The 576,716-nt window shown below is 38.7% G+C and overlaps 10 protein-coding genes and 1 long non-coding RNA gene across 29 annotated transcripts; 6 read left to right on the forward strand and 5 right to left on the reverse strand.

The window, feature by feature from the left end:
- Positions 1-4,290: 4,290 nt before the first annotated feature.
- On the forward strand, positions 4,291-5,029 carry LOC131545060 (uncharacterized). Its single transcript, XR_009272307.1, has 3 exons — positions 4,291-4,344; positions 4,456-4,607; positions 4,780-5,029. It is a non-coding gene; the product is annotated as an uncharacterized LOC131545060 (long non-coding RNA).
- A 65,390-nt stretch (positions 5,030-70,419) lies between these two features.
- znf536 (zinc finger protein 536) lies at positions 70,420-376,881 on the reverse strand. Of its 18 annotated transcripts, none has more exons than XM_058781897.1 (14): positions 376,758-376,881; positions 376,423-376,475; positions 375,188-375,278; positions 370,761-370,942; positions 328,716-328,814; positions 303,559-303,787; positions 302,366-302,443; positions 239,521-239,554; positions 187,752-187,866; positions 178,163-178,199; positions 160,187-162,438; positions 129,943-130,101; positions 122,673-124,376; positions 70,420-73,631 (listed from the first exon to the last, which is right to left on the reverse strand). In XM_058781897.1, the coding sequence occupies exons 11-14, from the start codon at positions 162,435-162,437 to the stop codon at positions 73,378-73,380; spliced, it is 4,368 nt and encodes a 1,455-aa protein (XP_058637880.1). In that variant the 5' UTR covers position 162,438; positions 178,163-178,199; positions 187,752-187,866; positions 239,521-239,554; positions 302,366-302,443; positions 303,559-303,787; positions 328,716-328,814; positions 370,761-370,942; positions 375,188-375,278; positions 376,423-376,475; positions 376,758-376,881; the 3' UTR covers positions 70,420-73,377. The 18 variants fall into 18 exon arrangements, with proteins under 18 accessions (XP_058637880.1, XP_058637867.1, XP_058637877.1 ...); XM_058781884.1 differs by lacking the exon at positions 178,163-178,199 and adding an exon at positions 179,939-180,039; XM_058781894.1 differs by lacking the exon at positions 178,163-178,199.
- Positions 376,882-380,198: 3,317 nt separating this feature from the next.
- ccne1 (cyclin E1) lies at positions 380,199-387,251 on the reverse strand. The gene is made up of 12 exons (XM_058782391.1): positions 386,933-387,251; positions 386,405-386,458; positions 386,173-386,260; positions 386,024-386,086; positions 385,044-385,207; positions 384,599-384,734; positions 382,844-382,990; positions 382,583-382,678; positions 382,345-382,479; positions 381,441-381,552; positions 381,180-381,337; positions 380,199-380,939 (listed from the first exon to the last, which is right to left on the reverse strand). The coding sequence occupies exons 2-12, from the start codon at positions 386,422-386,424 to the stop codon at positions 380,823-380,825; spliced, it is 1,236 nt and encodes a 411-aa protein (XP_058638374.1). The 5' UTR covers positions 386,425-386,458; positions 386,933-387,251; the 3' UTR covers positions 380,199-380,822.
- Positions 387,252-387,392: 141 nt separating this feature from the next.
- zgc:162297 (uncharacterized protein LOC555865 homolog) lies at positions 387,393-392,181 on the forward strand. Its single transcript, XM_058782393.1, has 6 exons — positions 387,393-387,904; positions 387,982-388,064; positions 389,031-389,211; positions 389,304-389,454; positions 389,589-389,716; positions 391,991-392,181. The coding sequence occupies exons 1-6, from the start codon at positions 387,832-387,834 to the stop codon at positions 392,179-392,181; spliced, it is 807 nt and encodes a 268-aa protein (XP_058638376.1). The 5' UTR covers positions 387,393-387,831.
- A 45-nt stretch (positions 392,182-392,226) lies between these two features.
- On the reverse strand, positions 392,227-396,283 carry si:ch211-260e23.9 (uncharacterized protein LOC555795 homolog). Its single transcript, XM_058782394.1, has 4 exons — positions 396,138-396,283; positions 394,749-394,907; positions 394,095-394,230; positions 392,227-393,058 (listed from the first exon to the last, which is right to left on the reverse strand). Exons 2-4 carry the CDS (start codon positions 394,876-394,878, stop codon positions 392,830-392,832), a joined length of 495 nt encoding a protein of 164 aa, XP_058638377.1. The 5' UTR covers positions 394,879-394,907; positions 396,138-396,283; the 3' UTR covers positions 392,227-392,829.
- Positions 396,284-396,433: 150 nt separating this feature from the next.
- Positions 396,434-399,605, forward strand: si:ch211-260e23.8 (protein C19orf12 homolog). The gene is made up of 3 exons (XM_058782395.1): positions 396,434-397,960; positions 398,392-398,569; positions 399,034-399,605. Exons 2-3 carry the CDS (start codon positions 398,410-398,412, stop codon positions 399,297-399,299), a joined length of 426 nt encoding a protein of 141 aa, XP_058638378.1. The 5' UTR covers positions 396,434-397,960; positions 398,392-398,409; the 3' UTR covers positions 399,300-399,605.
- Positions 399,606-399,722: 117 nt separating this feature from the next.
- zgc:101715 (Protein C19orf12 homolog-like) lies at positions 399,723-401,605 on the forward strand. Its single transcript, XM_058782499.1, has 3 exons — positions 399,723-399,937; positions 400,125-400,302; positions 400,861-401,605. Exons 2-3 carry the CDS (start codon positions 400,143-400,145, stop codon positions 401,124-401,126), a joined length of 426 nt encoding a protein of 141 aa, XP_058638482.1. The 5' UTR covers positions 399,723-399,937; positions 400,125-400,142; the 3' UTR covers positions 401,127-401,605.
- A 5,678-nt stretch (positions 401,606-407,283) lies between these two features.
- On the forward strand, positions 407,284-410,564 carry si:ch211-260e23.7 (protein C19orf12 homolog). Of its 2 annotated transcripts, none has more exons than XM_058782110.1 (3): positions 407,284-407,503; positions 407,766-407,944; positions 408,488-410,564. In XM_058782110.1, exons 2-3 carry the CDS (start codon positions 407,785-407,787, stop codon positions 408,754-408,756), a joined length of 429 nt encoding a protein of 142 aa, XP_058638093.1. In that variant the 5' UTR covers positions 407,284-407,503; positions 407,766-407,784; the 3' UTR covers positions 408,757-410,564. The 2 variants fall into 2 exon arrangements, with proteins under 2 accessions (XP_058638093.1, XP_058638092.1); XM_058782109.1 differs by having other exon boundaries at positions 407,290-407,503; positions 407,762-407,944.
- A 2,323-nt stretch (positions 410,565-412,887) lies between these two features.
- On the reverse strand, positions 412,888-414,457 carry plekhf1 (pleckstrin homology domain containing, family F (with FYVE domain) member 1). Its single transcript, XM_058783635.1, has 2 exons — positions 414,293-414,457; positions 412,888-414,089 (listed from the first exon to the last, which is right to left on the reverse strand). Exon 2 carries the CDS (start codon positions 414,076-414,078, stop codon positions 413,209-413,211), a length of 870 nt encoding a protein of 289 aa, XP_058639618.1. The 5' UTR covers positions 414,079-414,089; positions 414,293-414,457; the 3' UTR covers positions 412,888-413,208.
- Positions 414,458-415,402: 945 nt separating this feature from the next.
- pop4 (POP4 homolog, ribonuclease P/MRP subunit) lies at positions 415,403-419,068 on the reverse strand. The gene is made up of 7 exons (XM_058783637.1): positions 418,880-419,068; positions 418,508-418,560; positions 418,028-418,251; positions 417,857-417,934; positions 417,673-417,734; positions 417,426-417,527; positions 415,403-416,672 (listed from the first exon to the last, which is right to left on the reverse strand). The coding sequence occupies exons 1-7, from the start codon at positions 418,884-418,886 to the stop codon at positions 416,536-416,538; spliced, it is 663 nt and encodes a 220-aa protein (XP_058639620.1). The 5' UTR covers positions 418,887-419,068; the 3' UTR covers positions 415,403-416,535.
- A 257-nt stretch (positions 419,069-419,325) lies between these two features.
- On the forward strand, positions 419,326-441,201 carry shcbp1 (SHC SH2-domain binding protein 1). Its single transcript, XM_058780527.1, has 13 exons — positions 419,326-419,663; positions 419,924-420,109; positions 420,193-420,308; positions 420,426-420,634; positions 422,769-422,864; positions 423,299-423,529; positions 423,860-424,037; positions 426,588-426,708; positions 433,253-433,384; positions 435,893-436,011; positions 436,253-436,339; positions 437,049-437,190; positions 440,379-441,201. The coding sequence occupies exons 1-13, from the start codon at positions 419,468-419,470 to the stop codon at positions 440,720-440,722; spliced, it is 2,157 nt and encodes a 718-aa protein (XP_058636510.1). The 5' UTR covers positions 419,326-419,467; the 3' UTR covers positions 440,723-441,201.
- Positions 441,202-576,716: the final 135,515 nt, after the last annotated feature.

Below are 576,716 nucleotides of genomic sequence, written 5' to 3' on the forward strand. Positions count from 1 at the left end.
TCCTTCTTCCTTCCCCTCCCCCTTCCTTCCCCTCCCTCTCGCTTGCATCTTCACCTCTTTAATGCCGCTGTGTTGTGATAAACAGCTGCCATCAGTGTGAAATATTAATAGCGGGGGCTGATTTGGGGTGTTGAGCAGTGTCATTCATTTGCCTTTTTAATCTACCGACAAACAAAAAAAGGAAAAGAACTTCCCTCGGAGTCTTTCACAGTGTCAAAGTCCTCCCAAAGTCAGCCACTTCCACACTGACAGCTGTATTTTGAATGTCGGGTAGAGAGTGAGCATTTGCGTGCCTACCCTGTTCACAACATACAGTAGCAGTGCCACACATGAAAGTTTAAACATGACACAAGGCATCATTGGCATCCCTCCAAACACTGTTATTAAGAAGGAGAAAACTCACCGTGACACATTTTAAATATTTCACGATCTACAGAGGCCTGCTCGTCACGCCGACAGAACAAAATGGCCGCCTAGTTGCAAAAAGTTTGTTCCTTCTTGCATTTTGAACACCACACAATTGTCAAAGAGATGACTTTACATCTGAATCTATCTCTAATGCACATGATTACAGCGATCTCTGCTTCAGCTTTGTTCGGAGCATTTCTTTTGCTTTTCTTTGTCTCTAAATTCTGTCTTAACTCCTAATGTGAACGCAGTCGGCAGCACACAGAGGAAGATCTTTGATTAATGTGAATGCATTTATAATTCTGCTTAACATCGTTATCATAATAATTGCATTAATCATCTCAACCCATCGACAGCATTAATGTTTCTCCAAATGTGATCACACACCAAGCACATATTAAAACGTGACGATATTTTATTCAGGGCCACCGATAAAAATGTCTCTCCGTGACAATACCTGTCTCAGCAGAGAGAGAAAGATTTATAACTCGGTTTAAACTCAAAGAAAATACTCCGTTGTATCTCTCCCTGCCCCTTTGTCTTGATTTTAATAAGGGTATCCAATTAATATTTATGGAATAATTGCCTCTTTCCTTTTTTCGGCAGAAAAGGAATAACAAGGCCAAAATACTGTTGTTGGTAATTAAGACAAATGCATCAATTATTAAAGATGCAAACATGTCAAGCAAGCATAACTAATTATTTGAGCGTGTTAACAGTTGTTTAATGTTAGCAGCTGATGAATTATTTAGTGTGCGCATGCCATTTTTGGATTGTTTGAAATGTGGTATGATAAGTAGGGTGAAGAAAGTCACGGTCTCTTTTGAAAAGAAAGAAAACAAGTCAGCCAAGTTTTACAGATGGCGCCCACCTATAAATACATATCTCAGGTTTCTAGGGGTTTCACGGTAAGTGTTTGTGCACATGCAAATGTGTGTGTGCATATGCGTACATGTTTGCATGTGTGTACAAAGCATTTCCGGTACCTTGGGGGTACATCAGGGAGGCAGATTTGACACCACTGCTTTGTTGTGGGGCACTGGGAGGATGGCGAGACGGCGGGGGTAAGTGAAAGTGACAGCAAACAATTTATTTTGTTACATCTTAATTGTCACCTGATGCGCTTACAATCTGGAGCCCTGTCAAAAAAACAGCTCATATCCCACTCATCTGTGCAAGGGAGGGGGGCGGAGAGCTGCGGTAGATGAAATAGCAAAGTCCTACTAGGACTTACAATAAAATCAAACCAAAAAAATGCAACCTTTCACCTAAAACATTCAGTCAGTCTTGTCTATTACTCAAAATGGTTCTGTCGTGAAAAAAAAAAAAAAAAAAAAAAAAGTTGTTTTATTTTAAATAAATAATAGGCTCCAAATATAGTGACATTCATTGACTAAATATGTTTGCATATCTATTATTTCTTTGGGTATACGTATAAAGTTTCATGGATAGTTCTTCAAAATTAAGAGATCTAAAAAATGCTGCTGTAAAAAATAGCAAGAATATTGTTCTCACCCTAATATACCTTTCTCAGCTCTTCTCACATTTCATTTCCTTGCCAAACGGATTAAACATGCCAAGATCCTTTAATGTGGAACGCTTGATAAAAATCACCATACTGCTGTCCTGCGTAACAAATAAGCATTGCTATTATGGTAAAATTGACAATTATGTTTCATTTTGAGAGGCATACGCAATTCATTTATCACTGTCAGTCCTAATTTTGTCTGTGCAAATATTAAACAGAAAATCCTAAAGAGATATTTTATGAGGAAAATATCCTGACAGCGGTACAAAAATCACACACATGTTAGCATACTGACTTTTACAGTTAACTGCTGTGAAGATTTCCAAATCAGTTATAAGACATCAAGATTGCAGGGTACTATTTTCCATACATAAAAAAAAAAATAATAATAATAATAATAATATAATATAATATATAAATACGAAAAATTATACTTTTACTTTCCCTTGAAAATACACTATACATCTACTACAAGCCCTTAGACTCATCTGAAACGCTAATGCAGTAGCTTGCAATGCAAATAGACCGGACACAACAGCTAAGACTTCAAATGATAAATCTCCAACTCTGAGGGGGGTTGAACAGGAATGTGATGCAAGATGTAGCAACGCAGTCCATATACAACTTCGAGTACATCTGTTGGCTGGAATCAATCCCCTCAATAATCCATTGATTAAGCAGTACACAGTTGCATCAGATCTCACTGCGTGTGTACTGCACAGCCCTCAGTCCTGTCGCTCTCAATCAACGGGGCAGTGGATTAAAGATCCCTCTTACACACACAAGGAAACCATTCAAGCTCACACTGTAAAAAATTGCTGTAGTTTCTACAGCAAAACTTTACAGAATTTTACTGTTTAAACATTTTACAAGATGTAGCTGTAATTCGCAATGCATTATGGGTCAAATAAGGTTTTACAGTTGTTAACTGTATATTTCCATGTCAACTGTAATTAATTTACAAGAAGCAGGTGTTATCACTGTAGCTCCTGCTTTTTACACTAATTTACTGTAGGGTGGCATTATGGGATTGCGCGCGCATCGTTCAAATCTGAAATCCAGCCGACTGGAGCAGTGCCAGAACGATTGAAGATTAGAGGCTTTATTCATAATTCCTGGTAAATTCACTTAAGAAATATATCCTTTTATATTTATTTAAGTTAATGTATAAGTGATATCATGTAACAATAGCCTGCTATCACACATTTAGACAAGCGGCCTTGGTATGTGCAGTAAAATGGAAATTGCTATCATAGCATAGTTAGGCTGAATGCTGCATTTTTCTCATTTTGGCAGTTTAATTTTCTTATTGAGAGCATTTAAAGTAGCGTTTATCAAACTTTTAACATAATGCCCAGTGTGAACGATTGTCATAGTAACGTTAACTTCTATCTGTCGAAATAACTGACGAACAGCAAAATATGTGAAATTTAATTTGTTTATATGTGTTCAACTGTCCCATATTAACGTGACAAATTACTATAATTAGAAACAACATGTAAATGAGAAATTGTGTCTATTGCCCTGCACTGTAGTTGTACTCGACATCTTGTCCAGGCCAATTTTTTTGTGAAATACATCTTTACAATCTAGCAGATTGGACAAGTTAGCCTGATTAAAATTTGAGTGAAAAAAAATAACTTGGGAAGCATCGAAACGCGAGACTGATTCTGATTTTGCTAATGTTACATTCAACATCAAAACAAATAACGTTAACAGCACACATAAACTCACGGAAGAAACATGAGGTAAATGTTCAAACTGTTGAGTTTATTTATAACACATGATATTATTAAGTAGCATAACAAGTGATCTGTTGCTGATTATCACGATTGCAAATGTTACCTAGTTCAATAAACAATTAGTTAACATTAAGTTACTTACTTTTTAGACACAATATTGACTGTTGTTTTATTTCACCGAAAAATAAAATCGTTCCAAACAAAGATCAAAACAAAACTCAGGGGTGTTTTTACTGAATGATTCAGCATTCTGAACGAATCGGTTCAATGAATGACTCAATTGACTCACTCATTAAGTTATTTGCTGCCACCTAATGGCGGTTTAGTTTCACGTTTAAAAAGTATCATTGCATTTTTACAACGTTTCTTATTTGTAATTTCAAAAATTCATGTAAAACATTAATGTCATAACACAGTTGTAATTTAATTTGATTGGTGGTACAGTTCTACAATGTATTATTATAACTGAATTTATTAATCAAATGTAAAAGTTTTTTTTTTAAATATATGCCTTTTTGTGTGTTCATTTTGGTCTCATTTATGTAAATGCATTTTTTTTTTTTTTAAATCACAAGATAATTTTCATTATTTCTTGTAGGTGCAAAGAATAGCAGCTGATGTGGAGAAATGTTTGATGCTTCAAGACTCTGAAGCTGATTATATTAGGTAATGTATTAATTCTGTTGTAAATCATTTGAAAACTTGTATTTTAGATTACATTTTAAATTGAAATACTGTATTGTAAGTTACATTATTGCTTCTATTTATTCATTTCAGGTGCACCCAGTGGCTTTTGACTAGACCTATTCGAGGGTCACATGGTTGTGAATACACACCTCAACTTTGCGGCTGGAATTTCAGTCTTATTACAACTTCAGCCTGGCGTCCCGGGAGCAGGCGACTTTTGCACACTTGAATTAATTTCAAAGGTACCATGTTTTACTTGAGTAATTTCATTTGTGAAAAAGGTTACTTATTTAGTTTAAGTACTGGTAAATGCTGATTGTATTGTATAAGTGGCATTTTTACATTTATTTTATTGAGCTAGTTTCATTCAATACTGAACTTTATTCTAAAGCTTCTGCTTGTTTTTATGTGCAGATGTTTTGTTGGAATCACAACACTCACTGGATACAAGACGGATACAGAGAGGCAAAACAAGTGGAAAGGTCTCAGAGAAGAGGGACAACCCTCATTTGTGTGCTTATCTCAGAAAGTTGATGGACTTTCAGTATGTATTTATTAAATTGTCTTTTGCAGGAATATTCTAAATTTAATATAACATAAGCTCAAACAACAGAATTTGTGGTATAATGTTGATTCCAGCATTTTATTTTAATCCTTTAACCAAAATTATACAAATTATGTTGATTGACCTTAATTTTTTTATAGAAAGTAAATGTTCTACTCCGAATATGGCTTATTTTTTGTGATATAACAGTTATTTGTAGTTATTTTGTGATGCTATGCTATTTTTATGATAAGATTTTAACTGTTGAAAGACTGACATTTTTATTTTTACCAGTAAAAGCCTTGCAATGTCTTTCTGCCAGTTTTAATAAATATTTATTTGCAACATCTTTGACTTGGTTTTTATTCATTTGTAAATGTATTAAGATAGTTCTCATGATAATTCATTTAAATCAGTATTTTACAGTTTACTGTTAAAATTATTCTTTGCAGCATTTTCATTGTTAAATTATTACAACATCATCTTGGATTTAGGGGTATTTACAGGATTTTATAGGCAACTTTTGTTGCCAGGTAAATACTGTACTTTAGTGAGATTACAATATATTGCTGTAAAATATATTTACAGGATTTTATTGGCAACTTTTGTTGCCAGGTAAATACTGTACTTTCGCGAGATTACAAAATATTGCTGTAATATAAACTACAAGTTTAATTCAATGTTACTGTAAAAAATACTACAAATGACTGTATTTCACATACAGCAATTAACTGTGATTTGCTTTGCAGTATTATACTGTAATCCATTTTACAGCAATTAACATCATTTTTACAAGATTTTATTGGCAACTTTTTTGCCAGTAACATCCTGTAAATTCTACGGTACATTTTTTACAGTGCACTTTTACCCTTTTGAATACCCAAACAAACACAAAATGTCTTTTGCATCCTAACCGTTGTGCATGAGCACCCTATGAGTACTCTAACAGATCCTCAAAACCCCTTCCGGTGGTGTTTATAAGGAGAACTGTGTAGGTGTGAGATTTGCCCCCGACCCCTCCCACTCCCACCCATCTCCACCCCACTCCTCATCTTTCTAGCTATGATTTATGGGCTGATCCTGGCCAGTGGGGAGTTGACAGTTGCTTTCATTTTCTTCTATATATTTTTCCCTCTCCGCCAAGGTCATAGGGGAGTTGGGCCTCTCCAAGTTTTCCCCCTCTGCTCGTCCTCCATCACCCCTCCCCTTCCTCTCCTCCTCTGATGGTCCCATGAATCATCTCGTCTTCCCATTGAACCTTCTGACGCCTCCCTCCCGATGTGCCCGCCCCGACTTCCGCCATCCCTCTTCATTCCCACTAACAATTTGGTAATGAAATATTGATTTTTAGTTAGATTCAAATGGATGTTATTACGTTTGCATTGATAAATGGCTCCTTCGTCCAGCCATGGAAGCATCTCAGTCAAAAGTGGGGTCCGGACACACCTGGTGGCATGTTGACTGGGACGGCTAGTTAATGTCCCAATAAACTACATGTAGATTTGCCAAACCTGATATCCCACTGCATACTAAACCCATCACCTATCACACATATTAGTATACCACCAAAAGATACATGACAAAGAACACACCTTACAAATGCTAAAAAGGGATGGAAATCTTAAAGGGGTCATCAGATGACCATTTTACACAAGTTAATACGATTCTTTAGGGTCTTAATGAAAAGTACATAATATACTTTGGTTAAAATTTCTCAATGGTAGTGTAAAAAACACCTTCTTTACCCTGTCAAAATCAGCTCTGTTTTCATCAAGCCATTATAGTCCACGTTGCTTTAAATGCTAATGAGCTCTGCTCACCCCACCCCTCTCCGTGGAGTGACGAGCAGTACAGTTTACTTTAGCTGCGAAACTGGCTAACAAGCACGTTATTAGAAAAGGTGATTCGCATAGATTCATAAAAACCCTTATATTCACTTCTTCTGTAGATGAAGCTGGATCACGAATGATTCGTGCAAACATAGACGCATTTAGGCAGATCGGGGATCGGTGCATTCCCTTCAAAACGAAAGTACTGTTAATCCTCTGCATCTTCATTGGCTCAGATGTCAGGAGTAAATGACGACTGCTATATTCATTATTACATCCAACAACTAAACAGAAGTTCTTGTCTTCCCCTGCACCGGAGTCAACACAATGGTGGACAGTTCTCAGCTCACTCAGGGCAGGGATAAGGTAAGAAGGCCTTGTCAATCAACTATCGTGGGAGCGTTCTGTGCAGAACTAGGTCATTCTGACAGGAATCCCAGAACAGCCTGATTTGAGAAAGGGGATTTTAAAACAGGGATTTAAAAATGATGAAAAAATGATAATGATTGAAAAAAATGAAATAAAACACCAACACAATCCAATAATTAGCCTTAACTATATAATAAATAACTACCGGTACTTTAAAAAGTAATATTTCAGTCAGTCCTTTATTTTTATAAAATACATATAGGTTCATACGAGTACATTTTTGTGTGCTATGTGATTCTTTAAAATTCTAATAATATTATTATTATAATATATTAATTTTGAATCTGTTCATGAGAATCATTAATTCCAGAATCCGAAAACATGTTTTGCTCTGAATGTGTTTGAGACACTAAAACCAATTTGTTCATAAGAGCCATTCATTCAGGCATCAGGTTAAACTGGTCACACTGTATGTGTCTGATTAAATGAAAATATCTGGCTATTAAGTTATTTGTTCAGGAATCATTCTACACTGGTTGATGCAAGTATCTATTCTGTAGATTCAGTAGGGTTTTTCTTACTATCAGAGAGTCTTAGAGTGTTCTGTCCACATGTGCAAGAACTGTCAATGGAATGAAATGTCTTTCGGGTATGAAAAAAAAAGATTTTCAGTTAACCTAACCTATATGACCTAAATCACTGTTCTTACACTGCAAAAGACAGTTTACAGTACATATATGCTTGTAGATGTGTCAGTAATCTCAGAGTGGCCAAATGAAGGTGAAGTAGATGCAGGATGATGTTGTGTACAGGTGTTTATTTTCTCTTTCACTGTATTTCTCAGAGGTGTAAAGGAGACATTTAAAGCTTCTAGAGACAGCTTCAGGGCACTTGGAGGAAATTCCATGATAGGGGGAGTTTTCTCTTTTTAGGACAGCTGTTTATTTTAGCTTCACCTGTGCATTTAAATGCATCTGACAGAGAGGTGTGCTTTAAGAAAGTGACATTTCCTCCGCAAGGCCTGCTTTTACAGGCAGCTCCCGTTTTCATTGTTTTTACATGGTAATTGCTCTGTGTATTTACTCTCCGGGGGATTTAAACACATGCCTTCATACTCTCAGCCTTTCAGTCACAGCTCCATCTCTCTCTCTCTCAGTTTCTCTCTCTGCGATTTTTCTTTTTTTTATTTCGCTATGCCTTTCCAAACCACATCGGGCAACAGTAGATACTTTCAGCTAACCGAACAGGACGCCTGCTGGTGGAGGAGAAAAAAAAAGAAGACAATATAAGTGTGGTATTAAAAAGGCAGCTTTGACACAAGATGGACACCCTGAGGTGGGGGGCTATAGATGGGACCCCAGGGTGCATATGAGGTGTCCTTTCCGGGGAAGGGTATTTACATTTTTCTCCAGCGTCCCAGTGACAGGGACACAATTTCCTGTCCCGCCTGGCATGGTTTGACGTGAGCCTGGACTGAAATGTAATCTTGTGCTGAGACGTGGTTCTTCCCAAGAGTATTGCAGAAACCTTGGACTTCGGTTCAGTAATCCCCCTTTTTTGAACCCACTTCCATTTTGCCTGTAAAGAGCAACAAACTGAGGATGTGATGCTTAATTCTGATGGCCTATCATTCATCCATTTTTTTCCCTGTGCATTAGGAAACACCCAAATGGAAAAAGAGATTGAAGTAGTTAATAAAGAAATGTTTTTTGTTGTTGTTGTTTGGTTTTTTTTTGGGAGTCCAAGTTGAAGTACAAGTGTGTGTGTGTGTGTGTGTGTGTGTGTGTGTGTGTGTGTGTGTGTGTGTGTGTGCGTGCGTGTGTGTGTGTTCTAGAGGTCACAGACATTTCTCGGGAGACCACAGCCCGGTAGAGGACGTGGGTTGTTCTGTCACTGTGATTAATGCGTGGACACACACACACACACACACAGTCTACCGACAAGTCTCACAAACTGGCACATGCAGGTTTGACATGTTCATGACCATGTTCAGCACAAGTGAGCATGCATGACCTGTGAGTGACACTCCACATAAACATGCTAACATACATGCACCAGACCTGGCACTGAGTTGTGCTCCTACATCCCAATTGTTTGATTTACAGATAATAAATGGAACGTATCTTGGGATAAGACTCCAACAGAACTGAATTTTGATCAAAACACCTTCATTTCTGCATTTAGAAAACAATATTGTGCTAAGCATTGCCAACTGAAACTTAATTTTCACAGGGAAAAAAAAAAGCCAGATGCAGTAAATGATTGTGTTGGTTGCACACACCCAAATCCTTTCCCATCCCCCTGAGCAATGCAACCTTCTTCTTTTTGCCAAGGTGGATGGAGGACCATATCAAATCCTCATCCAGCTGCTTCAGAGAGAGCAGTGTCTCTTGCTGCATGTAGATAACCCATGTTATTAGCTACCCAATAGCCAATCAATAAAGCACTTCCATGGCCATGGAGATGAACTAAGTCTGCGAGCTGATAAACATCTCTCTCATGCTGTCGCTGTAATTGGTAGCCTCTCAATCCTGGCTTGTTTGACAAGGACTTTGCATATTGAAATACAGCCAGCAAGGTTCCGTCGCTATCAGAATTACTGCTGATCACAAAGACATCTCGGTTTAAGTGCTGATGCAAAGCGCTCTTGGATGGTGCTGTGAAAGAAGGATACATCTCAACACTTGTTTCAGTCACACCCAGAAACATAACTGTCTGACTGTAAAAAAAAGAAAGTGACTACAAGAAAAAATGTGCTGAAAAAAATTTAGCTGCCACTAAATTACACTTAGATTCATACATTGAAGGTCATGATTGTTCATACACATGAACTCAAAGCTTCAATAGTGGAAAAGTACAAGGTTAATCATCACTTAATAATTTCATTTTATTTTCTAAAAAGTTTTATGAATATCTAAGGCATGTCTCACCATGTGTGTGTGTGTGACATATAAGGACCTTTTTTTTTTTTTACAGTCTATGATAAGGACACACATTTGTATAATGACATGGGTGTGACATAGGTATTACAAGGAGAAGGTGACTTATGAGGACATTACCACATGTCCACATATTTCAAAAGGCTTATTAATCATACAGAATAAGTTTTTTTGAGAAAGTAAAAATGCACAAAGTTTTCTGTAAGGGGTGGGGTTAGGTGTAGGGGGTTGGTGTAGGGCGATAGAAAATACGTTTTGTACAGTATAAAAACCATTATGCCCATGGAATGTCCCCACAATTAAAAAAAACAAACGTGTGTGTGTGTGTGTGTGTATACACATTTTACTCATACAGCAATGTAATACATGACATATTGCCATATACAGTGGTTATGGAAAGTATTCAGACCCCCTTAAATTTTTCACTCATTGTTATATTGCAGCCATTTGCTAAAATCATTTAAGTTCATTTTTTTTCCTCAATGTACACACAGCACCCCATATTGACAGAAAAACACAGAATTGTTGACATTTTTGCAGATTTATTAAAAAAGAAAAACTGAAATATCACATGGTCCTAAGTATTCAGACCCTTTGCTGTGACACTCATATATTTAACTCAGGTGCTGTCCATTTCTTCTGATCATCCTTGACATGGTTCTACACCTTCATTTGAGTCCAGCTGTGTTTGATTATGCTGATTGGACTTGATTAGGAAAGCCACACACCTGTCTATATAAGACCTTACAGCTCACAGTGCATGTCAGAGCAAATGAGAATCATGAGGTCAAAGGAACTGCCTGAAGAGCTCAGAGACAGAATTGTGGAAAGGCACAGATCTGGCCAAGGTTACAAAAAAAATTCTGCTGCACTTAAGGTTCCTAAGAGCACAGTGGCCTCCATAATCCTTAAATGGAAGGCGTTTGGGACGACCAGAACCCTTCCTAGAGCTGGCCGTCCGGCCAAACTGAGCTATCGGGGAGAAGAGCCTTGGTGAGAGAGGTAAAGAAGAACCCAAAGATCACTGTGGCTGAGCTCCAGAGATGCAGACGGGAGATGGGAGAAAGTTGTAGAAAGTCAACCATCACTGCAGCCCTCCACCAGTCGGGGCTTTATGGCAGAGTGGCCCGACGGAAGCCTCTCCTCAGTGCAAGACACATGAAAGCCTGCATGGAGTTTGCTAAAAACACCTGAATAAGATTCTCTGGTCTGATGAGACCAAGATAGAACTTTTGGCCTTAATTCTAAGCGGTATGTGTGGAAAACCAGGCACTGCTCATCACCTGTCCAATACAGTCCCAACAGTGAAGCATGGTGGTGGCAGCATCATGCTGTGGGGTGTTTTTCAGCTGCAGGGACAGGACGACTGGTTGCAATCGAGGGAAAGATGAATGCGGCCAAGTACAGGGATATCCTGGACGAAAACCTTCTCCAGAGTGCTCAGGATCTCAGACTGGGCCGAATGTTTACCTTCCAACAAGACAATGACCCTAAGCACACAGCTAAAATAACGAAGGATTGGCTTCACAACAACTCCGTGACTGTTCTTGAATGGCCCAGCCGGAGCCCTGACTTAAACCCAATTGAGCATCTCTGGAGAGACCTAAAAATGGCTGTCCACCAACGTTTACCATCCAACCTGACAGAACTGGAGAGGATCTGCAAGGAGGAATGGCAGAGGATCCCCAAATCCAGGTGTGAAAAACTTGTTGCATCTTTCCCAAAAGACTCATGGCTGTATTAGATCAAAAGGGAGCTTCTACTAAATACTGAGCAAAGGGTCTGAATACTTAGGACCATGTGATATTTCAGTTTGTCTTTTTTAATAAATCTGCAAAAATGTCAACAATTCTGTGTTTTTCTGTCAATATGGGGTGCTGTGTGTACATTAATGAGGAAAAAAATGAACTTAAATGATTTTATCAAATGGCTGCAATATAACAATGAGTGAAAAATTTAAGGGGGTCTGAATACTTTCCATACCCACTGTATGTTACCTATAAGGTGATAAATAATTTTCACATACATGCATTCTCTGGATAGATGAAGAAGTCAAAAGTTTGGGAAACATGATGCATTAAGAGCCGGGGGGTGAAAACCTTTGAACAGGATGATGTCGTCCAAATTTTTCTTATTTTGTTGAAATATTTGTATTTATTTTTTTCATTTAGCAGTGCCCTTTGGAAACAACAGAAGATACCTGCATGATTCCCGGAAGACAAAATAAGTACAATTTACAATTTAGTTGTGTTTGAGTCCCTCAATTGTCCTCAGTGTGAAAAGATGGATCTCAAAATCACTGCTGGAAAGGGTTAAAATATGCAAAAGATGCTGGAAAACTGAGGAATCTGCAGGACCTGGAGGATTTTTCCTGAAAAACAGTGCTCAGTTCAGAACAAACAAGGGACTCATGAACAACCATCACAAAAAAACAACAACAACAAAAAACAAAACAGTCATAGATCACCCAGGTAACCACACACACAGTATTAAGAACCAAGGGTTCCCAAACTTTTGAACGGGGTTATTTTAATAATTTCTGTGTTTGTTTTGTTTTTTTGTCTTGTGGACTATATGTAAACATCTTATGTAAAATATCTTACTCAGGACAGTATTAAATAAAAAATAACGTGCATTTTGTATGATCTCTCTTATTTTGTTAAAATTATTCACATTTTCACAGATTCTGCAAGGGGTTTCCAAACTTTCGCATGCCACTGTATATATTTTGGTCTCACTTTTATTTGGAGACCTATACTTACTATTAACTAACTATTAACTATGACTTTTGCCTCAAACTTTTGGCTATTAACTTCTAATTTGCTGCTTTTTAATAGTAAGGTAGTTGTTAAGTGTTACGGAAGGAACAGAGGAAGCATGCGGATTCATCTGCAGAGCTTTTATTAACAGGCGTGGTCACAATCAGACAATGGCAAACAGGGATGTAGAAGACAAGATACAGAGCAGTCCAGTAAACACGCGAGGTTCAATCGACAGCAAACGTATTCCAACAGGGCAAAACCAAGAGAGATAATCCACGTACACAGCAATAGTCCAGGCAAGGTGAAAACACAATCCGAAACAGCAAGGCAAAGGGTTAATCCAAGATACACAGGCTAGAATCAAAACATGGGACAAAACAGGCAAGGCAAGGCTATGACTATGACCAAGACAGGCTCAATAAAGTAGCTATCAGCTATCACAGTGATAAAGGCTGAACAATACTTGGCAGTTTGAGAAGGATCTGAGTGGGTGTAATATAGTGTGTGTGTGATTGGCTACAGCTGTGTGCAATCAGTGAAATGGATGATTGCACACAGGAGGAGGTACTGACAGGGGCAACGGGACAGACATGGAGTGCATTTGTAGTTTCTGAGCTCGTAACAGGCAGGGTTAAGAGTTAAAAGACGGGTCTTTGGGCTGTAACAAGGCCTACAGGGAGTTCAGGTAAGTTTTCTGGGGTCGTGACTGGACTAGTGGGGCAAATAACAGGTTCATAGATTGTAACTGGACAGACAGATGGTTCAAAATCAGATTCGTTAACTGAAATCAGATAAGCAGACAGTTCACAGTCAGATTCAACAGCTACATTCGTACAGACAGATTGTTCATAACCAGGTGCATTGACTGAAACTGGTCTAGTAGACATTTCAGTGAGGAAAACTAAACTGGCAGACAATTCACAGTCAGACTCATTCATTGAAACAGGACAGACATATAGTTTAAAATCGAGAGTATTAATGGCAACTGAACAGGCAGACTCATCGGTTGAAACCAGATAGACAGACACCTGAGAATTGAACTCATTGACAGTAACGGGATAACCAAACTGCTCATACTCTGAATCCTTGGTGGGAACTGGACAGACAGATAGTTCATTGACAGATACTAGGCTGACAGGAAATTCAAAATCAGTCATATCGCTTGAAATAGAACAGACAGACTGTTCACTAGTAGCCACTCTGGCAAGGACAGGGTTAACAGTGCATACAGAAAGTTCATTTAAGGCTCCCATCGATGTGACTGACTGGGATGAGAGTTCCAAAACAGCCCTTATAGCCGCAATAGAACAGTCAGGGAGTTCACTGACAGAATTCTCGGATGTGACAGACAATGCTGGGAGTCCAGAGACAGCTTCTACGGACGGGTCGGGACAGGACAGGCAGAGAGATCACAAACGACCTCCTTGGCCGGGACAGGACAGGCAGAGAGATCACAGACAGCCTCCATAGCTGTGACAGGACAGGCAGAGAGATCACAGACGGCCTCCTTGGCTGGGACAGGACAGGCAGAGGGCTGATGAGTGGATACCACTGACACCTCTGGAGGTTCTGCAGCGCTTGCCGCCACCTCTGGAGGTTCTACAGCAGTAACACCAGGAAACAGGGAGAGTTCAGTAACGGTCTCTTTGACTGAGACACGACAGGCTGAGAGTGCGTTGCTGGGCGCCCCACCACAAAAGCTGAAGCGAGCACCACCGCCTCAGGAGGTTCTGCAGCAAACGCCACCACCTCTGGAGACATCATAGTGGGCACCGCCGCCTCAGGAGATTCTGTGGTAGTGTATGCAGCCCAAACACACCAAAAAATGACCCCCATCATGGGAAGCGCTTCAGACAGGGGAATCAGTTCAGGAACAGATGGACTCGAAGGGATAGGCACTGGTTTAGGGATACCAGCTGCTCGTACTTACACCAGCGGTGGATACTCCATGCTGGCTGTCAGTCTGGGATACTGGAGAACTGATCCAGATGCAACAGACAGGAAGTCACAGGACTCTGGATGAACAGATGAGTCATCACAAGACTCTGGACTATCAGCTGTGACGTGACGAGATTCTGGATGATCAGCTGTGACGCGATGAGACTCTGGAAGATCAGCTGAGACATGACGAGACACTGGGAGATCAACTGTGACTTGACTGGACTCATGAAGATCAACTGTGACTTGACTGTACTCAAGAAGATCAGCTGTGACTTGACTTGACTGATGACGATCAAATGTTGCTTTACTTGACTCAGGAAGATCAGCTGTGACATGACTTGACTCGTGGATGGCGGCTGTGACATGACAAGGCATTGTTGTCCCCGCCATTTTGTGAACGGGCTCCGCTGTCGTCGCCATTATGTGAGCGCAAGGCAAAAACAGGCAAGGCAAGACTATGACTATGACTATGACTATGATTATGATTATGACTATGACTATGACTATGACTATGATTATGACTATGACTATGACTATGAAAACTAAGACAGGCTCCGTAAAGTAGCTATCAGCTATCACAGTGATAAAGGCTGAACAATACTCGGCAGTTTGAGAAGGATCTCAGTGGGTGTAATATAGTGTGTGTGTTTGGCTACAGCTGTGTGTAATCAGTGAAATGGATGATGGGAAATGCAGTCCAAGGTAACGTGAAACAGTCTGTGTGGTGTGAGAGTCAATATAATGAAAGGGCAACCTCTGATGGCAATTGGACGGAAGTCCACAGACCGGATTCGTGACATTAAGTTTAGGTATGGGGTAGGGTAAAGGGATCTAAAACATGCAGAATAAGGCATTAATATGCGTTTTATAAATACTAACAAATAGCCAATATGCTGCTAATATGCATACTAATAAGAAACTAGCAAGAGTAAGAAACTAAAATGTTAGCTATATTTTATTTAAGCCAATATGTTTTCGTAATACATTTTTCACATAAAATGTCCAAGTCAATCCTCGCGCTTATTGGCTGGCGTCTAGTAGTGCAGAGTTATTTGGTGATGCAAAGAGGAATAATTAGGCAATTAACTATTTAGATACTTCATATTGTGCTTTACAAGTGGTGACAATGGGAGAATCAGGACCTGTACTGCCAAAGAAACAAAAAGATTTGAAGACAGAAAAAACACCAAAAAGGAGCATATAAGGGTTGTGTATACCACTCTCTAAAACACTAGCGTAATTTACATAAGACAATAAAATGCTGAATCACATCAAAAGATGGCAATGCAATGTCTAACATTATTGTTGTCACTTTCATATAAATCTTCAGTAATATATTTTTGTTTAAAGGACCTTATGTTATGTTTGGTCTGCGGATTCCCATTTGCTTTTTTTATTTTTTCCAATGATTGAATCTACACACCCAGTTATATCTTCGATTTTACAGAATTGATTTTTTGTTTTTTCTTCATATTTTTAACAATATTGTGGCACCACTACTGGAATGCACCATTTAAAAAAATCACTATAGTGACTTGTAAGTAAACAATATCAATGAAATCAATAACTGATCGATAACATGAAATCAAAGCTACTGCCAAGAAACGTATTCTTGCACAGTACGTACTGTAGATATACCTAAACATAACATAAAATGATCTACGATCTCAGTGTATAACTATACAGAATACTAACTAAAGTGTATTCATATTCATACTATGAGATCAGTGACAATCAAACTTTCTTTTCAGAGAAGCACATGGATCTCCAGTGACCTCAGACGTTTTATCAGGCAAAGGCTTGCAAATAGACAGACTGGTAATTATATGAAGGAAGACATAATGAGAGCTGGATCCAGAGCATGATCCAGATGCATGCTAAATGGAGACGTGTACAAGCGGCAGATTGGTCCGCTGATGCGGGGAGGAGAGTCCCAGTCGTCCAGTTCTCTGTGGAGCAGCGCGGTGAGACCAGTCCCCTGTGGAGAGGGACAGAAATGGGGCTCAAATGTTGTTGAAACCAAAACACTCATCCATCTGTCTAACTCTTCTTTCTCTGTATTTTCCTCCACTCCACCCTTTTCCCTTTGTTCTGGCTTTTGTCTGCAGTACGCAAGCGACTTACATTCAAAATAGCTTCTCGTGACATCTTTATAGATAGACTGTGACAGGTCTCTTTGAGGATTTTTTTTGTGATTGTGTTTTCTGATATCTCAGTCTGTTTGTTTTGTGGCAGAGGCGGGGACGTTCTCTCCTGAGAGGAATAGGAGATGGAGAGTGTTGACAGCGGTGCAGGCCGGAGGGTGGAAGGGTTGACAGTCGTGTGCGTGCCTGACCAGACTGCTGGTCGTTGGCTTTCTCCTAGATCAGACTCTAGGGGAGAAGAGTGAGAACCAGGCCGGGAGGAGGAAGGCTGTCAGAGCTGGATCAGTAGGCTGGTCGGCCACGTCGGAGCTGGTTTACCCCTTAAACCTCCACTGGGGGAGAGGCATCAGTCCCTTGGTGCTGTAGAGAATCTCACCACTGAACTCCAGAGCATTTAGATGCAGACATAAACACACACTGTAAATTACACACACAAACCGCAGACAAACGCAAACAATCTGTGCATCCAGCTCCTCTTTTGGCAGATGTAATGTATACAAATCTTGATTGTCTCACACAAATACAAGCTCAAAAGAGAGATAGTAGTATGCTTTGTGTCCAAATTTTGATTTATTGCCCCTCATAAAGATAAGACCCCCACCCCTCCCACCCACCCAAACTGGACACCTGTTTGTCCGCCCCCACCCATCTAAATGAGCATCTGTTTTACTGTCCAGTGATCCTAAGGTATTTATGAATGTTTTGGGAACCGTGTTTTGTGTGGGCCATTGAAGACTATTATGTGTTTAAACTTTAAATTGTGAAACTGTGTTAAACGGGATAAAGGGAAGTTTTATTAGAGTTTTCACGCACACATATCAACAAAAACATCAAACATATCGTAAAATGAGCAACGACTTGCTAGCGTTGTTCTAACGAACTCTAACTAGTTTAAAAACGTTTTAAGTTAAATAAAAAGAAGTGTACGTGTTTGTTTATTTAAAACAAACAAAACACCTTAGTTAAAACAATAGCATAACATTACAAGCTAAATAATGTCGACTCATCTTCTAAAACAAAAAGCATACTTTACAACGTTCTATCATTACAGATTAAAAGGTAGCTTTTCTCACAAGTTACAGCAAATAGCTCTGACTTATCTTACCCGTCTTCTAAAACAGAAAAAGCATCAGACACGTTCGTTATGTAAGCTACTCGTCAAAATCTTGTTACAAGTTAGGAAATAAAGAAAGAGAAAAATAACTGCGATGTAAAATAAAGAAAGAAAGAAAAAGAAAAGAGCAGACTCCGTCAGATAACCGCACACTAGCGTCAAAACTCAGAATGCGTTTACGCCGGTGAATCCAGACCACGCCTTCCGCCACCCCTAACAGCGTGAGGAGAGACCGACGCAAAGACTTAAAAGAATTAAAGTAATGTTTTAACATTAGAACGAACGTTATTTTAATAAATCTTTAGTATTTCTTAATTAATGAAACAATTCGGCACTCATCCTAAAGCTTTTCATTTTAAAATTAGGTTAGTCTAGTTTTGACCTTTTAAACAAACAGTAGGCCTACCTAACCCGCAGGGAAATGGTGCTTATTTTATTTACTTTAGTTTAGTTATTTACTCTTCTATTTTTGTCAAGTTTAAGACTTCTGACGTGTTATATAACCCAGACTTTTTCACTTTTAAAAATTTGTTTTTATTTTTTCTTATAAAAATCGCCTCTAAGCCGCAGGAAAAGGTTGTCTGTCTTGTTTTATTTTATTTTAGTAGTGTAATGCCTTTATTTACTCTTGATTTTTGTCAATCTTTAAACTTTCTAGCCTGCTATAACGGTTCAAACGCATACGCCGCATGTGAGCGGAAACCGAATGAAAGCAAATATTTCGGACGTCTTTGGATTTTTCAGCCATAATTAGACGCCTAAACTTTTACATTATCGCACGAAATGTAAAGGGGACAACGAAATGAGAACTGTGTGTCTGGACGAATGATTAACGACGCGTCCGTATCAGATCGAGAGAGTTGCTGTAAAACATCTAAAGGTGTTTCTGGAGACGCAACTCATTTGCAATCTAACGAGTTTTGGGGATCTGGCATCGTAAACTTTGGTGTAGCTGTTCATTTATCAAAGGATGTGTCCCCTTTTGAAGTTTTTATATGACACATAGCTGGTTAAGTTAAAAGTTTAGGTATAGTTTAGGAAAAACATACTCAAACATACACAAACAATCCCCTACATTTAAACATGTAAACTTTTATGATGTCTCATACAAACCTTTTAGAAATAAAAACTTTTAGCATCACACAGGGTATCTCTACAAGATGATGAAAAGCAGCATGATTAAACAACAATATAACTATTGTTTTAACAAATAAGTTAAGATTTGTAGTTTTTATATCTCTCAAACCTAACATGAACCTCTAAAGCGAGGATTAGAAGCAGTCAAACGATCCTGTGGTGAATACAGAGAATTTCTTCATGAATTAGACTGAAAATTAATTGTCATAGGTTGTTTACAACAAAAGTAATTCCTAAACAAGGTGCTACAAATCCCTCACAGAATCTTTCTTTCTCACTTTAAAATTGTATTATTTACTGTGGTGTTTAAATGCAGCATATTTATTTTCAAAGTATGATGTTTTATTTTATTAAAATAAAAACGATTGGTCTATATAGGTTTATTTTACTAAGAATTGATCAAATAATTGACAGAAGTAGTAATTCAAATAAACGATAAGTCCAACTTATCAACCCCCGCCTGACCTGTCTGACGGTTTGTGACAAATATCTTACTGATACAGTTGTGTTAAGATATTAAGTATGTGTAAAACGTGCAAAGTTCAATATTACTGTTAAAAATAGTATAATAAAACACAAACACTGCAAAACAAACACACACACACACACACTAAAACAAACCTATACAGTTAAACATTTAGACTTGTATGATGTTTCATACGAGGCGTTTACAAATAAAAACTTCACACTGGGTATCTCTACAAGATGATGAAAAGCAGTATGATTAAACAATGATATATATCTTTTGTTTTAACAAATAAGTTTTAGATCTTTCAAACCTAAATCATGATGAGGATCAGAAGTTGTCAAATTAACTTCTGATGAATGCAAGTCAGCTACAGAGATTTTCTTTATGAATTAGAGCTAAATAGACTAAAATTAGTTGTCATAAGGTAGTTTGCAACAAAAGTAATTCCTAAACAAGGTGGTGCAAATGTCTCACAGAATCTTTTTTCACAGTATAATGTTTTATTTTATTAAAATAAAAACAACTGGTCTATATAGGTTTATTTTACTAAGATGTGATCAAATAATTGACAGAGGAAATAATTCAAATAAACGATAAGTCCAATTTATCAACCCCCGCCTGATGTGTCTGACGGTTTGTGACAAATATCTTACTGATACAATTGTGTTAAGATGTTAAGTATGTGTAAAACATGTACAAAGTTCAATATTACTGCTAAAAATAGTTTAATAAACCACAAACACTCACATGAAAAACACACACACACACACACACACACACACTAAAACAACCCCTGCAGTTAAACATTTCAACTTTTACGATGTCGTATAAATACACTTTTAGCATCACACAGGGTATCTCTACAAGATGATGGAAAACAGTATGATTAAACAATGATGTAACTTTTGTTTTAACAAATAATTTAAGGTTTTGTAGATTTTAGATCTTTTCACACCTAAAACCGTGATGAGGATCAGAAGCAGTCAAATGATCCTGTGATGAATACAGAGAATTTCTTCATGAATTAGACTAAAATTAGCTGTTGTAAGGTTGTTCGCAACAAAAGTAATTCCTAAACAAGGTGCTACAAATCCCTCACAGAATCTTTCTTTCTCACTTTAAAATTGTATTATTTACTGTGGTGTTTAAATGCAGCATATTTATTTTCAAAGTATGATGTTTTATTTTATTAAAATAAAAACGATTGGTCTATATAGGTTTATTTTACTAAGAATTGATCAAATAATTGACAGAAGTAGTAATTCAAATAAACGATAAGTCCAACTTATCAACCCCGCCTGACCTGTCTGACGGTTTGTGACAAATATCTTACTGATACAGTTGTGTTAAGATATTAAGTATGTGTAAAACGTGCAAAGTTCAATATTACTGTTAAAAATAGTATAATAAAACACAAACACTGCAAAACAAACACACACACACACACACTAAAACAAACCTATACAGTTAAACATTTAGACTTGTATGATGTTTCATACGAGGCGTTTACAAATAAAAACTTCACACTGGGTATCTCTACAAGATGATGAAAAGCAGTATGATTAAACAATGATATATATCTTTTGTTTTAACAAATAAGTTTTAGATCTTTCAAACCTAAATCATGATGAGGATCAGAAGTTGTCAAATTAACTTCTGATGAATGCAAGTCAGCTACAGAGATTTTCTTTATGAATTAGAGCTAAATAGACTAAAATTAGTTGTCATAAGGTAGTTTGCAACAAAAGTAATTCCTAAACAAGGTGGTGCAAATGTCTCACAGAATCTTTTTTCACAGTATAATGTTTTATTTTATTAAAATAAAAACAACTGGTCTATATAGGTTTATTTTACTAAGATGTGATCAAATAATTGACAGAGGAAATAATTCAAATAAACGATAAGTCCAATTTATCAACCCCCGCCTGATGTGTCTGACGGTTTGTGACAAATATCTTACTGATACAATTGTGTTAAGATGTTAAGTATGTGTAAAACATGTACAAAGTTCAATATTACTGCTAAAAATAGTTTAATAAACCACAAACACTCACATGAAAAACACACACACACACACACACACACTAAAACAACCCCTGCAGTTAAACATTTAGACTTTTACGATGTCGTATAAATACACTTTTAGCATCACACAGGGTATCTCTACAAGATGATGGAAAACAGTATGATTAAACAATGATGTAACTTTTGTTTTAACAAATAATTTAAGGTTTTGTAGATTTTAGATCTTTTCACACCTAAAACCGTGATGAGGATCAGAAGCAGTCAAATGATCCTGTGATGAATACAGAGAATTTCTTCATGAATTAGACTAAAATTAGCTGTTGTAAGGTTGTTCACAACAAAAGTAATTCCTAAACAAGGTGCAACAAATCCCTCACAGAATCTTTCTTTCTCACTTTAAAACGGCATTATTAACCATGCTGTTTAAATGCAACATTTATTTTTTCACACTATAATGTTTTATTTAATTAAAATAAAAACAATTGGCTCTTTATAGTTTTATTTCACTAAGATTTGATCAAATAATAGATATAAGCAACAATCAAATATTTGATAACTCCATCTTATCACCAAAACTGATGTGTCTTACGGTTTGTGATGACATCAGAATCAGAATCAGAACGAGCTTTATCGGTCAGGTATGTTTGCACATACGAGGAATTGTTATAGTTACAGAAGCTCCACAGTGCAACAGAAAGACAACAACAGGACAGGACACAGATAATAAAAGAATAATATACAAATAGACAATGTACAAAATAGCAAAAACACAATATATAATATAGACAAATATGTATGTACAGTTATGATATGTGCAAAATTGAAATGAAACAATAAGCGTGTGTTAAGATGCACGTTACGTATGTGTAAAATGTGTCAAGTTCAATATTACTATTAAAAATAGTTTAAAAGGGTCATTTTTAGCTTTCATATAGGATTCACAACCACACTCAGTTGCTTTTTGTGTAACAGAGACCCGCTCGGGCAGATGAAAATAGAATGTATGAAAGACTTTTCTTATTATAATAAGATATTATAATGACAGACTAACAACTTTAGATTGATTAAAACAACTGAGGTTACGCATTTCTCTTGAATATGTATACAGTAACCAGTGAGTACATGAAACATTATTGTATAAATACACATCCTTGTAAATTCAGCATGATTCTATCATATTAATCAATAAAAAAGAACAACCGGTTTGTTGGAAATAATAAAAAAATTAAAATAGTGTTGTGTTTCTAAGTTAGAATGTTTATAGTGTGTAGTAAAATCTTAACTTTAAGCTAAAGCATTTTCTTTCAAACTCTCTCACGCAAGCACATGGCTTTCCCACAAACTCCCAACAACATACATAAGTTTTGTTTTATCATCTAGAAACCCTATAATGGAGTTATGTTTTGCATTATTACAACTATAGATGCCGAAAGAGGACATTAACCTGTTTAACCTGTTTAAAATGTGAACAATATCACTTAAGACTAGTTTGACAAACAAGGGTACGATCATAAAACAAGCCTGGATCCAATTTGAAACATTCTAACAACAAGTACAACCATTGCAGCAAATGTATTCAATCAATCAATCAAACTTTATTACAGACTCAAGGTCCAGATTTAAAAAAGACAGTAGACAGCATATACAACCCATAGCATCTATCACAGACATAAAGAGTTACAAAATACAGCAATACCGGTGTCTCCACAACTTTGACTGATACCGTGTAGTACTAACCCCTATATTTGATAAACCCACAATAATCTCATTTTAGAAGCATTAAGCCGACCGATAAAACTATACATAAGATTTCGTAACAGTGTTTTAAAAGTGATTACTCTCGCACTCACAAACATTTCACTTGCACTATGACATCTAGGCCTCCGTAGTAAGATTCTCCTTGCATCATTATAAGCTACTTGCGGCTTTGTAAACTAGATGGTCTGTAGTTACGCCGCAAATGAGTATAAAGTGTTGTACAGTACGCTTTGAAAAGTGACACCTTTACCTCATCTGAACAGAAACTAAACTTACGTAAAGTATGTTCGCCTGCATATACATCATACCTTTCAATATCCTCAGCATCTGTCACGCGTTCAGTGATAAAATGTCCAAGGTATTTTACTTTCGCACACACAGTGAGACTCTTGTTAGACAACTTAAAAACTGGAAAATTTATATTATAACACCGCAGCAAGATAAAACTCTGGACGAACAACTTATCAGACGTTCTACGTATTATTACAAGTCCCTGCTTACCTAGTTTATGATGAAACTAGAAAATATAGACGTGAGCTAACGGGTGTTCAAAATACCGGTCACGTTCAATTAGACGAAGACATGCCGAGGTAGCGAACACAACGAACTCGGGAGGGTCTAAGCAAACAGTCTAACACAACACACGTTCTCCAGAATGGTGCTGATGATGGGTTCATAATTTCACGATGAAGACCAACGGGGTATTCACCTGCAGCAGGACTGACTGACTTTTTCTTAAGATTTGATTTCAAGAACACACAACCGAATCCTAAAGCTATTTCACGAAATAACACAACAACGGGTGCACCATTTCAACATATACACGTCAAGTCTGTTTTACCATAAGTATATCGTATTCTTTTATATATATATATTTGTTTAGGCTAAATACGTTTTAACAATTATTTTGTTTTTACAAAGATGTTAAATTGAACACGTGTAACTAATACCTCATTCAAATGTCACGGTCTTTCAGGCCAACGAACTACAATACCCAGCATACACCTCAGACTACAAACATGGCCGTCGGGGATACATATACCAAAATGGTCATACGCGACAGATCTCTAAATCGTCGGACTTCTAATTATTCGCACGCTCAGATAACCTATATAAAAAGACACACGTCCACACTTTTTTGTGAAGAATATTAAGTTCTGTGTTGCGATGTTACAAACCCCTTTTTGTGAGCTCTGTTAGTGTCGCGAAGCCGATTCATTTCCGTGAATCGATTCTTTCCCACAGTTCGGTTCAACGAACCGATTCATCGGATCCTTACGCCATCTCGCAGTTATGTCAGTATACACTTCTTTCCTAACAACTCGGGGTCGTTTTATATCAGTGAAACATACAAATAAAGTTAACAGCGTGAAGGCGTCTTTTGTTCATTTAATCTGTTTGTGGTCATGATTTCATTCACCGATCCTTCATGTCGGATACGAGTCAGACCGACCAATATTGAGTAGCCTACACGTAAACGCTGATATGTTCTACATGTCTGAAGTATAAGTGTGTAGAAAGAATAAACCGGTCTTATAAACTCATCGATTTGGCTTAACAACTTTAAAACATAATCTGCATGAACGATAAACCATACACTCTTAAAATCGATAGCACACAAAATATGTGTAAAAGGACCGATAACATAATAAAGTAATGTTTTGGTTCGTGTCTTACACAACTGCGCGTTATAACGGGTTTATTAAGTTTTAATATAAAAGATAATAGTCTGTTAACAATTTAGATGCTTTTATTATGAAATCGCACAAAGAACCGCTGAAGTACGTACTGTTATGGAATTAACTGAAACAATACTACGTGCTCATTTAACCGCTTATTTACGGTATGCTGAATATAAAACTCTTAAACAGGAACATTAAAACATTTCAAACTTGTTAAACACCCGCTTCAATACATTCAATACATAAAACATTTATCAAATACTACAAAACAATAGTTAGGTAAACGACTTACAGTTGATGTCATTTTAAGCGAAAGGCGGAATGATTCACGTCTTTTTATTCTGTCCACACCAATGCTTTGACACCTGCGTTTTAGAGGTCTGTCTTTTAGGTCTGACCCAGAAAACGGATGTCGTAATATTTTGTTCTTCTTTTATGAAAACATGCGGCAAGAAGTTTTTACCTCATCTGCATTATACCGACACATTTTAACATGTCGTAAATTCCAATAGTTAGCAAATGCAACTGTTTATTACCGAGATAAGACACATCAGAGTTGCGTTCTATTTAACATTTTCATCTACCTACATGTTTATCGGCGCTACTGTTCTAGGCCTCCTCACACCTTTGTGAGATATAAACCGCAAAGTTTTTCACGGCGTTACGCTTTGAACCCAGAACCGTTTCCAAGAAGTTTCCATGATTTTGTTCACTCTTTCTGTTTGAATTTGTGTACCGCGGTTTCACCATCCTTATCTTATTTTCCCAACCTAATTGTAATTGTTAGGCCTTACGCTTTGTCTCGTTAGCTCCTCTTTGTTCGCATAAGTCAATATTTCTCAATTTGGTTGATTTAATAAAATATTGCGTCTTCATTCGAGACATTTACGTTATATTATTATATCATCCCAGTTTATATCAGATATACAAGATCGTTTCTTATTAAATATTATTAAATTGATAACAACAAACAAAAAAACTTGCTATCTGTACCGCGTAAATCGTTACATTTAAATAATTTTAAATAAAGACGTTTTTATGAAGTCAGAGAACAGAATAACGAGTTAGTTGAGTCAACCTTTTATTTCAACAATAACTGTCGAGTATACAATCATACATTGAGTGAAGAAAATGATCAAATTTACAAACAAACGGTAGTAACGACATTAAACCGGTGGTCTAGCCAGAAAAAGAAATCTCTGCAGACAAACATGTTTTGCTCAAATATAAAATCAACCAGTGATGCAACAATTTCGCACGTCATAGAATCACAATTTTTTACAGCCAACAACACGCATAGATCTGTCACGGACGTACACAGACAGAGAACCTCGTTAATGTCCATCTCATCATCACATTCAGACATCACATCCAAAATTTTTCTGGTAATTAGACAGACCGGCCCCCTGCCGGTGAGAAACATGCTAGTCAAATCAGGCCATGGATATTTCAGCCTTCTTACAATTTTCATTTCGTTCTTGAGGGTTGTTTCGCGTTTGGTATCTTCTGTACAATCGTGATTTGGATCGCACTCCGCCACGATGATCTTACGCATCAGGTCGATCATTTGTCCTCTGTAATGTAGTTTAAACGTGGGGTCTACGACGTCTTTTACTAAACACGTTTTCCCCGTACCGCAGTCGCAGTCCAGTTGCTCATCCGCAGCATAGCCAGAACTCCGGTCACGATCCATTAGCTTTTTCAGAATTCAATTCTGTCCAAGAGATACATTTTGTCCCCTAACCAATATAGAGCTTTGTCGCCGTTTCCTAGAATCTTGATTGACTGTTTTAATCCATGACGGCACTGTGGAATTTCGCTTTCAGTTTCAATTTCCGGTTCATGGTTCAGATCCGCCGAAGCGTTATTAGTAGAAAAATTGCAGAGCGAGTCGGGCTCAGGCGATTTGGTTTCTTGAAGCTGATTCTGTCGATCCATGTAGATAACGTTTGACAAGATCTTACAGTATCTCTGTCTGCACTTTCAAACCTGGTAGCGAAGCCGTAACTGAGTTTATCGGGTCGGTCGTCGTTGGTTTTAGCGTTCGGACCCACCCTCAACTTTGCGTGGTGCACAGGGGCGGGGTTGTCATCAGGAAAGCCATAAACGCCGGTCACGCCTAAGATACTTTTTGGTTTGTTGTTATCAATTTAATAATATTTAATAAGAAACGATCTTGTATATCTGATATAAACTGGGATGATATAATAATATAACGTAAATGTCTCGAATGAAGACGCAATATTTTATTAAATCAACCAAATTGTAGAAATATTGACTTATGCGAACAAAGAGGAGCTAACGAGACAAAGCGTAAGGCCTAACAATTACAATTAGGTTGGGAAAATAAGATAAGGATGGTGAAACCGCGGTACACAAATTCAAACAGAAAGAGTGAACAAAATCATGGAAACTTCTTGAAACGGTTCTGGGTTCAAAGCGTAACGCCGTGAAAAACTTTATGGTTTATATCTCACAAAGGTGTGAGGAGGCCTAGAACAGTAGCGCCGATAAACATGTAGGTAGATGAAAAATGTTAAATAGAACGCAACTCTGATGTGTCTTATCTCGGTAATAAACAGTTGCATTTGCTAACTATTGGAATTTACGACATGTTAAAATGTGTCGGTATAATGCAGATGAGGTAAAAACTTCTTGCCGCATGTTTTCATAAAAGAAGAACAAAATATTACGACATCCGCTTTTCTGGGTCAGACCTAAAAGACAGACCTCTAAAACGCAGGTGTCAAAGCATTGGTGTGGACAGAATAAAAAGACGTGAATCATTCCGCCTTTCGCTTAAAATGACATCAACTGTAAGTCGTTTACCTAACTATTGTTTTGTAGTATTTGATAAATGTTTTATGTATTGAATGTATTGAAGCGGTGTTTAACAAGTTTGAAATGTTTTAATGTTCCTGTTTAAGAGTTTTATATTCAGCATACCGTAAATAAGCGGTTAAATGAGCACGTAGTATTGTTTCAGTTAATTCCATAACAGTACGTACTTCAGCGGTTCTTTGTGCGATTTCATAATAAAAGCATCTAAATTGTTAACAGACTATTATCTTTTATATTAAAACTTAATAAACCCGTTATAACGCGCAGTTGTGTAAGACACGAACCAAAACATTACTTTATTATGTTATCGGTCCTTTTACACATATTTTGTGTGCTATCGATTTTAAGAGTGTATGGTTTATCGTTCATGCAGATTATGTTTTAAAGTTGTTAAGCCAAATCGATGAGTTTATAAGACCGGTTTATTCTTTCTACACTTTCAAACCTGGTAGCGAAGCCGTAACTGAGTTTATCGGGTCGGTCGTCGTTGGTTTTAGCGTTCGGACCCACCCTCAACTTTGCGTGGTGCACAGGGGCGGGGTTGTCATCAGGAAAGCCATAAACGCCGGTCACGCCTAAGATACTTTTTTGTTTGTTGTTATCAATTTAATAATATTTAATAAGAAACGATCTTGTATATCTGATATAAACTGGGATGATATAATAATATAACGTAAATGTCTCGAATGAAGACGCAATATTTTATTAAATCAACCAAATTGTAGAAATATTGACTTATGCGAACAAAGAGGAGCTAACGAGACAAAGCGTAAGGCCTAACAATTACAATTAGGTTGGGAAAATAAGATAAGGATGGTGAAACCGCGGTACACAAATTCAAACAGAAAGAGTGAACAAAATCATGGAAACTTCTTGAAACGGTTCTGGGTTCAAAGCGTAACGCCGTGAAAAAACTTTATGGTTTATATCTCACAAAGGTGTGAGGAGGCCTAGAACAGTAGCGCCGATAAACATGTAGGTAGATGAAAAATGTTAAATAGAACGCAACTCTGATGTGTCTTATCTCGGTAATAAACAGTTGCATTTGCTAACTATTGGAATTTACGACATGTTAAAATGTGTCGGTATAATGCAGATGAGGTAAAAACTTCTTGCCGCATGTTTTCATAAAAGAAGAACAAAATATTACGACATCCGTTTTCTGGGTCAGACCTAAAAGACAGACCTCTAAAACGCAGGTGTCAAAGCATTGGTGTGGACAGAATAAAAAAGACGTGAATCATTCCGCCTTTCGCTTAAAATGACATCAACTGTAAGTCGTTTACCTAACTATTGTTTTGTAGTATTTGATAAATGTTTTATGTATTGAATGTATTGAAGCGGTGTTTAACAAGTTTGAAATGTTTTAATGTTCCTGTTTAAGAGTTTTATATTCAGCATACCGTAAATAAGCGGTTAAATGAGCACGTAGTATTGTTTCAGTTAATTCCATAACAGTACGTACTTCAGCGGTTCTTTGTGCGATTTCATAATAAAAGCATCTAAATTGTTAACAGACTATTATCTTTTATATTAAAACTTAATAAACCCGTTAAGTAACGCGCAGTTGTGTAAGACACGAACCAAAACATTACTTTATTATGTTATCGGTCCTTTTACACATATTTTGTGTGCTATCGATTTTAAGAGTGTATGGTTTATCGTTCATGCAGATTATGTTTTAAAGTTGTTAAGCCAAATCGATGAGTTTATAAGACCGGTTTATTCTTTCTACACACTTATACTTCAGACATGTAGAACATATCAGCGTTTACGTGTAGGCTACTCAATATTGGTCGGTCTGACTCGTATCCGACATGAAGGATCGGTGAATGAAATCATGACCACAAACAGATTAAATGAACAAAAGACGCCTTCACGCTGTTAACTTTATTTGTATGTTTCACTGATATAAAACGACCCGAGTTGTTAGGAAAGAAGTGTATACTGACATAACTGCGAGATGGCGTAAGGATCCGATGAATCGGTTCGTTGAACCGAACTGTGGGAAAGAATCGATTCACGGAAATGAATCGCTTCATGACACTAACAGAGCTCACAAAAGGGGTTTGTAACATCGCAACACAGAACTTAATATTCTTCACAAAAAGTGTGGACGTGTGTCTTTTATATAGGTTATCTGAGCGTGCGAATAATTAGAAGTCCGACGATTTAGAGATCTGTCGCGTATGACCATTTTGGTATATGTATCCCCGACGGCCATGTTTGTAGTCTGAGGTGTATGCTGGGTATTGTAGTTCGTTGGCCTGAAAGACCGTGACATTTGAATGAGGTATTAGTTACACGTGTTCAATTTAACATCTTTGTAAAAACAAAAATAATTGTTAAAACGTATTTAGCCTAAACAAATATATATATATATAAAAAGAATACGATATACTTATGGTAAAACAGACTTGACGTGTATATGTTGAAATGGTGCACCCGTTGTTGTGTTATTTCGTGAAATAGCTTTAGGATTCGGTTGTGTGTTCTTGAAATCAAATCTTAAGAAAAAGTCAGTCAGTCCTGCTGCAGGTGTCTGAATACCCCGTTGGTCTTCATCGTGAAATTATGAACCCATCATCAGCACCATTCTGGAGAACGTGTGTTGTGTTAGACTGTTCGTTGTGTTCGCTACCTCGGCATGTCTTCGTCTAATTGAACGTGACCGGTATTTTGAACACCCGTTAGCTCACGTCTATATTTTCTAGTTTCATCATAAACTAGGTAAGCAGGGACTTGTAATAATACGTAGAACGTCTGATAAGTTGTTCGTCCAGAGTTTTATCTTGCTGCGGTGTTATAATATAAATTTTCCAGTTTTTAAGTTGTCTAACAAGAGTCTCACTGTGTGTGCGAAAGTAAAATACCTTGGACATTTTATCACTGAACGCGTGACAGATGCTGAGGATATTGAAAGGTATGATGTATATGCAGGCGAACATACTTTACGTAAGTTTAGTTTCTGTTCAGATGAGGTAAAGGTGTCACTTTTCAAAGCGTACTGTACAACACTTTATACTCATTTGCGGCGTAACTACAGACCATCTAGTTTACAAAGCCGCAAGTAGCTTATAATGATGCAAGGAGAATCTTACTACGGAGGCCTAGATGTCATAGTGCAAGTGAAATGTTTGTGAGTGCGAGTAATCACTTTTAAAACACTGTTACGAAATCTTATGTATAGTTTTATCGGTCGGCTTAATGCTTCTAAAATGAGATTATTGTGGGTTTATCAAATATAGGGGTTAGTACTACACGGTATCAGTCAAAGTTGTGGAGACACCGGTATTGCTGTATTTTGTAACTCTTTATGTCTGTGATAGATGCTATGGGTTGTATATGCTGTCTACTGTCTTTTTTAAATCTGGACCTTGAGTCTGTAATAAAGTTTGATTGATTGATTGAATACATTTGCTGCAATGGTTGTACTTGTTGTTAGAATGTTTCAAATTGGATCCAGGCTTGTTTTATGATCGTACCCTTGTTTGTCAAACTAGTCTTAAGTGATATTGTTCACATTTTAAACAGGTTAAACAGGTTAATGTCCTCTTCGGCATCTATAGTTGTAATAATGCAAAACATAACTCCATTATAGGGTTTCTAGATGATAAAACAAAACTTATGTATGTTGTTGGGAGTTTGTGGGAAAGCCATGTGCTTGCGTGAGAGAGTTTGAAAGAAAATGCTTTAGCTTAAAGTTAAGATTTTACTACACACTATAAACATTCTAACTTAGAAACACAACACTATTTTAATTTTTTTATTATTTCCAACAAACCGGTTGTTCTTTTTTATTGATTAATATGATAGAATCATGCTGAATTTACAAGGATGTGTATTTATACAATAATGTTTCATGTACTCACTGGTTACTGTATACATATTCAAGAGAAATGCGTAACCTCAGTTGTTTTAATCAATCTAAAGTTGTTAGTCTGTCATTATAATATCTTATTATAATAAGAAAAGTCTTTCATACATTCTATTTTCATCTGCCCCCGGGGGCGGGTCTCTGTTACACAAAAAGCAACTGAGTGTGGTTGTGAATCCTATATGAAAGCTAAAAATGACCCTTTTAAACTATTTTTAATAGTAATATTGAACTTGACACATTTTACACATACGTAACGTGCATCTTAACACACGCTTATTGTTTCATTTCAATTTTGCACATATCATAACTGTACATACATATTTGTCTATATTATATATTGTGTTTTTGCTATTTTGTACATTGTCTATTTGTATATTATTCTTTTATTATCTGTGTCCTGTCCTGTTGTTGTCTTTCTGTTGCACTGTGGAGCTTCTGTAACTATAACAATTCCTCGTATGTGCAAACATACCTGACCGATAAAGCTCGTTCTGATTCTGATTCTGATGTCATCACAAACCGTAAGACACATCAGTTTTGGTGATAAGATGGAGTTATCAAATATTTGATTGTTGCTTATATCTATTATTTGATCAAATCTTAGTGAAATAAAACTATAAAGAGCCAATTGTTTTTATTTTAATTAAATAAAACATTATAGTGTGAAAAAATAAATGTTGCATTTAAACAGCATGGTTAATAATGCCGTTTTAAAGTGAGAAAGAAAGATTCTGTGAGGGATTTGTTGCACCTTGTTTAGGAATTACTTTTGTTGCGAACAACCTTACAACAGCTAATTTTAGTCTAATTCATGAAGAAATTCTCTGTATTCATCACAGGATCATTTGACTGCTTCTGATCCTCATCACGGTTTTAGGTGTGAAAAGATCTAAAATCTACAAAACCTTAAATTATTTGTTAAAACAAAAGTTACATCATTGTTTAATCATACTGTTTTCCATCATCTTGTAGAGATACCCTGTGTGATGCTAAAAGTGTATTTATACGACATCGTAAAAGTTGAAATGTTTAACTGCAGGGGTTGTTTTAGTGTGTGTGTGTGTGTGTGTGTGTGTGTTTTCATGTGAGTGTTTGTGGTTTATTAAACTATTTTTAGCAGTAATATTGAACTTTGCACATGTTTTACAGATACTTAACATCTTAACACAATTGTATCAGTAAGATATTTGTCACAAACCGTCAGACACATCAGGCGGGGGTTGATAAATTGGACTTATCGTTTATTTGAATTATTTCCTCTGTCAATTATTTGATCACATCTTAGTAAAATAAACCTATATAGACCAGTTGTTTTTATTTTAATAAAATAAAACATTATACTGTGAAAAAAGATTCTGTGAGACATTTGCACCACCTTGTTTAGGAATTACTTTTGTTGCAAACTACCTTATGACAACTAATTTTAGTCTATTTAGCTCTAATTCATAAAGAAAATCTCTGTAGCTGACTTGCATTCATCAGAAGTTAATTTGACAACTTCTGATCCTCATCATGATTTAGGTTTGAAAGATCTAAAACTTATTTGTTAAAACAAAAGATATATATCATTGTTTAATCATACTGCTTTTCATCATCTTGTAGAGATACCCAGTGTGAAGTTTTTTATTTGTAAACGTCTCGTATGAAACATCATACAAGTCTAAATGTTTAACTGTATAGGTTTGTTTTAGTGTGTGTGTTTGTTTTGCGAGTGTTTGTGTTTTATTATACTATTTTTAACAGTAATATTGAACTTTGCACGTTTTACACATACTTAATATCTTAACACAACTGTATCAGTAAGATATTTGTCACAAACCGTCAGACAGGTCAGGCGGGGGTTGATAAGTTGGACTTATCGTTTATTTGAATTACTACTTCTGTCAATTATTTGATCAATTCTTAGTAAAATAAACCTATATAGACCAATCGTTTTTATTTTAATAAAATAAAACATCATACTTTGAAAATAAATATGCTGCATTTAAACACCACAGTAAATAATACAATTTTAAAGTGAGAAAGAAAGATTCTGTGAGGGATTTGTAGCACCTTGTTTAGGAATTACTTTTGTTGTAAACAACCTATGACAATTAATTTTCAGTCTAATTCATGAAGAAATTCTCTGTATTCACCACAGGATCGTTTGACTGCTTCTAATCCTCGCTTTAGAGGTTCATGTTAGGTTTGAGAGATATAAAAACTACAAATCTTAACTTATTTGTTAAAACAATAGTTATATTGTTGTTTAATCATGCTGCTTTTCATCATCTTGTAGAGATACCCTGTGTGATGCTAAAAGTTTTTATTTCTAAAAGGTTTGTATGAGACATCATAAAAGTTTACATGTTTAAATGTAGGGGATTGTTTGTGTATGTTTGAGTATGTTTTTCCTAAACTATACCTAAACTTTTAACTTAACCAGCTATGTGTCATATAAAAACTTCAAAAGGGACACATCCTTTGATAAATGAACAGCTACACCAAAGTTTACGATGCCAGATCCCCAAAACTCGTTAGATTGCAAATGAGTTGCGTCTCCAGAAACACCTTTAGATGTTTTACAGCAACTCTCTCGATCTGATACGGACGCGTCGTTAATCATTCGTCCAGACACACAGTTCTCATTTCGTTGTCCCTTTACATTTCGTGCGATAATGTAAAAGTTTAGGCGTCTAATTATGGCTGAAAAATCCAAAGACGTCCGAAATATTTGCTTTCATTCCGGTTTCCGCTCACATGCGCGCGTATGCGTTTGAACCGTTATAGCAGGCTAGAAAGTTTAAAGATTGACAAAAATCAAGAGTAAATAAAGGCATTACACTACTAAAATAAAATAAAACAAGACAGACAACCTTTTCCTGCGGCTTAGAGGCGATTTTATAAGAAAAAATAAAAACAAATTTTTAAAAGTGAAAAAAGTCTGGGTTATATAACACGTCAGAAGTCTTAAACTTGACAAAAATAGAAGAGTAAATAACTAAACTAAAGTAAATAAAATAAGCACCATTTCCCTGCGGGTTAGGTAGGCCTACTGTTTGTTTAAAAGGTCAAAACTAGACTAACCTAATTTTAAAATGAAAAGCTTTAGGATGAGTGCCGAATTGTTTCATTAATTAAGAAATACTAAAGATTTATTAAAAATAACGTTCGTTCTAATGTTAAAACATTACTTTAATTCTTTTAAGTCTTTGCGTCGGTCTCTCCTCACGCTGTTAGGGGTGGCGGAAGGCGTGGTCTGGATTCACCGCGTAAACGCATTCTGAGTTTTGACGCTAGTGTGCGGTTATCTGACGGAGTCTGCTCTTTTCTTTTTCTTTCTTTCTTTATTTTACATCGCAGTTATTTTTCTCTTTCTTTTATTTCCTAACTTGTAACAAGATTTTGACGAGTAGCTTACATAACGAACGTGTCTGATGCTTTTTCTGTTTTAGAAGACGGGTAAGATAAGTCAGAGCTATTTGCTGTAACTTGTGAGAAAAGCTACCTTTTAATCTGTAATGATAGAACGTTGTAAAGTATGCTTTTTGTTTTAGAAGATGAGTCGACATTATTTAGCTTGTAATGTTATGCTATTGTTTTAACTAAGGTGTTTTGTTTGTTTTAAATAAACAAACACGTACACTTCTTTTATTTAACTTAAAACGTTTTTAAACTAGTTAGAGTTCGTTAGAACAACGCTAGCAAGTCGTTGCTCATTTTACGTATATGTTTGATGTTTTTGTTGATATGTGTGCGTGAAAACTCTAATAAAACTTCCCTTTATCCCGTTTAACACAGTTTCACAATTTAAAGTTTAAATACATAATAGTCTTCAATGGCCCACACAAAAACACGGTTCCCAAAACATTCATAAATACCTTAGGATCACTGGACAGTAAAAACAGATGCTCATTTAGATGGGTGGGGGCGGACAAACAGGTGTCCAGTTTGGGTGGGTGGGAGGGGTGGGGGGTCTTATCTTTATGAGGGGGCAATAAATCAAAAATTTGGACACAAAGCATACTACTATCTCTCTCTCAAAGTCACACAAAGAAAAACTATGATTCATATACTCTAGAAACACAGGGCCAGTTTTAAAATCTGTTGTTGTGTTTTGTGTTTCGTTTTTGTTTTTCTCTCAAATTCTGTGGTTTCCATTTTTAGAGTTTAATTACATTTAAATGTAAACTAAAAAGAATGTCCAATCAATTGAATTCTTAAAACATTAACAATCCAATAACTTATTGAAAAGCTAAAACATAAAAAATATGTGTGTTTTTTTTTTTTTTTTTTTAATATATGTTGTCTGTTGTAAATTTTCTGGATTGTGTGTGTGTGTTTAAATTTTTATTATTATTATTATTATTATTATTATTAAATATAAACTTATTTTTATTAGTTGTGACAAATCAAATGACTGCATAAAATTAACAATTTCATTATTCTTTTAAAATGTAATTAAATTCAACGAACAATTCCTTTCATTTTTTTGTATATAACGTGATGCAGAGGTTTAGTGTTAAAATTAAAACATGAGTAAACAAAGTGTTATTGTGTGATAATTCTTTAAAAACAATGCTATAAATTGTAGTATTATTGTTACTATTTTTTAGAAGTGTATTCTACTGTACAGAAGGAAAATATTTCTGTCAAATCAGACTTTTGTAAAGACCTTTGAGTTTCTGTTTGTATCTGACAATGGTTTTATCACATGAAATGGTGAAATGCTCGTGAAGCAAATACTTAGAGCAGCTCTGAAGATTTTGTGAGGAGTCGTCTAAGTTTTGCCAAATTCTGTGACATTCTACATGATGTTATACAGTAAATTCCACATTTATGACTGAATTATGTGATTCACTCCATGTTTTCCACATCGCAAAAATCATAGGGCTCTATATACTGTATGCAGCTATTCTACAGTTTGTCATATGGCAATCACATTTGCATAACATACAACATTCAAGCATATAGTTCTCCATTAAATAAAAAACAAACAGCATGTATCCACTATACGTAGAGCACTGTGCTCCAATATGTAACTAAAGTAAGTTCCAATTACTAAGAGATAAGAATTATGCCCCACTTTCCCAACAGTAAGTTACCACGTTTTTGTTCTGTCAAAATAAATTACGTTCTTTTAAGAATATGGGGTTGTTTTGAGGGGAATGTTTCTGTTAAATCATGTATTAACACGTGGCAGACATATTCTTCATCGCACTGGAAGGAAACAGCATTGAGGTCTTTGCAAAAAAGAGCAATTACAGCTATTAAGAAAGCAAAGCATGCCAATGTGCCATAATTCAACTTCCACTTCTACATTTTTCAAGAACATAAATCTCAAGCTCAAATGAAAAACATCTCATTTTCGCTCTGTGCCAAAGACTCTTGAGAGACAACTCCTTAATCAAAATATTGCTCTTCATTTCTTCTTTCATTTTTTACCCCTCTCCTCCTTAATGTTACCGCTGTTGGTCTTCACCTCTCTTTCAACCTCTGATCACTTTTCATGCTTATTTGATATTAAAGAAAGTGAGGACTCACAACCTCAATCTAGCATTTTGTTTTTCACTGAACAACATGAATGTAAATGTAAAAAGATACCACTTGTAGTACACTTGAACCTACTAGTGTATGAAATATGGGTTCAAATGTACTACAAGTGGTAACTAAATCTTTTTTTTTTAATACAGATAAAGTATGTTAAAAGCCCATTTTAGTTCATATTCATGGTGTCCCAAAATAGCAGAGTTGAGTTTTATTAAGAAGTAATAAAAAAAATATTTACTAAATATTTCTATAAGGAAGGAGGGTATGAAGAAAGAAAGAAAGAAAGAAAGAAAGAAAGAGGGAGAAAGAAAGAAAGAATCTGACTCTCAATGTCCTTTTCATATTCCATACTTTTTTTGGCCTAGAATTTGCCTCTGACACCAGCCTGTGTCTGAATATGCATATCTCCCTACCATGCAGTAGGTGAAAATGTATGTCTGAATTCACAGTATTCATAAAACAGTAGGCAAAAAAGTACCTGGATAACCTACTACTTCTGAAAGATTCTGAAATTCACACAACTTACTCTAAAGCTCACACAACAAAGACAACACAGAGGTAGATGAAGTACGTTCAGCCTGCATTCATACAAAACACTTGCTTGAACAGTAATAAAGTTCTCAAATGTACAACCTACTTATACAACCTATTTCACATCCAGTACATAAGTAGAGAAAGGCCACAGGAAAGGACAGCTGAAGGCCTAGGAAGAGGCCTAGGGTTTTTTTTTTTTTTTTTAAAGAAACAATACATTTCACCTTTTGGAATGCATATACAATAAAAGTGGAAAAATAAACATGTTTGAAATATTAAAACATCTGTGTATCATCAGTTATTTTAAATGGTTCATTAATAGGACACCTGTTTTTTGAAGAAAACCATCAATTACAACACATGTCATTTTGACCCCCCTTTATGCATTTGTTTGTTTGTTTTTAATTCTAGGGTTATAAAAACAAACAAACAAACAAAACAACAACAACAACAACAACAACAACAAATGAATTTATCAATTAAATTACTCCGTTTTATTCAATTGATATCGTTTTACCCAACCTGCTGAACTCGGTAGGTCGGTCGGATAGATAGTCCCTGTATCAGGGGGGAAAAAATGAAAGTGCTTGTGCATAGGCTATTTAATGAATTTTAACAAAAAGTTGTTTGTTTAATATTTGTACATATAAACACACACAAACGAAGGAAGGAAGGAAGAAGGAAGGAAGTAATCACTATAATAAAAAAATATTTGGATGACTTGAAACCATAAGTGGCATGTCCGCTATGTTTTTAATTGATATTGTGTAAAGCTGTAACAAAAGCAAAAAAAAAAAAAAACCCTATAACGTTCTTCTGAACTTCATCTTTTAAACTCCCTGGTCCTCTGGTTAGAGGTGAACAGAAGGCTACTGGAGCATGCCCAGTGATAGGCCACTACTGATGGGTCTGAGTCCATAAAGTGGCCTCCCATCATGAATCAGCCCCATCTTCCCCCTCCACCCACCCCTTCATATTTTTGTGGAGTGTGTGTGTGTGTGTGTGTGTGTATGTGTGGGGGGGTACTCTACCATTACTGACTAATGAGCCGTGCAGAAGAATACACCTTCAGCTGCCACATGATGAGGGCTCACTGACACCATATCCCGCACCAGGCGCGGGCCGTGCTCACACCGCCCGCACATGAGAGTGTGTATTGGACTGTGTGTGCGTGTGTGCTCATGTACGCTCTCTTATTTTGTCCATCAATCACATCATTAGTCAAAGCAGACAGAGCTGTCAGAGTGTTCTGGCAGGAGGGCCAACAGACAGGTGTTAGCGTGTTAGCGGCTCACCCACTGCTAGCATCTGCAGCGAAGCAGCCGTCCAGACTACACCCTCACACAATAACATGCTACAACAGAATGGAAAGAGAGATGGAGGAGGCCAGTGGACAGAGAGGACAGGTCAGGGAGAACGATAGGAGGGCACTTGAGAGTTAATGTCCTACTGTATGTAACAATAACTCAAAACGTACAAGAAGGTCACCAGATTTTAGAAAATTAGGGACATTTCTAGTTCAAGAGTGAATATACACTGCTGTTTAAAGGTGTTCCAGTTCATTTCTTTAAATTCTGCCATATGTTTTTAGTAGGCCTATTTCCTCTAGCTTCACTAATAGCCTTAATAAAAAATGTAGCTTCCGTCTTTCTAAGTTCCTTTACAACCTTATTTCTTAATGTGGTAAACAAACGCCTATCATGTTCCATTTTAGACCTGAGGGCTAACTTAAGAGTAATCAAATTGTTTCATTTAACCAAGGTAAATATTCTCTTTGTCCTGGTTTAGGTTTCACTTTTCTTGCATAACTGTCTATAATTTTTTGAATTTCAGTCATTAAAAAAAAATACAGTTTTGATCTACACCCTCATATCGAGGGGTGAGAACCAGAAGGGCGTAAGTGTAATTTTTGGTGAAATGGAGATATATACATCAAATGAAAGCTCTTCATGAGCTCTTTCCACTGGCAAAAGTACTGCCATCCATGAGTGTACAAATTTGTATTATAAATAATTGAAATCAGTACACAAAGTCAGATCAAACTATGGTAAAATTTTTGTTTTGGCTCTCCTGTAAAGTTGGTGAAATGTCACTTACGCCCTTCTGGTTCTCACCCCTCGATATGTTAAATAATTGTCCCAATCAATTTTTTTATTGTTTTTTTTGTTTGTTTGTTTTCTTTTTTTGACTTTTAGGCATTTCATATTTTTTCTACTTCCTTATCAGATGTTAGATTAAATATGCTTTTAATGAGCTTTCTTACAATCAGGATCATATTATGATTCACCTGAAGTTTGAGAACAATGGAAGAGCAGACAGCAGACTCTCTTGTACTGTACTATATACCATTCACTGTTTTGCAGATTTATGAAAATATGACCAAAAGTTGAACTTAAAAACATGTCAAAAAAACATTTGTCAAAAAAAGCAGTTCACTGCCCGCATTTTCACTGCCGTTCACAAACGGCTTTTCTGTGTGAACCGTCCCTAAGGAGGTCAATTTCAAACTAACAGACTTTTGAAAAACTCACAAACTGAAAAAAGAAAAAAAAAAAAAAGGAGAGGCATGGCCTCTCCCTTTCAGTTAAGCAGTTCACTTTAATTATGCCTGTTAGAGCCTGACTATAAATCTGGGAAATCTGCTTGTAGCAACATCTGGCATGTATCACTACAGAATCAACCGTCTCTCCAATCAAACCTGAGGTAGAAAGAGTGAGACAGAGACGAAGAAAGAGAGAGAACCGTTAAGACACAAGGAGACAGAAAGCAGAGCAGAAGGGCACTGGAACGCTGGCGTTGATTAGAGAAGCGGATGATTTAGACCTGAATGGTGACATTTCCAGTGTTCCCAGGAAATAGGTTACAAATGATTGAATAGATAATCAGGATATGCTGCTATTGCTCTCAGACTTACTTTGTTGGCCGCCATTCTTTCCTGTTCTGATGGTTGCCCAAGGCCTTGAGGCATTCACACACACACGTATGCCTTAGAACAACTTTAGATGATTTCCATTTCTAGCGGATGGTCAATTTATATGTTGCAAAGGGAATGTAAATTTTCTGTGAATCGAGAGACTGTACTCTAAACACAGCCACCTGTCAACATGAAAGCTAAGCAAGAATGAGAGGTGCTTAGAGACTCCTGGCACAAAGACGCTTTCCGGATTTTTCTGCCAGCTACGTCAGCATTCAGGAAGCATCTGAACGCAGCCACGGTGGTCCTCGTCTGATTTCAGTCGCTCATAACTCTGGCTTACACTGAAAGGAGAGCGGGAGCCAAACTGTGTCCATCTTTAGTCCTATTTCCTTCCCTCACTTTCTCACTGTCATATTCCTTGACTTTTTTGGTGTGCGTATACTTCCTTAAGAAGATTTATTAAGCTAGCGGGTTTATAAATAACATTTAATGTTTAGAGACGCTGAAAATAACAAGAAGAACATGAACATGCCACAGCAGCCGCACCTGGACTCTCTGGGAGAGCTCACATCGGTTAAGCATTTTCTACTTTATTAACCCGTCTTTAGGGTGCAGACACCGTGTCTCCAGCATCCTGCCCTTCAGGGCCTTGAGATTTACGCCAAACCTTTTTTTTTTGTTTGTTTTATGATCTCCTATAGTCTCAGATTTCCCACTATCTATGTCTGCTTAATATATAATCTTCAGCACTTTCAATTGTAGCACTACAAAGTCTAGACCAAAAGTAGTTTTATTTTGGTTGAGAGTAGGATGCTGTCTTATTGAATTCGGGTGTCTGAAATGCCAGTGAAAAATCACCTCAGTATAGCAAGTCAGACATACAGCATGTTTGTTTCTAGCATTTGATACTTGTGAAGGAAGTTATGAAAATGCCATAATAAAGAAAATGCGCTTTAAATGGTCCTGTGTGTAGTAAATGTTATTCCGAAGTGAATATAATAAAACACAACCACAATACAATCTCCACAGTTACATTAAAAGCTAAGGATACACTTGAAACTACTGCAAGTAATAAGTCTACACAGGCTTTACCATACAAACAAGCCTTCTCACACACATACACATGCTCACACTGAGAACGGACACCAGAGGTTTAAAAAAGCAAAACTAATGATAGATTTCAGAGGCTGGATGAGCAGAGCGTCACAGGTGAACAGCAGCTCTGCTCCATACGGCCAAGGCTGCCATTTTTCATTTCCTCCCAAAGGCCTGGATATACTTGTAAACATTATTGAAAATAATAACTTAATGCTTCCTGAGGCTCAGTTGCATCACAGAGATAGTGCTAGTTATCTCTCTGTTCTTTACTGTTTATTATATCTGATAGATAAATGTAATAGACCCCCCCGCCCTTCATTTTAAAGGTTTATTTATACATGCAAATCACAATGTTCAAATATCAAACCACACATGATATGCTGATTAAAATTATTACACTATTCAAACGATCATAATGTGATTCACCCAGAAATTGCTAGTAATTTTCACAATTCCAAAGAAATGGCAAGTAACACACGGAATGTTTAAGCAGTAAATAATCGCTGCTATATACAGTGTAAACAATTAAATTGTGCTTTTTTTGTGCGTGCTTTTAAACCTGGGCTGCTATTATGTATTTTAAGAATATAGGAGAGTTATGTTTTATTTATTTATTTTTCTCTGAACAAAAGCACTATGTATTTGTTCCTTGGCCCCACTGCAGTAATGGGCATCCCAATAATCAATAAAAGCAGATTAAATTAACTTCTACTTAATTAACTGTAACGGTCATTCAACCTGGATGACTACATTTTTTGTTTGTTTTGTTTTTGTCTTCTGCAGTTGTTGTTTTGGATCACATTGATCATTTTATCAACACACGCACACACAATCAACATAAATAAGTGAATTAATCATTCATTCCAACAACAAAGTCCTGCAGCATTTCCCACAAGGCCAGAGAGCCATAGAGAGAGACATATCATAAAAGAATAAACAAGAAGAGACCCGTACTGAGTGATGCAGTCAAACGCTTTGAGGATAGAAAAAAGGTAGAGAGAGGGAGAGAGAAACCCACCACAGTGAAAAGGGCAGCATATGAACACATATGAGTGAGTACGCTGAAGTAATTCTCTGGCTAAAAACACGATATCACTTTTCCGCTGGCGTACATTGACAGGTTGGAATGCAGGCAGGGTCAAGTCCTGCATCCTGATTATGCGGCTGATATTCCCTGGGGTTCCGCTCATTGATTTGCACATCTAGTTTACCTTGTTTTCCTATCCATATATGACACTCTACAATGGCTCCTGATCGAGAAATGTGTCATACAAATAAATTATGGCCAACTATATGCTAAATAATTCTATAAATGTACTTGAGGGTGAGGTTGACAAAACAGAAGTAGTTTGCGAGCGCGTGTACGTGTGGTGGCGCGCTCTTATTATTCAGCGTTGTCATGTGTAATGAAGCAAGCGGGCCCACCATTAATCAAAGGGACCAATCGGATAACTAATTTAGGCAATAGAACTGAACCACAAGACCAAATAGCTAGTGGGCAGGGGGGAAGGAAAAGAGAGAGAGGAAGAGAGAGAGAGGAAGAGAGAATAGGGATCAATATTTCTCTTCGGGGCAGATGCAGTTCAAAATCAGTTTCTAATTTGGCATATTAAAGCCATAATGGTGGTTGTGGGGCTAAGTTGCGCGGAGGGACAGGCGAGGTTAATTAGCCCGCTGCACTTGCAGTCTGAAGTGGAGTCACACGCGTGCTCCTGCTTTAATTAACACTGAGAGAGAAAGAGAGAAACGCGAGATAGGGAGAGAGAAAGTAAAAAACAAACCGTCAGCAGGGTTTGTTAAGTGGGGAAGTGCTTTGAAGAATGCCCATAGTACACAACAAAGTGAGAGAGGGCCAATAAAGCAAGAGCCGCAAATAATATTCTATTGTATTCATTGTTTCGGCACAGTTCTCTACCCCAAGTGTGCCTTCTATTGAATTTGGCTGATCTTTTAGCTATCTATCGGTTGCCTCATGTTTGTGCATTTTACCATGATTCCTTCCCTTCAGGTCAGTCCATCCTTTCTCAAATTCAATATTTATTTTTGGGCATGATGATTTAACACAGAAGCATTTTCCATTTAAAAAAATAATAATAATAATTTAAAAAAAAGATAAAGACAACAGATAAAGTGAGATTAAGTTTAAAATGAGAAATTAAGTCATATTTGGAGTAAGAATGTGACTAAGCTTATAAGATTTTTAAATTAATTAATGTTTTTATTTATATTTCATCTCTCTCTCTCTCTCTCTCTCTCTGTCTGTGTGTGTGTGTGTGTGTGTGTGTGTGTGTGTGTGTGTGTAATTTATTCATGTGACTGCAAAGTTGAATTTATTGGCAGCCATTACTTTATTATCTTCAATGTCACATGGTATTTGAAAGAGTAATCTTTTGTAACATTGTAAGTGTCATTACTGTCGCTTTTGGTCAATTTAATGCATCCTTATTGTATACAATAAATAAATAAATATATATTTACTGACCTCATACTGTTAACAAACCGACAAAGTATGTTTACATGTCAAAATGTAGTGCTTATGGTGCTTATACAGTATGCTTGCCATATCACAAATCATCTGTGTAAGAAATCAGTGCCACTAATATAATACATAATATTCTGTTGCATTGGCCGAAAATCTGCAAATCTAAAAGACTGGAGCCAGCAAACACAGACTCTGATCAAATGCAAATCAGGGCTAAAACTGGTGTTAATGTAATTCAGTCATATTCTGCCGCAGTCATGACATCTCGATTGTATGGCAGTGATACACTGATGTGTAAATAAAAAGTAAAAATACAGAGTTATACTTTTTGTCTATTCAATGTCTATTCATTGATTTACTCATCAATAACGTAGCATTTTTCAGTTGTGTTCACTCGGGGTATATATCAGAAAATACTGATATATAGTATGTGATTTACAGTGTTTATATTCACTATCTTGTACAAAAGATCATTACAATATTTAATATACAGTATGGCCAGCCATATTTATATTACAATTGATCAAAGAAGAATAATATTTTGGCCTGGTAGTATTGTGACCTTTAGTCAAACGACTGTACCTTAATATAACGGTTCATCTCTCAGCGACATGAGATGTGTCAGTCCTCTGTTTGACATGCTGCCTGTGTTGCAGGCTGCTTATGTGATCAGAAGGTGTGACCCTGCGCAGCATTTAGCTCACAGGAAGCAGTTGTTAAAGGGAGGACGTCCTCAACTGATGTGAGGTTCCTCTCTGCTAACACGACCGCTTGAAACACTATCATTCTAGAGCAAGAGAGAGAGAGAGAGAGAAAGAGTGATGAAAATCCTCATTATATCATGGAGTGTTCGGGTCACCTGTCACGTGTCAGATGTCCTGCTGGCGTTGTAAAATCTGCCTGATAGCCCATTAGTTCTGCTGTTATTTGTAGGGGAATTTACATAAATATGTAATTCTTACAGGATAGTGTTTCACATAAAGTCCTCAACAAAGGGTACTGTGCAACTAATTAGGTCTAATTTTTCATTGTTGATGTTATGGAAACAAAAGGGGGATGATGAAGAGAGGTGTGTGTGTGTGTGTGTGTGTGTTTCTTGATGAGGTCCAATCATTTCATTTATTCTCATTACAGTCCATGTCAGACTGTTTCCTTAACTGATTCAGGGTCAGTGATTGAACTAGCCGGGCTTCATACACACACACACACACACACACACACACACAAACTAATGTGCAAAGCAAAACAATGGGACACATTTAGTGCATACTCAACAGAAGAAAACGAAAAGAAACAGGAAGGATTAGGTAATGGTTTTTGCAGGTGGACATGATTCAAGTCATATAGCTCATGGAAGAGTGAAGAAGAGGAAGTGAACACATGTCAATGCATGTCTTTCAGCCATTTAACCATTTCAAAGAGAGAATCATCTGAAAGAGACTAGAAACGCTACATCATATGATCCTAAATGAAAAACACACCATTTTCATTGAATCACAATCTAATTACATCATTCCACAAATTAGGCACATTTTTCATTGACAGTTGAGAAAGGATAGGAAATAATGGGTAGAAGACAGGGGAACAGGATCAGTAAATTAGGCATGCCAGACTCACATTGCCCACATGATCATTGAGTACATGAGTATTGCTGTGCCCTAGACAGTATGAAGGGAAAACAACAACAACAAACAGTTCCAGTGCACAACACTGTATTGAAAATGATAAAGACTACAGTTAAATAAAGCAATAAACCCCGTGGAGCTGTTACTTACAGGGATTTTAAAACAGCTGATGGGAATAGGCATTTCTAAAATCACTGTAAACCACAGCTTCACTGGACTTAGTAATTTAATAAAATATTTCCTAAAAATACCCAGGAAGGCATTAAAAAATAAACATATAGTAACAAAGCATTAATCATTTAATAATAACAAATCATAATTCTTCCAAAAAGCAATGTAGTTCTTCAGCTATGTTCAGCATAAGGGTTGCCAAGTACACAGATGCAGTGGCGCAGTAATACTGATGTAATGAGGTCACAGGTGTGTGTTTATAGAGTATTTTACAAGGGTTTGAATGCACCTCTGCCAATCATAATATAGGACCGGATCTATAAATTAATTAAAAATACTGCAATGAAATGGTGGGCTGTATGTGATGACCATAGCTCAATTTTCCTCTTGCATACGGGCTGAAATCTATCTTCTCATCGCTAGTGACATGCGCTAATGAGTGATATATTCTGATGATTTCCCAGTGTGAGTGGGTGAGGGCTATGGTGACGTGGGTCAGCTTCCTGTTTAAAACTGTGCCGTCTCTCCCTGTCACCGAGCTTCAGCAGGCCATGTGAACCCTGTCTACTGTCAGTGTGAGGAGATGACAGGCCCAGCATTCATCACGATTAAGCCTAATTAATAAAGCCTGCAGCGATCATCAAGAGAGATCCAGGGAAAGAGTTTAATCTATCCTTTACTAAAAGCATGGCCTGACAGCCACATCTGATTTATGCCAGGTATGTGTGTGCATATGTGTATGTGTGCCGTACAACGTAATGATAGTGGATATACGAGAATATGTCACCGTATGGGCTCTTTAGCTTGTGATTGAGAGTCCTTGAGCAGGTATCCGCATGCATGTGCGCATATTTGTGTGTGCGTGCATCTGTATGTATATGTGTGTCGGCCCCGGTCCCCTCTTCATCTGCTGGATATTGACAGTCTTGACAGCACGTTGATTATCAGACCCACAGGAAGCTGAGGCCTGTCGGCCATCAGGTATCTGCGTGAGAGACGAGTCTCCCTTCAGAGTGATGAGACAATCGAGAGAGGGAGAACGTGCACGGGAGAGAGAGAGAGAGAGAGAGGGTGGGAGGGAGGTTAAGGGTTGTCATGGCCATCATCATGACAATAAGCTGTCTGGTGTGAAAGAGACAGGCAGGTCTAGGATCAGGATCAGATTAACGATCACACTGACCTCCAGCCGGGCTGCAAGTGAAACAGGACACATTTAAACTCCACACACTGAGAGTTTACATCATTAGATGCTCCTGCACTGCCTCAAATCAGGCTCAAGAAAAAACTGATTCTCTTTCACGCTGTGTTGTTTTCATATTAATTACAGCTGCTATTTACAGTACGCTTTCTGTCTCTGCTTTAATGAACTTTTTATATCGGATAATGGTGAAAGGGATTCAGGTTTAAGATATGATGCTAATACTAGGCCTTATTGCAAATGCAAAATTACTTCAGCCCTTGCTACAAATTTGAACAACGGGATCTGAAGTCATGCTCTGGGGCTTCTGTTTTAAACAAATTATTAAATTGAAACGTTAAAATGTTTTATCTACTTTATTTTCCTCTAACGGATTATATCATGCATCTTTGGAGTATGTTTTCTTTGTGTTAAGTTAAGACAGGGTTACACAGGATTCACTAAACTCACAATTTCATACTTCATAATTAAGGTAAATGCTGTGAAATAACAGCTTAAAATTTGTTTTAGAAATCAATCATTTTGTGACTTAACCACCTTGTTTATGATTTCACATGCTGTGATTCAATTCTAACAAGCTGTTCTTGGTTCACTTCACTTCAAACGTCAGATCATCATTCACTCTAGTGGCCATAGTTGAACAAACTCTTGAGTTTCAGAATAAGTTTAGAGTTTACAAAACCAAACCAATCTAATCTAGGGCCTGTACCATGATGGTAGATGAACAAATTCAGAGTTATAGGATAAGTTTTGAGTTGACAAAACCAAACAACTCCAATCTGGCTTTGTTGGCACCCTGAAGCTGATCATCAACTTTCTCTGTCAACTCAGGCTTGATCCTGAGTTAATGGAGCACGTGCACATGAATGTGTGACATCAGCGGCGAACAGCCAATCACAACACAGATCAAGTGTGATTCACTTCTCGCGAGAGAGCCAGCGAGATTCAAAACACTTTTGTTAAAGGTTAAGAGATTAAAGAATATGAGGAATTTAAACACATTTCCACTGAAGTACTTGTCCATAAAAGAGGACAAATAAAGGAAATTATCTTGCTCTATCAGTGCAGTCACAAGTGAAACTTTTGAAGTTAGTTTATATAGTTGATAATATGTGACCCTGGACCACAAAACCAGTCTTAAGTCACTGGGGTATATTTGTAGCAATAGCCAAAAATACACTGTATGGGTCAAAATGATAGATTTTTCTAAATCTAAATTTATTCTAAAATCATTAGTATATTAAGTAAAGATCATATTCCATGAAGATATTTTGTAAATTTACTACTGTAAATATTGCAAAATGTCGTTTTTGATTAGTAATATGCATTGCTAAGAATTCATTTGGACAACTTTAAAGACGATTTTTTTTGCACCCTCACATTCCAGATTTTCAAATAGTTGTATCTCGGCCAAATATTGTCCGATCCTAACAACCCATACATCAATGGAAAGCTTATTTATTCATCTTTCAAATGATGTATAAATCTCAATTTCGAAAAATTGACACTTAATACTGGTTTTGTCAAATATGGCGATAGAGACTCAAACATTTAAGGTCACATGTATCCATTTTTTAAGTGTTATCTATTGATTCTACCACTTATTTATATTACATATAATCTGTATATATTACTATTCATTTAAAATAAATGCTTTATAATAATTGTTAAACTAAAAGTGATTGTGTGTAATGGAGTAATAATAATAAAATAAATCATATTATAATTATATAAATCATATGTAAATTGTAATTATCATTAAAGCCAGACAATTTTTTTTTTTAAGGTACTTCATAGTGACCTTTAATTTGTAGGAAGAGAAACTGGGGGAGTGACTTTTTTTGTGTCAGACATGTGTCACTTTGCTCACATCTGATTGGTCCAATTTCAGTTTGAGATCTCTAACCCAGAACATAACCTGCCCCAAGCAGGTTAGCCATGGAGTGTAAGTTACTATGGTAATTAATGCAGCTAAAAGCCAAGCCACTTTCATGGTACCTAAAACCCAGGATTGGTGCAAACTAAACTGAAACTTACCTGGCTAGCCAGCTAATCCGGCTTCATGGTACAGGCCCCTGGTTTAGACTAAGTTCAGCAGGTTAACAACACTCTCCTGAAACTTAAACATAGGAATTGATCCAGAGTTTATGATTCATTATTAGTCTGAAGCGCATGCACCTGAAAGTGTACATCTGCAGCTAACACACTCACACAAAACATGGTCAGGTTTGACTCACTTCTCTTCTTGATGTAATACATATATTTCATATAAAATATGAAACATATTCTCAAACTAAACTCAAACTTACCAGGCTGGCCACTAAAACTGCCTTTGTGAAATAGGCCAAAAAAATTAACACCAGCAGTTCGTGACTCATTCCAGAAATTCATGATTCACTTCAGAATTCAAACAAGCTCATAAAACTCTTTTCCTGCCATAGAAAGATAAGGCGGACATACTAAGAACAGTGATGCTATTCCAAAATCGACCAAGCAGCTCATCAAAATTCAAACAAGGAGTTGATTCACTTCAGAATTCATGATTCAGTTTGAGATTCAAAGACTTGTTATGATTCAGCTCAGTTCTTAAAAAGAAACACTAAACTAAATTAATCAACGAACCATGCAAAACATAATGAAATAAACAGCGAAATACTTGTTTATCCTGTTGTCACTTAGTCTAGTCCTCCGCTGTCCCCGAATCCTCGATTAGTTTAGGGCTCGCAGGTTATCAAGCGAGACTTCATAGCATCAGTGCCTCCTTGGAACACGGATCCCATGTATGGCGCCATAACAGGTGAGTCGCGACAAGGCTCCACTCTTCAACAACTTTCATTTGTCTGTCAAAACAGCAGAATACAGTGTGACGCGAAACAAGCAAAACACGGCGAATCAAAATAGTCCTTTCTGTTTACGCGCGCCTGCCCTTCAAAATTATTCAAAAGTGCCCCTCTCGGACAAATAGCAAAGATATTGTGGTCAATAAAACAAAATGCATTTGAATTCTAATTAACATGACAATTTGTACAAAACAGTAACTAATTGCTCAAAAGTCGGAAAATTCCTGTTTATTTTTACATATCTGTCAAACTGAGGCGTTGCTATGGGTTTCGTGCATTTTGCTCAAGCGGTTAACCTCCCGCTCTCTCTCTTGAAACCAACACGGAAGTGACTAAAACTGCAATTCATCGACAGGCCGCTAGAGACTGGCTGCAAAAGGGAGTCAGTCCCATAGACTTCCCATGTTAAAATACCCAACTTTACAGCAGAAAAAAATATGTTTACAGCCTGCTACAAAAATTGGTTTTGGTCTAAAAGCTAATTTTGCCCTTTTTGATAACTGTGAGGGGGGTGATTTATTTTTTTTTATTTTTTTTATAACTCCTCCATTTAAATTATGTTAAGCCTTAAAGTTCTGCATAATTAAGGGCGTGGCCACTTGAGTGACAGGTGGACTGCCGCTCTGCTCCAGAGTGTGAAACTCGCTAGAGTGTGAAATTTAGAAAAATTACTTTAAATATTTTTATTTGTACAGAAAAAATAATTATAGTTGAACACTGATAATCTGGCAATTAGATGTTTTAATGAAAATTATCTCAAACTTGATTTTTTTTTTTTTCCCCCCGCTTTATTGATATTGTACTCTGCTTTTGCACTGTCTGCAGTGATGTCACGCCAAGGCAAAAAGGCAGAGACTTCCAGATTATATAGGGTGCTGGTCACCATTTACAGAATAACATCTGTATAAAATCTAGTGATCATTGGCTAGGCTATAACATCTATGGATTTTATCGATTTACAAGAAAAGGAAGGGAACGGATTTAATTGCGAACAGTGATACGCTATCGCGGCATTTGATTTGAGTCCTCATGTAGGCTACAGATGTGTGCAGCCCCAGACTGACAGCTGGCACTGAGTGAATAATATGCACTATAAAAAATAAATAAATAACCTTTACAGATTATTTACGATTAATTATTGTTGCCAAGTTATCTAGTCGTTGCTTGCGTACATTGTTTTATGGAACAGTTTGTTAGATCGCGATCTCTCTAATTTTTTTGTTTAATGAGTGCTGACAGATGTAAGTAGCCTACACAAGTCACACCGTAATTTAAACGCGGTAGACTTTAATGGACAGTAAAACAAAGGCAGAACACCGTATAACTCCAGGGTGGAACAGTATTGACGAACGAATGCAAACAAATGCAGAGCACCTTAACTTAATTTGAGCTTTCAAAAAAAAAAGTCAAAGAGCGGTAACTGATGTTATACTGTGTTCTGCCTTGGTTTCTCCGGGGCTTTTCTCCATGATATTTAAACACATGATAAAGGAGGTATTGAATGTCCCAAAATGACCAATAACTCATTTTCGACCAAAAACGAAGTTATGGTGTTTTGTCTTTGCACGGCAGCACTGCTGTCACTACAGAGGGGCATGGTTTCAGCTAGTGATGGGTCGTTCTTGAACGATTCGTTCATTTTGAACGAATCTTTAATGTGACTCGGGAAGAACGAGTCGTCTCAGGGAGTGATTCGTTCAGTCGCGCATGCGCAACATCCTATAGGTTCTGTAGGCTACTGGAATTAGTTCACCTGTTTCCAGTCATCGGGTTTGAGTCGTTCGTTCATCAAGTGAGAACCTCATACACTAACCTATGCAGTCAGAGCCGGAAAGAGAATTGATTAGTTCACCTGTTTCGAGTCATCGGGTTTGAGTCGTTCGTTCTTTTGTCACGTGACCACTTGCCGGATCAGTAAAATACTATAAAGTAAAACTGTATTTTTTGTATGTTGGATCATATTTATCAAAATATGTGTAATAAGCATTTTCCTAGAAATAAAAATGGTCTGTTCATTTCTGTCACTATGTTTTTGTTACTGTTTCTTGAGGATCTGTGTTATTTTATAAATAAAATATTGATTGATTTGTCCTTTCACTCTCTTTGTCTAACTATATAATAAAAAAATTCCAAGCCTAAAATTACAAAGCACTTATAGTTTGTACATTTTTTCTCCAATTTTGACTTTGCTGGTATAATTGTTTTTCCTAGGCAGACTTGACATATTGGTCTAATGTTTGTATAAGAAGATTGGTCAAAAAGGACACAATGACATAAAGTGAAAGCAAATAACATTTTGAATATGAATGATTAATGTTAGTTTAAAATATTAAGGTTATGATCTGGCTCTGTGGCTTTAGTATATTTTAATTTTCTTGTATTTTTTATTTAAATTGTTTTAATTCATTTTGGAATAGTTATCCTCTTTGCTAAAGCTTTTTCTGGCACAAAAATAAACAATAAAAAAACAATTCAAGAGTGTGTATACAGTGTTAATGTTTAAAGTGTCATATGTTACAAAAGTATAACACTATAGTCTAATCTAAAGGGTTAACTCAAAAGACATAAATACAACAAGGTATTGTATTTTATGAAGATTAGACTCCAAAAAAAAATTTAAAAAATTAAATTAAAGCATAACCAACTCTTTATTATCTTTATTACTACATTCAGTATTATGGAAAAGAACCATTGTGACAGAGATTAAAAGCAATAATTTGAGACCAGAAATGCATCACATAACTGTACGAGTAAATAATAATAATAATAATAATAATAATAATAATGACTATGCACCCGTTTGTAAGGAAGGTTGTAAATTAACAAATTTCTCTGCCCAAAGCTGTCACGTCACGTGACAAAAGAACGAACGACTCAAACCCGAAGACTCGAAACAGGTGAACTAATCAATTCTCTTTCCGGCTCTGACTGCATAGGTTAGTGTATGAGGCTGTCACGTGATGAACGAACGACTCAAACCCGATGACTCGGTAGGTGAACTAATCAATTCTCTTTCCGGCTCTGACTGCATTGGTTTAGCTTATGGGGCTGTCACGTGAAGAACGAACGACTCAAACCCGATGACTCGGGAGGTGAACGAATCGATTCTCTTTCCGGCTCTGACTGCATTGGTTAGTGTATGAGGCTGTCACGTGATGAACGAACGACTCAAACCCGAATGCTTGTCAGATAAGAGGTGAGGTGAGCTAATCAAGACCCAGGTAAACGATTAATTAATCTTTTCTGTTTCTTATAGCATTATAGTTTGTAGTGTGATCGACGTTTGCATAAGTAGTAGATGTGTTAGGGAAGTAGCATGTAACATTTTAATTATATTTTGCTAAAATGAACGAAATGACTCGAAAAAAGATTCGTTCATTTTGCTGAACGAGACTCAAAGGTCCGAGTCAGTAAAATGATCCGAACTTCCCATCACTAGTTTCAGCTCAGCTTCACCCACGTCCTGCCTTTTTTTTTTTCGATTATCCGGGAGTGACTCGCTGCCACTATGGCGGCGGTCGGCTCCGCCCACTTTAGGCTTCAAAAATGCTCTTCAGAAACCTACAAGTGACGTCACAAACACTACGTCCATTGTTTGTTTTTTTGTTTTTTTTTGTTTTTTTTTACAGTCTATGATTTTGCTCGATTGATATACCAGTCTGTTCGGAAACCGAGGCTCTCGAGCCATAATGGTTCTTTCAGTGAGTGCTTATGGGTCGACGGAAGGAAAAAATAAACCAAACAATATTTTAAAAATTTTTCATCAATAATCAAAGCTAGTGTGTCGATTTAATTAAAAATCCACATATTATATATTTTAGAATATTACATAGGCTAATTCATCAATGCCCATTTGTCATGCATAATACACCAACCAATCATGATCTGGCTCAAGAAGTTCAAATTTCATTGGACAATATGTGAAGTGGAGCGGTTATTTTCTGTTCTTATTCATAAATCGGTTGAAAATGACATGGGACAGACGAGCTTATTTGTGGAGCAATCTGGATCTGCGGTTTGTCTCATTTTATTAATCAAAACATTGCTGGGAAAATGTATGCTAAATGACTACAAAAGCACGGCACAAGACCGTGCAGCGCCAAAAATCGCAATAATTGTAATCAGTAGGCTATTCAATTTACTTATAGGCTATTTATGTATGATATACACCCTTTACTATCTGATGAAACTATCATAGTTATTTAAGCCCAAGTGCCACCTACAGGCCTATTATGTGAAGTGTAGGCTGGCGAAATGGTGACGTGAAAGGACTTTATTACCGTTTTTGATAATTATGCAGCATTATGAAAGTGTCTTATGTTCATCAAGCCTGCATTTATTTGATCAAAAATACAGAAAAAAAAATGTATATTGTGAAATATTATTACAATTTAAAAGAATGTTTTTCTATTTTAATATACATTTATACTATTTTAATAAAATATCATTTATTTATGTGATTCATCATTACTCCATTCTTCAATGCATGGTCCTTCAGAAATCATTCTAATATGCTAATTTATTATCAATGTTGGAAACAGTTGTGCTGCTTAATTTTGTTTTATTTTTATTTTTTTATTTATTGGAACCTGTGATACTTTTTTGGGTTCATTGATAAATAAAAAGTAAAAAAGAACGTCTCAGGTTACATATGTAACCATGGTTCCCTGAGTAGGGAACGAGACACTGCATCCTCTAGGGGTCGCTATGGGGAACGCCGTCAGCGTGACCCGTGTCTGAAGCATATATACAAAAACACCACATGTTGGCCAGCGACAGCCTATGACGTCACTACCGGCACGACCACAGTATAAAGGGGCGCCGGGAAAATACGTCATTCACTTCTTCGTCTGAAGCTTGCGTTCGAAGCATGACACCGAGCCTAGAGGACGCAGTGTCTTGTTCCCTACTCAGGGAACCATGGTTACATATGTAACCTGAGACGTTCCCTTGAAACTTCGTCCTCTAGGGGTCGCTATGGGGAACGGAATACCCACGCCACCATGCTGAGGGGAGTGCAAGCCAAGCACAAAAAGGTGAGCACTAAGTACCAACTCTACCCGGCTAAGGGAGTTGCCCCTGGGACGGTTCGACGGCTGTCAGTGACATTATCTCCTTCAGCCACAAACCTGAGCTGCATACCCCAGAACTTACCTGTCAGGGGCCGGGCCTCCTGGACCCAGGGTAGAGCTCAAAGGCTTGGAATCAGAAGCAGAGATTCCTTTAAGGGGATACGACCAAGCGACTAGGATAGTAACTAGGTCTTGGCCTGTCACCCAGGGGTTAGTGCTTGCTCTGCATGAGTTCGCTGAAGGAATTGCCTCAACAGATCCTTGGTAGCAACACCCTGTTCAAGTCAGTATCATTGGGGATACATAGGTAGAGTGGGGCCCAAGGTGAAAACCGGGACCTGACCGACTCAAAGAAAGGGCATGAAGCCGCAGCGCGTAACCCATACCATACAGGATTTTAGAAAGATCGCAAAACACTTGGTGTGCGATCTTACCACAACGTGGCTTTCAGAAAGAGCACAGAGACTAGTGTGCGCACTTACCATAACATGGATTTGAAACACCGTTGTGAAGAGCGGAGAACCCAACTCTCAGCATGAGAGGGAACTCAGACGCTCAGAAGGGAGCGGCATGCTCATAGGTGGCCCTCTATGGTGAGGGGAGCAATGCTAGCTCGACCAACAAACACAGCTCTGGAGAGCGGAGAACCCAACTCTCAGCATGAGAGAGAACTCAGACGCTCAGAAGGGAGCAGCATGCTCATAGGTGACCCTCTATGGCGAGGGGAGCACTGCTAGCTCAACCAACAAACATAGCTCTGGAGAGCGGAGAACCCAACTCTCAGCATGAGAGGGAACTCAGATGCTCGGAAGGGAGCAGCATGCTCATTGGTGACCCTCTATGGTGAGGGGAGCAATGCTAGATCGACCACTGACTCACAGAGCTCTGGGAAGCGGAGAGCTCAGCTCTCAGAATGAGAGGGAACTGAGATGCTCGGAAGGGAGCAGCATGCTCAAAGGTGACCCTCTATGGTGAGGGGAGCCATGCTAGCTCGACCAACCAGGGGGGAGGGTTCTATCACAGAGCTCTGGGGAACGGAGAACTCAACTCTCAAAAAGAGAGGGAGCTCAGATGCTCAGAAGGGAGCGGCATGCTCAAAGGTGACCCTCTAAGGTGAGGGGAGCAAAGCTAGCTCGACCACTGGCCTAAAAAACCGGTAAGCCCTCCAGAGAAGCTGCCACAAAACTTTTGGGCTATTTACTTAAACCCTAGCAAGGGAAACGCACACTCTAGGCAAGGGCTCAGGGAGATTGCTACTTAAAAACCCTCGGAATGGGAGCAGTCCCTAAGCTAGCACATAGATATCCTCAGATAGCCATGCACCTTCTCAAACCAAAGAAACTGAAGTAAAAAGACCCGCAGGTCCTGGAACTGCAGTGTTGCAAGAGTGGAACACATAAATACCAGTAAACCGTAGAACTGGATCGTACTCACCCATCCATGGTTCCTGCGCATGAGATCAGTCCCGGAGGCGAAATCCGAAGAGTCGGGTCCAGACCATCAGTAAGGTAGTTTCTATGAAATATAGAACTTAACCAAAACATCATAAGTCCAGCATAGAGACTGCAATGATTTTAAAGCGCAGGTTTCTATCTTGGTCCCCACCCAACCTCGGTCAGGTGGAATAAAATGGTGGTTGCAGGGGAATTAGAGAGGAGAAGATAAGGGCAGATGACAGGCCCCCCGAGGAAAGGGAGTAGATGTTCAATTCTTACTCTGGTTCGGGCGCATTGAGAACGCTTCGTCTGGATCACCTCCCTCAGGTCTTGCCTACCTCTCTTTGACCTGCGCCTCCCTCTAGCCCTACCTGCAGGCGGGGGAGGGGCACGAGTAGCGACACTAGCCTTCTGTGCCCATCTCTGATCCCCAGATGGAGATGGGCCAGGACCCCTGCGTGGTTCGGGCTCAGACCTGGACCTTCTTGGAATGAAGGTTTTGAAGGCCGCTGAGCGCGCCTTCGCCTCCCTAAATTTCTCGACCACCGTCTCGACGGAGGTACCAAAAAGCTCGGAAGGCGAGACTGGAACATCGAGATTTCAATCAATTTAACAAATCCTTGCTGAATAAAAACTAATTTCTTTAAAAAAAAAAAATAAAATAAAAAATACTGGCCTCAAGCTTTTGAAAGGTAGTGTAGGCTATATTGTTACAAAAGTTATATTTTAAATATAAAAATATATTTTCTTATTTAACTTTTTATTCATCAAAGAATCCTGAAAAAAAGTATCACAGGTTTTCAACATTGCTAATAAATCAGCAAATAAATTAATAAAGTATATTAAAATTTTGAAAACTTTGAAGTGACTTATGGCAAAAATATAAAATAGTAATGTATCCAATCTTTTGACCTATAATAATTTATTTTTTTTCCCTCATATTGCCCCTTTTTACATTTGAGCCCCTGCCCCTGAGGAACTCTCTGCACGTCCCTGTTCAGGAGTTTCGAAGTCGTCGTCGGATTGGTTGAATTATACAGGATTTCCGGGAGACGTGTGTGTCGAGTTCTTTAATGTTCCGCCTGGAAACAAAAATGCCGTGGTGCCAAATGTGAAAAATGTAAAGTTCGCAGCATAGAATCTTTAAAATATGTCCGAGAGTTTTACACACCAGTCTGTTACTGTGGCGACATTTCCACGCCCTAAACATGACGCGGCACAAAACGAAACGTGATTGGTTGCTTTACCTGTCAGTCATATGGCCTCTTGGGTGGGCCTTGGCCTTTCAAATCGGCCAAAGTTCCCAGACCTTCAGCATTCAGTCTGAAGGTCTAGCTACGCGAGACTACTTAAAGAATATCCTTGCGCTGTGAGCGTTACACTGAATGAAATCCTGCATAATTCCAGAAGTTGCCTTCCGCATCATTTCCAGCACACTCAGTGGACTCATTCAAAGGATTATATTAGTGGAATAATGTAGAGAATAGTGAATAAGAGCATAGGGAATGATTTCAGATTCCAGCCATAGTGCAGTATGACCATGCCATTAATTTCAAGATGGTGGTTCCAGTTTTATTATTCCTCCAGCGGTCTCTCTCACCCTCACCCTTTCACTTTCTCTCTCTCTTTATCTTTCATCTTTTCACTGTCTCTCACATTGGCTAATCACCAGTGCTAACATGATAATGCCATAACTCAGTTGATGTCCAATCATGTGCAGAGCACTGTGATGAGCAGCAGTTGAGCTGATGATCAGAGGGGGGTAGAGGATGGTCTGAGCGGTGTTAATCAGCAAAGTGCTGAAACCAAGAGTTAAAGATTTTGTGTCAAATGGTCTTGTACTCACTACCCATCCAAGGATCATGTATCAACCCTATCAGAAGCCTTCTTCAGCATCAGATTTTTTTTCCTTGATGTCCATGTTTCTAAGCATACTACACTCAAAAAATAAAAAGGACAAAAGCGGTCACTCAGGAGGTATCTTTCCCTGAGGTCCAGGTATTATAATATATTCTCTTAAGGTACTAATATGTACCCTTTAAGATACCCATTAGGGGTAAATAAGGTACAAATGTGTACTTCCAAAGTGTAAATATTCCTTGTCCCAAAAACAAGACAAAATCTGTGGTGTTTTGTGTTTTTTTCCCAACATTAATTCACAGTGCACGTAAACCCTTGGCACAAAGATGTGTGGTTTGATGGTTTAATCAAAGCGAAACAATGAGCTGACATTTGATTGGCTGCTGTTACAGAAGGCTCTAATTATGATTGGCTGCTGATATCAGTTTAACAGAGGAGGGCAGGCATTCTGTAATCATGCTCGCAGCTGGTCAGCACTTCTTTATCTCCATGTGTCTGTTAGTCTCTGTGCCTCACTGTCTCGTTCTTCTCTTCTCTCTGTACCGCTGAAGGGTATCAGTCGATATTCCCCTGTTCCCGTCTCTCTCTCTCTCTCTCTCTCTCTCTCTCTCTCCGTGTCTCTTGGAGCAGGACCCCAGATGAATGATTGCCCAGGCTGAAAGTACATGTTTCTCAAGGACCTCTGATGGGCAGCGGATAATAAAAATGATGTCGCGGCAAGAGGAAGTGTTCTCTTGGCCCCTCCCCTCTCATAATCACGGTCCTCCCGGGCCATTATCCCACCCACCAGCACCGCCAAGCAGCCTGTCAGGGTGAACAGCACTCCAACCGTGGGTAGCATTAATGTTTTGAGGAGTGCATTTGCAACAGGTCAAGGTGGAGTTTGAATGTACTTTAGGATGGAGAGTGTGTTTGTGTGTTTTTACATATTCTGTATTATATTGCATATAAGCAGAAATGGAACACATGAACTGCAGTTCATGAAAAGAATATGATTATTTTAATACCAACCTGTGTGTGTGTATCTGAAAGGGAAGTTATGGTCTGGCCTATGGCAGGAAAACATTGTAGGTATATTATAGCACATTTTAAAACAGTGATAAAACATTATAAAACAGTATAAAATATTTCACAGAGAACCTATAGACCTAAAATGTTTACATCCATTCAGAGAAAAACAAAAACACAAACAAAGGAAGATCAGCAGTGTGAAAGTAAAATAAGTGCATTAAAAGAAATAAAATAAATAGAATTAAATGCAAACTAAAGGAAAGAACAGAATTGATTATATTTATATACTACCATTAAAAAAAACTACTTTTTTAATGTTTTTAATGTTCTCCTTGACTATGTATTTGCTCAAAAAACAAACAAACAAAACAAAATTGTAATTTGTAATATAACAGTAATATCATTACAATTTACAATATCAGATTTCTATTTTAATATTTATATTTATTCCTGTGATTGCAAAGCTGAATTTTCAGTAGCCATTATTCCAGTTAACTCAGTGTCACTTGGTCTTTCAGAAATCATTCTAATGCTTATGTGGTGCTCAAGAAACATTTATTATTATCATTGTTGAAAACAGTTGTGTTGTTTACTATTTTTTGTGGAAACTGTGATCCCCCCATCCCCCCGCATGTGATACTTCTCTTTTGATTCTTTCAATTTATATTAAAAAGTTTTTTGGGTTTTTTTTTTATTTTATTTTAATTTTTTTACATTTTTAATTCATTTTAAAACAAAACATAGCAGTTTTGTAATCTGTGATATACTGTACTAGCTCATAAATAACAAAGTTACAAAGATAACAAAGTGAAATATTTTTCTCTCTACTAGCTAATGATAATCCTAAGAGAAGTAATTAACTTTCTTGTTAAATTTGTGGCTACTTGTATGTAACTATAACAATGCTATTTTAAATGTTGGGAGAGAAAATTATCATTTTCTTTACATGTTATAGGAATACTATTGAAAATGTATTTAATAAACTCTGTTCATTTCTTATCATCACATGGTCTCTGCATCTACCTCTCAGTTAGAGGTAACATGTCAAACAATTCAACACTTTTAATGACCGTAATGACATCCTGATAGAAAGAGATCTGGTATCTACAGTAAATGAACAGGATCTAATAAATACATGTGTGCCAGTGTCCATGTGGAGATAAGCAGATCCAGTTCTCCAGTTCTTTCCTTTGGAAGCAGGGACAGGTCAGTGTGTGGGTGGAGGAAAAGAGACTGAAGGAGGGGATGGATGAGGGAAGTTCCGGGACCACAGAGGATTGGGTTGGCAGACGTGGGGCTCTCCGTATGTCGGTGTGGGATTAAACGCAAAATGCTCTTCAAATCCACTCCACTGAGGCTGTTTTAAAAAGGGCAAAGTTATACTTAAATACTGTCACAGCCAGAGCGCTGGTGGTCTACTCACTTTCAAACTCACTTTTTTTGATGACTTAATTTCTCCTTTAAGAGGATGCATATTCCAATGACATAATGTGAGATATATATTCATTCATTCATTTTGCCATATAAAGTGCCCTCCAAAAGTATTGGAACAGTGAAGACAAAATTGTTCCGTTGGCTGTGGAGTCAAGACATTTGCAAATATGATGAAAAGATGAATATGAGACAAAACTACAGAATGTCGCATTTTATTATTAGCCGTTTCAACACACACATGTTTTACCAAATAAAAAGAACAGCACTTTTAGAGTTCATCCCACTCATTGATGTGAGCATATGTATTGGGACAGTTGAACATAAGGCAGATATAAAAGATTAAAAGCTATTATTTAGTTGCAGATCCCTTGCGCACAATCACAGCAGTGAGTCTGTGACCCATAGACAACACCAGACTCTTGGTCTCATCCTTTGAAATACTCTTCCCAGCCTTTAATGCAGCCAATTCCAATTGTTGCTTGTTTTGGGGAGTTTCTGCCTTTACTCTCCTCTTCATGGTGAAATTCATGTTCAATTGGATTTAAATCTGGAGATTGATTTGGGCAATCTAAGACTTTCCATTTCTTTGCCCTTTTAATTTCCTTGACTGAACTGGCAGGGTGTTTTGGGTCATTGTCCTGATGCAATATGAAGCACTTCCCAATGAATTTGGTGGCATTTTCTTGAATATTGGTAGGCAAGATGGTTTTGTACCCTTCCAAATTCATTCTGCTACTGTCATCATACATTAACTCATAAGTAAAGTTGAGAGGGCCTGTTCCAGAGGCAGCCATGCATGCCCATGCCATACACCACCTCCACCATGCTTTACAGATGAGGCTGTATGCTTGGGATCGTTGCAGTTCCCTTTTTTTCTCCACATTTTTGCTTTCCCATCACTTCGATACAGGTTCATCTTTGTCTCATCGGTCCATAAACACAGTTCCAAAACTCTTTTGGCTCACCTTTGTGCTTTTTTGCAAACTCTAATCTTGCCTTTCTAATTTTGGAGCTGGTCAGATGTTTGTATCTTGCTGTGTAGCATCTGTAATTCTGTGTCAGAGTCTCCTGAGGACAGTAGATTGTCAGAGCATCACCCCAGCTTTCTGGAAGTTGTTGGTGATTTTACAGACATGTCTTTTAGGATTCATTTTCACAGCTTTTATGATTTGTCTGTCATCAACTACTATTGTTTCCTCAGCCGATCAGGTAGTTCTTAGTTGCTGGTGGTTTCCAAACTCTTGATTTCTCCATGCCCTTTGTTTTTGCTAGAGCTCTAATTAACTTCCTCTTTTCTTTTAGCATCCAAATTGCTTGCTTTTCTCTCAAAGTCAGCTCCCTCATCTTCATCCTGGGTTGTGTGTGTCATCATCGAATGCAAGATTCAGAATGCAGAAGTAATGGATATAACTGATACGACACATTCCCTGTTTTTAATATCTGAAGAATTAATGCAACAGGACACAGCTGATCACTTAGAAAGACCTGTGAGGCATCTGTTCCAATACTTATGCTCACATCAGATAGAGGGAAGAAACTCTAAAAGTGCTGAACTTCTTAGCTGGTAAAACATCTGTGTGTTGAATCACCCAATAATAAAATGTGACATTCTGTAGTTTTGTCTCATATTTATCTTTTAATCATATTTGTAAATGTCTTGACTCCACAGCCAACTGAGCAATTTTGTCTTTACTGTTCCAATACTTTTGGAGGGCACTGTACATGTTCTGTGCATCAAAACCCCAGCTCAATTATATAACGTACCGGCAAACAAGAATCACAGCACAACTTCACAAAAAAACAGGGCCAGGGAAACAAACATTTTAGTTATTAGCATTTTTTTCAATTATGCATAAGACAGATATATACGCATTAAAAGGATGAAACTCAAATGCTCATTAAATTTACATAGAATGGCATCTAAACAACATGGCACCAGTGCACAAGCTCTTTTAATGGACTCTGATAAAACCGCATTAAAAATCAGGAGCTGGAGTATCTGCGCTCATAGAATCACTCTTTATCTTGCACGATCACCCTTCAAAAGCCAAATTAATATAATTGACTTTTAATTAATCCCCTTGATATTTGCATCAGCACATCTGAGCAACAGGTGTTCTGTTTTGAGCCTGTGCATTATTTAAAGCATATTAAAGCAGCGGGTGATTAAGGTGCTCACATCTACGTGCTAATGTCAAATAAAGGTGATAAAATTGACAGCCTGTTGTGTTTTTCTTTCTTATTTATTGTTTCTTTCCTTTTGTCTCTGTGCTATTCAAGAGACTAGAAAAGATGTGGTGTGCTGCTTTGAAATATTGATTCTGTTAGTAAGAACCTAATGTTGAATGAATTACAATTTTGAGTCAATAATTTAGACATTAGACAAAGATGCACCCTAGAAATTCCCAGAATTCACCATAAAACCAGTATCCTTTCTATACACACTGAAAGTCTTTAAATGTATGTACATTATCTGTTTCATCAGCAACGTACTTAATACCAGCTATGCTTTATTGCACAAACCTGTAATTGAGTCATCAGTGTCCCATTGTTTACTCGATCAAGGCCTCGCAAGTGGCCAAATTTGTGTTTACGGTATACCAATGCACAACACAAGAAACTAGCGAGTGCAATGAAACAGCATTTGTTTCAGTGTCTTAAACTCTATTGCTACGGATGTGTTACCATGCCAACAAGGTCATCAGTGTTAAAAGCATCCGCGAGAAGCACTTTCGCTGTGATTGACAAGTCAGGGTCAAAAAGTCAATGTTATTATGTTATCAGGGGGGTTAATATAAATACCTCAAGTCGGCGGTGGAAGCAGACAGAACGGAAATCCTAATATCGCGCTCACGAGTGGTAAGAGCTCTGGTGCCATAGAGCGCTATATAAGTTGTCCAAATGCATTTGTATCTTCACTGTTGGTCTGTGGAGGTGATGCCACAGATGGCAGAATGAGAGAGGAGAAAGCGAGAGAGAAAGGTAGAGTCGGTGCTTTGATAGGCACGTCTCATTTCTGTGCCGACAGCTTTGTCAATAGCCCTAGGACGCCTACCTCTCCCCCTCCCCTCCCTGTGATTGACAGCCAGCAGGTGGTGGCTGAATGGAGTTGTCAGGAATGCTGCTGATCAGCCGCACGTTGCTGTTAACGATGGAGGAGCGGCCCGGCGCGGCTGCCCAAGGTGATCTCTTCTTTTACGAGCGACAGACGCCCGCTGTGTATCCCCACCTCACCACGGGGTTCCAGTCTAACACTGCCATTCATATCTAAGAAAGAGATCTCTCCTTCATAGGACAGAAGGACTCTTGCTGTCTCGTAACAATGTTACATGATGAGAAATGAAGGAGACATTATCAGTTTATTCTGCTTAAAGGTGAAGTGTGTGATTTCAGCAATTCTAGTGGCAGCAAACGGAACTGCAATCATAATAATTAGATTCGAACAGGTTTCCCAAATACTCTACTGGACAAACTGATTAATGGTATTTATTTTTTTCTATTATTATTTTGGTTGATTCTGAGATATGTGAATGGTCTTTAACTTTGTGAAGACCTGAAAAGAGCCAAACACTAAAATAAAAATAATTGAAACTTAATCTTTAAGAACTATACCTACTTTGATCAATGCAATGCTTTACCTACAGCAAAATATAGGCTAATACAGCTGCACTAAAGCTGCAAAATACAAATGTACCGTATATTTGAATCTAAACCATGAAGTGCCACACTTTTGACCTTTGACCTTTGTCAGGGACCTGAAAAGAACAATATAACCATGAAGATGTACGAGACTGAGATGTGCACACATTACCAAATTACTCAAGCGAAAACAATCAAGCATCTGTATCTTTCAGCATTAGACACAATCTTTGTTTTTATCTCTCAATTGAACAGCTTTTTTTTTTTTGATAACGACAATGAGTGGAGCTGGAGATGTCTGCCTCTGTTAAATGTGTTAACTTGTGTCTAAATGAGTGCATAATTACATATTAATTAGCGGTACTTAAGCACGTGTTTAAGTTACATCTGTTTTAATTACCTTGGCTAATCATATGATAGCAGATTTTTCTTGCACTGTATGCAAATGGGAGTCTCTTCCTGTCTACTGAGAGTTTTCTCCTGATTAGCAAGACACCTAGAATCCCACTGCAAATTAATTTACTTAAAGAAGCAGATTCTTTTATAACTCTGCACTTTACTATCTACTACCATGTAACTGTTCAACACTGAAGTGGCCAACAAAGGATTTTGCAGTAATTATGCAAGTTTCTCCCCAATCTCATGCCCGTCAACAGACTTCCTGCTTCTACATGAAATGGTCATTATCACAGACAGAAATAGGTATATAAATTCAGTGTTAATGAAAATGTCAATTAACAGGCTGTGCTGTCAGGTGATGCTACTTTGGCCTTACACACAGTTCCCAAAATCCACAGCTCTGAAGAATGACACCAACCCCTTCATACACACACACACAGTCACACTTGCCTTGTATTCAGACAGCTGCTTAGAGGTGACACATTCTCCATCTCTTGTCTGCCTGCAGACTCTTTGTTTATATTAGAATGAGCGAGAATATTATATGTCAAGCACTTGCACACATTAACAGGGGTCTAACACAAAATGATAGTATCTTAAATGAAATTTAAAGAAATAAACGCACAAATAATTGATTGAAAATGATTTGATTTATATTATCTAGCAATCAACCCTAACATATGTTTCTCATTAATTGTGCTTTTTACATACAGTTGTCATTATTCACTTTCTTACACTTTCGTTATTCACATGTTTAGGTCATTAATCATAATATGACGGGCAGGCGAGGAGGGGACAGAACATGATATCTAACATATCTTACCCAGGGCTCAGATCAGTCTAACCCTCCTCAACGCACTGACATTAGACCCAAATCACCAAAAATAGAAAAAAGAAAATGATTACCATTACCGCTCCCACTTACTGGCTTCTCGACACCCGATAGAGAAAATAAATGCTCGAAGCCTCCAAACACGCACACACGCGCTAACACCCTCAAACAAACATCTGTGGAGGCGAGCGAAATGGCAGAAATAAAACGGACAGATTTGCACCAAAACGTCAATAAAAGGAGGATGTATTAAAAGCACATTTGAAATTCTTAGCAGTGTCGGGCCTCATTTGCAGAAGTCTGGGTCCTGCACTTTTAAAAGCACGGGATATAAATCAATTTTGGTGGCTGCTCATACTGAGACCTCAATAAAAATGAATAGATGAATGTAGCTCACCCTGGACACATTTTTCAAGTCTCTGAGCCATTCTGTAGCCATAATTATGATTTTGATTGTTCCTGACCACTTAGCACACAAGGACTGCAGGAATGAGCTCGAGTTTGTATGAAATCACAACTACCTTTTTATGTCCACAAATCACAGTCACGTCAAAATGGGTGTGTCAAACAAAAATGACTTTATTTGTGTGACAAATGAGTATTTAACATGATATAAACACTAAACGAAAAACAAAACTGTGACAAGAGAGGGCATGATTGATCTTTACACCTATCCTTGCTCTCTCTCTCCTCTTCTCTTCCTCTTTTTGGTCAATAACCCATCAGACAGATGACAGGTGGAATTGTCTGTTGACTCTTTAAGTGATTGGAGCCCTTCAGCACCATCCGTACACCCCGAACAGAGCCTTAATGATGGACACCTGCACAATTTCACACAAGCTGGTCGATGTGGAAAAAGGAACAGAGTAAACACATCTATACAGTCACAACTCGACTGCCCCTTTAAAGACACTCGTAACACTCCACTAAAGCCGATGCATTTCATTTGCCACTCGCCTGTGCTACAGACTCTCCCGAAATCACGCAGTGTTCGACGGATCTGTTTATTAAGCTTTGTTTTTTACCGCTAGCGTGGAATGCTAGCATATTAATGGGGTATAATTATAAATCTCAGACTGCTGTTCCCCTGTGCAGTATACAGACTGCATGCCAGTGAAGCCACAAACTGCAGCATTCTACCCCATTACATCTGCAATGATTAGAAATGGAGGAGAACATCTGGCGTCTGTGCTGTGATAGAAAAGAGCATTCTGTCCTTTAATGGATATCTGCAGGCCAAACAGATCTTATATTTTATCTCACTGAGTTAACTCTTTACACACCAGCTGCTCGGCTAAGTACAAAATGCTGGAGAAAGGAAGTGAGTGGTGTTTTCTTTAACTATGTTGACGTTTTATAGGGTCTAGAGCACATGCTCCATGGGGGTGATATTTTGGTGTTCTGAAAAGCAAGAAATGCAGATAATTATTTAACATTATACATGGAGCGTAACAATAAACGTCTGGATTTGGTTTAGCTTAAATTTACTATGCCTGCGCATATTAATAAAATATTCTGAAAAACCTATTACGCATGCAAAATACAATTAAACATTTTCACCTTAGAACCATATGGAGAATTTCTGTGTTTTAAACGCTCAGAAAATAAGTACAAGGCTATTATTTGGGCCGTAACCTTTCAAAAGGTTCTAATATGTACACTTTAGGTACTAAATCGGATTTTTAAAGCACTAATGTGTACCATGCATGAGTAAATATGGTACAAATACATATGTATCTTTTAGCTTTTATACCTTTTTTCCTGTGAGTGTTGTATCAATTGTAGCGTCTCCTCATGCCCATTAGTTCAGTCGGTTAACGTTTAATCTGAGCATGCTCAGACCGTGCTCACCAAAGCAAATGCTGCGAGACTGTGTGAGAATATTTTCACTGCCGAAAAAGCAAAGATCTTCACAGAGCTAAAAAAGATGTGCAAATATAAACAGAGATACACATGTGCACTGAATTTAGACTCAAAACCATCTGTACAAAGGCACACAGAAACACGAATCGTAAGCAATTATGGGAATTGTAATGCAAAGACGGTAATTAGACACAAAACCACACCTGATTCATGTGATGGCTATCACACTAACATGTAGGGCTCTGACATTATCTTTTGCAACCACACCCGATGAATGAATATTACACGATGTCTGCCATATGAATGAATTGTTTTTTTGTTTTTTTTGGTCCTACTGGTGCTAATTATGGTGAGCTGATGAAAGTCTACCTATAAGATGAAGGCGCCTTAATGAACATGAGCGGTAATTAAACAGGCTAGTAACACGACCCTCTCCTGCTGAGGGAGTTTCAATAATGACAGGGGAGCGCGTGGATATGGAAAATGGCCGTCTTTGCCTGCAATTCGTAAAAAAGAATATAATTGGGCGACCGCAGGCTCAAATGATGGCCTTTGCCAGCTCCTGACAAAACAGGCATAATTAAGAGCTTGCAGCCTCAGGAGGGGCCTGCAGGGGCTGATCTCTGAACAGCAGTTGGAGGATTAGAGCAATGAGAGACCTGCCCCTACACTAACACTAACATCACAGATCACCTGTTTAAACTCACAGAGCTGGGTTGAATACAGATACATGAGGTCATGCTAAGATGAGAACGTTGAACACTGTATATATTGTACTATATATAATATTTAAATAATAAAAAAAGCAATGAAATATGTTCTGTTGATATAGTAAGTCATTATAAAAGGAATGCTGCACATTGTATATACACTAAAAAAATTCAAAGATTACTGGAGTGCATTTTACAAGAAAATGCTATTTACATTTTAAACAGTCTACTTCAGAATTTCACATTTAATTTGGTGTTTCTTTACTGTTTGTGAAATTAGCTTGCAATTTCTGTGTAACAATCTTTCTACACCTAATGTTACACTAAATATATGCACATAGATAAAATGGACTACAATATAATCAACGTTTGCAAAAGAGAGACAGAAACAATGAAAGCAGAAAAACGTTATGAGAATTTTAAAGAGAAAAGAAAAACTCCATAAATGACTCTGTATACCTTGTGACTGACATCGACAAGCCAGTAATCCAACTGTGATTTAAACACATTCTGACTTTACTTTCTGTGAAATTTCAGTACATATGAAAGAGGCAGAATCATAATATTAACCTTATTTCCTCCTTGTTTTTTAGAATGACCTATAAATTAATAAAATATGACTGGAAGGTTTTATTAGTTGTGATGCAGACCTCCCAACTTTGTGCAAGGAGAGGGAAAATATGAAGGGTTATAGAGCGAACAATCTCTCGATAATTAACAGGAGGATAAACAAAACATAAATTTGGATATTGCGTTTATTTGGACTACCACTCAAATATGCGTGAACCACGCAATTTTAATTAAAAGATAAATCTATGTGACACTCTGCCTCAGAGTTAATTATTCAGTGTTGTATAATAAAAATAAAGCCTATTAAACATGCCACACACTGTATTTCTCCATTAACAGTAAAACGAGCATGCATTGGGGACGTTTTAGATTCAAGGACTGTGTGTTGTGTTTTCTCTTGTTTTCCATCGTTTTCAGCTCTGGGTTATCTTATGTGTTTTCTAGGAGAAATAGAACATATATATACATACATACATGTGCATACAAAACATTGGAGGAGGCACAAAGCCAGATAATTGAACATTTACTGTATGTCAGTGTTAAATTTTAACGATCATATGTTTTGCACGTGGCCGGTGTTGATGACTTTGCTGGTCTCAGTGTTACAGGTGGTGCTCATTACAGTTTATGAAAGTCATTTGATTTCATTTTGTGCTGTTCACAGCTCTCTTTGGTGCCACACATCAACAGACTATTTTTCAGTTTCATTATCTCTAAATGTTATGGCCAGCCATGAAGGAAAGTAAATGCTACTAAATGTATTTTTGACAAACATCAGGGTTTTTTCATCAGTGTGTTGTATGCATTTTATTTTATGCTGTGGTCTGCAACTTCATTCATAAAAATGATCAACAAACACTCAAAAAACTCTCAAAAGCTCTTACTGTTAAAGGAAGTTTATACATTCAACATATGCACTTATTTCAAGTCAGATGACTTATATTTAATCAGTTAAATATGCTTGCATGTTGAATGCTTGCATGTTGAAAGCTTTCAAAACAATTCACACACACACAAACACACACAGACCACACACTTTTTTGTGAAAAGTGGGGACATCCCATAGGCGTAGTGGTTTTTATACTGTACAAACTGTATGTGCTATTGCCCTACACCTAAACCTACCCCTTACAGGAAACGTGCCATTTCAGATTTTCAATACACTCCATTCTGTGTGATTTATAAGTGTTTTGAAAAGTGGGGACATGGGGTAATGTCCTGAAAAGTCACCTTCTCCTTGTAATACCTATGTCTGTCATTATACAAATTTATGTCCTCATTTGTCACAAAAACATGCGCACACACACACACACAAAAAGATATTGAATTGAATTAGACAGACAGAAATGAGTAAGACAAAGTCATTGTTTTAAGAGGTAGAGGTTTTATTGCGTAAAACACTGGATAAAACTGTACTGCTTCAAAGACATTAGAACTTCTAAACAGCAGAAAGAAAACAGCCATTGCTGAAATAAAAACAACTTCTTGATAGTTCATCAGAATACTTATTTTCTCTTCTTTTGTCAGACAGATGCATGACAATAAATAATGACTAGGAATAGTCCTTAAATACAATAACAAGTCATCTACTTGTTAAAAGCATATAAGTAGCAATATAATCCTCTAGCCTCCTCTGATATAGAAATATTCTTCATTTAGGAATGTTGGACAGTATAATGTTCATGATCACATACTATAGAGTATTACAGAGAGAAAGAAAACTGATATGATTTTTTTTTTTTCCCCAAGAAGCACAATATTGTAGAGCTCTAAAATATACAAGTGACTGTACCAGTAAAATTACACGGTTACAGGTACTTGAGGAATAGAGTCGATTCTTTTTTTATTTGCATTTATTTATTTCCGGTAGGGGATGTAATGTGAACACATTAGCACCTCAACATAAGGGACTGACAATCACTATACAAAAAAATGGCAAGGAATTAAAAAAAAAAAACTTCCAGTGTCACTAAAATAGTTATTGCCTGTCTCAGAGCTCCAAACATGATCCAATAGGACAGATTACTGAAAAAGCAAAGAAAAAGTGCTATAAATGGAATGTTTTTTTTTTTTTTTTTTTAGTTTAGTTTATTTACTCTAATATACTTGGAGTGTGCACACTTACATACATACAAGAAAAGCAAGCGGCTGACAATCACCAGAAAACACAGTAGTGCGTTGAAACCTCTAAAGCTCAATGCAGTCACAAAGTATGTCTTTAATTTCAAACGTTGCCCCCCAGTAGAGCTTATACAAATATTTTTATTAAATTCATCAACTTGATTTAAGGCAGTGAGAACTATTCTAATAAAAATAAAAAGAAGAAAACAACAGCAACAAAAAACAGACCAAAAATAAAAGACTTAAGTATCTTCTTGAGTTATGGTGAATTAAAGAACCCTTGCTTGGAACCTTACAGTTTGTTTGAACTTGTAAAATCTCTGTGCACCACTTCTAGACCGCTTCTATCATCTTTTTTCAACCTCTTTCTATCTTTCCTTTTTTGTCAAGATGTTGTGGTCTTAGGGCTGTGATAAGGGTTTATGTTTTTATTTACTGCTTAGTGAGGAGTGTGGCGGATATTTGTGAGTCCTCTAAACTCCTCTTGGCGTGAATAGAGCAGCCGTAAGGCCCTGGGGTTTAAGTGCTGAGCTTCCCTGTGCTGAGCGGGAAGATATTGACTTTCTTAAAGTCTGGATCATTTCTGTTTATCACAAAACATTATTATCCCCCCTCCCCCCTCCCCCCTACATCCATGCATCTCTAACCCCCTACCATACTTATTTACCTTCTAACCCCTGCTAGCCTTCAATAAAAGGAAGTACAATGAAAGTTGATACACTTTATTTTCTTCTTTAAGAGGCTTGATTTCATAGGATCCAAACTGCCTGTGTTGTTAATCTCTTTTAGTAGAGGAACATTCAGGACAACAAACACACATAAAAAGGGGCCATGATGATGCATATTCAAACATAAAAAATTAAATTTGTACAAAAATTTAGGGGAAAACGAACATACAAAAAACAAACAAACCCATAAATGCCATCCTGAAGTTTAGATTACAGACAGGTAGCAGAGAAGTGATTATCTATATACTTCATATCTACAGTGCCTTCATAGTGCTAATTTTTCAGGAGCTCCATAAAGAAGGTAGTCCCACTGTGGGTCAATAAACCCCACAAAAGAGCTACAGTTCCTTCATATTATTTCCAAGTTATATTTAACATATAACATATTCAGCCTCTTGGTTACAAACGGTCAGTATTTTCCCAAAGTCCACCAGTTAGAAGGGAAGCAGCACCTTCTTCAGGAACAACAAAAAGACTTTTTCGTTAAGAAGCGCTGAATGGAAATCACATTTAATGTGTCTCTGCCATTCTGTTGTGTCACTTTAAGTGATATACAAATTACATCCTAAAACTGCACAACAATGAAAAAGAAGGAAAAAATACTATCCACTGATTATTATACAATGTTATTGGCTGTCTTGTTTTTTTGTTTTGTTTTTTTCATAGGAGAAAGACAAGAAGGGAGGGAGGAGGGGAATGAAAGAGGCTGATAGGAAGTGCTACTAGTCGTCAGACAGGTCTGAGTCTGACCCTTCTGTAGCCCGGCTGTACAGGCGACTAAGGTTTCTCTTGACGTGTTCTGAAAGAGTGAGGAGAGGCGAAATGGGGAAGGGGTGGGGGGAGTGAATGGAAGTAGCGTGGGAGGGGGTTGAATTGATTTCCTCTGTGATGACAGCTCCAGTCAGGCTGGCACCAAACACCCCAACCCCCCCATTTCACCATCCACATCCCTCCGTCCGCTCACTCCATCCCTGTGCGTCAGTGGCGCTGGGCAAATGGCCACTGGTGGTGTCATGTTCTTGAAGGGTGCGCTCAACATCTCCCCTCCATCTTTCTTTCTCTTCCAACTGTCGCGAAATCGTTGGCGCGGATCGTTTTTCTGATAAAAGCATTATTTTTGGGACAAAAGTCACTCTGAGGAATTTAATGACAGTCTTTTTTTTAACGTAGTCATTTTTTTCCCTCTTCAGTAATGTCTCTTCAACGCTCAATTCAGGCAACTCCAATAAGAGCCGTGTATTTAGTTTCAGACTCATCAGAAAAAGGGTTCAGGTTTCTCTACTTCATCATCTCTATCCTGCACTTCACAGAATATTACTGAGACCGAAATGTTTCAGTTTGGGAGTTAATGATCCCCAACTTCAGAAATACCAGTTTTTTGGGAGAATTTAGAATTTCTTCATGTTTCTTTTACAATGATCCAATGGGAATGCTTGTATGAGGTGGTTTCATTCATCACTTCAAACCCATGAAGGTCCTTAGAAATCCCTGGATTGAGTTTACGCCGCGTCACTCAAGAGTGCGAGGAGTATCACCAGAAATACCTTCTCCTGTGTTCACCTGGCCGGAGGAGGAAAGATTCCCATCCTCGGAGTTCCCGGAGACATCAGAGTCTATGCGGGAGCGTTTGAAGCGGCGGTCGGGGTACTGGCTGTTGTCAAAGGGCATGCGGTGAACACACAGGACGTGGGTCTTCAGGTTACCTTTCTGAGAGGCGCTGTAGGGGCAGTAGCGGCACTGGAATGGCCTCTGACCTCCATGACCTGGGAAAGAAACCGACAACATTATCATCCTGTACAATGTCAATAAAGCCTCTTACACATGCCACACACTTTACATGAAAAGATTCAGTGCCTGATTTTAATCAGAGGGCCCAGATAACACTTGTGCGTAGTATTTAGTTACAATCAGCACAAGATGGATGTTTAATCATCTGATTCATCAGTATGTATAAAAAGCATTTCCTCGATCCCACCGTGGACAATCTCTGCTGTTCAGATGAAGACGTTTTCTTTGTGCAGTATCCTACAGAAGTTCGAAAGTGCTCTTTTCAGCTTAGAGCAAGTACAACTGTTTAAGAGATTGGATCTGATCATCGGTGCATTGTACACAATGGCCCTTAATAGCCCACACAAGTCTGTTTGAGGAATGCAGATTACGTGCCTATCATATCTGGCTCTCTTATCGGGCCCATCCACTTAGAGCAAAGCCAGGCACTTTCAGCTACGCGCTACTTTAGAACATTAATAACAGTACATTTGCTCTCCATTTTTCTCAATTCAATTTGAAAAGCACTAAATCAAATTAACATGGCGGTTTAAAATAGCAGCCGCGTTGGTGCGGAGAATGTAAAGCGGCTGCATTAAAGGTGTAGCCGTGACGCAACGTGAAAAATGTACGCATCCTCAAAGTAAGTGTGCGTACTGTCGTCTGCTTGCATATGCGTGTGTGGCACAAAAAAGAAGGATTTATAAGCACTTTGTGTTTGGCTTTGGAGTCTCAGCGGCTTTCGAATACTACAATGTCTGCTGAGGCCTTGCTACAAAGGGGATTGCTACAAGTTTTAGAGCTTTCGATGTTCCAGTTGTCTGATAAGCAAGCTGGCGACGCACAATCCCGGCCGTTTCATTCATACGCACTTTAATTTCACACTCCCTTACATTGCGCTAAGTCTGAGAGGCAGCATATTCTCATGCCACTTTATACTTAGAGTGAACTAGCATCACCAACTGTAAGTCTGTTTTCTTTCTCTTTTCTTCTTCTCTCTTTTCTTTTCCCCTATCTCGTCTCTTTTCCTGAAGCAGGAAAAGTTTAGGCAAATGTAAAGGAGCTGGGAGCTGTAACAGATTGGTCCAAGTGGCTAGAGAATGGGGCTGTTTTCAATCAATTTCAAGGATAAACAGAAAGAGATCGACAAAAATAAGGAGGAATAGCATCGTGCTTACTGTGGCCGTGACAGGACCACAGGTAAATGATTAACAGGGCTCAGAAAGAAACACAAAAGAAGAAAGCCTATTGACATGTAACCTCTGTCACAGCACTCCGTATTCATCCAGAAAGCCTCCTCCAGCTTCGCTTTTCAAAGTGAGATAATACTGCCCCTTCAGGGTGCCTATTTGGTGGTCAAAATAATTGGCAACAATGAATCATATTTCGAGGGGTGTTCTGTGGCAGGGCACATTTTTCTTATATCAAAAAGGCCGTTCACATTGAGCCCCTCTCAAAATGTTTCCCATAATAGTTGCCCGATTACTTAGAAACTAATTGGGGCAATTTTGGCTTGTTGCTGCTAGTTTCCAAATGACAAGAGAAGAAGGAGCAGAGCTGGAGATTTTATGTACAAAGATTACAGTGTCATAGTGTGGGTGCCATGCTAGAACACTGCAGCATGTTTGTTTTTGAGTGCTCATCATAGCAAAGCATGCAAACATATTCCTCAAATTCATCTCTCATTCTCATTTTAGTGCCATCAGGCCCACAAAAAAAAAAAAATACACAAACATGATTATTTATGTGTATATTATAGGGTTAACATTAAAAATCAATTTGTAAAAAAGAGAGAGAAAGGGTTAACAATGGGTTAAGTCTTAATTAAAAATCTAAAAATGGCAAAATTTGTCAATAAGTGATGGTGTATAGTTAGCATAGCCATGTACTAATTATGTTAAATGTTAAATAGATGTTAATGAGAAATATGTGAGTACAAGCCAGTGTACATGTGCATTCATACTTCCAGGACATCCAGGGACAATAAAGGTAGAAATGATTTATTAATACAGTATATAGATATTATATACTCTATATATATATCGACAGTGATGGCATTTTTCTTTTTCTTTCTTGTTCACTTTCTTTCTCTCATTCTTCTTTTCAAAGCTCTCCAGTGATTCACATCTACTGCAATTGAGGTGCCAAGTGACATGAACTAGTATGAAGAATTTTATTTCTCCCTTCTCCTTCTCCTTCTCTTTCTCTCCAGTATGTGTCAATCCTTTGCACATTTTTTTTCCACTCTGTTTTCCGAAACTGTGAGTCCTGTGTGAGTTAAAATTCCAATGTACTTGTTACCAATGGCCAATAAATCTTTTGAATGTTTTGTGGCCAAAAACCACACAAGAACACATTTGTACCTCTATACGTACTAAGCTTTGTAAAACAACATATGGAAAAGACGTGATTTTGATCTTTTCTCTTCTTTTTTTCTTACCCCTTTCCATCATTTCCTAACATTGTCTCAAAATAGAGAGAGAGAGAAAAAAAAGAGAGAGAAAGAGTTCTATTATTTTCAGCAGTGTGCCATTATCACGCCTGCCTAATTAACCCCTGAAGGCCTCATATGTGGAGATCAGAGGGCGAAGGAGAGGAGGAGGAGGAGGAGGGAGAACCGATGACAACACCCACTTCCTGCAAATTCCCCAATATCACTCCATCATTGTCCTTCACGCCATCCATCATTCCAAAATAAAAAAAGAACAAAAATAAACAATGGACTGCATTTATTCAATCAGTTCACTTGTTTTCTCTGTTCGAGATACACTTTCTTAACATCTTTTGTATCTAGTCTGTAGATTTTTCATCTTCATCCCCTCTGAAGACACGTCTAATGCTCCCTCTTGTGGCGCCTCCTGTTCTTGCTCTCTCGCACTCTTCTTTTCATTCTCCTTTTCTTATCTCGTCATTTTCACACACATACATTGTAAAAAAACAAGAAGATGCGTTTGAACAGTACGCTTGTGGTATGTAAGCAAGCAAACACAAGCTCCCACACACACACACACACACTCACGCAGACATGGAGGTGCTTTGGCATGTAATCAAAATCAGTCTTATATAAATTCCATCTGATGCCAGAGCTACCATCTGTGAAAGAGTGCTGCCTCTCACCTCTGTCTGTCTGTGAGAAGTCACCCTCTCCAACGCTCAGCAACAAAGAGTATGTATGTGTGTGTGACAGAGAAAGAGCGGGAGAAGGGTGTTGAGGAGGAAAAATGATTAATTTGCAGAATGCTTGTGATTTGCTCATATATTATTATAACAGCTCATCAGCACATGACGAATCCCTTGCCCCACACAGCAGAAAGAACCTGCAGGGCTTCAGCACTTTTACTGTGTGTGTGTTTACACACTCGAGCATGTGTCCCTGTGTATGTGTGGCACTGGCATGTCTTTGAAAAAATAATAGCTCATGAGCATGTCATGAATGTCTGTTTCTGAATGTGTGTGGCTTTGTGTGAGGGGGATACTGCATGTATAGCATGTTGACATGTTTGTGTGCATGTGTGTGTGTGCATGTGCACGCGTTTTTGTGACAAATGAGGACATACATTTGTATAATGACAAGGGTATGACATAGGTATTACAAGGAGAAGGTGACTTTTCAGGACATTACCCCATGTCCCCACTTTTCAAAACGCTTATAAATCACACAGAATGGAGTGTATTGAAAATCTGAAATAGCACAAAGTTTCCTGTAAGGGGTAGGTTTAGGTGTAGGGCAATAGCACATACAGTTTGTACAGTATAAAAACCATTACGCCTATGGGATGGTCCCCACTTTTCACAAAAACAAACGTGTGTGTGTGTGTATGTATATGTGTGTGTGTGTGTGTATGGGCTGGCACCTGACAGACTGCAGAGCCTCTAATGACTTTCAGATGCTCACTGTGAGTAACTCAAACCTAAGAACGAGCGAGATAGGAATACTGAAGGAGAGAGAGAGACTTCCGCTCTACGGGTGATTAAGAGTTTAAACACTCATATCCTTTCAACTCACTCTGCAGATATGAAAAAGGTCACCAGTTAAACACTTCCGCTCCATGTCAAGACAAGAATACATGTAATATTGCTTTTATTCAACAGATCAACAAACAGAAGTTAATATTGAGTTACATTTTGAGACAAAAGATACTTTTAATTTTGGGTCGGGAACGAAAATGGTTCCAAATGAATCAGTGTTTTTTGAACATATCAGCTGAATGAATGATTCAATGACTCACTCGTAAAGAATTAAATCAGGGATTTTAAATAATTCAAGAATCATTCAATGACTCTCTCATAAAGACACTGACTACGTCCAAAATTGCATAATATTGTGATTTCGGAGATACTACTTTTTTCCACCTACTATACAGCAGGGATGCTGGATGATTTAATGAATCAGGATTTTCAAATGAATCGGTTAAATGAATCATTCAATGACAGCCACATAAAGAGAGTCGCTTGTTTTGTTCTTGAGTGAATCAGTGTTTTGAACAAATCGAATCAATAAATTAATTAATGACTCACTCATAGTCACCTGTTGCCACCTACTGGCATAATGATGTAACATGCAGAAAGGGTCACTGGAAAAACTTTACCACTTATACAAAGACAAGTGGTATTATATAGACAGTGAAAAGTCTGCAGTAAGTGCTGTTGGACTGCACGGCTCAACCAATCAGATTCCAGGACTTGAACAGTTGTATAAGTGTTAAATGCATAACTGTGGAGAGTCAACTGGCTCAAAGATCACCTACATTTGACTCATATACTCTCCCTGGGAAATATTGATTTCTGTACTTCAAATGTTTTTGAACAACACATAATGTGCTTCTGTAAGCAAAACCATGTCTAAGATTAAAAAAAAGATACTTTAAGCCATTGTGATATTTCAAAGAATATCTATAATGAATCTGTATAGGGATTACACAATGCTCTGCACGTGTATGTTTTGGGGCCAGGTTTTTCTGCTCTGTGCAGCAAGTGTTGCATTTCCATTTGCTTATATCTTATATCTGGAAACTTTCCTTCTGTGTGTGTGTCTGTGTTTGAGTGTCACCTATATGGAAGAGAAGGAAAAGATAAAGAAAAACAGAGGGAGTGTGTGTCTGGGGAGAACGCAAGCCACAGAAGGTGTGAGCAGTAAAAAGTGATGTACCATCTGTCGGCCAGTAATAACCTGCGTGTTGTAAAGGCTGGGAGATTACTCAGCAAAGAGAGCTTCCAAACACCCAAATCCCTCCACAACGTTAGTGCGCCACGCACTATCTCTCCCCACCTGCTCCCAAAACCCTGCTGAGGAAGATTCCACACTAAAACCGACATCACACCTTCAGATCCACTCGCTCTGATTCGGTAAACACAAAACAAGTAAAGACGCAGCTACAATAGACAGGCATCAAGCTGAACATCTTTACACCTGCACTGTTCTCAGTTATAACATCTACCGTAGTTAAGTTTTATCATTATAAACTTTAAATGCATTCACGTAAATATCAAGAGATTTCCACACAGAAAAAAAGGAACAGTTTGGACTGTTAATTAGCGTCTAGCCAAAATATTTCTCAGACTGAAAGAGAGATTTTATAGGACCAAATGCAGCTCTAATGGAAATTGGTTCGTAGTTTGGAGAACTGATGCTGCAGTCTGGCTCTCTGGGAAAAAAAAACAACACAGAAAAACTTGGATTTGTATGTATCAAAAGCAAACTCTAAAAGCTCCACCGGGGAAGCAGCTCCCATGTTAAACACTGAACTAGATTACAAACTGCTGCAGCAGACGTACCTCTTAATACTCTCTCTGTTTCTCGGCTATACATTTCCCAGTCTGCCTGCCACTATATCTCTTTTCAATCTTCCTTACTTGGCTTCATTTCTCTTTTCTGAACAAATGGAATTCTTTGATGTGTTCCAGAGAATTTCGTTTTGTTTTCCCACATGGACATGTCTGAGTAACTGTGTGCAGAAAGTTTCATGGAAGGATTTTTGGGATAATATACCACTTCCTTCACTGACAGTGCATGAGAGGTGCTGGCAAGGGCCTGCATGGAGCCCCGCGATTGGTCAAGAGTTAGAAAGGCTCATGGGTAAAAGGCAGTATATACATCATGTGATGAGAGCGATGTGTCAGGCAGTCTCAGCAGGACTGTGTGTCTGTGTGTGGGTATCTGTGTGGCCAGGGGAGGAAGAGTTCATGAGTACTCATCTGCAGTACTGCTCACTTCTCTCCTTCTCTCTCTCCCTATAGAGCATATCGCTGCACATTCTAGTGCTGAGCTGTCACGACAGACACATAATAAATGTCTATGAGTGTGTGTTTGTGCAAAGGAGAGAGAAAAGAGACCATCTCGTACCTGACTACTTTCACTCTGAAAGTGGTCACATTGAATAAAAAGCAGAATTGCCACTAACAAAAAAGGACTGTGGCATGGCTGAGTGAAGGAATCAGCACTTTGATATGTACGGGAGAGCAGGGATATAATAACACTCAATATATGGAGCATTGTTAATAATGTTCAAAGCTTTAAAATGTAATCCTCTAATTTCTCCCAAAATAAAAGACAGCTTGAGTATTTTTTTTTTTTTAACAGTTTAGAATTATGTAAAAATGTCTTGTGTAATTTTAGGGTTTCATTTTATTTATAATAAATCATTTTAAACAGTCATCTTCCCTTTAAAAGTTACATTTGCTGTTGTGTTGTTTATGAGTCAGCCACGATCATGTCTGTATGAAAAAAAGGAATAATAATAAATAAATAAAATAAAATGAATAAAAATAGCTGTCTCAAAACAAGTTTAAATAAAAGTCTAATGCTTAAAAGAACACAGAGAACCAAAACTTGCATTTGCCATAACCGTATAGCCTATATTACAATATATTCATTCTTTAAAAATTAACTAAAATACGTACTTCCATTTCAGATTATAGTGACGTGTATTAATGTTCATCCTCCATAATCTTAAAATTTGGCCATGTCTGAGCATATGTTTTGTATATCCCATTAAATATAATTATTCATATTATTCAGATTTTTCATTTGTTTATATTCATATATATAACAATGAGATATAAAATCAGCCTTTGTGTACATGTGACTTAATTGCATCTGACTCAGTTAAGTTAATGAATAAAGTTAATTGAAAAGGTAATGATGGCTGTAATGTCAAAGATAAAATTTCAAAGACGTAGGCTAAACCTTTTAGAAATAAATGAGCAAAACCCCTTTTAAAAAAGTGTTTAAATGATCTTTCTTCTGCCGTAATTTTGCAATTACCATATTCTTGCTATTCTCATAGTACTGTATCATGGTATTATCATAATGATATTCTCCAAAAAAAAAAAAAAAAGTATATTTAGCGGTATTAATATATTAAGTAAAAAATAGTACAGTCACAAAAATGTAACTAATCACAATATACAAACAAAAATGAAACTATTAATAGAAGAAAACAGAGTTTGCCCCTAAAGTTCACATTTTTATCATCATTGCTTGAGAAAACACACTGTTGCTTTCAAATGCAATAATCGTTTCTTAAGAACTATAAACATTTTACAAAAATATTAAATTTCTATATATTTAATGAAAGTGAATGCATTAACCTTTGGAGCAAAGCAAGCAGTTGTTCATATAACACTGTATCATGCTTGACAAGATTAAATGATCATGTGCCTTCCAAGCTTTTATTTACAAATTTGTGTCTAAGGAGTAATAGCTAGAATACTATGATCTATCAGACCACTGCTCCTCAAGGCCTTCACATTAAAAGACAATCCAAACATTTCCTTTCCCACAAGCCCAGGACTAAGCAGACAGATATACACGGATAGGAACCAAGCCAGAGGATGAAGGTGTGTGTGGCTGAATCTCCAGCACTGGGTCAGCAGGTGTTGGTCTGCTGGCTATAACATGATCCATGGCTTTCTAACGGCTGAGGAGCACGGCTGAGCATCAGTGCTGGACCTAAGTGCTCATCTGCTCAGGTATCAATAACATTTCCAGTCAGCTTTTATATACACCAATACTGATCTATTCCCATGCAGACATAGAAATATCGATGAAGGCGACTCAATGCAGACATAATATGTGACTGTTGGCATGTAAGCTACCTGGAAATACATATAAAATCGAATAAATTAACTTGCTCGTGTTACAAGTCTTTCTATTTCTTTCTCTTGAATTTCCCTTCTCCATCTTGTCCTCTCTTCTCATCCCTTCTTTTCTACTTTGTCCCCAGAACCTATTTGTCTGCCGTAAGAGAAATCCCTCAGTTCGGAGGAGTCAGTGGAGAAGGCTTTGGCAGTGGGGGAGGGCCAGGAAGGGCCACCTCCAAATAAGTTCCATTAATCACCCAACACACTCTAATGTAACTAATATTTTACAATTAGAGGAGACAAGACGGAGCTCCGAGCCATCTATCTCTCTTATACCACATGATCATCGATTCATAAGACCCTGCCTGAGAGCTGAGCAAACACACATACACACACACGCACGCACACTCTTGTTAAGTTGCATGTGTGTGTGTGTGTGAGACTGTATGATGAGCATTATGACACGGTGTGTATCCAGATGCACAGAGAGCTCTCGAATGGTGACAGATGACTGTTGTCTGCGTGCATGTAAATGAGAGAGGAAGAGTGCGCAAAAATGTGTAAAAATGTGAAAAGACTGTCAAAGAACGTCTGATAAGATTGATTACGGATTGACTGCAGATTGAAAATTGAAATAGAGTGCAATTCTCTCTGCAGACAATGCTTTTCTCTTTCAGATATCATTTAGTTGGCCCTAATGACAAGATATGCTACTGTATAAACAGGCTATAACCATATGACTGTCTGAATGGCTGAACAAAAATATAAGGTTTGAGTATTAAAATGTGTGCCACAAACTCTCACATCATTTCTATCAAGATTTACTGTGGTAATATCCATTTCTTGAGTGTGATCTTTTATGTGGCGTGTGTTGGTGTTCAAAGATCGCTGTTTTAAGCCTCCATCAGCAGCATGGGCGTTATAAGTTGATTTATAGCGCCATCTGGTGGTCTGAATGAAGAATTGCGTTTGCTATAGTATGCAGCCTGCATGCTGGCCAAATGAAAGCCAGCTGAACAAATGAGAGAGAAGAGAGGTTCAAGCGCAGGTCACCATCTGCCTGGCTACAAGTGCTGGCACACAGCAACCCAACAGCGCTACCTTCTTAAACACATCAGCTACATATACACACTCACACAAATATGACACCATGACGAGATGGAGTGACACTAATGCGCTGACATATATATATATATATATATATATATATATATTACATATCAGTTTATCTTAAATAAATACTATTTTGATAACTTGGAATAGCGACTGAAAGATCACCATTCTTTGAAGTATAACTACAATATATGTAATAAAAAATAAAATAAAATAAAATAATAGTAATACCTGTAAAGGGGGCACTTATAAGGTTCAATTCGTCAACATTAATGCATCAGGTATCATGAACTAACAATGAACTTCAACTCTTTATAGCATTTATTTAATGCTATAGAATACATTAGAATATATATATATATATATATATATATATATATATATATATATATATACACGGTATATATACTTCACAGTATATACAGTATATCACACTTCACAGTATATACAGTATATCACACTTCACAGTATATACAGTGTGTATATGAAGAGTTCAGATGCAAAAGCCTCTAAGTGCCATTTGAAATTTTCTTCTAAAATGAGCATTTTCTCAGGGTCCTATGTGTAGGTTCAATAATTTCACTTTAATGGCAAAGAATAGGTTCTTTTCATTGTTATTAATGTGTAATAACTGAACATAAACACAGGAGCCTGATAAAAATGCTAATTTTAGAAGAAAATTTCAAACGGCACTCTTCATATATACATATATGCACACACACATATGTATATATATATATATATATATATATATATATACTGTGAAGTGTGGTAACTGTGGTTAGTACAGTGTCCTTGTTACTTTAGCAAACAGTACATTATGCCTAGCTACATGCAACCATCCCTAAACCAAACTCTAACCCTATAGTAAATAACATGATGTACACAATAAAATAAAGTGTAATCTAAAGTGTTACTCATATCATTACATTTGAAAGGATAATGCAATATTAACTGACATCCATTGCTATCTATCTATCTATCTATCTATCTATCTATCTATCTATCTATCTATCTATCTATCCTGTATACAATCTATTTAAAAAAAAAAAAATGGCTTGACTTTCATCAGTGCGCCACTGCATTCAACAACTCCAGACAAGCTACATGGAGGGGGTCAGGAAAAAGAAACGGTTACTTTTTCAGGATGTGAGTTTTATTAGGTCCAGGCCTTTCTCCATCTGGTCTAGCGTAGCTGATCCGTTTAAAAATTAGTCAGGCGTTGACCTCAGACACCTCCCCTCAACAGGGTCTCGACGGCAGGTTAACACAAATATGGATCCCATCAGACTAAAGGAGATCGGGTTTCCCTCCACTGAGACCCCGCTAACTCACAGGAAAAGGTTAAGAAAAACATGAAATACGGACCAGTAATGGGAAAATGTTCTCTCGGTCTGCGGTGGAAGCGGTGCTCGTGTGTATATGTGTGAGTGAGGATGGTTTTCATGTGTTTGGAGAGCAGGCTCTTATCTCTCTGAGGTATTGACACAACAGGCCCCTGTGCCAAAGGGTGTCAGTTATCGCTTGTCATTGGCCTATGATGAGAGTGTGTGATGGGGCAAATCCATCTTTAAAAGAGAGCTGGGGAGAGGGAATGTCCTTGAAAGATATGTCCTGTGTTTACATGTGTTTCTTTGATACAGTTAATGACATCACGAAACAACTGACATGTCTGCTCATTGTATTTAGATCACATGACTGCTTGGAAAGTCAAAAAAGGTCATTTAATCTCATTAAAGCCACATACACTGAATTTAATGTTCACATGGACTATATAAATTATTGTCTTGACTGAAAAAGTTAAAAAAGGCAGCGAGAAAATTGAAAAAGAGTGGATGAGCATCAGTTGGCACACTAGTCTCCAGCTCTCACAGGTTTGGGGAATTAACACGGCTATAGCCCAAGGGTAGAAAGCTACAGTTAGCAGGAACACAGCCGGTAATGCGAGCTGTCATAATCCACACTGCTCCCAAGTCAGACACACACACACACACACACACACACACACACACAGGCCTGTAGCCTTGCAGCTAACACCATGTACTACACTTAACATGGGATTCGGGATGGAGAGAAACAGGAGGATAGAAAAATGTATCATTTCTGCTGTCTATCGTACAAGTCCTCAGCTTAAAATAGTATATTGAAATGTTTCCCTGTGTGTGTCTGTGCAATTCTGTTTGAAAGAGTGCTGGGTTTATAATTATTTAGTTGTACAACAGATTAATTTATGTATTTTATCTTTTCAGTAAAATGTCAACAGTTTGTTTGTTTTTTTTTTTACTCAGAAAGCATTGTTACAAAAGATGTCACTGACTTATATTACTAAATATATCTTCAGTGTGTATTTGTCTTGTTTGTGGCAGATTTTCCACTATTTTAAATGTAAACCTTATAAATGTGAGGGTAAGTGTAATGTATTATGTCTGTAAAAGAAAAATCTCAGCAAGGCTCCATTTATTGGATCAAAAATACAGTAAAATTGTTATTATAAATGTTAAAATATGTAATTATTTCATTTTAAAATAGCTTTTATATTTTAAAATATCTTAAAATATAATTGATTAATGTGCTGCCAAAGTTGAATTTTCAGCAGCCATTACTCCAGTCTTCAGAAATCATTCTCATATGTTGATTTTGTGCACAAGAAACATTTTTTATTATTATTATGAATGCTGCTTATATTTTAGTGGAAACTGTAAAACAACCCCCCCCCCCCATTTGTAACATTATAAACTCATTTTATGTCTCATTTTATAAATGTAATGTTTAATGGTCTTCGCTGAACGAAACTATCAATTTCTTTAAAAAAGTGCATCAGAATATACATTTTTTTATATTTAGTAAAGAAAGAAAAAACATTCAAATTTGTTTAACTATATAAAGTCTTTTTTAGTATAGCGCTAAATACAAAATCATACATGGTACGTTAACATTTACTGCATTTCATTTTCACACAAATCATTTTGTAAGATCAAATTTCAAAATATCTGGTCGAATGGCACAAAAATGCTCAGTTTTTCATAGTTTGAATACATTTTATTTCTCATTATAAGTACAGTTCAGTAGTTACAAAACAAAGCATCTGCCATGAGGATACAGCAACCAAATGAAAATCATACAGTCCACAAGACAGCTCAGAGGTGTGGAATGCTCATATATTAGTCCAGAACGACTGAAAGAGAGATAGATGCTCAGTTATACTACACAGAGGAGGGAGCCAGAGGTGTGCTCATCTATAACCAGTGTATATAGGGATTGGTCAATACATATCCTATCACTGACCCTCCCTGTCATAATTCCTTTACCTTACGTAACCTGTACTAGTTCACTGAAACTAGTTCACTAAACAGCTTCACTTTGAGACTTGTTTTTCTTTCCTTTTTTTTGTTTTGTTTTGTTTTTTAAATTGTAGCATTTAAGAGAAGACATAACTTTGCATGGAAACTATAAAAACGATTTTTTTTTTTAGAAATATTTTTTGGAAAGAGGACAACTAAAGAATATATCTGAAGAGAACAGACTCGAACGCATTGGAGTCTACACACAATGACTTACTGGGAAGTTCATTGAATTGATTTTCAAAGCAACAGAGATGACCATCATAAGATGAGATAGTTTGAACTACACAGACCAAATCAGCAGAGTTCACAAAAGAATAGAGAGAATATCAGTTCACAACGTCAAGGGACGCACAAACACGCACGCACACACGCACCTTCATTTTCCATTAGCGATCTGCGTACTGTATAGACTGGTTTTTCATTTACTATCACAGTGCAAAATACTTCAGGGGGGAAACCTCGGTTTGTATTTGCTTGCATGAGGCATGGGTATATATACTGTATGGATTTATACGCTTGCAGCAACAGAAGAAGATTGTCGATCTTTCTTTTTTTCCTTTTCTTTTAATGTTATTGGTATTTTACAAAGGTGAAAGGCAAAAATTACAGTACTAGAGAAGAAAACTCCAATCTAATACCTACACTCTAAAACAGCTAGCTTTGTAAATGCAACAACGCATGACTGTATCTATGGCTAGACAATACTTGTTTCTTGTTTGCATGTTTCTTTTCTTTTTTTCTTTTTCTTTAATAATTGAATACATCAAACCATTTCAGTAGTCAGTAACACTTTGCAACACTGATTGGTGGCAGTATATTACAAACACAATCTCATAACCAGAGTACTTGAAGTGAGCGAGACTGAGATCAAAGCATGTAAGGTTAAGGGCCGCGTTTCTGTTTGATTTCTGCAGGCTGCACGTTCGCAGTCTCCTTGGCTCGTGCCGTCTCATCAGTGTAAACTAGTTCTTCTGTCACCTCGGCTGGTTTTTGTCTCGAATGCTACGGCGGAGTTCAGCTCTGAACGTCTCACAAACACATCGCCAGTTCTCAAAGAAAAAGGCGTAGCTTCCCTTTTTTTTTTTGTTTTTTTTTTTTAAACGCAGCGTTCTCGTTTCCTGAAAGTACTGGATTGTCGTTCTTCTGCTTTGACGTCCAGGCACTGACTGCTGAGAGTGTGCTGATTACAAAGGAGTGTGCTTGGTCTCCAAACGTGTAGTGGGTTGGTCCAAACGTCCAGAGGAACGGGAGCCTCAGACAGATAACACTGGTGAAGTTTCAGTGGGCAGTGAGAAACACCGACAGAGAGAGAGAGAGAGAGAGAGAGAGAGAGGGAGGAAGTCTGTTCAGTTTCTCGCTCTCTCATTCTGAGACTGGCAACTGGCCGCCATCTTGGTTCAAGGAATGTGTTGCTCTGAGGGACAAGCACTTCAAAGTTTCCTCACTAGGTCAAAGTCAAAAAAGCAATTAAAAACACAGAAAGTATTTATCAGCTACACAAGGGAGGTTTCAAGACACATAGAACACAGGAAGCAAAAAATCTTTTTTTTTTTTCTCCTTGTTTCCAGCTCACTAAACATCAACAAATCTTCTCTCCTTCATCCAGCGAGAACGCTCGTGCAGGAAACCATCTGAGCTGTCCATTTTATTAGTCTTTTTTTCTCTCTCTTGAAGTCTTTTACGTTAAATAATGCTTTTGATAAGATAATGTCCTTCATAGTCACAGTCCTCTTCCTCTTTTTCCGCCGCCTGCTCTTGGCCGCTCAGTCCAGTAGGGGGAGGTGATGTTAGTTTCTGATTAGTCCTGCATCTCTGTGTCAGTTAGGCTATGTTCAGGGGTAAGAGCAGGACCAAACCGTCGGGACGCCTCTTCCTCCGCCCACAGATGAACTACGGTTAAGAGAACAAACGCAGATTAACACCACCACCTGTGTCCTTCCTCTCTCTCTCTCTCTCTCTCTCTCTCTCTTTCACACAAATGCATACAACTTTGACAGACCATTATTAACAGAAAAAAATAAAGAGAGTCGAATCAATTCATATTATTATGTTTGTTGTGATTCATTTTAAATTGGCATCTGGGATTTTGGTAACACTTCAAGGACATGAAATTCAAAGAACTCTTATGGTTATTAGCCTTGACGATGACTATGACCATCAGTAATGACTAAAACGTGTTTTATAAAGAGTCCCAGTGATTTAAGGTCCACTTAAGTGTTAGCAAAATGTACATACTTTGATGCCCTTGAACAACAAAAGTTTTTTTTTTTAACACCAATAAATATTAAAACATATTTTTCTTTTGATCACATAATTATGATTTCAAAGCAGTTATTATAATAAGCAAAATGATATGATATAGGGTGCATTTGTAAAGAAATGAACGACCACTGTAATGTCTTTGTGTTTGTGTGTGTGTTTAAACGTCGACTATAAACCTCTCCATTCATATGTACCGTTCACCTCTAATGGCACTAAAGAAAACACATCTTGTGAATTATTAGATAAAACGTTAGATATGGGAGGAGGCTAATTTGAATACTTTCAGACTTCTTCGAGCTCTAATATAAAGATATAAATATATAAAGTCTTCTAATATAAAGACAATAACTCTCAGAACATTGCACTTGTGCAATTACTGCTGAAGTTTGAATCCGGTGAAAATGCTTACTGCTTTTTTCCCTATTTATGTGCTATCGCCGTTTGAACTAAATAATATAAATGTTGTTTAATTCCCTCTACAACCCCTAAGAAAATTATTTGGCAATAAAATCTACAGAGTGCATTTCCGAGTCGTGTTCTTTTTTAAAGTGCCTCTATGAAAATGACAAAACGAAATTAAAACATGCATTTATTTGAGTGTGCTCTCGCAAGAAATGTTATGGAAATGAAACGAGGAGTCAGTTCCCCGCTAATAATGGAATAAAACATCGTCATTTAGATTTGCCAAAGAGCAATAACGCTGACGCCCACTCGCTTTGCATTATGCGCACATCTGAGGCGTGCACTTCTTTAACAGACACACTTTCCGCTCAGATGTCAGATGCTTCTGAAATTGCTGATAGAGATTAAGAAAAATAATTAACCACTTTTATGCTTTTATATATATATATATATATATATATATATATATATATATATATATATATATATATATATATATATATATACACAATTATCACGCTTTTTGTCTCACAAATACTACTGCTCTACACTGAAAAAAATTATACTAAATGTTTTTAAGGTAAGTGGTTGCAAACAATTCGTTTTAGCTACATTAAAAAAAAAAAAAAAAACCTTGAAATTTAGTCAACTAAATGTGTAGCTAAAATAAATTGATTGAAACCACTTACTTGAAAAAAAAAAAAAAAAAACTAAATTCAATGAATCATTTTTTTTCAGTGCACTATTTGAGAAATTGCAAGAAAAATATTTATAAATATAAGAAAATCAAATTATTTATGTATTTGTTTGTTTGTTTGTTTACAGTCATCTTGAATTTATACTGATAGCAAATGTGGCTAAAACATTTTCAGTTACTGATGCCATTACAGAAATACCTACCCATAATGTATTTATTTCTCAAACAAAAAAGGGCCCAATAAAAGAGGTTACCCGAAGAGTAGAATTTGACTGCTCCCTATAAAATAAAACAGTTTTTACTAGGCTACTTGTGTCTGGAGTCTTCATCACCATTAACACTTATATTTTAACATTTTTAAAATGCACAATTAAAAAAAAAAAATGAAGTGCATCTTTAAAATTAATACCAGACTTGCCAGGATAAGCAAATCAAACCAATGGTTTCTTTCAACTGCTCAGACTGAAGGATGCAGTGCACAGTTTGTCCAGGAGATGGCAGTAAAAGCCCCCGAATTAACAATCCACCCAAATTCATGTTGAAAATAAGATCTTGTTACTCAATGTCATTTTCCTTTAACCTGCTGATATTTCATGTTAATCCACAGATAAAGTGGTTGTTATTTATCAAATCTGAAGTGATTGGCAGTGTTTTTAAAGACTATACTGCGGTCACAGCTCTACAGCTGTCTGATGGCATTTTTTTGTGTCCGTGAGGAAATTAAGATAATCATAACCATAATGATAATAAATTACATTCTCGAGTTTTAAAAATGCCTGGTCTCCCAGGGGCCAGTGCTCTTCGTGACTTCCTCTTAAAGAAAGTTCTGGTAATGAGTTACAGATTCCGCCCCATATTTGATTTTCACTCTTCATTAACTAAGCCACCTGGAATGTTATTATTTAAGGACGCCATTTCTTTTCCCCAAACAACTGCCACTGCGATCTGGAGACTAGCACACCAACTTTATGATCCTCACAACTTTTTTTTCTCCTCCTGTTCTGATCAATTTTGAAGTCTCCCTGTCCGCATGTGGAGTGATTGCTTAATTATTTCAACACCCTAGAAATCTTTATCATACTCTGGCCTGTCAAATTATGTTGTTATCAGTCTGTTTTCTCACAGGTGGAATCACGAGCCTTTGTTTGTCCAAGCATTCATTTTCCTTGCTTTCAGGTTCAATTCTTTTTGCATGATCAATATTATTACTTCATGACCTTAGAAGTTACTCAGTGTAAAACGGTAATGAAAATGACACGCCATCCACCACGGAATAAGAAGCAAGAAAATGCGGCGCCCTCTACTGCTCGAGTCTGATAATGCACACTCACTGTAAGACAAGAGAGGGCCCTGGAAAGTAATACAAGACATATGGTAAGAGGACACATAGCTCCAGGATCCATCTTATGTTAATACATGTGTCATGCTTAACAGAACGGCTAAATGAAAAGGCAGACAGAACAATAGCACAGCACAAGGCTGGAAGCAAGCTCAGTTAACAAGGGCCAGCACACTTGGGGAAAAGAGGGGCTGTCTGGAGTCAAAGTCCTGACATTTCCTAACTGCTTCTTATTATCCCCGGACCACAGAGTTAAGGCTAAGAGCGCTCCCATCTAAAACACTGGGCCGCTTCATACCCTGACCTCCCTCAGGTATTCTATTTTTACCATGAAATCTACTTAGTGTATATTTGTGTTTCAAAGGCCCGCTCGTTTTAGGTTTCCTGAGAACAGGGGTCATTTAATTGGAGGAAAATGTGAGGATATGAATTTCTGAACTATTGAATACATGTTTAAGCAATCAGATAAGGCAGAACATGCATTATGGAAAGGAGTAGGGAACATTTATTTTGCACATGGCCTCTTGACTGATACTTTTACCACATTATGTAGCTACTAAGTGCTTAGCCCATTTGCAATATCCTCTGTTTAAAGGAAAACTTGAGTTCAGCTGTTTTTGGTAGTCTGAAAGTCTCTGTTTGTCGATATGAATGAAGTCTAGATGTAAGTGATGTGGTTCGCCATCATCTCCTGCTGAACACAAACACAACACACACTGCACATTCTGCCACGGAGGGTGGCTTTGTTCTCTCCCAGGCATCCGGTGCTGCTGGAAAAGAGTTGTTTTTGGCAAAGGTAGACCTCATTGTACAGCCCAGTATTTATAAATATGTAAATACGAGTCAGCGTGCGAATACACACACACGCAAACACACATATAAGCGGGCCGAACGCAAGGAAGTGCACCCAAATCATATTTTTAGAAGGTTTTAATGAATACAGGATGTTTATGAATACCATTTGTAGTGATTCACAAAGACTAGAAGAATCCTCGCACACCACCCCCTCCTCTCCCCTCAAAGCGTAAAAGAAACCCAAAATTGTGTGGGTTCAGATTGCCTTTAGATAAGTATACAGAGGAGCACAAAGAAGCAGGCGACCTCGTGCATATGGCACACTTGAAAAAGTCCTCTGCTTTTTTCATGTTTAAATGCACCGCGAGGAAAGGACAACTGTGAAGGTAAAACAAACAGTGTGTTTGCTACTCCGCCGGATGACTAGGCAGCGAGTAAACCTGCCCCAGATGATAGAGAACGACACCAAAACTGTTTGTCTTGCACGTATTAACCAGAATGAGAGAAACATCCACACGCAAACCAGACTCAAGAAAAGGAAACGAGGCAGTAGCTCTCAATTTTCCGGAGAAAGCGGAGGGCTGGGATGTGGATGTGTCTTGCTCTCTGACTCAGTCTATTTCTGGGGCAGAGATTCTCACACTGATACTACCTCCACTGAGCAATTTAAAGCCAAACACTGATGTTGCAATCTGTCTTCTGTGCCTGATAGCGCTTTTCTCCCTCTCTAACCCAAATTACTTTCTTTTCATATCTAATTATATTTGCTAATGATCTTATAAGGGGATAATGGAATGTGCTTGATCTATTACCTTTTTTTGCAATACATAAATACAATACAAATGGCTATGCAGCACTTTGAAATTTTCCATCATCCATTTCAAGCAAAGCGAAGAGAGGATATTTAAACAATACCTAAAATTTTACCACTACTGCAATACAAATCTCTTTGCTCGTTCAAAGCTACTAAAGGGGATTCAGAGGAGCCATTTGTCTGACTACACTGTGGTCTTTTCATGCCTGCTCATTTGTGCGCTCATTCGCTAACAGGTTGCGAGGGGGCGACCGTCAGGCCACGACCTCCGCCCCTGGCACGTGAGGCATCGAGTGCGGACAAACGTGGCTAAATAAATGAAAAGACACGTTTTAGGAACAGCTATGAGTGCTTTAACCAGCATCCAAGCAGATTTGAATGTTTCTTCCGGACTCCGTATTCCCTCCAGAGGTCATCTCTCTGTTTCTGTGCACTGTTGTTATGAATATTCCCGTCGGCCAAGCACCGCCCCGGTTTAAGCCTCTCCCCATTCTTCCCTCAGTCTTTTTCCCACAGGCCCAGCGATGGCCACGGCATGACAGCCGCACTAAACCCCCCGCATTAATGGAAGGAAATGGCATTCGATCTCCATTTGATCTCCTAATCATTTCTGCTGAAATGATAATTAGTGTCCTCACAATCCTCCGACTGTGAGAGAACAGTGTAAAATAAAACAGCGCTCTTGTAGCAGAAATGGCGCTTCACTCAACAACCGCTAGTATTCAATAACAAATACGTTCTTCTCGTACGTATATTTACGTAGGCCTCCGAAACGCGCACACACTCGGGCCTGGTCCGCTGGCGACTGCTGTCTGTGATTCTTTTCAACTGACATAATCCTGATTGATTCGTTCAGCAGATAAAAACTCAGTCCACTTGTGCCCTTTACTGCTGGAACATAATACGGCTCTTTATTCTGCAACAATGTAACATAATGGCGTCGGAATGTGAGGAGGAAAAAAACGTTAGGGCTGCGTCTTAAATGACTGTGACACTCTGCGGTTCAAGCTCAAGCTGTGGTCTAATGTAAAAGAGAGAAAGGAGGAAGAATGAGGGAGAGGTGAAGGGAGGGCGAGGGAGAAAAGAGAAAAATCATTAAGCGCAGATTACCAGAGTGCCCCACTAACAAGGTCGAGGCAGGGCTGCTGGTAAAAGTTGTCATTGTCTGTTTCTCTTAAATGTGTGCGCCTCACATTTCCCTCTGATGAGATTTGGGTTACGTTGTTTTAAATTCTTTGCTTCATGTCCGACCCCCCTCTCGTGCGTTTTTAAAAAAGAATCTTTTGTTTGACAACAGGAAGACATGAGGTCATTTTTTGTTCATCGGGACGATTGGAGAATGAATCATGCTTTTGATTTTGCAGGGCTTGCTTAAATAGGCCAAACACACACACACACACACACACACACACACACATACTCACTGCATAAGGTTTGTGTGCCATTTCAATTGAATTGAAAATGTAAAATAATTAGAAACCTAGAAATTTAAATTCAAATTCCTGAATTTGGATTGAGGTAGCAAATTTGGCTGCAGAATGCAACTGCAATTTGATTTTGAAAGTAAGGAATTTAAATTAAATCAAATTCAAAGAAATTCATATGATTGTAATGTTTAATTAGAAAAGCAAAATTTTAGACAAATCTTGAAAATGTTTTGAAAAAAGTTTTTGGATGGATGAATAGATATATTGATATAATTTATTGAAAATTATATGAAATATATAATATAATACAATAATTTATGAAATATATTTTATAAACGTAAAAATTAAAAAGACAACTTTCGACTAGGGTGGAAGAATACTTCATTTCTGCATTACTCATATTTATATTTTTTGAATCACAATTCAGTAAATTCAACTTCTAAAACCACACACATTCTTCAGTTCTGAATTTCGCACGACCCAGACATACACATGAATGCAAAGTTTTGCTTTTGTCGCAACCGCTTCCTGCATGGCGTACACAAAAACAATGAGTAGCAGGAAACAAACAGAGCATTTTATGTGCTGTAAGAAAATGAGAAAAAAACTTAAGCTCATCACAAAGGAGACCAACAGACGCAGCCTCATTCATAAACATTCAGTGTCTGAGATGTTCCTATAGGATCGTGTTCAGCAGGCCTCTCTCTCTCTCTCTCTGTCTCGCGCATGTGTTGTATTAACTGTGAGTCCTAATCTAGAAGAGTCGGGGGTCCCTGGAGCTAGCGGCGCTATTATTCGCGCAAGCATCGTGCACCGCACCGCTCTCGCTTACTAATTTTGTGCGACGTCGCACCGCTCAGCTGAGGGAACGCACCGCCGAACGCTGCGTCTGAGTCAGTCAGACAGCTCCAGACGAGGTCCCTTTAGTGCCACGCTGTCAGTCACTTTATATGTTGTGAAATAGAGAGAATGAAAAGAGAAAGGGAGAGAACGAGCGAGAGAGAGAATGTAGAAACAGAACAAGTCCTTTTATCCTGCTCGGCGGGACCTGTCAGTGCCACCTTCTCTCTGGTTTCCCAGCAGTCCCAACACAGCAGCTATCAGAGGGAACCTGACATCCACACACCGCGTTTTCCAGGGGGGAAGGAAATCATGAGAGCGGTCCCACACAAGCGAGCAGCTACTACATACTCTCCTCAGATCAAGCAACAGTCTCTCGTAAGAGAAGAAAAGAGAGAGAGATTTGGATGTTTTAAGTGGGAATGTAGGCTGACAGGCTTTTGCTGCTTCTGACATGTGATAGAAACTAGGTTTGCGTCTCCCTGTGTTCATTTTGGAGTTTGGACGGAGATGAGAGAGCGAGAGTGTGTCGCAGCTTAAGCGCTGATAGTTCTGTCTTAACAGCTCTTTATTCTCGCACACACGTCGCAGTTTTGACTCCAGGCACCTCCGGAGTCACTTCTATTTTTCTCCACATTTGCAGGCCTTTTTTGTTTGTTTTTAGAGGAAGGAAACAGCTCCTAATCCATACGTGACACACACACACATCCATGCATGCGCGGCACATTTCATGGATTGCAGTGCAGGAAAATCACCAGCACCTGGCTGAGTGTTTTTTTTTTGTGTGTTTTTTTTTTTTTTAAATATGATTTTGCCTGCTTCCCTGATGATTCAACAGTTCCTGCTCTAACATCTGCTACTTACTCTTACTGGGTCTCAATTAAGACAGCAGTATTTATGAATCTGCTCTTATTTACATTTCTATTTTTCTGCATATGTGCGCGAGCGGTGGCCAAAACAGCCCCTCTGCCCCAAACAGCACGCAGATGTTTCATCAGCGAGGCCAAGAGGTGAGCGCTTGGTTTGAGAAGAGCAAAGCAAGAGTGCGAGATAAACAGAGAGAGATTTAGGGCCGCAAGATTTGCAGCTTCACTGTCACACAGATGAGAGCTCCTACTCTCAGGTGATTGTAAAATATGGGAGTTTGATTGAGGGATTGTGGAATTGGTGAAAGCCATTTCCCCTGTTAAAGAGAGGTGGTTGGTGTTGGAAAAGCCCACCTTTGTGTGTATGTGTGTGTGAGAGGAGCGTGTAAGAATTTGTGAGCCAAGGGATTGCTTTAATTAACTACAGTTCTTTTTTTAGTTTTTAAGTGTTTGTGTTTGCTTTCAAGTCAAGGTGTTTTTAATTAAACCGTCATGTTCTTCCTATTTGGCAATCACAATGTCCTTCAAAAAGCAAGACTTTTTTTTTTTTTTTCTTTTTTCTTTTCCCAGACATACATTACATGTCCTAAAGTATGGAGAGGCCTAAACAATACATACATATGCATATACACACGCTACCATTTAAATGTTTTTCAATGCTTTTGAAAGCAGTCTCTTATGCTCAAGGCTTCAGTGTCATGTGATCCTTCAAAAATCATTCTAATATGCTGATTTGTGCTCAAGTATGATTTCTACAGTAATCTATGTGCTCGTCGAATAATTAAGCATTAATGAGTTGGGTCATTCATTCTACACTCTACTTTCAAAGCTTTCCACTATATTCTGGAACATGGAAACAGGGAATTGATCCCATTCAGATCTAGTGACGTCAGGTGCAATTGCTTGCAGTCGCCGTTCCAATTCATCCCAATGGCGTTCAATGGGATTCATGCTTTGTGCAGGCAAATCAAGTTCTTTCACACCAGACTTTTCCCCAAAGGGAGTCTGTTTGTCAGAGGAGATTGCATGACTGTATCCTGGATTTTGTGCACCTGCTAGTAATGTGTGTAGCTTAAACAACCAAACATGTTCATTTGAAGAGGGTGTTCACATATTTTTGCCCAGTACTACATAAATCTTCTACATAAAATGTATGGATTTATATGGTCAGTCACAATTATGAAGTATGATCATGTAGGAATACTAACTATAAATGATTGTAATGCAAATGATTAACTAATTAAACATCATTACATTAGTTGATTCTTAAGGTCCTTGCACACTGAGTCTGAAATTTTCGTATGCGCTTTTCCGTATTCGTCATCCTAAAAATCCGTCACGCACAGGAGCCTTGCACACAGAGTCCGATGCATATTAATTTAATAAAAGGCTCAGTTTGATGCTTTGCTAGCGATACTACAACCACATATTACAAAGAAGACCACCAATTTCTGTGAACTCAAAGTGCAAGGATCTTTACAGTGCTTTGAGCTGCGAGATGAAGTGGATCAACTTCATGATCGTCATTCTGGATTTTGGCGTTCGCTTGTACGGTGGCTCTGAATTGTCAAAACACCTCTCAAAATGCTTGTTACGGATGCGTAAAACGCAGAAAATCGAACCCGATCCGATTTTTTTTATGACGGATGAAAGTTTTGGAGGCACTGTCTAAACGTGATTGACACAACGTGATTTCGTATTTATTTTTCAACGTGCGGAGATTTCGGACTCAGTGTGCAATGACCTTTAGTGTGGCCATGCCTTGGACTCTGAACTCTGCTTTTGTTGTTTTTAGAGTATCTACTTGATTTAAGAGCCAGACCTATGTTAAAGAAATACCTACACACCTGCCAAAGGCTAACAGTGAGAAGTGTCAGTGTGTTGGTTTCAACAGACCACTCATGTCTTTAATAAACAGTAATGTGTTTCCGTCACTCACAAGTGCCTAATCATGCCAACCTAATGATGCCATTAGAAGAAACAAACACGAATGACATCAGAATGACATAAAAGCCTGGTATTATTCCATCTAATAGATATATAATCATGGGAATTCAATGCGAAAATACACCTGAGATCATTAAACACAAAACACGAGAGTATCGAGATCCTGGGTTATATGCGCACCAGAAACGAAGCCTTTGTTTACCTTTTATTTATTTACTAGCACAAGTAAAGCGCTGTTGAATATGAAATGTCAAACTATTTATGTGCAGTGTAAGCACTTAAGGCAAAGCTTTTTAGTTTTTGACACAACCTGTAAACAACAGAAGATCTAACGTTCTCTGTAAAGACCAAACATGAGTTGGCAGACATGAATGCATTTATCCATGGAAACAAGAATATGACTATTTATGCAGACAATAGCAGAGGGGAAGGGAAAAAAAACAGTACTTTCGCTTCTCGAAATCCACTTCACACTCTTAAAGACCTCTTCTGTTTAGATATGGCAATTTTATCAATTACAAATGCTTTTTAGTCTATTTCAACCTAAATAGCTGCTTCCATGGGCAGTCAAGGAACAGTAAGTCTCTCAAATGTGTTATTAATAATTCATCTGAGAATGCTGTTTATGAAGTTCGGGAGGCAGGTCTAATAAGCATGGACAGCATCTAATACGCCATGTGCTGGACAAAGCGCTTTTGAGAATCATTACTTTGTGTGCTTGTCTAATTGAGACTTCATAAATTACCCAGTAGGCCTCGACTCGCTGCAGATTGCTCCCTGCCTTCGCTTGAACGATACGCCGCGCATTTTCTCGAGAGCCACATCATTTTTGAGAGCACATAAAGGCGGGCACGTGAAAACAGTAATGGCAAATACGTAAATACTAATACTAATACTAATACAACTGTATCAAGGAAAATAAGCCAAAACGGCGAGCGAATAAAGGTCCTTTCTGTTTAACATTTCAGTACAATCGCAACAATTATCTGCTTTTCCTCACTTTTCTCTGCTCTCATTGTTTTTGGCAGGCAGATCCATAACATTCTTTTTGTTCCACTTTGGTCTCCTCCTTTTTCCCAAGCCTGAGAAACTTCAGACATGAGAACCCTTAGCCGCCTCTAATATAAAACCAGTGAAATTTACCTAGGATTATAAGTCATTGACAAATAACCTTGCTGATAGATGCGAACTAGATTTTGTTCAAAGCACTCTGACAGCCTCAAAAGAGATTAGTGGAGTTCTTATCAGGTCAGGGGTGTCACGGGGGAAATGTGTTTAAAGTCACATTGATTTATTGAAAGATTTTCCAATAAGAAGACTTCTCTCGACTCTCAGACGTACGTGTATGTGTATGTGTGTGTGAGAGAGAGAGAGACTCTAGCGCAGTCATTGTGAACTCTGCTGGACTACAAAGGGGGAAAAAAATGTTAAAAACAATTGCAAGACCGACACACAGACCCCAAATAAACACAAGAGGTCTTTGATGGCCGGGTAAAACTACACTGCATTTCCTTTCCCTTTCCCATCATCTACTGCGTGCTGTTCTTCCAGACAAAATAGCAATAGATGACCGATATACACATGAACGTTCACACGCACCCACAAATGCACACACATACACACTGACAAGCAAGCATAATAAGATCCTTTGTTCCTGCAGGCATTCATTTGACACTATTACCTTCTTAAGAGTAATTATGAATCTTTTCAGAAAGCTGGATTGTGGGAACCATTGGGTTTGGCCCCGGATCCACCCACCAGTAACGAATGGATGAGAGAGAAAACTCAGAGTATCACTCTGCACCCCTGTCAGAGAAATGTCATTACCCCTGTATCTCTCTCCCAGTCTCGCAGTCTTTCACAATCCCGTCTTCTTCCCCCCTCCCAAACAACCCGCTCTTTCTCTCTCTCTCTCGTTCTCTCACACTCCCGCTGCTTCGTTTGATCTCTGAGGTCCGCTGGAACCCTGGAAAGCTATTCCAGCATTTGCGGTCCGTCAGAGTCCTGTGGAGAACCTTCTGGATGTGTTGGTGTGTCCAGGCTGTAACCCTTCCTGCTGACATGGCTCTCCACCACACAATCTGTCAGAGACTTCAGGTTAACAGCGCACCACAAGCTCGGATAATAGACGGCGCTTCCTCAAATGCACCAAAGCGACAGTCTTACAATTCTGTACCACAATTTGTGTGTCTGCATTGTATGGTGCCTTTTAAAAGACTCGTGATCTGTTAGTACTTTGTTTTTATTGTTCTGTTTTTCTTTATTCTCCCTCGATTTGCCATCTACTCTATCAATATATGAAATATCATTGGATAGTGTGACACTCCACAATACGTTCATTTTTATACTCCATTACATGGTAAAGACGTAAAAGCAGCGTTATAAACAGGTCACTGCCAGATTATGATACTTAACCTGGGCTTCAGGTAACACACTGATAAACAGAGCAAGGAACCTGAGAAGTCTTGAGAACTCTGAGACAAGTGTTTGTTTGTGTCTTTATCGAGTCCGAAATCAAAGCCTTGCCCCAGTTATGTGTCGACCCATGGTATAAACTCACTCTTTACTGTACATCATCACCTGATCTATAGTCACAGTCAGGACCCACTGTCTCTGCTCTAATAGCTATTCTCAAAGGTACTATAGCGGTCGACAACAGGAGCCGGATAATATTTTTATGTTATCAGTAACACTCCCACGTTTGTTTTCGCAGCCACTCAATGGTCAGAGCTCGGGGATGACAGGAAATGGCAGCGTTTGTTCTGATTTCGACCCCCCTCCCCTTCTACAATACAAGACCAAAGAACGTGGGAGGACCCACAATGCACAATGATCTCTTGTTCAGATTGAAATGCTTTGTGCATTCATCTATAACTGCCCAACATGCAAAGATAACCAGCCAGTCTGATGATCAATAAATAAATAGCAGACAGCATAAAAAAAGAAAGAGAGAAAGGGGGGAAATAATGACACACAGGCAGACAGAGAGATGGAGGGTTCTTTGACTTCTATTTGTCTTGTTTTAATAGTGGAAAATAGAGAGGAGCAAGAGGGAAATGCTAAAGGCACTTTCCATGAACATGGTGCACTGTAGTTTCCCCATTTACAGTATATTATAGACACAAATTCAATGAGAAAAGCTCATTTTAAATACACTAAAAATACCTGCATTCTCCCATTTGAATTATGACTTTGGCTAAACCTTCCCTTTTCCATTTCATATTATATAACATCTTCATAATTTGGTTACACTTTATTTTAAGGTGTCCTTGTTACAGTGTAATTATACATTTATGTACTGAGTAATATTAATTAACTACATGCACTTACTATATGGGTAGGTTAGGATTAGGGTTTGGTTTAGGGTTACTTGCATGTAATTATACATAATTTATTCTTATTATAATAGTAAGTACATGTAATGTGTAATAAGGACACCTTAAAATAAAGTCTTACCCATCATTTTAATATCAGTGTCATGAGTCATTGTAAAAAAAAAAAAAAAAAATTATTTACTTTAAATATTAGCACATTTTAATGAATAAAAACACATTTCGAGTGCATTTTTTACTATTGCAAAAAATGCGAAATTCCCTAAAATTGTGAAAGCAAGAAGTAACATTTGCACTAATAATTTGTACTATTTTTATGCGATAGAATGGTATATAATAAAAAATTGGTAAATATTGGCAAATACTCAATATTTTCAAATCCCATATTTATTTGTTTGTTTGTTCGTCCATCCATTCATTCACACACTATTTTTGCTACATTTTTATTTATTTATTATTATTATTATTTATTTTTAATAATATAACATTCATTATAAATGTATTTGTCAAGTTCAGTTATTCAAGCGTGCTAACCAAGTCATTCAAAAACAAAGATAATCATATAAATACTTTTATTTAAATTTTGTGGGAAAATATAAGTTCATTAACCACAAATAATCATTTGGTCTGATTTTTCTTAATTTTGTATTTCTATTAAACTTTGATGTTTATTTCATGTTAATTGTAAAAAACAAAATAAAAAAATCATACAAATCAAATTTTAAATGTTTATACTAGTCCAAATTTTAGTAACATGGTTTTAAAACAAATAAATAAATTAAAATAATAATCATAATAGCAATACTTCATATAAAATTAATAAAAAAAATATCAAACACCTCATATAATATTCAGAAATGAAGGTTAGAGAAAAATGAAGGTTGAGAAAATTAGCAAAATAAATCAATAAACAAACAAACAAACAAACAAACAAACAAATAACAACACTCTTTTAGGGTAGATTTTGTGCATTATTCACGAAAGTGCCTAAACAAGACCATAAATGCATAAATGCAAACAAAATTAAAAACTAAATAACTAAATAATATCCATCATATGTGTCACAATGGATAAGTAATCATTTCACCCTTTTCAGTAAATCCACAATCTTGAGCTCACTCTATGCTATGCTATTCTTTATTTCAGTCAATAAATGCAGTGGTAGCTGACATAAGGTCTATGATCAGATGCTGGACATCATCCTCTCATGTTAGCTTTGTAGCAGAGATCTTAAGAGCAAACGCAAGAGCATAAAGAGTGAATGTTAAAGCTTATAAAGTGGAGTGATGGAAAGAAAGGTTCACAATGGGGTTATCACAGCCAGGCAGCACTGGGAGCGACGTGGCTGTTTGTGGGTCTCCACGCGCACACACACACAAGTGCCACAGAAATGACACTTGCGTATAGCTGTGTATCACAGAGCAAACAGCAGCTCTTTGCCTCAAAGTCTGCCAGCCTCGAGAGCGGATCAAACGCAGTGTTTGGGTGAAACCATATCGACAGAGTGTCAAGCACAACAGGGGCTGTGAGGAGGGGCACTCTCTGTCTTTCTTTCTTTCTTTTTTCTTTCTCTCCCTCCCAGCCTCGGTTTTCCACAAAGAGTGTGTCAGTCACATTGTGCGTTGTGTGTCAATATCTAATTGCTCTGATGGCTGAAGAGATGGACGGACAGAAAGGAGGAGTGAGATGGCAATCAAAGTAAGTCGGACAGAAGAAAAAAAAAAACATTTTATTACAATTCCATTACGGCTCTCTCAGCATTGCGACATGGATGAAGGAAAACTATTACTCAACCTGCACACGCTATGAAAAATGAAACTAGTTCTGATATACAAAACGGCTTTGTTCTTGATGAAGATAAACAGTCTGGGTATGTTTGTATTCATTATATAAAGTCCATAGCAAAACCATACCAAAATAACACGTCAAAAATAATCAAAAGGGGGGAAAAAAATCTCGCAAAAGCCATTTTAAACAGTGTGTCAGTACTGGACAAATGACTCTGTGGTAACACCCACCTCCCTGCCTCCATACACAGGAAGACAAATATTGAACAGGACTCCACACGCATCAAACAACACTGTGGGGCAGGGCAGAGTAGGCCTGGGTCTCGTCTGTAATCACAAATGTCCAAAACCTCTAACAAGGTCCAGAGCTCTGTCCCCCACATCAAACTACGTCTCTGCACACTGGGTTTCCATTACGTTACTCTTTGTGGTGATCAATTAATTCTGTCGGGTGTATATCATTTGTGATAAAAATTACATCCATGTGAAAGATTAGGATCAAAAAACAAATGAAAACAATATCACATGTACTTGAGAGGTTATCTTGTCGTCCACACTGTCCTCTGCTGCACATCCCTCACTTTAGTTTCAGTCAGTTATATTGAGTGACCTGTAGGGGGAGCTGCTCTTTTATGACTTGGGGGGTGTATTTGTGTAAGACAATAAAAACATTAATTTGCCCTGAAATCATTCCTGACGTAAATGTAAAATGGTGCCCATTGGAACCCAGTAATGAAGCATGCGGCATCTCTGCAGCTTCTAATTTGACTAGTTAAATGACTCCATTACGTGTTTAACAGACAGAGGCAAATCATTTCTGGTCAGTTGAGGCTCACTTAGCCGCGTCACAGGGCTTGGGGAGAAATCGGAAGATAACTGGTCCCGCTTCTTTCCTTTTTTTGCACTCTATACTATTGCAGGCCAAAAGTAAGAGGCTGAAAGAAATGCCCATGTTACGACCTGCACATGTTTCCTCTCATTCTCTCTTATATCTGTCCATCTCTCTCTCTCTCTTTCTCCCCTTCTGTGATGGGGTTTGCATCCCTCTGTTAATTAGGTGTCCAGTGTGCATGATCAAAGTCTGTATAGTGAAATACATAAATAGAAGCTCATCAGGGAGTGTGTTTTCAGCTCAGATTGTACATACTGTAGAATCACACTTCTGTCCTGAAGCTAGACTGGGTTAAAAGTTTGACTGGTTAAGACAGTACTTTTTAATGCTTTGTGGAAGCAATAATTAACTAAATAAATTACAGACAGACAGACTCAGCACTTTACACAGAATAACTGCAATATTTTATATTCAACAAATAGGCATTTAAAGTAGATGCGTAACGATTAGAAAAAAAAAAAGTTAATCCTTTTTAGAAAAATGTTAAGCCTAAGGACTAAGCCTCAACCAAGTCTTATATTAGCTTTTATTTATTTATTTTGAGGTTTACATTTAGAAAGAAAGAAATAAACTATTTCTAAATTAAAATCTAATTAAATCTATTCAATTTAAATTCCTGATTTGTGTTTTACAGTTGTCTAGCAAAAATATTAAATAAAAATAACAATTAAATTACATTAAAATGTAAATCAACAACAAAACTACACAACATATTTAACAGAGTTGGATATTTAACTAAAAATAAAACTAAGGTTATGAGACAAAATATAGGTTTGCAGTTATTGATAAAATTTATAACTGCCAATAAATCAAAGAAAATACCAAAAAACAAAAAAAACAAACATAATGTGGGACGGTTGGTAATTAAAGTTATTTAATAATTTAAAAAATACAAATCTACCACAACGGTTTGAATATCATTTCAACAATGTCTGTTTTATGATTTTAATTATTTTATAAAGTAGAGAAACCTCACAAGGCAGAAATAAACTGGGCAAAAACATTTGATGTTTTTAAATCTAGATAGTTTACTTTCATTTTAGGTTAGGATAATAGTCAATATAGTAGTTTAAGTTTAATAGTTTATCTAACATGTCCAATAGTTCTAATAGTCTAATAATACACCTCTATTTTTTTTTTCTTCCAAGGAACACTAAAGACCTCCATATTTATAGAAAGTGCCACACTCTGAGATTGACACATGCTTTCACATATCACTCATCCATAGAATGTGAAGCCAGTGTTGAGATAGAGGGTGTGAGAACTATCAAACCCGCAGGGAACGACACCAATTACTGATAGCAAGTGGCCATTCCACAAACAGACTCGTCAGTCTAAAAACACACGCTCACAAACACAGGTGGGTAAAGACAGGCACTCTTAAGGGATATAGGGCTGATTAGAGCAGGTGCGTATGTGTGAGTCAGACAGGCCTCTCACCTCTGGCTTTAAATGGAGTGATTAGGAATGGAAAAAAGAGTTAGTGTGGATGGGCTGATTCCTAGTACACTCTCTCTGCCCTCTGGTGTGCTGCACGGAAGGACAGGAACTGAACCCCTCCGCACGTGCAGGAAGCAGGGACATCTCTGCTGATGGACTGAGAGCCAATCACAGACTGGCATTGCTCGAAAGGATCACAGCACATGCTAAAGGATTTCATCATATAATCTGTGAGGTTTAAAGTTTCTCTTTGCGTTATTAAATGAGTCACATTTTACATGACTTAATTATATTGTGTATCTCATGGAAACACAATGGGGTTCTTTCAATGAAGGACTCAACAGGAAACCCAAAAATGAAAATTCTAGCTGCTGTATAACTTACATTCTTCTGAAGAATATATTTTTAAGACGGTCTCAGTGGTTTTTGCCCATACAATGAAAGTCAGCTTCTAGACCCCATCTGGGGGAAAAAACAGCTGAAACATTCTTCAAAATATCTTCTTTAGTGTTCCACAGAATAAAGACACTCACACAGTCTGAGAACGACATAAATGATGACACAAACTTCATTTTTTTTTTTTTAAGCGCATGCCCCAGCTGTTCCTGAGCAGGTCAGTGTGAGTATGCAGGGTCCAGAGTCTCCCACTCTAATGGGATAGGTAATTATGCAGTCTGATCTCACAGACAAGGGATTTAAGAACTAAGTGTACTATGTGACACATGTCTGGGGTTATTAATAGTCATAACTGAATGGACAGATGGACAGGCCCGAGATAATGCCATCAGATGCCATAATAATCTGCGCTGCGGGCTTCTTAAAGTACAAGCAAACCACAACGACCACAAAAAGAACTCGGTAAATGTCTCCGTACAGTAACGTCCTCTATCTCCTCAGTGCCGGTCTCACAGCAGATGTCAAACGCTGGTAAAATGCAACGGCACGAGATCCTGAAGAGCAAAGCTCTCTTTATCCCTTTAGCGTCCGTGGCTCAACTCTTTGTAGTGCGACTGAAGTGCAGTGAAGTGGGCTGTTTTCACCCCCCTTCCCAAACGTCCGAGTCCTAACAACCCCCCCATCCATCCCCTCACGTCTGATTGTTGATCCTCCTGAAGAGGACAGATCAAATATTCCACTCCAGTCTGCGAGCGGGGCACAGATATGATTGGGGTTGACGGACGGGGCCCCCAGTTTGAAGTCTTAACAGACAGTGCGACTTTGATATCTGTACTCGGCGCGTATCACCAAAGACACAGGGAATGAATGAGAGTGAGGGGGAACTGAGAGAGAGGCAATGAACAAAAGCATCTGTGGAGTGGTCAGGGCCAGCGGCAGCATGTGTCAGAGGCTTTTTGAAGTTTAACCCCCTTCCTCTCTCTCTTCTCCTCCTCCTCCTCCTCCTCCTCCTCCCCATATTCCTCCCCCCAAAGGCCCCTCTCCTCCCTCACACTTCCTGCTTTCTGGGAGAGCCCAGTGGCGACACATATATACGCATACACACCAACAGCCTCTTCCAACCAATTACCAGCCCCTTGACTCGCATACGCAAGACAGCACCGCTTCAAATAAAGGCAGGAAACCGCCGTTTATTTGCTAAAAATGAAGCGTGTTAAATAGCTCGGATTGAAATATGGATGAAAATATTATAACAAACACATGTTGAGGAAACAACACATGTTCGACACCAAGAACGATAACTATAAAGATTATTATAACAATACTGTATATTAGCATCCAGACCAATGAACCATAATGTTCTGTTTATTATAAACACGCTCTGCAAATTTGTCATCTGCCACTTGCTTGAGCTCTTTAAAATCGTGTGGATTCTGATTGGCTGTCAATTAATTTTAGCATTCGTCAGCTGGAAAAAAATAAAATAAATACATGATTTCAACAATGGCATTATGGTGTGGACTATTCTCATACTCTCACTATTCTCTTGGTGTGAATGGGCCTTAATTCACAATTACAGTACCGACAGGAAGTCTTTCTGATGGCCTGCGAGCGAAAAAACTGAAATCCGAAAGCAGCAAAGTTCATCTAATAAGAGGAAAAGAGATAAACGTGTGCAATCATCATTTTCTTAACTTGTGTTTCCGCAGATTCAAAGTGCTGAGTTTTAGCATAAACAGCAGGCAGGAAAAGTGGGTTTTTAAAAACTCCGTCTTCCTGGGATTGAGCGTTCGGAGCAGAGGGATGAAGAAAAGACTAAACAGATGTCACAGCTTGGCGGGAACGAGGGAGTTAAATAGCTTTATTTTTTTCCTCCCTCTTTTTAAATGTCTCACGTATAAACAGATTTTGTTGCTTCTTAAAGTGGGCTCAAAATTAAAGCGTATCGTTTTACACACATATTGCATGCATATTAGTGAGCCCCAGCTGCCCGTGTCCTGTTCTTAAGAGCCATATGATTGAGTTAGGGGCCCGGGTATCAGATAAGATTTAAGCCTGCTCTCCCTGTGCGCTCCCCCTCTGCATTTTACTGCTAACTTATTAAATGGAGAGAAATGACATTATTTTTCTGAGTGTATGTGTAATTATTGTCACACACCTGTGACTCCTGCCATAGACGACAAGAGGAGGAGAGGAAGGAAGAGACGCCGGCGAGGGGAGAGATGTCGCTCGGAGCAGCGGGAGCTCTGGGTTTTTTCCTTTAAATGGTGGGTGAGAGAAAAACAGCGAGCTTGTTAATCACCGAATCTCTGTCATGGGGAGAACAAGGATATTCTAACAACTTGAACGGCAGATATCGTTGTGAATTTGATCTGAAATTAAGTGTCCTTTCATGTTGTTTCCTTCAGACAATAACATTCTACATGCAGCCTGAAGTTTATGGAAAAGTTTCCTTTTTTGTCTGCCAAACAGGCTTTCTTTCCACATACCACCAACAAACTGTTCTGTGTTGGCAGTTCGAGATGGCGAACAAAACGACTCATCTGAAACTCTGATGCATGCGCCAAGCACACGTTTGTTCCTTTCTTTCTTTCTTTCTTTCTTTCTTTCTTTCTTTCTTTTCTTTTTTTTTTTTTTGAGGGGACCACCCCGTGGAAGGCAACATGTGAAATACGGCTCTGAAGACAAAGGAAATTACCTATTAGAGAGGGAGCAATGATCTTCTTTTGCCCCGACTCCAAAAAGTGACTCAGAATGTTGTAATTGTTTACCTTTGACACTGACCGTAATTCTTCTCCGCTCCGCCGTAACAGAATATTTCAGCGTCGCTTTTCAAAAGCTCTCTCGCTCTCTCGCCGCACCGGCGATGCCTCAAATGTCATCGAATCACTCGGTTTAACGTATTTCTTTTCAACACCCGCTCTTTGCTTCACAGGAGGAAGGGCCGAGCGAGTGAAAAAACGACAAGAAAAGCAGCAGATCGGCTTGTTTAAGATATCCCGGCATTGTTCGCCGTCAACTAGGCCCTTAAAATGTGACCTCCGCTCCGTCTGCGACTTGTGCAAATACATCGGGTGCCACTCAAAGCCTTTTATTCTGACACTTTTGAATGGGCCGTTGATAAAAGCTAAGCACGTCAGGAGGTTTTACACTGTCAGTCTTGCTTTCCTGTGCTGATCTAAAAGCATGGAAATAGCAGCGTTTTTTGGTGTAATGTTTTAATAGAAAACAGATGGCCGCAGATGTAGGGCTGCACAGAGCTGGGTGACATGTCTTTAATATTTTAGAGTGGTCTTGCTGTAAATGTAGAAGCAGCTGTTTCCTCCCCGTTGTAAATTTAGAGTTTTTAATTTGTGATTGACAGCTATTGGATTTGCTGTAAATTACAAAAATGAATATGGAAGCGATGGAACCGACGGCCAGGAAGGGGGGAGGAGGGGGCATTTGACGCCGTTCACGGATGAACAGATTTATGTGCACCCAAATGTGAGGTATTTACGTTCTCTCTCTCTCTCCTCAGTCTGATACCGCTCAAGAACGCCGCTATATACGCTGCTGATATTTAAATGTACATGAATATTAAAATATAAGTGCGGGTGGAGAGGATGCGAACGGAGGGGGATGTGTCACTCGCGTGGGGCGGCTGGTAACAGAGTTCTATTTCGATGTGTTTGTTTAGCTGCTGTTCGTTTAGTTTTAATGTCAGCCGCGAGTACAGCTCCCTTGACGCTTATGGTAGAGGTGATTGTCATCAATTCGCATCTTGGCATTTAAACCACCTGCTTCAAATATGCGTATTTGAAATGCAAATAAACTGCATATGCCCAGACAAATTAAAAAACATGGTGAGTAAACACTTTTGAAGTCATAACTTTCTCTCTCTTTTTTTCATCAGGGACTTGCACTGTCAAATGTTCTTTTACTTGAGAAGGCAACGCCAGACAGATAATGCCTCTCAGAGCAAACCTGCATAATACTAACTGATTATATATTTATTTATGGTTTTGTTCACAAGGCATAGAGAGCGGTTATGTTTTTATCTCGGCCTCAGCTTGATTCTTATGCCTCTGGAGTGTTTTCGATTAACCGTTTCTGTCTCTTTTTTTTGGTCCTTCTGAAAAACGAATGCATTATATTTTCTCTCCTTATTTTCCACCTCTCTCTTCTTCATCGCCTGACACTACCGTTATTCAAACATCAATAGCTATACGTCTTCTTTAGCACTGACTCTTACTTTCATATTGATATTTATATGTGATCATTACTTTTCTTCTCCAGGCTTTGTCTCTGAGTGTCAGCTCTAAGGTGCAATATCCAATAGTGCATTCAGAGCAAAACGCAGAGCAAATATGCCGCATCACGCTGGATACCTTTATAATGAACCCGGTACATAATTCTTCTTAAGGTGTCAATTGAAACATGATCATGTTGCGCATCTATTTTTTTCTTTCTATCTGCTTCATCTGTTTCTGTCCAGGCCGTGTGAGAGGATACTACGATAAAGATGAGTTTTTAATCAGGCAGATGGCTGACACGCTAAACACTCTTCCTGTATGTGTGTAATCATTGCCATCACTCTCATTAATCATCATCATCATCATTCTGGTCATCATCATCGTCATCATGTTTCAGATGAAATAGAAACACGTTCACAATGGCAATCTGTGCTTCAGCAGTGCATTATTTTTCTTCCACAAAAAGAACAAGGTGGGAAAAAAAACAAAACCCCACTAAAACTTCTGCACCACTGCTTCCCAGCATCTCCCTGTTCTCCCGGTTTTGATAAAAGTTGCTGAATGTTGTTTCTCAAATTAACGAGCAGCCATTTCATTTTGTCAGATGAAAAATTTGAAGTAAACAGGGAGGGAAGACGCACATGAAACGGCTTCATTAGCGTTAAGGACCCCCCTTCTAAAACGCCGGGTTCACTCGCCACACCTCATCGAGTATCGATTGTGCCACCGATCGGGCTCTCAGGAAAGCGCCTGTCATCCGTTTGACGAGCAGTTGTCAAGCACGCACAGTGGCCCGTGCACCACCAACGCCGCCGCCGCTAACGTTCACGCACCTGTCAACCGCAGGCAGGCAGAGCCCCTGATGAGGTGTTACCTAATTGTGTTTTAGAAAGCGATGACACCTCATCTCTACCTCTCTCTCGCTCCACTATGATATGTCTCTTAATGCAATTAGGCATAATGAAAAACTAGAAATGGTGAACACTGGAGGGCTGCTGGAAGTGATGCGGGGTGGGGAGGGGGGTTGGACTTCCTGCAGAGAGCAGGCATTCAAATGAGAACATAATAGGAACATCAGAACAAGAGCAGTATTTTCTGTGAGATGACAACAACATTAAAAAATCCAGGTAATTAAAAACATACTCTGTGTTTTGTCAAAGTGGCCGTCATTGTTGAAGTTGAAGCCTCCCCTAACGATTTCGGCATAAATACGAATAATGATCTCGGGAAGAGAAAAACGAAGAAGACGGTCAGAGAAAAGCAAGAGAACAACAACAACAACAGGGGGAAAAAAAAAATAATCAATCAAAGTATTAGACTGAAAAGTTGTTCTGTTCTCAAGGACATCGAGTTCTCGGGCATTCTGTCGGAGCTGTCCAGTAGAAAAAAATGAGACATAACTTGGATGAGACGCCAGCAAGAGGGGAGGGGGAACGGAGGGGGGGGGAGAGGAAAGAGACACAGAAATAAACCCAACTCCCATCTGATGACCAGCTTGTCTATAATACTGAATCCCTGCACCGTGCCAAGATGCAGAAACAGGATAAGTCCAGATCGGAGAGATTTGAACCGGTCTCGGGCCTGTGCGAGAGCGACGACAACTTTCAAGCATGAACGAAACGCTGTTTCACCTGCTTAACAGTCCTTTTCGTAAGCCGATAAGAGATTTGAGCGTAAAATCGAGCGAGGGAAAGAGAGGGAAAAAAAAAAAACATGATACATGGCATTCATCTTATCGTTTTCTCCCCCCCAAAAATTACAGGACAGATGATGTGGCCATCTTGAGATCGTTTGTCAACTGTCAGCCTGGGTTGACCTTGCAAAAAAAAAAAAAAAATACAAACAGGGAAGTGGCTGATATCATCTTTACCGAAAAAAAGGGAGAATGAGGGGATAGAAAGAACCGTTGTTTTTGATAATAAAGAGACATTTTGCCTTCCATTTGAAGCGCCAGTTAAAAGCGCAACCAACATGGAAATCCATTACGAAACGCTACTTAAAAAGTGTGACCAATCCTTGTGCAGTCAATTAGGGACTGGAGACAGACTATGATGTTTGTCGGTTAGGGTCTGGCGCGTTCTGATCAGCCAGGATTTAACGATGAGGAGGAGAGATTTGGTTAGCTTTTTATTGTTTTTTTTTCATCCCTTGTTTTTTCCATGGGGAAGGATACATAGATAGACGGATGACATGGATGGGAGGGGGCAGCCAAGCTCTGCTTATCTGCTTTCTTTCTCTCTCTGTCTTTCCATTTACAGAAGCATTAATGTGCACAGCTATGTGCTCATCCATTGTTCTGAGTTTTACAGCATGAAGAATGTGTTTGTGGAGCGGAGATTGTCAAAAAAAAAAAAAAAGCTGTGTTCTTAAACTGAGTGCAGGAAAAAAAAGACACAATATGTAATCTAAAGTGTGCAAAAAGAATGATTGGCCAGAATAAGTGGGGATGAGGTTTCATATTAAAAACGATTTATCTTAAAGTATGGTGCTAATCCTCAGATTAATCCCCCCTCCTATTTTTTTTTTTTTTTTTGCATGCTGGCTTTCATAAAACCTATAACCCATAAAGTTCTTACATTTTCTGGAAACAGGCACGCTAGGCCTGATTTTACAAGAATTGCTGCCCAATGAATCATGCCGAGAATTCATCCTCTAGTGGTGTGCGACTCCAGAACTGATAATTAAACAACAAAACAAGTTTTTCAAAAGGAAGTGCAAAGAAACAAAGAACTTGTTACATAAATGCAGGGAATTTCGTTCACTAATCAAAAGAAAGAATAATGGCGGTTATCACGGATAAATGCAAGAATTGTTTTCAAAACTGCTGGAGCAAAATGTTTAATAAAATGTATTAATATGAATAATTATTATCATTGTCTTTCCTCTTTGTGTTCTATATAATTTGTAAATCAGTGTTCTTTGCTTCAGTGGAAACTCATCACATTAGAACTGCCTGTAAACTGCTGTTAGGCTGAAACATATGGGTGCATGCAGTCGTTAGCCCACTTCATAAATATTTCATTCATATTTCCTGTTTGTGTGCGTGGAGCTGTGTGACTGAAAGCCTATGCATGTGTGTGTGTGTGTCCGTGACTCTCTCGCTCTCTCTCTCCCTTTTTTTTTTCTTTCTGTGTATAATTAAATCTCAGCAGATTTCCTTTGAAACTGCTAATCATACCAGTAAATCAAGGCTGAGATTTATCTTGATGAAGGAATAGAAAATAACTTCTGAAAGTAACAGAAACACCACTCGAGAACAAACCGAAGCAGGCAAAAGGTGAGCTTGATTTCAGACTTTGCCTCGTAACTGTCATCAGCCATCATTCAGCCTCAAACGCGCTCGAATCGCAATATTCTCCACGCAGGCAGTGTGTTATAGTGTGCGAGAGAGAGCTAAAATGGGATCACAGGCCACTTATTGAGTTCTGGCGGACACAAAAGGCCTACTGTTGCAGACAGCTAAAGCTGAGGCAGTTACTGTACCTTTCAAAACTAATATGTAACCATATCTGTTTTAAAAGGACGATTCATATTACTGTGAATGCAGGAGGAAAGCTGTTCCCATCTCCCAAGCCCTAGGAAACTCGAGTCCCGACCTAATGGCCCTCAATTGGAAGGTGGCCTTTTGTGGAAGGGGCATCGCATTTGTAGAAAAAATGACAGATGAAATTTTTCCGGTGATGTAAAACATCTTCAGCTTTTTTTGAGAGCACAATGGCACTTACTGTGCTTTATGGTCGCAGTGGCGACACAAAGGTCATTCCGTATATGACTCAGCGGACAAGGGCAGCACTGAATGAAAATTAGGTTATATGTGATCAACCAAGTTATTAATCTGATTAAAATGGATTCTCTTTGCTTCCTATTTAGCAAGGCTTGGGAGAGAGAGAGAGAGTAACACACACATATAAGGAGAGAGACGAGGGGGGAGGGAGGGAAACAATAGAACATTCTGTTTATTTATCCGCTGAAGAGTGGTGGCGCAAAATACAGCGTAAATTCGTTAACGCAAAAGACAACATCAGTGGCGCGAAATGTTCATTTTTACTTTCCACATGCATCGGTGTCCTTGCGCTGCCGCCTCATCCAGGTAACCTTTCTAATCCTGATTAAATTACTGCAATTAGAACAGCAGCTCTCCTACCTCCCCCCATATTTCCCTAATAAACAATACGCCATCTTAAATCCATTCGATGGGATTTGCATGGAACAATGCTCGAGCTCGTGCGATTTATTTCCATCTCTACAGAGGAATTAAGTGCATTTTTTAACAGCTAATGGTATAATGTGGGCTTATTTCTCATGCAATGCTTTTCTTTTATGTCGCTCCTCCACTCCTTCTATTTGCAGGAACTTTGCTTCCACCCTGTTTATTTGAAGTCTAAATCAAATGTGGCTTATTGGACCGGCTCGTCTTTCGCGCAGCAACTAGAAGTACGTGGAAGATTCCGACAGATTCGTCTGTAATTGCTACACGACCTCTCAAAACACACCCCTGTTGCCTCTGCCTCAGCCAGACTGTGTTTTCTGTATTTGTTTTATTAACTTTAGCGCGTTGTTTGCCATTGATGTGGAATAAAGGAGCAAATAAAAGTTGACATACTTGTGCTTTTTTTCTTTTTTTAACTCCAGCGCCTGCCAGCCGGAGTCAGGGCATATTCTCTCATTACGTTTGGAGTGTATGTCATACGCTGTGTGTAAGCATGATCATTATATTGTGTGTGAGGTGTGCCCTTGCGCAGGCAGGAAGTGTTGTTCTGCCGGTACAATCCCTCTGAGAGCAGATCGTCACATCTGAGGGCACCTGGGGAACGCAAGCAGCACAGCTACGAGGAATACCTCGAATTGAACAAAGTCGGAGAAACCAAACAAAACAAAAACAAAGAAATAAGATCAAATATGTGAGGGGAGGAAAAAAAAAAAAAACCTGGGTCTAGGAGCAAATCTATTAAGTATTAGCTTAAGGGTTTCTGTCATTAAATGCAAACTATAGTGGGCTACAGGGGAATAAAAATAATGGAAGCATGCCGTGATTACTGCGCCAGTGAGAACACTTCATATTCTCCTCTCCCAAGGTTTTCTCTAACAAGATCTTTCTTTCCGTCTAATATTATGAATAGCATAATTGTTTTGCTGTCATTAGCATTGAATATTTCTCTGCCTTTGTTGTCATACTGGAACCAGATCCTTTATTCAGCGACCACTCGCTCTTTTTCTCCCCGCTGGAAACAGCGAAGCCTACTGTACTGAACGTCAGCAAGGTACGAGACAGGAGTGAAAGAGAGTGAAATTACGAGGCCTTTCAAAAGCTTTCAGCTCCGCCAAAGTTGATATCGGAGTAAATTAGCGTCAGGAAAAATATTTTTAGAGATTGCACAGCTGCTGGAGGAGAGCAACAGGTACCATCCAATGGGCTTGACAACAGCTTTTACAATTAATTGCTCTTTGAAACCAGAATTTGCGTCGCTGAGTGACAAGGCGCTAATTCACCTAGGTTGAAGTTAAAATGGTAATATTGAACATGTGAAATAGCACCTCGCCTTCACCCGACGAGCCTTCATCACACTCCGCACAATGGAACGAGCGGAGATGCACCAACACTGTCTGTCACCTCAGAGACTTCCAAGGAGAGCGAAAGAGAGCGAGCAGTCTTTCATTGCGTGAGCGCTTCCCTCCGGCAGTGTGCTCTGAGACGGAGAAGCGTAGGACAAGGCTCAGAGAAAGAGTCTGATGTGTCGTGTCAAGAGTCTACCTTTACTCTGTAATAAGACTGTTTGACAGCTCTTAAATGTACCACAACAGTGCGCTCGGAGGCTGACAGCATTTAAACTCCCGGTGACAGGTTAAACGTCATCTGTCAGAGATGAATGATTCGTGTCGGAGTCTTTTACAAATCAGTCGTACGTAACATCTCAGTTCGTCGCAGGTTCTCTGGCCCTGACTTCCACGGTAAGGAGCTCAAGATTACGGCGGGCCTCGGCGTTCCCGGGGGAGGGATTAAGTGCGCATAAAACACGGACCGGGCGACCCTCGGGCCGAACGCATCATCAGAGTGTGACGGGATCTCCCGCCTCTCCGCAGTCGCCCGAACGCAGGGGCTGCGTGGATGCTAGCAGACTAACACGAGCCATATTACTGTTAATTAGCCACCTGATGAGGACAGCATTACTGGCAATTACCAAGTTTCATCCCCGCGCCGCTTTTTGAGTGTGGAGATCTCTTTTTACCGAAAGGGAGATGAAAGTCAGGGGCAAATAGCGAACGAAAAAAAGGGAAATCAAGTGATGTTTTGTCTGTTCTGTGTTATATTCTCTCTCATTCGCGCTCGCCGTCTCTAATAGTTCTAGCTGTCCGTAAATTAGGAGACCGCAATAATTACTTAGTAGTAATTGCTATGTGGTAAACGAGCATGTCATTGAGGTGACATGCAGTCGTGTGTTTGTGTGTGGAGTAAATTGTGTTTGAAAAGAAAAATATTTCATGAATTCGAAAACTGCACACTGTATGGCAGTGGTTCTTAACTGGTGGGTCGCAGGTCTGTTCTGAATGGGTCATGGGCAGTACAGATTTTTATTTTTTTTTACCAAGATTAAGTAAAAACATATAAAACAATATAATATTTTTATAAAATGTAATAATTTATTGAAACTATATATTTAAATATATATATATAGCGTACACTTATAATAATCGTAATTATTCATTGATATTGGTTTTATTATAAATTGTATATTATTATTACTACATTGTAAATGTAAATAATCATGAATTTAATGATCATAAACTATATGGCAGTAGTTCTAAATGGTGGGTCGAGACCCAAAAATAGGTCGCAAGTCTGTTCTGATTCAGTCATTGTCAGTAGAGAGAGACAGAGAGAGAGAGAGCTTTAATTGATAGCTCTTTCTGTATTATCTATTATTATCATACTAAATTACATTACAGATGTATACTTATTTAAATCTATGATTTTATAATAAAAAACTATATTAAAAATATAATAATTAAGTTGTGTCACTTGTTGTCCATTGATGACAACCGCTGATTTATGGTATTTGAAGTCTACTGAAATATATAGAGCAAAGGAATATTACAATGAACAAGATCGATCTGATCTATACTAAACATTACTTATATGGAAGTGTGATGTGTGTGCAAGCATGTAAGGACGTGTCATCATGTTCCTCGGTATGAAAGGAAAGTCACAAGTCGCGTCTGTTCCTTTACATCTGTGGGTTCACTGTGCGCATTGCAGGCACCATATGTTTTTAATTATCATAATAGAACCTGGTCAGAGAACAACACACACTCACACGAGCGCTTTTTTACCACACTCACTGGAGAGAAACGGATTGAAAACAAGAGAAAGAGTGAGAGGTACAGAGGCATATAAAGTTAGAAGAAGTTAGCGAGGGGATAAAGATGGGAAAGATGAACTTAAGGCTGACAGGAAGACAGGAAGTAGTGCACTCTCTCTGACCCGCACCAGACTGGGGTCAAGACCCGCCCAAGAGAGGGTCTGATCCTACACCCTCCTGACAGTGATAATTGGCCACTGGTGACTAAACACCATTTACATTTAACTACCCACTCCTGTCTGCTGGGCAAGATACATGCTAACATGCACACACACACGCACACACAGGCGCTAAAATTAAACAAGTAAAAATACTGGGAATTCCTAGAGTACATTCACACATCTTCTTTAACTGCAGCGTTTATAAAGGCCTTTTTTTTACTCAGAGTTTGCAAGTCTGCCGTGACATATTAAGGAGGACACATTGTAAATTGATAAACCCAGAGGGATTTGCATAGAAGAAGAAAAGGAAAGACATAAACCAATCCTCCTAAGCATACATCTCTTTTCTGACTTACAGTTATTCACCCAGTCCCTATTTCCTTCTATCTTTCTCTGTCTCCAATCATCTGTCATTCTCACTGAGTGGTTTGGAGTGAATGGGGACAGGGTTCACTGCTTTTCCACCAGGGGGTGTCATGGCCTTATGAACTAGGACGGTTGGGGTGAGCAGCCCCCTCTTTCAGCAATCTTTCAAGTCTGGTCTCTCTATATGTACATCCTCTCTTGCTTTTTTTCTGTTCATCTCTCGTTCTCTGCCCCTGGCTTGAGGAATGTCTTGACTGTGTGGCAAAACTGGATTGTGGGTGGTGGCTGGACGGCTCTTAGCGGTAAACATCTGAAACCTGGGCTCCTAAGCACCATCTAGGGCCTCAGACACTCACACAGACGCACACTTCATACTATCAAGCAGGGTTAGAGATGAAAATTCACACACTTTAGACAGGCCGGGTAACTGCGCTCTGTACTACAAGCATGCGCTCGCAACTGCTCCTGTGAGAAATCTAAATGTGGCCATTTTTCATGAGGGCTAATGGAGACAGGGCGGGTGAATCAAGATAACTGTTTACACTGCAAGCTACGACGACCACGACAATGAAAACAACAACAAAAACAAAACGGGGTGAGGGTAGAGAGTGTGCGAAAAAAAGCTTGGTGAGAGTGATGGCGGCAGACGGAAAGGACACTAATAATCTCATTTCTCTCGTTCATCCTTTTTTTTCTTTGCTGTAAGTGGTGCTTCACAATAAATGAAAGCACTTTTTCTGGTGACACGTTTCGATTCTTATAGCACACCAGCAAACATTCAAGAAATGTCGAAGGCTACGTTTTTACCGTCTGTTGGCCTTAACAACATTTCACACAGGTGCCGCTGATAACCGGGACTGATGTGTGGTTATTATAACACGCGTAGCTTGTGATGATACGTTGTTAAATTAAGGGGAAGACAAAGAGGAGCAAAAGAAAGACAGACAAAGAACACAATGCTCGAGACATGTGCAATGTATAGATGAAGATATGCCACTAACAGACCTAGTATTGATTATATGATACACTTACACAATGGCTGCCTTGCACAATGGAACAAGGCCATTAAGCAATGTGAACAATACAAAGCTAATCCACTAGACTACACACAGTCTGAGGTGTCTGATAGAACTTGGCGCTAAATCGTAGAAATACTTCATAATATATGTGCCTATGTGCACATATGTGCTTTACAGCATATGTGCTACGCTGTGTTTCAGGCCTTTTTTTTTTTACAAATAAATAAAAGCTTTTTAGTTTTAGCTTTCTGGCATTTGTTGTGATTGAAAGAAAAGGTGCACTGTATTTAAATATGGGAGTGGGTTGAACTACAATACTATGAATGTAACATACTTGACATGCAAGAGAGAGTAAATGTGTTTGTGTGTCTTATAAAAGCGGTATAATAAAGAGGGTGTCACTTTAAAATGACTCTCACTCATTCCATCCCGGATGTCAAGGCATACCATATTCAGCTGAGATTTCTAAATATTAATGATTTATGCACTATTTGCATACAAACCTAATGCCAAGCCACTTCAGATAATCATATTTTGCCCTGAATTAAATTTTCAGAGGGATTTTTGCTTCATCTATGCCCAGCCCCAAGGAATTGTGCAGAATGTGTTTCACTCAATTTTGTACAAGAGACCCAAGCACAAAAGACTCGAGATCAGTTAGTTCCACCTGTATGGTATTTTATACATCTATTTGGGTTTCAAACTAAAAAGAAGTGCTTGTGCTGTTTTTGTATTTTTGAGTCAATTTCTATAGGCTATATGCACAACACTAGTGAGGTGTGAATTGTGAAAGTCCATATACTGTAATACAGAGGAGATGTGTGAATGCACAAAACACAAATTATATTCTTAGCAACTATATCTGTCTTGTTTTCCAGTAAAAATGTCATCCTTAAAACAATACTTTCTGACAAGATAGATTATATTTTGCTTTTCCAAGCATGCATGTTTTTGCCAGATCTGCCAGATCTATCACACATATATATATATATATATATATATATATATATATATGTGTATATATATATATATATATGTATGTAAGGGATAATCAACGGCTAGCAAATTAAACGATTTGAATGCACGACGTGGAGGCGAAGAACCACCCGACGCGCAGTTGCCTCCGCGAAGTGCATTCAAATCGTTTAATGCACAGCTAGCCGTTGATTATCCCGTTTATGTCATGGTCATTTGCCAGCATTCACATATTAAAGATGTTAATAATATTTGCACTGCAATATTTGACCGGAACGATAAAAATGACGGTTATTTTCATCTGTATTACCAAAGACTATACTTTGGTATTACTATTCAACTGTAACTGTATGTTACTATGGTTACCAATGTTTATAGGAAGCGCATTAATATAGAACGTGATTAAACCAACCTGGAACTACCTGTGCAGTTAAACAAATTTAATCAACAACTGCCAGCCAATCAGAATCGAGTATTCAGACAGACCATGGCATAAATATATATATATTTGTTTTTGTTCTTTTTTTTGTTTTACGTATACATACATATTTTAATGGAAAACAACACATAAATAGTAGTTAAGAATTTTAGTAGAGTACCTTCCTCGGGTGTCGAAATCTCTTTCACACACACACACACACGTTAGTTTTTGTGAAAAGTGGGGACATTCCATAGGTGTAATGGTTTTTATAGTGTACTTACTGTATGTGCTATTGCCCTACACCTACCCTACACCTAAACCTATCCCTTACAGGAGACTGTGCATTTCAACTTTCCCCCCAAAAAACTCATTCTGAGTAATTTATAGGCTGAGATGTCACCTTCACCTTGTAATACCTATGTCATACCTTTGTCATTATACAAATCTATGTCCTGACTTTTCACAAAAACACGCACACACACACACACACACACACACACACACGCATGCACACACACACACACACACACACAACTTATGTAGAACAGGTTCAGCGGTAATACTAACACATTCCCTTCAGAAAAGAAAGAATAAACTGTCTGTTGAGTTCTCCTTGTGGTCATTCAATGGTTTTACTGTATGTATTACTCAAACATTCCCACACACTGTCACAATCGTATACAGAGGCGCTCGGCTGCCCGTCAGCATCCACCAGCAACAAACTGATGGAGTCATGCTTTAAAAATGCCAAACAAAAAACTTTTGTTCTGTAGACAAAGCCTTATCTCTAAAGGTCAGTCCCTCTTCACAGCAGCAGGAGAGGAGGACGTCACAAGGGCACTTTTCAAATGTCTTTGATTAAAGAAGGATATTACAATACGATACATTCACTACGATGACAAAAAACTAGCATTCATTTTCAGCCAAGTGAATGACCTCCTCTAAATATTAAAAATGCAACAGGTTCCTCCATGACAGACATATTTTCCATAATTGAAAGGTCAAAAGCACCATTAATTGTTAATGTAAACCGTTTTGAAGGGGGAAAGTGAAACACATGGCAGTCTTGAGACTTCACTTTTCTCTCTATTGTATCTATTGTCTCCCTTGTATGAAAGAAGGTGTAAAAACTAACAGACTATTGCGTTCCTTTCTTTTGTAACTTCAAACTATCATGGTGGAAAGATGCTTAATTCTTTAACACAGCTGCACAAATATTTGTTCATCTCTTTGCCTTTTCATGTTTTTCCAAGGTTATGACTAGAGATTTAGCCTTTTTTTCTTTCTCCAGATAACTGACTCACATTGTCGACTAGTTCAGCTGACGTGAGTGTTAGTTGTTGACTCACTTGTAGTCAACACTATGGTGAAACAGAGATCCAAATGTCACTGGACAAAAAATACCAGATACAGTAGCCTACCTATAGACAGCTTATATGGAAATAACTACTTAAAATAAAATGACTACTACTAAAATATCTAACTGACACCTGTACAGACTTTTTGTCATCCAAATCACTGTTGGTAAATTAGTGGTTACTAATCAAGCACAATACATAACACAACTAAACTGAATTGCAATTTGCTAGTTACAAATTAAAGGAACAATGAGTGTTAAGATTTGTGAGAATGAAGCAGATTAATAAAACATGTCTGTTAAAAATACTTGCAGTGCCAGTTTAAACCCCCTGGTTAATCCTACACCTATTTGCAGTAAGATTGTTTTACTGGGAGCAAAAAAAAATAATGTCTGCCTTGCTCCTCTGTGTTTGCAGAGTACAAGTAATAACACCAATGTAAAGTACCAAGCTAAGAACGTCTGTCTCAACTCCAGAATTGAAAATTAGTTGTCTCCTTAATGAATAATATATTAAGAACAAAAGGAAAATGTAGGATACATACATTTTATTGCCTGACTGTTTTACTTCAGCAAAAAGAATCTCTCAACTGTAAGAAATTCCCTTAAAAAAAGGACATCTAAAGGCTGTGGCACCCACTTACTTTCTACTACAGCTGCCCAAACCAAACTACAAATTCAGTTCTTAGAGATTTACTCTCTTTTTTTCATTCACAGTTACTCTCTTTTTCTTTTTATCACCAAATTTTCAAAAAGGGCAGTGTGAAACACAGTGGTCTCAAGGAGCACCAGTAACCTTAGCAGAATCATGAAAGCTGACAGATCATTTTTCACAAGGCCATAGATCCCGGGCTCTTATAAAGTAATGGGCTTTTGGGAGAGGCCTTTATGAAAGCTAAGATAGTTAAGTTCTGTGAGCTAGAGATGACACAGGGACCATCAGCTCCTGGTCTGTTCCAAAGCAGACACCCTTATTCCCAGAAAGAGGAGGGAAAGAGAGAGGGTGGGACTGGAGCTCTTGTAAAATGACAATATAATAAAGATTAATATGTTACTTTGTCATCCTGATGGTCTCTAAACTTGCCCGAAATAAGGTTGAAATCACTCAAAAGCAAATCTTGCTCCTTTAGAGAGTTTGTGTATTGGTGCAGCTCTGACCAATGAGGGAAGCATTGAACAAATCTCTCAATGTGTAATTGCTTCACAAATAAGAAATAGTAGATGCTGTAGTGATGATGTGTTGCTCATAATGCAGTGTATACCATGTGTTTACTTGTCTGAGAGTGTGTATGTTTAACAGTAAGTCATTTTGAAAGTCACTCTTCGTGGATTTATGACACTAAAACAGGGTTTTATGTTGTCATACTCACCAGAGGGGTCATTTCTTTTCATGCTGCTGGTGCCACTGCCTCCTCCATTGGAGCTGCCACCAAGGCCTCCGTTGAAGGCTGCGAGGTTCTCTGAACTGTAGGCCCGCAGGACAGATAGCATGTTCATCTGATGCTCCAGGTGGGCCTGATCGGGCTTTACCAGGCCAGGAGGACCACCGCTTGGGGAGAGAAGACCAAGGCCTGTCTGCTGCCACTGCTTCTCAGGGGTGGGAGGCTGAGGAGGAGAAAGGCCAGAGCTTTGGGGGCCCATAGTCAGCTTGCATCTTTGGATGTCCTTCCCTGACAATGGAGATTCAGGAAGCATTTGCATGGATCCACGGTCCTCCTCCTCAGCGTCACCCATCTCCATCTCTTCTTCTTCCTCTGCCTCCTCTTCATCATCAGAACGCATATGCCTCTCTGTAGCAGCGGGGTTAGGCAATGATTTGTCACGACTTATTTCATCTTCTTCAGATTGGCTGCCATGTTCTTCAGATGCCTCTATTTCGCTGCAGGACGCCTTGTCGGATAGGTCGTCCAGGGGGCCCTGACCACCCATATCACTGGGCTGAATTTGCTGCTGGTCCAGGAATCCAACAGGCCCTCTAGCAGAGCCATCATACACAGGACCAAAGGGCTTGTAGAAGTCACTGGAGAATGTGCCCATGGAGGCTCCATGCGGGGGCTGCTCCAGATGGTTGGACCAGCCTGCTTGTCCCTTCAGCTCCCCAGACTCAGTCTCTCTGTCCCTGGATGGGGCTCCCTCATGGTGATGAAGAAGGCCTGGTGGTGGTGGAGCCAAGCCAGTAGCTTTTCCTGCATGGGAAGGCTCTCCCAGGAGGTGGTCCTTAGCATCTTTCCCCTGGCCAAACTTGCCTTTACCCAGGTGGTTGGCTTGCAGGTGGAGGGCCATCAGCTCCACAGAGGCAGTTGTGAAGGAGCAGAAGAGGCAGCCATGCCAGGCGACATTGTCCTGGATGGTGATGGAGGCTCCAGGGAGGGACCCTGCTTCAGGTCTAACGGACAAATCCAGAGGCTCATACTGTGAGCGGCCACCCTCAGCTGGCTTGACGTCACTGGTGGGATTCTCTTCCTGGTTGGCCTCACTGGCTCTTTTGGTCTTGGCCTCGGCACTCTCCTGGCTGAAGTGCTGGCCATGCAGCTGACTCTCTCTCATCTCTTTTTCTTTCTTCATGGAGTTGAGGACAAAGCTGTCCATGAAAGCCTGCAGGGAGCCCTGGAAGTTGACGCCGTTTCCCACCATACTCTGGTAAGCTCGGCCCAGGTCGGAGAAGCTGGCAGGACTGTCCCCTGCAGAGGCTGGCCCCTCAGGACTCTTCATGCTCTCAGAGGTGGGCTCTGACCCCGGCCCGTGGCGATCGCGTTCCCTTTCACGGTCTCTGTCTCTGGGTGAGAGCATTCCTGGTGGTACCCACTGGTGTGGGAGCATTTGACCACCTCTGAAGTCAAGACCAGAGGGCATCACCCCTTTGAAGACCCCGCGAAGGACATCGGGGCGAGCAAAGACCCCACTGCTACTGCTGTTCTTGGCATGGTCATCCTTGTGTTCAGAAGATGGTGGGTGGTTGGCTGAGGGGCCACTTCCATTCTGTCGCTCACGGTGATGGCGCTCCAGGTGGTACTTCAGAGAAGCTGATTGAGTGCCTGCATAGTCACAATGAGGGCACCTGTAGGGCTTTTCACCTACAGTGAGAATGATAGAAAAAAAACAAAGACAGACAGGAGCTGATGTCAGTACAGCAGTAATAATAAAGGTGCCAACAAGCTCAGCAGGAACCCTGGGCTTGTTCCACCTGTCAGAAGAAGAGCAAAAAGAAAAACAACATGTAAATATTTGACAGGAATCATGTCAGGGATTACGTCAAGCCTCTCTAAATCTCACATTCTGCAGCGTTCGACCACATTTATCACTTAGTAAACAGTCCATCAGCCTTTTTGAGAGGAGGGAGGAGTTTCAATACGGGTCGATCCAGCTCAATCCAGATCCTAGGAGTGAGCCATCACTCACGTCAGCGCCATAAAAAACATATCACCATATGGTGCCTTCAGTCCACTACAGAGATCATATTTTCAACTGACAACAAAACTGTCTGGATGTTATCTCTGTTCACATGGGGAACTGCAGGCTTGTGGTGCTGCTGGTTGCTGCTGTCTTTCTCTCCCTCACTTTCTGTCTCTCTCCTGGCCTTGTCTGCTGTCAAGCCTCTACCTTGGTGGTGGAGCTGTTCTGTGGACATTCTCTATTTGCAGTTTATCATTGTGAGGATAAATCAAGCCCCACAGAAGCTCTTTATTCCCCCCGGAGGACAACTGTGACCCCTCAGTCCAAAATGCACCCAATAAAAGGGCCTCATTTGAGAGTGAAGATAGTCTAAATGATATAAACACACCATATGTGGTGCACATGAACATTCCTCATGAGGCAGCCTCACACTGCGGATTACAAAATGCTAACCAGCATGAAATGTACTGTAAAAGAAGGCATGCAGGCAGTTTAGAAACACATGCTAATGTACAAGAATTCTTGTTAAAAGCGAAAAGGGAGTAGCTTTTAACAAGAGAAAGAGTTTAAATTGCATTTGCATGATCCGATCAATATCGATATAAAATACTTTGAAAACAATTAGAATAGGCTTGGAATGAAAGCTAGATTTATAAGATCAATAAGCAATAAACTAAATGCAAGGCTTGATTTTTGAGACCCCGTAATGTTTCAGGAATTAAATGATGACGTGCGAGGTGGGGAAAAAAAAACAGTGAGAGAGGGAGTTTCGAGAGATATGGGAAAATGAAAATAAAAGCATGTTTGTCGATGTGTGTGTGCGTGGCTATAAACGCTTAGATTATACACATGGAAAACATTTTTTAACCCAGAAAAAATGTTGCATTGTTACGCAAGACTGAATTGAATGATTTAAGTCTGGCTCTGTAGTAAATCATGGATATAATTAGCAAATGGCATAGTGCTCAAGTAATTTATCATTATTTGGAGGGCGCCATTCCAGAAAAAGAATGGAAGATCTGCAGACCCACTGCACAGCTTCCTAAATAAAGGATCGCAAACATAAACTCAATACTATATTGATAAGGAACAAATATACAGAGGGACATATAGTGAAGGGCAGGAGAGAGGGTGAGGGAAAAAAAGAAAGAAAGAAAGGGGTCTTTTGTTCTTTTGCACAAGAGTGTTTGAAGCGCATATTCAAAAGACATCATACAAGATGAGCTTTTAACCCAATAAGTGCTTATCCTCTGAGCAGGATAACAGAGGCTTGGTGTGATTCAATAAGGAAACGTCCTTGATGCAAATGATCATTTTCAGTTCCTTTAACTGGAAGGAATGATATTCTGTACCCAAAATTAGAGTACAATTAGAGTGATCTGCTTTTCTCCACCCCATCATGCGTGTCTGCTTAGGAAAATACTAATAAAATTTCAATTTATTTTTACTTAAAAAAAAAATATTAGGCCAAATAGTACACTAATAAAACGAAATGCTAAAATTATAATTCAGGCCAATCGATTATTATGCATATATAGATCATTATTTATGTATACATATTTTTGGTTTGCTGGTTGTATGTTTATGTGAGTGTGTGTTCAAGTGCCTGTGTAAGTCTCTGTGCATGTGGCATGTTCTTTGTGCACCATTTGGGCTCAGTAAGACATCTGCTCCATCATACGTCAGGGGCACGTGTGACATCTGGGGAATATACTGTATCCTGCCTTGCAACATTACACACAATTTACTGCTAAAGGTCATTATGTACCCGTTAATCCACTTTTAATTGATATCCACACAAACAACACAACCTCGGGGAAACAAAATGGATCGCCAAGGCAGAGAGGTAAAGAGATTATTATTTTTCATCTTTTGAAATGAGAGAGTGCAAAACTCCCAAAAAAGTTTCCAATGCTCACTCTTATGGCTGATGGACTGTGTTAATAAAAATAGGGAGGAAAAAATACATATCAAATTGCCATCTGGTATAGTGTGACAGGCTTTATATAAATTACAGAGACCTCTCACTGTGAGTAGTACATATCCATTATCATTTCGCAAGTTCACTTCTAACAGAACGCTTTCAGTCTCAACACCTTAAGAAGTCCAGCGCAAACTGATTTCATATGGATTTGTGTGATTTGTCATGACTCCATAGTAACAGTTCAGAATAAACACCCACAGCCTTTACAGAAGGGCAATTAAAATAGTTAATAGATATGACATACTTTAAGATGAATTTCCATATGGCTTTACAGAATGGTGAAAAGACAGCCTGCATTCCACAGGGGGATAGAAAGAGAGAGAGAGATTGACTGCGCTGGAAAAATAAATGTGTTTTTTTTTTCTTCCTTAAGCTATGCTTTATCTATGCCAAATGTAGAAACAAGAATGTCAAGGTGTTCGAGTTCTCAAGCCCTAAACGTAGTACCCACAACTTCTATTTACATTTTAAATTACCCTTTACTGTATGGCCCATTACTTCAATCCTTCCATTCATCTTAAAGACTTTTAGAGAACTAACTCACCATGTAGTGAGCAAATAAGCATTACCAAAGAGAACAAAAACAAAACTAAACAAATACGAACGCAAACCACGCACCAGGCGATACAGTCAAATTTTCTACTGGGAGTCTGCTGAGTGACCTTTGTAATTTACAGTGCTTATGGTTTGGAACAGTAGCAACTGACCACAGACCTGAGTTTAATGGCTCTTTCTCCCTCTTCAAAGTAAACCTTCAAAATGCTGTTCGATACAACCATAAACCTCCATCCAGCCGTGTGAGCCAGATCTCCTCGGTCCGGTCCAAGTCTCGCTCAAGATGCGTAATGGCTCCCAATCACCAAGGTGAACTCGCACGGCCGATGCCTGTCTGTCCTCTGTCTCTCTTCAAACAAAGGTGATTCGTCTGGCGTGTTGGTTCTCCTATAGCCTCAAGTTATGCGTAGCCATTGTCAGGAGCAAGGACCTTTTTATTTTTTATCTACAGCTGCTTACTGCTAAATACTGCCTTGTCCAGAAGGGGACAATCTGTGTCTCTAATTGCTGTCACTGAAGCCTAGATTCATTATGTGACTTTCCCATTAAAATGTGAGCATTAATTTGTATAATGAAATATCACCCACTGCAGTGTTCATTAGCTGTGGCCCCACACTATACGCTGCACAATGTTAGCTACCTAGAAAACTGTGCTTAATTTCACTAATGGATATTTTCCCGCTCACTGTTGGAGAGGAAATTAATACTGTAACATTAGCTCTTTAACTTTTGGAGAAATTTAAATTCACTTCATTCCTTTCAAGCCGACGTTAGAGAGTCATTAATCTAACATTGTGTCACACAATGCCCTGGCCTCCTCAGTAAGCAACGCCATTGTGATGGGATAACGGCATCGGGATTGAGGCCCGCTTTGTGTCATCCGCATGTCTGATTGCTTTAAATCAGGGCAGGATATTTGTTTAATGTCAACGGCATAGTTTCAGCCTGATTGGAAGGGCCTGTTGTTCCTGTAAATTATTCGAGCAGAGCTAGACCGAGACCTGCGCCGTATCTCCGATGTCTGTCAGCCGGGAATCTTTATGACAAACCTATAACCGATCAGCAAAGAGTCACACATCTTGCAAGTACATCAGGGCCAGTGTAAATTGCTGCATCGACAGAAAGCGAAGCGTCTGCGTGTAAACGCGCTCGGACCACACCGCACACGTGGGCCCAGCAAGTGGAGTGAGTGAGTGAGTTAACGGAGGCTCGGGACGAGGGCCTCTGTTTCCTCTCGGTTGAAATACGGCCCTACTGGGGACCCTTACCCCCTGCTCTGAGCAGGCATAACTCAACCTCCCTCAGCTAGAAACATATTTCCCCACTCCATCCGCTGCTCTCCTGCTAGGAGGATATAACCAGCCTGTCTAAAGCCTTAAGCTCTCTGTTTAAATGTACGTTTGACACTCTCGTATGTGTGATATTATCTAGCTATATGCAGCATAACATTTTAAATTAAAATACATTTTTCATTAAAAAAATTATATATTAAAAAAATCATATTCCTTACTTAAGTCATTTCAAGGAAAATCACTCTTTCCAACTGCCTCCCAGTCCATATTAGATAATAACAAATGCAGATGACAGCGTTCTGCAGACTTCATATGAGTACTGTATTGAAAAGTAATAGTATTTCATGTGCGTCTGTTACGACGGAAGATGAAAATACTGCAGGCTGAGATAGTTACACATCAGCTCCATTGTTAAGCATGCTTTATAATCAACCTTAATGCTCCAGAATAGCGCAGCTATGTGCTTCTTATTAAGTGGGACAAATACCATCTGGGTGGTCTCCACTCTTGCTTGTATGCACATACCAAAAAAAATAACAACCATCGATTCTAGTGATTTCCATTTACAGAATCGGGACTGGCCTCACATTATTTGCTGAATATAGAAAGCTGTTTCCTTCTTTTCTCTCTTTCTCTCTCTCTCTCTCTCTCTCTCTCTCTTCTTTCTATTTTTATGTCTGTCCTTTTTATGACTGAAGCTTCACTGTGAACATGTGCAGGTATTTCTGATCTGACCCATAAAAATTACTCTCATCGGTCTAGCCCAATGTATTTAGATATAATTATCATTCTTAAGAGAAGACTTGAATAAAATGGCTTAAAATTCAGTTTCATATATATATATATATATATATATATATACACTCATATTAAATGACTAAATATTCTACATACATACAATTTGATATTACTATGCATAATATTTAGTCATTTAATATAATAGTATTTATATTTACTACAAATAATATGTGTATGGAAGCATTACATTATAGCCTTTTATCATTGTTGTTGTCAAACTAATAAACTATAAATCTAACAACAACAACAACAACAATAATAACAATAATAATAATAATAATAATAATAATATGCATATTAAAAAGCTGTCATTGTTTACACACTCGTACACATACACAGAGACAGCAGTGTGCTGAATCTAAGGTGACCTCTGAGTGCTTATCCTGGTTATCCTGCATGTTAACTAGGCCAGCTGTGCCTGCTAGTGAGCCTCAGCCTTGCTCTTGGGTGGAACAGCAGGGTCTCCTGACAGCCACTGGACCAGCACTGCTCACATCATTACTCTGCTGGGCTGGGGCGTCCTGCCTCACATACCTGAAGTTCATTTATGGGCTCAGAGTTTTTAAATGTCAAATGAATGCAAATGCCTAAAATTTGCTTCTTGGACTTTTCACTCACCTGTATGTATTCTTAGATGGACCTTCAGATGGTGGGAGGTGCGGAAAGATTTGCCACAGTAGGGGCAGTCCTTCATGCTTGAACCCACACTCCGTTCCCGGTGTTGAGTAGAGGGGGGCTGGACAGCACTCACAGGTTTCGCCATCTCTTCCCCCACATCTAAGAAACAGAGAACCAGAGAGAGACATAATTCACAGACTGTTCTGTTTCACTTCAAACCGGCCGCATGCCAGAGAGCTTTTTCCCCGTCTTGTTTCTTCTGTTGTTCTCCATCCTTTCAGCTTTTGCCACCAAAATCTGCTAACGCCACACAAAGTCAAACACATCAATGAGTTCATGTGCACCACTTTCCCCCTCCCCACCCTCCGCAACCTGACAGAACGCTGACAGTTCAGAAGCTTTCTTTAGAGATATCACCCCGACCCCCACCCAAGTACACTCACGTCCCAACGTTTTATCCAGCCTCTCATCATCTGTAGTGGGAAGCATATGGCAGATTGTGTTGAAATGAACAATACAGGGAGAAAAAAAAATGAGAAAACAGCCATGTCAGCAACAGGGTCTTCGTTTCACCGTTGCGCCCTGGTTTTGACAGGTGACGTCGGCAGGGAGCTTGATGGAAAACGGTGATAACGAAGGGCCGCTCTGATTGAGCAATTGTCACACCAATAACGTCTCAGAGTGTCAACAAGTCCACACTTGGAGATAATTAGTCACTATGCTTATATGTGAGATGTCAGCAGTGTTACACCATGGTGAGTTACAGGGGGATCTCATATTGTGTGAAGTGTTTGACACTCTAGAGAAGTTAATGTGACACAAGACCAGGTCAGGTCCTTTGAGAAGTTACAGTTGCCTACCACATGCTGTTGTATTTTATTATTCTATTTGGTTGAACTTTATATCCAGTGGCCTTAACTACTACATTTAAATTAATCATTTGATACAATGCACTTATTGTGTACATACATGTTTTTACATTGTACTTATATTTAAAAAAAAAAAAAAAAATACCTGCATGCAACTACATCTGTAATTACACTTATAATTACACTGTTGACCCATCCCTTACCCGTATCCCACCTCAATGGCAGCAAAAGTGTTTGCAATACAATATGAAAACAATAAGTACATCATACTTATTTCTTGATGCAAGTGCCTAGTGGTTAAAGCCACTAATATAAAGTAATAATATAACTTTACTTTGTTTTATTTACTCTGTAAAAACCACAGAAAAAAAAAAAGAACTAGACAAAATATATACATCTCACAATAATCTAACATATAGAGAGAGTGAAAAAAAAAATAGATGCAGTTGCTTACTAGAGATTTTTCAACCACTTATTGTATTTTATTTTATAAACACCAATATATCTGATATTTGCTGTTAAAACCAAGATACATGACCAGGTCAGGTCTTTTAAGAATATATTTTTTCATTATTATTATTATTCAGTGAAATACCTACAAATAATACCTACAAGATTTTCTGTTAAAAATATATGTCAGCAGTGCATGAGCTGTGATTTTCAAATGGGCAGTTTAACTCTTCATAAATTCTTCTTTAAAATTTAGAGAAAAAAAAAAAAAGCTTCTGTTAAAAATCAAGTGTTTTATAACTAAGGGAGGAAAAATCCCCGTATGCACACATTCCGACCCTAAAAACACATTTACCCCATAACAGCAACTGGCTTTGTGCCTTAACTTCAGCTCAAGATGGCCTGTGAGTGTGTGACCAGCCACAGTGCAAAAAAGGGTTTGTAAATGCTTTCTTATTTCAATGCCTACACATGATATGGTGTGTGTGTAGGGAGAGACGTCGTCTGAATGGCGCAACCCACTTTAGCAACCATTTGCCTCAATCAAAAGCTTTTGTACGAGTAATCTTTCTTTCTTTCCACGCTTTTTTTCTCCTCATTTTTCTACCCTCTTTTAAGAATCAAATGAGATTTGAGAAGTTAAAAAAGAAAGAGTGAAGTCAGCATCTCCTTCTCTCTTGTGACTGATCACATTCCTGCAATTTGCTGCCTCCGTTTTGCCTACACGTGTTACATTGTGATGTGTGCCCCCATTTTCTGACCCAAACATATACTCACAACGAAACAAACACTGACTCTGACCCACTTTAGCCTGGTACCCAGACACTTACAAATATTACTCCTATTGGCAAATTTTACAGGCTTTTAGCGAAAAGAGAGGACGTTATTGTCCCACAACCACACACACACAGACACACCATATATTGTATATGTAAGTGTGAATGTGGCATTTCAGTGCCAATCATTACTCACACAGTATTAAAAGTTCCTTTAGATTCAGATTTTAACGTAAACCATCAGTCATGTCGCTCTCATTCTTACTTACATACTGGAACATCAGACAGACAGATACATGAGCATACAAAGCCTTTACAGGTAATACTGTTCTTTCATCTCTCTCTCTCTGTTTCACTCGCTCTCTCTCCACACACACACACACACACACACACACACACAGACACACAGACACACAGGCCAGCAGGGCCGTCTTTAATCAGCTGACTGCTCCCCAGCTTTTAATACGGCTGTTCCAATTACTGTAAAAGTCATCCTGCACCAAATAACCACAAATATTGACAGTTTATTGCACAACACATTTATGACATTTGAAGGTCACCCCATATATTACGCATCATCTCTCGGCCCAGGGTGTCTGGAACAGAGAGATTCTCGATAACCCGCCACCTATAACTATTTTCTGCATATTGATTTTCCATTTCTCAGCCCTTTTTTATGCAAAAGAAAAATCTGTAAGAGACACAGCATTAAAACGATTGTCACGAGCGAGCCACGGCCTTCATATATTATCCTGTTAAGCCTGAAAACAATAACTCTTTAGTCCAGGGCCTAGACAATACAGCAAAACATTATGAAATGCTACAGTGTTCTTTTATAGATGTTTACAGTCTGACTAATTAGACATGGGGATAATGAAGTTACATCTGTAATTTATGATTAACTTGCTTATTGAAACTACGCTGGTATCAATCATCTCCATCTCCATAAATATTTCATCGACCACTGGATTCGCTTATGAGGTTTTTGCTGCCGTAACCAATAATAAAGAGCATCTCCAAGCGCGTGACACGACATATCAATATCCATATCTCATTGTCCATTGAGTTTGTCGCAAAACAAACCACGGCAGTTAATGGCACATACGTGTAAAGTGAGGTGTTTAGGGCGATTTACTGGACTGGCATTATAGAACATGCCAGAACAATAGACTGGAAGCGGACAGGAGGCCACTGGGAAAAGCCATCTGGGAGGAGGTGTGTCGCTCACCCTGCTGTCTGCTCGGTCTCTTTGACATACACACACGATTATGGAAGCTGCTAAGTTGCTGTGTGTGTGTGTGTGTGTGTGTCTATAAAAGGGAGGTAAAGGAAAATATGTTTTTCTCAGTGACATTAAATGCATGTGTGTGTGTACAAGCTCTCAAATCTCTCCAGATGGACCACACCCTGTTCCCACTAATAAAAAAGAAACAACAACAAAGGCCCACTATGACAACCCCCACCACCACCACACACACACCTTTAATGGTTCTCTCACAATCACACTTCCACTCTAAATCAGTCTGTGGTTCTGATTACTCGCATATCACTTTCAGAGGGGAAAAAAAGAGAAAAGAAGCAATCATAAAAACACAAGATGTCTCCCCTATCCATTAGAATAATGTGTCACGTGCCACAGTCAGTCATTGACCTTCCTTCCTCTGTAGCACCCGAGGAAAATGTGAGAGAAACATTTGGATTTAGATAGTAAAAAGCAGAGAGAGAGAGAGAGAAGGTAAAATGTGATGACATCATTTGAAAGGCATTAGGCTTTTAAAAATGCGCCCGGGGGGAGCTGATTTCCTTACGCTGGAGCAACACAACACCATCCGGCTGATGCGCACACTGCACTCTCTCTTTTTTGATTTGGACCGGTGCCATCTTTGTGAACAGTCTGGTTCAGGCGAGTTAATCAATTTGAGGTTTAGTTACACTGCTGAGGCTAGCATTCCGCCGACTGCTAGAAAGTAATCGGAACTCGCAGAATTTATTAACCAAACACCAATTATCATTAAACACCACTGCATTATCCCCTCCTTTTACTACCTGACAAGGACTACTTAATGAAATTTTAGATTAAAGTTATTTAGCCTGCTGATTTATGGTGGCTAAAACTCCTAATGCAGCCCCTTGGCACAGATGCTCGCACAAGCGGTTATTTATTTATTTATTTTTTTTAGGAGTACACCAGGGACCCCGAACCCTCTGTGGTACCACCGCAAGTCCTGCCCATGAATACAGAGGGGAAAAGAAAGAAAGAAAAAAAAATTTAATGTCCAAACGTTTGTAAGATTCACTGGACGCGAGAGCAAGCCCTATCGCTTGCAGGCGGTACACGCTGACCTGCGTGTCAATGAGGTAATAAATTCATGGAGGCAAACTCGAATTTAAATAAATAAATAAATAAACACTAAATTCAAAAAGTGTTTACCCCCTTTCTGTTTGTGAGATGAAACAGCCGCAAAATGTGCTACATATAAGGCATGTGGGTAAACAGGGGCACCAGATGTTCTTTGATGTTAATAATGGCATTTATTATTAATATTAATTAGACTGCATTCAGCAATACATTTGGGCCATTTCCAAGTCAATTAAGCAAAATGGCATTCGGGAGATGTTGAAACGACATTTTAAGGCAGGTGTTCGGCGGTCCCCTAATAAAACATTTTTGCTGTGACTGAAAAACAACCCATTTCCAACAGATTCTGTTTTTTTCTTGGGCTGTAGGAAAGCAGCATTTTCTCGCTTCGAGCGCTGTCGTTTTTTTTTAAAACAGTTGTAGTTAAACATGAACAGCCTTGCTCTGGAAATGTTTTCATGTTCCCCATAAATGATGCTAAACAGCTTGAAAATGTTGTAATTCTCTTTGTCTCGGTGCATTTTTATATATATGTATATATAAATATGTAAATATATATGTAAATATTAAATGTACAACCTACTAAATTTAGTTCTGCTTGTTAGCAAATGCCAAACCAGATAACAGGTTATCCATCTAACAATCCATCCACACAGCAAAGAGCCAAACTCCACAGTAAATATCAGTCTAAAAAAACCCCACAAAAAACTAATTACTGCCCACATGGCGGTGAAAGATCAGATGGGAAGGCGAGTGTGGGGGGAGGCTATGTTGTTGTCTATATAATCCTTACTATATCCTATGTGTAAGTATAATCACACACACTCCGGCACACAAAACGCAGTTTTAAAGCTCCATTCTCTGTAATCTGGACCATGAAAAAGGGGGCCGCTAGCACATTACCTCCAGCTAGCACTGATTTGGCAAGAGGGCCCAGTGTTTTTTTTTAAAGCTTGTGGAGGCTCAGCCATACAATGGTACATTAACAATCTGTGCGTTCATTTATCAGCCCATGCGTTTTTGGACTCTGTGTTTATGGCGCAGTGCACTTTTCATCGCTGAAAATTAATGAACATGCCTCTCCTCGCAACAAACATGCACCTGTGCCGCCGTGATGCTAATCACAAACATTTATATTTATTAGCGGCAGCCTGAGTGAAAGTAGGATTACAAGAGGAGGAGGAAAGATTGTCCTTTTTCTGCTTTGTGAACAGAACGCTGCATTTCTCTCTCTCTCTCTCTCTCTCTCTTTTTTAGAGCACATTTGTTATGCCTGCTGGCGGAAGGGTCAGGTGAAATTAAGCTTTAAGTATTCTCCCTCCGACTGTAAGAAGTTAGAAATCTTCCTCGACTTAACATGCTTGACTAAATCCTCTCCACCAATAACATCAATAGTTCAATAGTTTAATGGACGACATAAAGCACAAGAAATTCAACATGAATCTAGGATCTCGGCCAAGTCACGCGCAGCTCCGTCGCAACTGAAATTTGATGAGTGCGTCTCGGGTTCTTGAAGACGTGCCCTTCACAAACACCGAGCATCATGCACCAACACAACAACACGATAGAGTCTCAGGAGGTCAGGGAGGTGAAAGTGGCAGAATTGTGCAAATGAGCCACATTGACAGCACTCTTGACTGGAGAAACCCTCTCCCTCCCTTTCTCTCTCTCTCTTTTCCTCTCTATCTCTCTTTCCCTCCCACCATCAGTGACAGAAGGTGCGCCTCTCCCTCTTTAAAGGCTATGCCTCTGTCGAGCTGAGGGAACAGGAATGGTGCCATAAGTTTCCGCCTGGCACTCGCCCATCTTTGTTTGCTCCTCTCGAGTTGCTTTCAGGCTTCAAAGAGCAGCAAATTAAAAAAACGAGGAAAAAAAGAACGAAAGAAAAGAAAATTAAGATAAATAAATTAATAAATACGCACTGAAAAGAAAGTGAAACCCGGGCTGCTGAGGAGGCAGTGAGGTCTCACTAACTTTATTATTCTGCAAGGTGATCACAGCATGCAGAGGACCGGAGAGGGACCGCCGTGACCACTGCTGGCCTGACGCATGAGAGGAGACGTTCTGCCATGATCAGAAGCCATAGTGAGCTTGCGAGGGCCCTGAGGGTGGGCATCTTATTACAAGCCCCACTTCAGTAAGGCTGGCTGCTCTTAATCGTGGTAAATATTCATTGGACGCCCACTTTTTTTTGTAAAATGGGCAACTTTATCATTAGTGAAGCCTGGGTGGATGCTGTCTGTTTATGGCTACTCCGTTCTCTATGGTTAAACCGTGAGAATGAGGACAGACTTAAAGGGATAGTTCATCCAAAAATGTTAATGCTGTTGTCTTTTACTCACCCTCACATCAAAAGATGATAATTTGAAAAAAGTATGGGCAAAACTGAGGCATTTTGTTCCACACAATAAAGAAAGTCATACATTACAGTGACTTAATTTTTGGGGTCTAGTATTACTATTTCAAAAGCCTTTTTTCTGACCAAAGAAAAAAGAAAGAAAGAAAGAAAGAAACAGACTGTTGTGGAGCTAAACAGCATTTCATGCATTACTTAAGGATGGCGCTGTACCTTTAAAACTCTTTCAGGGTGGAAAAAAAAACCCTCCTCGCCTGACATTGATTTCCTATTCATTTTTCCACCCGACCAAATCAACAACAAGTACACCAGGCAATCATAAAGCTGACTTACACATCCCTTTACAGCACCTTCTAAATCCATTAGCATCCCTCTAAAGCCATGCGCTTTGAAAAGCCATTCCTCTATCGCTTTCATTAATGAGAATTAAAACAATACTGATGTACTTGAAGATATTAGGGAAATTACCATATGGATGGTCTGATCAATAACAACATTACCAAACTAGACATCCACAAAGACTGACACTATAATGTGAAGATGATGAATTACACGCAGGACAACATTAACGGTTCTTCCCATCCTCACGTATCGCCTTAACCAAAAACCTGTGTCTTGACAGGAACTGTAAAACGTGCTTTTTTCGCCTCAGCCACATGGACTATAAATTGTGCGGTCAAGGACATCCCGGTTTTACTCTTATATGCACTTGTCCAGTGTCTTGGAAAATGAAATAAAAAGATTTATCATGCCGCCCTAAACACAGGAGAGTCTCATGACTGAGCAACTCCATCAGAATACAATTCAAGATGCTGAGAGCTGGGCAGAGAAGCTTTAAAACTGTCCCTCCCCCTCAAGGTTACATCATCCATCAAAAATAGCATTGGACATCTTTTATTTAACCCACATTAATCTGAGTGAGATGTCTGAATGAAGTCTGATAGAGTAATTTTAGAACAAAACATATCTACAAACATCCAGGCAGGATGAGAAATATTGGAACACAGACTGTGGAGCAAGACTGATATTAACAGGGTCAATTATGTGCTGTTCTTTTTTTTCTTTTTCCCCAACTAACTTTTCAAAATAAATAAATTGCATCACTTGAATACACATCTTCTATAATGAGCATCTTTATCATTTCTACATTTTGATATGGGGTAAAAAGTCAAAGAAAAAAGTCTCGAAAAAGAAAGGTTAAAAAGAAAATCTTATTGAGCATAATTATCTATTATTATTATTATATTTAGAAAATAATAGAAAGAAAAGTAGAAGAAAGAAAGAATTTATACTGCAGATCTTCATGACTATATCAAAGTTAAGAAGTCTCTTAAAACAATAATTTGACCTTTTTATGACAAGACAAGTTTACTTCAGGTTGTAAAATGTCATGGTCCAACACCTTTATGATATTTATGAAATAATAATTGATCTATTTTTAGAAATAATAATAATAATAATAATTTTTTCCTTTGAAAAAAAAAGATTAACATGCCATATGTTAACACGGCCAGAAAGCTTTAACACAATTCTGACATCATCACATGCCTCATTTTTATTTACGCCTTATTTCTCTCTCTTCTTCGTCATCCTTTCACTGTTGACTCTTTCTACAACTCCAATCCTTCCAGTTGACGGTGCGTCACGCCTCACACATGTCAGTGAGAAAGCCTGCTCCTATCTCCTCCACAGACCAAATGTTCATTTGTTATGAAGGTCATTGACAGAGAGCAAGAATCACCATTGAGGAGCTAACAATTTGCCATTTCAGAACACTGCTGCACTGATGACTCAACTATTAATAGACTTCCCCCTCTTATATGACTAAAGCTATTCTGCCGATTGCACGGGCCACAGAAAAGATGGAGCCTTATGTCTTTATTTCTCTGTCTGTTTTATCTGAGGAGAGATATCTGACATTTGGAGCAAATTAATGTGAACCTAAGCCCGATGAAAAGTGCTGCATGACAGGATATTGAAAATTAAATCACAATGTTACTGAGAGAAGGGCTTCAGATGCCTTGCTGCCCTATTCTTGAGTTTTTTTTTTTTTTCTCCCTTCTCCTTTTTTCCCATCCACACTCGCATCTTTAAAAGACTGTGTTTGTACAATACCACCAACACGCTGTCACTTAAGCACGACCCTAGATTCCATTACAAGGATTCGATGTTTACAACTAAACAATAACAGTTTATTTCAAAACTCATTTACTGGCAAGCTCGCTGTTGCCAGGGCATTCAGACATACGTGTCTGTATTTGTCTGAGCGCACAATCATTTAGGCTTATGCTATTTTAGTCCAGCTACCAGCATTCGCTTTTTTTTTTCTCTCTCTCTCTTTTTTTTAAAGATCCGTGTTTCTGGAATGAAGCATAGACTTTGGAATCCTTTATCTACAGAGGCTCAAAATCTCAAGACTAATTACAAATTAATCTGAATCTGTACATCTGAAATAAGAGGGCAATAACTCAGCGTAATAAGATCTATCTTTTATATATTTATAAATAGCTTCACATAGTTTGGTCCGAAGAGCGAGAAGCATGACATAATTGCTTGTCGTCTACACCCATATGGGGACATTGGGGCTAGAGATTGTGAATATTAATAATTGATCATTAGCTTGATATGTGTGAGTGAGCTCAAGTTTGGCTTTCAGAGTTGACTAGCTCCATTAGGACTCGCTCCTGGGGCCGCAACGACTGCGCTAGAAGGTCACCAAAGTCACTGCGGCATCTCTGGTCTGCTACCGCTATTAGAATGAAAGCGTTTTAAGCGTTAACTACAAGGTTAACCTTTCCATAAATCACTGTACATCGGGTTGACATAAAAATAAAAAAAAAAAACGCAGAGATATTTCCTAGCACAATGACAAAAATCCTCCAAAAAATATCCCCCGCCCCACCTTCAGCTGGGGTCTGGCGTGTTCCCCCAGCAGGGGAACCTCTAGGCACCTTGACTTTTGTTAACTGCTTGTGGCACGAGCTGAGGAAATGGGTCATTAAATGAAACGAGCCAGGGCCAACCTCCCAGACTCCCAGAACTGTTTCCAATCAGATTGCTTCCTTTAACAGGAGCCAGAATCTCACACAGCATTAGCGTCATTAGAGCCACCCCATCTCCTGCCCCCCTCTCTCCCGGACTACCTCTGCTCCAAAGGCACTAACACGGATCTCCTCGCTTTGGTAAAGGGCATGCACCTTGTTGTTGGGGCAAATGCTTCAAATGCTATCCGCAGCTCACAGGCACGGCAGGATGTCAGACACTCGATTGACATCCCCTCATCTCTTTTTCTCTCACTCCCACCCATTCACAAGCAGGTCTTCGCAAACAAATCTTAGACACACTGAAAGCTTGCATGCCAAGGCTTTTCTGATGGGGCCCTATATTTACACACCTCAAAATAGAATTAGCCGGAGCTGCCAATCAAAGTTTAAAATATGTAACCGAGAAGCACATTATTTACGGCGCTCGAACTCGCCACGCACTTGTTGCCTCCCTGTCTGTGTACTGCGCTTCTCCCCTTCATTCCGGGAAACAAGATAAATGAGCGACGCACATCTCCTGCACCTGTCCCAGCATCCTGCTCCTCTCCAGGGTGATAAGGGATTTCATTAATGGCAGAGCATTTGGTCTGAAGGAAACATAATTGCTCGGCTGCTGCCGTCGCTGCCTCTGATGACGCCCTTATTTCCCATCATCCTTTGCTCTTGACTGTTAAGTGATCATCATATCAACAGAGAAGTGGGTGCAAGGTTGAGATATCGACACTCTGTGGTCATGTTGAAAAGCAAACACGGGTGTGGTGCAGAGAGAGAGAGAGCGCTGAAAGGGGAGGAAGGGGAGGGGGAGAAATGGACGGATGAAGTGTGGTAACAGAATGACAGTGGATGTGAGCGATAAGATCAATCGGGAAAGATCACAGCATTCGGTAATGATTTAAGCGCCTGGACCGCTCCCTCTAATAGTCCTTGATGGATAACTGTATGAGAGATACATAATTTTTTGACTTGCCATTTACACAGCATTGCACCTGAAAGCCGGGTGGAATAATAGACAGTTTAAAATGTCAGGGAACTAACTAAGAAAGAGAGACGGATCGGCCGGCGGAATCTTAATTAGGAAACCCGGCTAATGGCCCTGGCAGCTCGAGGGAGGAGGGGGGAGGGGGGATGGGAGGAGGGGGCAGAGGAAGTGCCGCTCTGAAACAGACAACACTTCCCAGCAATGCTTTGGTTCAATTAGCCGAGGCCTCTCCTTCTCGTTTGTAGTCCTCCGTTTTCCGTCGTTCCTCGCCTCGACAGGCTGACCAGTCACATTGCAAATATATATCTAGTAGCGAAGCCCATCAAGAATATGCTCTGTCTGGAAAGGCATGTATAGGATTTACCTATCTGTCCCAGAGCAGACCTGCGTGTTGAGCTGAAGCCAGCAGCACATGATTGTGTTAATTAATCTGCCATTGTAAGCAGGGGGAACAGCTGCAGAGGCTCTCGTGGCTGCGTTGTCAAAGCAAAACAATGCCGTGTTAAGCTTCCCCCACTGAATCTTCCCATTACAAAAGCGGCTCCAACACAGGGGCTAAATTCATAAAACCCACAGATCAATTTTTACCAGCACTAATGTCTGACCTTTAAAGGGAAAAGGGTTTTAACATGCTTAATTTCGGCTTGAAATATGGTCAGATATGTGATACCTAGGATTTGGGCCAATTCCCTGGGCTTTGAAAACAAACAGATTGAGAGAAAAGGGTGAGCCGAGAAAGAGGGGTTGAGAGAAAGAGGGAGAGCGAGAGAGAGAGGAAGGTGGGAGCTAAAGGGGTCTGATCTCTTAAACAGGGACAAACAGAAGAGCACCAGGATTCACCAGCTGAGCGCTGGTATTTTAAAACAATACGTCTAACGCGATTAGGAGGCAGCCATCGATCTCTGTTATGTGGATTTAATTTACAAGTGAGGGGGAAGGGGTGGGTGGAGGGTGAGGAAGGGCTGTGTTTGCACACAAATTCCGTGACAGAACCGGATGTATCCCTAAAAGGCGAGCGTGCAGTGTGGGTGGAGATCAGGAGAGGTGATGCCACTGAAAGAGGCCGTTGAAAAGCTCAGACAGGTCAAACACGTCAACAGTGATGCCCATATAGCATTTACCCTTTGTGATAATAACAGTGTTCATGGATGGCTTGCAATATATTTTGGGGGTAGATCACCCAAATACGAAAATGGTGCCATCGTTTATTCACCCTCATGTCTTACATACCTGCATGACCTTTCCTCTACGGAACACAACATAAATATTTTTGGGATTTTTATTTAGTAATTTTTTGTCCATACAATGAAAGCCAATGGCATCAGCCATATGTATTTCCATGTTCATTTGTAAAAAATAATGGTTCATTTTTTTTTGTTTTTGTTTATTAATTTATTTTTACATTATTACATGGATGTTAATGTTACCTCATTAAATCAGATGCCAATAAAGAATATCATACAGGTTTTTAAAAGGTGAACTATGCTTTTAACCTTTTAATTCTTAAAAAAAAAAAAATGACTTGACTTTATTTGTCAAGGAGTAAGTGTTACATCCTGCCCCATGAGATGATTTGCTTTTTTGTTTTTTTTGCAGCCATGTTATAGAAGAACCATTTTGGTTTCAGAAAAACATGTTGCAGTTCTCAAAATAACCATTAAGTTTTATGGTGACACTTTAATTATCTGCAAAACCTTTTTCTATTATAAAGAACCTTTTGTAAAGGTTACATGGATGTTAAAGTTTCCTCATGAAACAATGGATGCCAATAAAGACTGTCATACAGGTTTTTGGGTGAACTATCCCTTTAACAAAAAAAAATAAATAAATTTTTTTTTCAAATAATAAAAAATAAATAAATAAATAAATAAAAATCCTGCATGATTTATATATGCAACAATTGTCATGTCAACAAAAAAAAAATTGTTGAAACTTTTACCAGTTCAGTCATTAATCTTATTAGTCATTAATCTAAACAAATCAAATTATAACCAATAAGTGAAATATTGAATTTGGTCAGTGGTCATGTTAGGTTTTACAGCTGTCCATGTGTTACAACCATACACAATCTCCACTACTCCTGTTAGAGAAACATGACTAAGTGCTGGATTCAGAGCACTGCAAAAAGAGCTGTGCATTCATTAACGTACCTTTTTTTCACTCATCATTAGGAGATAATTTCATGAAAGGTTGTGTTAGGGCCAGATAAACAGAATGAGATACATGGAAAAAAAATTATGCTGCTAGCGAGATACATTACATATGTGTGTATGGCGGGAGGAACGAGGACTCTGTGGGCTATTTCTGTCAGGGACACCGAAGGGGTTAGACAAACAGTGTTTGAGGGGAAGATTGTGGCGAGATTCTCTGGAAGCTCTGTAGGGGGGAAAGATGGCACTCTACTGCTTTCTGGTTTCCAAAGAGATGGGGATACGATGCAAAAAAACTCATGGTGCTCCCTGGACCTCAACCCACTCTGCAGTGGGAGACCGTCTGTTTCTGCAAAGCTCCTCCAAAAAGCCCACCAAGTGTGTCCTGCTTTTAAAGGGATAATACTTCATAGAGAAAGTCTGATGGTGATGCTATCACTTTTGCCGACCTGCCCTCAAGGTTTAGTGTGGCAAGAGGGTGAACCTATTCGAGAAGCAGACACATTGAAGGTCTGAGAGAGAATATGGCCATAAAGCTGATGCAGACATGGCTGTAACCTTAGTCTCTTGTGCAACTACTAGCGTAACGGGATTCATTACAATTTAATTTCACATTTCCATATTGCTTCGTTTGAAATTGCAATTAAATGAAATATTAAAAAAAGAGCTATTCAAACAGAGCCGACAAATATTCAAAGTTAGATAACGGCTGTTTGATGTTGCTACAGTGAATTCTTAACTAAACACTGATATTTGTCTCGCCGCGTAAGTGAGAAACAATACTAGTGAACAGTGGCTGATAAATGAAAGCAGAATGTGCGGCAGCTCTTGTGAGTGTGTGAGCTTGGCAGAGACACACTAAAGGGAAATTTTTCTGAAGGCTTGCAGATGGAGAACGGTGACATGGTGTGAACACGCGTCTCCAAAGTGTCGCTCGCTCACGCATCTCACCTGTCCGCCACGCTGCATCACAGAGAGCCATCAGATGTTCAACTTACCGCTACAGTAAGCATGAGATAAGAAAAGCCTGTCTGTTAGCGCTAACGGCACGCCGTACTTTTCAACACTGTTAGCTACGTTTAGGCAACGTTGGGCAACCTTTCGGCGATGATTCATTATCGTGTCTCGTGCGAAGAGGATGGAGATTTGACGTCGGGACGGTGCTCTCTCAAACGCTGTGCGCAGAAGAACGGGTTTTTCACAATGCTAGCTGTCAGAAATATTTGGAATGAGGATGCGTCGACTTAAGATTCCTGCCTACATCCATTTAGTTGTTGATGGTGCTGGTGTCTTACTGTGCTGAGCCTTGCAGGGTGTAAAAATAAACTTTATGGAAATAGACATGCATTGACATAGTGCCATGTTCAGACTGCGAGCAGCTTGTGTCTCATGAACATAATCCAGAAATGTCCTCCAAACTTTCTCTCTTTCTAAAGTTCAAGTTGCTCCTCTTCATCCCCTCTTCTACTTGTTCTGCACCACAATAGACTAAACTGGTCTTCTCGAGCCCCGCTAGATACCCATGAAATGTGAGGATCAGAGAGGCAGAGATGAAGACGAAACGAGAGAAAACCAGCTTTGACATTCTTTCCTGAATCCCCATCTCTGAGTCTTACAGGAAATACCTGTTTCTGGCAGAGGAAGTGCTTCAGTGGCAAGATTACACCTCACCTGCACCCGGAGCCAGGAGAGGTGGCATTTGGGCGATCCGTCCCCAGTGAGGGGCTCGCAGGGGCTCAGCCACGGTTTAGCCATGCTGGGGGAGTGCACACGCAAAACCAGCGCTAAACCTGCGTCCTGAGGGGAACAACGGAACAACTTTGCACGCACAAGGCCTGCGTGGTGTCGAATGAATCTCTAAGCCTGCGGTACTAAATCACGAGCTGATATTGTTTTTTTCTTATTTTGTTATCTGTAATATGTCAAATCTGTCACAATGCCCAGAGTCTGTTCACAACATCACATCTTTTCCATAACGTCTCGAGTGAGAATCCCCAGGGAAAAGTTTGCTGAATCGTAAAAAGGATATTATGCGCTTTGGAGAAAATGAAGGGACATGTGATGGAAGCCAAATGCAGACTGATACGAGCACCTTTAGCAATATAACAACATACAGGAAACTTGTTTAAAGAGATAGTTCACCTAAAAAATTGTGTCGTCATTTACTCACCCTCATATCGTTCCAAACCTGTTTGACTTTCTTTGTTCTGTGGAACACAAAAGAAGAACTGCTTTTGTCCATACAATGAGAGTCAAATCCAAAAGAACACTGAACCCCATTGACTTTCAATGTATGTGGGAGGAGAAAAAAATAAACAAATAAAATAAAATAAATTAACATTTATGAATAAATAATCAAAGAATAGTTGGTTACACTTTATTTTAAGGTGTCCTTGTTACAGTGTAATTATACATTTAAGATAGTATGGAGTAATATTAATTAAATAAATGCACTTACTATATGGTGAGGGTTAGGATTAGGGTTAAGAGCTATTATAATAGTAAGTACATGTAACGTGAAACAAGGACACCTTAAAATAAAGTGTTACCCAATATTTATTTTTGGATGAAAAGTGGAATTCCGACGACCTTGGTAAACACGAAAGCAAGTCTAAATGATTGTGAAGGTGTGAGGTTAATGATGGCCATGTGTTCCCTCGTGTTTGGTAGAGAGCAGGAAAATCACAGATGTAAGGTTTTGCACTGTTCTTTAGTTCCTCTACCGTGAATTAAGAGTGTTTGCTAGTTTGTAAACAAACTGTGCTAACAGCTCTTTTCACATGAAAGTTAAACTCAAATAACATATGTTCTTAACAAAAACAATAGGTGTTAACCATCTAAATTGCAATTGGGGTAGATCTTACACAAACAAACACCAAGCTTTGTTTCCAAGACAACTAAAACAATGTGAATCCTGTGGCATGCTCGATGCTGCCACTTCTTGCTTGCTGTGCGTGAAGCGCCGTTGCCGAGACTGTGGGAGTCTGCGAGCAAACTCCGTCCATTGTGGCAAGCTGCATTCGGTCAAACCAATATAAAAAGCATGTACTGAGGGGGAATCAAACTAGTTCCCTATATAGTACGAACAATTGAACTTTCGCTTTGCCTAGTTTTATTTTCTTCTCCCTTTTTTAATCTCTCCAGTTCTCTCTCTCTCTCCTTCTTGTTGTATTCCCGAGCAGCAAAATGAATTCAACTCCAAACCTAATTAATCCACAAAGGTTTCATGTCTTAATCCCCAAAGTCAAGGGGGTTATTGTCCTCACAAATGAGGTCAATGTTTCTCCCAGTGGAAATACAGGAACAGCAGTGAGACCGATAGAGACGAAAGGAAAGAGAATAAGAGTGAGAAAGCCAGAGCGCTCTCTTGGTGAAACTTACAGTAAGAGTTCTGAAGAGGGTGACAAGGGCTGCGCAAATAGGGTTAGAGGTGCTGGATTGTGTTTTTAATCATCTCAGTTTGGCCCAGAAACTGCTTAAGATGAAGGATAGTGACCAAAAAAACCCAGATAATTCAATCATTTCAATCACCTTTATGTCAGTTTTAAACAGATAACACTATGAGTGCTGTGATTACAAAGTTAGCATTCGCAGCGTAGATCAATTAGAAAATTGAACTCTAGTCTCTAATGCATTCGCTTAGAGATGAATATGCAAAACAACAAAATGGAGAGTTCATGACCTCCTCTATCAAGGAAAACATGAAGACCAGTGAGGAACCAAAAAGAACCATCTGCTATCGAATGCTAAGTATGCTACAGTAAAGAAAGAGACTAACAATAAAAAGATAAGAAATGAAACATAACGTAAAGGCACAGTTTCAAATTGGTGGAAAAAATGAAAAAGGACCACCACACGCAGAACAAAGAGCTGCTTCTTCTACCCACACTGGTTGCAGTGAAGAGGGGGCTCTGTATGAACCCAACATACAACACAGGCTCATTAGCAGGAGCTCCGCTGTTTATGATTACCCATAATTACCAGCACTCGAACGAGACCTAAGAAAAAAAAAGTAGAGGAAGGAAGAGGAAAAAAAAAAAAAAAAAGCGAAAGAGAGAAAAACAATGTGACTGTAGCCTTGTTACAGGCATTTTCATTTCAAAGTTCTTTTAAGCTGAAGAAATGAAAGCGGTTTACATTGTCATCCCTACCGCTGTGCTTGACACTTTAGTTTAAACTGACAGTGGGAATTAAAATCTGTAAATGGCTTTTATTTTTGATGCACAATGTATGAATCAGCTGTCAAACTCAGTGTTTGTTGATTTTTATCGGGAGGGTTATTACATTTTGAGAATGTGACAATTAAAAAGCCCTCGATCATTCCATAACTTTGCCTCAGGGTGCTAATCTACAGAGTAGGAGTCGGGAGAGAAGGAGCCACATACGCTGTGGTGTAAAACTGATTCCCAATCAATCGCAGAAAAACAAACAGGCCTTTTAAAACACACATTGTTTATGCGTATTTGATAAAAAAAATGAAAAAGGATTTTGACAGCAGATACGCTGACGTGCAGCTGCCACGGGAGTAGCGTGATGGTTGAATGCGGATATGATGGGAGCGGGTCTCAGGTTAACCTCAGGCCACTGGAGCGCTGCAGGATTGGACATAACTGGATAATGACACAGGACACAACAGATCAAGACGCTTGTGCACTAAATTGAGTGTGTTTTCACAGACAGGTCACATCGCCGGTACCTGCTGCTGCCACAGCTGTGAAAGAGAGAAAAAAAGTCTGATATCTGTTTCTCCTCTCCGATTGCAGAGGATATACAGAGGAGAAAAAAGATTTAAAGGGGAAAAAGGCGCAATTGTTTATTGATTTTATAATAGGCTTAATGCCAGAGAAATAAAGTGGAGGTCAGTAAGAGAGCTCAAATGTGAGGAAATGACATGACAAACACCAGCCTGCTGGAGCTAACAACACTTCTGCCCTGACAAAACATTCTTTCTTTCTCCTTTTCTCTCTTTTATTCTTTCATTCTCATTTCCTTCCTTCCTCTTTCATTTATTTTTTCTTTCTCCTTTCCTTCCTTCTTTCATTCTTTCTTTTTCTTATATTTTAACTTCCTTTTCCTTTTTTCCTCATTCTTTTTCCCTTATTCATATTATTTTATTTTTCTTGCATTCTTATTTATTCGTCTTCTTTCCTTATTCTTTTCCATTTTTGTTCCTTCCTCTTTTTCCTTGCTTATTTTTCTTTCCTCACCTTTTATCTTATTTCCTTCCTTGTTCTTTTACTTTTTTTGTTCCTATATTTCTTTTCTTCTTGCTGTTTTTTTCTCTTCCTTATAATCCTTTCTTCCTTAATTTATCATTATTTTCCTTTCTTTTCCTTCATCATTTTTCTTTACTTCCTCATTTTTCCTTCCTTTTTATTTCTCAAATTTCAATTAGATTTTTCTCAGTTTTCTTCGTTTTCTTTCTTTATTGCCTTTCCATTAATCTTTCCATTCTACCAACCTTCCTTTCTTTCTCATTCATTTGCTTCTGTCCTTTCCTACATTCTTTCTTGTTTCTTTGCCTCCGTTCAGAGATATGTTCATCACTCCCGTACTCTTTTAATAGCTTTATGAATGATCCCTATAGACATTTAAGGCACTTTAAGAACAATATCATATATCTAGGCTGTTTGCGCTGAGAGACATAAAAGGAAACCTGATCGTATTTTCCAGTGCATGAGCTATAATTTTACAGTTTGTGGTTGTATGTATCAGAGTGTCAAAACATTACATGTGAATTTGAGTCGTTCTGTGTGGCAAAAGTCAAGGCAACAAAAGGTAAATAAAGATAATATCTAAATTCTATATAATTCCACAAGTCAACTACACCTCAATCACAAGCAATTGCAGAAAATGGGAACGATTCTAAAGACAGGGTCATTTCTTGAACTGAAGTGCCCTGTAATGTTAGGGCACAACAAAGCCCTGATCAGATTCTCCTATGATGGAGGAGCAGCATGATGCTGTGTGTGTGTGTGTGTGTGTGTGTGTGTGTTTGAGCGTAGATCAGTGTGTATGCGTATGGCCTGATATATGGATGATAACACTAATTAGCTCATTTTGTTTGGGGCACAACACTCATTAAAAACCCAGTGGGACCATTAACGTTACCGTCCCTCCAAAATGCTGCAACCGCCATATTAATCTCCCCAGCTCTCACTCCTAATGGCGACCGCTTCAGGTTGGGTTGCGGAATAAAATAAATAAGCGAATAAAGAAATATTTGCGAGTGCACATTTCTTGCATTTCTCTTTTCTTCTGCAAGAGACACCCCCCTCCTTTCGCCGTCAATTAATATCCATTAATAGTGAAATTCACAAACACATTCTCTCCCAGCACCAATTACTCTATGTACCTTCTGCTCAAGGCTAAACTCCGAAACGGTGTATGCATAAGGATGCGGGATTCACCCACGCCGCTTTTGACAGTGTTTTCAGCCTTACGCGGTAATGTACCCATAATTCCAGTGCTTCGCCGCAGCTTGCGCTGCCATAAGGCACCACTTACGGCGAGACAGCGGAGTCTGATATCTCAGGCCTGTTAGGATTAGGAGAGTAGACGTAGCATCCTGCTAATAGACCAAACGCGGAAGCCGAACTCTCGAGGGTCGGTCACGCAGAATCTTTAATGTGTCTGCTTTTCACACCATTTTTCAAACACCACAACCTGTTCAGGGATTTTCGTTCAGCTGCGCTTTGCGCGAGACCCGCGATGCGAGCTATCAAAAATCAAGTCACAGTGCATGGCAAGCATCCATTCTTAAATGCCTTCCAGAAACGTGCTCTCCCCTTTCGGCCAGCGAAGAGGAAGCGGCAGTTCACGCTAACCGGGAACCCGCTCCTCGACCGAGTCGGGCCTGGATGGAGGAGGGTGAAAAGGCTAATATTCTCCATCTCCAAGCTGGATATTAGGAGTGTTGATGAGATCTATGAGTTTGCCATTTGCCCGTGGAGCGGCGAGGCTGCGGCAGAGCCGGGTACCATATGGCTGGTGAGAGATTTCCTCCCTCTTTTCCCCCTCTCTGCGCCTGACAGCTGGATGCCTGCTAACAGGGGACGAGGAGCTTGGCAGCTGCAAGCTGAGAGCAATGCTTTGATGCCGTGCCGCACAACTAACGCAAACTTTCTACAGGTAGGTGAGGGGAGGATAAGACGTATAGACGGCGAGTGTGAGAAAGGGGCAAGAGGGAGATGGTGTGCCAAGAGAACGGGGAGGAGTGAAAATGCTTCTGGGAGCACATTAGAACGTACAGCTGGCAAGTACAAAAGTGAGAGAGCTGCTTTTTTTATATTTTTCTCTTTTTTTCTTTGAGTCAAAGGGGCTTTCATCATCTGAAAAAAGCTTCCTTTGGAAACAATGATGCAGGTATGAGGATGTTTTGAAGAGAATGAATAAAACACTTCATCTCCTCTTTTGCTGTTTTAATCAATGCAGAATAAAAGGCAGCTGGTAGAACATCGAATTTCACACGATAGAGAAGCTCTACGTAGACATCTGAATTGCTAGATTAAAGAGCGAATGCAATGGTGTTTTTTTTTTTTTTTTTTTTGGGGAAGGGTGGTGATGATTCAAGTGTCTCTGCGTGGAAGGAAATGGATAGCTCCACCATACTGATGAGTCAAATGTCCCTCCTTTGGGGGAGCTTGTCAGCCCTCTCCTGTGAGAATGGAGAGGGGTAAAGCATAGACATACTCCAGTGAAGATGCCACAGTGCCCTCCACTCCAGATCAAATAACTCACCTCTTATTAATCATGAACCGCTCACTCTAAACAGGAGGTAGTCATTTTCGAAGTGCCACTTATTGTCACTGTCAGCGGTCACAAAACAATGTGGTGGCCTGCTTTAGTTTGAGAGAAACTAAACTAAACTACTCTGGAACATTAAGTATCTAATAATATGGGATGAACACTGCAGAAAGGAGGGAAAAAAAATCCTTCTCTAGACAACAAGACGGCACAGATTGGCTGCTGTCAAGTAGTCCAGGTGGTTGTGGCATATTGGTGTTGGTTAAGGAGAGTCCCAAACCTGCACTTTTTCTAGAAGAGTGCTAAACATAGAAAATCATTCATACTCAGTTCAACATTCATTCAAACTTTACTTGCGAATAAAGACAGGAGAGATATTCCAAAAAATGTAAAAATTAAAAAAAAAAAAATGTACTAGCTAAAAAAAAAAAAAAGTGCCTTGTGTGGTAACATCTAAATTTTATTCAAAATATTATTTAATTTAACTGATTTAACTGACTATTATAACAAGTAATTTTTAAGGGTTAGATCAAATAAAAAAAAATCACGGCATTGTTACGGCATGTTTTCATTTTTACAGTGTATAAATAAACCTGATAATAATTATTCAGAATAAAAATGACTTTTCTTAGTGTAACCTAATTTGTCAGCTTGATGTAGACAGTTTAAACAACATTTTTGACTTAATTTACATGTAACCAACAACTTGTTACTTTGTAAACAACACTTTTTACAAAGTAGCTAGGAGGGACCAAAAATAAAAATAAATAAAAAAACAGTTTGACTGCTGATTAAAGATGAAAATTCACCTTATCCATTTTAGAAATGCATGTCTTAGAGTTTTTTAGTATTTTTATTTTGACCCTGTCAGATACGCCAATCTTCCTGAACAACCAATAGTCAAGTCACTGTCCTTTTTCATAATCTCTTACACTGATGTACATCACAGTACTTTCAAAGATTTTAGAATTTAGCAATTAAGTGCAATAAGAAGTTAATTTGTTTTAACTCCATCAAAAACATCCATTCTGTAAGTAATTTGGCCCTGCTTTAATAACCTGGCGGAAGAGCATGCAAACAGCATGATGCAATCCGCGCACGTCCTAATGGAATGTGAACAACGATGAGAACTAAAGTTTTTCAGTGAGCAAGAGAGAAAACGGATACGCTGCAGTCAGATGCAATTAAAAATAAACTGTATTATTACATATACAAGCGTGATGTATATTTCCCCCCTTTTTTCAGTCCTCGTGTTTTCCCTTCCGTTGTTTCTTTCACATTTACCCTCTGCACTCCCTCGTTCACCATCATTATTTTAGACATTCATGAGCTTTCCTTCCTCATAACACATACAGTGTTTTCACTCATTTAGAACTGCATTCATTTTCACCCCTGCCTCACTTCCACCATGTGTTCATCTCTCTCTCATTGTAGTTACTCTACAGCAGACAGGATGGCTTCGCTGGGGCTGCTCTCTCTTGCCCCTGCCTGCCAGTACAGGGGTCTGTTGGGGGAGAGGTTTGCCCAACCAGAGCAGTATGTCATTCTGGATCTTTATTTCCCCGAGTTGCATTACCATCCAAATCTTTTGCCTTCATAATCTCAGCGTTCGGCGTTCGGCTCCAAGAAGCGTATGACTGATTTTTTAATTCCCTCCAAGCGCCGTGTTTCTTTCCTTCTGTTTCTCCATCCCCTCGCTCTCTTGTTCTTTATCCCTGTTTCTTCCTCTCTAATTTCATCGCGCGGCGTAGCTGTCTTTTTCAATCTTTCTCTTTAGGCTTTATTAGCGTGATCTGACCATCATTTGCTCGTCTCGGCCCTCCTAACCATCCACACTTTTTCTTTAGCATGCTACCTCTCCCTTTCTCTCTCTCTCTCTCTCTCTCTCTCATGCCAGCCCTCCCTTCTTTCCCTCCATCTCTCTCTCTCTCTCTCTCTCTCCAGGCCCCCTGTTGCTGCCTGCTACCAGAGCCGTGGTGTGGAGTTTGGCTGAAGCCGAGAGGAGCAGCTGGGCCAGGCTAACGGGGAATGATAATGACCTCAGAAATCTGCTCCTCGCTCCACAACAATAGGGTGCTCAGTCTAGTGGAAAATTGTGTTCATCAGCTAGCTCTGCTCACTTACTAATTGACATTGCCAAATATTTTAAGAACAATTGGAATGCACAGGCTGAAAAAAAGAGAGAAAATGAAGATCTTAATCCATAGACTTTTTTTGCCCAGTTTTCTTTTTTTTTACCCTTCTTTCGCCTTTGATTAGAAGATAACTATCGCTAAAATGAAGATGGGGGGGTGCGGAGAAGAAGAGGCAAACTTTTCATGTCATTATCTGCCTCATGTCAGTGCCGTGATGTTGACACAAAGGCTTTTTTATGTGGCCTGTCAATGGGGTTAGGAGGGAGAGAGGGAAAGACGAGGGGAGAGATACTCATCAGTGCATGATGAATGCCCGTAAAGCCCCCCCATCCCGCCACAGCATGGCTGGGACTTTGACACATGTGTCTTTCTCTCTAAATACTGCTTTTAATCTACATAATGTTCTTGCTTTACACCTCTGTAACTTGTGTTTACGCAACTACGCGAGAGAAAGACGGGTAAACGAGAGAAAAAAAGAGCGAGACAGCGAGAAGGGGAGGCAAATGGAGAAGGAGGATTCTTCTGTCATGGTATCATATGGCTGGTCCTCCATATTTAATGAGACAAAGGTCAATGTATTCACTTGCTCTTTCACACGGGAGGCACCCCAATCATGCCAAAGTTAACTTGTTCAAACAAAGCGCCCTCCCACCCAGATATGCCATTTGTATGCGCTGGTTTGAGAGAGAGAGAGAGAGAGAGAGGCGGTTTCATTCCAGAGGAATTCAGCTCTGACAGAGTAAGACAGCTGTCGCCCTCTGCTCACAAAAACCGCAGCACCATCCAACCTCTCAGCAAATAAACTTTTTGTTTTCTCCAGTAAAGAATGCGATTGTCAATAATGACACTTTGCATCTACTTTAGCGCGTACTAATTCAAAACTCTTCGATTTAAGAAATGAAAAGTGATTTTTTTCCTTCCTGTTTTCCTCAGCAGCCTGATGATGATATTTTCAAATGCCTCAGTCAAGATTGCTCTTTTTTTTTTTCTTCTTCTAACAAGTACATTTAATAGTATACAAGACCCCATTATCTCATTTAAAGTGATGACACCTTTCCAGTCGGCTGAAAGACGTCGTATTGATGCATTTAAAATATTAATATTCAAACTCTCTGCCTCCCCCAGTACGACAGCCTTCTGTTGGGGAAAGATAAATATTATGTTTTAATTATAAAAACAGAAAACAGAAAATGAAGAGACTGATGAAAAAGCGTGGCCCTGCCAAGGAGGCTTGTATGCAAAGGTAAGCAATGTTTTGGCAAAGACACGGAATTAAAATCTGGTATACTGCATGCGGCTTATGCTCCCTCTCTCTCTCTCTTCTTTTCTTTCTCTCTTTCTCCAAGCGGTACATAGCTCGCCGTTGTCTCCATAACCAAGCGGGGAATCCTAACAGGATCATTAAGACATAAAACAGACTGATAAATGTTTCATAAGGACTGCCCGTTGATAGCCTCACAGGGGTACGGTGAGCACAGAGAGACGACACTCACGGAAGCTCTTTCATATACACTTCGGAATACAATTGGAATTTTAAATATAGTGGAAAAAAGCAATGCTAATTCCCACTATGGGTAATATTTACAAATTGAGAGAAAGGGAGGAAAAAGGCGAGAAAAGGCGAGCGAGAGTATAACAAGGGAAAGAGAGAAAAAGTGAGCATGCGAAACAGAGAAATCAAATGAGCTGCTGCTAAGGGGAAATAAATTGCCCTTTTATTGTTCAAGCGTGCACAAAAATACTAAGTCTACATTTATCTAAGACACGTCAATCAACAGAGCACACTGACAATTAGCACATTGAATAGAACTTTTATCATTTAAAGACACCAGAGTCCTGACCCACTGTACTGAAATAAAGCAGTATAATAACATTTTTCTCACACATCATGACATTTTTTTTTTTAATTATTACACTTCAAAAAGAGATGACAGATTTAAGAGAAAGAACACTGAGCTGCAGAATATGCATAGGAAGACTGAATGCAACATTCAAATAAAATACGAGAAGTGTGGAAAAAAAAAAAGAGAGAGATGCATGCTGGGTGAGAGGGCAGAGGGCGCGAACTATAATGAAGGTGAATGATAGGAATAAACATTGACATAATTCTTCCAAGGTCTACAGTTCCTAATTAGCACATGAGAGAGAAATGTAGTCTGTCCTCATTTTAAAGATTTGGGAGAGCAAAAGAGAAAATTAAAGACAGAGAAAGAGAGAGGAGGAGGAGGAAGACAGAGAGAATATGACAGAGATGCCGTTAATGATAAGGAATACTCTTTTTGTCTCACAAAAGCTATTTCATGTCATTTCAACTTATTTTCAGTCACAACAGACTTCATCAGATGCGTGGACATTTAGAAGTACAGACTCAAATATAATGAGTTCCTGACCACTCAAACATACAGTAGTTTGCAAACTAAAAACTAAATTCGACCGAACTTGAGCAGCATCATTTCTCCTTCTCTAAATTGAACAAGTAACGTAATAAACGTCTGAATGAAACTGATGCCACAGGTCAGAAAGGATGAACAGGTCTGCGTCTCTGTGGACGGTCATGCATTTTGCATAGCAGTTTGGGTTATTTCGACTTTAATTACACCACAATTACATTGTACAGCAAGTCTGCATATGTAATTACTCCAATTTGTAATTGTGTAATTAGATGAATATCCATGCTTTATAACCTAAGGCATCCATTGGCAAATCCAATTTCAATTTGTATGGAGCAAGTGTTTCGCCCAAAACGGCAGCAAGCTGTAAAGACCTGGGGATATACTGATAATCCTTGCCATGTTAAAATGCTCTTCCTCTTAACAATATTTAGACATGGGGGATTCTCAACTGGAGGAAAAAGACAAGGCAGGTTTGAAGCCTTAAGCAACAGAGATCCGGCAGTAGAAAGACAAAATGCTTTTCACTTGGTTTTCTAAAGTTAGTTGTATATGAATCGTGTGAACAAGAATGTCTTGAAATAAAAACACGGGAGGAGTATGATCCTTAATAAGCAACCATGGGTGCCACACAGGGCCTGATACGAGAAATGTCAGTGTACTAACTTTATAAATACACACTGTAAAATAATGATTTTTGAAGCTGTAAATAAAACTTGAGTATGTTTTACAACATTTTCAGTTTTTAGTATCAGTGTTTATATAGGAGTGTAGTATTTGTTTTACAGTCAATCTATATTCAGTGGTATATATATATATATATATATATATATATATATATATATATATATATATATATATATACATACATACATACATAAACACACACACACAAGTATGTGTGTGTGTGTGTGTGTGTGTGTGTGATGTGTTTTGCCATTCATTGTACGCTTCTGTTAAAGACTTCCTTTTTCTCTCTCCATTACTCTCTCTTCCTCTCTCTCTCTCAGCTGTCACTCAAAGTCCCACAATAATGAATTCAGAAACACTATCAGGAATGAACCCCCCTTGTTTATGAAGCCCAATTCAGACTGCGGAATCTGAAATAACAATAGATCCCCTCCTCAGTCAAGCCAATCTTGTAATGGTAATAAGAAATAAAAGAGAATAGGGAAAAATGTAATAAACTAAAAAAAAGAGAGAGAAGGAAAGAGGTGGAAGAGATGTACAGAGGCTGGAAATTCTATTGCACAAGAAGCATATTTAAGGTTGATTATTGAGAGGAGAGGAGAAAGGCCTTTAGAGGACATTTCTGAGGCAACTTTTTTTTTTTTCCTTTTTATCTGTCTCTGTGTTTAAACAAGTGCAGTGTCAAAGACAAAAGCGATTGTGTCGACCTTCTTTCACAGTTGAGATGTTATTGTTGATTACTGTAATTCAAGTTTAACTCAAAATTGCAGTGGGTAGGTGGTTTAGAGGTTGGGTGAGCTTGCTGAAGGGAAACAGCAGATGAATCTGCCGTACGTTAAAGAGAGGGTAAAGAAAAAAGAAAATAAAATCAACACATGATAAAGGAAGTCTGTTCTCTTTGGGTTAGAGGAACGTGCAAGATATTAAAAGTAAAACAGAGGTATGACATGCCACATCCTGTTGCATACTACATAAACATACACCCTTCCTCCCCCCAAAATGAAAACAAAAAAACACATGTGTATATATATATATATATACATACATATATAATAAAAACAGGCCATGACATGTATTTTCTTGTTTTATCCTGGCTAATTAAAAGAAATGAAATCGTCTTGATGAGAAGATAAATATTTTCTCCACCTTACACAAATGCTGGGCTAATAAAGATATGCTGCATTAAACATTAAAGCACCAGTAGGTAAACAGACAGTGCAACACTTCCTTCCCTGTACATCACACCTTTAGTTTGTAAGGGTTTGTAAAGTGCATGTTTTGTGTCATGGCCTGAAAGCACAGCCTTTGAGCATGTGCATGCATACTTTTAAATAAGTATCATGTCAGAGAATCTGCCAAACTGCCTGCCCCTTACTATGGCATCATTCCCCCATAAACACACGCACCTCCCTGTGCTTGCAAGCAAAGAGACCTGAAGGTCAATCTCAAGACAAGAGGGGGGCTGGCATTATGCCCGCTTCACTGTGAGAGCTCCCTGCCTGCTCCAACTGAGCTGGGCAGCAACGTGGGATTTCAGCTGGTGATCACACTCTACCTTGACACTACCTCACACGCAGGAAGAGGGGGGAGGGAAGGAGTGAGTGGGAATATATATATGAAAAAAAAAAATGTGTGTATATATAGTGAGCATTACAAGTAAAACTGTGCAAACCAGAATGTAATCTACAGAGCTACAGAGGTTCAGGCCACAAAGTTCAGAAGCTGTAAACTGATTATACTGCAGGTTCAACAATCACTCACATTACGAGAACATTACATTACCTCTGGGTGGCACATACTGTATCTGGGATGGGGGCACAAAAGAAGTCAGACTCAAGAATCATGTGAGAGGATGTTTGGACTTTGCCAAAAAAAAAATCCAAGATTTTCAGCCAAAAATGTAAAACAATATGTGAGGCATGAATGTAACACTGCCCACACCTCAAAAACACCATACCTACAGTGAAGTATGGTAGCATGGCATCATGCTGTGAAACTGCTGTAGGCACTGAGTGTCTTGTTAAAATATAAGTAACAGAGGATGGGCCACAATATTGGGAAATTCTGCAAGGGAACCTGTCTCAGCCTGCTAAAAATATTTGGGTGAGAGTTAATCTTTCAGCAAAATGAAATTATCCAAAATATATGGCCATATCTGAGATTTCAAACCAACTGAGAATCTGTATCATTATTTAAATAAATAATAATTTATCAATAAATACATATATTATTATTGTTATATTATATTATTCATGTCATTATTTTTTAAATAATAACAGTTTTCAAAAATGCCCATAAATGTCATTAGACAAGCTAGAGGAAACCTCAGACAGAAAGAGAGAGAGAGAGAGAATAGATTATAGCAAAAGAGCATGCAAATGGTAAGATGGTAAAAGAGGGAGAGAAAAAATAAGTAATGGTGACATTGGCAAAACATCACATAACCAATTTTTCAGATTTGTGTTTATTAAAACTGGTCTACTTATGTACAATAAAAGCTATGAGACTGCCAAAGAATCAATAAATAAATTGTATTTTCATTCTCTGTCCCATGATTCAGTTAGTGCTTAACATTTTTATTATTAAACACTAATCACTTTAATTCCAAATACCCTGCCAATCTAACAAAAGCTTGAGAAGAGTTTATAAAATGCCATGAGCTAAATCTCAAAGTAGTAGTAAGAGAGATGCAAAAGAAAGAAAACTTCCTGCATTAAAATTCACTGGATAATTACTTCCGTAACATACCCTCCTTTCTGTTGAGGAGTGTTTAGGTTTAATAGTCTCTGTAAAGAAAATAGGTTTTATCTTCTTCTCATTTTCATTAATTCCTAATTGGGGTGGGGGTTGTCTGTTATTATTCCTTAGATTAAAATAAACATAGCCCACTGCATGTTCAAACTCATCTCACTACATGAGGGTGATAAGGACTGGGAATAAATAAACAATTTCTTCTTTGCTGTTGAAATTAAGTTGCTTAGAGCCTTAAGCTAAGCCACTTTTTTCCTTTTATTTTTTTATTTATTTATTTATTTATTTTTTGATGACTTAAAAGCACATTTTACCCAGCAAATGAAGTTCATTTTTTTGACCTGCTTTATATGTATATCTTTAATTAGTGCCTTGTTTAGCTTAAGCTAACTGATTATCACATAGACGTGACCTAATTAACAGCCAGGCTGCTTAACAGTGGTGTACCACCCCAAGGAATGAGAAAGTTACCTTTAAAACTTCTGTAATCATTAGCTGCAGCTTCACTTAATCCCACTAAACATACATTTTATCTCACAAGCTCTGAGTTCCACAGATGGGGCGGGGTTTGCTGTCCCTCTCCCTTGCAGCAGGATGTTTTAATCACTCGTAACATGTCCGTCCATCCACATAGGCTTTCCATTGTGAGAATGGAATATGGATGTTGTTTTTATATAGTTCATAGTTAACGGAGAATTTAATGGATGCCAAAGGATAGCCAAAGTACGGAAACCTCATTAATGAATTAGATTAAATTCACAGTAAATAAAGACACTAACTCCTAAGGGTGTTTGATAGCTATTTGAACAGTGACATTACTTGTCAAAGTTATGCACTGAATGTGCTTCTCAGATTTACGTTGGCATTGCTACATTGCAAGCGCATTTGATCACCTACCCACCACCTAACAGCAACATCACAATCAGCCATTTTCTGTAAACTGAAAGAACCAACTGTGAAGAATACCAAAGCACAACTGCATTCACTTCCTTTTCATTGGTTTCAGTGGTGGCTCTACTGCATTAGCTGTCTATTGTTAACTATCTCTAAATTCGACAGATAACTTTCAACGCTTTAAAAGGCCTACTGTCACATATTCTGAAAGACCGTAGCATTTCCTTTACGCAGATAATATAGGCATCGTGCTAAGGCTTGAGGATCAGTATCTCACTTAGCCTCATTGGTAGACACAACTAGCATGCTAGTGCTATGTATGGATCTAAACCCCTTGATATGGCCATCACACTAATTTGCATCCCACAGGTTCTTCTTTCTTACCCACTGTGAAATTGCTCTCTTAGGGTTGTAATTCTGCTACTTTGGAAAGTTTCCTTTAGATAATTGCTATTTAAATGTACTGATTTAACAGAACTGAATCCTGTGAGCATCACACAAGTTTTATTACTGTAATGACAGACAGTTGACCGAAAAGCATTAAGGCATTTAAATATATACAGTATGTGCAATGCTGTGGGCTTTATACATATTTAAATACCTTAATTCCTAGATTTGCTTTTAAGTCACTCAAGTTGATTGATACTTGTCTTACCTGAAGATGGAGAAGAAGGGTGGGGACTGTCATCCTGCACACTGCCCGTTTGGGAGTGTCCACCTCCAGCACCGCTTTCCTCCGTCACATTGGAGGAGCCTGGGGTGGTGGATCGGCTGATGGACTGAGATTCAGGGTCGCTAGCTGAGCCACGCCTTTCATCCAGACCATGCTGGGAGCTGTCCTCTAGGGTTCGACGGTCCTTGCTGTGTACCCGGGAGTGGACCACCATCTGGTGGTAGGTTCTAAAAACTCTGCCGCAGTCAGGACACTCAGTTGTTTTCTCTTTCAGGCCAGCCAGGCTGTACTCAAGCCCTTGGCCCAGGCCCAGACCCCCATGGTGAGGCAAGAACTCACGGTGGCTATCAAAGCTTACACCCTCATCTTTCAAGGGCATCATGCCTCCACTTGTCTTCACTCCATGAAGGACATCAGGGTGTTGCTTCTGCTTGGAACCATCACTAGAGCCTAAGGTTGGGTGATCAAGCTTGTCTTGTCCAAAGTGAACAATCCCAGCTGCACTGGCAAGTTCATCTTCTTGTCCATGCCCCTCATGGTGCTGCTCTTTTGGCATGAAAGAGCGTTCCATAGCCATTCCACGTGCCATGATTTGCCAGGCTTGATAGCTGTTCAGGGGGTCCATCTCTGCCACCTTAGCTGCGGCTTGCAAGCGCTCCATACAGCTTGACTTCAGAGGGGGCACCAGGTTCAGGCAACCCAAGAGTGAGCGCTTTTCATTTTCTCCTAAGCCATGGCCCATGCTGGCCATTGGGCTCAGGAGCTTTCCAAGCATCTCCTTCTCCTTCATAGCTAGACCGGCCTTGGCTAGCATCTGCTGCTGCTGTTCAGCCAGGCCTTGCTTGTCGGGTGTGAGGAAGCCACTTTGTAGACAAGAAATGTAACGTGAATACAGGTTGGCGTGGGCTTCTTGAGCCAGGCTGCTCATGCTGTTCACAGAGGGTCTATCTTCACCAGCTCCTCCACCAACAGGGGGCTTGCTCTTGATAGCCAGCTTGTTGAGATGCACCTTCATGTGATTCTTAAGGAACCAGGGCTCCTTGAAACGACGTCCACAGATCTGGCAGCAATGTTCGAAGGAGTCCTTGTGTTTCCGCATGTGGCCTTTCAGAAACCAAGCTTGACTGAAGACCTGGCCACAAACCTCACAGCGAAATTCATTGTTGGGCTTCTCTCCATTGCCAGCTCCTGTGCCTTGTCCCTGGGCTGATTCAGCTGTAATGTGGGTTTTCTCCACATGGGAGATGAGGTCCTCCTCCTGGGAAGCAGCAAATTCACACAGGGTACACTTGTAGGGCTTGTGGAGAATGCGAATGTGGCGCTCTAGCTCCTCACGCTTCTTAAATTTACCCTTGCAAAAAGTGCACCGAAATCCTTGGGGTGGGTTGAGGGCTTGCTCATCTTGCAGGTTGGTACCTGCAGGCTTAGGTGATGCAGATGGCTGGCTCAGTCCATCAGGCGAGCCACCGATACTGGTTGGAGTGAGCAGGCCACAGGCAGAGCCAGGCTGTTGCTGGTTGTGACTCTGGATACCCAAGTGGGGTGGAAGAGGTTGAGAGGGTTGCAGCAAGCTGTTCCTCATTTGCTTATCACGTAGAATGGCCCTCTCTTCAAGTTCATGAAGCAGCCGGTTTTCCTCACGTACGCGACCACGGCCCTTACCAAGATTTCCCAGCTTATGGGTGCGGAGGTGGATCTTCAAATTACCCTTTTGAGCAGCTCTGTGGTCACAATAGGGGCATTTGAAGGGCTTCTCTCCAGTGTGTGTACGCATATGAAGAGACAGAATGCTGTTGAAGCGGAAGCGCTTGCCACATAGTGGACAGGGGTATTTGCGGTTCTTGCGGGCATCATCTTCTATGTCATTCATCTGGGACATGATTCCTAAGTTCTGCCCATTGAGAAATTGTTGCAAATCAACACGGCCATTGAGACCACTCAGGGCACCCACATCCATGTCACGATTAAGCTGGTTGGCCAGTAAGGCCATCTGACTGCTGATTGGCTGACTAGCTAAGGCAGCGTGGGTTTTCTCATCCAGCGGGGTGGCTGCCTTTTCCTCTGGGATCTGTTGGCGGCTCTGTAATTCAGGAAAGGCATGACCCAGCTGAGCAGTCAGCTGATGAAGTTTCTGACTGATTGGGTAGCGGCCATTAAGTACTGCATTGCTGAGATGGGTGTCAGCATCCGGGACCACCGAGGATACACCAAGGCACAAACTAGAGTCCTCCATCCTAAAGGACAAAAGACAGAAAACAGGCATTAAGTAGACTGTTAAAAAGCATAGAACAGCTGGTACGCAGTGAACACCCACCTCCTTATAGCCTTAAGGCATCACTAGTAAACGTATTGTATTATCACTGTGCAGGAAACAGGAAATACTGCACGATATATCAATGAAAGTAAAACGATATGCGGAACGTCATGTACATAGTAACAAACATTCATAATAGGAGTAAACGTGCAACAATTTAAACAGAACAGGTCACAGCAGACTATCTTAACTTTACCATTGTCTGAAAACTGTTCGTGAAGAACACCCACTCTGCTCTCAGATTTCATGAAAAATAAAGACCTTTTCTCTTAGACCTTTAGAAATACTGTATAGTGTGGTGAAGGTCATATTTCCAAGTTAAATAGCATCACAGCGTCAAGTCTGTCTTAGGCATTAGCACAAACACAAAGGTGTTTCATTTTTTGCTGAAGTGGGTGTAGGGGTGAAACAAAACAGTAGATATAGTCTTTTGTGTGGATCTACATCTCCGATTATATACTGCATTGTCTGGCAAAGGAAATCACACCATACGGCAGTTAATTCAGTTCATTCTTGAGTACCCCTTTGTGTGTCAGCAGTCTGACTATGGTGTGAGGAAATGGTTAACAACGATGACTGCACTTCAGTGACAAGTGTGAAGAAAAAAAAGAGTGAGTTCATCTCCCTCTGATTTATGAAGTACTACATGTACTCTCACACTTGGGGAGAGAAGCTGCAACTCTCAGAACTTTTTCTCAAACAGTAACACAATTTTGGAGGCAATAATTACCCAGTAAACACGGCAAGGCGCCGCATAATTAAGCTACTTGGTCCCATCCTATCAGAATCCCTCCAATTACACGCCTTAATGAAACGGAGCAATGGTATTGTCATGAAGCCGCCGCAATACTACAATTATGATATTAACAATAGCACTTAAAACCAAGGGGTTACTCCAGTAAACACAAGCCCTTATCTCACTGCTGCGACACTTGTCTTGGCGTAATTTTCCATTAAGAGGCACATTACGTTTGATGCAAATCATTCTGTGTTCACCTTCTTTTTTTCCCCCTCTCTCTGTTCTCTCACTCTCGTATGGCTTCCGATGAGAAGAAAACAACAGTTGGCGTTATTGAAAGGGTTCCCAAAGTATCAGAGGCTTCCCAGTCATTTAAAATGGCCACAGAGTGGCCCAATGAACCGTCAGCCTAAAATGAATACATGAGCAGTGTCTGTTGTCATCTGGATAGCTTGTGCTTATTTAGCATGCTACTCACCATCTTAAGGAAGGATAATGATGTTGCTGCATTCCCCTGCAACTGACAGGGTCAAGCTTCAGAAACAATAAAGTGAGTTTTGCTTTGGTCAACAAAATACTGTATAATATCTCATTAAGCTGATTAGTATGCTGCCTGGTAACGGTGGCTATGTGCTTTAACACATGATTACGAATGTGAAATAAATGCACTGTGGTCATTTTAACAAAGACAATGGCAAGAGCAGGTGTTCGGGAAACTGCGTCCAGAATAATGGAGATGAGAGCTTTCTCTTCTCTCCACATTATTTGGAAACACATGCTGGTTTGTCTCTCACACACTCATCGCCTGAGGAAGGGTAAAGTGTTCTGGGCCAGGAACCCACACCCTTTGGTCATTAATAAACCTTTTAAATGGTGCAGATTGACCCAGTTTACTTATTAGAGAGGGACTACCTAATGACTCAGCACCTGGGCTGCTGACACATTATATTTCACTTTTCCTCATGGCAGTATGACAGCTCCTGCACATGGTTTTCACATGACCCAATGCACAGGAAAACAAATAACTGATTTATTTGTTGACAGGCAGCAGCAATTCCCGACAACCAGTTGAAGGAAACTACTGGTCTGGTACAAAAAAAGCACATTTCTGGAGACAAATACAAAAAGGCTAACAAACCAGCACACACACACACACACACACACAGTCTGCAGTAGAAGGCAGTGGGCTTGGAGCACATATTTGCTGATGCTCTCATAAGAACTCTAATAAGGGCCGCCTGTTCTTTAGCTATTTGCTCTTCCTACGCCATGTCGGTTGCAGTCTTATCTCTCCAACATGAATAAAAACACTGAGGCCACTTCCAGTCGCTGCTAAACACACTGTGGGCTGCTGCTGAATGCCATTCCTCTTTTGTCCAGAGCTATAACTCTGAGGAATTTAAAAGAAAAAAAGGCTGGAATCTGGATGCGAACAATACACTGTAGGTGTATTATGTATTTAAAGACTGGGTGTGTTATAAACACACTCACGCGTGTAAGCACGTGCACTGCAAATTATACATGGCTAAGCAGTTCTGTGAGGATTTCTGATATTCAGCAAAATGTAATACAGGAGTAAATGCAAGACAAATATAAATCACGGACGGTTCGCTCTGCCAGGTCATCTAATTAAAGCAACGGTCCTCAGACAAAGGCCTAAAAGTGCTGGGTGATGTTTGGGTTTAGTGCGACGCCTTATGACTTTGGTGTTTCTTTGGGTAGCGAGTCGTTCAAATTGCTTTTGTCGACGTCGCAGCAAATCCTGGTAGACATCAGACAAGGCACTTTTTGAATGTGGCTAGCATGCCTTCTGCAATAGAAATCTATGATTTAAGCGAGGCATGATGAGCAGTTGCTCATTTGGAGAGATAACTGCTTGCCCTTTTCTTCAATTTGATTTCCTTCTTTATCTTTACCATATAACAAAGGCAGATAGACAAAGGAACAATGTGAAATGAACTGACGAATCCAGTTTGTTTTTGAACATAGCCTCGCCTGACGACTGTATGCAAATGAAGTGCATTAATATGCCTTCCTTGCTCCCAAGTCATTTCTTTTTTTTTTTTTCTGATTAAAAAGGACATTTCATATGGTTAAAGAGGTGTCACACACACACACACACACACACACACACAAACACTCACTTCTGCAGAGGCAAAGTATTAAGTTCATATGAACGAAATATGAACGAAAACACCTGACACAAATACACCCACAAACAATAACACACACAGTCTGCAATATTTTAAAGAGCATCTATAAATAAATTAAGAAATGAATACATTAATAAATAAATTTGATACTGGGAATACTTTAAGAGAGGCATCACTACGGAACAATTATCAGTAAAGTGCATATTTTCCACAGTATAATTAGCAGAAACTCCAAGCCAAAAGCCTTATCTCAAATGAAACAAAGTCATTAAAATCTAAATACATCTGCTCTTAAGCATCACCATGCTTAATGCATATCTGAAAATGCCTCTGAACCAAATTTGCAGAGCAGCAAGCACATTTGGGGTGGGGGGGGCATTTTGTTCAAATGCATACACTGTCATTTTAATTCAGAAGAAAGCTGAAAAAATGCTATGTGCAATTCGCTTCTTCACGTTTTCATGTGGTTGTTCATTTATAGCTATACCTAGAAGCAAATTTAAAACACTCCACTTCATACATCTACAGCACATTTAAGGTTTCAGCGTTCTGCCTCTCAATACATTTCTTCAGCGATGCACGTCTCTGTTATCTGCATTTGTAGGATGCCCTGCAAAGTTTCACTGCCTATCCTTCCTCTGTTAGAAATGCTAATGCCTCACCTATTTGGATCAGTGCCATTGAGTCGTGGCCCACAGCATGTAGGCCTGACAGCAAACACGGTGGTGGCTCCTTGTCCCAGACCCCCGTCTCCCTCTTCCCCCTCCTCTCTCTCACTAGCTCTCTTCAGGCTGGGGCAGCTGGGTTAGTCAGGAGCTAGACGAAACGATCGAGTCTCAGCGGCCTGATACTACCTGTCACACGTAGCGTAACAGCAGCAGCGTGCTCTAATTAACGCGTGCACCGCCACCGTGTCTCTTGAAAAGCCACTGAGACTTCCTTTAGTGCACTGTCACACAGGGCCCAGTGGCATGCAGCTTTACAGTCTGTGGTTAATACTGAGCCTTTCAAGCAACATGGCAAAACAACCGGATTTATGTCTTATCTTTACCTCAGTTTACATCACATTCTGTTCTCATTTGCAAGCTCTGCAAACCACATCTTAATTAGAAGGTGCACATGGCAACATCAGAATGCTGTCCTTCTCTTCTTATCTTCTCTTCTTATCAAGCAGGGCCATTGTTTCGACACCAGAGAGCAAACTGTGCGATTTATGCCTTTTATGCGATTTAACATCACGTTATGAGCATATAGCACAATCTATATATCGCCACGAGAAATGCAAATACACCAGTGCACTGTGGCAAGTGTGATTCAAGTGGCAAATGTGATGCACTGACGTTAAACAAAGGTGCATCTAAGATATTTGAACTGATTGTGGTTTCTGATAAAGCCTGCAGTAAGAATTGCAAAGTGCATGAATATGTTTTGCATTATCTAGCAGTTAGATAGCTTTCGGGAGGGCCAGGCTTTGATTTTGGAACGTCAAGGTGAACACGACTAAATTAAGGCCTCTGTAGCGACAAAATATTACATTAAACTTGAGATACCTGTGTGCGTGTGCGTCCTTGAGCTGGTCCTCTAGTGGCTTCTCGCAAATCAACATGGAGGGCAGAATCAAGGTTCCATATAAAACACACATACATACATACATACACACACATGCACGCACACAAGTAAACTTTAGCCTTGAATGGACTCTGAACAAAGAGTTTTTAAGTGTACAGCTAACCTCAAAGAGGACATAAAACCCATCTAATCCTTAAATGTTCTAGATTGCACAGCATGTTCAAGCCCTAAATCAAATAACACAGAGCAGATCTGGCTCTTTCGGGCTTTGCGTCTTGATATAATATAATTTTGGTGTCCTTCTGCATCCTTGTTTGGGAAAAGTATGTGTACATTTACAGAAAACGGCGGTTTCGAGGGGGGAGAAGGCATCGACAAGTAAAACAAACCGAAGTCAAAGTATTCACGAGTTGAAATGAAAATAAAAATATAGATTGCGAGGCCATTAGCTGCTCTGTTATTGTGAAGCTTTATCGACCGAAATCCATTGACTAATTACTATGCAGTAGCTGATTAATTAATTATGAAAGAGGTCATCGTTATTGATAAATCAATCATTATTTACAGAAAGTGCAAAAGTCAGTTTTATTTCCTCCGAATCATTAGCGGCCCCCGTATAAAACAAAAAGGAATGAACTCTTTGGTGTTTGAAAATGGCTGCCATATGCTGCATATTTAATGGATGGAAACAGCACTGCATGCTATGCACCTACGGGAATATGGCCAGAAATGCACAATAACAAAATCATAAACCGATAGCGATAGTTAAAATCATTGCGCGTTTATCAGCGAGGTCCGATCTGTCCTTCTCTCTCTCTCTCTCTTTCTGTGTTTAGACTGTTGCAGGTGGTCTTCAGAATAGTTCTAATTAATCCAATAAAACGTGGCTTGTTTTTCTTCCTCCCGATGCTCTTTGACTGAACTGGATTATTAGTGGCTGTAATGAGGCATTAAGCAAAGGTTCCCAGCACAAGACCGAATCTGAATCAAACAGAAGAAAGCCTGAAAGGACGAACTCGTTCTCATCCAGCAAACAGCTTGCTGCATGATGCAGGTTGTTTTCTTATTTGTGGTTAGACAGTAAGTGACCTAATTATACCTAGTTCATAGGTTGCGAAGCCACCACAGACAAATTGTTACAGTTACAAATACACACGGGTTGTGTTGCCTTCCTCTTTACACAGCTCCCTTCTGTTAGCTCAGCCCGCAAAACTCTCTCAGTCTCTGCCGGTGTCTGTCTCGCACAATATGTCATTGAGAGCATCTTAAGAGAACATTTCAACAGGTAGTTCAGCTTTCAGCTCATCTCTACAGATCAGTATGAGCCCTTGAAAGGATGAGCAGAGAGAAAAATGCTGCTGCTTTTATCCTGTGTGTCTGACAGGCTTGTTGGGATGCCAGGGGAGGGAAGATCAGTGGGAAACCAAAGAATTCCCACAGTTCATTGTCCTGGCCTGCTGCATCCTCATCCTCATCATCATCCAGAGCCGGCCTGAAGCTCAAAGCTTCCCTTTATGTTAAACATGTGCAGCATTATCCCGAAGACCAGCAGATGTGCTCTGTATGTGTGTGTATATGCGTGCGCGAGAGAGGTACAATGGTAGTCACAGCGTGTCGAGCCTCCTGCCTGTAGATCTCAGACTGTGAGAAGGGGAAAAAGATGGATAACTGTGAGCATTTGTTAAATTGTAGAGGTGGGCTAGAGGGGGTCTGTGCATAAAAAGTGGGATAGCTACAAAGAAAAGCGCTACGCTGTTCACCTCGCTCGCAAACAAAGAAAGAAACAAAGTCAAGTGACCGGCGATGAAGGCTAAAGTAGCGTAAAACATACTTCGCTAAAGGTCAACACGTGACGATTTATCTCTGAAAATTTCCCTTGTGGTTTCCGCCCACAACTATGGAGAAATTTAAATTGTGCATGAAGTGGCAGACACTAAATACTGAAAAATGAACCATTTAACCCTGTCTGACCTGAAGATCTTTTGGCAGTCCCATCAGAAACACAGAGATGTGTCTTCGTGACAAGGCCGAGCGAGTCGTGTTCGAACCAGCCGTCACGCATGACTACACCTCAGCACAGAAAAGCAGAAAAACAATGAACGCAGTGTAGCGATGGGCAAAAGGGCCATCATCCAAACCTTACATCATCTTTCCTTCTGCTCAGGACAGCAACTCTGGGACAATGCTGATGGATGGATCAGAAATTGTAAAAAAAAAAAAAAATCAGGCCTTCATTGTTAGGACTGAGCACCCCTCCACCAAAACTGCCACTGTTGTATCAAGCTCTGAACTTTTAAAGAGATAGTTGACCCAGAAATGTAAATTATGTCATAATTTACTCCCCCTCATGTCGTTTCAAACCTGTATGCTTTCTGTAGAACACACACACACACACGCACACACACACACACACACACACACACACACACACACACACACGCACGCGCGCACACACAAAAATATATTTTGAAGAACATTCTGAACGATCAAACCTGCACTGTTCACTTCTTGACGTGTGGACAAAAGACATTTAAAAAAAATATCTTCTTTTGTGTTTAACAGAAGAAAAAAGCTATCATTTGGGGGTGAACTATCCCTTTAAGGACACCAAAGAGGACCTGGCTAAATGCGATATGAAGCTGTATCACAATCACTTATTTGACTGTCTGAAGGTGACAGACTGTTTTCTCTCGACACCCTCTCTACCTCTCAGCCGCAGCGAACAAAGATTACCTTTGTGGAAAACTTAAATGTCAATGTAACCCCCAAATAAGTGAATATCAGAAATAATTGCTGTTTTCTTCTCGCACATGCTGGTTTTGTGCGTATGAGTTTTGCATAATGACTCCAACAAGGGGTGTTGTTTTGACAGGTGCTGAAATCGAGTCGAGAGGAGAGGGAGACAAGGTTCAATTTAGTTTGTGAATCTTTTAATTGTTGCATGGCTAATTAAAATAAAAGAGAAAAAAGGAGAAAAGAGAGAAAGAGAGAGAGAGATGTGACTCAGTGTTTAATGCTGCATGTGTGCATACATTGGTCCCGAATTGTGCTCAACGTAAGACAGACAGTACAGGAGAGAAAAATCTGCCGCTACTTCAACATACTTACCAGCTCTTCACAACCGCAGCCTCTAGTTCGGAGTTTTCACAAAACAAATGTATGGCTAATTAGAGATACTCATTAAGGGAGGCAAGTCAAGTAATTATTTTACATCATGCCGCTGTTAATTGAATGATTCTTCAATGTCTTTTGAAAATATCTCCTTTTTTGTCTCTCCTCTTCCCCCCACACACAGAAAGAAAGGCGATAAGACTATAAACAGGTAGCGTAGCCATATGCTCTTGAATGAAAAAGCACTTCTGTCGTAGTAAATGGGCTTTTTAAATATTGAACCGCTGCATGTCTTTTTAATACGGCTGATGTTAAATCTTCTTTATTCTGTCACTTTGATAAACTCCCTGAGCTATACTGAGAGAAAGTTTCACTTTTGTGAGAAAGTCTATGCGGAGACGTACGGTTACGTAAGCATTCTCTGTCCATAGAGCATGTTTTTAAAAAGCAGCCCTTTCACATCCTGTTTAAGAAAACCACTAATCTTATCAAAGCCATCAGGAAGTCAGAGTTGACTGGAAATGCTCATGACTCTTTGTATATGTTAAAATATCTTTTTTTTTTTTTCTTTGACTTCGTTTTATTTGTAATTCTTTTTGTCTTCTGCTCTATTGTTTGTCTGCGAATGGTAAGACGAGATAGGCCTACTAAAGCTGCGTTTCTTCTCTCCACGGTCGCTCATCACTGCTGAGCAGAAGAGGAAGACCGTGGTGGGTGAGAGTATGTTAAAAAGCCTCTCTTTATTAAGAGAAAAGTGTGTTTTATTGTGGGCTAATTGTGAAGGGAGGAAGTGTGTGTGGAATGGGTGGGCTCTGGAGAGAGGGTGGAGGACCTCGGGGAGATCAGGGCACATGTTTATTTATCAGGCTTTATCGGAAATGGTGAGGCCACAGATCCCAGCAGGATCAGAGACAGAGAGAGAGAAAAACGCTGCTCAACCACAAGCCGGGCAGAAAACGTTTACCTCCATGCCAGCGTTACGCTGTCACACAACTCTGATTAAACGACCAAAGCAGAGCTGGTCAAACCTCAAAGGCTTTTGTTTATATATATATATATGAAAAAGGGTTTATGATTCATGCAACAAAAAAGCTACATTCACTGTTTCTTTTTATGCAGAAAAGCAAAAAAAAAAATAAGCAGGTGTTGAACAGTCTGTAGCTTAACTGATATTTTTCCATGCAAATTAACATTTTATACTTGATGTTTCAAGGACCCATTTAGGGTAACACACTGAGCAGAACTTAAGATCAAGTGTGCAATTTTTTCAATGTTATGAATAAATGAATAAATAAATAACAAAAATACACAGAGCCATCTATGAGTAGACCATTAGTTGGTTGATATCCCCTAAAAGTGTAAACGCTATCAAAACACTGCTATTGAGTTGTTTTAACCTTCATGACCAGCATGACATAGCAACACTGACTCAACCAATAGCAAGTTTTGGGACTATTGATGTTTCTGACAAATTGCAGCTGGGGAAGTGTTTGGAATCATTACCTAATAATTTCACCTTTTAATCGCAGTTATTTTCAAGAGGAATGGTTCTCAAACTTTCAAGTGAGCCCTATAATGGCATCAAAGAGAACTCATGACCCGCACAATACTACAGAATATTATAATATATGTGACCATGGACCACAAAACCAGTCATAAGGGTCAATTTTTTGAAATTGTTATTTATATGTCATCTGAAAACTGAATAAATAAGCTTTCCATTGATGTATGGTTTGTTAGGATCGGACAATATTTGCCCGAGATACGACTATTTGAAAATCTGGAATCTGAGGGTACAAAAAAATCTAAATATTGAGAAAATCGCCTTTAAAGTTGTCCAAATGAAGTTCTTAGCAATGCATATTACTTATCAAAAATGAAGTTTTAATATATTTATGGTAGGAAATTTACAAAATATCTTCATGGAACATGATCTTTACTTAATGTCCTAATGATTTTTGGCATAAAATAAAAATCAATCATTTTGACCCATACAATGTATTTTTGGCTATTGCTACAAATATAACCCAGTGACTTAAGACTGGTTTTGTGGTCCAGGGTCACATATATATATATATATATATATATATCTCATAGCACCTCAAAATTATTAACCACTGGTTTAAACACCAGTTTTCTACAGCATTTAAAAAGAAGGCATAACTCTTACATTCCCTATATTTAAACAATTCACTGTACTAGCAGGAACAAAAGCCTGAGGACAAGGTACCAAATACATGGTGCCACTGCATAGGGTCAAAGCCAAGCCCACTTGACCTGGAAATCATAGCTTGTCAGTGTAAGGCCCTCCACCTGCGGCATTTGGGCATCGGAGTTTAACTGATGGGGAAGAGACAGAGGCACAGTTTGAGAGAGGTCTGGGTTGGCCAGCACACCAGATTCCACACGTCTCCTCACTCAGTCCCTCGTTCTTCTTCCCCTGGCCAGCTCAACACATTCTTATCCTCCTCCCTGCCCTCTGTGACCTTGAACATGATAACACATTCATCCTCTTTCAGGGGGGGCTGCCACGGTGACCCGCAGTCAACGGGAGAGGAGGAAAGCAAAGGGAGAGAAAGGAAAGATAAGTTCATAAAACCAAGGATGTTTTAGTGAAAAACGACCTCTCGGTATCTCTCAGTCCCGAGAGAGATGCGAGGTAGGCACGTGGCTCTTTCGTTCGCGTGGGGAGGGATTACACATATTTCTCCCTTCATCTGTTTTGGGTTGGTTCGAGCTGCCATGTTAACATGTTGTATGTGTTACCATCGCTCGCCAGCGCGCCTCGCGTGCTGATCTCCGTATGAGCATTGCCGGGAGGTCATGACCTCTATGTGCAATTTAGCTGTCAGAAGCTACACAGCAGCCGGGTGAGAAGATGGGAGGTTTTTATAGTGTTTATACGGCTGGCTTACATTAAAACAGACATAAATGTGCCGGTATTATGAGAAGGAAAAAAATATGAATGCAATTTATCCTTCACTAAATAAAGAGGCAGACATTTTCTGTATTCACTGAATATTTATTATTTTATAATAATTTTTTAAACCAAAAATACATTTAAAGTTCACTTTATTCTTTATAACGTTATTTTTATGCTATGTTGATTATAAAAATCTGTTAAATAAATAGCAATTGAACTACAGTATGTTTGGGTACAGTTATTAATTTTTAAAATGTATATTTCCATAAAAGTACCAAGTCAGAAGTTTCCCTGCATAATTTACAGCAACAGCTGAGACAGAATTTATTTTTTTTGTAAGTAAAATGGACATTGTAACTCAACTATACCAAAATAAATAGAATAGAATCAAACCTAATCCAAGATTGTAATTGAATTACATTGAACGCTTGTGAATCAGAATTGAATTAATCTGGAAACAAATGTATCGATAAACAGCCCTGGTAACCATTGTGACACCTGTTACACTAGGTTGCCTAACACGGACGTAGATCATCAGGTCTCTTTCACTTGATTGGCTGTGATGAAACCAATCACTGAGCCTGCCTGTCTGAAACACTTCATATATCTCCGAGAAGAGGCCACCATCATCTCTGCCTTCTGCTTAACACACACTCCCAAACAGAAATGCACACACACACACGCGCACCCCTAACCCCTTACGGGACCTGACACCGGCACCCCGCAAACATCATCCCCATCGGTAGAGAGGTTTAATCTTTCACTCTCCGCCATTTCAGAAGACCCTGACTCTTGTTTGTGCAGCCCCCTCCCCTCGATCTTGCCTTCCCTCCCTCCCTCCTCCCTTCCTCTCCCCTCTCCATATTTTCTCTCCTGCATCTGATTAAGTTAACAATGTGGCGTTATTTGCATGCTGATTTGGCGAGGTCCCTCTCCTCCCCGCTCGCTCTCACAAACACAGGGGCTGGATCGCGGTAATGTGATAGCACAGCAGCCAGCCGATGCAATCTCTACCCCTCCTCCAAACCCAGGTGTGTGCTATCCACTTCCCTCTTAATTCCCTCCATGCTCATATTTTAGTCCCTCTTTATTTTTTCTGTCGTTCTGTGCCTTGTAAGGGTTGTATTATAATCAAATCTGGTGCAAAAAAAGGTTGGAGGAGGGGGGGGATATCCTGTCTTTTTTTATTAATTATAGACCGCGGCTGATGCGAATGTATTCCGAAAGCATCTTCAAAATAGGTCGGCATACAGTTTTCTATTCTTATCACATTTAAATGTCAACATGGTGCAAAGCTCTACAAATTAGTTCAGGCAGACTTCAACCCCCATTTAACATTTAAAGCTCCGCTCAGTAAGCCCCCAATGTGTGATTCAAATCAGTTTACACACACATAAAAAGGAAGCGGTGCGTCTTTCAAACTTCTCATTTCAATACTGATATTATTGCCAACCTTTTGCCAGAGAATAGGCTGGCAGAGAGGGGGGGAAGAGCCACGAGATGAAGCAACAGAAACAATGCATTAGCTTTCATGAATTATATATCCGCCTTCATTCTGAGCAGAATCGAGGATTTTCTGAGCCTATGCATATATCCTAGACAGGAATGAATAAATCACGATGGTGGGGTCATTCCTTTTTACATGCATTGAGAGCCATATCGGGATAATAATGTCCACATAAAACACTTACTGTGGCTCATTTGGAATGCAAGCGATGCAAAAATTTCTCCCTGATTCTCGTATGTCAATGGAAATGTCCCGAAGAGAGCTGCTGTATCAGGACATTTATTTGTTACAGAAGATGGCAGAGGCGAATATTGAAGGACTGGGCTATTTCTGATGACACCAGAATTCTGACTTGATTTCTGAGCTTAGTTTACTTTACAGCCACAGGTCTATGTCTACCACATAAAAGGAGGGTTGTATTATTAAACGCCAGAGAGGGTATTAAAACACCTTAACGTGTTGTAATTCAAGCCAATTGACTCAGATGCACAGCACGGCTACTCCTTAACCACTGGTGTCTGTTCTCGGAAGACTTCCCTACGCTAGAGCAATGATTCTGTCCCAGCGCCACTGATCGGAGCGGGCTGCCCTGTCGCTCAGTTGACTCAGCATTATAGGGCGAAGAGGCTAAGGGCTCCGGGGATGAGTTTCACACCTCTAGCTGTTTTATGCCAACGAGCGCCATGCATGACCCTGCAAGTCTGCTCCAGACAGCCCTGGAGGAGCACTCGCTAGGCGTGTGAGGATAGGACGTGCTCCTCACGCCTCATTACCCAAACGTCCTATCTGAGTCCCCCAGTCACCATCGGCAGAGCGGAAAAGGCTACGGACGTGCCTCCGTGGCCTCGTATACCCACTCCTTCGTTTTAGCCTAACGCTCTTTCGCTACACCAAGGGGTGCTTTGCTATCCAAAGTCCTTTGGCCAGGATTGGTGTTCATGTATGTTGTCTCAAAGCTGCCGTTACCCAGCTGTCTTTGAATCACCATCTTCTAAACCTTCGTGCCTGACATGCCTGTCAGATTGGAGGGGCGGCAAAATATCGAACCAGTGAAGCTACAAAAAACATTTACCTGATCCAATTCCCCATTTATTCTTCCATCCGCCTCCAACTGGACATGCCGGTGCAACGTCTTCACCTTTCCTCGTAAAAAGAAGGCAGGCTCCCAGACCGATCATCAGTCGCCCTCTTTGGCTGTAGCTGGAACAGGTCTTTTAAATGTGCTATAAAGGCTATTCGCTCTAAATGTGCTCTGGGTGTGCCTAATATGTCCGCAGCCAAATGTCAAAAGAGTTATATATCCCTTTATGCACAGAAGGGCCCTGAGGGCTTTAATTGACTATGGTGTAAAGGGAGTTGAGGAGGGGTGAAGGAACATGATGAAAATGAATACTGTTCATTATCAGACAAACAGAGCCCAATGGCGCTCCTAAAATTGGCAGGGAGCGAAGATTTCCCAATGTTAAAGCACATTTGTCCGCCGAGTAATTATCGGACTGAACTTTCCATGGCATTGTTTCAAAATTATGAAGAATTATGCATTTTTCACATTTAATGTGTGTGAGTGGCAGAGGGCTGCCAACCGAAGCCCGTGCAAGTGTGTGCGTATAGCCGATCTAATATAAGCCCACACTCTATGTAATTGAGTTAATGCAGGTATAAATGCAGGTCTGCTTCGCTAGGTTACAAAATCGAGTCCCTGCAGATTAGCTTTTAACTTTAGAGGTGTATTACTCTAAACTAGTTTATCGCCGTTTCCGTAACGTCTGCTTTCCGAGCCCAACGTCTGTGATATTCCCACTCTCTGCGCTGCGCTCTACGACCGCCTGGCAACTTCAAATATTTATCAAACGGAGGAGGGGAAGAGAGAGCCCTCTCCATCCCGCTACAGTCATTTACCAATTATTTTGAGTACCTGCTGACAGGTACGTGTCACAGTCAGCTACCCTTCCCCAGTCCTTCTCCTCACATGATTTACCTTTCCCCCTGCTGAGGAGGAAGCCGCCAAGCTACAGGCAGGGAGACAGAGGAAGTGTGGCAGAAGAGGGCTGCTGTGGCATACAGCTGAAGTTCTCACGCTTTGATTCAGGGAACGGTTGATTCGGAGGAGGATAAAAAACTCTCTTTGTCAATGCATTAGAGGCAGAGAATGACAGAGGAAACGTAGAGGCGAACTGACAATTGGGTCGGAATAGAAAACAAGCTCATTAAACCAGGAGAGCGATATACCAACAAAACACCTATCAAGGTCTGTCACTGTATATTCTAGCATTTGAAAAAAAGAAAGAAACAATATGCGCACCAAGAGCGTCACACGCACTTTTGGCAGTGTGTATTTCAGTCTACATTATTGTCAAGTTGGAAAGCTGAGCATTGAGGACTTAAAATATCTTTTTGTTGTAGGGCTAAAAAAGCTACAGTATGTTCTCTTTAAACAAGCACTAAATCAATTATGTTTCTTGTGCTTTCATATGTATGTGCAGGACCGAAAGATATATATACAAGAGTGTTGTGTGTATTAGCCACAAAACACTGAAGGCACGAAGTACTGCTCTCATCAGAGCAAGGAATAAATGAACAACTCTCCAATGTGTGTGTGTGCGCGTACACCTCCTCGAGGGGGCACTTCACAACACTATCAACGTTCTCTCTGTGCTCCAAATTGTCTGCTTTCTGTCTTTTGAGAAGCAGCAATACTCTATGAAAAAAAAAGGTACAAAAAAAAGGAGAAGAGTAAATGAAGATAAGAGACTGGTTAAGTATTGTCTCTTTCTCTTTCCTTTTGAGTGTCAGTGGCTGGATTATGACATACAGGTTTGAGATTATCAGGGGAGAGATGGTGTACAGCAGTGCATCTGAACTGGTGGGTCATGACCGTACTGGGTGGGGCGAAAGGTATGTTTCGATAATATAATAATAAATATAAATAAACAAATCATACAATTGTGCATAATTAGGACAAATAGTGTTAACAACCTTTAAAAGGGTACAAGAAAACAATTCACATATCTTTATTGTTGCCAAAGGTCACGCATCCAATCAAACTCTACAGTATTTTGGTGAAAATGCATCTGTCATTGGGTAGACCCTAACAATTTAGGCTCATGTCGACATAAATAGTCTGCTTGACATGCCCTTATCCTCAGAAAGAAGGAAAGAAATTTCCTTCACGTTTTGTGCAGAGAATGATTTGCATGAAATAATTAAAATTCATTTCCAAACAATTCTGGTAATGTGTTGGGTCACCACTTCATATCTAAAGTACTTGACATCCACTTGATATCTAGTTCTAAATCAGTTGAGAACCACTGCCATACAAGACCCAGGGGAATGACTTGATGGAAAATATATATAAAAGCTTTTTATATCATATTGTATTAGAAAAGTAGAATAAATATAATTATAAAAATAAAATAAAATTAAGGTGGGATTTTTTTAATTAATGGTCTTTTTTTTCTGTTTTTATGAACAGAATAGTGGAGAGAGAGAAGAAAAAGTGCTGTGAGCCAGATTTAAACTCTAATTTCAATGTTAGCGCAGATGTGCGAGTCACTAGGCCACAACTCTAAAACTTTATAAATATCATTGTTATCTTTTTCAAAGTTCATACAAAAAAGGAAAATTCTGTCATTATTTGCTTACCTTCATGTTGTTCCAAAACTGTATGACTTACTTTCTTCTGTGGAACACAAAAGATGATATTTTGAAGAGTGATAGTAAACGTTTTCACTAAATGAATAAACAAATAATCTTGAAAAAAATTACATTTTCTTTCATATTCCACAGAAGAAATAAAGTCATATAGGTTTAGAACAACATGAGAGTGAGTAAATGTTCATTTTTGAGTGAACTATCCCTTTAAAATGAATGTATGTATTCACAGGCACACTTACAGTATTCTGACCCTAACAGTACAGAGTGAGAGAGAGATGCTGGCGCTCTGTGAAGCTCACTAAGACATCTCTATTATCTCTCTAGTGTGTGACTTGCAGATAGGAGGGAGAAGAGTCTGCCTGCTGTGATGTTTTTAGTTTTTCTGCACTGCTAGAACCACTATGTGGTTCTAATCCCACATCCTACCAGTGACCCGGACCCACTACATTATGATCCTATCGGGCTGCGTACGATACGCTTCTAATTGAAAAAGGCCCTGCACCATGTCTAAACCTCTCCTTGCAACTCCAGCGCATGTTGTGTCTGCATGCGGAATCGGATCTGTAAGAGGCTTACGAGCTCGTGTGCATGTCTGTGTGAGTGTGTTATGCTAAGCATGCGTGTGTGCGTATGTGCGATACCTTTAAAACAGAGTAGATTGATATTTGAAACAGCCAGGCAAAGGAAGGAATTAACCACCTTTACTTAGTTTTAATTACAACGAAGTCCACCTCTGTAGCAGAGAACTAAAAATACACGCAGGGTTTCCCTGTGGGACTGAAGTTAGCATGCCTCACGGCTGCTCGTACCTCAAACACACACACACACACACACGCAACAACCTAAACCTTAACACTAGAAATAAAACAGGCCATACATCCTTACTGTGTGTTTTGGGATCTCAGTCTAATTCAATAAGATAATGCTACAAAAAATGATACATTAAAAAAGAAAGAAATAGAAGAAAAGAAGAAGAAAGAAAAAAAATCAAATTTGAAAAGAGAGAGCAAAAGGCACAGGGGAATATTAGATGAATCCAGGTCTTAGGGGTGTTCCAGCGAGTAAAATAAGGTTGAACCTCAATAGGATCAACATTCAGGGCAAAACTGCAATAAAAGTAGAAATGTGACAGGGAAAATGATCTGTAATTAGGACAAACAGCACTAAAAGCAAGTTCAAAGATAATTGTTTTTGGAGGGGCGTGTGACTGACTGCCAGGATTCCCAGGGTGGCCAGTTTGCTTGCGTGAAGATTGAAACAGAGAGAGAGAGAGAGAGAGAGAGAGAAGGAAAGACTACATGATAAAAGAAAGCAAAGATGAAGGACTCTGCTGAAAAAAAAGGTTAAAAGGAAGGAAGAAACACTCAACAGCAGGACAGAAAGAGAAAAGGCGAGAACTTAAACCGAGTGAGGAGGTGAAGGAAAGTCACCGAAGGTAAGATCAGTCCACTTGAGAAAAAAAAATAAAATTAAAAAAGAGAGTGTGAGAGAAAGTTAACAAAGACACCCTACCGAACAAGCACCAATCCATCATAAGACCAAGCATAAAAAACAACAAGTGTCCCAACACCCTTATCCCCACACACATCTCCTCACAAAGACTGCTATTGTTGTCGGTTTTCACAACACTATGGCCTTTGATGGATTCTGCAAGCTAAAGAATAGCGACACAATAGATGGCAGGGGTCAGGGTATAAAACGTATTATGAATTAGATTTTTTGATGTTTGTAAAACAGCCCAGGCCCCACGTTTGTATTAATCACCTGAGGAGGGTGTTGCGTTCCCAAGGAGTCAAGGGAGGCGGGACCTGCAGGCCGTCCTTCATAACTTTACATGTCTCTCTGTCTGTCTGCGTATCAGGAAGCTGAAAAGCAGCAGGAAATCGTGACAATGTGAAATGCTATAAATGATATAGTTTTATTTTATTTGCAAAACTGCCCGGGCAGCTTTCTTTTTTCTCCCATTTCCTCCCCGTAAGATGAAGTCACACTTGGCGTGTGTGAAACATAAGCATAATTGTGCTTGAACTGACTCAGTCGAGACCTAAAAATACACACAATGGCAGTGAGATGAGCAGAGACAGATAGAGAGAAAGAGGGCCGCTTGTCCTTTAGCAGTGCGTGCGTTCTCCCTATTTTCCTACACATGCCAATAACACAGGAATAAACGGATGCGAGAATTAAACCTCATTGTCCGCAGATATGTCCTGCTATATATAGTCCATGTTTTTTTTGTAGGATGCTCCGGGGTCGCTTTACGTCGACAAAATATTGTGTCGGCAACGCCGTATCCGTCTCTATCTGTGCATGTTTGAAAAGAAAAAAGGGCAGAAAAACAGTTCATCCGTGCAATTTTTGCAATTAAAAAAGACACAAAAATAATTATTCCGCAGCACACTCGAGCGACACATCCTGAATCCACGAAGCACGGATCACGTGTTTAATAAAAAGGTTAATCAGTTGTTAATCAGAGGATTAATAACTTGTTATTTTCTTTACAAAACCATTAATATTATGCCATAAATATTTAATGCTGATGGGTGTGTGTTTTTTCTTTTTTTCATTGGGTGGGGAAGAGTAGAATCCACACACTAATGTGCATTAATCATGCTTTGTTAAAGACAAATAAATTCCTTCATGTTTATTAATACAACCTCGGAGACAACAATACACTTTACATTATTTAGAAAGTTATTAATAAAGTATTTATCAGCAGTGCCACTACAGGACAGAGAAGGTAACAAGGAGGCTAATGTACGTAGCCCACAGTCACAGACCCTCAGGATAAGGATTGTTATGATTTAAACGGTGATATTATCGCTTTAGGACGGGATTGAGGTTGCTGAACCTGAAGTCTTGCACTTTTAGGTAAAACGGGAATCCAAAAGTTCTGATTTGAGAAAAGATGTTTGGTTCTCTTCTGAAAAACAACAACAACAACAACAACAAAATATCCCTGCCAATCTGCTAATCAAAGCAAAACAAATATTGCATTTCTCTCGCTCCATTTGTTTGAACGAATATATCACATTCCCAAAATACTCATTCTCGGTTCAAATGTAATTAAATTGTGCCTTTAGTGAAAACATGCAGTGGTTCTCCAATTAGTTCTGTTTTTGTCATTCAGAAAAAAATAAATAAAAAAATAAAAATACTGGACTTAGGCACGCCCAAGGCACTGTCGCTTCCCAGAACATAGCGACGCCTGTGTGTTCGGTAGGTTGAACATCAACGCAATAGTTTAGTTTTTGGTCTTAAGACTATTGATGGAGAGAGCAGAGTACACAAACAGTGTGGGTGTTTTGATTGAAGTGAGTTAAAAATACAATTCTATTGATTTCAACTGTGATAGTGTTTGAACAACAGGAAGAGTGAGGGGTGCATTATGATGGCACAGACTCCGTGATTGACTGATTAAAGAACTATACATGGTGCTTTGTAAAAATAATGATGAGAGTATGTAAGGCTGGAAGTGTTTGATTTAAATTGCCCTGAAACTGTTAAGTACTGTAGTTTAAGGTAAATTGCTAGGCAGAAAGATAGCTGTCAAAACGCAGGAAGATGTTTCTCAGCAGTTTTAATTTTTTTCTCCTTACACACTTTCGTTTTGGCTTTGATATATTCCTTAACCCTCAAGACCCTTTTAATGTGAAATTTATCCTTGTTTGAGTATCATTTTAAGCTTTAATCTTATAAACAAAAACTGAACAACACACTTTAACACCTGTCCTCAAAAAAAAAAAAAAAAAAAAAAGCTTATGTAAATGCCAGAATGTAATAAATAAATAAATAAATAAATAAATAATCAACCCTCCTCTTTGTAGTTGTTTATTATTATTATTATTGTTGTTGCTATTATTATTATTATTAAATGTGAATAACAGGAATAACACGATTAAAGACATGATACGTTTGAATGATGCATGAAATTATGAATAAAGAAAGTTTTGATTTGGTCAGAGAAACATTACATAATATAAAAGATAATAAAAATAATAATAATAATAAAACATGCCCTCCTGATATATACCTCCATCTTTATACTTAAAGCCAATATGACCACAACATGAGGGTTAAGGTTCATGCAGAACTGCAATAGGAAGGCTCTTAACACAACATGTAAGAGACCATCACTGAACTGACTTAAAAAAAAATGTTTATTTTCAATCAAAGTTGGGTTGTACTTCGATCAAATAACTGAATGGATTTCTCACAAAATGCAATCCATCTAGCTGTCAATGCATCCATCCATTCTCTTAGCAATCTAGTAGTGGCCCCATGCCGTCAAAATATAAATAAATATAAATAATGCACATCTACGTGTCTTTAATGGATATCAGCTGAGAACGACTTGAGTGAAACCCCTACAAATCTATGAGCCTGAAGCCATTGGTGAATAATTGTTGAATAAAATGTTTGCCATGCTTCACACTCTCTTTCACATTAATAAATGGAAAGCGTGGCCATGACTCCATCCAATCCACCAGCTTTTATAGAGTCCTCCGGACCAGGCGCCCAGATGGACTCCATCAGAAAAAAAAAAAACATTTCCACAATGCCACCATCATGCCACCCCGCATGGCATTTAAACCACCTTCACCCCATTGTCTCAAACGAACAGAAAAACCACAGACAGAGAGAGAGAGCGAAGGAAGAAAGAGCAGGAAAAGAGCAAGCCGCTGCCAAAAAAGAAGCCTGGAGAAAGTGGGAGAGAGATCCATTTTGTGTTTCGGTTAAACACTGATTTCATCACTGGACTAAAACACATAACTTTAAAAGCGAAATCAAATATTAAAAATGACAGGCGGTATAAGTATGGTGAGTGAGCCGGGGTCACGGAGGGAGGAGGCGCGGGCGGCTTGTCAGCCACTATCTGTCAGAGTGAATTAGAAACAATCAGGGGCGACTGAAAGGGAAGGTGATTGTTATTAAGCAGCGGGGCTGCGAGCAAGCTCCCCCAGATGTGGCCATGCATATAAAAGAACAGGAAGCCAGCACTTTAATTCAGGAAGCGCTAGCGAACACGGCCCGCACAAAGGAGGAAGGAGGAGGGGGAGGGATGAGAGCAGGAGAAAAAGGCCTTTTGTTACTAATAAGCTGGAAGTTACTTTGATAACAGGCAAGGGTTAGGCACCGGAATAAAGGCGGCCCCCCTTCCCCTACGCGAGCGCTCACTTGTTTCATCCTCAATTCATATTTTCAGGAGGACAGGCCGCACCAGTCAGTCAATATCTGCGGGGGAATATAATGGGAGTGGAGAAATAAGGGGTGAAATGTAGATAAGTTGACCTTAACAAGGGTGAGGAGAAGAGACAGCCACAGCCATATATCAATTACCCAGCTGCGATCACACTCTGATGATGTGGGAGAGGGTTCGGGACGGACAACCCCTCCCTCCGCCATCCCCTGACGATCTCTCTGTCTTTTTCCTCTCTCTCTTCGCCACCAGCTCGGGGAAGCTCCTCAGAGGCAGCCATCATGGCCGCGGATTGTCGTCAGGGGCGACGGGGAGGAGGGAGGGGATGTGTACAATATGTTTTTCAAAGGGAGCAGAGGCTCGATTTGAATGATAAGAAAAGACGCTAATCTGCCGCGCTATGGCCTCAAAGGCACATCCACTCTGACACTCCGACCCTCCCGCCACATGGGGAAACGCACACTCGCACAAACGCTGACCCGAAGGGGCCAAGGACTCCATCGCACATGTCCAAACACAGCCGCCGAGCAGCTACAAACATCCAGCACATCAAACATGGCTACTTTCACGCAACTCTGACAACAGTGACACCGGGCTGCCAACTTCTCTGCTCAGAAACAGAAGAAATGGAGGACTTTGGGTAGACGGCTCACTCTGATAGTTAGCGATCGTACAACACGCTGTTAATATATGTAAGCTTGCATCACCCTACGTGGCGGAGAGAGTCTCTAGAGAGAGCGGTTTTGTTTGTTCTCCCCAGCCTGTCAAGAGAGACTGCTAACTTCAGCTATGCAAATACTTCACCAGCCGAAGAAAAAAAAAATGAAGAGTGTCATTCGAAAAGTCTCTGTCTTTCTTTAAATGACGGCAACGCTTTGATTTTCAGCTTTCTTTGTAGTGAGAGATATCTATGGAAATTATCCCTGCCTTGAGATTTTTTTTTCTTTCTTTTTTTTGTGATCCTGTAATAGCTATAACTGTTAAATAAAAGCCATGTTTTCTTCAGAGATAGAAAAGCAGCAGATTCAGAAACATGTCACCCGTCTCTGTTTTTTAAGCATGATGTGAGGATCTGTGACTGGAGGGTTGTGGTGTTAAACATGCTATTGCTAAATATTACCTCAGGGAGTAACAGTGTATGTATATATATAACACCTGAGAGAAGGAGAGAAAGAGAGAGGGAGAAGTGAGGGGGAGTGGAGCATGTTACAAAAATCCAGGTGAGACACATATGGACTGATAGCGAATTAGTAGAAGAGAGGGAAATTGTTAGAGAAGGATGGAGAGAATGAGAGAACAAAAGAAGGGTGGTTACAGTGATAGTTCACCTAAAAATACATTCTTTACTCAATCACGCTCTGTGGAACGCAAAAGGGGAAATGTAGCAGAATGTCTGAGCTGCTCTTTTCCATACATTGAAAGCAGATGGGGACTGGAACTGTCAAGCTCCAAAAATGCCTACTTAAAATGTATAATTCATGCTCCATAAATGTGGTCCTTATGGCTAATGTGCTCTACTTCAAGTCTTCTGAAGCTATAGAGAGCAACAGTAATCACTATCAAGTCATTCATAGTGCTTCATTGGAGTGGGATTGGTGGATTATTTTTTTGGCAAAATCATGGATTATGTATATTTAAAAAAAAAAAAAGGTTAAAATAAAGTTGATGGCTTCAAAAATCATATACTATTGATTAACAGCCTTGTACTGTAGCTCACAATAGGTCTGTCTTTAAAGGTTATCATTAACAACAAATTTCCCTATGAAGAAATTTAATGGTATTTTACCTTCCGCAACCCAAATGCTTCATTCTATAAAATAGCTTTCTGTGAAGAACAGACTATTCACTGAAAATCTTTCTTGACAGCTGTGGTCACTGTAAGGAACAGAGCAGATAGGACATTTTGCTATAAATAACTCCCTTTGCGCTCTACAGAAGAAAGAGTGTCATATGTGTTTCAAAAACACAAGGGTAAGTTATTCATTTTGGGTGACTGTTCCTTTAAAGAAAAATAAGCAAGATTGTGAGATTGATAAAGTTACAATGAAGAGAGAGAGCTGGTCCATGTAGTCCTATCGTCTCTTCTCCTCTCAGGACATGTCTTAGATTTCAGTGTGATTAGATAGTCAGGGATAGAGAGATGTTCTGAGGGAGTATTAGTAATTAATCACTACTGAAGCTGGGATTTCCACTCTCACTGTCTCGTCCACACACACACACACACACACACACACACACACACACACACACAATATTCCTTTAACCATTCAACAAAACACAAAGAGAAGGAAAAAACACCAGAAAACAAAATAAATAGAAATAAAAATAGCAAAACAATACAACAAAAAAGCATTAAGCAGAGGCTTAAGAGGCAAACGGTTCCCTTTGTGTCATGTGCTAATTATTACCGTGCCCATAATGGGCTCCAGTCTCCCACATAGACGATGTCTTAACACCTATCATTACTGAATGAAAGGGTGACCATAAAAAAAAAAAAAAAAAGAAACAGCAGCCTCTGCTTACAGCTCTCCTACCACCCCTTCACAATCTTTTTTTCTATTTTTATTTTTTTTATTTTCTGTACTATGAATAAATTTAGTCTGTCCCGGACATGAAAATGTCAAATACCTAAAATACACCTAGGCTAAATAGCATATTAATTTTTAATGCTCCTTCATCCTATGCTGCTATTCTCATATCTAGTATGTCTGCCAACAGCTGTTGCAGGCTCTCTCATAGGGGGATTTATAATCTATCTAAAAGTGTGCTGGAGCATTGTTCAGGAGGAGGAGGAGGAGGAGGAGGAGGAGAAGACTTTTTACTCATAGGCTGCTTTTACCTCTTATTTTCCCTTAAAAAAATTTGAAAAATCCTAAATCATTACTGCATCTTTTCATTCTTTATTCCAATTTAAAGATCACACTTGTAATTTTTTTAATTAACCAAATATGCAAAGTGCAATAAAATGCATGAAGATTTTAATCACACTTTTTAGCCCAGTGATTATTTCTCAGGCTGGTTTTATTATTTAAAGTTAGTTTATGTATTCAGTTTTCCTTAAAACCAAGGCTTGTCATCGGCTTGTGTAATTTGTGTAAGCTGTCGCAATAAAACCTGCCATTAATTAAGTAAAGTTAAACAGTAAAACAATGTGAAAATTCAATCCATGAAATATTAAAATACTATATGTACAAGGTAACATACAAAATGTCCAACAATTATTCTGGACTGCATGTAGTTTAAATAATAAACGGAATATATTTACACAATTTAAAACTTACCCTGTCCTGACATATATGAGAACTGAGATCACATCAATCTTTCAGTTAAAATCTACTATCACTTTATAGCTGACTCTAGTCTGAATATACACTACCACTCAGAATTTTAAGATGATTGTTTTTATGTTTTTGAAAGAAGTCTCGTATTTAAAAAAATAAAATAAAAATACAATAAAAACAGTAGTATAGTGAAATATTATTACAATGAAATGAAATGTAATTTATTCCTGTGATGGCAAAGCTGAATTTTCAGCAGTCATTACTTCAGTCTTCAGTGTCACATGATCCTTCAGAAATCATTCTAATATGGTGCTCTTGTGCTGCTTAATATTTGTGGAAACTGTAATACACTTGTTCAGGATTCTTTGATGACTTGAAAGTTCAAACGCATTTATGTGAAATATTTTGTAAATGTCTTCTTCACTGTCACTATTGATCAAATATAATGTGTCCTAAGTACTAATATTATAAAAAAAAAAAAAAAAAAGTAGTGTAGGCCCTATGCATATTGTACTGTAATTTTGTAAAAAAAAAAAAATTGGATAGTAAAATGTATAAAAACAATTAGATTTAATGAAACTGACATACAAACTACTGCTAGACAAGACACACATGTAATCAGACTTTTATCTGTAAATCTTCTCGTTACTAGTTCTAGTCATACGTATCTTTTATATGTATTGAGACCTTTAAAAAATAAAATTCATGATGGCCACATATGAAAAATGCCACTGAAAAGGCTCGAACCAGATAGAAGAGCAAATTGGAGAAGCAATTGCTCTAAATTGGGCTTTTATATGTCATTTAGGTGTTCGGCTTAAAGACACATCGCAGGAGAAGATTACAACCATTCAGCACAAAACGCGCCACTTCAAATGGACTGTCTGTTAGGGATCAGACTCTGGGATCAGTTAATCTCATCCTGACACTGATGATTTGAGACCAGCGGGTAAGTGAGCATGCTTCATGTCTTATCTAAGGACCGCTCAAGCGCGCAGATCTGGGATCAGTGAGGTAAATGTACATCCCGTATCTGGTCCAGGAGCGGTGTCGCGTTACAACTACCGAGGGAAGGGCCGTGAGGTGAACGTTGGCTTACCTGATCACTCTAACTGCATACTGGTCCGGGGCCCGTCAGGTTGAAGAGACCGTGACTCACCCCGCCACTGAGTCTGTACGGCAACAAGCGATGACAGCGGTGATGAGTCTTCACTCTGTCAGCAAGAAAGAAAGAGAGAGAGAGAGAGAGAGGATGTCAGGCCAAATGTAACAAATTCACTGAATCACAGCAGTGGCGCAGAGGTCAAGGAAAAGCAGCCGAAAAAGGTTAAAGATGAAATCAAAGCCGTGGCTCAGAGCGCCGCTGAAAATCTATCCCAGTGAGGCAAGGCCACCGCTGACGCGCTCAGCAGACAAGAAGCTAAATACTGCACGCCACTCTGGGATCTTTCATTTTCAGCCGATCAATAAGGACTTATATTTATCAGGATTCCAAGCAGCTGCCACATCTGACAACCTCCACTTCATTTTCGCACTCCGCCTCCCTCCCTCCCTCTTTCTCTCTCTCTCTCTCTCTCTCTCTCTCTCTCTCTCTAGCCATCCATCGTCCAGCCCGTCTTCAGTGGCCTCGTGCTAAATCAGGACCTATCGACCACCAAAGCGAAACAGGGGGCCTCCGATGCGGCTCCAGCCCTCACGTACAGCCACGTCCCCCTACTAATATTGGGTTAAGAAGCGTGCGTTTTGTCATTAGCCTGTTGGCTCGGGCCCATCTCCCTGCTCTCTTTGTTCCGCGGCACGCCATTGAAGCCTGCCAAGAAAATGGCGGCGTAAAACGCGTACACTTCACCACTTCGTTTCCCCCGTGCGAACGCTTCAAAAACACAGATATATTTAGGGAGGAAAAGCAGGGGGAAAAGAAGAAACTCTCCAATTTAAATCATTCACAGAAGCAGAAGATTTGCTGAGAGGGCGGAGAAGGCCGAGTTAAAATAGCTCAATCTCTAATCATCTGTACGACAATATTTGCTGTGAGGCATTCTAAATAGATTATCGCTGGTCCATCTGCCTCATCACTGATTTATAAGGCGTTAAGCTGCTTTCCAAAGGCAAGGACTTCCTTTGCAGCTACAGTGGAAGGATTCTTGTTCGAATCAGGGCCAATGGCAGCTAAACAAGCCCGCCGCTCGCAGTAAAGGAGTTTCTGCTTTCAGCGAGTGAGAGAGGGAGAGGAAATAAAAATAGGACGGCACTATCCGGTTTGGAGTCGCCACATGAAGCGGTTTGAATCCAAAAATTTTCTATCTTGATTTTTTTTTTTTTTTTTACAAAGAGACAGGGAGGAGGGGAGGAAGTGAAAAACACACACACAAACATACACACACAAAACAAGGGACATCATTAACATATGAATACTGTATGCAAATGGTTAGAAGAGAGCAGATGTTGGCGCATTTAATTGACCTATATGTGAATTGCATCCAAACCTTCTACACGGAGTATGCTGAGTGTAACACTGGATGCCCGGCACTGGCTTCCTTACACAACACAAACAGAGAGGAAATGAGGGGAGGGAGTGTGCTTGAGAGAGAGAGCGAGAGCGAGAGGGGATGGAAAGAAGAGAGATAGAGATGTGTAAAGTGAGGCAGAGACAGATGAAGACAAAGAAACCCGTGTCGGTAAACGGCACGGCCACAGAGATGCCCAAACGCATCGGCTGTCAGCTCCTCGCGTCTCTTATGGATGACATCACTGCGCCACACCGAAAATCAATCACGCCGTGGCCTTTGGGGAACATGAGCGTCGCTGACAGTTTATGAGCTGCAACCTGTGTTGTCTCCGGTTTATCCTCCTCAACTCTTACTTGAACTCCCATACTATGCTGTTGCTCTTTTTCGTCAAGAGACAACAAATAAAAAGAAACGGGGGGGGGGGGTCCAGGGAGGAGTCATAGCGCTTCTGTTGCTAAGTTTTGCATGGGTGAACTATAAGAACCACAAATGCTAATTTAATCTGGGCTTTGCCCTTTCTTTCCCCCCTTTCTCCCTCCTGCTCGGGAATGTCATTAAATTGTATTAAACAGCCTTTTGTCCACAGGGCAAGGACCACCCGATATATGATAATACATTAATGCCCTGGTGCTACAGCCACTGAGCTGAGACGCTCTTTAAGGCCGCGGGCTGAGCAGCAAACACATGGAGCGCTAGTCTGAGTGTGCGAGTTTGCATGTGCACTAGTGTGCACGAGAGAGAGAGAGAGAGAGAGAGAGAGAGAGAGAGGCTGGCTAACAAGTGTGACACATACTAATAGAAACATACCTAATAAATTACAAGCTTTCAGGGTCTGGCAAGCTGACATTTTCTCTGTGAGCGGGACAATTTCATATCTGCGGAGCAGGGGAGCAAATTGCATCACGTGGAGATTGCTGGAAGATTAGCATAAAAATTAACACTTAAATTTCAGCTTATTGTCAAGCCTTCTTCTGCACTTTCTGCAAAACCAACAATCAATTCCTCTTAGAAATCTGATTAGCTTCCATGATGCTTATTATCCTTGTCATGTTCCCGCGTCGTCGTCCAAGACTCCTGGACTATTTGTTAAAATAGAATTAAGAGACCGATCAATCCATAGGTGTCTCTCATATGCACATAGCTTTTTGTCCGGCCCCTTTATCAACAGTTGCTCATTAAACATGCTGATTAATTTGCCATAGATAGCAGAGGAGTATTTTACATTTAGATGGTTTATTATTTACATGTTAAGCCCAGCTGATGCAGCTGAAAGAAATAACATTAAGTGCAAATTTAAAAAAAAAAAAATGTTTCATTAGAGTTCCGTTATAGCCATAAATACAGCTGACATCTTTTATTTCTTTCTTTCATTTTAAGCTTTTCACTGAGCATATTACATTATTTTGCATATGCAAATAGCTTCAGAATTTTAAATATCTGAATTCAGAAATTGGTTTTATGGACATCTCAAAATAAATAAGTATTACATAATAATAAGAATAATAATAACAAAGATTATTGTTATTCATTTATTAATTTAATATTTTAAGAAATATATCAATCTGTGTAGCTTATCCACTCATGTTCAATACTACTACTACTAATAATAATGATAATTATAATTATTATTATTATAAAGATAAGAAAGATTTATATTACTAATTTATTTAATGTTTTAATAAATGCATCAAATTATGTAGCTTATGTACCTATGTTAAATAATAATAATAATAATAATGAAGATTATTATTATTTATTTATTTAATATTTTAAGAAACACATCAAACTATGTAGCTTAAATATTTGTGTTCAATAATAATAATAATAATAATAATAATAATAATAGTAAAGATGACAGGGAAGATAATTATTATTAATTTATATTACTAATTTATTTAATGTTTTAAGAAATGCATCAAATTATGTAGCTTATGTAATAATAATAATAATAATAATAATAATAATGAAGATTATTATTATTAATTTATTTGATATTTTAAGAAACACATCAAACTATGTAGATTAAATATTTGAGTCCAATAATAATAATAATGACGATTATCATTCATAATTTATATTATTAATTTATATAATATTTTAGGAAAAAGTAAACAGATACTTGAACACTGTAACAGGACATGCTGTTATTGTTGTTGTTATTATTATTATTAATTTATATTACTAATTTATTTAATGTTTTAAGAAATGCATCAAATTATGTAGCTTATGTAATAATAATAATAATATTAATAATGAAGATTATTATTCATTTATTTGATATTTTAAGAAATACATCAAACTATGTAGCTTAAATATTTGTGTCCAATAATAATAATAATAATAATAATAATAATAATAATAATAATAATAATAATAATAATAATAATAATAATAATAAGGACGATTATCATTCATAATTTATATTATTAATTCATATAATATTTTAGGAAAAAAGTAAACAGATATTTGAACACTGCAACAGGACATGCTGTTATTGTTGTTGTTATTATTATTATTATTCATAATTACAGCATATCCTGTTTTGAATTTGTTAAAGCCCAACGGTATAAGTGCATCACCATTTCCTCCCTCAATTCCAGCATGTGTAAAGTCACGGTATTCATGTTGACTCTTTCAGTGAAAGCTGTGAAAGTCATCATGCATTTTCAAAAGCCTTCATACTGCTGTAGTGAAATATCTGTCAATACAGTCCTATTAAAATCACTGCACAAGTATGTAGTGATGAGCAGCGTGCGCTCTGGGTGGCTTTCCAGGTGGAGAGAGAGGGGCTTCATTTTGTTTAAACAAATTCTATTTCATCGCATCCAGATGTCTTTAAGCGCAGTCCGTTCTCCATGTGCACACTCCAAAATCCACAAAAAATGTATACAAACATTTATTCATAACGGCATGCCTCTTCTCAGACTGAAGAGTTGTCATGGTTCCCTTGACTCCGTTTCAGGGGTAAACTAAGTGTAATGTGAAGCAAAAACAGTGTAACGTGATTAGCCGGAGCGCGCCGCTTCTGTGACCGGGTTCCTTGTTCTCTAGCCAGGCGTCTAAGCTGGGAACGTGTGCTTGTCGTGTGGCCCACAAAAGCTGGTCAGGCTCAAACCTTGAGGAGTGCCAAGACTGCTCTGACATCCCACTTACGCCATTACCTGAAATATTTTATTAGGAAAAGTGAGAAGTACAAGTGAACATATGACGTGGATGACAACAGCTCCTACTATGCAGAGGTTCATTTAAACCAGTAACCCCCACAAACTCATTTTGTGTCTCTCTTTCTAGCCCTGCCTTCTCCCTGCCCTCTATTCTTATGTTAACATGGATAATAGGAATGGGCCACCCGGCAGTGAACTTTAAAACTTAAGTCCATGCTCAAGGAAAATAATCCATTTCTCGCCATCCCCTGATGAAACTTAACTCACTTCAAACTTTATGTGTGGGCCCTCTATAGCTCTACCAATACATCTGCTGACTCCTTAAAGCATATTACTTTTCACACGGTTTAAAAATAATAAACGTGCACTTAGCCGAGCTGTTTTCTCGTCCTAATGCCACACAATGGCGGGGAATAATTCAAAAGTCTTTAAGTTCAGAGTAAACACTCCGTTCCTTTGTTGATTGTACAGCTATTTCGGCTTCTTTCTTTCTCTCTCTCTCTTTATCTCCTTCTGAGCTTGTTGTGTTTTTACTCTAAACAATACACCCTTCCTTCACATCTGAGCAACACACCTCACTGCCGTTTAATAGGTTAAATCCCGTAGAATGGAGAGTCATATTTTAAACCGGTGGTTTATTTTTATGAGCGGGTGTAATTAACGCAGCATGTCCTATCTCTTAGTCATCGATGCCAAGGTCTCTATTTAAACAACTTTATTGTGAAATGTTTGCATTCTCAGCATTCGCCAGGCCACACACAGATTATTATTTCATACTTCTCAGCGACGCTCTGAAACGTTTACGCTTTCCAATGGTTATTGTTTTTGATTACGGCTCTGTGGATGAATCACTCTTGGGGAGGACTGACTAGAAAACATGTTTACACAGGGCCAAGTGTGAACCTGAAGGCCTCGCTCTGGCCAAATGAATGCTCACCACCTGATTTATGAAGCAAAGATTAAACTATTTATGTGCAAGCAGTCTGAGTTGTTTAATTTCTCTGCTTGAGGCCTTCGCTTTGTTATTTGGAATTTTTTATTTTTTTATTTGTATTTTTTGGTTGCAGAAGTTCACACGTTAGACTGTCCATTATATTTATTGCAATGGAACATGTGAATAAGCATGAAGGAGGAATTGCAAAATCCTTGTTAGTTACCATAAATGTAGTTTGATGCATTAATAAAGCTTTTTTTTTTCTTCTCATGCACCCCTACAGTCTTTTCTTACCAAAAATGGTCTCCTTTTAACTCATATTTTATTGCATATTATTATTATTATTATTATTATTATTATTATTATTATAAAAGTATTTATTATTAGGTCATTACTACGGCATACTAAAAATATAACTTATTATTATTAATAATAATAATAATAATAATATGCATATTATTATTATTATAACTAATGGAAGGGGGCATTATAATGATGATTTGATTTTAAACTAAAATACTGGGAGAAAAAAAGAGAACCACCTTCCTCACTTTTTAATAAGACTCCTGAGCATGTTTGTCTTAAGTTTTAACAGTTCAACTAAACTAAACTTAAAAAAAAAAAAAAGACAAAAGACAAAAGCACATGTATTTATAAATGAAATTCAGATGGGACGTTTAATAAAAGTAAAAAAAAAAAAAAGGGCATCTGCACTCCTTTTATGATGGAATTTAAATACAGCAGAAACTGAACAAGTATGAGGTATCACCAATTTGTCCAATATTTAATAACAAGTTACAACTTGCAGGTGTATAAGGAAAAGTCTAAAAATCTTTTCAAGTGCCCCAATGAAACCTGATTAAGTACCCCCTGGGGTACACATACCCCTGGTGGGCTCTACATTGTTAAAGACAGAAATGAAATATGGCCTTGAAGACACGACACTGAGCCAGATCAGATGGCAGAGCAGATGTGTTTTAACAATGCCTTCTCCTCAATGATGTGCCCTGTGCCACCACAAACATTTTAAGACTTTCATTGTTACACAGGTGCTTTCTCAGAGCGCATGAGACAGAGCACCAGAGGCACGCGCCACCCCGACCACACCATTCACACTTAATAAACCTCATGCTCAAGCCTCCAGGGTGATGAGGTGGGAAGGCTGAGATGGACGCGACAATCTGTGAGCTAACCACACTTCGACATATGGTAAAGGTCCACAGGCCTCCCTTAATCTGTCCGTCAAACCGGCTGCTCTGTTTCCCCACTGAAACATGAGAGCATTGCATGTACCTGCGGCAAGACCAATGCTGGCGTACGCTATTAACCGAGTATAATGATATTTTATTCTTTCACGCTTAACGTTTTTCCCTTTCCAATGAGTTTTGAGATCCTGCCGGTGGGAATTACCTCAAGAGAAGCCCTGAAAACCCCGGCCCATAACCTCAAAGCATAATATCGCTTCATCGCCTTGCCCGTTCAGAGCAGCTCCAGGCTGTGCAGTGGCGTGCAGATGGGACTTCAGAGGTCTGTCATCTTTTGATTAAGAAAAGGAAATGATTTCACTTTAAAGACATTCCTCATTCCTGCTACTCTCATTCAGTTCGCATGCTGTAATTCTTTCCCTTGCACTATATACTGTTAAACTTTAGGATGATTGTTACCTGTCTGCCTATAGCTGTCAGGAGACGGACAGTAAAAAAGCAAGCAAACCAATTCAGGTTAACACGAGAGAGCGAGCGAATCCATCCCTGCTTTTATTGTCAGGCTCTTACAACAGCGCACAGCGAACCCGCTCAGGGACCTGACCTTGGGTTAAGTGGGGCACTGTGCCATTTCTTCATGACCTCAGGCTTGTTAAGCGAAGAGATAGGGAGTCTGGGAGCACGGGGGGAGGTCTCAGAGATTGAGACGCAGACATGGAGCTCCTCCATAAAGCCGCAGAGACAGACTGAGAAGCGTCTCGCCCGTCACATTAAAACGTCTCTCAGCAACACATCTGCACATGAACTACAAATCACGCCTGGCCAGTGCTAGAGCTGTCGGGGAACTGTAAATGTTTCAGGAGACACAGATAAAAAACTCACTGACCCATCGTTAGGGTCCCTGTGTGAGTCCGGTCGTGTTTCGAGACTTTGATTTCACTGACTGCATGTGAAAGCGTCGGCCAAGCATCTGCTGCCTGAGCTCTGATCTAATACTTACCGATGACGTCTACATCATATGAGGATTTTATCGCAGATATCGGTGGATTGGTTTACATTACGTAGTATGAAAAATAATTATTAAGATCATTAAAATATTAATGTCATATTCACCATAACCATAATATCAATCATAAAATTTCAAAGGACTGAGCTCCAACACCATAGTATCACTCTTACTTTTGTCATTTGTTCCTACATTTTTGCTGATATTACAGATGATTGCTGTAAGATTGCTAATGAAACTTTATAAAATCATGAAATATTATTACAATTTAAAATAATGGTTTTCTATTTTGCTTTATTTTAAAATGTAATTTATTCCTGTAATGGCAAAGCTGAATTTTCAGCAGCTATTACTCCACTCTTGAGTGTCACATGATCCTTCAGAAATCATTCTAATATGCTGATTTGGTGATTTTGTGCTGCTTTTGTGGAAACTGTAATGGTACCCAGAAAACATTTCTTATTATCATCAATTTGGAAAACAGTTGCACTGCTTAATATTTTATTTATCTAGTTATTTGTTTGTTTGTTTGTGTGTTTATTTATTGATTGATTGATTGTGATTTTTTAGGATTCTTTGATGAATACAAAGCATTTATTTGAAATGGACATTTTTTTTTTTCATATATATAATTTGTTAAAAATGACAAATTCTTTGCTGCCACTTATTTGCTTGATCAGTCTTTGCTGAATAAAATATTAATTTAATAAAAACATCAATTTTCACATTTTATTTAATATTATTTTGTTTTATCATTATTATTTTATTGCCAGTAATACAATTGGAGAGAGGAAAAGTAAAAGGGGAACAGGAAATGTCACAAGCAGAATTCAAACTCATGCTGACTGCACACACACTTCAGTTCAATGTACATATGCCAATTGCTAGGCCAACTGGCATCTCTCTACTATTTTACCTCACACTCCCCCTATTATCTAAGGGATCGAGCCATGCAGGTGTCAGAGCTGAAGCTGAGACCACCGGCATGAGAGTCCCTCACCTCAGTCCAGGAAAAACAGATCGAAGTGCTTACCTGCCTGCTGCCGACTAGGCACTTTACACACCAGGACAACATACTGAAACCAGAACCACCTCAACAAGAAGACTCAGTGGTGTTGAGTTCACACACTGATTGTTGTTTGTCTAATAACACATAGCAAAGTGTTAGCTGGTGAAAATATATGTGTGAGGCACATGTCCAGGTCACACTAACAGACAGACCTGCGTGTCTTTGAGTCACTTGCTCGTGTGCCCTATCGATTGCACCTGGATCCAACATATTATTCAAACATTCTCAATATTTAATCACCAGCCCAGACCCCACCCTACAGTACACTCCCAAACAAACTGTCCAAAACAGAAGGGTTTCATAAGCACTCTCCCTTGCATAAACACACACAGGTGTACACTTGTGAGAAACACTCCCTCAGACTGCTCGCATTCTCATCTTTCTTCTGTTGAGCGACCCACAACACACACACACACACAGTTTATGAGAACAGGCCATCTAAGAATCATATAACATGCCACACACACATGAAACTAATTAAACATTATCGCACTTCCTGTGACAAAACATTCATTAAAACTGCACACACACTCTCTCAAACACACACGTGCGAGCACGCACTTCACATGCCCACCCAACCCACGACAGTTCTGTTTGACCTTGCGCTGCCATATTCATTACATCATTAAGTTACCTCTTCATTAACTTTTCATTATTTATGGGGGCTTTTGGGGAGGGGGACCTTTATCAAATACTATCTTTTGTTGAGCTCACAATGTGGAGGCAGACCCCCTCGAGAAATCGTCTGCCATGCCTCACTGCCAACAGGAGTATCAGCCTTGAACTCTGTCATTTCAGAGCTTAAATCCAGCTCCCCAGACCAGGGACAAACACAAACGCGCAACAGAGACGAAAAAGCGTCGCGCAGAAGTATTCCCTGTAAGATTACAGGCACAAACAAAGGCCAAAACGAACTGCGTAACTTCTTTAATAAGCCGCGAGTCTCTGGAATTAAAGATGGGTTTGGTTTGTTTGTTTTCAAATTGCAACAATGTTTCGCTTTTGCTGCTGTATTTCGGTTCCATTGTGTCGCCGATGTTTTGGAAAAAGAAATCAATAGACAATGCCATTTGAGTCATGCAAACATCGCTGACTACAGATAAACATATTTGTGTTCCCTACCCTTACACGAGCACCATTCTGTTCCCAAGGCGTATCGCGCTAGCTGTCATTAGCGAACCATCGGCCCCTCCACCGCCGCAGATTGCCTTTTTAAAAAAGTCTGGCTGCCGACCATTTCACATCGTTGGCCAATTATAAATGGCAAATCACAATCAAGCCGATTTTTCCCTTCCCCCCAGAAACACTCTACTCTGGCCTGGCTCCATGGCTGCTCTTGAATAATAGGGTGATAGCCCTTTGTGTGACAGCCTGCGCGGGCGTCGGGTATTTTACACATTCATGTGACGGATCCTGGGCTCAAACAGGCCTGCTCTTCAAACGCCGCGTCGCCTCAGCCAAGTCTCTAGCCTTTCGCCGAACACACATCCGAACGCTAATAAATGGCTTCCTTCCCCAACCTACCCCTATCGGTCGGTATTAATCTGCGCACACGAGACAGGTGACAGCAATAAATGCTGCGAAAGTCTGCGAAGCCCCCCGAAAAAGGAATAAGAAAGATGATTTCAGATCAATGCTGAAGAGGGATCGGAGACAGCGGAGGAAGCTATTAAAGTGTATTAGGGCCGAGCATTAGGCTTTGACTGATAGGGCCCTCGCTGACTTCCAGTATCGCGGCCGTACAGCGACGAGCCGAGCACGTGTGTACGGGTGTGCGTGCTGTGAGCTCTCTCTCCATCCACACTCCATCCCATGATCATTCGCCAATTACGGAGAGCTAATGCATCCAGAGCCTAGAATCCCACCCCAAAAACGAGGGGGGAAACTCTCCAGAGACCCGCTAATAATATAACTTAAAACATGCTGAGAGAGAGCATTATGCGCAAAATGGAAATCAAAAAAGAAAAACAGTGTAATTTAAACTGGGGCAAGGCTGGAATGGGTTTAACTTACAAATGGTAAATTCTCTATCTTTTTATCTCTCTGTCACTCACTCACTCAGCCTCTCAGTAACACTAGCACCATGAACCAACACATTAGCCGTAGAGGGGGTCTGAAGGCTGCAATAGGAGTCCAGCTGTTGGCTGTGAAAGAGCTGAGGAGCAGGTTGGGATGAAGTGGCTGTGAGAACCACAGATTGTGTAGCTCACATACAGCCATTAAACACTGTAATGTCATTTAAAGTCGTTTGAAATGCTGGGGATATCCTGACTTTTTTTCTTCCTTTTAGGTGTTAGCTTTAGTCTCTCTCTGAATAGTGTATCCATAACTAGATCACTTTAAGTAGCATTTTACAAACTAAAAATCCTTATATTTTAATTTCCCCTTTGTAATGGTGTTTTGTTTGTGAACATTTAGTTCTCTATGGCTGTAACATTCATCCAGAAAACACCACCAAGTGAGCAAATCTTTTTAGTTATCAAGTTCAAAAGATTTGATTCACTGGGATTAATCAAATTCTGCACCATTAATTGCGCACTAATGGTCAAATTCTTTCACAAATCTACACAAATGAAATCTGTTGTAATTCACTCAATTCGGAATTCCATGTGGTAACAAATTTCAAGTCGGGCAAAATTGCCACACTGACCAACAGAAAACTGCTTGATTTGAAAATAACTTTCAAATGAACTGCTTAATCGTACTACCGACGGACCATTTTCCCAGCAAAATCTCACAGAATACTTTGCTAATGTGAATGTACCTTAATACTTTATATGTGTAATAAACATTAAGGTAACTTTACACATCAAAATCATTGAATGTGATTGGTGCACACAGAAGTCTGACAGTAATCTGCTTTCCTCATTTGCACAGGACAAAGCTCTATTCTCCCCACCCACTAAAAAAATAGCCCACATAATGATAAATAAAGGCATACTAAAAGCTAAACTAGTATCACATTCAAACTCACAGAGTGAGAGAATACAAAAATCATACCTGAACAAATGTTTACTTTTTTGAACAGCTCTGTCCTCGAAATAAAAACAATTACACTGAGAAACAGTCGAGTCCAGCGTAATTGAACTGTTGATCTGTTAATTATAAGCAGTTAAGTAGAGTGACAAGCCACTGTTTATAACATCTACCCTGCTATCAGAAATGAATAGTGCAGAACTTCTAAAGGGCCAAGAATAATGGATTAAAAAGAGTCAATCTCTCACTAACACACTCAGACAAAAGCCATTCTCACTCTGCTTGACGTTATGCCCTAAGACTATGTTTTCCGAGCAGCTGGCTTGCTGAGAAGAGGTGTGCTGATATATTCTAATCAGTTCTTTAGCCCGTCTGATCCAATGGTTTGTGTGCCTATTTGTCGTTTTATCATCAAATTGCTCAGTAGAACAGAATGTTACCGTCCTCCCTCAGAATGCCTGCGCCCCTCGCTCCGATTTTTCCTCAGCAGGCTGAATAATTATCTGTTGTTATGATTTTTCTTCCTCTCACCATCATTCTTAGTTTCTTTCATCGGTATGAGTTTCTGAATTTTTGTGGTGCTGTAGCTTTAGGACATTAAATCAAGTGTTAAATCCAAATAAGCAGGTGCAAATGACAAGCAGAGAATGTAAAGCATGTGTGTGCGTGCGTGTGTGTCAACCGCAAACCGTCCCACGGTACGCCTTCTCTCTACACTTCATCTACAGCATTATAAAGTCACATGAGGATTACTCATCTCCTTCTCCTCTTCCATCTACCTCTCTCCTCCTCTCCTTCTCCATGTCTGCAGAGTGCTCAGTCATATTCCGAGACATAATCCAAGTGAATATTGGAGAGTGGTGGCGGAGTTCAGATTGGATCTGTGTAGCGCTGACAGACTACATCATCCGGGAGGGCCTCTAAGCCCCAGTGAAATAGTTGTGTCTGCCGCACAATATTACTGTCATGCTCCTCAAAGTGTCCCCCCCTCCCTTACAAGCAGACGCTCTGAGATTCCACACAAACATCCAGACCCACGGATTGTGTGAATGTACAATATTTATGTATATTGAGACAGTGTGCAGAATATCCATTTATATAATGGAGATCAATATAATAAAAAATAAATAAATAAACTGAGCTCAATATAAGCATGTTCCTGCAACATGGACACATACAAACATATTTGGACTTACACAAAAAAATAAAAATAATAAATAAAATAAAAATCCAACACTGGATGGATTTACACAGTGAATTCTGCCATTTTTATGTATTTATTAGCTAGCATTTTAAGTATCTTAAATACAAACAAATAAATAATATGACTTTTTTCATCATTTGAGAGGTTACATTTTCGTAAGAAGTGACAGACAAGACAAATATTCTGTTATATATTTATAGTGACATTTTCTTTACAAATTATGTGTACTGTATGTGTCATGTTTAATCTCAAGCATGCTCTTCACTGACTATAAAGAAGAAGAAAAAAAGGTTGTGATGGAAATGATACCAAAACAGCTATAGTTTCTGTAAAGATGTATATAAATCTTTCTGAAACTAACTATTCAAATAGAGTATATATATTTGTTCAGATTATCATTGTTTTTAACATTTTAGACTTTTGTTAGATTTTCATATTTTAAATTAAAATGAGGAAAGAGTACAACAAAATAATTTAAATACAAAAGGCAAAAATATGCAAAAACATGAAGGGAAACAAAAAAGACAACAGTAAAAAACAAACAAACAAAAAAAGTAACAGTAAGTCTGCATAGTTCTCTTAGAAATGACATTCTAATTGAAAGTGTATTGTTTGTGAAGAAACGAATGTTTGGTTATATAAACACAACCTTTAGTACTGTAGGTGTTGATAATATTCTTATGTCTCTCGGATATGATGAGGTAAGAAAACCACAATGTGTTAAGACCAGTAAAAGCTCTGTGTCTGTCACCCGAGTTACAAATGTTCTCTTGGCTTACGGAGTTTCCATTTCCTCTTTGAGTCAGTTTGATCAGTTAATAACATTAGATCACTTCAACTCTCCAGCGCCTGTTACCCCACTTTGAATCCCCTCAAGGTGGAACTATTGAAATGATACGGAGTCACTTTGAAGGGAGGCGGTTTGCTGGAGTGGGTGTTACTCCAATGTACATGATTACTCATGAGCGAGTGCTGAATATGTATGCATGAGGATAAATTATGTCATATCGCATTAGTATAGAGAAGAGGGACAAGAGAGGAGAGAGAGATGGATGGAGGAAAAGAATAAAGCAGAAGGAAAGAGGGAGGGGGACTGTAGGGAGTGTGGCGGAGGCTCTTGGGAAAGGGGACAGTGTGTCATATGAGCTTCAGAGTGAGAGGCCTTTATCAAGCGAGGCATGAGCCGCAGTTGAGACTGTCCCGCGCAAATATGGCAACCACCTGCTCACCATTGCTCTGCGTCTGCAAAGAATTAATTTGGAGTTTGGGGTAATTGTAACAAAAATACAAAATCTGGCCGCGTCACATTCATTTCTCTCGGCCCGGCGGCGTTTAATTTGAAACAGGTCTTTTCGGCGGACGCTCGTTCTTTTCTGGAGGGATTGCAGCAGGTTATTTGCCTGGGAGAGACAGCCGACAAGCGCTTATATCCTGTCCGGGTCGCCTCATACCACTCCGGCTTCACATTCCACACATCGCGGATAAATGCGGAGGGCCGTGCCAATGTTGCAGCTGCGTGCAAATCAGTAACCTTTAAGGACGTACTTTAAGGAAGCAACTGGCCAATCGAACAGTTGTCCAATATAATTACCGCATCTGCGTGCGTGTGTGTGTGTTTGTATATCATTGTGCGATACTCTTCGAGACTAAAAGCCATCAGTGTCTCTCTATATGATTGAAGGTGTTGACGCGATGCTGTGTGTGCGCATGCATTGGGAAAACCAACTGAATATTTCATCATGCATGAGCGTGTGCGCGTGTGATTGAGTGTGTGTATATCTCCTGATTGAGATTGGTTTGACTGGCTGGGAGGGAACAGATGTCAGCATGTGTCGACTGCCAGCAAGACTGAACAAAGCCAATCGCATCGTCTCCCTGTCCAAGAGCACTAAAACAAGGGACCTGCAAAACCATGGCCTGATATTAGCTGTCAACAAAACATACAACAGCACACATGTGTGCTCGCACATAAAAAAAAAACTAGCATCTAAACTTTTCCATTTGCCCAGAATGGATTTGGAAATGCAATCAATTGGCATTGTTCGTGAGACCAAGCTCACAGCGCGCAGAATTTGTTACCGTTCCCCGTGTTATTATTTACTAGGTAGTACTCCTGTGTGACCGCATGATTAATTAACATAGAACCACGAATTGCGTTAAGACCCAAACTGGTAATTTATGGCCCTCTCTCATACACACATGGTCAAAACAAAGTGTTTAAATGGTTATGGAAAATATGAGTCATTCAATGAGGCATGTTCATCAGATATATGAGACAGAAGTTATGAGAGGACTGCGCAAGGACAATACTCTGCTCACTGATGCAAACGGTTAATATTAACACACGTGTAAATAGCGTAATTATGCACTATTTTTGTGGAGATGCAAAATATCACATGATCAATTTTCATAAAACTTTGAGGGGTATCAAGAAAATGTCAGTGAAACGTTTCAAATCGGTTGAGCGCGGAAAGGAAAGGAAAACTGAATGACTCTTGTTTGGTACTAATGTGTGTTGACAGCTTATGTGGTATTTTTATTCTTTCAGGTAAAGCTCTTAATGACAGCTCTTACAAGGTTGTGCGAGTTTCTTCTTGGTCAGGTTTTTGAATGGTTCTCATTGTATCGATAATGACACCTCTTCTTCTGCATCAGAAGACATGCACACATAAATATACCCACACTGCAAGAGGAAGAGAGTTTCTGATGGGAAAAAAAATGAAAGGACTGTAAATACCGGCTTAGTTTAAGGGAGAACGGTTGTCGTCTCTTAGATTTCAGAGTTACTGCTTCACGAGGTCGTGTGAGTAACATTTGGAAGGATGCATTACGGAACTATTAGCTTGACATCCAACACCAGAGACACATGCAGGGGCAAGGAGGTGATGGAGAGAAAGAAGAGCGCAGAGAGAAAGAGAGAGAGAAAGTGAGGGTGTGATGCGCCATGACAAGAAAGCATCATGGGACTTGTGTGCATGGAAGTGTGCACGACAATATGTCATGCCTCTCCTCTCTCCTTATCTTCTTATCGCCTTTAATTATTTATTTCTGATCAGTCAGCCTGTCTTGTCTCTGAGAGGACAGCAGAGGTTAACTGGTAAAGTAGGTTTCCCAGGTGCACACATTGGGATTGGCGAATTAAAGGAAGCCCCTGTTAGAGGGGCTGTTGTATCGACTGTTGTGCATCCAATCGAGCATGTTCGTAATGACATGCTGAAAGAAGTGCGGGAAGAACTGGAACATGAAAAAAAAAAAAAAAAAATGAAAGACAGAGGAGGAGACATAGGAAAGAAAAAGAAAAGCATACCAGATGCCTTGGATGACAGATTGCTGGAGTGCAACCCCATCGATGGCGTTTCTCTTTCTAAGACTGCTTGTAAGACGATGGGTGACTGTTTGAAGGGGTGGGAAATATTTCGGTTGAGACCACAGGCGATGGATTTGGGGTTTTACGGAGTTCCCAAAGCGGCCCGTCCATTGTGGCAGACATGAACGCGGCCCAGTCGCACACATGTGTTCCAACTCTGGTGACCTCTTAACTTCACCACATTGTAAACCGCACTCCATCTCCCTTAAGACTTTTACAGCCTGCTAGGGGTGCATAACCCTGGGGTTAAAGAGCAATCTGTAACTAATTACCCATTTGACTGCCAGTGCTGGTTGCCGAACAGGAAGAATTAAGTGGACTGAGGTAGGACGGTGGTGACGGGGAAAAGGCAGCAGGTGGAAAGAACCGGGACGTGGGGTTTGATTTGGGTCTAGATTATTTTTAACCACAGAACCTGGTTACAAAGGCATCGGCTGTCGTTTATGGGCCTCCTGGTGTGGTCCCTCAGTAATGACTGCCAGACCCAGAGCAGACAAGCTTTTTAGTGTTCACCAGTGTCTGAAGCATTCAGCACGTTTACATGCACAGTTATAATGGAGCTACAGAGGGTTTTGTGAAGCTACAGTCTTCAGTCTGTCCGTGTAAACATGACACACTTCAAATGTGAATATATGAAGGATTAAATACGAGCCAAGGCCATTTATAGTTTGTACAAATCACAAAATCTAGATCTGTTAGTCAGACTTCACGATAACATGACTATTGTATTAATCGCACAGAAATCGAACCTCGCAATTCTTAATCAAAATATCGGAATTTGACTTCTCTCTGGCAATGTATTACAGACTTCTTTAGTCATTTAGTCCACTTAAACCCACCCCTTTCTTACAATCAGCTTCATTTTCACTTGGATGTGCATTCAAAATCAGAAGAAACTTCCGTTACATTGCAACTTTAATATGCACATTTGATGTACTTAAATAAATAAATAAATAAAAAATAGAAACAGAATGAGTGGGACAAAGAACAACAGATAAAAAAAAAAAAAAAACTCTTTGCTTCTCATTTGCATGAACACGTGATCTGCTCAAATGTACGATTGGACTAAAATATTTACATGACATTATAAAAAGACAAATTATTGCTTCAGTACAACCTAAATCATACTTTTAAAATGCATGTAAATGTGCCGAATTAAGGAAAAAAAGAGAGACCGAAAGATAAAGAGGAGACAACCTATGACAAATGGAGAATTTAGTGAGGAAGAGGAAGTATGGGTAAAAGAGAGATAGGGAAAGCGAGGCATGACGGAAAAAGACGTTTCTGTGGGATGGAAAAACAAAGAGATGAAGAAAAAGGGAAAGGAGGCATTGTTAGGCAAAAGAGAGAGATGAATATAGATGGAAGGAGAAAGAAGAGAGAAGCGCAGAGCAGGCCTTGTTGGGGTTGGGCCCCTGCCCCTCATCCATCAGCGTATCTGCAGAGGGATCAGGGCCGTGCAATGAGCCGTGGGCACCCTTACACATGTTGACACTCCTCAAAATAAGATCCATTTACCTCCAGCCTGCCGTTCCAGCTGCAAGCACACCCCTCACTGGAGGTTAAGACACCCCCCTCCACCACCAACCCCCCACCCCATGTCTCAGATGGTCTCCGCTGCCAGGTTATCTATGTTAGGTGAGATAAAGAAAACTGAGGGAAAGTGTGGGGCACAAAAACTGTTACTCTAATAATCTGCAGATGGCCCGAGTGCACTGTTCCCCTACGTAAGATTGCGATAAAAGTCTTTGTGAGTTCGCAATACTGCAGTCTCTGGTTTGAGCTACTTTCCAGAAAGAGAGGAATACCGTGATTCCATCTATGCGGGCACTTCGACGCTATCTGCTCGGAATATAATGAGAGCAGAATTAGCTCTGGACTGTTTCGTTTTGCGTCCATATTCAGGGCTGATTACTTTCATTATCATAGATCTATCAGCCTTTTATTTTTCCTCATCAAGTTGCAAATTTGGGTCTTCTTGTCCACTGTCCAGCCACTTTCACACCACCCTAAATGACTAATGATGCATTTAACTGGAGAATTAGCAGCAGAGTGGAGAGAGAGAGAGAGAGATGGCAAGAGAGAGAGGCATGTATTAACGCAACGTCATACCTCCATGAAAATGGAGTGCCTAAGGAAAACAAAAGAACAAATCAGAGAGAGAGAGAGAGAGAGAGAGAGAGAGAGAGAGAGAGAAAGTGAGAGAGTTGTTGGGCGAACGGGAATGCGTCAGATAATGAGACATTTCTTTTACCCACCAGCCCTGTGTGTGTATGTGTGTGTGTGTGTGCGGTACCACGATGATACGCCTGTTTTCCCCCGGCCCCCATTATCAGTGCACTTGAACCCAGGCTAACAATGAGTTCATAGAGATTGAGAAGTGCCGAGCCCTTAATTGTATGTATTTAGTCACGCAAACAGAGGCAATGGCCTGAGAATGGCTAGTTAGCCAATGACATCATTTGAGCTTTGGAGTCGACTCAATGGACCCGTAGCAAATTTGCACAGTGGCAAACGTCTATCCATCGCCGCTATGGAGGAGCAGCATGGTGTCTCTCCAGATCAATGTGGTCCTGTTGGTTGTGTCTTGAGATTTACCACACAGCTTTGCTTTAAGGTCTCAGATGTCTCCCAAGTGACTTTCTACTCCACTTCTTAACCGTCTCTGTCTTCTGGCTTTTTTTTAAGTACTTGCTTCGTTCTGTTGTGTGTGGCGGTGTGTGGAGTGCGTGATCTGTCAATCAATGGCTCTAGTCAGTGGCGGCGGTATGGAACCGCTGATCGCATCATGATGTTAGTGTGCCTGACTTGCTCTGCACAAAGGAAGAGGAGCACAAGGCTTCTCAAGCAGAGATGTCAGCACTCGAAAAATCAATCACCATCTGGGCTCTTCTCTTCCCAGACTAGAGGGAGGGAGAGAGAGAATGAGACGAGAAAGAAAGAAAAAAATGGAGGAAAAAAGAAACGGAAAGGACCAGCTGAGAGGTGCAAAATTGTGGCAATGTTGTGGCAACGTTGTGGCAATGTGGCAATCCACCCATTAGGCATTGTGAGAACAACGCACATTAGCCGCAAGCAAGGTCACACAAAGCAAACACAGATTAGCAGAAAGAAAGCAGCGATTCGTCTGCCTGACTAACACCTTGGGACCTGGGGGTCATCGGGTTTACCACAGATTTTTTTGTGACTCCTTTTACAATTTTTCCATTTTTTTGCACATTTCTTTCCCATCTGCTATGCGGCTATGCTTCTTTATCAGACGCTTTTAAATGTAAACTCCTCTCTGTTCCCTTATAAACACAAAGATAAATACTTTGCGCAGACGGCGCCTCTTTTAAAGACCCCTACGGGTGGCTCTGCATTCGCAGAGGGGTGTTGGGACAGCGGCGTGATTTTTGCAGCAGCGTTGCCTCTTTTCAGCAGCACAGCTGTGTGAAAAATACCAGTTAGAAAGGGTGCTGAGGCAGCAAAAGCATTTAATACTCAACAAACAGTTATCTAAGCCCATGTCCAATAACCAGACACCACTGTAATGTGACCTACATACTAAGTGAATAAGAATTTTTACATCAGGGAGGGGCTGAGGAGAACAGCACAGAGCACAGCTCATTCAGCTGACAGTAATTAAATAGCAAGTATTCCTTTTCACTGCCCTTTTGCCTCTCTCCCAGCTAAGAAAGTATAATGTAACAGAACATATTGTGCCCTTCTCTGTATTCTTTTTTTTTTTTTTTTTTTCTCTCTCTCTCACTTTCTTACTACTTCTTTCTCCGCCTCCCAGCTCTCTGCCTCCTGCTTAACCTCAGCCAGATTTAATTAAATGAAGAATTGGGAGTTTGATTGTTCATTTGATCTCTTTGCTTTGTGATGGTATATTGTAGATTGTAAATAGTTGCACAGGTGCATGCAACATTCAGATTTTTTGGTCGTTTAGACTTTGTAGACCTCCAACATATATACAGACGCATGCACGCTCGCTCGCTCGCTTGCTCTCTCTGGAAGATGGGTGGCAGAGTGAAACCTCAGCCCTGCTGTAAGATCAGGTAGGCCCTTTGCAGACAGACCACTGAAAGATGATGAAAGAGGGGAAATGAACGTACGGCGGAGAGCAGGCTGCCAGGAACAAAGCAGGTGTCCATATTAATGCTCGGTGCGCTCTTGAAAGCCCTGCCGGTGAGGCGGGTGCAAAGAGCAGAGTCAGGGAAAAGAAAGTTTTACCCCCCAATTAGATGAACGAGAAGTCACTGGGTTGTAAACTTTCAGTCAGAGTGAATCATCGCAAAGGAAAACTCCTCTTTTAGGTTCTTCCAAACAATGACACTCATAGCCGCTTATGTTCTTTAACATTTCACGTACGATGCTTTTGAAAGTGTTTTTGGTGAAACTTTGAGGGGGCGACAGGGGCGGGGAGGGGAATAACACACAGGCTGTGTGGCGCGGGCTATATCGGACTCGAGTTCAAAGACTAAGAGTCAAACATCTCCAAATACAGCACTGAGTGATGCAAATGATGCGTTTAGCACAAGGCATAACATGTTCCCATTTGGAAAGACTGGAGATTATATAAATAGCCGAGCATGAGTCAGACAGCCGGTCCCTATTCTGAAAACAGGATTTTGTTTTCATTAAACAACAGCGCATAAAAAAAACTTTGAGGCAGAAAGAGAGCGATAAGATGAAGGGAAAATGAACCAAAAACTACTATGGATCAATTACTGCATGTCAGGAGTGGTTTAATTGAATTCTCGTCTACAGCTGCCACACTCTTGGCTGGTTGTAGGTGCGCCCATTCGCATTCGTCTGGTCGCGTCGCCTTCAACCGCATTCACAGATGCATTCAAAGGTCTGCACAAAACAAGACAAAGAGTCAGACTGACAACAAAAACATTGGAAACGTACAAAAAAGACGAAGGAAATAAAAGTGCGATGCAAACACCAGATCAAGTCTCAGCGTTCAAATGGGGATTAGGCTAAATCTCTGAGTAAACCCAAAAGTTACCGGTGAAGGAGGAGGAGAAGAAGGGAGGGCCGGGAACCACAACAATTCGCTTTTGCAGCAGCCTGAGGAACTTTGATGCTAAATGTGTACGCAGAAAGAGACAAAACAATGTAAAAAATGGCGTGAGATTTCCTCCACGGCGCGTTTACACGCACCTTCGTTCTGTTAATTCAATTACAGACACTCCTGTGTTTCCTGCTTGCCTTCGCCTTTCCGTCTTTTTTACGGTGTGGTATTACAGTGCAGCCTCACATTTCTGTAAAGCCCTCATAAATATAGAGAGGATGGAGGTGAAGAGGAGAGAGAAAACCATCACATTATTTCTCCTTCTCCTTTTCAGATTCGCTCTCCGAGCGCTTTGTCGATGACCGCTGTTTCTTCACACTACTGCTATCTTTAAGCCCCCACTGATTTTAAGCTTCCATGTAGAAACCAGTCTCCATTGAGGAGAAGTCCTTTGTAAACTTAAATACACCCCAATGTGTCCCTCAACAAAAGCTTCTCCAATTCCTTTCTGTCTGGCCTTAAGTTTAGGTGGTCTGTGGGTGGTAGATTTTTTTCCTCTCTCTCTCACTCTCTCTTTTTTTTTTTTTTTTTTTTTAATCAAGCATTAGCACTGCTCCCCATTCAGCGCCACAGCGACTATAAAAATTCATCAGGATTAAAATGACCTCACAAGCAAAATTAAAGTTCCTATAGTACACAATGGGGGCTGTATCTTTTTTAACATGTCCTCAGGGCCTTGGGAACAGAATTGTTTCCTGACAAAGTGCTCTCGCATTGACAATGGGCACCTTTCAGGCCTTCTACACCGACTGCCTTTAGAGAGCAGGAGAGGGACTTATTTCACATATCAATCAAAGAGAGGATGAAAAAATGGAGTGAGAGAGAGAGAGGGAGTGAGAAAAAGACCCTCATCTAGTGCAAGTGGTGCTTCAAAATGTGAACAGATCAAAATAGGGTATATGCTGCTTTTATGGGGGTCATTGACGGATGTTTAGAGGTGGACGGAGGGTGAGAGCGAGATTCCTGTGGGAAGGGAATCGTAGAAAGACTACATATCTGATACCCAACCAAGTATGCGTGTGTGTGTGTGTGAGTGCTCGAAAGTGTACTGGATCAAACCACAGAGGTTTTAATTTATATGCATTCTCAAAAAAGCACAACCATCATAAGACTACAGTGGCACACATACACGCTCCTATTACGCTGGCTTACCCATATAAAGACCCCAGCGTCTGCGCCATGTGCCACCCACAGCGTCCTCCGTGTGGCTGTGTCACTAATCACGCTGGAAATGAATTGGGTGCCAGCAGTGGTAATTCCACATCGTATTTGAGCACCTCAGCCCAGATCTGAGGGACACATATAAATATAGTATTCCTGGACAGGTGGATTAATGAGGCTCCTTAAAGGCCTTCTTTATAGGTCAGTGCCTGCACCGCACAGCCACGACAGCCTAATCCCCAAAAAATCGTCTCATCTACCGCTCAATTCATTAAAGCACAGAAAGCGATGGGGGGAGAGAGAGAGAGAGGGAGTGGGAAAGATGGAAAGGGCTAAGGAAAATATCTGAAGGGTATATACATGAGAGGACTTGGAAGCAACGGTTTACTCGTAATTCAAAGCGCTCTGATTTGAGAGCACCTACACAAGTAGTTGGTAATACAAAATGTAGGTGTTCTTTGCTACAAAGTACTCAGTTTCAATGACATCTTTACATTTAATAATGTAGAGTGTGTTTACTTTTCATGCATATTCCATGGCTGAAAAGAAATAGAAACAATTTAGCCTGTGTCATCAGTTCAGTTGATGTGGTTTTCGAATTGGGGCAGGGCTTTTTTGGACAGAGCTTTGATAGGATATCATATTAAACCTGATTAGATCATAGTAATAGCTTTAGGGCTCTTATGATAGATGCTAGCCTTAGGACCTGACTGTTTTCTTAATATTTCTTCTTGTGTGCAGAGCTTAAATTAATCTTTTTCTTATGCGGGTACAAACAGCTGAGCACGGCAAACCCTCTTTACACCTGAGAAGCCGAGGCTGGAGTGTAGAAATATATGTGTGTGTGTGTGTGTGTGTGTGTGTGAGTAGACAATACACACATGTAAAAACATTTTCATTTACACTTCTGTTTATGCTATTAGTGATTATATATACACACTGTACATACATATTTTATTTGTTTTGTATAGTTTACATTTCACACTTATACTAAATAACAAATATAATATCACTAGTTATTTATGTTGTAAAGAACCTCATTTATTTTTGTGTGCTAACATACCAGACTACCATACCCAGCTTCCAAGCCCAGCCTGATTGTGAGCGTATTACCGCTGGGTCATTCTGTCCTTTCAGATCCAGTCACCCAAGTCCCAACCCTGGTCTCAATCTCCCCTCTGACTTCACCCACTATCATTCCACTCTCATTTTTTATACATAAAACACAGAATTCATCATAGGTGTACCTTCTCTCTTGCATGTGGGGTCGTCTTGCGTTAACTCAGGGCTGGGCGACATCTATCTTGCATGCACACCTTGAGGGCATCTCTTAAATGGCGGAATTTGGTCATTATGTGACATTAACCTCATTAGAAAACACTCTTTAGAGGCTGAAAGATAAAATTGATTTACAGCTGCCATTTCAACCACTGCTCTGCCGATCAATTGTTAAACTATCCTTTTTATGGCCCGCAATGCTGCATCTCGCGCTGCAAGCTCCTCTCCACCCAGCCCTCTGCTGTCGGCATGCCAGGTGTGTGTGTTTATGTGTGTGTGTGTATGTGTGTATGTGTGGCTCCGTGAAAAAAGGCACAACGCTCAGTGTGGTTGAAAATTGAAAAATACCTTCCATAAGTGAGAATCTGCCATCCGCTCACAATACAGCAATGCGATAGCTTTTTTAAAGCTATGTGTGTGTGTCAAGGTAAACCTATCTGCACAGAGGATGTGTATATAAGACTTATTTATAGTACGTATTTAGCTGTACGAAAATGTGTGTGTGTGTGTGTGGCTCCATCCATCTCTCCTGTATACGTATGCGTATGTATCTGTGTTTGTGTGTAAATGTCAGCATGTCAAGTCGGTGACAGCTGGGTTTAGTGTGGCCATTTAAAGCAAACACACGCTATATTCCACTGATAAATCGATAACGCCTCCCTCTCTACCCACTGGCTGCCTTGTGCAATCCCTGAGATTGATCTGTGGCTAGCACTCATGGAGACCAGGACACTTTTGAAGTATGAATAAAATATGGCAGGTTTGTGTTTCACGTCTTCGTCAATGGTTCTGGTCATATGAGGCCACGAGACGCACATACAAGACGGACTTGTCTGCATCAACGCCACCTCTGTGACAAAATCCCACCTCTCGTGTCAAAGGTGCCGGCGGCCCGGTTTGCATCAACCCTTCACATTTCCCAAGGCTTCCGATGCCCTCTATATCAGAACCGCTGACGTAACGAGAGACAATGGCATTTCAAAATAATGTGCGCTCTTAATTATTCAAACCCTTACAGTACTACAATGCAGGAGTTCATAACCACAGGACTCTTCGCTCTCTCACACACACGTGCATAGACATACTCTGCGTATCTTCCCACTCTGCTCAGAATTATGACACATATTTATTTCACGTCATCCTTCTGATTTTGGCAAGAGGCGAAAAGAGAGAGAGAGTGTGAAAGAGCATAGAGAAAATGGCTTTGCACCACTGCATTTAGGTGTCAAGCTCGCAGGCCGTCTTGACTTTAATATAAATAGATATAAATCATGGCAGCAGCTTTTTAAAATTTATTTATTTAATTATTTGTTTTTAAAATGTGCCATCAACAGATGAGCGTCATGTATTCACACCATATTGCCACTCGCCTACATGGGCCTTTCCACCGCCTCCGTTAGAAATAGCTTTTAGGTGAGCTAACCCACCCGCTCATGTCCTCCCATCGGGACAACCTCGCCCCAAGCTTCCCAGGTATAACTGCTTCCAAATTCACTGTATTCAGGCCACATTTTTTGGTTATGCAAAAAAAAAAACAGAACCCTTAAAGAGACAACTTTGTTTCTTATCTACCCATAAAGGTATACTATAATATACAGTATACAGTACCCTAATATACCCTAATATACAGTATATATATATATATATATATATATATATATATATATCCTCCAGGTATTACTGTGGAACTTCAGGGTTAATTAAAGCACAAAAATGAAAAGAAAAAAAAAAGTGTCACCATTTTTTGTCCTTATTATGGAAATCAAAGGGAGACTGAAACTGTTTGGTTACCAACATTCTTCAAAATATCTTTAGTGTTCCACAGAAGAAAGAAATGCATACAAGTTTGGAATGACATTAGGGGGTGTAAATGATGACAGTATTTTCATTTTTGTGTGGACTATCTCTTTAAGAGTACTGTCCCAGTGACAAGCTGTTGTACACCTAAAGATACTATTTTTGCCCTTTTTTTCTTTGACCGTGTGAATTTTTTTTCTCAATGAATATGGCGTGACCGGCCTGTCCTGTAGCGTGTTATTTAAAGAGCTGTTGCTATGAGTGTCTCCACTATGGCGTAACATTTAGGAGATTAAAGGGGAATTAGCTTCTGCGCTCATCCACATGTATGGGGACAGATGATATAAAGCCACAAAGTGGGTAGTCATCATAATCATCTTCATCATTATGGTCATCATCATCACCCCATACGGCTTGCATCATGGGAATTACAGACAGGCGGTGGTGCCACCAGGCGTGCGCGTAGTCACGGCTCAGACGGAGGCTTATTCAGCGGGAACATCTCTCTCTCTCTCTCTCTCTCTCTCTCTCTCTCTAGTGTCTGCTTAGCTCTGGTCTGGGCCTTAGAAAATGCTGAGCTCACAGCAAGCAATCTCTTCTGCTGTCCCCCCGTCTGCCCACCCCTCCCTCCCCCACCTGCCTGAAGGGTTTCCCCGGTTAAATAGGGCGGGGGAAAGAAGGAGATGACTCACCTGTTTAACCACCACCAGCCCCCCACCACACACGCACACACACACACACACACACACAGCTGACCTGACTGAGAAGTACACGGTCATGCAATCTCTCCTTTTCTCTGTTCAGACTGCCTATCTTTTCTCTTTGCTTTGTAATTTGGATCGGACAAAATAATAAATCGTACTGATAATTTGAACTGATGAAAAGTTATGGAGCATCGGCACAGCCAAAACAAATGTTCTTCTTTTCTTATTGCCTCCCTCCCTTCCATTATCCCTTTGAATTAATAAAAAGAAAAGTACTAAAGGAAAACATACAGGATGTTTCACACATGAAAATACATGACAGATTCCCCATCACATATCTCTGTTTATCTGTCATTTGTTTTCATTTGATGAAGCTCAACCCATAGGAATCACATCTCTTATTCACCTTAAAGGACCTCAGCTCTCTCAGTACTCATACAATTTTATATAATACTGTTTGATTTTACTGATTATGTATTTACTTATGTATGTACATGTGTAAATATGCATTGCATATCACAAAGTGAAAAATAAAACATTTTTGCTCAGAAACCCTAGTAATGAAATAAACGTGAAATTTTGAAGCAAAAAAGGCTTAAATATTGTTTTCTTGTAAAACATATTACAGTTATATTTTTTTATTTACAACTTCAGAAAATAATGTTTTCAGTATACACAATGCATTTATCTTCTGTGATAGTATGCATTTCTGTGTGAAACAGAATATTCAGCTGGAGATAATATAAGGCAGAGGCAAGAATTTAGCAGAATTTGATTGGTTTGGAGGGAGTGAAACAAAAAAAGTAATTTCTTTTAAATTAAGTACTTTAAATGAATTACATAGTACATAGTAATTAAATGGAATTAAAAGTTAATACACTTTTTTTTTTTAAAGTGAAGATAGTATAGGTGATTTTATATTTATCTCACAACACAGCAAGAAACAATTTAGCAGAGTTTGGCAACAGACATAGGTGTTTAACTTTTAAGAAAAGCTAGTTCTAAGTAGTAGAGAGGGAGATGGTACTGTTAAAAGGGAAGCGTTGACAGCTGTGGATGGTGCTCGGTGTGTGGGGGTCAAAGTGTAGTCTTAGGGGTCGACTGCCCCTTGCTAAATGAAGACTGGATGTGATATTGTTCCAGTCATCATGACCATCTGATGTCAATTTCACACAGCGGTGGGACCCTCCACAAGCCGGTCCTCACCACCAACCACACGGGTAATAAACAAAACCATGACAGACACACACACACACCATTACAGCACAGACTATATATAACACATACCAGTACTCCGTTAAAGATGTTGCTAAAAAATTGATGCATTCATGAATGTAAGGACTGATAGAGAGAACGAGAGAGGGCTTAAGAATGATTCTTCTGAACATACTCATGCTTTTCTAAATGCATAGCACCGAGACACATAACCTGGCGAACACTAACTCGCCGGGACGGTACATCACTCCCATCACACGCACACAATCACATCATCTCTTGCCTCAAATGATGCTAAACACGAGCCCATGGTATCCTGAATCTCTCCACAATCATCCCCTGTGCAAAAATAGCAATCTTGTCTTTCAGCTCAAGCAGGGCGAGAACCATTCTAAGAGGCAATGAATTTGGTTGGGGCTGAATAGGATGTTGGTACATGTTTTACTAAAGGAAATATAATGGCACACTATTATTAGATCACATTAATCATGAGGGTGCCAAAGGCACTGACAGCAGCCCTGAAAAGGATTGAAAACGTTGGTAATGGATATAAATTACCCATTGTGTGATAAAAGGATTTTTTCCACTAAGAAGGTGGGAATAAAACAGAGAGCCTCCAAATGCGGGTGTGTAAAATACGAAATAATACAGGTTATCACGTCTGGATTAAAATTTTAAGGGAATCAGATAGTGACAGCGAGGCCTAAAGTTAAAGCACGAGCTATAAAAGTATAGGAATTAAAAGCAGATTAATATCAGCGTGACTCTGAGAGAAAGCGAGCGGGCGGATGAGAGTGAGAGAGGGGGCAGGAGGCACGAGAGTAGTTTTGATAGAGGTCTGTCAGTTGGCACGACGATAATGAGTCGCGTCTCTGTTATTCGGTTATTTATTGCCGACTTGGCTGGCAAACAAAAGATCAATAATTTTGAGCAAATCTAATGTTGTCCCTGCTGCTAATGTGCTCGTCCATCACTCCTGCCATCCTCACATGGGAGAGACACCGAATCCCAGCTTATTCCACATCAAATGCAATTATGTCATATGGCTTTAATAACACGCCAGCCCCCCATGAATACGTGGGGACAGTTGATTATGTGTATGCATATGTGCCCAAACATGTCATGTACTAGTAAATTATAATATATGTTGAGATATCATATGCATTTTTTTGTTTTTTCGTCTGAATCAATCTTTATTTGCTGCCTCAGATTTCTAATATGAAGTGTCGCAAAAGTCCATCAACGCGATGACAGAGAACACGCTTGTATGAAAATACACATGCAGTACACATATGGGCCAATGACATGTCGATTTTTTTTTTTTTTTTTTTGACTGATCCTATTAAGTTATTCAAAAATACATAAAAATCGAACTTAAAAAGACAATGAGTTCAATCTAAATTTGCTATAACATATAAATTATTATTTCTACGTGGGGCTTGTAAAAATGTCAAATGTAACTGTCCAGGGATTTTTATGTTTTTTTTTTAATTATGTATGTATGTATGCATGTATTTATTTATGAAAAGGCAAAAAAGAGTTCAGGTCAAATGAATATCCCCAATATGCATAATAAAAAATAAAATAAAATAAAATAATAACTAACATGTCCTCACAAGTGCATTGAAAGAAGAAAATATTTGTAACTTTAATTGACACCTCTTGACATTTGTAAATCAAAACTTTTGCAATAGAAACAATAGTATAAATGTTTTTTTTTTGTTTGTTTGTTTTTAAATGTATGAATCCAAAATGAATACTACTAGAAGTATGATCTAAGAATTTGGCACTTGGACCTTTTTTCTACAGATGTATCCAGACAGACAGACAGACAGAAGCTCCTACAGGTCAGCCTTTAACCTTCATTTCTCAACACAAATTAATCAATGCACAATCCACCACTATATCCCATGCAAAGGCTTCAACAGAACATATTTTATCTCGATTTTAAACATTATGCTAAAATTCTTATTAGTATCTCTGCTTGTACGTCATGTCACCTATTCATCTTCACCTGCAGTGTTTACCCCAAGAAAGTCTAATTGACATCCGGCTCTCGTTGCCATTGTGCGAGAGTAAACTGGAGGCAAGCCATGTGTTAATGACAGTGGTGGGGTGGAGCATGGGAGAGACTCATCGGATATCATTAGCACTAGCTTGCAGTGCCTAAGGAACAAGTGTCAGAAATCACAGCTCATAAAGACAGCTTTTACTGAAAAACGAAAGGGGCTTCAGCCCAAAATACACTTCCTCAAAGACGACAACAAAAATGGTGGTGTGAAGATGTGTGCTGCAAATCATGGCATCTCTACACTGCCGTTCAAAAGTTTGGGAGCAGTAAGATTGTTTTTTTTTTCTTTTTTTTTTTTTTTTTTTTAATTATTTTATTAAGAAATCTGAATGAAATGCATTACAGTTTCATACATAATACATAAGCAGCACAACTGTTTTCAACATTGATAATAATAAGAAATGTTTTTGAGCACCAAATCAGCATAACCAAATGATTTCCAAAGGATCAAGTAACACTGAAGACTGGAGTAATGGCTGCTGAAAATTTTGCTTTGCCATCATAGGAATAAATTACATTTAATATGGTAAAATGCAATACAACACAAACAGTTTTAAATTTTAATAATACTTCACAAAATTACATTTGATTGTATTTTTGATTAAAAAATTGCAGCCTTGATGTACATAAGATTAAATATATATATATATATATATATATATATATATCTTAACAACCCCACACCTTTGAACAGTGGTGTATATCATGTCATATAATATCACAGTCACACTGTTTAATGTTCCTAAAATGGTGAAATTAAGATATCATCTTCTTTAATAGTCTGCTTTCTTCCTCTGAGCATCGGTGCCATCATCTTCACTTTCACCACCCGCACCCCCACCCCACCCCCACCGAAGACAGCGAGTGCTCCGCGACTCTTTAAAGATGTCATTTTTTTAAACATACACATCAAAGTTGTGGAAGAGAGGCTTTCTTTACTGAACATCTGCCTTTGTGTTCAAGTACAATCTAGCTTTGAAAAGAGAAGGAGGGAAAACGAAAGACATCCAAAGATCGCTTTCCCATCCACATCCCCCGCGCCGACTGGCAATACATCATTTGTATTGATGCAATATTAAATTTCAATATCGCATGTCAAAAGGTACAAAATGATAGATCATAGCCTAACTAAATGAATTATTAAAGGGGCCAGACTGCACCGCGCTATCGGCTTCTCTCCCAATCAACTGTGTCTGAAAAGTACAGTTTGATACTGGCAGCATTTCAAAGCTGGAGCGATTCTCTCTCTTTGTCTCCGTCGCTCTTCGCTTTCTTTTCCTCAAAGTTTTTTTGTTCGTCATAATGAATCTGGATTTGTGTCACCCCCCAAAATCCACCCACAATGCAAAGCTGCGTGAGCGTGGCTTCCGATTGTGTGGAATTTTTGTTTGTTTGTTTTCTTTTTTCCGTCCTGTTCGCTCCGGAGAATGCCAACCGTTATCAGATTACTCTAATCTGTTGCTAAAGAATTTAAAAGCAGGGCTGAAATTGTTTTCAACAGACCAACTATGTGCTTTATGGGTTTCACATCCAGGGACCTCCTTAGAAAACAAAGACTTGTAAGGATCTTGAAACATATTGTTTTTAAGCAGTAGCTTTTGAGAGGATAAATTAATTAAATAAAAAATTAAAAAATTAAAAATCCAATAAAAATAAAAGCATCAAAGTTAAAACTGTAACAAAAAAACCCTTTTCTTTATCATCCAAAAAAAAAAGAATAGCTTCAGTGTTTCACTTTGGTGGTTTTGTTTTTCGACAGCTGACCACAGAGGCCCTATTATTTCATTTCATAAGCTGTTGGTCACCTAAACAAGAAACAAGTACAGTATGTAATTCTGAAGTCCAATAATTATTTTCAAATTTGAAAGTCCAAAACATGATAATAATGCATGCGTGTATGTGTGTGTGTGTGTGTGTGTGTGTGTGTTTGTGTTGGTGGTAATGATGACTCCAGGGGGATTTAATTGGAGAGTCCAGATTGTCGGACCGGTGACCCCACACAAGTCACGGCCACCATTAGCGTTCGGCTCGCATGTTAACAAACACAATCCCTTCGCCTTTTACCGTGGCGAAAATTGAATTTGAGCTCTTTGTCTGCCTGCTGCCTTTGCCCTAACGATGGTCCCCTTCTCTCTCTTCCTTGCTCTCTCTCCCGCTTTTTCCCCTTAACCAACAGAACACAGAGGAGTCGTTAGGACCCTCTCTTCATTACTTCAAAAAACCAATCATTAGACACCAGAGTATATACGTAATTAGAAAATCACTTCCTTTGCAATCCTGGCTAAGTAGTTTACATACTGTAATTACAGGGACAAAATCAATTTTTAATCATTCTACTGATTGGGCTCATCAGCTCAGTAGGAACATTGTATCCTGCTTGTTGTGCGAAAGCAACATCTGGGCTAAAACAATTACCCTTTTGTGTTCCAAAACTATTCAGCGCAGGGCATTCTCCAGCACCCGACGGCTGCCACTAAGCCCCTGCGTAGCCATCTCTTTCTTCCTCCTTCTCGCTCCCTCCTTTCCGTTTTCTTCCTCTCTTTCTGCCCTTGACTGTTGCGCAGCGGATCGCATTTAAAGCCTTATAAATCAATACGCTATAATAAGATGCTCTTGAGAAAACGCAGCATATTGCTTTTTTAACACCTATTGTTTCCCCCCACCCTTTTTTTAGACTTCGTCGTGTTGCTTGTTGTTGTTCGCGACTCAATCAGGAAAAAGGGAACAGATTTTGTTTTGCCTGAAGAAATATCACCTTATTAATAATACGTGTTCCACTCAGCTAACAATTAGAGTAGTATTTAATGCACAAGTACAATATTCACAGAGCAAAACTGTGACTGCATTTTAATTATCGTTGTTTTAAAGAAACAACACGAACAGTGCGCATGCCGAACGGCGGGAGTCATGGCCATCGGCTTTCGGAGAAAAGAGACGCAAAGAAAGAAAGATGTTTCCTAACGCTACGTATTGAACTTTGAAGTCAAAGTGTTCCTAATATGTTCCTACCCTTCGCTGCATAATAAAACGCTTTGTATTCGTGTCTATGCGATGGCGGATCGATGGGCATTAGGCCCGACTCCCTTTCTCTCACTTTGAAAACAGAGGAAATCAGATTTGGAGAAAAAAAGGGAGATGAAAAATCAGTTAAAGCATTGATCGTGCCTGCTGTATGCAAATCACATTTGCCTCTATTTTTTGACTGATCAATAGGGTTAATTAACAGATTCGTTTTAACTGCACTTTGCGACACCGTCGACCTCAGAAATCATCCCACCGTCTCGCTGCCATCGCAGTAACGAATGACGGAGTGCGTGCGAGGGCCCATAAATCTAAAAATCCAATCCATCTATGAGCACAGGCATAACTGTAAAATATGAGCGTGCAGACAGCTCTCAGGTAGATCTTTGAACGTCAAAGAGGAGGGACAGCAAAGACCGTCTTGAGTAGAGGATCAAGGCCCATCGGAGTTGAAAAAGCGAATATCAACATCATCCATTTTACATGTTGTTTTAGTATTTCGTAACTTCGACAGCCAGCGTTGCATGTGTGTGGTGGCACTAGAGGTGGCATTTTTGCGATGGCTCTGGTGATGTTCTACTATTTTGGATTAATAATGGATGCTTTTTGAAATGATTATTATTCCCAAAATGCTCTTTTGTGATTTGCTTTGAAGGGGAAAGCACTGGGAAGATTGCACTTGCGAAAGGGGGCCGCTCATTTGGAGAGCTTTTTCCAATTATACAATTAGTCAGGAATGTAGGGCAGCAGCCTCTGTGTACCGATCACTCCGACCCTGGAAAGAGAGAGAGCTTTTGCTTTTGCTTGTCGAGTAGAGTGAAAAATAAATAAATTCATTCATTTTTAAAAATTAATAAAACAACACTGAACAACTAGCCCAGAAAGCGGTACAGTGGGAATGTACTGTAAAAAGTGGGATTGAAGAAAAAAAAAAAAAAAAGAAGTCCTGACCTTGCTAGTGTTGATTGCGTGCAAACAGCAAAAGCGATACATTCTCTACTATTAGACAAAGTAACGGGGTCAGGCATTTCTGTTTAAGCATATCTCTTTGTTTCTGAAGGACTTTTTGCTGTTACATAGGGTCGGGTTGATTGGCCAGTGTTGGCACCCAGGACCAAAAAGTTCTAATTATGCCACTGATTGTATATTTTTTTCTTTTAGATGGTGAAGAGATTTTAATTTTATCATTTGCCCTTTCCATTGTCCTCTTGCCAAAGCTGGTATAATGCCTGCTAGTTTAATATGAGTGGGGAAGAGAAAGAGGAAAAAAAAACAAAAAAAAAACACAACAGCTACCATCTGCTTGCCTGTGGATTTTCTGTAATCGCTCTTTACTGATTACACTGCTGACTACATGAACCTCTTAAATAATTATCCTGCAATAAAAAATGCTAAATAATTATTATCATTAACTCCTAGCAAGACGGCTGCCACTCCAACTAATGCTGCCTAAACTGTCAGAGACAGAGCGCCTATGTGCCATGTCAATCACCGGATGGTGAAAAAACGGACGATTTTTAGGATGCTTCATGAGAGAGATGAAGGTTTGATGGATAATGTCTGCCTATATTACAGATTAAACTCCAGAGCGAAGGGGTTTGTAGGCGGAAGCTATACGACACGCAAAGCGTCTTCGGGGGCTCCGCAGAAGTCTGTGTTTTGTTTCTCGCTTTGTTCTGCGTGTTTGATTTTGTCCTCTGGATATCGGAAAAAAATGACAGAAAGTGAGCAGTGCCTGACACCGGTACGTGGTTGTACGGTATGTGTTCCTATCTGAAGCCGAGGCCGCCGTGAAAGAGTTTATTGAGTTATGAGTGTACGTATTTACAGAATTGCTTTGGACGGCACATGTTTATGATGGATCCCGTATGGCTGCCGCGAGTCATATAGAGTTCAGATTAGAGGAAAAGCCATGACAGTAGCCTTAGCAACAGAATTCTAGTGTAATAGTCTAGTAATAGTGGCGCTAAAACATACATGGTTGTTAATCACAATAAATTTTACTGATCATGTCATAAACTAAAACTAACTTCTAAACCTTACCCAAAACGGTGTAGGATTTACTTTGAAACAATTTTTGGTAACACTTTATTTTAGGGTCTCTTAACTAGTTGCTTATTAGCATGCATATTACTAGAATATTTAGTATATTTATAGTATATTTAGCCATTTATTAGTACTAATTAAGCACATATTAATGCATTATTCTACATGACTTTATTCTACAGCCCTAATCCTTCACAATACCTAAACTTAACAACTACCTTACTAACTATTAATAAGCAGCAAATTAGGAGTTTATTGAGGGAAAAGTCGTAGTTAATAGTGAGTTAAAAGTAGGAAGACTGAAAAAGTATTTTTCTTATAAAACATATTTCAATAATCTTTATTTACAACTTGTAATTTTTATTATTATTATGTTTTAAATGTTTTATAATGTAACCTTAACATTATTGTTTGTAGGGTTTGGAGTCTGTGTGATTGAGTTGACCAATGAAATCGGGGGGCGGGGTTTGTATTTAAGTGGTTTTCAAAATAATAATAAAAAAAGATGCAAAACAAACACACCTTCAAAAAATAGTATTAAATCAAAAAAAGGCTGAAAAAGTGATTTAGACTCATCGATTTTTGGTCAACATCATTCTCCGCGGCCTACCATTACACATTACCTTCCTTTACCGATGTTTCTCTCCATATTTTAATAAAAATGTTTCGCATTTTCAAGCTTCTAGAAAAAGGTTCTCATTGATTAGCACTTTAGCACCAAGCAATCAATTCCTACAAACCGCTCTGACCTTGCGCGCAGGACGATGACCTATTACGGATTAAGAGAAAGCTTCGTTCACTGCAGGAAAGTGAAAACTGAGAAAAGAAAGATGCGAGCATCGGGACAGGAGGAGTCCGGGACAAGAAGAAAGCAGAAAACAAAGAATACGTGAGAAGCAGCGCAGCGAGACAGATGTAAAACTGAGAAGTGTAGGAGCGCTACATCCCACCCTGTGAGCTTGTTGTGGAGCCATCATCCCTTTTCATCTCTTCTCTTTTTTCGGAGGACAGAAGATGTTCGAGTAAAACGGCAGGCAGACCCAATCAGTCGAGCCCTGATACAGACAGATAATTCACCCCTCCTGTCACATGATCCCTCATCAGTCTGGGAGATGGGGATATATCGCCAGCAGCTCCCGGAATAATGGCTGCACCTGTTTACCGTGTCACCTCTGTTTGCTAATTGTCTCCTTGAGCTACATTGGGGAAGTGAATATGTCTCCTGCTTCTGACAGGCGGGCGTTTATTTGGAAAATATCATTACTTCCAGCATGATTGTTCTTTTTGCGGCTTTTTTTCTTCTTCTTTTTGTCACTTTATGCTTTTCTCTCTCTTTCTTTTTGTCTTTACTGTCTTCTCTCCAGCAGGAGGGGGGGAGGAAGTGGTAAAAGTTAAATGACTATGCTTGGATACAGATTTCACGTCCTGATTAGGCGAGGTGACAGCGCGCGGCTGAAAAGTTCACATCCACTTGTTTCGCTGAGGAGGGGAGCGTGACAGACATCTTTAATATCCTCCTCTTTTGGCGCCATCAATCCCCGTGCCAAGCAGTCGTACCTGAAGCCGGGCGTACGAGGGAGGCGGCACAGGAAGAACACAGACAGGTTCACGCGAGGGGGTAGACAAGCGCCTGTAAACAAACTCAGCCCATGCAAGAGATTCAGCAACCATGCGTTTGATTTACCTGTAATTACAACTTCAGAAAGTCGCGCCATATTTGTGCTGCTAAAATGTGGCCGCTGCAAAAGCAAAAAAAAAAAAAAAAAACCTCTGATAATCAGTTGCTTTTTCTAATAAGACACTACTCTTTGCAGCACTGCCTTTAAAGCAGGTTGAGCGTTTGGGTTTCATTTAGCCCGGGATGCTCTGGATCAGTTGTGTGTAACTGAAGCCTATAATGTTGCTCCACACTGGTTCAGGTGCAATAAAGACACGTCCTGAGACAGACCATGAGCTCTGTATGTGGTGCAGGAGAGGAGGCCACTTTGATGATGGGGTAAAATATGATTCCTGTCCAAGGTGCCACTTTCCTGAGAACAAAACCTCCTTTCTTCCCTCATCCGCATCATCAGCATCTGTGTCTCTGTCATCAGTGTCATTGATGCTTTTTTTGGTTTTCCTCAAAGCAAAGCAAACAGACAGAATTTCTTGTGTGTGATCACAAATTGAGTTTGATAAAAATATATACAGATATTTATATGTATTTTTCTTTTTAATGCAACTTTAAGGAATGTTTTATATATATATATATATATATATATATATATATATATATATATATATATATATATATATAGCTAGTTTACATGATTACACAATTTAATTAAAAGATAGTCAATTGTAAATGCTGAAACACAATTAATATTTATAAAATATTTACTAAAATATTTGAAAATAATTAATTTGAAAATTTAATTAAGCCAAAATACAATTTGATAAAACAATAATTGTGTAAAAAATGGCAATATAATTTTTTACATTTTATTATAATACTTTTATTATAATAATTTTATTATAATATGTATAATTTAACTTATAATACACCCCACCCCCTCACCTTCAACAAATTTAATCAGCCAGTCAGGGGGAAAAAAGCCAAATTTCTGCTAATGTGTCAGCTTCACAACCGTTTCTACTTTCTCTTAGACCCTTAAAATTGAACAGGCTGTTTTGAGCTGCTACAACTTTAAGAACGCCCCTTTCCCATGAAATGAGTAACAGTGCCTTTCTCCGATAAGACACAAGCTACAAATTCAATATAGCTTTTAACTGCCCCATCCTTCAATACTGGCCTCTCTGCAAATCCTACATCACACTGTAACAGATACTGCACCTCAAACATCCACACTGAAATGTGCCACAAAACCTGAAATGATTATGGTCCGCTCATTTCTATTTAAATCCTGCTTCACAGATTGCTATATGATTGAATGCATATTAAATAAAAGCACCAACATGCTAAACACACTTGCATGGAATGACTCCATTTATTTGGTCTTTTTGATTTCTGTAACCATAACAGACATGTAGGCCAGTACAGAACGACAAAAAAAAAAAAAAAAGACCGGTCAAATCTGACAAATTTACAAAGTCTCGAGCGTTACCCAATCCTGCTTTGAAAGACTCCTGCTCAGCGCTAAATAAATAATCTGGACGGCATAAACTCTGTGAACTACATAACCTGACCTCCCTTTAAAGTAGCACAGAACCCTGAGAATACAGGCCTCCCAGAGAGAGAAAGAGAGGGGGATAGAGAGAGAGGGCAGCAGTGAGAGGGCAGGGGCACAGATGTGGGGCTCAAAGCGGGCCACCCCCAGAGCCTGCAAGGGGAATTCTAATCACCCTGTAGTATTTCAATAGAGTGCCAAGACGAACACACTCGCTCACATGTGTACACACACACACGCAAACAGATACACAGTCACACACACACATTCACATACTCAAAGGCATGCTTGCCTTAAGTCACATTCTAAATTGGATCCCAGGAGCTTTTTCTCTACCTTGTTCACCAAAGGCATTGTGTATGTTTTCTGAGTACTCAGCATATGCTGGGTAACCTGAGCGCTCTTTAGCACACACACACACACACACACACACACACACACACACACACACAAACATATTGTTTCCAGAAGTAGTAGTTGTGTCTATTTTTTCTTTTCCTAAAGGTATTTCCCATTAGGAGCTTAATTAAATTCAAAACACCACGGATATATCTATTATGTCTAAACTTAAAAAATAAATAAATAAATAAATAAACGCCCACCTAAGATGAAACCATGAAGCCGGGTTGTGTTCGCATGCTTATTATACTGTTTTGTTTTTTTTTCCATATGAAATTTTAAGAAGATTCTACAAACTACGTTCCTCCATAATATCATGCACAGATGATTGATGACTGACAATGATATCCTACAGTTTTGTTTTATTAAAACTTATTGTGGGATGCCAAAAATTCCTCAAACAGCTCTGCTTAGAGCTTAAACATGTTATTAACATAGATTTTCACCTGCCATCTTGAGATCTATACATTTTACAGCTCTTTGAATCAAGCATTTTCTTAATTTTAGAATAATTTTTCGTTTTCTTTTCATTACATTGGATAGTATAAAAGCCACAGGAAATGAAAGTGAATTTGGAGCCAAATTCGAACTTGGATCGCCCGCAAAACATGTCAGAGCATGTGCACTACCTGCCACAGTCTCCAGTAAATGAACGGAAGACTCTTGAGAATTAAAAGAAATGATGCTCTCTGTTACCTATTCACAATATTTACCTGTTAAAGGACCATTTTTACAGTCCTTGGACTCAACAGACAGATCATGGAACAACACTGTCTGTCAGAGCGGCAAAATGGTAAAAGTAATAGCAAAACCAGTGAAGTGTTGACTTTACAAAGGATACGAGGAAAAAAACAGACCCCCTCTCCCACCCCCTCTTCATCACCATCTCTCTCTCTCTCTCCGGCTGGCAGCCGAAGTTAACATTTTCAGAGAGAATATTCCTCCCTCCAATAGTGGAGCGTAATTCATTTTCCATCTCTGTTCATTAATCATTGTTAAAATTAGTGATCCATTTCTTCCACTCTGCCATCTGCACTCAGCTTCGTTACAAACATGACACCTTCCCGCATAATAAAAGCTGACAGGCAAGAGGATGCCTTTCCAAATAGCTTTCTGCATATGTGCACCTCTACAACTGATGCTGTTGTCAAGACAAAAGTAGGTTATTTAAGCTCCCCACTTTAACAACGCACACACACAAACGCAAACATACACACGTCTGACACACGCATACAATCACGCTCCTGCCAGACACGCATGTATGCGGCATATAGACCAGATGTAGATGTCCGACAACAGAGCATATATTTACATTAAATGGCGAATGGATAACACTCGCAGATTCCAACAAACCAAGTTTCTTAGTTTGTTTCTCTCACTCACTTTCTGCTTTACGCATGTGCGCTTGCACACTCACAAACATAATCTTATCTGGAATGTGCTCAAATCTGCAAAAAAAAAAAAACCCACCGAAAGCTAAGCTATTGTCCTTATGACAAGTAAAGTTATGAAATATCAGTCTTTAACACAGCCATCAGCGCCAAGGCAACAAAGAACCTGTTGTGAGTTAATGTGCTGTTTACGTCCTCTGGAGTTTTATTTCACCTTTCATTAACACATGCTTGTTGTTTGTCCACCAGGCCTTGAGAAAAAAAGGCCTTGGCCCTCACCCGGAGCGTGTGTATGTGTGTGCGTGTGTGTAATAGGATTCTCATTTATTGCATTCTCATTTCTCACACATGGGAGACAGAGCTTTGACCTTCTCTAGGAAAATAATAATGATAATGATGATGATAATAATAAATACATTATATTATACAAAACACATAATAAATACAACATATATTTAATACTCACACCTACTCTTGACTGGTATTTGTCCTGGATATTACTAGCAAAGTCTCCTATTCTCCAAGCAGGTGAAGACAGAGACGCGCTTGCTTGGTAAATGAAAGGCTGCGTAAAATATAGAAGCCTGTTTCTGCACCAGAGTAAAAAAGAAAAAGGTAATTGTGAAAATTTTAAAAACTAAGAAATAAAGTCACAATAAGGAGCAATTAAGTAAAAAATGTTAACACTTTAGTATAAGAACCAATTAATGCTACTAATTAGTTGCTTATTAGCATGCCTATTAATAATATATTGATTGCGTGTTAGTGCTTATAAAGCACATATTCTACATCCCTAATTATAGCTAATACCTAAAGTTAACAACTACTTTACTAACTATTAATATGCAGCAAATTAGAAGTTTATTGAGGCAAACGTCGTAGTTAATGGTTTGTTAATAGCGAGAATTGGACCTTAAAATAAAATGAGACCGTAAAAACTGTTAGATATACAGTCACAACTATGAGAAATAATTACAGTTGCAAAATATAAAGTCAATTATGAAAAATAAAGTAACAACTATGAGATATAAAGTCAAGATCCAGTGAATAAAATCGAAATTGCGAGTTATGAAGTCACACTTGTGAGATATAAAGTTGTTACAACTGTGACATATAAAAAAATAGTTTTAATTGTGAAATATAGTTACAATTATAAAAAATAGTCATATTTATGACAAATAAAGTCACGGTTGTGAGACAAAACGTAATAACTGTGATATGTAAAGTCCAAAGTATGACATATAGCCGTAATTCTGAGACTTTATTTCTTATAATTGTGACTTTACATCTGACAACTGTGAGAAATAAAGTCACAACTACTGTGAGATTTTTTACTATGAGGTGGGAATAGGCATCCATATGTCTGTGTTTCTGTGACGTGTGTGCGAGGACGCTTACGTGTTGGCGGAATTTGGGTACCGAATGTGTAAATATACGAGTGGACTGTGTTATTGACAAGTGACTAAGTGTGTGTGCGTTGGTGAGTGTTTAGTGTCTCTGTTGGCGAAGAGAGGAGGGTCGTGCTGATATAATGAGCAGCTTGGAGCAGATGATGCTCCGACTCCATCCCTCCAGATCCAGACCAGAAGCCTGTGTTTGCTTTCAGCAGGCCGGGGCTCCAGTCTCTCCGCTCCCCCTTCCATCCCAGTCGAGTCCAAGGCTTCACACTAGGCCTCCCAGGAGCCCTTGGCCCAAACCATTAATCTATATAATGCCCTCAAAGAGCGAGCTTTTTCACACCACCGAGAGCCAAGCCGAAATAAGGGCAACGGCTACACCGTCGAGTCAGCTGTTCGCCCTGCTGTCAACATACACGCACACGCATATAGACACAACACGACAGCCACAAATAAACTATTCAACTTATAAACATATCTGATGGACCGTAAACAAGAAGAAGCCTCGAATCATGTACGATGCCCGTGAAAGAAACCTGTGAGTCGGAGCCAGTCAGCAGATGGGGCAGCAGCTAAATCGTGTTGACATTCACCCTCAACATGACCAAGAGAACGCCAGAGCTTCAGCAGTTTCCCCTATCTGCTAATTTGGTTTTCCTTGACCCTGACGCACACACTAAAACACACATCTCAACACTTCCATTCACTGTGCACACGCAGACATGTTTAATTCCAGGTTCTCACCACATCTGAATTACAGAAAAACTGATGGTGGACAGAGGCCAGGCCCCGCCGGACTGATTAGCATCATTTAAGAAAGCGCACAGCGCCGAGAAGACCGCCCAGCCTACGAGATGGGTGGCCTCTCTCAGCACTAGAAGTCAATACCTAGTAAACTCATTTGAATTGAACAGAGTGAAAAAGCACTCCAGCGTCCCGGCCACCGCATACATTTCCCCTCTCCCCCCTTGCACACATGTATTTATGTATTCGTCCTTCCCTTGCTCCCTTTTTCCCTTTGTCTCCCCCTAAGTGCGTTCTACGTTGGTCACCATAGACTGCCGGCAGAGGTATGCATATACATTAAGAGTGGAACAATGTTCTTTTTCAGAGGTATGAAAATAATAGAAGGGAGAGGCGTCCCCCTCCCTCTAAATTAGATAAGCCATGCAAATGGCTTAAAATTTTGTAAAGCTTTTGAGAAAATCCTACTTATGGTTGCGATTCTGTGCCAAAAAGTTCATCTGGCCTGTAAATTTAAGCATGGATTACAAATATTCAAATCATGAGCTTACTGTTCAAATAAACATTTCCAACAGGGAGAAAAGTTGCAAGGCATACACTTTCAACATAATTCCCTGTCTGGCATCGCCTGCCCCTCACTCCTAATAAAACAAAACCTCTCCAAAAATTCAGGAGAGAGCGGGAGGGGGGGAAAAACAAAACAAAGGAGTTAAAAGTTCGCCTTTTCATTTTTCGTCAGACTGAATAAACACCGCTGATGAAATCTGTAATGAATGTAATTGTAACCACCTATACAATTGCAATCTGCTGGGTAAGAGAGCGAGACAAAAACGGAGTGAGAGAAATCACAGGCACAGCACAGGCTGAGAAAGTGGAACAGATAGTAGAGTTTATATTTGAAAGAAAGAAAAAAAAAGTACGGAGCGAGTGAGCAAGAGAATCAAATGGCTTAGGCTGGTCAGCTGCTTGCCACATGGTAGAACTAACAAGAACTGAAGTCACAATGATTCCAGCCTGGCTTGAATGTCCTTCCTCCCCTCTCTTACAACTCTCTCACAACTCTCTCACTCTTTCCAAAACAGTGGGACCGACTCCGACTCGGACCTGGGCGCTTCTTATCACTTTAACCTTGACCTGGACATCAAGTCTTTCACTTCTCTTCTTCCGCCGAGAGAAGAAAAGAGAAAAGCGAAGGTCTTTTTGTGATGACAGCCGGTGCTACCCCAGGATTAGAATAGCCCCTATCATTCCAAAGCAAGAGTGCCATATTAAAGTCTTCCACATTTGCGAAATTGCAAACAGATGCAACTCAAGTACCTGCAAATAATCTGCCAAGACCAATTTCAAAAGGGAGATTTCCAAATATGTGGAAGTCATTAGGACGCGCATTATTTTTGCGATGAGCAGGAGGCTGGAGCCAGTCTAGAGGCAGATGGGTGCTGCTTTTATTTAGCCAGAAAAAAGGACTACGTGTTGTTCCATCATAAATGAAGATATATAACGCCAACAAAACAATTATACCCCAAATATTGATGATTCAAAGACAACAAAAGAATGTACGGTTTCCTTTTATCGTTACCGACCACAATCTTTCATCTTTCTCTTTCCTTCTTCATGTTTCACTATTCACTTCTGATAACACGAGACTCAAAGAGATCTAACGCTGATGTAAAGAGAGAATATTAAAGGTAAAACGCTTCAGATATCTGATTCCTAACTGCTGTTGTTTTCTTTCTTCCTGCTCTTTAAGAAACTGAATCGGTTCCTCTTGTTGACTCTCTCTATCTCTCGTTTTATGTATCAGTCTTTCCTGTGTTCTCCAAATAGCGTTTTACCTCTGCATGCCTGTGCCGCATTCTCTAATTAAAAATGATTTTACCACCATGCACTGCGACAGACTTCATTAGGATGTGTGTCGAACAGCCTGTCTGCTCCATACTGCATGGGATATCCCAGACGCATGTTATTCTCTATTATTTCGAAGGAATGAAAAAGTTTGATTTTGCATTTTTAGCGTCTTGAAAATGGTGCTCATAAAATTCAACCAATAAACAGTATTCAGTCAAATTTATTAACCAGTAGGTCACATTTCAGGCTTTACACCCACAACTAGTGAGTGCATGTGTACCAGTTTGTAAATGCTTTGGGTTCAAGAAGAATTGAGAAATCAAGACTGAATGTTAAAGGGATGGTTAACCAAAAAATTAAAATGCACCCTCACGTTGATCTAAATTACTTTCTTTCCTGTGCAGAACATAAAAGGTGATATTTTGAAGAATGAAGTCGAAACAACATTGGAGCCCACTGACTTTCACTGTATGGACAAAAAAAATATGCATGCACTACCGTTCATTTTTTTTTGTTTCTGAAACAAGTCTCTTATGCTAACCAACAATGCATTTGTCTAATCAACAATACAGTAAAAACACATATATTGTAAAATATTACTCATTTAAAATAACTGTTTTCAATGTTAACACATAATAAAATGTAATTTATTTGTGTGATGGAAAGCTAAATGTTCAGCGGCTATTGCTCCAGTCTTCAGAAATCATTCTACTATGCTGATTTGGTGCCGAAGAAACATTAATTACTATCAATGTTAAAATCTGTGCCGCATACTATTTTTGTGGATTTTAGTATTTTGATGAATAGAAAGTTCAAAAGAACAGCATTTATTTTAAATAGAAATCTTTTAAAACAATGTACATGAGTTTACTGTCAATTTTGATCAACTGAATCCATCCTTGCTGAATAAAAGTATTCATTTCTTCCATCTTACAGACCCCAAACTTTTGAACTGTAGTGTATATAAAGAGACATTCTTCAAAATATTTTCTTTTGTGTTCCACACAAGAAAGTCATACAGGTTTGGAACGGCATGAGGGTGAGTAAATGATGAAAGAATTTTCCTTTTTTGGGTTGAGCTATCCCTTTAACTGGTGAGGAACTGAAGAATGCAAAATGCAGTTTTTATCTCCCTCTTTCTCTATGCACCGTCCATATTCGTTTTCTGTCTCAATGTGGCTGGCAAAAAAAGAAAATTCTATAATTGAGCGGTACAGAACATGTGCCCTCCCCGCTCCAAGATGACAGATGGATTATAAAAACTTCAAAGGCGAGCATTTGGAGCACCAAGGGAGAGATGGTAGGTATTTGAACTATCATTCTTTACCCAGGAGACAATGGCTGCCTGACACGGCGTATACATCAAGAAATAGTGCAACCACATAGACATAATCTCTCTCTCTTGCTCTCTCTCTCTTGCTCTCTCTCTCCCTCCCTCTCTCTCTGCGATACATTAAACATCCTGTTATGAGTAACTTTCAGTCAGGCACAAAAAGGCTAAGGAGGGTTTGTAAGATTAAAAACAGTTCACGGCGCACACACTATTCGGAAGACCTTCGTAACTGCTATATAATGTGACATACACAGGCATAAACAGCAAATTAACTTGTCATCCACAGCGAGAAGTCACTGAATGTTGTATTAGTTTTAGAGTCTATTTAATGAAACGCTACACTCATGAAGGCTGTAGCTAGAGGAACATTTGCCCCCCTGAATGAATCCAGCAGCCAGTGAAAGAGAGGTAGTGCTATCCGTTTCTCTCATCCTCTGCCGTGCTTTAGATATGGTTGTGATCTATTAAAAAAACATGGCCATCTGTCCAACTTCCTTCAGCACAGAGGCAGCCTATGGGCAAACTACTTTTAATAATATAGAGACAAGATGTGGGAATGCCACCATGCATACCTAATGAGAAGATCTAGATCCCCTGCTGCAAATCACTACTGATTCTTATCCAAATCTGCCCCAGTGTGAACTTACTTGCTTTTGTTACTGGTTGAAAACACACACACACACTTGCACTAGAACACAATCTCATTTGTTCTGTGACTGTCGACTCTCGGCTTTAAGGATTCGTCTGCAGGATCTAGACAGTATAAGTGAATTCTCAGTTGTTTTCTTAAGATTTCACTTCACTTCCTTCCAGTTAATTGGCACTTACGGGCCTTTTTATGAGACACTTTGCTTAAAAATGAAATTAAAATATAAAGCAACATTGTACATAGACACAAATCTGGAAGTCAAGACAATGAGAATCAGACAAAACAGTCTGAAAAAAACAGTCTACACAAATAATTGATAAAGCATACCTGAAATCCAGACACAGCCCACTGAAGCAGTCACACTTATTCATCCTTGATTTATAAAGCTGGTCGACTCTAAGCTTTGAGTTTGTGCTAAGAGGGCTGTCCTTTGACCTTCTTGGATAACCCCAGTTTGCTTGCGTTTCTGTATGAATGCGTGTGGCTTCTGCAGTGGAGCGTGTAGTAACGCTTTTCTCCAACTGGTCACCTTTTCAGTGTCCATCAGGATTTCCTCACTAATCCCAATGGATCATCCTATCAGTGCTTAAAGCATGTTTATGTGTAATGGAATCCATCTTTCTTGATGCATCTCATTGCCCTGCTCCTCCCTCTGCTTTCTTCCCATTTCTTTTTTTATTTTATTTTCTTTTATCTATTTTCCTTAGGCCAGAAGTTTTGAGATCAGAATAATGAATAAAATGTAGATACATGTGATGTGAAGTACTTTTTATAGACATATATAAATTTATATCTATCCATCCATCCATCTTTTCAAATAATATTACATGAATAAACATTATGTTTATATATATATATATATATATATATATATATATGTGTGTGTGTGTGTGTGTGTGTGTGTGTGTGTGTGTGAAAAGTTAGGGGTTGGTAAGATTTTCTCTCTTGCTCACTAAGGCTGCATTTATTTGATCAAAATCAAAAATACAGTGAAGAACAGTAATATTATGAAATATTATTACAATTTAAAATCACTGTTTTTTATTATCTAACTGTATTTAAACATTTTCTTGGGTGTCGCATGATCCGTCAAAAATAATTTGAATATGCTAATTTGCTGCACAAGAAAAAATATCAATGTTGAAAAGTTGTGCTGCTTAATATATATTTATATATATATATATATATATATATATATATATATATATATATATATATATACACTCACACACACACACACACACACACACACATATATATATATATATATATATATATATATATATATATATAATTTTTTTATTTGTATTTTTTTATAATGATTATTTGATGAATGGAAAGTGCAAGAGCATTTATTTGAAAAAAAATGTTCATGTCTTATGTCACTTTTGATGAATTTAATGTGTCCTTGCTAAAGAAAAGTATTAATATCTTTACATATAATATTTTTATATTTTAACTAACACCATCGAGAACTAATGCTTCTGATAATTGGCCAAGCGGGCACACATATCAACTGATATGATATCAAAATGGCCAAATATCTGCCAACGTATTAATCATTTACCGGCTGTGATCAACGAATCTCAACATATAGATCCTTGTTTTGTTAAACCCGTGTATTTGTCATAAATGGTGCTATAGTGAGTTTTTGCAACACACCCTCTCCAAAAGCAAGAATCCAGGTGCAATCTTTTACCTTTAGCTTCTCAGCTCCTCTCGAACACCTGCTCTATTCCTCCACACAGTCCCACGATGCTGTCTTCTCTCCAGTTATTTCTCTCTCTTCCTAGGCTTGGAGGTGTGCAGTACCTCCCCCTTGCTCATAACCAACTGACTACAGTGTTTGATTAAAAGCGCATTTGGATGGTAGCGAAAGAACCCGACCCGGCCTCCATAATTAAGATCACTTCCGAGATTACTCATGACAACAAAAGTGAAAAAAGCGGGGATCCGGCGGCCAAGGCGAGGGGATGAAACAGAAGAGCATGGGACGGGGCAGACCCCTCGTGTGCCTTGATCAAACGTCCAGTCGAGGGGAGACGGACCCCCATGGCTCCCATTACACAAGTCCTTCTCTGGGATACGAACACATCCCGCTCCACATATCAGTAGGCGATATATTCAGTGCACGCCGGCATTTCACACATGTACACGCACAGCAATTTCACAATAAATCCCAAATTAGAGGGAAAGAAATAACAAAGTCCTCCCAAATAAAGGCGCTAACACGCAGACACATAGCATGGGAGCAAACAAACATTTTCGTATGCAATAACGCAAATACACACACTCCATTTTGGAGTAACAATGCTGCAGGTGCTGTTCAAGTCTAATGAAGACAAATAAACGTGCGAGAGTGCCTAGAAGTCACATAATAACAAATAAAGATCAATACTTCTCAGAGGAGAATTATTAGCCAGCTTTGTGAGTTTTAGCCAAAAGCCTCTGGGTGTGATTTGTTCTGTCTCACTCATAACTTCCCTTTTTCACAGCAGACACAGAAACCCCACATCACATTTCTCTTTCTCTCCTTCTCTCGTGCACGCTCTGCTACGGCTGTGGTTAGGGTGCTCACTGAGGCGTTGCGAGTTAAGTGGCCTGCCCAGAGGGAGCGTGGAGCTACGCCGTGGCCCACCTGGGCCTTGATCCCAGGACCCCCTGCGGTCAGAGGTCCATCTCCTTAACCGTTCCTCGGCGATGCTTCGCATTACCCCGGCCGTCCTCAGCCTCCAAACCCAGCGCGGGAGGCCATTAATATAATCACAGGGATGTAGTGTGCGCCGGAGAGCCCTGAGGCTACGGCAATCAGCGGGGCTGAGTGAGGGCTAAGAGAGACTGAGGGGAGAGAGAGAGAGGAAGAAAAATATATAAACTGAGGGGAAAATCTCCCATAGCTTCCACGTTCGGCGCACGCCGAAACAGGATCGCGTCGGATCATCATTCCTGGAGACGCGGGACAAGAGGGGGGCTGAGGTTTGCACTTTAAAGGGGACCTCCCACGACGGAGAGAGGGAGAGAGAGGATCGGGGGAAGGGGGGGATCATGAATCTTCTCTGCCCAACCTTAAGCCTCTCTAGTTAGTTGATCTAACGATGACTGGTCACAGTACCATCATCATGCAAATTTAAACAGAGATGATCTTTTAGCCGCCTGATGAGGGGGCCACACATACAGGAAAAGTGTTAATGATCAACACCAGACCACAGGCCCCTTCCTCTGCGCCGATCACGTCATCGCCGGCTCGACTTGTTATGAAAGTCGCTCTCGCTCTGAAACAGCCGATATCCATAACGTTCTGATTAGCGTCATGAAATTAATTCACCCTTAAGCATCTTAGCGAAATCCAACCCACATTCATGTATAAAAGTACAAACTATAAATACAGTGTTTATATTTAAAAAAGCACACGGAAATTTATTTTACACCGTTTATGGAAAACACACAGCATGCTTTCAGATGCAAGCAGAAAACAGACACAAAAGATAGGCTGTGAACATACACTTCCATTGATGTTCTGAATTTTTTCAAAATCAGACTCCAAAAATGCATTTTCCTACAACAAACTGGTTAAAAGGTAACTCTTGTACTCGTTCGCTTGACCTCGGGAAGTTAAGAAGGATGCTGGCGGTTGATCTGATGCAAAGAAGTCATGCATAAAAACTTCCAGAAGTGTAACTGAACTCTAAGCTGTCCGTTCTGAACATGCCTTCCATTTTTTTCCAGCCTCCAGTCGTGTGGGTTTGGAGTGGATTGGATCGTCCACATTACCACAGGCTGATCTATACTGACAGCCTTATTTACAAAAACGTGGGGAAGAGTAACAAGGCAAGTTACCCCACACTCTCTCCTTCACTCACTTAACTTAGCTTTCTCCCAATTACAACGATTGGCACAGACGCCATAACAAAAGAGATGAAACGGGCAACTTAAGAGACAGACAACAACACTTCGTGATCAAGACTGAAAAAAGGGAGCAGGCGAGAGAACAAAAACAATAACAGACAAGAAAGGGGGAGAGGGAAAAGAAGCTGATTTGTGAAAATCGGCGGAGATTGTGGGAGATGTGTTATGGGTACGCGTCAGCAGGAGGGGAGAAACACATCTTAAGACTTAAAAGGTGTGTAAAGTAAGCTGAGCATCGGGGGAATTCTCTCTGAGAGCCCCTTTAAAATTCACCTCTGTATTAATGCAGATAAATAAAGGCAAATTCCCCAAAGTAAATACTGTTTAACTCTCACCTTCAGCAAGAGTTACTTAAAGTGCTTCTCACAGGACTGACAGCCCTCTACAAACAAAGCAACCAGGTGGCTGATTGTATGTGTATATATGTCTACAGGATTTAAACAATGCAATTATTCCCATACAAAAGATGCTATACCCTCCACCACAAACACGACAGTAACACACAATTAATGCTTTTGTGATCTTATAATATTCAATTTCAGTGACAGGGGGTGGGGGTCTGTGTGGGTAACTTTTTGTATGAAAAAAGACTAAATAAATAAATAAAAATAATAATAATAATTAGTGCTGGGAAACGATTAATGACTTCCAAAATAAAAGTTTTTGTGTACATAATAGATGTGTGTGTACTGTGCATATTTATTATGTATATATAAACACACACACACAAACACACACATGCATGTACACATATGTTTATATAATAAATATATTTATATATAATATGAATTATATAGATATAAATATATACATGTAAATGTGTTCTAAATATATACCGTATGTGTGTGTCTTTATATATACATAATAAATATGCACAGAACACACACATATATTATGTACACAGAAACTTTTATTTTGGATGCGGTTAATCACGATTAATTGTTGCCCAGCACTAATAATAATAATAATAATAATACCCAAATTGTCATCTATTAAATGTGTGATATTCTCCTAAATTCTAAAAGTTGTGATCTTCTGAAATTGGGCTTGGCCTTAACCTTGGACAGAAATGAGCAGATATACAAATACTTACATACTTAATATTTGTTCTGGGGGAAATAAAATGTAGGAAGGTCTGCATACTCATATGACACTGAGGGTCTGAAGATGTGGCAGTGCTGGTATGGCTAGAGGGGTGTGGGGTGGTTGACAGTCACAGAGGGGCATGTGTTCAAAGCCTGGAAAGCTCATTAGCATTCAGACCTATTTATTTACTTTAAGATCGCCAGAAAAACAGTAAAACCCTATTAGAGCTTTTGGAGGAGGGGAATAAGGTGTTTTAAAAGTTCTAGGTTGCATGGTGTTTAAAGTCGCTAAATATTTGCAAAGAGCCATTTTGGTGAAAGATGCATTCATATTTAGAAATATAAAACTGTAAAATGTCAACTAAAGCACTGAGCAAATAAGTAAAAGATGCTCAGTGTATTGATAAAATCAATCATTCATTAAAAATAAAAAAATAAAAATCACCATTAAAATAATTATCATTATTCTGAATGGCTGAAAGTATATTAACTGTGAAAGAAATACCAATATTAAGGTCAGATATTGAACGATACGGCCCTGATGTGACCATGATTCAGTTCAAAGTAGCAGGACAGACGTGCAGAGGCATTAAAGAGCTTTGCAAACAGGCGGTCATGTCCCTGACTGATATCAAGCGGCAGTTATCAGCACTGCCACACACAGATCTCTCACAGCCTGTTCAAGAGCACAGCACAGATATGTTAAATACATCACCCTCTCTCTCTTTCAACATCTCTCTCTCTCTCTCGCTCTCTTTCCCAGTGCCAGTGCTTCCCTCTTTCCCCTCCGTATGCCATCTCTCTCTCTCTCTCTCTCTCTCTCTCTCTCTCTGGTTAGGAGCTGCTAATTCACAGGGTCTGATCTGTCTGTAAGGCTGGAGACGCCAATGCTATCATTATCAGCCAATTCAGCCAGCCGTTAAATGGAGGAATCAGGAGACATTTGCTCTCCTCCACTATCGCAATGACATCATTACCGGGAGAATCAACAGCACAAGCACTCTGACCGTGTGTTAGTGTGACTGTGTAAGTGTGTGCGTGAGCATGTGTGCATACACATTGCATGTGTGTGTGTGTGTGTGTGTGTGTGGTGTGTAAAACATAAAAGGTTCGTATTCAGGGGAAATTAGGGGGAGTAAAAATAACATGAGCCTACCTGTGAGATACCAAGGACCGGGACACACTGTCAGCTGAAAGTTCCCAAGCGCAGAGCATGGAGAGACAAAAAAAGAGGGAGAGAGGGAGAAGGAAAAAGAGAGAGTGAGTGAAAGAGTCGTTTGCACATACAGGGTAAATGGCAGCTCGCCGCTAGCTGTGGCACTACTTCTTTTTTTTCCCGCACCCTCCCTCCCTCTTTTTCTGTCTCCTTTTGCCGCCCCTCTCCAACATTGCGCTAATAGCCACCTGTGAACCACGCAGCCATATGATCCACTCCCAGGCCTCTGGAGTGGAGTCACCTCTGTGTTTTTCGGCCCCCTCCTCCAATGATAAATCATCATCGTTTAGCTAATATCCGTTTTTAACCTCTCTCCCTGATTAACAACACTCTTCCCCCCTGGATACAAACCACTCCTGCTACAGTGCAGCTAAATAGCTCGCTTCTTTTCCTTTTTTTCCCCCCACTCCGCTCTCTTTTTCGTATTCCTCTGCTCTCGGTTTCTCTTTCCTTCACTTTTTAAATTATAGGTCCTTCAAAGATAGGACAAATAACAATTCATTAACCATGACTGTCACGTCTGTTCGAAAAGGGTCACTATCAGCATTTTAACCTTCAACTGCTCAAGAACAGGAAGAAAAGACACATGCATTTTAATTAACCAATAAAAACAATCCTAAGTCGCAAATAAGCAAGAAACAGATGTTATGGATTATACAGTGTCTGGAAACACATAAATATACTTGTGTAAAAGCGTTGCGGTGATTATGCACACACAGCTACAGAGATGAAAAATAATAAAATAACACACTGCGCTTTTGATACGGCACCCCTAGTGGAGGAGGCAAGAGAGAAATTCAATCCGTGCAGATCTGACTGGAAATTGTCAAAATATTTGCAGCAAAGGAATTCCGACATGCGAGCGGCTTGGGCTCCCCTACAAAGGACCCATCTTCCCTGAGTAACAAGTGGAGGGAATGAGTGCCGACAGAGAAGCTAAAATCCCTCAGGCTAAAGAAATCCAGCTATTGTAGTAATAACCCCCGAGACCTGGCTGAGTATGTACAGCTTTCAGAGGTACTTCTCATCCTATTTGTAGCCCCGCCAGTGATGTATGTGTGTGTGCGTGTGCGTACTGGTAAGTGACAGAGTGTACATAACGTAGGTCACTTCACTGCTCATGCGCTCCTTTAAACAGGCTCTTTTTTTCCCCCCATGTTCTCTTTCATTTTATTATTTATTTATATATATATATTTTATTTTAGACAAGTGCAACTTCCCACCACAAATACTCGCTGGGGTTTGCCTATAATACTATAATGTATTTTTTCATCTCTCTTCTCATTTTTTTTTTCCTTTTTTGTTCCACAAGGCAAGTTTCATTAAAGATCCAATTATGCAAATCAGGTCCTGAAGAGCCAGTTGAATATGCAGTATAATAGTGTACCGTAATAGTTCAACACAATATACTGCATCTGAGGCAGATTTACGAGGCAACATAACTGCTACGCCTCCGTCCTTTGGAGAAAACCTCTTGATCATAATTAAAGGTGCAGGGTCCCTCTTTACTTCTCAGTGGCGTCCATTTTAACCAGGCCGCCCTCCAGGGGGCTGCAGTCCCTCACACTCAGGGGTGGGTTGTGCACCCGTTGGGGTCATGACCTGGAAACAGTTCAAGGGTAGGCGTTGTTAAACTCCCCCAATTATCTGGAGACATCTTGTAACAGAGATGCCCTCTGCTTCAAGAGCGGACCACCCAGCCATCAGACGTATCTGTCACTATTTTTGGTGCCTGTGCAGCACTGCAAATATTTACCACTATTTTAAGAGCTCGGATTAGAATGCAAAACAACATAATAGCATGTGCTTACGGCCAGTGATTGACAGGAAGTCGCTTGTTTGCGCAAAGCCCCTGTCTGCTGAGATGACATGGCTATAATTTTGTGCTTCTCACCGACTCAAAAGCAAACTGTCATGTCATACGGTGCCTCATAGTACGTAGGAATTAGTTGTTTGTTAGTTTTTAAATAAAAAAAAAGTTAAGTCTGCAGTAACCTCAATTATTAAAAATAAGATGCTAGGCATAAAAAGAAAAGAAAATTGGGGTGTGGTCAGATAAATAGGTGTCCCATTTCTGGAAATCGAGTAAGGCCGTAGTCGAAGGCTGACCGTGTCTCCCAAGGCTGTGTAAACCTGCCCGATTCAACACTCTCCATAATGACCACATGTCCCACAGCCTTTCTGTACACACTCACTCTCTCGCGCTCTAAAAAGTGTGAGAGAGTGTGAGCACGTGTGTGGTGTTGGAGGGCTGATTTTCGTCCACCCATTCCCTCTCCCACAGGAGAGAATTATGAGAAAGGGGGAAAAAAACTTAGCAGGATACGAAACATCTGCACACATCTGTTCAGTACTGTCATCTGCGCATGGGCTAACTTTAACTGTAACGTATGCTTCCCTTCCAGTGCTCAATATTCCTCAAAGCGCCATTAGTCTATCTATATATTTTCCTCATGGAAAGTGCCTCCGGGTGGAGTAGAGCAAGGACCCTCTCTCTCTCTCCCTCGCTCCGTAGACAGACAGACGCTCCTTCTGGTGGCACCCTGGCATGAGGCAGTGGAGACAAGATCATCCGTCACCACCTCATCTGTCAGGGCACTCTTTATTCTTAGATCACACACTGACTGACGTCTGTGATTAGCCCGCTCAAAAACTTCCACTCCTCTACCCCCTCTCCCTCTCTATCTCTCTCTGTCTGTTTCGAACGACTACGAAAAGCCTTAGAAATCATCACTCATTTATAAGTGACATGTGCATAACGAAATGTCCTTATTCCACTATAATTATTTGTTAAATACAAAAGTTGACATCTGTCAGTAACCGAACATTCCCGTTTATATTACGTAAAGTGACATGCTGAACTGTGTCTTCGGCTGTACACAGGCGGATATTGAATGACAGGGAATTATGCGCTTAATCAATTGGAGAGGACAGGCATAGGAGTAATGTGAGGCACTCTTTTTCTAAATGTACTTTCAGAAGAGGTTGGATTCTATAGCGATCGGTACACGACCACACCCATAACTTTACACCAAAAATGTGGATGTTTGGAGATAATACCATTCACAACAATGTGGGGGAAAAAAGCCTACACTCTTAAAAAAAATAAAAGGTTTCAAAAGGGGGGTTTCACAGCAATGCCAAACTTTTTAAGACGAGGGGACAAAAATCAAACTTGATTGAAAAGTAAACATTTCATTTAAATGTTATATTAAAATCTATCATTGAAAAAAAAAAGAAATAATAAAAATTGAATTTTTAAATAAAATTTATATTATTTTTAATCAGTTTCACTTATATTGTTTTTAAATTTCAATGCAAAAATAAAATAAAAAATATATAAAAATTAGAAATTAATATGTTTCAAATGGCATTTTTATGCCTCCTCTTGTGATATTGCATTGTGGGCCAAATCAATAGTCATCACATGCCAACATTGGGCATTCGTTCCATACAAGGACCGATTTTGTGTTCCCTAAAGTACGTCAGTGAGTAGTTAAAAGAACCACTTTTCTTAGTTTGAAGAATATTTAAACAATCTAAAAAAAAACTTTTTTCCACAATAAAGCACATTTTGTGCAATGGAAGGGTTCCATTGATGTTAAAAGGTTCTTTATAGAAGCATCAACGCCAATATTTTTTTTTTTTTTTTTAAAGTGAGTGTAATTGTAAAATAGTTAAAAAGTCATTAAACAAAGATAGACTCTTTTCTGAGGAGTTAACATAACCTTCCTCATCAAGGTCACTAACATTATTTGTTAATCCAAGAGCATCATGTGAACGCCCCCAACAAATAAACGCAACACTCCTGGCGTTTAGGGATTCTTCCACCACGAGAGGAAAGGCCTGAGACTTCAGAGCTGGAGAGGAAGGGAATGAGGGCGACGACGGGGTGGAGGCGCGGGGTCGGTGTCTCCACAGCACATATCAATTAATACCTAAACGCCACGGCCTTGCCTGCCATACTGTCCCCCCTGAGTTGCCTGGCTAGGGCCCGGGCATCTGGAAGACAATTTCCTCCAATTAAAAGGAGCGGGGAGGCATTTAAGTGTGGAATGGCTGTTTGATCAAGTCTCCAAGGCTCAAGCACAGATCCAGCCGGCTAAGCTGGAGACTGACAGGCCTGGAGACAGAGAGAGAGACAGAAAGAGAGAAGGCTCATCTCTCCTGCCCGCTGGCACTGCCCTGCCCTCGGCCGTGGCAAAGGCTGGGGAGGTGCACCTCCACACACCAGGGCTACTGGTGACAGCGGCGGCGAGCACGCAGACCTAGGGACACGCTAACGCTCTCGAACGCTGCCAAGTTCTGCCACACAACACACACTTTCCCTGCCGAATGAGTGCAAGACGCATATGTAAATGAGAGCGTACACACCAGGGAGGAGACATTTTGACAGGATTGGCTTGGTCTGTTTAGCCCCATCGAACTGCTATCAGTTGCACTGGCAGAGTGTATTCACAAGAGTCTTCATAACACCCTCTCTCTCACTGCATTTAAACGAGTTTGATATTTTTCCTCCCCAAAAAAACATTTTGTCTCATAGATGATAAATTCCATGTGAGCACGATATACATTTTCAACTGCTAATGTGTTTGTGAAGACCAAAAAAAAAAATAATAATAATAATTAAAAAGAAAAATGAGCAATAAGCAATACTTGCAACAACATCAACACCACTACGACTGTGGCTATCCCGTGCCTCAGCTATTTTTATTATCTTGCTCATTAGTAAAATATTGTAAAAAAATAACACATTATTTTGCATAAAAACAACACACATTATTTTGCATAAAAACAATGATTACAAATCAATACTGTAGTCTAAGAACAATTTTAGATTAGTTCATAATTAAATACAATTAAAGCTTGCTGTTAAATAAATCAAACATTCACATAATACAATCACCTCAATTCAGATGGCCTCTCAATTGTAATGCATGACTATTTTCTCTCCCTTTCTCACTGTCCACAATAATCCAACATACTGTTTATCGATTTATTTATTTTAATTTATAAAGGAGCTTACAAGGCTATATTTGTGGCCATGTTAATGCTGGCCTTTCAAATGAATTGTGTGGGATTCTGAAAAGAATGTGTGACTTGACTACATCACAATGTCATTTCAAATCAGAAAAATGAAAAGAGCTGACAAAAATGTCTACGCCCAGACACTATTACAGACATAATATCCGTTAAACAATGACGGTACATCTGTGTCGCCTGCTATTTGTCCTTTTCTATGAACAATGAACCTGAGGAAAAAACAGTTATCTCATTTCAACATTATGAAAGATGCAAACAAACTAAAAGTAGCTGAATGTGTATGTGTGAGTGAGTGTGTGTGTGTGTGTGTGTGTGTTTAATATTCTTTTCCATAAGTAAAAGTTTTGGGTCATCTCATGTAAAGTGACAGGAGAAATATGCACCTGGATCTGAATGCATGAGACAGCAAATCAATTTTGCTAGATTTATAAAGACCTTTCATAAAGAATTAAGCACCTGAAGTGCGCGCAATAGATGCATGATGCAATGTGTCATATTATAATTCTGACCCTGACAGTGTTATAATTTGTGAAGTAGCAAAATATGCGTAAAACAATGCGTGGAATGATTTTATTGAGTGTCGAAACGCAGCTCACAATCAAGCCAACATACAACATTTTATCTTTTCTTCAATTATTCCCGCACTCCCGCGCGCATTCCTATCCCAATCTCCAATTCTTACAACTTTCTTGTTCTTTTTTTTTTTCCTCCATAAAATATCATTCCCCCAAGCGACAATGTTCGCAACAGTCGTTCAAATCTCCATTTCCAGGGGAGATGTGCGTGTGCTTTTTTTCCGCAGATAAAAAGGTTTTTAAGTCTGATATGACATTTAGCCCTCAGTTGTTGAATGCCATCATAAGGCTTCTGTTCATAAGAGGTCGATCACAGCACAAAATGGCAGGTCTCACCGGCTCTTCCATCTCACAAGTTTTGACACATGGCATGCACCGGGTAACTTTGATCCTAATTCTCCAACCGATCTGTGTTCACTTCAGCTGAAATCCTAAACGCAAAGCCCTTGGGGCTGAAGTGAGAAAGTTTGAGCAGAGATTTGAGGAAACTTTCTTACAGCTCCATATCTCTGCTTGGCCAACACGAGCGAATCTGGTGCGCATCCCTGGAAAGCTTCTGTCCACCTTACAGTAATAACCAGCTTTGTGTCTTTACACTTAATTAATAAAGTTAGCCTTGCAATAGCCAAATTTAAAATATAACGGCGTGTTTTTTTCTTTCTTTCTTTCATTCTTTCTTTAGAGTAAGTTCATCTAAGCGCGTGCAATGGCTTCCAGTAAACGCTTTCGATTATGAAGCCGTTTTATTATCTCACGCGACAACGGTTTAGACAATTAATACTGCGTCTATTTCAAACAAATAGTGAAATATAATAACACACACACATCATTAGCACAAACTGACTTTTAGAAAGCGAATCGAGCGAAATCCATCCGCGAGCCCACTACTGATCTAGCCACTTCTTACCTTTAAATTCATCCAGACGTCAAGACGCGTTGCGAAAGATTGTCTTCATTGCATAATGAAGCATGTCCACATAATTGAGCTGATCATTTTCTTATACTGCTGAGGGGGTTAAAGTATATATACACACACGCGCGCGCGTGCTTCGGACCTGTTATGATCGTCCTCCCGCGAATCCGTTTCCCAACTGTTCCTCGCGCATCCCGAGTGATGAAAAAGCGCCTTTGAGTTTATTCTCGATATAAACGCGTTCATTGATAGCGATCGGCCAGCATCACAAGACATTTCCCCTCATCTGTCTGTTCGGACTCCCCCTATCTGGACGGTGAAACGCATTGTACCGTTAAAAAGACACTCCATTGTCGTCCATTCACAGAGAGCGGAGAGAGTCTTGCGGCATTTGATGGGACTAAAAGCTTGAACCCTTGATAAAGCAGCCCCGGTGCACGGAATATCATCTCGAATCGTCAATTTTCCCCACGCGGAGAGACTCAAAGGCGAAATTCACTCCATCGGATCATCTTATTGACCTTGACTTCCCTGTAAACACTTATTAAAATCTGTCTATCCTCACTCACATTGTCAGCCCCGTTATTCAGACGAGGCGTAATTGGCTTTGATGCCTGTCGCCGTTTAAAGAACACCGTGGAAAAACACTACAAATAGCTACAATTGCGAAATAAATCTGCTTACCTTTTGGGGAAAGTATCTGAAGTCTTGTATCCTCGAGAAAAAGTCCAGTGAGATGAGCGGAGAGCGCGAGCATCAGTCAGTATAAGAGAGAAGTAATGAGTGATAAAATGACGCTCATCTGCACTGTAACCTTGTGGCGTATTTAATGTAAATAAGCCGGTTATGTTGCACACAATCACGCACACACACAACACACACACACATGCATGCACACAAACAGAGACCGGCCAAGACGGGAAGCGCTTTTTTCGCACTCTTATATGCTAACGCGTCACACAGGAGCGCATATTTAAAACAAATGCACGAGAAAGCTTATCAGTTTGTAAATATGAGATGAAATTGCCACTCAGCGGGGCGCGTAGCCTAACCAACAACCTCCCTCTTCATCACAGAAAGAGGAAAAGGGTCCAGACAGCGGTCGAGACACGCGCTCAGAGACGTGGGAGAAGGTCCTCTGAAAAGGTACTTCGGTGAGGACATGAAACTTTTTTTGGGGCTGAACTTCAGCGCTCAGGCCGATGTTGCTTTTCTACACGAGGAACGAGACGCAGAATAACGCAATTGTACATCCCAGCAGCTGACAAAAGCTACTGATTCAATAAACTCTTTGTTGTGGGATTATATAATGATTATGTTGTAATTATGGGAGCGCTTTGGTAATAATAATAATAACAATATAAGAGTATCCAATGGGAATGCGAGTGCGTGTGACTTTGAAGAAAAGGACACGGATGCGAGACTGATTGATTATCGATCGGTTATTAGATTGATTTTATTGATTCCGATGTATATCCAGATAAACCATAAGGAGGAAGAGGGGGGGAAAGGCAGGCGGTTAAAATAATTAAAAACGTCTGTGCTTAACTTTAAAGGTCGATTTTCCCACGGAGCACATAGGCTATATATTGTGCCCCCCAAAAAAATAAAATAAAAAATAAATAAAAATAAAAATTTTAAATAAAAAACAAACAAACAAACAAACAAATAAAGATTGCGCCTAATTATAACGCATGCTAAGATTAGTTTAAGAACTTATTAGGCTAATATTAGTTATTTATGTGTATTTACCATAACGCAGCTATTTTACAGCAGGACCTTTCTAATTCGAAAAATCAAACCAATAAGACTGATTATGAATGATTTCTGCATTAGGAGCTGGTGACATCTAATGATACGGCGTATTTACACAGGCAGGACAAAACGCTTCTTACTCCTAACGTGATCCACAGAGCTGTTGCCCTGTGACAAGTTGCAAAGTGGAAGGTTTTCTTCTTTCTCTTTCTGCTTCACTACACAGTTGTGTGTTTGTGATATTTAGTGTGTTCAAAGGAGCATTAATCGTTATTAAATCCCGAGGCAAAGGCTCGCCTTCTCTTTATTTTCTTTCCAGACAAAACACACGTTTTAAAAGATAGCACATTCATTATTCACTATGAAAATCAGATTCCCATGCTGCCCCTTAAACGCTCAGGAATTCAGCCCGCATTTTCCAGTCTGATGTGTATGAAATTCCTTTTTGAACAAATTCCAAAATAAAAGTTGTGCCTCTAAAGAAATTAGCATAACCATCCCATCAATAATATCGCTATCTCTATGGGAATGATAGCGAAAGCAGTAGGGGTGTTCCTTTACTCAATTCTTCATGGATTCTCTGTTTCTTTTGAACTTGTTATAGCAAGTCAAGTGATTCTTTATCGGTGACAGGCCTGACAATACACGACGAGGACGGGAAAGCAGGTCAAAAGGAAGTTGCCATATGGACTTCAACATGCACTTTCCTAACAATATAGGGCAGAGATATGCTGCACACACAAGTGTGTTTATCGCGCTCTCTATTTATCGTTTATTTTTAAGTACTTGGGGTTAAATGAAGTTGAAGGCATTTGTTACGGATAAAGTGGGGCAGCTGTATTCTTGTTAAAGTGAATCGCTCGTCTGTGTTTCTTGTCTGTTTACTTCTCCGTGGCTTTTACGCTAACAAACAAATGTGGATGCGTTCGGTTTGGCTGCTATCCATTTTATGGATTTTGGTGCAAAAGCAAGAAAATAAGGTAAAATTGTCACGTTGTCTGCTGTGTTTGGAAGGGCAGCATTCGAGATTGATCATTTTGTCTTCGCAAATATCAACTTGTAACAGGAATCAAAAGGTCGAAAGATCCTGACGGCTCGAGTCACGTGACTCCTGGCTGCCCGCGAGCAACAGGTGCACTAGGGGAGGAGGGAGGACTCCAGGCATCCTTTCAGATTTCATTTTTTTGTAGTCCTTGTCATGCTGAAAGATGATGCTTGTAGTTAATCAAGTGCAGTCTGGTTAAATGTTTCTTTATTTGTTTATATAGTCATTATTTTAATTTGTTTTATTTGTGCATTTAACTGTTTCATAGGCCTACTATTTGTATACATACAAGTAATAGTATTACATACTATTGATATATATATATATATATGCTATTACACACACAATGCACTGTATGTGTGTACATTTTATTAAAGTTCTTGACAAAAGACATCCACAAGCTTGTTTATTCACAAAATACGTTTAGTTTAAAATCAATTTACACACACACACACACACACTGTACTTGTGTACTTTTTATAAGTATATTGAAGTCCTTGACAAAAGACATCCATGAGCTGTTTTATTCACAAAAAACGGGTTTAGATTAAAAACAAAATAAATTATGGGAATGCTTAAGGTAAAGTTTATATTTTAAATAAATGAAGTTTATATTTATATTTTAAATCCTTTTCACTATTTTTTATTAATTTATTTGCTTCCACTAGTTCATTTTATATGGTCCTTCAGTGTGACAAATTAATTTTTAAAGGAAAATAAAAACATGTAGATTCTCAGTTAATATGAGGTAATAAAGACTCTGTAAAATATTTAAGAATTTGCAGTTTCAAATAGCTTTAGATCACACTTCAGGACATGTCGACTACCCATATACACACAGTCAGTCAAGTCACTTAAACTCTGTTTCGTCATGTTTGTGTAAAATTAAAAACGTACAAATACTGATATTTCCTGCAGTAAAGCTGAGATTTCTGTGCCGCTCATTTTGCATTACTGCATCAGTAATGCTGGACTAGTTATTTTTGTGACGCTGAAAAAGCTGTTGTGGGTAATACACTACTCAGAGAGTAACCCACAGGGTTTGTTTATACTATTAGACCAAGACCACACACGTCCAGTGTAAATATTTCAAGACTTCAAAGTACATGCAAACACTGCGCATTTTATTTTCAATACACGCTCATAACTGTTAACAAAGTGTCAGCCACAGAAAAAAAGAATGACTCAAGGGTTGAGCAGTCATAAGGACAGATAAAGCGATCATGGCTGGGAATGACAGTTTCTCCAAAATTCTTTCTGACGGGAATTTAAATACGAGCCTATCAGCACTGCGTCTGGTATCTGTCCAAAACAGTAGGCCTCTAAAACAGACATGCCAGTGTTTAGAAAAAGAAGAAAAAATATGAAGATGTTAGTTCTCTCCATCTACTTGGACTGAAAGCAGCTATTTAGCATCTTTTAGCAGATGTCCAGATAATTCACAAGTTTATCAAATTAATTCAACAGAGCAATGACCAAGGAAGTGATGTACTCCTAATCAGCCACAATGAGAGAGAGAGAGAGATGGGAGATATATGGGGCGAGTGTCACTTTAAGACAGAGCAAATAAATGACTGCATAAGCATTTTATCCAGGAGCAGCCTGATGGTTTAATGCTGTGCCTAGTTTATATCTACATACAAACACACCAGAATGGTTTTCTCATATGGAAGAAGGGGAGGGGGGCTACATTACTTTTTAAATTGAGTTTCTCAGAGCATAATCTGTTCCAGGTCTTTGATGAAGAAATGTTCTCAAAGTATCACAGTGACTGATTTAATGAGAAGCGAGTGAGCACAATTTCAAACAATCTGATTTTCTGAACCTTCTGTGACTCTAAACTTTTAAAATTGCACTTAAGAATCACATCAATTACTCTTTAAAGTATGACATCGGCTAACTAGGCGCACTAGCATAACAAACACACGCTATGGCGTATTTACTCCATATCCTCTCATCAGGATCTGATACATTGGTCCCTTATGTGAGCCTTCTGCGAAGCTCTCCCAACTCCATTATCGTTTCCCTTTCTCTTCAGCGAGGAGTGGAATACATGTGTGGCGGATCTACAAGTCTGACGATGATTTAGTCAAATATTACAGACGCAAATATTTAGAGCCGACTTCTAGGTTTTCAGCATCTGATGAGACTATACGTTTGTACGTTCTCCATATTCTTCAGGCCACAGTTTAGATAATGCTTCTGAACGCTGCTCCAAAATCCCACCCGGCGTTGATGAACTGAGAGAAGTGTATAATGTCTATGACTGATAACTGGACCAATGCTAATTTAAATCATCTGAATCAATGTCTAGCTGGGAAAAAATAAAAATAAAAAATCTAAACGAAAACATCTGACTCAAATTGATTACTGACAATGTTAGGCATAAGAGATTTAATAATGATTACATGCTTAAAATATCCAGGCCATTTTGAGAATCCATCACTCGTATATCTCTTAGTAAAAGAAGCCACTGTCTGAGAGTCTGCTTGATAAGAAGAGCTATGACACAAAACAAACAACAACATTAGCATTGGGAAAATTAGTGGATAATCAGTGTCTTAGTCTCTTCATTATAAATTTGGCTGCTCTTAAGCGTAGTCTTGAGACTCAGAAAAGCAAAAGTCCGAACGTTGACACGAGACTTTAACTTAAACCATTCCAAAATGACTTTTTTTCCCTGCGCACTGAAAATAAGAACAAAACCCCTTAGCATGTACTCATCACACTGGCTCCAGCTCAAACACAGTGTCGCCTCCTCTTTAAGGTCCATATTTCTGTGAAAGCGAGCCATCATATTTTACTATTACCTATCAATTGGTTTCTAATCATGGTAATGAGGCGTCTGCCGTTTGGTGACAGTGAACTAACGGCCTCCGTGGGAGCATTAAGGAGCCTGGGTTATGCTGTGGGCCGTTAACTACCTACAGGCGCTTGCTAATGGCTCCAAATGACCTCCTCAGTGGCTATTAGCACATAATTAGAACCTTGCAGACCATCAATGACTTCCACCGGACATGCGTACCTCTTCGGTCTTCTCCTCCTTGCTCCCCCACTTACTGTTTAATGGTCAGATTATGGTGAGGTGCTGGGATACGACCACAATTGCTGCATTAAGTTGTGTGTGGCTAGCATGCACCCAATGCTGCGTACAGTAAGGCTGCAAATCATTTGCAGCACTGCGACAGCAGTGTTTCTCAACTAAAAACACCATGTGGACCGTTCACTCGGACCTTTAACTTCAACAAGTCCCTGCAAAAAAGTATGAATTCCTGGGTCAGCTCATTTTGACAAATTGAGACAATATAATTCACTGCAAAGCCATCAATCTAATATAGTCATTCTTGTAATATCTAGCGTAAAAAAAAACAAAAAAACATTTAATGTAAATAAATCCCAAAGGAAGAAATCACTGTAAATATCCAATATGCCACCTGCTATCTCTCCCCACCATCAGTGCCCTATCTGTTCTAGTCTCTTTTACTATTATGTGCTATTGTTGTGGATCACGCCGAGCGTAAAGTGCAAGGCACGGCCACACCGCACAAGTGGTTCAGTCACACCAACCTCTGCGTACACTTAGCAATGCTCTCCAGTTACCCAGAACAAAGGCCTGCTTTAGTGGGTTAATGTCAGCTCAGGAGCTGCAGAGAACAATAGCAGAGTTAGAATAAAAAGAGGAATGCGATGTTTTGTAAAGAAAATACACCACGACACATCTATGTGGTAGTAACTTGTCAAATTATCAGCAAATTATCTCACCTCACCACAACAGTTATGCAAGTCATCTGTGAAAACCGCAGACTTTGTGGCAAAAGTATGAAACAACTAATTTAAGCAGCAGGGAGGAATCTTTCTAGGTCATCAACTAGCCTTGGACAATGGAATCTAAAAAAGATCATGATAGGGTGGAGGGAAAAAAAACTGCTCCAGTCTATTGTTTTTTTTTGTTTGTTATATATATATATATATATATATATATATATATATATATTATTATTATTTTTTTTTTAAATACAGTTCATATATATATATATATATATATATATATATATATATATATATATATATATATATATATATTTTTTAAATACAGTTCATATATATATATATATATATATATTTTTTAATATATATATATATATTTTTTAATATATATATATATATATATATATATATATATATATATATATATATATATATATATATATATATATATTTTTTAATATATATATATATTTTTTAATATATATATATATATATATATATATATATATATATATAGTTTAAAATATAATTTATTACTGTGATCAAAGCTGAATTTTCAGCATCATTACTCCAGTCTTCAGTGTCACATGATCTTTCAGAAACCATTATAATATACTGATTTATAATCAATGTTGGAAACCGTTGTGCTACTTAATTTTTTTTTTTTTTTTTTTTGGGACCCGTGATATTTTTTTAGGCATTTATTTAAAAAATTAATTTTGTGTTACAATATACAATGCTATTCAAAAGTTTGAGGTCAGTACATTTTTTCTTTCTTTTTTTTCAAGAAATTAATACTTTTATTCAGGGGGGATGAGTTAAATGAATAAAAAGTAAAGTCATAGTAAATACTTATATTGTTAGAAAAGATTTCTATTTTGAACAAATGCTGCTCTTTTTAACTTTGTATTCATCAAAGAATCAAATAAAAAGTATCACATGTTCCAAAAAAACAAGCAACACAACAGTTTCAACACTCATAATAAATCAGCATATCAGAATGATTTCTGAAGGATCATGTGACACTGGAGACTGGAGTAATGATGCTGAAAATTCAGTGCTGCGTCACATAAATAAATTCTATTTTAAAGTATATTAAAATAGGAAACCAATATTAGAAGTTGCAATAAGATTTCACAATATTACTGTTTTTTGTTTTTTTTACTGTATTTTTGATCGAATATATACAGCCTTTATGAGCAGAAGAGACTCCCTTAAAAAAAATTAAAAATCTTACTGATCCCAAACTTTTGAGCGGCAGTGTATATGTATATATATAATGTTTAACAGTTTGAGGGTGGTAAGATTATTTAATGTTTTTGAAAAGTCTCTGATGCTCACCAAGGCTGCATTTATACATTTATTTAATCAAACAATACATTGAAAAACAGTAATATTGTGAATGACTTGAATATTTTAAAAAGTAATTTATTCCTGTGCGGCCAAAACTGAATTTGCTGATTTGGTTCTCCAAAAAATATTTCTTATTACTATCAGTGTGGAAAACAGTTGTGCTACTTGATGTATTTGTGGGAACAGGTTTTTTTTTTTTTTTGATGATGATGATGATGATGAATAGACAGTTCAAAACAATAGCCTTTATAGAAATCTTTAATAACATTGTGAATGTTTCACTGTCACTTTTGATCAATTTAATGCATCCTTGCTGAATAAAAGTATTAATTATCACCTTGTTGACCCCAAACTTTTGAATGATAGTGTATGTATCACTTTAAAGTATTTAGTATACACAAGTCAGCATTATGTGCTATGGATGCATCTCCCTTCAAAGTTTGTAAGTATGGGCAGAGGCCAGGGTCAGCAGTGCGCTTTCTAGAGGTCAGAGGCAGTACTGCAGGCCTTTTTTTTTTTTTTTTTTTTTTTTTTTTTTTGCTAGAGAAGCCCAGCAGACAGCCATGAGCAGAGGTCACCTACTCTGTGTTCACAATCACTTCCTGCATTCTAAATCTCCCAAACCACAGTTTTGAATGCATTTTCTGTGTCATGGATTTAAATCATTCTCTGATGATGCCACCACCCTCCAGTCTCTCTCTCTCTCTCTCTCCCTCTCTCTCAGCATTCCCTGAATTAATTTGTTTTCATTTGCAGTATGTCAACTGAAAATATGTAGTTGTTCTCTGTGGCAGTGCAAAAGAATCTCTCTGGCGAGTGTGTTTCTGCCTCTTAATCATTAAATCTGCGTGTATGTTTTTTACAGTGCAATATCAGTAAATACATAAACAGCCTGCTGTAGCTGCTCTCCTCTCAGCTGCATCTGCGGTGCTTCCCTCTTCACAGTGTGCCATTCCGCAACATTCCCCTAGTGTTTGTCCTGTGTTGTCTGAACGCTGCCAGCCACTGCTGCTACAATGTCAGGCCGAACCACTGCCAAAGTGCAGGGACGGGCAACCGCGGCGGGTCCCAATTATCTGCAGGGTGACGGCGTTGTCCAAAAATAACTTCTTTTTCCCATATACTTCTGGACTGGCTGCCCCCGGCCACAGGCCGTCCACCTCTCTAAGCCCATCTGGCAGGAGGACAAACAAAATCTTGGTAGTCCTTCAGTCGAAAACCTTTTCTCAGTCTGGGAAATGACTTCACCCCGTCATCCATTTCTCCACAGTGACCAAAACCCTGGACATAGTTAATCAGCGAAAAAGGGCACGCCTCCAAAACGCCATTCTTCCGCAGCCACATTAGTGCACAAGTAAGATTTACAGATCACTTAATGTTCCAGAGTTCTCCGCATAAAAGTATATACAAAGGTTAATATTGTAATAATATCTTCCTGGAGGGCATTGCAATCATTATCTCTCTAGAGATATCAATTAGAAGCACTTTACAGCAGGTAATGACAGAGATTCCGGTCCAAAATGACATTATTATTATTATCATCATCTATATTCTCGCACTCCCTATACCAGGCAAAAGAAGCAGCGTAGGTTCAGCCAAACGAAAGAAAGAAACGTATCTGATGGCGCACATTAATCTTATTTTTATGTGGTCAAGCTGAGAGACTAACAAGCTTTCGATGTAACCCCTCTGCCTTGGCATTTTAGGTAGCGTGCAACAGTTGTCCGCACCTCATGCGTTCATCTCGTATGCTACTCATCTCTCCTTTGTTTTAGGAGGATAACGTACACTGCGTGGAGGCCGGATACCCGCAAAGCAAACGGAAACGGTGATAGACACACATCGCGTGAGAGACACAGGGGAAGCGGATAGAAACAACGGAGGCGGTTATGAATCAAAAGCTTTTTGCTGCCGCTCGGCTAATATTTGCTTGCCAACAAACACAGATTTACACCGTTGCTTTCAGTGTTTGTCTAGAAACTAAAAAAAAAAAAAAAAAAAAAAGAATGGGAACATTGGAAAAGTTACTGACTGACCTTTGGGCTTCGCTACTAACATTAATAAGGAGGATTTGTTATGTTATTGACCCTCTTATCAACAGCATGAATAATTCACAGCTGGGCCAGCACTTGTCCAAAAGCAGATGAGAAAACAGCACCCATGCCTCTGACTGTTGATTTAGCAGTTTCATATTTAATAAGGAACTGGAGCGCTGGGAGGCGCCTTTTTTTTAGAGAGATTTAATTGGGCACTGGTGACATCCATCACATGGTTGTCATGACCATGACCTTTCGTTTGGGGCTATTCATAATAAGAGAGTTATGAGCCAGTTCCTCGTATTTCTAGCGACTCACCCCTGCGCTTGTGTAATGGATGCCGTAGCATTTGTAAACCTTATCTTACAGGAGTTGGTTAAAGCTAGCGTGCACATCAGATTTATTGCTTTCTGTCAGGCCGGTTAGGGAAGACGTAAAAGGGTGTGAGTATTTGGAGAAGGATGATTTAACGTGGATGGATAAAGTCCTACGCTTTGGAGGAAGAGGCCCTGACATGTTACTGTTTTACTGAGAGTAATCCTTGACACAAATGAGTATTTACAGCCTTAGGGGTGTGGGATATTGGAAAAACGCATTTTCCATATCATTTCCAAATCCCCGTTTTAGCGAACAAGCTCTCCAGAGCTAAAAATGCCATGCAGAGAGGGAGCGGCGGGAAAATGGAAATCGAGATGGAAACGGAAGTGCGACTCTTTTAAAGTCGTCTCTGTACAAGTTGGAGGCGGCGAGGGAGAAAAGAGCTCCATGCGCAGGTTAATTTCATCAACCCCGCGGGCTCCGGGGACCGAGCCGGAGCCAGAGGGAGCTCCCGAAGAGCCTTCCGCACAAGCCTTGAAGAAAGTTGTGAGACAGAAGGTGAGAGTGAGAGAGAGTGAGGGATCAAATACAGGTGAGCGTACTCCCTCAGGAGCACCAGATGGCCTGCACTACCCCCTGCGTTTGTGCACTTAACTGCTTCGCTGTGTCACCAGAACAATGGTCATTCACCGGCGAGCTCTCTTACACAACTCCTCCTTTATGCATAAACATAAAGCCGTCGTACATTATTAAAGCAGGCCAGGCACACGTAATCTTTTCAGACTGGGACAAACTTACCACCATTGATATCTATGTATTTATTACAGCAATAGAGCAATATGAGGGTGAGGCGCGGAGAGATATCGGCTTACCCGAGGCTGAGAGGGAAATTTAAGATAAAGGATATTTAATATCCAGTTCACATCACCAGGGCTAAGCCTTTAATAGCACAAGGGGTTTCCATGCAGGTAATGCCTTTGTCTTTGTCTAAACACACTTCCACGGACTCTAACTGTAGTCATGGAAAGCGTGCGGGTCACTGATAAATGTGCCGTAATGGCTCGACGTGGGAGATTGCCCATTTGTCCTGTCAGGTTATTAATGCACCTGGGCACTTCCTCCAAAGGTGTTATCTGGCGGTGGGAAAAAACGCGGCGATATATAATTAATTCACTATCTCCTGCGTGTTTGCCTCTCTTTTACAGTGTTCTTACATTTTGTCACATTGCATTAGAATCAAACGACGTGCGCCGCGGCTGGCAATAATCACGGAGACAAATATGCATGTATATTATTGGGAGTAACATTAGGCTGGTGACTTGCATTCCAGGGCACATTACTGCTGCTTATTTTGTGTCTAAATGATAATGAGCGGCGGAATGATAACCTATATCATTTAGAGTGAAATATGAATTTAAAACACTGCCTGCCATTTAGAGAGGAGAAATGTGTTGTGGAGAGATCACTCAGGTGTCTTCTGCGTTCATTTGAAAACCGTGGGGGGGGGGAAGCGGAAGACAGGGCTTGAGTTTTCTTCAAGTGGTAAAAGACTATTGTTGTCCTAATTACGAGCTGGCTGATGCATTATTTAACGATCCAACATACATCGCCAGGGCTGGATATGAGTAAAATAATTTATGACAAGATCTCTTTTTTTGCCCCTCACTTTAAATCAAACTTCAATAAATGTGCCACCCCTATCCATATTACATGAGGCCTTGCTGAAAACAAGAAGCATGCAGGAGTCTGTTATTCAAAATTCTTCCGACAGCATGGGGTCAAAAAACTAAATCACATCGAAGAACAAGGAGGTGTGCTTGGTTAGCTCACCTTGGGCTGCACAAAAGGAAAGACAGCAGAGGAAATACAACACACACACCCCTTCAAAACAATATCTTAAGAAGTCTATTGTTAGTAACCTTAAAGGTCGACCTTTTACAAAATATTACTATGCAGCCTAAAAAGGAAGAGAGAGATTTACTCGGGTTGTGTTGGGGTCTCAGAGCCCCCGAGGTCCTTTTAGTAGTTCAAAAACATACTTAACTTTGACGTGTCAGGGTGAATCTTTCTGACTGGGCCCAAACCTACGGGAACAGATACACAAACTTCATAAAATTAATCACATGGTGTCCATGAAAAATGTTATATTACTAGGAATCAGATTTGGTGTACACACTATAATAGCATACTTGTTTTATTTAACCTCTACATTTACTTTCAAAATCATAGGAACTATTTATAAACTTCAAAACTGTCTGCATGTGCATGACTGAATTCTCTGGGACAATAAAAATAGCAACGTATTAGCAGAAAGCATGCGTTTGTGCAACTTTTTTTGTTGCGGTATACAGGCAAAACATCACTGACCTCTATTTAGCTCCAGTGCCGTCATGACAATGGCATCAGGACAGACTTTAATGAGCACTAACGCAATGGGCAGACCTGTAGCTATCCATCATCAAGTGTGCTGAGAGCAACACTGCAGCTTAAAAGCACAAGCTGAACAGACCCTGCAGAGGAGGAAAGCGGCCTTAACCAAATTTATATCATATTACACATTGAAATGTGACCCCGTAATGACATCACTGAAATTCAATCAAACCCTTTATTCGGTATTACTTAAGTTGAACTAGTGTCCTTCCTCATCCGAAATTAGTAAATTGAATATGCTTCTTGTTTTTGTTACAGCGGGCCCAAGACACAGTTTGATTTAAAGCGTTTTGATTTTCACAAAGCCTAATTTTCAGGAGCACATCTGAAGAGCAAAAATAGCCCGGGAAGTTGGCAGAATTTTTTTTATTGATTGTGGTTTACGTAATTGCTATCTATCTGTATTTGTCTACTCGAGCACGAGGGTCATGTATTACGTTTCAACGCAGCCAGTGAACACTGTTAAAAGCCATTGAGAGCAGTGAGGGGTGCGGCGGGAGAGGTTTGTTTTTGAAGTTGTTGTGTTGTTGACACTGAGAGGCTCTCAAACTGCTGGTATTGAGAGTGACTGACACATTCATAATTCCACCATTATGTACTTGACTGATCTGCTCTAACGCTGATGTCAAAAACAACAGACTCAACAGTCCTAGATGCATCCACGAACGCTCAGTATCAGGCCTGATTTTAAGACGGGCCAAAAATCATGTTTTGTGCGCCAGTATGCCCTTTAATAAACCACCGGAGAATGCGAGCTAAAATGCAGACGAGTCCTACAACATTTAGATGCAATGAAAGGTTGCCTATCATATTTCAAAATGTTGCACTTGACATATTTTAGTCTGGCATTATAGTTTGGGAAAAGTTCAACAAGTGAATGTGTACAAGTTTAAGTCACAGTAACACTAATATAAGTAAAAATAAATGACTCATCAGAATGAGATTGCTGGATTAAGCCGCATCAGCATCACAATTTAAGGCTTATTCCTCACAGCACGTCTTCCTCCAAAAACAAAAAGTAGTCGAGATTAACTTGAATCTTTCTTTTTTTCCGGAGGTGAAGTGGACATTTACATGTTCGCGCGTCTCAAGCTTGGTTTCGTGTGGATGATTATTTTATAGTGCGCGATGTGGCTCGGACTGGTTTCATACGGATTATTTGATCAGATAATACTTGTTTTCGACATGACTTACTTCATTTAATAATAGACACTTCAAGCTTTCTTTAGATATACTGTATTTCTCATGTAATTTTCGTCCATTTTAGTGACTCGTTTCAGGAAGATATTCAAGGAGACTGAGATTGCAGAAAGCGCACCCTATTTGTTTTCTTTATTTTACAAAACCAAAAAAAAAAACGTTTTGTTGATATTGGGAGTGTATACAAATAATACTTTAACTTTAAAAGTAAAGTAAACTTGAAAGTAACTTGAAATTAATGCAGTAATCAGTAATGTAATCAAATTACAATTTTAAAGAAGTAATTAGTAATTTGTAGTTGATTACTTTCTTTTGAGTAATTTACCCAACACTGCTAATCAAGATCTTCAGGATCACTCCATCCTGTTCCAAAAACACAAACAATTCAACTATCAGTACCCAGCTAGAATGCTGTGAACACAGACTATATACTGTACTACAAACTAAATATCAGCTCTAGAACACTGCTTGTACAATCAAACTGAGGGACCAGAACAAGTATGGTTCAGTTTTATTTCCAGCTTTCTAGCTACTTTTTTGTATTGTGTATTTATGTATTCAAGGGATAGACATGACAAGAAATTGTGGAGAAAACAGGAAAGAATAAAATTTGGAAAAGTCACAAGTCAAAGTCGCTATGACAAAAGATTCAAAGTGTTCATGTGAGCACCACGGCTTAATGTGTCAAAACACATTTCCTAAGCACTCGGCTATGACTATGGCCTTTGTATCTGTTTAAGATTACAAAGCCACTGGCGAGAGGTCACAAACACATACTGTACAGTATGTGCATACTTGGGAGTCATGAACAAGTTTATTTATTTCTAGAAAATATCCTGTCTGAACATCAGAGCCTGTTGAATCAGACAGCAACAAAATGAATATTCTTCACCTGTCTGCTCATGTTGACTTCTCTTGTTTAGATTTCACAGTGGGGGGAGAAAAAAGAAAACCGCATATTTACTTTTAATTGAAAGGAAATTAAAGACGCATCCACATCCGCAAATGACAAAGGAGTATCACAAGGCTTGGGAGTGATGATAGCTTTTGTTTAAGATGGATTTCATAAAGAACCCCTCCCCCACTGATAATAATAAAGAAAAAAAAAGAAGTCTTGGACATTTCTCCAAATACAATTACCTCTGCATCACCTGATTCAATCAAATGAATTTGCATTCTGTTTGCATCCAATGTTCCGTGGCCCAGTAAACAAGACAGGGGGAATAAATCTGATGTGTTTTCATGGTTCTGCCTGCACCCACCCTATTCGCTACACTTTATTTGGAATATTTGAATTCTCATGAATCTGTAAACGCACCATGTGTGGGTGAAATTAAAAGCTTTACTTTGGAGTAAGGGGCGTCCTCTCAGGATGAGAAGAGAAAAGCTTGTGAAATGTTTGTGACTGGCCATATGTTGCCTGATTGAAGAGAAAAATGGAGATCAATACACTCTAAAAAATGCTGGGTTAAATACAACCCAGTGGTTGTTTTGACCCAGTGGTCGAGTTAAACAATTTACCTCAACTGTTGGCTGAAAACAACCCAATTGCTGGGGTTCTCCATATTTTAGCCAGCGCTGGGTTGTATTTAACCCAGCATTTTTTAGAGTGTATAAGCCCTCAATTGACCTTGAATTTAAAGCTGGGGCAACTGTCACAACTTGTTATTAAAAAAGAACTGGATATAATATAATTTAGTCAGCATAGCGCCATTTTAAATTTTTCACAGGAATGAAAACGAGGCTGTGAGGGACAGAAGTACATACTAGTTGTTCAACTAGCAAAACATATTTACATTCAGATTTAGTAGACAAAAAACTCCATAAATTGTTTTGAAAAGTTGTGATTTTTGAAATAGTGCAAGCCATCGCAAAGACTAGTTTTCATCCACGTTAAAGGGTTAGTTCTCCCAAAAATGGAAATTAGTCATGTTTTACTCACCCTCAAGGCATCCTAGTTGTATATGACTTTCTTCTTTTAGACGAATCCAATCAGAGTTATATTAAAAATTGTCCTGGCTCTTTCAAGCTTTATAATGGGATGGGCGGGTGTTTTTGTTCAACAGTCCAAAAGTAGTAAAATAAAGCGTGCGCATCCATATTAAAATGCACATCACACGGCTCCGGGGGGTGAATAAAGGCCTCCTGTAGCAAACTGATGCATTTTTGTAAGAAAAAATATCCATATTTAAAACAATATAAACAGTTTATTGTAACTTCCGCTAACTGTCATATATGCGCGTTCACGAGAGTCTGCCTTTGCAGAGGATGATGAAGGACGTATGCGTAGATGTGAGTCTCGCGAAAAACAACGTTTGTTTACGGGAGCAAAGGAAGCAAAGTTTCCTTACTTTACCAAAGGAAAACCAGTCTCCTCTTCGCTTATATCGAAATACTCCGACATTTTTCTTCACAAATCCTCTTTTTTTTTTTTTATATATATAACTCCAATTGGATTCATCTTGAAGAAGAAAGTCATATACACCTAGGATGCCTTGAGGGTGAGTAAAACATGGACTAATTTGTATTTCTGGGTGAACTAACCTTTAAATTCAATACGATGTTCTTAAACGGATAGTTCACCCAAAAATGAAAATTCTGTCATTATTTATTTACCCACATGTCTTTCCAAACCTGTATGACTGACTTTCTTCAAAAAGAGAACTACTAATGAATATTGACACTGATAATTTCCATATACTGACAGATAATAGGTAAAAAATAACCTTCTACAAAAGCACCACAAAAGTAGTTCATACAGCACAATTGTGTGAGGAACAGTAATTTAATTCATTATCTAATGATAATCTTCACCTTCACCACTGCAGCTTTCGAATCAAATACGGTGCTTTTATAAGGCTTTTATTGGAGCTTGACAGCCTGTGGTCACTATAAACACGTCTTTGTATGAGGAAAACAGGGCTTTTTTTGAGTTCATCGAGGGGAAAAAAACAACAGCATACAGGTCTAGAAGAACAAGAAACTGAGTAAATACAGAACACTGCCTTTAACAAACAACCCCCTGTCAGAAAAATAAAATTGTATCAGTGAATTATGATGCATTTGAAAACACAACTGCATTGTAGCCACACACGCTGTGACTCACACTCAGCCAATGCACAGAAAGTAAAAGTCCATTGTTCTGTCAAATAAAAAGCCCTAATCTATCCGTCTTGCTTTCCTCCCACCAGCTACTCCATGAGACCAGACTCATCTTCACATGTCTTCATATTCATATGAACACACAGAGGTGGGGGTCAGCTCGGTTAAAGACTCCCTTTACATCACGAACATCATAAAGAACACAGCCCCGTCTGAACGTGTACATTAACTGATCTCCGTGTTCCACTGGGACAGATCAAAATGAAGAATAATATTGTAAAGAGATAATGGAGAAAAAGAAATGTGAATATGCTAATGCTTCCTTCTGACATATGAATGTTTTGAATTCTTCAACACTGTAGTAGCCACATAAACATCTAGCAGAATACTGATGAGAAGACACCCGGTGCTACCTGACGCTAAAAGTACAATCGTGTGCTAGCAGATCTGGCTTCCTACTTGGCTCCAATCTTTCCTATAACTCAACAATTTATGCGACTGAAAAAAATCAACTTCCTCTTAATAATGCAAAGTCTGCGTCTGAACCGTTGGGCACAGAGTCTATAAAAGATTGTATTAGCTTGATGATGGAAAATTTAGCCCATTTGTAGATGTTTTTGTAAGTACTGAAGCATAAGCATAAAGACCGCAGTGGTTTGATGTCGCTACAATACTCGTATTGAATGGGGAGGTAAATACCACAGCTCTGATTGAGGGTAGAAGAAGAGAGGTTGGGGTTGGTTTGGGTTCCTTTAATGGCAGGCCGACCACTGTGTGTTGGAATAATAATTACGAAGACTATTTATTTTTAATTGATATGCCCTTTCTTACTATGAAAAGAACAATTATCCAGAGAACCGCATGCCTCTCTCATGCACAGTATGCCATTGAAATAAAAAGGGTCCTGTGCAAAATGAGCAAGAACAGTCATATTTCTGCCAAAACCCTTTTTCTGTGTCAACGTTTATATCAAAGAACAATAATTTTGGCATTAAAACCACTCAACTCACCAGTCTAATATCATTTTTTGATGATTTGCTGGATTGATTGGGTATTAAAAGCAATGATACAAGATAAGAGCCAGTAAAGAAGGGAAAGATTTCATGTTAAGTGCATATTACATTCATGGGGCGCTGCATAATTTGATACGAGAATATTTCTTATGGATCGTGTTATATGCAGAGAACTATTTTACAGTTCTGAAGTTTAGCTTTTCATATAAATAAGCGGTGTAATTACTCCTAAATGGAGATCCCAAAATGACCAGAGGGCTTTTCACAAGTGTCAAAAGAACTCATAACCGCTCTCTTTCATTCTGAATCTCCGTCGACTGCAGGAGCGAGTCTTAGTCTGCCACTTGATGGTCTGATGTTTCTAGGTCTGCCACGATTTTTGTCTGTCTGTTTTTGCTCGTATATATTTAATTAGGTCAGCAAAAAGAGAAATTGTGTCAAATTGTGACTTGAGAATTGACAAAATCCTTAACACTTTTCTCCCTGGAATAAATTATACATAGACTTTGAAAATAAATAAATAAATAAATAAATGCACCATACATTATTCTGTTGACTATGACAGAACAGAAATAGGCCTTTTCTCTGACTGGTAAGTTTTCTTTGCATGTCTCAGTGTCTCACTTATTTAGAGACATATTTATTTATTTAAGTTGAAATAGAAAAGCCAGTGCAGTAGAACATAAAAGCAATCATTCGCTGTGACTTAACAAGAATGTGCCCCATTAAATAAATTCTAAACCCATCAATGAAAAACAGATCAGTACATCAGCAATTTTCTGAGGCATTTGGAGGACAGACAAGCTATATATATATATATATATATATATATATATATATATATATATATATATATATATATATATATATATATATATAGATAGACAGATATATATAGAATTGACAGAAAATAAAAATTACATTTGATCAATAGATATATAACAATTGTAGTAGCCGTGTTTGTGCGGGGGGATGGGATGGGATTGGATCGTGAGGTTGAATGCGGGCCGATCCCCTGTTTTCTTGCCTCCTGGAGATGCAAATGTCAGCTTTGAGCAGTTTGTGGACTCCCTGCTAAGTGCTTGGCCCATATTAAACCAAACTGCTTCCATCTTCTGGACTTCTGGCATTCCACACCCTTACGTCGGCCATCAATGTGTCACATGACGACCCATTCTTTAGAACCAATTCCATAACTCCAGATCGTAAAAAAATAACTGTCTTTTGCTTTTCCTTCCCCACCTTTTTACAGATCATTCCAACTCCTTTCATATCTAATATTTCAGTCTGATATCGCTTTATATTACAATGTTAAGGTTCTGTCTCCTCCCTATATATCATACTGAAATATTAGATATGAAAGGACTTGGAATGATCTGTTAAAATATTATATATATATATATATATATATATATATATATATATATATATGTATATATATATATATATATATATGTATATATATATATATATATATATATATATATGTATATATATATATATATATATATATATATATATATATATATATATATATATATATATATATATATATATATATATATATATATATGTATATATATATATATGAAGAGTTCATTTGCAAAACCGATAAAAACTTTTTGAAAACGTTAAACGTGAAAACGTTTCAGCTTTTATTTTTATTTTTCGCCCTGAAGAAGATATCGCAGGTTCATCAAGTTCGTCGAAATTTTCCATCCTCGATCACTTTTAGTCAGCTTTGATGAATCTCCTCTCAGCTAGCATGTCTTTTCAAAGTGAAAGTAGCCTTGTCACCTGACCTGAATACAGCGCTGATTCGCTCAAATGGACTTATCGGCTTTGTTCAAAAACAACAAGGGCGCTTGTCGGCTTCTGCAGTAAAACGTGAACTTGCGATGCCTTGAAAGTGGACAAAACTGGCTTTTTTGACAAAAACGTGTTTAGGGTTCAGATCGCTCTGTATGTGGAGAATAATGCATGGCAATCAGCTCTTTTGGCGTTTATCGTTTTTGCAAATGAAGTCTTCATATATATATATATATATATATATATATATCATATGTCAAACGATTAATCACATCCAAAATAAAAGTTTTGTTTACATAATATATGTGTGTGTACTGTGTATATTTATTATGTATATATAAATACACACACTTACAGTATATTTTGAAAATATTTACATGTATTTACATTATATTTATTTATTTATTTATATTCATATAATTTATATTTAAAATATAAACAACATATTTTTCTTAAATATATACACATGCATGTGTGTATTTATATATACATAATAAATATAACAGTACACATATATATTATATAAACAAAAACGTGGAGATTATATATATTATATATATATAAAATTGTGAATAAAACTGAGTTATGTTCAAACTAACTATGGAGTGGGCATATGCCCCCTTACTTTGAATAGGCATGATACTTCTGGTGCAGGTACTGTTTTATACTAAATGTCATACGGAAGCCAGTGGCTAAGTGAGGAGCAACAATAGTGCTAAACTACTTTGGCACGAGATGACAGACACATTTTGAAAAAACAAACATGGCTCTGAGACAGCATAACTTCATCTCGGCTACTTAAAAATATCCCGTTTCATTGCAGTCCAGAAACATTCCATAATTGGGCTACACACGAAGAGCGCAGGATGGAACGGAGCAGCGTTTTCTCTTTCTCCCTCACACTTCTCTTTTTCTTTTCCTGAAGGCTATTACTACCATTATGTGAATGGCCTTTGTGGATTTACTGTGCGTGTTGTTCCAGCCCAGGCCAAAGAGAAGTCCTTGTGGAATAAGCTAATCCTTTTCAAACGGGACGCGACTGACGATGACATTACATCGCAAAGGCAGGGAACAGAGGGTGATGTCACCCGTCCAAAGTTTGGATTCAAAACACACACGCGGCCCCTCGCCCCTCCCCTTCTGTGGCCTTTTCTTTTGAAACTGGAGGCCAACTACAATAATCAGGCTTCGCTCAAAGTATTTATCAGATAGGAGGCGGCGCGATTACATCGAGTGCAAATATGTGTCCCCGTTATCCTTCCAGACTATACGATCCACCGGAGCAACACTGGAGGTGACACGGAAAGAGAGAGAGAGAGCAGAAGAGCTGTGGGATGAAGATATGGATAAACTGAGTGGGAGGTGAAGAGAAGAGAGAGGAGGGGGGGTAAAAAGTTGAAAGAGAGACAAGACCAGCTGATAGCGAAGGAGAGAAAACTTGATAAAAAGAGGAACTGGGGGAAAAGAAAAAAAACGAGATGGGGTGGGAGGGAGCTTTGTATACGGCAACTCATTATCCCACAATCAAACCACTCCTTTTCTCTTACAGTTGCTCTCTCTGCCTCTCGGTTTTGTTTACGCTCTTTCTTTTCAGTCTTCTTTTTTGTAACTTATTTATGAGGAGTTAGAGCGAATCTGCAGAGCTTTGCATTTCACTCTCGGTTTATGTCTAATTTAGTAAACATCCTGGTACAAGTCGGGCCTGTCAACACCCCCTCCCCTCACCTCTCATTTAGATTGTGGCTTTATGTTTGTAGGGGGTGAGTAAAATAAGAGATGTTTTGATCGAGTTAGCCTATGTCTCAAGTATGGATCTTATTTTAGTCTCTGTAAGAGGTATAAGGCCGCTAACCGCATCACTGCATTGTGGTGGTGGTTCTGCTGTCATAGTGCGTTTTCTTCATTTCTCATTACCTGCTAATGTGGACAGGGGCCAAAACCACTAACCAGCCCTCTACCCACCTCTCAGTATCTTCGCTTTCTCCCTCTCTCTCTTCTTCCATCTCGGCCCCTGCTGATGGGCTAAATGGTCTGGCTGCTAACAAAAGGAGAAAGGGAGAGAGATGAAATATATTTTGACTGTTTCATGGAAAAACAATCTGACACAAAGTAATATTCATCTCCAATGAATCCAATATTCTTTTTGGAATGATATTAGACGGTATCTATTCTATCTTCCATTGTGTTCCCATCTGCCCTTTTCAGGATCTAAATTATGTGCATTAGTACGTAAATGGGCTAATGCCTGTCTGTATTTAGCAGGCTACATGCCGTGAATATATTCTCTGCTTCACGAAGTAATTGGTAATTACAGTGGTCATTTAGGCAATCACTGTCTCTCCCAGATTCATGTCATTCTTAAAAATAACTAGCTCTTAACCTTTGACAGAATTCTACAGAAACTGTTCATCACCGCCCCCGCTTTGATTAATTTTGTGCATACACTTTCTCTCCCTCACAAGTGCGACTGCACACTCTCTCGCACACGCGCACAGAACTGTATCAATAATAGTGATGTTTTTGCATTTGTTAACTGTGACAGTTTGCCTCTCTCATCAAAACAGAGGAGAGATGTGGGGAGAATAAAACAGTTAAATGTAAGGTACGCTTACTGTTCTAAAACGATTAGTTCCATTTATAAACAATTAGACAACAGGACACACAGGGCATTTAGCCTTATCATCTCTTCCTAATCTCCCTCTCTCAGTCTCTTTCTCTCTCCCGCTCTGCCACGAACAAATTCAGTACTTTAACTGTGATAATCTTTTGTCTGCGTGCTCCCTGTATTTCACTTTCTTTGTTTATACAGTCTTATTCACACATTATTCATTTCCACGCATAATGAAGCAGCACACAGAAGAACTTTCGCTCTGCGGATACTGACTTTGAAAAATAACAAGGTCGACAGCTTTAGCTCCAAAACATTTCCCTCCGTGGCACTTAAGATCTCCATTATGTTGTCTAAGGCACTAAAGGATCTTCTCCCTCGTCTTCCCCACACCACATGTGAGATCGGTTTTGGGTTTTTGCAAAACTTGACAGGAAGTGTGGAAGCCTTTTAATATCACGTCAAAAATGGTTGCTGCAACAAGAACTGTTTAGAATTTAAAATGTTGCTTCTTGTAAAAAAAAAAAAAGGCAGCTTTTTATGATGTTTTCAGTGCTATATACCTATTTAAAAAGCATACAGTAAATCAACACTGCGGTGTGTTTGTGTGTAGCGTATGTCATACGTGTCAGTCACAAGAAGCAGGTGTCTTTTTTTCTGGCTTTGTTACAAGTGAAGAGATAAAGAATAAAACGTTTCCAAAATCAAATATTTGAAAATCATTCAAAAAAGGGTTAATATAATTTAACAGCCTCCCAGAATACTGAATCTTAAAACATGATTTGTACCCCTTATAATTTCTTACCCTTGCAACGTTTGACTTCGCTCAAATGGAGAAATGAAATGAAATTAAGTCAAAGAATGGTCCCTGTAATATTAATGAGAGTTTGTATGGTGTAATTTAAGCTTCCTTTTATGCCTGAGTTGCAAAGCCTGAATTATCTATTCAGAGGGATACAAAGTTTTACTGCCGTGAAAGTTTAAAGAATGTTCTTTCTGCCGCTGCCACAGCTGAATGGGGCTTAAAATAGAGGTTAGTCTAGAAGGATCTTCTGAGTACAGGATGCCCCTTTTATTACTAACCTTTGACCAGTCTGTCCTCTCCAAATCCTAATTTTAACCGTTGTGAAAGAGACAAAAGTACCAGCTTCAGCTGAGCATGAAAACGGACCCAGAAGAAGACGTCTGTCAGAGTTAGAATGAGGACTGTCTGAAACAGTTCATCCATGACATGCTGTAGTATAGACTGCAGTTCGGTGAGTGCCAACAGTTTGATACACATGACCATGCAAAGTTGTATGATTATTGGAGTACATTTTACAAGAAAATTCTATTTCACTTTTTCTACTTCAAAAATGTACTTCACTTGCTATACACACACTGTGTCAAATATATACATATATATATATATATATATATATATATATACATATATATGCATCAAACATGCATTCAGGCTTCACACTGCACAGCAAGCAAGACAAAATACAAATGCTGTGGCCAGTTTATAAGAACTGAGAAGGAAATTAAAACATTTAGAACTATGAATAATATGGCTATTAGTTCTAGAAATAATACAATCAATATATGAGCCCATATAAAAATTAAAAGAAGGCTTTGAGGAGAAAAAACTGAACTACATACTGCAGTGGTGGAAAACCTGCAGCTCAGCAAACAACTGATGCTTTTTTAATACATCAAAGCTTAAGAGCACATATAATTAAGAGTACATGAATCTAATGTGTTTTCATTCTCCCCGGGGATTTGTTTTAGCTCTGATTTCTTTGATTGTATTCCCAGTAAAGCACTCCAATTGTTTGTACAATCAAGCTGCAGGGACCGCACGTATTTGTGCGTGTGCGTGTGTGTGCGTGTTCTCAATGGCCAGCATAAACATTCATTTCAGTGTGTGTCTGTCCATGTGTATGTGTATGTGTGCGGTCATTGCCAAGCATAAGCGTGTATTTGTGATAATTCGGATCACTGCACGAGCACGTTCCCGCTGACACTGCTGCCACCCAATTCCGGCCTTATAGGCATTATGGAGAAGAAGCCGTGCTCCAACAGCACTCTGAGCCGGGCTCCATCTCTGCTGTGTGCTTCTGGATTTTATCAAGATTTCCCGCTGAGCACCGATATATTAGTGTGGCAAACATATCTGCCAATTCAAACTTGCATCAAAAGCGTATCGACGACGCAGCCGAAACAGCATTTCCATGCACTTCGTCTTTTGAATTGCTAAAATCAGCTTGGCAAAAGAAGCGGCACCATAAAATTCAGCTGTGGTTTTCTTTCAGCCAAAGCGCTTTTCTTTTGTTGTGAAAAAGGAAAAAAAGGTGGTGGTGGCGGAGGGGGTGTGGAGAGAAAAGCCTAGGTCTTAGCTGCGCAAGAGTATGGGGAATGCATGGGTCCATCTGGCATCCAAAGAGAAGGCTTTGTCAGGATCCATCCAAGACACACTGCTGCAGAAGGGTCCTTTTCTACAGCACCTGCAAAAATACCTCAGAGCCGCGCCAGGCGTCGTCTGCCCGCCCGCCTGCCTGCCTGCCTGCATCCTTAGCATTGTTTTTCTGTAACCTCTCCGAGCCCTGCAAAGAACGCAGCCACCCTGCTGCTTTTAAAAATATGGGAAGTAGAGAAAGATAAATATTTAAAGGGCCGAGAGAGTGTCAATGGAGGGATGGAAGTAAAATAGCACTCTGGAACGAAGGAGGCCGATGCCAAATGTCACATTAAAAAGCGATACCTGTGTATTAGAGAGCGAGACAGACCGAAGAGATGGATCTATCATTTACCCAGGGACACCTCGTGCTAGACTGTTCTTCACTAAGCATCTCGTCTCGTCGCCGCTGCCTAATTTGCAGCTGATTTCGATGTGTTTTCGACCGATTCAAACGAACAAATCGGTAAAGTCTGTCGCAGGCCCCTTTAAAAGGCGCCTTGACTCCAGGGGCTGTTAGTAAAAGTTCACTGCATGAAGATGTCTGCGGAGAAAAAGGGAAAAACACACACACACTAGCTGACCATTAAATGAGTTTAATGTAGACTATTTCACAGATGCTTTTTATGAAAATGAGAATTAGGTTATGCTTGAAGCACAGTGATGATAAATCCTTTCTAAGCTTAATTATGATGTTATAAAATTGTGCCCCGCATGGGCACATACAACTTTTAAAGTGTATTAAATATTGCAATCATATTTAAAAAATGCCATAATCTGTCTATATAATTAGAATTCAGCGAGTAATTGCATGAGAGTACCAGAGGTGAAGGTGAACTTAATTCTCACGCAACCTTCACCCTAAATACAGACAGCATAGTGAATCTATAATGAAACCACTCAGGAAGCACTATATCTATTACCAAATATAATGGAATTCGTTCTACAAAGTCCACTCTCACAGATCCGAATGTGCTCTTTTTTTTTTTGCTATTTATAGGCCTGTGTATTTTCAAGTGATCAAATCAGAGGCTACAATAGAGAAAAGAGCACTCAGGATGTGCTTAAAACACTGTGGCGAAGCTCAGATATAAGCCTGCTCTTTCTCTCAAACGAGATCTTTAAAAGCATTACAGAAACTTCAGGATTTTTCCAAAGAGAGCTGCAACTGTAAATCAGTAAAATGTCTGGTCGTCAGTATCAGGTGTTCCAATCGACACGGGTCAAGTTGGCCGTCTGACCCTCGCAGGGACGAGGCTGTGGGTGAGACGTGCAACAGTGAAGTGGATTGCGGCAGGCACGATGAGCCACTCGAGAGAAGCATTGAGACAGGGTTGGATAGAAAGGCACAGAGAGAGGCTAAGTGGTAATAGAGCCTTATTATCGGGTCACCGTAGAGGCCCGGAGTGGAGGATAATAACAGAAGAGCTCTGCGCTACTCGCACCTTAACCTCCCTCACTGTCTGATATCTATTCCTCAGGGGCGTCAACACTTACTGCGCAATCCTGGTCCACACGTTGCTCTCTTTCAGCTCTCGGTGCTGCCACTTTTTATTCCTTCTCCAGCGCAGAGGCGCTTTTTTTGTTTATCGGTTTGGCGCGGCATCTCTATTCCTCTCCCGTTTCAAATTAAGGCAGGTTGTGTTTCTGCTAATGTTTGGGAGAGTACAACACAGTCCATACGCCGAGGGAGGACAGCTTCATTTCTCTCAGCATCTCGCGTGCTTGACTCTCAGCTTTAAGAGAGATGGCAGAGACGTCAGGGTCCTGACAAGTCTACACCATTAGAGCCCACGCTTAACTTCTGAGAAGCTGATTAGAGCGTTGCTGTGCCAGCCACAATCCATCACTTCCAGTAAAGGAGCTTCTTATCCATCTAACCAAGAGACAGCCTCCAGTGCACCACAGGGAAGCGAAGGAAAGCTAAAACATTCCCTTATCAAATCCTGGACTGAGTAGCCCTTGCTTCAAATGGCTAGCGAATCTGGGATGACCAGCTGTACCACGAGACGGAGCTCGGCTTTGGCTTTGGCGTGCACCCGGAACGTTTCGCTGATGGCCTTGTTGATGAAGGACGCAGAGCACCCACAGACTCAGCATCCAACTGGAGCTCCTCTGAGGACCCCACACATCCCTGGCATGTGGGCAGAGATAAAGCTTGCGCCAGGCCTCGAAAGTTGCAGTCCAAAGTTTTGCCCGAAGAAAAGCGAAGGGAAAATAAGAAAGTTTAAGCTTGTTTAACTCCCCCTCCCCAAAAGACAAGCAGTCATGCCATCTGTGAAGATTCTCTCTCCAGCCATGGCCACTACTCTAGAAGAATTGGGGGAGGGCGAAGAAAAAGAGGGGGGGGAACGCGAGCGGGACATAAAAGGAAAAAATGCGTTTGCACGGAGGAGTGAACTGCTCCACAGACAACGCAGGTACAAGGTGGGCACGTGCCCCTGAAATCTTCAAACATCTCCCCGCTAGATCTGGATCTCTGTAGCCCTCGTACTGCTGGCAGAACAACTGAGGACGTTAACCCCTCCTTCTGTTCGCCTTTGATTTCGACGAGAGCAGAATGGAGACTCTCTCTTCTTTTTGCACATGAAAGCCCACACTTGAAAAACGGACATGATTTCCGACACTGTCATGGCTCGAGTGTGCCTTGAAGGGTGGCTTCCTTTGACCAAAAAAGATCCCTAGTTTGTTCGTGTTTTTTTTATTTTTTTTATTCCTGTTTCCTGGGAAAATCTGCCAGAGCTTATACATGGAAGCCAATGCATGAACTTTCAATCAGGGATTAGCCGGATTTTCCAATGTGGATCTTCTTTGTGAATTTGGCCAGCGTCGCCTCTGTCGTTGGCAAGGGAAACGTAAATAGAAAATGATCCCTGGGCCAACGGGGATTGCCTTGCCTATTTCAAAGAAAGAGTTAAAATAAAGGCCACTTAGCCCTCTCCATCAATGTGATGCTGCATCAGACCGGAGTCACGTTCACACGACAGACCACCAAAAAAGTCCTTGTCCAAGTTCGCAACATATTGTCGCCACACACTTTGGTCCGTTCGGCCAAAAGAAGGGGAATGCGCAACATGGCTGAAAAGAAAAGAGCAACAGAAATGACTGAAGATGGAATGAAAGAGCCAATAACGCTAATAGCTCAGTGTGTTTCTGAGGCTCTGATTTTGTTAAAGCCCTCATGGTTTCAGTCCCTCAATACACATCCATTTGTACATCTATTTCCAAATCTCTGGCCACTGTTCCACTTTAGAAGTCCACTTACCCCAATCTAGATGCTAATCCTAGCTTACCGTACTAGCGCGTCAGATAAGGGCACAGGCCGCCTATATGTTACTTCCATTCACTGATGCAGTTCTCTGCATGGCTGCCAGCCACTGTGCCCAATGTGTGTGTGTGTGTGTTTGCTTGTGTAAAAGAGAATGCGGCTTTGCAGACCTACACAAAAGATGACCTAACTTCCAACAAGCTGAAGTTTTATCTGCTTGTGAACAATAGACAAATATGCCACCCATGTGAGCTCTGTGTTTGTTCTTTAAATGTCAACTTTGAAATCCACTACATTGCGGCGACTGCAGCTGGATACAGGCAGTAAATGAGACGCACTTATGCCACTAAAGTTCAGCTCCATTAACTACTGTATCTAGAAACTATGACATAAAAATCAGTGCACAGGTGTGAGCTGTACGTTTATCACAGATATTTTTTTTCCTTCTGTTTTTATCACAATACAACTTATTTATTCATATGTTAATCAGATTCTCTTATTCCTTTTGCCAGTCTGGCTTGTGCTATTCTTTCTCCCATAATGCCACACCCACATGCACACCGCACACTCTCGGAAAAACTCATGTTCTCAGCCTCCTGTGGTGAGAGGCTATTCAGCAGGTAGAGAGCCGCCGCATTGTATGCGACAGGTTCCACAGGAGAAAACTGTATGCTGGTGTTGGTACGAGACCAAATTTGATTGTTACTGAAAATGCCTTTAAACATGGGGCACAAGCATGAATTAAGAGGAGAAAGTCTGTAAAGTCCGTGTCATTTTTCCTTCAGTCACTTGAGAGAAGGAAAAATGCTAGTTAGTGGCACCAAAACACACTTAGCAGCATTCCTAGCCCTCTATCCATTCGAACGCCGCAGCAGAAAAAGAGTTAAGAGCGCAAAATCGCTTTGGGGAGAGGAAGAGTTGCTGTCCCAGTTTGTTTCCTCACCTATTCATGTCCTTCTTTGTTCTTTAAGTTCTTTTTCTCCACTCCAATCCGTGTCTAACAAACTCTTTTCTTTGTTTTTGTCTTTGCACTGGCTCTTAAGGTGCTTGTTTCTCTACAGCTCCGAGCACCACAGCTTGCTGCTTGTTTGGGCGATTAGCACGGGGCTGCTGTGTGCTGTGTGTGCCGTGCATGTGTATCTGTTCTCGGGCTCCTCAGGGCCCCGGGGGCGTTACGCTCAGCGTAAAATGGCCCTCCACTCTGCCCACCTATCTCTCCCAAGACGAGGCCGCAGCCTCCCAGTGGAAAATCCCCATCCCCGAGCGCTGGGCGAGGAGGGGTAAGGATTAGGTGTTCCGCCTGAAAAGCACACTAAATTGAGTCCTCAATGTTTATTTTTATACTTTGTGTTGTAAATTAAAATGGTGGAAATTCATCTTTATTGTACTTTGTTCCCCTGCATTCTTTAAAATCTGATTGTTTTGCGTGCGAGGGAGTGTGACTCGCTTTTCAGCGCGGGGAGAACAACTGCGAGGGGGAAAAGTAATCACCGCATACACATACACAAAAGGATTCAGAACGCTAAGGAATCAAACAAGCGCTATATACAGAGAAGAGAGCACATACTCACTCTAAACGCTCTGTTCCAGCACGTTTTCCATGATCCTGAACTTCTTCTCAAAGTCTGATAATAAAGGACTGTTTCATTACAAACAATATCTGAAGATGTTCTGCTGCTCTCATTTAAATAAAATCATGTCAGTCTCTAATCAATGCCCTCCAATAAAAAGTCACATAGCCAAACTCTCTCTTTTAATTTCCTGTCTGAGTTTGGAGTTAAAGCAACATTCCCTTTCTAGCCCCTCTCTTTCCTTTCTCCATCCTGAAATATAAAGAAACTAATCAAATAAATCAGTAACACATCTCTTATGAATACTTGATTGCGTTGAATGTTTGATCCTCACCCTAACTTTGATTTGAGAGCTGAATTTCTTTGATTTCGAGACAGTTTCTGACAAATGCATAATAACAATTCCAAAAACTGGACAATGCCTGAAATATCACAACCAAACTATGTTTGTCTCTCTTTCTCAAGCATGGTCCTAAACAATTTAAGAAATCAACAAGTAGCCTACATTTTCTCAGTTGTGATTCTTAATTAATATTTTTCATACTCTCATAAAATAATTCAAACTGATTTATCTGATCTGATCTGATCTGATCTGATTTGGATGAATTGTACAGACACTGTAAAATTAATCCCATACGAAGCATGTTGGGAACTAGATATTCACTATCCAGTTTCAGGTGATGCATCAAAATACCACATGTAGTCCCAACACAAAAAGATTCATTTCCATTTTGTAGAAATAATGATTAAAAGATGCCTGCACTGAGTAAACTGAGAACGAAGAAAAGAGAGCTAATTGACTTCCTTTGGTCACTCTGAGAGTGAAGCTCAGACTGAGATGTAAACTTAGACTAAGTTACAAAACAACATTTTCACAAAACTCTGTCTCTGCGTACAGAGGATAACAGGGCAAAAAAGCCTCAAGAAAATAATTTGAAACGGGAGCAGATATTAAACAAATATTGCTCTTTTTACATCGTGACATGCTAGGAGGCACCCGCAAAGCAAGATCCTTTGATGTATTCCAGTATATTACTCTAAATGGTTTCATCAGTCTCTGACGAGTGAGAATATATGCCATTTTATCATCTCTTGATGATGGAGCCTGAATGTTTGCCAAAGGCCTCCACAGTCACACAGGGGAGGATGCTGGGGGTTCGAGGGGTGCCGGGGTTAGTCAATCTCTGGCAGCGAAAGCAGGGCAAGCGAGAGGTGGAGTGAAGGGACAGCCTTGTTTCCTCCATCCAGACTGCTATTTTCCCAAAGTTATTTGTAAAAACGCTTTGCATCAGTCTTTAAAACTCTTCATTAATCAATCCAGTCGTCTTATTATTTCTGTAAGTGCAGAAGAGATTGCTAAATAAAAAGAGATTTCTCGTTCAGTGGGGGGAGGGAAAAAAAGCACAGTGAAATGAAACCGCATTCATTGAACCTTAAAATGTTTTGATGGCTTTTCAGAGGCACATTATATTTACATAGGAATGTGTCATTAACGTCAACGGCGAACCAGAAACTATTAAACTAATACAATGCTAAACTGAACAACCTTGAGAATTTGATTAGAGCCATTGTGAGTTTTAAAAATGCTCCATTCTTGGGTTAAAACAAAAGACTGATGCTTTCAGCTATGCTAATAATTCAGCTGTCAACTTTCATTGATGTATTTGACTGCTGCAGCTAGCATTTACATACTTTATATATAGCAAGGAGGGGTGGGGGCGGGGGTCGTCTATGCAAAGAATCATAATAGAGGTTCGAAACAAACACGAAACTGTTTGTGTTTCATTTCAAATTAGCCGCTGTAATTTTCAAAAAGACTGCAGGCATTGTTTGCTTGGCAAAGTCATGCGTTTTGGAGCAGTTTTAATTCTCCTATTATTGCACTTGCCGGAGACGCAGCATTTCCCTTTTCTCTGCTCTGCCAAGTGCTCTTAAACAGCCGAGAATAATCTTGCTGAAACTCTGCTTTAATATCAATGACCTTCTTAGACTGTTTATCAACTGTAGGTGGATGCGTCGGAATTCTGTCATTGCCTTCAAAGCACAATTTCTTCACAAATCGACGTACTTCTAACGTCCACCGAGTTCCAGTTTCTGCTAATTGAAGTTTACGACTCCAATAACAATACAGCTTGTCATAGTTAGCAGGCAAACATGCGCTCCCTAGATGCTATTTTAAATGCAATTATGAAATTTAATAAATACATAATGGGATGTTTCAGCACAAGACAAAAAAAAAGGTAAAATAAGAACCTATTTGTGATTCATTATCTGTTCGAACATATATTACATCTTTGGCAAGATCCTTAACATTGTTTCATCAAACCCTGGAGATATTTTACACAGTGATCTAATTAAAGTCACCATTTTGCCTAGTATCCCATTTAAGAAATCTATATGTTCTATATAATTATGAAATGATGCATTATTTAATACATAAACCCCAAAGCTCCATGTGTGCCTATAATTTTAATGAAAAAGTAAATGAATAGACTACCTCTTTTTTAGTCCTGTTTAGAGGCTTAATTGCAGAAATAGATGAATGATGAGTTTGTGAATGCTGAAAGGACACAATAAATACAAAAGAACAACTGGAAGCATCATCTGAGGCTTTAAAAAACATGGCATTATTAAAACTCCACAGATACACACACAATACTATGCATGCAAACCGACAGATATAAAAAGTATATAAAAAGTGTGTGCGTGTGCAGCCCAGGTTTTACATGCATTGTGGCAAACGAATGTCCTCACAAGGACTGTAAAACCTGAAATCATCAGCCAACTGACCCCATGAGGAAAACATCTTAATAAACATACTAAATAATGTCTTAATGAAAATGCAAAAGATTTTTGTGTGAGGGTTACACCGTGTCCTAACTACACGCGACAAGATTTCAGCAACAAGCAATTTGGGTGTCCACACCAGAATCAATCAAATATCACAGCCAATCAGAAGTGTGTGTGGGCGGGCTCTCTCTGAAAGCGCACTGCTCTTGCAAAGATATAGATACGTTTATAATCTAATTCATAAATATTAAAGCTTTTTAACATCATTAAATGTACATACTGAGTGATAACATCTTTGTTATGGAATACACTCGTTGGTTTGCAGTGAGTTCACAGTTTTAACGGTCATTTTTGCTTTCATTTATTTTTCAAGATCTGAGGTAAACTACCTGTTGTTGCTTTCAGTATGGCTATAGGGTCACGCAATATGATATTTAAACTCATATTAGACACGTTTAACTTTGAATAAAGCATATAATCACCTGAAATTATCTACTGTCATATACAGTTTGTATGTTGTTGTTCCAGTCACGACGTTGCGGAAATAGAAACCATTTCTAAATTAGAAATTTTGCATGTCACGCTGCGTGTAGTTAGGACACGATGTTAGGCTTAGGATAGAAAAATCACATTAGCTCAGTATAAAAACAATAGAAGTCAATGGAAAGTCCCACTATGATATAAAAACAAAAGTGTGTGTGTGTGTGTGTTTTGTGCAAACAAAGGTGAAATAGAGATGAGGTGTAGCTAGTCTGAGCATGCTTCCCTGCCAAAGATTCAGGATCACCGATTTTGCAGGGAATATAACACGCGCTCATATTGTTGTCTGCAGCATTGTTGCTAAAGTAGCCCATTAAAATGCAAGGATGTATATTAAAAAGCAGCGCTGCCTTTTGATGGATAGTCGTCAGTTCATGAATAAGTGTGCATATTGATTTGCAAAAGGTGAAAAAGCTGTTTGACACAATTATTTCTGAAAGGGCCCCCACTCTCCTGCATGATTTAAAAGCCATTTTAAATGCCCATCACTTACATTTCCTTATAGAAGACCCCAATGACTCCCCTGGAAATAATAATTATGAAAATGTGGGAAATGGCATTGGTGTATATTGCTTCCACAGCAGACAGTACGCATAGCACAAGCGTGGATACTGATAGGCATCTGTGCGGCGGGTGATGGAGGGAAACCACAATCACGGTCAAAAAGACCATTGCTGTTTTTCCCTTTATCTTTGCACCTCGTCCTCTTTCTTTCAGACTGTTTCTCATTCTCTTAACAAACCTCACATCTGCCCATGTGTTGCGTCCAGATTCAGATCTGCGGGGCCAATAAGATTAACATGAGCTTTTCTCCCCCTCTTAAATAAAACGGCAGAGGAAACTGAGTCCAGTGGGCTTTTGGAGGACATACAGCGGTCACAATGCGAGCTTTCAAGCCAGAGCGATGTCTGTGCTGAACATCTATTGTTACATAGTAGTTCAAAACAAACTCAGATTATGCACAAACTCCATTAAAAACATCATTGTGCAATGAGAGGATGGGTTGGGAATGCAAAACATGAAAATTATGGGCGACACCAAAAAGCTGAGAAAAGCTTTTATGCTCAATTACTAAAGATGGCTGACATTAAAATGTGATACTATGTTCAAACTAAATTAAACAATTAAATTACTTATTTGTTTGTAAAGGAATTAATAATATTATTTAGCAAGGATGCATTAAATTGATTAAAAGTGGCAGTAAAGACATTTTACAAAGTCTGTTTCAGACAAATGCTGTTCTTTTGAACTTTCTATTCATCAAAGAATCCTGAATAAATCTGAATTTTCATAGCAGCTATATGGTAACACTTTATTTTGATAGTCCACTTTAGACATTCTACTAACTATAAGTAACTTTGTAACTACATGTCAACTAATTCTCATTAATTTGCAACTACATGTCTACTAACTCTCAGAGTAGACTGTTAGGGTAGGTTTAGGGTTAGTAGAATAAGTTTCTGATAGTCAGTATGTTGCGGATCCATCAAAATAAAGTGTTAGAAGATATTAAGCAGACAGTCTACTAATACTCTAATGACTGCTAGTTGACGTGTAGTTGCAAAGTTACTTGCTGTTAGTAGAATGTCTAAAGCGGACTATCAAAATAAAGTGTTACCATAGCTGCTATGGAAATTCAGATTTGCCCTAACAGAAATACATTTTAAAATATATTAAAATAGAGTTACTGACAGTTATTTTAAATTGTAACAATATTTTATACTATTATTATTTTCACTGTATTATCTGTTCAAATTAATGCAGCCCTGGTGGGCATAAGAGATTTTCACACACAAAAATTTAAAAAAAAAAAACATCTTACTGTCTTCAAATTTCTGAATGCTAGTCTATATCCAATATCTATCAACAAAAATAATCAACCAACCCGATAACCAACATGGCACCAACATATCACACATCCCTAAACCGGACAACAAAACCAAGAACCAAAACAATTAAGCATCAAAGTGTTTCTGAGAGCACAATGCAGTCTGAAGCCAAGAATCATGGGTAAATTAAGCATAGGTCCCCAGGGAGAGGGGAAGATCTTTAATGTATACAGCTTAAAACGGCACATTATGCAATTTAACTATTTCTCCAGCCATCAGCGGCTCCGTGCAGGGGCTGTTCCTGCCACCAAAAGAGATATAGCACTAAACTGTTATATTAGAGCGCAACCCTCACTTCTCAGCGGTGGAGGACAGATACTTAAAACGTGGACATCCAGATGTTCGCCATATATCCGCAATTTATTAAACAAAGCGTCCTTGCATGTGTTGTGTGCCGTGAATAAACCTCCACTTATTAGACCCCGTCTGTATGTGTGTGGGTGGGAGGTTTGATTCTGATTATCATCACTCACCTTTCATCACACACCGCTCCGAACAACAGAGCAACAGAGATGGACGTTCACCCATGCTCGCATCCGTCCATCAGAGAAGCAACCAAATGCACGCACACACACGGCAGGTGCCCCCCTTATTGACTTGGCCTGTGCTTGGATTCCCTTATTCTGTAAATGCACGCTCCCATGGTTAGCTAGAGAGCCCTTCTGCTCTCTCGTGTGCGGTTAAAAGCACAGGCTCTCGTCGTCTGGGGAGTAAATTTGTTCAGAGAATGGCGTGTGTGGCTAACAGGGGGAACATTTTGTGTTTTTAATGCGGTTTCCACTGGCATCAATCATTCCGTACAATTAGGCCAATTCCCACTCAATTTTCTATTTCTGAGGAGCACAGCCACGCTGTCCCGGCACCCTCGCTCGCACACACCTATCCGCCCGTACAAAGCGAATGGGGCAGGTGCTTGCACGTTACACCGGAAAGACAGGGAGGTGTTACCAATCTTTTTTCTAATTTCTCATTAAAAGCGAGACACACCTACGGCGCTCAGTTCCTCCCGTGTTCTCTTAGACCTCAAGTGTCATTTGTTTTCCATGGCAACCAGATTAAATTAGGTGAGTGATTATAGCTTATTAACACCAAACACTGTTAGTGTATTCTTACCATTTTGTATGTAAACACTTTCTGCCTGTAGCACTCTTTATTGGAAATTGCTTTGTATAGACTCGGAAGCCCGGAGCTTGCTTATAATAAAAATATAATTACGATTTAGACAATAGCCACTCAGACGTACCGCAGTCACCCCCTCCTTCTTCTGACCATTGGGTGACTGCAAGTTGCAAGGCACAGCCAAACACGGTAATGAACAATGAAAGAGCAAGTCTCTCTCTCGCTGCCTAATTCGAACTAATAAAGCCACTAGAATTAACATTCACAATTGGCGTAATGAGGTGTGGGGGTTTGGTCTCTGCTACTTCATATTGACTACTCTTGCCCTCAGCCCCCTCTCTGCATTTAATGCAGCACTTCAGGCCTGAGCGTCACTCGCATTATTTACGTATTTTGCGGAGCCGTACGTGTAATTGGTATTAAAATGAAGCATTTCGTCAATGTTAGCCGCCGTACGTGTTGCTTACACATACACACGGGTCTACACGCTGCTCTCTATTTGTCACACGCAAATGTGTCTAGTGATCTAAACAGTGCCAATTAAAAATTTGATATTTGATTTAGCAAATTTTAGTAATGCTTTACAGTAAGGTTCCATTCATTAAAAATGTCACCATGAAATGGAAGTTGCAGTAGACTTTTTTACCACATTGTGACATATATCCAAGTGAAAAAAAACAGGACTTAATTTTGTTCATCTGGAACTGAAGTAATACTTTTGTTTAGGGACCAATTCTCACCATTAAGTAGTTGCTTAGCATGCATATTACTAGCATATTGGCTGTTTATAAAGGGCATATTAATGCTTTATTCTGCATGACCACGTTTTAGATCCCTTAATCCTACTTCATATCTAAATTTAACAACTACCTATTAATTAGTCATAATAGTTAGTTAATAGTAATAGTAGTAGTTAAGGCCACCTAATATAAAGTGTGACCAATTTAACTAAAATGAATTAACAATGAATAACTGTACTTTTATTAACTAACATTAACAAATAATTTTAACTTATACCACATTAGTATCCTAAAAGTGCAATTGCAGGGTATTTTTATTGAGTACATAAATATGTATTTGTAGTATACTTAGCATGAAATAAATGCATTTCAAATATATTTTAGTAAATTTATTTGTCACAAGGGTAACATTATCTAATGGGACCTTATTCCCATTAATTGTTTCCCAATCTCAAGCATAAATTTGAAATCAAGTTGCGATATTTCCTCCTATGTGATGGTGGTTTGGTATCGCCACGCAGTGCCAGGATGGGTGCATGATGCGATGGAGGGGAGAAACAGAGACGAGGGGAGAGAGTGAGCGGCAGCTTTAGGCCAGGGGGAAAGCGAGCAGGTGCAGGGAAGGAAAATTACTACTATAAACAAGGCTAGTCCTTGTAATTTATCATTAATCTGGCTGTCTGCGTTCCCAGCTTTCAGCTTCTTTTGCATGCTGATATCCATGTCATATTTCTTATCGGAAATTTGTTTACGTCTTTATCCTTGTCCTCGTGAACGTACCGTAGTGGCATCAGTGAGGGACGAGTGAGAGCGACTGTAAAGGCATTTAAAAACATAAAAAAATAAAACAGTCAAAAACCACACTCGCATTAATGACTTCGTTTCATCACACAAAAAGGCTCAACTGCACACCGCACAATATCAGCTAATGCAAACAGCCGTAATATCATCTTATCAGCACCTGCCTAAAAGTGCCTTCATTTGCTTTAGTCATGGAAGTTTTATAGAGCTAAATGCTGTGAAATAAATCTATGTAACACCACTTTATTACATGTCAGGACTCACTTGTCTCTGCTGGCAAGTGTATTGTATTAAGCAATGATACTTATTAACTGGAAACAGACGGTGCTATTATGTCGGTTCACAAGTGTCTAATAACATCCCATTGGGGACGGCTCACACAGCGAGAGTTTGTTTGGAAAGAGCCTGTCTATTGCTCTCATTGCAAAATAGACCGTGTTTGAGATGGGGGGGAAAAAGAAACTAAACCATTCTTTATTTAGAAAAAATGTTCAAAACACAGATAGTGGTCTACTTTTGCTAATTGAAGAGAGGAAAACTTTCACAAAGAGCATTTTTAATGTTGAATTTTTTCCTCTCTAATTTTATAGACGGATGAAACGGATATGACTTTTTTCCCTTTGCAAATTTGACTTTGTAATTCTCTGTCCTTGTTTATTTGCTGTAATTTACAAATGAAAAAAAAGTGCAGAAGTTATTGATTCATGACCGTAATTGTTTAATTATTAATCAGTTTAGTGTTATATTAGCATTTGTAATATTGCAGATGCTCATGCTGAGAGGTTGGGAAGCTATAAAGCAGGTTGTGGTTTGCTGCTCTGTGACATCTGAGATCACCACAGAATCTGTCACGCACACGTGCGCGCACACACACACACACACACACACGCTCCCACTCTCTGTGTAGTAATTTATTACCCCTTTCACACTCTTCAGTCAATACTATAGTGGGCAGGCAGTGGTTCAATACTCTGATTATTTGATAAAATTCACACTTTGCTGATGTATGGTTTAACCCCCAACACGATGCACTCACTAATAGCCACAGACGTCTGTGTGAACCGTACAACAAAAACACACATGTATATCTGTTTTTCCCCATACACTCACACTGATTTGTGTCTGATGCTCCGGAGAGGGCTAACACTGCTACTCTGCAGCTCTCACACATGGAGGAGTTTAGATGTGAGTGATCTGCTGTTAGGGGACATCTACTGGCCCAAATACAAAGTCACACACCCTTTTTTTTCCTCAATTTCTCGCTTTCGTTATTTTTGCTAATACATTTCGCCATCGAATACAGCAACCAGAAGCCCTCTGGTCTGTCATAAAACTGTCTTCACATTACTCCTTTGCTGGTGACATGTACTATTTATCATTTCATGCATTTGGATCGATCAATTGCTATCTGATTGGGTATCCAAATTCCAATTTACACTTGGCCACATAAATGTGTCTGCAAAATGGATAAATCCAAGTTTTTCTATTCTTATGCTACAGTCTATGCAAAGTAACTAATGCCAGTGGAACATCGTCTTTGCCTAATGACTGCCTTAAAAAATGTTACTGACATCAATGCAACCTTAGCAACTGATGCCATATGCTATTTTTTCAGGCAATCTTTTGGTCTTTTTTTAATATAAGTCTATGGAGGATGATTGGACCGTTTTAAATGCACATGTCTGGGAAATTATCCAAAACTATGTTAAAATATTGATTACAGGTCACTTAGTTACTCAAGCGGTATTAAAAAAATAAAAAACACTTGAGAAGTGCCTGCTGTGGATTAAATTGCATGTCAGTCTTCTTTTCCAAATAAACATTTATGACATTGAATAATGTTACTTCATTGGGTCCCACAAAACACATTCTACAGACTATAAGTAATTTTGCAAGTGCATGTAAAATTACTCTTACTCCAACATTAGTAGAATGTCTAAAGTGGACTTAAAATAATGTGTAAAGGCCATTGCATACGGAGTCTGAAATTTTCGTCTGAAATTTTCGCACGTTGAAAAATAAATACGACCTCATGTTGTGTCAATCACGTTTACACACTGCCTCCGAAACTTTCGTACTTCATTAAAAAAAAAAAAAAAAAAACGAATACGAAAAATACGAACATTCCGGACTCAGTGTGCAAGGACCTTTACCCTTCATTGATTCTATGTTAAAATACTAATTCAAATTACTAAACACTCTCAGAATAAAAAAGGTACAAAAGCTGTCACTAGGGCAGTACAAATATGTACAATTTAGTTAATAATATGTTAATAATATTTATTTTTATACTTTTGTCACATTAAATTGATCAAAAGTGAAAATAGACTTTTACATAGTTACAAAAAAATAATAATAATAATAAATGCAGTTTTTGGAGCCTTTTCTGCAAATAATCCTGAAAAAAAGAGTCAATATTGACAATATTATGATAGAAAATTGTTATTATAAATTATAATAACATTTCTCAATATTACAGTTTTCACTGTATTTTTCTTTTTCTTTTTTTTTCAAATAAATGCAGCCTTGATCATAAAATATTTATTTTTAAAACATTAAAAATACATATTTTACAAACCCCAAACTGTAGTGTATGTGTAACCTGAACAGCCTGCATTTGCACTTGGCCACAAATGCCTCTCTAACCACCTCGTGATTGTCCCTCGTCATCTGAAATGCATCTAGGAGGGAATTACATTGGAACTTTCCACGATCAGATCTATCTTATCAGTAAAAACCTACAAAGTTTCCAAGTGCGCATGGGTCAATATATACATATATGACATTATAAACATGTTGAACAAAGCGAATCCTAGCTAATTTCCCCCATCCCATATTCCCTCTCAGGCCCGATTCATTCCCTCGTTCTCCATATTCCTTCTTCCCCTTCAGTCTGTGTGAAGGACAGGATTGATTAGCATGCCGCATATTCATTTGCATACTTTTGCACACAGATCACTCCGAATGAACGGCAGCGTTGTTTTCTCGGTTTTTTGCTCTCCAAAGGTGGGGGAGGAGAGGGTGGAGGGCGGAGAGGTGCTGGTGGTAGAGGTGGAGGGGGGCTCGTCTTTTCAAGGAACACCCCCAGAATTAATGTTCCACACCTGTGCACAGTGCGGCAGTCTTTATCAACCATCACAGGTGCGCCACATTAATTGTGGGAGAGACCATTTTGCTTTCCACAGGGGTGTCCCATTTGGCAGTCAGCATGTGCTCCCAAACCTGAGATAGTTAATGTGCTTTACAGAGTGTTCATTTTCATCTGATATCAATTTTTCTTTTCTCTTCTCTCCCAGGACTGCACATAGTGCACAACGCATAATATATAAATAGCCTCCCTATTTCAAAGTAGTGATTAGTGTAATGCTTGTTTGGCATATTTTTCAGTGTGTGTATGTGTATTTGTGTGTGTGTGTGTGTGTGTGTGTGTGTGCGTGCTGTCATATTATGAAGTTTTAGTACTTCTAGTAATGTAATCTCGAAAGTTTCCAGAACCACAGACCTTCTCTCTATCTCTCTCTGTATTCGTCTACATACATACATACGGGGGCGTGCGTAGTTGTGCAACGAGTCTCCTGGTGCTTCCAGTAAGAGCGTGGAGGACTGCACACCTGCAGGCCTAAAGGCCAAATGCAGCAGACTGCCCCCCGGTGACAAAGATTACCGCAACCTCAGAGTCAGACCTCCAACATCCGTCCCGAGACTTCCTCTCCTCCGCACACTGAAAGCAACAATATCGTGAGTCGCACAAAGCCCGCTGAAATAATAATAATCAAAAAAGAAAAATCACAGCCATTGAGCGCAGTGATTCAAGATTCCCTGAAGATTTAGGGATTTTGTTCTTTGTTTTTTTTTTTTCGGGTTGTCCAATAATGAGCAGTAAAAGGTCAGTGGACCATTGCTGCTCATTCACTCGTGGCTTATTCTTCCTCCTTATGCGTGATTACCCGCCAAATGGTTAAAGGTAAAAAGAGTAAAAACAATGGGCTCATGTCACACTCTTCAAACACAGAGACCTGAGCCTTATTTATGGCGAATTGTATTAATGACACAGGCTGACTGAATAAATGTTCACTTTTTTTTTTAATAAATGCAGAGTTGTGTCTGGGGAGACTGGAGGACTGAAAGCAGAAAAACAACACAATATTTTTCCCTCCCTCCATCAGCCATTTTGAACTCGGCAATTGACCTTCTGTGGCATCATTTACAGTGACTCATATCAAAGCTCCAAAATGTTAAAGCTATAGTGCCGACACAGACCTCGAAGCACACACACACACACTAGTGGGATAATAGCTTTAACTACTCTAAATTGTCTCCTTCATTTGGATGGCTATGGCGACCTACAGTCTCCTCGGCTCACCCTTTGACAAAGGGGGTCATCGCTATGCAGGGGAAAATGAAACCCACTAGATATTGTTTGATTGGATTTGCCTTTCACAGGTTTTGAGATCATTACAGAAATTCATTTGAAGTGTGGCAGAAAATGAAACTCGCCTGTTTAATTATTTTTTTTTTCAACCAGCATTTTTGCCCTTTCTCGATGACGTTTTTTTTTTAAATCGGTTGAAATATTAAAGAGCCAACACTATCCTTAAAATGCATCTTCGATGGGCTCACATACCCCCCGTTGTCTGAGGGAATGAAACATATTTAATGACTCCGCCATCCTGCTCTTAAAGTTATATTTTCTTCCTCTCCACCCCCCCCTCCTGTTCACTTTCACAGTCTATCTTTCTCTCACTCACAGAGAGAGAGAGAGACTTCCAAACCAAATGTGCTCATTCCAACATTTCAATAAATTGAGAGGAAAAGCATTAAAGTTAATCAGACCAACCACATTGTGGTTAAGACACGTTGGCTGGATTATGGATTACTATTAGCTGGATGAAAACCGATTCTTTCATTTAAATTCTGGGTTCCTCATCCCGCTAAAATTAAAAAGGAACTAATACTTCTTGGAAAGAGTTCTTTATTCTTGTTGCAAGCCCTTACTTCCTTTTTAATCTGACATGGAGACAGACTATATATATGAAGAACACCCAGCGAGAGGCATGCGTGTAAAAGATGACCTTTAATAAAGATTACAAGGGCAGCCGCCACAAAACACTGCTAGCCTTCAATAGGTTTACGTTTGTTATATCTAAAGAAAATAAAGCTGCACAACACTTGTAAAAGATATGAGCATCCTTCTCATACTGCCTGCAATAAACATCTGTTAACCATTACACTGTCATTAATCCTGACTTTGCTTTGCATATTATTGTGCATGGTAATATCAACAACAGCAGCAACGTTATTTAATAATGGTAATAATTAATAAATAATTAATTACTAAAAGGCAGTGCCACTCTGTGCTAAAACTTCTTCTTTATGCCCAGCCACACAACACTATCGCGAACTGATGAAAAACATACTAAAACAAAGCAAACTGTGCTTGAAACCTGGTACAAGAAAATATTAACTATAAGATAAGTGATGCAGCTATATACAAATTCTGACCAATAATTATTCTCATGTTATGGCTAAGAACCAATAAATGGACCGTGTTCGCATTCTATAGTAGTTTGCCTATATGAATTACAAACAAAACACTAAAAAGAAATAAAATCATTTTAAATACTTTAAATAGTGAATTTAGGCATCACAACAGAAAATGCATAATGAAAATAATTCTGTATATAAAATACAGTGCTAAATGTGCTTTTAAAGATTAACTTTAAAGTGAGTGTTCAAAGCTAAAAGTATCAAAGTATCAACTGACCAATATCGACTAATATATATCCAATATTGACAGATACTGAAAACGCATAAATAAATAAATAAATACCAGCCAATAACTGCTGTGGTATTGATATATTGTGTATCCACAACTAAATGTTAATGAAATATCACCTAGATCCCTGAGAATAGCTCTGTTCCAAAACCTAATGAGCTGCCTTTCTCCATTACAACCATCTCATTGAACTGGCGTGTTTTACACAAATACTCTGTGTGCCACACAAATAGTACTCTGTGCATGAGACATTTGTGATAAACATTTTCCTTGTTGCTTTTTCTTTCTTTTTTTTCTTTTTTATTAAGTGATAATCTACAAGGTGATACAAAAAATGATGCCCTAAAGTTTGATCAAAACAAGATATCTGAAGAGGCATCGTAATTAAACATCAGTTGTGGCAGCACCTATGATGCATTAATACAGGCAGCTCACCAGGTTTGGAAACAGAGCTTTTCCATTTTCTCATATCTTGCTGAAGCAGTCTAGAATAGATCCTCTAAAAAGCTGACAGATGTGTTTTGACATGCAAGAGGGCTAAATTTCAAAGAAATAGTTAACACATGGAACTTTGTCCAGCTTGAGCTGAAACATGTTGTTTGTGCCCAGAATCGGTTTGTTGAAGTCCAGGTTCGGCAGGTTATTCCGAATCTTTGTACATGTCTATATGTGTGTATGTACGCCAGTGTTTTAGAATTTTATGCTGCTTCAGAGCAGCTGTGTGTGTGTGTGTGTGGCTGCTGCTGTCAGCACTGGATGGTGTATGTCAGCCTTGACTAGGCTCTGGCTCCAGTATATCACAGGCAGCAGGCAGCCCACTGCAGATACAGCCAAACCGGTTCATTGTCAATAAACCTGTGTCTCCATTAGAGCCACAACCTCTCAGTCCAAACCCACACACCGACACAGACATAAAAATCAGCAACCAGTGAATTACATTTGTCATGAAGCTATGTACTGTATGAATATATAAAATATGCATACAGTGGGAAAATGGATCAACCATTTGTGTCCTAATTTAAGACTCTTCACTGTGCCATTACACAAAAACTAGACTTTCTCAAATCTATCCTAATGTTGATGATAGGTGTGAACGATGCAAAAATGATGAGGCTGACTTTATTCATGTTTTGCTCCTGCCAAAACCTGAGAAACTACTGGGTGTTTATATTCAAAAGACTAAACGATGTTTTAACTTGAACATAACACCCTGTGTTGAAATTGCTATTTTTGGAGTACCAGGACATGGAGTGTCTTTGACTAACAATGCAAAACATGTTATTGCTTTTGCCTCTTTATTAGCAAGGAGAATAATATTGTTGGATTTGAAGTCAAAGAATGTGCCTAGGTTTTAATGTTGTTTTTTGACCTGATATCATACTTAAAATTAGAGAAAACAAAATATCTTTAAAAGAAAAATAATCTGTTCAAAACATCTATAGGATTTGGAAACCCATAACTACATATTTTGAAAAGATGAAGACTCTTCCCTTTTTTGGGACTACTTTTTTTATTTTTTTTGTCCATTTAGTTGATTTTGCCATTGCTATGTTCATTTGGGTACACAATGCAAGACTGTATCCTACTGCCTATTTTGTATTGTATTAACACTATAATTATAATTACTATTTATTTGTTTTAATGTATGTTTTAATGTGCAATTTTGTATTTGTATGAAGCTTTTTTGTTGAAGCATGCAAAAAGTACTATATGAGAATAGAGTATTATTGAATAAAGTACTTTATACACGCGCGCGCGCACATACACACACACAAATTCACACGCACACACAAACACACACACACACACACACACACACACACACGTGTGACCCTGGACCACAAAACCAGTCATAAGGGTACATTTTTTGAAATTGAGATTTTCACATCATCTGAAAGCTTTGCATTCATATATGGTTTGTTAGGATAGGACAATATTTGTCCAAGATACAACTACTTGAAAATCTGGAATCTGAGGGTGCAAAAACAAATCACAATATTGAGAAAATCTAAATTATCTTGCTTGCGTGGGGTTGTGAATCTAATGTTTTGAGGTGAATGTGTAGCTGTCAATCACCGCACCGGTGTGGATGTTTACTGTACTTTGCAATCACAGATTCTAGCCTACGTCTTGGAAATATGACCCAAATAAGAATTTTCACCGTATATTGCCATCTGAACAAGTAAGTAACAAGTCTGCCACGTTTGTTCTGACCAACTGAGGAAAAAATCATTACCATAAATCTCGCTACCAATGGTGATATAAAACTAAAGATCGGTTAGCTCATATCACATCAAAATGCGCAAATTATTATTATTGTTATACTTTATTCTCAAATTATTAATGTTAACAACATCAGCATTGTGTGACTATGAGTATAGTGTGTATTAGCGAGTAGATTTCAATTTCTGTAATGCCTATTCTAATTGTCATGCCATTCTAATTTCATATTAATAAATTATTTTAACCCAAAAAGCAAACTATGCTCCCATCGAACTTGTTTTCTTTAAAATACAAATCTTGTGTAATCCCAGGCTATCTGTAATCAGAAGCATTTAAAACTGGAATATAATTAAATTACATTCACATGTGTTTCATAAATACATAATCCTTTCTGGATTACAATCTGCAATCAAAATGGTACATTTAATTATTCTATCTGCTGCGAGAAAAGGCTAAACAATCCGCCACCTGCAGGATCCTCACATGAGATAGCCAAGTAGCCGGGACAACTTCTTTATGTTTACAGACGTGACTTAATGACGCAGTGCCATGCTCGAATTTCCCGTGAAAACCTACCAGTACCACTCAAATTAGAAAATATTATTATAAACTAACCGTTGTGAATCGGACTAAAGTAAGGTGAAAGTTTTGAACACTGGCTGGTTATGTAATTGCTCAAATATTGATTTTGGATAATTTTTAACCAAAAAAAGTTACGGAGTGCAGCTTTAATATCCTAATGATTTTTGGCATAAAAGAAAAATCAAAAAATGTATTTATACCCGTGTGACTTAAGAATGGTTTTGTTGTCCAGGGACACATATAGTAGACGAGTCTTACATTTTAACCATAAATCAAAAATCAAAATTATATATATGTATAGTAGGATCAGAATTAGTCAGAACTAATTAAGATTCGATCAGAACATCGAAACATGAGGAGCCGAAATTCCATAGAGGCCCCAAGAAAACAGGACGTCGTAAATCAGATCCCTAGTTCCAACCCGTCTGAAGAAAGCCTAACCAACAAGCCTTTTCCAGAACAGCTTGCAACATTAAAATAAAATGAACACTTACTGATAATTCCAACCCAGGAAGGAGACAATTTGGGGCAAGTAATCAAGACTGATGGTCAAAGAGATGACTGTCACATGTAAATCTGTGATAGAAATCACGAGCTACAGACTTTCTTGGCCGGGTCCCCCCACCCAAGACAGACCAGACTTAAAATCCTTTGTTCACAGAGACTGTCTTTTCCATATGCACCTAAAATTATCTTAAAAGGACTTATGAGCAACTAATGATTTCTATGCATAACTCCATATTATGTATGTAACCCACACATTAGACGATCATGTTTTAATCACATATTATGTATGCCTTTTTAATAACTAGGGAATAGCTTAAGGGTTAATATTCATGTCTGGTATGTATGAGTTTGAAAATTCATGCTTTAAACGTTTCTTCAAATGTATCACAGTCTTGTTATAGAAATCATGTCCAAAATTATATTTTGCAAGATCGTGTAAAATTCGGACCATGTGACTGATACATGATTTATGGGAGGGAAGGAGAAACAAGCTAAGATCATATCTAATTGGTCAAGACACCCATTGGGACGTGTCCAAAAGCTGAGTTTAAAAACTCAGGACACCATCAAATCACTCTCTTCTTCTTTTTGCCGTTCTCTTTTTGCCACCGCGTTTTGACGCTGCTTTTTAGCTCTCTTTGAGCGTGCTCTGGTCTACATGCCAGCTGCTACTTAACACCACGATGAGAAGAAAAAACACCTAGTCTCGTTACCTCATTTTATTATTTAACTTTAGTTTCTTTTCTTTCTGTTGAGTTTCGTGTTCAAAAGTTACGTTTGCCATAAAGTCCAGCTCCAACTGCACCAAACTTCAACTAGCAACGGACTCCGAAACCAACTTCAGCCAACGCCCAACGATTGGCTTCCCAAGACATCACTACAAACGACCACTGAACTGTCAGCCAATCAGCAACCTCGGGGAACCCCCTTTCTGCAACGACAATGACAAAAGGGAATCCCTTAACACAACGCAAGCAAGTAACTTCCAGATTTTTGCTGAGCTGGTGCATTTAATATAAATTTTAGCCTTATGGAGAAACTCAATGCGAGGGTTAATTAAGTGATTGATGGTTGTTCAGGTCTATGCAATAGCCCATATTGCTGTAAACTTGTGATATCACATTTTCATTCTCTTAAACTCATCCTTTCCTCATTTTCTCTCTTTCTGCAATGTGTGAATGTGTGTGTTAGATTAGTCAATATAAGTCTTATTTATATTGAAAAGAGAAGTATCTTGTGTTTTGTGCTTACAAGTTAATGTCTTAAACTGCCGATCTTGTTACTGTGCTTATTAATAGTGTTTTCACTATATTTTGGATTTTAATATCCATTGCAGAGTTGATGTTATATGACTGATTCAATGAATCGCCGGCCGATTCAGTGATCAGCTGTAAAACGGTGATTCTGTTCAAATTCCCTAATGGTCAATTACTATGGTTACCAATGTTTATAAGAAGCGCATTAATAAAGAACGTGATTAAACTGACCTGGAACTACCTGTGCAGTTAAACAAATTTAATCAACACCTGCCAGCCAATCAGAATAGAGTATTCAGACAGACCATGGCATAAATCTCTCTCTCTCTCTCTCTCTCTCTCTCTCTCTATATATATATATTAGTGCTGGGCAACGATTAATCTAGATTAATCTCATCCAAAATAAAAGTTTTTGTTTATATAATATATCTGTGTGTACTGTGAATATTTATTATGTGTATATAAAGACACACACATACAGTATATATTTTGAAAATATTTACATGTATATATTTATATTAATATAATTTATATGATATATAAATATATTTAATATATAAACATAACACATTTTTCTTAAATATATACATACATGGGTGTGTATTCATATATACATAATAAATATACACAATACGCACACATATACAGGTGCTGGTCATATAGTTAGAATATCATCAAAAAGTTGATTTATTTCACTAATTCCATTCAAAAAGTGAAACTTGTATATTATATTCATTCATTACACACAGACTGATATATTTCAAATGTTTATTTATTTTAATTTTGATGATTAGAGCTTACAGCTCATGAAAGTCAAAAATCAGTATCTCAAAATATTAGAATATTACTTAAGACCAATACAAAGAAAGGATTTTTAGAAATCTTGGCCAACTGAAAAGTATGAAAATGAAAAGTATGAGCATGTACAGCACTCAATACTTAGTTGGGGCTCCTTTTGCCTGAATTACTGCAGCAATGCGGCGTGGCATGGAGTCGATCAGTCTGTGGCACTGCTCAGGTGTTATGAGCCCAGGTTGCTCTGATAGTGGCCTTCAGCTCATCTGCATTGTTGGGTCTGGTGTCTCTCATCTTCCTCTTGACAATACCCCACAGATTCTCTATGGGGTTCAGGTCAGCGAGTTTGCTGGCCAATCAAGCACAGTAACACTATGGTCATTGAACCAGCTTTTGGTACCTTTGGCAGTGTGGGCAGGTGCCAAGTCCTGCTGGAAAATGAAATCAGCATCTCCATAAAGCTTGTCAACAGAAGGAAGCATGAAGTGCTCTAAAATTTCCTGGTAGATGGCTGCGTTGACTGTGGACTTCAGAAAACACAGTGGACCAACACCAGCAGATGACATGGCAGCCCAAATCATCACTGACTGTGGAAACTTCACACTGGACTTCAAGCAACATGGATTCTGTGCCTCTCCACTCTTCCTTCAGACTCTGGGACCTTGATTTCCAAATGAAATGTAAAATTTACTTTCATCTGAAAAGAGGACTTTGGACCACTGAGCAACAGTCCAGTTCTTTTTCTCCACAGCCCAGTTAAGATGCTTCTGACGGTGTCTCTGGTTAAGAAGTGGCTTGGTAGCCCTTTTCCTGAAGACGTCTGAGCGTGGTGACTCTTGATGCACTGACTCCAGCTTCAGTTCTCTCCTTGTGAAGCTCTCCCAAGTGTTTGAATCAGCTTTGCTTGACTGTATTCTCAAGCTTGCGGTCATCCCTGTTGCTTGTGCACCTTTTCCTACCCAAATTCTTCCTTCCAGTCAACTTTGCATTTAATATGCTTTGATACAGCACTCTGTAAACAGCCACACCTTTCAGTAATGACCTTCTGTGACTTACCCTCTTTGTGGAGGGTGTCAATGTTCGTCTTCTGGATCATTGCCAATTAGCAGTCTTCCCCATTATTGTGGTTTCAAAGAACAAGAGATACCCAGAATTTATACTGTAGGGATGGTCATTTATTCAAACTCAAATGTAAATATTCTAATATTTTGAGATACTGATTTTTGACTTTCATGAGCTGTAAGATCTAATCATCAAAATTAAAAGAAATAAACATTTGAAATATATCAGTCTGTGTGTAATGAATGAATATAATATACAAGTTTCACTTTTTGAATGGAATTAGTGAAATAAATAAACTTTTTGATGATATTCTAATTATATGACCAGCACCTGTATTATGTACACAAAAACTTTTATTTTGGATGAGATTAATCTAGATTAATCATTGCCCAGCACTAATATATATATATATATATATATATATTAGTGCTGGGCAATGATTAATCTAGATTAATCTCATCCAAAATAAAGTTTATATATATATATATATATATATATATATATGGGCTGGGCAAATTAATGCATTATTATCGCATTAAAGGGTAGTTCACCCAAAAATTAAAAGTTGATGTTTATCTGCTTACCCCAAGGGCATCCAAGATGTAGGTGACTTCAGTAGAACACAAACAAAGATTTTTAACTCAAAAAAAACATACACAGACAAAACAGACATTAAACCCTGCGGCTCGTGACGATACATTGAGGTCTTTAGACACGAAATGATCGTCTGTGCAAGAAACTGAACAGAATTTATATCTGTCGCCCGGTCCAACTGTCCAGAGCTTGTTCACACAACAGCCGGTTCTTCTGCTTCTTCTTCTATTTATAAGTGCATTATCGCCACCTATCTCTCAAATGGACCACTGACACTTCTAATTGAGATTGTAGATAGAGTATATATGAAGAGCTCTTTTCCAAAACGCGATAAACGCCAGATTTAAAAAAAATTAGTTTGTCATGCCATTTTGCTGTGTACTGAACCTATTCACTGCTCCATCAATGTTTCATGCCAAATCGCTATATTTCCTTGTTTAAAATGTACTGCAATGTACTCCTTTCCAAACCGCTATAAGCGCCGAACCTGTTTTTAGCCTAAATGCGATATGTCCTCTCGAGCAATCAGAATTCGTTCGATGCAATCCAACATGGCGATGCTTTGAAGCATTTGTTTGTGCTCAGACTTCAAAATGAGTGCTTTAAACTCTAATAACACTTTTGATGGCCTGGATGAGCCAGTGAGACCTACACCTGGGGGTAGAAAACGCCGACTGGAAAAAGAAAAAACAACAAAAAAAGAAGGTTCGTCACTCAGGTGGCGCATTAATACCGTTAATACACACTGTGGGATGTCAACAAACCTGGTGCGACCGGTTTCTGTCAGGCCGAGAAGCTGTCACCGGACGACCTTTTTTAAAAAGACATAAACCAACATTTTTATGAAAAAAAAGGATGGATTTGTAGCGTTTTGAAAAAATAAATAAATAAACTTTGAATTTATAATCGACAATATTGTTGTTCCATTTAACAATCATTGTTTAACATGTTCAGACTGAGCCAACAGACCATTTTAACAGGATAAATTGAATATTAACAAAATGTATGGGTCTAGGTAAAAAAAAAGTAATTTTCATGAAAACTATTCAAATGGATTTATAGCATTTTGGAAAAGAACTCTTCATATATACACACATATATAAATACACATATACATATAATTCTGCATATAATTTTAATATATAATTTTGTGAAATTCAACAATGTACTCATGCAATTATGTACAGATTTCAGCATTTTCAGTGTGATTCTGAGCCACTAGCGGCAGCAAATTGCTTTGCAAAAATATTGATTGCTTTCAAAAGGTTTCCCAAAAATAGTCTGCCAAATGCTGTATAAGCCAGTGTTGATGTGTCAGGCTACTCATACTCTGAAAACACTACACTGTTTATACTTTTCAGGAAATCAACCTACCAATGTCATTGAAAAAAGTACCTCTAAACCTCACACAATGCCTATGATGATGTTACAGGTGAGGGGGACAAGCTTCATGGGGCATCTAACATGCTCTTTCTTTTCTGGGCAAGGTCAGCCCTCTGTAATGTGTTCACCTCCACACCTTACTCATTACCCTCAATAGCAGTTGATGGATCTGCTGAAGTAGAAAAAAAAACGGCAGGAGAGAGAGAGAAGCATCACTAACATTTATCTCCACTTGCTCCCACCCCAGCTTAAATCAACCCATCAGCCTGTCCCAGAACACTTAGTGCTGAGGCACATATCACCAGTTTCTGCCGTACCTTGGCTTCCTCTGTTAGCAGCCTAATCTGTCCAGCAGGACTGCATTGAATGTTGTATCAAGATCCCCAGGACATATATCACAGCGTGCACAAACACACTTTGGAGTGGGCATATACAATATTTAGACATTTCACCTTGCTGGCATTCTTGAACACCACTGCGCACTCACACACTCGCACTCACACACTCACACTCACACTCACACACACACACACACACACATACACACACTTTCCAAGGTACACAGTAAATTATTCAAGTGGCACAGCATTTGATTCAGCAGACCTCCCGTGCACTGAACCGAACCCTGAGCACCACGTAGAAATATATATACACAAACCCCCCCACCCCCTCGCTTTTTTAGACATTTCATTATGTTATATGACTTTAGGCCCAGTGGCTGGAAAATGACAATTATTTTGCTCCAGCAGCTTGCTATTAAGAGACTCGCAGAATACGTCGAGTGGCGTGTGAAGGAGCCGCAGTGGTGCACACAGTGAGAATTGCTCACAGAAACACACGGGACTCTATCTGTCACACACACACATACACAAAATCGACGCAACAAGCATGCTGGACTATGGCCGGGGCACGTGACAAATGGCCCTTTGGAGGGAGTTCAGAAAAATATCAGTCAGAGCAAACTAATGCCTTTTAAATGCACCCAGCTACCTTTAGCAGGCCAGCTTAGTGAATTAAAGGAATATCTAATGACAGTTTGTTTGGCCCTCTCATAAATTCCACATAAATATATATGAGGAAGAGAGAAACATACAACAGGCTAATAGAAACGAATGAACTAGTCAACCATAAATTTGCTATGCGAGATACGCTTTTTCTGATTGGAAAGGGCATCCGCTATCTGCAATATTGATAATACTTTTCAAATTTCATCTGCTTTTGTTTGCATTCTGGGCTGTCTGTTTAAACACACTGGGAATTATAATGAAGCCAAACATTATCTCTCAGTTGTTCAAGGCTGAACATATAACTTTATCGTAGAAATGATTCGCAGTCTTTGGCTGGGCTGTATCTTTTCCATTAAAGCCTGGCTATCAGCCGGTGACAGTGAAGCAGCCAGTCGGCACTGGCTTGTCCACATGTGCCGGCCAAGTGGCATGAAGGTTCCCGCTTTTGTTTCACTCAGCTATTTCATGTATGCCTATGTGTGTTAGTGTGTGAAAGAGGGGGCAGAGATAAAAAAAACAAAAAAAACATGGTTAGTGGGGTCTTATGTTAACTTTGGAAGGTGTATGTGGATTTTGATTTTCAGAGTATGGAATTGAACACAAGGGAAGCAGTGGTGTAGTTATGGACTACAAATACCATCAGTCTTTGGTAAATTACACACTATGCCAGAGGGTTCAGAGCCTCAGTGTGCATACAGCACAAGAAGACCACTAGGTCATTGAAGGGGCTCTGGTGCATGCTAGCACACGGTTTAACTTTTAGAAAAATCATAAGATCTTAGGCTAGATCTTAATAACAATGTATATTATATACAATGTATAGTAGGAGGCAAAATTGTTTATTTCCTTTTTATCTTTTTCGATTGCATTCATGCTACTGTTTGTAATTTTCTTCCTTTTTTATTGTATTACTGACGGTTTCAACTCACTATAGTTAAAACTGCTTTAAAAGAACAGATTAAGGGGTTGGGGGTCATTGACAGGGGGTCCAAAGCAAAACTTTGTCAGGGGCCCATGTCAGTGCATTCATAAAAAAACCCAAAATCACATAAATGACAGAGAAGGAAGCAGGTTTATTAGACTGCTGTCACTTTAAGACCAAATGCACAGGTATAATGTACTATGTATGTTCACTTAAGACATAACTTACTGCGTTAAAAACTCTCCAAGACTGAAACTGCACAACTTGCATACTTTGTGCATAGGGAGGACGAGTTACATCCTGGGTGAGTCAGTACAAAGTTATAGCCGGTCTTCAGGTTTATAGTTAAATGTCTGGCATAAGATCCTTTAGCAGGCCAGCACATCAATACATCAGTAATAGCCCACTCATAACAGATTTACTAATCTGCTTTTGAAGCCTAGTTGTGTTTATAATCTTGCAAACTATTCAAACTCAAACTTTTCATTAATAGATTTTAAATAAAGACCGAAAGAGTTGCTGAATTCTTAGTGGTCATAAATTTGAAGTCATGCAACTCTGGTGTAGTTAGTTTATAGCCTAACTTTTGCTTTTTGCTGGCAATGATTGCATTTAGACTTCAAAATGCATAGATTATCTTGATAAAGAAAAACTTTTGTTGGTTACAGAGCTCTTTTCAGCTATAATCCAAAAGCCAATAGAAAACTTTTGTTGGCTTTTGGTCAAGAAAACCAGGGTGATGCTAACTTCTGCTGGCCTAAAAAAAAATCACAACATTCCTGCAGCACTAAATAAATTCTTAATTTAATATATCACATATTGATGTATTGTATATAAATATATAGTTATGCATTATATATTATTGTTTATATAAAAATGGCTTAAAAATACACACAGCCTAGTGCTAAAGCTCGTAATTAGTATGACTCATGATGATTTTCTCCCTGCATTACATTAGTAAAACTAGCAGTCCACTCATCCCTAACAGCAAACTAATTCCATCACACATGAATGCATTCACTCACTCCAAGCTCTTTCCTACTGTTCTGTCACTATGAAGTGCAGACAGAGACCTTTCAGCTCACTAGTGAGAAATGAGTGGTTTCGCCTTCACTTCAAACAAATCAAAGGCAGAGCTTTCCTACAGACATACAGCTGTTCTGGCAGTTACAGAACCAGAGAAAGAGAAAAAGAAATGAAATGCCCACCATGGACACAGACACATCACCGTGGGCCTGTTAGATCAGTCTCCGCCACAAGCCCCCTGGAGATTGGGTTATCGGCCACTGTCAGTGCCTAAGTGGATGCTGCGCAGCCCTGGGCGGTGGAAGACTCTCAGCCTGTATGTGCAGCTTTTAAGGGAGCATGGGAACTGTCCATGCCTCGGCTGCTGGGCGAGTTGGGACGGCGGGCTTATAGAGAGGAGAAATCACAGTGCTGATATTGTGCCGAATGGCATGTTATGCATAACCACAATGCCAGTAGTATTATGAGGGCTCTTCACAGCATGAGTGGCATCGGCACCCAGCTTCCTCTTGTACAATGATATTTATTCAGGTAGCGCTGATCAGAAGGTAAACGTCCCCAGCTGTACGCATTAAATGCATCCCAAATAATCGCCTGAAAGCGACTCAATATTAAGAAAGTTAGAAAAGAAATGCAGATGGGAGGGTCTTAAGCAACTCTATCCACCGAACTGATTCATTACAGCATTTAATGCATGTAAAACCCTTTATGAAAGCAAACAGAAAGTAAGTGATTACATTAGGCCGTTGACATGCTGCAGTCACGCACCAAGTAAATGGCACAAACAAAACAAGTGTGATTGCAAAGGCTCTGTAGACTTTAGCCCTTCCTCACAATGTTCCAAAATGTACCGATAGGCCGATATTCCAGACATTCGGAAGCAGGCTTTGTTGAGGTTAAGGGTAAACACATGTGGCTCAAACTTTGGATATGTTTCAGTGCCGTCTTTTGATTCCAGCATCTTTATCCCAATCCTGGCAAACAGGAAGGAGTCTGTGTCCAGAAGAAGACAGCCAGGACTCTTTCTGTTTACCCATGACTCTCACAAGAGTCCTTCTGCTACCATCATCATCTCAAACAGCTGGGGCTTCATATAATACACCATAATACTAGTCTGTGTGTGTGCGTCTGTGCTCACGCATATTCAAAGTAGATTTGAAGGGTAAATTGCTTAATGATTTCTGGGAAAACTATAAATTGGGGTACCAAATAAGCACCATTACTACAATTTGATTACAAAGCAATTGAATTAGAGGGTAATCACCATTTCTATATATCATTATATTGAAACGCAATACAGGATTAGTTTATGTTGTTGGCTATGGGGAGAAGATATGACCGTCTAAATAAAAGGTGGAAGTGTAAATCTACAGCTTTTAGCTACCCATTAAAAAGCAAAATATCTTGTTTTTCCTGAAAACTGTCACACAGGGGAGAGAGGCTGAAAAGCTCGGTTTGAGGGCAGTAGACTATTGAAACAATGCTTCATCAGACAAACACTGAATCTCTGTGATTGGTGCTTGCACCTGTGCAAGTGTCATCCAGGGTCCCCGTCATGTAGAAGAGACTATTGGTAGATTCTAGGCTAGCTCATATACAGCACCCTGTCAGAGGAAGAAAAAATGTATATATCAGCTTGTCACTGAGGCAGTACCTTCAAAGGTTAGGAATTCAATATTTAGTCTTATCTATATATTAAGGAACAAAATGTGGCAACATTTTTTTTTTATATTTATAAAATACTTCTGAGAAATGCATCTTCAACTATACATAGTCTTTTGCACAATAAGACATTAAATGATTAGTCGGTTGTGTTTGATTCATTAAAAAGAACCGGCTCATAAGAATCATTTGGATAGGAACTGCACTACAGCGGGATCTCTGTATGTTTTTGACTCACTAAAAAGAACCAACTGATAAGATTCATTTGTTTGATAATCAGATTACACTGGTTGCACTGTATGCTTTTGATTCATAAGAAATAAGGCACACCTACTGTACCCTTTAACATCAGTCTAAAACATATTTGCACCTCATCTACCCCTAAAGGGTGCATACTAGTAGGTGTGATATATACTACTGGTAATACACAGATAAATTAATATTAATAATTATTGTAGATAGACAGACAGATAGATAATTTTATTATTTTAAATACTAAAAATTAATATGAATAATATAAAAATAAACAGCATCACTACTACTACTACTACATGGAAATAACAATAATAAAAAAAAAATACTATAAATAATCATTAATCATTGAATTAAGAAATAATACATAAAACATAATGCTGACTATTATTATTATTATTATTATTATTGCTAAATAATAATGATCATCATCATCATCATGTAAAAAATGTCAAATTATGTCAAATACTATGAAGTTAACATGGAATATTTTGGGGTGTTGATGAAGATATACTTTCATGCTATGAGGGGACATAAAAAAAGGTTAGGAAACAACGTAACAGCTGGTATACCCCTAAAGTGTAGATGTAACAGTGAAGATTGATATTGAAAGTGTGGAAACGTGGAATCTCTATAAGTAGCTACCCACCAGTCAGCACTGCAAGATAACTACATTAATGGAGCCTAAAATGACAAAAAAGCAACACGACTATCAGGTTTAAGGATTTTTTTTTTTCTGTCGCAAAGGACTATTAATCTCAAAGATACATCATGGTATTACTTTTTCATACACGTTCCCACTCACCGCCCATACTGTATTTGCTCACGCAAGAGTGACTTTGCTTTCCTTTTTCTGCAATGCCCCATGGGATATGTCAGCTATCACAGAGATTGTGACGTCCTTGACAATCGTCCAGATGTCTTTGTGCTGTGATGATGGAGGATGAAGACTTGAGTCCCTCATGCTGATGGGCATCAGGCGGGCCTCTGAAGAGTCTGCGCTGTCAAGTGGTGGCTGAATGAAGAGGTGAGTGCTGGGGGCAGAGAAGAGACACGGGGCTCCATTAGTGCAAGAGTCCTGCTCAAGACATGCTTGTCAACCCAAAGCGGTCCACATTTTAATACATTTAACATATACATTTACATATTTCACAACAATACTTCAAATAAAAATGCAAAGAGATACAAATGTAATACCTAGACAAACTACCCTGAGTGAACCAGTGCTCTTGAAACGCCCTGAATCCCGCCAGCACTCTTCGCATGTGCTGCTTTACTTAAGCACACAGGACCAATCAAGCCCCTGATTACTCAAATGGGCTAATTAAGGCTCATTAGACTCTAAGTCCTGACACCTGCATGCAGTACACTCTGCATGCGGACAGGACCACAGCTTCTCTCCCACAGCACGCGGCTCTGCTAGCTGTCAACACTGGCCCCAACAACTGTCCCAGCCATCGGTCCGCTTTTGTTCCCCGCCCTTCACACTCTCTCATAAGGATCTCTCCAATTATGCGAGCAGACTGGGGACGTTGTGGAGTGGCCCAGTGAAACAGAATGTGCCATGCTAAACAGGCTTTATTAGAGACACAGATTTCTGATGCTAACAGCACCATTGGAGACAAAGCTACAGAATAGGGATATGGAAATCGTGAAGAATTTAAGATCACGCATTCAAGTCTGACACATAACACAGCAGTAGTCTAAACAAAAATAATTATATTGTGAACAATGCACCTTATTAACTACATCTGAATTCAAAATGATGAAAATTACTAGTTTCTATCACATTTATACATGGTATCATAACTAAACCCCTTAAGACATTAAAACTCATGTATCATCTAGAATTCAGAGTTTCTCACTAAAAAAATAGGACTCCACTTGATCGTCCATGTGCTTGGAACTCATAATTATGATATTTCCAACTTCATTTGAGATGCACAACAGTGGTTGTGTCTAATTTTGAAGGCTGCTCCCTCAGTAGGGTCACATATGCCATTGAAGATGTCTCCAAAGAAAGAAAGAAATTACAATTTCTCACAAGGAATAACAGTCAGCTTTATAATGGTTAGTTTTCTGAAATGAGACATCCTCAATGACATATGTGGCTGACAAATGCAACCTCCAGAGGGTGCATGCTTTTAAATGAGACACAGCTAGTACTCTGATTAATTAGTTGTTTGGGTAACACTTTAGAATAGGGAACACTTATTCACTATTAACTACAACTTTTCCCTCAATAAATACCTAATTTGCTGTGTATTAATAGTTAGTTAGGTAGTTGTTAAGTTTAGGTATTGGGTAGGATTAGGGATGTAGAATAACTTACTACTAATAACAGGCTAATATTCTAGTAATACGCATGCTAATAAGCAACTAGTTAAGAGACCCTAAAATAAAGTATTACCGTTGTTTGATTTACTAAAAGAACTAACAGTAACTCTTTACTTTGAGGACCAGTTCTCACTATTACCTAGTTGCCTATTAGCATGCATATTACAAGCATATTGGCTGTTTATTAGTACTTATAAATCACATATCAATGCCTTATTCAGCATAACCATATTTTAGATCCCTTAATCCTACCCCATCCCTAAACTTAACAACTACCTTACTAACTATTAATAAGCAGCAAATTAGGAGTTTGTTCAGGGAAAACTCTTAGTTAAAAGTGAATGTGTGTTCCCTATTCTTAAGTGTTTCCAAACTAACTTATAAGAGTCATTTGGTTGGGAATCAGACTACAGTGGGAATGCAGTATGCTTTTGATCCACTAAGGACTACACTTCCCACTATATATTTTTTCATGCAGTATATTCAGTAGTGGTGAATTGTAGCGCAGGATTGTTTTAGTGTAGTGTTCCATCCACATCAGTGAAAGAATATACTGTATATTGAAAAAATATACTTTTTTATTATTAATTGTTGCTGTTAAGTTTCTTGCACGTCCATTCTTCTGTGTTCTTGGTTCTGTACTTAAGAACATGTCTGGCCTGTCACACTGATTTATATAATGCTTTGCCTGACTAAGTCATGTTGTACTTTATGACTTCAAGAACCTTGTTCATGCTTAATGTTTTGTGCACCAGACGTGTAGGCCAACTGAAGAAATCTTTCACTAAATGTCAAAGGACTTTTAATGAATGTCTGCTAAAGTTTGACCTTACAACAGTAGTTCAAGCCTGTAACGTGAACAAGAAGCACATACAGTTCAATTAGGTCTGTTTCAAATCCCAAAACTTTATAACAGAGCTGCAGTGGCCTCTTGTCCCTGGAAAACGCTGTCCATTCCAACCTGCGTCCACTGGCATGCAGACAAACACAGGCTCGATTTTCGAAAAATATTTTTTCAACAGTGCAAAAACAAATAAAATATGATATCTAAACCTTCTGCAATAAGGATAAACCTCGGAAAATGTTTATGAAAAATAATCACCAGGACAACACACGCATGTGGTGTTTACACTGACGCCAGTGTCGCAGCTATCCCACATCTCCTACAAACACTGGGGAGGGGGCAGGCGGCAAAACAGGAAATATCTTTTGCATATTATTTTAAGTAACTGTTCAAATTTCATTTCAGAATGGTAATCCACAAAACAAATATGTAGAGGCATATTTTAAAAAGGGAGGCTCTGCTTCAATTTCCTATTGTGGTGCAGAATGTGTGTTTACTCTTTGTGTCTGTTTGAATTGATTTGCACAGCTCGGCAGACAGCGGCTGAATGCTGCGACCAAGAATCCATCATCTCATGTGATCTGATAGTTCTGCAGTATTAGATTGATTTTCCTCTCTCCTCTCATCTTTCCCTGTCTCTCGCTCTCTTTGTCTGCTTTCCTACCATTGGCGACGTTAACAAACATGCCAAGTTACCTGTCTCCCCATCTGCTAAGATAGAAACACAGTCCCTTCTGTCACGAACAACAGATTAAGGTGCGAGAACAAAGGGTAAATTGTTCACGGTTGCGGGTTATTCCTTGACACCAACATTTAAACAAAAACGCACTCCAACTAGCAAAACCGAAACAATCTTCTTAGAATTAGTTTTTTTTAAATATCCACTTGATGTATTCATATTCCTGCTGGATTTGGCCTTGAACTGCTAAGAGAATAGAGACGAGAGGAGGCTTAACTTTCCCAAACCATCTTAAGACTCTCGTCAAATCTTCAGAGCCATCGTGTGATCTCCATCTCTCTTTCCCGCTCAAGCGAAGTTTAAAAACACCTGTCACGGATTCAAAGCAGAGACTCAGCAGTAGCCGGGCAGGCGATCACCTCTCCGGCAACACTATAGGGAGAGGAATTGGAAAAGAGGAGATTTTTAAAAGCTCAGAGATCCTCTCATCGCTCTTCTTTAACCGTCAGCGAAGGCAGCAGAGACTGTGCGCAGGTATAAGCCCCACTCTGGCGTACCTGAGACTTCTATTTTAAGCCCTCCCTTCCGTACGGCATGTCAGACGAGCCCGAAATCCCTGCTAATACTAGTTACCTCTGAAACATAGATCTTACTGTTTGGCTTTTAGCTTTGACAAGTTATTTCCTACTCCCTTTGAAATAAAAAAGTGGAGTGTTCTGACACCGACTTTACGTTTTGAGCTCATTAAAGCTGGGATCTGCCTCAATGCTACCTGGATTTTTTTTACAGGCGCGATAAGCCAAATTAATATGAACTCGTCAGGGCCACTTAAAATGCTTCTTGTTATCCAAAGCCCTGAGCTCCTGCAACTTATCACACAGCCACTGATATCCTTTAAACTAGCAAGGTGCAGTGCTTTAATTAAAACTAGTAACATTCCCTTGGAAGAGGAGGAAAGGAAATGTAGAGGGGTGGACTTCATAATTTATCACAGGCTGGAGTTAAAAGGAAGCGATTTCGCAAACTAAAGCAACGGCTAATACCTCTTAAACTGACACGCGGCGAGCTTCTCCGTTCAAACGGGCCGGCGAAGAAACAAAGTCCCCGAGGATGTACATCATACGCTAAGCTGTGAAATACTACGTGTAGCATGTTCTCCGGCGCAACCCTTAAAACTGGCACCAAATGAAAATGGATGTGTGCTCTTCCTTTGTGCTAGCGAGTCGAGAGATATATCTTTATAATATCCACCATATTTTACTGATAATAAAAAGCAAAGCGCCACATTTCCACCGGAACACTTAGCTAACGTAGAGGGGAGAGGCGGCCATAGCAAACAATGTAAATCAATCTGAGTAATATTGCTTTAAACTTAATGCAATATACTCACTGCAAGTATAGCCGTCCTAATGTGCATTTACATACTGGAGACACAGGCGTATACGGCGTATGAGTACATATCCCTAGACGTACAGACATCCATAAACACACACACACAGGCACAGGCACAGGAACACACACTCGTACGCACTAGAAGTCTATTGAGTATTTTTTTTTCTTTGCCAAGGCGCTCTGAGGATAATACAATTCTTTTTCTCTCTCTCTCTCTCACTCTCTCTCTCTTTCGCTCTCTCTACTTTCTTTACAATACATCATTCAGTTCTGCCTTATGCCTGCATGAAATTCATTTTCTAATGGAAATATTTGTTTTGTAAATCAAATATGTATTATGCACAGAATGCAAAGCACAAATTAAATTATGTTAATGAAATGAAAGAGATATGAAATGCATATTTCATGGACAAAACATAACCCCAGCGAACAGCCATTTCTTGATAAAAATCTTTAAACACAATCTCATTCAGAGAAAGACATATTGCTAAGGCAGATAGCACCTCATTAAAATGGTCTCCTTTAATATCAGTGCTTAGTATATATAGGATTGTAAATAACCACTGGGGACGAGGAACCAATAATGAAATACTGTCTTTAATAGCTTGCCATTGATGTCAGCATAAAAAGTGCGTGGAGGAATATTGGAAATTGGGCGCGCACACACATAGAGTCAAAAGCTGTAAATGATTGCATATTTAAATAGAGCTGACTAAGGCAAAGATGATATAGATATAAGTAATAGGCAGAATATTATGCTGACCTCACATAATTTAACTAAAAAAAACACACACTGTTTTAAATTTTATATTGGTTACACTTAATGAATAATAGATTCCTCGGCTGTTGTTGTGCACTGCCTGATCTTAATAATAATAATGATATTAAAAAAAACGCCTAAAAGAAAAGAAATGGAGCCGCTCTGCCTAGCTGACTTACAAATGAACTAAACTGGCTTTTCAGCAGAAATAAACATGGCAATACGTACAAAAGCTAGAGCGAGAGAGAGAGATGCCCACTGCTTTGATTTGATGGTGGTGAGAGTAGCGAGGGTGGGGTGTTTGACCTGGCTTATTCTGCTTAATGCTAAATATCTTAATTGCCCCACAATACGCAATTACCAGCTGCTCCAAACAAAGCATGGATTTAAACCCAAATAATACCCAGCTGAGGTCTGCTGAGATTTTTTTCCCCCTCTCTCAGCCTCTTGCCACTTGATTGACAACACGTATGTGAGTGCAATAAAGGCATTTGTGTCCAAACTGCAGGTGCACAGGCCCTTAAATTCCTAAATGTGATTATTTCCTTATAAATTAGAGTATGTTCTTAGGTCTTAAATGCTTTTTAAAAACCTGCATTTAAAACAAACAGACCAGCACCCCCCTTGAGAATATGAGTAATAGTGTTTCCCATACTTACCCATGGCCTTTTCCTTAATTCAATACTAAGTCAAGTTAATTATTAGGGGGTTTTTTTATCTTTTTGTCTGACCATGAAGAGATTATACCAACAGGATGGACATATCATAATCTTTTCAATTTTTGCTGAAAAATGGACAGCTTTTTTTTCCTCAAGCTGTCAGAGCCATCCTAAAGGTTTTATCTACTACAAATAATCTGATTAACAGATTTTAATTGTGTTTTCAATAATTGTTATTCTGCATTTATTTAGCTGCGAGCTGAGAGAGATTGAGCACGAGGGGAAACACATGAGAGCGTGAGAGAGAGATAAATGGTGGGATGGAAAAAACAGAGGTGACGGTGGCTGAAGTCAGGCTGACGAAGGATGGAGACCTGTCGGAGGAGGTCACCACACACAATCTCATCACATCAGCCTCACATTACACACTTAATTTCCATCCTACCAGCTTTCTTCCTCCATCTCTTTGCGTTTCTCCAGCACTCCACACCTGACTGAAAACAGGCTGCTCCACTGCAGGTAGCAAAACAAGTTAGTGTTCATGCTGTTACATATGCAGTTTTATGTTTTTAAGCAGCATTTTAGATTTTAGAGGTAAATAAAAAAATAAAAATAAATAAATAAAAAACAGCTGTTAAAGTATATTTTGATGTGTTTTATTCGTGATGACTTCATACCACCATTCTATAACAGCCAGCAACATAATACCTGACAGACAAGGTAGGAAATATAATATGTATGTGAAAAGCAAACCTGCAGTAAAAATGCATTTGTTTTGCTTCTATTTTCTTGATTTTAATATTATAATTCGGTATTTCTCAACTGGCTTTGCTTCAGGACCCAAACTTCACATTAGACAAGTAATGATCTAAAACAGTAAAAAAAAAAAAAAAAAAGTTGTTAAAATCCAACATGAAATGAATTCATATTGCCATGATCTGCACAGGCTCAAAAACATGCAAAATTGTTAACATGAATTTTGTAAAGTAATCGCTGTACAAGTTTGTTTTACTAGACCAAATATTGCATTAGTATTTACAGTTGAGGTCAAAAGTTTACATCCCCCTTTCAGAATCTGCAAAATGTTAATTATTTTACCAAAATAAGAGGGATCATACCAAATGCATGTTATTGTTTATTTAGTACTGACCTGAATAAGATATTTCACATAAAAGATGTTTACATATAGTCCACAAGAGAAAATAATAGTTGAATTTACAAAAATGATCCCGTTCAAAAGTTTACATCCCCTTGATTCTTAATACTGTGTTCTTACCTGAATCCACAGCTGTGTTTTTCAGTTGTTCACAAGTCCCTTGTTTGTCTTGAACAGTTAAACTGCCTGCTGTTCTTCAAAAACATCCTTCAGGTCTGACAAATTCTTTGGTTTTCCTGCATTTTTGTGTATCTGAACCCTTTCCATCTATGAATGTATGATTTTGAGATCCATCTTTTCACGCTGAGGACAACTGAGGCACTCATATGCAACTATTACAGAAGGTTCAAACGCTCACTGATACTCCAGAAGGAAAAACCATGCATTAAGAGTCGGGGGGTGAAAACTTTTTTAATTTGAGGATCCGGGTAAATTTAACTTATTTGTCTTCTGGGAAACATGTAACTATCTTCTGTAGCCTCTGAAGGGCAGTACTAAATGAAAAAACATTATATTTAGGCAAAATAAGAAAAATTTAAAATCTCCATTCTGTTCAAAAGTTTTCAACCCCCGGCTCTTAATGCACGGTTTTTCATTCTGGAGCATCAGTGAGCGTTTGAACCTTCTGTTCAAATACACAAAAATGCTGGAAAACCAAATTTATGGGACCTGAAGGATTTTTTCTTAAGAACAGCAGGCAGTTTAACTGTTCAGGACAAACAAGGGACTCATGAACAACTATCACAAAAAAAAAAAAAAAAAAAAACACAGCTGTGGATCGTTCAGGTAACAACACAGTATTAGGAATCAAGGGGATGTAAACTTTTGAACGGGGTCATTTATATCAATTCAATTACTATTTTCTCTTATGAACATCTTTTATGTGAAATCTTATTCAGGTCAATAAGTAATAACATGCATTTTGTATTATCCATCTTATTTTGGTAAAATAATTAACATTTTGCAGATTCTGAAAGGGGGTGTAAACTTTTGAAAATACTTTTTAACTGTACAATATCGCAAGCAGAAAGTTTGGCTGGAAGTTGATCAAACTTAAATATTCAATTGTAGTCTTGTCACAATAGCAACATTTTCAGTAATAACATTTCTGAAAATTACTGTTTAATTATTAACAAAATAAAGACTTGAATTGACACATTTGTTTTTTGTCTTAGTACCAACCATTACTTTTGACTTTCCTAGTTCTGAGAATTGTTTGCATTTAGCTTTTTCCCCTCCAACCCGTGAATTGATCAAAAGAGGTCCAAGGCATTTCTGGGTTGCAACCCACCAGTTGAGAATGTAGAGTTTTACAGCAGCTGACAGAAAACATCTTTAGCCTCTGTAGGCTATAATATCAGCTGAAGATGAAGCCTGATACTTCACATTACACATAACAAAATCTATAGTAGACAGATGTAGCTGCCCCACACCAAACTTTGAGAGATTTAGCACCCAAACTGCCCGAGTTATTCACAGTTAGACAAAGTGTTACAGTAATCTCCACTATTTCTTTAGTTTCTGAGTTTATAGGCTAGGGACTTTTTGACCCGAATGAACCATCTTTGACAATCTGTGTGGATTTTATTTATGTTTGGTCTTTTAAAATGCAGCCTAGAGACCTCTAAAGAGTGATGTAACATCCTGTGAGAACCATCAGAAATATGCAGGCAGTTCTGTGCATTAGGAAAGCGTGTGGGCCATATGAAATTATGAATTACAGACACATGCATCCTGGTATCATATGATAAAACCCCATTCTCTCCAAATGACCATATCTCACCCATGTTACGTCCTCCCACTTCACAAGCCCACCAGCTGCATGCTGCTACAGCTGACATCTTTTATAACAACCTCCATATGTGTCGTCCCTTTCTCTTTCGCTCACTCTTCGCGTCTTAGAGGAGTTCCCACAGAAAGCAGCGGTTTGTGATGACTGGACACATCGTGTGAGGCGCAGGAGCACAGAACAGCATACCATACCAATAATCCTCCTTTACAGTCTAAATATGGCACTTGAAGAGTAAGATGCAAAAGTTGAAATGGGATCACGGATAGGCAATTAACACCGCTCTTCAAATCTCCTTTAGGCTGTGGAACAGGGGAGAGCAAGAGTATAGGAGAGCAATGCTGAATATGGTGGCAGAAAAAGGTGACCTTGTTAGGTAATTAACATCTCTCTCCAAGTTTAATTAGAAAGGCTACATCAATTCAAAATACGAATAAAAGGAGTGCGGCAATCAAAAAAGAAGGCACAGAAACACCAGCGTCTGTACGTAAAATGCTCATCTGATTGTATAAAAGCATTAAAAATGCACCTGTTCGTGGATAAATTGCTTCACTCGCTAGAAATCCTCAGGGGCCGAGTGCTTTTCAAAATAGCATCAAGTGTTAAGATGCTATTTACATGCGTTGATACATAGAATGCAAAGCCGGGGAAAAAAGAGAAAAGACGGCAAATTATTTTTGCATGTCTCAGTCCTCTTGTTAAGATTCAAAACAATGCTTCAAAACTTTCCTGATTTGGGGCTCTGGGTCTCTGTTGGCCCGTTCTTTCCCTGCCAAAGCCTGCCTTAACCCCCTTTAGTGTTGAGCAAACAATCTCCTCCCGCTCACAATAACTTTGAAGGAAGATGTTTTTGTTTAAGTCCCAGAGCCGTTATTGGCATCCGGTCCAAAAATAAAAGCGTGTTCTCGTCGGAGGCTGACTGACGGGTGGCTGACAGTCCGCGTAGATGAGCCGTATATTCATCAGATGTTTAATTGAGATGGGGTGCGCAGGTCGCCAAGTTAATGTAGCAGGGACGATGCAGGATTTATAATGATGATTGATGGCGTGACGGCACCGGCCTGACTATGAGCGCTTTGCGCTGGTGGGTCCGACGTCGTGGACAGCCCGGAAAGACATTCCTAACGAGGGCTGGATTCTATCTACTTCCTCCTGCCACTCAGCTCAACTCGTCTAACATGACAGGTCTGACCTCAGGATCGGCACAGACACATGACTGTCTCTGTCCGATCAGACATATGCAGGGGCACTATGTAAACTGTTTTAGTGGTTATTCGAGGCGTAGCCCTGTGTGTTTGGGGACATCTTTGGGTGAATAATGGAATACAGAACACTTTTTACTGCCACATCTGAAAGATGTCATTTAGCCCATATGAGGTAAATCTTAATATAACGAGAGCTAAAATTAAAGGTCCTACTAACCTCAGTATCAGCCTCAAACCTATAACATCAGCTGTGCAGCAGTTCTCAAACATTTACAAATACACTGACTCTTCTGACACTGCGCTTTCTATATATTACACAGTAGTGAAGTACAGTAAGCATAGGAAGATTATGCAGATTTTTTAAAAATATTTTGAAAGATGTCTCACCAAGACATGCTCACCAAGGCTGCATTTATGTAATCAAAAATACAGTAAAAGCAGTAATATTGTGAAATATTATTGCAATTTAATCAACTGTTTTCTATTTTAATATATTTTAAGGCAGTCATTATTTCAGTCTTCAGTGTTATATAATCATTTGGATATCATTCTAATATGCTATTCTTATTATTATCAATCTTTAAAACAGTTGTGCTGCTTAATATCTTTGCGAAAACCAAGATACTTTATTTCAGGATTCTTTAAATAATAGAAAGTTAAAAAATAGCTTTTATTTTAAATAAGTTTTGTAACAACGTACAAGTGTTTATTGTAATTTTCAATCAATTTAATGCATTCCTGCAGTATAAAAGTTTCAATTTCTTTAAATAAAAATTCTCACTGGCTCTAACAGTAGTGCATATTCTTCCTGTTATAGAACAAAGTGCATATGCCCTAAATCATTTACTGAATGAATGAATGAATGAATGACATTTAAGATTTAAGATAAACCATTAAAGTTGTTTCTTCAATATATTGGCTTTTGCATTCCACAAAAAACGGTCACACAATTAAAAATTGAGGTAGCGTAAATATGACTAAATTAATTTTCATTTTTAGGTGGTGAACCATCCCTTTAAGTATATCCCATTGAAAGCACTATATACACATAACTGTTTTAATGTTAAAAATGACTGGTCGTGAAAACTGGAAAAGCCAATGTGAAAACACTTTTGGCAAACTTTTTTGGCCTTACCAAAAAAAAAAAGTGAGGCGTCAGCCCTAGAAGCCCACTTCAAATAGCCCCTATGGGGACTGCACAGTGAAAATTTTATGCACATTAATGTAGAGGTTTACACAAGAGCTTTGGCCTAGAAGTTTGCACACATACATATTGAGTGAAGGTGCTCATACTTTCCTGATCACACTCCCTCCTCTTCCCTGTCACTCTACTGCACTACTATATATAAAATGACAAAAAGGCCAAGATCAAAATAAAAACGGCTTACTTTCACAATCACAGGAAAGTAATCACAGGTTTTTAAAGTGGAGATGCAAATAAACAAATCTAAAATGATGCAGCTATGAACAGCACAATCAGGACGAAAAACGGATCAGTCGTGTCGGCACTTGTCCCTCATAAAGTGAGCAGGTACACGGATGTGGAGGGGCTTGTAATTGCCTACAAGTGATGCACTAATAACGTGACAGTAACGTCAGGACCTCTCGAGAGGGCCTTTTCTCATTTTTTAAAAAAAGAAGGAAAAAAGAACACCCAAAAGAGTGAAAAAACGAGAGAGAGGAGAGGAGAGGGGGCAAAAACAGACTCTCAGTGAAAAGACGAGAGAAGAACAAAACCACTCCACCTTGCAGGAGTTCGGGGTCCGATTGGCGGCGCTTCATCCAGCAGCAATTATATCGACTAATTAGAATTGGACAATTTCTTATTTGAAGTATAAAGAAATGACAAAGGAGGGCAAGTGAAAAGCTATAATTCAGAGCGAAACAGCATTAAAAATCCAGCCTAATCCCGCAATAGCATGTGCCTCTATGATAACATAGAGTGCAGACTATGTCCTCGATTCTTCCTCTTTCTCACTCTCCCCATTTTTTTTTTCTTTTTCGCCTTTTTTATTTTATACCATCTGGCCCTCTCATCTCTGACATAAAAAAAGAAAACTAATTCATGTTCGGAGTCATCCACATGATGAATAGTGTAGGTCCAGGTGCTATGAGTGTAAAAAAGGAAAGTGGAGGGAAAGAGAGGGAGGGTAGAGGATGAGAGAGAATTATATATGTATATCATCTCCCATTGTACACAAGGGTGATTTTAAACTGCGTTCATGATTAAAGCAAGGGCTTACGTTACAGTATATTCCTCACCGCAAAGTGATCGTAATTAGATATTTAATCTGTAATCCAAAATAGCCCGTGATGCCAAAGACAAAAAAACAGCGGAAGATGAAGGGGACGGTTGAGAGATGATAGAAGGCGGCAGAAAAAAAAGCAGCCTTTTTTCTATCATATGAAGGTCACAATGCGATGTGATTGTTTGCCTCAGTGGAGGTGAATTATGTCACCCAGACAAGCTCTTAACCCATGTTACCTTCATTCTCTCTCTCCCTTGCTCGCTCTCTCTCTCTCTCCCTCTCTCTTCTTTAAACAGTTTTCTATTGAAGAGGATTCAATCACCATAATGAATCTGAGGCCAGGCAGCAATCTTCTCCACAGAAAGAAATTCTAAAAGGTTATAGAATTTGTAAAATGAACAGTGCAGAGGAAGTAAATGGCAGCATGTGCGTGCGTGTGTGTATATATATATGCATGTGCGGGGTGGGGGAATCAATTATTGCAGGACACAAGGCAGTCATAATATTTAGCGGCCCTCATTCACTCTGCTCAGGTAGGCTCAAACACTGCTGCTTGTACAGGAGGTGAGGTTTATTTTTAGGAAGAGTGTGTGTGTGTGTGTGTGTGTGTGTGTGTGTGTGAGTGTGTATGCCACGCCCGGCAGGCAGAAGGAGGCTGGCACTGAAGCGTATGAGGGAGGCGCCCCTGACTGAGTCTCATAATCATATGCTAGATTAGGTTAAGTGGTGCACAAACCCGTCAGTAATTCAGCCCACTGTCTCCCAGGGAAACTGATTCACTCCTCCCCCTCCTCCATCATCCGAACGCCACGAGACACACACACACACACACACACACACGCCAAACGCTTAGCCGGAACGGGTACGTATAGGACGCCAACGATCCCCCATATGTGATCAATGCGCCCGTCGGTCTTCCGTCTGAGCTCCGTCATGTATGAAATGACTCCATCTTGGAATATTTCGGAGCCCAGGCTGGATTGATTGATTCGTGTTATTCTGAGTGGCATGTTCCCTTACTCAATCTTCAACCAAAAGCCGACTAATGTTCCGTCAGCGCCGTCGATTCTCAGACGGGCCTGTCGTTAACGCCGGCGACGGATGACGAGGGAACGGCGTGACATCAGATAGCGGCCTGGCGGAAGACACCTATCCTCCATGTTCCTACATAATGAACTCTTAAAGAAGGTTGCCGGCTGCGAGGAGAGCCGCGGGAGCCTGGAGCTCATCAGTGTCAGTCCTGAAAAGGTTCCGGAATGAATGAGTGCGAGGAATCAAAGGGAGATTACACGTCTGACCATGTATCATCCTCGATATATTGAACGGCGCCATTGTGTAGATAGAGCGCTTATAAAAAGTGGTATTGTGCCGGCCTGAAAGACTGTGTGGGCTCTCTGCATGACTAATCTGTCTCCTCCCATTATTTTATTCAATCTTCGCTGACTTTATGCCTTTGACATTTTTGCTACACTCAGTAAGTTTGAGTTGAATGGACAATTTTAAAGATTTTTTTAAAGGCATTTGCCAAGGCGGCCCGTGCGCGCGGGGAACAAAAAAAAGAGGCTATCTCTTTGTTTCAATGCATAATTTATTACTAAAAATGGTCTTTTGACTAATTCCAGCGGGCAGGGTGAGAGTCAGAACATGTTCTTTTCCTCTCAATACTGAAAGGCGCATTGGATTTTTCAAGTGAAAACATTTGATAATGCCTCGGTAAGAGATGTCTCTCTCTTAGTTCCTCCGTTCAACTCTTTGAACGTGCAAACAAAAAACACGCAAGTCCAAATGAATAGCGGTTTGGGGTCTGCTATAGATGCGCCGCTATTTATATTCCTAACCAAACTGCTAAGAAAACAATTCAGAGTCAATGAGCTGTTTTTGCATTCATAAGCATAACTGATGTGCTCTGAGAGATTTATACAAAATCGCACAAAACACACACGCACGCACCTAAGGGCTGTGAAAAAGAAAAAGGAAAGCAATTCGACGTGTAGTATACACTGCCAGAAAATAAACACACACGCACATACAACTACCTCAAAAGCCATTTGTACGTACACTGCCACAGCAACAGGCTGATAAAACACAGAATAGGACGGTCACTGGCATTAAGAGATTAGCTTAAGTCCAAAAGCAATCATCATCTGAATATTTGATTATTAATCTGTCCTGTTAAATTGATTATGGTAATGCCGAGGGCAGGTGGGATCGGGAACAGCACCTGGCCACATATGGTGGCCACACACAAACACAGACACACACACACACACACACACACTCCTGCTACGTTCTGCCCACTGCTGTCATTACACCACATCAAATGTGTGGACTCATCTCTCTCTCTCTCTCTTTCTCTTTCAGGTGAGAGCTCCCTTCAGGCCGCAGGGCATGGTGTACTTGCAGCCGTGAAATCAGGTTACAGAGAGTGAATGAGCTGAGTGTGACTGTCAAACACGGTAAAACACACCAAGAGACAAGTGTGCTTCCCTCTGACTTACTGAGCAAACATTTATGAATGGGATGGTAATAATGTGGAGGAAGTAATAATATAATACAAATGGTGTCCTATATGTACATCAAAGTACAGTAAATGTGTCACTGAGGGAAAAGCGATGGTATCAAAAGACCTTCAATTAGATATTATGGCTTTTGAATGTGGACTCAATGAGATAAGGGATAAAATATTGGACAAAATATCAGCAAGCATCTTTCCTCATTTAAAATAGTCGACAGATGTATTGGAAAGGTGCATTCTGTCATTTTTGTTTATGTTGCACTGGCCGATATGACAGCTGACTTGGTCTTACACTGACACCTAGCGAAGTGAATGTTACTGTTTCTGATGCCATTGTCGAAATGCTCTGTTTGCAGTGAGCCATGATTAATTTATTCAGTAAGTGAAAGTGTGCACAAACAAGCGTGGTTACCAAGATAAACCAAGCAGTATTTAGCCTGTCATGTGATCTGAGCATGTCACCACCAATTAGGTGAGCCACTCTAGGCAAACTCCATGTTCTTCTATACTGATTCAGTAAGTGTACATCATTTAAAACTTTTTATTTCTTTAATGTGCTGTGTTAACTGTGACTGCTTAATAAAACAGTTAACAGGTAAAAAGTTGAACAGCCCCCTCTGATTTTCATGCCAAGTGGATTTTGAATGTGACAATTATACATTTTATAAATTAATAAATAATTATATCTTTAATAAATGTTTTTGTTTTTTTTCTTGCTGTGGCAGAATATTCACATGTCTAAATTTGGACCATCCACTTGAGTCACACCTTCTGTAGAACATTTGCTTTATATAGAAAATCATCTTCCCACCCTCATGTCACTCAAAAGTATTATTTTTTTTCTTTCTGTGAAACACAAAAATATAAAAATGTCATATTATCAAAATGTGAAAGTTGCTCTTTTCCATACAAGAAAAAATACATGGTGATCACTGGTATATTACAAAAACATTAAGCAATAATTATGAAACATAAACATATAAATTTGACAGTAGGCCTATCTATAGAGCATAATAATAATAATAATAATAATAATAGTTTAAATATGAAACCTATAAATATTGACATACACGTATGAATAAAAATCTGATTGCTCCATTAGACTAATACATCTAACCCCTAGAGAAAAAAAGCAGCTTTTCTTCAACAGTATATAAATATATGCTCAGCCCTGTATTTAAACTTCACTGTCACATCTATAATTCCATATTTTCTCTCTGCACATGAAGATACTGCTGGCCAATCCATCCACATGCACATGTGGTCTGTCTGTGTGTGTGCGTGTGTGTGTGTGTGTGTGTGTGTGTGTGTGTGTGCGCGCGTGTGAGCAGCAGGTGGAGTTCTGAGTTGATGAGCTTGTCATAGCTGATTATGTCACTGTGGGGCTAGCCTTCAAAACTGACGGCAGAGCTACAAGAGCTCTTACACGTCTGTCAACACACAGTGGAGACAGGCTGTTTTAACAATCTCACACACACAGAGGCTCATGGGGAAAGCTATATCTTCCCTGTGAGGCAGTACAGGGCTGTTAGAGTGGGACAGTGCTGCAGGATTTCAGGAATGAGTGGAGTCTGTTTAAAAGCACGGGCGAGCGCTCTTAGACATGAGCACAGAGGAGTAGCTAATCGCCCTGTGATCTTTTAAACACGCTATGCTATGTTCAACGGCAGCTTGAGAACTCATTTAAGGCCTCGGAGGAGAGCGGGAGGGGCGAATGTGCTGAAATTACCCGCCGCTAAACTGCTAAAGTCAGGCTAAAGCGCTGATTTATTCAACAGAGACAAAAGACCAAGGGAGGGTTTTAAGAGATTCATATCACTGCCAGAGTCTCCTCCAAGGAGCTTTGTGTGGAAGTGTGTGCGTGTGTGTGTGTGTGGTTTGACTGGTCTTTTTTTACACAACCGAAAGCATGCGAGAGAAACTGTATTTAATGCTTAGAAGCAAAAAGTAGTAGCGTGTCAAACCAAATGACCAACAGGAAGTATCATTTAGCAGAAGCTTTTATCCAAAGCAATTTACAATACACATATTTACTGATAACCTTGTCAACAAAATTACTGATTAAAATGTTTGGTGAACCAAACATATATTTATAAGCTCATAATTTGATGTCCATTATAAATGACATTTTCATCAAAAGACAAAAACTATAACTATAAGCTGTGTAAAAATGAATAATGCACATATTCCAGAAACAGTCTACATATAACACACTGATGTTTAATGCCTTCTTGAGGGCATGACAGTGATAGTCCAGTGGGGTTTGGATCTACAACCTTTAACCAGCCTAGATCATTTAATCACTACACAATCCAAACAGTGTTTTTTTGGGCCCTGTCAGGCCTCACTAGAGCTGCTCTTGCATTAAACACTCTTTGAAAATGTCCCAGTACCCTCTTCTCTCCACCCTCCCACTCCTCCCTCCCCCCTCGGTGAACGCACATCCTCTCCCAAGCCTCTCCCCAGCATTTGGGTTATTATTACTATTATCATTATTATTTTGGAAAAGCAGCGCTGTGAGCGTATTGCGTCAGGGCCCCGTAAACAAATCTATTATTGGTGATGAATTGTATAATAACACGGGCATAATGTGTTTTTCTCACACTGAAGTGTTTTGAGGTGCTGAACTGGAAAAAGTCCCCCGTCTGTAAAATTTGAATAAATGCACAGAAGACAGGAGAATATCATCAGCTATGTGGCAGAGGCTCGTACATGTTTTTCATTCTTTTCTATATATTTATTATATTTTTATTTAGTTAATGAAATGCTTATTAATCAGAACTTTTCTATGGCATCAGCTTGTGTCAATTTGTTTTAGCTTAAAGAAGCTCAGAGCACTTACATAATACATGTATGAGATAAAAAAACTATCATAAAAACTGTGGGGAAAAGAAAAAAAACCTGCATTACCATTCTTTTTTTTTATTATTGTAATCTGAAAGTCTCAAACTCAGCAAGGTTACATTTATTTTACTGTGAAATAGTAAAATAATACTGTAAATAGTCATATTTCACAAGAAATAGCATATAATGTACACACACGCATATGTACATACATACTGTACCAGAGTATGTGAGCGGAGTGGAGCGTGGAGTGGAGTGGTGTGATTTTGACTGGAGCGAGGACCGGATTTTTTAAAAGTTGGAGCGTCGTGGTTTTCACTCGCTCCACCACCGCTCCATCACGAGTACAATTCATGCCAACGACCCGTAATATAACTGCATAGTTAGCAAGAATTCACATGTTAAACATATTTAGCTAGCTTGATAGAGATGGATCACTCAAATCAGAAAGAATGTGACGGCAATGGACATGAGTGGGAAGTTACAGTTCAAGGAATTTGTTTGTTCCTTCTAGATACTGAATATTTTCAGCTGAAAGCATGATTTAAACAAGTACTACGACACTTATTCACACGCAATCGCTCTCTCAATAATGCATTCAAACAAATGTAATCTTACAGTGCTACTTAATCTGCATCCGATTTCGAATGAGTAGAAATCTGTATGAAATGCATAGATCCGTAGGTAAAATAACTGACGAAAACAAAATTTGCACCGCAAAAAGCAGCAATTATACCTTTTAATGCCGACAACCATGTTATTAGCTTTTCATGTGGTAGGAAAAAAGTTTGCACACTAGTGTTCCAATAAGCCACTTTGAAACTCTCCTGTTATTTTATTTATTTTATTTTTAATATTCGTTATGAACAGAACTGTGATATTTCAAACCTACTGAAATACTTTAGACATGGAGCGAAGGCGGAGCGGTGTTTCTGATATCAGTGAGCGCGGAGTGGAGCGGGAAATGGTGAGCCCAGAGCGGAGCAATTATTAAATGCTCAGTTTATATTAAATACAAACTGAGATTCACAGATTAATAGAGAATTCATAACAGCATTTATTAGGATTTTTTAACATTTTAAAAAAGTTTGTAACAGTATAAAAGTCTTTAATGTCACTTTTGATCAACTGACCCTAAACTGCTGAACAGTGGTGTACATTAGTGCCCTGTGTTCTTGACCGTCTGTCACAGTACAGAACACAGAATACTGTTTTGAGCACATTCAGCTAAAATTATGGACTTAATGTCTTGTGCAACACCTGAATGAGAACTCAGTGAGAACTCTCAACAAGACCGCTTGCGGTGTATTCCAGTAATTGAGTATGTAAACGCATAATATTGTAACCAAGAACTATGGGCCACAGTGAGGCTTAATGTACACAGTAATAAAACCCTTTAAAAAGCGCCTTAGTGCTTTTCTAGTTGAATGGTTACACACTAGACTGATGTAGCTGACTGTAATTCAACTCTACGAGTTAAAAATCAAACACAGTGTTGGAGCGGAGGCCAAGCGGTTAGCGCATGTGGCATGACATCATTTACTCATCCTCATGTTTACCTAAACCCATATGATTTTCATGTCTCATGAAATGATGAAAATGTTTTCAGTGAATAGCGTACAGTACATTTTAAACATTTCCTTATTAAAAGCAACATCTTTGAATATAGTGAATAAGAAAACTTGAGAAATCTAGGATTTTTATTTTTTTCATGCACTCTCATTCATAAGATTTCTGGGGGGAAAATAAGTACAAAGCTGTCACTGGGGTGCCGCCGTAAAAGCTAAAAGATAGGCCTACATCTTTGTACCTTATTTACCTATACTAGTACATACATTTAGTACTTTCAAAATACATATTAGTACCAAAAGTGTACATATTAGCATCTTTTAAAAGGTTTTGCACTGACTGGAAAAGAGAACTGGACACATTCCGCTAAATTTCTCCCTTTGTGTTCCTCCACAAAAATTCATATAAATTTGAAAAAACATGAGGGTGAGTAAATGATTATTTCATTGTGAGTAATTTTCATTTCACTGGCTTACAGTTTTTAACGCAAAGATAAAGCGTCCTCTAATGGCAAACATATTTTTTGAAGCACACTGTAAACACGTCTGGACATCTTTTGTCACACACACCCACGGAGCACATTCATGCATCTACAAAACCATATTACACACTGTTACTCACTGCTTTTCCCTACATCACCCTTACAGAAAACACACACTCACACTCTCACACAGTGACGTGGATGGACACCCACACATCCTGGCTTGTGAGCCGGGTGTTAAATATGGGAAACCATGATGGCAGGAGATCGCTGGCAGGAGCCGAGGACGATCCACAGAGAGAGAACCATGTCATGTTTTCTTTACTCCGACCAGCTATTACTGCCACCTATGATCGGTGCGGTGCTATGGGACCTAGTAGTTAATGTTTATCTATTTCTAACTTCATTTTTTGGGCAATAATTAGTAATAAGTTTTGTTACAATCTAGATATAAATATCCTTAAAATGACAGCAAAGCAGAGGCATCTGACAACTATTTACAACAGCAGTTAAATTAGTGGTAATCCATAGCCACAAACTGTACCTGCATTTCTGCAAATCAGTTACAACTATTAAGCTAATGTTACATCACCTAATTAATATTCATGAGGCAGGATGATACATTTACATTTACCAGCTGACAAGCACTTTCACTCGGGGACGGTAAGATTTTTAGATAGAAATTTATTTTGCTCACCAACGCTGCATTTGGGTTCCTACACACTTTTCATTTCGATATTCAAATTTTTAAGTTATATATAAAAAGTTATATTCATAATACTGAATTCCCAATTTGATATGCTCAATAAAAAATTAAAAAAAATAAAAAAGTAGTCTGTACCAGTAAAAGTGAAATCTTAGTCAAATTTCACAGTTCTCAGTACTACTGCAGAAACTACTGGAACTATTTAACTATTTTACCTAACCATTTACAATGTAGAAAGTTAAATGAGTTAATTATTAATGCTTATAATAATTCTAATAAATAATAGCAAATACATTAAAACAGTATGTAGTCTTCAAAAAAAATAATTCTGTTAAGTAAACATTGCTTTAAAAAGGTGAAAAGTATAATAAAATGAAAAAAAAAAAACTTATACAGAACAAGGTTCAAGTCTCTATTAGTCTCCATTCACGCTTGAAGTGTCACTTTGATATGTCAGAATGTTTTGTCCCATCTTTTACTATCACTGTGGTGATCCGTCATTTAAATGGTTGTCACTACCAAAAAACTTTCAGCATGTACTTAGCAGCATTAAAAATATATATATAACTTATTCAGATGTTCAGATGTATATTCAGATGCTGAATGGGTTATACACTGCACAATGACTCTCTTATTTACATTGTGTTATATTTTATTCGTTATACATGGATTAAAGCAAAAAAAAAATCTTTTGACTGAAAATTTCACAATATCAAAACTGAATGCCACAAATAGATTTTCCAAAAGGCTTTGACTTTGTTGAATAAATATGAGCACTGCACATTTCAAAATCAAAACGCTTCACGTTTCAAATCAAAAAATAAAATTATATATATATATATATATATATATATATATATATATATATATATATATATATATGAAGAGTACAGATGCAAAAGCCTCTAAGTGCCGTCTGAAATTTTCATCTAAAATTAGTATTTTTATCAGGCTCCTATGTTTAGGTACAGTTATTTTACTCTTAATGGCAATGTATAGGTCATTTTCTATACAATTAAAGTGAAATAACTGAACATAAATATAGGAGAGTGATTAAAAATGCTCATTTTAGATGAAAATTCCAGACGGCACTTAGAGGCTTTTGAATCTGAACTCTTCATATATATATATACACATACATACATACATACACACAGTCATGGCCAAAAATATCGGCCCCCTTGGTAAATATGATCAAAGAAGGCTGTGAAAATTAATCTGAATTGTTAATCCTTTTGATCTTTTATTAAAAAATTTCACAAAAATCTAACCTTTCATTCGATAATAAGAATTTAAAATGGGGGGAAATATCATTATGAAATAAATGTTTTTCTCAAATACACGGACACAATTATTGGCACCCCTAGAAATTCTTATGAGTAAAATATCTCTGAAGTATATTCCCATTCATATTCACAATTTTGAGCACTCCAGGGTGATTATGAACATGAAATTATCCAGCTATGGCTTCCTGTTTCACAGAAATATAAACAGGAGGGAAAACAAAGCCCAAATTCCCTTAATCATCCATCACAATGAGAAAAACCAAAGAATATATTTCTGATGTGCAGCAAAAGATAATTGAGCTTCACAAATTAGTGAAGTGGCTTTAAGAAAAGAGCTAGAGCAGTGAAAATTCCCATTTCCACCATCAGGGCAATAATTAAGAATTTCCAATCAACATAAAATATTACGAAACTGCCTGGAAGAGGACGTGTGTCTATATCGTCCTAATGCATGGTGAGAAGGAGAGTTTGAGTGACTAAAGATTCTCCAAGGACCACAGCTGGAAAATTGCAGAAAATAGTTGAGTCTCTGGGTCAGAAAACCTTAAAAAAAATGGTCAAACAGCACCTACATCACCACATGTTGTTTGGGAGGGTTTCAAGAAAAATTCTTCTAGCTCATCCAAAAACAAACTCCAGCATATTCAGTTATCAGACACGACTGGAACTTCAAATGGGACTGGCTTCTATGGTCAGATGAAACTAAAAAATTAGCTTTTTAGTAGCAAACACTCAACATGGGTTTGGTGAATACAGGGATAAAAAATACCCCATGTGTACAATGAAATATACTGCTGCATTTTTTTATGTTGTGGGCCTATATTTCTGCTGGAGGTCCTGGACATCTTGTTTAGACACATGGCATCATGGATTCTATCAAATACCAACAGATAAAAAAATCAATAAGTGACTGACTCTGTTCCAAACACAAACCTAAAAAAAAACACAAAAATGGGTCACTGAGCACAAAACCATGCTTCTGCTGGCCATTCCAGTCCTCTGACCTGAACCCTATAGAAAATGAATGGGGTGAACTGAAGAGAAGAAGCACTGTCATGGAGCTGTGAATCTAAAGGGTCTGGAGTGATTCTGGATGAAGGAATGGTCTCTGATCTCTTGTCAGGTGTTCTCTAACCTCATCAGGCATTATAGGAGAAAATTTAGAGCTGTTAAACTGGCAAATGGAGGTTTCAAAAAGTATTGAATAAAAGGGTGCTGTTAATTGTGGCCAATGTGTATTAGAGAAAAACATTTATTTCATAATGATATTTCCCCCCATTAGTAAATTCTTATTATCCAATAAAAGGTTAGATTTTTGTGAATTTTTTAAATAAAAGATCAAAAGGATTAATGCAGATTAATTTTCACAGCCTTCTTTGATCATATTTACCAAGGGTGCCAATATTTTTGGCCATGACTGTATATATATATATATATATATATATTTCCCCGGGGGAAGTGCAGCCCCACATATAGGAAACACTGAACATTATAAAAGTCTTCACTGTCATAAATGTCTTTAATGCACCCCTGTAGAATAAAAACATTAATTTATTTGAAAAAATGTATTAATTAATTAAATAAAAATATGTACTGCCCCCAAACTTTTGAATTGTAATGTAAAGCAATGTACAAGGTACACATTTTGTCAGCACATTGTGTTCCCTACTAATCGAACCCATGACCTCTGTGTTGAGCTATGATGGAGACTAAAACAGGATATATAATGTGCATTTTTCAACTAACTCACAATTTTCCTTCGTAAGGTGTTATCTACCACCACAACAACTTGTAGGTCGCCTCTCTGCAGCCTGTAATTCCCGCCAAGACTGAAAAGTCACCAGAACATATCTCTGAATCAGTAATTCTTCTTTGCTGAGCTCAGAATATGTTTTTTATGCTTAAAGTGTTCATTCACGCTCTCTTTCCCACACACACACAGAAAACAAACACTCACCCACTAACACTGGGTGGAGCAGATGCTGTTTAGCTGTGGTAATTTGAATATATTTTTGGGTCAATCGCGCGCTCGCAAGAGACACATCCACGCCTTCCATGTGCCGAACAATTTAAATTTTTAATACTCCATTTAAATATATGGGCCACCTCTGCGGCAATCTCACAATGCCAAAAGCCCCTCTGATTTATGTGAGCCAAACAAAGCCACGGCGCCACGCTCTGATATCTGCTCTTACCTTCCCTGCTATTGTTATCTTTAAACCATTTCACCTTAAGGAAGAATCAATAAGAACAATTATTAGAAGAAGACACTACACACAGCTGTCTCTCTCTCCTCCATCTTTTTCCCTTTCCTTCTTTTCTAACCTCCCGTTTTTCTCCTTTCTATCTGTCTCTCCCTCGTTCTGTCTTTCTCCTTGGCAACTCACAGGGTATAATATTTAATTACGCTTTATAATTTATGCAGGTTATCAAAACTGTGAGAGCATCATTTTATGTACATTGGGCAAATTGCTTTTTTCCCCTCCTTTTCTTGAGAATGGGGGTGGGGGGTGAGGGGTGATTCTTTGCAGGCATAGACAAAGATATTGAAGCTGGGTGCAAATGTGAAATGAATAAACAGGGTGGATCTCTTCTTCAAGGCCCTAAATGAGATCTGTAGGAAATAATTTAAACCAGCGATAGGACCATTTATCATTGAAGGAGAAAAGAGAAAGAGAGAGAGAGAAAAAGAGAGAGAGAGAGAGTAGTGCCCCTGGCCCTGACTGCTGCAGCCAGCATCCTGCCACCATAAAAGAGCCATTACTGTAAACAGACACTGGATGTGCCCTCCTACAAGTCAAAGGAGTCTCTACCCATTCACTTGTACAGGTACGGCCTGCGTGCCGCTGCTCAGCAAACTTGGCTCCTCTGAGACCTGTTGTTTGTCAAACTGCCTTTCTGCAAGACGTAAAGAACTGTCACAATTCACTTTGCCTGCATTTGTGCAAAGGCCTAATGTACAGATCATATATTTTGACATGTATGCAATTTCATTTCCTGACTGTGTGCGTTCACTTAAGACATAACCGACTGTGTTTGCATTAATATCCAGCCTAGACGCACTAGCCTGACAACAGCACTATATAGTGTCATTAGTTAGCTGCTTTGTGGCAATACTCACGAGTGTTTAACATGAACATCACCAAATATTGAATTATTTTGCATGTTCTTGTTTTGTTGGCATCTTAAGATATTTATAAGAACAAAAAAAAAAAAAAAATTGCAAAGAAATATAATATTTTGTGACATTCATGTTTAACTCCTAGAAGTATTGCTGCTAAAGACAGAGGTATATTTGTACGATTTCATTCTTATGATATTTCTAAGAAAATTACGCAAATGCAAAAAAAGAAAAAAATATTTTAAGATGTCAACAAAACAAGTAAATAAATTATATACAGCTATATTTCTAATATAGCTCTACTGAAAGCATGATAAGAAATTACAGGAAATAGTTATTTTAAAAGAAAATTTAAATGTAATATACTTACAATGTAAACACTTCATCTTTGCATTCCTCCATGATTCACATGTATGAATTCCTGCTAACCTCCGAGTGATGATATTTGACCAGATCTAGTTTATCTGTACTGCGACAGGAAAATAAATAAATAAAATCAGATATGAGTGTTTAGATCAGACCTATCACATGAACTTTCAACATGTTGTTAAATGTGGGTTAAATGCACAAAGGCTGCATTTACACTGCAAGTCTTAATGCACAAATCCGATCGTTTGACTGTATCCGATTTTTTTGGCCCGTCTGTTTACATTCACTTTAGACATGACTGGTAACCGATATCTGTGTTTACATTAATTCCTGCCCCAAAAGGATTGTCTGCAGTGATTGCTTTACTATGCACATGTTAGACCCTCGGGTTTTAAATGGCCGTGCTATTAAAATTATTTATATAATTCACGTCGAATGGCCATAATTATTTGCCAGCATGGACAACGGCTGTCATGGATGTTTTGCAGCGTAAAATATGACTGAACTGATAAAGACCGGAAAATAAGGGTAATTTTAATTTGTTAGACTATTTTATCTACTGCTCGTTAGAGGTAGAATTCTATAGTGAAATAAAGATGATATTTATTGAAATGAATTCGAATGAATTAACGAGAGAGAGAGAGAGAACGAACGCATTCACCCACATGCGAGCGAGCAAGTGATTGTGAAGCATTGCGAACAAGCTTGTCGGTTTAATTACAAAAACTGCTAAGTTATCACCTCATTGCTGAGAATGTAGCTTTTAGCTGTTGTATTTTCAAAATTCACGGGGCAGGGGTTGAAAACCAGCTCCTGAATGTGTAATTTCTTACCTATAAAAAGTTTCCATCTCAATAAAATGCGAGCGCATACAGCACGCAAGCATTAAAACACCATTAAAAATCTTTATGAGCAAACGTGTCGACCTCGCATTGGGAGTTCTGTGGAGAATCGGATATGTGTGTTTAGACGTAGGTCAGATGTCCAGATATCAGATTTGTATCCGAATAAAATCCACATTTGGAAGTGGCTCAGAATGAACGCAAAAAAATCAGATCTCATGTGGATTTTTGTGTTTACACGTGTGCAACAAATTCCGATCTGTGTCAGGTATGAGCAAAAAATCAGATTTTTTGTGCCAGTGTAAATGCATCTTAACATTCAACAGTATTTAATGTCACATAATCCTCCAGAAATCATTCTAATATGCTGACTTTGATATTAAGAAATATTTCTTCTTATTATCAGTCTTAAAAAAAGTGGTGCTTCTAAATATTTTGCGGAACCACTTTTTTCAGGATTATTTGATGTATAGAAAGTTCAAAGAAACAGAATTTACTTAAAATAGATATATTTTGTGACATTATAAAAGGCTTCACTGTCACTTTTGATCATTTGAATGTCTTTGTTGAATACAAATATTGAAAAATAATAATAATTATAATATCAATATCTTACTGACCTCAAACTTTTAAATGGTAGTGTACGTATCAGATTTAGAACTATATTTGAAAGTGCATCAAATGAGATTCAAAGAAAATTTAATATTAAATATTTTGTTGTTTATATGTATGTATTAAGATCTGAGCCAGATTACAAAAAAATAAATAAAAATGTACCCAGAACAGTAGTGAACACAACTGAATATGTACCAAAAAAAAAAAAAAATTGAAATAAAATAAAATAAAATTCAGTAATAAACCCTCTGCGAACTTTGAACTAATGTGAAGAAAGAAAGAAAAAAAAGAAACGGCCAGTTTTAGCATCTTTGTTTAGTTTAAAGTGCATGCTTTAACATTCATCTAATGCTGGCAGGCTTGTTGAATAGTGCACCTGTGTCTATAATCCATACCTACCCCAGCTGTCTCGCCCCAATCCAGGTGTGTCTGTTTCACTGGATGCTACTATTAGCATTGCTAATGATCCAAATCTCCATACTTCTCTATATAATTAGCGGTAAAGATGACAAGCGACAGTCAAAAAAACCCTGTGCTTTACTTTAGAGCACCGATCAGCTGCATGAGGAGGAGATAGAGACATACACAAAAACAGAGCTTCAACAGTTAAGGAAGGATAGACACACATCTTATGATTTTGTATATTAGTAGCCAGTGGCCGCAAGCAACTCAAGACATTTTTTTTTTTTTTTTCCAAATGAGAAAACAATAAATCTGACACTAATAACGACAATGTGAAAGGCCAAGAGTCATTAAAGCATAGATTATGTTTCTCTTAATTGTATTCAATGCTCTCAAAAAATGGCACCAGGCCATAAATAGCACATTACGCTCATTTATAACTGCTTACGCCGCTTTTAAAGATTTCTCATTATTATTCAGAACAGGAGATTTCAACCTTTTGATTCCAGGGAGCCCCAAAAACCATCAACCTTGAGCAAGGGACCTCATCCTATACTTTAAAAAGCAGCTGTATGTTTTCATATATAAAGCAGCAATTTATACTGTGAAAAATGTATATTATGAATATGTATAAAATATATATGTTTTAAATATCTGGTTTCTATTATGTTACATTATTGTGTTTTTTTTTCTTCTACTCACTATAGCAGTACTGTACTATTGATGTATTACTTAAAACATGTTTTGTTTTGTTTTTTTACCAATCTTATTTATTTGTTTGTTTATTGTATTTTTTTATTTTTATTTATGCATGCATTGGTGAGTGAATGAGTCAATGGAAAATGACTACCAACCCCCCCAAAAAAAACTTAGAAAAGAAAACATTTTTGGAGAAAATAAATCTAATATAATAGGTCTATATTTAATAATAATTAATAATATCTATAATTAATATTTGTACTCACTACAATACTATACAGTTAATATTTTTTACTTCATTATTTAATTTTGTTTAATCTTTTTATTTTATTTTTTTCTGCACTGTTTTTCTTTTTACCACGGACCCCTAGCTCTCCCTTGCGGGCCCCTGGAGGTCCCCAGACCCCAGTTTGAAAACCCCTAATTTAGGAGCATATTTTTTCCTATTAAATTTTGCGTGAATGATGTTAAAAACTGGATCCCCTGATAAAGTTGGAGGCTGATGTGTGTGCATGTGCATTTGACTCCCCGCGCTGTGTTTTGGGCTCTAGGGCAGCCCGGTCTCTGGGGTTTCTAAATGTCAACGACCTGAGGGCCTGACTCTCTTTCTAGCATCCCTAACACACACATCAGTCAGCCTCTGATTCTGCTCTCTGCCTGATAACACTTGCTCATTCATCATGCTAATGAATCAAGCAAATTCATCATCTATCTCATTCCACTTTCGGCACTCAATGTACACATTCGCTCTGCCTCTGAAAAGACTAGGCCGCTTCGGCTTGTCTCCTTCCCCTTTCTGCTGTCGGAAGCGCTGGAGGTGTAAAATGAGAGGTGTGTGTGTGTGTTGTAGCGCAAGGAAAAGGTTCAGTCTATGTGTCTATCTTCTCTCAGCCTCTGGGAGTTGATACCAATCGGCCCCCACCTGCTAAACTTACTGACGTGCCTCCGCTTTGCCTTCTGCTCAGCTTGACTAACATAAATATGTAATTGGAGCACAAACAACGATGAGTGTGTGGGTATGAGTGTGTGTTTGATGGGGGAGGGTGTGTGTGTAAGTGAAAATGTGGTTTAAATGCTGTAAGCCCTCACTCCCTTGCCACCTTGCCTAACAGTCTTGTGTCAAGCGCATTGGGAGCGTTGTAAAGATCAGGAGTGTGACAGTGAGCATGTGAGACAGGCACGCACACACACACACACACACAGCGTGAGGGGCAATAAAGCAGCATAGTGACGCGGGTAGGCAGATGAGAGGAGAGCGGAAACGTAAAACAGCATGAGGACTCGGCTGGTGACGACATCCTAGCGGAGGTTAAACAGGCCCCGATTACCTTGATTTATCATCCTCCAGCAGTGTCAGAGAGAAAGAGGGCAGGGGCTGTGTGTGTAAGGATGTGTGTGAAGATGAAAAGGAGAAATATTTTTAAAATCCAGATTAAAAAGTACAAAGTTTTAAGGGGGAAAAAAAAAATTGAAGGACAAGTTCAGAATGCCAAAATGTCAAGTTCAGTAACTATCACAATATTATTCTTATACTATACCATTAAAACATTTCGGGCAAGCTTTAATGTTTCTGAAAGAAGTTTCTTATGCTCAACAAGGCTGCATTTATTTGTTCAAAAATACTGTAAAAGCAGTAGTATTGTGAACTATTATTATTATTACGATTTAGAATAATTGTTTCTATTTTAATATTTTTAATAGAAATTTCAAAACAACAGCATTTTTTATTTAAAAAGAAAAATTAATTTTATATTATAAATGTTTTTACTGTCACTTTATGATCAGTTTAATGCATCTTTGTTGTATAAAAGTACTAATTTGTTCAAATAAAATTGTACTGACCAAAATTTTGAAAATCAGTGTACACTTTGAATACATTTCAACAATTTTAAACATTTTAATCATGTTATTGTAAACGTTATTATATCAATTAATTTTTAAATAACATGCAACTTATGTAATAACTGTAATTTATATATATATATATATATATATATATATATATATATATATATATATATATATATTTTTTTTTTTTTTTTTTTTTACGAATCAAAGTCATGAAGTTTTCTTGAAGTTACTTCATTTGAGATGAACTAACTGCCTGTCATAATATAACATCATTTCAAAAAGAAAAAAAAAAACAGAATTACTACGTTCTCTGAACAGCCAAAAACTTTAAAAAAAAGTACACTTTAGTTTAGGGACCAATTCTTACTTTTAACTAATTGCTTATTAGCATGCCTATTACATTTTTGCTGTTTATTAGTACTTATGAAGCACATTCTGCATGACCATATTCTACATCCCTAATCCTACCCAATACCTAAATTTAACAACTACCTTACTAACTATTGATAAGCAGCAAATTAGTCGTAATTAATGGTTTGTTAATAGCAAGAATTGGACCTTAAAATAAAGTGTGACCAAAATGGTAACCAATTTTAATTAAAAAATTTAATGCATGGCTATCATGGTATATTCAAGATCTTACAAACTGCATTATTAAATTACTTAATAGATCTGAGAGGGAAAAAGGAAACATCACATCATTGACCCAAATACATGAAAACTGCAACGAAAAAAAATGAGATGAAAAGTGAGAGACTTGACATGAAACATAAGAAGTGGGGACAGAGCGAGTGTTGGACAGAGGGAGATTGAGAGAAATGAAGAGTGGTTTGTCTCACTGCTGAATCTGTGAGAGCAGAGGCGTCCACTAAAGTGCCTGAGGGAGTTTGGTCCTTCTGCTCTCTGTCTCTCTCTCTCTCTCTGAGACTAAGACCCAAATTCCTCATGTCTATGAGAAGGAGAAACAGAAGGAAAGAGAGTGAGAAACCCAGCATTCCTTCAGCAGCCCAGCGCTGCGCCACCGCCACAACAAAAGAGCCATTCAGGGGGGCCCCGCTTTAAAAAGTTGAAGAGTATGTCTAATTTTGGTCAAAGTTCATTAGAAAGCACAAAAGCAGGAGCTCACTCAGAACATAAGGACAGTCAGAGAGGCAAGTGCTTCGTGCCAGCACTGATAAGACGGGACGGGCGACTACAAAGCGCTCCTTAAGAGGACTTTGAAAAGGAGGGAAGGAAAGAGAGAAGAAGAATGGAAAGAAGGAAAAGGGAAAAAGAAGGGTTTGCATTCTCCAATTGGAATATGTCACGGTATTAATGCAGTCATGTCAATGTGTATTAACGCAAGGGGTTAAACTAGTAGAGGGCAATATTTTAATATAATTTTAAGCAGAAGAACAGCTAATAGCTGTGAAAAAAAAAAAAATAAGCAAACATGTATTTTTAGAAAAGAGAAATTTGTTCAGTCAAAATCATTCAGTGATATGAGAACGTGCTTTTTGAGAATTAAACTAAATGTTTCGGTATTGAATGCAGATTTTAAAGGCATTTCCACAGGGCTCCAAAGGAGAGGCCGCCAGTGGAGATGGCCTATAATTGCTAAAGCGAGTCCTAGTGTTGTAAATGGATATTGGAGATTAGATCTCCCAACTGGAGGGGCATGTCATTTTCCTATTTTTCCTCCTATTGATTTTGCTTGCTTTTATACTGTCATGGCCAGAGAGGTTAACCCATTCTTCGCCAGGCAAGCCAGCTACTTGGAACCAACACAAACTGACGAATGACCTTTTAATTGGTGGACTAGTTGGCACCCTCAGATCAATTCAATCAACCTGACAAATTTCCTGTTTAAACAGGACCAGAATGCAGTCCAAATCAATCAATTGCTTCTGATCAGGTAAACATTAACCCTTTCCTCCTGCCTTGTGTTTGTACTACAGACAGTGTGGCATATTTCATACATGTTTCGTTTCATTGAACACACACACACACACACACACACAGCACCCTTTCCCTCCCGCTGAGTGTGTGCTGGCTTATGGGAGCCATGCTCGCTCACTCCTAATCTCCTAATCAATAGTGAAGGCTCCCAATTAACCAAGGCCTGAAAGCCTCATATGGCCCCCCAGCATCGCTGCCATGTGGCTCTTTCTCTCTATCTGTATGTGTTTGTGTCACATGTGCGACTGTGAACCCATCCCCCAAACGTCGTCTCGAACAGACAAACATACAACACGCTGTGTTCGCAGAATCGAGTGGTTTACAGGCAACTTAACCCTCTTTCTAATGCACATTCCCTCGCTCCTACTCTCAGTAGCGCCACGGGCTTATTTTAAGTGTCTCTTCTGCTGGATTATTTCCTGATGCTGTGGGCGATGTTTGGTGTGACAGCGGCAGTATGTCAGCGCCTGATTTGTCTGCAGGGCGAGCGTGTGTTTATACTGAGTGAGCGGTGACAAGGCCTTATGAAAGGTGACTTCAGGCTCTACAAAACAAAACAAAAAAAGGAGGGTTTGTGACTTTTCCTTTTCAGGGACAATAGCGGAAAAAAAACATCCACTCCGCAGCTGAAAGACGCATTTAAGTGCCACCTGCGAGCCTATTAACTGAATATGCCTAGCAACAGTGCGTCTGCCTTATTGTTCCACACACAATCCCTTCCATTAGGTTCACGCAACATGTCTGTTTTAACCAGCACCTGACATTTAAAGGTAAATGCGAGCCAAGTGTACTTAACTAGTCAGAGATCGGTTTTACACATGACTAATTATTAAGAGTAGAACCGCCTGGCGGCGTACAGCGCGAGGGATCGGCGTTTTGGATTTGTAAGGTGAGACGCTCATGTCTGACTTTATCTCCCGCTCCCCGTCCCCTCTCTCCATTCTTTGCGTTATTTTTACGTCTCCCTCAGTGCCCGGAGATAACGGCTCGTCAATATTTAATGGACATGCTCCAACGAGAGCACGGCGGCGACAGGGAGTGAATGATATTTTGCTGTCAGAGGCCTATCTGATCAGGAGCTGTCCACAGGGGTGCGGGCCCTTGAGCCGGGATAATTCTCTTAGAGCGGGATGAAGAGTAGGACAGGAGAGAGGCCTCATCTCCATCCAAGCCCCCTCAACCACACACCAATCAGTCTACCACTATGGACTTAGGCTACCATCAGGCTAATGAAAACAAATGACTTATCAAGCTCCAGACAAACCAATTTCAGACATTCATCATGGCCCGCATGGATTTCGGAAATCCCATCAAGTCTGTCCCCCTCTCGTTGTTCTCACCGCATCTCCGATCCCACATGACTGACTGTTCTCGTCCCTTTCCTCATCCGTTTCGGCCTCATAAACTCTTCTTCGTCTAACAGACATGCCTAGACAGCAACACACAATGCAATAGCGCTCGTGAAGGCTGCAATTTAGCAGCAATTTGGTCACGCGGTTTCTGAAACATTGCAAACGCTTTTGGATGCCAGGCTGACGTGTTGGTAAATGTTGTTGTCTCGACATCAGCCAAGATGACATTAGGCTGTGTATCTGCTGAGGGGTTTAAAGGTGGCTCATGAGTGGAGATTGTAGCTCATTGATGCTGGGATAGATATGAGTGATGTTGTCCAACTTGTATAATTGTCAAGTCTCAGAATGAAAGTAGCTGTAGCTGTTGGGAACTGATTGATGGGCAGGTGGCAGGTTGATTTGGACAGGAGGGAAGTTCTCATCAGATGGATGGACCACCGCCAGCCTGCAGTAGGAGAAAGATTAAAGCAGGGAGGAGACTGAGAAACTAAGTTGCAATGCTGTCAAACACATTCACATTCTGGGTTGCTTAATATACCAACACAACAGACTTGTATCAGGCAACACATCAATCAGTAATGCTTTGCCATATATCTCATCTTTTTCCAGCAAAAAATGTTTATGAAATAATGGCTTTTGGAATCTCATGTAATTACAGTTTTTCTTCGTGAAGAAAACTTTACACAATGAAATAAAAAAATATATTCCTATGTAAATATCATAAATAATTGTATTATTATTATTATTATTACCACCCGAATTCCTGAAATGTTAGGTTGTTTTTTAAATTTGAATAAAATTAAAACTAAAAGGCTTTCAAATCACATGAGCCAATATTTTATTCACAATAGAACATAAAGAACATAAATGTTTAAACTGAGAAATTTTACACTTTTTAAAGATGGGCAGAGGCTCTCCAATCTGTGAAAGAGTGAATAAAAAGATTGTGGAATACTTTAAAAACAACGTTTCTCAACATCAAATTGCCAAGGCTTTTCAAATCTCATCATGTACAGTGCATAACATCATCAAGAGATTCAGAGAAACTGGAGAAATCTCTGTGTGTAAGGGACAAGGCCGAAGACCTTTGTTGGATGCCCATGGTCTTCGGGCCCTCAGACGACACCGCATCACAGGAATACTTCCAGAAACCACTGTCGGTAAACACAATCCGCCGTGCCATCTGCAGATGCCAACTAAAGCTCTATCATGCAAAAAAGAAGCCATATGTGAACATGGTTCAGAAGCACCGTCGTGTCCTGTGGGCCAAGGCTCATTTAAAATGGACTGTTTCAAAGTGGATTTATGGTTAGACGAGTCCAAATTTGACGTTCTTATTGGTAATCACGGACGCCGTTGTCCTCTGAGCTAAAGAGGAGGGAGACCTTCCAGCGTGTTATCAGCGTTCAGTTCAAAAGCCAGCATCTCTGATGGTATGGGGGTGCATAAGTGCATACGTTATGGGCAGCTTGCATGTTTTGGAAGGCACTATGAATGCTGAAAGGTATATAAAGGTTTTAGAGCAACATATGCTCCCCTCCAGATGACGTCTATTTCAGGGAAGGCCTTGTGTATTTCAGCAGGACAATACAAAACCACATACTGCAGCTATTACAACAGCATGGCTTCGTAGTAGAAGAGTCTGGGTTCTGAATTGGCCTGCCTGCAGTTCAGATCCTTCACCTATAGAGAACATTTGGCGCATCATTAAACGAAAAAATCTTCAGCAGCTGGAAACCTATATCAGGCAAGAATGGGACCAAATTCCAACACCAAAACTCCTGAAACTCATAACCTCGATGCCCAGATGTCTTCAAACTGTTTTGAAAAGAAGAGGAGATGCTACACCAGGGCTCCAGACTAACATTTTTGAGCAGTGGCAAAAGCGCTAGTAAGTTCTACAGACGGTGGCGCAAGAAGCAGATTTGGTAGCGCTGAGGGGTGATATGTGGGGTTATTAAAAACAAAGATAATTTAGTCATAAAAATACTACTGTTTTGCATTAACAAGTGCATTTAATAATAATATTACATGTTTCTTGGTAATGCACATTTGACAGTAAAGCACTGAGCTTGAGTTGGGAAGCGTACAAAATTTACTTTTGTTCAAAACAGTAACAAGCAAAATATATTTTTTATATGAAAAGATTATATATTCTACTCTAATTAACTGTTAATAATAATTAACCATTATTCTTTTATAGTAGCCTATTACATTGAACTGACCGACAGCTTCAGCAATTTTCAAAAGAATGCTCTTTACTCTGAGTGATTCAGTTACAAACGTTGGCACTTTGTGACTTTTCTTACTTCAAACACATGAAAAGTGCAAAACTTTGACAACATTTGATTTCTTGATGATTTGATATTTTATAATAGTGATTTTATAATATCAAAATATAAAGCAAAAAAATGGAAATAAATGATTAATAAGCCAACATGTGCCTCTCTGCTGCCATCTACTGGTTATAGTGGTAATTTGATGTCTTTTTAAATTTTAAATAGGCTAAGTAAAATTTTAAATAAGTGTTTGTTTACCACAACGTATATTTTGGTCATCCCATTAAAAACAACATTTAAATTGGATAATTTTTAGAGCTTTAAAGTGCTGGAAATAGTTGTGTGAAATACTCATTGAAAATTGCTTGAATTTTTCTCTCAAAAGGTTGTACAAACTCTGAAATGAATAATGTAATAACATTTGACTCTTTCTGCCACAATACCATGGTTACAGTTATCATTACTACTTCTGGTTTTCTACATCAACGCTGTTTGATCTGTTTATAACGGAATTCTGCGCAGAATTTGAATGCATCTCACCGGATCTCGCAGCAATCTTTATTCACTCTGTGGCGAGTTCAAACGCTTCTCACTGATCTGTCGGGAAATCAGCATTGGTTCCCGAGTTTGCTTGCGCTGCGCTCAATTATTGGTCCGAGCTGATAAACGGACCGCGTTGCGGCTACACAGCTCAAACGAGTAGCGCGGTTTTGTAACGCTTGTGTTTCTTTTGCCGTTTGATGTTTCTCATATGCAACAGAAATGGCAACGCTTATGAGTTGGGCAACGCGATGGTCGCGCCAGTGCGACCGCTCACAAAATTTTGTCGCACTGGCAGAAAAAACAGTCTGGAGCCCTGTACACCATGGTAAACATGCCCTCATCCCAACTATTTTGAGACCTGTAGCAGGCATCAAATTTGAAATGAGCCTATTTTGTGTATAAAATTTTTAAATTTCTCAGTTTAAACATTTGTTATGTTATCTGTGTTCTATTGTGAATAAAATATTGGCTCATGTGATTTGAAATCCTTTTAGTTTTCATTTTATTCAAATTTAAAAAACATCCCAACATTTCCGGAATTTGGTTTGTATTATTATTACTACTACTACTACTACTACATTTGAATGATGCATTTTGTTTTTGTTGACATTCATAAGTGTCCACAATAAAGAGAAAAAAAAAAATCTTCTAAAATCATGTTCTTAGATTTGGAAGATAGACTAGATTCCACAATGAATTATTGGTAGTAGTAGTAATACAAAATATTATTCCATAATAAGAAGAAGAATAAGAAGAAGATATTATTATTATTATTATGTGTTGACTTCATTATGAAAAGCAATAAAGTTTAAATAAAGTTTAAACCTACAATTACACCACTTACTAAAGTTGCCATGTCAAAAAAGGATAAATGACCAGATTTATAAAAAAATATAAACCATAAATTTTAGTCACAAGACATTTTTGATGTGATTTGTTTTTTTTAAATTAATTGATAGGACAAAAAAATGTCACTGACCCATGCAGCATGCACAATCCCTTTCTACCCACAGTGTTGAAACTCTTTGCAGGTCAGCTGTATCTAAACCTGAATCTAAAAAAAGCGAGAGAATGATGAAGAAGAAAAGTGTACACCCATCAATCATAATTAAGCAGGCCTGACTTTTACTGAAGCCTCTGGATCTTATGGGCTCTTAAAACCTAAAACAACGTGCCATATGGAGGGGCCCATACATGACATGTTTGCCTTGGAAAGCGCCTGCAATATGATCACCCAACTGTGGACTAGGAGCTCCAGAACGTGGTCTTGATGTTGAAAATACCAGATACCTTTCCCCAAAAGGGAAATGATATACTATATGAGAAAGCTCTACTGTAACTGTATGTCTTGGGTGCTTGTGAGCTCTGTTCTTTAATAGGTTTCATGTCCTTCCCCTCCCTGATCAGAGTGTTAAGAGGAAACAATGGCTAATTACAGAATAAGGTTAGTGAGAATGGGAGAATTGGGACCCCCACCCCCCCTCCTCTGTTCTTAATGAGCTCTGGGTCTGACCTTGTACAGCCAACACTCCCTGGCACAACCCTGAGCATATCAGTGAAGCACGCACACACATATGCCCAGTCTTTTTTTACTAATTGAACTTTCCCTAAACAAGAGTTGTTCCGTCACGCTCACAACTTCAACAGATACATAACAACCAACAATGAGAATCTGGTTTAGTCATCATTTACTCATCCAGCATGTCATTCCAGAACTGTATTTTTTTTTTTTCTTTCATGAAACACAAAAGGTCCAGAATATCTAAGCGGATGGTGATTTATATTGCCAAGTTCCAAATATTACACATCACCATGAAAGTTTAATAAAAGTAGCCTATAAGACTTGTATACTAAGTTCTGTAATTTTCAGAACAGACAAAAAATTATAAACCAGTCAGTAATGCTTTCCATTTTAATATTTATGGATTTTATAAATGTATGAATTGGGAACTCTTGTATAATTTCCAGCAATTTTCTTTGTAAAAGAAATTTAACATGATGACAAAATAAAAATAAATGTGTGGGGAAAATAATAAAATAAAATAAAATAAAATAAAATGCTCAGATATTCTGCTTAAGCGTGAGAGAATTGGTGAGTAAAAGACCCAACAGGGTTTTTAACGCAGTTGTTTCTTAACTCAGTGATAGTAGTGACAGCAGCTGTAATAATGGTAATATAGTAACAGCAATATTTTCCGTTTTAAACATCATTGATAAATAGATATAGCTGTTGATGTAATATTTAGGCTGTAATACTCGAGCCAGTACAAATGTAAGAGGTGTTGTGGATCGATAAAACTGCACTGTGCATCAAGCGTTATACAGTCCATGATAATAAACATCCAGCATTAATATACATATTTCTCAAAAGTATATAAAAGCTTTATATTACAACAAAAACAACAGAATCCCCATTGTTTGCAAATGAAATGCTTCTCACTCGTCTCTGTAATCTTCAACAGGCCTTAAGAGAAAACAAGACCAATGATTCAGCTGCATATATTGCCAAAAAAAAGCACAGAAATATAACATCAAAACAGCAATTTTACACTTAAATTAATCAGTTTTTCTCTGTATCAAACCAGCAGTGTGTTCAATTTGCAAATCTCTCCCTTTCCCTGGTCTCTCTCTGCCAGGCGTGTGTGGAGGTAGAGGGAGAAAAAATGCGAGCAGAACCGCAGAACAGTTAATAGTAGCACTGCAATAACAATAAAATGTCATCAATCTGCGGTGCCTCCTGCTTCTGTCACACCAAGTTTGTACAGATTAATGATATTAGGCCCGAGTCGCAGGCAGCGGTCTTAAAGGCACAGCAACCCATGCAAACAAACAATGCCAGCAAAGAGGGAGGGAGGGACAGATGAAAGGAGGTAGGGAGAGATGGCATAGTACTTGCCAGTCACTGGGCTGTAAGCAGATGGCATGATGGAGGAGAGCAAGAGAAGGAGAGAGAGAAAGAAGGGAAGAGAGAGTGGCTGAAGCCATCGGATGGACTGATGTTGGAGAAGGGAGGAGGGGAGAAGGGAAAACAGCCGACAGATGACTGTTCAATTAAAAAGGGCACTTCAGGGTGGAGAGAGGCAAAAGAAAAGGGAACGAGAGAGAGCAAAACAGAGAGAGGGAGGAGGGACGAGGGAGAACGAGAAGGGAAGACACTTGAGGATTGTGTGGAACAGATTACTGGAAGCGTGTGGACAAAACACACTACGCTGTCGTATCCAGAGATTTTCACACTATCGCGACTCACGGGCAATCGCACAAACACACACGGCACGTACATGCGCATATGCGACGGCTCGGATAAGGTGTTCGCGGCTGCACTGTTTGTGTTTTCATCCATCTGTGTGCCTGGTGGTGACATATCAGCCAAGTGCCTCAATCAATGACACACTCTGGGGGTACCGAGAGCCCGCCCCGTCAGCTTTTTAACCCCTTGCGAGTAACGGATCCGCTTTCAAACTCCCAGCGGTACTAATGCCAGCCACTATCAGCATCACCACAAAATCTGCTCTCGGGCAGGAGGTGAAACAGAGCCCACACCTCCCCAGTCCCCAACAGATCTCTGTGAGAAGATCTCCACTTATCCATTACGTACCCTGCTGCGACTGGGGGAGACCGTGGCAATGAGGTCTCTCATTTAGCACTAAGTTTGGAAGCCAAGGTCAACTACTGTATTACCTAGACAAGACAATGTCCAAATGTGTGTGTTGGTGCATGTGATCTGGCACAGTTTAGTTGTGCCCTGTATTTCATATACAGTTGGTCCAAATTGCTCATTATTAGGATTGTCGAAATATTCTGGTATTTGATGATAATAGAGATATTTAAAAAATGAATTTATGATGTCACGCTAATAGTATACATACAGTAATACTGTAAATAGTCCAGTATTGCACCTTAATTCTGGTTGCCACCTGTCGGAAGGTGGAAGTGACAGATGAAAGCGAGACACTCTGCACACAGCTAAAAAAAATAAAATAAATTTTATAAATTTTTAAAAAAGGGTGTACGACACTCCAGTTTGTAGAGAATGCCAATCAACAATAAGTTCTTTGCTTCATTTATTTATTTTTAAGTTGTGGTTGCAAACTCTCTCCTCCTTAGAGAATAAGTTAAAAATAATTCTGACTGATAGCATTATATATATATATATATATATATATATATATATATATATATATTTTTTTTTTTTTTTTTTTTTTGCGCAGTGAAAATCTGATATCATGACAGCCCTAGTCATTAAAGGTTTGACAACCATGTTCCAAAAATCACCTTAATCTGGCATGACTAGTGGGTAGCTGGTTTGTTTGTTGGTCTAGCAGCTGGTCCAGCAGCTTGGGCCGCCTAATGACCATCTTAGACCAGCTAGAAACCAGCGACCATGATCCAAAACAGTTAGCAGCTTAAGCTGGACTTTCCAGCTTTTCTTTAATAGGACAGTTTGTCCCAAAACAATACAAATTTTGTCATCATTTACTCACCCTCAGGTTATTCCAAACTTGTATGACTTTTTTTTTTCTTCTGTAGAACTCAAAAGAAGATATTTAGCAGAATGTTCAAACATTTTTCTAATGGCCACCCAGGTTACAATAAAGTACACTTCCATAATGTACTTAAAGTGCTCTATTTCCACACACTAATTTTGTACTTAATATACTAAAAATAATCATTTAGCACTTCTTAAGATAACCGTAAGATCAACTAAGTGTACTCAACTGTGCTATTTTGGGACACCATGAATATGAACTAAAATGTCTTTTTAACATACTATCTCTGTATTTAAAAAAATGTATTTAGTACACTTAGTTGATCTTAATTTTATCTTAAGAAGTACTAAAGAATTATTTTTAGTATATTAAGTACAAAATAAAGCATTTTAAGTACATTATAAGTGTACCTTTTTTTTACCTGGGGAACAGTGAGTAATTCATGCTTAGAAGGCCATGATGGTGAATAAAAAAATAAATAAAAATAGTACAAAAAATATAAATTTATTTTTGGGGTGAACGATCCTTTTAATTATCTTTAAAATCAAAGCAAGTAGCAAAAAAGACTTGCTTTGATTTTAAATTAGTAGCAAAAAAGACTTGCTCCACTAAGAGATTTCTTCCCTCCCACTCAAATGATGTGACTGAAATTAAGCGTACGTCCTCAGCAGCGGCTGTCTGGTGATGCAAACTTTTCAAGTGTGTATTGTTTTGTGGTAAATGTGAACACTAAAGCCCTTGTGGGAATATTGCACAGGTTCGAAGCCAGACGTCTGACTTGCCTATGAAGCACCAGGAGAACACTGTTTCTCTATTGCTCTGGTGCTCCGCCTAACCATAACTGTGGTAATGGGTCTAAGTAATCTCCGTAGTACACCTAACAGGAGTGAAAATAAAAGCGGTTCACGATGAAGTTGATGGCTACATCTCTATTTGTCTCTCTGACTCTCTCATTTGGTTTTCTTCATATTGTTGCAATATCTTCATGCGGAAGAGGCGCAGCATGGCCGAATTAAGGGACACTTCAAAGCTTGCATGCTGAGTTTAATGACACAAAGCGTAGTGTGTGAGGCCTATTGTTTAGCCTCAACACAGCAATTCCTCCAACATTACACCATTGGATTTTTATGATAAGGAATTAGGGCTGTCCTGTAATTGTGCAGGGGGCTTGTGTAGGACCCAAGAGGACATGGCTGCTGAGGTGAAGACAGGGATAACACTCGTGCTGCTACTGCCAACATGAAGGAAACAGAGAAGTACAGAAAAATTACAGCAATATTGTCAGTCGTAAAGGATGTAAGAAAGAGTCTAAGCCGTAATAAGTAATTCCCATAATCGTTTGCTTGTTTAAAAAAAAAAAAAAAAAAAAAATCAGGTAGTTGGCCAAGATTGTTGTTTTGTTCTTCAAAAACGAATGAAGAGCATATTAAATGTTAATCTTTGCAAATATGCAAGAAAAGGGAGGAGGAAAAAAAGGCAGTGCGTGTGTGGTCCAGCCTGCAGGGACTGTACACAGCCAGAAGCCTGCAGTAGTAGAACACAGTGAAATCGTCACATGCAGCAGTTGAAGTGTCGATACCAGTAGCACAGGCCTACTAGCCATGTCATGCTACATACAGACACTCACTTTTTGCTACGCCCGCATGAATGGAGGAGAAAAAAAAAGATTCTAGTTGCCTAGGAAACGCTTCACTCTGATAATTATTACTGTAACTATCTCTGCACACCCCACCTATAATAGAAATGGATCATAAATTATAATCAGACTGGCAGACCTCTGTGGTGAGGGCTACTCACTGCTGCCACCCTCTGGCCAAAGGATCTCTGCCGTTCTCCGTCCCTGCTGTCTGTGTGAGAGGACCGATGATACCCTGAGAGCTCCTTCTAATTTATGCTCTCCGCTGAACAGAAATTCAAATATTTATGTATTTGATGTTTTTAGACTGTTTTCAGAGAATAATTATTGAGCGTGGAAAAAATGCAGTTAACCGCCAATTGAAATATGGCTTCATGGAGGATTGCGTGTCTTTAAATATTTAAAACTAGGAATTCCCATGGCCATATCCTAAGTAATCAAAAAACAATTAAATATTCTTCCAGTTGAGAAATGCTTTTTTGTTTGTTTATTTTTAAAATAATTTGTGCCTTTAAGAAAAAAAAAACAAACAAGAAAGTGGGGTTGTGCAATACTTGCAAAGTGAGCGTCCTACTTTTCTCTCTTCCCAAGAACTGGGAGGCAAAAAAATAAATAAATAAAAAACATAAACTAAAAAAAAAAGAGTCTAAAATAGCAGCATCATTAAGTTTTCAAGCAACCAGCCAAACAGGAAATAAGATAATTATCAGCATGGATCGTCTTCGTTTCATACAGAACTTCAATAAACTGTGCACACCGTCCAATCCTGACAGACATTGAGACAGCTCCTCCATTGTTGAGGGGACATTTAAACATTTCGGTCTCTTAAAATGATTTAGTGAATGGGACTTGGACAGCGTGGAGATGCCTGGCAAGCAGACGCACGATGGTGAGGCTACAGCTGCCTTAAATGCAGTTCCATGAAATAGAAACTGTCTTAAATCAACCAAATACAGCTGATTTCAATTCAGCTCCCCTTTTGTGGTGTGGAAAAGTGGTTTTGATTCAAGACGAATGTGCAACAAAAGGTCTTCACCGCTGTGCCAGCTTACCCAATTACTGGCAAACTGCTGGGTCTTAAACCAGCTATCACATGTAAACATTTCCTGCAGCCACCACCCCCTCGGTTTTTACCAGGGCACTGTGAGTTCAGGGGTGGGGGGACGTCTGCTCTGCCATGCCTTCCTCAATCAAACACACGATGCTGAGGTTTGGCGCCCACAGAGGCAGAGTAAAAAAAAGTTAATTCTTTTTTAATTTCTGGAGTACCGAGCTGACAAACACCACTTATTTTGTTCAGAGAAAGAGAGAGAGAACAAGTGGCTCTGTGCATCACAAAAACATCTGACTGTATTTAATCAGTTAGGAGTCTTGTGTCATTTTCACCCATTAACTTCATGTGAATCATGGACAAGTTTCTTCCACTTGTCTCAAAAAGTGCACGCTGCACATTAATGCCAATTGTGGCTCTGCCATGAATGCACATCGGTTTCAAATTGCACATTCGCAAGGTCATCAAGGCTGTCAGGCATTTGATCTTTAAAGTTGACTCTTGTGCATAAAAATGCACAGAAAGTTCTGCTGCAACAAAACTTTCAGACCTCAAACAATGAAACTGCTGCTCCTACACAACAAGAGTGAGTTGGAAAAATTATAACAGCTTTGACAAGTTCCTGAAAACGGAACTCTGAGACTTTCAAGAGCCCTCGTTCACAGAAGTTTACAGCATGTTAGCAATATGTTGGATTCAAACTGTACAATGCAAATCATAGTGGAGATTCTCATTAGTAGGTATTGACAAGCCACATAAAACAGCCTTCTTATGTGCGCCCGTTCTCCATGCCAGCTTTTTCGGCTCACCTCTCCTCTCCTCTCCTTTTGTCTCATCTTTCTGCCTGAGCTGTAGCCGTGCATATTTCAGATCGGCATGACAGACAGTGGAAATTATTTATCCCGGGTTCTGAGCTCGTGGCGAGCTGTTTAAGCATTCATACTAACAAAGGGCAGCGGAGTCACAACGAGGCTGACAAGGCCTCTCTCTCTTTCTCTCTCTCTCTCTCTCTCTCGCATACACACACACACACACACACAGCAGCACTTTTCAGAAAGACTCTGTTTTTTTCTGATTCTCTGACCTTTGAAGCAGCTTAGGTTCACAAAACACTTCCAAACAGTTCTCTCTAATGGCCCCCTACTCAAACAATCGGCAGAACGCTCCGACCAAGATGATTGATCTCCGACAAGCAGCTCGATGTAGCTCCATGAATCATTAGATCAGCTCGGAGGTAGAGAGAGAGAGAGAAAAAAAGAGGGGGAGAGATAGACCAAACCGGTCTGCAAAGGTAACGAAAGATGAAAAAAGAAGGCAGACATATTGCATGCAAATAAGCTTCCACGCAGCTGAGCATTTCAAAACTACCAAAAAATAAATAAAAAATCGAATGAATGGTGCATATTTGACATATGAGGGAATGGAGCTTGGGTCTCATTTTATTGTAACTCAACACAAATGGAGATCACTAGGTTGCTACATATGTAACTGTTTTTTATATCTGTAGCGTTTAAGCAGGCATCGCTATCCCTTCCTGAGCGCTGGCTACGCTGGTGGGGGGGCGAGCATAAAACAGGGCAGTAACATGCTGTTGAACATGTTATAATGCCCCAGGACAGCAATATCAGAGAGAGGGGAGAGGGGTGTGAAAGAAGAGTAGTACATATCTGTCTTTCTTAAAGAAAAAAAAGGAGACACAAAGAGAGAGAGAAAAATAGACAGAAAGGCAAAGAACGAGGAAAAAGAAGTAGGAAAATAAGGAAGAACTAATAGACAGAAGGAATGAAAAAGAAAGAGCTAAAGAGTAAAAGAAAGCATGAATGAGTGAAAGAACAAAAAGGGCAAAAGAAAGAGTGAGCGAAAGATCAAAATAGTCAAAGAAAGAAAGAAAGAAATGAAGGACAGAAAGAACAAGAGTGTTGTAACAACATGTTCACTCATTCATTCACATTTTTTAATATAATTTATTCATGTGAAGCAAAGCTGAATTTTCAGCATCATTACTCCAGTCTTCAGTGTCACATGACCCTTCAGAAATAATTCTAATATGCTGATTTATAATCAATGTTGGAAACAGTTGAAATTGATACTTTTATTCAGCAAGGATTTGTTAAATGGATAAAAAGTGATAGACATTGTTAGAAAGGATTTCTATTTTGAATAAATTATGTTCTTTTTAACTTTTTATTCATCAAAGAAAGGTTCCAAAAAATATTAAACACACAACAGTTTCAACACTGATAATAAATCAGCAGATTTCTGAAGGATAATGTGACACTGACGACTGGAGTAATGACTGCTGAAAATTCAGCTTTGCTTTACAGGAATAAATTATATTTTAAAGTATATTAAAATAGGAAACCAAAATTAGAAATTGCAGTAAGATTTCACAATGTTTTTTTGTTTTTTTTTCTGTATTTTTGATCAAATAAATACAGGCTTGATGAGCATAAGAAACTCAATTAAAAACATTAAAAATTGTACTGATCCCAAACTTTTGAACGGCAGTGTATAATAAAACTATTTTGTTCATTACTCAATGCTCTGGCAATACTACACAAATCATGCTAATAACTCTCGTTGAATTGAAAAAGCAGAAGAATGAAAGAAAGCAAGAAAGAAAGAAAGAAAGACAAAAAAGAAAGAAAGAAAGAAAGAAAGAGGCATTCAAAGGAAGTGGAAATGAAAATAGGAAACAGGAAGTAAATGAAAGAGGGGATAAGACATTTGAGAGAGTGTGGCTGACTGATAAATGCTCTTGCCTTTTCCTGCTCTTCATTGAACTATTACACAGCGTTTCTGAGGCAGCACCAGCCTTTAATGTAGTGCTATGCCAGGATGCTGCAAGCCGCTGACAGCACTGTGAGCAAAAGAGACCTGTCAAAGGTCACCATGTGTGAGACACTTCTCACTGCAGGAGACAACAACAAAACAACACATATCAGTACCTAGATACTTACAGCACTAAAGAATCGTTATTACACATGTCCACATGTGTAATACACATATATGTACATACAGTAAACTGATTTGCCTTTTTATAGAAAGAGACTGTCAAATAGGACACAGGAAATGACATGGAGAAGAGATTGATCTGAAAATTACAAATTAACAGAAAAAAAAAAGTATTTGTGTGTGTGTGTATATATATATATATATATATATATATATATATATATGTATTTGTGCAACACGAAACTCAAATCAAATGCTATGTATGTAACATCAAGTAAGGAAAAATGCTCATTTAAAGCACTGCATTAAGAGATGTGGCCTGCGTGACCCTTGCCTGTCTCATTTTGCTCTGGACTTAACCGAATTTGAACGTCATATCAAAGCCAGCAGATGCCAGGACACAGAAGTGGTCTTGTCTATTGCAGGCAGATGCGGGCAAGCAGAAAATGAACAAAAGCTGCCCTTGTCCCCTCCAGTGTCACTGTGTGAGAAAGACTCACAGCGTGTCAGACTGGCAGTCAGGCAGCACCGCTGGAACCAGCGCCACATGACTGTGGACAGGAAAGACAGACAGGTTCTTCAAGCCTTCCATGCCTGTTCATGTTTGCCATGTTCAGCTATTTTGAGCCCTCATCAGGTACGAGACTGCAAGTGTCTGTTGTTTCTTTTTAGAGCACACAAAAAGCATGGATGGACAGGGAGATGTGAGAGGGAGGAAGTGGATGTCACAAGAAGCAGCTGTGCAAGAAAAATGTGAATGTAAAAATGTGTAATAATTAGAGCTGTCAAATTCAAGTTAATTTAGTGTGATTAATTATAAAGAAAATAACCTAAAAATTAACACAATTAATCATGCAAGTAAGTAACACAAGTAAATTGCATAAGGAATTGTCACCTTCATGTTTCTCTTGAGATGTTGAGAAATATTTAAAAAAAATAAAACATGGACCTCAGACAGATATATCAATATTTATAGGCAATGAATTATGCCAATTAATTCACTGAATTAAATCACACCATGCAATACATTTTAAATTAATGACATTTTAAATGACTGACAGCCAATTATTATTATTATTATTATTATTATTAAATAATTACCCCTAATAAATACATAAATAAATAAACAAGAACAACAAAATAATACAAACTACAATAACACCCACATAGTACATTTTTCATTGTCAATACCACATACTTAATTAAATGTTCATTTAGAAGAACAAGGGACAATAGATGATAATTAGATCAGTGACCTTTGCACCAGTTGACACACTCTTCCCCGTCGAGAGGTCAGAGGTCACATGTCTCAACAACTCTAACCATGTTTAAACAAGCTTTACACAAATGCAAAACACACTTCAAGAGGGCGCAGGTCAACAGGTCAACTCTCTAAACACCTGTAGAGTGACTGCTCAGTAAAAAACAGAAACTTTAAAACTGTATACAAGCCAGAGTCTGCAAGTCACGAAAGAAGGCAAAGAGAGAGAGTGCTTAAATCCCTCTAAATAGGAAGCATATGCATAGGCATTACAGTATATTAAGAACAAATTAAATGAAGCCAGTTAAGAGAAAGAATTTATTGGACACAAACTCCAGATGCAGAAGAAAACAGAATAAGGAGAAGAAAGGTGCAAGAATTGAGAACACAAGAAGTAAGGGAGAGAAAGCAGGGAAAGAAGGAGAGAAAAAGTGTGCTGATCCTCAAGAAGGCAAAAAAAGACAAAAGAGACACAATGGCACTGCTAAGAGGAACAGCAGTGGACAACTCTATGGATTTTTGCTCCCAGTGTAAAGACCAGTGGGATTGTGTGGTGGCAGTGGGTGGGTCTCCTTTAAAACCTGACGTGTGGGGGGGAAGAAGCCCCAAACCTCCCCAACCCCCTCCAGCTGAGCGCCAAGGCTGCACAGATGCAAACTCCCCCCTGACCGTGCGCTTGCCAAGACGAGCTTCCGAACCCACACCAGCTGGGAGCCCTCTGATGAGGCCAACACATCCATTTCCGTGGTAACCGTGCCCCTCTCCCCCTGTCCTCGCCAACGTACACACACACATACACAAATACAAACACACACAAAATCTAACTCCCACCCCCCACATCACATGTTTGCCAGCAACAATATCACGGCACAGGGGCAGAACACAGCTAAATACTGCCTCCCGTACACACAGGTGACTTTAACGCAGTGATGAGAACAAACCAGTTAAAATACAACATCATGTTTGTCTCCAGCTGAGTGATTCGAGTGTCAGGAAGAAAAAGGCAAAAACATTAAATTCAAATTTGGTTCAGAACAGAAAAGCTTAAGACAGGAAGCCAAACCCAAATGTCAATTCTAAAGCATTTAGGTGTTAGCTCAGCTTTTTTAACCGTATTGACCGATCTACACTTAACAGGAAGGAAAGACATGATGTAATGTTAGAACCGACAGCACCTCACAAAACACAGACAGTACCACAGTCTAACACACTGAACCTGTTCGTTTTTAGGTTCGCCATTTTAGGTTCGCCATTAATTTCAATTAATGCAGAAACTAAAACATCCCACACAACACAATTAATCAATAAAAATGCACCTTGACTATGACTAGCCTCTGCCAAAACCTTTTCCAAGCCCAAAACTTGTGTGGTAGCAAATTAATCAACAATCTTGCCATGTTGTGTGAACTCTCACTGAGACCCCATCAAAAACACATGACTGACATCTGTTGGACCAGCCATGGGCTGAGCACAAACATGTTCTCTCACTCCCTCATGCACTACACAAGCACACACACATCCACTGGCTGTGTGTTACTCAAAGCTATTAGCTTACTTCACTTCTGGCGTATCCATCCTCAGGGTAATCCAGTGAAGGAGAGACACACGGCTGGGGAATAATGTGGCATTGTTGTGGGAATGTGGAAGATAGGGAAGAGGAGACAAGACAGCATTTATCAAGAGGAGCTGGTAAACATATAATCTCAATAAACTGCCAAGGTCAGGCAAACTGCACCTGGCAGACGTGAAGTGTTGAGGAATGGAATGGCATGAAACAGGAATTCAGATCCTGGAACAGGATCAGTGGCTCCTCCAGGTAACCTTGGGGTCTCTGTGCTCTTAGAAAGAGGACACCCAGTTCTGCACAACACCCACATACATTTATCTCATCAAGTGTCCTGGTTTTAAAATGGTGGTTCGGCGGGTACTCGTTGAGGTTTTTTCGAAGTGCCAGGGCCTCGGAGTGTGCTACACAAAGCCGGTAGCGGGCGTGCTAACACCAGAGCTGTGCCAAGAACAACAAGCCAAGCAAGCAGCTGTGCACTAGTGGGATGGCTTGCCCGAGGAATCAAAGATTGCCGCCGAAGAAAGAAAAACAACATTTCAAAGAAGTGGCCCTCTTTATTGCTGTTAGTCAAAGTCTGGAAACAAAGAGACAGAATCACAGGCCATGAGAGAACCCAGTGTCCAGATCATCTTGAGAGACCGCTCAGGGTTAGCTTTAGCGGGACAACTCCCCCTCATTCAGAAGTGTTAATGAGCTTTGATCAGGACATGCAGATGAAAGATAGGATGAGTTAGCAGGCTAGCAGATGGGCGCAAGCCCACTGAGATCTGAAAGAAATAGTGCAGCAAGAGCTAAAGAAGTAAAAGAGACAATATGAGGCATAGTCCACACTGCGTCCAGACAAACACCATGGCGCCTTGGCAACAAGACCTCTGTTTTCCCAACTGAAAATGCCTTTATCAGTCAAGCCTTCTTGAGTGCAAGCTACGAGTTAATGTTACATTCCAGTTAGTCTGTGCTCCTGGAGGAATTTTAGATTCCAAATGCACATACGATATCCAGTCTTTTCACTCCATTACAGTAAAGAGAGAGTGCTCTTAACCATTTCAGATGTTTCCTAAGGCATAGCACCTGGGGCTCCCCTATCGAAGAATCACTCAAAGATCAAACGGCTAATATTCTTTGCTGTAGCGAAACCACTGCATTACCACCTAATGTCTCAGAATCACATTTCCGCTCTCACTTTACGCCATCATCACTAAAAAGCTGCATTATCTTTAAAGCTCCAACCTTAAGAGAAATAAAAAGGTGGGAAAAGAAGGGAGAAACATCATCTTTTAAGTGGCGAATTTGGTCATTACCCAGGGAAAGAGTAAGAGATATTTAACGGCATGCTGTTTGCCCATGTAAAGATGAGGAAAGTGATAGAAAGGCACGAGAGACGCGGATACGAAGGAGATGAACGGAGAAAGGATACCTCCCGTTCTCGCGCCTTTGGCGAAAAACACTCGAGCCAGCGGTTAACCTCCATCCCCTCAGGACAGATACCGGAGTATCTGGATGCTTCTAATACCCTCAGAGAGGACAGAGAGGGAGAAAGGGAGGAAGATCCTGTAAAAGCAAGAGGGCGCCCACGTGCCTACAACCTTCCGACTGATCGGTGGCAATAGGCCACTGCCAAAGGCCTGGCTCCTTAGCTCTCATCTCCCATTACTGGTGAGACAAAAGCAGGCCCTGAACTCCCCTTCACCCTAACCAATTACCAGCCCCCAGGGACAAGCCCCGACCACTCCGAGCCAGCCCGACTCTTTTCATCTCTGTCCTGTGCTGTTGCAGTGGATCAGAGCTTGCTGCTGCTGCAACTATTGCACCTGCTGTGGAAACTGTAATGTATTGTGTCGGTTTAACTGTTTGAGACTAGCATTCCTAAAGAAACAGCTGTATCCACTGACATCAATAAAAAAAAACAGTGTTACCCAGTGACCATCTGATGTCTCAAACTGAAAAATTGCCAGAAGTGGCATATAGGAAACTACTTTCTACTTCTAAGGACAGCTGGACAGAGAGCAGCAGCAACAGTTCTTATGACTGATGAAACACCAGTTAATTTCTGCCAGATATTCTGTATAACGCCTCCAATGAGTTGTGTTTCACAAAGCCAGTGCACAGCGAGTCTTCAGAGGGGACGACTTATCTAAAATCAGTGTTTAGTCCCTCCATTCCTACTGTGGTCTCCATCAGTCCTTCTTCGGCTGAACCTTCTTCAGTCGCCATCGCCTTCTTTCATGATGGATCATCTGGTCAGACTCTTGAAGTAAGAGTGAACAGGGTAGGATGCTTTCTTGTAAATAATGAGTATTCGAAATGAAATCTGTGCATAGCACAATGATAACTCCATCTTGAAAAGGGCCAAATTTGCAAGTTTTTCTCAAAAAATGAAAAAGTATTACATGGCTTTTCCGCCTAAAGGCTCCACTTAAGGCAAATTATAATTTACCTTTCGAGGGCTGCCAGATCATTAGGCAGGGACATTAAAATCAGCCACTGCAGCACCAGAGGGGGCCAAAGTGAACCAGTGCCCGGTACATAGCTGAGCATGCGTGTGCACGCGCGAGTGAGAGTGTGTGTGTCTATGTGGGGGGAAAAAAGTGTGCCAGCATGCATTTGTGTATATGTGTGTGTGATGACATCAAAGCTTCCAGCAGTCAAGGGTTTGCCATGTGTCCAGAATCATTTGACATGAGCAGATGCATCATTAAAACCTTGCCACACGCACAGTTTCCTGTGCCAGACACCACAGCCATTCTCACTCTCATAGTCATTAGCAGTTTTCTTTATTCCGTCTCTCCTCCGTATATCACATACTTTCTACAACCATGTGCAGATCCAACGAGGTGAGAAATCTATTCCTCTTTCGCTGCTCTGGCCTTTTCCGGGGTCATGGGACTTTCGACATCTATCTGTCAGTCAACCGAGCAGCTGGATGACTTGGGCATGTGACTCTTTTTCCCATTTTTTTTCTTGTTCTTTCTTCACTTTTTTTCTCCTCTGGCCAGACGGTGGCATCCAAAGCTCCTCTCATTAAATCAAACTGACTGGTCGGGTGTGTGGCGTGGCCAGTGACCACCTTCTGATGTTCAGCCAGGGATATGTGAAGAGACAGACCTTACCTTCTTCTAAGGGGCTGGCATATGGCCCCAGCACAGCTGCTTTACACCTTCCCCTTCTCATCTTCTTCCCTCCCTTAAATCGCTCTGTGTTTGGTCCTTCTCCTCCTCCTGGTCAATGCTACCGTCAAGCCTGGAATCCAGACTGGTGTGCGCACACACACACACCCAACACAAACCCAGCTGTTTAAGGACCTACTACCAGACATCGGTGGTCACCACCTTTTTCTCCTGAGGAAAAGGATGTTGTGTCTGTGTAAGTTATGTCTCACTATAAAGCAAGACTTCCAGGTTTAAAATAACAACTCCAACATTTCCGGGTGAAAGGACAAAGCAAACTGTCCATTGTGGAAAGGGAGAAAAAATGTCCACTGAGTGGTGATTTCTTAACAATGAAGTTAAAAAATATCTTTGGAGGTACACCTGAACAATACAGCAGGAAGGGCTGGGGTGAATACCGCTGGGAAAAGAAGAGCTGGCGCAAGGATCAAAGCTTGGCTTTGACGCGGCATTGTCTTTAAATGATCCAGACTGTAAACACAAAACATGGGTGCTCTGTGAATGAGGCGTATCTATCTATCTATCTATCTATCTATCTATCTATCTATCTATCTATCTATCTATCTATTTATCTATTTATCTTATCTTTCTATCTTTCTATCTATCTATCTATCTATCTATCTATCTATCTATCTATCTATCTATCTATCTGTGTCTGTCTGTCTCTTTCTATCTATCTATCTATCTATCTATCTATCTGTCTGTCTGTCTGTCTGTCTGTCTGTCTGTGTCTGTCTGTGTCTGTCTGTCTGTCTGTGTCTGTCTGTCTGTCTGTCTGTCTGTCTGTCTGTCTGTCTGTCTGTCTGTCTGTCTGTCTATCTATCTATCTATCTATCTGTCTGTCTATCTGTCTGTCTGTCTGTCTCTCTATCTATCTATCTGTCTGTCTGTCTGTCTGTCTCTATCTATCTATCTATCTATCTATCTATCTATCTATCTATCTATCTATCTATCTATCTATCTATCTATCTATCTATCTGCCCATAAGGCCTGTAAACCTATATATTTCAAAGCATTTTTCAAACATTTAAGCAAAGCTACACATTCAAAGTTTAATTACACATGCTCAAATTTAAAATCAAATTCTGCATCCTATTTGCTACCTCAATTGAAATTCAGGAACTGAAAGTTTAATTTAAGTAAAAGCGAAAAGCCAATAAAAAAATGTATTTTAGATGATAATTTTCTATCCAAACCACCACAAACATGCCTGGTAATTAAGAACACAGCCATCAATGATATATGCTCATGTGTCGTTAAGGTCAGGAACAGAGGCAGTGAGGAGAGATGCTTTATCAGAGCACTAGATAGACAACAAGGACCGAGAGACCTCTAACCAGCCCTATCCAGCCGTCAAGAGCTCGCCGCAGCTACTCTCTCCTCTGTCTCCTTTACAAGGAGATGAACTCCTGGGCACAATTAAGAAGTGCACTCTGAGGACTTTCCTGATGTTCGGTTATAAACTACAATGTGCCTCACATTTCAAAGACAGCAGGTTTTTACTAGGCATGGAAAGCGTGCCGCACACCATACTTTACATGAGTGCCGAGTTTCAGCCGAGCAGTGCTCAATTGCACCTGCAATAAACAGCAGATTTATGGAAAATATTTTCATCGTTTTGCCTCTGTCAATGCCACAGTTTCAAATTAATTATTGATTAATCACTTTCTTTTTAAGCAAAAATGCAGACAAGCAATATCAAAGCACAGCGGAAAAAAAGATTATACCCCCAATTCAGGTTCGTTCCAATCATTCACAACCGTTGTATTGACAAATACCAACTTGCTAATCACTGAGCTCGAGAAATAAAAATGGTCAGCATTTCCCCCTGGACACACTAAAGCTGAAATATATCAGTTGTCTTTAACAAGCAAACCTCAGAGAACTAGAGTGAGGAGAAAATAAATCCTGTATATGTATGTGTGTTTCTGTCTGTCTGTCTGTATGCATGCAGCCGAACAAAACCCCAAAGCATAACATCAGGACTCATGAAGGCATATGCATGGATGCAGTGGGCAGTTCGGACCCCCGGTGTTGCTCTGGTGTGGTCAAACCAGAATGAAAAGGTCAAGGTAAATTTTAGAGCATGCAAGGAGCTTTAAAATATTCACGGTCAGCTTTTTAGCACATGTGGCCACTCCAGACGTAATGAGATGGGAGTAGTAAATATTTGCTGATGGTCTGTGCCATTCCCATGCGCTGAAGCTTATTTTGAATACTGAGGATGCTGGGGAGGCAAGTGGAGGGGGCACCTGATAACTAATTAGTACATTTGCACAAATAATTAGAATGATTGATTGATTTTTCACAGAGAGGCGTGGGAGACATGTCAAATGAAGATGGTCTGCCGTTAAGGCCAGACTACTGGTGGTCCGTCTGAAATCATCATTCTGAGCATATGCTGATAATAGGAAACGAGACAGACAGATGACATTAAAGACAGTAGAAAGACAACTTCTCCCTAGAGGTACACTTTCCGAATTGTTCTTGGGGAAAAAACGGTCATCTTCAAATAACTCTATAAACCTATAACTTGTTCAAAAAATATCTAGGGTAATTGTAAGGGTTTAAAGAGAAGATGTATTTTTAGCACTGTACATCCAAAATCAGAGTATTTCAGGCAATTCAAGATTTGAGACCACTGAGACCATTTGAGACTCTTCACTTAAGTAGGCCCACACTGAATATGCACACTTTTACTATTTCACCAGTTGTGAGGGACAATGCTGACAATTCAGTAGCATGGAAAATCCTGTATTAAATCTCAAAATTTAAAATAAATAAACAAATTAATAAGAAGACCCTACAGTAAAAAGTAATATATTTAAAATACATTTATTTCATGCTAAGTATAGTTCAAATTTATTAACATATTTTTTTGGCATATTGCTAGAGGCTTACTGATATAAAAATTATAATTACACTTTATTCAGAGTACTAGTTGTGCGCAATGCACATTTATTACTATTCAGCCTAAAATGTGTTTTAATGTCACTGTTGATGAGGATTGTATGATCGTTGAATAATATCCGTCTTTAAATGCAAGATATTTAAAGTGTACCTAAAGTATACTTGCAATAGTTCGACTTTAGCACAACCAAATTTACTTAAGTATATCTTTATTTGGACCTCAGCACTATTTCCATACAATTAAAGTGCATAAGTACAAAATTAGTTGTTGCAATTTAGCAGACTCTAAGTATAACGGCTTAGTAAATTAAAAGTAAAATTGCAGAGTATTTTTATTAATACATTTGTAAATGTATCTGTAGTGTACTTTGCATTAAAAAAATGTATTTCAAATACATTTTAGTACATTTAATTTTCACAAGGAGAAGAAAGAAAGAAATAATTAAAGAAGGAAAGAAAGAAAGAAAGAAAGAAAGAAAGAAAGAAAGAAAGAAAGAAAGAAAGAAAGAAAGGGAAACTAAGTATAAACAAATCAATAAAAATACTTAAGAATACTTAAAAAACAGAGCTTATAACAGTATTATATTATAATGATGAACACACATTATCAAATTAACGATTAACAAACATTCTAGGGAGAGGAGAGCGTTAGAATTCTGAGGAAAAGAGTTTTATTTGAACTTCTGCAGCCGCAGATTCAGTGCAAGCCTTCTCATAAGACGGGATGCCAATGAGTCACTAGGTAACAGCATCTCATTTAGAATAAGAGCGAGGTTACTTTAAATTCCGATTTGTATTTTGATTTAAAACTGAAGGGCCCCGGGCTCTAATGTCCTGCTATTCATCTGAGTGATGTTTGTTGTGCCTTGAGCAAAGCATTTAAAACCCAACTTGCTCCAAGGGCACAACAATATGACATGGTTTTCCGCAATCTCGTGGTAAATGAGAGCATTTTTTTTTTTTTTAAGTAAATATTCCACACAGTCCATTACCAACAGTCGAGTCTTGCGGAATGCATATAAGGCCACGTCCTATTCCTCTCCCCCGCTGCAGAAACGTGCACGCAGGCTGACGCGCCAGTCTCTTAACATCAGTGTGAACACACACATTACCCTGAGCAAATAGATATTCTCTCTCATTATCCTGTCTTTTAAAGTAAAGGAGAGGCAGGCTGTTTGTGGTGGCCGCACGTAATTTCCCCCTCATACAGAATTCAAATATAGACAGTTAGGAAATGGGAAAGAGGAACCAAAAGGAAGAGAAAATGAGAATGAGAGCGAGAGAGAGCCCAGGTTGATTTCTCCATCAGTCCCTTTTTGTTGGTAGCGAGCAGACACAGGAAAGATTCGTCTTCTTCCTGGCTGGCTCTTACCAGGTTACTGTAACTGACACCTCGCTAGTTTTTCGAGGGCCTCTGTGAATCTAACGCATGCCATGAAATTCTTCAGCACTTTGTACAAGTCACTGAGTGTTTTTTGTTTGTTTTTGTTTTTTGATGGTGAGGAAAGGTGGAGCGAAGGAGAGGAGGGCAGTACAGGTAGAGAGAGGTGAAAAGGACGTAACTGAAATAGAAATGTGAATTGGAGAGTAGGGGAACATAAGGAGGAGGGGTAGATAAGAGTATAATCCCTCTTATGTCAGGGACAGACTGGAGAGAGACAAGATTAGGCGATACCTACCATACCGTTACAATTAGTCTCAGCCTTGACTTAGTGCTCACATTGAATGCCTCTCTAACAGGGTCAAGGAAAAAATGATTTAAACGTCTATATTTGTGCACTGGCTAAAAGAGTGGCGCACAATTTGTCTCTGTCTCTCTGTATTTTAGCAACATCTGGCAGTAGGAGATTTAGGTTAGACAAGTAATTAGTGCCACGTATTTGTCCTAAAGACAGGTGTATTTTCATTTAAAAATCACTTCATCACTGTGCTGGAGAGCAGCCGGCACACACGCACACACACACCTCCTCACCTTGCAAGCTTTACAATGACAAGTTTGTGTGGGTTGATGTAAACTTGAAAGGTAAGCTACAAAAGACCCATAGTATAGCTTTAAGCAAAGCATCAAGATTTCGCAAGCTTGTCAAGTAGACAAGTCTTTTTTTGTCATATGATGATACATTAGTTGAACTTCACAGATTGGTTTTAATATATACATATATTCATTTACATCTACAGTAAATATGTGCAGTACTGTTCAAAAGTTTGGGGCCGGTTTGATTTTTGAATGCTTTTTGATCAAACATACAATAAAAACTGTAATGTTATGTAATATTATTAGTATTAGAAATTAAAATCACTCTATTTTAATATGTTAAAAATGTAATTTATTCCTGTGATAGCAAAGCTTTTCAAAATGATTTTTTGGTGCTCAAGAAAGATTTTTTTTTTTATCAGTTTTACCATTTTTCATAATGTTTAAAATAGTCATTCCGCTTTATTTTGTGCAATATGTTACACTCTTTAGGGATATTTTGATGAATAGAAAGTGTGCTTTGTCACTTTTGACCATGTTAAAGCATTCTTGCTTGTTTATTTTACAAAATTAAATAAAGAAATTTTACCCCAAACTTTTGAACAGTAACATGTATAATAATAATAATAATAATATGATATAGTGAGCACATTTTGCATTATTCTTGTATAGCAAATGTTTACCCAACAAACATTTATTTTAATTAAAGCCCTGCATGATGTTTAATCGGGAGGTCTTTTTATTCTGATTGTAATGAAGTATGAATTTGCATATTGTATGCAGACAGTAAATGGATAAAATATGAAACGTCACAGTCCCTTCCATTAATACGTGGCCATTGCTCTTTCTCCCTCAGATCTCAATATAGTGCCCCTCTCTCCTTCACTGACTAATCATGTTGTTTGTTTCCGTCGTAACTTTTCCAGATTGAGTGCTGAAGTCTTTTAAAATGGAAATGTACTTCATCATGGTCATTTGACACTGAGCGCTAATAAATCAAGGCCAGTCCTCTTCTACTGCGAATTAAAGTAAAACAAACAGCAGAGGACCGCTCCTCTTTACTGGACCTAATGGAGGTCACATTCACCCACACTATGCAATTAAACAGACTACTGAACAAAAGCTCTCTCCCTCATACCATTTCTTAAAAAGGGATGGTATTATGTTCCAAGACAAATAAATATCTATGAAAGTCTTACCTGTCCAAACAATATTTTGCATTATATCGGATGAAACTGACTGGAAAGATATTAAGGATTCGACTAAATTCACTGAAACAATACACAAAACACTTTAGCCTATAAAGTACAATAACAAATCCAAAGACTTCATCTAACTAAAATATTTCATGACAGAACTGTGCAGGGAGCCCGGCAAAAAAAATAAAAATCTAAAGAGCAATAAGAAAACAATGAGATCAATTGTAATTCAACTCGTTCCTCTGAATGGAATTATCAGCACGCAAAAAGAAAATTCAAAATATTCTCCGCTGTATAGGCTCAATCAAAATATTCTGATCCTTGTTACTGAATCTGAATATGTATGAACGTATCAAATATGCTGAATTTATTTTGAATATTTAATGAGATATAAAATATAAGTCTATTTCGGCAAACTAATAAAATCAGTCTTGTATGAATGTAACATAGATTGAAAAAAAAGAAAGAGAGAAAGGGCGGAAAACAAAAAAGACAGACAGAGAGAGAGGAGTCGGAGGTTCATCAACATTCAATGACAGAATAACACGGCCATACTTCCCCACATCAAGAGCAGTCAAAATATCAGTGTGCATATCTAAGCATCTGCACTCCCTCCATCTATCTCTCGCCCGCCTCGCCTGTGTCCAATCACACACCAGTCCCTCGCAATAAAACAAATTAACTGATTAGACATTTTAATTTCAGTTGTCTTTGACCTTGTAGAATATATTACTGATGTCTACATTGGCGGAGCGATAATACTGAGCTTTTTTTCGAGGAAACCGAGCTGCCCTATTTTCACCTTTTAAACACCAGATCTGCAAACAGGTTGAAGTACACGCATGCATACAAACATGCACAGACCTCCCCTCCTAATACACAGCATCCTTCCCTTTCCCTTTCCCGCTGCGAACACCCCCCTTTCCGCTCCAGGCGGCCGGCAGTGGAAGGGTTAAGCAGGGAATGCATTAACAAAAGAAAATTATAGCGTAAACAGTTCATAAAATCTCACAGCCCCCGATGTCGCGCTAGATCATTAAATTTCTGCAACAATTAGACCTTTTCTCACGGCGGCAAATTGGACCCGTTGCCATGGCAAATCTGAGCCCTTAAGTCATATATCTTTGATTGCGGAAAGGTCAGACGTAGACAGCCTAATAACTCAGGGGGCTGTTTGACAGATTTCATCCGAGCATGATCACATAACAGCACAAAACTATGTCGGCAGTTGTTAAAAGCAGGGAGGGGTCAGGGAGAAGGTTGAGGTTATGGAATGTTTGAGCTTGACTGAGCACAGCCTGATAATGTGCCTGACTGCATTTAAATCCACAGAAACGCCATGCGTCTGTGCTCGTGCACCCGTGTTACAACAGGGGCCGCTTAGACGCGGACGGGTTTCGGTCCTCGCTAGTTTTTAGGAGTCAAAGCCGTGTTTGAACGCAGCTGAGGCAACGAAAGGAAGAGAACTGCTGGCAAGCAATGGCAGCCTGTTGAGAATACAATGATTTAGCATGATTTATTTAGATGATGTCGCACACCCCCGATCACACACACATATGGTTGGGGAATTGTGCGGAGCAGCTTAGTGTAAGATGGCATCAAGCTAAAATCTATGAGCTCGACTCACTAATGACCTTGACATGTAAACTTTGAGGGAACAATAAGCTCTCTTTACTCAGCTAACGGCATTTGAGTGTGATTTTAGGAGTAATCCTTAACCCTCCCCTGTAGGCTTTGCTGGCATTTCAGCTGCCTTTCCCACAGGTGCCTGAAAAAGCAGTGACAACAGCGCCATCTGCTGGGTGGAAGAGGGAACTCGGACGTTACGGTGTGCTGTCTTAAAAAAGAGGTGGATGAAGGATGCTGTGGCCAAGTGTAATTAAGTTTCAGTGTGTGTGTGTGTGTGTGTGTGAGAGAGCCTAGTTGTTGCTTGTCTTTGTGCGTGACTGAAATACACTTTCCCTGTCCCCAGACCTAGATATCAGGGGCCCTTGGGAAAGTGTGACAATGAGAGTGTGCACTTGAGTGAGTTAATGTGAGGGTGGCTCAGCTGGACAGCAGATGTCTACCTCTCGGTCCCCTTCCATCTCTGTCTCCTAGTTTCCACCTCCCTCTGACTCTTTCCTCCTCATCTCTCACCCTTTATCCTCTTTTTCTTCTCAGCCTCTGTAAGTCAACTGGTACAGTGCTAGCAACACCAAGGTCATGGGTTCAATTTCCAGGGAACACAAATACTCATAGAATACATGCCAGAGTTTTTTTAATCCAAAACAACTTTAAAGTGCAAAAAAAAAAAAAAAAACCACATGAATACTTGTATTCAGTAAGGACATGTTAAATACAGTAAAGATGTACATTGGTACAGAAGATTTCTATTTCAAACAAATGCTATTATTTTGAACTTTGTTCCTCAAAGATTCCTAAAAAAAACCTGTTAATTTGCAAAAAAGAAAATAAGCAGCATAACTCCTATCAGCATTGATATCAATAAGTGTTTCCTGAGGATCGTGTGACACTAAAGATTAAGATCAGCTTTGCATCATAAGGAATAAACTACACTACAAAATGTATTCAAATTGTAATGATATTTCACAATATTACAGTTTTTACAGTATTTGTGATCAAATAAATGCAGCCTTGGTGAGCACAAGTTTTTTTTTTAAACATAAAAAAACACTTTTGAACTATAGCGTACAAACCTACACGAATACTCGTTATCTAAACCTTTCCTCCTGTTGTACAGACTCATTTTACAATATTGCAAATATTTAGAAACTTGTGGTTCTGACTGAGTTTGCTGAGCTTTGATGCTCATACAGACGACAGAAGTTTAAGTCTGGCTCACGACATTTGAAAATCCCATTTCCCCTTCCTTTCTCCACATTATTTTCATTCTTCTCTTTAATTTCATCTATAATAAAATTGGCAAAAAGGCCAGTAATAAATATAAAAAAAATCGTATGGGTGGACTTAGCACCACCTTTCTTTGAAACCAATTTTATAGCGAAAATCTCTTTTAGCCCTCGCAGGGCAGTCCAGATCACCTTTAAGCTTCCGTTCAAACAGTCAAAATTAAATGTTATTATACAAAGGTCACACATTAATTCCAGTTTCATAGTATTTCTATTCATGACATGGAATAGTTTGGCGGATATCTGTGTCCTCGTAATCAGATACGGACTTCTCATTAAAAGCGAAAAGGCTAGTGGCTGCCACGAGATGCCACGGCTTTACTTTAAGACTACATCATGCTTTCCACCAAAGGACATTTCTTCCACAACGCTGTCACCGCTGGCCTGCTCGCCGGGGATTTAAGACACTGATGTCAGCTTTGTGACAGCTGGTTTAAGTGTACAGCTGAGTTTTACAAGACAGGCCCTGTTGTCTGCCCTTAATTAAGGCTGAGAAAATGGGCCTGATTCACAAAAGCATTCCACACAAGCAAAAGCTGTTTTGCTGAGCAAAAGGAATATGAAATTATGTGAATGGTTTAGGCATCTGACAAGCCCCAATCACTGTTCTTTTAATGGCAATTTAATGATAATTGGATGTAAAAAGTACTGAAGGATTTGAGAAGTCAAATGCACTGAAAGAGCACTATATAATCCCAAAATGAAACTGGAACTACTGACACAAACTGACTCGTGCTGGCAACACATTCACTAGGCTCAAGTCTCACAAATTCCACAAATACAACAGCTGCACTAAACCATCACTCCATTCGGTTACTCACCTCAAGTTAGTACATTAAGAACAAAAGGCAAGCGGAGATCAGCCTGAACAGGGGAGCCGTGGGTAGGGGGTTAATTAATACAAAGCATTTTTAAAAGAGAGCCCAACACATCCGCACTCGGAAGCAGCGGGGCTCCGTGATAAGCGGCTCATCAAACACACAAGTGGAGCTGTTTCTCAGCTGTTCTGCACCCAGATTAATAGCACCTCAGGTCAGGAGGCCCCCTGCGGTTCCTCAGCACCCCACCGTTCTCTCCAGCCAGATCATTCACTAACGCACTGCCACGGTGGATAATTGGGGCACGTCGCTGCGCTCCGCTCACCTGTCTGCTTGCAGGTGCAAAGGTGTCAGCGCCTCTGAGTAACGTGCAAGCTACTCCGACGGTGAAATCTTACACGGATCCACTTACATGCTGTAGCGTGCAGCTGAAAGCAGCGGGAGATGCTTTCGGAAGGTAAAGGTGAATAGAAACCCTACAGCAGGATTAAATGGAGGCTGGAGGGAGGCGTATCATACTATTTTTGTCAGATGCAATGCGGCAACTGGTAACAACCTGTAACCTGTGCCACCCGCAGCACTCTGCTTCTCTGTGGTCTTCAGGGGTCCCACACCTTTTGACCATTGCTTTTCTAGTTAGTCTATATTACTGTATTCAACTGCAATAAGGTTCAGTTGTTAATGTACAAGTTATTTTTTTTAAATGAACAACCTTTTACAGCATATATTAATATGTTCATTTATAAATAAATTATCATTCATTTTTAATTCATAATTTAAATAATTAACAATAATGTGTTTCATTAATAATAATAAATAAATAAATAAATAATGTAGTTACAAACTGAAATGTTACAAACGTTTTTTGGTTTTTTTTAGAAAGAAATTAATACTTTTATTCAATATTATTGATCAAATGCGACAACAACATTTACAATATTACAAAATGCCTCTATTTTAGATAAATGCTCTTCTTATCAAACTTTTCAAAGAATCCTGAAAAAAAAAAAAACTGTTTCTGAAGAAATATTAAGCAGCACGATCATTTTCAACTGTATTAATAATTAGAAATGTTGATCTTGAGGAGCAAACCGCCACATCAGAATTATTCTGAAGGATCATGTGACACTAAATAGTAAGTAATAGCTGCTTATTATTCAGTTTTGACCTCATATGAATACATTCAATTTAAAAAAATAATTAATTGTTATAATATTTCACAATATTGCTGTTTATACTGTATATTTAGACAAATACATGCAGCTTTGGTGAGTATAAAAAAACTTTTTTTTTAATCTTACCGACCCCAAACTTTAGAACAATAGTGTATGTAGAAATCAACATTAAAATAGATTAATAAATGCTGTAAAAATATTGTATTTTGAAACTACTGTATCAACTATATTGTTGTTATCAAAGTGTTAATATTTCATTTATTTCTCTTATTTTTCCAAGCATGGAAATCACAATCTTAACAATTCCCTGCTATTTCAAATGTTTTCCATGGCGGCAGGAACCCTGGGACTCGAAAAGTCACATCCTGTCTGATTTATTGCACTGCACTTGATAAAAGCCCAGTTAAGTGTGTCAAAATTCATAGTGGAGAGGAGGTGAGAAGGAGAGGAACAGTGGGAATACAAATGGAAGGAAGGCTGGGATTAATTGTCCGAGAAGCGAAATGGCTGCGGTGCGGTTGCTGTGCTTTGAGGGCTGGGGGGTCTCACTTGTTGTTGGGGTTGAGGTCAGGAGCGGGTCGATTCTAATGGTGTCACCCAGCACGCTCACAATTCCACACTCATTACACCATTCACAATTACTGCTACCTATTTCCCCGAGAGGGCTGGGCCAACCATTATCACGGCGACTCAAATGAAGTGGATAATTGTGTCTCTCTGCGGCACATCAGGAAATGGGGGAGAGAAAGAGAGAGAGAAGATGGAGACAGAGAGGGAGAGGAGGAGGAAAGACAGATGGATCAGGAGGTGTAAGACAGATATCAACAGACAACAAGCCAGTTCAAACAGAAGGAACCCTTGTCACATTTATGAGCCCAAAAACTGTTTCATTGCAGATCAAGCCATCTAAAGTTGGAATAACTTCACCAATTCATGAGGGAGAGACGCTCCGATTCAAGCTCGCTAATAACACAACCCTCGCGATCGACTGATGCGTACGGGCTCTGAAAACACTCTGTGCCACTAATGTTTAAGGAGCCAGAAAAAGGGAATTCATTCATGGGAAATGACCAAAAATAGAGGCGTCTCTTGAATGCTATATTTATAAGAAATGGAGGCCAACTCTCAGACCGCAATCCTACACAGACTTGTCAAACCGCGTGCCATTACTATCCCTTGTCTTTGCGCACTTGTCATGTAAGACTTGTACTCAAATGAAATATTTATTCTGCATAATAACTTTCAAAGGGGAATAAAGTATGGAATTAATTATTAATCATATGTATATTCAAAGCTTTTCTTTTTTGGGAGCGTTAGATATTCCCAGACAGTCTCAATCTGACAAGAAGCCCCCGATTAAGTCTAAGACTCCGAAAAATATAAGCTAAAAGACGTCGATGTCAGAAAAACCATAAGCGTTTGCCCCTTGATTTAACCAGTTCACAGGTGTCAGAAGCGGGATGTTTAGCAACACAAATTACACGCCTCATTTGGCGGATACTAACTGTGCTCTAGTTCTGTGGAACAAAGTACATTTGCCGTGGAAGGAGAGTCAAGGTCAGGTCATCAGCAGACGTCATAAACTCCCATTAACGGGAGTGAGGAAATAAAGAAGGCCACTGATGAGAGGAAATGCGATCTGAAGCGATAGATATCTCATTTACTGCATTCTGCCCCATTTTGACACAATTTGCTTCAAGCCAGTTAATATGCAAGTTATCCATCTGAGAGGGCATGAGACAGACCATTTCAGTGTCAATTTACAGCAAAAAAAAAGAGAATGTGAGTACCCTCCATCCTTCAGAGCTCTTTAGTCTAATTCAATTGTACCTTTCAATACCTTATGATATGCAGGAAGTGCTTGGCTCGACATATTACATTATGGGAGGATAAAATAGTAAAACGGATTTTTTTTTAAAGGCGGCAAGTATGCACTGGGATAAAAGCAGATAAAAAGTCAAGCTTACTTTTGCCTTGTCTGGGGGTTGAAAAGTGGCTATAAGTGCTTTAGATAGCGCTTAGCGGTAAATGCAAGGCATCCATCATCTAACTGCCTCAAATAGTAATGGGAGAAGTTATTCCTTATTGACTTTATTCAACTCTCTGCCTGACAGACTATTCATAACCAGCTCTGGACATCACAGGAGCTCAAAAGGACGTGGTGAATTTGAATAAAGCGACGCTGCCCCGTATTCACACCTGACAAAGAAAGTAATGTCAAATAAAGAGGTGCGCCACAATTTGCGTAAATATCCTTTTTGTATTATATATACAGTGTAAGTAGTGTGTTCACACTTCAAATTTCCAAAAAAAAAGAAGCAGCACTGAGTGAGAAATGTTTGTGCTAGATGACAAAACAACCTTCTAAAATCCAAACACTAGAGCGTTAATTTAAAAAAAAAAAAAAAAAATCCATACATTGAATGAAATTTTTTTCAAATTAAATCCTACACTTTTTCTTTCTTTTTTTTTCCAGTGTCTTATGGAGCCCGTTTCCACACTGGAATTAAAATAAATGAGAGTGTGGTCTTTTTTTCTCCTCAAAAATACTCACAAGTCTGACTTTTACATTGCATTTACATCTCACAATTCTGTCACAATTGTTAGATTTAAACAAACAAAAATAAGTACTGAACATAATTTGGGATACAACTAAAACGTTTTTTATCACAGGTCAAGGAATCATAGGTGTTTAGTGACTTGTTTCCACTAGTCCACGGGTGTAAGAAGAAACGGCACATTTAGCAGAGTGTGATAATAAAGGGAAGTGGTTCCATGTGACAAAATCACAACTAACCAGTGGTGTGCATAAAAAGGTTCGGTGCCCAAAAGATTTGAGCTTCAGCTCATGCAAGGCTTGCACATGGCCAATGCAATAAAGCAACAGAGAAGATGTGTAGCCCCTGTCTTGAGCATCCTGGATAACAGCAGCATTAAATCAAGGCATTTTAACGCACTGGGTTTATTCCATGATCTACTAAAATGAAACATTTTATGTATTTGTGTGCTGTGGTCCAAAAAGTCCAAGATAGAGGAAACCCACAGACCTGCAAGTAGCACATGCATTCATACCAAAGGATACGAATGGAAATTTGGAGCCGACTTTAAATAATCCTTACCTAAGCTGTCAGCAGGCATATTTCATAGCATTAATATTTACATCGCATCAGAAGGACTAAAATCTGAAGATGTGCGCTCGGACAAATTTAAAATGCATACATAAATAACAACAGCTGGTAGGAAATCAGGTGGCCTACACCTGACATGCATGAAGACTTGTCAAGCATGAAGAAACAGAAATATTTAAAATAATCTATCTGCTTTTTAACACGAAAACCAATAGCATTTTTACAGCAATGGAAACTCATTTTCATTTTATAACATTTTGCCAAGGGCGGTTTGTGTTGAAACTTTAATATGCATCTGGTTCACACCTCAGTGTAATGTGTCTGTACTCTTGTAGTACGTTGCCAGAGCAATGTACATATTTGTTACATTAATTATCATGGTTAAGATATATTTGCATCAATTATTAATTTACTCTATCCTGCAATAGTTTAGGATTAGCACGATTTGTTTTTGTTTTGTTTTTATTAATACTTTTATTTGGCAATAATACTTTAACTTGATCAAAAGTGACAGTAAAAACATTTATACAGATTTCAATTTTAAATATGAATGGAATTCAAATTTGTCAATTTTAAGAATGGAACTAACCGTTTTATAAATATATATATACTGTATAAGTGAGACTTGTTATAGCACTTGCATATCATTGCTCTTTTGTTGATTTTGATTGCTTCCATTGTCCTCATTTGGAAGTCGCTTTGGATAAAAGCATCTGCTAAATGACTAAATGTAAATGTAAATGTATCAAGGTTTTCACAAAAATATTATGCAGCACAGCTGTTTCCATCGTCAATAATAATAAGAAATGCTTTTGAGTACCAAGACAGCATATTAGAATCATGTGACAGTGAAGTAATGGAGTAATGGCTCCTGAAAATTCAGTTTTGCCATCACAGGAATAAATTGCATTTTAAAATATATTAAAATAGAAAACATTGATTTTAAACAGTAAAAATATTTCAAAATATTACTATTTTTACTGTATTTGTCAACAAATATATGCAGCCTTGGTGAGCATATGAGACTTCTTTCTATAACATAAAAATCCCAACGTTCTGAACAGTATATGTGGACTTTGATTGCATTACTTGAATGTATACCCACAATCAGCTTTCTAACATCAGTTTAGCCCAATGCAGCTGAACAACGAGAGGCTGAACTCTCCATCTTGTGATACTGGTTATTGGAGATGATGAGCCTCTCATGTCGATGAAAATAGCAACTGCTGCCGCAACCCAATTATGAGCAGAATCTTCCCCGTTTTGTTTTCTCTTTTTTTTTACCTTGTGAACAGTAGGTCAGATGGGATCGACCGGGCAGCGGCGTTCAAAACAGACAGCTCGGCCCCTATTTGAGGATCAATAGCAGTTGCTAATGTCTGATCTGTTTCTGTCCATATTCAAATACGACGTGCTGGGATTTTAGCGCACATCGTCTCCTCAAAGTCATGTACGATTAGGCACGCCTGAAAGACACAATGAGAAAGAAACAGTGAGCGAGACAGAAAAGGAAAATACGTTAATTAACGAGGGCCTATCCACGGTTCTGTGTCTCTGATTCAATATTAAAGGCCTTAACCGCATACATTTAAATGAGATCTGTACATATACCGCAATAAAAAGGTAACAGAGAGGGTACTTCCAAAAATGAAAAAAAAATTGAATGAGATGAAATGAAACACTGACTAAGAACACATTTTCTAGCTCAGTACATCATGATATAGCTCCAGGCGCTACCTTTTGTCTAAATCTCCACACTGACTTAAACTGCGCATTGTAACACGACACCTCTGATTTCATGCAATATGGAGGATTACTGAATTGAATTGAACGCTCAGCGTTTTTGTTCACATTTCTAAATTAGGATTTTCTGTCTCCATAATGACAGAGAAGTCTCTCTTTTTGCCGAATCAATGCCAGCTATTTATATGAACGGTAATCCTTCACCCGGCTCTGATCTGCCAGCACTGTGATGGTTTAAAGTAATGACTAAAAAACAAAAAAGACACCGAATGAATGGAAATTGGCTTCATTCCATGTAAAATAAGATTTCACTCGGCATCGGGAGACCCGTACAATGCCGAACTACAAGGAGTCTGAAATAAATAATCAATGCGGGCCTATATACGTGTGCGCGATTGGGGGGAAGGGGGTGGTTAGATGCCCCGCTTTTGTGAAAGTAAAGTGGAAATGGCTTGTAAGGAGATGTTATGGTTATGCTAGCGATTCAAATATCCTCCTTGCTTCTTGACAGAGCGAGTCAGCCTGACAAGTAGGCTATCAGCCAAGAGATCATTAAGCTAAAGGGTTGAAGTGCCATCGCCAATGTGTGGGGGATGCCATGGCAACAAGGGTTCACCCTGCTTGAGAGACAAGATAAAAAACAATGAGAGGCAGGGTGCGGGGCCGTGTAACGATCGGCACTGATCGATGTCTCACTCTTTCTCTCTCGCGCTTTGCCTCTGTTCTTCCCTCTTTACAGATGGAGGGAAAAAAGAAAGGGCAGCATCATTTAGGCTTTGTGGCTAGCGGAGCTTAGGGGGTCCTTAAACACACAAGAGGGGGGGGAACGGTAAGGACAGGAACACACTGTGAAAACGGCTGTCTGTGATGATATCAATCGGTGAAAAGTTCCTGAGAGAATCCTTCACACACTTGTGGCATTCTTTCACCATTTATAGTGAGTCATTGCAAACCTGTTTTTTTTTCTTCTTCTATGGAACACAAAAGAAGATATTTTGAAGTATGTTTTCTTTTGTCTTTACAATAAAAGTCAACAGAATGAACCAGTCTGTTTCCAGAATTAAAAATCCCATTCATTTCCTCCACAGAGGAATTGATTTTGAACAATACCTTATAAACCTTTAAAAACAGACCTGCTGTGAGCTACAAGGTTGTTAATCGATGGAGCATGCTTTTGTTAAAGCCGTCAGTCTGCATTATTTTATTATTTTTTAAATAGTGTTAAACAGCAAAATTCCTGATGAAAAACAACATTACCCATGATTTTTTCAAAAACAATTATCCACCAATCAGACAATGCATCAAGCAAATCGTGCCAAAAGAACTCTTTGGCACCAGCCCATGAACCACTGCAAATTGTCCAGTTAGTTTACCTACGCTCTCAAACTACTTAAATATGTGTATAATATGCATATTGTGCAATAAACATAAAATGTTTAGATGTGTAATGTTTAGAGAGAGAGAGAGAGGTGTGTGTGTGTTGCTTCAAATTAAAGTTTGCAAACTGTTGTGATTGACCTTGCAGTAGGTAGAGTTGGGTCACTGATTAAAACTCAAACTAAGACTTTTTGGGGAGGGGATACTTCCAGAACCATATATAGGTGGCCTCTGTATCATGAGGTCGATTGGGGTTGTTTTGGCTTTCCTTGTATAAAGAAAAACAGTTGCAAATTCTTCCAAATATCTCCACAAAAGAAAAAAAGTCAAACAGGTTTGGAACAGAATGAGGGTGAGAAATAGATGAACTGTGCCTTTAAGCTCTCCAAAATAAAGAAGACATCTGCAGGGGTTTCGTATCAGGACAACCGAGCGTCTCTCACCGTTCTACCACATAAGCACAACGAACGCCGTCAGACACAATCAGGCTCTCTGCGGCTGGTAGAAGCTCCTCGAGACAAGTGATAAGCACCTGCTAACCGAACGCCCTCCTAAACGTCTCTCTGGGCGCGCTCGCTTACTAGCAACATGTCCTGATCAATCCAGTGAAAGAAATCTGTCAGGAAATCTTTAGCATTAGGTCTGCCTCCTGAATGGGGATCAGGCCCTTTCAGCGGGGCAGGGTGCGGATGGGTCTTAGGAATCTTCCTTTCCGCATCTCTGAGTGTCAATACGGATTATGAGCATAGCTTTTATCTTTTCGAGCGCACAGACTATTTACTCATTTAAATGGATGAATAAGTGTTTTCCCCCTTCTTCGATAAATAAAAAAATAAAGCGACTTTGAATGCATTCAAATCCTGCTCCAAATTCAAATTCGGCTCCCCTATGCATCCTTTGAGATCTAATCTGTCTTTTTAATCCACACAATTCACTGAGGGCAATTTTTTAACATACTTCCTTAAGACCTGAACGGATAAACACAGTCTAGCTATTGTCAGCCCAAAGCACCTTTCTTCGCAACTTAAGACCAACAATTCGCACGACGATTGACTGCTTGCCAGCACATGCAAAGCAGGTGAGTTTAAGAAGCGTTTTCAGCGAAACGCCTGAGCCTAAAGAGCAGCAGAAACATAAAGAACTTTATTTACTGCTATTTCAATGGCTACAAAAATAGGCCTTTATATCGCCGTGCCATCAACACAAAAAAGAGCCAATAAAACCTGTGAAGAAGCGCCACAACGACGAACAAATAAAAGCAAATTTTGACATTTCGCATTCAGCACATCTCTTTATAGGTCAGAGGCAACCCTGGCCGACCCTGCATTGTTTCTAAATGCCATTTTGTAAAAGAGGATCTCAGGAATTAATTAATGCATGGGTAGCTGCCACTGTCAAGAGGCACGCATTAAAATCAATGATTAATAAATTCAAAACACACAACAAACTCAGAGGGGAGATGAAACTAGTATTGTGTTCCCCAGGAAGCGGCCCCAGTGCGGGTCCTCCCACCAGCGAGGCGGCCACTCAGATGCCTAATGGAAAGTCGCCGATGCCAGCTGTGTGCCTGTGAATAAAATCACTTTAATTAAAGGCATTACAATGAACAGAGAATACACACGGCAGAGTCGACAGGAAACGGCCCTCATACTTGACACACACACACACACACAGCCAAAGCAGCATAATACCTAAAAGGAACAGAGGTCCCTGAAGATCTAAACACAAATAAATCGAAAAGCCCGCAGCTTCTTTCTGAAGCTATCAAGCACAACAATTACAGTAAAACACACATAATTACATTACACAGATCTTTCCCAATGTTCTTTATTATCAGGTAATCTGGGCGTAAGGGTGGCAGCCTCCGCGTTCTTAGGAAATTTCATTTGCGTTCAGACATCAGATAATTTATTTTCAGACTTCCACAAACCACGCAAATCTTTTTACTCTAAATGCTTAAGCATAAAAAGAAATCTGCATTAGGATGCTGAACACCGAACCGCAAATTGTTCATTCTGCGGCAAAAAGATTTCCAATTGTCTGTATACTTTTGAAATATCATGCTGTCTTGCAAGCAAACAAAACAGCAAAATTACTGTCCACCCCCATAGAACAGACGAAGGGTTCCTCTTAATCTGATATACAACAAAGATGAGCCCTGATTATATTCACCCTCCTCTTCTTGTTTTAAATAGACTGGGAGCAGTGCCCAGAGACAGCTGGGGTGAGCTCAGCCCAGCTGATGCCGGATCAGTGGAGCAGTTTGTCTACTCAACCATAAGGGGGCGGCAAACGCAAACTCACCCGGACATATGCAATTCATTCACAAGCAAATAGCATGCAAATGAAGAAATCTGACACATGCATAACCCTCTTCTGTATTCAATATAGAAGGACTGCACATGTTTAAAACCAGGCTTAACAGTTGTTCTCTGGCTCATAAGCTTCATGGGAATGTGTCATTGTTTAGAGAAAAACAGTTGAAATTGAGAACAAATGTTTCTGTGGAAACGCATCAGAAATATGTCAAGTTGACAGACTTAAGAATATGGTTTGATGCTTAAAAAGCATAATAGGTATTGGTGACTTACAAGACATCCGTTTCCATCCGTGTTTTTACTGCAAACACCCCCACATTGGTTTCCACTGTTTCCACTGCAGTCTGTGGGTGTATTTTCTGTACTGAACAGGAGGGGGAGTATGAGAGCGAGGGGGCAGACAAGATCAAATAAGCATAAAATAAGACAGACTTTGGGCCTGTCTCAAAACATACACTTACAGTCTTGGGCGCTTGAGAGTATGTGTACGTGACAGGAAGTAAGTGCACAAAACTGTCCAAGGTCTAAAAAAATGCCAAAGCTCAGGTCCCTTAATGCACACTAAATCCACACTATCTCTAACACTGCAGTATTTGAGGCTATGAAAAATGTAACACATTTTATTGCTGCAGAGATGTATGTGTATTTTGTAAAAGCACCACAATTAAATTGTGTGATACATAGGGACTACTAAATAGAAATGTATAAGTACACTTCATGGTGCGAAGTATTAATGTACAAAATGCGTAAATAAAGCTCTGTAAAAACTTTATTTAGATTTTACAACACTATATTGTAAGTGTGTCCTGTTGGTAATCAAAAGTCAGAAACTTAAGCTACTTGTGGTCAAAATATGTCGTGCAAGTAGATGTGGTCAAGTGCAAAGGTCGCAGTTGTGGTTATTGTTTTTCACAGCAAGTTTTTGTCTGCTGATTTTTTTTTTCTTTTTTTTTTTTCATGAAGACATTTCATAAGTTGAACAATCATTATGTTGTTAAACAACAGTACAATATGCTACACTGTACTTCTATTTATTGAGCTGATCGTTCACTGCACTTCTATCCCTCACAGCCGCCTTTTCATTTCTGTAAAAAGTTTAATATGGAGCAACCCTGACTAAGGTCTATATGCTAATATATGTCAAACACTAGTCTGAACAGTCTGTACAGGAACTTTGCAGATGCCAAGACAGAAGCGTATGACTTCAAAGCCTGGTTTCTGCCTAACAGCATCCTTTCACAGGAATATTACACATTCAGACATTTCCTCATGATCAGAGTTGTGCAGCATTTGAACTGAAGGATGCAGAATTTCAATTCGAATTTGAATCAAGTAGAATTCCAGTGACATGAAGTTAAAAGAATTTCTCATATTCCCTGTTATCATAAACTAAACATACAATATGTGGGTTAATTATTTCTACATGTATATATATATTATATGTCATTTCAAGCATTTGTAATGCTATAGGATTTTAATAAAACGTGGGCTAATTTCATTTTACATACCAGGGTGAAATAACTCCTCGTCATTCCAATCCAAATTCAGCTTCCTGTGAGACCTTGCAAAAAGTTATTGAGATTTACTCATGAATAGAAGGGGAGCCACTTATTAAATTCTGAAATGTGCTTAAATCCTGCTTATAATCACAAACAATGGAGGTAAGTTAAGTCGCTGGATTGCAGTTTTTCTTCCGCCTAAAGTTTGTAATATGTTTGGTTACGTTACCCAAGGGAAAATACCAAAAATATTAAATACTTTTGAAGCAAACTGACCCATGAGTGTGTCACCTTACTAAAACACGATAAATATCATTTGACAACAATGGCTGGTGGAAACTAACCTGATAAATTAAAAAAAAGAAAAAAGAAAGAAAGAAAGAAACGCTAAAATCTCGTCAAACTGCACATTTTCTTGCGTTTCTGCGCATGACACGCTGAGTTGTGCTCAAACCCCCCAGTCTTGACTTTTGTTGATGACGTCGAGTTGGGCGCCACTCGGCGAGTCACGTGTGTAAACAGTTGCTGCCACGTGGTTTGGCGGGAACGCTTCCGTGACAGTTGAGTTTGACAGCTCACAAGACACAGTTCTTGACATAAGAGTGGCGAAACTCAAATTGATATTTTACTTTTAAACTATGTAGTGTTTTCTAATAACTGAGGTCGCGTTGAAATGAGGTGATGATTAAGTTATTTTGTAGCCAAGAATGCAAAGTAGGCCTTTTTGTTGTTTTAACTTGTTACACAGAAAAGGTCTTGGTTCTAAACAAGCATAACAACAATTCACAAATGATATTAATATATAAATTACAATATTAATATAATATAGTAATACAATATACTATATATATATATATATATATATATATATATATATATATAAAATGTATAGTATTGTTTTTTCCCTCAATATATTTACTGTATAAATAGCTGTAAATATTAATGTTTAAAGTCCTAAGCCTAATGTCCTAAAACAAAATCCATATGGGGACAACAAAGTATGCTTTTTAAATTATTATTATTTTACAATCTATTTCAAAAACAAGTCATGACTGGTAACTGGGATTACACTGCTGGTAAATTTGAATAAGCATGTATTATGTTTGTTTGTTTTATTTATTCTACTAAATATAATAATAATATATATATATATATATATATATATATATATATATAATTTAAGTAGCATAGCTTGCCATGGTATGATTTTGAAATAAAATAATAATAATTATTATTATTGGGTGATAAGGATTATAAGACTGTACTGCAAACTATAAAATAAAGAGACCCACTTAATCATGTTTTTCCTTTTATTATAACAATATTGTATTAAAAGAAAACACAATCACTTCTACCCCATTAGTTGAACTGTTCTCAGTGAAAATGAGACAACGAAGATTGAATTTTCTCATTTGAACTGAAGAAAAGTTGTTTGAATATAGCTTTTTAGCCCCCGCTACCTCTGTGAACCGTAGGGGGCTTTTGATGGAGATGGCTCGCTAACAACCCGAGAAAAGCACGTTTATTTTGCCTAAAACTGAGTCATCTAAATGAATTATCTAAAACAATTTACTCCCCACCCCGTGTCGTACAGGAGACAGAACAACACAACACAAACTCATTAATGCATGTAGGCTGATTATACATTTCAACCCTGACAGTACCTGAACTGCTCAATTAACAATTACAAACAAGCAATTCACTCAAGGACTTGAAAGCTGACCCTATTGTTGGTCTGAAAAGTAACTTGTTCTTGTGTCTTCTCCACTACTGAATGGAGTGACTTTTGACATGTTAAACAAACTAAGAATGACCTACCAACCAAAGATGTAACTAACATCATTTTACCTCATTCAAAAATATGATCTATTATATACTTGATGTGCAATACTCCAATATTGGAGACAATAAAATATATATATTTTATTTTGTAATCTATTTTTAAAAGGCATGACTGGCAACTGGGACTACAAAGCTCAATGAATGGTCTATTTATTTATTTTAGTATTTCAGTTTATTTCTTATATGAATGGCTGTAAATATTAGTGTTTATTGTCTTTGTGGTAACATAGGGTTCAAATTTCCATATAGTGAAAATAAAGTATAATTTTTTTTTCGGTGATCTATTTTAAAAACCAACTGGGTCTACAAAACAGCTCTGAAAAACAGATTTCAACGCAAATGAAACACACACCAGCTTCTTCTTGAGGACCAAATTGCTTCAAAACATTCTTCATCCTAAACAAATAAAAGCGTAAAACAATACAATCAGCATTGAAACCAGTTCTCATGAGTTTTAGCCAGAACTTTGAGAACTCTTTATTGGATCGTGTCGCAGTAGTCATGGCATTATGAATATTAGTGGCAGACAGGGGACACAGAGCTCCGACTAGGTGTGACTTTTGGCGGTGGTGGCTGGGAGATCATCCAATGGGCACCTGCTGCTGCTGCCACCAGCGTCTGTGCGGAGAGAACAAAAGGGGCCATTGAGCACATAACAGCTGTTGCGCTGTTGCCTGCCTGAGGGCCCCCTGGCCTCCAGGGTCTGTCTGCTGGGGGAAGACCCCTCCTCCTCTTCAACGTTGACCTCCATACAGCTCTTTTAAGAGACTGCATGGTAGCCATCCTGCTGCCACATTGTTAAATACAGACCAGTGACGTGGGACTCCATTCACTGACAACCTGAGGAAGGTTAAGAGCTTAGCATGAGGGACACAAAGCTGCTAGGAGTTGATCGTTCGGGTTGAGCAGCTTTCATGTACCTCATCTCCAAACCCCTTTTTATCAACTGCGTAATCTGCCATAAAACATGAGGTTTTTGTAATTACCTCGGTCTGCATTGTATGACACACAATGGTCATTGTTTGAGAATAGTATGTATTGAAACAATGTATGCATGTAACGTTTCATTGAAATAATGCAAAGCATATTCAGCAGTTTGCCATTTTCAATAACTGAAATAATAAAGCCAAAACCAAAATTGCCTTAAGCAGATTCCAGTCACCAGCACAGCACCCAGACACTGCCAGACCAAGGCAGCAGAGCGATTGTCAGTGTGCTATGTAATGAATTACCCTTGTCTCAGCAGCAGCTGTTGAGGAGCTCACAGACCTCAAGTCCAGCCTTCTGATCGTGACAGACAAAGCATCACACTGACATCTAGTGGATCATGTCCTAGGTCTCTCCGTAACACTCGTTCTCAGACTGCAAGCAGAGGGCACTGTGTATGTAGATGCACGAGCGAGACAGCCATTACAGGCCCTGTTCACCATTTTGTGACGTTTCATAAATCTCATACGTGATGCATCTGCTATTTTTGACTCGTGTTGTAAAACAGCCTGCATGTGCACATATTTTTTCTCCAATTTGCATGGATTGCTCTTTAATAATCAGATCAACTTAGATATAAGGCTGTTCATAATTCAATTATTCCAGTTCCATTAACAGCCAAATTAGGCTGCTTCTTTAGGTGTATGTCAAATTACACATGCTTGAGTTTTTCGCATTAAGTTTAATGCAGCGCACTACAGGGTGTAGCCTTGTTGGGAAATTAAAAATAGTTGCCAACTAAATGATTTTAAATTTCTACAGTTCATCTGTCGTGTTTCACTGCCAAATTTAGAATTGTTAAACAAAAAACACTGTTTAAGTAAAATGTTATTGTAAAATATACCAAAAACTTAAATGAAATATAGACCACATAATACACATTTTATATTACAAAATTTTAAAAGCCACAATTAGTAGTAATTTATACAAATCAAGAAACAAATCAGCACCGTATACGTAAAAACTGTCTGAGACAGTGGCTTTATTTAGACATATGATATAGAGAAATGTAGCAGCATCTCGTTTAAAAACAAACCTATAAAAAGTGAATGGTCAAATTTGGTTACAAACACTTGGGAGGCAACCAGAGGAAAATCTTAAATATAAAATCCGAGTCCTAGCTTCTGAAGCTGGTGATTTCTCTGGTCCTTTCTGGCATTGGAGACTCGAGTCCCCATGACAACCTGTCAGGATTTTGCTGGTCCAAATGGCAACCTGAGCCACAGAAACCCATGCCCATATTTGTGTGGGGATCTCTGTGGTCATCTTTCCATCTGCTCCAGTCCCACCCTCTTTTAGCAGCAATCAGAGCCAGTAGCAGCTCTGAGATTTTGGCAGGTAGTCTACATTTATAAACTTAAAAAAAAAAAAAAAACCAAACCTTTGGACCATTAAAACAAAAAATGTTTCATGTCTTTCAAGTCTCACATGAAAAAAAAAAAAAAGACGCATAAGACTCTTGAGTCTTATGCAGACGCATGTGAATTGATGCTTGGGTTTAAGCTGTAATGCCATTGATTTGTTGATTTTCATTTAAATTCATCAGTCAGGGTCGTGTCCTATTCCATACATTAACGAAGTCAGGAGACTGTGCTCTCGGGCTTCTCACTGCTGGGTGGTGGTGTGAGCACTCCAGAGGGAACTGGAGACCTCTGACCGCTCTCAATGTCCACTAGCTGATACGAGTGCACCCTTCCCTGAAAAATAAGACAAGAAACAAGAAAACTTTAGGCCAGAGGAAGTGAAAGAAACAAATGCTGCGGCTGGGGAAAATTTATGCAAAATTCTGTAGTGAGAACAAGATAGATGCTGCCGTTTAAGCCCAATTTTTGTTTGTACATTAATATCCGCACACAAATATGATACAAATAAACTGGGACTAAAACCCAATTTAAGACAAACTAAGCTAAAAGAATTTTAAAACAAAGTAAACTTACCAGCCATTCCAAGTAAGGCACATGGGTCTGGATATTGTGCATGTCATCTGCTGCTATTCCTTTGAATGTCTTGAGGGCTGAGCTGCCTGCTTCACGGATTGACATGGCGAAAGGGACCATCCATCTCACACACTCCTCCAAGTCACACCACTTAAGCCCTGAAACCAAATATATCAAAAGGTCACTTCCAACCAAGTCAATTGTGATGTACATGCTCAAATGAACAGCGCTACTGAGAAGAAATTCACATAAAAATCATACCTGAAACTTTCATCACTAGCTCTAGAGAAGAGAAGTGAAAGAGTGCAGAAGCCGCGAGAAGGCCGTAAGAGAACTCCGGACTTCTTACATCCAGTATACACAAATCCAAAAGCTGAAAAAAGAAAAAGAAAAAAGCCACAATAAGTAAATCATAAAAGAAAGAGACATCCACAACACAAGGTTATAAACAAGTCTGATTTTCTTCTACTGGATAGTTGTTTTTTTGTTGTTGCAAACAGGGTAACATTTATGCTGTAAGTTCACAACTTTCAACCTGTTTAAAGAAAAACTAACAAAATACCTTGGAATTTCAGTGTGTAGTTCACAAGTTTTAAATGTTCCTCATTCCAACTCTAGACATCGTTCAGTACAAGTTACAGTTACTTTACTAGAGTTGCATTCTTTTAAAAAGTCATTTGGAAGAGTTCTATTGTCAAAAGGGATACCCAAAAATAAAAATTTGTCAAGTTCCTCACCCTCATGCCAAATCTATATGACTTGATTCAAAATATCATCTTCCGCAGAAGAACACAAGTAACACACGTGTGACATGCATCATATGGACACAAAGCCATTTCTCAAAACAGCTTTCACAGAAGTCAGTCAGTCATGCATACAGGTTTGGAATTACACGAGGGCGAGTAAATTACATAATTTTGGGGTGCTGATTAGGCCTTTAAAGCACATTTTCAGTGCAGCTCCACAGATGGACTTTGTAGGGTGCATGCACATACTGGGGCAGCTTTAAGAAAGCTAAAATCAGTAGCCTGTGTAACTGTTTCAAGCCTTCACACTGCAGACACAACAAGTGCAGAATATAAATTTAACTGAGCCAGAGCCTTTTGTGGTAAATATAGTCACACACCATATTGTTATTTTAATGTGATTAATTGTGCCGTCTTACTTCTGCAATCTGCACAAATGTAGCCTGTGGGTACTGGGCCATGAGAACTTCAGCGGTCTCCTTTAGATAGGCCATCTGCATGTAGATGTTGAGCCAAGCCACCGGGGTTAAAGGACTCAAACTCCAATTCAACTCCTGAAGAACAACAAATGGTGTAAAGAGTAGTCCAATACATCATACAAGCAGCAGGGCTGCAGGTTTAGGCACAGTACTGAGATTAAATGATGATAATATACACCTTCATGATGATAATCTCCATGCTAAGAATGTCATCCTCTGTGCAGGCTCCATCAGTAACGTAAGCAAACTGATGCACCTTAGGAGGGTAAATTTCCTTTGGACAAAACATAAGTCTAATTACATTGCGAGCTTACAACATTCAGACAAATGCAGCACTTTGAAACAAGTTTTTAAAATGCAAAATTACTCTGCAAGGATATTACAATCTTTCTCAAAAAGTTCAGGCTGAAATAGAAGGGCATCTACAAGTAAAACATACCTCCATTTTGGCAGCGATGAAGAGACAGGAGATGCCAACAAGCTGTAGTGTTGTTTTGAGAACATTGTCTTGTGTGGCCATGAAGCGATCAAAGTAATCCTGACCCAAGTAAAACGTCTCACGGTGTAACTTGTATACCTCACACACCTGGAAAATACCCCCCCCAAAAAAAACAGCAGAGGTCACGGAGTGTCAAAAGCCATACAACATTTCTCTATTCTTAAGAAAAGAAACAAAACCATTCATTTCCAGAAAATGTAACCTTTATGCATTCAGTGCATGTGTTTTAGGGCTGTAACAGTATTTAAAAAAAAAAAAAAAAAAGCAGCAGCTTATTCAATGAAGTTTGTGAAATTTAACAGAGCCTTGCATGTTGTTACGACAGGCCTCAAATGCAGTACGCATCTGACAGGAGTCATGCCAAAAATTCTCTGTATGAATTCATGTACCATTAAACCCCTATTACAATGTAAATTTCATCATCAGCATAGTACACATGTACTTGTGTGCTTCTAATAGTGCAATCTTATTCTTAAATATAAATGGATGAGACAGAAAAACAAACAGACTTGTGTGAGGGTTAATGCTGCCTTCACATGCTATCGGAAACTTCCTACTTCGCACTTCTGGAGTTGTAATTATGAGTTTATCATGTTCAAGTGCTTTGTCAGAAAGAACAGAAATCATGGTGGACAGCCTATTCATTCTCACCCGTTTCTTGAGGAGATTTTATTAAAGCTAAAAAATGTATACATTAGAAGATTTAGTCAATATCCAACAGATTTTCCGAAGAAATTATTATTTTTTTTTTTTTTAAGTATCCCATGGTAGCCATATAAACATTCACAGTGCTATCTAGATAGTAGATAATCAGCTGGCTGATTTCTAAATAGCATTTTTTTGACTGAAATTGTCACTGTGTTCAATACATACAATATGCATTAAACGGTTATTTATATACACACACATGACTAAATGGCAGGAGAAGGCATGTAGGGGTGTTGTGAGAAAAACATAAAACTTTACAGTACTACTGCTATGTTTCTCTCATACACCATTTTTTAAAGTTTATGGCTGACCCAACTCAGAAACTTGAGTATCAAAATGACCTACGAGTTTCCCAGTTGAAAATATGACTAGTTCATGTCCAATTTCTAACTAGGAAACTCAGTCACAATAATTCCGATAGCATGTGAAGGCAGCAAAAGACACACGTCTGGTTTGCTATCCTTGTGGGGACTCTCTATAGGCGTAATGCTTTTTCTACCGTACAGACCATATATTCTATTGCCTTACACCTTACAGGAAACTTTCTGCATTTTTAGATTTTCAAAAAAACGTAATTCTGTGTGATTTGTTAGCTTGTTTACCCGTGGGGACCTCAATTTAGGTCCCCATGAGTCTGTGTGTACTCAGGTTTAAGTCCCCACCTGAATAGAAAAACAGGTACACACGCACACAGATATTTTTAATCAGTTTCTGGACAGCACAAACATGCAGACAAGAACATGTCATCCTTGTGCACTGTGCTGATCAGGCATGTCATCAAATGGATGGAGTGTTTGCATCAAAAGCAAAGTGTACTTTGGGCTGTACTTGTAGTTAGCTTTTAATTTAAGAAAAGGCTGTTCCCCAAGTTCTCAGGTTTTGTAAACAACTTAAGGTTTAGACAAGAATGAAGGAGCTTGTAGTGTCCCCAACCCTCTTAATAAGATTAGATTAAGACATGTGAATGGTTAAACAATGATTACAAACCTCCATTAGCCAATCCAGCAGAATCGCTCTCATTTTGGGTTGGAGATTTGGATGTCTCTCCATAACATGCGTGTCTCGCTGGTAGAGTTTGTCTTTTCGGAGCAGGTTGTTCCACACGTCATCTTTGCTTGCCCAGCTATGTGAAATTACAATATTGAAAGTTACTGCATATAGTGTTCTAAAACACAACTTATTCACCTAATGAGATGATAGACCAAAAGCAACATACTGTCTGAATGAATAAATAAATAAATCTCCAAGTGGGTTGGGCTTAAGATTAATGCTGATGTGTTGACAAATCTGTAGAATGTTAACTTTTGCATTTAACACCATGCATATCACAGACCGTATTAAAGATTCCTGTCAGACAAGATATTCTACTGGCAAATTTTTAGACATGTCAATCTAACATAGCTTAAAGTTCGAAAAGTCATAAATATCTCACCAGAGGGCCGGCAGAGGGGTAGAGCGCGTAGGGGTGACGAAAATGTTTTCTGAGGCATACTGTGTAAATCCCACGCTGACAACAGCAACCGGTTCCTCGACTTCATCAGGTGTGGGGATCCGCCTGCATGGGCTTGTGTAACCTGTGTCGGGATTCCAGCAGGCCTGTGCAAGAGGACAAGAGTAGAGAAGAACGAACCAAAAGAAAAAAAAAAAACAGGTAAGCACTCTAACGGATATAAACAAATACAACAGCCCGCCCTCTGCAAGTAGGACAGCCTTCAAAGGCATTTTGAAAAGGACCTTCCATGACACAAAAGCAACTTGCTATGTAAATTCAAGCCATGACATTAACCCGAAGCACTCACGATAAAAAGGTGGCTGTTGATGATAACCATGTTATGCAGGGCTGTGACTAGAATTGACATTTGATTAACTCGACGGTGTTCTGTTTGTTGACAATTTTTAAAATTCTACCACAGCTGTCTGTCAAAAATATATATCAAAACAGGCAGATATTGTTTACAGGTACGAAACAAGAATTCCAGTGCTACGCTTCAGTTTTTAAACAGTGAAAGATTGTGAGGGAAGATGCAAGTAGCTAAACATGTATTACTTGACAAGAGTTTTGTTCTTTTATTCCTTTATTCCCTTAAAACAATTTCAAGGTTTAATTTAATTCCTTTAAATAAATAAATAAAAAAGACCATTACAACTCTGCCTCACTCCATCCAACAAGCCATTGTCCAAAACATTGTTATGGCCTTGATATTTGGTTCAAAATCTGTGTATACATTTACCACAGATAACAATTAATCATTTCAGTACATTTTAGACACAGGTCTCATTATACATCACTCAGCAATTTACAGAAGGGACTAAAATAAAAAAGTTAAGTTAGTTAGGTCACTGATATGTCATGCCTGGTGAGGCCTATGGACACACACACACACACACACACCAGTCATGACTCATTTATACCTGGGAAGCACATGGTTTCTTTCTTGTCATCTCTGTGATCTCTTCATCTGGATCTTGTAAATGCTGTAAATTCAAAAACAAAAGAGTCAGAGACTTAATCTTTAATAGTTTTTAGTATACAAGTATTAGTTTAAGAACGGTGTCCTTACAATAGCCACGTCTGCTTTTCTCTTCCTGGGACGCACTGAAATAGTTGTAGGAGCTTCATCTGTAGTGTTAACCTGCTCTGTTCGTAGCCTGCATCGAAAAATGATATAGTTACATTTCCACATTGGCCTGAAACTCCGTGGAAGTCACTAACTGAGCTAACTGGTTGCTGCAACTTTTCCAAGCACACTGATGGCCAAAACCGCCTTAAAAAGACACGAAACCGAAACTTACACTTTCTTGCTTGGCATCATATCCCCGCGTGTGAACTTCTTGAGTGTCGAGAGCCTAAAATATAAAAATGTTACTTTATAAAAATGTCCGATTTGTGGCGTTTAATCCCAACCCCCCTCATGTAAGGCTTCACAAAGCGCTTTGGGCGCGGGGAAGTAGAGCTGGGCACAATGTTCAAGAGGTCAAAACTACACGAAAAACACAACCAATCACTTCAAAACCCCAGATATATGCACTTCACAGTCTATATTTTCAAAGTGACCCCAGTGCACGGTCATATTTCTATCGTTTGTATTAAAACTACACGTTTGCTTCGCTCTACCCATGGGAGGCAGAAAATGGCCGAGCCAATCATTATTCCTCATTTCATTGAACCCGCTCTCTGAGCAGCTTAAAGTAACAAACTAAAGTCTCTGCAATCCGATATTCCCAGATTTGCTTCCCCAAACCCTTTTAATGCATCTTACATGTTTACTGTTACTTTTACCGATCTTTAACAATAACCCCAGGATTGAGCAACGCACGTACCTTATTGTGATGCTCTCTGAAAATGCCTTCTCTCCACGGATGTCCTCGAATGCAAAAGTTAGGATGGTGTTACACAAGGCATTATTTAGTAAAACTGCTCCAATAAGCTGTAAACAGGCAGCATATGGCTAAGCTGTGATGTGTTCCGCAGTCCACTCGCTCTGAGCTGGCGCCAGTAATTTTGCGCCTTGTCTTATAACCCGCCAGCAGTCGTTAAAAGGGGCAGTCAACGCGGGTCATTTAAAATCCCCGCTCTGCTATAACGGCAACGAAGCGCTGCGATCGGTACCGCTGGGGCATTGGCACCAGCACGGAGCGGGCAAGCGAAATCCCGACGTTATACTTCAAATATTTAATGCCGATAAAACAAAGTTTAGAAACGTGAACATTTTGCCGGCAAAATGAGGCGTGTGTTTGGCGACGTCACTTGGGGGGCGGTATTAAGGTAGCGGAAGTACGTTGAGCACATGGCTAGCAGGCTCAAGAAGTAAACAATCCGAGTGTTTGGCTTAAATTGTTGGATTTTATCAGGCTGTTGTGTTAGTAACATATAAAATCCAATGTCTTGGCTGTGCTGGGTTGGCCGTTTGAGATGTCAAGTGCTGTCAGGGTGATATAGCGCATTTTCTGGTCCAGTTGCTGCTATTGGGTTCCGCAGGCAAACCAGTATCACTGTATTTTGACTGGCGCCCCCTTAAAAATACACTATATACTACAGTACACAGCAGTGTTTTAAATATATTATCACATATGTATTTTTACGTGCTCATGTAGAAGATTTAATAAATGCATGTAGCTCGGGTGTTGTCATTAGATCCGCACTTTCTATCCCTAATATAACCTTTGACCAGTCACATGACCATCAAAACACACAAATCTGGGTTTTGTTCACTTAAGACATGAAGTTTTTAAATCTTTTCGGGCGCTTAAAATCAAATGTCATAGGCATGATTCACGTCGGAGCCTTGCCAGGTAATTAACGCATTTATGTCACCAGTACAAACTTAACAGAGAAGAAATACCGAACTCTTAATTTATTTCTTTTGCAGGAGCCCCCTTGAACCGCGCAACTATCTCTGAGATCACAGAGGAGGCATGTCGAGAGGCCGAAATTTACCACCGCGCAGGACTTGTATGTGTTCAATATAAGTGAAATGTAACGTATACATCATCGTAGAATTATAATCACATCGCGCTTTCTCACGTTCTAAAGTTTATAATAATAATAATAATAGCTTAAGTGTTAGCGGTGCTTGGTTCGTGAACGAATCATTCGAATTTTCTGAAAACACAGGTATCGGATCTTGGCATCGGTTTAAACGATTCATGAACCGGTGAGATTCTGTCCGAGCGGTTGTCGAGTCATCTGACTCAATTAACTGAGAATCATCTTTCACATGTCAGAGTCGTAATGAGCCAAGAACACAGCATTTGACAGTGAACCTAGGATTGGACTGATGGGGTTACCTAAAATGCATAATCATGACAGTTATTAATTATGAAGTTTTAATAATCATTCTATTGAGAATATGGTAACGTCTACTACGATAATGACACAGAGGAACGATATCGTTGGAATCACTTTCCTAACTATTTTCTTAATAAAAGGATAAAATATTGACAGTCAATCACAAGCGGTCCACTTTAAAGAACTTAGGCAACGCGCGCCTATAATAAACAGAACATTATCTTTCGTTGGTGTAAACATCATTATATTTATCGTTCTTGGTGTAAACATGAACTAGGACTGAACATGAAATTACAATAAACAACTTTATTAATGTAATATCGAGAATGGCTTTGGTGGAAAGTTTTAGTAAGAATTTTTCAACCGGTTCTTTGAAACGAGCTGTTCAAAAGAACCGATTGGTGGAAACGAGTCAGAAAAGTCTTTGTACTATCGTCGCTTCTAGCCAGTACGGGTGCCTGCAAGGCTCATACCTTGCGTTCTTTAGGAGATATATTTCCATGTTATTTCAAATGTCAAATCAGAAATGACACCAAAACAGTAGATTTAGATTTTACTTTTGTCAGTTGTGTTTCTGGCCAGTGTGTTCAAAGTGTGATTGCTAATTTCAGACAATTCTGTCTATGACAGGATGGGCTGATCATTGAAAATATGCATGATATTCCATACACCCTCGAAGTGGGTCCAGAAGTGTGTGCATCCATGACAGCTGTGTGTGCAGCAGTTAGGGGCCTGTATCCATCTTGGCCGCTTGGTGTTCAGATTCTCTCAGCTGCAAACCAATCAGCGTTGGCTGTTGCCCTGGCCTCAGGTGTTCGCATGACTGTACAAGCCATCACGAATGCCATTTCAAACCGAAGTATTCTCTGACAAGATATTTAATGAATATTAACTTCTCCACAGGGCTGGATTTCATCCGTGCAGAGGGGTTTGTGTTCTCACATGTTGCAGATGAAGGCCTGTTAAATGCTTGTGCTGGTGAGCTGCTGCGCTTCCGCAGACGCATTGGAGCAGAGCATATTCAGATCTTTGCAGATATCAAGAAGAAGCACAGGTATGATCAGATATGAGAACGTTGCATGCAACCGGATGGCCACAGAGCTCTAAAAGAGGCACAACACAGTGTGGTGGTTTCTGTGTTATTGTGTCACATGATCACATCTTTATATTTGAAAATGGTCATTACAGTGCTCATGCCCTAACTTCAGATGTCAGCATAGCTGAGACGGCCCAAGCTGCTGAGTTCTTCCTCTCTGATGGAGTCATCGTGACAGGAACTGCCACTGGAGCGCATGCTGATCCAGAGGAACTGAGGGGTGAGTCTGGCAGCCTAATGGCTTGATACACTTTAATGTGACTGTAAAATTCTAATTCTATTCTTAAAAAACAAAAAACAACAAAAAAAAAACTAACACTAGTTTTTCTAATCTTTTTGTATTCTATCTATTTGTTTTCTTTTTAATTATTATACAATTAACAAGAGCAAAAAGGCCTCTAACACTAGCTTGCTTTATTCGTTTTCTATTCCATCTGTTTTCTTTTTATTTATTATATAATTTAAAAAAAACCTTGCTACCTGTACTGCGTTAAGCGAACTGAGACTTGTCATAGCACTTGCATATCATTGCTCTTTTGTTGATTTTGATTGTTTCCATTGTCCTCATTTGTAAGTCGCTTTTAAAAAAAAGCGTCTGCTAAATGACTAAATGTAAATGTAAAAGCAGTGTGTGTATTTTTATGTTACATACTACATCTTCATTATATCGTGAATTGTGATGCTATCCAGTATGTCCTCTTATTCTATGCACAGTATTTAAAAATTGGCAAGTTTTTAAAATGTTTTCGAAAGATGCCTATTATGCTCACCTAGGTTGCATTTATTTGATCAAAAATACAGTAAAACAGTAATATTATGCAATATTGTTACAATTTCAAATATCATTTTAATATATATTAAAATGTTTTTTTTTTCTTTGATGGTAAAGGTTAATTTTCAGCAGTCATTACTCCAATCATAAGTGTCACATGAGCTTTCAGAAATGCTTCTAATATACTGATTTGGTGCTCAAGAAACATTTCTTCTTATTATCAATGTTGAAACAGTTGTACCATTATCCATTTTTTTTCAGGGTAATTTGATGAATAGGAAATTCAAAAGAACAGCACTTATTTTGAACAGATTTTTTATTTTATTTTTATTATTTTGTAACATGTATTGTGTAATGTATCTTTCAGGATTTTTCCACTTTTCCAGTTTTCAACTTTGACCTGCCACAGTACAACCCAGCTTATCTCATATGTCATCCTGACATTGGTCTGCAGCTTACTAACATCTCACAAAATAAAATCAAACTAGCGCTATTGCTAATTAGAAATTTACTGATGCAAACATCATTCGTCAAGGTATCTTATCGTGATCAGTTTATCATACAGAAAAACAAATCGAATGAACAGTAGCCTGCAAAAAACAGGATGCTGTTTGACCTACTTGATATATAGTCAACAACATGTGTACAGTGCCACGCATGCACAAACACTTTTCGAGGGCTTTCATGTGACCAGCATGATGCCTGATTTAACAGGACTCTAGCGTTTTGCTTTTCCATGTCCCTTTACACTCCAACACTGCCTTTAACATTTTTTAAATAGAAAATTAATACTTTTGCACAAAAATATTAGTAAGGACTTTTACATTGATACAATTAATTAATGCAATTCTTTTGAACTTTCTATTCATCAGAGATGCTGAAAACAAATATCACAGTTTCCACAAAAATATTAAGCAGCACAACTGTTTTCAACATTGATAATAAGATTTTTTATTTTTTTTATCTTGAGCAGCAAAATAGCATAATTTCTAGAGGATCATGTGACACAGAAGACTGGCGTAATAGCTGCTGAAAATTCAGCTTTTCCACCACAGGAATTAATAACTAAATATATTAAAATAGAAAACACTTATTTTAAATTGGGCATAATTTCACAATATTATTGTTTTTACTGTATTATTTGTCAAACAAATCTGGTGAGCAAAGCTGTACAGCTTTAACACTATTGCACTTTTGTGATACACTGTGTGTTCAGTCCCATTCAGAGGTTAATCTGCTAATTTAGAGGTTAATCCGCTTCTAATATCTAATGGAGCCCATCAGCCAGGCATGCAAGTCCTTAAAAACAGTGGTGTCCTTGGGCAGAAAGGATGCTGCACAGCCCCGGCCTGCTTCCTGCCCTCCTTCAAAGCCAGTGGCCTTGTATGGGCTAACATAGACACCAGTGCTGCCAGCTATTTTAAATCCCACTTCCAGATGGCTGGTGATCATGGAAGGCTGTAAACATAGGCATGAAAACCAGGCCCAGCCTAGTCTGCCACTGCCCTGCTGCCTACTTTGGACTTGTGCCTATTGCCTCCCTTAGTTCTGATCCATTGGACTGGGGAAGCTGTCAGATGGAGGATGAGCCACAGTCTGCCAGAATCCTCATTACAATGAAGGAACAACATGTTTTTGTATTTTAATGCATGCATGTAGCAGAAAGATGTTCTCACACTCATGTTTTGCTGACCCGTTTTCTGAGCCCTATTTGTGTAACAGAGGTTACCCAGTCTGTCCGGATCCCTGTTCTCATCGGCTCTGGTGTAACCCATGATAATGTGGAGCACTACCTTCAAGCAAGTGCCATGATCATTGGCTCCCATTTCAAGAAAGGAGGTTACTGGGCAAATGGTGTGGATGCTGAGAGAGTCAAAAGGTTCATGGTGAAGATGCATGAACTTCAGGAGTAACTGTTGTAATTCAACTGTACGAAAAATAAACAAATATAAACAATGTGAAGATAAAATATTTATTTTTCACTTTTTAAAAGGTTTTATCAAATACATTCTTGAAGATAAAAAATAAAGCAACACCAAAAAGGCATTTAAATATACAAAGTCAAATAACAGTTATGAACAATATAAATCACTGGCAGTAAATCACAGCATATCGCTTTGTCATGTGAGTAACAACCTTAATATTTGATGTAAAAAATGCATTGCCTTATACAGTACAGTCTTGAATTTATTTTAAGCTTTAACACTGAATGTTTTTTTCTCTTTTAGTTAATATTCATGCATCAGTCACAGCTAAACTAAAGTAGAAGCACACACACATCATTACACTGTTTGAAAATGTTTAAATCCTAGACTATTAATGCAACTCACTTGCAATTTTGTAATACATGCTTTTCAGCGTTATTTCAGTGTCAGACCATCAGTGAGACTTTCTCCCTAAGATAATAACACATTGCATTTATTGAAACGTTTTTCTTAATCCATACTACTCTCACAGGGGAATGGTTTCATGGCATGATTTGCAAACATACCCCCTTAAAAACAACTATTCATTTATCACAACGCTGGTTGTTCAGTGGTTTCAGATGCAATTGATTTTTCTCAATAGTTGTACAGGCGCTGAGTGGGCTGTTTGAAGTAGCCATAGCGGCGCTCTGAAGGTGAATAGCGTGTTCTTGCGAGGTTCTGCCTGTTGAGGGCAACACGGGTCAGCTTTCTGTGCTCATTATAGACTCTGGCACGCTGCACTGAGAGCAGAATGGTGCTGCAGGGCAAGGGGCTGCCCCATGCAGCTAACCGCCAAGAAACGTGACGTCTGATTGGCACAGGCCTAAAGGGGTAGATTGACAAATCACAAGCCAAAATAACCACAGTTACAACATGGATATATAGGTTACATATCAGTGTGACATCAATGGATTTGTTTTCTTCATATTATTTGGGTATGACTTTTGTGCTTATGCCTGGAGCCATAAATGTGGCCCATATGGAATGTGACTTTCAAATTCAATCCACAGACCTAGCTTGTGTGTGTTTATAAAATATTGTTTAGTAGATCATTTTGGACACATCTTATTTACACTACTATGAGGGCCAGTAAGATTTAAGGTTTAAGTTTTTAAGAGAAATCAATTTTATTCAGTATGCATGCATTAAATCAAAAGTCACAATAAAGATTAATATTTCAAATAAGTGCTGTTCTTTTAAACTTTATATTACTACTACTAATAATAATATTAATAAAACAACAGTTTCTACAAAAAAATATTAAGCACCTGTTTTCAAAATTAATAATAAGAAATGTTTCAAATTTTCAAAATTAATAATACGAAATGTTTCCAAATCAGCATATTAGAATGAGACAATGAAGACTGAAGTAATGCTGCTGAAAAATTACATTTTTGCCAATGTTCAAATGTAACAGTTATTTTTAACTAATATTTCACAAAAATTTTCAGTTGCTGCCTTGAGCATGAGACTTCTTTCAAAAACACTACAAAAAAATCTTACTGAGCCCCAAACATTTGAACAATATCACATTTAAACATGCCATTTTAAGTTATTTAAATAATGAATATTAGCACTAATGATACTCGCTAAAAAGTTGTAATTGAAGAGTTCCAATGCAAAAGCCTCTAAGTGCCATCTGAAATTTTCTTCTAAAATGATCATTTTTTATCAGGCTGCTATGTTTATGTTCAGTTATTTCACTTTAATGGCAATGAAAAGAACCTATTCATTGGCTTTTAAGTGAAATTACTGAACCTACACATAGGAGCCTGAGAAAAATGCTCAGTTTTGAAGAAAATTTCAGATGGCACTTAGAGGCTTTTGCATCTGAACTCTTCAATTGTTGTTAAACGTACCTAGCCATGTCCTCTGTTTCTTCATCTGAGCCAAGGTCTTCTTGATCCCGCCTCATTTGGTATACAGACATGCTGGGGTGCTCGATCAACAGGTTCTCAAGAATGTTTGTGTCCGCGGAACCAAGTGACTGATTCTCTGCACAGGAAACAGAAATGACTTCAATTCAATAGCGTTACTTGAGTAAGCTGTACAATATGAGGGATACTGGGACTAGTTGTCACACAGGTGTGTTTGCCACAAGGACAATGACTAGTTTTAAGTTTTAGAGTGTAAAGATAAACAAGACGTATGCAATTAAACCAGCACACTAGGATGCATTCAGACAAAATAATGAAGGTTGTTTTTAACTGCTCAGCACAAGGTTACTTTTGCCATGTATTTTTAAATGTTACACAATTTTTTATATATATATATAATTTATTACAATATGTCACTATTTTACTTTTTTTTTTTTCCCATGGTGAAAATTGGCTTTCATGTGTCTAGTGAACTGCCCCGGTTTTCCTTGTATATCCACTATAACATACACACAGGCTAGAAATTAAAGTAATGACACTCTAAGCCTGATATGATGTGATTGCTATTTACATCAATAAACGTAAAAATCAGTCACCTTTTATCAATAATTGAAAAGTATAACCAAAATAACTCACCTTGTATCTTTATAATAACCCATTCGCCATCATCAAACTCAAGGAGGTTCGCACAGTTTTCAGTTTCTTCTGCAACATCGCTGTCTTTCTCTTCTCTTCCCACCAGCTGTGCAAGGATTCTACTGATCATTTTCTGTTATGCCTTTGTCAGACCGCTATCTGTTAAAAATATATATATAAAAAAAGAGTTATGTTGCCCTCTAGTGGAATCGACCCCCAATGCAATATTTTCCCCGCAGTAAGATATTGAAATGAGCATATTTTGCATGCAAGTATCTTTCCTTCTGTTGCTAAAGTTGTTGATGGAAAGTAACGTGCAAAGTGTTTCAGGCGTCACATCAGACATCTTAGACAGCTTTACATAATATTAAATGTGAGGTCATGTTCTGCTGGCCTGGTACAACTAATGCACTTGGCATGTATCAGCTGGTTGAACTGAGACATGGTGTTCCCTTCCACAGATGGCTTATTTTTAACATTGTCTATAATTTCTTTCTAAATTTAGCTTGATTTTAGACTAAATTCAAGTATGAATCAGATAATCAATACTCCTGTAAAGGATAAGATATGAGCAGGCATGCCATCCTGCTCTGGTAAAGGCAAAAACTAGGAGTTATTTTGCAAACTTAATTCTATGAGCCCAGTGTACAGACACAAAACTGCCATTTTTTTACAGGTCTGAATAGCATCCAACTTACAAAGATAACTTATTTTTACACACCAGATGACTTAAACCATCATGACATTTCACAAAGTCCTAATTGTTTATAGCACTTTGTAAGACCCTTTTGAATATATTTAAAGCTTATTTGAAATATTGGTGATGAAAACATTCTGTTTGATTTTTTTTCCTTTTTTTTTTTTACACGAGTTTACGATGTTTCTTATTCGTTTTTTTAAATCATCAGTCAAGAACATTGTTATGTTTATTATTAATACCCTAAAATTATCCACAACGCACGTCAGCGAAGTGGGACAGGAAGGAGTGATCAGCTGTAGCCCTGACCATGTAAAGCGTCGAGACTTGTTTACAGTCAAGCGCGTACTTCTTCATATCTACAGAAATAACTCTACCATAAACATAAGAAATTGGCGGATTATGGAAGAAACTTACGACATTAATGAATAACAAAAATAACAAACTGCTTTTGCCTTTGTCTATCATTTGTCCTTCAGAAAGTTTCAATGGAGCATTTTAATAAACTAATAAACAGTGTTTAAAAGCATTTGAGTGTTAATTACAAAACAATCAGCTTAATTAAACTGTACAGATCAGTGTAGTTTTCTCGAGAAAACAAAACATTCACAGGTTACTTTAAGCTGCAAAGAATTCGACATTTCAGAAAGATGCGGTAAAAAGCGTCATAACAAAGTTTAAGGTTTGCCCACCTTATTATCTGTCAGAAAAGTAGTTTTTGCAGCTTGAACGCTTCTGTTTTATCTTTATTGTGTCGTAGTCGCTCCTGTCGGTGTACAGTCTGGACTTGTTTATGTACCCGAGGCTCCTCCCCCTTGTTCTTGACTGTACTCTGCCTGACGTCGATAAGCTCCGCCCACGAGGCTTGGCGTCACAGTGGTATTCGCACATGCGGATGTCCTTGTTTACATACATACTGGATGTCTCACAGGTGTTCACAGATAGCTTAAACAACGCTGAAGAAAAACATTAGGTGTGTTCGACTTGAAGCGGCGCTGCGCAGAATGATCAGTGTTCAAAGTCCTCAACTTTGCTCCGAGATCTTTGATGAACTACCTTTAACTGAAAATTGAGTTTACATTTTTTTGTTTTTAATTATTATTGACTATTTTCCTATTCTATACTGTAAAGCTGTTTTGACACAACCTGTATTGTTAAAAGCGCTATATAAATAAAGGTGATGTAGAAGCCTCCAACTCTAAACTTGACTTCCACACTTCGGGGGTTTAGTAACAACAAGCAGTAGCAGCAGTCCAGTCATTCCTCTTTCCGATTAACAGTTAATTTTTCTCTTGTTTTCAGTTTGCACGCACATTATGATGATCACAGCTGCTGAAAACTGATTTGCTCCCCCCGATTCCATTTCCTGTCAATGATTCAATGGGTGTTTCTCAAACGGAAGGCTGGATCCTACCGAGGCTGCGTCCTTCCTAGTTCAGTCCTTCAGAGTCTTGTCGGCTAGACTCCTCATCTGCATATAAACGCTAGATTGAGACGCTCTAGTAAGTGCGCGTGGCTACCTCACATATGTTGCCGCCCTTACCGTCACGGCACAAAAACACTAATAAAACTTAGTTTTGGAAAAAAACCTTTGTATTACAAATCTTTATATTATTTGGCTTTCTATTAATGCAATACAATGAAAAACCGCCATCTATCTCCATGTGGCATAAATTATTGGCAGTTTAGCGTTTAGTAATTAATTTACACCAAAACAAAATCTAACATCTATCCTTTCATGTCCGAAAACATTATTTTTGTCTTAGATTTCATAATAAATTCAGACAAGCTCAGTACTGACTCGTTTTTCGTCAGTTTATTTTCATGAAATGGGTACAAAGGATTGTGGTTGATTGAAGGTCGCGGAGGATGCATCCCATGCATCCTTCAAATTCAGCTGAAAGAAGGACGCGAAACGAAGGCTGTCTTCCGAGGATCCTCCCACTGAGACGGCCTTCAGAGACGTTTGATGACATGGCAGCCGAGATATGCAACCTTTGTAGGACGCAGCCTTCCGTTTGAGAAACACCCAATGTGTCACCGCAGGGGGAACTTCTGTCCCTTTGAAAAGTGGTGTTGACACACACCGCACAAACTTAATGTGGCCCTCTAGAGGCCAAAACAGCGTGGGACAATCTTCTGAATAACATGAGCCAATGACAATTATTTATTTTATTTTGCCTGTTTATCTATGTGGGAAAAAATCCACTTTATGAGGAACATCTCCTAATAATTACATTTTAAAATAAATTCATCTCATTTGGATGACTATCTTGGAACTGACAGGATCTTAGATGCATAAACTAATCGAATTATGAGTGTGAGGTGCATTGTGTGTCGTGTTCATATTAGTAACACAAATTAAAGCGAGGGGGCTGGGGGCCCGCAAGGCAAGCAGCTCTACATCAGATGAACAGACTGCGGAAGTGTGCAAATGTACTTGAGCAATCCCACACTGATTTCACCCAGAGTGACTGGAACAGGCGTCTTCTAGCTCTTCTTTAAAGAAGAAAAGGTAAGCTTTTTAAAAGCGAATTTCAATTTTATCATATCAATATGTGACAAAATTATCTGAAAGTGAATTGAAATATATTTTGTTTTAAAATTATAGCCTATATTTTTATTTTTTTTTTTTTAAGATAAAATTGTTTAATCAATAATGTTGAATTTCTAACAAATTTCCGAAAAGAGTTTTCAATGAGTATTTATTTTTTTTATTGTTTGTTAGCAGAATAGTGAAATCTAAATGAAGGCTGTATTACTGTGAGCAATTAAATCTGCATATCATGGAATGATTTGAAATATTTGATAATGTTCTCAGATGTTGCATGTGAATGGGCAACTCGTTGATTAAAGTACGTCATTTATGTTTGCATATCAGCGTGCCTTTCTGTTCTTCTCATTTCTGTGTAAAAGGGCAAATGATCCATTAGTGTTTATTTCCAGGTTTCTCTTGACATCACAATGAGCAGTCGAGTGGATGATGTTATGCAGCTTTGCTGTGAGGTCTCGGCCAGCAGGAAGATGAAAGCAGCCGTGAAGAGCTCTGGAAAGGGAGCTGCAGCGGCTGGCGGAGGTGCTTTTGTAGGGGGAATGGTTGGAGGCCCAGCCGGAATAGCTGTTGGTAAGACTATGCCTCTGTTTTCCATGCAATCCATAAACTTTCATCTACTTTCATCACAGGGCGGTGTTATAATATCATCTTTAATGGCCTAGTGCCGTGTTACTCAACCATTTTGCCTTCAGTATAAGGCTACTCCTTCAACACCAAACTAAATAAAATATATATTATTATAAATGATAAATTAAAATAAAACATACATATTATAAACATACATTTAAAAACAATTCATTGATTTTACTTATTCTAATGCTTTATAGCCCTAATATTTTTTTTTTTTACTCGAAGTTAGAAGTTTCAGTTTTACATACGTTTATCAAAGCACAACACATTTATTTGAGCCTATATGGTTATTTGAAATATATTTGAAATGGTTATTTTTGTAACAAAGCTATAGCTATTTACTCTTACGAACAAAGCTAATTAATCATATTCTGTGCCTCTCTTAATATATTGTTTTACTCTAGGTGGTACTTTGGGAGGTCTCTTGGGAACTTGGATGACCAGTGGCCAATTCAAACCTCTTCCTGAGATCATCAAGGAGTTGCCTCCAGAATATAAGGAGAAACTGTACTCTGATGTCATGGGTGCATTGGGCACACTGGACTGGACAGACGTGGCTGGTCTCATTGTTCTGGTTATGGGCAGTGCCACTCTGCAGGAACAAGTGCTTGCTGCTATCCTCACTTATGCCACAAAAGAGCTGAAGGCTGAAGTGCAGTATGGAAACTGACCACTAGACGGTTAATGTCACCAGCTAGTGGTTCTCAATCTTGCATCCTGTTGCTTTAGTACTCCTGTTTCTGTTTCTCTGCAGCTCTTGTGCAGACTCTTTTTTTTAAGCAATAACATTGTAGTCTCATGAAAACAGTTAGGCTAGTTATTTCCGTGCATAATGCAGGTTATTCTAATAAAGAAGATTTGTGGAATGTTCTGTGATGGTTTTCAGTTAAAACCAATAAAACTGTATTTCTCGTTTTAAAAAGTTCAAAATAATGTATTGTTTATTTCATTTTTTTAAACAATGAAGTGAGTAGCATTTAATAAATCAAATTACATGTTGCATGATTTTAAGTGTTTCTTTAAAAAAAAAAAAAAAAAAATCCCCAGCTAGCCTACATTTGTGTAGCTACTTTTCATGCTAGGTGAATATATAATTCTGGATAACAGTTTATCAAACATATCTAATAAGTCTTCGCCGACTAAATGCAGTCAACGAAGTTGAAATGGTTAAAGAGTCGCCTCTACGAGCACGCGGAGAATATCACTGAGCACAGCACGGAAGTGCACGTCAATATATCACGCTTATGAATATGAGACCGAAAGTAACTTTAACTTGCCGAACCCCTGCTCTAGTTCAAAGACAAACGGGTAAGAACTGGAAAATGTCAAATATATTTATTATAATTAGGATTTAGCCTACAGCGCGTCATTATTCTCTCAAACAATTAAACGTAGCAATACTTCGGAAAACGCGAAATGTTTGTTTCATTGACTGTTTTTCTCTCCCTTTTTCTTTATATGTGTGTGACAATCATTTATCGTTGTTTATCACCAGGTTTTGTAACACTTAAAAATGGCAAATCGAAAAGATGATATAATGAAACTTTGCTGTGAAATCTCCGCAAGTAAGAAGATAAAAGCAGCATTTAAAAACTCAGCGAAAGGAGCTGCAGTTGCTGGAGGAACTGCTTTTGTTGGAGGGCTCCTCGGTGGTCCAGCAGGCATCGCTGTTGGTATGCTTATGCGTGTTTTCCTTCAATCCGCTTCTTTTCCCCCTTTCAGTTCGTCTAGTTCACTTCTTATCCGCAAGATGTTGCTACCATATGTGACCCTGGACCACAAAACCAGTCTTAAGTCGCTGGGGTATATTTGCAGCAACAGCCAAAAATACATTGTATAGGTCAAAATTATCGATTTTTCTTTTATGCCAAAAATCATTAGGATATTAAGTAAAGATCATGTTCCATGAAGATATTTTGTAAATTTCTTACCGTAAATATATCAAAACTTCATTTTTGATTAGTAATATGCATTGCTAAGAACTTCATTTGGACAACTTTAATGGCGATTATCTCAATATTTAGATTTTTTTGCACCCTCAGATTCCAGATTTTCAAATAGTTGTATCTCGGCCAAATATTGTCCAATCCTAACAAACCATACATCAACGGAAAGCTTATTTATTCAGCTTTCAGATTTATAGAAGAATTTCGATAAATTGACACTTAAGACTGGTTTTGTGGTCCAGGTTCACATATATGGTATTATTTTATTCACTTATATTACTCAAGGTGCTGCTGTGGGAGGTGTGCTGGGAGGATGGATGACCAGCGGCCAATTCAAGCCTCTTCCTGAGATCCTCATGGAAATGGCTCCTGCACAGCAGGAGCAACTGTACTCTGATGTCATGGCCATATTGGGTACACTGAAGTGGACTGACGTTCCTCAGCTAATAGCTCAAGTTAATGGGAATGCCACTCTACATGAGCAGGTCCTGGGTGCCATACTCAATTATACTAAAAACCAACTCAAAGCTGATGTGCGGTATGAAGACTGACCGCTGGAGAGTAAATGTCACTGGTTTTAGTTTTAGTGCATAGATTTCTCTTTTACTGGGGGATACTTTCAGCCACTGATTTTAAACTTTTTAACTGTTTTTTATCTTTTAAGTATGCTTATGGATGTTAGGGCATTACAAATTCTAAATATATTAATGTCAGAAGACCGAAACACTGACTTATTTGTTAGAGCTAGTTTCAATGCTTAAGGACAAGCTTGAAGAACAAGTTGTGACTATTTCGCATTCTTCATGTCATATACATGTCATATGTTTAAAACACTATAGAATGTATAAAATGTCACTATGTGAAAGTAGAATATTATAGGCTTACATGTTTATGCTACACAGTTTACAAATCAGAAATATAGGCATGATCAAAAGCACATACTCTCTTCATTCAAGTTGTCAATGCAAAATGTGTAATGTAGGTGTCACTGCATATTGAGATGAATGCATAAAGAAAAACATAAAAGCGACTGTGCAAATGTCAGTGTCTTTTTTATCTCAAGTCAAAAATGTGCCAAACAAGTTCAAAATACAGAAGAAAGAAAGAAAGTTATTGTTTCACTAAAAAGACACTAGAAAACTAAACCAAAAAAAAAAAAAAAAAACGTGGCCATATACATATATATATATATACAGTGAGGAAAATAAGTATTTGAACACCCTGCTATTTTGCAAGTTCTCCCACTTAGTAATCATGGAGGGGTCTGAAATTGTCATCGTAGGTGCATGTCCACTGTGAGAGACATAATCTAAAAAAAAAAAATCCAGAAATCACAATGTATGATTTTTTAACTATTTATTTGTATGATACAGCTGCAAATAAGTATTTGAACACCTGAGAAAATCAATGTTAATATTTGGTACAGTAGCCTTTGTTTGCAATTACAGAGGTCAAACGTTTCCTGTAGTTTTTCACCAGGTTTGCACACACTGCAGGAGGGATTTTGGCCCACTCCTCCACACAGATCTTCTCTAGATCAGTCAGGTTTCTGGCCTGTCGCTGAGAAACATGGAGTTTGAGCTCCTCCAAAGATTCTCTATTGGGTTTAGGTCTGAGACTGGCTAGGCCACGCCAGAACCTTGATATGCTTCTTACAGAGCCACTCCTTGGTTATCCTGGCTGTGTGCTTCGGTCATTGTCATGTTGGAAGACCCAGCCTCGACCCATCTTCAATGCTCTAACTGAGGGAAGGAGGTTGTTCCTCAAAATCTCGCAATACTTGGCCCCGGTCATCCTCTCCTTAATACAGTGCAGTCGCCCTGTCCCATGTGCAGAAAAACACCCCAAAGCATGATGCTACCACCCCATGCTTCACAGTAGGGATGGTGTTCTTGGATGGTACTCATCATTCTTCTTCCTCCAAACACGTTTAGTGGAATTATGACCAAAAGTTCTATTTTGGTCTCATCTGACCACATGACTTTCTCCCATGACTCCTCTGGATCATCCAAATGGTCATTGGCAAACTTAAGTCGGGCCTGGACATGTGCTGGTTTAAGCAGGGGAACCTTCCGTGCCATGCATGATTTCAAACCATGACGCCTTAGTGTATTACCAACAGTAACCTTGGAAGCGGTGGTCCCAGCTCTTTTCAGGTCATTGACCAGCTCCTCCCGTGTAGTTCTGGGCTGATTTCTCACCTTTCTTAGGATCATTGAGACCACACGAGGTGAGATCTTGCATGGAGCCCCAGTCCGAGGGAGATTGACAGTCATGTTTAGCTTCTTCCATTTTCTAATGATTGCTCCAACAGTGGACCTTTTTCACCAAGCTGCTTGGCAATTTCCCGTAGCCCTTTCCAGCCTTGTGGAGGTGTACAATTTTGTCTCTAGTGTCTTTGGACAGCTCTTTGGTCTTGGCCATGGTAGTAGTTGGATTCTTACTGATTGTATGGGGTGGACAGGTGTCTTTATGCAGCTAACGACCTCAAACAGGTGCATCTAATTTAGGATAATAAATGGAGTGGAGGTGAACATTTTAAAGGCAGACTAACAGGTCTTTGAGGGTCAGAATTCTAGCTGATAGACAGGTGTTCAAATACTTATTTGCAGCTGTATCATACAAATAAATAGTTAAAAAATCATACATTGTGATTTCTGGATTTTTTTTTTTAGATTATGTCTCTCACAGTGGACATGCACCTACGATGACAATTTCAGACCCCTCCATGATTTCTAAGTGGGAGAACTTGCAAAATAGCAGGGTGTTCAAATACTTATTTTCCTCACTGTATATATACACACACACACAAACACACACACAAAATCAATGCATGTAAAATACGGCCACTGATGGCCTATGTATTTTTCTTGGTCTGAAAAAGATATCCAGATATCCAGCGAGTAGCAATTACAGTATGTGGGTGAAAACACCCTTGATGCCAGGGGTCAGAGGAGAATGGCCAAACTGGTTTGAGCTGATACAAAGTCAACAATAACTTGAGCTGAAAACAATAACTCTAATAACCACTCTTTACAACTGATGTATAGGGGAGAGTGGGGATGAAAGCGGGTTGAAAGTAACAAAACAATTTTCTCAGAGCCCTTTTTACTTTTTTATAACTTTTTAACTACCTGCTTTTTTTTTTTATGCATTTTGAGATGAATGCATAAAGAAAATCATAAAAGCAACTGTGCAAATGTCAGTGTCTTTTTATCTCAAGTCAAAAATGTGCCAAACAATTGCAAAATACAGAAACATAGAAAAAAGTTATTGTTCCACTAAAAAGACACTAAAAAAACCTAAACCAACCAATTATGTGGGCAAAAACGCCTTGTTGATACCAGAGGTCAGAGAAGGATGGGCAAACCTGTTCGAGCTGAAAGAATGGCAACAATAACCACTCGTTACAACTGAGCAGAGGCGGACAAAGTACACAACTCCATTACTTGAGTGAAAGTACAGATACTTCTGGTCAAATATTACTCCATTACAAGTAAAAGTTGTAAAGACAGATTTTTACTTAAGTATAAGTACAGAAGTACTTGCTTTTAAAAGTACTTAAGTACCAAAAGTAAATATTTTTTTGATTATAATATTTTTTTATAATATATAATATTTATTTATTTTGATTATAATATTGTTTTCTTATTGTTGTACGTAATACTTGCAATACCTCTGAAACAACGTACAATCATTACACCTACTGAATACACTGACTAGCTTGTAGTATCTTTGGAATAAAGAGCTTTTAGAATGTTAAAAACCTATGGGGAAAAAAAACAACAACTATTATTTAACACCCTACCCACCCCCACAAAAGCAGGATGGTAGTGATCTCACACAGCTCTGACAGTGTGTGCACACATCTATGTGTAGCCATTCATCCACATTTGAACAGAGTGGACAGTGAAATCCTGTAAACACAGAGTGATAAGGAAGAAAAAATAATAAAACCTGCTTTAAAACCCAGCAACACAACTGTAGCTGTATAACTTTACAACAGCAACACTGCTTTTAAAAAAAGCAAAACAGCAAGACTTATTTGACATCAAAACAAAAATTTCAAAAATGCTGTCTAATCGCTCTCGCTGTACTTTGATGTCATACACAGAACGGTCTGTGCAGTGCTGCTTCAAGTCCAACACCTGTTGTGTTTTATTAGGAGACGCACAACAGTTCTTCTGTGGCTTTATAAGACATTTTTTCACATAGGCTACACATTATATGTGGTATATATTGTGTCTAATATATACCACATTATTATTATTTTTATTATTGAATTGTTGTAAATAAATATCACATTTGCAACTGGTCAGTGTTCTCAAAAATGCTGGGAAATCACTTAATGTAGCCCTACAAGAGTGATTACTGATAAACTGTCTGAAAAAAAGAAAGTCACGTTTTGGAGAAGAAAAAAAATCACCCACTGACTTTCAAAGCTGCTGCATAGTAATGACTTTCTACTTTGAGGACCTTGATAGAAATGTAGTGGAGTGAAAAGTACTATATTTGTCTTTCAAATGTAGTGAAGTTAAAGTCATAAGTTTCCAAAAACAACAACAAAAAAATAATACTCAAGTACAGATACTCAAAAAGTGAACTTAAGTACAATACTCAAGTAAATGTTATTACAGAAGATATATCAGAATACAGAAGAGTATCTCTAAATGCAAAACACATTATACCTTGAAGCAGATGGGAACAGCTGCAGAAGACCACACCGGATGCCACTCCTGTCAGGTACGAACAAGAACCTCAGGCTACTGTTTGCAGGATAACATGCAAAACAGGATAACAAAGCTCAATTCACCTCAAACTGGTTTCTCAAACATGATACTGTTCACTAATAGCCTACTCCAATAGCTTCCAACAGATCTCAATCCAATATGTAGTGGTGGAATGAAAGATTTGCATAATGGATAGCCTATGCAGCAACGTGATGCCATCATTTCAATATGAGACAAAATCTCAGAGGAATGTCTCCAGCACCTTGATGAATTGATGCCAGAAAGAATCCAACCCGGTAGTGTATGGGATTTTGTTTTTTATTTTTTTGTTTCTATTTTGTCCAACAGGGGCCTATTGGAAAAAGTACGGTACTGCAGGTTGTTTGGCAGTTTCTCAACACAGTTACATTACATTTTGGAGATGTATGGAGTCAATTTAATGCCGCATATATATGCAAAAGAAAATAAAGTTTTGCAAAAGAAAATGAAGTATTGCAAGAAAAAAATAAGTTTTGCAAAGGAAAAATAAAGAATTGCAAAAGAAAATGAAGTATTGCAAAAAGAAAATAAGTTTTGCAAACAAAAATAAAGAATTGCAAAATATAAATGAAACAGAGCAAAAGCAATGATTTTGCAATACATATTTTCCATGGCCATATCTACTAATTTATTTGCAATGCAGCTTTTATTTTGCGTTTCAGTCAAGTTTGAGCTTGCGATACTGTTTTCCCTTTGCTTCACGTTTCTGCGTCTCACTTTGTGGCGCTGTTTTGACATGGGGTGGAGTCAGGGGACGGGGCGTGTCCAACAGGCCTGGGCATGCCTCCCTGGACGTCATCGGCCCGACGCAGATCACAGCTGATCCAGGCACCGTCATTGAGCAGAGGCATGCGGGTGGATCGTTTCCTTTTATTCACTAGCTTTAAAACATGCATGTTTTCATTTTATTAACAAATGTATATGTGTATTAGCAGCGTTTGCTCAAGTTAAAGAAGTTGTTAATATGAACATCTGCTGTTTATTTCTCTCAATGTGTGCACACTTTTATAGCATTAAAATGTGTATTGTTTCATTTGGTTAACTAAATGTGCATTAATAGTGCTTGTTTAAAATCTCTTAACCTGTGCACAGCGCTCTTTGTTTACATTAGTTCAGAGTTACTGCTAGTTTTAATGTAAAAGAATGCAATTAACTTCATAAACTATACATCATTAAAAAGGTCTAAGACTCAAGCTTCATATCCATCTCGACTTCGTTTTTCATTTACATAACTCCTAAAAATACTAAAAACGTAGTATGTCACTGTATTATGTCATTTCTTAATTTATGCCAGGAGTTATGTAAATGAAAAACGAAGTCGAGATGGATATGAAGCTTGTAAACAAAGAGCGCTGTGCACAGGTTAAGAGATTTTAAACAAGCACTATTAATGCACATTTAGTTAACCAGATGAAACAATACACATTTTAATGCTATAAAAGTGTGCACACATTGAGAGAAATAAACAGCAGATGTTCATATTAACAACTTCTTTAACTTGAGCAAACGCTGCTAATACACATATACATTTGTTAATAAAATGAAAACATGCATGTTTTAAAGCTAGTGAATAAAAGGAAACGATCCACCCGCATGCCTCTGCTCAATGACGGTGCCTGGATCAGCTGTGATCTGCGTCTCGGGCCGATGACGTCCAGGGAGGCATGCCCAGGCCTGTTGGACACGCCCCCGTCCCCTGACTCCACCCCCATGTCAAAACAGCGCCACAAAGTGAGACGCGCAGAAACGTGAAGCGCAAAGGGGAAAACAGTATCGCAAGCTCAAACTTGACTGAAACGCAAAATAAAAGCTGCATTGCAAATAAATTAGTAGATATGGCCATGGAAAATATGTATTGCAAAATCATTGCTTTTGCTCTGTTTCATTTATATTTTGCAATTCTTTATTTTTGTTTGCAAAACTTATTTTCTTCTTGCAATACTTCATTTTCTTTTGCAAAATTTATTTTCTTTTGCATATATATGCGGCATTAAATTGACTCCATAGATGCTCCGAAATAAATTAATTAGCACTATGAAAAGTATCATAAGCATAACACAAGTTAAAGGGCCAGCACAAAGCAGCGGAGCAGACTGCGGAAGTGTGATCACTCGCAGGCTGATTTCTCAAACTGAAAGTAACTTCAACAAAAGAAAGAGGTAGGCTAGTCTGATGTTGTTTACGAAACAAAACTAAATCTTGCCAAAAGCAGACGTTAAATACATTTCATTTCATGTAGCCTAACTTGTTTAGCTTTAACTTGTCCAGTTTTTACTTTCTTTAGTTTGTTGTAGTTAAAGACTGTTTGTTTGATAGAAACCATTGATTATATACGAGTCTACGATTCTGTGCATTGTTAAATCTTCTTACATTTGAGAATAGCCAGCACTTTGATTAATGTTTCTCCTCCTTGTCAGGCAGTGTTTGAACACACAACACAATGAGCCGTCAAATAGAAGATGTAATGGCGCTCTGCTGTAAGATATCAGAGAGCAGGCAGATTAAAGCGGCTCTGCAGAACTCAGCCAAAGGAGCTGCTGCTGCTGGTGGAGGGGCTTTTTTAGGGGGGCTACTCGGAGGTCCACCCGGTATATTTCTTGGTACGTATGCTGATGTGTTTGATTTCTTGTCGCTTACAAACTTTGACCCACTTTACTTTTTAACCACAGAGTGGCGCTATAATATAATCTATAAACAATTGTATAGCTTGTTCTCTGAAGCCATTTTATGTTAACTTGTTTTTTGTAAAAACGTCTAAGCAAACACTCTTAAAATGTTCTTTATTGGCATAAATGGTTCCACGAAGAACCTTTAACATCCATAGAACCACAGTGTTTCCACTGGAGATTTTTAAAATGTTCTTCACATTATATGGAAACAAAATGGTTCTTTCAAGAACCAAACTTTTATTTTGTAGATTTTGTAAATTTTAAATACTATTACGATTCGATTAAACTATGTAGAAAATGTTGGAAATACAAATTCCATCAAAAAGGCTATTGTTTAGACAACTTAATATGATCAACTTTACATTTCAAGTGAAAAAAAGTTTATTTTATTGATTAATAATTGTGGGTGGCATATTAATTAATCCTTTAGCTGTTTGTTTCTTGTCTTACTTGATCTCCTATTGTCATATACAGGTGGAGCTTTGGGAGGCGCCATGGGATGGTGGATGACTAGTGACAAATTCCAACCTCTTCATCAGATCATAATGGAGATGCCTCCTCAACAGAAGAGGAAACTGTACTCTGAGGTCATGGCAGTACTGGGCAATCTGGATTGGGTTGACCTGGCTCAACTCATTTTTTTAGTGATGGGTAATTCCTCTCTACAAATGCGAGTACTTACTACTTTAATCTCTTTTGCCACAAAAGAGCTCGGAGCCAAAGTGGAGTATGGACAAACATAGCATGTTAATTTCACCTGCTTAGTCTAAGCCAAGTTTGATTATCGGAAGAGCTTTTTTTGTTTAGGTTTTTTGATGTTTCTGAAAGATGTGTTTTTACTTTTAATTTTCTTTATTATAAACATGCTTGTAAGTGCTGTGATCAACTCCTTTTCCAACATTTCTATTTCAATCCAGTTTACCAGAGCCACAGAGTTTCACTGTAAACCTCAACATGTTTAAAATATTTAAATGTTTAAAATCCTCAAAAGAAATCTGAATAATTAAGCAATAATCTTTTATAAACCACGTAAAACCAAGACCACCTCATGAGCCATTTGAGTACAGTTAAAGGGATAGTACACTGCAAAATGAAAGTTCAGTCATCATTACTCACACCACATGTGGTGTGTGACTTTCCATTATATGGACCAATGGATTCTGCAAAAAAAACTTTTATATTCTACAAAAGAAAGAATGTCAAACATGTTTGGAACGACATGAGGGTGAGTAAATGATGACACAATTTTCATGTTTTGGTGAATAGTGTTGTTTGTTCATATCAATTAAAATTTTATTTTCTAAAACATAGGATAGGATAGCCTAGCATAGAATAGGATATAGTTTGGAGGTTATGCATGAATCAGAATCACCATTTAATTTACATTGTTCTTTAAGACTAGAATACACTACACAAGTTTTAAAATCTGAACAGATTTTAAAACATTAGGCATCATACACTTACCGACTTTCTTAATAGCCGCCAAGGAAAACATGCCATCACACACTACAAGACATCAAGTTGTTCCGATCACAACAAACACTGTTGATAGGAGACGCGTGACAAATTAAAACAATATGCATTCTAAAATTGGCTCAAAATATCAAATATGTTTGATATCCTCTAACTGGATGGAATCAGAGTCTAAAGACAAAAAATCTGAGTTTGTAAATCTGTGTAATCTGTCAGCTCAAATCTGCAGACAGGCTCTGACTTTTGGCAACTTGCATCATCTTGTTCAAACTGTTGGGGGAAAATCGGGGCAAAAGTTGTGTAGTGTATTCCAGCCTTTATGCAATAATCCATTCATATGATAATATTTGCATTGGTAGAGAATTAAGCTGAGGGTCTACCTATGGGGGATCTACCAAAAATATCACTATAACAGTGACTTAAATGACTTTCTTTTAACTCAGTAATAACTATTTAGCTATTTTCTCATAAATGCTGAAAGCTACAGTGTTATTTGGGGGCTACAAACTGTGAAAGATAAGATGTAACTCTAATTGTAACATGATTAACACAGTGTTACTTCATATCTGAAAATAACCCATTAAAGCATGTACCACATGTTATTTTATGTATGTTTACCTGGCACCTTATATGCACCACTTTTTAAAACTGGTAAGGTTTTTAATCCCCCCCCCCCCCTTCAAAAACATCTGTTAAGCTCATCAGTGCTGCATTTATTTGATCAAAAATATTATCAGTAATATTGTGAACTATTATTACAATCTAAAATACCTTTTAATATATTTTAATTTATTTATTTATTTAGGTGTAATTTATTTAAGCAGCCATTACTCCAGTCTTCAGTGTCTCGTGATCCTTCAAAAATCATTTTAATATGGTGCTCAAGAAACATTTATTTTTATCAGTGTTGAAAACAGTTGCACTGCTTTTTTTTTTTTTCAGGATTCTTTGATGAATAGAAAACTCAAAAGAACAGCATTTATTTGAAACAGAAATCTATACCATTATATTAATGTCTTTACTGTCACTTTTGATCAATGTAAAGCAACATTGCTGAATAAAAGTATCAATGTTTTTTATGACATGTTTGGCTTTGTCATGTAGATTGAGATCACATATGGTTAACGTAGACTATTTTAAATCCAATTAAGAGGTGTGTGAACTGGATAGCCCCCATGAAATTGAATCACATCATAATTTGAGCTTGATAATGTTGCTTCTTGAGTGTGGAAGAAATGGAGCATGTTTTCATGTTTAGAAAATGCTGATAGAAAGTTAAGTTGATAATATAAAGGCTGATGATGATTTCATTTTGTTTTTGTTTGTTTCTCATCACATTTCTTTGAAAATGAGAAGTGGCTGGCCATTAAACCACAGTGCCCTCACTCTTTCTGTACTGTGCTCTTTGGTTCGTGGTACAGTGCAGTTCAAGTGGTGGAAAGCAGAAAATGTATTCTTAGAATAGCTTCTCTCAGGTCAGCTATACTCGCACACTAAAAACACACTACAATTTATCAAATGAAAAGAAAAATGCAGTGAATTATAATTAATTTTTACTACGAGAGGTTTGTCAAGGTTGTACGTCAGTTGTTTGCCAAGAAAAATGTAACTGCTTCCTCATATCAAGATGTGTATGTATTTGCTGATTTTCCACTGAATAGGACATTGCATGTTTTCTGGCATTAAACATGAAAAGACAGCAGCATGAAAAGTCATAAAACCCTTCAGATACACATGCACTCAATCATGACCTTAAAAAATAAAAAAATATGTCATTGTTTTACCCACTTTCATGTCATTTCAAACCCAAATGACATTCTTTTTGTTCTGTGGAACATTAAAGATATTTAGGGAAATGTCTTGTTTGTGTATGTGTGTGTTTGTTTGTAAGTCAATGGTCACCAACATTCCTCAAAATATCTTCTGTTGTGTTCTGCAGTAGAAAAAAAAGCCATACAGATGTGTAACAAAATAAGGGTGAGTAAATAATGACAGAATGTTTATATTTGGTTGAACTATGCCTTTAAAGGCAACAAAACCCTGAAACATTTCAAATTTAAGTCTTTTCAATGTAAAAAAAAAAAAAAGTTTTTGCAATTTCCATATAGTTCATAATATATCTTGTGCATTTATAGTCACATTAATTGTGTATTTAATGTTAGGCCTGTCCTACTGCCTGTAATGCAAAGAAATTAAGCTTGTAGTAAGATGCTAATTTTCACTACCACTCCGTTAAGCATGAGACAAATAATCTTTGAACCTTAGAATGAACTTTGCTTCACTCCGATTCCCAGAATCAAGCTCTCAGACTGTGATGCATTGCAGTTTCTACCACACTCCACACTTTTTTTTTTTTGACTTTTGCTCAGTTTGCTGACAGTTTTCTTTGGTAATGGGTCTCTGGTCAAGTGGGTTTCCTGAACTATTTTCATCTGTTTAATAATAGGAACATGCAAAGTATGTGAAAGTCGATCTCAGCTGCTGAACTGGTTTTGTTAGTTACTGTAGATACATTTTTCTATACACAGTGTGCCAAGATTCCGTCATGGAAATTATGTTGGCCATTTTGCAAAAGAGAAATGTTTTGAGAGTTTTTTTTTTTTACTCTTCCTGCTACTATGTGCATTGTGTACAGTTCTCACGAGAGGGAAAAGCCCACATGTGCACATTATAACTCACTTAGGAGTCTTTCACTCTCCAGCTCTCTTGCCTTGGTAAAATTACGCTGAACTGATGCTTTCTCTGATTACTTTCAGAGTAATTGCCTGAGACTAAGTGATTGTTTAAAAGAGATACATGCTATTTTTGTTTTGTAAGCCACACAGTTAATTTGACTTGTTCAACCAGTATGATGTTAGTACACTCCAAAACAAGATGGTTCTATAAAGGTTCTTTACTAGTTCTATTTAGAACCGTATCCTTCTGAAGAACAGTTTTATGCTGAAATTCATGTGCACCTGTGAAATGACACTGAAGTTGCAGACTGAAGTCAGAACATTGAAGTAACCTAAACAAAATAATTGTATTATGAACATTAAACCCAAATAACTATCTAAATTCACAATAATGAAAAATATTAATTTCTATTACTCATCTATATTTCTATATATGTATGTTTGTTTATATATATATATAAATGTATATTTTAATGAGAATACGTGTGCATACATAAGTTAGTTATTGAAAACCTGGATGATTATGTCCTGACAAAGGATGTAATGTTGTATGTTTATTGCAAGTAATAATGTCTACTTTGATAACTTTGATAAATTAAACTCCAGGCCTGCAGTTAGAAGTGAGAATACTTCTGTTGAAGATATTGAATTTAATATAATCCACAATATTAGCATTTAGAAATGTTTTAATTATTTATTTGGTTTATAAATAAACAATATGGTGTGTGTGTGTGTGTTTAATACAATCACCAAAGTATTTTATGATAATGCTTATTTATTGTACTGATTGCAAAAAAAAAAGTCACATTGATCCCTTAATACTATAAACATTTGCTATACAATAAGTTAGATATATAAATACAAATATACATGTACAAATGTGCAAAGCAGAAGTCATAGAAGTGACTCAAATACTTTAGTGCAAAATACTTTATAATTACTGCTATTCATCTCTGTCTTCTCTGTCATCTTCAGCTTCTGTTCTTGGGAGAGGTTCAAATGCATTTCAGCATAGTTCATAATAGTACTTCATCACATCTGTCAGGTTCAGAGTCCACTGACAGGAGGACTCCTGTGCTCAGGCTTTATGTAGCAGTATGGGGAGTAATCCTCATCCTCCGGGCTCTTGAACCACTTGGTGGGCACCTGGTACCCCTGCTCACTGGACTCGTCATCACTGGACGTCTCATACTCAGGAAGTGATGGCGTGTCCTCTACGGAGTTCTTCTTCCAATGCTTTCCCTTAGCTCTCTGCTTTCCTTGCTCTTTCCCCTCATGAACGCTGCTTACACAGGCCCGGCAAATTCTCACCGGTCTGGAGGAGATGTTTGGTATCAAGGCCCGGCTCTTTGAGCAAGCTCTACATACTATATAACCGCATCTCCGGCAGTGGTGCCTTCGATTGGCAACGCTGAATCGCTTCGAGCAGCGCATACAGATGGCTGATGCCATGTCAGGGATCCAGGTGACAGCGAATTTCTCTGCAGCATTGCCAGCGGGGAGGCCCTTAGCTTGCACTAGGAGGGACTTGTACTGCTCAATGTGTCCCATCCACGCATTCTTTTCCTCAGGCGAGGCCGCCGACACGTAGAAAGACTTGCGTGGCGTGCGCATGAGCCATTGGTTGGGCATGGCCATTCCGTCTTCCAGATCTTCCTGCTGCACATCCTCCAAAGGAATGACATTCTGCTTACTGTTCCAGCGACCGGGCACCATGATGCTACCGTAGACCAGAATGTCATTGAAGAGGAAGAATGCTTTGGGTTTGGGTCCACGTCTGCACAGCTTTGACAAGCAGCCCTCTCCCACCAGAATACGCCCTGGTCTGAGAAGCATCTTTCCTGTTCGGCTGAAGGTGCTCTCCACTGCCTGGATTCGCTCACGGTTCTGAATAGTAAAGGTCAGTTGTTCTGACATTTTGGTACTGCCTGTAAAATGTAAAAACAATGATATGGTCAAATTGATTTTGATGGACTTGTAACCACTGGATAAATTGATCAAACATGTTTAGTTATTAATTCTTAGCAGTACTTTCAAAGGACTTTCACCCCGATTACTCTAATTAACAAAATTACACACACACACTCACAAAATAAATGTTTAAACATTTTAAATATTAATTCAACAATACCTGATTGGTGTGGAAAAAGCAGTGAATTATCGTTGGATAAACAGACACAGTATCTGTTCGCAGTTCTTTTGTCCTTCAAGCGCCAATAAAAATTGCTATAAAATATTCCTCTGTGTTCAGCACTACAAATCTCTTCTTTCTCTGGGCAGGTTGTTCGAGACAGCCCTTTTATAGTGTTGTGAGCTTGTCTTTCCTGTTTGAAAAGGGGAAATTCCAGATCTGCTCTGCAGTCTCTACTATTTTAGAGGTGTAACCTTCCTTGTACTTGACTGGCATAAACTAAGACGCATACTCAAAACATATAGATACAAAATAAAATGTTTTGACCTAATGTCACGTCACTAGAGTCCTGTGTAAAGAGGAAATATATGCTGCCGAGACATTATTTAGACCTCTTGTTCGTCAAATTGAATGTAACACTTATAATAAGTGCTGTATTTTTTGCACACCTGTCTAATTCATTTCATAGATCAGGTTAATTATTGATTTAAAGCTGAAATAAAAAAATATATATAAATATTAGATGAAAAACGTAACAAATTAAAAATATGTTGCCTTGGCAATTAACTAAAAGTTTAAGTTGAAGTACAAAAATGAAATAAAAACATTAAATATTAAAATAAAATGCAACCAATACATTGATACAAGTAAAGCATACATGTGATGTAGTGGTCAACTACAAGCATGTTTCTTTCCATCTAAAATTCCTGTTCTCAGTACCGTTCAGCTTTTTATCGTAAAATAAAAGAGGTAAATAAGTGAAGTCATTTTTATGGGTCTTATTCAAATAATTATGAGATGAAGAAAAATGTGATTATTCATACGCACTTCCCATTACAGTGAAAAATGCGTGGGCTGAAGTGAACAATTAAGTCTATATTTGTTGTTTATCTGATAAACAGTATTGTCTTAGATAGCAGAGAACTCCATTATCAGATGTACTAAGCAATAGTGTCAAAACAACAACAGAACTTTGACCCTTAAACCAGTCGGATGCCATAACCAGCCTAACAAGTTTTTGGAAAGAAATTTCTGCAAAGTGACTGTAAACAACAGGCTTGTACGTTTAATGCACCCCACAACCTGAAACTTTACATGCAAAATGTGTGTTTGTTTTGTGTAGAAATAAAAAAAAAAAAGAAAAAAGAAAAAAGTGATTTAGAGGAAGTGCACATCCTTATGATGCAACACACTTGACACAGTGATTTCAGAGGAGACATTTAATGCAAGGACCCCTTTTCTCATAAAAGACATTGCACACCAGAATGATGAATGGACTTCATGTGAATTTGTAAGAATGATGACACCCATAGTTGTCTTATTTCAGTACATAAGCAGCCATAGTCTCCTTTAACTCCATCACTGTCTTTACTCAAAATCTGTACTATGCGCTCTCATAAAAAAAAAAAGAAAAAAAAAAGCACTAAGCAATAAATATATAATCATTAAACAAAATGCTTACGTATTTAATTAGAAAACCTGTTCTGTGTCTTGTACAGGAAGGAGGGATTTCCCTGCCGTTACTAGAAGAGGCGTTTACGAGTCAACAAACAAGGAAAAAACCTTGACTAAGTATCAGGCCCAGTTTCACTGTGGGGAAAAAAAGTTTTGTAAGCTGGCAACTATTACAACATATGCTTCTGTAAAACAAAACCACATAACTTGTTCAAATGTTACTTGAAATGTTTTTAACTGAAAACTGAAGTGGTGCTAGTTCAAGAACACTGAAAAAACTGCTACTAACAGTACTTCACTTAAGTTGTATAAAAATAAACATTATATAACAGTTAAATACCTCCCACTCTGAGGAGATTATTGGAAATATATCATCATATATTTGAAGAGTTTTGAAATTATTTTTAAGGAAGAAGCACTTTTATTTGTAGAATTTGCAGTGCTGCCTACCCCTGACGATATAGTAAGGTCATAAATAAATAGTAGTTAAAAATGAAGTGACAGGTACGATGACAGGTACGGAAAAAAAAAAAGAAAATTCTTACTCCCTTCTCTTCCAAAAAGGCTCCCCCTGGTGGACATTCTAAAACAACTACTTTTCCTAAATGGCCCATCATAGATTCATGCCTGGTCAAAGCATTCAAAACAAAACAAAAAAAAAGTTTTTTTTTTTTTTTCCAAGTATAACAATAAAAGGAGGGGGCTAAAAAGTCTCTAATGATTAAATATCTTGTCTCAATTCTCCATTATGAGTCCACAGTTAAAGTTGACATGATGTTTAAAACCCATTACAAGTCAATAGTTCCTTTTACTTTGAATTTCTTTGCTGACCGCTCACTGGAGCGCAGTTCAAACTTGCTGCCATAGATGTGTGTTACGAAATCGCTAATCTCCACACTGAACACACTATTCCTCTTCGGGATAACTAAAGAAAGAGAGAGAAAGAGAGTAGGGGAAATGTCAATATTCAAAGGGAATTAATGAAGAGCATATGCATTACAATGAATGAGCGACACTGTCTGAGTTAATCAACGGTCAAACAAAATAGAGGAACAGATCTTTCTAAACAATATATTTTGACAAGACTTTGTTCTCAGGTTCATTTGGCACAAGGGTTCTGAAAAGCAGCTAATGACTGTGAGGAAGAAGTTAGAAGTGTTTTCGTGACACTTTCAGTCTGGACTAGGGATGTCATGATCCGATTTTTACTAAACTATTATCATGGTCAACAACAAATTCATGATAATGATATTATTGTGATATCTATAGAATAAATAATGCTCAAATTCATTTTTAACATGTCAACCAGAGAGTTACTGTAATGAATGAGTAAATTGTCATTATTGGGTGAGCCATCCTTTTGATCAGTCTTCATTTTTTAAATATCAGGGTTATCCTCTATTCCAGTATATTGTGAAAGCCCTTGTCTGGACAATGATAAAAGAATACAGTTTTACATAATGTAATTTTGACTTGATTACCACAATGCATATAGCCACTGGAAAACCTTTAGAGGTAACTGCTATAACTATATTTAATTTTTTTGGACTCACTGGCTCCACCTTCCTTTATTTTAATGGACAATAGCTAGGTATGGCATCTTTGAGTACCGACATACTCCCTCACAGCAGTGCAATGACGTGAAACCTGAGTGAATAATTCATATTTACACATATACCTTTTAGTTTGTCTTCTTTTGTAATGATTTTGAAGACGTGCTTCAGTTCCTGTACCAAGATGCCAGTTAGACCAACATACGAGGGGCATTTTGATCTTACAACTACAAGGAAAAGAGATGCGAGACAACGTGAGGTTCCACTACATGCTAAAAATATCACCATTAAATGGAATCAGTATATACCGCTGCTAAAGCAAAAATGTGTTGCTTTGTTCACAGACATTTTAAAATGTGCATGACGTTGTACCGGTTAAGACAGCACCGTGGAAATCAGCTTTCAAGAGCTTCTGCTGGATCATCTGTGGGTTGCTGCATTCAAAAGAAACAGGCAGCACATTCATGGAGCGTTAGCTAGACTGGAAATTAAATTATACCCAAAAAGCCAGAAATTCTGAAGAGCATCTTTCGGGAAATTATGACACACATCTTACCTTCCTGGTTTCAATCCATTACACAGATCCACAATGTACTGTTTCCATAGCTCATGCAGAGGCAAGAAGAGTTCATATCTACAAGCATAACCAAAAATGCAGGAGTGATTTTAGTGATAAGCAGTACTTCTACTCACACAATACAATACCACAGGGTGAAAGAGAGTATACTTTTGATGTTCAGGTTTGAGCTGGAATATTTTCAGCTGTCTTCTTTCTTTGGCATTCAGTCCCTTGGCCTTTCTTGTCTTTCCCTTCTTCTTCTTCGATCTTTTATATTCCAGTACCACTGCCTTGTGCACCAAACTTTCCTCAATGTCTTCATCCTTCATTTGAGGAAGGCAGTTCCTTAGGAATGCTTTAGTGAATGCATCCGCTGCTGCTCCTTGTTGAGACTGTGAAAAGTGACATTGAGCAACATATTGACAAGTTTGTAAAGTGTTTGTACATCATATAGCTTGAGTGCATCTGCATCAGTGAACTGTTCCATTATTTCAAATCTTTACAGATCCAAGGAGCCTCCATGCAGAGCCCCAATATAAAAAGCTAAACTCAGTAGCACTTTACATATAAACAGAATTACTAGTATTCTTACACGATGGAACAGCATGAATGAGGAAAACAATGTTAATGATATTCAACATGAGTCACCTCAACTCCTAAAATCTCGCTTTGCTCTGATGGAATTCGGGATTGCACCACACCTTGGAAAGTGAAAATAGTTAAAACAGTATAAGAAACATTATATATGAGGTTCATTTTGTTTTCTTTTGGCAAAGAGTGAGTGAGTAAATGACCTGGGCTGCGTTTCCCAAAAGCATCGTAAGCTTAAGGACATCGTAGACCCATTGAAACCAATGGAGCTACGATCATCTTAAGCTTACGATGCTTTTGGGAAACGCAGCCCTGACCGTCATGTTGAGTTTAGCATGGAAGCAGGATCCAAGATGAACGTAACACAATTTATTAAACAAGAAAACATTAATAGGATTGTAAACAGTTAAAAATAATCACCACACTTACTTTCCATAGTTCAAAAACACACCGGATCCCAAAAAAACACTGCTGCTCTGAAATCACACGTGCTGACAGGACAGACGAGCTGATCACAGATTCAGACCCGAGTAATCGAGCATCATTCACCATAGATTACAGTCTAAAATAAGAATAAATAATACTGTGAAGATGATTTATGTCTCGTTATATGCGAGTATGTTGTACTTCTCCGTTTCTGTCCACTATGTAGTCACGATGAAACAGACGTGACATAATTATGACATAATTTTGATAAGAAATTATGAGGTAAAAAAAAATTAACTCCAAAATTAATGATAAATCGTTCATAATGAGATCTATAACATACATTTATAATTTTCAATTCATGCCACTTTAAAAGGGTTTAAAGTGTGTGCAGTGTCCCTTTAAGAGTGTGTCGGTTTGCTCCGCCCCGTCAGTTTATTGGACTCTTCTGCTCCACCCCGGCAGCGTTTGAAAATAGTTACAAGTGAAGGGAGGAGACCAACAGTTAGTTGATAATTAGTTAACTAAACACTGTTTGTTGATATCTATTCGTCGTTTATTTGAGCTAAATCGACGTTTTAAGCTTCAGTGATGTCTGAGGAGCTTGTGTGTTCAAAGCCGGAGGAGGCGAGGAACGGCGAGACAGAAAACAGCGTAGAAATCGTTATCACACTTACCAGTGAAGATCCACCAAATAATCATGATCATAATGTCAACCAACAGACAGAAAGAGAGGCAGAGACTGTCTGTAATGAGATCAGACCAAACCACAGTCGAGTTTCTAAAGGTTTGTCATGTTTACACGGTATATGAATGTAACTGTGTGATTTCTGTGTGACCTCTTCCATTTATAAAGTTACTTTGTAGCTATGTCATTTACTCCCATTAAATAAAAATACGAGTCCAGTGTTTGGCTTTGAGACTGCTGTTTGTTTGTTTATTTATTCATTTATTTAATATAAAATGATCTAAAATGCTTTTGTTTGGATATTGCATGTCTGTAGGCCACTTTGTTAAACTTCCATTGCTGATGTATATTGTTTTCAGAGTTATTTCAGGCAGAAGAAGATGATGATGATGACAGCGGCACCCATTATCTGAATAGCGATGAGAGACCATGTACTCATCTACAGCGAGCAGAGAGGCCAGGAAATGGAAAACTGCCGGACACCTTCCAGACAGACCATCTTCTGTACTATGAGAGATTCAAAGCATATCAAGATTACATGCTTGGTAACCATCCAAACACTTCTGACAGACACTCACAACAGTAAATGAGTTAATAAGTGTGTTTATAAACCTGAGTTGTTTGACAGGTGACTGTAAAACATCTGAAGTGGAAGCCTTCACGGCTGAATACCTGGAGAAGATAGTGGAGCCATGTGATTGGCAAGCCATATGGCACGCTGATGTGTTTGATGTGCTGGTTGAAGTAAGTTCATTATAGCATGCTTTTTGGGTATTTACAGTTAAAACATGAAAAGTTAATGCTTATGAATGAAGCATCTGCACAAGGGAGTGTTTAGAAAGCTGAGGGTTGTTGTTGTAGGTTGTTGATGTCGATTGTAAGGAGCTGAAGGCAAAGGTGGATCTGGTGCTGCCGATGGAGTGTGAGACCAGAGGCTGTGATCTTACTGAAGAGTCCATGAAGGCCCTGCTGGAGGCTACACTTCATAAAGTGCCTCTTCTCGAGCTCTCGGTTGTCTATGATGAATCCGGGGACTTTGATCAGACTGCTTTGGCCCTAGAACACCTCCGGTTCGTTAAGACGCTTTTTTTTTCTTCAATTTTTGTGCAGCCATGCTATTCAGTTTATGTTGGTAGTCCAACAAACATGAAATAACAATGAGCAATAGTAGGATTTATAGGAAGGATTTATAGTAGGAACTAGGAAGTAAATCTGCAAATTATTTGAAATTATTGTCCGATTCGGACAGTAATTGTTTCTCATATGGACGTCTGTAAAAATAAATTTACATATCAGATTTATTCAGAGTGGAAGAGTGAGTTCTGTGATCCTACGAACCCGGGAACGCGCTGCTCACGTGGCCAGTCGCATGATTGTCTGCTATAAACAAAATGAATTTTATTTACAAATTTATTCTTCTTATTGTGTAAAATGTATTTTAAAATACTTATTATTATATAAAATGTATTCTTATTATTCCAAGCATATTTTATAGTATATAATCCTATTTATTATTTCATTATTTAAATCTCCTGTTTAAAAATAGGAAAATAGATGCACTATAGTTGTATATAATTATACGCGATATACGTTTATAATACACATTTTAAAATTGTATTGCATACCTGCTGCTACCATAATAAAGACCCATTTCGAATTTGTAGGTGCTTTTCTTCTCTTTTTGCTCCCAGTCGCTGTGGTGGAGCAGTTATGAAGTATTGTTCTTTTACATACTACTAATACTACTATTGTTAGAAATTGCAACAAATTAAAATAGAAATAAACTTTTGAACTGCGGGTTTCGTCTGGTCAGAGGAGAACTGGCCCCCCGACTGAGCCTGGTTTCTCCCAAGGTTTTTTTTTCTCTATTCTGTCACAGAGGGAGTTTTGGTTCCTTGCCGCTGTCGCCTCTGGCTTGCTCAGTTGGGGACACTTAATTTCTAGCGATTATCGCCGATTTGATTGCACAGATACTATTTAAACTAAACTGAGCTAGACAATGACATCTCTGAATTCAATAATGAAATGCCTTTAACTGAAAATTGAGTGTTTAATCTTATCATTATACATTACTGACACTCTATCCTCCAATTTGATACTGTTAAGTGCTTTGACACAATCTGTATTGTAAAAGCGCTATATAAATAAAGGTGACTTGACTTGACTACATACTTTCCAGCATTTCAGAAATAAATATCTATGCAAATTACACCGATGTACAAGTTACCTTACGGTGTTCGGGAGTGCTTAAAAAGGGTTTATACACTGAGTTTACGAGAAGAAATCGATTCAAAATTCAGAGCTGTGGATTCAGACAGCAATTAAATTACCACACGACCTTGGTGTTTGTCAAAAAACAGTTGGCAATTCGGCCAAAAATAGATTTTTACGGGGGTGGTGAGAGAAAAACACCGACATCCTGGATTCGGACGGCATAAAATCACCAACTACCCCCTGTAAATGGTGAAAATCACTTGCGTCCCCCTGAGAAACAATTACCATTCGAATAGGGCTATACACTACAGTCAAAAAGTCAATTTGACTAAAAATATGGTTAGCCTAAATAGTAATATTGTGAAATATATGCAATTTAAAATAAGTCTGCAATGTCTTTTACAAATCATTCTAATATGCTCATTTGGAGCTCAGGAAACATTTCTCATTGTCAAAGTTGAAAGCGTTTAATATTTTTTGTGGAAGCTGTGATATTTTTATTTTTTTTCCCAGTGTTCTTCAAGGACATGTCATTCTTTTGAACTTGGTATTTAGAATAGAAATAGTTTATAACGTTCTAAATGTCTTTACTGTTACTTTTGATCTATTTAATGAATCCTTAACGAATAAAAGTATCAAGTTTGTGTATCTATACACATACACACACATATATATATATATATATATATATATATATATATATATATATATATATATATACACACACACACATTTTAACTACATAAGCTGTAAACTAATTAGTAAATTTACTTATTTCTTATAGTATTGTTCATGTTTCATTCCATAATACATGAACTAGTGTACATTTATACATTTTGAAATGTGGAATTAATATCTTGAATATCTTGGTTTGAGTATCTAATGAAATTAAATTCTGTGTGTCATAATTTGAGTATCAAAAGAGTGATTTGATATCCCCCCTTCCCTCTCCATCATTCCCTCTTGCGCGTTTCTGTCTAATCCCCACAGGTTTTTCTATAAGCATATCTGGAGGAAGTGGGATGAGGAAGATGAGGACGATGACTTTGATTACTTTGTTCGGTGTGTGGAGCCTCGTCTTAGGCTGTAAGTGTCCTCTGTGTGTCCTGTCTCTCCCCCTGCAGCATGACCGCTCTGTGGCTACTGTAAAGATGCTCCGACCACTGGGTGGCAGTGTGTACTCAGTAATGAACAGTTCATTACATGACAACACTACAATTTGCTTGGAGTAATGCAAATAAATTTACTTCGCAAATAATTTACAGAGTCATTATGAAATGTGCTATTTAATTTTAAGTATAGGATATCTAATTTTAAACTAGCATTGGCATAAACGACAGTGGAGATATCAGACAAATAAATGAGTCTAATGGTACCATTGTGATATTTATTTTTTAAGTTTGATTGCAGTTGTCTTTGGTGCCACTAGTTATGCAGAAATTACACATTGTCACCTTTAATAAGTATAGGATTTTCTGTCTGCTCATAGCCATATTCATCTCTCCCTCTATTTTCCTCAGGTACTATGATATCTTGGAGGATCGCGTGCCAGCTGGTCTTGTAGCTGAGTATCACTCGACACTGGCACTCTGCTCTGAGAAGTTTCGGGAGTTTTCCAGCCTGAGAAGTGGCCTGGACAGCGACTCCGAGTCTGAGCAAGACAATGTATCCATGGTGGAAGGACTGCGTCTGTATGAGCAGCTGGAAGCACTTAAACGCAAGCTGCGTATTATTGAAAACCCGCTGCTCAGGTGATTATTACTGCTGCGTGTGTTGAGATTGAGAGGTGTTTGTACATATGTACCCACAACATGGCTTTGCTACTCAACCCAAGTTAATCAGGAGAGTAACATACTGAGTATAAATGTGATTTTAATATTGTAATTTTTGAAGTATTGACTTATTTACGTTTCCAAACCTCAGGATCAATACGCACTGCTCCATAATTAATCATCAGTCTTTCCTAGTTACCAGATTCCAGATGGGAGCGAAGACGTGTCAATGTGAACGTCTGTGTTTGAGAGAATGTGCCTGTTAGTTCTTTCGGTTGCTCACCCATTTCACCTGCGTGTCCTTTGCAGGTATGTTCTGGGCTACAAGGTGAACTCCGGTCAGCAGTCATGCAGGGCAAAGGGTCCACGTCCCGCTGGCGGCCGAGTGGTTCACTTGGTATCTGCCTCGGCCACAGTTCACCAGCTTCAAAGCTTGATAACTGACAAACTGATGCCCCACTATTCAAGTGAAGAGTTTGAAGTGCAGGTGTGTGGATAACCCTTTCTCTTTTTTTATGACACAGTTGCATGCTGGTCAGAAGACCTTGTACTGACCTTTTCAGTATAATGGTCTTGTTTCAGGCTTCCTACACATTTTCCATTTCAAAATTCCATACTTTTCCAGACTCAAATTTCCAAACCTCTCAGTAGATTTTTGCACCATATTTAACAAAAATGGTTCATACAGCATTATTTTCAGCTTTATATTTGGTATATAATGCAGTCATCTCTAAATATTTTAATTAAAAAAAAAAAAAACATTTTAATGGATTTTCTGACAACATACAGCGCCCCTAAAATAAAATAAAAAAAATACTGACTTTTGCATGCACACAAGAAACTTTTTTTTTTTGTGCCCTCGAGAAACTATTCGCATGGGAATTTTTTGCATGCTTATGCATTACAATTTCTAGTTTTATATAACCTATTTCCTTTGTGCATCACTGCCATCTTACTATGAATAAAGCAAGAGCATGGATGCACATGAATTAATAGAGATCTACCTGCTAAAATTTGACTTTCCTTATGGTAGTACCTCTAATATCAAGGCCTAATGTCCAATTTAGCACATCCTCTGTGGTGGCAGAAAAAAAATGACACGAAATTGGCTAATTGCATAATACGGCTGTGTGCATTGTCCTATTTACCAAGTTCAAGGGTCTATAATAGGGATGCACTGATACTGATACTGGTATTGGTATTGGGCCCAATACTGCTCTCCTGTACTCGTACTCATAAAAATGTGCCCATACCACATATGTCAAAAACAAGTGAGTAAACCAATGCACAAGTTCCTTAACGGTAAGGAGAGAGAGCACACTTTGTGATCTTTGCTGTTTGCTCTGCACATGCATCATTTGGATTAAAACTAAATCATAAATATAAAACAAAATTAATAGGGGCTTTCATTATAAACATTTATTTTAAACGTCAAGCATACATGACTTGAAACTAGCAATCTGTGTGAAATGCGCTAGGCAGTATGTGTCCCAGATATGCACCAATACAAATATGTGTGCTTGTTGCGATGTTTTGCTTGCTTCATTAGTGTTCTGCATTATAGGCTATGAGTCGCTTTGGAATATAGGTCGCAGCATGTTTCAGGGGACTTGTATTTCTGAAAATGTTCATCACAGTTTCAAGATTTGTGTATAACGAGTGGTTCCCTGCATTATTACAACAAAATGTCTTATGATTACAGTACTACGGTACTCGATATCATATGGTATCGGTGCATCGCTAGTCTATAAAAAAAGACTGGTATTGTAAATAACTGTTCAAAATTTGGCTTTCGTTAGGGCAGTATGTCATATTTCAAGGCATAAGGCGTAAAAGGGATTTTTGGAAGGGGTTAACTGTTAACAAACTAACATTTTTTTTATTAATATTAACAAAGTTTAATAAATGATATAACAAATTGTTCATTGTTAGTTCACTAGTGTTGACAAGTGTTATCAAATTAGACGTTATTATAAAGTCTTACTATGTAAAATGTTTTTTGGGAGATTTTATGCAGCAACTGTCAGTATGGAATTGTGATACTGATTTGGAGTGACGCAAAACTTGCATGAATTCTGATATGACTGTTCAGATTGAGGTTGCATTGCAAGACCTGTATCTGATTTAAGACCACATGTGGAAGTGATTCAAATTAGAAATGAAAAATTTGATTCAGTGTAGTTTGTGCTGTTCAAACGGTTATGAAAAACAGATCTAAGTCACATATGAGCAAAAGGAAAATAGGAAAAAGAAAACCCTAGTTTCAAGCCATGACAAGACATTTCGGTGGAAAATATGGTATTTGAATTGGAAAAGGTCACTTCCACTATTCTGGGAGCTGAATCTGGATGGAGGATGGTCTGATCGTTTAAATAAAGTAGTTTCAGACCGGGAAGGTAGAGTGCAAATCCTCCCCTAATGCTGATATTAATGCCCTGCTCTCTTTCTCCCACAGCCTCTGATCACTGTCTTTTAATTTCCTGGGTTTACCTCCTAAAGGTTAATATCTGCCTGAGAACGCTGGCTGCCTCGGAGCTCTCAGAAAAAAATCAAATCATCGATTTCGCTCGTGCTAGTATAATTTTATGATCACTAGGACTCTGTGAATAATTTTGCCAGTAAAATCTCACGTGCACTCGCTCTCTTCTCCATCTTCTGTTCGGATGGTAAGATTAAAGAGCGGTTTGTGCGGAACGTTTTTAGGATGGTCTGATCACTAATGTGTCAAGGTGCTGTAATGCAGGATTTGTGAAGGTTTGTTAAAGCACTGTGTTCATGCACTAACTCATGTTTGATCTCTCTTGTTCTGTGAGCCAGTTTATCCCTCAAGAATTTGTTAAAATTGTGCAGGTGTGTGTGTGTGATCAGATGCCTCTACTCAACCCCACTGTGACACTCACTTAATTTTTTTTTTTCTGTTACTGTTTTTCTTTTTTTTTCCTCCACTCACTGTGATTTGAAATTCAGTTTTTGGTGGTTTTACTTTAGGACAAAGATTATTTGAGTTGGGCTAATGTGGTGTGTGTTTTGATCCCAGTTTCACAGCGACCCGGTGCTTGCGGTCAATGCGTGCTATGAGGGGGATGTGGTCATCGTATGCCCTGGCCTTTACAGCATCACCAGCTCCATCAGTATTGTTGACTCCATCGAGGTTGAAGGTAATCACATGATTCACCGTGTGCATGTCTCTCTGAACTGACCTCGTTTTGCACCGACAATTGTTGTCATAGGGTTCATAACACTTTGTGCCTACAATGAAATTGGGGCTCAAATTGACCCTCATATTGGAAATTTAAGGCATCCTTGTCTTGTGAATTATCCAAGGATAATTCTGCTTCTTCATCTATTTGACTTTCACAGTCCTAAAAAAAGTGTTTTTGGTTGTCAGTTGTTTGGAGCTCAATTGCTAGTCTGTCACAGCAATAAAAAAGAAGTGAGAAACACATTTTACCCTCACAGAAGTTTGAGAACTAGACAACAAAAAGGCTATTATGTACAAATAGCAATAAATACAATTCGCATGCACATTAATATTATTAATAAGTACTAATTGTAGTCATTTGCAATCACCTGCAGTCATCTATCATAGTCATGATGTGCAAATAGTCACTAAAAGTGGCTATAAAAATATCAAAGAAAAACTCTATGCTTCTAATTTTGCAGTGTCCATTTGACCCCTAACACAAACAGAGCAGCCTTTTTATTAACTCAGCAGGAGGGTTAAAATTAAAATTCTGTTTACTCAATTTTATGTTGTACCAGACCTGTTTGACCTTTTTCTCTAAAAAAAATGAAAATGAATATGAATATCCAAAATAATAAATAAATAATAATTTAAAAAAAAAAGTGTCAAAAGCAAGACTTATGACTCATATCAAATATTACAAATCCATATGTTTTGCCTTGTGTGAGGACAGTGACAATGACAATTTTCATTTATGGACAAACTATCCCTTTAAGTTAAACTAGTAGTAACTAGTGGTAATGCATTGCTTTTAAATTTGCAACGAAATATGAGTTACTTTTTCATACAAGTAACGCAAGTTACTTTGTTTTCCCATTTATTCACTGACACCTCTCATGTCCCATGTTGAGAAATTGGGAGTGATGTGCAGAGGCAGAGACACTTCCTTCAGCCGGAGGCTTATTAATTTCACCTTTGGTGTGAAAGGGCCTTTACAGCTGCCAAAAATATAACTTTTGGGGTTTTTTGTTATTAAAAAACAAATAAACAAGCTCAGGCCAGGTGACAAAAAGAAACGTAATACATTACTTTCCATAAAGAGTAATGCTATTAGTTACTTTTTGAGTAAAGCAATATTGTAATGCATTTATTTTTTACAACTGGTAACATTAGTGGTGTCTGTTTGCCCAATTTTAGCTGCAGTGATGTAGAGACATTGACCTTTTATCATCCGATTGATTTGGAAGGTACTTCTTAATCTACTGTAGGGGAATTTACTGTTAAAACCCAAGGACCAGGTATAATGAACAAAGACCAGGAGTCAAAGATGTGATAAATTAAAGAAGAATTTACTCAAGAACGTAGTTTGCAGTTTCATCCTCAGAATTCAGCTTTAACATTCTCGATGGAGTTCGTAGGCCGCTCTGCGTACATGTTCTAGACACCAATAGTTATACTCTAACAGAGGTCACTAATTACGTCAATACATAGGTAAGCAAGATTCTGGTTGGTAGATAATCTCCTCACATGGATGTAAAACTCGAAGCATATCTTCTAGTGATTATTTTGGTGACAATTGATCAGAGGTCAGACGCAATAGGTCTCTCCAGACATCATACATGGTGGGAGAGATGAATATGGCTATAAGCTGACAGAAAATCCTATACATATTATCTGTTACCCTGGACATCAGGGTGACGGCAAATGACGTTTTCCTCCTAGAGCTCTCTCTCTCTCTGCATCTAGCTGCAAAGATAGACATTCACACACATACGCAGAGAACACTGTGTTTCCCATACATTGATTTATTTGGGGTGGCCCGCCACAATATCAAAACTGACCGCCACAAATAGATTTTTTTCAAAAAGCTTTGACTTATATAAACGAGCACTGCACATTTCAAAATCGAAACACGGTGCGGGTGTTTTTATATCACTGTATTTCTGAAGGAAATTTTCATTCTCATTTTCATTTTCATTTCATCTTGCATGTAATGTCTGATAAAGCAGCGTTTGTAAGCGGAGCGCTGCTTTGTGTACAGCGTTACCGGGGAAACCGCTATTTCTCCGCGCTCTAAAAGCGCCTCCTGCTGCAGTGTTGCCAAGTCCGTGGTTTTCCCACGGAATTGGGCTAGTTTAACGTTCTCTCCGCGGGTTGTTTTTCATGTCCGCGGGTTGAAGTGACCCCAGTAACGTGATATTTAGCCCCTGGAATGCGACTTTTATCAGGGTGACTCCGCCAAAAAAACGTGTATTTTACCCCACCGGAACGCGATTTTTACCGGGAATCCCCACTGAAAAGCGATTGGGCTAGTTTTGAGTAGCAATTGTGTGGGTTTTGCTGAGAAAACCTGGCAGCCCTGTCCTGCTGGCAGAGAATGAGTTTGCATATATGTCGCCACAAATAGAGTCCAGTCTGTGGGAAAACACTGACACTTATCTGTACTTCAAGGTTGCCGGGCTCTGCCCTGAATCTGATCAAATATGGTTAACTACACACGCACAGTGAGATCAGCTTCTTAGAGAGTAAAAAGGCAGACTACTTATTTTCTAACATGCATAAATGTAACTGTGATTATAATTATTCAAGAAATGTTATACACTGAACAAAATTATAAACGCAACACTGTTTTTGCCCCCATTTTTCATGAGCTGAACTCAAAGATCTAAGACTTTTTCTATGTACACAAAAGGCCTATTTCTCTCAAATATTGTTCACAAATCTGTCTAAATCCGTGTTAGGGAGCACTTTTCCTTTGCCGAGATACTCCATGCACCTCACCGGTGTGGCATATCAAGATGCTGATTAGACAGTATGATTATTGCACAGGTGTGCCTTAGGCTGGCCACAATAAAAGGCCACTCTAAAATATGCAGTTTTACAGTATTGGGGGGGTCCGAAAACCAGTCAGTATCTGGTGTGACCACCATTTGCCTCACGCAGTGCAACACATCTCCTTCACATAGAGTTGATCAGGTTGTTGATTGTGGCCTGTGGAATGTTGGTCCACTCCTCTTCAATGACTGTGCGAAGTTGCTGGATATTGGCAGGAACTGGAACACGCTGTCGTATGCGCCGATCCAGAGCATCCCAAACATGCTCAATGGGTGACATGTCCGGTGAGTATGCTGGCCATGCAAGAACTGGGATGTTTTCAGCTTCCAGGAACTGTGTACAGATCCTTGCAACATGGGGCCGTGCATTATCATGCTGCAACATGAGGTGATGCTCGTGGATGAATGGCACAACAATGGGCCTCAGGATCTCGTCATGGTATCTTGCATTTTGTGCATTCAAAATGCTATCAATAAAATGCACCTGTGTTCGTTGTCCATAACATACGCCTGCCCATTCCATAACCCCACCGCCACCATGGGCCACTCGATCCACAACGTTGACCTCAGCAAACCGCTCACCCACACGACGCCATACACGCTGTCTGCCATCTGCCCTGTACAGTGAAAACCGGGATTCATCCGTGAAGAGAACACCTCTCCAATGTGCCAGACGCCATCGAATGTGAGCATTTGCCCACTCAAGTCAGTTACGACGATGAACTGCAGTCAGGTCGAGACCCGATGAGGACGACGAGCATACAGATGAGCTTCCCTGAGACGGTTTCTGATAGTTTGTGCAGAAATTCTTTGGTTAAGCAAACTGATTGTTGCAGCAGCTGTCTGGGTGGCTGGTCTCAGACGAACTTGGAGGTGAAGATGCTGGATGTGGAGGTCCTGGGCTGGTGTGGTTACATGTGGTCTGCGGTGGTGAGGCCGGTTGGACGTACTGCCAAATTCTCTGAAACTCCTTTGGAGACGGCTTATGGTAGAGAAATGAACATTCAATTCACGGGCAACAGCTCTGGTGGACATTCCTGCAGTCAGCATGCCAATTGCACGCTCCCTCAAAACTTTCGACATCTGTGGCATTGTGCTGTGTGATAAAACTGCACATTTTAGAGTGGCCTTTTATTGTGGCCAGCCTAAAGCCGTATTCGGACTGGATTAGTTTTACAAAGGTAGATGGAGTAATGTTAATTTACCACAGGACGTCTGTAATATTAATGGCCAATTCGCACGAGATAAGAAATCTCAGTAAAACTACCAGAAGTGGGAGGAGTAACTCGATTTACGCACCGCCGTCACCTCCCTGTCGTCATGCGCATGCTACATCCATCGATTTATTAATTAAATTAATTTAAATTATGATTGGATTCTGTTTGCAATAGACACTTGCCTAAAGCTAAGAGAAGTTTCATGCCTCTAACAAGTGCTTTCGACCTTCTTTTTGATCTGAATGGTATGCATTGTTATATGCAGAAAACATTCACGGTTTGCCGCAGACTTGTCCCACCGCCTAGAACGAAACTGAATGTTTCTTCAAGAGTGGAAAAAACGTGGAAAACTACTTTTAAATAGGAAATTACAGGATATTTATGTACATATTTACAGCTGGTCTATTCGCACAGGATTAGGATTACCTGAGGTAATTCTTCCGGACCTTTTTACAGAAGGTAAAAGTGACCGTAATGTTTACTGACATCGTCCGTAAAATCACTGAGAAGCTCTGGTAAAAATGGCTTTACCCCACCTCTCCATGTAAAACGAATCCCGTCCGAATAGGGCCTAAGGCACCTGTGCAATAATCATGCTGTTTAATCAGCATCTTGATATGCCACACCTGTGAGGTGGATGGAGTATCTCGGCAAAGGAGAAGTGCTCACAGATTTTGACAGATTTGTGAACAATATTTGAGAGAAATAGGCCTTTTGTGTACAAAGAAAAAGTCTTAGATCTTTGAGTTCAGCTCATGAAAAATGGGGGCAAAAACAAGTGTTGCGTTTATAATTTTGTTCAGTGTAATTAACATTATTATGACCATTGTAGATCTGCAATCCTCTCCTTCACTACCTCCATCTAAAACACAGAGGAAATCACCTGTATTTTATGCTATTCTTTTCCCTTTAATAAAGCTTTGTGATACAGCATGCTTCATAACACTAGGTCAATAGTCTGGCACCGGGCCTTGTTTGTCAAAATGGTTCCCTGGACGTGTATAAAACGAACACCGCAGTCGGCGTGTGATATTAGAAAGCCTGCCGAGGTAATTGAGCTCGATGGCGCAATAACCACCTTTCAGTGATGGGGGCGGAAATTAATGCATGAGGAATGTGGAGGCAGGCGAGCAGAGAGAGCACGGGGTCAGGGTCGAGTCTCTTTATGCAAATGGACGACCTGCAAAGTCAGATAGTGATGAAGTCAAATGAGGAAGAAGAAAGAAGGCCTGGAGGATGCTGTTTAAATATGGAGGTTTTGTGTGCTTGGCAGTCCCTCCTGCAGCGTTAGGGAAGCCCTGAAAGAGGAGATAACGCACAGGCGGCTGCTGGCTCTACTACAGGAGAAGAGCAACTCAATTAGACCACTGCCAGATTACCATAAAAGAACTCTGCTCCCCGCGCTAAAGGTCTTTGATATTTAGCGAAAACGTCACACATGCCTCTGTCTCAGGCTACGGCTTTATCACCAAGATTATTTGAAGGAGCTCTAAATAGTTTTGCATGTTTTTAGAAGTGATTGAGTCATTGAGACCTGCAACGGTGTTGCATTTTGGAGTGCAGGAAGTATGGTCTGTGATTCACTGTTTTTCCAATTCAAAGCGTCCCACTGCTGTCAATTACGGAGAGATCTTCCAGCAAATCCACTGTTGTTACCTGCAGACGTAGAAGTGAGGATGGTTCTGTGACCTTATTGGTCTATATTCAGCCTTTGGCATTTGAAAGAAGTGTGTGAGAGCTGACCAGGGTGCTCAAGTTCATCTGGGCATTGTTAGAAAACTCGGGGAGAAACCTGCTTCAGGACCATCTGTCAAAGAGCAGTGTGTAATGAAGCCGGGCTGTCAAACTCTGCGGCTTTGAACCGCTGCTCTCACTGACCTGCCACCACTATCTCAAACGGAGATGGTGCTAAGCTGACCTCTCAGTCATCAGTCTGCCGGCTGCCATAAACTCAGCACACTTGTTGATGGTCATTTAACCACATTGTTACTTGGAAACCATGCGTCTAGACTGAGAGACGGTCTAATTTCCATAGAGAATTATGTCCTTTATGGAGAGGCTTTTTCTATAATGAGATGTTCTTTGCTGGATGGTAGGCCTAGTGGTAAATGACAGTGATCCATCAGGGTTAAGGGCCTGTCAATTTCCCTCCAGTGTTTTTTGTCATGCAGGTTCAGAAAATGTTTTATTCAAAGGAGTGCAGTTCTTGTTACTGGCAAAACTATGCTATCACCGGCCTGTTTTATAACAAGGTTATTTTAGTGTTTTTGTGTTATTTAAAAGAGGCATAAATAGCCTTAAACGTCCATTCAGTGGTTGTTATTGCAAATTTTATTCTAATTTTTTTTTGTAAAATACATTTTGTGCTTTTTGTAAGTTGCTTTGGATAAAAAGTGTCAGCCAAAAATGTAAGGGTTAGACATAAAAGCACTTTTTCTAGAGCCATTTCTCTCCTGTCTTCCCTCAGGATACGGTCTGCCGGACGAGGTGGTGATCGAGAAGCGTAACAAGGGTGACGCGTTTGTGGAGTCAACAGGAGCAAACGTCAAACTCTTGAATCTAAAGTTCATACAGCGCGACGCCATTGAAGGCATCTTGTGTGAGTTTCAAAGAAAACTGTCCTGTCTCTTTACCCCCCTTTCCAGCAGTTTGTTGAAGAGTCTTGAGGGACTGTTGCTGTTGAATGGACAGCAGTATGTTCAACAGAGACCTGACATGCACTTTTTGCTCAGACGTTCATTTGGCCTCTACAGCAACACAGTAACAGGAGAGTCATCTTAGTTTTTCTTGTCATTTCATTGGTGAGCCGTTCTGGCATGCCTAGCCTAGGGAGCCTTTAAATCTGTATCCCTGTTTGCGGCTACACTAAAAGTTTACTTCCTGTGGGATTTTTGATCTGGTCAGAATAGCAGGCTTGTTTATTATCCACTGGATGTCCTGCTTGCTTCCAAAACAATATGTTCCCCATTGTGTTATGGCCAGACAATATAGATAAGAAAAAAAGTCTGACACTTTTGACCAAAATTAATTGTTTGCTTTTATTTCGATCGTTCTATTCATGAAAAAGTGCATCCTGGTTTTCGCAAAAATATTAAGCAGCACAACTATTTACAACATTGATAATATTAAGACATTTCTTTACTAAATAAATTCACTAATTCAAATCACTGGCTACCAATAGCTGTTCGCATAAAATTCAAGACATTAATGCTTGCCTACAAAACCACCACTGGCTCTGCACCCCTTTACCTAAATTCATTACTTCAGACTTGCAAGTGAACGTCGCTTTATTGTACCATCCCAAAGAAGCACAAAATCACTTTCACGGACTTTTAAATTAAATGTTCCCTCTTGGTGGAATGACCTGCCCAACTCAATCCGAGTAGCTGAGTCCTTAAAAAAAAAAAAAAAACCCTTGCTATGTGTACTACGTTAAAGGGGGCATAACACACACAGTTTCATCCAATCTCATGTTAATCTTGAGTACCTATAGAGTAGTATTGCAGCGTTAATATCTCCAAAAAGTCTTTAGTTTTATCATATTTATAAAAGAAAAATACAGCTTTACGATTCTCTCTGAAAAAAGCTGAGCTCCTGGAGGTGTGCTGTGGGCGGAGTTAAAGAGTGACGAGCACCAACAAGACTTTTGATGCCGTTTCACTTACCGTCTGCAGTTCTGAATCCTGACCGGGATCTTTTATAGCTGGGACTGCTCCATCTTTCAGTATCAAACAATGTGCAATTCCAGCATCGAACTGGGCCTTGTTTATAAAACGTTCGTCAACACTTGAGAAACTCCTTTGTTGCTCCGAAAAACTAACTGCATCCACTGTTTACGTAATGCTGGGTTCTTTGGGAAGCTGTGAATCTTTCTCTCACAACTAAAAATGCACTTTAGAGACATTCTTCCCGAGTGAGTCCTGTGCAGTGCAGCCGAATGAAGCGTGTTGATGGGTGCGCTCTTGCTCTCGCTGCTCTGGTCGATGCGTGCACGGGCGCGCTCTTCTGGGAGAAATGCACATATAAGGAGTTCCACCCTCGTTTACGTCAGCAAGAGCCACTATAGAAAAAACGTTCCGAAACTTGTACGAACACGGAAGTAAGATTTTTGGCACAGAAATGCTGTTATACATCCAAATTGTTTTTTTTTTTTTAAACTTTAAAGAGTTGGATTCTAATGCTAAGCATGGACGGTGTAAACAACTCTGAATGCATGAAACGGCATTGTACCCCCCAGCCCCCTTAGCTAACTGAGACTTGTTATAGCATTTGCATATCATTGCTCTTTTGTTGATTTTGATTGCTTCCATTGTCCTCATTTATAAGTCAAAGCGTCTGCTAAATGACTAAATGTAAATCGCCATATAGTATGATTTCTGAAGGATCATATGACTCTAAAGACTCGAGTAATGGCTGCTGAAAATTTTGATTTGCCATCACTGAAGCATATTACATTTTAAAACATTCAAATATATATTTTTTTTTAACTTGTAATAATATTTCACTTTTCACAATATTTTACTATATTCCTGATCAAATAAAGGCAGCCTTGGTGAGTGCATTAGAAATTTATTTCCAAAAAATAAACAATTGTACTGACCCCAAACTTTTAAACAATAGGGTGTATTCACCAATTATTAGTAAGAACAGCAATAGATTACCCTCATAGATTTATAATAAAACATTTTTAAGCATCATAAAAACAATGCCAGAAAGGGCTGTTTTTTTTTAAATAATTTTAATGGTATACAATTATGTAGATATATGATATAATTGCATAATCAAAATTTCCAGTTGTTCAAAACAAACAGTTTGAAGTGGTTCACAAATATGAATAAAATTCATTAAATAAAAGATGCTTTCTGTCTTAATGTTTTCGTACTCAGAATTCAGGATGACACATCTAATTGTTGGTCTTTTGGAAACTCTGTAGTCAAAGAAAAATCATTCTGATATCGCAAGTGTTATTTAATTTTATATTACTTATATTCAATATAACCTAGCGCTATTCTATATCTTTATATGTGACCGGAAACTTTTCCTCCTTGCATGTCCTGTCACCGTCCTCCAATGTCTTTTCAATTTGTCACCCTTTATCTTTCATCAGGTGTTCGCCAGGGGAAGCTGGAAATGGAAAATTGTGTGATGCAGTGTGAGACCACAGGTGTGATTGTGCGATCGGCGGCCCAGCTCTGCATGAACATGTGCGACCTGTATGGCTCCAAGGTGAGCTGCACTAGCACACGATTCCTCACGTAAATTATAAAATGACTTCTTCACTTATGAAATTAACATATTGCTCTACAATCTATTCTTTACAGTAGTTATTACAGCATGAAATAGAGATGTGAAAGGTCTTGCCAGCAGCGTTCTTAGACTGATTTACCACCAGCCTTTTTACTAAAGAGCCTCTTCTTCATTGACCAATACCGTTATCGTTCTGATGGTCGCTGTGTGCTCTCTTCAGGGTGCCGGTGTGGAGATCTACCCTGGGAGTGTATGCAGTCTGGTGGGCAATGGCATCCATCACTGCAAGGAGGGGATCCTGATTAAGGTGAGGAAGATGGATGAGCTTCGGCTCTTGTAAACGTCTATAGATTAGCCCGTCTGGCTCCTGGTTACTGCTAATCGTTTCCCAGGCAACAGCAAGCATCTTACCTGACCCAAAAGAGCTGCACTTTAGAGCTCTCTTAGTATCGTATTAATGATCTAGTGGATTAATGCATTTAGAAGACCTCCAGGGAAGTTGGCCCCTTTAGTGTGTTAGTGGAGTGGGACTTCACTGGCCACCGTGGGGCGTCTTTGATGGTAATAGCTTTAAGCCGTGTCACCAGAGGTCAGTATGCTCACACAGTTCAGAGGAAGTCTTAGAAAAGCCAGTGAGCACCCTGGAGTTGTAGACATGAATCTTTGTGGAAAATGTTGCCAGTTGGCTTCATTTGAGAAAGTGTGTCTTGAGAAAGCCATCGCATAATACTTCAGCTCAAGTCAGTGTTAGTGTTTCACCTGAGAGCAAATTAGATTCACACACAGGTAGCAGCATCCCAAAAGGATTTTTCCGTAATTAACTCCAGCGGAATAATTGGATTTTATCTACCTTCCTAAAGCTTTGTGCGTTTGTGTACATGCTGCGCCTTCCCAACCTCAGTCTTTTATTCTTCCTCACTTTGCTTAGGCCAGAAAGAGATGTGAGAGTGTGCGTGCACATGTTCATTTGTGTAGGCATGCTGCGTGTTTACCACCCCCTGCTTCCCCTTTGGCAGGATTTTGCAGACGAGTTGGACGCCATGCCTAAAATCACCATGGTGAATAACATGATCCACAACAATCAGGGCTATGGCGTTATCTTGGTCAAGCCAGGTGATGCTACCGTGGAGGATCTGCCCTCAGAGCCCAGTGCCGCAGGTGCCCTTTTCTTCTTCTGTCTGCTTCTGCCGCCTCAGTTCATCATCAGCAGGGCATATTCTCAAATTAACACCAGCTAGTTCATTAAGGGCGCTTCTCTTGAAGTACCTAGCAACACCTGAAGTAGTAGAAACAGACAAATTGTTTCAAGCATTATAGGGATTGTTCACCCAAAATGAAAAACAATTTCCTTTTTATGGTTCTAAAGTAGTATGTTTTTTTTTTTTTTCATAATGGAAAGGAATTAATGGCTGTTAATAGTGACCAGCTTGTCAAGCTCCAGAATGATGCAACACTAAGAGATTCAAGATAAACTGATAATATTTTAGTTATTAGCTGATATTTTAGATTTGTTTTTGTTAGTTTTAATGTAATGTGTAATTAATTTGTAATGTAGTGTTTAATATTTAAAAATACCAATAATACATGTTAAGTCTTCAGCAAATATTACTAATAATTTTAAATCCAAATATTAATTAATAAATATGTTTTATGTTCATGGATTCCCAAACCCAGTTTTTTTTTTTTTGTTTGTTTTGTCAGCTGAACCCCTTTGACATAAAATGTTTTCTTGAAGTACCCCCTGATATTTTATGTAAATTTTTCAATACTTTTACACATTTGCATGTTCGAGGTTCACAGGTGCCATATGACATGCAGGTAAACAAATAAAGTGTTTTTGTATTGTTTTATTAAAAAGATGCTTTTTATTATTTAACCTCTTAACTGTCACCGTCCACCCTGTGGGACGCCTACGTTTACTTTACTATTTTACAATTAAATCCTAATCTAATCATGACAAACTATATATCGTTGGAAAGGTCTAAGACTCCTAAATAGGTATTTTACCACTTTTTTTGTAACAAAATTATGTAGGAAAAGTAATAGATCAATTTATGACAAGAGTGCACCTGAAAAATCTACATCATAACAGGAGTTCTGACCTTTGTCACAGAAAGTCTTCTTTTTTGTCAAAGAAGAACTTCAAAAAAGTTTGCCTTTTTCTCTATCACGCTTTAGAAATCATAAGAAATTATATATCAGTTGAAAACTTAAAATCTCAAAATTCATCCTTTGAAACCCATTTTAAAATCAGACATTGCATTACCATGGAAATGGTACATCAAAATCACATTGGAAAATGTTTTCATTCATGAATTGTAAAAAAATAAGTTTGGATAGTGCACTATCATGTCTGTGTTCAAAACTGTGAGTGACAGTTAAGGGGTTAATTCATAGCTTTTCATCAAATCACAAAGCACCTGCAGTTCCCTCACTAACCCCCACAGGTTAGCTAACCCCAAATTTATCTGTTATCAGCCATAATACAATTATCAGTACAAGTCGGAATTTGTGAAATAATGCATTAAAATTGTTATTTACGGATAATTGTGCTCAGTGATCATTGTTCAGTGAGTTTGTCCAGTCCAATTTGTAAGTCAGATCAACTGTATGGCTTCAGGTATGACTCATTGTATTGACAACTTTTGTTTTTTCTTTTTTGAAAGTGGTCACTATGAACTGTCGTTGTATGGTTAATGTGAAATTATTATTATTATCATCGTTATTATTATTATTATTTAATTTGATTCCACAGAAAAAGCATTTTAGGTTTAAAAGAACATGAGGAGACATGACGCTATTCCTTCAATTCATGTTATTTATGCTGACTTTTCTTGCAATTTACTGGGAAATATGAAATGTGCTTGAGCTCGCAAATAACACCGTACATAAATAATACATTCATGTGTCCAGGGCCTTCATTTTTTTTTTTTTTTGTCTGCTGCATGTCCTTGGTTTCTTGTATGAGGATTAGTGTAACCTTGATGTTTTCGGCTTTCACACATCTCATCTTCTTTGCCATAAATTAAATAGGCCACGACCAGTCTCCCCATTACTGTAAATGGTTCTGTTCATGCCTGCATACGCCACACGTCTATATAGCTTGTGAAGGAACACGCAGGACTCAGTCCGGCTATGCGAAAACTGCTCTACTTTCTCCTGCGGTAATATCTGTGAAAATATATTCGCTTGCATAAAATTTTTGTTAAAAATGCCCCCCAGGGGCTGTTGAAAGGCATGTCTGTAATGACTGCCATCCCCACGGTACTTTTCTTCAGCAGGATCGGCTTTTTTCCCCCTCTCTCAGCCAGCTTCATTTTGAGAAAAGGAAAGAACGGAAATACACTTGACATTCAATGAAGGGCAGCTGTGAATGCAGTATGCTTAATTTCTGAATTATGCTCCGCAGAAGGCGTCTCTGCTTCAAAATAAAAGTAGACCTTACTTCTCCCTCTGGTTCCTTTATGCTTCCTCCTCTCACTGGCTGCCTTTGCATTGGCATAGTGACTTTCTGTTCTGTGTTGAAACCTCTCTTAGATGAAAAGCAAGTGCAATTTAAATAGTTTCGGTCGACATATGTGCATGTTTTCATTTGGGTGTTGGTTAGGGGAATTCAGAATCTATTTTCTTTCAAATAAATGATGTTGTGTAAAAAAAAAAAATTATGCAGGTGCACATGGGTTGATCCTTAGCCATTTTTTGTATGTGCAGATTTAGAGCAATTTTGATTGCAAATCTCATTGTATTCAGATAGTTCTTCCTTGCAGGTCTCATAGCAAAGAGAAAAAAAGTTTTCTTCTACTCTATAACTACTGACTTTTCTAAAGATGCTTTCTTCTATATACATGAAATTATTCTCTCTCAGTCTAGTATTAGAGAGTAATTGTTCTTTGTGTCATTTAATGACTTTGTTTGCCAGGAACAGCAGGGTTTAGTTTGAGTGCAGAAGCCCTCCATTTAGGGAAGAGTCGTAGATGTTTCAAACACATCCTTTTATTGTACCCTATCATTTTCTGGCTGACTATAACCATTCATATTGCTCCCTGCTGGAAGGGTGAATGAGAATGCTTTGTGTTGACGCATCAGTCTGTGCTTCCTGCTTTCAGGGGAGGAATTAAAGGAATAATTCACTCAAAACTTAAAATTGTGTCATTTGCTCTCCCTCATGTTATTCCAAACTGTTCATGTGTCACAACTGAGTTTAATCTCTGTTTATTCCAATTATATTTGCACCGAGATTTGATTTACTCTTTCCTTTCAGGTTTGGTGTTTTAGATTGAAAATGCTAACTCATTCAAAACCAAATCTATTCTGAAGCCTGTTGTGTGCCTCTTCTGTTTTGTCAGATGAGAGGGAGAAAGAATTTGAGAACACAGGAGTACAATCAGAGGCAGATATAGATGATGATGGTTGTGATGATGATGTGCCTGCCATTGTCGTGGAGGAAGAGTGCCCAGCCATCAAACATGGCCACTCCGGCCCTCCAGACTTCACTGAGGGAAATGATGCCATCAAACAAGAGTTGGTTGCCACATCGGCCAAGAAACATGGGCTTCAGAAGAGCCGGATGAAAGCACTAGGGGCCATGCAGGCTGATGAGAATCTACTCTCACAGGAAATGTTCATTTCCATTCATGGAAATCAATTCAAGCACAATGGAAAGGGAAGCTTTGGTACCTTCCTGTACTGAAAGCTTCTCTACGGCAAGCATGCACAGACACACTTTACTGTTTAATTATTTATTCTGTATTTCTTCGATTTTGCTGCAAGTTTACTTTGTGAGCTTTCATTAATTACTGTGTGAGTGAAATGGCAAAATGAATTAAATGTGCTAAAATGTTTAGCCTTTTAAACTTTCTATTTTTAACCTGTGCCTTTTTGAGTTGAGTCTTTGTTTATCGGGAAGTTTTCAAACACTGAAACACTTGTGCATGTAATAACACAAAAGAGCAGCACCTTGGAATTTTTTTGTTCATACCATGTCATGTTTTTATACCAAGACTTTTTTTTTTTTTTTTTTTTTTTTTTTTTGAGAGTTCACATTTTTTCCACATTTTAGTTTAATGGTTACTATAGTCACTAATAAGCACTAAAAAGCATTTAGTCCCTAAAAAAAGCAAAGAGCAAAAGCGGTATTTTTTTATTTTTCCCCCCTTAATTGTCTCTCTATATTTTGTAGAAATAAAGTTGTTTTATTGTCCCAAATGGCAAAAATCTGCTTTTGTTGTTTACTTTCTAAACAAAAAAAGCATGGAAGAGTAAGAGAGTTACTGGTTTTGCTGGTCTATAAAGGTTCCTTTTGTGACAACTTAATTCTCATCGATTGAATTCACTTTGAATAATGTTCATAAAATTAAAGGCAAACCACTTTATAATGGAGACCATTTGATTAATTACATAATCCAGCATGCCCTGTCAAAAATATAGTTTTGGTCTGCTTAAGGAGATGCCACATGCATTAGCCAAACTTGCTCTCCAAAACCAGCTGCGACGTTTTCATTTTAGGTGGGTAAAAAATAAACCGCAAAAAAGCATAATGAAATCTTTAAAGTGCATTAATGTGAAATATAATAATACAAATTCATTGGAGGAAATGAGATGCAGAACAATTAAATAATGTTAATGGCTTGTCTTTTCAGAGTTATCCATCCTTATAGCCTCTTCTAGCACCATGTCAAATGCAGTTTTACACCAAATTGATTTATGAATCTTAATTAAATGTCCCTTTTTAGACTTGGTACTTACATATTAACTGTCGCCTTAAACTGTTGTCTAAAGTTTAGGGAAGGCCCCTTGTCTTTTAAAGGAGACTTATGGGAAAGAATTCTCTTCTTGTTTATTACCCGCTCATAAGTTTTTCTTAGTTTCATAAGATGTCTGTTTGTTGTATAGGTCAAAGTCTTTGAGTGGAATCGATGATAAAAAAAAAAAAAAAAATGTATACACCTTTCTTTTCTTTTTGAAGGGGGATAAAGGACCTAGGGATTATTGATTTCTTTTTTCCTTCTGATTCTTGTGGCATATTTTAGATGCAACAGAAATGGAGGGGAAAAGAAGTGACAGGCTTCTTTTGTGCCAATTGTTTTATCTTCAAAAGAGGTGTCACAGTATGGACGGACTAAAGCAAGAGCTTGCAGCCATGGAGGACTCTTAAAAAGTGTCCCATTTTGAAGCGGTGTCCTTCAGACCAGCGAGCGGTCCAGGGAACAATGGCAGCACCCATTGTTAAAGGTAAGGGCGACTGTCAAAGCCACTGAAGGTGCAGTTAGTTTCAGTGTGTCCCCTATGACTGTAAACATCACCACCCTCTCCTTGTTTTTCTCCCTTGTCTTCTGCCTCAAAACTAAGGTGACCTACAATATCTACCAGTTGCTCATTAATTTGTGACAATGAGTGTTTCACCTTCCAGAGTTTGTGATGCTGCATATGAATGCTAGAGAAGCAAGCTGCTCGTGTACACTTTAAATACAAGATGGAAGTGAATGCGGTCTTGTTAATTAGCAGCGCTGTCTGTTAATTAAATGTCAGGGGGCATCGTCCTTCTCTTGAGGTTGGACTTTTCTGGGATACTGTTATTTAAAAACTCCTTAGTGGAGTGAGAGAGGCTGTGTTTTGTAAAGTTTTGACAGAAATAAAGGTTTGTTGGTCTCGTCCTGACAACCTCTGTGCAGAATCTATTAAAACTGGACAAATGTATTGACCAGGGGCTAGAGAGATCTAAGGAAACGTGGATACGAGAGTGACAGCCCTGATAATGTCAGGAATAAAATGGTTTTGTGAGATGGTTTTTCTCCCTTTGTGTAGGCTACTTGCCTGACCTTTAACAATGATTGTAAATTGTAATTTGTCAGGTAAGTTAATATTCTCACTCTTTTAAGTAGTAGTATTATATGAAGCAGGCAAATTGTAAGTAGTTGAAATAAATAATTTTATGCAATGATTAGTTCTGGTCCTTAAATTTGAAATGCTGACCTTTCCATTGTTTGTATCACTCAGCTAGTCTATATTTGAGCATTCCAGACAGTCCGTAGTAATGGTTTCTGACTCTGCAGATTACATTGTTCAGAAACTAAACACAACTACACAGTGTTGCTTCTGCTGCAACTTCATTTGGAATAATTTCTTCTGGTGGAGCAAAAAGAGACAAAATAATCCTCGATATTGCTGAATGTGAGTTATTCAGTGTTGGCGTATTGTTTATTCAACTGTTGTATAATTTATCTCTCAATTCTGGTGTTTGTATGAATATAGCTTTGATTACCTTTGGCCTTTTGTAGATGGGCAAATAATATTCAAAACAACAGCACTCTGTGAGTGTGACTCTCTTGCAAGATTGATAAAAATCTCCCTGTTTCATCCTTTCTAGTTGTGCACAAAATCACAAACTATTACTGGTACTTTTTGATGAAGAGCAACATCTGTGATGTTTTCATGTGACTTGCGGCATCAGTTACTATCACATGCACAGTTTTGCTGGCTTCCAGACAACTTGGAACTTGAATTTTTCCCACATCCATACTAGAAAGTAATGTCTTGAATGTTGCTCAAAGTTGGACATCTGACTTGTTAACTTGGGACATTTTTAACTATTTTGCTTGTTCAATAATTTCTAGTCAGACAGCTATCTAGCAGCAGTGTCTAGAACTGCATACCATTACATTTAACATAGGTAGTTTACAATTAATGAGTTAACATTGACACAGCCTGAATGTTGCTTTAATTCACGATTTTGCCATAACTAACTGAACACGAAAAGTTTTTAAGTCATAGTGCCATCTTGTGGTGTGATTGACTGCACTGTTAGACATTTCTGTAATTTCTGCATTAATTTACTGTATATCACCCAGTATAATACTGCAAATTCCCTTTACAGTAAAAAACTGTAATACCCTTTGCATCATGGGAATTTTCTGTGACGTCAGACCCCACATACAGAGACTTAGGCCTACTGTATTTTTTAAGGTTGCTGTATACTACTGTATTTGCTGTAACGACCTTTTTGGCGCCATTCTATTGAGGTTGTTTTATTTCCCTAATTTCTTACATTTGGATTGACATGATTTGCCCTGCACCGTGTCAATAACGCCTCAACAGCTTGGGACTGACTAACGTTACACTGGACATGTTACATCGCTTGTAATGATTGGAAAATCCGTTTGTACTTCATGTCAGAAACAGCGCAAGCACTTGGAGTACATCTGTATGGCAGAAATATTCCGGGGCATCACTTTACTGTCCGCATCCACTATAGATAGTAACGTTATATATAACAGGTTCTATATTGTCTTTTCTTGAGTCCCGCTGTGCCGCGCCACTCTCGTCTTCGTCTTTTTTCGAAGACACGGAAGCAGTGGGGCATTGCCGCGGTTTTTCCCGGGGATGAACCCGCCAGAGAGTGGAAGAGCACCGGAGAACATCTGCACTGTGTGTCGATGCAACTTATGAGAGAATAAGACCAGCAAGCAAGGTAAAACTGTGTGTGTGTGTGTGTGTGTGTGTTTGTCTGATCTTTGCACACCAGTTTAACTTAGTAACATTTACTCGTCAACATGGCTGTTGCAAACTTTACTATGGTAAACTGCGCTGTCGTTTCAAATGACTTTTGTCAGCTTATTGAACTAAGTTACCTTATTAAAATACTTTTTAACGAGCGATACTTATCTTATATTAACATTAGGTTAACTAATGTGAAATTTTGTTCAGGTTATTTAATGTTGGCCAGTAACCTTTTGAGAAATAAAATCGTATGTTAGCTCGGTTAAACAAGTTTTATGGCTAGCTGCCTTTCTAGGTTTTTAATTAGTTTGTTATAGTTTAATGGAATTTAAGATTTACTGCATTTTTTTGTATTTGTGTTTTAAAGGCAACTGCAATGAAGCATCAAGAAAGACATGAGCAGGCCAGCCAACCTGAGACTGATAATTCATGGTAAGAGAACAACTATGGTTTTGAGAGGTTTGTGTATTCTGTGTGAGGTTTGCCTTTTAAAAGTGAGTCATTTCTACTTCTTGTTTTTCAGAGAAGATGTTTCTGTCACTAACAAAGTGGAGGGTGAGCAAAAGTGGTGGCCATATTTTGGAGCAGCACCTGGGTTTTGCAGAGGGCTGTGTATTCTTTGACTGCTTGTCTTTTTTCCTCATGTTTCTGTTGCCTAAAGATTCGTTGTGAGGATAAATCCAGAGGATACAACATAATGCACTGCAAAATGTCCTGACAGGAGAAATGGTGAAGATGCACTGTTCCAGCATTGGAAGGCTGTATTTTTAAGTGCTGTACATGCAATGTTTTAAATAAAGAATTTGATATGTTGTAATTATTGTGTCCGTTTTAATTGAATGCCAGTAGTACCTATGTAGAGTAAAATAAAATGAATTCTATATAAAAAATGATCAAATCTAATGAAATCTATATTAAAATGAATGAATTACAGTAGTATACTGATTAATTAGATTTTTTTTTACAGTAATTTTGTATATAAATCAATAAAATAAAGTACAGTTTGCTACTGTAAATCTTAATTACAGTAACTTACTGGCAACACTGTTTGAAACTGTTTAAAAGCCCTTTGAAATGTCTAACAGTGTGGAATGCACTGGGGTTGGAAGTGGGACTTTTCAGCTCCCACCTCCCATATTCCCACCTCCGACTTCTTCTCGAATGCAGTATTAGGAATGTTGGTTGCAGTACTAGGCACAATTTCAATGGAATTAGTAATTAGGTTTTTTTTTAAATACTTTATTAGGTTTTATAAATACTATGCATTCGGTCATAATACTCTTTTCACGTATTAATTTGGTCAACTTTATAATAGAGAAGTGGCCATATTTGGATGCAGAATGTGTCTACAGTGGGCGTAAATGTTGTTACATCGCATTGCTTTGCGCCTCAACAACTTGAGGTTGTCTACACTGGTCAAAACAAAAGTTCCAAATCCATTTGTCCTGTTGTTGGAAGTAGCGCAAGCACACAGAGTAAGTCAAAAATCGAACGGGGGATCAGATCCTCATGTAATGTGTGGTTGAGCTTGTGATCAGCTTTTAGCTCTGAGAAAACCTGTCACAGATGGCAGGCCCATTATCTCCAGGCCAAAGTGGATGAGTGGTTTGAGTCCTCAATGGACTCCTTCATTTAAATCTCCATATTGGCTCAAGCGTCCAGTCAGCAGACTGTTATTGCCAAATCTGTAAAGGAGCCACTCAAGATAAGTGACTTCACTCCATTATTATGAGTCAGAGTACAAGAAAAAGCAATAACACCATTGAAGGGTTTAAAAAAGAAAACCTCCCACCACCACCCTAATCCACCAGCCATCACCGGCGCAAATCTGAATACATTTCCAGCTAGAAATGCGAACAACAAGAGATAATACTAAATCGATTCTTTCAGGAGAGGCTCAAGTTGCTCCTCTCTCATGCCCTCCATCACAGCTCGCTCTCTATTATTAGATCAGGGGGTCAGGTGTAAGGTGTCGAGGCTGGACGTGTTGCACGCGCTTGGATCAATGAAGTCTGTGCACACTTAGAGGATCACTTTGCCAGAGTTTCCGAGCTTTAATGACTGCAATATCTCACACCATCTGTCACTCTGCGCGGGACGAGGCGGGAGGTCCGATTCTGTTGTTCAGGATTAAAGGCTGTAATTGTCAGCTCATATTCTGCGTTTCTTGCCAGTGTGTTTTGGATGCTATCGACATGCACACCCCCTCAACACCAGCTCCCTGACCATTTTTTCCATCAGCTCCCTCTTCATCATCTCCGAGGAGGGACAGCAGCCGGGGATGGCGGAAAAATGTGTATACTTCCATTACTGCTCACGCTGTGAGTTCAATGAGTTTGGCTCTGGAATCTACAGTACCCATCCTGTCACAAATTACATTTTTCTCCCCCTTCATAGGCTGTCTTGAGTGCTATAAAGTTATTCGTTTCTTCAAGCTGACTCGTTTTAAAGGTTTTTTTGAACTAGATAACTTTGTCAATCTGTCAAATTCCGGATCCTAATATTTTGTAATGAAGTGTTCTTGTATAACTTATGTTTCACCGATTTTCTGTCAAGTCAGTGTCAGCTTATAGTCAGTATCAGGTGAAAATTTGACAAGAATATTGAAGGGCTCCCCAGAGATTCAGTGCCACACACATTTATAATTGAAGCTGCGACTTTTTGGCGCAGAAATTGTGACCTAATATTTCAATATTTTAAAGAAAATGTAATTTAGGACACCAGGCCTGGTTAAAGAACCCCTAAAATTGAGATTTTGCAAGTAAAAACACATCTGCATACAAAGATGCACATCATTTTCTGCTTGCTAAACAATGTTTTCTGTCTGTCAAAAATATCTTTGACTGAAATGTCAAATAATTAATCGATTCTGCATAAGAATATCAGAAGAATCTTGCATAACAGGCGAGGAAGATGTGAAGACGAAATCTTTTTTTATTGGATTTTGGATGTTTTACACCTAACCAAACTGAAGCACTTGCCCTTTATCTTCATTCATCTCATAGCTTTTCGAAATTCTTTCATTCTCATCTCTCCCTTGCTGTCTGTCTGAAGAACCCAAATATGATTTTTGACACGCATCAAATAGCAGAAATCAATGTTGTGTCTCATGCTCTTTGAAGATCTGGCCTCTCACTATTGCACCATTTTTTCCAGGTTTATTCTGTAGTCTCTGCTTATTTCAAAAGAATACTGGAGCTAAAATGCATTGCACTTATTAATTTTGTCATGTAATGATTTTGTCTAGCTTCTTTTTATGCAAAGATGCCACAAAAATAATGTAGTGCATAACATCAACTGGTGTACAACAAGCTCATTTTTTTATGTCAAGCTATACAAGAGATATGACAGTGTAAGATCAAGATTACTTCATACCATTTCATGATTGCAGGATTTAAGCTCGTTAAAAATTAACAGCCTTTGCATGAGAGCTAATGATTTCATTGAATGTTTGCCTCCATAGAAACAGGCCAGCACAGACCTGCAATAGACATGACATGAGTACCAAGAGGTATTGTATTTAGTAGAATTTGACCTTCTTTTTCTTTTTCCCCCATTGTGGTGTGGCAGTCAGAACTGGCCCGTGACCGTCCTATAAGTTATATAGGTGGTTACCTAGGACTCCTATCAATTCGGAGATGAAATGGTCTGTTCATCTTTATTCAGTCACTTGATATTTTCATCACAGTTACTGACTTTCAGTGGAAGGAAGCATGGCAGACAATTCAACATCAGAGAAGCGAAATCAAGAAAAATACATTTATGTACATTTGTTTACCATGGTGTAGCATCTCCTCTTCTTTTCAAAACAGTTTGAACATGTCTGGGCATCGAGGTTATGAGTTTCTAGAGTTTTGGTGTTAGAATTTGGCCCCATTCTTGCCTGATATAGGTTTCCAGCTGCTGAAGAGTTCGTGGTCGTCTTTGACGTATTTTTTTTGTTTAATGATGCGCCAAATGTTCTCTATAGGTGAAAGATCTGGACTGCAGGCAGGCCAATTCAGCACCCGGACTCTTCTACTACGAAGCCATGCAGTATGTGGTTTTGCATTGTCATGCTCAGTGTTGGGGAAAGTTACTTTTAAAAGTAATGCATTACAATATTGCGTTACTCCCTAAAAAAGTAACTAATTACGTTTCTTAGTTACTTTTTATGGAAAGTAATGCGTTACGCCAAATGTTCTCTATAGGTGAAAGATCTGGACTGCAGGCAGGCCAATTCAGCACCCGGACTCTTCTACTACGAAGCCATGCAGTATGTGGTTTTGCATTGTCATGCTCAGTGTTGGGGAAAGTTACTTTTAAAAGTAATGCATTACAATATTGCGTTACTCCCTAAAAAAGTAACTAATAACGTTTCTTAGTTACTTTTTATGGAAAGTAATGCGTTACGTTACTTTTGCGTTACTTTTTAAATATGAGCAGGGCTTGATCGTTTTTAATACAAGAAGTTCTATTTATAGCAAATGTAAAAGCCCTTTCACACCAAAAGTGTAATGAATAAACCTCAGGCTGAAGGTAAAGTAAATTCACGTCTGTACAGTAGAACACAGGAGAAGAAGGTTCAACACTCTTCAGCAATAAAAAAAAACAATGAAGCACAATTGTTTGTTTATCTAAAGTCATTTTTGCTTATTAGTATGGTTGAACTGGATCAGCAAAGGCATTGGTTAATAAAATGGGATTAGATACATTCGTGTTGTTTAACATATTTAATTATTGCAGGTTTGCGTCATATTCTGAGTTTGCATTTCACTGTTTTAATTCATTTTGATGAATACTAAATCAGTTTGTTTGCAATAGCGATGAATTAATGCACAATCACATTTAGTTTAGAACTACAGTAATGTTCACACAGTGCACTGTCAGTCAATAAATGGGAAAAAAGTAACTCAGATATTTTCTTGTAAAATAAAAAGTAATGCGTTACTTTACTAGTTACTTGAAAAAAGTAATATTATTTCGTAACTCACGTTACTTGTAATGTGTTACCCCCAACACTGGTCATGCTGAAATACACAAGGCCTTCCCTGAAATAGACATCATCTGGAGGGGAGCATATGTTGCTCTAAAACCTTTATATACCTTTCAACATTCATACTGCCTTCCAAAACATGCAAGCAAATTTGGACTCGTATGACCATAGAACACTTTTCCACTTTGAAACAATCCATTTTAAATGAGCCTTGGTCCACAGGACATGATGGCGCTTCTGGACCATGTTCACATATGGCTTCCTTATGCACTGCAGATAATGAGATTTGCAAAGCCTTTGCAATTTGACGTTGAAGAACGCTGTTTTTAAAGTATTCCACAATCTTTTTATTCACTCTTTCACAGATTGGAGAGCCTCTGCCCATCCTTACTTCTGAGAGACTCTGTCTTTTTAAGACATCCCTTTTATAGCTAATCATGTTACAGACCTGATGTCAGTTAACCTAATTAGCTGCTAGATGTTCTCCCAGCTGAATCTTTTCAAATTTTCTTGCCTTTTCAGCCCTTTGTTGCCCCCGTGCCAACTTTTTTGAGACCTGTATCAGGCATCAAATTTGAAATGAGCTCATTTAGTGGATAAAAGTGTAAAATTTCTCAGTTTTTAAATATTTATGTTCTCTATGTTCTATTGTGAATAAAATATTGATTTGAAAGTCTTTCAGTTTTCATTTTATTCAAATTTAAAAAACATCCCAATGAACAAGAGTTTATTCACTTCATGGAAATGAAGTGAATAAACTCTTGTGCATTGATTGGAATGGGATAGCTCTGGTTTTGCTGTGCCACATGGTTCACATTAATTATTAGTCAGATTACAAATCCAACAGAATGGTTTAGACATGCATTTCACACATATAACCCACAATAGTGATGACATCCCGAGAGTTTATTAGTTAAAACACAAGCTCTGAATATCACCACATGACAAATAACTAAAAGTGACAGCAAATATAACAGCATAAATAAAAGCAGCAAACTGTGTAATGGAAACACAGTAATCTGCATAATTTATTCATTCTACACCATGCTCAAAAATGCTCAGTGCTCACATTCAACAGAAATGAAGGAAAAAATGGAAACACTTACTTTGTGGTTATTTTAGGTTTTTCTGTTCTTATTTTAATGGTGCTTTAATGGCACTTTCGCATTGGAAGAAACACAGCCTGTCAAAGTTTAAGATTTTTCCCTGGATAATATGGGGATGGGGGGGAAGTGCCTCTATGTCGGAAGACACTTCTGACATAGAGGCACTTAGAAATTGCTCGAGCAATTGATTTGCAAACTAACCTTTCTACAATGATCTTTGTGAATAGTTCATACTCTTTTTTTTTTTTTTTTTTCTATACCTGATTTAATGCATTTACTTGGACAAAATCAGTTTTCATTGTGGCCTTTATTCTCTTTTGTACTTATACCTCAATTAATTTTGTTTACATTGAACCTGTTGCACTAAATAAACTTCTATACACATGTATACACATTATGGGACTCATGATGAGTGATCTTTGCCAAGGGTCTGACAAACCTTACAAACAGTCCAGCCTAACAATTATAGAAAACATTTGCTTTACCACCAAAAGGGATATTGAACATCTCTAGACCTGCAGAGATGCTGATAAAAGTCCAAGCTTGCTGGGTTGTGTGTTTATATGTTTTTGGAGTTTGGCCACAACACATGCGGTGTGGGGAAGCGGTGAGCCATGGGATTCTTATTATGTGTGACTTATTGTTGGCCTCTTTGTCTCAGGTGGTATTCAGTGTTACTATACAACAGCTTCAGGATTGTGTTCCTATAACTGTTTCACAGTGTTGCTGCATAACTCTTATTTAATATTATTTAATCAATTTAAAACAATATGTAAACAGATATACTCTTGAATCTAGTCTTTAATGGTAAAGTTAATTGCTTGAACAATTTTCTGCAAAACTTCGAACTAATGTTTGTTTTTATTTTTAATTAATTAATTAATTTATTTTTTTTATCCAAATTTCCCCCAAGCAGGGACAATTGTAGCACAAACACTCTATTCCAGGTTCTTTTGGCTCTGATTGTTGCAGATTGTCTCCTGGCAGGATTTTCTGTTCCCACTGATATTTCCTTCCATTTGCCCTCATTAAGGTGTCAGCACCCCGAGTCCTTCACCATCTGCTGGAGCTAGACTCAAAGGCCCAAGGTAGACAACAGCCACAGTCCCTTCTGAGGTCAGAAAACAATCACCTTCTGTTTGAACATGCCCACTGACACAGGACTGAAATATGAGCCTTGAGTGAAATTAACACGAGTACAACTTCTTGGTTTTAAAGATTCTGTGCCGCGAACTTTAAATATTTCACACATACTTTTGAAAATCCAGCGTTTATTTGATCCTGATAAGCGTTTGTCTTCACAGTTGTAAGCACGACAGCTTTCTTCTTTCGTGAGGGGGTTTGGTACCACGGCTTTTTTGTTTCCAGGCGGAACGTTAAAGAACGCGACACACATGTCTCCCAGAAATCCTGTATAATTCAACCAATCCGACGACGACTTTGACACTCCTGAAGTGTTTCCAGATAAGTGTGCCATATACATCAGACGTTTAGCCAACGGTCTGTGGGCGTGACGTCTGCGGCTGACACTAGTGTCAGCGCATAGTATGACAGACTAACCATGAAAAATCCCTGTGTCTTATTAATGTGTTTGTTTGCTGGGCACAGAACAGCTTGGCTCCTCAGCCAACTAATGTGCAGTAGTGCTCCACACACAGTGTCCAGAATGGAAAGAGAAGCATGTAGGAGTAATGCATGAAGTAACACATAACATTCAGTTTGCCAGATTTTTCTGAAAGATTATTATGCACATTCTAAAAGTGTTTTTTAAACTCTCAGGGGTCCATCTAAAATAGCTAGAAAAAAAAAGTAAATTGTGAGCAAATTTCTTACAAAAAACCATGGCTAAATGAGTTTGAGTCATTTTAATGTGTATCGTTGTTGTTGATTTGGCTGTGTATGCATTTCAAGTCTTTTCCAGTTTGATTCTTTTAGTGCTTCTTTGTAGCATGCAAAATGCTATATATTTCTTAAATGATATTGATCTTATTGTGAATTATTCATCCATGCATGCTTAATTATTTTTGACCTTGTGATGTCTTCTGTCTTGTGATGTACTGCAAACTTCTCCAATTATTTAATCTGCATAAACTTGTCCCTTTCTTATAGTCAGCTGCAAGCTCACATTTAGATCTGGCCCCATCCAATCAACAACCAATGAATTTAACCAAGCCTCCACCTTACATTTTTGTCTAAAAATAACGCTCAGATATTTGTCATGGAGAATTCCATTACCTTGTGACTTTAATGTCTTGCTAATAAAACTGTCATAAAACATATGGTCAATAATGCAAAGACCAATGACTGATGACCGTGGTGGGCAACGACAGGGCAGGCTCTGCCTCGCGATGCTGGACGATCGGGTGATTGTGTAATTCAAGTAGCAGAGATGGGTCTAGTATGTCATCATGGGCAACCCAAGATCTTTCCTAGTCCATGAGGTACTCTAGGCGACTGCCTTGTCGTCGGGATTCCAGGATAGCGTTGACTCTGTAGATGTTCTCCTTCGAAGAGTCCACTGATGGAGGAAGTGGTACATCATCAGCACCAGACCCTGGAGAGGAAGGAAGCAGGGGTTCAGTATATGGTTTTGACAGGGAGACATGAAAAGAAGGTGAAATTCTGCAGTGAGGAGGAAGTTTTAGCCTGTAAGTGACTTCATTGATCCGCCTCTGGATAGTGAATGGACCGACATAGTGGGGACCCAGCTTGTGGCAGGGCAGTTGAACATGGATGTCCCTGGTTGTTAAGAGCCAGACCTTCTGCCCTGGACGCCCCTAGCATCTGCCTGGCTCTTGTGTCTCCGAACTGCCCTCTGAAGGTGGGTGTGAGCTGAGTTCCAAACCCTTTCACACTCTTGGAACTAATGGTAGACCTCTGGAACGTCAGAAAGCTCACCTAACGAGGGAAACTTGGACAGTTATGGCGCTTTTCCACTGCATGGTACGGCACGGTACAGTTCAGTATGGATCACTTTTGGGGGGTTTTCCACTGGGTACAGTACCTGGTACTTTTTTTTAGTACCACCTGGGCCGAGGTTCCAAGAGAACCGAACCGTTACCAAAATGTGACGTGTAAACTCTGCTGATTACTGATTGGCCGGAGAAATTCGTCACTGCCTTGAACTTTGAACTTGCGGCACAAGATACAACAGACCCGCTAGATTTAAATTAGCACAGCCAGCGAAGGATCGAACGCAACTGTTTTGAATGAGTGCACCTTTCTTTTAACAACCAAAAGGTTCGTTGTCTGTTGAGGAAGTACAGACGTTCCTCTCGTTCATAGCCGAGGAGCAGATCCAGTGAGAGCTTGATGGAGCGACGCAGAATTGAAACGTTTTTCAGGAGTCACGGCAGTAGAGGCGGCGCAACTATAACAACATGTAAATAATCCCGCCCACTCTAAAGCGGTACTAAACTGCAGTGGAAACTCAAACTGAGCCGAATTGAGCCGTGCCGTGCCGTTCTGAACCGTGCCGAGCTGAGTCGTACCACACAGTGGAAAAGCACCATTAGTAGCAGAGTATGCAGTGGAAGGGTATTAATCTGTTGGTGGCTTGACACAGGGAGTTCTGTGCATACTCGGCCCATGGAAAGTAATGGCTCCAGCTGTCTTGATGATCATGACAATATGACCGCCGATATCTCCTGATTTCTTGTATCTTCCACTCAGCCTGGCTGTTGGACTGCGGATGATACCCCGAAGTAAAGCTTACTGTGACTCCAAGCAACTGGAAGAAGGCATTACACTCTCGAGAGATGAATTGTGATCCGTGGTCAGAGACGATATCTTCGCGGATCCCAAAATGATGAAAGACTTGCTGGAAGAGGGTTTCAGCAATTTCAAAGGCAGTGGGTAGTCCTTTTTAAAGGAATTAACTTGCATGCTTTGGAGAAGACAAGGTCATGTGTGAGAATCTGAAGAAGGTAAGTCAGTGATGAAATCAATTCCATTGTGTGACCATGGCCTGTTAGGTACTGTTATGACCAGCTCGTTTTAAAGCCACAACATAAAAGAGGGATCAAACAACAGAAGATATCAATGCAAATTATTTTATTGAATTAAACTTATAAGTCAACGATCAGTAATAAGGATAAATATAAGTCTAGGGTAAATAAAGAAATAAATATGACAACAAAACTTTAACTACATGATATAAGAAATGCAAAAGAAAAACAAATGTTAGAGAATCAACAAGATCTTACATGTTGAATCAGAGCCACTCCTGAGAAAACATCCCACAGAGCGCCTATATCAGTTAACAGATAACACGCTTATATATATATACTACTAATAAACAATTTACATGAGGAAGACCAATCAGGAACTGCCACACTCTGCCCAATAGGATCCGGAGAAGACTCAGGGTCGTCACAGGTACCGAAAGTGGGACCAGCTTTCCTTCAGGTAGGTGATGAGGTACTTTGGATATGGCACAGATTGAGCATCCTTGGATGAACCAGGAGACGTCCTGGGCCATATTGGGTCACTAATAGTGATTGCTGAGGAGTGAGAGGGTTTGCTGGCTGTCTGGGTGTCCAGAGCCAGGTGATCTATGGGCTGAGTCCATGAAGGACAGATGTGGTTCTTACTCTCTGGCCGGTTGTCACGGTGCACACAGCAGGGAGGAACGAGGAACACGCAGACGACGATAAACTTCAAAATAATAGTCTTTAATGACGACATCAGGGCAGGGCAAGACAAGGCAAGGTTAACACAGACAGGAACACCGGGGAATAACGAGTAGACCAGACAAAAACTAACTAAACAGGCATGAACTAAATACACATGACAATTACTGATAATAACTAAAACACAGCTGGACAAGACTTAACTAATAATCACACTTAACAAGCACAGGAACTTGACCAAATAAGGAAACAAGAGGCCGGAACATATGACACACAACAGAGGACTGACACCAGTAAGTCACAGTGAAATTGACTCAGGTGAAGAGAGCCCAGCAAGCTTAACAGGTGTTTAGTATTTTGGCTTCCCGGAGATACTCAAGGTTGTGGTGGTCTGTGATGACTTCAAAAGGAATGTTTAGCTCTTTTTAGCCTATGACGCCACTCTTCTAAGGCTAGTTTGATAGCCAGCAGTTTGCGGTTACTGATGTCATAGTTGCACTCCGCCAGGGACAGCTTCTTAGAGAAAAAAGGCACGTGGATGGAGTTTGGGAGGCTCACCCTACCACTGAGACAATTCGCCCTCCTACCCCTGTGGTGGACGCATCAACCTCGACGGTGAAGGGCAGTTCTGGATTAGGATGCACCAGGGTGGGAGCGGTACAGAAGGCTTTCTTGAACTGGATGAAGGCGTTGGTCATTTCGGAGTTCCACAAGAGAGACTTGGCCACATGTTTCAGCCAGAGGTTAGAGGTGAGCAGATCTTACTGAAATTGTTGATGAACTTCTTGTAAAAGTTTGAAAACCCCAAGAAGCGCGATAGTTCATTGATGGATGTGGGTGGTGGCCAATTCTCAACTGATTGTACCTTCCTCTGGTCCATTTGGATGCCATGTTGGTCAATGACATAGCCAATATACTCTGTTATTCTGATATACTCCTCCATGGCCTTTTGTTCCGAGATGGACAATGGGTCAACTTTACCACGTGGTGGCACTTTGGTTGACAGTTGCTTACTGTCCTGGAATGTCCTGGAAGACATCCTGGAATGTCCAATATTCTGGAGAAATCTTCTGTGGTTTGGAGGTGTCAGGACTCTCACTGGAAGAAAAGCATACATCCAAGGAGGAGTTGGTTTAGGTTTAACAGATGTAGCATATTTGTTTTATGAGATGAACATAATTAATCATAACGGGTTATCAATTATATATCCATCTTCAGGAATTAGCGGTAGTATTAATAGTACAATAAAATGATTAGTTCGTTCGCAGTACGGACCCTTCTATTGACTCTAAGGAAAATTATTTCTCTGGCCACGACAAATAATTTCCTTACTGAAACATTGCTGCCCGAGCATGTAGCAAGACCGGACGTTAAAGTGACTTCGTTCTGAGAGCAGCAGACACAGACAACCAAGTGTGAATACATATGGATGTTTATTAAACTACACTACAGGGGAATATGCAACATCGAACTAGACACAGACATACACACATCAAACATGGATGCCAACGCAAGGAAGGCATGGAGAGAGAGAGAGAGAGAGAGAGAGCGCTCGCGCGCAAGACAGTATGGCAGGATTTACATATCAGCTAACTACAACCTGTTAAGAACCATCAGATAATCACATTACCTTAATTAAAAGGGGTCGAAGCCTAGAAGCGCAACTAGATAGTTAACAAGCGGTTACTTGCATGGGTTTTGTGGGTGCTGAGTAAAGCATCCTGGTGCATGTATAATGCGTAGATTCCTGGTGAATTCCTTTAGGAGTGAAAGCTTCGTCATTCCAGCCATGGGTTGATTAGTCCGAAGTGAATCGACAAATTTGCTGATCTTAAAACTGCCAGAAGATCGGACTCCCCGCGGAAGGGGTTTCCAAGGTGATAAGTGTGTCTCCACGGCACCGAAAGTAAATAGAAGACCTGCCTTTTCGGTGTGGGAGAAGTTTTATCTGTTTTCCCTGTAACACCCATTTTGGTTAGTTTGACCAATAACAAGGCTCATAGTTTCAGCAGGAAAGTGTTTCTTTGTCCCACTTGACACCTCATTTGCATGTTTTACGACTGATCTGGAGACTGGTGTAATTTTCCCCACAGTACAGTAAAAATAGTGTGATCCATTTCACGATCACATAGTGTACATCATTGTGTGAGGAATAAAGAGCAGATCATTTTGATATCAAGAAAGAGACATCTAAAAGTATTAAACCAGAGATACAAACCCGATTCCAAAAAAGTTGGGACACTGTACAAATTGTGAATAAAAACAGAATGCAAAGATGTGGAAGTTTCAAATTTCAATATTTTATTCAGAATACAACATAGATGACATATCAAATGTTTAAACTGAGAAAATGTATCATTTTAAGGGAAAAATAAGTTGATTTTAAATTTCATGGCATCAACACATCTCAAAAAAGTTGGGACAAGGCCATGTTTACGACTGTGTGGCATCCCCTCTTCTTTTTATAACAGTCTGCAAATGTCTGGGGACTGAGGAGACAAGTTGCTCAAGTTTAGGAATAGGAATGTTGTCCCATTCTTGTCTAATACAGGCTTCTAGTTGCTCAACTGTTTTAGGTATTCTTTGTCGCATCTTCTTCTTTATGATGCGACAAATGTTTTCTATGGGTGAAAGATCTGGACTGCAGGCTGGCCATTTCAGTACCCGGATCCTTCTTCTACGCAGCCATGATGTAATTGATGCAGTATGTGGTCTGGCATTGTCATGTTGGAAAATGCAAGGTCTTCCCTGAAAGAGACGACGTCTGGATGGGAGCATATGTTGTTCTAGAACTTGGATATACCTTTCAGCATTGATGGTGCCTTTCCAGATGTGTAAGCTGCCCATGCCACACGCACTCATGCAACCCCATACCATCAGAGATGCAGGCTTCTGAACTGAGCGCTGATAACAACTTGGGTTGTCCTTGTCCTCTTTAGTTCGGATGACATCGCGTCCCAGTTTTCCAAAAAGAACTTCAAATTTTGATTCGTCTGACCACAGAACAGTTTTCCACTTTGCCACAGTCCATTTTAAATGAGCCTTGGCCCAGAGAAAACGCCTGTGCCTCTGGATCATTTTTAGATATGGCTTCTTTTTTGACCTATAGAGTTTTAGCTGGCAACGGCGAATGGCACGGTGGATTGTGTTCACCAACAATGTTTTCTGGAAGTATTCCTGAGCCCATGTTGTGATTTCCATTACAGTAGCATTCCTGTATGTGATGCAGTGCCGTCTAAGGGCCCGAAGATCACAGGCATCCAGTATGGTTTTCCAGCCTTGACCCTTACGCACAGAGATTGTTCCAGATTCTCTGAATCTTTGGATGATATTATGCACTGTAGATGATGATAACTTCAAACTCTTTGCAATTTTTCTCTGAGAAACTCCTTTCTGATATTGCTCCACTATTTTTCGCCGCAGCATTGGGGGAATTGGTGATCCTCTTCCCATCTTGACTTCTGAGAGACACTGCCACTCTGAGAGGCTCTTTTTATTGCCAATCATGTTGCCAATTGACCTAATACGTTGCAAATTGGTCCTCCAGCTGTTCCTTATATGTACATTTAACTTTTCCGGCCTCTTATTGCTACCTGTCCCAGCTTTTTTGGAATGTGTAGCTCTCATGAAATCCAAAATGAGCCAATATTTGGCATGACATTTCAAAATGTCTCACTTTCAACATTTGATATGTTATCTATATTCTATTGTGAATAAAATATAAGTTTATGAGATTTGTAAATTATTGCATTCCTTTTTATTCACAATTTGTACAGTGTCCCAACTTTTTTGGAATCGGGTTTGTACATTCATACACCTGAATATGAGTGTTTAGAACTTACTAATACGAATAACGAGTGGTAACTAGGCTAATATAATAAGGAAACATACAAACAACACATGCATATACCAGATACATTTGTAACTGATTAATTATGGTCTAAATAAAGAAAGTGCCTCTATGTGTGTGTTATGTATCTTGTAATCGTGGGGGTAGTCCACAGGCCTGGTACCGAGGGTCATTTAGTTCTCTTGGAATGTGTTTGAAGTCCGATGGAGAGACAAGATAGTCAATCTGTTTAGCATCTTTTTGACAGTGGGGGGGACAACCTTTGGCAATTAGCACCCATATAATGGTAGAATGTGGGGCCAGGCTGTGAATTATATGCAAATGTGAAAAGGCTAAAAGGGTCTCTTAAGACATAAAGTCCCAACGACCATCGAGGATCATAAGCAGATGTTACACAGACTTGAAAGTTGTTCTTTTAACAGTCTTGATAGAGTTTTCAAACAGACAAACAGTTTTCACTCCATTGTTACACCTCACTGGTGTTCCAGTTCACAAGAGAAGCGAGTCGCTGTGAGATTTGAATCAGCCGCTAGATGATGCTCTCCAATTCAGTCACGTCATCATAGATCGCCATTTGTTGATGAATGCTGGAGTTTAAACCGACAAAATGCAGTGATTAGTGCTGTTTCATTCCAACGGCTGACGGCTGCCAAAGTGCAAAACTGAAGAGCATAGTCTATGACTGAAGATCTCCCTTGGCGGAGCCGGTCGAGTTGATCATGCACAGAGAGTGTGCTGGAGGTCTGCCCAAAGATGTCTTTGAAATGCATGGTAAACCTTGTCAGCAAGTTGGTAACTGGTCCATTGGTGTCCCACATAGCATGTGTCCACTCCAAGGCTGGTCCAGATAACAGGGAAATGATGCATGCGATCTTGGCACGATCATTGGTAAACTGTAGCAGGAAACCACTGCTCCCGCCATTCTGACTAGGTCACTGGTCAGGCCAAACACTAGCGTAGCTAGAAATGTTTAAGTGGGTGGGCCTACATAAAACTGGGTGGGCCAGGTGTGTAGCATATGAAAAGTGCATGTCAAATTGCCAACAAAAAATACAGCACCAAGATTCATTGCACAGTATATCTAAAGCATGCATTAACATTAGTAATTTGTTATGTTAATGTTCATTTCAAAATTTACTAATAGGAAATTATTACAATTAAAAGTTAACATTTAAAAAGTTAACATTGTTAACATTTGCCTGAGCTGGCTAACAAAAATGAATAAGCACGGTAACAAATGTATTGCTAATGTTAGTTAATGCATTAACTAACGTTAACTAAAGGAAGTTTATTAAAAAGCATTACCTCAGTGTGAAACAACGGGGCTTCACTGATGATTTCAAGCGTCTCTGTCAGTTCACGCACATCGAGGACCGCAGAAATGCGTGCAGCTGCAAATTATGCAGTTTGCTGTGGCGACCAGGATCTAGCACAATGTGTATGTGTTTCTTTCCTCAAAGGACGCATCTGTTTAGCGGATCAAACTGCACCTATGCTAATATGATGTTTCAAACACACTTGGTTCAGAAGTTTCCGATCGATAAATCCAGCACCCTCAGGTGGTCTGTCGGGTTTCATTTGTAGACGGTCCGGATTTATTGCTAAGACTTTTACTTTTTAAAAGAATTGATCTGATTTATGTTTGCTTCACTAGGCTATTTTCAAATTTAACTTCACAAACGCGCGCATTTTACTATTATATCCTTACGTTGTAAACATAACATTGTGGGTGGGACTAACAGAAACGGATGAATCATCGTTTTGACAAGCGTATGATGATATGCACCTATAGGAAGAGGGACAACTAAGAAATGACCTGTAATTGACAATGAAAACAAGCGTTTAATATTTTTAGTAAATAAAGTTACAGTGAAATAAGACGTTTATTAGTATCGTTTAATAAATTACATCCATTTGGAAAATGACAAACTTCTCATTGGGTGGGCCAAGGGACTAATTTGGAGAGCAAGTTAGTATATGGTCAATAAAGAAAAGCAGAGGTATTTCAGTGAATAACAGTCTTATCTTTGCAGGTTTGGATGAGCTGGTGTTGGTGAGCCGGATCTGGAGATTGGATGCAGAGGACTGAGAGATTGAAGAAGGTAAGTACATGCAGGTAAGTAGTCAGACCAGACAACAGAGAACTGAGGTGAGTGGGTTAAATAGTGTGTGCTGATTGGTTGTGACAGGTCCAGGTGATCAGAACTCCGGTCACTGTGAACGAGTGGGTGGAGTGTAGGGGTCTGGTGCTGTGGATGTTGTTGACTCTGTGACAAAAACCAGAGATATTCATAGTGTTTTGACATATTTTACATGCATGCACAAGTTATTATTGCATCAATTATCGCATTGCATTACATTAATCATTCTGTTTCAGGTATATTGACCTTATTATGCAAAGTTTATGAAGTTCAGATGAAGTACATGATTTTAATAGCAATATTTTAATGTAAGTGATTTTCTTTCTGTGCTGTGGGGAGTCTGTGAACAGTTAGAAGTTATGAAAGGCATCTTTGGATACAGTTTCACATATTCTCTAAGTCTAGACTGAGCAAACTGTGGCTTGGTGTCTGTTTAACTATTCAACTTGTCTCTCCCAGCCCCAATGAATCCAGGGCAGATTTCTTCCCTCTTTCAGAGCTTATTAACAGTGGGTGGGCAAACACCATGTTGAGCGGCCAGCGAGTGTGTATACTGTACCTGCATTAATTAGCTTTAATGTTCGGCTCTAGCCCTTCTCTAACCTTCATGCTGGTCATACCCCAATCTACTCTGTTCTTACCTCGAGGCAGTGTACTGTGAGTGGGAAGAACACAGCTTTGACACTTCGAATATGAGACGTGTGGTACAGGGAAAGGTGTAATTATCATTATGAACATGTGGTTACTTCTTCTGACACGTGTATCTGCCAACAAAGAGACCTCTTTTGACACGTGCAGTGCAGTGCTGTTGGACATGTCAGGCATCAGGCGGCAGGCTTCACAATTCTGTTCTATCTGCTCAAGATGGATTTGCTGATGCTGCTGGCTAATTACACCAGCGTCCTTTTCAGGTCAGAACTGTAAAAAAACACTGAGTGGGTTTCTCTGCAAGCTATATTTTCTGTTTATGACAAACTTATTTTGACAAGTCTAATAATAACAAAAGATGACAGGCGGATCTTTGTAGAAGTAGTTTCTCCAACTGACAAGAGATAATTTTGGTCACAAACCCACAAGTGATGGAGCAAATGCTGTATGTAACACATACAGTATGTGATATTTCGCAAAAAATGTGATTATATTATTTTGACTGCTGAAATTGCAAAGCTTTCAAATAATGTCAATTTAATTTACAAAATTTAATTACTCTTTAATGTGGTAAAATATATAAATATTATCTTATAAATGCATAGTGTTTTTACTTAACCTTATTATTATTATTATTATTAATAATATTATTGTATAATCTGTTCTAATCCTGTTGCACTTAGTGTAAATAGACACTCCGTAATTGTTTCAAGGTATTGTATAATTTTATAAAGGTGGAAATTCCAGTATGGTGACAACGCTAGTCTTAATTTACTTAATGTTTGACTGAAAAATAAAAAAATACAGTAATAATGTCAAAAAGAAAAGTCTGAAAATTGTTCGGGATCTTTTGTTTGAATAAATGTAACATCAAAACATAATTATATAATTAGAAAGCAAAGACCATTTAGTGCATAAAACTTAAATGTGTTTCTGGGTCTAAAACTAATGGAGCAGGTCACGCATATCCACCTAGTGCTAAACTATGTGCATCTGTTTTCACATCTCTCAGTAGTGCACAGACACAAGTTAGCAGAAACAAGCCTGCGCTGGGGCACAGTTTATCACAACAACATGTTTCCCGCTCTCTTTCTCCCTCTATCTTGCTCTCTCTCTCTTTCCCACTCTCTATCTCTCTCTCTGAAGCTTAGGCAGCCTGTGGTGGTGTTTGCCATTTGATGTGGCTCCTCTGTTGTAGCGGCGGAGAGGAGAATTCTCCTTCCCTGCAGGAGCATCAGACTCTGTATGCGTGGAGGAAAGCTCCAGCTGAGATGCCGGCTCTTTGCAAAGAAAGCTGGGAAAGGAACACATGCAGGTGGAAAGAGGGGAGCGAGAGAGGTTTCTGTTTCAGATATGCAAATGTAGACACTGTGTTAAGGTTGCAGAGAGGGAAAAAAGACTTTGAAACAACTTTTAAAGTAAGTAGGAAAGGTGTCTTTATTTTAGTCAAAATGGAAGTCATTCTATTGAGTAGCCCAGAGGTTGGAGACACTATGATGTGCAGGACAGAAGAAGATGTGGAGTGTAAAATGTTTTATTTTGTTGGTGGAGATCATGTGCGAAATATTCAATTAGGAAGTGTTTTTTTCATTTTTTTACATTGGCAGATTGGTGGCTAATATGTATGAATTTGTAATCTAATTTGAAATCTCATTCGTACATCTTTGGTACAATCTGCTTACATCCCACATACGGTTACATTTAGGGGTGGACCTTCATGTTTTTTCCCTAAAATCTGGCAAAAAATTCACAGTGTAGTTTGAATGAATGAATTAATTAATGGACGAATAAATAAATAATAATTAAAAATCTAATTGTGCAATGTGCTAAAATAAAATAAAATAAATAAATGAATAAATAAAATGAAAAGACTATGCCAATGATAATTCACAATTAGTTAAAATTAAATATAATTTTTAAGACAATAGAAGTCATTATTACTGAAATCATGTTGTGTTTTTTCATTTATTGAATTATTAAAGTTCAGGAAGCCCAGGTTCATTTGAAATACATAATGCATTAAAGCATAAATTGTCATCACTACACCAGCCTGTGACAAACTCTGCTAAAGAACAGTAACCAAGAAAAAATATTGCAAAATATTTCTAGAAATGACCATGGTACTCCAAAACAGTTGGATAGTGGAAGCATAAAAGTGAAATCCATTACCCAAACTTCCAACTTTCATATGCCTCAAAAACCCTTTTTGACTGTTGAAAAATAGCACAAGGCTAAGAGCAAGCTGATTTAAAATGAAAGCTGCCCTTTCTCTTTCCATCTTCTTGTTTACCCAGACACAACTAAAATAGATTTTATAGCCTCTTTTGGTAGCAGCAGGAGGCAAAAAGGCTTGAATTCAGATCAGCTCCTCAAATCATGGCCAAATAACAGTGTAATATTATTGACAAAGCTGAAATGGTGAGAAATTTGTCTGAGAATGATTATTAGGTTCTTGTATCTGCAAAGTACTAATAACAGTTATCCCCCTCCATCCATTTTCTTTTGAAAATAAATTATTATTCAAAGTGCACAGATCTCCGTATGCACAGCATTTTACAAGCACAGTCCTATCTCCTTAATGAATTCATTAGATACCGCTGGCCGAGGAAGAAGAGGCTCGGCGAGACACTCTCCGGTCAGCAGGTCCCTGATGATTCCAAGGGAAGTCAGAAACAAGCAAGAGACCATCCACCAATATCTCTCGCCTGCGTGTGCGACCGCACAACTGTGCGTGGGCTTATTTGTTTTCTTGTCACTGCTGAAGATAACGTATCACTGTACTGCTCAGATAATTACTCTTCTGTGAGTCTGAGGGGGGATAAAGATGTTTAATCTTCTAAGACTCATTACTCACTGCAATGTTAATGGGAATTACAGAGAAGAAGCGAATGGAGCTAGGGGACTTCAAAGATCAGCCGCTGCATGTCGAGTGCTGGATTGGGATGTGTGTGTATGTGAGGCTGGTGAAGATGCACATGAATATAGCTTAAATTTCTGGGATGCATTTTAACATCCACAATCATTCTGAACACCATTTATGGTCTTTTTGAAGTATCCATAATAAAGGCCCCTATATACTCATGGCAAAGTTTTCATTCTTCGCTCATGGGTAAAAAGCAAGCCGTGGTATACTGTTAGCGAACGTCTCAATGCCCACACTGCTGAGAGCAGCATTTGGTGATTATATATGTGCTATGTGCTTTTCTTTCTATAACAAAATTAACACAACAAAAATTATGGTGAGAAAACAGCAGATAAAAAAGCATCCGATCATAGCAATGTGGGTATATTTGCACTAGCTCTGCAATTCAGCACTCTGAAGCCCTATTCAGACAGGATTGGTTTTATCAGTGTAGATGGAGTAATGTAATTTTACCATAGGATGTCTGTAATATTAATGGCCAGTTCACATGGGATAAGACATCTTCCCATCCAGAAGTGGGAGGGAGCATACTGTCTGCTGTTAACCCAGAAAAGCTTCAGCTAAATTTGGTACTTTTTCCCTTTTAAAAAGCAAGTGTAATGTATTAAGTTCAGGAATGCTTGTGTCAGTTTGTGGACATCAGCAACCAGCAGCATCACAGGGAATATTCAAACTGAAGTCTCTAGTCTTCTCGTAACCTGAAGCGAGTAAATAATGAGACGCATTTCTGAGTCAGCAGGAAACGGGACTTTGGCCGCTTCTCATATGTTTGAGGCCTAGCAGCTGGAAGTGAGACAAATCGTCCTGGTGAATAGACAGTGACTGAGGTGGCTGTTGTTTCATTGTAGTTTCAGATTGTTATTTCTCAAGCGGTCTATTTTTAGCAAAGTCACTTATTCACGTTCAACGGGGGGATATGGGCAGAGATGGATGGGACTCTGGCATGATGAATATGCCATACACATTATGTGTCACTCCCTATCTCTTCACCTATCAGTCTGCGTGTCTCCGTTGGCCCACAGCGGTGTTTGAACATGGTTGAGTGACACTGGAGCCTATGAGATGACTGAAAGCCACATTCCGAGCCGCTGTTTGTTTTTGTCACCCACTGGCTCCCAAACATCAGTCTGACATTCTTTAGATTGTCAAGGACATTTGAATAAATCTTAGCAAACGCTTCTCACTCGAGGTGCTGTCAAGTGTAGCTGAAGGTCTTCCTTTTGCAGGTCTGCTGATGTCATCTGCTTATGACATCACCAGAACATCCAGTTATGACATTTTTTAATAACAATTATGAGGTCAAAACATTTTTAAAAATTAAAACATGCACAGATGAATTGTTCACAATAAGATCTATAACATTTACATAAAAAACAGACGTGTGAATATTCATTTCGTGCCAACATTAAATAAAATGACTAATGTTTTCAAAAATAATTCAAAATATATATATAAAAAAGTTTTTAAAATGATTTAATTATTTTAAAAGTTATGCCAATGGAAATGTAAGTTAAACAATGTAATTTCAATTTCAATTAAACAGTACCTCAAAAAGATATTGAACAGTAGTAAAATATATACCCGCTCACCACATGGACTCTTGCACTACACTAGACTTCACCCCGGACTACAGTTCCCATCATCCATTGCACCGATGACACACACACAGCTGAATGCACTGATTACACAGCTGATTCCCATCAGACATGCTACTTAAGCCATGGACTTCCTCATTCAGATCGCTGAGTATTGTATAGCGTATATCACTCTCCTAGCAATAGCTACTCTACGGAGGCCACTTAGTTGTCATAGTCTTGCCTTGCCTGTTTTCTCGTGTTTTGATTCTTGCCTGCGTTTCCTGGATTAACCCTTTGTTTTGCCGTTCGGACTCTGTTTGCACCTCGCTTGGACTATTGCTCGTGTACCTGGATTATCTCTCTGCCTTGCCCTGTTGGATATTGTTTGCCGATTGAAGACCCACGCTTGCCCTAGGATTACTCTTTGTCTTGCCTGTGTTGTACCTGTTTGCCATTGCATGAACCTTGCTTGTTTTGTGACCAAGTCCCTGAATAAAAGCCTTGTAAATGGATCCGCACGCCTCTCGTCTCGTCGGCACCATAACAAGTAATGGTATAATAGATAGCGATAGAATTAAGTCAATAGGCTGCATTTACACTGCATGATAATATGTATAACATTACTATCCTAGTATTGTAACATTTACTCACCATTGAGCACAGCCACATCACCTCAAGACATGAATGCCCTTCACAGCAGCTGCTTGTCAAACAAGTATACACTATTGTTACTGCAAAAATACTGGTAGGTTATTTAGTTACTTATAGTTTCATTTCAACTTTTAATGAAGTACTGGTTTTGGCTGTAAATAATATTCTCTGACCTGGAGATAACTTTGTTTATTGGTTCATCAATAGACACCATGTGGTAGGTTTTGATAGACTGGATGTGAGAAACTCACACATGTGAAGAATTTTTGAATGAAATTCAAGGAAACTGGCTCCTTTCATTGTGTCACTCTCCAGCTGGGGATGAATGAATTTATTTTGGCAGAGGAGAGATGGGTCTCTGCTTGCACATATTCCAGTGACCAGCCTTCAGTAGACCCACAGAGTAAGCAGTGACAGCTGTTTACAGACCCCATCTGTTCGCTCCCTCTCTCTGTGTCTCTCACTACACTGGAAAACCATATTTAGCATACTATAAACTCATTGAACTATGACACGCTCAACTGTCTGTGTGAGAGTAACACCAGTTACTTCTGCCATTAGAGAGCAGTGTCTCTTCTTAACCTGTTGGCTGACCAGGTTGTATTTGCCTGCAAGGATCCCTGAAGTCCTGTGTGTTAATGAATGTGAGGTTCAGCTGGTTAGCCAGTCCATCAAGCCTCTAAACTGTCAGCAGCCTCAGCTGTTCCCCAGACTCTTTAAGGGCTCACATTAATTCCTGTTGTCATGCTGCATATTGGGTTTGTTTTACACAAATGCTCTTTTCTTCCTCCTCCACCTCTGCCCATTCATAACAATTACATCCCTGGTGTAACACTGGTATACAAGCCTTAACAGATTGATGGTTGCTGCACTGAAGTGTAATAAAGCATCAACAATGCAAAAAACATACACCAGGGAATATAATGGAAAAGTTAATGTGTGGCTCTCAGCAGAGCAGTCTGCTTACATAATGTGTTCAGACACCAGGGGTTGTGTGAATCTTCTGGCACCTAAAAAAGCCAAGATTCGAAGTATATGGATAAACTTTAAAAATTGTTATTAAAATGACAGAAATATGTATTTATATATTTAAGTGATTTTATTTCTACTTGGACTACTGTTCAGTAAGTTATTTGGTTACACTTTATTTAGATAATCCACTTTAGACATTCTACTAACTATAAGTAACTTTATAACATGTTAACTACATGTCAACTAATTCTCATTAATTTGCAACTACATGTGTACTAACTCTCAGAGTAGACTGTTAGGGTAGGTTTAGGGTTAGTAGAATAAGTTGACATATACTTGCAAAGTTTCTCATAGTCAGTATGTTGTATGTTGTGGACCCATCAAAATAAAGTGTTAGAAGATATTAAACAGACAGTCTACTAATACTCTAATGACTGCTAGTTGACATGTAGTTGCAAAGTTACTTACTGTTAGTAGAATGTCTAAAGTGGACTATCGAAATAAAGTGTTACCAGTTATTTATTTATTTATTTTTTGAAAGAAGTATCTTATGTTAACCAAAGCTGCATTTATTTGATCATAATACAGTAAAAATAATAAAATTGTTCAATATCTTTACGATGATAAAATAACTTCTATTTTAATATACTTTAAAATGCAGAGCTGAATTTTCAGCAGCCATTACTCCAGTCCTTAGTGTCACATGAAGACTTTCAGAAGTCATTCTAATATGAAGATTTGGTGCTTACTGACACCAAATAGTATTGTATATTAAAATTTGAATTGCAATTCTGAATTCTGTTTGCTACTTCAAGCCAAATTAAGGAACTGATTTGGAACTTAATATATACTGCTTACTTTACGACTTAAAATAGTCCAGAAAATCCGAAACACATTTGTTGCAGAATGCTGAACACATTTACAATTTATTATTGTTTCAGTTTATATAGAGGTCTATGTTTTGGATGAATATTTTGCTTGGCAACCACTTTGTTCCAACCTCAACTGTTTCTGAGGCCCTGTTTACACCAGTGCGTTTTCGTTTTAAAACTCATAACTTTTGCTACGGTTACGCCTATCGTTTACACTACTCCGGCGTTTTCGAGGTTGAAAACAGAGACTTTTGAAAATGCTGCAGACCTCGTTTTAGTTTAAAAACTCCGGGGTTGCGTTTCAGTGTAAACGGATCAAAACTGAAACTTTTGAAAACAATGGCGTGGCTGCCCCAAGTAGATATAACTGCAGACCGGAGATCTCCAAAAGGGGGCGTGAACTCCAAAAGTGGGCAGAACCTCCAAAATGGGGCGGGGTCTCTTCGCACAAAGACTTTCACCATTGGCTCTGGCTTCAGCCAATTGTTATTGACTTAAATTTCAAAATAACACTTTATAAATTAAACATTGTTTCTAGTTTTATCTACAATAAAATATGCAATATAAATCAATATTCTCTGTGAGAGCAGAGCCCAAAGCTCGAGGTCAGTGTGTTTGGACCTGAGTTTGAACCTGCTTAATTATATAAACCAGAATCACCCACGAGTTCTCCCGCGAGCAGACCCAGCTCAGCGCAGGGGAAATATTTCTCTATCGCTTTGTTTTAAGCAACGGGGGCATCCGGGGGCTCGAAACTCGCAGGGTAGGATGGGGTAGTGAAGCTGGGTGTAACTAAAAAGGTGCCATTGTCCAGTGAGATCCGGTTGGGGAGTTATGAACAGCCTGGGTCGGAGATCTCATATTGCATAATCATATTGCTGATCTCCTGAACTGCAACTTTCTTTTCAGCGCCAATCCCGCTGTGCAGCAAATTTCACTGGTTAAGGTTAGGGTCAGGTGTGGGGTAGGTTTAGGGGTTAGCATTTTTTGTAGCATAGTGTAGGAAATTAAATTAACACTGTGATTGACTTGACACAACCAATAAAATCTTTAGAATCAGCTGTGGGGCGGAGTTTGCGCTGAAGTTGATTGGGAGAAAAAATTGCGCATGCGTGTCATGTGCCTGTCTGTCAATGGGAGGAAGCCACGCCCTATTTTGGAGCTCCCACCCCGTTTTGGAGTTCCCGCCCCCATTTGGAGATCTCCAGGCTGCAGTTATACCCTTCTCGGCTATGGAATACCAATCCTGCCATAATTAGAAATAAATAAATAAATAAATAAATGTACAAAGAAAAGTAAAAAAGCAAAAATAAATAATTATTTATAATTTTATTTCCTTACTTATGTATTTTTTAATTTTTTTCCACATTTATTTATTTTTGCTTTTTTTACATTTATTTATTTCCACTTTTATTTATTTATTTACGTATTTATTTCTTTATTTCCACATTTATATATTTCCATATTGATTTATTTATACATTTCTTTGTCCGTAGGGTAATGAGGAGGGCGTGTTTTATGTCAGGAAAAGCAATCGAGCCAGAGTAGTCGAGGGGTAAGCTTGAGGCCACAGTGACACCTTGTGGTGCCCAAACGAAGTACAAGAAGTGTAGCCTACATGACGCGCCTGTTGATAGTGAGGGATGAATGACTTAGATGGGCGATATGGCCAAAATCTTATATCACCATTATTATTTCAGTTTCACGTGGGGGGTTGTTTCGGCTGGGAAGCCTGCTATCTGTGAATGCGTGCATTTGCTGAAGCTCCCGAAAGCATGCAATCGCTCTCTTATGCGCGCTGTTTTTTTAGGTTTCACTTTCAAAGCATACAAGGCATGTTTCCAATATTCGGAATAGAAGGAGGTTACTGTAGAAGATTGGTCGCCTCGCGCCTCTTCCCGTGTGGACAGTCACGCATCAATTGATTATAATAGGTTCTCTTGGTGTAGACACGGCTTTAGATATGGATTAATTGAATGGATTAATACGGATTAATTATGGATTAATACGGACCCATTCAACTGATTCCTTCAAATAGGTTATGCTGATTACTAAAACACCACTACTTGTTGCCGCGGTTCAGCTGTGGATTTGTTTCTGTGATAATTATATGTAGGCCTAAGGTGTTATTTAAAGAAATAAAACATTTTCATGATAAAATGATCAAAAAGATGGCAGGTAGGGTAGGGGACATGTTCAGCGAACACGTCTTCTTATGTTGAGAGAACAGCATTTATTTCTCGTGGCCATGCGTTTAATGCACGAACCTGCGTGACCATAGCAACCAATATTATATATCCAAAATAAAATTAAATAGGCTAGCCTATATGAAATAGGCATGTGGAATTTAGGTCTAATGACGCATTGTGATCCTGATGTAGGCTAAGCGATTCAATGTTACTAAATAGGCCTATCATATATATTAACTTACTGTTGTAAATAAAATAAAAAACTCTTGTTATATGCTATATTAGTTAACAAAAGTTGCGTATGACTTTGGAAGCAAAGCAATTAATTGCGTCTGATGTTTCCAGATAATAGGCCTACCAGAAAACGAACAACTTTAAACTTTAAAGTTTAAAGCAATATATGTGCGCACAATTTGTTTTTATGAAAAGAACATGCATAAATGAGAAAATAATGTGGGAAGAGCTAGTTTTTAAATGCAATAGCCTAAGCCACAAAAAATATCTCAATGTGTTACTGGCGTTGACTGACTCACCTGCGTGCATGGAAAGCTACTTATGCAACACTGAATTACTTAAAAATATATCTGTCTTGTTGAGTATTCGCTTAAAAGTTAAAGCAAACAACTGTGTTAAATTTTGATGTGTAATATTAGATCTGTTATTTGGATATTAATATAGTACTGCTGGTCTCTGTGTCATGTTAATAAAGAAAAGAGGGAAATCACTGCTCTTGACCAGTGAGTGTCGGGCTAGTGGTTCAAAATGTTTACTTGCCCTGCAACAAAAATATAAAATAGTGTTGTTATCGTTATTTTTGATTCCCAAATTTTAGATAACAGTTCAGTTTTACAAATCTAGATACCACAACACAAACTACTAGCCTAATAAATATAAAGTTCAAACATCAAAGTGAACAGTCAGTAAATATAAGAACAAAACACACACACACACACACACACACACACACAACAACCCCCCCCCCCCCCCCAACACACACACACAAAAAAAAAAACAGAACAAAGATACAATTTAAACAGTACTTTAGGTTTTGGGGTTTGTCAATGCTATCTCATGAACAGTTTGTATGTATTTTACGAGGTGGCTCATTACGAATTGTACTTCCTCACTCGTAGGATACGATTTTGTACGATTTGTACAAAAACACACTCGTGTACACGATGTGTGACAATAAAGATATTTGATTTTATTTTGATTTGATTTAATTCATGAGGTTCCTGCTGACTAACCTTCAAGACCTGATGTCCATTGCGATGGACATTAAATAAAAAAACAAACAAAAAAAAAACAATAATAAAAAAAAAACACTTGTGTTCTGCTACTCTGAAGGATCTTCTTGATTTAAAAGGCCACGAGAAATAAATGTTGTTCTCTCAACATAAGAAGTCGTGTTCGCCGAACATGTCCCCTACCTGCCATCTTTTTGATCATTTTATCATGAAAATATGTTTTATTTCTTTAAATAACACCTTAGGCCTACATTATCACAGAAACAAATCCACAGCTGAACCGCGGCAACAAGTAACGTTAGTGGTGTTTCCGTAATCAGCGTAAGCTATTTGAAGGAATCAGTTGAATGGATTGAACTCACTCGTTAAGACAGTGACTTGGCGCCACCTAGTGTCTGTTTTAGTTTCATATTAAACGTATCATTTAATTGATTGACATATTGACATATTTCTGTCTTCAAAATTTAAAACATTAATTTCATAACATTTTATGCATTTGTAGGCTTATTGCAGTGTAAATGCTTTCAGTAATGATGTCTCTGATGGCTTTTGTTGACACTGATTGGATTTTTACTAGTAACAGCCCTTTATTATTTTAACTGAGTTTATCGATTGGAATTAAGAACGTGGCATTCCATATTCATGATGCATGCATTTAATACTTTTTTTTTTTTTTAAATGCCCCTGGACATCAGTTTACAGGTTTGTTTCTGATGCTGTCAATGTTGTTTTTGTTTACATTAAACAAATGCAGTTAGCTCAAAAAACTGAGGGCACAGGACAGGCGCTGTTTGGATGAGCATGATGCTTGTATGTTCAATGCATGTCGTGTGTGTTTCACTAGCTCCGTTCCCGTGGACACCTCTTGTTTGACCTAATTCTGGATATTTCCAACCTAAGACCTGTGATTAATCAGTATCTAAAGCCGTGTCTACACCAAGAGATCCCATTATAATCAATTGATGCGTGACTGTCCACACGGGAAGAGGCGCGAGGCGACCAATCTTCTACAGTAACCTCCTTCTATTCCGAATATTGGAAACATGCCTTGTATGCTTTGAAAGTGAAACCTAAAAAAACAGCGCGCATAAGAGAGCGATTGCATGCTTTCGGGAGCTTCAGCAAATGCACGCGATCACAGATAGCAGGCTTCCCAGCTGAAACAACCCCCCACATGAAACTGAAATAATAACAGTGATATAAGATTTTGGCCATATCGCCCATCTAACAGGCGCGTCATGTAGGCTACACTTCTTGTACTTCGTTTGGGCACCACAAGGTGTCACTGTGGCCTCAAGCTTACCCCTCGACTACTCTGGCTCGATTGCTTTTCCTGACATAAAATACGCCCTCCTCATTACCCTAAGAACAAAGAAATGTATAAATAAATAAATGTGGAAATATATAAATGTGGAAATAAATAAATAAAAGTGGAAATAAATAAATAAAAGTGGAAATAAATAAATGTAAAAAAAGCAAAAATAAATAAATAAATGTAAAAAAAGCAAAAATAAATAAATAAATGTGGAAAAAAATGAAAAAATACATAAGGAAATAAAATGATAAATAATTATTTATTTTTGCTTTTTTACTTTTCTTTGTACATTTATTTATATATTTTTGCTTTTTTACAATTCTTTGTACATTTATTTATTTATTTATTTCTAATTATGGCAGGATTGGCATTCCATACTCGGCTGCCCACATTCGCACTGCGTATCCTTGACGACCGAGTAAACAATAACATCATGCTCATTGTTGTACCCAGATTCCCCATTCGACCGCTCCAAGCACGCAGACGCGTCCGCCATCTAAATAATAGGGAATCTACCTATACATATCTATGGTTGTACCTGCATGAGTGGTCACGTGACATGCGTTTTCTATTGTGTAGTATAAACGGAGATCGTTTCTGAAACACAGCGGAAACGCCAGTGTAAACGGGAATCGTTTTTATTCTAAAATGCTATTTTAAAACGAGAACGCACTAGTGTAAACGGGGCCTGAGGAACTACATTGTTTGGTGGAAGAATACTGTTTTTATTAATATCATTACACTTTATTTGCTCTGTTTTATTTTGTGAAACCTTACTATGTATATGGAATAACCATTTTATAAAAGCAATAAGCCCCGTGAAGCCATGGTTTACAGCAGGGATCCTCAAATCTGGCCCACGAGATCCACTTTCCTGCAGAGTTTAGCTGTAACCCTAATCAAACACACCTGAACATGCTAATCAATGTCTTCAGGATCATTAGAAAATCACAGACAGGTGAGTTTGATCAGGGTTGGAGCTAAACTCTGCAGTGGATTGGCCCTCCAGGGTAAGATCTGAGGAACTCTGGTTTACAGTGAATTTATAACTCCGCTTCGCGTCGTGCCTAACAACGCCCCTTAGCTGTTATAAATTCACTGTAAACCACGGCTTCTTGGGGCTTATTGCTTTATCAAGGCAATTATTATACTGCATTTTATGCGTGTAACATTACTTCGAGCCTGTCAATCAACATTAGCTCACCACCCACAGGATAACGCAAGGACATCTCTGGCAAAATTTTGTGTTCAGAGATTAGAATATAAAGCTTACAAAATGTTTTTCATATATTAGCGCTACGACCCAGAATCTGCCCCACCTAAATTTACGGTCAGGAGCCGCTACTGCCAGATGACCTACTATTTTTGGTAAGATTCTGAAGTGTGCATACGATGGACACTTTACTATCCCATGAGGCCACGGTAGGGGATTTGTGAAGCGACACAACTGACTCTGATAGGTCACATGACAACAATAACATGACGGATGTAGTATGTCTGGATTATATTCATATTAAAAACTTTCATGCTATATATAATGTACTTTTTAATGAAAAAAGTACCTATGTAGAGAGTATAGGATTTCGGATACAGCCCTGCAGATTCTAGAAATCACACATAATCTAGAAATCATCTGCAGAACATATTTTGTTGGATGGGCAGGAATACTTCTGGCTCACCACAGATGACATTTCTTTATTATTATATTTCTCTCATAGATATTCTGTGTGTGGACCAGGATGTTTGCCACATGGACAGGCCTTACAAATGGGACAAAAGTGTCTGGAGCAGCTTCCTTTTCTTTCGGCCTCTGTATGTCATTGATTCAGAATTGTTCAAATGTTTCCTTGAGAAAATATGATATAGAAAGATGATAGAAACTGACCAAGACTCAAGCATTCACTACCGAATCCTCATTTTTGGACATATAATACATAAAGGTCATCCTTGCTCTTTTTCTTTTATTCTTAATAACGGCAGAAGGGTTATAAACCTGCAAACTTACAAAACTTTACTTGGTTAATTTCTAATGGTGGGCATGTTGAGCTGTTTCTGTACAAAAAAAAAAAAAAAGTTTGCAGACACATTTCTCTAAACTGTTAATGAAGCATAGACTGCAGTGACCTGTATTTTCATAATGCTCCTGACTTCCTGGCATATGCCTTGATACCACAGCTGAACCTCATCATCACGGTATGAAATGAGTGCCAAAAGACATGCCCACATCACTGATGCTATCATAAAAATCCATCCTTGCAATACAGACACAGGAAGAAGCTCTCTCCCCTCCATTAAAATGGATAAGTCAGCGGTCCACCTGGCCTCATTGCTGGAGAGATAACATTTTAGAAAATCTGAAAGAGAAGAGGGAATATGCTACAGCTGCAGAGCGTAGTGTGCTTTCTAATGCAATGTTTTCTTTGTGCCGCTGTCAGCTGTCAGTGGGAGTCGAGCTGAAGGGATGGATGTAAACACACAATGTGCTAAACGAGGGCATCTTACACCGTGTTATGGAGAGTTGTCATATCAGCGCTGTGGTGAGCCAGTACAGATCCAACTCCCAGTTTGCTTTAGCATGACAAATTGACAAAGAATTTAAGATGCATTTTCTTTTCTCTGTGAACAACCTCTGTTATTCAGCCTTCAATGGGAACGTGGGACGTGAAAAGCCGCCACCTATCCAGCATTATTTTATGCTTATTTGGTAAACATTATGGGTAGAATGTTCTGTACATAATATGAATCAATTCTATCAAAGACGGCGTGACATGTAGGACAAACGGCAGTTGGAGAACAACTTCAGCTAAAATAGATATTGACAGTGTTTCCCTTATGTCAGACATTGTAAACACACAAAACAGTATTCAGTTTGAGAGGACTGAATTGGCCTTATCTGTTCTTTCGCAACCTACAGTGAGGCATTGAGAAGAGGATCAGATTCGAATCTTTTAAAAACAGAGACATTTTCTTTGACATCTGCAGCTGTTCTGTCCCTTGCCGTCAACACACTTGTCAAATCAGTATTGATAAAACTATTACAGCAGATAAAAAGCCCATTGTACTGACTCGTTTTGACCTTTTTTGTATTCTTATACTTCACAGTTGTGAACTAGTTCCTTGTGAAGACAAGAAAAATCAACTCAGATATTTTTCTCACATAATACCCCAGCAAGCCTCTTGCTGATACCCCTTTTAATACTGCAACACAAGCTTTCATCACTGTCTGATATCTTTTTGCCACAATCCTTGAAAACACAAGAAACACATGGCACAATACGGTTTGATTCTGCAGTGGTGCATTGAAAAGAAAAGAGAACTAGAGCAAAACACAACAGAAAAGTAAATAAAAGAGTCCCTCAGCGCAGTGCATTGGAGGATGCCCTACTACTATACTAAATGTTCAGAGGCACTTTTTCTTTTATGCAGTTTCACATCAAACCATTACATCTGCCTTTAAGATTCGAGCAGAAGTATATCGTGTTTGGTTACTTCACATTCAACCAGGTGTCCTTTTCATTTTGAACATGCATCACGTCTCGCTTGCAAAGTTCAAAATGGAAGTTGCAACATGGATGGCTATTTTTTGTATTTATGGCTCTAGACAAGCACTTCAGGGCATGACTTTCTAGTGCTGTAAAACTACAGCTTGCTTTAAATCTGTCCAGTTTGTCTGTGTATTGTATCTTTTCTGTCCAGTTTATCTGCCTATTGTATCCTTACAGTATATGGATCTATAATAAACAAAATAACTGATTATTTGAAAGAATATATATATATGCCTTTTTTTTGTTATTTCTCAACAAAAACAATTAGCATGAAATCATGCTTTTATTGACCATCAAGCTATTCATATGTGAAAAAAAAACAAAAAAACTAGCTGCATCCCAATTCACATACTATCCATACTAAATAATAGCCTATTCGAAATTAGAATTAATGTGTTGTAGATTCGATTACTTCAAACACAAATAAAAAGCGTTACTCCTGCCATTGCTATGCTGATGACACGCAGCTCTATCTCTCATTTCGACCAGATGATCCAACGGTAGCTGCTCGGATCTCAGGCTGCCTGGCCGACATCTCGGCTTTGATGAAAGCCTACAGCTCAACCTGGCAAAGACTGAGCTTCTTGTCTTCCCTGCCACTACAGCATGATTTTACCATCCGGATAATTTAATCAACAATTACCCCATCAAGTTCGGTCAGAAATCTTGGTGTAATCTTTGATGACCAGCTGACTTTCAAAGACCACATTGCAAAAACTGCTCGATCTTGCAGGTTTGCATTGCACAACATCAGAAAGATCAGGCCCTTCCTTACACAGCATGCTGCACAACTTCTTGTCCAGGCCCTTGTCATTTCTAGACTGGACTACTGCAATGCACTTCTAGCTGGACTTCCATCATGCACAATCAAACCTTTACAGATGATTCAGAATGCAGCGGCACGACTGGTCTTCAGTGAGCCCAAAAGGGCCCATGTCACACCTCTCTTTATCTCCCTGCACTGGCTCCAGGTTGCAGCTCGCATCAAGTTCAAGACACTGATGCTTGCATATAGAACAGCCACAGACTAAGCACCCTCCTACTTCCACTCACTTATGAGAATTTACATCCCTCCAGAAGTCTGAGATCTGCGAGTGAGCGACGCCTAGTGGTGCCATCACAGAGAGGCACAAAATCACTTTCCAGAACATTTTCATTCACCGTTCCTGGCTGGTGGAATGAACTTCCCACCCCTATCTGGAATGCTGAATCCCTGACAATTTTCAAGCGACACTTGAAAACTCATCTCTTCCGTCATCACTTGACTTCATCTTAAAAAAAAAACAAAAAAAAACTTTGCTCTCTTTCCTTAACCTCTCCCTGTCTAGCTAGTATTTACTCTGAACAATGCCTGAAACTTTGTATTACAAGCACTTCCAGTGTCTGTTTGCCTCTTTATAATGAATCGCTTATTGTATTCCTCAATTGTAAGTCGCTTTGGATAAAAGCATCTGCTAAATGAAGAAATGTAAATGTAAACGTTACAAAACTACAAAGGTGAATATGTGAGTCTGACAGTTAATTAGAGAGGTTTAGATAAAGCAGTTTGAGTGGTTAATCAATATCTAACCTGATGAAAAAATATTTATTTAATGGGCATATTTATTTAATGTCATCCATGATATATTTCATCAGCAACAACATTGAATTTTATGAACATACTTTAGGTCATTAATTTATGTTAGGTCATACGTACTTTTGAGTCCAAAGATTATAATGATGTGTCATGAAAAAGACGCGAGATGCAGACATGCTGTCTTTTGTTTCATAAAAAGAAACTGGTGTCATATTGATGTATAGTTATGGATTGTAGTAGCTAAAATACATCTGACTTTTTTTAGGAAATACTTTTTTACACACTTTAATTTATTTTTTACACTTTTAATACTTAAGGAATGATTTTGCGGTGTTAATACACCAATCGTTTTATACACTGTGCAGTGGAGTTGTTTTTTTTTTTTTAGAGTTGTTACAGGTAACATTTCAATTATTTCAAATCAATACAATGTTTTTATTTATTTGGTCAGTCATGTGTAATAAGTGGAAAAATGTACAGTTATTTGCTTCACATTGGATCCTCACATTGGTTTATTTTGTGATAATGAATGGCTGGCTGTATAATATCTATTTAAAAATAATAATAATAATTATAATAATAACAATAATACTTTTAGAGGAACTGCTCTATGAAGGGTTTAATGAAAACCCCAGGGATATGAAGTGGATCTACAGATGGCAGGCCTCACATCTTCCTCAACAAGTTTTTCTAATTTCACAGGAATATATTTTCAGAGGCATTATTAATCAAAGCAGGTAGCAAAAAAAAAAAAAAAACTCCAATAATAAATAAATAATAATTGCGAGTCACATTAATTAAAGTCAATGAGCAGAAGCGTCATGTAAAGTAAGCAGTTAAGGAGGTGAGATTAGACACATTTGAACAGCAGTGGAACCTTGGGGCTCCATTCTTGCAGCAAGGAGTACCGGCAGCCTTATTCATTTAACAAGTGTTAATCTGTCTCTGTAGAGGTGTTAAAAAAGCCTCAGAGCTTAAATTAGTGCTCCTCCTGCATCCCACAACATACGCGATGTGATCTGTGTGAATAGTAATAACAAAGTCTTTTAAATACACATAGGTGAGAACAGGGCTTGTAATTATGTCTTTGTCATGTGATAGGCAAAGTGAATTGGCAGCATTAGATGTTGTCATTTTTCTACCATGTTTCATGGGTGCATTTGTGTGTTGAATTTGCTTTAATTGCACTGTTAGGTGGGTCAGACACAATGATGTGCAGGTCATGTTTGGCAATATTGCTCTTGTAAAAGCCATTATGCCAGGGTGTGGGGCATGTGGGATGTGAAGTGAATATCTGCTGCTGCTGCTCATATGCCTGTTGAACTCTTAATAGCAGGTAATTTTGTTCTATGAAACCTTACTCCATCTGATTGGCCACTACTGCCTTTGTCTTTTTTACGGTGGCCGAGAGAGCTCGACGTGCTGCAACTTCAGAAAACACATGCAAATAGAAAAAGCACCAGCAAATCCATAAAACATCATCATCAGTTTGAAATCAGGTGGTGCAAACGCTCACAACCAAATAAACCATTTTAGGTTTCACTTTATTTTGATGGTCCCTTTAACACATTCTGTTGATTATAAGTAACATTGCCCCTAAATTCCTACTAACTCTCATTAGAGTGTTAGTAGTGTATTAGTTGACTGGTAGGGTTAGGGTTAGAATAAGTTGACATGTACTTGCACAGTTACTTACAGTCAATAGAGTGTCTGTTGGGAGACCATCACAATAAAGAGTTAGCAGATATGAAGCAGACAGTCTACTAATAATCTAATGAGAGTTAGTTGACATGTAGTTGCAACATTACTTAGTGTCAACAGAATGTTCAAAAGGGACCATCAAAATAAAGTGTTACCGAATTTTATTTGCAGCGCGTTTCTTTGTTTGGTTGTGTTGAGCATTTGCAGCGCATGTGTTGTCAAATTGAAGAGTTTTCTTAATTTGCAGGTGTTTTTTCTATTTGCAGCATGTTGAGCTCTCTCGGCCACCATACTTTTTACTATGGAGATACACATATTATTAAGCCTTATGAATTTAGTAATCTTGCTACCTTGATAGTATTTCACTGGTGGATTATACTGAATATATATCTGTATAATGCCAAGTTATATATTTCCATGAGTAATAACATAACAAGCATGCATACATTAAAATCATGCAAATTAGTACTCATTTTTCTTCATAATTGATTGGTATTGCTTGAGTTGTGTGCCTGATGCATACTGTTAATTACAGTGAATCTTCAAAAGCCATTTTTAACCTTTAATTGTGTGATGTTACAGCCAAACCATCATGGACGATTACTTCGAATTCATTCTCTCTAGATGACTATATATGCCATTGTTTTGTTTTTATTTTTGACAACATGAATTTACCATTATTTTTCATGAGCTGTTTTGTTCTTGGTTAGATTGTTACACTAGTAATGGTGATATATTAACATACATATTCATATAAATAAACAAAACAAGTCTTATTATTTACCTATGTACAAAGTTATTAGGAGGCTGTGAGAAAGGACCACATGTAGTGAATGATTGCATTTACCTTGAGACTCTAGTGAGATTATCTCAGATAAGTGCACTTGCTTATATATTTGTCTCTTTTATTGCCTCACTGTCATTGTGGATGAATTGAAGGCACAGTGAGGCGATGTCTGCATTGGGACCGCCGATTTCAAGCTACCCATTTTGCATTTGAAATGAATGTAGGGTGAAGACAAATCATTTAAAGATTAAACCTTAGAGAATAAAAAAGGTTAGTGCAATAAAGGAAACCTGCTGCCTTCAGATGAGAGAGAAAAAGGAAGGAAAGGAGAATGAAAGACAAGCAAAAAAATGTTTCTATCAGACAGACGGCAATAAGCATTAAGTGTGGCTGATCTGATTGCAGTGAAGAGGTAAGGTGATAAAGTGCCTCCCATTTCTACATTTGGGTTAAAGATTAAATGGAAGGAAATTGAACCTTTTTGTCAAGCACTGTAGAATAGCTTCCTCCACTTATGCTTGGCAAACTGTCTCCTTCACCCCTCCTTCTGTGGATTAATGTGTGTATGCATATCTGTCAGAGAGACCGAGAGGAGAGCAATTTGGTGTGTATTTACGTCTCTGGGCGTGTGTAACTGTCGGCTTCAGTGTGTGTCTGTAGATGCGTAAAGCTGTTGAGCGTGAGCGTTTGTATGAAAGTGCAGTCAGCTTTCTTTAGCAAAGACTCGTTGCGCTGGGGGGAAGCGCATGCTATAGAACCAGTGGTAACAGCCACAGCGGCTACTCGCAGACACTCGCTCCCCTGGTTTGTGTCTGGGGGCAGGACCTGCATACTAATGGCCCTGTTTCAGGCTTGATCAATGAGCACAGATCAGACACTGGCTACCAATCTCTCTTAGTGCAGAAAGTGGGAGAGGCTCTAAACACCTTTAAATGCAGGTGCACTGATGCTCCTGATCTGGCAGAAAGGGACATTTCAAAATCTTTTATCACACACATAAAACCATGTGGGATTTGTGTAATATAAATTAGTTCATGTTCAATTCAGAGCGTCTTCTCGATTTTTGTCTTGCACTGCTGTATCGTAAGAAACAAATATACTGATTTGAATCACCAATTTCACTAACCACAATTACTTTAGTTAAGTTTCAAGATAAGTCAATTTTTTTGTATAATGCTTTTCATGATACACATTGTATCAAAGATACTTACAGATCTTCATGCATTATACAGTCATATTTAATAAATTAGAGCTTTAATGTTTACATTTTGCAATGATTTAAACAATCAAGCAGTTGAGATTGTCTAAATAGTATACACACACTTATAGGTATTATGAATGCATATGAGTAAAGTTGGATAAATATCCAAACTATAATGTAGTTCATTATATTATTATGTCATATCGCTCAACCCAAGCATTTATAACTACACATTGTACATAGTACACAAACACACAGAGTCATTCTCAACTGAAACAAGACACTCCAGAAATATTTTTTTAAGCATCATAGGCATTTACCCCAGAACAAAGCAGATCTGTCGCTTTCCTTCTGTTGTATATTATTATTGACATTTTATATTGTTTATATTGCTTTATTTAGACTTCAAACACCTATTTGTTCAAGGTGTATTCGCTCAGTTGCTCTAACCAATGAAATGAAACCCATTATCGATTGTTATTGATTGGTACTGTTTATGCATCCATTTACACAATTATCCTTTTTTTAAATATTTTATGTACAATTATAAACCTATACTTTATATTAAAAAATAATAATAATAAAAATAAATATATATATATATATATATATATATATTACAATGGAATTTCATATATAGTTACTTAGAAATTGACTGTTTATTTGACATTTGTGTCTCTTCTGACTGCTGTAATCCATCTTTCTATATTTTATTTTCCTATTTTTGAAAGTCGTAGAAATTAGATTTTTTTTTCTTTTGCTGTTGGAATGAATGGTAATTCATAAATAATTTTTGCTATATAATATTTTTTCAGCCTTTAAAATGTGAAAAGGGTCATGTTTTTTAAAAAAGGAGAGACTTCAGTGAACACACTCAAAAACATGCAGTCAGCCCATGGAACAGAACAAAAACAATTTGTTCACTTAAAAGATTAGTTCAAAAACACTGATTCGTTCACTACTATGATCACTAACATAATGTAAAATAACTGCTGTTGTGGGTTGGTAGTCTATTGAATCGGAGGAGATGTTTCTGACAAGCACAGCATGCTCCTAGAATTAAAGGCAGAAAAACAGAGCAGCACTCACGGTCTGAGTCACTGCAGTGCCAGCTTTTGCTTATAACAAATTGAAGCTAATGCAATGAGGACGCAGTCTTGTTCGCTCTTGCTGTCTCTCACCTCTCACTCTCCTGTTTTCTCTTAGCTCCCATTTACCACTCACTTTCCTTTTTTATTTGTGTTAACACTCCACCCCACAAGTTTTCTGCCCAGTCATCATTTCAGAGAGGAACCTTGTCCACATTTTGGCGAAAACCTTCCGCTGTTAGAACGGTACAATGTTGACCTGTATCTGTTCCACCTGACTGAGCTTATGCTAAAGTGTGCTGATGGCTTCTCGCAATAACAGTAGCCTACTTTACTTTTCTTAACGCGGTACTTTACCCAAAAGTGAAAATTCTATCGCTTTTAGTTAGTTCCAAATGTTTTTCTTATGTGGATCACAAAATATATTTTGAAGAACGTTCACTCGGCCTGTTGCATATATACAGTGGTTATGGAAAGTATTCAGACCCCCTTAAATGTTTCACTCTTTGTCATATTGCAGCCATTTGCTAAAATCATTTAAGTTCATTTTTTTTCCTCATTAATGTACACACAGCACCCCATATTGACAGAAAAACACAGAATTGTTGACATTTTTGCAGATTTATTAAAAAAGAAAAACTGAAATATCACATGGTCCTAAGTATTCAGACCCTTTGCTGTGACACTCATATATTTAACTCAGGTGCTGTCCATTTCTTCTGATCATCCTTGACATGGTTCTACACCTTCATTTGAGTCCAGCTGTGTTTGATTATACTGATTGGACTTGATTAGGAAAGCCACACACCTGTCTATATAAGACCTTACAGCTCACAGTGCATGTCAGAGCAAATGAGAATCATGAGGTCAAAGGAACTGCCTGAAGAGCTCAGAGACAGAATTGTGGCAAGGCACAGATCTGACCAAGGTTACAAAAAAAATTCTGCTGCACTTAAGGTTCCTAAGAGCACAGTGGCCTCCATAATCCTTAAATGGAAGACGTTTGGGACGACCAGAACCCTTCCTAGAGCTGGCCGTCCGGCCAAACTGAGCTATCGGGGGAGAAGAGCCTTGGTGAGAGAGGTAAAGAAGAACCCAAAGATCACTGTGGCTGAGCTCCAGAGATGCAGTCGGGAGATGGGAGAAAGTTGTAGAAAGTCAACCATCACTGCAGCCCTCCACCAGTCGGGGCTTTATGGCAGAGTGGCCCGACGGAAGCCTCTCCTCAGTGCAAGACACATGAAAGCCCGCATGGAGGACTCCAGGAGGATTCTCTGGTCTGATGAGACCAAGATAGAACTTTTTGGCCTTAATTCTAAGCGGTATGTGTGGAGAAAACCAGGCACTGCTCATCACCTGTCTAATACAGTCCCAACAGTGAAGCATGGTGGTGGCAGCATCATGCTGTGGGGTGTTTTTCAGCTGCAGGGACAGGACGACTGGTTGCAATCGAGGGAAAGATGAATGTGGCCAAGTACAGGGATATCCTGGACGAAAACCTTCTCCAGAGTGCTCAGGACCTCAGACTGGGCCGAAGGTTTACCTTCCAACAAGACAATGACCCTAAGCACACAGCTAAAATAACGAAGGAGTGGCTTCACAACAACTCCGTGACTGTTCTTGAATGGCCCAGCCAGAGCCCTGACTTAAACCCAATTGAGCATCTCTGGAGAGACCTAAAATGGCTGTCCACCAACGTTTACCATCAACCTGACAGAACTGGAGAGGATCTGCAAGGAGGAATGGCAGAGGATCCCCAAATCCAGGTGTGAAAAACTTGTTGCATCTTTCCCAAAAGACTCATGGCTGTATTAGATCAAAGGGTGCTTCTACTAAATACTGAGCAAAGGGTCTGAATACTTAGGACCATGTGATATTTCAGTTTTTCTTTTTTAATAAATCTGCAAAAATGTCAACAATTCTGTGTTTTTCTGTCAATATGGGGTGCTGTGTGTACGTTAATGAGGAAAAAAAAAAAATGAACAAATGATTTTAGCAAATGGCTGCAATATAGCAAAGACTGAAAAATTTAAGGGGGTCTGAATACTTTCCGTACCCACTGTATATTGACATTTATTGAGAATCTATATATAGTAGTGGTCAGAATTATTGGCACCCTTGGTAAATATGATCAAAGAAGGCTGTGAAAATTAATCTGCATTGTTAATCCTTTTGATCTTTTATTTTTTTTAAATCACAAAAATCTAACCTTTCATTGGATAATAAGAATTTAAAATGGGGGGAAATATCATTATGAAATAAATGTTTTTTTTTTTCTTTCTCAAATACACCGACACAATTATTGGTACCCTTAAAAATTCTTATGAGTAAAATATCTCTGAAGTATATTCCCATTCATATTCACAATTTTGAGCACTCCAGGGTGATTATGAACATGAAATTATCCAGCCATGGCTTCCTGTTGCACAGAAATATAAATAGGAGGGAAAACAAAGCCCAAATTCCCTTAATCATCCATCACAATGAGAAAAACCAAAGAATATATTTCTGAAGTGCAGCAAAAGATAATTGAGCTTCACAAATTAGTGAAGTGGCTTTAAGAAAAGAGCTAGAGCAGTGGAAATTCCCATTTCCACCATCAGGGCAATAATTAAGAATTTCCAATCAACATAAAAAGTTACAAAACTGCCTGGAGCTGTTAAACTGGTAAATGGAGGTTTCAAAAAGTATTGAATAAAAGGGTTCCGTTAATTGTGGCCAATGTGTATTAGAGAAAAAGATTTATTTCACAATGATATTTCCCCCCATTTTAAATTCTTATTATCCAATGAAAGGTTAGATTTTTGCTATTTTTTTTAAATAAAAGATCAAAAGGATTAACAATGCAGATTAATTTTTACAGCTTTCTTTGATTATATTTACCAAAGGTGCCAATATTTTTGGCCATGACTGTATATACGTATGTGTGTATATATAAGTAAATGATGACAAGTGAACTATCCTTTTAAGATGCTTTCTAAGTACCTATACTTTAACACATGCACTAAAATAATCTTCCCTTTTTGTCCCCTTTGCTTTACAGGGCAGCTTTTAAGTCGGTGTTGAGCATCAAGCTTCAAATTAAATCAGATTCTCAATAAATTGCCATTGGCATTATTATCCATGCAGGTGAGAAGCTTGTGCAGGAGCTCAAGGACAGACACTGATGTGTGAGAACAACAGGAGAGGAGGCGCATTTCCCTTCACCACCACCAGGGGCAGTAAAGCACTTCTTTTTCCAACAAACTTTCAGGTGATGCAGTTGAGACTAGGTGTTGTCAGTGTATCACAGGAAGAATTTTAGAAGTAACTGAGATAAAGTATTGCCCAAATACAAACTATTGTACACAACACACACACATTATAGGCGCATTGCATGCACCATTAGCACTGAAGATTGTGGCTCCACCGTCACACTACGAATACGCACTGAATATTTTGGCACGTGAAATCCTCCTCTCTGCTCCTAGTTTTTTTTTTTTTTTCTGAGAGAGGGACATGTTTGCCTCAGCCTGCTGCAACCCTCATGGCTTATTCATGAGCCGGTGTTGTGCTGGTGGTTAGCTGTGTGGGTTCAGAGCTATCCACGCTCCTGCCACATTAAACAATGGCAGAGATCTCGCCATGTTTATTTATCAGAGTCAGGGTGCCCAGTGCTACGGGTCTCACATCATTTATCTCTGCTATCAGTTTGATCTCTGTCTGCTGTAATGGGGCCTGCTTGGCCTGTCCTCAGAGAGACAGCTCCACAGCGGACCATTCAAAGGCACCTTGCGGCTACTTAAGGAGCCCCTGGATGTTTCTGCTTTGGTTCTTAATTGGCACGTCCAAGTAGCATGGGGTCAATGTTGGACAGTCGAGTTCGGACAAAGTTCTGGAGGTTGTGATAGAGTAGTAAGACAGCATGACTAGTCCCTGCTGGAGATGTAAGGACACATATATGCAGGGTACAGTCCCAACCATAAACAGTAGAAAAGGAGACTGTCATTAATGGTGTATGGGACAGGACCTGTAAACGTTATGAGACTATTATATTATGTTTACATTTATCTATCTAGAGTATTTTTTTCCCTTCTAAATAGAAGCTGCATCACATCAAAAAAAAAAAAAAAGTACATTACACAGACTTTTAATGTGAGTCTGTATTGTATTTGTGCAGGAATCACAATCACAAGAAACACTGCATCATAGCCTTGTAAGTTGATGATTGATTCACAACATTCTAAAATCATTTCCTTCTCTTTTATCAGGGTTGTGCACCATTTTATACTGAATTGAGGATGCCCTAATTCTATATAAATGACAATGTCTGAATTCCATTCAAATTTGAATTTAGGGAAATAAGCTATAATATTTAACTAGAAAATAATGTTAGCTTGGCAAAGATAGATAGTTAGACAGACAGATAGATAGATAGATAGATAGATAGATAGATAGATAGATAGATAGATAGATAGATAGATAGATAGATAGATGTTTTAATATTGAAAATAAGAAATTCCTCAGTTTTTTGAGCACATTGATTCTAATAATATTTGTGATATTGATTGCAATATGACTTTTGGTCCCACTTTATATTGTGTCCCCCATACATGTGCACTTACATAGTAACTAGATGTGTACGTAGTATGTAGGGATGGGTACCGAAACCCGGTATTAAATCGGTCTCGGGGCTAAATTATGAAAGACCGGAGTATCGATAAGCTCTGACGTGATCGGTTCTGCTGTCGGTACTGGAGAAATCAAGAAAACACACATACATTTATTGTTACTATATATACACATTATTTTGCAAATTATATTTCACCAGAGTTGCCAGCTGTTTTATGTGCAATAATATTCATTACGCTGAGGAGTTTCAGCACGTGCAACATGAAAGCCCTGTTTAATTATGATAGAAGAGAGAACTAACTATTCAAACATCTGCTTATGCTTTAGGCCTGTGGCTGTTATATTAAGCTTAGTTTATTTTTTTTTATTTCGATTTTGGCTTCTAAGTATTATAGCCGTGTTTCTTCTAGCACAACTTCCTTCCCTTTACAGCGGTGCGCATTCGTTCCTCCCTAACCAAAACTTAACGTCAGAATCAGCTCAATCGGTGATTATTGTAAAATGCTGTCTTTACTGCTGCTACATTGCGGGACATGTTTGATAATAAAACGTTGAAAGCACAATCAGCGCGAGAGACGCTGTTCCCCAGGATGAAATGTGTGTACGCGCCGCGCTCCAAAACGGACAAGCAGATTACACTTTGAGCTTCAGGCGCATCCAAACGATCAAATGCACACAAAATGTCAAAATGGCCAGCTACGAGAGTATTCACTTAAATACAGATTATGTCTTAAGTGGACGAGATCAGTTGGGAGAAAATCCGATGTGTGTCAAAATGAGTGTTTTCTTACAATACTAATGATAATTTTTAATTATAGTATATTACAAACTTTCAATTTAGACCCTAAAGAATCATATTAGCTTGTACAAAAATGGCATTATATGACCCCTTTAAATAACAAAATGCAAAGAGAAAATCACCCACAGCTCTTAATCTGAATAACGTTATAGCTTTAATAAGCATTAATCTATCAATACATACAGTGAAAATTATGCAGTGATATTTTACATTTTAATTTTTTTGTTTTACGTTTGATTACTTTTAGATTTCTTTTGTAGCTATTACTTACCTGAACATTAATGTTAGTAGACCTTCATGGAAAAATGAAAGCACTGTTTATTTCATTTCAGTTAATTTGTATATTTGTTTTATTGTATTTGTTGGTTTGTTTTACTTTGTTTCTTTGTTCATGTTCTTACTGTATCTTATGTATATAAAACACTAAAAATGCCTGCACACTGGTGCATTTACAAATTGATGTTTTATATTAATTTAATTAAATATTTATTTTACATTTCATAATATAAAGCAATGTTAATCCAGCTCCTAATCTGTCTCATTCATTCATATATATATATATATATATAAAACAAAAAGTACCGATAAGAATACCGTTAAAGTACCGGATCAATAAGCAGTATCAGTAAGAGTAGTAATACCGTTAATACCTTAACGATACCCATCCCTAGTAGTATGTAACCACAGTGTAAGTACAAATTGGTATATAGTATCTACAGCTCTAATATTTGTGTAACTACACACGTGTAACAACCCACTGAATGGTATGTATAAGTACAAATGTGTAACAGGACATTGGTAACAACACTTTTTGGTAATGAAAGCACAAATGTGTAACAGGACTAACAGCACTTTTTGGTAAAGAAAGTGTTACACTTTATATTAAGTAGACAATTCCTATGGATTTACCAAGTAATTACTTTGATGTTACACAGCAGTGGCCAGTAAGTTAGGCTTTACATATAAATTGTGGTTGGTGTCCAGAATGTTACATTTTATATTAAGTGGACAGTTCCTGAGGAGTTACCATGTAAGTACACTGGTATTACAGTGGTGCACCAACTCCACCAACTCGAGATCCAACTCCTCCCACTTTACATATCCCTAAACCTACCCGTTTCCACCCCCTGGATCAAATTGTTCCAATTACTCTTATACATACTGTTGTTACAAAATGTAGTTATATAATTCCTGTTACACGAGTACTTAGTGAAGTGAAAAAAGTGTTGTTACCAATGTCCTGTTACACATTTGTACTTACACATACCATTTTGAGGGGTTACATGTGTGTAGTTACAGAAATATTACAGCTGTAGATACTATGTACTATGTATCAATGTGTACTTACACCGTGGTTACATACTACGTACACATCTAGTTATAAGTACGCAGGTATTAGGGACACAATATAATTATTATTTTTTTTTTACTGTAGTTTTGATCAAATAAATGCAGCCTCAATGAACATAAAATACTTCTTTCAAAAACATTAAAATCCTTACCAAACCCAAATTTTTGGATGGTATACAGATTATATTTCATCATATTTAATAAATGTATTTTTGTGGACCAGGAAGGAACACCTCATTTCCCAGAACACATTACCACTGGTGCATTTCTTTTAATTGCAGTTCAGTAAATTCCTCTTGTCACTTCAAATTTGACTTCTGGGGGAATGTGACCAATTCAATTGAAATTCTGACGAAATTGAATTCTTCCATTCAGAATTTTGAGTTGCACCATCATTGGCCATCAACATGGTCAAGTTTACTCATCAAAATATAAATCTCCAGTGCTAACCTGTCATAGATTTGCTGTAAACCACCAGATTAACTCTTTCTAAAAGCAGAAATCAAGTATCAGTATCAGCTCCTGTTTACAAACAAGCAAGGAATAAAGTTCCTAAAATTTCTGCTATATTACACTTCTGATTGTAATTCATAACATCGCTTAAGTAGAGAGTGAACTGATGGTGCTTTGGATGATTTCAGGGAGTTCCAGCCCTATTGGTAAAGGAAATTGTAGCCTGTGTCACTTTAGATGAGGGCTGAGATATGTGGTGAGAAAGACAGGGCAGATCAGGGGGACTCTGCTTTAAGCTGTCTATGTAGAGGGGCGGCTCTTCTCACTGCCACAAGAGAGCCGACCACTCAGTCTGTCTGAGTTTTGTCATTTCTTTCAGTCTCCAGTGCGCTGCCCATGGGAGAGTGGCTAGGAGCATCACAGAGTCTGAAAGGAGAAAGAAATGTAAATGTTTCTAAGCTCCGCTGAGGCTCCATCTTCCTCTTCAAACCAACTCACAGTTATCTTGTGGCCCAGAGCTTTATGGAAAAACATGAACGCTGCATGTTAAATGTAATGAGTGCTGTGCTGTGTGACTTTCATGACTCTAGTTACACAGACAAACATTTCGAATGTACAACTTCTTGGCAGTGAGATAAAATTAAAGGGATAGTTCACCCAATAATTAACATTTTGTCATCATTTACTCACCCTCATGTTTCTTTCTTATGCTGAACATAAAAGAAGATATTTTGAAGAATGCTGGTAATCAAACAGTTGATGGTCCCCATTCACTTCCATAGTATTTCTTTCCCTACTATGGAATTCAATGGGGTACCAACAACTGTTTGGTTCAAAATTCTTCAAAATATCTTCTTTTGTGTTCGCAACGACATGAGGGTGAGCAAATGATGACATTTATTTTTTATTTTTGGGTGAACTAATCCTTTAAAATGGCTCTATAATGTCTTTAATGGGATGGTTCATACAAAAATAAGAATTTTGTCATTGTTTACTTACCTTCATACTGTACAAAACCATATGACATTTATTTTTATTTATTTATTTATTTTTTATTCTGTGAAGCACAAAAGAAGATATTTTAAAGAAAACATTTTTTTTTTTTTTATCCATTCAATACAAGTCAGTGGGGTTCAAAACAACATTGCACCCCACGGTCTTTCACTGTATGAAAAAAAAAAAAAAACATACTGTGAAAATAAAAAGTCATAAAGTTTTGGAACAACAACAAAGGGGAGTAAATAATGACAGAATTTTTAGTTTTGAATGGAATGAACTATCTTTTTAATATACCTCTCTGAGCAGCACATCATCCTGCATTTTTTCCCCTCTCTCTCCCTTTCTCCCCCTTTTCATTTCTATGACTCAGCTTTTTTGTTAGGCCATTAGGTACATAGTTTCTCATTGCCTCAGCTCTGTGCCCTGGATACTCATAGTTCCTTTGATAAATTGAGATGTGAGACTGAGAGGTGAAACAGCCGGAGCAAGTGACACACTCCTGCCACAATGCATTCTGCTGTCTCTGCTCTTCCATGAATGAACTGCATCACTTCCTCTGTCGTAATGTGGCTAAATGCTCTAAAAGAGATTGGCTTCTCTGTTGCTGAGAATCATTTACAGTGGCTCAAACTGGGCCTTGCAGCATCAGAACACTCTATTACTTAAGAAAGTGTGAGCACAATCCTCCACTACCACTACCTCATCCTGTTATTTGTCTGCCCCTGCTTCCAGAAGGTGACAGTGGCTAATCTAAGGTGAAGTTTTACACAGCAAGACCAGTAATGCCTTACCGTTTGCTAAGTAACCCTTCTGTTGTGGAGTTTGAAAATTCAGACTGAAAATTCTTATTTTAAGGTCCAGTTCTCGCCATTAACAAACCATTAACTACGACTTTTGCCTAAATAAACTACAACCAGAATTGTAGAACATAGATAACATAGCAAACGTTTAAACTGATAAATTTTAAAATTTTATGCACAAAATGAGGTCATTTCAAATTTGATGCCTGCTACAGGTTTCAAAATAGTTGGGACGGGGGCATGTTTACCATGGTGTAGCATCTCCTCTTCTTTTCAAAACAGACATCTGGGCATCGAGGTTATGAGTTTCTGGAGTTTTGATGTTGGAATTTGGTCCCATTCTTGCCTGATATAGGTTTCCAGCTGCTGAAGAGTTTGTGGTCGTCTTTGACGTATTTTTCGTTTAATGATGCGCCAAATGTTCTCTATAGGTGAAGGATCTGAACTGCAGGCAGGCCAATTAAGCACCCGGACTCTTCTACTACGAAGCCATGCTGTTGTAATAGCTGCAGTATGTGGTTTTGCATTGTCCTGCTGAAATACACAAGGCCTTCCCTGAAATAGACGTCGTCTGGAGGGGAGCATATGTTGCTCTAAAACCTTTATATACCTTTCAGCATTCATAGTGCCTTCCAAAACATGCAAGCTGCCCATACCGTATGCACTTATGCACCCCCATACCATCAGAGATGCTGGCTTTTGAACTGAATGCTGATAACACGCTGGAAGGTCTCCCTGCTCTTTATCCGTGAGGACATGGCATCTGTGATTTCCAACAAGAATGTCAAATTTGGACTCGTCTGACCATTGAAGACTTTTCCACTTTGAAACAGTCCATTTTAAATGAGCATTGGCCCACAGGACATGACGGCACTTCTGGACCATGTTCACATGTGGCTTCCTTTTTGCATGATTTAGCTTTAGTTTAGTTTAGCTGCAGATGGCACGGCAGATTGTGTTTACCGACAGTGGTTTCTGGAAGTATTCCTGGGCCCATTTAGTAATAGCCCCTTTCGCACTGCTTTAGTTCCAGAACTAAAAGTACAGTACTAAAGTACTGGGACGATTTTGCGCAAACTATTTCCCAGTACCATTTAAAGGGTTGCATTCGCACCGACAGCGGGTACTAGGAAGTGACATAAGCCGGTCGACAGCGACATCATTTGTGCGCGGCGTTCAACAATGAAAACAAAGAAGAACAACGTTAACAACAGGAGGATGGAGGACGCTGTGATCGGAGCTGTGTTTTTGTTGTGTCTTGCGGGGTTCACAATAATGGACCTGGAATGTCGACGTAACTTATATGTCAAGCGATTGAAAGATCGGAAAGGAGTTCAAAATGTTCAAAAGTGCCTGCACTTCAGCGTCCATCCATCTATCGCTGTTCTCCATTCTTGCGAAATATAAGTTGATGTGATGTTTACACAGTATGTGTTTACACAGTATGTGTTTACACAACGTTTTAAATCATGGCGGGTGAGGGCGTTTTCGTACGCGTTTAGCCAATCAGCATACACTTACGTCACGATAGTTCCTAAATGAACTGTTTTAGACCCTACTCTGAAGTAGGAGCTAATTAGTTCCTCCAAACGGAGTTCCGGGAACTAGAACCTAGTTCCTGTGGTGCGAACACGCCAAAAAGTGGGTAGTTCCACTATTAGTTTGGGTACTATGAAAAGGTTCCTGTGGTGCGAAAGGGCCTAATGTCAATGAGAGAATCATGCAGTTGAGTGATGCAGTGTCGTCTGAGGGCCCGAAGACCATGGGCATCCAACAAAGGTCTTTGGCCTTGTCCCTTACGCACAGAGATTTCTCCAGTTTTTCTGAATCGTTTGATGATGTTATGCACTGTAGATGATGAGATTTGCAAAGCCTTTGCAATTTGACATTGAGGAACATTGTTTTTAAAGTATTCCTCAATCTGTTTACACACTCTTTCATAGATTGGAGAGCCTCTGCCCATCTTTACTTCTGAGAGACTCTGCCTCTCTAAGACATCCCTTTTATAGCTAATTATGTTACAGACCTGATGTCAATTAACCTTTTGAGCGGTACGGTCCCACATATGGGATTTAGAACGTTCGGTGACATGGCATAACTGCCAAATTCAAACTGTGGTTTCGCGCATTTACTGACGCTGAGCCAGAGAGAGACGTGCACTGCAATTGTCATATTATCACAACTATGCAGTGTTCTTAACCACACAATCCATATTTTAGGTTTCAGACATTTAAATACACATAAGTACTAGTAAAACAATATATTTAGAGCTTGTAAAATACACACAGATGTCTATGGAAGCAACGATAACAATCCATTCAAATTTAATTTGCCGATATGTTTCATATCAGATACACATAGTGTAGGTAACTATAAAGTTCACTCTATTCTTCACCCAATTCACCAGCCACTTACTTGCATGTATTTTGGGAGAAATTGATGAATTAACCTGCTGTAAATCCGTCTAACAGGACTCTCTGAACTGCGGTGTGAACAAACATGGTGGCGCCCATACAGATCATGATCAAGATCATTTATAAAGGTATTTAAATGACAAAACACACTCATTTACACATATTTGTTAATTGGAATATCAGATTGTCCATGACATGGTAAGCAAGTTTGTGAATATATTAAATAAAAAAGGAAAAACTAAATAAAAGCGATCCATCTGTCATACAGTGTTATTGTGTCTGCAGTGTGTCACGTGACAAGCATGACGCATTGCCATGGAAACAGTAAGCCTTAAAAAAACTCACTCTAGGGGGAGCGCTAGAATATTTTAAACTCACCAGTGAAAGGGTTAACTTAATTATTTCTTGATGTTCTCCCAGCTGAATCTTTTCAAAATTTCTTGCTTTTTCAGCCCTTTGTTGCCCCCGGGCCAACTTTTTTGAGACCTGTAGCAGGCATCAAATTTGTAATGAGCTCATTTAGTGGATAAAAGTGTACAATTTCTCCCTTTAAACATTTGTTCATTTGTTCACATATGTTCTCTATGTTCTATTGTGAATAAAATATTGCCTCATGTGATTTGAAAGTCTTTTAGTTTTCATTTTATTCAAATTTAAAAAACGTCCCAACATTTCCGGAATTTGGGTTGTACTAATTTGCTGCTTATTAAAAGTTAGTGAGGTAGTTGTTAAGTTTAGGTATTGGGTATTAGGGATGTAGAAATTGGTCATGCAGAATATGTGCTGTATAAGCACTAATAAACAGCCAATTTTATAATAATAGGCATGCTACTGTAATAAGCAACTAGTTAATAGTGAGAATTGGTCCCTATACTAAAGTGTTACTGTTACTTTTATTGATTTTAGGACAGATTCTGGTCACACTTTATATTAGGTGGCCTTAACTACTATGTACTTACATAAAAAAATAAGTACAATGTACTTATTGTGTTCATATTGTATTGCAAAACACTTTTGCTGCTACTGAGGTGGGATACGGGTAAGGTTAGGAACAGGTTTGGTGGTGTGGGTAGGTTTAAGGGTGGGTTAAGCTGTAAGGGATGGGTCAACAGTGTAATTATAAATGTAATTACATAAATTAATTACAGATGTAATTACATATAGGTATTTTTAAAAATATAAGTACAATGTAAAAACATGTATGTACACAATAGGTGCATTGTACCAAATGATTAATTTAAATGTAAGTACGGCCACCTAATATAAAGTGGGACCCAGATTCTTAATTAAATAACTCAAATAAAGAGTTCTAAGTTTTACTTGTTTTACTAATAAACAACTTCTATTTTTATAAATGTTTACCTTTTTTAAATGAAAATTTTTTGTTTGTTGGTTTTTATTAAAAAGCATAAATATGCAACGCACTTTTTGCGTAAACACATATGCAAAGCATATAATTTGGTTTTGTGTGTGTGTTTGCACATTCTTATTGATTTGTTTTTTTGTTTTTTATAAACAAAGTAAATATATAAATAAACACAACTTCATCTTTGTCGACCAGTTAGATCAGTGTTTCCCAACATTTTTTCTGCCGCGGCACAGTTTTGATATGTAAAAAATCCCACGGCACACCATAAGCATTATAATTTTTTTTTTTTTTTTTTTAAATAGAAAAGGGAAAAAGTTTTTTTTTTTTTCTCTCCCAATAATTAAACATTGCGTCATCAGAGTTGGTATTTTGGCTTTATATATGATCAGACACTTGCACTTAATTTCTGAAAATCCTACACATATGGAGTTAACAAGGTTTTTGACGACAGAATGACAGGAGATCTGTGTTTTGTCCATCATTAGAACGGCCGCAAATGAGGCAATAAATTAACAGCATCACGTTTTAATCAGTTTTCAGGTTATAAAGTTCATTGTAGCCAAATGGTCGCTCAGTTTCTCTTGTTGTTTAATACATTTGGCCAAATCTCACGATATAAAAGACGAACCGCTATGCACAGGATATTTAAAACGTACAAAAGTGTATTGGCTACAACTAGACAGCAAATGCTAAGACTCTGCTCTTTAAACACACAAAACATTAGCATTTATAGACAGCGTTTCTTGAGTAAAGGAAACGCTGTACTTATTCAAACATCAGTTCTTTATTTACCCTTGCATTGTGAAGACGTAGACGTCCGTCTTCAAACGGGGCGGCGCTTCATTCATAATGGAGGCGGGGTGGAGTTATGAGGTTTGACTGACAATTTGAGGATCCAATGGCGTTACGAGGTTTAGTCACAAGCTCTTTTGAATGCTTTTCATTGGTTAAATATGTGTAAAACCCACAAACAGACATAATGATGACCAATAGCACTGATTTAAAATAATAATAACGAAATACAATGGAGATAAGAAGTTTTTGATCATTTTCCACGGCACACCCGACAACCTGTCACGGCACACTAGTGTGCCGCGGCACAGTGGTTGGGAAACACTGAGTTAGATAACATTACATTGGTGGCAAACAACAACAACAACAAAGCAAGATACAGTACCATTCAAACGTTTGGGGTCACTAAGTGTATAGGCTACATTTATCTGATCAAAAATAAATTAAAAACAGTGATATTCTAAAATATTATTTTCCATTTTAATATATTTTAAAATGTAATTTATTATGGCAAGCTGAATTTTCAGCATCATTACTCCAGGCTTCAGTGTCACATTAGAAATCAAAAATCATTATAATATGCTGAATTGGCACTCAAGTAAATGTATTATTATTAACAATATCAATGTTGAACCGTTGCGCAGCTTGCACTGCTTAATATTATAGCAGAAACCCAGTGGAAGTATTTATTTGAATACATATATAATTCCAACTTTATTTATGAATGGTATACATAACAGAAAAAAAAGGTTAGATCAACAAAAAGGAACATTTTTAGTGACAGTTCCTTCTGCTAACCAAACATTCTCTCTCACTGCAGGGCCAGCAGGCAATCCTTATGGCTGAGCCCTGTAGTTAATTATTTATTAGATGGTCTTCTTGAAAAGCACCACTGGGACATCCTAAATGTTCAACTGGAAAAGACAGTGCGACCACTAGGTGGCTGAAATGTTGAAAGGCAATGTTGAAACTCAAAATGGATGTACAATTTGTTTAGATGCAAATAGTTACAAAAATAATATTTGGAGACAGAGTGAAATAAATAAAGGGGAAATGAGGGAAAGTGAGTAGAGGAGGATGGGATGTGGAAGAGAGTATTATCCCTCAGGTTGTTGGCTTGTAGATAAGGGCTCTTGGCTGATTGGAATTTACTGTTACATACAATGCAGGCAGTACTTAATATGCAGGATGATGCTTTGAATCACAATCTGAAATAGAGCAAATAATGAAAATTGAGAGTGAGCGAGAAATGTGTGGCATGCTTTGAATAAATGTCCCACTCATGGACGAAAAGAAATTGTGACAGCGTTAGGAAAGCTCTCTTCTCATTTGACTCTATAAAGAGAAACTGGATAAAAGGAATTTGCATGACATTTTGGAATAATGTGCCTCATCTAGTCAAGGTGACAGATGCAATATATAACTTTCTTAAATATGCATGGATGTGAGAGCTTCCTTATTACTCACACGGACCATTTACTAGTGTACCTCTGAGAATTGGCTTCAAATCTGCTTTGTGGGAATAGCATGTAAGTAAGAATTAGATATGGGACGCTGCCACATAATCGAGGTGTGGAGGGTAAGTTATCTGCCCAAATCAGAATTGGAGGTAACATATGCTGTGTGCTATTTTATGCACACTGACATGATGGATGGATGGATGGATGGACATGAAATTTGGCAGAATTCAAGATTTAGTAATCTAACTCTGAATTACGTTGTCAAAGACACAATGTCCCTCATTGTTTTGGTTGTTTTTAAGCCTTTGTTAGGCTCTGATTTTCAGCTACCAGCTTCGACTTGTCCATATCGAGGCAAAAAGTAGTGTATTTAATCTAAAGTGCTCAGAATTTGCAATATAAGAAGCTTTGCCGCAACATAAAGATGTTGCTCCATTGACAAAATGAACTTGTAAATTATCTTTATTTTCTTGGGTAAACAAGCTTTTGTCGCCTGTTTGAGTGAAAACACAATATCCAGTGTTACATTATTTGCAGTGTTGAATCACCCTTGGCTGATGTGTTTTTTTAACAAATTGAATTGCTGTTAAGTGTGTATAGTATGTTACTGCGACAATTATTTCAGCTGGAAGTTTTAAGAGGCAAATCGATTATAAGTGTCCCTGACTTAGTGAGCACACCAACATTTGTATTCAGAAGCCAATTCTAATGCTTCCTAATACTAATAGGTAATATTTCTGGGGTGAAATTGCCAATGTGGTGCAGATGGCTGCCAGGTAACATCTTAATTCACCTTTTTACTCCCACTATAACTTGTATGTCTTCTTCAAATTATACTGCCTAACCACTCACACAAAAATCCAGAGTAGCACCAAATAATGACCACTCTCTATCACAACCTCTCCAGATAGGAAAGGCCCAAATGATTCTGAAGGTTGACTGCTCCTTAGAGCACCACTTTCTAATGCAGGACAATCCCTGAATCGAGTAGCACTCCATGCTTTGGGGTTTAGAGGGTGATTAAATGCAAAATATTTGTCATTGTGTCAGTGCTGTGCACCGCAGAGTCAATAAAAGAAGGAAGATATTGGTTTTGATGTCAACTCAAAGGAGATAAATAAATTATGTTTCTATTTCATTTTTTCTGGGATGCAGATGGAATTTGTGTATTTTTATATCATATACATTATTTTCTTTTTTTATCAGTTTCTTAGGACAAAGGCCAATTATTGTGGGGAATATTTTATTTGCTTTCTTGCGGGCAAATTGTGGCCAGGCATCAAGATCTCATTAGTACTCATGGGTATTTGTTGTCTGGTTCTAGGACACACACAGTTTTGTATGTTGGAATATAAACATACTGGCATACTCTAAACAAATACATTTGTTGCAAAGGTTGCCCAGATGTTTACAATTAATTTTTAGAATATTGAATTCATGGAAGTAATAGGTTGATTGTATTGTTTGTAGCTACTCTGTAAGATAAAGGTAAATATATTGGTAACACTTTAGAATAATGGTATGTTGTTAACAAGTATGCAGGGAGTAATAGGTAGTACTACATTAACACTTAACTTAATACTATTAACTAATAGAGAAGCAAGATTAACTAAGTAGTAAGTAGTAGCAATTTTAGGACAAAAGAAGTTCCTTATTAGATATGTGATAATTATTAAATAAAAATCTCCTCATTGAGAACTACTTGCGAACTATGACCAATTAATAAAGAATAACCAATTAATTACTAATCACAACAGTAACGTTTTAAGCAATTGGGTTCTTTGTGGAAAGCAATTTATGAATATGATATCCCCCAAATAAGCCGGCTACAGTTTGAAATTGTGACTACTACTCTAACTAAAGGATGGATGTTCTCTGTTTATTTAAATCAAAAACAGAGAATAATAATAAAAACGAAAATTCACTTAAAAATGTTAATAATTAGGAAGTGATACTGACAAGCTCATGATTGAATTAGTTCACAATTATGAACTTTGTTTTATGTCAGTTCAATATGTATCCTACTCCAAATTTCCTACTGGTAAAATATCACTAGTGACTAAACAAATGTATCATGTGTCATATATAAAACATTACATAACTTATTAATTTATGTGTGAGTAATTACTGAGGGGTTAAAGGGTTTTTCACTTTAAAATAATGGTCCAGATTACTAGTAGTTCCTTAGTAGCACTTTAGCTTCAAGTGATAAATGCATTAACCCCTCACTAATTACTCAAACGTTAGCTTGTCAGCTTGCAGGAACTACTAGTGATCTGGACCATTATTTTAAAGTGAAAAACACCTTAACCACTCAGTAATTACTAAGCAATTTAATAAGTTATTTAACATTAAATCTGACACATAGTGTACAGTCAAACATTTGTGTGAGGCACTAGTGATATTTTACCAGACACTGTAATCTGGAATATGCAGTTTTGTGCTTAACACAATATAAATGCAGTTGATGCCTTCATTAAGGATGTGAATTGCTTTTGTCAAAAGAACATCATTATTCATATTCAAGAAAAGTCCTCCCCAGCCTATGTGGTGATTCAAAGAAAAAAAAAAAAGGAAAATAATAATTAATAAATAAAGGTGTAAAACTAAGAAAAAAATAAATAAATAAATTATATTAGAGTAACACTGAACTTAAAACAAGTGAATGTATGTTTTTCTGAATGCACTTTATAGGGTCTTATCTGTGACGATTAATGTTCCCTGCTCAGCTTTGAATGATTCACTGATTGCTTGATTGGTTTTCCTGGGAAGTGTTCACCTGTTTGGGAGGGGCGCGCTGCTCAGAAAATACAGAGACTCTGATGGTGAAGCAGCAGCTCCGTGTCCTGTGTTTCATTAACTATTCATCTCCCCTCATCAGGTATAGCACTCTTGAAAATGTCAAAAGAATGCCTTCCTAATGTGTAGACGTTTATGAGAAATGCAAATTTTATCCTTTTAAGGATCAATATGTTGTTGTTTTCGGATATTTAAAAGTTTGTATCGAGTTAAGCATGTGCTAATCACACATTCCATGCTAATGATGGAGACAACGTGTTCTCGTAGTCAATGACTGCAATGTAATGTATTTGAGCAAAGACAAAAATAACACATTTGTGATAAATGTGACAAAAAAGAAAACGGTATCAGTTACAAATATGTGTTCTGAAAGTTAAATAGTTGATTAAGTTTCATATACTTTCCTGTATTTAAAAAATGCAGATAACATCCCGAAGAGCTTATCAGTTAAAATGTGTACATCAAATCAATTGTAACAGTTCATTAAGTCATGTTCACATTATGTGAGTATATAAAATGTATCTATAAAATGATTATTTGTCTAAATTTAACTGTTATGAGTTTTCTGAAACTTAAAAGAAACACTTCTAAAGAATATTCTAAATGGGTAAAAAGGGTGTATAAAGTGTTTGACTACCTGTACTGTTCATATGTTTGAAAGAACATCGTAAAGTAAAGTACCATGAACGTGTTGCCAGTTAAAGATGTATTTCATGTAATTTAAACACTCTCAGGTCACTCATGTCTTAGCTATGTTGAAATGGAAAAAACTTGATAAAATGTGTTGCAATGCTTTTTATGTTCATCAAAAAAAAAAAGAAAAAGAGAAAATACAGAGACTCTGATGGTGAAGCAGCAGCTCCGTGTCCTGTGTTTCATTAACTATTCATCTCCCCTCATCAGGCGGTGAGGGCGCTACATTTTGGAGGCACCGCTGGGATGAAGTGCAGTGAAGGTCGGCGTCCACAGATGATGGTCTACCTCCAGTGTCATTCATCTTAACTTGTGGCTTACGGGAACAGCAGAGTGGGAACGTCCAGCGTCCACGTTGAGTTTGGAGGAAAAGCACGCACAATCTGAGGTTGACTGTTGATACCTGGAGCGTTGTCATCTTCTAAATCGGCTAAGACTGTTCTTCTGCATCACACTGCACACACCAAAAGCCCAAGTGAACCATGGATCAGTTAGAGGACTTAAAACTGGGAGTGATAGGGACATTATATTCATTGTCTAGAGAAAATCTTGTGATATTGTGTGACTTTTTGAATATTGGAGAGAGCGAAATCGTTAGCTACAAAAGCCGCTCATTTGTTATTTCTGCCCTGGTGAGACATTTTGAGAGGGAGGGGTTACAAGAATTGGAAGATGAGGGCATGTCAGAAGTGTTGTGTGTGAGAGACAAAATTTGTGAACTTCAGCAGGGTAGTGAATATACCTCAGAGCAACAGACCGCACAGGTGGTCCAGCAGGTGACTGTAGACCCCGTAGTACAGGCCACCGAACAGGAAAAGATACAAAAAGAAGTTGACAGGTTGCAATTAGCCTTGAAAAAATTAATTGAACAAAAACAGAATACTGTTACAAGCACACAACAGAGTGTTAATGCCACACACCACACAAACACACAACTAAGCTATAACCCACAGCAAAACTCACAGGAAAATACTAACTTGAATTGGCACTCAGCATCGACTCGACCAGTTATACAGACATGGAACAGAGAGTTCAAGATATCTGGCCAGATAGGTGAACCTGGGCAAAAGGATAAACTCACCTTCTCTAGTCTAGCTCACCAAATCGAACATGGACTGAGCCGGGGTTTTGCTGAGCTTGAAGTCGTTGATGCTGTCATACGAGCAATTGCACCAGGCATGCAGCTTCGTAGTTATTTAGAGGGAAAAGCAAACCTTACCCTGCCCACCTTAAGACAGATACTCCGAGCTCATTTCCAAGAAAGAGGGGCGACTGAGCTGTATAAACAACTTACTTCAGAGGTACAAAGCAGCAGGGAGACACCACAAAGCTTTCTCGTCCGCTGTCTAGATCTAAGACAAAAGATTTTGTTCGCATCCCAGGAAGCCGAATCCAGTTTGAAGTATGACCCAAAGTTAGTACAGAGTATGTTTCTTCACACTGTCCTGACAGGCCTGCAGAACGACAGCATTAGAGGCGACTTGCGACCCTATTTGACACAAACTGATGTAAGTGATGAACTGCTCTTCGACAAAGTCAATCAGGCATGTGCTCACGAAACCGAGCGTCAAAGCAAAAAGAAACTTGTCCAGTCATGTGCCCCTAAAGTTCATGCCGTTCAGTCCAGTGACACTGTTATCGAGAAAAAAGGGAAACCACCGTGTCAGAAAAATTTGGAAAAGACTGAACTTGACATTCTAACTGAGCTGAGAGAAATGCGTTTAGGCATGGCCCTGTTAAAAGACCTCAGTGCAGAAGTGTCTCAAATCCGAGAGTCAATTAAACAACCTCAGGTCATGTCTACTCTGTGTCCTCCTCCAGTGACAGATGTTACTAATACGTCTTCACCACATGTTCAGTATCCATCTCCAGGTTACTGGCAACCAGACTACCAGCGGAGAGTGACAGTTCAGCGACCACAATGGGTTCCAGTGCAACGTTATCAGCCCCCTCCAAGTCGAGTAAGGAAATGCTTTGCATGTCAACAAAGTGGACTAGATGTCTACTGTACTCACTGCTATAAGTGCGGTGGTAGTGACCATTTCTCAGCTGGCTGTCGAGCACGGATACCCATGACACATCAGGAAGACTCTTTAAACGAGGCTGGGTCACGACCGCAGGACAGGCAGTGACCAGTGCTGAAGAAGAGTCCCCTAAGAACTGTACATATTGTGGCACCATCCGTTCTGACCTACTGTTGAGAAACTGTGCCAATTGTAAGCAGACGTTATACTGCTCAAAAGCATGTCAAGCAGATCACTGGGCAGATCATAGAAGACAGTGTAGATTATATTCAAAAATAAGTGTGAACCCTACCTCAGCTACCACAACACGGCAGTCAAACAAACCCACTTGCGCTGCGCTTGTTGGAAAACAGTGCCTTGTGCAATGCTATATTCAAGGGTTGCTTGTAGAAGCATTATGGGACACAGGCTCTCAAGTGTGTATTGTTGGTGAAGTGTGGAAAAATGAGAACTTGCCGAATGTACGATTAAGGGATGTTTCAGAAGCAATCGATGCACCCGAAGAACTCCGCCTGGTAGCTGCAAATGGTCAGGACATACCATTCATTGGATGGATGGAAGTCGCTTTTGGATTTGCACCTGATGAACGAAAGGACAGGGAACTCATCATACCTATGTTAGTGATGAGAGGCGGACATCTGTGTCATCCCATCATCGGGTACAATGTGATTGAGCAGGTAGCCAACAGGAACGGACTAACCCAGCCACACAGTAGTGAGACATTGGTGAACGCCATCCCCAACTTGGAAGGAGATAAGATAAGAGCATTCATTGAGAAAGTACAAGCAGAAACATCATGTGAGTACATCCTCAAAACCACAAAGGAAAGAGTCCATGTGCATAAACACACCTCTGTTCAAGTTGAATGTAGAGTACAGACATCGGCACCAAAGGAAGAAAGGGTGCTACTCTTTGAACCTGATGTGAATCCTACCTGGCCTGAGGGATTAGAGTTCTGTGAAACCCTTGTGAAGTTGCGACGACAGACCTCACCACATGTCATTGTCACCGTTCAAAACCCTACCGACCATGACATAATGTTGAATGGCAAGACGGTTATTGGTACAGTGCATCCAGTACAGGCTGTATACCCAGCCGCTGCTCTTGAAACACCCGCTCTGAGCCTGTAAGCATCAGTCAAATCATAAATGAAATTACCCAGAACCCTGATTCAACATGGGACCCACCGCTAGACTTAAGCCATCTCAGTGAGTCAAGAAGACAAATTGTACAGCAGATGTTGAGAGAGGAAGCAGCTTCTTTTTCAAGATCCGATGACGACATTGGCTGTATAGAAGGATTGCAGTTGAACATCTCGCTGAAAGACACTACTCCCGTCACCCGTACTTACCAGTCAGTACCTCGCCCCCTGTACGAAGAGATGAAAGACTACCTACACGATCTCATTGCCCAGGGATGGGTTCAGAAGTCAAACTCACCGTATTCCTCACCTGTAGTTTGTGTCCGAAAAAAGGATGGTAGTTTACGGTTGTGTATCGACTACCGGGGATTGAATCAGAAGACAAATCCTGACCGACAGCCCATTCCACGCGTTCAAGACATCATGGACAGTCTTGGAGGAAACACCTGGTTCTCGTTACTCGACCAAGGGAAAGCATATCACCAGGGTTTCATGGCCAAAGAGAGCAGACCCATGACAGCTTTTGTGACACCATGGGGACTCTATGAGTGGATCCGTATCCCTTTTGGTCTAATGAACGCTCCCGCGGCTTTCCAACGCTGCATGGAAGAGTGCTTGGAAGATCTCAGAGACAACTGCTGTGTCCCCTACCTTGACGACACACTAGTGTTCAGTAAAACCTTCGAAGACCACGTCAATGATGTGCGAAAAGTCCTACAGCATCTGAGGCAATATGGAATTAAACTCAAGCCTAGCAAATGTGAGGTGTTTAAACGGGAAGTACGTTACTTCGGAAGGATTGTGTCCGCGGAGGGCAGTAAAATGGATCCTGCGGACACGGCAGCCGTAAGAGCCTTGAAAGAGAAAAGACCCAGCACGGTGGGACAGTTGAGAGCTGTACTTGGCCTGTTGAGTTATTATAGGCAGTATATTCAAGACTTCTCCAAGATTGCGGGGCCTCTCTACAACTTGCTGAAAGGAGCAGCTGAGACTAAGGAAGAGGGACGTAATGGAGCTGCAAGTTATTGGATAAAGAGCAAAAAAAGAGGAGTACCTTCTCAGAAGCCCATTCTATGGTTGGAACATCATCAGCAGAGGTTGGAGAAGTTAATAGACTGCTTAGCAGAACCGCCAGTCCTGGGATTTCCTGATTTTTCAAAGGCGTTCATACTCCATACGGACGCCTCAAACCTGGGACTTGGTGCTGTTCTGTACCAAAGGCAAGAGGGGAAACTTAGAGTCATTGCATATGGATCACGCACATTGACAGCTGCTGAACGAAACTACCATCTTCATTCAGGGAAATTGGAGTTTCTAGCTTTGAAGTGGTCGGTCACAGAGAAGTTTCGTGATTACCTGTATTACGCACCCACCTTCACCGTATATAGCGACAATAACCCGCTAACCTACGTACTAACTAGTGCTAAACTCAACGCAACTGGATGCAGGTGGGTGGCAGAGCTCGCGGTCTTCCACTTCACAATTAAATACCGCCCTGGAAAAGACAACATTGATGCGGACAGTTTATCCCGTATGCCACTGGACATTGAAACAATGATGGAGCAGTGTACGGAGGAACTCGCGTCTGATTTTGTGGAGGCAACTGTGCAGGCAATAGAAGCACAAGATCTGACCATGTCATGGACAGCCATGACCTCACTTCATAACCCAACAGAGAGTACAGAGTCAAGTGAGACCTACTCTACTGATGAGATACGACTGATGATGGCTGGTGAAAAACCTTCCAAACACCTACTGAAGACTTTAAGTACACAGAGCAAGAGCTTGCTGCGCCACTGGGACAAGCTTTCCTTAGGAGAGGATGGAATTCTTCGTAGAAAGACAGCTACTCGAACTCAGCTTGTGCTGCCCGAAAGCTACAAACAACGTGTCTTGCAGGAGTTACATAGTAAAATGGGGCATCAAGGTGTGGAAAGGACCATGTCCTTGGTGGGAGACAGGTTCTTCTGGCCAAAAATGCAGGGAGAAATTGAACATTTTGTGGCCAAGTGTTGTACCTGTTTGAAACAGAAGAAGCCAAGTAAAGAAACTAGAGCGCCACTTATGAATATTGTCACCACCCACCCATTTGAGCTCGTTTCTATTGACTTTTTGCACCTTGACAAGAGCAAAGGAGGGTATGAATATATCCTGGTGATAGTTGATCACTTCACGAGGTTTGTACAAGCTTACGCCACCACATCGAAATCTGCCAAAACCGTTGCTGAACGAATCTTCAATGACTATGCACTGAAATTCGGATTTCCCAAAAGGATTCATCATGACCAGGGAGCCGAGTTCGAAAATCAGTTGCTTTCTCAGTTAAAGAAGAATTGTGGAATGGCAGGATCGCGAACAACACCATACCACCCACAAGGAAACGGGCAGGTGGAACGTTTCAATCGGACATTGCTCCAGATGTTAAAGACCTTGACGGAAACACAGAAGTCTAACTGGAAGGAATCATTGAACAAACTTACTTTCGCCTACAACAGTACACGATGTGAGGTAACTGGATTTTCGCCGTTCTATCTTCTGTTTGGGCATTCACCAAGACTACCGGTAGATTTGCTTTTTGGATTGGCACCAGAGGGAGGGACTGAGGACCACAAGGAATATGTAAAGAGATGGAGTCAAGGAATGCGGGAAGCGTATGAGATTGCTAAAGAAAACAGCAAAAAGGTGGCTGAGAGAAACAAAAGGAACCACGAAGGAAAAGTAAGGAGCTCGGTGTTGCACCCAGGAGATCGTGTTCTGGTGAGGAACCTCACACCTAGAGGAGGGACAGGGAAGCTGCGGAATCATTGGGAGGATGCGATACACACAATTGTTCGCCGAGTGGGAGAAGAAGGCCCTGTCTACGAAGTGAAACCAGAACGAGGGAAAGGGAGATCAAGGGTTCTACACCGGAATCTCCTGTTACCATGCGATTACCTACCACTGGAATTGGAACTCCAACCACAGCCAAGAGTGAAGAGGAAGACATGGGGGCCAACCTCCATGGAAAGGCATGATCCTAGCTCAGAGGAAGAATATGAGGAACGTGGCTACTATTACTTACCTGTAGTCCAGCATCAGCAACCTGTGGAAGGAAACAAGGAATTGGAAAATGAAAACCTACCTGTAGTCCAGCATCAGCAACCTGTGGAAGGAAACAATGAATTAGAAAATGAAAACCTACCTGTAGTCCAGCATCAGCAACCTGTGGAAGGAAACAATGAATTAGAAAATGAAAACTTATCTGCCGTCCAGCATCAGCAACCTGTGGAGAGAAATGAAAAACTAGAGGCAACAAACTTACCACTTGTCCAGCCTTGCGAAGTGGGGAAGGAAAGAAATGAGCGAGAAGGTGTGAGGGTGGAGGAACAACCTGCAGCGGATGTTGTAGCAGATGGACATGTACCCCCGAGTGAAGTTAATGATGAAGGAGAACAGTGGTGCAGATGGCCAAGGAGAGAGAGGAGACCACCAAAGACGTTTACCTATGACTACCTTGGTACTCCGGCATGCTATGGGGTAGAGCATTTAAACCCAGGAACGTTTCAGCCCATTCACTATGGGATGCAGAATTTGACCCAATGGGCTCCCCCAGTACCACCATATCAGCCAGTATATTTATACACATATAAAGACTTATATGCATACTGAAGTGAACGAATTAAAAGGTGAAAAGGAAGTGTCCATAAGGAAGAAAAGAGACTATGCACTTCCCAAAAGAGACCTTTATGGATAAACTGTAGATACAGTAAAACACAGTACATACACTTAGAACTTAGACCATATGGATAACACAACATCCGCTGTGAAAAAAAAAAAAAGAGGGTGTAATGTCGGGACGACATTTATTTTTGAAGGGGAGAGTGTGGTGATTCAAAGAAAAAAAAAAAGGAAAATAATAATTAATAAATAAAGGTGTAAAACTAAGAAAAAAATAAATAAATAAATTATATTAGAGTAACACTGAACTTAAAACAAGTGAATGTATGTTTTTCTGAATGCACTTTATAGGGTCTTATCTGTGACGATTAATGTTCCCTGCTCAGCTTTGAATGATTCACTGATTGCTTGATTGGTTTTCCTGGGAAGTGTTCACCTGTTTGGGAGGGGCGCTGCTCAGAAAATACAGAGACTCTGATGGTGAAGCAGCAGCTCCGTGTCCTGTGTTTCATTAACTATTCATCTCCCCTCATCAGGTATAGCACTCTTGAAAATGTCAAAAGAATGCCTTCCTAATGTGTAGACGTTTATGAGAAATGCAAATTTTATCCTTTTAAGGATCAATATGTTGTTGTTTTCGGATATTTAAAAGTTTGTATCGAGTTAAGCATGTGCTAATCACACATTCCATGCTAATGATGGAGACAACGTGTTCTCGTAGTCAATGACTGCAATGTAATGTATTTGAGCAAAAGACAAAAATAACACATTTGTGATAAATGTGACAAAAAAGAAAACGGTATCAGTTACAAATATGTGTTCTGAAAGTTAAATAGTTGATTAAGTTTCATATACTTTCCTTAAAAAAATGCAGATAACATCCCGAAGAGCTTATCAGTTAAAATGTGTACATCAAATCAATTGTAACAGTTCATTAAGTCATGTTCACATTATGTGAGTATATAAAATGTATCTATAAAATGATTATTTGTCTAAATTTAACTGTTATGAGTTTTCTGAAACTTAAAGAAACACTTCTAAAGAATATTCTAAATGGGTAAAAGGGTGTATAAAGTGTTTGACTACCTGTACTGTTCATATGTTTGAAAGAACATCGTAAAGTAAAGTACCATGAACGTGTTGCCAGTTAAAGATGTATTTCATGTAATTTAAACACTCTCAGGTCACTCATGTCTTAGCTATGTTGAAATGGAAAAAACTTGATAAAATGTGTTGCAATGCTTTTTATGTTCATCAAAAAAAAAAAAAAAGAAAATACAGAGACTCTGATGGTGAAGCAGCAGCTCCGTGTCCTGTGTTTCATTAACTATTCATCTCCCCTCATCAGGCGGCTACACCTACTGTCACTAAAGGTAGGTCTTTTGGAGTCAGAAGCATACTGAACTGACACAAACTAGAGCTCATAATTGTTAACTAATGCAATCACTTCTTAATTATTAACATTTTTAAATGAATTATTTGTATTATTATTCTCTGTTTTTGATTGAAATAAACATTTCACAAGAACATCCATCCTTTAGTTAGAGTAGTAGTCACAATTTCAAACTGTAGCCGACTTATTTGGGGATATATTCATAAATTAGTTTCCACAAAGAACCCAATTGTTCTCTTTTAAGACATTACTGTTCTGTCACGGGTGCGTGGTTGTAGAGAAAATATGAATGAAAGACAGGAGAACGAAACAGCATCAACTCACTTTCCCATTTAATACATTAAGATCAGACAAAATAATGAGGGAGGACAGAGGGCTTATAAACAGACAGGAACAAAAGAGCAAACAAGATAATGAAACTCAGGTGGGGATAATGAATCGACAATCACTAATGAGAAACGGAACCAAACCAAATAAGGACAGACAGGAATAGGGATGGGTACCGAAACCCGGTATTAAATCGGTCTCGGGGCTAAATTATGAAAGACCGGAGTATCGATAAGCTCTGACGTGATCGGTTCTGCTGTCGGTACTGGAGAAATCAAGAAAACACACATACATTTATTGTTACTATATATACACATTATTTTGCAAATTATATTTCACCAGAGTTGCCAGCTGTTTTTATGTGCAATAATATTCAAACATCTGTCTATGATACATTTTTGCTATTCGCAATTTAGAAACGAGAACGCGCTTACGCGGAGGAGTTTCAGCACGTGCAACATGAAAGCCCTGTTTAATTATGATAGAAGAGAGAACTAACTATTCAAACATCTGCTTATGCTTTAGGCCTGTGGCTGTTATATTAAGCTTAGTTTATTTTTTTTTTATTTCGATTTTGGCTTCTAAGTATTATAGCCGTGTTTCTTCTAGCACAACTTCCTTCCCTTTACAGCGGTGCGCATTCGTTCCTCCCTAACCAAAACTTAACGTCAGAATCAGCTCAATCGGTGATTATTGTAAAATGCTGTCTTTACTGCTGCTACATTGCGGGACATGTTTGATAATAAAACGTTGAAAGCACAATCAGCGCGAGAGACGCTGTTCCCCAGGATGAAATGTGTGTACGCGCCGCGCTCCAAAACGGACAAGCAGATTACACTTTGAGCTTCAGGCGCATCCAAACGATCAAATGCACACAAAATGTCAAAATGGCCAGCTACGAGAGTATTCACTTAAACACAGTTTATGTCTTAAGTGGACGAGATCAGTTGGGAGAAAATCCGATGTGTGTCAATATTTTGTCTTAAAGTGACAGACTGGTGCTTGGGCCATCAATGTTAAAGGGGTCATATAATGGTACATGCACTTTTACAAGTTGATTGTACTGAAATGTGTGTTAGCAGTGCCTGTACACAACCATCATAAAATGATAAAAATCCATCCAGTGTTTTTTTTTTAAATCTCCTTATTTGTTTTACCCTGTCTCAAATCAAGCCATTCGACCGTGTGACGCCACACGGTCGGACGCCCCTCCCACGATGGTTGATTGACAGCAGTGTTTCAACACAGACCCGCCCTTGCTCGTGAGCGAGCTGTCAATCATAGTCCGCGCGTCATTGTTGATATACGCTGGAGCTGTCTATGAGCAGAATGGCGTCTAAGCGATTGTGGTGTTCTGTTCTCGGGTGCAATAATGAACACAGCAGTCATTTTGATGTTCCTAAGTCCGAACCGCTGAAGACACAGTGGCTGAGTTTTGCTTTTGAAGGGAATATTCCCTACGAGCAACGTCAATGTTTTCATGTTTGCGCGAATCATTTTTCACCAGACTGCTTTATAAATGAAGGTCAGTATAAAGCTGGTTTTGCTAAGAAGCTGCTCCTGAAAAAAGAATCGGTACCAACTATTCGTGTTCCTGCTGAACCTCCAGAAGAAGTGAGTGTAACGTTTAATTAACCTTTATATTAATCTTTATATTAATCTTTATATTAATCTTTGCAAATCGCTAGCACGCTTCACGATGTATGTGGCTAATGTTTACATTCAGGGTACATGCATGTTTTCTATTTACGACGTTCTCAATATAATTAATAATCCCACGTTTATAATGAACAAAACGTTATGGTTATTGTGTTATTACAAACTGTGTATGCAGGTATTAAAGTTAACATGATAACACTACACTAAGCTTACTTTTGTAGATGGTTTATAACGGTGTCTGTTAAGAAGTAATGTAAAAAATTTAAATAAATAAAAAACAGTTATAACTGCATGAAAATTAATGGTAACACAATACCTGCAAAATACTGTTTACATCCTGCAAATGCATATGATCCAAGACAATAAATACTCTGATGTTTTTCAATATTATGCCAGAATAAGTTATGTTATCTGTTACCTGTTCCGGGTCCGACTCCGGTTCGAATTGATACGGTTGCACAGTATCCTCAGAGACTCCCGCTGCCATTCTTCAAAACATACCCTCAACTGTTGTCAAGGCAACACTCCACGTGTGTTGTGTCAAAAACGCCCCACAGAACAGAGGGGCGGGGCGAGCAAAGCTCATTAGCATTTATAAACACACGCACTAAAACGGTGTGCTGAAAACAGAGCTGTTTTTGAGCAGGTAAAATGAGTGTTTTCTTACAATACTAATGAGAATTTTTAATTAAAGTATATTACAAACTTTCAATTCAGACCCTAAAGAATCATATTAGCTTGTACAAAAATGGCATTATATGACCCCTTTAAATAACAAAATGCAAAGAGAAAATCACCCACAGCTCTTAATCTGAATAACGTTATAGCTTTAATAAGCATTAATCTATCAATACATACAGTGAAAATTATGCAGTGATATTTTACATTTAAATTTTTTTGTTTTACGTTTGATTACTTTTAGATTTCTTTTGTAGCTATTACTTACCTGAACATTAATGTTAGTAGACCTTCATGGAAAAATGAAAGCACTGTTTATTTCATTTCAGTTAATTTGTATATTTGTTTTATTGTATTTGTTGGTTTGTTTTACTTTGTTTCTTTGTTCATGTTCTTACTGTATCTTATGTATATAAAACACTAAAAATGCCTGCACACTGGTGCATTTACAAATTGATGTTTTATATTAATTTAATGAAATATTTATTTTACATTTCAGAATATAAAGCAATGTTAATCCAGCTCCTAATCTGTCTCATTCATTCATATATATATAATAACAAAACAAAAAGTACCGATAAGAATACCGTTAAAGTACCGGATCGATAAGCAGTATCAGTAAGAGTAGTAATACCGTTAATACCTTAACGATACCCATCCCTAGACAGGAACTTCAGACGGGTAGACACGTGACAGTACCTCCCCCTCCCGGAAGGCGCGTCCCGCGCCGTAACAGTACCACCGGGGAGGGGGGGTGGATGCCCTGGAAGCCGGTGCAGGACAGGGATACTGGGGAGGCATCCAGGGCGGAACAGGAGACACTTAGAGACCATGGCGGGTCTGGGGACTCCGGCGGCCATGGCGGATCCGTGGACTCGGGTGGCCTCGGCGGAACAGGGAACTTGGGAGGCCATGACGGATCTGTGGACTCGGGTGGCCTCGGCGGAGCAGGGAGCTTGGGAGGCCTCGGTGGATCCAGGGACTTGGGTGGCCATGGTGGAGCAGGGAGCTTGGGAGGCCATGGTGGATCCTGGGACTTGGGTGGCCATGGCGGAGCAGGGAACTTGAGGAGCCATGGCGGATCCGGGGACTCGGGTGGCCATGGCGGAGCAGGGAGCTTGAGCGCCCAAGACGGAGCAGGGAGCTTGGGCGACCATGGCGGATCCGGGAGCTTGGGCGCCCAAGACGGAGCAGGATTCTCAGGGGAATAGCCCCCCCCCAAAAAAATTTGAAAGGTGAATTTAGGGGTTTTCAGTCTTTGCGCGGACTCTTGGGGGCGCTCGGGCAGCGCGGACTCTTGGGGGCGTTCGGGCAGCGCGGAGCTGGACGGAACCAGCGGAGACTCTTGGGGGCGCTCTGGAAGCGCGGATTCTTGGGGGCGCCTTTGTGGCGCAGGCACTGGGGGGCGCTCTGGAAGCGTGGACACTTGGGGGCGCCTTCGTGGCGCAGGCACTGGGGGGCGCTCTGGAAGCACGGGGCTAGGGAGGCGTCTTCGTGGCGCAGGCACTGGGGGGCGCTCTTGAAGCGCGGACTCTTGGATGTGCTCTGGCAGCGCGGAGATAGGGAGGCGCCTTCGTGGCACAGGCACTGGGAGGCGCTCTGGAAGCGCGGAGCTGGACGGAACCAGCGGAGACACAGACGAGCTGGACGGGACCAGCAGAGGCACAGTTGGGCTGGACGGGACCAGCGGAGGCACAGGAGGGCTGGACGGAACCAACGGAGACACAGGAGGGCTGACCATACTCTTGGTTGGCGGGCTTGCCACACTTCTTGGCGGCGGGCTTGCCGCACTCTCTGTCGGCGGGATAGCCGCACTCTCTGTCGGCGGGATTGCCAGGGCCGCGAACGGCGGCAGGTTTGGGAGTGCCGAGGATGACGGGTTGGTTCTGGCACGGGCTCGGACGCTTCCCAGACACCGAAGAACAGCCTCTCTCCAACACAATCCCGTGGTGTCTGGGAGGTCTACGGGATGGTGGAGATTGTCTCCGAGCCGGAACAATTTTATGATGGTGATGTCATCCCACGCCGCTGCCTCTGCGAGTTGACAGAATTCCCAAGTAAAATCATAAAAGGGAAGATTCCGGAGGGCTAGGGCGCCGAAACACTCCAGAAACTCCATATCTTTGGTCGGTCCCATCTTCTGTCACGGGTGCGTGGTTGTAGAGAAAATATGAATGAAAGACAGGAGAACGAAACAGCATCAACTCACTTTCCCATTTAATACATTAAGATTGGACAAAATAATGAGGGAGGACAGAGGGCTTATAAACAGACAGGAACAAAAGAGCAAACAAGATAATGAAACTCAGGTGGGGATAATGAATCGGCAAGGCCAAGGGCAAGGCCATGTTCTGCGGCTTTGTCGAAGAGGAAGAGTTATAGTGGAGAGTTGTAGCCATGCCGTCGAAACTGTATTATTTTCACCCAGCTGTCAGGTCTTCTGTGTTCGGGCTTCCTACGGATGCTGTAGTTCGTCAACAATGGTTAAAATTTATGTTTGATTATGTTCCTGACAATTACAATCCTAATTTAGCTCTCTGTGCTGCGCATTTTACATATTAAGACAGCTTCCAGAATCTAAACGAGTTCAATGCCGGATTCACACAGAAACTATTACTAAAACATGGAGCAGTTCCAACTTTAAAACCAGAGGCAGCAGTTGTTGGGCCACAACCTGTAAGTAAGATTTCATAATTTTAAATGTATTTGCATGTATAATTTCAGACGTAATGTTTTAGTTTGATCAAGGTCGTAAACAAATGCCAACGCTGGCTTTAGTAGCCAGTTAGTTAAATGCTATCTCGTGTGTCTTTGACAAACGCGTACAAACATATTGGACCCGAATTTGTAATTATGTACTAATTTTGTAAATGTATTTTCCATGTATACTTTATGACGTAATTTTTCGATTTGATCAAGGTCGTAAACACAAGCCAACGCTGTTTGGTTATAGTTAGTTCGATGCCATTTTGTGTGTATAAGACAAACGTGTACAAACTTCAAAAAATGATATGTAATCACAACAGCAAACTTCTATTCAGAAAGGTTTGTAAGAGCCGTGCTTGCGGAAGTTCTGCTTGACTCTCTTCATTACCGCTTTCTGGGTCTGATTCTGGCTCAAACTGATACGGCAATATTGACACCATTATTTACATTTGACCGGAGCACATGCAGCTGTCGCCCGTAAAGGTAATGGGCGTGAAGTTTCCGGACAATGTGCAGTACGCAGTTTAGCCAATCACAACACACCGATCACAACTAACCAATCTGAGCCCATCGCCTGTTTCTGAGGGAGTGGTTTCATAGAATCAGGAAGTCAACCGGTTGTTCAAATGACAGAGGAGAAAGCGGCTTACAATAAAGGTGAAATATATGAAAAATAAGGCGTTTTTTAACAAACGAAACACGAAGACATGTTATATTGCACCCCATAAACACAATCAAGCAAAGAAAAAAAGCAGTAAACCACCCCTTTAAGTTAAGTGTTAATGTAGTACTACCTATTACTTCCTGCATAGTTACTTGTTAACAACGGACCATTATTCTAAAGTGTTACCAATATATTCAGTGCCATCACATTGACTCTATCACCAACTCTATCATATATATGTTTTTCTCATATTACTTTCATATATTTTAAAATAGAATTTATTCCTGTGATGGCAAAGCTGAATTTTCAGCAGCTTTACTTCAGTCTTCAGTGTCATATGATCCTTCAGAATGTGGTATTCAAATACGCTGATTTGCTCAAGAAACATTGATAACAATTTAGATTAGGGAACACACTATTAACTAAGAGTTAACAGTGAATATGGATCCCTAATCTAAAGTGTTACCGAAATATTTATTTTTATTATCAATGTTGAAACTGCTGCTAAATATTCTGCTCCAAAATATCTATTTAATAGTAAATGTACCTAAATATGTTTATAGTATAAAGAATTGAATAATTTAATGTTTCTAAAGCTGTGCATATGTAAACATTTTACATGTGTTTTATGTATCAATACCTATGAATACTAATGATATCAGACTGTTTTAGGTGACGTGATCACTGTCAGCATTTACCTTCTATTTTGTGCATATTTCATTTCTATATATGTAATATGTCACAGAGACTTTAAGAGACTTCATAATGGCCACAGCCAAGAAGAAGTCTGGCATCATCACCAAGCTTGATACTCTGATCTCTCTGATACTGGAAATGGGGAATGATCTCTGTGATACCGAGTTAAAACACTCCCTAATTTGTGATTTTGGTATGTGCCAAATGATCTGATGGCACCAGAATGTTTGAAGACCTGACAGAGTTGTTTTTTTCCCTCACAGCCAGATATTTAGAGTCCGTCCTCTGAGTGGTGGCAGTGTGGCAGGCTGTAGAAATTGCAGCACAAACAGAACACAGCAGAGACCATGACCACATGGGTCATTTAGAAATGGAAGAAAGCTTTCTTTGTTTTCAGTCATATCTAGAACAGTACAAGAACTACTAAAATCAGGTCATTTTCCACTGTGTAGCATTGAGCAGGCTTGAGTCATATCTTCAGGCAAAGCAAGGTTTATATGTGTCTGCTTGTCTGTATCAAAGTGACGTTACAGCACACATATACTGTTCCTAAGCCCATATTTAACAGATAAAAAGTGTGTGTGCGCTGAGAAAGTAAGAAGTGTTTCCACTAACTCATCCGCTGACCTGTGCGCCATCTGACCGACCTCTCCATCGGTGTTCTGCTTCTGAACATCATAAATCAGCATGAGGGGGCCGTCTCTTGTCTAACTGCTCGGCTCGGAGCCGCTGTCTGCGCTGCTCGCCGGTCCGTCAATGCGGTCCGTGCCCCTGCCACCGATGAATCACATTAGGAGGATAATGAACCATTTAATGACCTGTGTGTTGATTTATCAGACGCTCTGGAGAGGGCAATTTAAAAATATAACGCCATAAGTCACCGAGTCGCTGGCCGACATGTCTCGCTAAGCTTTTCATGGCCTCCACGGCCTCCCATTGTCCGAGCGTTAATCAGCGTGTGTTTAGGGGACGCGGAGCTGTGGCCCACTTCTCATGCAGGGAAGCGGTCAGTTTTACACCCCCTGCTCAGATTCTCCTCTCCTTTCCGCGGTGACATATTGAGCCCTGGCAGAGTGAGACAGGGATATTTCTAGCTTCTGCTCAGAGCACTCCTCAATGGACTGCTCATCATTAGGATGAGAGATCTGACACAGCATGCAGCTGCACTGGGAGATTTCATATGCTCCTCAGGGCTAAGCTTACTAAATTGCCTCTGCCTGTTGTGCTTGTGGAATAAATACAGCTCTGCGAGACACATTTTTCAAATCCTAAAAGACGGTTCTGCTCGTACAATTTTGTCTGGACCAAAATAGGAACATGTTGCATTTACATACACATTTATGTTTTTCACAGATGCTTTATTACTACAAAAGTGTGTGTGTTGAGATTATTTTGGAGTACTGAGACTGAACCTCCAATGCGACTAGACGCATCAACTACTGCTGTGCAGTGCAAATTCTGACTAGAAGGGTAAAATGATCGTTATTTTTGTCAGTTATAGCTCATTAGCTCCAGCATTCTGCATGCTTTAAGTCAGACAGATAAAGTAGTGTGGTATAAGACTTACATACAGTACATTTGATATTTGAATTAATTATCAAGAGAGAGAAAGAGAAGCGAGATTGTCTGTGGTTCAGATGTACAATATTCAAGATCCTTGTCCTTGTGGGGACTTTTTTTTTTGTCCCCATGAGGGAAACAGCTTATAAATTAAACAGAATGATCTTTCTTGAAAATCGAAAAAAAATGTTGAAAGTTTTGCGTGAGGTTTAGGTGTAGGGTTGGGTTAAGGGGATAGAAAATACTGTTTGTACAGTATAAAAACCATTATGTCTATGGAATGTCCCTATAAAACATGGAAACCCAACATGTGTCTACTAAAGAGCCGGTCATACTACACTTAGTTCCATTGACTTTCATTCATATGCAAATGTGGGAAACAGGAAACACAAGCTCATGCAAATTCCACAGTGTTCCAGAGTTCAAGTTTGGTGAACTCTGTTTTGTGAATTGGTATCACAAGAAGATTTGTGACCAGCAGAATACTGGAAAAAGAATGCAAGCTTTAAATTTGCAGGATTGGAGTGTTGCTGTAAATTGAAGTAGATTAAATACTTTTACATTTTGGATATATTATATGTATTATATGTAGAAATGCAAGAGAGCATGATGTCATATTACGACTGTTGCAGTTGTCAAGTGTCCTTTCACACATACAGTCTTTACTGGTAAATTACCATAAATTACCATTAAGAGATCGTGTGTGAACAGGACTTTTCAAAAATACCAGTAAATTCATTCTGCCAATTTACCAGTATGAGAAGTTGTAATATTACCAGTAAATTACTGGTAATGTGCTCTGTGTGAACACAGAATGAGATTACCGGTATGAGCATGTATGAGTTCAGTACGCGCTTGTCACGAATCCTGTCCATGAACTTCCGTCCGCTTGCCACCAGAGGTCGCTCTCTCATTATATTGACTCTCACAACGCACATCACCCTGGACTACATTTCCCATGTTCCATTGCTCTGATTGGACTCACCTGCAGTCAATCATACACACACTATATAACACCCACTCAGATTCTCAAATCGAGAGTATTGTTTAGCGTTTATCGCTCTCTTAGTGATAGCTACATTACGGGGCCTTTCCGAGTTTTCTGAGCCTAAGTCTAGTTTATCCTGTTTTTCCGTGTCTTTCTCCTAGCCTGTGTATCTTGTTTGTTGTCTGATCTCTGCCTGTCTTGAAGTTTATAGCCTGCCTTGGATCTCTCTCTCGTTTTGTCGTTTTGGATTCTGTTGCCCCTGTCTGGATTATTATCATGTACCTTGATTATCTCTCTTTGTTTTGCTACCTGGATCATGTTCGCCGCAGATCGACCCCGTCTGCTTACTGGACTGCTCTTGTGTCTTGCCCGTGCCATATCTGTTTGCTGGTATTCGACCCTGCCTGTGTTTTGACCATGTTTATTAATAAAAGCTTGCATATGGATCCGCACGCCTCACGCCTCTGTCTCCCCTGGGCTGTGTAACATTCTGACGCAGATGACACATTTACTGTGTAGTTTGGTTTGAAGTTGTCTAACATGATTTCTCTGGGCCTGCATGCTGCATGAATGTGAATGTTTCACACACACACACACACACACACACACACACACACACACAAATTCTTGTATGTTTACAAATTATGTCACAAAATTTGCTGTTATTTTGAAACTGATGTGTGAAAGGTGCTTTACCAGTAAAAAGATGGAATATCATTGCCTGTGCGAACAGGACATTTTTGTATTTACTGGTAAAGTCTAATGTGATCGTAGCACAGAGTAGCAACAAATTTCTGTGCTCCTAAATGTTTCTGTGTGACTTCGATCAGAATGCGACCAGGCGATCATAACATTGCCATTCATACAGTGGAAGTCAATTTTCTCTTTCTGTGTATGTCACGAATCCAGTCTATGAACTTCCGTTCACTCACCACCAGAGGTCACCCTCTCTCCGCATGGACTCTCACACTACACAGACTGTTACACTATACCCTGGACTACATTTCCCATCATCCATTGCACTGATTTCACCCACAGCTGTAACCAATCACACACCCTACATAAACCATGGACTTCCTCTCTCTCACTGCCTAGTATTGTTTAGCATTTATCACTCTTCTAGAGATAGCTACTTTACGGAGCCAATTCCCGGTCTAGTTCATAGTTCAGTCTAGTCTTGCTTTGCCTGTTTTCCTGTGTGAAGATCTTTGCCTGTGTATTTCGGATTGTCCTATCTTCTTGCCGTTTGGACTCTGTTCACCCTTGTCTGGACTATTGTTTGTGTTTACAGATTACCCCTTTTGTCAAGCTCTCTGGATTCTGTTCACTGATCAAAGACCCACGCTTGTCCTAGGATACTCTTTGTCTTGCCTGTGTTGTACCTGTTTACAATTATCTGAACATTGCCTGTTTCATGACCACGTCTCTGAATAAAAGCCATGCAAATGGATCCACACGTCTCGTTCGCCCCGTAACAGTATGGACACCACTGACTTTCACTGTATAGACAAAACAATTTAAACATTCTTAAAAGTCTCTTCTTTTGTGTTCCACAGATGAAAAAGTCATCCAAGTTGAAGGTGACATAAAGGTGAGTAACTGATGACAGAATTTTTATTTTACAGTGACATATCCTTTTTGTTGTTAGAGTTTTTATATATCTGATTGTGAGATCTGAGATCTCATTCAGCCACTCACATGGGCACATTTCATATGAAGAGAATGGGTGGATGTCTGGATCCTTGGCCTGGATGTGGTATATGGTTTGATCATTTCTAGTAGAAGTACAAATTTAAATTTGAAGTGTAGAGGCTTCTATCACTCATTAGCTTTCTTATCATCTTTTCGCTTTTTTATTATTTTTATTTTTTTTAATAATGATGAAAAATGAATACACATTGTGAGTGAAGTGATGTGTGGCCAAGTATGGTGACCCATACTAGGAATCTGTGCTCTGCATTTAACCCATCCAAGTGCACACACACACACACACACATTAGTGAACACACACACTGTGAACACACCCCTGGAGCAGTGGGCAGCCATACTGCTGCAAGGCCCGGGGAGCAGTTGGAGGTTCAGTGCTCAAGTGTTTCACCTTAGTCGTGGTATTGAGGGTGGAAAAGAGCGCTGGTTACTCACTCCCCCTACCTACAATCCCTGCTGGACCTGAGACTCAAACCTGCAACCTTCAGGTTATAAATCCGACTCTCTAACTAACCATTAGGCCACGACTGCCCCCACCATACTCGAAAGATCTAAATTATGATTTAGGTCACATTAATAATGTTACTTAAGTTTCTTTGCAAACATTTTGCTTTGAACAAATTACTGGTCATATCAGTTTCGCTTTGATTGCAGTGATTTTGAGGTAAACACCGCACAGACCTAAATAGATCAACTCTGCACTTTCTTAATACTTTCTTAAAAATATAATTGATTTATCCTCAGATGTATTTGAAAGACTATTGCTGTGTCCCAATTCATATATTATCTATCCCAAATAGTATCCAAAATTAGAATTAGTGTTTTCCAAATCGTTGTATGTTGAAATGAGTATCCCAAAGGTATCCAGATGGTTTACTATTTCTGGAGGACGTTCGAAACAGAGATTCATGCACACTCTAATAGCTAACATTGCCCACAACGGAGGATTTGATTATAACTACAAACATGAAATAAAAAGTGTTAAAAAAACAAAAACAAAACTATAGCCTATGTGGCAGATATGTGAGGTCAACGGTTAAGTAGAGAAGATTAGATATAGGGGTTTGAGTGATTAATAATCAGTCAGACTATTTATCCAATGCTATCCGCATTAGCCTATATTTTATCTTCAACAACATTGTGAACTTTTATAAAGATACGTTCACGTTAACTTTTAAATGCATCATTATGTAAACACATGAGGAGAGCTCTCCGCATGAAAGACCCATGACAGGCAGATCAACATTCTGCTTCATTTCTCTCTGATACGGTATGAAATTAAATGTGAAATGTTAACAATGACAATGATGTTTGACAGGGCACTTTAAACAGTGACAGGATCCACATAACTTTGCGACCGTGTGGTCTGTTAAGTATGCAATTATGATGAAATAGTATGTCCCAAAGCTTCTGCTACAAACTCAAAAATATGTACTTTTCTTTTTTTAGGGCATAATACAAGAAGTAAATTTGGGACACAGCATATACCTGAAAGAGCAAAAACTGACTCCAAAAATACCTCTGCTAATTCTCAAAATCTATTTATTTTGCAATTTACAAAACATATCTATTTTGTCTTATTTTCTGCCTCACTAAGTAATGGCATCAGTGCACAGGCAATGCTGTGTCATTGTTTTTAATAATCAGGGTGCTTGATGCTATCAAGTCTTTCACAATGATTTATTTTCAGGTTTTGCATAAGGTCCCACCAGAATGAACCGGGCAGAAAAGGATTTGCTTATAATCCACAGGATGTCACACATACAGAAAACTAGTCAAACATACTCTGGACCAACAACAAATGTAATTTTCAAAGTTGCTTGTAAATCCATTAAGGAAATAGAAGAGCATTCAATCTGAAGATTACACTCTTACACCTTTGTCCCCATGTCCTAGGTTTCAGTTTTAATGTCCACAGTCCTAAATTTGATCTGAGTTCAATCGAGGAAACCTGGCTTGCTGCACTCTTCTCCATAATGCAAATATTCCCAGCTCAGCACTCAGAGAATCAAATATAATACGTTTTGTTCTCCATGAGAGATACTTTTATGGTATGGGGCGTGTCTATTACAGGGAAAATGAGGTGATTTTTCACATTTTTCTTTTTGCCAGTGTCCCGCAGAGAATTTCATCTTGTGCAGGAGGACAGACTATCATTCCAGCAAATAGCACCACGAAAGCCAAACTGTAAAAGGACGTGGCTTACTGGTAGAGGACACAAAATATAATGTTATAAGAAAATGTGGTCAATGTTTGTGCTCCCTCTGTCCTTTGCAGCTATGGCAATTAAGTAAATGTTTAAGCATAAAGCACAATATATGATGAATCAGTCATATGAATAAGCTAAAAGTGACCCAGCCAATTTGTCTATAGATGCATTCAGTGCTTCAAGTGGAAGGAAAAAAGGAGGTGCTCTCCTTGTTTGTACTGAACTCAGTGTTTTTAAATAAATGATACTCTGAGACTTTGCTTTTGTTCACAACATATGTTTATTTAAAACATAATAAACCCAAGGGTTTATACCTACAGTATATGATTAAATGTCCACAGGTTAATGAAGAAGGGTTTGGTCGCTCACTACATATTCCTAATGGACACATAAACCCAGTGGGGGTGCAAGCAGCGCTGTCGTCACCTTGATGTTGAAGAGGATGAAGCTTAAGTGCTTCTGTGGGAGCCCGCTCTTTTTCTCGAGATTCACAAGAGTCACATATTCATGTGAACATATGCATATGCAACATTCAATTTCAATCTCAGTTGCTGTGACTGTGAAAAGAAAGCATGTGAAATAAACTTTCTAATTTAGTGCACAGTGGGTTAAGAGGTTCAAATCATTCAACAATGCAAGCAGCTCATCCATGAGAAATTTAAGGACATCATTAAATAATTCTAAATTTAACCAATATCACAAGCAAATGTGACGACGTGTTGACATTCAAACCTACAACACAATTATATGACACTGCTTTTCCAATATTTCAATAAACAAGAAATTAATATTGAGTGACTTGTGTTTTAGATATAGTATTACCACTTGTCTATTTTGTCAAAAAAACTAAATAACACCAGAATTCATCTCAAAGAAACAGCAGTTGTGTGTTCATTCCTGAATGAATCAGAATTTCTGAACAAACTGGTTAAGTTGATGATTCAGTGATTCGCAAAGTCACCGGGTGCATCCTAAATTACATAATCTCAGACTAGGTATTTCTTCTGAATAAACAGAAATTATGTTCTATTCAAGTGCTGTCCTTAAAGTATCCAGCCATTTGAAAAATAGGGACTGAGTCACCTGGGCGATTTGATATTTCGCCAAAAAACTCTGCACGAGACGTGGCGCATGGGCAGGCGCATTGTCGTGATGAAGCTGCCAATCACCAGTTGCCCATATCTGCAGCCATTTTCATCTTATTGATCTTCTTATCTTGTATTTTTCATAGTACATATTACATAGTATAGTATGACGTGTAGTATTTGATCCAGACATTATTACATCTGGACATTTGCCATGTCATTGTCGTGTGACCTACCAGTTAGTAAGTTTTATCGCTTCACAGCCCTTCACAAAACATCTCCTGTGGCCACATGCTAAGTTATCATTTAGATGTGCACTTCAGAATCTCACTGAAAATAGTAGGCTATCCAGGTACTTTGCAGACTACTGTATTATTAATACTGTGAATTCGGATATATACTATTTGTACACACTGTTTTTTGCCAACTATATAGTAGGGAAGTATATGATAAATGCATCAGCATTTTTGAATGAATCAGTTGAATTAACGATTCAGGGACTACCTGAAAAAGATGGTCACTTGTCACCACCTAATGGTGTAACAGTATAACCTGCAGAAAGACTTGCTGAAAAATTCCTGTCACTTTAAAGAGCAAACATAGACAATAACAATGTTACAAACAGTGAAATAAATAGTAACATAATATCAGAAATTCTACTGTTCGTTTCAACCAGAGGACCGTAACTAACTGTTACATACAGTCATTTTTAAAAGCTTCAACAGCTAGTACGCTTGTCTTCACACTCCTCACATTCTGCAGGGACACAGAATGCAGCCCACTCTGCCTGGATCAATGTCCTGAAACATCACCTGAAAATCGATGAGCTTTCTTAGAGTGTTTCTGTCTGTGTTAATGTGCCCCAGGCCATTGACCCGAAAGGTGACAGCGACAACATACTCCAGAGATGTCTGCTTCGCTGGCACTGGAAAATTCTACTGCAGAGCCCTCCACATATTGCTTCTCTCGTGGACTTTTAGCTTCTCACACTTCTTATAACAGTCAGGTCTTGAAGAACACTTATTTTCAGCAGATTTTTTCCACAAAACACAGCCAAGTATGAGTGTGTGTAGCACACTTGATGTGAAAAGTGAGTGGGGTGACACGTGACGCTATATGCTGTTCTCTACATTTACGAAGAGATACAAAGACGCATATAGTCATTAAAATGTCATTAGGTGATGTAGGCTGGAGTTCAGAGGATGCTCTACTGAATCACACAACTATACTGTCTCCAGGGAGAGGCGAATGACTGAATGTTGTAGACACGAAGATCACAAAAGGCTGTAATCACATCTGTGTCGAAGCGTGGAGGTGGGAAAAGTATAGGAGGAGGCGGGCTCCTTTGACATGAGGCATTAGCACCCTGCTCTCTGAGAGCCACTGCAACTAAACAATGCTGCACATGTACAAGAAGGTCTTTCACAATACACACACACACACACACACATATATATATATATATATATATATACAGGTGCTGGTCATATAATTAGAATATCATCAAAAAGTTGATTTATTTCATGATTGATATATTTCAAATGTTTATTTCTTTTAATTTTGATGATTATAACTGACAACTAAGGAAAATCCCAAATTCAGTATCTCAGAAAATTAGAATATTGTGAAAAGGTTCAATAGGAAGACACCTGGTGCCACACTCTAATCAGCTAATTAACTCAAAACACCTGCAAAGGCCTTTAAATGGTCTCTCAGTCTAGTTCTGTAGGCTACACAATCATGGGGAAGACTGCTGACTTGACAGTTGTCCAAAAGACGACCATTGACACAAAAGGTCATTGCAAAAGAGGCTGGCTGTTCACAGAGCTCTGTGTCCAAGCACATTAATAGAGAGGCAAAGGGAAGGAAAAGATGTGGTAGAAAAACCAATAGGGATAACCGCACCCTGGAGAGGATTGTGAAACAATCCGTATACCAGGAAGTTTTAGAACACTTCATGCTTCCTGCTGCTGACCAACTTTATGGAGATGCAGATTTCATTTTCCAACAGGACTTGGTACCTGCACACAGTGCCAAAGCAACCAGTATCTGGTTTAAGGACCATGGCATCCCTGTTCTTAATTGGCCAGCAAACGCGCCTGACCTTAACCCCATAGAAAATCTATGGGGTATTGTGAAGAGGAAGATGCGATATGCCAGACCCAACAATGCAGAAGAGCTGAAGGCCACTATCAGAGCAACCTGGGCTCTCATAATACCTGAGCAGTGCCACAGACTGATCGACTCCATGCCATGCCGCATTGCTGCAGTAATTCAGGCAAAAGGAGCCCCAACTAAGTATTGAGTGCTGTACATGCTCATACTTTTCATGTTCATACTTTTCAGTTGGCCAAGATTGCTAAAAATCCTTTCTTTGTATTGGTCTTAATTAATATTCTAATTTTCTGAGATACTGAATTTGGGATTTTCCGTAGTTGTCAGTTATAATCATAAAAATTAAAAGAAATAAACATTTGAAATATATCAGTCTGTGTGTAATGAATGAATATAATATACAAGTTTCACTTTTTGAATGGAATTAGTGAAATAAATCAACATTTTGATGATATTCTAATTATATGACCAGCACCTCTCTCTCTATATATACAGTATATATATATATATATATATATATATATATACCTGGACTTTAAAATCAAAATTGTACTCAATAGCCACATTCGATGCAAAAGAGTCTAAACAACACTTCCTTACATGTATACTTAATATAGTATGTCACCTGGGTGTGATGCCTCTATCTACAGATAAAACATTCCTTTCAGTTGTCTGGTAAGAACTGTGTTAGCTTGTAGCAATTAGCGTTCTAACCAGACAGTCAATCTTGATTTTGAATATGATAACAGAATGTCTTAGAGAGACTTTTGAGCCCAACAAACCATATGGTGTGTGATTTAGAACTCCAGTTGAGTCATTCTTTCCATCCCATTAATCCTAACGTGGATAAATTAAAACCATTTTACAAATTATGCACGCCAGTTATAGTATCTGCACTCACAAGACACCTACATTTTATTACCATATGTCATATACATGCGGCTGCAGTGCAGCTGTGCTGCCTGTGAGCCAGTATTTCGCTTTGTCTCAGCACAGAAACTATCCTCACGGGAGTTTGTTTTGCATGTGTTTGGGGAGTGTGAGGGTTTGGAGTGATGCCAGTGTTTCTAGAGTGCACATAATGCTCACATCTCATGTCATAACATAAAAATGTCTGTTTATTTCTCCCTGTTGCTCCTCAAGGTAATTCATAGTCACGTCCGTGCCTAAAAAGACAAACAGGGAGACGGCGAGATAAACACAGCGAAACAAGACAAAATATAAGCTCTTCTGTAAACAATGGCTCAGTGGAGACTGAGGCAGCCAAAGAAACAAGGGACTGCTTAAGAGTGTGACTGCAGTATGTGGATGAGACAGGAATTAACCTTTTGAATAATGAGATCAAGGGCTTTGAAACATTAAGAACCTGCCTGTTCCTGCTGCTAGTTGTTCATTAAAAAAAATATATAGGTATTTTGTTCTTTTAAACAGTATAATGGCATGGGTCTTTCAAGAAATAAAGGCTTTTTAATGAGCTTCTTATGCAAGCAAGCTCAAAATGTGCTGTACTTTGTAGTCATAGTCGACATTATTTAAAGGGATAGTCCACCCAAAAAGAAAAATTATAATTTACTGATCTTCATGTAGCTCTAGGAATAAGCAAGGGTATACATTTTCAACATTTACTATCCACTACAAAAACGTCTTAGCAACCCCAGGTCATTGGTACCAGTGGCAACATTTCTGCAAAATGATATTAGGTGCTTTTTGCAAGTGAGTGATGCTAAAACGTGTTCAGTTTTATCCAAAACAGATGAGCGTGAATCTGGCAATGATTTTTATGTTGGTTGTTATGTTTTACGGCAGTTCAGAAATGAAATGTCTTGTGAGTTGCCCTCAAATGTTTGAAAATAATGTACCACCTACACTAAACTCTGAAACTTAAAACCTAAAAATGAGATAAAAAATACATTTGCTGAAGCAGCCTTGCCAGTTTTGGCTTGCTTTTGCAAGTCTTTCATCATGACTTGTGTTTCATGGGACTCGTGCCCCAGGTCAGTTAACAAGCAAGTTGAAGAGTGATACATATAGAGCTGTGATGCAAATATCTCAATAAATAAGTCACTAGTTTCTTAGTTTAGTGTACTGTGATAACTGTGTTTTGAGGTCAGAACAACATAATATCGCAAAAGGAACAAAAAACCCAAAATAAATAAAATCTAAATAAATAAATAAATAGTCATTATTGTGAAATGCTAACTACTTAATTTTAACTCCTAATCTCAAACAATAATAATAAAAAAAGATTATCCAGGACCTATGATGCCTGACGGTGCACAATACAAATTCCTATGCTTGATTATGTTGGTCTGTACAGCATTTGTATTGTAATATGCAGTGCTTTCTGGTTAAAGAGCTCAACTACTCTCATCAGAATAAAACAGCAACTGGAGTGTTGTGTTTCTGTCTAATGCTGTAGACATTGCAAATACTGATTGATGTTCTATTTATAGGGACCGAAAACTTTTGACCTTTTTATTATAAATGCCTTTTAGTGCAGAACTGCTAATGCAGGATTTACTAAACTAGATAAAAGCTGCCATAGACCTGTTATCTAATGTGACATTTTGCTGCTCAACAAATTGGCAGTTTCTGTTCCTGCCTTCTCTTTCAATATAACTTGCAGGCACTAACTCAAGTGCACAATTTAATAGCTAATGGTTTTGAAAATTAGTTTGGTGGCCAATAAAATGTTTAATTTACATGACTGTTAAAAATTTGTCTTTAAGTAGTAATTTTGATCATGATAAAAAGGTACTTTATTGTGATAATTTAATTTTTGCCACATCATTTGTTTACACGTGCGTAATACAAATTTTTGCAGTATGCTCAGTCAGCAGTGCAATGATAAAGTGTTGCAGCTGAAAGACCGATAGCGCCTCTCCCTGCAGATTTACTTTTCTGGATTTTCTTCTGAGCCTAAATATACAGCTATGTATTATTCATAACATGTTGTGGCAAAAGTGTTGCAGAAATTGAGTAGAGGAGCACTTGCCCAGCATATTGACTGACTTCACAATGATGATGCACAGCTCCATACATTCCACCCAACCCATCAATTAATTATTTTGTATCTTTCCTACAGCTAAAGTACAACATACAAACTTTAAATTGGAATGTCATTGTGGACACTTTATCCTGTTTACAGGTTTGGCTTGAGAAAGCAGCAATTCAACAATCTTGTAACTTGAAAACTGATGTCAGTGCATACTCAGAAACTGATTAAAATCAGTTTGTTGGTTAATCATTCCTGTCATATATCCAGATAAACTGTTAGTCTGTGTGTTAAGGGTGAGGATTTTACAGTCATTGAATAATTTACTCATCCAATTTCTTTAAAAACACTAAATCATTCAGGATCAACACCATGGCTGTGTTTTTTAGCACCCAAACTCTGGAACAATCTACCTAACACTGTTCGGGAGGCAGACACACTCTGTCAGTTTAAATCTAGATTAAAGACCCATCTCTTTAGCCTGGCTTACACATAACACGCTAATATGCTTCTATTATTCAAATCCGTTAAAGGATTGTTAGGCTGCATTAATTAGATCAACCGGAACCGGGAACACTCCCCATAACACACGATGTACTCGTTACATCGTAAGTAGAATGGCATCTACGCTAATATTTGTCTGTTTCTTTCCTATTCTGTTTCTCAGTCTGTATCCGATCAGATGGTGGATCAGCACCAAGAGATGATGTCTACAGCCCTGATCGTCAGCGGAGACCAGGACACCCAGATGACCCCCAGAGACATATCCCCAGTGAAGACCTCGATTAAAATACAATAAAACTAAAAATATAATAAAATACCTAACTACATAATACTACTATTGTTAGAAATGGCAACAAAATTAATATAGAAATATAAACTTTTGAACTGCTGGTTCGTCTGGTCAGAGGAGAACTGGCCCCCCGACTGAGCCTGGTTTCTCCCAAGGTTTTTTTCTCCATTCTGTCACAGAGGGAGTTTTGGTTCCTTGCCGCTGTCGCCTCTGGCTTGCTCAGTTGGGGACACTTAATTTCTAGCGATTATCGTCGATTTGATTGCACAGATACTATTTAAACTAAACTGAGCTAGACAATGACATCTCTGAATTCAATAATGAAATGCCTTTAACTGAAAATTGAGTGTTTAATCTTATCATTATACATTACTGACACTCTATCCTCCAATTTGATACTGTTAAGTGCTTTGACACAATCTGTATTGTTAAAAGCGCTATATAAATAAAGGTGACTTGACTTGACTTGTTTTGTCTTTGTTTCATTGGTAGAGCAAAACAAAGTATTTAGGAAAATTGCTTCAAAATATAAGTTACTCAATATTACGCAACTTGAATTAGCTTTTGTATACAAGCTAAAATTATTAGTTTTTAAACAAAATAAGCTTAAAGCTGCAGCTGCAGTAACTTTTTTGTGTACAAAATTTACATAAAATTTATATAATAAGCGAGTACACCATGAATCCATTTTCCAAACTGTGTTTTTGGCTTGTCCTGGATCACTACGGTACACCTATAATAAGTGTTTATATTCGGTCAATTTTAAGACTGGTTCGGGTAGGTACCGCTGTGGAGTAGCCCGGTACCTGCGTGATTCATCATAGACATAAACAGAGAGAAGTAGCTCCGGCTACAATGTTCTTCCGCAACACACACACAGTTCTGTTTGTTAACCGCTAGAGCGCCAAAAGTTACGGACTGCAGCGGACAGTATAAGTATATACATACAGTATAAGACCCTTCATAGAACACACTGCACTGGAGAAAGGCTGTCTAAAATGGGATTCACATCAGAAACTTGCTCGCACTGCTCACAAAATTGTCCGGACACATATATCCACGCCACATGGCACTGCCCACCCATTAAACACTTTTGGAAAGACGTCACTGAATCCCTATCCCGCCTCCTGGGCTGCCGCATCCCATTATCCCCCTTACTCTGTCTACTGGGTGATCTATCAACTCTCAATCAGGAAATAACAAACAAAAGGACACTCTTCGTAGCTTTAGCCAGCAAGAAAACTTCTTGAACTGGAAATCCCGAAATAATATTCACATAACTCATTGGAAATATTTGCTCACAGACTACATCTCCCTTGAATATTTTACACCTCCTTACAACTATACTTCGGAACCACAACACTCCAGATCAGACCTCATTCAACTCTTACAAATCTGACTCACTCATCCTAATTACTTATTTATTCTCATATTATCATACATATTTATACAAGGTTTTGTAATATTATGAGTCTTTTCATTATTATGATTATTATTGTTATTATTATTATTATCATTATTAATATCATAGAACCATTGAGCAGTAATAAGATGATGTTGATGGGATGATGTTTTGTATAAGGGCGGTAACGGTTTAATGAAGATCATATCTTCATTAAACCGTTACCGTCCTTATGATCTTCATTAAACCGTTACCGTCCTTATACAAAACATCATCCCATCAACATCATCTTATTACTGCTCAATGGTTCTATGATATTAATAATGATAATAATAATAATAATAATAATTTTACAACTTTTCACTGTAAAAGTGATGTTGACTTAACTTAAAAAAATTGAGGAAACCCGTTGCCTTAAAATGATTAAGTAAATGTTATATAAATATAACTAAATCAAATCTGCACCCAAGATATACCACACATGTTTTAAATGCACCGCATGCTGATTTTAATGCACCACAACCTTCTTTTTAATGCACCACCTCAGCTTAGGCATACATACATATACATAATCTTACCATAAATGGGAAGAAGGGAAAAACAACACACACACACACACACACACACACAAAAAACATGAACACTGACACAGAAACTGGTATGTGTTGGGTATGTGTCATTATTATATTATTATTATTACTATTGTTATTACATTATTATTATTATTGATAGTACTGTTTTCATCATCACAAAATAGGCTATTATTGTTATCATCACCATATTTATTATTATTATTATTATTATTATGCATGATAGTACTACTTACATACTACTACTATTATTCAGATTGTCATAGCTGTTTATTTTCATTGCTGTTCAATTGTTGTTTTTGTGTTTTGTGTTCACCGTATGTTGTATGTTTTGCACTCTTAATAATAATAATAATAAAAAAAGAAATGTGCCACTGTAAAAAGTGATAAGTTGACTTAACTTAAAAAAATTGAGGAAACCCGTTGCCTTAAAATTATTAAGTAAATGTTAATAAAAAAAATAAATTAAGTGAATTGTCAAGTTCACTTAACTTTTTAATTATTATTTACTTAATAATTTTAAGGCAACAGGTTTCCTCAATTTTTTAAGTTAAGTCAGCTTATCACTTTTTATGCAATTCAGTCGTGTCAACAATGTCGTATACATCACTTTGAACAGTCCATCTTTGCAGAATGCCTACTGTTTTACATATTATTTTAAAATAGAAAGCAGTGTAAAGTATGCTTTGCACAGTATGTAGTACACAGCATGCTAGTATTCCATTCTGAAGCTCTTGTGCTTCCTGATGGGATTTAGAACGTGAGGTTGAACATTTGGGGTTGATTTCTCCAGAACCATCAAAACATTTTTACAATGAAAGTCCAAGACCTATGGATGTCTTGCACACACAATAATAAAGTACATAGACAGATTTTTAAAAAATGGCAAAGCAAAACTCATTTCATGCTGTAGATCTAGTAAACAATGAAAAGAGTTACAGATTTGATGTATGTGGGAAAGCTAAGCAGACATATAAGGGTCTAAGGAGTCCTTATACACTCTTTTCATTTTGTTCTCATACACTTGGAGTGACAGGATAACAAATAATTTTGACTGGACAGCAGGGTTATCAGTAGAAGTTTGCAGCAAAGGGAGAATTTATCTTCTCTGCTTTTTCTTGACTGCTCTCGATCCCTGTTGCATCTCAATATCGATCTATGTAACTGGGGTGTATTTCCAGTACAACAACGTTCTGTAAACCGCTGATTAGTACGATGATGTCGTTGAAGAATGGTACTGCAACAGCCATAGCACCTGGTCACTTGACAATTTTTGTTCCCCGTCATTATGCTATATTTATTGTTTGACTCATTGTGTGTTTCTTCTTAAATACATGTGCATTCTTCAGAAACAGCAGCAAAAAAAAAGATATGTTTCTACCTACAGTTTGTGAGCTGTGGTTCCAACCATGTAAGTATGTGATGCTGTTTACGAATGTTCATTTAAACTATGGTTTCGAGAAAACACTGAATCGTTGAATTATATGCTGTTAGTGACGGACCTGATGCCATTGATAATACAGGTACATAATTTTTTTCTCCTGTCAATTAATTGTTTATTTACATGCTTTGAATTTTGTATCATTTACTATTTAAAGGGTGCAGTTTAATCATCCTTGAATGCCTTACAACTAAACAAACCAATAGTACTTTTGACAAATTGTTTAAAATCACCTGACTCTACTCATATTTTAGCAAATATGATATTTCTATCAAGTTGATATGAACTATTACATTAAAATACAAAGAGTTGCAAAAACAAACAAACAAACAAACAGATCTCTTTTGAAAATTTAAATGGATGAAAATTGCACCTGTATTTGATCTGCATTACCCAAGTCCCTCTGTTCTATTAGAATTTAAAAGCACACCTGAGTTTGAAAGACATTTGAATCCCCTCTGGAAAGCTGTCGGGGCTGTAATATTAAGAAGCGTGGCATATAGGCCCTACTAGCATCTACGGTTTCAATCATCCCGCATCTCCAGCGTCTCACCGTAGTGCCTGACATGCTTCCTCTGGATCAATGTTCTCTTTTAAGAACAGTCACAGCGAAGGGTCAGCCAATGGGCTTTGTGCCAATGGATGGCTTCTTTATAATTTGAAATGCTCTCATGCTTTTTCCTCCTCACATTTGAAACGGAGAGCATTAAAAGAATGATTTGCAGTCTGATTTTGTGAGTGCCTTGCAGAATCACCCCTGTCTGAAGAGTATTCCTCTCAAATTGAAGCTTGACATTTACAGGGGCTTGTTAAAAGGTGAGCACTCTGTCTTCATGGTCTGGGAAGTAATGAAGAGCTCATCCACCGTACAGATGAAAAAGAAAAGAGAAAAACAGCCTCTGCCTACATCCTACCAGGTAGCAGAGCTGTTTTATGTGTGTCCCCTTTAATCAGTGGGCTGACATTCATTGCCAGCCACAGCAGTAGAGCGAAGTTAATCATATTTAGATAAGAGTTTCACCAGGCAAAGCACATCCTTTTATTAGCCAAGAGTGTTTTCTTCTGTCATTAATTTTCCGTTCAGACTGTTTGAAGATGTAAAAGGAGGAGGAAAGTGACCCTGAATTGACTATGGACTTCTGTTTATAAATGCATCTAGTCAATATAGTGACTCTCTGAATTTAGAAATAAAGTTCAACAATTGTTTTAATACATACTGTACAGAAGTAAAAAGATCAATACATTGATGTGCCCATGAAACTTTTCTTGGATTTTGATACTAAAAAAGAATAACACCTGCTGAAGAAGCTGAAATTTTAATGTTGGTGACTCATTTATCATCATTAGTAAATAGAGCAGTCTCTTAAAGTACAGCTTAGAATTGGAAAATATGGAATAATAATATAAAAACCCCACAATGTTATATGAGACCAAGACAACTAAATTAGGTTTAGTTGATTGGAGAATATTGTATCTCATGCTTATACATTTTTCCCTTTATGTCACATGCATACAACTGCAGTCCTTTATTAAAAAAGAGAGTAAAAAGGTCCAGCATAAAGCCTGCTTGAAATTGATACTGTTCAGAGAAATACTACAAGTGTCCCAAAGAAATCCTTTGGATTTGATGGAATACTGCAGCAGAAATCCCAGATGCACCTGCAGGATTCCATCAGAAGTAAGACGTGAGCAGGGGAATTGGCAATTCTGCAAAGCCATTGTTAAAAGAATCCTGTGAGATTAAACTCTGTTGGATATTGAGGATTCTGCAGAATATGGTAATTCTTTCAGTAAACTTGAGCTGGGGGGGGGAGCTTTATTGCTGGTCTGATTTGTATTATTGGCAACTTTGGCTCCCTGTCACTTCAACTGGCTATACTCCAGGCAAACTACGTGGGAACATGATAAATACACAAACATGTATCATAATAAATACAGAATAATATATAGTTTATAATTCAAAAGTATTATGTGACAACATTTGACAACAATTGAGATGAGCATTCATTACGATGAGCATCCATAGATAAATAAAGATGAACATTCATAGATAATTGATGCAAAAGAAAGTTACTGTATGTTGTCTTTTATTATTTTCTAATTATAATTTATTGGCACATTTTGGCAAAATTCTAAGGCAGTATTGCATGTATATCGAGCAGAAAAGGCTATAAAAATACCATAAAAAAAAAAAAAAAAAAAAAAAAACATTACCCCAATTGCTTGAGCTCTATATGTTTATACTTTGTTTGTGATTTTATGCGTAGCATTTTTTTTGTTTTTTAATTCTGTCTTCCTTTGAAGGAAAATGCATATGTGGGCAGTACAGCTTGTTTTGGAACAGAGCTAGAGAGGTTAACACATTTAACAATATTGTTCACCTTACACAGGAGCCACAGTCTGCATGGGCACTAAGAAATTAAGGCCCCCCTGCCATGCTCCCGATGAGATAAAAGAGGAGTCTCTAATAACAGCTGTAATCTGTGCTGTCTCATGCCCAGCATGAACTCAAAGAGGTTCAAGTCTAGGCCGAAGCTCCCTGGACACTGAAACAGTGTCCACACTTCCATTTTTCCAGCTCCATTTACAGTCAGGACAATGAAGCTCTGTGGGACTCCTGTCACTCAGCACAGTAGCTTAAAATGTGATATATTTCACACTTTTGTTTAAAGTGTTACGGTAGGCCTGTTGGTTAGACTGTGGCATTGCACTGTTGGTAGTCATAGTAAAAAAAAAAGCCATTAGTTCCATAATTAATTTATTTGTTTTATATTACACAGAAGGCTACACAATATTTTCTGAGAGCATGCATGTGTAGGCTACATCCATTTCAAAAGAGAGAGGAATTTTTTTTTTAATTCATTGTCAACTACACCCATATGGTTTTATACTCTATCATTTGTTTTGCTCAGTCATGTTTACTGGAGAAAGTTGGAGGAGAACTTCTACCCACCATTAAACATCTCATTCTGTAAAAGCAGATAGGACAATTCCTCTGTCTCACGTCAGCAGTTTAATAGCACTACAGCATATTGAGTTTCTGTTACTCCCTGGTTGATTGAATCAACCTGAAAACAGTTTCACAGTTTCCACGGTCAAACACAAAGATTGAATAACACAACCTTGAGATTTTACAGCCAGTCGCTAGGGTTAGCATTTATTTGCTGTCTGTCAGACAAGAGCAAAACTTATATGTAAGGCGTTTAAAACCAGCTGCTTTATGAACTGTTGAACTCAAGTTTCAAATAGACTCACTTGAACCCCAAAGATCTCAAATTACTTCACCTCATGCCACCATTTTGCAAACCATTGGTAGTTCAGAAGCAAATGAAACCTGGTAGGCTACTGGGTTCACTCACTCACTCACTCACTCACTAACTCACAAAATAAATAGGCCTATACATTTTCATCTAATATTCAGCAAATGAATAAAAAACACAGAGCGAAATACAGACTCTGAATTTTAATCTGTAATAATTTAATAATACAAATATAGCCTACTTTATGGATTTAATCTCTCTTTATTCACCAGTGTTTTTTTCTTCTTCTTTTTTTCTGCTGATCACATTCAACCCCAAAAATAAACACAAATTAGTTAAATATCACGCCTGTGTTTATTTTTTTTTTTAAGTCTCCTGTGTCCTGACTACTCTTCCGTTATGCAGAATACCAGGTAGTAATTTTTTGCATAGGTTGAGCAAGCAATGCGCGATGAGTTGTTCAGTTTAACGTCGGCCATTTTCGCCTTTTGTTTTCACGTTTCGTGTGAAAGTTGTGCATTCTGATAAGTAAGGCAGGCTACGTAATCCAAGTTCATGTGCATGTCTTCCGGGCGCCCAAGTTGCATTCAATATTAGAGACAAAGGTAAGAAAATGTTGAACTTGTCATTCATTTTGTTTTGTAGTGCGTATATCCAGTCAGTTTTGTCAGACACGGTTGAATGTATTAATTTGTGTTTAATAAGCTCATTAAGACGCGACTGAATGTGCTAATTAGAACAGCTTACGAAAATGATTTTTTTTTCTTGTTTTTTTTTTGCACACTGTTTAGCTCATTATTTGTATTATGTTTATACTGAGTATTACATTCTAGCCTATATATACATAGGCTCTATTGCAGTTTTTATTATAGTTATTTATAAATGTATGTTATTAATATTTATATTTTTGCTAACTATTGCTGGGTGTGCTGAAAGAGGACAGCATTGTGTTAATGTGGTTATGCTGAGATTATTTTTGTGACTATGTAGGATACTCTCTAAACAAAATCATAGTTGGTTAATTCCAATTGCCAACTACTTTTAGTGTCTGCCAGTTCTGTGTGCAATATGCATTAGTTGGTGAACAGACGCCAGGTTTTGTCAATGATGTTAGTGGGTGTAAGTCCTAAATGTTGTAGAAATATCATCAATATTAAATTCTGATTTTGGTCACCATTGCATATAAGTTGGACGGTGTGATATAAAGTCCCCTCTAAACTTTCTGATGATTTAAGAAATGACACACTTTTTGTGTGAGCTGTCTGATACTATATACTGAAAACTAGCTGAAAAGTGTATACACACAATGACACACACACACACACACACACACACACACACACACACACACACACACAAACACAAAGATACAAAGTAACAGAGTTAAGTGACACTAAATTAACAAAAAATCAACAACAAACAAATAATTATACTGGCATCTGTTTTTTTTTTTTGGCACTGAGAGGTGCTTAACACTATGAACTTTAATACAGTGTTTTCGCAGTTAAATTCATAATGTAATTTTTAGTGTATTTTAGTGTATTTAGCAATGATATCTTATATCACTAAGCCAAAATCAAGCTGATAAAATGACATATGCAAAATAAAGAAATAGAGAGTGCCCCTTGTTTATGTTTGGATATGGCCGTGAACCTCTTTTTGTCTTTTTTTCTCCCACTGAATGTTCTTTGAACCAAAAAAAAAGCAATTATGTAGTCATAAGTCATTTCCACGGTTATACAGGGTACAAAAGCAGAGGTCATTAAGCAATTTGATAGAGCTAAGCTAGTGTTATTGTGCTTTCCATTTGGTGGAATGAAAAATGAAATCACGTTCAATTAAACATTAGACAGGGATAAGCAGACTTTGCATTTTATGCACTTCAGGTAATTCCTCACCCATCTGGGCTTGTAAATTGCTAGAATCCACAAAATAAAAAGAGAAAGCAATAATCACTTAGACCGCAAAACCCATTAAAACGGCAAGATGTTACAGATACTGCTGTAGGCCAAAGAGTATGAAAGAAAGTCATGTTCTACTCTGTTATTTGTTCCTCAGTCCATCAGTTATTTCCAATTTCAGAAAATATCCAAATAAAAATACATACTGTAGCCTAAGCAACAAAATCTCTTTTAAGCTGCTGTTGATAACCTTTGTGCTGGCATCAGTACATTTGTTCTGTATAGATCTACCCTTTGGAAGTTCATTGTGCATTTCTCCCTTCAGCAAAAGGCTGCTCTGCAATGATAAAGAAAAAGGTTCTGGTCAATGCTGGTGGTCGTCTGAGAACTCTGGGTAATGACAGCCTCCTCTGCACTGGGCAAAGATAAATTACAGTGTGACGGCAAGCACAGAAAATCACTGGGCTGCCAGCACCGTTCCCTTACATTTGTAGTCACAAGGGTTCACACAGACGCAGAACATAGAGAGGTCAGGGCAAATCTCATTTCCCCCTCTGCATATCTGAATGAGGGAAGCTTTCTTTCCACGCCATTTTCCGATTGTCTTTTACACCAGTGGCTGCGAAGATGATGAGATGAGAGTGTTGTGGAAAGGTTGGGATGTAATGTGAAAACAAACGCAAACATTTCTTAGTGGAATCCATTTATCATACATCAAAAGTAGAAAAAAGGGCCTTTGGCCTGCAGGTTTCAATGCATTTTTCAAAATGCCAGTGTAGCGTGAAGGGTTAGACCACTATCCAGCCCCATTTTCAGCAAATATGAGAACCCAAGGCCTCTGACTTCTCTTTTTTTCATATTGTCAGCTTATGTATTCTCAGCGATCTCCTTTGGAGATATTTTCACACATGCAATTTTTGAATGCACGTCTTCAGAGGGCGAACGGGACAGCAAGAGGTTAGGGTGTTTGGAGGAGAGGTGTTTTTTTTCCCCCTTGTTGGGAATTGCTGGCGGCATCCATTAAGCATGTCAAAAAAGTGTCTGATAAAAACAGGAGGAGAAAAGTGAGAGAATGCACTGTTAGTAAATCTCTCAAATGTCAAACTTGTAATTTGAGAGATGGAAAGTATTTGGTCATGCCCGCTCTAAGAAATCTTCCCATCATCAAATTGCATCTGGGTTTGCTGAGCTCTGAACAGAAATTGGTTTCTGCCTACAGGAAGATAGTGTCACTGCAGGGGCTCAACTCTGATGCTCACGTGATCTCGCTGGAACGCGAGAGACTGATGAGGAGCAGGCTTGGACAACACAGTCTGTTTATCCTCCTGCCCTTTTTTCTCTTTGATAATCAGCTGGCACAGTTCTACATGTAAATGCATCTACAAGGCCCTAAATGATTTTTTTTTTTTTTTTTTCTTCATGCGTGGGTTAAGAAGATATTCTTAAATGATGTTCAGGGATACATTGTTTAACAACAACATTTGAGCATTGAGCATTTAAATGCAGAGATACAGCATTAAGATCTTGAAAACAAAGTTCAAAGACAATATAGACATTATATTAACTACTACATTAATCAGTTGCAATACATAAAAATGAATTCATTTTTACAGTTTGTAAGACTTGCTGTCATAATGCTGTTCTTGGTGGGTACTAAACAAACAAACAAAAACATACTGCAACAATATTTCCAGTATTACTGGATGGCATATTGGTGCCTCTATATTACAATTTTTATTTCATTTAGTGATATAATGTTGATATAGCCCACCAACCTGCTTATACCTGCTTTTTAAGGTTAAAATCAGCCATAATAATACAAGTGGTAAAATAGAAAAAGCCACAAGATGAAGGGTTCATGCGTACTTGAGCTCAAAATCTAGATTTTTTTTTATTTTTATTTTTTTAACTGTGATTTTAAATAATTCAAAATGACATAAATTATATTTGCTGTACAGTGTGAAGTTTTGTCATTTAAAGGCATAGTTCACCCAAAAATGAAAATTCTCTTATCAGTTTTCTTTGCGCACAAAAAGTATTCTCGTAGCTTCATAATAGGGCTGCACGATATTGGAAAAAACTCACATTGAGATATTTTGTATTTCTGCGATATATATTGCGATATGAAAAAAAAAAAAAAAAAACTCCAGATGACTTGAAAAGCTCTATTTGGAAAAAAAATATTGTAGATGAGTAAATCAGCATAGAAAAATGAACAAATTACAAACATAGATAAATATAATAGAACAAAGATATAAAATAAATAAACAGTGCTTTATATTTTTTCCAGTAAGTCTAACAGTATTCAGGTATACTGGTTGAATAATCAAATGTAAAATAACACTGTATAAATTAAATCTAATAAATCTGTTAAAGCTACAAAAGTGATTTTTCTCTGTGTTTTGCTGTTTGATTAACATTCATGACACTGAAAGCCTTAGGAACATTAAACTGCTGTGAGCCTATACTATCCATTTTCTTTATCAATTTTTTACCTTCACCTAAGCCATAAGCAACTGTGTTTACAAGGATACTTGCAGAGACATGCATTTTGACAGTTTCGCGCGTATGTGTCATTTCAGGCACAAATAGACACGGAACTGAATGGAATTCAGTGTTCACATATATCTGAGTGACTCTCACCGTGTCTACAAAGGGCGCTGACAAAATACAATAGAACCCATTATAATCAGTGATGCCGTCTACACTGGATGCGGCGCGACACGGCAAATCCTTGCGAGTAAATCCCTCATTCTTTTTATGACGTACTGACACAAAGTTCAAAGGATTTGCAACGGTCGCTTTTTCGTGTCCAGTGAAGACAGTGCGTCGCGGGGTGGCGTGATGCGATAGCTGTCGCGAAAACGATCAGTATAAATATAACGGTCAGTATACTAAAAATCGCACATCCTGCGATGTGACTATCGCGGATGTGCATATCGCGATATCGATGCTGAAACGATATATCGTGCAGCCCTACTTCATAACGTTACAATTGAACAATTGATGTCACATGGACTATTTTAACAATGTCTCAGAAAGCTCTCGGATTTTATAAAAAATATCTTAATTTGTGTTCTGACGATGAACTACATGAGGGTGAGTTATTCAAGACATAATTTTCATTTTTTTAGGGGGTGAATTATCCCTTTAACACCATAAAAGATAATAAGTGTTGCTATAACAATTTGTTTCTGAAGTAAGATCCAGTACACACAACAATGATTGTGGCTTGTGACACAGTGTGTTTTTATATTTGACTTTCAGGTAATTATTATTTATATGCTAATTCATTCTTGCTTCCAAATGCATAAATTTCACAGTCTTACAGAGTAAAATTACATATAATGTGATGTTATTATTATTATTATTTTTTTAACTAATGAGTTAACTAATTAACATGTTTTTGTTGTAGCAAATTTGCTTTCTTTTTCTGTGAAAAAAAAAATAGACACATTTTTTACAGTGTAGGACGTTATTAAATGATTGCCACAGTGTTGTGGGTGGTTGTTTACTGTCTCAAGATAAAAGAGCCCACTCTCCAAATACTCTGATTCATAGATGCAGCTTGAATTCTTACGTCAATGTAAGTCTTTACATTTATTTTTCATCAATTTTAGAGTCAAATAAAAATTAAGACATTCAATCCTTTGCGATACCATTGTTCCTTATATCCTGCCAATTATGCAGAAGAAAACATACAGCCAATCTGTGAGAGTAATGCATGAGGCAGTTGTGTATATTTGTTTAGTACAAAGTCTTTGTTTTGAGTCTGTCAGTGCACCAGCTAATCAAACATTATTTGCTCATCATGCTCTCACAGGGTTCATGCTCAGAAGCATGTCACATTAAATACAGTGCCATTTCCATCAAATCTGGAAAAACAAGTTTATTTCTGTGGTTTACATTTGCTGAAGCTTTCCACGTCGCAAATGTAAAATTAATGCAATTTTATCAAATGCTCATTCGTTTATCATACAGCGACATTGTGCTGCCACTGAACTGCATCGATAAGCCTGTTCAGTGTTAAAATAAATGTTTTTATTCCTTTCCAAATTATCTTAAAGTGTTCTGCGTCATACAGACCTCAAGGTTAATTGTGATGACGGTTCCTCGGATGAGGGTATTTCAACTTAACAGTTGGAGGCCTCAGCTCCCATGCTGGTTTTTATGTGTATTTTCTGTGCTTTTGAAATCTGGTGCATATCAAGCAGACATTTTTATATATTGGAGGATGATATGAGTAAGGAAATTAAATCTTTTTTTTTTTTTTTTTTTTTCAAATTACTATTATTTTTCATATATATATATATATATATATATATATTATTATGTGATATGACAGAGCAGTTTCAGCAATGCCAAGCTTTTCTAAACATTTTCCTTCAAATTTTATTTTGTCATTTGGCCTTTTAAAAACGACAACAAAAAGTGAAGAGAGCTTCATATTTTCAAATGATTTTATCAGTATCAGTAGTCTGCAGTGATATTGAAAACAACAACAAAAAAACTAAACAAAAAAAAAACATGTTAGGCGTGTAAAATGTGAGGTACAAATGCATTATCAAATGTACCACTTTTAAAGCTCTGTTCCTAAAATGGAGTGATGTTTTTATTCTGAGCTCTTTTTCTCTTTTCACTATCTCTCTTCTTTTTGCATCCAAGAACTAATCAGAAGTGTTTATCAGCAGCTCAGGAAATGGCTTTCATCACTAGCACAGATTGCAGGGGGCAATGACCTTTTGTTTAGGGCAGCTAAATGGGGGATTTTCACAGCTTGCCGCTTTGGAGTAAGTGGTTAAGAAATGTGTTACGGCCATTTAGTCTCAGCATTACTCGAGTTTGATTACGCAGAAGGAGTGTGGGTTGACGTTATTGAGGAGACATAATGTGCATGTGCAAACACTCATACTGTACATACTTGAGCACAAAAACAAGACTAAAGCAAAGTGTGAAGAGAGCATGTGTGCTTGGTCTTTATAAGTACATCTTTATTTACTGTGAATAAATGCAGAGTGATAAGCGATGCCAAACATGTTTCTGAATATAATCTGAACATCTCGTACACACACACCCATGATAGTAGCCTGAGACAGACATGAGTGTGTTTTGTATATTTGACGTTCAGGATGATTCTTAGCAGAGCATAGCTGAATCTATACTAAAACTAGTGATGTATCAGCAGTCATATTTGTTAACAGGTTTGTAAAGTTGTTAGTATAAGTATCAGTTTCATTAGTAAAAAAAAAAAAAAAAGGCAGATTTATTTTTTAAGCCAATAAATTGTTTTTTGTTTAGTTTTGTACCCGAGGCATCTTATTTCATGTTTCTTAGTTATTTTTTATTTTTTATAGTTTTTCATATTATTGAAATGTATTTTCTTTTTTCTTTAAGCTTTAAAAAAGAAAGATGACCATTGCATTGGCATGTATTTATTATTTTATTATTATCATTATTTAAGATTTATTTATGGAGTTTTATGCCTTTATTTAGATGGGACAGTATAGGTCGACAGGAAGCAAAGTGGGTGAGAGAGAGGGGAATGGGATCGGGAAATGTGTGGCAATTATCTGCACCTCAGCATTCTAATACAAAACAGTATGCAACAATAACTTATTGAGTGTAAATTTTTATTTGAATTAAAATTATTAAATGGATGCCACCTTATTGGGACAAAAGCCCTCCCTACACCTACCCTAACCCTATCCGATACTTTATTTTTAAAGTTTTGATAATTTCCTTCATTTTTATTAAAAATAAATGTTTTTCTGATGTGATTTTAAATTTGAAAAGGGAGAAAAAAAGTTTGCCAAAAGGCAGATTCGTACCTGGGTCGATCGTGTCAAAAGGAATATGACACACGTTTTTCCATCTGCACCACTGAACCTGACGACTGATGACATTCCTAGTTTCAACATTAGGGGGAGACCGGGTATGGTTGTAACACTTTTTGTTTTAGTATCTGTAACTCGCTGGATTTTTGAGCTAGAGTGCTCAAACTTTTATACAAAGCAACCATATTTGTTCACTACAAAAGGCACCAATTCAAACCTCTGCAAGAATATCACAGCCCTTATAAGTTGATGTCAAATACATATACATTAGCATAACGCTTTGAAATTAGCAGTTTGAAAATGCATCACATTTCGCCTGACAATCTACAATTTATTCTAATGTAAATTATGATTTAATCTGCAACGGTTTAGGTAAGCAAAATGTAGTTTTGGTCAAAAAAATCGGATTCTTACACCAAAATCGATTTTTTTCTTTATAAAATCTGCATATATCTATTTACAGTCTTGACAACCATTCATATAAGATCAGGGTGGAAGTGGCTAAATAATGAAATTATCATAGGACTCCTATCTTATCCCTGATAGGTGGAAATTGTGCTGTTACAACTCTCCCCATGTCACAACCATACCTTGTCTCCCTACTTATTCTTCAGACATTCTGCTTTAAATACAATAAGTATCAGCTGTATACAACAAAGTGACCAACATTTGACTTACAACTACTGAAAATAAGTAATATTCAACAATCTGAAAATGGAGCCTCATTGAGATCCCCTTATATCTGGGACTGAATGATGTAGGACCTTGAAAATGAAAATTCCAAAATAAAACTTTATTAAGAACTAGAATCTAAAGTCATATTGCAATGTCTTTAATACTTCTTGAGTTATAGGCATGCAAACTTTGGAAAAATAATATGGCACTTTGACAGGTATGTTCTAGGGATGTAACAATTACCGGTTTGACAATAAATCATGATACAATTCCCCACGGTTAATTTGACCGTTTCTTATTACCGTGATTTACGTGTCGGTACTTTTTGAACATCTCCAGCACATTTTAACAATAACATGATAATACTGATAACCATGATAATTTTGGTCACTATATGTATATATATAATCGTGATAAGAAATTTTCATACCATTACATCCCTATGTTCAATGCAGTTGCTTTGACAGTAGGAAACAAGATACATTTCTAGTTTCAACATTATTTATTCTTCAGACAGTCCTCTTTAAAATAAAATAATTATATTTTTGCTAAGTGACCCACATTTGGTTTTTGACCACTGAAAATGTGTACATTTTAAATTAACTCCTGGAGCCATATAGAAATTCCAATATCTCTGTAAATGAACCATATAGGGCCTTAAAAATGAAGATGCCAAAAGTAAAGTTTAAGACCCAATATCTAAAAGGGCATTAATATATCTTTAATACTTCTTGAATTACAGGCATGCAAACTTTTGAGAAAAAACATGAAAAGTGCTCTTTCCCCATTTTTGAATAGTCACCATTAGCACATAATGCAACAAAGATTGTTAAAATCAACAGATTTTACTAACAGACCTACCATTTTCCATCTAAAAATAAGATTATGGTTCTGCCATCTTTCTAAAGTCATTTTTACCCACTTGTAATTTGGCTCTGAATCTCAGGTGAAATTGCCATTTTGCCATTCTACAAAATAGTGGATTACTCCATAAATATTCATCCATGACATTTACTATTTTGGCTTTCATAACTATACATGTCTGTCTTTCTTCATAAAAAAATATTAGCAAAATTAAAAATTTGAGCTGGGTTTTTGACATTTGGTTGATTTGACACAAAATTACCCATATGGAATTTTCATTTTTTTGAGCTACAGGTGCATTGAAATATTTATTTATTTATTTATTTTGGCTAGGACATATGCAGCTAAGACCAGATGTGGTGTAGTTTCATTAAAACTGTTAGCACATGGTGAAATGACCAAAGTTTTTGCATTGAAACGTGAATCTTTAAACACTTTCTGTAAATCCTGTGGGCAGTTAGGAATAATTATGTCAGAAATAATTATACAATATGTTGAATATCCTTTAAGCCTACTCTTTTCTTTCAAACATTTTGATGGTATTTGTTTTGTGTGCACTTTCAGACATTATTAGTTGATTCATTTTATCAAAGCAACTTCCTTTAGGGTCAAATGCAGCAATTCAATGCAAATACTTTTAAACTGACAGAAAACAAACAAACAAACAAACAAAAAAACCTGTGATAAACTGCTCTGACATGAAGTTTAGATCTTAAGACTGATTCTGGTGACAGTCCTTTCAGTGCATTAAGAGTAACGTTTCCTCATATACATTCCCTCATCTCTTGTCAACAGACATCAATAGATAAATTGTGTTCTGTAGGAGTGCTTTATTCTACGGGGTTCCCTTAAGTGTACACTATATGTTTGAGGATGTGTCTTTGTCTTTGGAGGAAAAGAGGAGGAGAGATCTAAAGACGAAGCTGAATATCAAACACAATGCAGTGACTGCTGCAAGACTTTGAGTGTGGTGATGCCGTGGCAGCTCTCAGCGTTCTGTATCTCTGAGTAAAAGATAGGAGGCAGCTGACGGAGCTCTTTGGGTGCTTTTGTGGCCATTGAGTCTAAACAGTCCTGGCTCTGCAGATCAGCCTCTGGTGAGCTGACAGTAATGTGCCCTGAAGGAGAGATCAATGTGAGCTTTGGCACTCTCTGGATCTCACTTTTCCAACAGACATCTCTTTCCTCTCCTGTCCTCCACTGCTTGGGCCATCAGTGCTGATTATGGGTTAAATGAGAATGTTAGCCAGTGTACTTAACAGGCCTCCATTTCAGATTTCTGAGCGTACACCTGCTGAAGAAGGGTCAAAGATCAAAGATGAAGCAAAGGAACGATTCTAGAATCTCAGCGTGTTCAATGAGCTCTCCAGTAGATGCTGTGATTCTTCTTCAGTGGGCAGGTTGGTGCTGGGGATCAGAGGCCAGATGTAGATGAGGCTGGTTCCGGTTAAATGTTTAGGAGTTGAAAGCGTGAGGTAAAGGGGCCGCCGGTGGGGTGATGAAATGATGCGTCTCCTCTAATGTAATGGCAGAGGGGCAGCTCAGAGGGGCAGGAAGGTGTCAGCAATTCATCGTCCTGCCAAAGCCTGTCTGGCCCTTGGGCTCAGCATGCTTCTTTTTGGTCTGTACTGAGGGGACAGTGCCAAAGGTCCCGTGTAATATAGAAAGGTGTAATGATGTTGCAATTAGTTTGCCTGGAGATATATTCTTTCACTTGATCTGGTTCTGCTCTCAGTGTTATTGTGCACCTGGGTCTCTCTGAAAATCTGTGCACAGGATGTTCGGTTAATAATACAGTCATTGTTCAGTGGATATGATGAAGAATATGCACCATTATCATTTTAAGTGTTCTTGCATGTTTTCAGCCTGTTCGGTGGGGTTTATTGGAAATATCTTAGTTCAATTTGACCTTGGCTTGTATCAAATGTGTCTTTTAGAATCTGCAATTCCGAACTTTACTGATGTACAAGTACAAGTACAAGTGCCACTACAATAAAAGTTTGCTGTTATAGTCAAAGAATTATGCAGGAATTCAAAGCATCAATGGGAGGAAAAGAATAATGCAATCAAGCATGATGCATCATGATTTTTGCCATTTGAAGATATGCCAGTCTTTAATTTTGAATACATGATCGCCGTTTAAAAAAAAAAAAAAAAAATTGGCTGCAATGTTGCATCAAGAATAACTAATGTAGGGTGTCAGGGAGGACAGTCAGTGCATCAGAATCGCAAAGGAACCCAAGCTTAGCTGTGAGACTTTGTACTACTGTATGAATTAAACATGGCATGTATAAATACATGGCCGAAGTCCCTTTCAAGGAAAGTGTTCTTTCAGTGACCATATTTACAACGCAGCTAAGTATGCAATCCTAAGTATGCGTCTCAATACACTTATTGTTTCTGGAGCTTTTGATGGGAGCAGCAGTGATGGTGCATACAAGTTATTTTGTAAAGATCATATTCATGAGTTGGATGCATATGGACACCATGGTAAAGTTGTAATTTCGAGTGGGAAACTGGATTTTCTTTGAGCTCAGAGTTCCGAGGTGGAGGCATGTCAGTGAGAAATTTGTTGAAATTAACAAAATGAACTAAGTGACATGTCCACAATAGTAGTTTTGTTCAATTACAATAAAATATATAAGATTTACTTACAACAACTTAGATTGAATTAACAACATAAAAAGCAAACACACATGATGCGTCATTGCTGTTTTTGTTTTTTTTGGTAGAATAGAGATGCATCACCATGTTGCACCAAGTGACTCCAATGTATTTTGGTTGGGTTTGGCACCAGGGGTAAAAACTACCACAATAAACAAAAAAACAATCACTGTAAATTAAATATTTAAGAGAACAAGGAACAATAAGGAACCGTTATTATGACCTCCCAACTAAATATGAACTTTCTGTGAGCGTGATGCGAGTATGATTGGCCTTTAGCTCTGTCATTAATAAATAATAGATTTACTCTACTTGTGGAAGCTACTGAAGTGTAGGTTCATGTGTAATCAAAGCTAATCTGAGCTTTCTGTATTTTGCGCATTTTCTCTTCTCTCTCCCTTCCTCGCTTGGGACTGCAGCTCTATTTGTTTAGGCGTAGTGCCCTGCTTAAATAGGCTTGTAATTAAGTCCTCTGTCATGTCTCTGTTCTCTCCTCCTTACCGCCCTCTTCTCCTGTCAGTATCTCGGCCTGCACCTTGTGATGTGGTTCTACCGTCTTGCTCTGCTTCCTCTTTCCTGACACACATTTGCTCGTCCCACTGCACTCCCTGTCATGCTCTGCCTCCTGTTTACTAATTAATTTTAAATCTGTCAAATTAGTGGCCCGTATTTAACAGTTTCTTCATTTGGAGACATGGGTAGTAGCTTGTGAAACCATTTGACCTCTTTGAAATTGCTCCGCCAATCATGCTGGGGGTTCAGAGTAACATCAGGTTGAGGGATAAATGCAATGTCTTGCTGTGTAAAGCCGATTTTTCAAATACAGCTGTCCATGTATTTTTGGAGAGAAAGTGGACCTGTCAAAGATAATATTATTTTCTAATAATGTGCCTAGAGATTTGCCTGCTCTTATGTATACTGTCAGCAGTTTTGCTCCCACATACCTTCAGATCTAATTACAAAAAAAGTTGTAAAATGAAGAGAATGATATTTTAACTGTATTTATTAAATATACAAAGCTTCCTCTGAATATTTTATTTGTAGTCTGATTCTAATATCAAGTCATTGCTCATTAAAGCTATCATGTTTTATTAAAAAGTATTCATCAGTGGGAAAAGGTCTGTTGTTTGTACTAGATAAATCAAACAAATGGAGGTGAATTCTTGTCTTACACTGTTTATCAGCTAGCTTAAACTGTAAATAAAAAATACCTGTTAAATATGTTCATACTGTATATCATGTTTTTAATTTTTTAACAAAACTGTTTAAATTACACGACAGATATGTTCCTAATAATTATTCCGTCACGATGTGTAGAATGTAAAACAGAAAAACAAACCAAAAACAAAAAAATGGAGGGATGTCATAGAGTTTCCTTTTAATATTATGATGGAATTTAAACAACCTGGTCATGGCATAAACGTACCTGGGACACTTTTTAGCGAGACGCGAAATACATAATATGTACATATCACTGCAGTTTCCAAAAGAAATGAACACTAGAGGCAGTAAAACTTTGATGCCTTCTATTCCTTTTCACACAAATTCAAAGAGTTTCGATTAATAAAGCGTAATTTTCGCACAATTACTTGAAGAATATCATGTTATAACTTCAAAACAATATTAATATGCTGGGAGATTTGAGAACTGTTGCTTTTGAACATTAGCATCACATATATCCAGCTTCATATCTATGGGTTTTCATAGACAGTAGGTTTGTTCGGTAGCTCACTGAGTACAGAGACATACTTGAGGCAAGGAGCTCCGGTTTGAATCCTGTGTAACTACGGTTCGACAAAAGTTTAAATTTGCATATAAGGAAGTTCAAATAGCACGGTTGCGATTTGCGACACTATAGAGCATTCATTTTTAGCGACGGTCCCTGGATATTTGAATTTTGAACCACTGCAATACGTAGGCCTACCTGAAGCAATGTAATAAAAACGTGCCAGGGTTTACATATTGAACCCGTGTTTTAGCACCACTCAGTGGACATTTCTCTTTGAAACTGCGGTGAAACGTGCAGTAAGGTACGTAAAAGTCTCGCTAAAAAGTGCCCGCAAGTACGTTTATGCCATGAGACCAGGTAGCTTTTAAATGAGGACTGGATTCTTTGGTTTCTTTAGTGATTTTTTTTATTTTAATTTTTTCAAGGAACATATAATAGTTAATTTATTAGATCCTGACAGATTATAAAGTGTTTTTCAGCATTAAAAGTCTACTACAATGACATTAACCAATATCTGTAATGCAACAGGAAAGCAGATGAAGATTAGCACTGTGTTTTTAAGTTCAAATGACTGTTGATGTGGAGGCAGGGGTCTAAACATCAGGGGCGGTTCTAGACCACAGTAACTGGGGGGGCCAGACAGGGGCCACTTGCGTTTCTAGGGGGCACAGTTTTAAAATTCATCCTAACCTACTTTAAGTATTATTCACTGTCATTTTTCACCATGTCATGTATCATTGCAATCTCTAGAAGTAATCTATAACAATTTCAACTAAAATTAATATTTCATCATGTTTCATTTATTTGACAAATAATTTTGTATGTCAGGGGCATAATTTTTTTATGCTTATGCTTTTCATATGACACACAGCAGCCACAATACAACTGTATAACTGATATAGGCTTATGTATTAATTTATCATGAAATACCAAAACATATCATGAAATATCTCGATTCTCAAATATGTGCAAGTAAATGCATTTTGCACCTTTTATAGGTTGTTAGTTGATCTATAAAGTAGCCTAATAGTGTAATCTATTAACTTTGCATAAAAATCCGTCTTTTTACTTAAGTACCAGCTATGAGTGTCATACCATAAAATATTTTTAATACGACTGACTTTGTATTTTATGTGGATTTAATAAAAACATTGTAAGTTACTAATTAGCCCATAACACTTTCATTGCACAGAAAGAGAGCAAAGAACGTTTACATTATCAAAGAACATTTTCACTTCAGTACAGCGAGTTCAAGCACTCTCAAAAACTCCCATAATAATCTCTAAAGCTGTTTACACTGTGAAATTAATATCTTACTGGTATTCGTACATCTTCACTTTGTTGTTTCTGATGAGAGAATTCAGTCAGCGAGCGCGCACGGTGACGATATAGCTGCGCTTCGGCGATGACTCATCTGAACGCTTCTGATTGGTCCTTGCATTCATAAGCTCAACAGAATCGTATGGGATTGGTTATAATGCGGAGAGCTTTAAAATGGTGTGTCTCTGGCTCTGTGCCAGCCAGCGAATGCAGATTTTAATTTAACAACCGTTTTTCTTTTTCTTTTTCTAGTTTACAGGACAAACTGCGCATCCCCCCCCCCCCCATTAGTGAGTAATGTCACAACCATGTATTCAACTTGAAAATGCAGGGCTGTGAAAGCGGCAAAAACAGGAAAGGCCAAATCCATTAAATGTGCATCACATCCATATATTTATGCATTTCTAAAACAGTACAGAGATGACACCAAGCTATGTGCTGCATTCCTTTAGCTAAGCTTAATTATAGAATCAGGTTGTTTGAATGTCATTTCTTTCATATTCATTACGATAACATTTATTATTGTTATAAATAATAATTACATAATATTTGTCTGTTCCTGACACACATGCACCAGTTAGAAAACAGCCCTGTAATAGAGTGCCCTGCAGAAAAAGTATGTCAATGTCAGACTGGTCCTTAGTCTTTTTGCAGTTTTTAGACTGACTGCCAAAACTGGAAGCATCCGCAAACACTCATGCCTGCCTCATGTGGAGTTATCTCAAACCAGGGATCTGTGAACAGATAACTCGTTCTCAAATTCTCAAGGGACTTATTTTCTGATTCTCTCCTCTCTCTCTCTCTCTCTCTCTCTCACACACACACACACACATACACACACACAACTCTGTATAACTATCTTTGTGAGGACATACATTGACACAATGCAATCTCTAGCTCCTTACCCTAACCCTAACCCTAACCTTCAGAACTAAGTGCCTCACCCAAACCCTTACCCTAAACCTACCCTTTACCCAATTATAACCTGACCCCTAAAACCAAGTCTTGACCCTCAAACAGGCCTTTAAAGGGGTCCCAGAAAGTGAGGACCGGCCAAAATGTCCTCACTTTACAAGATTGTCCTCACTCCGATGGTCTAAAACTGAAACCGGCCCTCACAAAGATCGCTGTACAAGTGCACACACACACACACACGTTTCCGTTCCTCATCAATCACACTGTACATTTTTTCCCCACCAGTTTTATCATCCATTGGGTGAAAATTGTAAGTTGTAAGACATTTCTTGTAATTGTAGATTCTGGTTCAAGTGGGGAAAAAACCCCCAAATAAAACCGAAAAAACCCCCCACTTGCCTTGTGTGATAAAGCTCGATCAGAACAACGTCATCTCAACTTTTTTTTTTTTTTTATATGAGTTATTATGCTGAAGATTGCCATAGGAGACTTTACATCCCCTCATTAATGATATCATATGGCCTTTCCTTTCCGTTCCGTTCCGTTCCTTTCCGTTCTTAGGGCTGCACAATTTGGCCAAAAATCATTAAATCATTATAGCAGCATCAAAATAATATACTATTTCATCACTTTTAAATGTTAAACCACAGAGCTTTTACTTTGGCGGACAACCACACGGAGACCTTAAGCTTCTCCTTTGTTAACAACAGCTGGTTTAAAAGCACTTCTCATAAACAAGTATGGGAAGATGGAAAATTAATGTTGCATTCCCAGTTGCACGTTATTAGACACTCAAGATGTAGATGGAGAGATGAGTTCATCCGGAGCAGCATTTACTGTAAACTAAGCTAGATCATGTGCTACATGCATGTAAAAGAACATAGCACCATGCTTCACAGTTCATGCATTTATTTATATAAATCACTGTCTTTGCAATTTAATAATCATTCTAAGTCATATTAAAATTTATTTTTCTTTTTTCCCCGATCAATTGTGCAGCCCTTTGATGATGCATACATTTCTTTGGTCACAATGGAAATGGAATGTCAAATTGAGTGCATCATTGGATACGGTATCCCACACAGTGTACTTGTTTGTATATTAAATTTTGGCTGATGTAGAAGGTCCTCTGTGTTCTATTGTCATGCCAGATAGACAGCCAGGAGAGGAAACTCAAAAGCACCTTATAGAAAACAACCCTAAGCTCACCTTTGCCAAGAGCACTGCTCTCAAAGTGCTGCCACTCTACAACGGTTGAGAGTGCCTGAATTCATGAGTGACAATACTGGATATGTCAGATATTCTGGATAAGACAGATATTCTGCAGTATTTAAAGTTCTTTAAACCATGTATTCTATTAAAACACAGGAGAAAAACAGTTTGGCAGAAAAGGAACAGAGCACCCTTTCCATATAATCACAAGAAGACAGTTAAGATTCATGGTATTAGTCATTAATGGGCCGCTCTAATTGCAATTAGAGGCCTCGTGCTGCAGCTTCTAGTAGGTCAACCTTCGGACATAACCTTTCGTATTTCTCTGGTGCATCCAGGAGTTTGAAAGGATTACTTTTTGTCTGCTATGAGCACAGCAGGGGACGGGTTCTTTTAATGTGGGGATATTGCTTTCAACATGGCCTAATTGGCTAAATGAATAATGGGGCTGCTCTCCCTTTCACTGTCAGAGGAACAAATGAATTTGAGTCGCTCTCTAAAGAATTGAATCACTGACCGGCCATCTTGGAGAGCACTTATTATTTTGCATTCATTTTTTAAATTACAGAGTGACAAGGTCACCTCCGTACATGCACCAGTGAGTGGAGTCCTGGTGCTGTTCACAACACCACCATCTAATCAATACAGGCGGGACAAATCTGCCCACTTTATTCTCCTCAGCCAATTAAGGTCACCAGGTCAGCATGCATCACAATGTTATGGCTCAAACCTAATCTAAGCAGAGGAAACGGCAAAACCTTGATTGTAATGCAAATAGTAAAATCATTCATCATCTGTCCGACTGCATCTGCAAATGCCACAGACACGCTTCAATTATGCTCTTTTGTTTGTGTGTTGGCTGTAAAATAGTTTATGTACTGAACAGCTGCTTTGTCTAATGCACCAATTTCCATCCACAAATCCATTTAGACATCCCCAATTACAAGCAAGCAGATAAAAGATTTGAAAAATATGACAAGTGATCATAAAAATTGGCAGCGTTTATCAGCATTGTAAAATTTTAGTAGAGAAAAAATGCACTGGCATTTACTGCTTGAGATTACAGTGTGTGTGCGCGTGTGTTTTCAGTTATTTATTTGTCCAAGTTAGGAGTTTTCAAACTTTTTGACACCAAGAAACAATATACTTATGATGATGTATTAAAAATGAATTAACTCAACTAAGTTGACAGCGTACACTACAGTTCAAACGTGTGGGGTCAGAGATTATTATTATTATTATTTTAGGAAATTAATAGGCTACTTCTATTCAGCAAGAATGCATAAAATTGATCAAAAGCGACAGTAAAGACTTTTACTTAGTTGCAAAAATATTACTACACACACACACACACACACACACACACACACACATATACATATATATATATATAAATGGGTCAAAGACGAGATGTCACCATTTTGGTGTCCGCATCAAATTACATTTACAAAAGTAATTTTAAATGCATAAAAAACATCTTAAATGCAAGTAAATTGTCTACTTTCATATTTCCAACTTTTATGACAATAAAATGTCAAAATATTCGGGAAATAATGTTCTAAAGTGTAAAATTGCCGTTCAGCGTAATGGTCTGGACTTTGATTTCACCACTACATTTTTAAATGAACATATAAAATACCAAGTTAAAAAATATATTTGTTGTCTTGGCATTTTCAAGTAAGTATTGGCTGTGTTATATTAAAAGGACTATGTCTTATTGTTTTTTTTAAGTATTTAAATGGACAGGGGACTTTTGTCCTGAAAATGCAGTTTATCTGAGATCATTCAGTGTAACAGGAATAAGAAGTTATTCAGAAATCATATAAAAAACTGATAGTCATTCGGCAGTTTGCGACATCACTAAATGGCATTAAATGGCACCATGTGCAGAAAAGTGAGTTTATTGCTCTTAAATACTTGATAATTTCACCTTTTCACAGTGTGGCGACATAGGTTACAAAAACACACGTCATTCAGTGAAATGGCAAAAAATGCTTTTAATGTTAGATTTTTTCAAATACAAATAGATGTTGTGAATAATTGTGCTTAACTTTACTGGTCAAGTTCACTGTTTGAAATAGGTGAAATTGATTGCCTGAAATATTAGCTGATGTAGAAGTTTCGTCAGTCAGGGTAATGCAAATTCTCTGTTACACCACAGTGTCATCCATTATTTATATTACAGATAAATGAGGAATGTTTAACATTGACAAATATGTGTTAAACGTAAAAATTATTAATATTTGAATGCATTTTGGTATTGTTTAATTTGATTATTGATTAATTATAGACACCCATGAACAGAGGGAGTTGCTAGGCACTGTAAAAACCCAAAAGCTAATAAACTAAGTGTAGATCCAGAAGCTTGGGTGGCACTCTCAAACCCTGTTCACACCAAGAACAATAACTACACTCTAAAAAAAAAAAAAGGTGCTATATAGCACTAAAAGTGGTTCTTTTGCTAGTAATCATAGGGGAACCACTTTTGGTGCTGTATAGCAACAAATCCTGGTGCTTCAGTGGTCCTTCAGCGGTTCTTCACTGGTTCTTTGGCGTGACTGAGGAGCTATATAGCACCGCTACCATATACAGAACCTGTTAAGCCCCTTTAAAGGTTCTTTACAAGCCAAAGAACCACTGTTGGTGCTGTTTAGCACCATTTTTGTTGAAGAAATACAATGCAATATGGCACCTCTTATGGTTCTACATAGCACCATTTGACAAAGGTGCTGTATAGCACCTTTAAAAATATGGTGCTATACAGCACCAAAAGTGGTTCCTCTATGATTACGAGCCAAGAACCACTTTTAGTGCTATATAGCACCATTTTTTTTTAGAGTGTATGAAATAACTATAATAGTAACTATGTTAGCCTCCACACCGATGAACAATATCACCGCTCTTTAAAGTTGAATGAATTCTAATTGGCTATCAATGCTTTTATCATTCATCAGCTGGAAAAAAAAAAAAACAACAAAAAAAAAACAATATTGTTTCTCTGTGCAGCTAGTGTTAGTTGTGCTGTGGAATCTGCTATTCTTTTATAAAGAATAAATGTAATTTATGTTTGCAAACAGAAAGTATTAATAAATGTGGCTACAAGCAGAAATTTTTGAGGCAGAGCAACTCAAGCATGGCAGGGGAGCATCAGGAAAATGCTTATTATATTTCAAAATCTGTTTCTGTAGTCAATTTACTCAGGATTATGATTAAAACTATTTTAATGACACAGATTATTGCTAAAAATATTTAAGTTATGGGAACAATGGCAATGTTATCTCTCTTTTTGGCAAATAGTCATTCAGAGTAACAAACCATGGTCATTCAGTGTAACACATATATTTAAGTAAAAATTAAACAATATACTTATTCTGACCTGTACTTATTAAAATACAAATAAGAATACTGTATATGATCATACTAAACTGTAATATATTTTAAATGATTTTCACTTCCTTACAAAAACTTCTTGCTGGCAAACTGGAAAACTGGTTTGAAGGACATTAGCAAAGTATAAAGATTTAAAAATTAAAGTTAATTGATATTTGAGGGCTGCACACTGATGCTTAAATAAAGTCTTTTAAAATGTCATCAAATGATTCATGTTTTAAATATGCCTAACAAGATTTTTTGGTATATAAATATTGTTACACTGAATTACATTTTAGTGCGTGTCTTATGTCAAACATGGTAAACTGCATGCTAATAATTATTTTTTGTTCAGAAAAAACTAAACTTAAACGGGACACATTCTAATGTATGGGTAAAAAACTAAACTTAAAGCTGTATTGTACTTTTATTTTTTTGATGCTTGAAACACCCTTTTCGTCTTTGACCCATATATATCCATCATTCCATGGGTTCTGCCCCTGATCTCCAGTTCCACTTCTATGTCCTCTTGTCCAAACACCATTGTCATTGTCTTTTCACTGTTAATCTGTAATCCTGCGTCGTCCCCTGCTTCATTGATCTGCTCCAGATTTCCTTTTAATTCAACTCTATCCTCCTCCAGTAGATCAATGTCATCTGCAAATTTAAGGTTGTTGATCTTGTACCCATGGACTGATATTCCAGTGCCATTGTCTCTTACCGAGTCCATTACTCTCTCGAGGTATGAGATGAATATAGTTGACAATATCGGATCCCCTTGTCGTGTTCCGACCGTTGTTTTAAAACCAATTGCCCATTTCTCCGCCAACTCGCACCGCCGACTGCGAGATTTCACAGATGTGCTGCAGTATCTTGATCAATCTTGCTCCGACTCCATATTACTTGAGTGTTGCCCAAGTGACGTCCTGTTTGATGGAGTCGAATGCCTTTTGGAAATCGATGAAACAGCTGAAACATTCTTTCTCCTCCAAACACGACAAGTTGAGTTTTTACCAAAAGGTCTATTTTGGTTTCATCTGATTCTCCCAATCCTCTTCTGGATCATCCAAATGCTCTCTAGCAAACTTCAGACGGGCCGGACATGTACTGGCTTAAGCAGGGGGACACGTCTGGCACTGCAGGATTTGAGTCCCTGGCGGCGCAGTGTGTTACTGATGGTAGCCTTTGTTACTTTGGTCCCAGCTCTCTGCAGGTCATTCACTAGGTCCCCCCGTGTGGTTCTGGGATTTTTTCTCACAGTTCTTGTGATCATTTTGACCCCACTGGGTGAGGTCTTGCGTGGAGCCCCAGATCGAGGGAGATTATCAGTGGTCTTGTATGTCTTCCATTTTCTAATAATTGCTCCCACAGTTGATTTCTTCACACCAAGCTGCTTACCTATTGCAGATTCAGTCTTCCCAGCCTGGTGCAGGTCTACAATTTTGTTTCTGGTGTCCTTTGACAGCTCTTTGGTCTTGGCCATGGTGGAGTTTGGAGTTGGGACTGTTTGAGGTTGTGGACAGGTGTCTTTTATACTGATAACGAGTTCAAACAGATGCCATTAATTCAGGTAACGAGTGAAGGACAGAGGAGCCTCTTAAAGAAGAAGTTACAGGTCTGTGAGAGTCAGAAATCTTGCTTGTTTGTAGGTGACCAAATACTTATTTTACCGAGGAATTTACCAATTAATTCTTTAAAAATCCTACAATGTGATTTTCTGGATTTTTTTCTCATTTTGTCTCTCATAGTTGAGGTATACCTATGATGAAAATTACAGGCCTCTCTCATCTTTTTAAGTGGGAGAACTTGCACAATTGGTGGCTGACTAAATACTTTTTTGCCCCACTGTGTATATATATATATATATATATATATATAAGATTTTAAATAAATGCTGTTCTTTTAAACTTTGTTCATCAAGGACTCCTGAAAAAACTATAACAGTTTTCCCCAAAATATTAAGCAGTACAAATGTTTTCACCAATGATAATAATGCAAAATGTTTCTTGATAATCAGCATATTAGAATGTTTTTTTTTTTTGAGGGAAATAAATAAATTCATTTTACAGGAATATAACAGGAATAAATTGCATTTAAATATACAGTATATTAAAAAAGAAAACATTTTAAATTGCAATTATATTTTACTGTTTTTTACTGTATTTTTGATCAAACATTTTTTTCAGATAAATTTAAAAAACATTTTAAAAATATTAAAAAAACATTCATTTATTAATTAATGCATTTTTACATTAAAAATGATTTAATTCCATCAAAACATTAATTACAATAAACATTTCATTTATTTATTTATTGCTCAAAGCTATATGCAGATTGTTTTTCTCCTTTAAACTGTTGCTGTCAATAGCATAAAATAAAACACAATTAATCTCATGATTTCTTACCACCCTTTAGAAAACAAAAATAAATAGTGACATTATAACATACGGCAAATGAAAAACATGTTAGATTTAAATGCCAGTTTGAAAGCTTGCTCTAAGTAACAGCAGAGAGAGAGGCAGGATTAGCGTGAGGAGAGAAGTACAAAGTTTTGAGGTTTGTGAGGTGTGAACAATCAACGTGTCACAAATTCCTAACCTGCAGCGGCAAAGAGCTCGATGGGTTGAGTTAATCCATCAGATTTCCTTTAATTGCTACACTGCTGTTTTTATAATGAGGGCCCATTAAGTTGTCACCCAGTGATAACGTGTATGACCCTGGGGCAAGGAATGAGATTAAGCTTCACTGGCGTCCCACCCTCACACTCTCTCACCTCCTGTCATTCTTTCAGCAGGGCTTTATGGAGAGTGACTGAAGAGCACTCTGACTAGAGAGGACAGGTGTCTTTAAGCTGAGCAATGATGCTGGGTGTGAGGACACAGGGATGGCGATTCATTTCACATTGTTGTCAAGGACAACAGCTTCCAGGGCCGCTTCTTTTTGTGTGTTTTAAATGTCACCGTGATGATTTTTATAACAGCGATTGATTGTGGCTAATTAAGGATGAATCTTAATTGTGCTGTTCACCTTGACTCTAGAATTCATCACGCGAGCGTTATTTCCACTTTGCTCATATTTCATAATGCACCGTATGCTTTATCCTGGATCGATTATGCAGAAACATAGCAGTAGTGGCACATGTGCTTGTAAACTTTGAGAGCGACAAGTTCCTCCTCTCAAGAATTATGAATTTTCATATTTCTGTCTAGCTGAAAGTGACAAGCAAAGGGGAAAAAATAATGTCTGAAGGGTTATTAACTTTCATTGTCTTATTAAGATGGCTGTCTGCTAAGCTTTTACGGAGTGTGATTTCAATGAACTGTTTATTGACTGAAACATTCACCATAAAAATATTGTCTGCTTTGTGATAAATTTTGATCTGTCCATTTAGATAATGAAAAAGACGAGGCAGTTAATCCAAATCCATAAATATCGATCTCAATTTGGCACAGCTATGGAGATATTAAATGGAAACTTGTTAGTCATGTAATTGCAAATTATATCTAAGAAATGTAAAACAAAAAACGAATCAGTCAACCTGCAAATACTCTTATTAAAAATGTGTATGTAATTGTTTATACACACATTCAGGGAATACGTTGTTCACGCACATGGCAGTTTTTTTTTTTTTTGCATGTGCATCTGATTGTTTGTTTTGCAGAGCAACTTTAATGCAGATTTTTATAAGACTGAGAATAGCAGATGGTAGAATATTGATTTTGATGACTATCTTTAATGTTGAAGAGCATCCTCTTAAAGCTGAAGACACAATGGTCAGCTCTCAGTAGTCATTCTACACTGATTGGATTGCACTAGCTTTCTCTGCCTGTGTATCATCATTATAAGAAAGGCTGCAGAACTGGTCTCACATTAAAAAAAAAGAAAAAAGTACTGTTTTAGTACTGTAGTTTTCAGTTTGTGATGCCAAAACACAACATGATTTTCAAAGTCATCGGATCGCTGTTCCAAAGTTGCTGTGGTTTGCACAACACTTGATGAATCGATGGCTGGGGGTCATACATTACGTATTTCACTAGACAGTATCTCAGACTATTTTTTATTTTTTATACTAAACGCATGTGTGAGAAGTGATGCAGAAAATTACATAAGCTCACGTATGAGCACCGTTCTGGCATGAGACTGGAATTCCTCCAAAATTGTGGCCTGCTAAATATTTCTCAGGCATTGGCGACACACTGGCGCTTCTCTTAGTTTGCATCTTCAATAACTCACATTGTGATTATCACTCATGTGAACGAGCACAGATTTACCTCCGATTTCAGGCATTTTGTCAGCAGTTTTAAGAAACCCAGCATTAGCTGTTTCATGCTAGTGTGTTGGGGTGCTTGAGGCTAGTTTTATTCAGAACTCACAGCCAAGTTCCCACTACAAGTTTGGTGACTTTAGGTTTGAAGTTACTAAATTACTTGCACAGTTACACTGTTAGACATTTCTGTAATTTTTACAGTTATTTACTGTATATCACCCAGTATAATACTGCAAATTCCCTGTACAGTAAATAACTGTAATACCCTTTGCATCATGGGAATTTTCTGTGACGTCAGACCCCACATACAGAGACTTACTGTATTTTAAAAAATTGCTGTATACTACTGCTGTAACGGCCTCTTTGGCGCCATTTTATTGAGGTTGTTTTATTTTCCTCATTTCTTACATTTGGATTGACACGGTTGGCCCTGCACCGTGTCTATAACACCGCAACAGCTTGGGACTGACTACTGATGTGTTACATCGCCTGTAATGATTGGAAAATCCATTTGTACTTTGTGTCAGAAACAGCGCGAGCGCTTGGAGTACATCTGTACGTCAGAAATATACCGGGGCATCACTTTACTGTCCACATCCACTGTAGATAGTATATATAATGGGTTCTATATGGTTTTTTATCGACTCGCGTCCGAGGAAGACACGGAAGCAGCGGGGCAGTGCGGCGTTGCGCCGCGGGTTTCGCCGGGGATGAACCCGCGAGAGTGGAAGAGCTCCGGAGAACATCTACGCTGTGTGTCAATGCACCTTACGAGAGAATAAGACCAGCAAGCAAGGTAAAAATATATGTACATTTATCTGGGTGTTTGTGTCAGATTTTTGCACACCAGTTTAACCTAGTATTTACCCGTCAACATGGTGGTAACAAACTTACGGTAAGCTGCGCTGTCATTTCAAATGACTTTTGTCAGTTTATTGAATTAAGTTACCGAATTAAAATTATGTTTAACGAGCAACGCTTATCTTATATTAACATTAGGTTAACTAATGTGAAATTTAGTTCAGGTGTTAGTAGTTGGCCAGTAGCCTGAGAAAATAAAATCGTATGTTAGTTAAGTTAAACACGTTTTATTGCTAGCTACCTTTTCTAGTTTTAGAATTAGTTTGTTATAGTTTTCAATGGAATTTAAGATTTACTGCATTTTTTTGTATTTGTGTTTTAAAGGCAACTGCAATGAAGCATCAAGAAAGACATGAGCAGGCCAGCCAACCTGAGACTGATAATTCATGGTAAGAGAACAACTGTGGTTTTGAGAGGTTTGTGTATTCTGTATGAGGTTTGCCTTTTAAAAGTGTGCTATTTCTACTTCTTGTTTTTCAGAGAAGACATTTTTGTCACTAACAAAGTGGAGGGTGAGCAAAGGTGGTGGCCACGTTTTGGAGCAGCACCTGGGTTTTGCAGATTGCTATGTATTCTTTGGCTGTTTGTCTTTTTTCCTCATTATGTTTCTGTTGCCTAAAGATTCTTTGCGAGGATAAATCCAGAGAATACAACATAATGCACTGCAAAATGTCCTGACAGGAGAAATGGTGAAGATGCACTGTTCCAGCATTGGAAGGCTGTATTTTTAAGTGTTATACATGCAATGTTTTAAATAAAGGATTTTATATTTTGTAATTATTGTGTCTGTTTTAATTGAATGGCAGTAGTACCTATGTAGAGTAAAAATAAAATGAATTCTATATAAAAATTAATCAAATCTAATGAAATCTATATTAAAATGAATGAATTGCAGTAGTATACTGATGAATTGGATTTGTTATTTATAAAATATTATAGTCTAAATCAGGGATTAGCAAAAATCTACCAAGAAGTCATTTATTTGTATAACGGTTCGAAAAATTGAGAGGTTCATGTATGTATTCAACCCTCCTCTCAATCGGATCCCTAGTTCAGTGAATCTGCCATTTTAAGAGCTGTCTCAAAATTGCAAAATCCATCCAGTGCACTAGAATGTTCACTTCCTGAAAAATCCCACAGTTCACTGCAAAAACCAGGAAGCACTGATGCTCCTTATGCTCCCTTACAGTAATTACATCACATTTCTGAAGTACCAACTTAATAAACATCATGAAATGCAATAAAACATTTGGTTACACTTTATTTTAAGGTGTCCTTGTTAAAGTGTAATTATACATTTAAGTACTGAGTAATATTAATTACCTACATGCACTTACTATTGTCACAAACAGAGACGTGAACCAAAGGTGATTGAAAGATAAGTATGTTTATTAACTGGAACGGGATATGGATCTTGGTGTGAGTGTCTGAGGTGAGTATCTGGGTGAATGAGAGAGTCCAATGAGTCTTTGCAAAGAGTTGACTTAATCCTCTGTGTACAGGGTGATTGGCGATCAGGAACCAGGAGACTAGGCAGTCCGTCGCGGGGAATCGTAGGAGAGACTGGGGAGAAAGTCTGCGAGACAACAGGTGAGTATACACAGGTTAGTAATTCGGAGAGTCAGGTACTATGCTGATGGTGAACCGTAGACCGGACGATGAATGTCAGAGAGCGTGGATATTTATGGGAGTGCTGATGAGGGTGAGCAGGTGCAGGTGATTAGAACTCAGGTGACTGTGATCTGGTGATTGCTGTTGACGACGGTGACTGTGACTCTCTGACAACTATATGGTTAGGGTTAGGATTGGGATTTGGCTTAGGGTTACTTGCATGTAATTATGCATAATTAATTGTTACAATAGTAACGTGTAACAAGGACTCCTTAAAATAAAGTTTTAACAAACATTTGAAAAGGCAGTGTGAACACACTGCTCCAGATGCGTTTTCACGGTGTGTGTGTGTGTATGTGTGTGTTTGTTCACTACTCACTGCTGTGTGCCTGCACTTGGATGGGTAAAATGCAGAGCACAAATTCCGAGGTTGGGACACCATACTTGGCCACACGTCACGTCCTTTCCTTTTCTTCGTTTTTAAAACATTTGAAAGACAAACTTTTTTTTTTTTCTTCTATGTCAGCATATAAACACAGGTAGTGAAGACAGGTAGTGCATATTCAGTTAACACAATTGATATTTGACTGAAATGTTGAACAGAACAATGTCTTTGAACAGCATAAAATAATATCAAAGAGCTAGGGAGCTGACTGAGACACACCCAAAGTTGAAGACATCTTGTCTAAAGGATTGAAGTTTGTCAGGTAACACATGAGGCCACTGATGAAATATTTAATTATTATTTTTTTTTTGTAGTTTCTTCTTGTGGAGAATACCATAAATATTAAATTTATATGTTTGATTACATTTTAACTGTGTTTAACCACGCAATACTACAAAGAGTGCACATTTTTTTACTTGACGTTTTAGGGCAAAGAAAAACATGTTAATTATTACTTTTGTCATCTGTCTTTTTAAGGTTATGTCACAGGTCTTGTGTCCCAATAGGAATAGGAATTGTTGGACAACCATGCCTCACTGGTCTAATCGATAGCGCTGCCGTGACACTGTGTTTCTGGGCCACAACACTGCCACGCCTCCATATATCCTCTCTCACCAATGATAACACGTTCCCTATGCAGAAGACTACTTTTCAAAATGAAATCAATTATTTTTGACAGTTTATTACCATACATGTTAACGTATTACATCCACCCCTCCCTTCTCAAAGTAGGTTCATTTAGTTTAAACAAATTATACAACACTTTCTCAGAGGTAGGGCTTTTGCATAGTTCGTCAACAGTATTAGAATGGCCAATATAAATATTTTTTTATATATGTATGCTTCTTCACTGTACTGTTTTACATTATTTACATATTTTTCTCACTTGCTTGCACTTTTTTCCTCACTATTGCTTGTTATTAATGATTTTGTTTTGCCTGTAGGAGATACAAAGTGCAATGAATTGTAGAGGCTCTTCAGATTTGGGAGTTTGAAGTTGCAAGTGTGTACTTGAACGTGCATCGGTGACCTATTTGCTGAGGGAAGCAGTGTGAGGTGTAATTAATTGGAATGTCTTGAAAAAGCAGCCTCGACTTAAAGAATTACCTCTCATGATTAAGAGCCCTGCTTCTCATAAACCCCATGTCCGGCCTGGGGGGACTTCTGAAGCATATGCAGTTTTAAACCAGTTAGCTTGGTGTATAATTTTAGTTTTCGTTTAATCTGACAGGTGCATCCATGTGATATGATTTAGTTGAAAATATTATTGTTGTTTAATTGGAGGAGGACAACAGTAAGGTGCTATTTTGCATTTTATAGCTGAATCCGAATCTCACACACACCTGCCTGAGCTCAAAATGATAATAGATTCCTCAGCTTTAAAAGCTATGCCCTAAACCATTTGTCATTGTTTCCCCTGTTGTGAAAAGACACAGGCATTTGGAGACAGGTGGTTCTCTCATCGATGAAGACTTGCATTGAGGCTGTATAATTCATGTGCAGGCTCATCTTTCAAATATATTTACCAAGCCCAAGTGAACGGAACATTTTTATACCAAGTGCAACATTTTCCTACCACCATATGTTCACAGGTATTCTCTAGACTGTCTGATCAGTCTCACATCCACTGCAGTGTGGAGCTTGAAATGGGGAATACAGAAGGTAAACAAGGTAAAAGAGGTTTAAAAGCACATGCCATTATGCTCTTGAGCTGGATGGGTTTTAGTTTAGCCATCTGTAAGGATGCAGTGAGGGTGAGATGTCCAAATGCAATCTGTTCTGCTGGGAAATATGTACATGTATTCATCTGTGCAACTGGAGGGGGGCTTGTGTAATATGTTTCTATCAAAAGTGCATGGCATTAATAGGTTGTGTGTAGTGCATAGCCGTTCTATTATGCATGTGCACTACATATATCTCAGTTTGAGTTTTCAGTGTTTATGTTTCTTTCGTCATCATGTAAAGGACATTGGTTTGGTAACACATAATGTATAATGCAAATTCACAGATATATAGAAGGACTTTGATTTCAAAGGCAATGACAACCCCATGCTGCACATGTATACTTATATAATATGACCATAACACAATAGATTAATACAAAAGCAATTCTTCAGACTTTAGATTTACACATAACAGAAAAGAGATGGAAGGCTTCAATGGATATAATAATGTGATCTAAAGCATTTTATGAACAGTGTAGGATCAAATTGTACATTTTGTTCCTCTGGATGGTGCAAACATGGTACAGTGATTTAAGTGAAGGAAGAGAGAAAATTATGGTAAGACTCTATTTCAATAGTCCACTTTAGACATTCTTCTAACAGTAAGTAACTTTGCAATGTCAATAGCAGTCATTAGAGTATTAGTAGACTGTCTGCTTAATATCTTCTAACACTTTATTTTGATGGGTCCACAATATACAACATACTGACTATGAGAAACTTTGCGAGTATATGTCAACTTATTCTACTAACCCTAAACCTACCCTAACAGTCTACTCTGAGAGTTAGTAGACACATAGTTTTGAGAATTGAGAATTAGTTGACATGTAGTTAAAAAGTTATAGTTAGTAGAATGTCTAAAGTGGACTATCCAAATAAAGTGTAACCAAAATTATGTCCGTCATCATGTAGGTGCTTAGTCATGAATTGAATTTTGTCCAAGTCAGTGGGATACATTGGGCCTCACTGACTGAAACTTTTTTTTTTTTTTTTTCCAAAAATCATCTTTTGACGTGATGGTGAGTAAAGGCCGGGACACATCAAGCCGACTTCAAAGAACTAGCGGCGACGAAAGCCGACGGTGTTGTCGCCTCGCGTCGGCAGCGTCGGACCAAAAAGCTGTGCTCGAACACACCGCACAGACTACAGCCGACGGCAAACTAACACGTGCGTTCTGCGCATGCGTGAGAGGAACAAGCTGTCCATATCAGCAGCTATCAATAGTATATATTCATCATTCAAAAGGAGAAACCGAAACAAAGATATACGCAGTTTTCGCGTACATATGATATGCATCTACACCACAACCCTAATCCTACCCATCACGTAGCATAGACACGCCAAAGTCCATTTTTGCGTATCAATACCAAGAGTTTTCGTTTTTATATGGCGTACGCACTTTCAGCTAACATAAGACCATTGGCGGCCCACTGGTGGCAAAGTCGGCGGCCCACCGGCGGACGCCACCCCGCGGTTCACCGGCGTTTTGCTCATCATTATTCCAGCGGTCCACCAGCGGCAGCCACCGCTTTTCCAACAGCGGTCCGCTGACGAGCTGCTGGTTTATAATTACTGTTTGCTGGCGGTCCACGGTCGGTCCGTGGTTCATAATCAGTTCGATTACTCTAACCAACAGCGGCAAGGACTCAAAACTCCATCGGTGACAGAAACTGAGTAGAAAACCTTGGGAGAAACCAGGCTCAGTCGAGGGGCAGCATGGCATGGTTTAATTTCTGCACAGGTCAGATTGAGCAGAGGACTTGTCTGGTTCTCGTGGTCTTGTCCCGATGGCCAACGAGGTCTTCACTGGGGATCTGTCTCTGGAGCTCATCTAGCTGACACGGTCTCCGCTGACATTCAGGGCTGTAGAGGTCATCTCTAGGTGCTGATCCAACATCTGATCTGGATATGGACTGGATCTGGGTGGCTATGGTGACCTCGGAATAAGAATGAAACAATAAAGCACATTTTAATTGTAGTAAACACTCTAAACATTTACAAACATTACCTGGAATGAAAACAATAAACTCCTAGTCTTGAAGGTACACACAGTATGTAGTTGCAGTGGAGCGGTCTGGTGTTTGGTGCCTTGGAAGAACTGAATGGGTTGCATCTGAAATCTTGCAGTGATGACAAAGCAGCAATGAAACCTTTGGCCACACCCTGATGGAGAAAGAAAAGTACATTTTAGTTTAAAAAAAAAAAATATGCCTTTGAAATCACTTACAATGTGTCAATATCAGTTAATTAAGTCAATTTGTGACGAAACAGAAGTTTAAACTTTTTTTTTTGGCATAAATCCATCTATTGCACAACAGGGAGCATTGATGCTGACTGGATTTATAATAGAACATGTACATTTCATATTATAGGGCTAAGTTACTTTAAATAGCATAAAATAATATCATAATATAACGGTCCTGCCTGTTGTTGATAAATACCAATGGTGACGTTTTACAAATTGATTGATCAGTTGTCCCAGTGTTTACTGAGCCACGGTCTTTCCCTGTGCAGGAACTTGTGTGCACTATCTAGTGATTCACTATCTATGGAACTGACTGAGGCACTTTGAACGGCCTCATGAAATGATTCAGTTGTTCATTTTAGTTCGGAACAACGAACTTCTCTTACGAAGCGCCATTCACGAAACAAGAATTCATTATAGTAACAGCTTTTGACATTGTGTTTTATGGATTAAACAAGGTGAGAGCACGTTCCCTTAACTTAAATTTCCCTCAGACATAACGTATCATACAACGCTTATTCAATGTTTTTATTTATGTTGTGCGCTTGTGTATAAATATATACATTTTAAATAAAACATTTACACCTTTATAATATACGTTTTTATAAATGCAGTATAACGTTAAGTACAAATATTTATTCAGTGCCACTTGACTTACTTGATGCCTGAACTTGACATACACTTATGTCACTTATGTCTTATATCCACTTTTCTTCAGATATACAACTCATAAAACACTTTCTAAATGTCCACTCAAAAAAAATGTTGCATGATTTTCTTGTTAAATTTAGTCAAAAAAATAACATTTATTTAGTGCAACTCACCTGACTCATGAACTTGACAAGATGGCGGTGCTGTTTCTCCCGCGAAGTCACTCAGGCTTGTGCACGTGCAGAATGATCTCAGTTTGGCTGGATTTGTTTTTATTAGTTTAGTCAACATTTAGCATTCTGAATGTTGACTGGATTTGACATTCATTTAATATTTTTAAAATATATTTGTGAATATAAATATACTTAATATGTCTTCTCAACTGAGCACAAGCAATAGAAAGAGTTCAACTTAAATATTTGGTAACACTTTATTTTGATAGTCCACTTTAGACATTCTACTAACAGTAAGTAACTTTGCAACTACACGTCAACTAGCAGTCATTAGAGTATTAGTAGACTCTCTGCTTAATAACTTCTAACACTTTATTTTGATGGGTCCACAACATACTGACTATCAGAAACTTTACAAGTGTATGTCAACTTATTCTAACCCTAAATCTACCCTACTGAGAGTTAGTAGACCTGTAGTTGCAAATTAATGAGAATTAGTTGAAACGTAGTTACAAAGTTACTTATAGTTAGTAGAATGTCTAAAGTGGACTATCAAAATAAAGTGTAACCAAATATGTTTGCCCTTTCAACATTTTGTTAATTGGATTTTTTACAGTGTACATATGCCACAGTATTATTGAAGTGGGAGGAACATCATAACTAATTTACACAACTGTTAAAAAGTCTGGGGTCAGTAGGATTTTTACATCTTTGAAAGAAGTCTCTTATACTCATAACTCCAAAAACAGTTAAAACAATAACATTGTGAAATGATATTATAATTCAAGAAAACTTTTTTTTTATTTGAATATGTTAAAATTGTAAAGTATTGCTGTGATCAAAGCTGAATTTAACATCATTAGTCCAGTCTTCAGTGTCACATGATCCTTCAAAAATAAATCTGTTTTGCTGCTCAAGAAAAACATTTAATAAACTGCTGATAAACATTTTAGTGTAAACTTTTTTTTTCTTTTTTTTTCAGGATTCATTGATAAATAGACTCCAGACCTTTAAATGGTATTGTACAATACTATTCTAAACAAAATACGAATCAGGAATATTTCCTGAGCAGCAAATCAGCATATTAGAATGATTTCTGAATAATTATCATGTAAAACTGAAGAGTAATGATGCTGAAAATTCATCTTTGATCACAGAAATAAAATACATTTTAACATCACACACTCATGTTTGGATGTCAAAACCTTCTTAAAATAACTTTAATAAAGAACTGTAAAAGATGCATGGTGATATGCATTTTTTCACTACATATTTGCATATATGAAGTGATTTAATGTGCTTTCTCATGCAGCTTACCTATGTTTCCCACATCTCTGTCAGCAGCTTCCTTCAGAAATGTAGATATCTTGGAGTTTCTCTTCTGTTGTAGAAGTGTTACTCCTGAAACCACAGAACAATTTTTATCAATAATTATTTGATAAATATCAAATCACGTTTTAACCAGATTCAGTTAATTCACGCTCCCTTAAGTGACGTCACCAATAACAGTAAAGTTACAGCCCATATTTTAGGCTAAATAAATTTGTCTAATTCCAATAACCCATTGAGAAAACCTTTACAAAGCTATTAAAATCTCCCAACTACACATAAATATGTGATGAAAAGTCAAAACTTTGATAAATCAGAGCTCAATATACAGAGTTAGCATACATCATCTGAAAACAGTTGAGATGCTAACGGACTTTTTCGAAGACACTAAACCGTCTTTATGAAGTAAATATTCAACAGAAGCGTATCAATTACAAGAAAGAAAAGTGTCAGGAACAGTTGTATATAATATTTGTGTGACTTTAGGGACTAAACTCACCTGAAAATGGTAAAAACAGCAGCGAGAGACGCAGTGTTGCAGCTGTCAGTTGGAGAGTTGCCGCCCCGTTTCCATGGTAACTCCCTTAGCTGCAGCGTTTGAATGAGACTCGGAGCGCGCGTCCATCAAAACACGTCACAGTCACGCACCATTTAAATAAACATATATTATACAGAACATAAACAACAACAACAACAAAAAATATTTAATTTTGAATTTTAATTGTTTTGTAGTTATATGACCCATTCATACATAGGTGTAAACTGCAACCCACACGTGATATTGGGACAAAGTAGCACTTTTATTTTTATTTAATTTTTATAGATTTTTTTATTAGATTTTATATTGTTGTTTTTACGATCATTCAAACTATGTATTTCATTTAAAAATGTGCTTCCAGTTTTTATACTTTATATACTTTTGTTAATTATAACTCACTATTTTTATTCAGTGCTTCAGATTCCTTTTAACTGTAAAATGTAAGGTAATACATAAATGTAATATATATATATATATATATATATATATATATATATATATATATATATAATTTATAAAACAAAGATGTCATGTAAGAGCTCAGTAGAAACACAGACCCTCCGCTTGCCACTGGTGTACCAACGGAGTACCGACCGTCGCTCGCCGTTGGCCCAACGTTGCCAGACGGCCGACCGTCAGCTTGGTGTGTCCCAGCCTTAAAAGATAACTGAATTTTTGGGTGAACTATCCCTTTAAGAGCTGTGAGGGGAATCTGCCCTGATGATCTCAGAGGATAACAGTGTTAAAATGGAACAATTTAAACCTTTGACTTGGTTGGACAAATGTTCTTCCTCTCTCCCCACCTCTTTTCTGTGCCTCTATTAGAGTGATGCGCTGAGCTCGTGGTCTAGACACATTATTCCAAATTCTCTATTTCCCCTGCTGCCGGTGTCTAAACCTCACAGCCTCACATTAGGTGGTCATTCACCCAAAGAGAGTAATGAATTGGTGAACTGTGTAATTACCTCATGCACAATACAGGTCACTTTAATTAGCAACCCATGAGATATGTGTGGTGGTCTGGTGGCCCAGAGCGGCTGATGAATGCTGCAAGATGTAATTTATGAGATAATGTGGCATGATCACTTCTTTATGTGTCCTGGACTGCAGGTTTTGACTTGACTTTATTACAGGGCCACTGCTTCTTTTATGTCAACGGCTTGCAATAGGCTGCTACATTTAGTTTAATGCAAATGACCCCCTCTAATGATCACATTAGGGATATTCCAACTCCGTTTAGGAAATGATTAGTATAAATAGACATGCCCATGTTTGAATTTTAATGACACACGCTGTCTTGTCACTGTGCAGAACATTGTTCAGACCGTCCCGATGTTATGTTGCCATGACCGGAGAGATTCATAATTCATAATGACCTGACAATTAAGAGAAGTTCTGTGCAATGACCGAGCAATTATTGTTTAGCTGCTTTGCTTCACAGACTTGGTGAAGGTTATTGTTATAGCGTGACATTGCCTTCTACATTTATGCCCTGTTTACTACTATTTACTGTCTGGTAAGCCTAAAGCTGCGTCCATTAGGTTTTCTGCCCTATTTTTGAACCTTTAATTGTTGTCAACAGTGTTTTGTTGCTATTCCAACACCAGTTAGTTTGTAGTTCATGGGTCTTATTTAAAAGTCTTATAATCTTGACATGCTTGCACTATTATGTTGTGCGTGTGCGGTATGTGAATGGAGAGATCCACCAAACAGTGTGATTATCAGCCATTTTCTGTCATTTACTTTCACTTAGAATATTTGATAGAGCCGAAAGAGCTCTCAATGGCTTCTCTAGGCAGCTCTTCACCATCAAGACCGTCAAGTGAACATTTATAGCATGAAATGTTTTTGTACTAGCACAAGTGGGAATAATGTTCAGTTTTGGAGGGAAAAATAGTAAAACATCTGTTCCGCAAAGTATCAAAACATTACTTAGCCAATGTGCTTTCCTAGCCCTCCCTCTTGCCAAAGCCAAGGCCTGTCATTATGACCAGCTGGCCTATAGAGTTGATTTATGACTGAATCTGTTATGAGCGTTACTGTGGGGCACTTCTGCCAGTACAACAACCTGTATGGAGGTGGTTTACATTGAGCAGATGAGATAAAGAAAAAGTGGAAGACTAGACAGCAGGTGTTTTATTAACTGGTACATAGATAGAAAATGGAACCTTATGTCCTGATATATTAATTTAGTACCACACTGTTGGTGTTTGACAGCAGAGTATTTGCAGGAAAAAATAGTAGCTGTATGTGTTGAAAAAGAATATAATTTGGATTGGGATGAATGACTGTCATATTTCAGGCTGTGTTGATATGTTTCAGAAAATCACATGCTACCCCTGATGAGTAGCTCCTTCAAGTCTGTTAAGATTCCTTTATTTTAATCTCAAGTTGCTTTTCTCAGATTTCTTTGTTTTTAACTGAAACTATTTTAGATAATTTTCAGTCTGACAATCAGTCCTTCTTAAATTACAGTTATTGACTATGGATTCTGTACATGTGAAATCATAGTTTTGCTTGCTCTGTCATACTGTTCTCTTCAGCTTTTGAGTCTGTGTGAGTTCATAGTTTGTTTCTTAACATTTTCCTTTCTTTGGTTTTGCATCTTTATTGTCTTATTCTGCTAACTGAATTATTGTCAGGTATGGCAAACTCAGAAACCAGGGATAGCAGGATCCAAATGCAGATAGTTATAATAACTGTAAAATAACAAATGTATATGCGACCAAAGACAAGGAACAGAACTGGATATACAGTACCAACATCATTTAAGAACAAACAAGAACTCATCAAGAACACAAGAAACATTAGATCTGCATATGCTACCTTCCATTTGTGACAGCATGGCAAAAGATTGGTATTACCAAATTCATACTAGAAAATCAATAGGCCAAATATACCTGGTTAAAAGTAAAAATAAACTTCCACCAAGATTCTGTAGTGTACATTCAATGGACACTTTTCTATTGCATGAAGTCAGCCAACTCAACTGATACTGTGCGGAACATGGCAGATGTAGTATGTCAGAATTTCATTCATACTACCCATATTCATACTAAAGAACATACTTTGTATTTTTTTAAGTAAGTAAAGGGGCGGTCACACTGCATTTTTTGTTCCATTGACTTCTATTCATACGCGTACAAATGCGTCAGACCAGAAATGGGAGCTTGTGCAAAAAGTTTCACATTTTGCTGCGTTCCAAAGTTCAAACTTGGCAAACTCTGACATGTGAATTTGCATCACGTGAAACTGTGTGACCAACAGCCAATCGATACATCACAGCATGACCTCGTAGCTGAATTAAAATAACATCAATTTAAAACTACAGTGCTGCAGGAAAGTGGAGAAGATTGTATGATTTTACATTTTAGATGTATTATTATTTGTTATGTGGTGAATTAAAGTTTTTAAAAAGACAATGCAGAGCATGATGTCATATCAAGACCATTGCAGCGTACGAAGATACTTTGCATGCTCAAAATCTAGAGTGACCGCGGCTTAATTTTCAAACCAAATGTAGTAGCTACTAAACAGTGTGTAATTTCAGACACAACATAGGGCTATATATGCTGGGTAATAAGACTAACAAAATACAGGTGCAAATAATCAGAAATTAAGGAGGGGAACAGGAAACAGGAACATAACTACAAACAAGTCCATATTACAAAACAAAGGCACACTTTGAACCCCCCTCCTTCTGTTGTACCTTATGATAGGAAGCTATTGGTGGTGGTGGTGTGTGTGCGTGCGTGGATACACCATACAGCGCAGGGCAAAGTTGCAGCAGTATCTCAGAATCGATGGTAGGCGTCATAATTGTAACTCATGAGAGATGACACAGCCAGTAGATTCTCTTTTGTAATCTGTCCACAGGTAGCGTTACATGCCTGGACGTGTCAAACACAGAGAGAGGAAGACAAATTAATAGCCAATGATTGTTTGGACAGTGGATGATACAACAGTAATAGAGGAAACTGATGTCATATTACCAAGCTTTCTGGGTCAGTGGAAACTGCTGACCCATTTAACTCACAGTAATAGTATCGTCTGCCTCATAAGAGAACTCTGCCAATAGAAAACGGAGTTACGCACTGAGATGTTTATTGAGGGGAATTAGAAAAACATGAACTGTCAGTCATTCCTTTGCAACATTTATAAATTGCTACTATTAAAACGGCTTTGTGTTTATAATTGTTTTTGTTCCTTTAATTTAATTTTGTAATTTACCTTGTCATTTCCTACTGTGAGTCAAAATATTTGTTGCTTTTAAGCCTAAATTTCTTTGTGGGTATCCGTGCCAAAAGTAAACAGTGTACTCTAATGTAGCATTTTAGTACTTGAAGTATGCCATGAGACATTGGTGGCTAGTAATGTAATTATGGAAACAATCAAACAAGCAATACATTTTTACATGTACTTTACTATTATTATGGTTGCCATCTTCGGTTGCCATGCTGGAGTCTGAATTTGGCAATATGGGCTGAATTAATGACACAACTATTTTAATCTATAAAGGGGTCATCGGATGCAAAATTCACTTTACAAGTTATTTGAACATAAATGTGTGTTGGAAGTGTGTGTACACATCCATCCTATAATGATAAAAACTTATGTAGTTTTAGATTCCATTTTTTCAAATGGTCCTATTGATCTTTATTTGCATATATTGCGATTATGAAAGGTTCTAAGATTTATTCAATTTATTTGCTAGTCGAATACAAAGGATCTGCTTTTCTTTCATGAAAAGAACACGATGCGTGTTCACACCATTGTAAATAATTTACTACAAACATTACTTCAAGGAGAAGTCATTTCCTTCACCTGGCTGTCAGTTCTCTCAACACGGTCTCACCCCAACTAGTCATATATTGACGCTTGGTCAGGACCCTTTGGCGTCGCTTTTTGACGCTCAAGGTACTCCTTTAGCGTCATTTTTCGACGCACAGAGTCCTCCATTGTTTTCAGTTGTTTGTCTTAATTTAATGGTTCCCATGCATTTGTATTAAATATGAATAAATTTATACTTTCATTGGAGCACGTAACCCCACCCCTACCCTAAACCTACCCACTTCTGAACAATATAAAACACGTAACAGACAAATAAAAGTACAGCCACAGGTATTTATTGCAAAAAACAACCATAAACAAGCAGAATAAACGCATTACAAACATGTCGTGTTGCATTCCAAGTCTTCTGAAGCCATACGATATCTTTATGCGAAGAAGAGAGTAAA

The sequence above is a fragment of the Onychostoma macrolepis genome, chromosome 07 (genome assembly GCF_012432095.1).
Source record: "Onychostoma macrolepis isolate SWU-2019 chromosome 07, ASM1243209v1, whole genome shotgun sequence".
Classification (NCBI taxonomy): Eukaryota; Metazoa; Chordata; class Actinopteri; order Cypriniformes; family Cyprinidae; genus Onychostoma; species Onychostoma macrolepis.

Coding starts and splice junctions, on each gene's coding strand:
- znf536 (XM_058781885.1), bottom strand. CDS start 180,000: ATGAAGGACGGCCTGCAGGTCCCGCCTCCCTTGACTCCTTGGGAACGC. Junction 162,439..179,938: donor GAACGCAACACCCTCCTCAG/GTGATTAATACA, acceptor TTTGTCCTTTAG/GATGGAGGACTCTAGTTTGT. Junction 73,632..122,672: donor GAAAAGAAATGACCCCTCTG/GTGAGTATGACA, acceptor TTTCTTTCCCAG/GTCATGGAGGTCAGAGGCCA.
- ccne1 (XM_058782391.1), bottom strand. CDS start 386,424: ATGATGCCAAGCAAGAAAGT. Junction 382,679..382,843: donor TCATCGCTGCCAAAATGGAG/GTATGTTTTACT, acceptor TTTTGTCCAAAG/GAAATTTACCCTCCTAAGGT. Junction 380,940..381,179: donor TGCCTTACTTGGAATGGCTG/GTAAGTTTACTT, acceptor CTTATTTTTCAG/GGAAGGGTGCACTCGTATCA.
- zgc:162297 (XM_058782393.1), top strand. CDS start 387,832: ATGAAGTTTTTAAATCTTTTCGGGCGCTTAAAATCAAATGTCATAGGC. Junction 388,065..389,030: donor TTTACCACCGCGCAGGACTT/GTATGTGTTCAA, acceptor TGTCTATGACAG/GATGGGCTGATCATTGAAAA. Junction 389,455..389,588: donor GATATCAAGAAGAAGCACAG/GTATGATCAGAT, acceptor TGGTCATTACAG/TGCTCATGCCCTAACTTCAG.
- si:ch211-260e23.9 (XM_058782394.1), bottom strand. CDS start 394,878: ATGATCAGTAGAATCCTTGCACAGCTGGTGGGAAGAGAAGAGAAAGAC. Junction 394,231..394,748: donor GGTTATTATAAAGATACAAG/GTGAGTTATTTT, acceptor TTTCCTGTGCAG/AGAATCAGTCACTTGGTTCC. Junction 393,059..394,094: donor GAAACAGAGGACATGGCTAG/GTACGTTTAACA, acceptor CTACCCCTTTAG/GCCTGTGCCAATCAGACGTC.
- si:ch211-260e23.8 (XM_058782395.1), top strand. CDS start 398,410: ATGAGCAGTCGAGTGGATGATGTTATGCAGCTTTGCTGTGAGGTCTCG. Junction 398,570..399,033: donor CCCAGCCGGAATAGCTGTTG/GTAAGACTATGC, acceptor GTTTTACTCTAG/GTGGTACTTTGGGAGGTCTC.
- zgc:101715 (XM_058782499.1), top strand. CDS start 400,143: ATGGCAAATCGAAAAGATGATATAATGAAACTTTGCTGTGAAATCTCC. Junction 400,303..400,860: donor TCCAGCAGGCATCGCTGTTG/GTATGCTTATGC, acceptor ATATTACTCAAG/GTGCTGCTGTGGGAGGTGTG.
- si:ch211-260e23.7 (XM_058782110.1), top strand. CDS start 407,785: ATGAGCCGTCAAATAGAAGATGTAATGGCGCTCTGCTGTAAGATATCA. Junction 407,945..408,487: donor TCCACCCGGTATATTTCTTG/GTACGTATGCTG, acceptor TGTCATATACAG/GTGGAGCTTTGGGAGGCGCC.
- plekhf1 (XM_058783635.1), bottom strand. CDS start 414,078: ATGTCAGAACAACTGACCTTTACTATTCAGAACCGTGAGCGAATCCAG.
- pop4 (XM_058783637.1), bottom strand. Junction 417,935..418,027: donor CTCAAACCTGAACATCAAAA/GTATACTCTCTT, acceptor TTATGCTTGTAG/ATATGAACTCTTCTTGCCTC. Junction 416,673..417,425: donor AAAAGAAGACAAACTAAAAG/GTATATGTGTAA, acceptor CTCTTTCTTTAG/TTATCCCGAAGAGGAATAGT.
- shcbp1 (XM_058780527.1), top strand. CDS start 419,468: ATGTCTGAGGAGCTTGTGTGTTCAAAGCCGGAGGAGGCGAGGAACGGC. Junction 436,012..436,252: donor GCGACCTGTATGGCTCCAAG/GTGAGCTGCACT, acceptor TGCTCTCTTCAG/GGTGCCGGTGTGGAGATCTA. Junction 437,191..440,378: donor CTCAGAGCCCAGTGCCGCAG/GTGCCCTTTTCT, acceptor CTGTTTTGTCAG/ATGAGAGGGAGAAAGAATTT.